The sequence below is a fragment of the Halichoeres trimaculatus genome, unplaced genomic scaffold (assembly GCF_033239565.1).
Source record: "Halichoeres trimaculatus isolate MK-OKI-2021-1 unplaced genomic scaffold, fHalTri1.1 fHalTri1_scaffold_19, whole genome shotgun sequence".
NCBI classification, from domain to species: domain Eukaryota; kingdom Metazoa; phylum Chordata; class Actinopteri; order Labriformes; family Labridae; genus Halichoeres; species Halichoeres trimaculatus.
The window spans coordinates 19,115,016-19,536,271 of NW_027437197.1; the positions used below are offsets into that span (position 1 = coordinate 19,115,016).

The 421,256-nt window shown below is 40.4% G+C and overlaps 27 protein-coding genes across 31 annotated transcripts; 8 read left to right on the forward strand and 19 right to left on the reverse strand.

Annotated features, from left to right (window-relative positions):
- Window positions 1-9,549: 9,549 nt before the first annotated feature.
- sp5a (Sp5 transcription factor a) lies at window positions 9,550-11,955 on the reverse strand. Its single transcript, XM_074694934.1, has 2 exons — window positions 11,465-11,955; window positions 9,550-11,083 (listed from the first exon to the last, which is right to left on the reverse strand). The coding sequence occupies exons 1-2, from the start codon at window positions 11,513-11,515 to the stop codon at window positions 10,007-10,009; spliced, it is 1,128 nt and encodes a 375-aa protein (XP_074551035.1). The 5' UTR covers window positions 11,516-11,955; the 3' UTR covers window positions 9,550-10,006.
- Window positions 11,956-15,618: 3,663 nt separating this feature from the next.
- On the reverse strand, window positions 15,619-80,846 carry myo3b (myosin IIIB). The gene is made up of 37 exons (XM_074695344.1): window positions 80,780-80,846; window positions 80,447-80,483; window positions 73,372-73,555; window positions 71,404-71,538; window positions 70,941-71,045; window positions 70,585-70,684; window positions 69,915-69,991; window positions 69,066-69,211; window positions 63,478-63,543; window positions 60,307-60,462; window positions 58,551-58,635; window positions 58,345-58,461; window positions 57,249-57,353; window positions 56,960-57,043; window positions 56,680-56,882; window positions 56,502-56,600; window positions 56,315-56,429; window positions 56,103-56,229; window positions 55,345-55,555; window positions 54,420-54,567; window positions 53,237-53,390; window positions 52,998-53,086; window positions 51,740-51,869; window positions 44,035-44,114; window positions 43,259-43,279; window positions 42,076-42,153; window positions 40,630-40,835; window positions 37,618-37,729; window positions 37,336-37,498; window positions 36,847-36,927; window positions 35,353-35,449; window positions 34,006-34,060; window positions 32,971-33,094; window positions 23,106-23,206; window positions 22,682-22,728; window positions 22,176-22,333; window positions 15,619-15,744 (listed from the first exon to the last, which is right to left on the reverse strand). Exons 1-36 carry the CDS (start codon window positions 80,844-80,846, stop codon window positions 22,228-22,230), a joined length of 4,011 nt encoding a protein of 1,336 aa, XP_074551445.1. The 3' UTR covers window positions 15,619-15,744; window positions 22,176-22,227.
- A 1,103-nt stretch (window positions 80,847-81,949) lies between these two features.
- Window positions 81,950-119,179, reverse strand: ubr3 (ubiquitin protein ligase E3 component n-recognin 3). The gene is made up of 39 exons (XM_074694740.1): window positions 118,694-119,179; window positions 117,232-117,371; window positions 116,861-117,013; window positions 116,505-116,660; window positions 116,265-116,305; window positions 115,661-115,727; window positions 115,451-115,581; window positions 115,086-115,314; window positions 114,573-114,752; window positions 113,720-113,853; window positions 113,473-113,559; window positions 113,329-113,394; window positions 113,149-113,238; window positions 112,912-113,040; window positions 112,778-112,830; window positions 112,547-112,680; window positions 110,648-110,733; window positions 110,420-110,561; window positions 109,443-109,539; window positions 108,589-108,730; window positions 108,214-108,318; window positions 107,964-108,134; window positions 104,692-105,137; window positions 103,715-103,803; window positions 101,025-101,174; window positions 100,347-100,480; window positions 99,868-99,978; window positions 99,440-99,640; window positions 99,088-99,224; window positions 95,120-95,205; window positions 92,481-92,586; window positions 90,313-90,413; window positions 89,217-89,341; window positions 87,130-87,237; window positions 86,758-86,883; window positions 86,411-86,590; window positions 85,563-85,772; window positions 85,326-85,465; window positions 81,950-83,810 (listed from the first exon to the last, which is right to left on the reverse strand). Exons 1-39 carry the CDS (start codon window positions 119,125-119,127, stop codon window positions 83,693-83,695), a joined length of 5,535 nt encoding a protein of 1,844 aa, XP_074550841.1. The 5' UTR covers window positions 119,128-119,179; the 3' UTR covers window positions 81,950-83,692.
- Window positions 119,180-119,541: 362 nt separating this feature from the next.
- Window positions 119,542-121,384, forward strand: mettl5 (methyltransferase 5, N6-adenosine). The gene is made up of 7 exons (XM_074695498.1): window positions 119,542-119,800; window positions 119,883-119,997; window positions 120,081-120,265; window positions 120,347-120,429; window positions 120,684-120,735; window positions 120,809-120,858; window positions 121,250-121,384. The coding sequence occupies exons 1-7, from the start codon at window positions 119,701-119,703 to the stop codon at window positions 121,289-121,291; spliced, it is 627 nt and encodes a 208-aa protein (XP_074551599.1). The 5' UTR covers window positions 119,542-119,700; the 3' UTR covers window positions 121,292-121,384.
- On the reverse strand, window positions 120,934-125,131 carry ssb (small RNA binding exonuclease protection factor La). The gene is made up of 12 exons (XM_074695497.1): window positions 124,959-125,131; window positions 124,103-124,188; window positions 123,917-124,020; window positions 123,147-123,321; window positions 122,752-122,859; window positions 122,566-122,669; window positions 122,419-122,490; window positions 122,288-122,330; window positions 122,067-122,207; window positions 121,795-121,981; window positions 121,560-121,697; window positions 120,934-121,466 (listed from the first exon to the last, which is right to left on the reverse strand). The coding sequence occupies exons 2-12, from the start codon at window positions 124,160-124,162 to the stop codon at window positions 121,387-121,389; spliced, it is 1,212 nt and encodes a 403-aa protein (XP_074551598.1). The 5' UTR covers window positions 124,163-124,188; window positions 124,959-125,131; the 3' UTR covers window positions 120,934-121,386.
- Window positions 125,132-125,859: 728 nt separating this feature from the next.
- Window positions 125,860-129,238, reverse strand: klhl23 (kelch-like family member 23). Its single transcript, XM_074695007.1, has 4 exons — window positions 128,788-129,238; window positions 127,376-128,605; window positions 126,885-127,037; window positions 125,860-126,806 (listed from the first exon to the last, which is right to left on the reverse strand). Exons 1-4 carry the CDS (start codon window positions 128,999-129,001, stop codon window positions 126,496-126,498), a joined length of 1,908 nt encoding a protein of 635 aa, XP_074551108.1. The 5' UTR covers window positions 129,002-129,238; the 3' UTR covers window positions 125,860-126,495.
- A 1,191-nt stretch (window positions 129,239-130,429) lies between these two features.
- phgdh (phosphoglycerate dehydrogenase) lies at window positions 130,430-135,801 on the reverse strand. The gene is made up of 12 exons (XM_074694897.1): window positions 135,525-135,801; window positions 133,940-134,091; window positions 133,798-133,863; window positions 133,644-133,698; window positions 133,375-133,473; window positions 133,157-133,289; window positions 132,917-133,065; window positions 132,676-132,828; window positions 132,416-132,554; window positions 132,047-132,174; window positions 131,187-131,409; window positions 130,430-130,837 (listed from the first exon to the last, which is right to left on the reverse strand). The coding sequence occupies exons 1-12, from the start codon at window positions 135,660-135,662 to the stop codon at window positions 130,683-130,685; spliced, it is 1,590 nt and encodes a 529-aa protein (XP_074550998.1). The 5' UTR covers window positions 135,663-135,801; the 3' UTR covers window positions 130,430-130,682.
- A 2,239-nt stretch (window positions 135,802-138,040) lies between these two features.
- Window positions 138,041-141,088, forward strand: cfap210 (cilia and flagella associated protein 210). Its single transcript, XM_074694327.1, has 9 exons — window positions 138,041-138,214; window positions 138,787-138,983; window positions 139,092-139,265; window positions 139,347-139,552; window positions 139,624-139,780; window positions 139,859-139,998; window positions 140,089-140,281; window positions 140,396-140,560; window positions 140,667-141,088. Exons 1-9 carry the CDS (start codon window positions 138,166-138,168, stop codon window positions 141,012-141,014), a joined length of 1,629 nt encoding a protein of 542 aa, XP_074550428.1. The 5' UTR covers window positions 138,041-138,165; the 3' UTR covers window positions 141,015-141,088.
- Window positions 141,089-141,134: 46 nt separating this feature from the next.
- Window positions 141,135-146,961, reverse strand: ppig (peptidylprolyl isomerase G (cyclophilin G)). Of its 2 annotated transcripts, none has more exons than XM_074694325.1 (13): window positions 146,601-146,961; window positions 145,910-145,993; window positions 145,748-145,822; window positions 145,549-145,656; window positions 144,830-144,874; window positions 144,654-144,741; window positions 144,505-144,534; window positions 144,270-144,409; window positions 143,979-144,156; window positions 143,721-143,897; window positions 143,535-143,625; window positions 143,203-143,342; window positions 141,135-143,095 (listed from the first exon to the last, which is right to left on the reverse strand). In XM_074694325.1, exons 2-13 carry the CDS (start codon window positions 145,968-145,970, stop codon window positions 142,093-142,095), a joined length of 2,136 nt encoding a protein of 711 aa, XP_074550426.1. In that variant the 5' UTR covers window positions 145,971-145,993; window positions 146,601-146,961; the 3' UTR covers window positions 141,135-142,092. The 2 variants fall into 2 exon arrangements, with proteins under 2 accessions (XP_074550426.1, XP_074550425.1); XM_074694324.1 differs by having other exon boundaries at window positions 146,518-146,961.
- Window positions 146,651-152,721, forward strand: fastkd1 (FAST kinase domains 1). 2 transcript variants are annotated; one of them, XM_074694323.1, is made up of 15 exons: window positions 146,651-146,699; window positions 147,802-148,255; window positions 148,343-148,411; window positions 148,668-148,793; window positions 148,879-149,277; window positions 149,378-149,488; window positions 149,866-149,997; window positions 150,078-150,564; window positions 150,640-150,754; window positions 150,826-150,954; window positions 151,052-151,183; window positions 151,276-151,389; window positions 152,014-152,158; window positions 152,245-152,359; window positions 152,451-152,721. In XM_074694323.1, the coding sequence occupies exons 2-15, from the start codon at window positions 147,921-147,923 to the stop codon at window positions 152,544-152,546; spliced, it is 2,505 nt and encodes an 834-aa protein (XP_074550424.1). In that variant the 5' UTR covers window positions 146,651-146,699; window positions 147,802-147,920; the 3' UTR covers window positions 152,547-152,721. The 2 variants fall into 2 exon arrangements, with proteins under 2 accessions (XP_074550424.1, XP_074550423.1); XM_074694322.1 differs by lacking the exon at window positions 146,651-146,699 and adding an exon at window positions 147,118-147,687.
- Window positions 152,722-152,829: 108 nt separating this feature from the next.
- On the reverse strand, window positions 152,830-155,367 carry klhl41a (kelch-like family member 41a). Its single transcript, XM_074695006.1, has 6 exons — window positions 154,282-155,367; window positions 154,042-154,199; window positions 153,853-153,960; window positions 153,581-153,766; window positions 153,352-153,498; window positions 152,830-153,265 (listed from the first exon to the last, which is right to left on the reverse strand). The coding sequence occupies exons 1-6, from the start codon at window positions 155,365-155,367 to the stop codon at window positions 153,154-153,156; spliced, it is 1,797 nt and encodes a 598-aa protein (XP_074551107.1). The 3' UTR covers window positions 152,830-153,153.
- A 713-nt stretch (window positions 155,368-156,080) lies between these two features.
- On the reverse strand, window positions 156,081-159,601 carry bbs5 (Bardet-Biedl syndrome 5). Its single transcript, XM_074695043.1, has 12 exons — window positions 159,409-159,601; window positions 159,039-159,121; window positions 158,896-158,961; window positions 158,377-158,426; window positions 158,008-158,135; window positions 157,777-157,912; window positions 157,586-157,681; window positions 157,314-157,376; window positions 157,079-157,213; window positions 156,908-156,991; window positions 156,725-156,748; window positions 156,081-156,619 (listed from the first exon to the last, which is right to left on the reverse strand). Exons 1-12 carry the CDS (start codon window positions 159,468-159,470, stop codon window positions 156,518-156,520), a joined length of 1,029 nt encoding a protein of 342 aa, XP_074551144.1. The 5' UTR covers window positions 159,471-159,601; the 3' UTR covers window positions 156,081-156,517.
- A 667-nt stretch (window positions 159,602-160,268) lies between these two features.
- col28a2a (collagen, type XXVIII, alpha 2a) lies at window positions 160,269-172,481 on the reverse strand. Its single transcript, XM_074694979.1, has 36 exons — window positions 172,364-172,481; window positions 172,018-172,164; window positions 171,312-171,886; window positions 170,743-170,763; window positions 170,543-170,602; window positions 169,468-169,521; window positions 168,950-168,994; window positions 168,837-168,863; window positions 168,707-168,751; window positions 168,565-168,609; window positions 168,193-168,246; window positions 166,840-166,908; window positions 166,658-166,726; window positions 166,461-166,529; window positions 165,655-165,723; window positions 165,300-165,368; window positions 165,130-165,198; window positions 164,846-164,914; window positions 164,658-164,729; window positions 164,451-164,519; window positions 164,293-164,364; window positions 164,057-164,125; window positions 163,837-163,905; window positions 163,673-163,741; window positions 163,520-163,588; window positions 163,353-163,421; window positions 163,175-163,243; window positions 162,889-162,957; window positions 162,729-162,809; window positions 162,558-162,593; window positions 162,427-162,463; window positions 161,658-162,215; window positions 161,170-161,579; window positions 160,750-161,068; window positions 160,437-160,628; window positions 160,269-160,355 (listed from the first exon to the last, which is right to left on the reverse strand). Exons 2-36 carry the CDS (start codon window positions 172,151-172,153, stop codon window positions 160,351-160,353), a joined length of 3,879 nt encoding a protein of 1,292 aa, XP_074551080.1. The 5' UTR covers window positions 172,154-172,164; window positions 172,364-172,481; the 3' UTR covers window positions 160,269-160,350.
- Window positions 172,482-174,736: 2,255 nt separating this feature from the next.
- LOC141808784 (ATP synthase F(1) complex catalytic subunit beta, mitochondrial-like) lies at window positions 174,737-177,784 on the forward strand. Its single transcript, XM_074695494.1, has 10 exons — window positions 174,737-174,893; window positions 175,469-175,642; window positions 175,729-175,903; window positions 175,981-176,102; window positions 176,193-176,377; window positions 176,498-176,656; window positions 176,743-176,865; window positions 176,945-177,157; window positions 177,245-177,446; window positions 177,535-177,784. Exons 1-10 carry the CDS (start codon window positions 174,761-174,763, stop codon window positions 177,630-177,632), a joined length of 1,584 nt encoding a protein of 527 aa, XP_074551595.1. The 5' UTR covers window positions 174,737-174,760; the 3' UTR covers window positions 177,633-177,784.
- On the reverse strand, window positions 177,782-180,143 carry LOC141808785 (coiled-coil domain-containing protein 89). The gene is made up of 7 exons (XM_074695495.1): window positions 179,995-180,143; window positions 178,754-179,208; window positions 178,531-178,661; window positions 178,315-178,451; window positions 178,161-178,237; window positions 177,997-178,096; window positions 177,782-177,907 (listed from the first exon to the last, which is right to left on the reverse strand). Exons 1-7 carry the CDS (start codon window positions 180,052-180,054, stop codon window positions 177,821-177,823), a joined length of 1,047 nt encoding a protein of 348 aa, XP_074551596.1. The 5' UTR covers window positions 180,055-180,143; the 3' UTR covers window positions 177,782-177,820.
- A 277-nt stretch (window positions 180,144-180,420) lies between these two features.
- lrp2a (low density lipoprotein receptor-related protein 2a) lies at window positions 180,421-226,784 on the forward strand. Its single transcript, XM_074694484.1, is given in 80 exon segments — window positions 180,421-180,495; window positions 180,806-181,169; window positions 185,490-185,597; window positions 187,158-187,280; window positions 187,698-187,814; window positions 188,228-188,338; window positions 188,467-188,580; window positions 188,694-188,810; window positions 189,343-189,486; window positions 189,577-189,696; window positions 190,828-190,956; window positions 191,420-191,589; window positions 192,834-193,057; window positions 193,495-193,701; window positions 193,799-194,001; window positions 194,218-194,358; window positions 194,447-194,650; window positions 195,267-195,459; window positions 195,886-196,011; window positions 196,182-196,312; window positions 196,484-196,621; window positions 196,730-197,011; window positions 197,137-197,376; window positions 198,382-198,501; window positions 198,928-199,044; window positions 199,138-199,518; window positions 199,859-199,873; window positions 200,121-200,369; window positions 200,972-201,183; window positions 201,290-201,474; window positions 201,566-201,794; window positions 201,900-202,077; window positions 202,197-202,325; window positions 203,025-203,191; window positions 203,270-203,413; window positions 203,515-203,624; window positions 204,008-204,185; window positions 204,288-204,501; window positions 204,604-204,843; window positions 205,348-205,536; window positions 205,643-206,575; window positions 206,703-206,868; window positions 206,948-207,106; window positions 207,204-207,493; window positions 207,590-207,790; window positions 208,214-208,456; window positions 208,529-208,654; window positions 210,131-210,250; window positions 210,825-210,956; window positions 211,545-211,746; window positions 211,833-212,128; window positions 212,222-212,888; window positions 214,040-214,210; window positions 214,296-214,519; window positions 214,625-214,802; window positions 215,349-215,545; window positions 215,624-215,869; window positions 215,962-216,090; window positions 218,915-219,034; window positions 219,588-219,704; window positions 220,493-220,609; window positions 220,703-220,840; window positions 220,942-221,064; window positions 221,145-221,273; window positions 221,366-221,497; window positions 221,579-221,710; window positions 222,298-222,441; window positions 222,519-222,684; window positions 222,774-222,902; window positions 222,989-223,212; window positions 223,318-223,497; window positions 223,613-223,732; window positions 223,886-223,976; window positions 224,086-224,153; window positions 224,612-224,729; window positions 224,824-224,944; window positions 225,147-225,254; window positions 225,374-225,490; window positions 225,576-225,647; window positions 225,727-226,784. Coding segments are annotated over 79 exon segments (14,178 nt in total). The 5' UTR covers window positions 180,421-180,495; window positions 180,806-180,904; the 3' UTR covers window positions 225,895-226,784.
- Window positions 226,785-226,851: 67 nt separating this feature from the next.
- rdh1 (retinol dehydrogenase 1) lies at window positions 226,852-230,685 on the reverse strand. Its single transcript, XM_074695345.1, has 6 exons — window positions 230,680-230,685; window positions 229,022-229,057; window positions 228,565-228,895; window positions 227,935-228,193; window positions 227,680-227,843; window positions 226,852-227,081 (listed from the first exon to the last, which is right to left on the reverse strand). Exons 1-6 carry the CDS (start codon window positions 230,683-230,685, stop codon window positions 226,852-226,854), a joined length of 1,026 nt encoding a protein of 341 aa, XP_074551446.1.
- Window positions 230,686-231,024: 339 nt separating this feature from the next.
- LOC141808342 (retinol dehydrogenase 7-like) lies at window positions 231,025-232,943 on the reverse strand. Its single transcript, XM_074694890.1, has 5 exons — window positions 232,860-232,943; window positions 232,362-232,678; window positions 231,702-231,960; window positions 231,450-231,613; window positions 231,025-231,317 (listed from the first exon to the last, which is right to left on the reverse strand). The coding sequence occupies exons 2-5, from the start codon at window positions 232,672-232,674 to the stop codon at window positions 231,094-231,096; spliced, it is 960 nt and encodes a 319-aa protein (XP_074550991.1). The 5' UTR covers window positions 232,675-232,678; window positions 232,860-232,943; the 3' UTR covers window positions 231,025-231,093.
- Window positions 232,944-233,908: 965 nt separating this feature from the next.
- On the reverse strand, window positions 233,909-236,252 carry LOC141808348 (retinol dehydrogenase 7-like). The gene is made up of 4 exons (XM_074694898.1): window positions 235,940-236,252; window positions 234,999-235,257; window positions 234,747-234,910; window positions 233,909-234,579 (listed from the first exon to the last, which is right to left on the reverse strand). The coding sequence occupies exons 1-4, from the start codon at window positions 236,250-236,252 to the stop codon at window positions 234,356-234,358; spliced, it is 960 nt and encodes a 319-aa protein (XP_074550999.1). The 3' UTR covers window positions 233,909-234,355.
- Window positions 236,253-241,113: 4,861 nt separating this feature from the next.
- abcb11a (ATP-binding cassette, sub-family B (MDR/TAP), member 11a) lies at window positions 241,114-247,973 on the forward strand. Its single transcript, XM_074694655.1, has 23 exons — window positions 241,114-241,325; window positions 241,400-241,484; window positions 241,566-241,699; window positions 241,779-241,950; window positions 242,346-242,470; window positions 242,551-242,725; window positions 242,800-242,913; window positions 243,024-243,134; window positions 243,213-243,338; window positions 243,423-243,626; window positions 243,715-243,885; window positions 243,968-244,157; window positions 244,917-244,986; window positions 245,090-245,345; window positions 245,431-245,535; window positions 245,618-245,779; window positions 245,875-246,078; window positions 246,215-246,456; window positions 246,545-246,701; window positions 246,785-246,982; window positions 247,077-247,283; window positions 247,521-247,667; window positions 247,773-247,973. Exons 1-23 carry the CDS (start codon window positions 241,114-241,116, stop codon window positions 247,971-247,973), a joined length of 3,768 nt encoding a protein of 1,255 aa, XP_074550756.1.
- A 3,119-nt stretch (window positions 247,974-251,092) lies between these two features.
- Window positions 251,093-252,605, reverse strand: LOC141808673 (glucose-6-phosphatase 2-like). Its single transcript, XM_074695347.1, has 5 exons — window positions 252,276-252,605; window positions 252,081-252,190; window positions 251,881-251,995; window positions 251,682-251,803; window positions 251,093-251,604 (listed from the first exon to the last, which is right to left on the reverse strand). The coding sequence occupies exons 1-5, from the start codon at window positions 252,491-252,493 to the stop codon at window positions 251,093-251,095; spliced, it is 1,077 nt and encodes a 358-aa protein (XP_074551448.1). The 5' UTR covers window positions 252,494-252,605.
- Window positions 252,606-253,414: 809 nt separating this feature from the next.
- On the forward strand, window positions 253,415-255,670 carry spc25 (SPC25 component of NDC80 kinetochore complex). 2 transcript variants are annotated; one of them, XM_074695563.1, is made up of 8 exons: window positions 253,415-253,497; window positions 253,699-253,789; window positions 253,885-254,057; window positions 254,170-254,235; window positions 254,437-254,583; window positions 254,676-254,801; window positions 255,183-255,281; window positions 255,535-255,670. In XM_074695563.1, the coding sequence occupies exons 3-8, from the start codon at window positions 253,907-253,909 to the stop codon at window positions 255,657-255,659; spliced, it is 714 nt and encodes a 237-aa protein (XP_074551664.1). In that variant the 5' UTR covers window positions 253,415-253,497; window positions 253,699-253,789; window positions 253,885-253,906; the 3' UTR covers window positions 255,660-255,670. The 2 variants fall into 2 exon arrangements, with proteins under 2 accessions (XP_074551664.1, XP_074551663.1); XM_074695562.1 differs by lacking the exon at window positions 253,699-253,789.
- A 785-nt stretch (window positions 255,671-256,455) lies between these two features.
- On the reverse strand, window positions 256,456-262,932 carry nostrin (nitric oxide synthase trafficking). Of its 2 annotated transcripts, none has more exons than XM_074695560.1 (16): window positions 261,998-262,932; window positions 261,758-261,843; window positions 261,580-261,663; window positions 261,332-261,394; window positions 261,162-261,243; window positions 261,004-261,066; window positions 259,050-259,148; window positions 258,795-258,920; window positions 258,435-258,533; window positions 258,224-258,349; window positions 257,822-257,930; window positions 257,608-257,696; window positions 257,357-257,482; window positions 256,868-257,123; window positions 256,694-256,771; window positions 256,456-256,592 (listed from the first exon to the last, which is right to left on the reverse strand). In XM_074695560.1, the coding sequence occupies exons 1-16, from the start codon at window positions 262,091-262,093 to the stop codon at window positions 256,456-256,458; spliced, it is 1,719 nt and encodes a 572-aa protein (XP_074551661.1). In that variant the 5' UTR covers window positions 262,094-262,932. The 2 variants fall into 2 exon arrangements, with proteins under 2 accessions (XP_074551661.1, XP_074551660.1); XM_074695559.1 differs by having other exon boundaries at window positions 256,694-256,786; window positions 261,998-262,931.
- A 582-nt stretch (window positions 262,933-263,514) lies between these two features.
- cers6 (ceramide synthase 6) lies at window positions 263,515-283,650 on the reverse strand. Its single transcript, XM_074695273.1, has 11 exons — window positions 283,274-283,650; window positions 282,291-282,396; window positions 282,076-282,206; window positions 275,483-275,540; window positions 272,355-272,405; window positions 272,167-272,259; window positions 268,883-269,011; window positions 267,940-268,046; window positions 266,545-266,701; window positions 266,384-266,407; window positions 263,515-264,519 (listed from the first exon to the last, which is right to left on the reverse strand). Exons 1-11 carry the CDS (start codon window positions 283,441-283,443, stop codon window positions 264,361-264,363), a joined length of 1,185 nt encoding a protein of 394 aa, XP_074551374.1. The 5' UTR covers window positions 283,444-283,650; the 3' UTR covers window positions 263,515-264,360.
- A 1,041-nt stretch (window positions 283,651-284,691) lies between these two features.
- Window positions 284,692-312,811, forward strand: stk39 (serine threonine kinase 39). The gene is made up of 18 exons (XM_074695190.1): window positions 284,692-285,035; window positions 286,501-286,613; window positions 286,876-286,984; window positions 287,593-287,731; window positions 288,030-288,085; window positions 288,415-288,524; window positions 288,758-288,859; window positions 289,286-289,419; window positions 289,533-289,581; window positions 289,985-290,050; window positions 292,991-293,113; window positions 293,903-293,932; window positions 294,327-294,383; window positions 295,090-295,151; window positions 307,070-307,122; window positions 307,296-307,364; window positions 307,672-307,736; window positions 311,348-312,811. Exons 1-18 carry the CDS (start codon window positions 284,930-284,932, stop codon window positions 311,420-311,422), a joined length of 1,518 nt encoding a protein of 505 aa, XP_074551291.1. The 5' UTR covers window positions 284,692-284,929; the 3' UTR covers window positions 311,423-312,811.
- Window positions 312,812-316,299: 3,488 nt separating this feature from the next.
- Window positions 316,300-379,789, reverse strand: b3galt1b (UDP-Gal:betaGlcNAc beta 1,3-galactosyltransferase, polypeptide 1b). The gene is made up of 2 exons (XM_074695599.1): window positions 379,693-379,789; window positions 316,300-318,322 (listed from the first exon to the last, which is right to left on the reverse strand). The coding sequence occupies exon 2, from the start codon at window positions 318,091-318,093 to the stop codon at window positions 317,107-317,109; it is 987 nt and encodes a 328-aa protein (XP_074551700.1). The 5' UTR covers window positions 318,094-318,322; window positions 379,693-379,789; the 3' UTR covers window positions 316,300-317,106.
- Window positions 379,790-382,520: 2,731 nt separating this feature from the next.
- On the reverse strand, window positions 382,521-397,097 carry xirp2b (xin actin binding repeat containing 2b). The gene is made up of 8 exons (XM_074695397.1): window positions 396,856-397,097; window positions 396,129-396,257; window positions 395,427-395,516; window positions 395,165-395,222; window positions 394,983-395,071; window positions 384,545-393,746; window positions 382,767-382,897; window positions 382,521-382,655 (listed from the first exon to the last, which is right to left on the reverse strand). Exons 1-7 carry the CDS (start codon window positions 397,090-397,092, stop codon window positions 382,806-382,808), a joined length of 9,897 nt encoding a protein of 3,298 aa, XP_074551498.1. The 5' UTR covers window positions 397,093-397,097; the 3' UTR covers window positions 382,521-382,655; window positions 382,767-382,805.
- Between the last annotated feature and the right edge of the window lie 24,159 nt (window positions 397,098-421,256).

Here is a 421,256-nt window from a genome sequence, read left to right on the forward strand (position 1 = left end):
AACTCCCCAGGAGATTTGTTATCTTTTGTATCATGAATCTGACTGAAGGCCAAACAAAAACATTGTGTTGCATTAGGGGCAGGGGCAGACAGTGATGAGTGAAGTGTTTCAGCACTGGACAGCTCCACAGCCGCCTGGAGCTTCAGACCTGACTTTCCTCAGGTTCTTGGGTCTGGACGAAGGGCAAAGTACAGTCTTGAACCTCTTTGAGGTCTGAGTTCCTTCATCTTGGGCCAAAAAATTGCTTGGGCTGATTGGGAGCTCAAATAACTAGATAAAAAAAAAAAAAAAAAGAAAAAAAGACCCCCCCCCCCCAAGGATGGATAATAATAATAATAATAATAATAATGATAATAATAATAATAATAATAATAATAATAATAATAATAATAATAATAAGAAGAAGAAGAAGAAGAAGAAGAAGAAGAAGAAAATAAATAAAAATAAATAAAAATAAATAAAATTTAAATATTAAAAATAAAACATTTAAATTTTGGTAAAATCCATGCAAAACACAAAATAAACAAATGATTGAATGTTGTTAATATACATTAAAAGAGAGCTCACCTGCTGCAGTTGTTTCTTCACACCATATTAGCCAATGTAACATGAAGTACAGCATCCCCAGCGCTTCATGATTTTTTTGTTACCATGACATCACTTCAGCACAGGAACATTGACTTGGACAAAGAAAGGATTTCACACGAAAAATACTGTTCTAATAAACACACCCACTCAGGCAGAGTGCTGAAGATTCATAGTGGCCTAAACTAACAAATGCAATCCATACAGCGACCTTTAACCTCTTTAACCCCTGTATAACAACACACAGGCATGAGGCCATTGTACTAATTCATTAGAAGGTAAATCAGCTTAATTCTTTTTGTTTTATACTGTGCCTTGGAAAAACGTCAGTTTTGGGGGGAACCAGAATCATCTATGTGAACACTTTGCAGAGATTTGATCTGATAAACATACAAACAGGACACATTAGACAAAGATACAGAGATATTTAAAGCTTAAATCAAGAGAAAAAAAGGTGGAAGAAAAGATGGAAAAACAAGTACAACACGTGCACAGAAATATATAATGAGGTAAAAATGGTTCAGCTTAGAACAAGTGCATTTATCCTCTAGTATATTCATTATCCAGGTGTCTTATAGTGAGAAAAACAGAACATTGCAGTGACGTACAACAGTGTTTTTCCTCAGCTGAAAAGGGGGTGGTTAGGAAAATAAAAGATTTGATTTAAAAAAAAAGGAAAGGAAAGAGGAAGGAAAGGGGGGGGCTGCTGTTTCACCAGTTGCTGTATCAAATCGTCCACAAGATGGAGCATTCTTCAAACACACGGTGAGTGAGAGGGCCAGTGAGAGGAGGGGGTGTCTTCCTGGATTTGGTGTTTGTAACACAGATTACCTTCACTACAAGCTGACAGCAGACTCTGACTTTAACATCTCAGGTTTACTGAATTGTCAGTTAGTGAATAAGCTGAAGGAAGAGGTTAAAAATCTCCTTGTTTTGCCTAGCTAGGTGTCTTCTTTGTGAGTCTGCCTGGAAGAAGAAATTCAAATAATTTTGTTTTAAAAATTCAGTAATGCTTAAGGACAATTTATAAGATACTTGAATTAAAATGAGCTGGTGTAATTTTGACTTTCAGAGGTTTCTCGCTGTCTATTTTCTGGCAGGTGGCAACCATCAGTCTACAGACATCTATTCTAAATCCTAGCCCCTGGCAAACAGTCGCCTGCTGAGAGGAGATGAGCACAGGTGATGTTGGACTGTTAACCCAGTGCTGAGAACTGAGCATCAAGGGAAAGATTGACCTGTGCTGCAATATCCAGAAACTCCTGTTTGATCTTTTTTTAAACAGGTGAATCTGGGATAACATCAGCACTCATTATCTGTATCATTTTCACGGCCGTATCCTGAGTTTAAGAAGAGATTTAAGAGTTTAGGAGTCAATCATGCCTCCTTCTTCCCCCGTTTTTCAACACCTGTGAAAAGTACATTTCTCCTGTCTCAGTCCTAAGTAAATGTTCTTCAAATAGACAGAAACCCCCTTTAGTTTGTTTTCTGAAACTAATGAACTGCGGCTGTAATGTTGGTAAAGAATGTGACCACATCTGTAAAGCACTGCTGTCGATTGATACAGTAATCAGCACAGAAGATCTTTTTCTGTACCTGTGTTTCAGATGGGATATGTGATTCTGGTGAATGATCATCAGCATTTGACCCATCTACAGGAACCTGCAGCTCCACATGGTCTGGAGGTTTCATCTCAACAAGAACAGAAGACTGCTGCTGCAGCTCTGCAGGAACGTTTGTCAGTTTTTGCGATGAGCTGGTGTCCTGACTGGCCATTTGCAGAGCCAATGAATGAGGTTTCAGTCACCGAAGGAGCTCAGACAAAACCACTGTAAAAGTCTGCTGATGCTCAAAGGGTGGGTGAAAGTCCAGACTGTGTTTGCAAATACTGCTGAGTGGGATTATTCATCCAGGCTGTGTGTTGGTGTTCAGATAGAGATGCCAGTGTTGACAAGAGATGAATGAGATGAAAGAGATGTTGGCTGGGCTGCTCACTGAAGAGAAGGATGAGTCGTTTCCCTGCAACCAGTAACCCAGAGTAGATGTCAGATAGGAGGTCCAGAGGAAACCAGGGAGGCTGGGATACAAAGATTATGACAACATCAGGAGTCATGATAACCACATCCACAGGACCCACTGAAAGCAGCCAGATGAGGTCACATCTAAAGAAGGTGATGGGCGTTATTGTTGGGCCTCACACTGTCCACAGAGAGCTCACATGGATCTGGAGTTTCAGCATCAGAACAGACAGGTGTTGAGATAGTTGGCTCAGGCCTGATGGTGAGCTACACAGCTTATGATGCTGTTATGACACATAGGGTGTAGATTTATAAAGCAGAAGTTAACAGGATGAGGATGGCTGAGAAAAAAGCTGGCAGTTAGGACATCTGGTTAAAAGATGGCAGGAGGAATGCATGAAAAGTACATGTCCAGGGAAAAGTAATCAGAGAATAGAGACAGGGAGAACTAAACATAACAGATTCAAAAAAGGAAATGTCACGCTCTGTCAAGGCTGACAACAAGAGCAGACCCCATAAATGTTTGTTTTATGAAGACAGCAAAGATTTACCGTTACGTGCCAGGACAAACTCAACACTGACAGGTTTTACAACCCAACAAGATAAAATCATTTAGCCTGTTGAAATACTATTGAGCAAAACGGTAATATTACAATTTTGAATGTAACGAAGGTCCACAAGAGAAAATGCAACAAATTTTATGCTTACCCTCAAACAGGAAGTCACAGGCTGCAGGAAAAATTTCTTTCTAAATTTAAAGATACATTTTTCTTGCTGGTAAGGGATGCCTCAATTTAAAAAGATTGAGATAAACTTATTCTAAAAATACATGGTGTACACCAGTTTGGCAGGAACAGTTTGACATTTGGGCAACAGATGTACAGTTCAACAAGCGGCTAAAATCCTTCCATAAATATAACTAGTTCAGTCTCAAAGGGGGTCAAGGACAGAGTCTAAACAGAGTTAAATAATAATTTCTCAAGGGGTTACACCATTTATACAGAGAGCTGATGGTTCAAGTGTATTTAATACATGTATTGTTACACTTTTACATCCATATTTTAAGACTTAAAACTGTTTGGGGATAAATCTTCTGTTTTAATGACACTTTATTCACTGATTTGTAAAACAGCACAGCATGAGACTGGTGATGACCTCTCACACATATTTCTCCATTCAAGTTTTGCCTTTTTAATCAGAAGTGGCATGAAATTACTTTTTATCATGACACTTTTATAAAGCTACATATAGTAAGCCAATGTTAAAATCCAATTTATCAACTTTTTATGGTTTAACTACCCAATACCCCCTTTTTCCTCAAAAGCCAATTAAAATATGCAAAAGTCCAACCCTTTAATTTTCTCATAAAAATGTAAATGACTCAAAATGGCTAATTACAATCAGAAGAATTATTTAAGAATGAAATATGAATCTTCATGTTCTCATAAAGCTGTAATGCGATGACTTCTCTGTGCGAGGTGAAGTAACACATGTACATTAAATAACGTATGGTACAACAGGGATGTTGAGTCTTTCATTCTTCTGATGCTGATGCTTTGAAGATGGGATGAGTTTCAAATGAGGCCATCTTAATTAAGTTACATTACAAGGTTTTCTTTTATATTCAGGGGCTGAATTCTGAGCAACTGTAAAATGTTCCTCAGGAACCGCCAGCACTTAGCTGTCCCGGTCGACATGAACTGCAACTTGGTCATTGTGATGTATTATCCAAAACTGGATGCAACACAGTGCTGTATAACAGAACAACACATTCCTGAACTGAACAAGATGAAACATTATAGTATACTATATAATTAGGTACAAAATAAATTGTAACACTGTACAACATGACACAACATGGCGTGACACGCTACAGTACGATACAGTACAATATGTTATGGTATGGTACGGTACAGTAAGGAACAGTATATGACAGGACACGAGACATCATGCGCCGGCATGACACAACTTGATACGATACGATACGATACGATACGATACGATACGATACGATGCGATGCGATGCGATGCGATGCGATGCGATGCGATACGATACGATACGATGCGATACGATGCGATGCGATGCGATGCGATGCGATGCGATGCGATGCGATGCGATACGATGCGATACGATGCGATACGATACAATACAATACGATACGATATGGAATGGAACGGTACATTACGATACTGTACAGTACGGTACAGTATGGTACGGTACAATACCGTATGATACGGTACGTTACAACATAAAATTGTACAGTACGGGGTGATTAGATATGATACTATACGAAACAATACAACATGTTATAGTACAGTACAGTACAATGTGACACGTTCAAGTGTGGTACGGTACAGTTCAGTATGATACGATACGTACTGGTATAATATGAGACCAGATGATATGGTATGTTACAATACAATTTTACAATTAAAACATTTTATAAGCCTTAAGGTTAATTGCCAAAGTCAAAGAAATTAAAACAAAATATATAAGTTAACATTAATAATACAGATAATATAAACATAACATTATAAATAGTAATAAGATACTGAGGAATATGAAATATGTGTCTTTTAGGTTTTTTTATTGTTTTGATGTTGACCAAAATATTACTGTTGAGTCTGTGCTTAGGTTTTTGTTTGTTTTTAAGGTTCATTTTTTACAGGGAACATGAAAATGTATTTTTATGCTATTTCAAGATGTATATATGACATTGGCTCAAGCCTCATGACAGACCTAAACTTTAAATGTTTAATTGTATTGAGTCTTTATGAACCAGTTAGATTATTTTATATATATGATACTGAGTTTATTTTCATTTTTCTGTGGATATGCGTTTCAAACATGTGTCATTTTGACTGTTGTACAAACCAACTCAGCAGTGCATAACTTCTCACAATAGAGGAGAGAAAAGCTGTTGACATTAGGGATTAGATTCATGCCACTGCACGTCTGTCAATTTACTGTGAATAGCTTCTGAAGAGTCCAAGCAACAATGGACCAGGATTATTTGTGATGAGAGAGTTCAGGTGAATGCAGAAGAATTCCTTTTAGTTAAAGGGTCCAAATGTTGCTCCCTAAACAACAAATGTAACGTGAAGTTCTTCTGTTAAACCAAAATGTGAAAATAGACGTTTCACTACTTACTGTCACTTTTAGGTGTGACACAGACTTTAAATGCAACATTTAAAGTAACTCTTTAAGAGAACATGTAGTCATTTTAATTGTTTGTTTGCTTTATTTGTCCACAACTATGAGTTTGAACCATCTGACTTAATGAATGATTGATAACACAGTTCAACAAAGCTGCAATTATACTTAATGATACTTGATTACACACAAACAAACCTCAGGGTTATACGTATGAGCGTCTTTGAATTGATTCCACAGGTGTTAAGATAATTCACAAACTGATTTATGTGTTTAAAATTAAGGCAGGTGTGAGCAAGCCACAATTCAACAGGATGTTTTGATGTTCAAATCATTAAAAAAGTTTACCTGTAGATCCTGTCGTCTTCACCAGCAGATCCAAGGTTATCATGAGGGAAGAAAATCTATCAACTTATAAACAGATTATTGATTGGCAACAAACATTTTTAATCAATGAGTCTCAAAATTTTTTTTAAAAATCTGTTCTCTCTTCTTTTTTTTTTTAACCATTTTGCACCTTTATGACCTTTGACCTGCTGATAAACTACAGGAAACTGGTCTTTGAAATCAAACTTGTTTAGTTTGACACAGCAACTTCAGTTTCACTCTTAAATTTAAAAAGACATTTGAAACTCCAAATTACACACTTTTTTATGTTTTAGTGCGACATACAAATTGAAAGAGAAATAATAGAGTTTGTAGTCACACTATGATATCAGTCGCTGATTTTCTATGCATCGTATTGTGGAACTATACACAGCTTTCATGCTAAAAGAATTAAATTTGTGAGTTTTGACCCACTCATATTGATGCTCTGGTGTTGTTAAAACCAGGAAAAATTCACTTACAACAATGTGATGTAAAAGCAAGTATGAAGTGTTCACATTCTGCTTGAGCATAAATATTTGAGCAGGACATAAAATATTATTATCTAAAGTGACAGTTAATTACAGCATACAGAGTAAGAGAGTGGCAGAATGAGATAATTAGAAATGGGCATATAATCTTAAATGCTTAAAATATTACTGACGCTTTTCTTTTATAAGACAGTCGAGATTTAATTATATTAAATCATAAACAGACCTTTTAATATTTCAGGCTCTTAAACCTTTCATTCAATCCCAGGAAATAGTATCAGGCCTAAACATATGATATTATTTCTATTACCAATTAAGCCTGATGGCCCCCTGCAGGGTTAAAGAAAAGTGAGTCTGTCTGTTACAATGAGGAGAGCCAGAGCTGAACGATGCCTTTGTGATGCCTGCTGGATTCATCTTATCCTTCCACATACTGTCCTATAATAGGATCACACAACTTGGATCAATTTGGATCGTACAGTTTGTATAAAGACCGTAACGTTTCATTTTGTGGTCATCTGTTATTGAGAGGAATAATGTGAAACTAGAAAAATACCCTATGGATGCCTTTGTAAATTCTACAAAAGCTGAAATTAAAGCAAGTGTTTATGTCTTTTATTCTGTGAAAACTATCTTGTTAGACTTAAAATGATCCACATTCACCTAATGTTTGTTTCATTCCTTTTTTTACGCCTTATTCTTACTTCAAAAAATTTGACAAGCTAATTTTTCTTACTTTGTTTAAAAAAGATTTCTACTCTTTACAAGCGACTGAGGTGTCAAGTATTGTCTGTTAGCAGCTTGAAATAAGACATTTTTCTGTTCCTGTCAGTGAGTAAGGCTCATATGGAGTCTAATAGAGTTTTTCCTGGAAAGAAGGTGTAAACACTTGCTCAGATTCCAGTGTTTTAGTGTGTATAGCAACATGTGTGCAACAAGGCTGCATAAATTATTAGAGTAAACAACTTTGTTCCAAATACCTCAGTGAAAAAGTTATAATGTAACACTGCAGCAGAAAGTCTGAACTATCACTTTTAAAACGATCACTGGTGCATATATTCTGAATCAGTCTGTGTATCCTTTTTTTTACAGTGTTATTTAATTTAAAAGAATGTAGATTGTTACAAAATAGGATGAAGTGTAAAAATAAAGGCATACGGGGTCTACGGTGAGGAATTTTGTTCCTCTTTTGTCTCAGCATTTGCTTCGGCCTTAACACTCATGTCGTGGTCAGTTTAGGTATTTGCAGGTTCGTGTGTGTACGTGTTTAAGCATACTAACATAAATTTGGATGAGAAATTGCATCAAAGTCATACTGCTTCATTCTTTAAGTCATCTACTGAAATAAAGTTGTTTAATAATTTAAACTTGATCTCAAATTTCAACCTAAACCTCCTCCTTCGTGCACTGTTACGTAAAGATTCATCAGTGACAGCGATCGATGAATCTGAGGAAAACAAACAGGCCGAACACTCAACAACATTTACTTAAAAAAAGGAAGATGAAGGAGAAATAAAAAATGTAAATTTCTGCTTCAGATGAACTTGTCTTTGAAGCATGGACCTCTTCAGAAAGAAATTTGGCCGCTCTGTTGATCACTGAGTCAACTTACAAAAGGGGGCGCTGTTGAGGTAGAAAACTCAGATTGAAGAACCTCTGAGTGGCATCAACTGTTCTCCTCTTGACACATCAGTGATTCCTCACTGGACTGACAGGACAACTGAGTGACTGCTGGAAAAAGTTACGTTCCTCTTTGCGTTACTGGAATAGTAATTTGAAGTCAAGATCATTATGTTTTTGATTTTGACAAGATCATCTTGCTTAAAGGTTGATCTTAAGGTTTACTTTTTCAGATTACTTTAAAAAAATTTAAGAGATCAGTGTAAAATACAACAGAAATAGAGCAGAAGTTAGTCTGATGCACTTTGAGTTGGTTGCAGAGCAGAAATTAGCAGAACAAGATGATACATGCAGGTGTTAGAGAGCTACTTTGTGCGCAGGGTGACCTGAAGTCATAGTTCACACAGTTACAGCTCCACGCTTTACAATTAGAAATATTTATTGTTATAGTAAAATGTGAATTTGGGGTCCTTAAAGATTTTAAACACTTGAGTCTAACAGGTGAGACCTCACACACTCATGTCCTGTTGAAGTGCAATTCCAAATAGAAGACAAATGTGAATCATGTCAGCCAAGTGTGACGATGTGAAGTCCTCAGGTGTAAAGGAAAAGGTGAAAAACTGTGAACCCACAGACATGAGCTGGAAAGAGTAGACACATTATATAGAAATGGCTGATTCTAAAAGTGGAGTATTCACATAAAGGATGACATTTTCCAAAACAACTTGGTGCAATGTCAATTTATCACCCTCATATTTTGATCAACTTGAAATCCACATTTTTAAAGGAAAAATTTTGAAAATCTTGATGTCACTGATGAAATAATCCACACTTAGTTAAATACAGTTTTGGCCCATGTATGCTCAGGCTTACCCTTAAGAAAGAAAACTTTCCAACCCGCTTATGTCAATTTTTAGGTGGCAAGGTGGCACACGAAATTCAGCGCTAGCATAACCATGACTCACTGTTTAACGCTGAATTGCGTTTTCTTTTTTTTTAAATCAAACAAGTCAAATCATTTATATGAATATTTCCAAACTCTGTCATTTTCACATCTTAAATATCAAATAAGTCCCACTGTTAGGGAGTTATTAATCTTTGACACCAGCTGAAGATTTTCCTTCATTTTTTCTCTCCTCAGTCATCCAAATTTTAAAATCACAAATAAACAGATGAGCTGTCCAACTTTATAAAACTTTGACATTTAACAACACACACTGCTTGGCTTCATATTACTTGAACAAAATATTTCTGACCTAAAACCTGATTGTCATAACAACTGAATGATTTCACATAAATTATTCTGAGATGAAGAAAATGTTATAATCTTTATTCTCACACAGTATTTGGGTCATATCAACAATAGCAGATCTTTTCAAGAGCATGCTTAAAAACACCCCATAATGGAGCAAAAAACGGACACTTTCATTCAACAAAAGCTATTAAATATAATTTACAGGGGAGTGAAATCTTCCACCGAAGACAATGATCCAAACACAAGTTGAAAACTTGTCTTCTTGATATGATATAGACAGTGAATTCAAACTCATGATCTAAAACTTCTCCATGGTCCCAAATTAACTTATGAAACGGTTTATATTCATACACAAATGTGCTACACAGACCAGCAATGTTAGAAACTATTGTCAGGGTGTAAAAAATCAACCAACAGAATGAAAAAGGTTTAAAAATGCAGCTCACTGTGTACTAATGAAGGACTGACTGTATTGCACTAGAGTGATTTCTACTGTTTCAAACGACTACAAGGTGTGTTACAACATATTCCTCGTGTCCTCCCTTTTCACGTGGTCGAGTGTCTTGTCGTGGCACTTGCTTTTTTTGTTCTGGTGAGTTTTCACATGTTTTGCCAAGTGGTCACTCCTCATGAACCTCTTGCAGCAGTCTGGGCACACAAAGCGCTTCTCCCCCGTGTGAGTCCTCAGGTGTCTCTGCAGCTCGTCCGACCTGGTGAAACTTTTGCCACAAAAGAGCCAGTTGCACACAAACGGCCGCTCCCCAGAGTGCCACCTCAGGTGAGCTTTGAGGTGTGAAGTTTTCCCATAAACTTTCCCGCAACCCGGTATGTGACAAATGTGCTGCTTCTTCTTCCCAGGCTCGTCGCTGGATGTAGAGGACTGGCAGTTCGGACACCTGCACCTCCTGCACCGCCGCGCAGTCGCGAGAGGGGACTTGGTGTGCAGCAGGGCTGCGATTTGCGTTTGGTACTGCGCAAAGTCCGTATGTCCAAGAACCAAGCCCCTTTGCAGCTGGAAGCGATGGGGACCCAGGGAGGAAGAGTGGCTGACATGGTTTCCCTGCTGGAGGCTCCACCACGGGATATCCTCTCCGGGATTTGGGGACAACTGTCTCTGCTGCTGGTGGTGCACGAGGCCGGAGGGTCCCGTGACAAAACTTGGCATCGCGGGCGGGATGGGAGTTGGTGCTGCGTAACTCACAGCGGGGACGTAGGTGGGAGGGCAGGTGGACTGCAGAGACTGCATGGAGCAAGGTAACATCTTCACTGGGGAGAAGTCATAGGGGTACGAGGGGTCCGCTGGAGGGGTGAGGGGCAGTTCGTGATGCGAGCTGAAGGAGCTCTGGATGTGCGCAGACAGCTGGGGCTTAGAGGATAGTCCGAAAGAGTTGCTGGCTAGGCTGCTCTGTGGGTTCCCTTCGTTAGTCCACGGGTGAAATAAGCGCGAAGGTGAACCCAGAGTGGGGTCGTAAGGGACCTGGAGGAAGTCTGCGGGGTTGGATCCGTGGTGATGCCCGATCCGGTTACAAGTGGCAGCCAGGAGAGCCAGCGGGGAGTGCTTTGAGTTCTCTGGAGAAGAGTTTGGAGTGCGATCCTGGAGAACCGAGACACAGGTTTTCTGGATTAGAATCATTGTTTAACTCGGTTTGTGTGGAAAAACACGGATAATGAGCAACGCGGTTATAGTCACAGAAATAATAAAACTGACTGGCTCGGATGTAATCTGCTCTAAATTGACTCTGTAGCGTGCGTCGTGATGATGTGACATAAAGTTGGTACAATGTTGCAGAGAAAGTCATTTATACGCAAACAATTAACGTTTGTAATTAAATTATATGACACCGGACCGTCAATGCAGCTCGACTTTTATTTTTTTCCATCTTTCAGACTCGTAACAGAGCCGTAAATCAGCTCGGTTGAGTGAGTTCACAAGTTATTAAAGTCGTATAAAGTAAACAGAAACTTGCGCACAAACCTGGAGAAAAGCCTGGAGTGTTTCATTCCGCAGTACAGCCACTGCTGCCATGGTAAACGTCCTCCTCCCTCTCGATGAAGGCAAATAAAAAATAACAGCGCTAATTTAGATAAATGTGAGCATTCGCAGTAAAATATTGCGTCGAGCAGGTCTTCACTCCTCGCTGCCTCCTCTCTCTGAGATCTCCTTGGTCTATCTGAAGAGTGAGGGATCACTTCTTAGAATTTGATAAGGACTTTGGTGGGCCGCCAGCCAGTCAGAAATAAGATTTATTACTTTGAAGTTTGCCGCTGCCCAATCATCAAAGAATAGCGGCTCTTTGAGAGGGGAAAGCAAATCCTTTGAATCCACAAAGCTCCTATGGTGTGTTTGTTGGTCTGGATAAAGGAGCTGATTATTAGGGGGGATGGGAAGGGAGGAGATAAAGGCGGGACAATTAATGAAGTAATCACTATGTGGGAAATGTATATACACAAATAATTGGATTTTCTTGATCAAAGACCCCCACGCCGCCTGGAGACCCCGGTATTGGATGCTGTAGTCATCTGATCCTCTTTTTGTAATTAAGGATTTGTAGCCGAACCCTATGTGACAATGTGACATTGTTATCTCTGGAGATCTCCAAGAGACTGTTTGATGGAGGAAAGAGACCAAATCAAGTGACTCAACACAAAGTTCTCATCTCTGCACAATCTGCAGAGTCTCTTTTACATTTCTGATTTGAATTAAAATTTCTTTGTTGTGTCTTTGAACTACAACACGGCATTAAACACTTAATTATGCCCTCTCTGAATTATTTAAATAAGTGTTTCTTCTTCACTCATTTGCTTTATCGGAACCGCACTTCTCTCTCTGTTTGAGCATCAAAAAGGGAAAAAAAGCAAGCTTGTAGAGCCTGAGGGTAAATTCCCTGCAGAAAACTCACATTAAACATGTTACTTAACATGACACAAAAGGGAAACCTTTGTTTTAAGTCAGGTGACAAAAGCAACACTTGCAAATGGTGATGTCTCAATCATGTTTTCCTGTCAACATGCAGGAGGGAAAGGACAGAGTTAAGGGATCAAGATCAAACTCAGGTAGAAACAATGAACAAGAACTTTATTGCAAAAGCTAAACTTGCCAAAAAAGCAAAAAAAACATCCCATTTTGACCTTTTTGTCTCAAAACATTAAAGCAAAGCATGCAGCTTTCATAAGATAATATCCAAACTTTTGCAGTTTGAGCAGCCGAAATGGAAGTTGCAGTTTTCAATATCAACCCTCTGATCTTTATCTGGCTTCCCTGCAGAAACAATCACTGTCCTCTCAACTAGTTTGGAGCGGCAGATTTTGAATTAGATCTGTTCCTTTGAAGGGATTAATGTTCCCAGTCCTCTCCCACGGCTTTACACACAGTCATGAGGGAAAGGGGGAGTCCTGCTGGGCTGAACTGGAGCCATGTTAAACTACAAAAACTGGCTACTGGAGTGGTGTAGTCACACTGTTGACTGGGAAAGAACTAGTGGAGATTAACCTTGTTTACATCAAGTTATGAAAGCAGTGGGGGATGATTTAAAAAAGAAAAAAGTTTCAAAAAATATGCAGTAAACAGAAAAGTTGCTGCTTTGAATCATGAGCTAAATTGTATTTAATCTGAGGTTTAGAAATGAGTGTAAGTTACACCTACACGCTTGTTGGTAAATCATCTTAGAGAAGTCACATTTCAACCTCTGAATGAGGAGGTGGAAGATTATTATTTATCAAGGTCTGATAGAGCCTCTTGTAAACACTTTTAAGGTTAGCTTATTGTGTGACAAACAATGAAATAATGCTTAAAAGTGTCTTACGAGAAACTTAAAGGATGAAGTTTCTTATTGTTAAGTTGTGAAAATGCAGAAAAACTTGGAAATGCTTCTTTAAAATAAGATGAATTGTGACTTTTGGACAAACTGCAGACTTGAGGTGCCTTAGAAAGTGAGAAACTGAAAAATCTCTGTTATTATTCTGTTATTATATATACACATTTATAAATAATACTAAATAGAAATAGAGGAGAGAAAGAGACTGAAAACACCTGCTAATAAACTTTGTCACAACCTGGCAACCACATCCCTGTTCTTATCAATTAAAACAATAATAAACTATTTAACATCTAAAAAATGGTTAATAAAGCCATCATTAGCACCCATGATACATTTTCAGATCCTTGGTATCAAAGGATTTTGACAAAAAGGATGTTAAAACAGGGGAAAAGAGAATTATAAAAGAGCGTAATGGTTTATAGATCAGTAAGAACAAGTTAGGGTTGCCAGGTTGTGAAATATTCTTCAACTAGTGTTTATCCTTTCTATTTGAGTAATAATTTAGTTACAAATGTGGGTGAAATATTAATGCGCACTCTCTGCTTTCTGACTTTCTACTGAGCGTTTTAATTCTGCAGTTGTTGATCAGTTATTAGAAAGGGCTTTTATTTTGGAGGAGCATGTGCAGCAGCAGAGGTCATAAAGCATTAGTGAATGATGCACCGGTCATTTATGCAGCAGTTGTTTACATGTTATAAAAGACACTTTTTCAGACTGATAAACATTTTTTTGAGGTAGAAAGTGAATAAAAAAATTACAATCAGCTACCTGTTACCATCTCTGACCAGCTCAAACATCACTGTTTTAAACTGTTTTTAATGTGCTCTTAAAGTTTGTTTTTGTGCAGAAAAATGCTGTCAGCTAGTTTTTTTTTCCTCCCAGGTTTAAATGTCAGATAAATGTCAAATGTTGTAATCTGCTCACTGTCAGAAGTGACTGTTAAAGTAAAGGGAGAATTCACCCTAAAACTGAATCCTGAGTTCCCCACGTTCCTGAACAGCAGCAGCCATGTGTGGATTTTAAAATAGCAGACAGTAATTCTGATTTAGGGTGGATTTCCTCATAAACCAGCTTTACATGTGGGCTGTCATACCATGCAATGAAAAATTTCAGCCATATGTGACAACTGCATGAATTTCGTGAACCATCAGCGTTACAAAATTATTGATATCTTCCTTTGAGGTACCCGGTTCAGCCCCAAAAGCAACTTCTTACATTTTAATGCATCTCAATGGGACTCCAGCTGAGGGATGGATTTGGCTGAGCAGGACTTTGATATAGTTTGTAAGAAATTCATGACTGTGGGCTCCACACAATGTCCAATCCCCAAGGTAATTTACTTGCTCCAAACCTTTACCTTCTTTTGGCCCTGCCTCAAGTTTTACAGGGTCACCTCAGGAGTAGTTTTGGCTAAAAGATTTTTTTCCCCCCTGTAGCATTTGATGGGAAAATTAACCTGGAGGAACTCCCTCTGCAGTAGTTTTCTAGCTGTACTCCCAAAGGTTTGAACATGGAAGAAGTCTGTAGTGTTCATGTTTTACACACAGAACTTAAAAGCTTTAAGCAAAGTCGACCAGAAATACTGTTACAAGGTGGAGGCACGAAGCTGAAAGAAGACACAGTTTTACAAGTTAGAGGCAAAAATACAAGTCAGATTTTGGTGTTTTTGCATGTTTTGTCTCATGTCTCTGCTTTGATTAACCCCTCAATGCCTGAATTAATTAACAATTAAAAAACAGATTGTTTTTATGTATTTTTGCATTCTTACAGGTGAGGTTAAGTTAAATGGAGATTGTAAATGTAAGTATAGTACACAATAGTAATAACTACGTTATTTCATATATATAGACATAAGAAGTTCATCCTCTGACCAATATATTGTGATATAGTGGATCTGATATCATCCTTGGTTTGTGTAGAATATGAATCAATGGGTAATAATGAGATCTGCTGCATCAAGACTTGACGGGGTATGTTGAAAATTAGCGACAACAGCCATCAAGGGGTTAAAGGTTGCACAAGGCAGAATTTTTGCCTCATAGTGTAAAGACTTCCTTTTTTAACATACAATCTCAAAATATGGTAGATTTCAAACAATATATAATGTTTTGTCATAATTTTCCTGAGACAGAGCACTTGAAATTGTGTTAAATGATTTTAACGAAGACAAAAAAAAAAGACATTACAGATCCAAACTGAGACCAAAATGTTTGAATCTATGGATGTAAAGTTATATGGTTTAAGTTTTGCAGCAACATATAAGGGAGAAGCCGCTAAAAAAAGAAAAATATTCACCACAAGTCAAAAGTCAGATGTTTAAACAGATTTATTTGAGTCATATAAAACAGCAGTTTACTAGAAATAAATAAAAATATACAACAGATGTGAATGTTGAGTTCATTTGGTTCAGGTCCAGGTGAGAGGTGAAGAAGGCAATCTGTAGAGAAAAGAGGAGAACTGCATTCACATTTATGCAGCATTAAAGTGATGATCAATCTGGGATGGATTGATGATGTTATAATGGATCTCAAAAAGTGGAGATGACTGTGATCCTGACACTCTGATCCCCTGACAGCGAGCGCAGTAGATCTGACAGAGTCAGAGGGCAACGCCATGACACAAACCTCTTTTTAACCTTTCATAGTCTCTGGACAGTTGGAGAGAAAACAGGTTCCACATCTGTCTCATACGAGAGATATCAGAGAGTTAGGGGTAAGGGCAGGGTGTGTGTGTGTGTGTGTGTGTGTGTGTGTGAGAGTGAGAGTGCGCTTGAGTGTGTGGGAGAGAGACGGGGGAAAGATGCTCGGGGCTACTGGGTACTTGAGCCGCTATAATGGTGTCTCGTATGAGAAAACATCTGTGAATTTCCTCAGTGATCTACAACAAAGTATAACTCAGAGCAGTCACTCAGCAGACCTTTGAAGTTGCTGTCTGACAGAAAGCTGCCATTGTTCGCAGCCCCCAACACACAGAAACTCCAACTCTGGTCTCACTAATTTTCCCTGCAATGTGATACAACTCTTTTTTTTTTCTTCTTCTCCCTCCCTCTTCTGAGCCTATGAAGCCGGAGGTCTCTGCATATTCAAGAGCAAAGAGCAAAGCCTTGGCAGTGTGCAGGGTTGGCCTGGGGTCAAGCAAGGCGGGACAGGTCATTTTACCTTCCCTCAGCCCACCCTGACTGCAATAATCCACCCCTAAAGAGGAAACTCTCCCCCATCTATGATGATGTATACGAGCGTGCGGCCTGCAGAGCTCTCCAAGAAAGTTACAACAAGAAGATCTCGTATCATCCAGAAAGATTCAGATTTCCTCAGCTTTTAGGAGCAGGTGGTTTAGGATTTGATTTATTAACATTTAAAAAGTTAACTTTATTGACTCCTTTCCAGTTGTTATTGCTCCAAAACACTTAAGCGAGAGCCGCTGCATGCTTCTTACAAGTTTTAGTAGAAAATGATGTAATTTGGGGAAATTTGAACTGGTGGCATACACAAACACTGCAACTGTTCACAACAAGGTGTTGGCTCTGGGCTCAGGGGAAACATATTGGGAGAAATTAAAACAGTAATACGTATTTGGAAATATCAAATTCAAACTCCAGTTTTGATTTCGAAGAAAGCATTTTATGTTGAACCAGAATGAGAAAAAGTATTTTTCTCTATCAACTAAAAGTGTGATAATATTAAAAGAAACTGACAATTGATTACCTCCGCCAAGGAGAGAACAACATAACTTAAAAAGGAAAAATGGATCTTGATGAAATTTTCAGGAAATGTTCAAAATGGGATAAGGAAGAAGTGGTTAAATTTTGGAGGTGATCCGAATCACCGTCTGGATCCAGTATTTTTTTTATGGATTCATTATCATTTTGAGATAGGGCCGTTTTCACCATATGTGTATATAACTCCACCATAACTGGTCAGATTGCTTTGCAAAACAAAACAAAACAAGGTCACCATAATTTCTGTCAGATGTGAAAGTACGATCCAGATCCTGGCAATATTCTGGATACTAAGATCTGGAATATGACATATGTACTGGGTTATCATAATTTTCAACACTGTCAGGAAACAAATTATCATACAAACCTGCAACTAACATCAAATTGTAGCAGACAGTCTGCTGAAAGAGAGTATAACATTAAAGTAGGACTTAAGTGTTGCTTCATAATCACAATATGCTTGATGGAGGTCTGTGCTCTCTGAGTGCTTTGCTAATTAAAATAAAGTACTGACAATAACCCAACAGACCTCCCATTGGTTTTTGGTTCAGCTATGAGAACACTTGAATTTATGCTACTTTCCTCTGACGTATCGCTAAAGGTTTTCAGTCTAACACCAGGTGAGATGACCCCGCTCCTCCTGGCAGTGTCAAAAAAAAGACAAGCTTTCTGTAACCCGTCCCAAACTGAAACAAGGCCGTGGTAATCCTCACACCGTTACCCGTCCAGCGTTTATTCAACGGCAGCTGGTCCCACCATCTGGGGAAGCAGCACCGGGGCCCGAACAAAACAGGTTACACCTTCGGCCATGCCAAGTCTGCTGGTGCCCCACTCCGTCGACAAACTGAGAGAGGCTAATCACAATTTCACGCTCTGATTTGTCGAATCCCATTCCAACACCGGAGGCACCGAGAAAAACTTTAAAGACAATAAATTTCATGCTGTACAGGATAACAGTGTTTCCATACTGTCTCTTTTGTTCCACGTAAGGCTGTTTTTCCACCTTTTCCTTTAAATCTCTGTTTTGCAAATGAGGAGGAGGAAGCTCCAAAACATTTGGTCACTGCTAAGATCAGCAGCTGGAGAACAAACTCTCCTCTTCTCTTGCATGTATTTTACATTCATGTAAATGTTGACAACAAAACAGTGCATGAAGTGCCCTCAACAAACTGCAGGTGTGAGGAAGCAGAAACAAAAGCCACTGTAACCCTAATGGCATCCCTTGTCATTAAGAGACCTTTGATGTATGTACTCAACAGACTCTTTTATCTCCTTCCTCTGAGCCTCTCACTCTCTCTGTCCCTCGCCGGCTCCACCAGTTTTCTTTTTATTAATGTCATCTTTGGGGAATGTCCTTTAACTCAGAGCCCTCAACACACTTCCCACTGAAGCTTCTGTACGTCCCTTTCTTTGGTACCAATCATTAGCCGGCAAAGAGCTTCATATTGCTAACTTTGTAGCTACTCTTGACTAATAGTTTCCTGTTCTTGAAGTTGGTGGGAACAAAACTATTTCAAAACAAGCCAGGGAATTAATTCTTTGGCTCTTAAGCTTTCAGTGTAATCACATATAGTGGTACATTCCCACTGTGGTGGAAAACTGACACATCTGGATTCCAAAAGCACGTAAACTGCATTAAAACAGTATTTGAAAAGGCTTCACATGAAATACAGGTATTCAAACCTTCCCTTTGAACTCAGAGGATATAGAAACAGGACAATGTTGGCCTAATCGTGCTCGCTCTTTGAAGTGAGACATCACTATTAGGTGAAAAGGTAAGTATGTTTCTTTGGAAAATAAAAGCTTTTCATCATTTGTTGAGGCTGCAGCTCGGCTGATTTCATAAGGGTGGTTTTAAACTTTGATAACAGTGTTTTGGGGCCGCCTTTAATGAAAGTGCTGCGCATGAAGCAAATAGCTAAAATAGCAAGAATAACACCAGCAGTAACGTTCGCCACATTAAAGCAGTCCTCTCCGTGCACCAGATGTTTTGGGATTTAATGAGGAAAAACAAGAGGGAGCTGGATTTACGGAGACGTATTAAAGAAAACACAGGTGTCTGGTCTTAAAATACTGTCATTACGCTGAAATAAGTTAGCATCCAACCTGCTGACCTGTGAGACGACCAGGACTCAGACAAACACACAGCTATTGGTTCATTCATGATGACAGGATTTCATAACATTTGCCTTTTGCAACACATAATCAGCTAACCAAGGCAATTATGTACACACCTCCGCTCACCTCCTCTCATATGCTAAAGCAGGCAATCAGCCAGGGAGTTAATTTGGCAGAGAAAAACAGGGGAAGAAACACCCACTCTGGAACCATTTGTCACCACAGTCCAACCTTGTTATTCAAACTAGTGAGCCTATTTGAAATTCCTCTCCGTGGTTAAAAAAAAAACAGGGCCAAAATAATCAAGGGAGCATGATCACACTTAATTGATTCAGTGTACTTTTAAGATGCACTACAGGGTGCTGGGGTGACCTATTTCAGACAGCTCTTCAGAGGAGCCAACTATCCCAGCAAGGGAGTAATGCACAACCAGGATTTTAATTATGACGGGATCTGCGGCTACGACCGGAGGTGAAATGCTTCTGAACTAACTGTGACACCACATTATAACACTGCCACTGGTCCAAGCTATTACCCTTTGAATTTCTCTGCAGTGCTCAATATGACAATATATTGAATATCACAGGGTTTTAGAGCAGATGTGGCTTAATTATGTATTTTAATTTGACCATGGAAACATATGAGTCCTGCTTCCCTTTTAGAAAGAGTAGTCTGATAATTGGACCCAAATCTCAGGAGACAAAAAGATATACTCACATTAAAGAAATGAAGAATGGATTTTCTTGTGTGCAGCAAGTGTTTGTGGGTAACATATTTAAGTATATTGCTTTTTATTTCCATTGTAAGACTATGAAAATCAGTTATTTCTGATTAAAGCTGACAAAGGAAGGCTTAATAAAAGCACTAACTTGACTAGCTGAAACATTAATGCAAAGACACATATGTAGGAATGGGTACCTTTCACATTTGAAATGATATGGTACTGATGCCTGGTACCTGGCAATTGGTATCGGTACTTAACTGTACCTTAACTGTACCATTATGTGGTAAAAAATATCAATTTGTTTAATAATAAAATGCCAATGTTTTTCAATTTAACATAATTATTCTTCAATATGTAACCTTGCAATACAGTGTTCAGGTCCACTCCTCCACTCCCTCACAGTCACAAGGATGCATTTAGGTACCTAAACATGGTACCTTTTGTTTTTGAATAGATACTCTGTACTTTTGACAGATTTCGGTCAGTACCTATAAAAGTACCTAATTCGGTACCCATCACTACACCTATGTAACCAAAATCTGTAATAATAATCAAATGATGAGCAGATGAGAATTCAACAATGATAGTTCCCACTTTTATCATAAAGTTCTGCATTTAAATGTTGTTTTTCTTCCTGTAAACTAGGACTTTTACCTACTTTTTGATGGTATTACAGGCATTTTGTTGAGTCTGAAACTGTTGGGTGGTTCCCATTGATAGAAAGGTGGAGTGACCATACCACATCAAGCTTTGTGACTTTAAAATGGAGTTAAAACCACAGTTTAACTCTGTTTTAATTGTACTAAATAGAGCATTAAGGAGTCTGATGTAATGTCTTTTCACATGCTTGAAAAAGTAGCACAAACACATGTGATCATCAATATTTAGGTGATGAGTTAGTCCACAGAGTCTGGACCTGAGTCTGACCCCTACAGCCCTGAGAAGTAGGATTTGACGGCCTCTTTCAGACCCCTCTAAAAACCCACCAGGATCTCTGTGAACCTGAACTTAAGTGAAGCCAGTCTAGCTATCGAGGCAGAGCTCTAATGTTTTCCCCGCTGAGTATAAGGAGGATGAGCTCCTCAGTCATACCACCCTACTCTTCCTATTAAGATCAAAATCTCCTCACAGGCCCTCGGGTGTCAACAAAGGGAGATGCAGTAAATGATATGCAAATTGAAAAGAAAAAAAAAAAAAGAAGCTCTACAAATCAACTCGCCAGCCCTGCATTTCCGACACTTCAACATCTTAAAAGAAAATTCCTGTATTTAGGGTGAAATTCAAAGTGAGGTCTAGCTCTGCGTGTGTGAGGCAATGTGCGGTGATTCCAGCACTCAGACAGCACAAAGCCCCTCCAACTACAGGCGGCTCGCTGAGGGAGAACTCGCACTGAGAGTCGGGGGTTTCAGGAGGATTTGTCTCTGGATCTTTCTTAGACAATAGACATAATGTTAAAGAGCAGGAAGAACGTCTCAAGTCAGGTTAAAACATGAGACGCCTGCGAGATGAGGGGGCTCTTAGAATACGAGAACAGAGACGTCAACTGAGACAAAATAATGCATAAGTGTGTTTTTTAAAAGATGCTGTTATCAACATCTACTGATTAGAGCCACTCATAAATAAGTAACTGTGTTTATTCTCCTGCTGTTTCCATGATAATAAACTAAAAGCAGTGAATTAACAGCAGATGGTCAAACGCTGTGCTGAAAGAGAGAAATATTTTGTTTTTGACATTGCATAGACAAAAATATGAGCCCATACATTCACAAGCAACTGCATAAAAAGGAAGAACTGTTAGATCTGACATCATCATGTAAACCATGAATGGATGCTGAGTGTTTATTGTGACTTTAATGAAACTTTTCCAGACCCTTGTATGATATTTATGGTGTATGTATCATGATTTATTTATTTATCAATGCAACATCTGTCCCATTTGGCTTAAGCAGGATGACAATTTCTGAATCAGAGCAGGATTTAAACCCCCTGCAAACACATCATGAAAAAAACAGTAATGTTTTATTTTGATTTGTTGAGAGGCAGCATTAAAGAAGTGCAGCACCAGTAAAGTTAAATATTGTGATCTAACTCTGATCAAGCATTAAAGCTTTAAATTTGTGTCTAAACCTGATGTGAGAAACGCGTTCCTGTTCTTCCTCCCTGTTCACTCTGGATGAACAGCCGAGGGCATCACATGTACAGGTCGCTTATTCTGCACAGCTGCTGCTCGCTCCTCACACCACAGCACATCCAACACTGAGCATGTTCTTTGGAGTGTCTGTCTACATGTCTGCTGCGTCTGTCTTACCGGCTGACATGGTTGTAAGGCTCGACTCTGACTGACTGACGAGAGGGCCCGGCTAGGAGGGGTGGGAGGGGGGGCGGTCGCGTACTTCGTCGGGGATGGAGTCCACAGTTGACAGTAATTTGTAGTACTCATCCTCTCCATCCAGCACTTTGATTTGACTGGGATGGGAGAGAAGAGGAGTGAGAAGTCGCAGGGATACAGAAAGAAGAAGACTCGAAGAAGAAAACAAGTATTTGCAGACACAGAGATGAGGCGATGATCTCAGCAGCAGGATGTCACTTATAGAACAAATGCAGGTCAGATCTTTAACAATTAAAATTAGCATGCTGACAAAGCCCTCATATGTAACCCCCCCTCCGATGACGCAGAGCAAGCACTCATAAAAAGCCTGTTATTTTCGTCTCTCCATTTACATTGTAAGAAAACAACTCCATTTCTGGATTCTCCTATTCCACAAAGGGCCTGCTCTGTTTAGAGCCGCTGTAAGTAGGAAAGCAGTTATTTACCCAAGTTTTCTCGGCTTCCTCTTGCTCCCCTGGTAATCCATGGTTCTCTGAGGAAAGGGCCAAGAGCACACAGTCAAAAGATGAGCAGAGAGTCATTAATTTTTAATTCAAAGTGATTTTGTGTTGAATGCGAGCAGATGCTGATAATATCAGAAGTCACAGCATAATTTTTTCTGATCAAAGGGCTCAAGTGAGTCTGATGAAGCATGCATCTTGCTCAGCTTTGATAAACCACATCAATTATTCACCGTGAAGGCAGACATCCTGACATGAAAGCAACAGATAAAGAGCATAAGCACATGTTCAAGACAAGAGGCAGAGAAGCGTGGGGGTGGGGCTCCAGGGTCTGGCACAGGTAGGTTTAATTGTATTATCATGTGGAACCAAAGTCAGACAAAGGCCTTTATCGGCACTTTGAACTCACATTTAGCTGGTTGTAGTATAGGCTGTCTTCGGGGCTGTTGAGCAGCTTGGGCTGCTGGCCCCGGCGGCGAGGAGTCCTCTGCTGCAGCTTCATCACTGGACCTGCAACAGAGGAAAAACAAGGGCAGGGATCCAAGTGAGCAAAACAACAAGAAGCACCAACATGATACTGACAGCGATGACAGCAGCGGCAGCAGCAGCAAACAGATTCTGTGTTTGACTTTTACTGAAATACGCACCCTCGTGTGACAAAGTGGCAGGAACATCTCAAATTAACTTTGCTTTGGATTAAGGTTATGTAATATCGTCAATGAGCTGACTCAATAACGGTTTAACATTACATTAGCTCTGCACACATGAAGCACATCTTATTATATCTGCCTCCACAGGTGCTCAGCAGACTACAGCTCAGTTTTCTTAATTCTTACAATGTGAGGTTTGAGTATGGTGACATTTCAGCCCTCAGTTTGCTCCTTATTTTACCAAAACCTCTAAAGAGAGAAAAAGTTATCCTTCATGTGTTGAGGCTCAGATCAGATTTGGCCAATCCTTAAAGAGTTAGATTAACAAGACACTGACAATAAACCAGGATAACTATATTTTTTGCAATCATTAACTGTATTTTAAGCAGGTTGAAGAGAAATGCAACATACTAAGAGGAATAAAAAACCAATATACTCAAAAAATCATTGTACCAAGACCTGGAATTACAATAAAACGTACTGTTTCAATGTTTCATGTAACATAAATCAGTTGTGAAAATGAAAACACAGTATAAAATGTATTGATCATCATAGTGGGAGGCCTGATCACGAGTAACTGTGCAAGAAGACCCCAAAAGATTATAAAATTTAATACATTTAGAGTAGAAGAGAGCTTTTCTTTTTAATATCTCATACATTTCTTTTAAGGAGTTAAACTATGAGAAAAGATGTTGCTACTTCTGTTAAGGTCTGACTCGTCTCCTGATGTTGAGTTTAACAACGAGAGTTGTCTGAAGTTGTTTCAGCAGTCTCTACATGTTTTTTTTTCTTTTTCTGGTGTTCACAAGTACAGCTAAAGTTTAAATTGCATCAAAAAGAAATTTTTGTTCATAAGTTATTATTTGACAAGAAAAATAAAATCAGGCAGTGTTTGTTGTATTGTAATGATACTGAAACCAAAAGGCAGATAGGGGTGATTGAACAGGAGTGAAATGGAGCATGCTACTGATGAAACCAGGAAAATGTAAAATATTTAGTAATCTTAAGAGACCGATTTTTATAACTACCTCTTTATATCTGTTGGTGAAGTATAAACATACAGGAAGCAGCTGTTTAGCTTGGCATTAAGACTGAACGTATGAAGAAAGTAACTAGCCCAGTTCGTCTAAAGCAAAATACCCAAAATAATGACGTATAGCTAACAGATAGCACGCTAAATGACTCCATGTAGTTCATTGAACAAACACATTTTGCACATTAACCCTTTACCTACCTTAGCTAAACATGGTGTAGAAATATTTTGTTATGCTGGCTGTAAAAAGGTCTGAAAAGTCCTTTGTCTTTGGCCCCTTATTTCCTGCAACTTGAATTTTGTTGCTACTTAGCATTTTTACGATTGTTCCAATGTTTTGCTTCGCAGGGCTACGTCACGTGCTTGTGATTACCGTAATGAACTATATATCACTGGAAAGCACAAATTCTTAGGTTTCCAATGCTATTTGATTTTTTCGCTGACAGAGTTACAGTAGTAACACTCCAGCTAAGGTAAATGTAGCACCATTGTTATTAACATTAAACTGCAAACTGCTGAAGCTAGTTTATTGTCTTAAATAAAACCAGGCTATCTGTTTCCCCTCTTTCCAATCTTTAGGCCAAGCTAAGCTAAGTGGCTCCTCTTTTTGGGTCCATGTTTTGTTTACAGGCATGAGCAATTTTCCCCTTAAAGAAAGAAAACAGGGGTATAATTTATCTTTATATGTTTGGAAATTTACTAACCCTTTAAGTTTTAAGTGGTAACCATTAGCTTCCAAATCAATGCATTTCCCTCATGGGCGTTTGAAGAGTAAGTTAATAACAGCCAAACACTGACTCAGCTGATCTGCAGGGACTTTAAATTTAGTGACATTAATAAGTGCTGTGGCTAGTTTGTGAGACATAAGAAATAATGTGAACACTCACATCTCCACCCATTCAGTGCTTGTTGTTTCTCTTTCAGTCGGTGACAAAATCTTGAGCAGATGGTAAAGATGTTTTCCCTGATTTTTCCAAACATGAATTATTCATCACACCACAGAAACAATATGTTATAGATGTCTCAATGAGATAACAAGATGCCTGGCTGTTACCTAAATATTCAAACATAAGACAATATGAAGGCTTGTTATGTGATCCTACTCAGGCACACACAGGGTTGCAAAATTTATAGGTCTCAAAAGCGGGGTTTTTTAAAGCCGAGACACCTTTACAAGGAAGCATCTATATTTAATGTCAGATAACGTTTCATCTTCTTTGCCTACGTTTGGGGTGAGACAGGACATTTCTTCATCATCCCTCGCTACCTCGGCTCCTCTACCCTGACTAAAGCTGCATTTGCTTTTTCCATCTTAACACTACTTTGTACTCACTTTGAACAGACCTCATCACATCTCAATCCTATACATCAAAGAGGGAGCCCACTCCCCCCCTCCACCACCACCACCCCACCTCTCCATCTTTCCTCGGCTTTCTTGATGTTATTCAAACCAGCGCAGGTTTACTAAAGTCACACTTTGTAAATGCCCAGAAAGTTCCTGTCAGGTCGGAGATATTAGCCAACTTTTACCGTGAATCTTATCTCTCTGAGCCTCAGAGGGCCAAACGGTCCACTGTGGATCCTGTCACCCTTGATTATATTAAGGATATTTGGATGGATCTCATGTACTGAGGAATATAACTGTGAATAAAAACTGCTGTGTATTTCTTTTGACATGTGGCTTAGTTTGGCTGCAGCAGGAATGCTTCTCTTTAAATAAATCATGAGAAATGAAACAATACAATATTGCAGCCGGCTTTTATGCAACAAACTATATAACTTCCCAACATGATGTGGTTAAAACAAACCACTAGTAAAATTTTTCCCCCTTACATTGTACAAACAGAGTATCTCTATGTAGGACGGGCTCTGTTAATGATGCACGAAATGAATTTGATAAGCAAATGTTTTATTCCCCTGAAATCGCATCAAAGCACTCAAACACACACACACAATGGAGCCAGATGCCCTTGAACTGAGTTACAAAACTTAACCATACTGTAAAAAAAGGGAGGGAGAGTCTGTTTATGACTTTTGTTTATCTTAAAAATGTTTAAAAAAAAAGAGGGATTCCAGACTCTGAACTGCATTCAGTGAAACAGCTCAATCTATTTTTGCTCTAGACTCTCTAATCTGGTAACACTTAAAACTGGGAAGACCTCTTCCAGGGAATTATGTGGTCTAAAATGAAAACAGTGGTTGGGAAATGAATGAAACTACAAAATTCAAGTGTGTGTAGCTTTTACAAACTGTCTTTACACGTCAATGTTCCGACTTTAATCTGCTAATCCAGAACAAAACGTTGCAGAAGCCCAACTAAAGCCCAACTACAAAATAATTTATTCAAGTATAAAGACTTGCATTTAAATAAATAGGTTTATCACCAATGTATGACTGAAAGAAAGTCTGAGGAAAAAATTTTTGAAGCAAATTTTGAGTCTCTGTTGCACATTTTTAATGGAGGTGGAGTTTAAGATCTATTCCACGGCTAGCCAGTAGGGGGAGCTCTAAAAGTTCTGAACTCAAGAAATACAAATTCAGTCACAAGGATTGTAATAATGGTAGAAATTAAAGAAGCTTAACACGAGAAATTTTTGGAAAGAGACATAAGTGTGATTGATTATTTTTTTAAGGTAAAAACATCTTTTAGAAAAATGACTGTAAACAAAAGAAAACTAATAACAGATATTTGTTAAATTTACAGCGTGTGGATAAAAAATAGGTTTATAACATCTTTCTGAAGCTACATTTTGATTTAAATTTGCAACACCAGTTCAAAAAAAAATCTCATGTTAGCCTAAAATAGCTCAGGCCCTGGATCTACAGCTGCAGATCTCAAACCCAAAACATGACACATGGGGGTTGAGCATCACCATTTATCCACTTTGACCTGCAGCGTTTAGAGCAAGCTGCAGATCAGAGGATGGGTCAGGCCTCCCATCTCTGTGCCTCTGTTTGGGAAATCACTGCCATTTGATCCAGGCCAGCCCCAGAGGAATGCTGCTCCTGCAGATATATTACAGGCCGCGAGGCTGCCAAACTGGCTCCTGGCAGGAGAGAGCGGCTTGGACATGGGCAGGCAGAGCTGGGAAGGGGTCAGACAGTGGCTCACACCAGGGGTTTGCTAAATGATGGTGGGTAATGTGTGCTGTTTGGGGTGGGGAGGCATAATGGTCGGCTGGGAATACAGAGGCAGCCCGATTCATACAATATTGATTCCTCTGTATCAAAAGGGAGCCAAGCAGAGTTTGCGCTTCTTGGTGTGAGACTTACATATCGTACATGTTTGCTTCTCGAGATAAAACGAGCTGGAATTCTTTTTGAGATAGGTATTTCTTTCATTTTCAAAGAGCAGCAGCTGACTAGTATTACATCTCTAAATACCGCTTTGAAATCCCTTGAAAATCAGAGTGCACCTCAGAAAACAACATAAAAGAGGTGCTAAAAGGGATTTTTAGTGGAATAAATTAAAGATATATCGATTTACTCCTTAGATCACGTGCTGCAATCACCTGACTTTTCCCAGACCACAGAGAACCACTCGGGCTTTGTTTATTCAGATGGAGGGAGCAGAGGCACCAAAAGGCATGGATTATAAGGAAAAATCATCAGCAGGGGCCTTTGATGTCTAAATGAGGCATGTGCAACCCAGACCTCTCTCTTTACCTCACAACCGCCTCCTCTCTCACACACTCTCACACACACACCACTGCATAAACACAGACACATGCAGACACACACATGCGTGCGTGCACATTAGCACAGTCACAAGTCCTCAGTCGCTAACAAAGACCCCGAACAGATATCTGAAGCTGAAGAGGATTTCCAGAACTTCTCTGAGATTTATTACCGCTCTCGTCATTTTGGACATCATACTTAAAGAGCAACTCATGTGCTCTAAATTATAAGCCAAAATTGGTCATGTCCTGCAGATAATGTTGAAAAAGAGTAGTTCCTGCATCTGTTTTCACTAATGCAGGCAGAGGATGTTGTTACTTACAACCAATTTTTCACACTGGAATCAATCATTTCCCCTGACAGCAGAGCTGGAACTTTGACTCCAGAAGAAATGTTTGTGTGAAGATGAAAAAAAAAATCTGAGCTTTGTGGAAGTCCAACATTTGTCAGAAACCTAACACACGTAACTCATAACCGAGGCCCAACAGGATGAGTTAAAGTAAGTCATGAGAAGGGAAATCAGGCCAAAAATAGATTAAAAATGCAAATTAAGCTTCCTGTCTTCTGCTTGATGCTCCTTCTAAAAGTTTTATAAGATAAAGAATAACTAATGATGTTTTGTCTTTGCTGAAACTTTTCTAAACTACATCAAATGAGTCAGTCCACATGTGAAAAATTAGGGAGAACTTGGAGTATCGTTTCCACCTTGATTTTATGTCTGAGGAGATTATTCTGCTGGAATTGTGATGATGAGTAGTTTGGAAGTACATCCTGTTAACTACTCCCACTGACATTAAGAGGATTACGTAGGTAGCGTCAGACAGAGGCAACTCCTTCCGTTAAGTTGAGTCTTTCCTATCCCTTCCAAATCTCTGCTGCCGCTACGTCGAGCCTGTAATTTGCCTAAAACTGAAGGCATCCGCTGGAAACCCTGCGATACGTGGAGACAGACAGATCAATCAAACTACTGAGAGACAGCAAAGAGGGTGGGAGCGTATTTGTCTGGAGAACACGGAGAGGGTGGATCATTTGTCGGCAGATGCGTGTTGATATGGTTATGCGGCTGCTGCTTTTGGTGGCGGTGGCGGTTGTGGTGGCGGCGGCGGGTTGTGGAGCAGCACCTTGTGGGAGGACATGTGGGAAGACGTTTAAGAGCTCAGGAAGGAGAGGAAAGTGATCTGTTGAGGGAGGGCTTGACCTCAGTGTGGGTAAAACAGAGCCCACATTCCCAACGAGCTCCTCCAGCTGAAGCTATAAAGCGCAAAGAGAGCTCAGGGCGACAAACAAAATCAATTCTTATTGACTACACTGTGTTATGCACTGAGGGGACATAACTAGAGCCAATAAGTCAACATGAACTTTTCTTTGCACCCCTTTTCATCTTTCTCCCCTCTCATCCTTCAAACGAGCAGGTTAACTATCTTTCCGAGACGTGCCGGCAATTGCTCTCTGTGCTGTGGCTCCACTTTATCACTGTCTCTCTCTTGACATGTATGTTTACCACAACTCTAATCTTCAAAAAGCCTGTTAACATAAGTAGCTCAGCTTTCATAAACCATAAAGTCAGCTCTGACTGATCCTCAGCACCATCCTGTTTACCACGCTGAGGAGCATAAGCAGCGCTCTGATCATATCTGCCCGCTTGCTAGCAAAAGGCTTTCTTTCTACGCACGCCTCTGTGTGACTCATTTCCAAACATGTTGTGTTAATATTCAGGCTTGGGAGACAGGTGACAAGAGGTGGCAGTGCATTGAATGCACAGCTTAAATGACTACACAACGCATTTGTAAGTTCTTCCCTGACACAAACACGAGGAATCAAAGGTTGAAGCTGAAGACATCGAAGAGAGCCTGGAGTCAGAAAGTGCTTTAATGCTTCTTTCCACCAAAAAATGCAGCACTGGGAGTAAAGCAGGGGGATAGTCGTCGACTTTGGCGTTAGACATGCAGAGGAAAAGACATTTATCCACATCATCTAACTTCCAGGCAAGCTTTGTTTCACATAAAAGAAAAACTGGGCAGATTAAGTCAACTTCCAACACCAGGCTTCCTTGAATCACTCAGAAAAGCCCAAACGTCCGTCAAACCCATTGAGGGGTTCCAGGTCATGCCCCGGTGTTTCGGTATTAATGGGAGCAGGGTGTGTGAGTGTGTGCGAGTGTCTGCAGGGGTGGGGTAATTTGATTTCCACGGCTAATTTTCAGATTTTTTTTTCTTCTTCTCTCTACCGGTGTGTCCTGAAACACTCCAGGTTGAGCCCTAGCCCTGAAGAAAGCGCTGCGTTCACCAGAGGCAACAGCAGGATGAGACACAGGAAGGAGCCTGGTCTCCAAACATCTGGCGGGGGCAAGGCTTCCACGACTCACTCAACCTCAAGAGGTTGAGTGAGTCGTGGAAGAGGGGGGGTTAAAAAAAAGAGGCCCTCAGATCTGTGGGGATCAAAGTGTGCCCTGGGTGCCTGAGCCACCGTGGCCTCCCTCAGCATATTCAAATGGGGTTTCCTGAAAGATGTTGGAGCCACGAGCAGACCTGGGAACATCAGGCAGGAAGAGAAGCAACGATGAATACCTGAAAATCTGTGTGGTTAGTAAAGCGATAGTGCAGCCCGTGGCAGATGAGGCTATTTTTGTCGGGACATTCAAAGGAATATAACTGAAATGTCACATGTGCCTGAGGCTCAGTCAGTCTCTACAGATACCTCTTAAATTCACCCAGCAACAAAACGGATGTCAGAGTGACTAAATGTAATGAATGATAATGATTTGATATACAAAAACATTTAGGGTTAGTTTAAGTTTCTATTATTTTGTGCAAAAACAGAATTTCTCCTGCTTTAAAACCTGAGCTAACTCCTTTAAAGTCAGTATTCAAGAGCAGCAACCAGATTTAATGTTTCTTCTTTAGGACAGAAATGTTCATTTTGAAAAATCTTAAAAACATGTATCATCAGGTAAAGGTTGTAGTTGTTTTTATTTTTGCTTCTGACCTAAAATACGTAAAAAGAAAAAGTGCAAATAATGCCAAAGAGAGACATATTTCATTCTTTTAAGTTACACCAGGCAATTTTAGATCATAATGTACTTCTACAATGAGGCCATATGTAATAAGAGTTGTGTGTAGACTTGGCTTGACTTGTTTTATCCCAAATTTTTCCCTGACAAATAAGTGCATGCATTTCCTTCTTTAGACCTCCCTAGTACATAATATATATATATATATATATATAATCATTTTTCATATTTTTATTATTTTTTATTATTTATCATTACTAGTATTATTCTATTATTTCATCATCTTGATATATTTTTATTTATTTTTCTTGGTATTATCTTAATATTAACATATCAATGTAATTATTTTCATAATCTTTTGTTTTAAAACTTAGATTAGCTACCCAAAGTCAAATCAAAACTTCAAGGGATTCCAGATGTAGGAAAAAAATTGCAGCAGCTATATAACCCAAAGGGATTAAATGGGTTAAAGCTCCTGTGAGAAACTTCTGGCTTATTTTGATTTTGGCGCCCTCCTGTGGCAAAGCAATACCTCTTATTTCTTTTCTTACTAGGCTTTTAAAGCGAAAAAAAAAAATCTTCCTACACTCTTTTAATATGCTGTACGTCTATATATGACAATCTTTGCTGTGGGAAATGTTAAACAAACGGCTGAACAGGCAGTGTGCCGCTCGTCACTTTATCTGACTCCTACCCCCCCTGCAAAACTTTCAGATATTACAGATATCGTAACAGAAGTAGTTAACTTGAAGCTGATGGTCTTGTAAGCTTTTGTAGGTTTCACCTAAACTAGCCTTAATAATATCAGTTTGTTTCATAACTAGTAAAATTTCCTCACTGGAGCTTTAAGGGGTCAGACAAGAAGAACAGTCGCAACAATTCATGATTTAAAGCTCCACCCAATCATAAAAACGTATCTTAGTTTAAAGTATCCTAAAGGTAAAGGGCTGTGACTTAAAGCTCTATTTAGACTTATTTGATTTTGGACTGTAAAAAATAACCAAAAAAAAGTTACTCTACATGTTAAAAATGCAGTGTTAGCTTTCAGGAAACAAGACAATAGTTTTAGTAAAAAGCATTTAAAATGATAGTGAGAACAACATTTCCCTCCAGAGTCGCTCAGACATTATAAATTCATCACACACTACCTCCCTTCAGCCGCAGTGATGGCTGGGAGCGGGGGTCACCTGTATGCAGCATTACCGAATTAGCCGCTATCTAACCCAGACCTGCTGTGGTGTGCTGACACTAATCCCGGGCTCGCTGGAGAGCCCTGTCTGTGTTACATTATCATGTCTAATCCCCGTAATCTCTCAGCCGCGCCGCTAAACGCTATTTCACCTCCATCTCCTACCTCATACCCCTCTAATAACATTAATGAAGGGCCGGGCCCCCATTACCCGGGCTACCTCAGTGGTGACGGCCATAATCAGAGACCCCCTGCACAGCCACCCACTCAGCCTTCAAGGCAGCGGGAATTAATGTAATTCATCGCCTGGGGCAAAAAGCAAACCAAACATATGTTCAACAAATCAGGGTTTGTGTATTTTCTTGTCACCGTTACTGTGCGGGTCTATTAGAGTCATTGATGAGATCCTTAGTGAAGGGCTCACCGTGCGGGAGAGCAAAAGCTTTGAAGTGCTCATGCCACTCCGAAAGGCACCCCCCACTTGCCATGAGACGTTTATGACGAGCTGACCTGCGTTATTAAAATACCTCAGAAATGATCACCCATAATGCTCCTCTCTTTTTGCTGTCAACGAAGAATGGCAGCAGGGGATTGGCTGGGATGAAAGGTTGAAAGGGGCCCCGTATTAAAAATGGCACTTTATCCATTAAAGCAGGATTTCTGCTGTCTCTTTGTGTAATTACCTGCACCCGCCAGCTCTGTGCTCGGGCTTACCTTGTTTACACTGCATGTCTCGCAGTCTAGCTGTCTCTCTGTGAGGCTTGGTTACACTGTCTTCTGCTCTGCCTTTGTCTCTCTTGATGTCTTTCAGTTGTCTGTCTCGGCTGTCGGGGCCAACCTTGAAAGAGGAGGCGTAAAGGAAAAAAAAAACAGCCAGAAGAGCAATGTCAATGAAAGCAGAGGATAAATAGACACAAGTTAAAGCAAGCCTGGTAATGTGTGTTTTTTTTTTTCAATTTAGTCATGTCGAGGCTGTATTCATTTATTTACAATTTACAATTTGGCACACATATAACTCAAACCCATTAATGTGCTTTGCAATGTTAATCAAATGCTAATGCAATTGCATATCCCCCTTTGCTAGCCCTACCTCCTAGCAAACAGCACCACACTGACTTAATTGTGAGGCTGAAAAACAGCTCATACAGACTTCCTCTCATATTTAATTTTATCTTTGAATAAAAGAGCTATAGGAAAGTATTAATCTGCTTAACATTTCTAAGTACATCCTCCAAAGGATTTTGCTTTTTTAATCTTACATATGCTCAGCAGAGTTACTGGCAAAAACTGTACATTTTCCTCATTTCATCCTTTCAACATCAAATGGTGAGCAGCAAAAATTGGATCAGACTTCAAAGACTGTGATGTGCTCCAAGTCACGGAGTGGCTCTTCTATTTCACATATTGAATCCGAGCAGGATATCAAAGTGCTACCAAAGAACCTCAGGTCTTTACTAAAAAAGGGGTCTAACATCTGTAGAAAGAGGAGCGCAAAGACAAATCACCTCAGGGAAGAGCGAGCATTTATTCTCAGCCGTGAATTTCCAGCCTTTTGATTCTCCCGTTCCCCGTACCACCCTGTCTTCTCCACTGAGATGGAGGTTGGAGCAAGAGAACTCTTTTGTCTCAAGGACTCAAAAAATTCCCAAAGAATAATCTGGGTTAAAGCTGCTTTGTAGAGGAGCTGCATTTTACATGCACGTCTGAAGTCAGGCATTAGAAAACACTCGTTGAAATTCTCTTACTTACATTTCCTCTGTATATGTGATCCGAGTGTGCTTCTTTGCTGTTTGGGATGTTAGCTCTGTGAAAGCAAGAGGCACTGTCAACTTAAATGAACAAAACACACCAATACTTTACCCCTTCTGTCACTGAAAGCAAATATTAACAGAGGTATTTGGCTGCTTTTTATGGTAAAACAGCTCTGCAGAGAAAGACATTATTCTTCGAGATCACACACTTCAGAATCATAAAAAATAAAAGTAAAAAGAGACAACATCTGCAAACACAAAGCTGCATGCCAGTTGCAGGGATGTATCTGAGTCAAGAAAAACAAAATCTCATCCAGCTCGGATTTTGTGATGCAACTGGAGGCTCTTGCTGTTTGGATGCAAACACAGTATTCATGCGTGGCAGAGAGGAGTGATATCAAAAGGGAAAAGAACAGCATGTAGGTGAGAACATAGATCTTACAGGAGGAAAATGGGCCAGATCATGTCAAAATAAATCTATATGGAGAGATTCCAGCACTGATTAAACAGAATTGTTAAGTGGAGGTTTGAAGTTTTTCTCACCAAGGAATATGATTGTAAACACGCAGAGAAAAATCCCAGATGAGGCTCTGCTCGGTTCGAGTATACAACAAGCATAACATTTTCTGATGTGTAAATCCAGCATTTTGGAGTTGGAGTCTGGAGAGAAATGCACGGCTTTGACCAAAAGTCACCAAGGATTTTTGATGTCTTGTACATGTGAAATCTACTCAACATGTTTGTCATTATCACGATTTCATGGTGCCCTTCTCTTGACCTGCAGCACACAAACAAACCGTTCAGTCACACTTTGTCAGAGAGACTTTTTTGTGTGTAATCTGAATCCAACATTAGAAAATCTGTGTATGTTATGGAGCAGAGAGAAGCTAAAAATGGAGCTGCCATGAGCTCCATGTGTGCTGCTGTTCAGTCGGTGGCTGCTCTCCTGCTTTGCACATACTTTCTTAATGACCAGCCTGCCCATATGCTGAATAAACACAAAGTCTTCAGCACGTACATCTGGAGACCAGCGCAGCACCCTGCCCCGTTTGTGGTCAGACAAGTGTGGTATCTTGGTGGAAAGATATTTATTACATTTATAAAACTAAAAGAGGAGGTGCTTTGGGAGGAGCGTTCTCTCCTGCTTGAAACAACAGAACATAACAGGGCGAGACAAAAAGGTCCGGCAGGGCTCAGAATGAGTGATGAGTGAAGTTGTTGCTGGTGTTCTCATTTTTTAGGTCATATCTGGGGCAGTTTGTTAGAGTTTTATGAGAATTTAAACTACAGAAGAATGTTTTTTAAAGTGAAAAAACTCTGAAGGACATTAGACGTCAAAGCTCACCCTGTATGTTCCTCCTTGGTGGTCTTCCCCCCCGCCCCGGGGTGATATCTGTGCCTCTGGGGTCTACGGGTCTGGCGCACTCGATGGCCTCTGTAGACTGCACAGGACAAGAATATCAGACATGGAGGGAGATAAAAAATGTAGAGGTCAGAGTAGCAGTGTTGATGCAACTGATGTACAACAAATAGGTTTTCTTAATTACACTTCATTTGATTTAAGACAAGTGAAAATTTGTTAAGAATTCACACGAAAAAAGAGAAAAATAGAGGAAACGCTATGCGATTATTGAGACACAGTGGGCTCAGATGGATGTAAACTCAGCCCCTGACTCGCCCCGTCTACCGGCTTTGTGTTTTTCTTGTAAAATTATATGTGCAGAAAAAGAAAGCTCAAGTACATTGTTGGGCCATGGTTCTATTTTGCATGGTCTAATCTGATCGATGGTGAGCGTGTCCCCCAGGCCCTGCTGAGATCTGAGAAGCCACCAGGCTCATACATTTGAAAGGCATCTGTTTATTTTCAGAATGCAAATGCAGCCCACCTCAAAGGCTATAAGCTGCAGAGAACACACAATGTGAATGTGCTGGAGTGCTCTGCCGGGGGGCTGAGGCCCCACTTATGTCAGGTTCAGACCCCCCCCTCCCCTCTCTTCCCCACCTCCTTTCCTGAACCCCGCCGGCCACACACAAACACACTTCTCTAAAAAGAAAGACAGCGGCCACAGAGAGGCTTTCCTCACACCACAACCATGTTTACCCATTCTGCAGCGTTATTTACAAGGGTTTAATGGAGGACATTTACACAAGGTGTGCAGGCGACTGAGATGCTCCATGTGCCAGATGAGGGCAGCCCTTAGGAGAGCCGGGGGAAACAATGCCAAATCTCCTCCTCCTGCCCTCCTCTCTCCTGCCCCTTTTGGCACCCTCCCCTGTCCTCCAGTGAGAGGCTCCAAGGAGGAGGAGGGAGAGGAGGTGGGGGGGCCCGGGAAGGTTAATGTGCCCACTTTGATCTTCGTCAAGGCACACTGAGTAAGAATTAATTTACATTTCAGATGAAAAGGTTGACAGTATAAAAAGGCATCTTGTTTCTGGTATGTGAGAGCTGTGTAATAGGCCAGGAATTTGAGAGAGGAAGTCGTGAGGAAACAGAAGGGATAAGCCCCTCTCTTGCCTTTACTGGGAAAGAGATGAAAGGAAAAAAAGGATCTCAGTATGCACTGTTCTTCTGAAACATGGGGACCAAATGCTGCCCAAACTTTCAAAAGCTTTTCTTTATGCATTATTAATTAATTATTACTGTTTCGTGGGCCACTCATTGAGATCAAAAAGGTGTTTCACAAAGATGTAAGGTTTTCCAGGCCTTTATCCCTTCCCCTTTTGAAAATGTTTGAAAAAGTGGCGCATATTTCCACCGGACACGGGGCGACATGAGAAATTCCAGAGGTCGGCTCTTGAAAATATAACTTCAGAGGGAAAAATGTTAACATTTCTTTACCTGACTGAATGCGAATAGCCGCCTCTTCCCGCTCCTTTTTTACTTGCTTGAGGGTCTGCCGGGCAACATGGCCCCTCCAGGCTGCAGAGAGAGAAAGAGACAGTGTGTGTGTGTGTGCATGAGTGTGTGTGTGTGTCTAAGATTGCTGACCTGCCTCTATGAAACAAAATAGACTGCACATACTACACAAGATCCCACTTCAAAACACTGCTAAACCAGGTGGCAGAGGGATGGATCCCTTTGAACTCTCTGTGGTTTTATTGTCTGCTCTGAAGCATTGCTCTTAACCCGAGTAGGTCAAGCTGTGGTTATCAAACTCATCTCTTTTATGGAGACTCGCTGGCGCACAATAGACCAGAGGTTGTTAAGGAGACAGTAGTTTGATTCACATCAAGTTTGCACCTGTTGGATCATTACCTGATAAAGAAAAAGTAATTTGACATTAACTTCCTTTGTAAAGACTTAGGTTTCCAGTTGTTACCAGCGTACCTGACTGAATAACGATGGCTCCTTGGTTTCTCTTTTCCTTCTCCTTCCGGTACCTTCGGGCACCCAGCCAGCCTTTGGTGTAAGCCTGCATCACCACCACCCGAGCGATCACCTCCCTCAGCAGCAGGTTCAGGTGCTCCACGTGGTAGTACCTGAGAAAAACCTGATGCCGTGTCCAGGCCCGGTTAGTAAGCCCCCTATCTCTGTGTTCTTACACAAACTTCAACGCAAACCACAGATTTGTTTGTAATGTTTCATTTCATGGTGTCATATTCATGTTACCTTTGTTGTGCCCAGCACCCAGCCTTCCAGTTTGGCTCGCTTCAGTATGGTTACAGCATTCTCTTTGCTGGTCTCTGGCATCTTGTGGGCCCGAAATGCAAGGTAGTAATATCTGTGGTAAAATGATACGATGTTCCAGAGTCAAGCCAGTTCTTTGTGACGGCTTACTTTGCAGCTGCAAGGAAACTAAATTTGGTTCTCCCAAATAAATTTTCCCATCAATCCCATCTTTGTGTCTGTGGCATGGTTTGAATATTTTTTCACATATTACATCAAGGGATGGGTACCTTCATGTATGAAACGGTACGGTACCTATGCCTGGTACCTGGCAATCAGTATCAGTACTCAATGATACCAATTTTTGGTGCATTTTTTTGTGTTTATGAGGTAATAATATTAATTTGTCTAATAGTAAAATCTCTTTTGTAACATGTTTATCCTTCAATATATAACCTTGCAATTAGGGATGCACAATATTATCGGCACAATATCGGTATCGGCTGATAAAAGCTTAAAAACACATTTATCGGTATCGGCAGATATGAAAATTTCTGCTGATAAGCACAGCCGATAAGGTGCTATTCAGTTAGGATTATTATTATTTTCCATCTGAAAAATAAGCTCCTTAAATAAAATGTAGCACTTCATTTATTTGCACTGCAGAGCTCTGTGTCTGTCACCAGGTTGTTACAGTAGCTCTAAAATAACCAAATGCAACTTGGTTATGTTTAAACATGCATTGTACATTTAAAGTTCATGTGTTCTAAAGAAATTATTTTTCTGTATTTCAATACTGAATGTGTTGAGTTTGAAAAAATAATACATTTCTTATTTATGGTAAAATCAAATGTTTTTTGTCTTGTTTTATGTGTGTTTCTTAAACAAATAAGACCGTCACAATAAGAGTAACATATAAATGCCAGTACAGGATAGACTTAGCTTTCTTTACAGTGAAAAAAACAAACAAACTTGTGATTATCGGTATCGGTATCGGCCAAAAGGGGTTTCGATATATCGGCATATCGGATATCGGCAAAAATCCAATATCGTGCATCCCTACTTGCAATGCTGTGTTCATGTCCAGTATGGAAAATCGCCTCCTCTTCCACTCCCTCTCAGTCACAAGGTTGAGGTTAGGTACCTAAACATGGTACTGTTTGATGTTGTGTGAATCGGTACCCGGTATTACAGACAGAATTCAGTCAGTACCTTTAAAAGTTCTGAAATCTTCAAACTTATTTTTATAGTCTTGTTTGATTGAATGATTGAGGATTGCACGTTTGCTATTTTGAAGATTTTAGATTTTATTTCTCTATAAAGCATGTTTAATATCCTCAGAATATGAATCTGCCCTGTGTTACCTTGACTTTGAGTCAAATGTCTTGAAATAATCTCTGTTGTGACTTGTTGATTAAAGAAGCTGGTTAATTGACTTATTTATCTTCAGTGTTCAGGAGAGACTACAAACTTTTCCTACCCCGTTCCTGGAGGCATCACCGCAGCTGGAAGGTGGCTCAGTCAGAGCAGAAAAATGAGCCTGACTGAGACATGAGTCTTCAACAGAGGCTCTTTGTTGGAGCTCTTTTGAATGAATCACCGTCTCTTATTTCAATGGCCACAGAAAATGCCCATCAGCCCCGGCCTATCAGTGTTCATCAGCTCTGCACTGCATGTTTATCGCTCACATTGTCTGGATCCGTCCACTGATCCTCTTGTTGTAGTTTACAAAATACCAGCATAGGACCAAAGTGGCTCTAAATGTTTGCTCAGGGACATCAAGGCTCCAAAACGACTGGTTCATCTCTTGTGTTCTGGAGTTGGTCAAAAAAGAAGAACAACAACGAGAAGAAAAACTTCTTTGAACTCGCCTCCCCGCCTCGGTCTACAGCCTTTCATTCTAATTCCTGTTGATACCTGTTATTTCTTTGATGGTAAATACAAAGCACTGCTTGGCAACATCAGACGAGCCTTTGATATGAGAGCACAAATTTAAATCAGTTTTCACTAAAGCTGCAGTTTAGCCGTCCAGGTCTGTCTGTATGACTTCTGCCTGGCTTAGGTAGGATGATATGGATTCAAAAGCAGGTTTAAATGTAGTCTTAGCGCTGATACACCCTCTCATTCACACACTTTGTGCACAGGTGTTGTAGAGTAAACAGTAAAATCATGGGTCTGGTTTATAAAGCTCTCGCAGTAATACAACTCTAAAAATAAGGACGTTGAAAATGAAAAAAAAATGGCCATTCAAAGTTTTAGGTCACTAATTTTCAAAGCTTCCCTGAAGCAGTGAGACTAACCAGCCTTCTCTCAAGCTTTCCTTCCTACAGGCCACAAGCCAAATTTAATTAAATTTCATATCATATTAAAGTCTCCACATTTGAGGTGGCTGGGATATTTTTCAAAAGGAGAACTGATCTAACAGAAGTTTTCCGACGGACTCCACAGAACAGAGCTGAGGACGTGGGGGTCAACACTTGATGAATTTGTGCTTCAACATTTGAACAAGAGAGCTTAACACTTATTAACGTTCATCTTATCCTGTCCCACATTTTAGAAAAAACAACCCTCTTCACTTAAAGTCCTCCTAATGATGAAATCCTGTTTTTAATGTTGCTTTAATCTGGTTCCGATGGGACATGTAGAGACCACATTTGAGCTTTTTTTCAGGTCACTGAGTTTAATAACAAACTCTTTATGAAAAGCAAAAAGAAATCCATTAAAATGCATCACCCCTGCTAATTACAGATCCTCCCTGTTTGAATTGTATCCATATTTTCCAGACTGGAGTATTCACCCAGCTAAAAGAGATGTAGGATTTAGTCTTGCACTATCACTAATGACTGCCAATTAGTCCGCCCTGTGCTCTGCTCAACTTGTACCCCTTTCTAATTAAAGAACCCATGTTTCTGTGTGATGCTCAGCTCGACTCACTTGTTCTGTGTTAGCTCTGGGGTGTGTGTGAGTGAGTGAGCTGCAGTGGGTAGACGCTGCGTGTCTGGACGCCGCTCTTACCTGTTGACAAACTCTTCAAACAGGATGCGGTGGGAGTAGCCTTGACGGCGGATGTTCACCGTCTCCAGGATCCCCGTGTAGCGCAGCTGCACCAGCACCCTCTCCTTGCAGAAGCGGAGCGCCTGCCTGTCATCGTTGGGTTTGATGCAGCGCACAAAGTGAGGCTTGCCCACCACCATCTTGGACAGGAGGTCCATCAGAGAGAACTGCGCACACAACAAGAAGACAACGATTATCAGTTATAATTTAAAAACACCTTTAAGAGAAACATAGGCAAGTGTTTTTGTTTTATTTCAAGTAAAATCTGTCTTGTTATACTTGATATGAACCACGTTTAACTGGTCAATCCAGAAAAATGTCTTGCTCAAGTTATTTAAAGACACAAATGAGGTCCCAATTGCTTGTAACAAATAAAAAAAAACTGCCAATGAACCAAGAAAAATTAGCTCAAAAATTGGCTTTAACTGAAATATTGTCTTAATTAGGGATGAACCCATATGAAAATTTTGGCCGATACTGATATACGATTTTAATATTGTTGTTGTTGCCGATAACTGATATTTACGGATATTAAAAAAAAAAAAAAAAAACGACAAAAAAAAAATCTGGGATGATTTCTCAAGGCAGTTAAGAGAGAAAGAGCGGTGCAATCTTGAGAAAAGACGACCATGGAGAGGATCAAAGGATGGAGCACCTGGGATGAACGTCATCAAAAAAGTTTGTTTTGTCTGTTTTGGATCAAAAACAAGAAGAGAGACACAAAAAAGAGGGTCCACTCTTCTTCGGTAGTTTTGGTGTTTACATAGTCATAGAAAATTATACTATTTGGGTCAAGATGCTCTGAATTGACCAATACCGATATGTTAAAAAATGACCAACATCGGCTGATACTGATTTTGATACGGATATATTGTGCATCCCTTTTCTTAATACAAGTAACTTTCTCTTGTTCCATTGGCAGATTTTTTTTTAACTTGTTACAGCAGTTCAGACTAGGGCTGCACGATTATAGCAATGTCAGCACATGCAATTACGTAATCGCAAAAGAGGTTATTGCAATCGCAATTGCAATCGCAATCGCAATGTCAGCACATGCAATTCAGATTTTTCTCCATGATAACCAAGCAAGTCTGTAGACTCATCATGACACAACTTTTTTTATGAAATCGCAAGCACAATCGCAATCGCAATATTGTCCACCTAATCGCAAATTGCACCTTTCCCCCAAATCATGCAGCACTAATTCAGACCTCATTTTTGTATTTCATTAACCTGAAATAAGACATTTGTCTGGACTGGTCAGGTGAATGTGGCTCGAATCAAGTCTAAAAATGCATTTTCTGTTGAAAATAATACAAAAACACTCGATAAGATTTCAGTTTTTTCCAGTGGATCCAAATACTGAACAGACACGTTTTCATCATGTTCAAACATTTCATCACCTACGCGGAAATAGGAAGCCACAGTCTGTCTCCTCATGCTGGTGGTTTCTCCTGGGTGACGCATCATCTCCATGGTGTCCACCTGAACACAAACAAACTCAATGAGCACAATGCATTCATACACAGGCTTAATTCAGGCCAGGTGAGTCACTGAGAAGGCAGCAGATTGCAGTGAGAATGGGTTTATGCGCAACCTGCCGTCCTCTGTAGGCTCTGTGCAGATAAAGGTGTTATTACAGCAGGTCTCCTTCCTCTAAATGGGCCGGTTGGGGATACACAGCTGTACTAACTGTGCCGTCTGTAAAACACAGCCCCATAAACACTTAAAGCTAACAATCTAGAGAATAATTCTGCACTGCTGAGGGGCATGAGAGAATTGCAGAGCTTTCTGAGTAATGAGACTAGCCGTCACCAAGCAGACAGTCATCCTGACGACGACGGATTAACGAGGACACAATATGAGCTTTCTAATGGCCCCCGCAGTTCATGGCTTCATCAAAGTTAATGATGCAATGGATATTTTATAGGAAGTCTATGAAGAAAAGTGCATACCTTAAAATTTTATTCTATCCTCGAGGAGGATAGAAAGGTACGTCAAATGTTCTCTGAGTTACATGAAGAGAGGAATCAAACGCTCTGACACTTTGCTAGTTTGAATTCAGATCACAGGAAGTACCAACAGCCAACTATTCTAACAACCATGGCACAAGTTAAAGTGGTCACTCTTCTAACTTTTCACAAGAGTCAGTTTCTGTCAACTTTCCCTCAACTCTGATTGAGAACATGACGGTATGCATATTACATCAATCACACCGAGCTGTTTGTGGAACGACCTTTCTCGCTTGAGACTAACAGAGACGACAAGGTTTAAAGAAGTAGATCAGATGTGCTACGTTTTTCTAAAATCTAAATAAAAAGAATTTGTTGACATGAAAGATTTTGTGATTGTGTGAAAAAATAGTTCAAAAGGAGTCATTTACATTTTCCAAAGCCAGACTGTGATTGATGTTTGAAAGAGCTGCTCAGGATCCAGAGTGAGAGGAAAAACAGTTTGAGTTTGGATGATAATTCAGAGCTGATCAGTGGATTTCATGATTATCATTCACAATTTGAACTTTGGAATGAGGGACTAGCTTGTCATTCAGGAATAAAATTTAGATTCGGAAACTATTCTTAAGAAGTCTTACCTTCAACAGGTATTTGGGCGACTTTGGGGACAGCGAATGAAGGTGAATGACGTGGGAATAAAGACAGAGAGAAGTGGACAGTCACAACAGTCACCTTTAAAGGTTTGTTTCCAACTTAAATCATAATGTGATTTGTTTGATTGTTTCACCAGTCAAACAAAATGATAAAACTGTTGAAGAAATTCAGTTTTATATCTTACAGACATTATGATTTGACCAAACTCTTCCCTTTAAATGGAGTAAAGCAGAGACAGTGAAAGGAAACAGCTGGAGTGACAGTTTGTAGGGAAAGAAAGTCAGCTATAAGGAGACATTCTGGATCAAACATTTCAAATACAAATAAGTTTAAAAACCTTCAGAATGTATGATGTATAATGATTGCCAACATTTTTAAGAACGTCTTAAAAATGCATTATTATCTTGCTCCTCTGAGAATTATTGTACAGCTGAAACGATCACAGCTTCTAGTTTGAGTCTGTGAAAGCCGTTGTTTTTTTGTGAGGACCTACAAACATTTTTATAATACAAGCATGCCCATTAACAGCACAACAGTTTGCGAGTCCTAAAAACTTTTATGCCGTGGAAACCAAATGCCAGATGGCGATGCTGCATCACCACAAGCAAGACAGCAAACATAACAGTGGTAGTCAATTAATGTGGCTATGCTTCGCAGCACAAGTTTTTACTGGGTTTCTTATGGTGCTATGCCCGTGAGCTACTCATAAAAAAACATTATGTTTGTTCTCAGGTGATTTGTCGAGGAACACAATCCTCACCTTGGTCCGTCCTGAGCTGAGCTGAGGAGGCAGAGATCTTGAAGCTGCGGTGACCCGGGCTCTGGACGTCGCCAGGTTTCCTGTTCAGAGACACAGGCATTAAATCGTCATGAGCAGAGATGTTTGTGGACCGCTTTTCTTACCTGAAACTCAACTCAAATCTATTTCAATAAAACCTTTCACATAAACATGATTCCTAAAAGGCTTCAAACAGGAATAAGAAGTTGAAAAACAAAAAAAAGGAACAGATGTTAAAATTTTAAAGGTCCTAAAATAGAAAAAACAACAATAACAAACCAGCAATTAAAAATAAAAAGGTAAGGAGATAAATGAGAACTGCAGTCACAGTTGTTGTGAAATGGTTCCGATACAAAGTGCTGAAAGCTGCAGTTCTTCAAGTGTCCACTTGAGGCTGGCTCCAAAAGCCCCTGAAGTCACAGACACTCTTATGACATGGACACACTGGCAAACCGTGCTGTGCTTAAGCTCACTTCAGCCCTAAAGCACGTTTCGAATGGCCAGTGTGACCGCAACTGTGCTGTGTTTGAGCACTATTCACTTCTCTGCTTTGGCACGCTTCGGAGAGAGGGCTTCGGCACGGTTTGCTTCATGCACGAGCACAGGCATGCGGACGGCGCGTGTGATCCGTGACGTACAATCACCGCGAGCACATCTCTCGACAGTCATTTTAAACAAAGCGGGGTGTTCGAGGGCTGTGTCGGGCGAAAACGACTCACCATAAGTCCAAAAGTGGCTAAAGTTGTAGCAGTGCTCTCTGTGTCTCATTGTGCTGACTCTGATGAGATCGCGCTTCATGTAAACAGACGCTTCACGATGACGTAGGCGGGCCACGCGCGTGTCTGATACCCGCTAAAGTCTGGTTCATAGGGGAACAGCGCTGCAAGGGGGTGACCGCGCCCTAATAAGCCCATATCTACAGCAAAGATAAAATATTTACAGACTGTTTAAGAAAACAATTTTGGTGGGGTTATCTCATTTGTCTACATGCATACACTGTTTGAGAGATTTTTTTATTTAACGCATTTATTTTGAGATTTTCTTAGAGTGGCGAGTTCTGCATAATCAAGGATGGCAGACTTTGGGAGCACCGTAGCTGTTAGTGAGGAGGCTAAAGGCCCACCTTAACTTCACCTCTTTACCTTGAGTTAGCTTGACTGAAATTAGGTTGAGTTATCGTTTACAACATTTTTAGTGCTTTAGATGTGCTTCGGAAATGTGCTTCAGAGGCAGGAAACCCTCAAAAAACATGTTTTTCCTCAAACTGAATTATGTTTACAGCCTGACAACTGTATGGCGGTAATAGTGGGCTAGGTACGCTTAACAAGGCGTATTGCTAATTTTGCTGACAGGTAGGCGTGTTGTAGCCGTTTGCCAGGCAGCAAGACTGTGGCCTTTTAGTCCTCCTCTTTGTTGCTTAGTTAAAGTCAGCATTGCTGAGATGGTGACTACTGTTTCTGACATGGAAAAAAAATTGGCTTCAGAAGCCTCTTTAGAAACCAGTGGGTGAAGTAACAACCCCATAACCATATTTAATCTACAACATGTCTAAAAGCAGCTGACTTTTAGGAGAAAGTTGAGTAATATCAACAGTTGGAGATGGATTAAAAAATGTCTTTTTTCCACTTTCCCACATACAATGTGTGCAGAAAACAAGGGAATAGATGCTCCGCTACGTTACCAGTCTTCATACTGCAGCACAGCATTACACAGTTAAGAAGCAGCCTGAATCAGAGCTGGATCTCACGGACTCAGGAGTACAGCTGTGTGCACAGCAGTCCAACAGCCCCACACACAGCGGAAAGGATATGAACATAGCATATGCAAGACAGTCTGAGCATTTCAAAGTTTCTGCACAAGATGTCCAAATGTTTTCTCTGGCTATATCTTCAGAGGCTAAACTGTGATTAATAGCAGTGAAAGAAGCCTTTGAAGCAGGATTGGTGACATCAAAGTCCTAATCCATGGGTGGCAGGATTTTTATAATGAGTGGGAAGTATCTTAACACATTTCAAAGGGTTTACTCCATGAATAAACAATAGCTGCACAGATGTGCCACACACACCTTTAGAAAAATACGTCTGCAGACACAGGAGGCAGCGTTACCCAAGCAGCCGTGTATGGCAAGGAGGAAAACCTTTGTAAGTTTTTAAGATAAAGCCGAAGTGACAGGGCAACAATTGTTCTAGATTTTCTCCCGCACGCGGAAGAACTTTGAAAATGCAAATATAAAGTCGGCTTCTGCTGCAAAATATCAGAACTCATGTCAGGTTTTAAGGACAAAGTCTGACAAGGAGCCAAAAACTTAAACACTGGATCAGTGACTGAGTTTTTTCAAGGACTCAAGTATGCATTAGAAGCATCAGTCAGACACTGAGGGAGAGATCAAAATCAATTTATAATGGATTAATTAGGAGCCAGACCTCTTCTAACTTTAGACGAAGAATGCTTCGCTAGTGCCAGAGGTTTTACAGTGAGCCAAAGCAATGTGGTGTCTCATGGGCAAACACACACACTCACACACACACACATGCTGTAGTCAAAACAAGCCAAAACATATGATGTGAGAGCGCTTCAGAAGAACTCAAACAGTCTTTTAAGCTGGTGAGGATGCAGCATTTGACAGTTATCTGCTAACTTTTATTTATTTATCTACTCATTTAGACATTTAGCTTTCTGTAAATACACAAAATTCAGATATTTTGTCACTTTTTAACATGCACTTTTATACTTGTTTGAAATGTGCATCGAAGAATATCCACATGCTCTGACTCAGGAGCTACAAACTGGGGAAAAAAGCGACTTGGAAATATGATAACATTGAACTATGAGCAGTTAATTGCTCTTTATGAACACATGTTTGTGAGCAGGCTATGTGTTGAGGAACACAGGGACAGATTTTACAACCTCCAACGCCCCTTTGGCACGATGTAAACAAAACCGAAAACGAGCACACACAAAAAGAGTATGATCTTTGAGAACAGGAGCTGTTAAACTGTGTCGGGTATATTAGCAGCACACAGGCAGGGAGGGCCCTGCTCCAATTAGCCCAGAGTAAAGCTGGATGGATTAATTGGAGTGGGTCTTGTGCAAATGAAGTGCGCTCTCTCCTCTCCCCATTAGCGCTGCTGGGCCAGATCATCTGAGCACATTTGTCATGATGAATTAGCGGCTGCGAGTGGAACGGGCTCGTGGAGTGTCACTGTGCTTTCACGCCTCTCACTTCCATGACACCATCAAGGGGGAGATGAAGGGGCTGCGGCGCGATGAGAGAAACTATGACAGTTGTACCTAAGCCTTGCAAATGGACACTCGCTGCTTTTCTTCGTGTATTCCTTGGCGGGTCGTATTAATTCATTTTTCTGGCGGGTTTCATATCCCCTCCTGACTACATGATTAGAGCATGGGTTAATAGTCAGTATCCTCAAAGATTTCTGCCTCCAGAGACATGAAACCAAGGGAACACCTGTGATGTCCGGCCTGAAAGAAGACCTTCTAATTTAGATACAGTGTGGAACTTACTAATGATGTGGGTAATAATTATTCAAACCACAGAGACGAGAGAGAAAAAGGAAGATTTGTTCTTTGACATCAGATTCAGTCAAAGGAGAAAAGGCCACATGTGTTTGGAGTCACAGCCAGAGGCCACTTTTACTTTCGTCCATGCTCTCAAATTAACTTTTACTTGAAATAAAATTAAAGAAAGAATTAGTTTTTGAATAAAAGAATTAATAAGTAATAGAAGAGAGCAGGTTAGGGGAATGTTTCCCATCGGGTCAGCCAGTCTCATGAAACAGGCGGTGGAGGAGCGTCCCACTGATCGTTTCTGCTTCACGCATGTTGCTCTTGGCATGGACTTCCAGGACAAACACACAGAGAGAGGCAGTGCAGTGTGTGGGGAAGGGAAGTGGAAGGAGGGAGAGAAGGAGGTGGGGGGGACAGAAGAGAAAAAGCCTCCTTGGCATCTGTGCGTTCACTTTGAAAATTAAGCCCAGCAAGAATCCTGTAGGAAAAAAAAAGCTCAAGCTGGCAGTTGTATTGGGGCTCTATTGACAAGAATAGTCAATGTGCTTGGGATTAAAAAGCAATCCTGCGTTCAATATGACACCTCCCTACATGCTTTTATGAGTGCCAGTGTGCGCCTTGTACTTCAGAAGCTGTGGATCGAGCTGTCGACACGGGGGACAATCAAAGTTGTAAGAGAGAGCAGCCTTCCCCGAGCTGAGTGAGCAGACGCTCGCCGGATATCTCCGCCGCTTCTCCCGCTCTCTTTTTTCAAAAACATGTGATCTAGAAACTCAACTCAGCAACCAAGCAAATGAGATTAAAGCACCCATAACCCCCCGCCACCCACCCCACCCCTCCATAACCACCACCGTTTATGCCTAGAGATGGCTCCGGGGGCTGTTGATTTAAATGCCATCCACTTCTGTCAGAGCAGATCAATCATAAAAAGCATGGTGTAATTGGCTTTTAGTGACACAACACAGTGTTGCATTTATCAAAGGATGTTGTACCATGTGACTTAGGAGAGCTGGCTCCTCGCTATTGATGTGTGGGGCCCTGTCAAAAAATCCCACTGCTGACTCAAAACATTCTCCAATACTGCGATTAGGGGAGAAATTGAACAAAAGTAATACTTGGTGAGTGTCTCTTTCGGGAGGGAGAGTGTGTGAGTGAGGAAGTGTGGAGGAGAGTGTGAGCTGTTTGCCCACTGGGAGGGAAAAAAAAAAAAAAGAAAGACAGACTTCTTTTGGGGGAGAACAAAGAGCCAAATGTGTCATATCGCAGGGAGAGGCCTGTCACTTCAGCACAGGAGGATCTCTGAACAAGAAGGGGGACGCAGAGGAGAGGAGTGCTACCGTGGAGACGGAAAACCGATGTAAACTGCTCAACAGACACGGAGGAATTGACCTTATAACCCTCGATATCTGACAGGAGAATATTGTGCTGTGAGCTTGCTTTGTTCCCGTGTGTCGTTTTTCAGATTCAAAACAAAACAGCACTTTTCTTGGAACAGAAATTTAAACTGAGGAATAGGGATGTACCGATATCTGGTATTAATATTGCTGTTATGGCCTATAACTGATACTTACCAATATCAATATCGGAAAACAAAAATAAAAAAACATCTTGACATAGATGATGTGTAGAGTTAGTTCAGAGATAAAGAGCGGCAGGATCATGAGAAAAGACGACATAGAGAGGATCAAAGGATGGAGTGCCCGAAATCAAAAAAGTATGTTTTGTCTTTTTTTGGATCAAAAACAGGAAAAGAGACATAAAAGAAGAGCGTCCACTCTTCTTAGGTAGTTTTGGTGTTTACATAGTCATAGAAAACCGTATTTTTTGGGTCTTGAAAGATCGCTCAAGATGCTCTAATAAGGGTTAATGAGTAAGTATCGGCCCACTTTTACACATCGGCCGATACCAATATTGATACCGATGTATCCCAAAGTTGGATGGAGATAAATTGTAGTTTTTACATCAAAACAACAAAAAAATGAGGCCACTAAGTCTTAACTCCATCTGTGAACTTTTCGTAACACACACATCACTCTTCAAGTCCCCCCATTTTCATTTTGCAGTAACAAAGACCTGGCAGTCTGGACAGGCAGTCTGGAGACGCTGTGTGTGCAGATGTTCTGTGACTATAAGAGGCCAGTCCAGACAGCCCTGCAGCTACACACACACACACACTCACACACACACTGTGACCGCAGGCTGCCCAGGGCCCAAAAGCAGGCCGATCTGAGCCCAGCCAATTCAAACAGGGTGATCCCCGTGATCTGGGAAAGGCCCCGGCTCTGATGAATTTGTCCATGCAAATACATCCCATTTCCTCTGACAAAACACCACCACATGTCCGAGCCTCAAGGAGCCACATTCTGCAGTGCTCAAGTGGCCTCACCATTCACAGCCCTGAGAGCTTTTTTACTTTCTGGGGGCCCTTTGGTTTCCTTGTGTTCTTCAGGCATGAACTATAAGACAAACTCAGACCACTGCATGTGTTTGTCTGATGAATGACTCAGTGGAAACGTTTCATTCATCAGTGCTATGTGCATGATAACCTCACATCAAACACTGTCTCCTAAGAAAAACAGAAACAGCATCATTTTCTGCGTGCTTGTGTGAAGTCTAACATCCTAGATCCCTTATTTTACTTCTAAGTGAGTCAGCCTGCAAGTCTACGAGGGTGTCCCCTAGTGGTGACACTGGGTGCAGACGACCCAGAGTGTGAAACCACCCTGGTGTAAAACAGATTTCCATCAGATCCTCTCTGATAATGGTAATTTCACAGATAACAGTGAATCTATAATGTGAAGTAAAATGCAAATTAAATCCCCTCGCAAATTTTACCCTGCAGAGCAGATTTATAATTTTCTTATGCTATACTGTATCTCACTTTAAACGGCACTTCATCTTTTCCAGAATGATAAGCCGGGGCAGGGTGTTTCATAGCTTTTTATCTAATGAGATGATCAGCAGTTTCCCAAACTGTAAAAGCAGAACTGGACCTCCGACTTCAAATTAAAAAAAAAAAAAAAAAAGAGTTCACAGCCTACACGTTAGGGTTATACTGCCTTTAAAGAAATACTTCTCTGTGAGATATGATAACACCTTCTGGGGTTAAAAAAAGTCAAAAAATCAGCACAATCACTTCATCAAAGAGTCTTTAGGGCAGAAGACAGAAGTGCAGAGAAAATTTTAAAAAAGCTTTTCGACTAAACCAAAGCGGAGTCTAAAGCTGTAAACATTACAACACATCATAGTATCTATTAAGGGCCTCTGTGCACTGAAATAAAGTGTTCAATGAAAGTGTAGTAAAGAGAGTAGTCCTTTGAAGCTGTTAGTCGTAGCAGCGAGGTGGCTGAAGGCTCCCTCGTGCACGACCTGCTGTCGCAGTTTACAGACGACACATCACACAGATTCTTACTCCAGTCTCAGCTAAGGTGCCTTTTGTGAATTGAAGCCTCTTTTAATACCACTGGGACTGAAAGCAAGCATTTACAGGTCCCTCAAAAGGAAGTGAATCACATAATGTGGCTTAGCAGAAATAAAGTAGAAAGTGGAAATCAGATAATTTAACACATCTATTAGCATTTCAGCTAAGTCAAGTGACCAGGAGGCCTCAGCTCGGGCTAATGACGAGCACATTACTCCACCTTCATTTAGCCAACAGAAAAGAGGTGGGAAGAGTTGCTTTTGTGTTCTCTAAATACTGTTTCTTCATCCCTTGGGTATTTAGGAACCTTATCATAAAAATATCCCACTGCACCCACAATCTGCAGATAGCATTCAGCAGTGGGAAACCAAGAGGGACAGCTTAGTGAAAATAAAAACAGAGCGCCGTGCAGAGAGCTGAGCCTCTCAAGAGATAATGGAGACTGCAGATTTATCCAAGCACTGCACACAGAGGCTTGAAATGAAGGGAGGGGGGGCCAGGAGATGCCTGCGAGCCGCGTCTTTAAGAAACCCACTTACCTGCACATTTATGGAAGCAGTCTACACCAGCACAATTCACAGAGTAACACTGGGAGAGCTCGGCAGCGTGAACAATAGTTTGTCTAAAAGAAAAGTTTCTTTTTCCATTTCTATTGTGATTAGCTGTCATATAATCTGCCGGTTAGAGGCCGAGGTGTTTTACACCACTCTTAATCTCATTGAGGCCTGGATGATGGCGTACCTGTTTTCGTTAGCGGGCTGGAGAACAGCTGCTGAAGAAGTTTGTTCTCAGATGTTCTCAGGACCACAACGATGTCTGCAGGAAGAGTGTCTCTGTTCTTCTCCAGAAAACCATTCACATTGTACATAACCTGGCATGGAGACACAAGACAAATGGGTTAAATGTTTCTCACAGTTACAGCAACATTAGATAAGTGTTTCCTTCTTGTGAAGGTTCAGAAAAAAAGAAACTAAAAAATTGTGTATGATGAAATCAGCTGATTGGATTGGTATTAAATATAAAAGTGTGTAATAATGCTCTGTGCATGAGGCATGATCATAAAGACGTTGTGACAATAAGGCTTTTAAAGTGTTTTTAACTGTTATTTATCATACCAGGTGCTCCAAACGTGTAGCTCAGAGAAAAAAAATGTTAAATTTTAAGTCAGTTGTCTTGCAGGCTTCTGTTTGAGAATTAAACTGTTCAGTCACTGTGAACATTATCTGGAAAAGCACAAAAAATAAACCCTCCTTTTTGAGTGTGTTGCAAATCGACTCCTTCGGCAACTCACCCCTCAAAGCAGTTACAGAAATTATAAATTGAGATACAGAAATTGAAAAAAGCAGTCGATCTTGTTTGCTTTTGTAGGTCAAACAAAACAAAACAGGTCATGTTCTACTTCTGTTCTCTTTATGTATTTGTTAGGTATTATTTTTAACCAGGTACATAACCAGCACCTTATCATAGGCTTACCTTCAAAATGATGTTCGGCACTGCATGCCATCGACCAGTGCCTTGTTAATTGCCTGGTTCATTGTCCATCTCCCTACATTAGCTTTAGTAGCAGTGAAATAAAATCCAAATTTGTAACGATATTTCCATTGACATTTGGTTTGAAAACAATAGCAGCCGGCTACCGAAGTCCACACACTGGCTACTAGTCGTTAGGACAAGTAATGGAGTCATAAATATGAAAGTGATTGGCTGATATTCTTTGTGGGGTGGTGGAGGGGAGGTTAGATAAATATAGAGTTGTAATAAGTAGATAGAGTTTACATTGGTCTATTATTTCTTTTTTACATATTCCATTTGCTTGGTGAGCTACTTATAAAGGGCCTGTGAGCTACCTGTTGGAGACCCCCCTGCATTAAAAGTAATCAATGCTAATTTAAATCTGTTTGCCAGACAGTCAAAAACTCCCTACAAGGGCTTTAAAACCATTCTTAACTCACTTTAATATCACCACTCTTATGAAAGCAAAAAAGAGCATGTTCCATACTTTTCCTGCATAATGCTGAATCCCAAAACACAGCTCCACACGTTTGGGAATCCAGAAATACTTGCAGCGCAGATTGTCTTCAAATTTATCTGTTCAGAAAGAAATGACGAAGATTTGTTTAGTTGAACAGATAGGAACCGTTACAAGTGCATACACCACATGGGAAGAGCTGCAGCAGCATCCACAGAAGCTGTGACCTTTAACCTTCATGGATTTAAATATAAAGCCTCCAGTCTTACCCACTAAGGTCTGGTCAGTGGCCTGAGGGAAGCGGCTCTCCTCGTCCAGCAGCGACAGCAGACCCATGGGCTTCTGCAGGAACATGTCCAGGATGGGCCTGTTGTCCTCGTACTCCACCAGGCTGGCATCCACCCCCTCACTTTGATACTCCATCTAATTCAAACCAGTGAATGCAGCATAATCCAGTTAATGATTTCTCTAAATGACCCAATTAAGAAATCTTGGCTAAATATGATTTATGTGTGTGGGGGGAAAAAAGAGTTTCTCATCAACAGAACCAAACAGCTGCAGCCGGCTGTGTGTGTCTACGACTGAAGTTTACAGCATAATAGAGTCTTTTCACTGAATTCATAAAACAGAGCAGCTCTGAACTAACAAATAGAGCCACTTACTTATTCATAATTTATTTCACTTTGCAAATAACCCCGAGTCAAATCATATTATTGCATCTATTTAATTTCAGATCAAAAACTTGTTTTAAATATATATTTTACTAATAAAGTGGAACCAATGGATCTAAACCGTCCTCATGTTTAAGTCATTAACTCAGAATAATCAGTTTCTTTGTGTAGAGGGACTGAAGTCATCGACACCACAGAAAAATCCCTTTCCACTGAGCTGCAGCTTGTTTATGGAGGAGAAACTCCTCAGCAGGCTTACGGGCCTTATTTTCAATGATCACTGCGTAAGGGATAACTGCAGCTTTCAGTTACACGTCATGGAGAGTGCTGCAGAGTCCATGTATAAACCTTTTCTCAATAATTGATCATGCTTCTAATTCATTCATGGTCTTCTCTTCATGTATGCTTTTAAATGTAAAGCAGGTTTCCCCTTCAGATGCAAAGTTAACAGACTGAAAGGTAAAATGCTTTCGGTTTAATGGCTTTTGATTTGCATCAAGGAAAATAAAAAGGCGTCGCACTACAGGGTAAATGACTTCATTAAATCAATTAGGAGATACATTTAGAGACGCAAGATCGCAAAAACAACCCGAACACATACAGCAAATAACACAGCAACTCTTCGTGACGTGAAAACACATAATAGGACTAATTTTATTGTTTACTTTTGGGAGGGAAATTCGTTGTTTTTAATGTTTTACTGCTCACAGTGTGGTTTTGTAGATGTATAGATTCCAATTGTACATCCTCAGTAACCCGTGTCTCTGTGTGTAAGACCCACCTGTTCGAGGGCGAATATGTGCTGGTTAAAGTAGAACTGGATCTGCTCGTTTGCGATGTTGATGCACAGTTGCTCAAAGGAATTCTTTGTGAAGTTCTCGAATCCAAAGATGTCCAGGATTCCCACATTCATGCCACTCTCAGCGGCACTTCAAAGGAGAAGAAAAAGGGGACAAACAAACTTATTCTTCTACGCAATGAGCGCCGAGCAAATCCCCAGCAGCCATATTAATTGATAAAACTTTAATGATAATCCTAGTTCAACCCAAATACAGAATCAGGTCTGGACTGCCACAAAAACATCAGTTTTTTAAAAAGTCAGAGCTGCTTGGATGGTTTTATTTTCTGCCTCTATTGATTTAACCTCCAGTCATTTCCAATATCTGCACAAACAATTCTCCTTTCCACAACACAGTGTGAGCACCCTGCATTTCATATTCACAGCTTGGAGCTGCTACTTCTCATCATCAGTCATAACCCGCAGTATGCAGAGGTCACCTTTAGTCTGTGCAATCGGGTTATTAATGGCAATAAGGAAACAGCAAAGATGACTGGGCTGTAGACAGGAACTCTGGCTTTTATACATCTCTGAGCGCCAACTTCTTGACAGTTGACGCTCATATTTATGAAGGAATTCTTTTGGATCAATGAACAGCCTCTTTGCAGTCTCTCTGAAGTCTTTTTAATCATCTGAATATTATTTTCTCTGCACGCAACTCTCTATCAAAAATTTATTAAAACTTTTTTTTCGCTCTCCTTTTACTTGTCTTGCATTTGCCCATTGATATTCTCCTCTGCATGTTTGCATCTACCGCCACAGACTTCCACAAAGGTCATCAGAGCTCGGCAGGAACTCTCAATAATTGAAGAAGAGAGAAGAACAGTTAACGTCCACAAAGATGTTTGTCACCGGCGCGCGGGCTCACCAGATATTCATGTCGGGCTGCAGCAGCGAGTTGATGCGGTTGACGATCCAGCTGAAGAGGCGGCCGTACAAGGCCTTGGACATGGCGTCTCGGACGTCGGCGGCTTTGTCCACCGTGTTGGTGCGGATGATGGTCTCGCCCCTGGTGACCACACACTGGGAGGTCAGAGCCTCCTGCAGCTCCTCTGGGCCGATGCTGAGGAGAGACGCAGCTGAGAGGAGAAGAAAAGAGAGTTAATCAGTGAGATAATCAGGAGCTCATCCTGTCTTCATCATTAGCATAAAAATAAGCAGAGACAATCTTTTTACTCTGGGTGTCTCTGCTCCTTTACATTTGCTATGTAAATGGAAGAGTGTGTGTTGATGCTTACAAAAATGTGTCCTCCTTCTGCTGCCTCACCAAATATGGCTGATTCATGGCTACTTTTGTATAATACGCCCACAAAGGCTACACGACTAATTCATTGCTAATATTAAAGAAATATATGGACAAACACACAGAGTCCTGAGAAAATGTCAGTAAAGATTTAATTCTTCTAAAAGAAATCCCCCCACAGAGAAGGAGAGCATTTCACTCGACCACGCAGTCCTTAAATCATCGCCCATAGAGGGAATAAAACATAAAATAGCCTGCTTTTAAAAATCTCACCAGAACCACAAATAAAAAAATACCCCGGGGAGACCATTAAAGCTACCTGTTTCTCTGGCTTAAAGACTATTTCTGAGTATTACAACACGCATTGCACTAATATATCTCACCGCTCTCTAAGGCCTCGGCGTTAGGCACTTCACTCTTATCAGTCTGGTGCTGGGAGGTGATGGAAGCAAATTCAATGTTGCCGGTGTTCAAAATGGCCGAGAGGATCTTGTAAACAGAGTTGACCTCCTTCAAAGTGAAGAAAAACATAAACATGACCCATGCTTAAATACATTATCTGTTATGTTGAATATCTCAGTGAGGATCACAGCACCTCCTCTGTGAAGCCAATGTTTCGGAAGCACTCTTGAATCGCATCAAACTGCTCCTTGTACGACTTGCTGGAGACGATGTCTTGCACCACTTTGCAGTGCTGGCTGTCGATATACCTGCAGATTCACAAAATAGTTAACATAATGTGGTTTATCACAAACATGTCAAAGTCAAGCTCTTATTCTAACCTTGGAGGCGTCTTGTCAGGCAGCCTGTACGTCTTCAGCTTGTCTTGATGGTAAAGCCCAGCATACATGTAGTAAAATATGTGGAAGTTCTTCTCCCCCCTGAAAAGGAAACACAGTGAACAGTTAGAGGTATGAACAAGGATTTTCCAGAAGTCAAAGCAGCATGAGAAGAACATACACCGCCTGTTTGATGACCCTTGACTTCTCCAGCAGGTATTCTGATATCTTTGCTCCGATGACGGCTCCGGTTGGAGTGAACTTCATCTCCAGGTACTTCCCAAAGCGGCTGGAGTTGTCATTGATGGCCGTGCAGGCGTTTCCGAAGGCCTCGACGAGGGGGTTCACCTGTAAGATCTTCTCTCGCAGCGTCCGGTTGTTTGCCTGAAAGATGTCGGTGTAGACATGAAGCAGTACTCATAACTCTGATTATTTTGATGAGGAAGAGAATCATACACTACCTTTCCCAAGAAGGTAAGATGTTGAACGATTAAATGAGCGCTCTCTGTTTTCCCTGCACCACTCTCCCCGCTGATTATGATACACTGAAACAAAGGGAAACAAATGTACACAACAGCAATCAACAATCAAATGCATTCTTCTTTAACTGATCTATAAACGTGTAGCATTTCAGACTGATTAAACCTCCTTTAGATCAGACCTGGCTGGCTTTTGCCCCCTTGTTTTTGAGTCTTACGATCACAGACTTCAATGTTTCTGCCTATCTAATAGTTTAATTCTGTGTGATACCTGGTCTTTGCAGAAAGTCACCATGCTTTGGTAGGCTGCGTCTGCAGTGGCAAAGATGTGTGGGGGGTTGTCGGCCCGCTTCACACCGTGATAGAGCTTAGAGAACTGAGAAAAAGACAAATGAATGAAAGGACAAAGATTTTTAGACTTGTAAAAATAAAATTTTTATGATTTCACCAATTTGTGTTTGAATATTGTCATGTTGACATTTACCGATAGGATTGGGTACCTTTTACATTTGAAACAATACCCGGTACCCGACAATCGGTATCGTACCCGATGGTACCAATTTTCGGTCCTTTTTTTGTGTTTATGTGGTAAAAAATATCAATTTGTTTAATATAAAAATCGCAAATATTTTACTATTCAACATCTTTACTCTGCATTATACAACCTTGCAATGCTGTGTTCATGTCCAGCATGGAAAATCGCCTACTCTTCCTCTCCCTCACAGCCACAAGTATGAATTAAGGTACCTAAACATGGTACCTTTCGATTCTGTGTGGATCAGTACTGGTACTTTTGACAGAATTCTGTCAGTACCCATAAAAGTACCTAATTCAGTACCCATCCCTACTTGAAAATACCTTAGTTTAAGCCGGCGGGAAAAGTTTTACTTTGGCAGATATTTGATCATAAACAAACTGAGACTTCATGTGTCCGTTATGGTGTTTGATCATCACTTTTAGAATTCCTAAGAGGATCATACATTTTTTATATCAAATTTCAGAGAAATCCATCAAAATTAATTATGAAAATCAACAGAAAACAAAGAGTTTTACAGAGGAACAGGATGAATTTGGAGAAAATAATGTAACAATTTTATAAAGATTCAGAGAATTTTGGTTTTGACATAAATAGTGGGTGAATTGATGGACTGGGTTTCATGCTGCTAGCAGGCCCAAATACAACAAATGCTTATATTTGAGTGTGTATGAGGGAAATTATGATTTACAAGTCAGGTTTTACAACAAGACCGCTACCTACACATATAGTTCTATGAATTCATCAAAGTTGGGATGGTGGAAATCATTCATTCCCTCCATTATCACTGGATAATAACTGGGAACATTAGTGTGACTGCTGCAAAACCAACCTGAGGAGAGTAGATGCTGAGATTCTGGAAAGGATTGAGAGCAATGAGGATGTCACCAACATAAGTGTAAACCTGCAGCTCATCGTACCTCTTCTGGAGGTGGCTGATTATTTTCTCCTACATTGAAAAGAAAAAAACACATAGCATCAAGAACACAGCACCTCACAGGGATCGATGCATGAAGCGATATACACATTAAATCTTACCTCATCTAAGAACTCCAGGTTTACCAGATCATCATCAGGACAGCTCTCTATTATGAGGGTTTTACGAGTATTGATCCGGTCGTGCCTGTATAAAAGCCAAGGACATGATAATGCCAGAGAACGCTGTAAAGTGACCACACAATGAGAAACAGTGGTTTGACTGTGCGGATGTGAGACCCAGTCACTTCCAAGGTTTGTGTGAAGCCCTTTAAGCTCTCCCTGGGGACACATCTCCCATTATCACAGGCTGAGATTGCACTTCATCTGTGTTTTGACCTATCACTCTACAATGAGCCCCAGTGGGCAGAGGTCAACACTGAGCCAGCTGGCTCTGAGGGGCTGCCCAAATCCTCTGGGGACGGCGGGGTGTGTGTGAAAGAGAGCATGAAAGAGCTGAGGGCCTGATGCTTTATGTGTCTGTGCGTGTGTGTAAATATGCGCTGACGGCTCCAATGTACATTTTCTGAATCAGGTTTATGATAATGAACTAGTGAGATTATTATCATTAAATCCCTCATAAGGAGAGAAACAAACGCTGTTGTTTTCACCTTTTTCGTTCTTTCAAGCTTTTAGAAAAAAGGCACCACATTCATGACATCTTTCTCAATCCTTGAACCAAAAGTCCATATTAAAAAGAGATATTTAAGCTTCAGGTTAGGACGCTTGTGTTTTCATCCTGTATTCTGAATAAAGTGTAAATGCGAGATTTCAGGAACGGAGTCCCACACTCCATACTTGGCCCTTCTGAAGAGAGAACTTGTCATCATATCCCTTCAGAGTAAGACTCAAGACCTCTAGCCTCTACCTCTCTCCCGCTTTGAACTAAATCACCCTATTCCACCTACGGCAGCTACTTTTAAGTTCTCTATGTCTTTATTCTTATCTGGAGTCATTGTGTGCTGATCTGTGGCATGAGAGACTAAACCAGGCGAGCCCAGTTCTCGCCCTACAAGCTTCTAATCCCATTATCCACTCTCACTGTGGACAGGAATTCGGGATCAGGCTCAGACTTCGCACACTCTCTGGAGTAAACAGAGCTGGCACAACATCAACACTCTCTGTCAAGGGCAGGTTCAGCGAACTCCTTTATAATGAAGATTAGACATTGCTACAGTCAGTATTTCTCTGGTAAATAGCAGATTGCTGGCTTTCTGTTCAGTCATGCATCGCAACGATTCATCATGACACGTTTGTGCAAAAATCTGATGAAATCACCCTCTCCTGCTCCCTCAAGTATATCTACTTCTTTCATTTTTACATAAGCAACTTTTATGGAGACTGTCATTAAAATTGAAAATAACCACTGAGTCTGCTGTTAAATCAAGCATTAAGAGGAGAGGACAGTTGAAATGTCCCTGCTTTTCCAAGTTGAATCAATCTTGAGGAGAATATTTACTCCATCGTTTGTTTAATCACATGGGTGGAGATGTACTTTGTGCTAAAGACTTCTTTAAAGAATGGTCTCCACGTCCACTGGACTAAATGGCGTTTATTAATCTAAGGTTACTCAGCACAATCACTCCTTCTAAATTAGTCACACTCCTCCAACTCCTCTTTAATCACACACTGTAATGTCCATTACTGAGCCTCATCACCACCATCATCACCTCTGACTGAAAGGAGATGAGACCCTGCCCCCTACTGGGCAGAAAAGATACCACAGCTCAGTCAATGCTGATCTGCTGCAACAGAATCCAAACGCAGCATCCAGCAACGTCACAGAGAAAGCCGTGCAGTGCAGGCGGTGGTTACTCACTTGGTTCTGGTTTTGCAGCCCAGTTCTTGCTGCTCTTGGATGAGGACAGCCAGCTGCTGCTGTAGAGCCACGTCTTTGCCGTGGGCCTGCTTGATGAAGGGATGCTCCAGGAGGTGGGTCACGGATGGACGAGCCTCGAAATCTTTTATCAGACACCTTATGAGCACAAAAACAGAAAGAAGACTCTGAATACAAAAGACAAAGCAAAGTTTTTCTGATCGATTCCAAACAGCCCAGGAGAAACTGTGCAGTCACCTGAGCATGGTGGAGCGCAGGTATTGGAGGATCAGTATTACCAGACACTCACACCAGCATGTGGTTTAAGTCTGGGTCACTAATCTGTCCCTCTCTGTCTGAGGATCACATGGTCACTATCTCCATGGGCCCCGATTCACAACAAACCCTGCAATAACAGCACTATCTGTGATGTGCAGTGTTTGCCAACAGGCAGTGCTTCTTTGTGATACCGGTCTGAGGCTGTAGTTTAGCATCAGTTAGCTCTGAAATATTGACAATAAAAAAAAACAAACAGCAAAATAAAAAAAATGTTTTGTTTCTGACAGTTTTGATAAATTGTGAAACAATAACTATGAAATTAAACGACTGAGGCTCCCCACCTGAGCTCAACGGTGCATCCATCAACACTCCAAATTTGTTCTGTTCAATTACTTGTTCAGCTAAAGGCTGGATGTGTGTGAGAGTGATTGTGTGCTTGTGTTTGTGTGTGTGTGTGTGTGTGTGTGAGCAAACCAGCAATAGCAAGCAGAGGCGAGATAGGAGAAAAACACCAATCTAATTCCCACCTTCTAATCTAACTGAATTTCTGTTTCTTTTATCAGTTTGTTGGGCTCTGAAAGTTAATTCCATGAATTCATTAGTGTCAGGACATTAAGCAGAGGTTGCTGCTATTAGCAGGGCTGTGCTGCCGGGACGCAGAACCAACGGGAAGCTACTTTGTCACAGGAGTCAGCTCTTTGGCTGCACAAGTGCAGACACCGGTGATGAATTTATTATCCCCGAAAAATACCCCCCTCCCCTCTTCTCTGTTTCCCCTGTACACACACACACACACTCACACACACATAGGCCTGACAGGGCTGAAAGGCTCCACCAACAGCCTGCACAGCTTGATAACATTGTCCAGACTCCCCACATTGAACTCTTCTGTGCTTTTGTTCTTGGAGATTATTTCTGATATGATATCAAACAATCCATTAACTCGGATTAAAGAGCTGTAATCCTAAAAGTTACCAGTAAAAAATGAAATTACACCTGTAAAAATGATAAAACTAACATGACAACAACATCCTCTGACTCTGTCCTCACTGATCAATAACCACACCAACACAAAAAAGGCCTCAAAGGCAGAGTGTGTTTGTTTTTCAATTACTCCCTTTGGTTCTCTGACCTCGAATATAAACGTTAGCCAGAACCTGTGCCTACACAAACAGCTCAGTGAACAAATTGAATTTTATTTTCTCATTATGGTTCAGACTCACACACCTCTGTGCACTGATATTAAGGTTGTATATTCTGAACAACCATTACAAGACCCCCCTGTGACATTATTAGCTCTGCACAGTGGAGGAAATGATAAGTTATCTGGGCCTCAGATTGAACTGATAACTCAGGTGAATTAGTTTGTTCCTCTCCGGCAGATTTACACAAATGAAAGTCAATGAAGAGAAAGACGAGAGGGTTGATAGAATCTGGCAGTAAAATATCAGTTTCAATTCCCTCAAAGGTGTTTGCATGCACATTCACGCCTGCTGACCACGTCGTACAGCTGCTGTTCAGATGTTTCTGCTTTTAAAATGAGTATCCCCATATGAAGGTTTTTTTAATGCTACATTATTACTTTGTTATTCCTTTTTTGTTGTTTGCTCACACAAATTTTAAGCTTCATACTGACTGAGTGAAGTGAATCTTGAAGAGTCAAGTCTTCAGATTTTGCACTTTCATAACAAATGATGGTGATTTTGACTCATCTTTAACCATTTAACTTTCACTTTTTAAATGCAAGGAATAGAAAGTCTAATTTTCAAGACATATTCTACTCTAATGTGTTCATCTTCTATCATTACATGCGCTCATCTCCCAGTAACATTCAAGAGTCCAAATGTCAAGTTTTGTTCATAGTTTTTGGTGTTTTTAAAAAACATTCAATTCACTGCATCAATATGGGCTTAGAAATTGTAATACATTAGGGTTGGATTCCAGCTCTATATCTGCACCTTGAAATATCAAACAATAATTCATCAACAAATCAAACAACATCAACTCCAACAAAAATCAAATCAGAAAAAATTAGCCAGATCGAGTGCACTTTGGAACTTAAAATATTTTTTTTAAAAAAGGGAAGTAAATGCTTTTCCAAAAAACTGTTGGAATAGAACAGGGGTGGCCAACCTATCAGAGACCAAGAGCCACAAAAATTACTGTGGCACTACAAAGAGCCACATCACACATAAACATAGTGGCATAAAATAAAAAACAAGACATTTCCATTTATAAAAGCGAGATATATTGTGTTTTTAAGTGTGTTTAAATTCATATTTGGAGACATGTAAAAGGGAAATTTCTGTTTTTACTGAGGAAGAGACAAAGTTACATCTATCTATCTATCTATCTATCTATCTATCTATCTATCTATCTATCTATCTATCTATCTATCTATCTATCTATCTATCTATTTATCTGTCCGTCTGTCCGTCTGTCCGTCCGTCTGTCTGTCTGTCTGTCTGTCTATCTATCTATCTATCTATCTATCTATCTATCTATCTATCTATCTATCTATCTATCTATCTATCCATCTATCTATCTATCCATCTATCTATCAAGATCGATCGATAGATAGAAAGATAGCTATGAGCACATAAGAGATTGAGAGGAGAACATTTAGAGAAGAGAAACCGAAACTTAAGTATCAATCTCATCACCTAAGTATTGATCAATACTGATACCAAGGTTGGCATCAGTTTATCAATATTTAGGTTGATCAGCACACCACTAATATCTATATATCTATACATCTATATATCTTTATATCTATATATAAATGGAGGCACACACAAAAAGGCAAAGAGCCACTCAGGCTCGTGAGCCACAGGTTGGCCACCCCTGGAATAGAATAAAGACAAAGGTTTCCAGGTTGAAATTAGAGACACTTACTGGCCGATGAAATGGCTAAAACTCCTGCACCATTGATCGGGGCTTCGTAATGTCGGAGAAGGATTCCTGAAACAGAATAACACAAACAAATGTCAGTAAAACAGTGACTGCACTGACAGCCTTCAAATGTCATCATGATCATTGTTTGAGATTAAACATCTTTGGGCAGGCAGAGTGTGGCTGTCAGACTCCTGTGAGAGTTTTTTGGTCTGAGGATGAGCTGGTTGAGATCCAGGTCTGTGGCAGCTGCAGAAAAAAGTGACAAATGATAACAGCCCCTCCACTGTCTGGCAGCAAGCATCTGCCATCAGGAGCCAAAAGTTATGGGAGCTAGTTATACCTCTGTCAGCAGCATTTACGGAGGCCATCTATAATGAGGCTAATACTTCTCAAGAGAGCACAATGACAGGAGGCAGGTTTCTGTGAGGAGCCAAGGCTGGACAGGCCTGAGTCTAGTCTTACTGGAGGGTGAGCTTTTGGTAAACAGAGATGGAGGCAGTTCAGACATCCATTAACACAGGTAATTAACTTAAATTAGTGCAGCTAGAATATGAGATATCAGGAGTAAACAAAGAAATGATGCAAGAATTTGATTTTAAATTTGAAATCACAAACAAATGCAGACGGAGTTACAAAGTGAATGACATTTTTTACATTTGGACGGTAAAACAAATCTGTCATTTTCCGTAGCCCCAACTTAGTCGAGTCTTTGATAAGGATTCAGGCTGGCAATCCTTTCTAAAGTGCAGATCAAAGCCAGTAACTGACTGCTTCAATGCAACCTCTAATATGCGCCTGAAGACATGTTCTCGCCTTGATGTCGAACCATACTGCTTATACATTACAGAGTCAATATAGCAGCGCACGGTTGATAACACTGTCAAGTGTGCTCATTGTGCTTAGCAAATTCAGGCGATTTTTTTTTCTCCTTCGGTATTTGTGAGAGTGCTGGCTCATATTGTAAACACAAATGGCTTATTCAAATCTAGGTCCAGGCTGAGCGCGTACTGTCAGGCGCTCCTCACAGTAGATTGAGGCAAATTCTCAGAGGTGTCAACACCAAGTGATGGCTGTAACTAAGCCATGAGGGAAGACAAAAATCAGGCCGAGTGCAACATTTGAATACGATACTTCTCATGCAGAATTTATAAATCCTCAGTTTCTGATATGATGGAAATGAACTCCCATGTAATGATTCTTTACTGCTGCAAAACTGTTTAACACAAGATCTGGATGCATTTGAATCTGTTGTCTATTAAAGAGGTTATACTGATGAAACTGGGCTAAGGTGAGTGGAGGAATCAAAGCTGCCTTCAAAATCCATACCAACTGTTAAAATGTCAGTGTATGTACTTTCTTATTACACCAAGTTTCTGGAACGAGATACACAATGGCCTTTAAACTGGCTCAACAGAGCCTAAAATAAAGACTTATTCAGCGAATAGACGCCTGCTTTAAATTTCAGCTCATCCATCACTGAAGTCAGAGCACTTTTTGCAAACACATGCATGAAAAAGATGCAGTGTGACTGCATTTATTATATCTTTGGTGGCTACATCGCCAAATACTGCTGTCCTGGATACCAGACTGGGCAATAAAGAAACAGCATCAGAGATCAAGGCTTAAACTCGTGATCTGATCATCCAACCAGACAACAGTCTCCTGTCCTGGGTCTGATAATGGGAAATCGACAACAACAGGACATGTGGCTACTCCAGTCTTTTAAAAGATAAAATTCGGACATAGGAAATCTAAGTTAGATTAAATCCCAAATTAACTTTAACATTTGTAAGGTGAAGTTATCGATTATAATCATCTTTGACTGACTAGCTGATAAATAAAGCTAATCAGATTTGTATATCTTGTATTAGCTCCGTTGATCAGTTGGTGAAGCTGTCATTTTGGTACTGACCATATACACACTTGAATATCCCCCCAAAATTACAGGACTATAGAATTTCCTTTTCATTTTGTAACGAGATTCGTGACCCTCAGAGGATAAAGCCTGACTTGAGTCTGTAGAAACGCTGAACTCCCTTGACCCAGTGATTTTGTCTGGCTATTACGTTATACATCCTATCAAGAAGCCCTTGATGACCCAAGGAACTAAAGTTACCAATGATAACTTTCATAATCTATACAGAAATTTCCCAATATGTACTTAATTAAGAGATTTCTAAAAACAAATCTACTTAGTAACATCAAACACCACCACCAGCACCTGCCTCTACTTCATAATTGGCAGATGTTTGCATGTTAACACTGATCAGGAGGGGTGAAAATAAAACAGTAAACAATCTAGTTTGTTAAATATCTCTGGCAGTTTTGTGGGTCACAAACAGTGGCATGCAAAGACTTTTTGAAGGGTAGGGGTGAAAAGAAAAATTAAGTTTTTGCCTTTTTCCAAGAGGGCATTTTAGTGGGCATTTTTGCCACCCAAGAGGGAAGTTTATCATGTTTCAACCGGGCAAAGGGGCAGTTTCAGTGTGTTTTGCAAACCAAGAGTGCACTAAGCCTGTATTTTTCAAGCCTATTAGCTGTTAGCATGGTTATCAACTAGGGATGTTCTGATCCGATACACTGATCGGTATCGGTGCCCCATATGGTTATTTTTGGAGGATCAGGTAGCATAAGATTTTATTACATGATAGGGACCAATCCGGTTTTCAAGTGTTTTCAGCAACGTCATGCTTTACGGTTGCTGTAAATTAAATCATGTTGCAAAAATGTCCGCTGTGTGGGACTACTTCTCTTTGGAAAGCAATGATAGTAAAACAGCGTCTTGCAACATTTGTAAAGTGAGTGTTCCTTGAGGAGGCACCAATGGGGCTCACTCTTGTACAACAAATATGATTCATTATTTACAACGGAATCAGAGTATGGGATTTATCAGAGAAAGGTATTGGTATTGGATCGGTATCGGCAAAACATTATCATGGAAAAATCTGTGTCGGGACATCCCTATTATCAACAACATTTTGTGGTAAAGGGAACAAACGTTTTTCAACCAACAAGCAAGTCAGAGCTCCATCCACCATTGGCTCAATTGCTGCACAGATTTGCTTTTTCAGTAAAGAGCTGTGTAACCAGCACACTGATCCAGATTCCACACTCTGGGACTCTTGATTTGATTAGCCTTTGTTGCTTCCAACAAACCACTATTTACCTTTGTCAGCCATCCTTCTGATCCTCACACTTTAAAGCCATGGCTACGAGTCTCTAGCCTCAAAAAACCCCCTGCAACCTTGGACGTCTTTCCATCCACCTCTAACCTTTACAACACATTAAACAAACGCTTTGATTTGACTTGACATGGACTGTTCCTGGAATGCGTTGAGATCACTGATGAAGGCAATTAACCTTCCCGCATATTAAACATCACAGACCATCTTTGTGTTGAGTCTCTGTAATTAATTTTGCAGTTGATGATTTTACAACTTTAACCTCTGACGTGCTCCATTACTTCCATCCATGCTCGCCATGGGCATCACGTATCTGTCATGCGTGCTGTGACATTTTGGATTTATTATTGATCATAAAAAGGATCAAATTCATAAAAGCCTTTGATTTCAATTACAACTACTGAAGCTACATAAAAAAAAACGCAGCACGATCTAGTTTGGATGTTATGCACGGAGGCACATTATGTCACAACTCATCAAGTATCCGATGTTTTTGAAGCACAAACAGACCACGCACCAAGGTGACCCTAATTCATGGAGCTCATCAGCGTCCCCTCTGACAGATATCAGAGCTCCTCTTATCGTTCTGGGATCAGAATCATTTCCACCTGTGCAGGTTTTTCTGTAGCACAACCAAAGCTGTGACATAATGTCTCTGTGCTGCTGGTCCCTGTAGGCAGAGCACTGATAGCACTGAGAGAGTTTATTTGGTTCCTTCCAGGAGCCGTTAAATCTTTTAGCCTTGCAAGAGTGAACAGTTTGGGGAAAAGTTACGGTGCTTTTCAGAGAAAAAGAAAGGAAACGGGCAGGAGGGGTTTAACAAAAGACGGCTAAAACCTTCACAGAATGAGCATTATGTGTCTTATGTTTTGTAATTCTTGACAATCTACCTATCTAATGACACACACAAGATTTACAACATGACAGTGAACCCTTTAGCTTGGAAACACATTACCCTGTGCAGCTGCATAATATCAGGATGATCAAAATGCTTATTACATGTTTTAGTGTGTGCATTGTTTCATAAAACATATCAAACCCCAAGGACAACCCTTCAGAAAAAGCTCCTCTGGTGTTGTGGTTTGTGAAGTGTTAAATAGAGGAGAAAAAAATCCTGAACTTTGCAATCATCGAAACCTGCAACGATGAATCTCTTTGATTTCATCATGAATCACTCTCACTGCAGCTAAACACCGGAAGGTGAAACACATTTCCTTATTTCTGCAGTCGTTGATTCTGTGGTCATAATTTACACCACGTTTGCGTGTGATTTTTGCCTGCCGTGCAGCAGCGGAGGGAGGATATATTTGAGATAAACGACACGTTAACAGAATCATGTCAGGGTTCAACACATTTGCTGTGATTTACAGCCCGACTACAGAGGCTTTCAGGTCCTACTTCTCATTGAAAGGGTAAAATGTGTGTTTTGATTGGAAAAAAAGATGGAGGAATGTCAGTTCAAGACAAATGTCTAATTCTATAAATGTCCTAGTTATCCTAAAGTCATAGTCTCAGAAACCAGCTTTGTTGAAATAGTGTTGGACATTGATAAGAGGAATACACATGCCCTCTCTTTTATGGCTGCTATTTGTAAAGGAAAAGTGCTTCTACTTGACAGAAACCACTCATCCAGTCTGACGTTGCTCTTTTGGAAAATTTACCAAACAGGAAATCCCTTAACTTCACCGAAAAAGTGTTAAAAAAGTGCATATCAGAGTAAAACTTCATTCTCAGTTAGCATAGTGTCCACGCTCATGTAATTATTTTACTCTCTGGCTGAATTTGGTGTTGATGAACTGCTCCATAATTCCCGCCATCCGTGTTCCTCCTCTGGCTTTGGCAGGGAGGAGATAACATTGTGACAGGGAGGAGGTGACAGCCTCATCTCAATGTGAATGGAGCTAATCACCAATGCAAATTGCAATCAGAGGGGCATATCTCCACCTAACTGAGAGATAATTGCGTGATTGTGCTGATAACAAAAGGTCAACTGTGTGTAGCCACTAAGCTCTCAAATGATCATCAGACACACACACACACCGTCTCCAGCAGTGAATATTTTTACAGACTGAATCACTGCATTAATTTTAAGGCCAAACACCACCAGATTTTTTTTGATGATGATGATGAAGATTTCAAACACTGATTATTCAGCAGATGCTGCTTTCCAGATTAGAAGATGATAATAAAATGACAACAAGGCGCTTAGATCAAACCAGAAATGTCCAGTTTAACTACACCCCCAAAAAAAATTAATTACACAGACATCTGCTGTTGTTTTTTTATCCTCTACTGTCAAAATCAGTTTGCTTTTGTGTCCCTGACAAAGAGTGTGTGTGTGAGTTTGTGTGTCAGTGTGAGTGCAGCCTCCAGCTGTGTGGTAGGAGTGCCCTCTAGTGGACTCACCGTGGGATCTTGAAGAGGGCTTTAACAGGATGCATTTCTGCCAGTGGGGGATCTCCATCTGCCAGCTCTATGGCTGTGATGCCAAGCGACCAAACATCACAGCGTGCGTCGTACGAGTAGTCATACTGCTGTTCACAGGCGATGACCTGATGACACGACACAGTGATGACCATCTGAACAGCTCATTTTGAATGTTAATAACCAAAAGATATAGTGTATTTGCACTCAGATCTGCTATTAAGGTGGAAATAACATAATTCTTCAACAGTGTTTTAATTTCTCTTAAACTAAGCACTTTGCATAAAATCATATTTGAGATATTTAATGTCAGGGTCTAGTAATTTGGTCCAAAATGATCACAAGAATACACTCTACTTCCTTTTTATAGCACTTGGTTTCTTTCAGCTTTAAATCTGAGTTACACAGATCTACTTTTATGGACCATTTAAACACTGAAATGTAGGCTGCTTCAGTCACCAGCTGAGTGAGTCTCCCCTTTCCACAGTTCATAATTATAACTGACACTACATTTTACAGCTGAGTTTATTCTAATTGCCCCTGAGGTCCCTCCCTTACCAGCCCAATCACTGCACCTCATTTCTGCCAAAGAGTAAGCGGTTGGGGCCTCGGACTCCCGGCTATTAACCTTGAGGAGACCTCCAGAGCTGCACCCGTGGAGGGGAATACACAATGACAAAAGGGGGGGAGTCACACTGAATAACTGAGCCTCTCCCCTTTTCTCTCTGTCGTATGAACAACACGCTCTGCACGTGAAAATGTGCTTAAATACAGAGTCTTTTTATGCACAACAACAGATGAAAATGTGAGTTAGCTTAAACAGTTTCTGACCTCAGGTGCCATCCAAAACGGAGTCCCCACTGATGTGTTTCTCCGCAATCGTGCACTGGTGAGCTGAGCTGAAACACCTTAAAAAACATAAGAATGACAATCAATAACTTCTTATAATTAAGACAAGTGTGTTTATCAGTTTGAATTTGATAAGAATGAGCATAATTTATGAAAGAGACTACTAATAAACAGCGAGCATATATTTTAGTGTGGCAACCTGCCAAGCAGTAATAATAATGATGGGCTATAATCATTTCAAATTATGTCGGACAGATTTTTATCAGCATGAGTCCACTTCATCTCCGTGACACAGAGGACATAAAAATGCCTAGGGGTGACTCCAAGTCATTTGCCATAACAGCTTTCTTTTAATATGCAAAGGACCAAATAACGCAATTCAAATGAGCAATAATAGCCTCGGGTTAAGGCTTCGGTCCATGAAATAAAAGATGTTGTTGTGAGCGTGGGGCGAAATTGTGCCTGTGTTAACCTTCATAGACAGTTTCTGCAGGAATGTGCTGCTGACACCTCCCATAGATCTGTCGAAAAGGGATTTGTTTATCTAACTCTTCACTTTAAAAAAAAGGAGATAAAACAAGGACCTTGAAGGATTTGTCTCTTTCTAAAGAATCTGTGAATTGCTTTGATTGCCTCTTTCAAAGATCATTACCAAAGTCAACCAGTTTGACTCCTCCCTCAGTTGTCAGCAGGATGTTGTTGCCTTTGACGTCACGATGGATAATCCGGTTGTTGTGCAAATGCTGGAGACCCTTTAAAGTTGGAGGACAAAAACACAAGGTGCAGAGAGTGGAGCCATTCGTCATTAGGATTAATGAGAATAGATTGCGTTCAAAGCTGAGCTGTACAATCCATATGACGACTCCCACAGGTGTTCAGCGGGAAAGGCGTACATTACTGCCTGACACACTCCCCCTACTGCAAATAAATCCTCAGCACGCTCTCTGCGTGTTTGCATCCCACCTCCCCCCCTAAAACATTAGCAGCTTTTGCAGCGCTCCGTCTTACCAAGAGGGCGCTGTATAAGATGTATGAGATAACGGGCTCCTGCAGACGCTGGCCTCGGATGAGCAGGCCTTTGATGAGTTCTGTGACAGAACCGCCGTTGCACAGCTGGGTGGGAGACAGAGAAAGTGGAGTGACTCGTCCATCACTCACCGCTCCAGATTATGATTCATGGGGGAGAAGGAGCCCACACAAACACACACAAACAAGGGGGAGCAGTGCAGAAACACACATGGGAGCATAATAGCATCAACATTTATGTAGGTGGGTTGCTTAACATACTTGAGGCCTACTTTCATACTACTTAAGCATTAGAGCTTTAAATACGTTTGGTACCACACAGACGCAAATTGCAGAATTTGGACGACGGTGACAAGAAATAGCTCTGGAGAAAACACTGAATGTTTTCCTTCCTCGTAACATGTTTGATCGATTCAGATCAGACCCCAAAGATAAGAGAGCTCACCTCAAGCACCAGCCATAGCTGTCCTCCTGATAAGTTGTCTGACTTGTAGAACATGCCATAAAACTTCACTACGTTCGGGTGGTTGGACAGGGACCTCAAGATGTTGTACTCTGCTTCGATCTCCTCATCCACATCCTTCCAAAAGATACCAGAGCCAATCAAAGCAGAATTAGCAGATAAATGTGAATGATAGCAAACAGCAGTGTGCTTTGTGCAGTGTAATAAAATGAATTATGAGTCTTAATATTTCAAGTTGTGTTTCATTTTAACTCCAGCATAAAACCAAGCTAGCTTGACTATAATTAGACTCCTGGAGACAGGGTTATAAACTCTGTTACAAAGGAAGGGACAGCCAGGGTGCTAAACTATTTCTGGAAGTGCTTTTCTATCAAAGTAAATCTCAGAGGAAGGAAAGAACTGCCGTCAGAGAGGCAAAATTTCTCTTCCTGGATGTCTGAGTGATAGCGTCAGTGGTCTAATCAGGGAGAAGGATGGGAGAGGAGGCAGCTTCATCTTCCCGGCCATCAGGGGAGCATCATGGTGGATGGTGGTGCCAGGATGGGGATTGTTCCATTGACACAATCACAGGCAGACAAAGTCTCACCAGCACAATACTGTGCCACTTCAGAGTCTGCTGCAGCCTTATCAAACGGACAAATGAACAAATAGACCGAGAGGAAACAGCCGGTACAGGAGCTACACTTTCTGGGACGGGTTTGTTACACTTAACATGACGGGGAGTAAATGAAACAGGGAGACGTTGATATATATCACAGGAGGAAGTACAACTGCATCACAGAGGAGAGGAGGAGAAGTATGGAGAACTTACTCTGTTTGAATGGCTTGTATGCTGGGACAAGTCACATAGTTATAAAGAAAAACACAAGGGGTTTGGTTTTTGATTTGTGTCTGTCACAGAAATGTGAGCTTTTGTGATCATAAAAATATAAACATAAGCAGTATTTAATCAATGAAAGTTGAAACTTGCAGTGTGGGAAAACACAAAAATGTAACATTAGTTTCCATTAATGGAGCCTAAGGTGGCTCGATGGGCAAAAACTGGTCATTTTGAGTATTTGTTTAGGCTGTACAACACTCACTTATTCCTTTACTGTACAACATTCATGTTTTATACTCTTTGATGTTTTCAGACTTGGAATTATAGTTGAATACCTTAAATACCTAAGGAACCACACCTAAAATAGTGATCACACGGTGATTCAAAACAAGGTTTTAAAGAAGAAATCTAAGGAAATAAAATTGCTGCTCCTTCACATTTTGCTTTTGCTTGAAGAATAATAACACCTCGAACTGTGCAAGCTGCCACTCTGAGCTCAATACTGCACACATTTCAATTATGATCTTGGTACAAAATAATTTCCTCAAAATATGTGTATATAGCTTTAAACAAACTCTCATAACTCTTTAATTATTGATCTGGATCTAACCAAGGTGGCAGCTTGCACAGCTCTGTTAAAGTCAAAAACACCCTGAAAGTTTCAGCCTGTCGTCTTTGGTAGTGTGAAAGAAATCATTGTTTTTGGCACATTAAACTGTTAAAATGCAGAATTTGAGAAAAACAGACATAAAACGTTTATTTCTTCTTTGGTTACTGCAGAGGGCCCCTAGCGTATAAAAAGACCTTCGCTTTCTTCCATTTTTTTTTTTTACTTTTTAACCCTGTCAGGCCACCTTAAAGTTCAAAAAGCTGGGGACCAATATATTAATCTAACGATGCATGGGGCCAACAGCTTGTGAGTTCTGCAAAATGATGGTAAACAAGCTTAGATACAGGTCTTTCTAAATCAGCTATTTCCTCACACATTGGTTATCAAAACTCCAAACAGCAGCCCTGTATTTATGCATATTAATAATTACTTTGTATAACTCATAGAAAATCACACCAGATACCATGTGGTTAGTCTCAGTCTTTGCTAAAAGGTAAACATAGTTCCAGCTATGACTTACATTGATTGGGTCCAGTACTTTGACAGCAGCCTGACTCCCATCCTTCTTGTTGGTCACTCTGTACACTTTGCCATACGTTCCTTTACCAATGGTCTCCACTATGTCCCAGTTCCCTGATGGGTCGTCCAAGTTTTCCATTCCAATCATGCTGGACTTGTAGGGATACAGTCCATATAATGACCTCCTGGAAGAAAAACACAGTCTGAGATTGTGGGTTGACGAGCATGGAGGAGCTGTCAGAAAGTGGAGAAATACCTGGTGTTTGAACCTAGCCAAACTAAAGCAAGCAACTTCACTTTAGCATAAAAATATAACAAGCTAGCACCACAAAGAAGCAAGTAATTGAGACAGAAAGTATTAGCTGTGTAGAGCTTTGTATGTATGGCACAGAGCAGTACATCAAATCCCACAGGCCCTCTCATTCAGCTCATTGAAATGACAATAAGAGCCAAGGGAGCCACTTAGCAGGTTTAACGCTGAAGAAATCAAAGCAAAAAGCAGTTTAGACAGCTGGAGGTGGAGACGACAGCACTCTACTTACATGGCAAATGTTATTTTCTTCTGACTCATCAGGGCTGGGAGAAAATACAACTAAAAAGTCTCTCGTGGTCATAATACACCAGCTTCAGTCGCTACAGCAATCGCTTCCTCAAGAGGATGGGCAACAAGTAGCATTTCACACGGACACTGAATTAGCCCTCTCTACGGGACCTTGTCACTGGCCGCTAAGAAGTGCAATCTCCTCAGGATCAATTGGATTGGACAGAGATTAACTTGACAAGTGGTGCCCTGATTGAGCGGCAAACCCACATGACACCTTCTAACAAACTGATTATAATGTGTAGAGTATCACAAAATGAGACATATTCAGGCTGAGGGGCGTTGAAAGGATTTCTGATCATATAATAAATATAAGACCTGTCATAAATCCTCCTGCAGATCCACAAATACAACACATGAGATCAACAAAGCAAAACATCAAATGTTGAAGCACCTGAGTTAGACTAGCAGGATAAAAAGGGAAACGTGCATCCTAGTTTAAAAAAATGACACATATTCCAGATAAAAAAAATGATGGAGAGGAATGTTTGTGTGTGATCTCATGACTGCTCCACTCATCATAAATGTTACGCATCAGAGAGGACGAGTGACCCTGAGGGAGGGACATTATTGAAGAGGAGATCAGGAAACCGATGCGAAACGACGTGAAGGATGTTTAACCTGCTGGTGCACGTGAGGCACATTTATGAACCGCTGTGCAGGCTGACAGAGCGACGGCAGAGATGTTTGATAGATGCAGCGCTTCACTGTGGAGACGTTTGCATATGAAGCACTGAGATCGGACTGATACCCTTCACTGTGTCCTACAGGGAGCAACACGAGCTGGAGCCAAAACACCTTCAGTTTCTGTGTGTACACAACACAGTGACACACTTTTAATACCTTTTTAACCCCTTAGTATAAGCAGACTGAGTCCAATATGTCAGAGGAACCAATATGTTGGTATAGGATGATAGGGCTTTGTTGTGTTACAATACTCTAACCTGATGATGTTGTTGCTGGGAATGCTGGGTAAACCACGATGCAAAGCAGCTTTCCTCCCTCACTGAGTCATAATCATGCATTTAAAAAACATTTCCGTGTACTGCTGCTGTGCAAAGGGTCCACACTTCACACAAAAGGTCTCAAAAGGAGATGTGTTTCTGATGTTGTTGTTGAATTTTGAAATGATGCCAGTATAAATTTAAAAAAAAACAGTGATTCACTTATTTTTTACACAAAAAAAACAAAACAAAAAACAACTGTTTGCAAAGCTGTTATTGAAAATTGTAAATATTTGTGAATTTACTCTTGTGCTTTTTTTGTCCTTACATTTTGGGAGCATGTAGCATAATTAGACATGTTTGTTAAAGAGTAGATTCAATAGTAGTATAGTAGTATATAGTAGTAATAGTAGATAAGATAAATTGTTGCTAGGCGCCGCCCTGTTGGCTATGGCTGCCTTTTCTTGTAATTTTTCGTCTCTTTTTCGTAATCTTTGTATTTGGAGTGGATCAGTACTTAGTATGGCTCATTTGTTGGTCAATGACACCAAACGTTTTGTGGCTTCAGCAATATTTTTACTACTTTTTCTCCTGTGTTTGTCTGGAGATCTACATGTAACCATGGCTGCATTGTTTACATGTGAACTCAGCTGTTAGCAGCCTGTAGCATGTCAATGCTAACTGGTGTAAGGCCTGATGTCTTCCCACAAGGTGAGGAGAAGGAGGTGAGGATGACGTGCTGGTTCTCAGGTGTGAGCTAAGAAGTGACGACATGGACCTGTCCTTCCATCCATCGTTATTGGGAACGTAAGATCTATCTCCAGTAAGATGGACAAGCTAGCCGTGCTAACCCAGCATCAGAGGGAATACCAGAAGGTAGAGCAGCATCATGCTATTCACAGACATGGCTAACGGAGCTAACATCAGACACCAACGCCACACTGGAAGAGCTTCACCTGCTGTGAGCAGACAGGATCCAGGAGACAGAGACTGAGCAGACTTATGGACCTTTTTGCACTTTCTGTACACTTTCTTACTTTTGTTTTCTTGATTGCTGTTGTGACTTCAATTTTGTTGTACTTGTTACAATGACAAAGTTCTATTCTATTCTGTTCTATTCTATTCTATTAGGGTTAAATAAGCATTTTGCTTCTGCCATTCTTGCTTTTCCACCTCTCAGTATAGGACTATTGTGTGTTACATAGTATGTTCTAAGAAATATGTTACTGTATGGTGACTGAATAAAACAACTCTTCTACCATGGGTTGAGTTCAACTAACATACTAGTGGCTAGCAGGGCTGCACACTCCACGTGGCAAAAACGGATGATGCAAGAAAGAGCTACACAGACAGTTTTGCTGCAGACAGTGGAAATGATCCTGCAATAAGACAGTTTGCATCTTTTTTCTCTGTGAGAGACTCACAAAATCAGACCAACATTAATGTGCCAGAACAATTTATATTTTTGAATTTGCAGTGAAGTTGTACTATCTTATTCCTGAGCCATGGAGTGTGTTCATGTTGTCACTGTAATGTTTTAAGGTTACAGAGTTAAACACAGGGAAATAACATTTGTATACTAGTGTTAGTCATATGTCTTATCTGAGCCATCCTAATAAAAAACTGACTGAATGTAAAGTTTTATTTGAAAGTAATTCAAGTAATCTATCATTAACTTTGTCAAGTTAAACTGCTGGAATAATGAATCCTACACCTGGCTTCTCATTACACCAACCTGAGGACTTTCCATTTCCACACTGGGGTTATGCTGTTACATAACTTATCTGCCCAATGTTGGAAACATTATCATCCACCTGTTGCTAAGGTGCCTTTACAAACCTTTTTCCAACAGACCTATCACATTTCCAGATAACTACTCTGTCTCAAATAAAAACAGATCTTAAACACCAAAGATTTCTGCAATCTATCAGTGAATCATTGGTTTAAAATTGAATAAAAGACCAATGTCTTCAAAACAGACAATCATAGTTTTAAATTACACAGCAGAAATAATCCCTTACGCTCCCAGTAGCAACAATCTATCACCATCACACACATGGCTGTTTTGAATCTGTTAATTATTCAAAAATACTTTTCAAGGATGAATAAAGTCAAAAAGTCACCCTACCTGTTTGTTTCTGTGAAAGTGTTCGTCTCTTCCTCACAGCGAAAAAACACTCCACGCTAATTCATGCTAATCTAACCGGATTAATAATTCACCAGCAATCTGCAACCCGATCTGCAGCTGTGTTAAATATTCAGGCAGCAGATGTATCCACTCATAAAGGAGGCTGATATGAAGCATCTCAGGTTGCACACAGGTTACCAGGAAGCTCACAGAGTTGCTAAGTCACATGACCCCTGCAGGTGAGCTCACTCACTGTAGATCATGATAGCTACATGCTCAGCTGCTGAGGATATTTTCAAATTAAGTCTTACTATTTAGTCAAAGTCCAGCAGGGGTTTATAAAAAAAGATAGATAAATAAAACATAATAATAAAAAAAATCAAAGATTGGGCTTCTTATTAAAATATATCAGTGACAACAGAAGACAGTCTGCATGCCACGTGAAAGTAAAAATAACAAGACATCATTCCACCTGGAAAAACACTACATCACATGTTGCCGTGCGTTTTAAACCCAGGGGATCTAATGAGTAGTTACACACTCTACAGAGACCTGTTACATAAGCAGATACTCTTGCAAAAATGCTCTAATATTGTTCTGATGTATTTCTACTCAGCTCTTATATTAAAGCTCCAAAAAACTGACTTTAAATTCTGAGGTCAGAATCAACACATGGAGTCTGGGTGAATTGTATTCAAATAGCATTATCAAGCTTTTATGCATGCCTTTTGTTGATATTTCTAAAATTGCACTGGGTTTACACTCTAAAAGGTGTTGCAAAACATGTGGGTCATGGCACCCCGAGAGGTCACAAGACACATACCTGAGCAGCTGCAAGATTCAAGTAAGAAACATACTTCTCTTACTAAAAAGTCAGGGTTATTTCTTGAAATGTTTGTCAAATTCTTGGTTTTTGGTTTTGTAGGTTAATTTCCCTGCACTGTTTCTTTGAGAACAACCTAAAAAAAGTTACTTGACCTGGTTATTAAGTGTTGATTGGGGATTAGCAGGGATACTTTGAGTTGCATAAAGGGCTAAGAGCAAACAGGATTTTTTTTCTTTCTTATATTATTGTGTGAAAACACTTTTTGAAATTCACATTTCAACAGCACCGCAAGCATCAGACGTCTCAGTGTTTCTGATTTGTAAAACAAATATCAACCATATTTTTTCTTTATTGCTGTAAAGAAAACAGGAAAGTCAAATGTTTTTCAAAGGACTCGAGGTACACTATCTGCTAGAACAGGACACCGCAAGTCCTTGGCAGTGCTCAGGTTACCCTTTGTTTACCATCCTGTGTCAGCATACACTGAAAGGGACAATGTACCTCGTGCACTAAATGCAGGTCAGTGAGTCTCTGTGACACTGTGAAATTGTTTCCTTTAAAAAACAAAAACTTAATCTGTGTCGCTACAGCTTCAGTGGTAATGTGCTCCTTAGTGAATGCAGATGACTTTTTATTCTGCATCTCCATAATTCTGAGCTCCAGTGATGGTTGGAGGTGGTATCAGCTTTATGTGCTGTGAACAGCTGCAGCACACGGATCGTCTTTGACACCAGAAACAGAGCAAAGAGAGAGTGAGTAATCTAATTTTCTGCTTCCATCAGACTCACACAATCCCACCCTCTGCGGTTAAATGCCTTGCGGGAAACTCCACTCGGTAAACCCTTTGGTAAGTCTGTGGAGAGGGAAAAAAACTCTGAACTATAATCCCTTTTAAGGGGATATGAAGAGGCTTTGCAGTAAACCTCCACTCGCCACAAGCCAGACCGAAAGCACAGTGCCCTTGTTCTCACCCTGGATGACCAAAGCTTCACACAACCAGACACCAACATTTTTTGGTTTCACAACTTTACAAAACATCACGGTATTAAGAAGAGGCCCACATCTTCATCAAAATAATCAACGAAACAAACAGCCTGCTCCACCATTCATCACAAATGTCACAGCTGTTACAGCAGCTACTGATGCAACACAGCTCTAACAGTTTCAATTCATGAGTTACTTTCAAAAGAACTAAACTGAAAAAGATAACACAAAGTCTCACTCTGTGCCAGATTCTTACTTCTAAATACAAAACTCTGAAACTACACAATGAAAAATGTCAAAGCTTCAAACGTTATCCAAATCATGACACTAACATGAACTTTACAGAAGCTACACATTCACATCACTGAGTCCAAACACATCCTGATTTATCTGATAACATTTGGACAATGGACACAGAAACATAGTACCGTTAACGTCTGTTATGCTAGCATAATTTGTAATTAAATGTAACTTGTTTGACCTGTTAGATTTTGGCTAAATTACGTGTTTCATGTGTTAAGTGGGTGGTCCAGAATAGCACAACCAAAGTAACTCAGTGACAAACAGCAGCTGCAACTTCAAGGTACTTTTATGTTATTGTTTGTATCAGCTACTGATGTCTTCTTTTATGCTAGTTAAACCTTTACTTAATTAATTGATTTTTTAAGTTATTAGTAAAGTTAAATTTTCAAATCATTGACGTTAAACTGTAAAAAACTGAAATCTTATCAAGTTTTTTTCTTATTTTAAGTAAAAGATTGTCTAATTATACTCGATATGAGCTTCATTCAACTTATTAGTTGAGAAAAATGTCTTGTTTGGGTCTGAATTGCTTACAACAAGTAAAAAAAACTGCCAATGGAATAAGAAAATTTAGCTTGAAGCTAGACTAACATCTTAACACAACTAACTTTTCTCTTGTTACATTGGCAGTCTTTTTTTTTTACTTATTTCAAGCAATTCAGACCTCATTTCTGTCTTTAAATAATTTGAAATGAGATGCTCATATCAAGTCTAAAAGGACATTTTCTACTGAAAATAAGATAAAACACTTGATAAGAATTCTCTTTTTTTTTTTTTTTTGCAGTGTAAGCTGTGTGCTTGTTTCTGTGCAGACTACTCAATCTGACATCTCGCCTTTAGTGGATGATCAGTCGGATTCTGTTTGTATTTCTGGCCTCTGTGTGTAGCAGGATGAAGAGAGTGAAAACATTTAATCTGTCCTCAGGGAGAGCTTTTCTTCTTCTCACAGTATGTTAAGTGTTTGTATTCATTGGTGCATGTCAAGATCAGACTTAGCGGAAGCTACCTGGAGACAAACAACACAATAGCCATAATCCAAACTTTTACTAATGTTGCATAAATTCATCACTATTCAAGAGATGAAATTGTTGCTTCTGATACGTTTTGTTTTAGTTATGCTGAAACTATCAGTTATTATTCAAATAAAATGATTACAATCATGTACATATTTCACAAATTTAAAGAACAGTTAACACAGTTAACACTGTATGGTTGGTATTCCCCTGTTACATTCTGAGCAGGCCTCTTAATTTCTTGAAGCCTTCTTAATAGGAAAGAAAAAGCTCCTACCTTGTCTTTGTTGCCAACGCTTTTTCATCTCTAAGATCTGCAAAACAAAATGTTCAAACATGAAATGATTCCTCTTCAGCTCTGTGTCATTCTGAGAATATCTGAAGCAAAAAAAAGGCAAACACTGCAGCTGTTCATCTACAGGAATAATACTCCTTTGGACATGCTTTACATGCAGCTTACCCTCCATAGCAGCATATCTGAACTGATTTGCCTGTTTGCCTCAGTGAAACTTTTTAATTATTAACAGAACGGACACCTGAGCAGACCTGAAGCTCTCAGCTGACCACCAACACCTCACACAGCCTTCAACAGTCTATTCATGAAACCTACCTGGACAGGAGGAGAATGAGGGAATCTCCAGTGATGCTCTCCGCAGCACAGCCTGAAACACCAACATTTCTCAGCAAGAAATCTGTCACACAAAATCAGTGATTTCACCCGGATACAACTCCTCCACTGGTCCATGCTAGACTGTTTTTTCCTCTCTGACTAATTGGCAGAAAAGAGAGGCTTTGTTCAGTGATTGGTCATTAAAAAGAGGGCCTCCCTTGTTTGTGAAACTTTGACCCAATTATCCTCAAAATTCTCGGTCACATGGGAATGAATTTTCTCTGTGGTGTTTAGAAACGAGCAGTGGACTGGACGGATAAATCTTACCCACGAATACGGAAATAAAAAGGATTTGTGATTATTTTTAGGATATTTCCTCAAAGGTTCACAATTAGAGCTCGTTTCTATCGCTGTTTTCAGCATTCTTCCTTCAAGCTGCCCTGAAATACCACAAGATCTCAAAGTTTACTGATATTCCTGCTTGGTTGTACTGAAATAGGTCATGTGATTTCTCCATAAAAGTTATGATCTGATGAGCTTCAGTGAACTGAGACCCCTGGTGGACACAGCTTGAGGTGAATGTCTGCTCTCTAGCAGCCACATTTCCACACTAGACTGGAAAAAAATGAAATCTTATCAAGTGTTATCAAGTGTCTTATTTTCTGTAGAAAATGTCTTTTTAGACTTAATATGAGCCACATTCCTCTGACCAGTCTGGAAAAATGTTTTGTTTCAAGTAATTTAAAAGTTAAACAAGTTACAAGTATTAAGACATTATTCTAGTTTTAAGCAAGTTTTCTAGTAACTTTTCTCTTGTTCCATTGGCAGATTTTTTTTTGCTTGTTACAAGCAATTCAGACCTCATTTCTGTCTTTAAATAACTTGAAACAAACATTTTTCTGGACCAATAAGTTGGATGTGGCTCATATCAAGTGTAGTGGGGCAATTTTTACTTAAAATAAGACAAAAACACTTAATAAGATTTTAGTTTTTTTGCAGTGTACAGCTCACGAGAAACTGGAAAAAAAGTTGTTACTGAGGGGAATGTTTGAGCGGAGGGGATATCAGAGACATGAAAAGTAAGATACAATAAATAAGTAAAATGACACTCAAAAATTTTTCAGACTGAGCTCAAAGGGAATAAAAAAAAAACAGAGACTTGAATCAGTGTGTTTATATTTTATTCACATATGTTACATTTTGCATTAATTGTCCAAATCATACTTTCTGGTCAAACTCAGAAAGTTTGAGTCAGCACCTACAGTAATGTACTGTATTCTCTCTTCAGTCATACAGGAGAACACACAAGAGCTTTCAGTAACAATTTTACACCCATTACTTGTTGGCTATTTGGTTGCGGTCATTTACAAAGTGGGTACTGCAAAAGTAAAGGAGAGAGGAGGAACTGTGTAAACAGAAAAGCAGCATGCATGAATTCAAGGAGGAAGTTTTCAAGTGTTAACTTAAAAATGACTCGACGCAACACAGCATGGCCCAGCATTTCAAAAAAAAAAAAAAAAAAACCTGCAGACATCAGGAATATCAGCAGTATGCCACTATCCACTCCAAAGAAGATTAATCTTGCAGGCACGACTGGATAAATTTCCTCTCTTCAAGAAAAAAAGATGATAATCAGAAAATTAAGTAGCTAAGACACTTAAATAATGGTAGCTTAAAGGTTGTCATGCACAGAGTGTGACGGATACTCAAGTCTGATAATCTTGTAATGTTGGAATGCAACTATAAATCACATCTAGATGAAGTGTGAGAAAGGGATAGTCATCACAATGAATGATCTATACTGCAATTAGGAATTGAGATTTAAGAAATTAAAGGGGATCGTTTTTTAATATTCTGCATGTACTCAGAAATCACTTACATTTCACTGAGTTTTATATCTTCAGGAGAGTTGTTAAAACAACGCGGGACACCACATCTGTGCAATGGTGTTTCTCCTCCCTTAAAAAAGTACACTACTCCATTCTGTTAGGTTTTTTTTCTGAGTAATGACCCTCAGATATTTAATTGACCGGATGTAGCTCGAGGTTGGTTTTTGAGACGTGTCCTCAGAACCAACCAGAGAAAAAAGCACAAGAAAGAGTAGGACTATGAGTGCTGTAGTGAGCATGAGGTGACCGCAATACCTCCTTAAATATCAAAGTAGTTAGAGTCAACATTCCCAGCCATCTACCGTAAACTCAAAGCACAACCTTAGAAAAAAAAATCTTCACAAAAGTTTAAAATTACTTACTTTAACAATGAGCAGCAGCATTTATTTTAAATATCTAAAACATAACGGCAAAAAAAAACGAAATTCCTGAGGATGGATTGCAACTTGACCCATAAAAAGAGTCTTTGCTTGTTTGCAAAAAAACTCTAGTGTGTTGATGGGTGGACTTGTCCTGCCTACCATCACATGTCAGCAGACAATGAGTGCACGTTGCAATAACATCGCAACACTCATCAGGAGCTTGAAACTCATGCTAGCACAGCAGAGCACATTTTATAAATAAGAGGGATATGCATGGTGCAAAAAGTAATCAAACTCTGCAAGGATATTCAGCACTTGATATATATATGTATTTTAAACCCTAATAAATATGACAGGCTTCGAAAGCCTGCTCACACTCCAATTTTATTTTTGGGGCAAAGTTGTGCTTTTTCTTTTGATGTTACTGTATTCTGTATTCCCCTGCTGAAAACCACACAAAAAATCACTTAAACACACACGTGTTAATCTTTAGGCATGATTGTACACCAAACTTCACATAAACCAAGGCTGTGGCAGCGATACCCCCCACTGGTTGTTTGTGTTTATCACGTTGAAGAGTTCCCGAATATTTTGATCGAGGCAGAAAGAAAAAACATCTTCTCAGTCATGGAGTTGCTGTTTTCAGTGGACTTTGGAAGATCTTAGAGTCCATTATAGTGAGGCCCCCAACGCTTATTGATGTGATCAAAGGTGTGCGAGACCCACTGTTGCTCCAACACTCGATACCTCTCTTCACATAAGAAGAGAGGCTTGCCACGGCTAAAAAAAGAAGCCAGAGGGAAAAACAAGAGTGAGAGCTGTGTTTATCTTCTCTGCAGCGACAAGAGGATAAAAAGTGGTGTGGATTTGTCACACTGAAGTCTAGTGCATGGAGGTAAGGTTTGTGTTTACATTTCAAAGTCTGTTAGCATTTCCATGTGTTAACTTTTGATAATAGTTTATTTATGTCCTTTATTTGCTGTTGATGTTCACTTTCATTTCAAAATGCATCACATTCAGAGACAAGATTCTTGAGGAGTTAAATTTCAAGAATGTTTTGGTTATGGATGTTGGAAGAATCACCTATATAAAGGTGAACATTCTTCCCACTGCACAAAAGTGAGGCTAAAATACCCCCCGGTAAAGGGTGCTAACATTTTGTGTATTTAGTGCCACAACCTGCAAGACATCAATTGGCTGGCAGAGCTGCAGTGGTGGCACTTTGCACCTTCTATAAACCTAAATTTACATTTAACTTAGTGATTTCATGACAAGTATTCTTTCTTTAATGATAAATATTATGTTTGAGGATCATTTTTGATGTGCATTTTGTTGTTATAGATAGGCTCATGTCCCATCGGTTAACTTGGAGAAGGTGTGCTTTATGAGCTAAAAGCTGTAATGTGGAAGAAGGAGTTTTAGTGATTTTGGCTTCATTTTTGGGAAGCTGTTGTGTCAGCTCTCTTTTTTTTTACAGCCTATGATTTGAACAGATAGTTCATCATTTTGTTGAGTATAATGGTTTCTTGTATTTAGTAATTATGTGAAATAAGGGAGCTGGGACATACCACAGGAGTATGTAACATTAATATGTGTAGCTACTAGGGCTGTCATTTTAACGCGTTATTTAGATTAATTAATTAATTAAACACAGCAAATTAATGCGTTATAAAAATTAACGCAAATTTCCGATGGTCCCTGAATGAATCACACGTGACATTGGCAACATGCTTTAAACCGGGGGGAAGCGAGAGTCATTTTTGCGAGACTGCCGGCCACATCTCGTTTATTCACACGTCCTTTTTGAAAATCTGCAGAAAATCAACCGTTTGCTCCAGCTCAATTCTGTAAAAAACAGATAATTCTAAACTCTTTACTATTTGTTCTGTATTTAAATCTTAAGAATTCTTTGAAAAGTTCCTTCTATCTTCCGTCCTAAAAATCAAATAAGCTTATTTTAGGTGCAGGACTGTGTAGATATTGTAAAGATAGAACCATTACATTTTTTCATGTGTTACTTATGCCTCAGGGTACCTAAAAATGTGTTGTATATATTCCCACCTTATTTTTACATGTTTTTTAATGCATTTTAATGCAATTTTAATGTCCTGGAATTCATATTCTTCATTTTGGGACCTTAAGCAGATATGAGATTAAAATGTGATTAATTACATTAATTAATTACAAATCCTGCAATTAATTAGATTAATTTTTTTAATCGCCTGACAGCACTAGTAGCTACATTTAACACCGTGTGCCGTTTACATTAAGTTATCTGTGTGGGATGTGTCATACCGTAAATCTCGGTCCTCCTCTCCATGGGCATCAAGGTAAACTGAACCCCACAGGCAGAAACGATGTCCACGAATGATGATGATGACTGAGGCATTTATCAGTAGAAAGATGCCTGTAGCTGCGCCACAATGCTGGGAGTGCTAAAAGTAGCCAAACACAACAAATATGTATCCTTAAAATCTGTTTCTGACACCATTAAGCAGCTGTAGCTTTGCCTTAATAAATCAGAAGACTTACCAAAACACATTCACAGATACCCTGCTGTTTGCAGCACACGCCTTTGAGACAGACGAAGGCGCCACAAACAAGGCAGAGTGCAGGGTCTTTTGGCACCTTTTTGCAGGCAGTGCAGGCCTTCCTGTGATAGTACTGGAAGATGATATTGTAGTTGTCCGGGAGCTGAAGAAGGCGGGGGGCGACCCACTGAGGGTCCTGCACAAGCAAGTTCTTAAATGAAGAAAGAAAGAGTTATGTAGGATGTGAAGAATTTAAGTCAGGAATGTTTTGTTCACTGAACCAGAAAATTCTGAGTGGTAAAGAGTTCTTGCATTTCTTCTATCCATGTCACCAAAAGTAGAAAGACAGATAACTCTTCATAACTTTCTTTGTCACTTAGTGAATAAAGTCAATTCCTCTCAGTTTTAACTTTCCTGGTTTTTAAGAGGCACCTGTCTCTGAAGATTTAACTAAAGTAAAATGCCGATATGAAGTATCAGCAACATAAATCGTCTCTCAAGACATTTCAAGTTTTTCACCAAATGATGTACAACACCCAAGGTTGCAGCAGCACTGAATGATGAGGGCATTAGACACATGGCTAGTTATGCAGTCACTCTCCTCGGAGACACCATCAGCTCTGGACCTTGTCAAGCAAGGTTGAAACCAATTTCAGAGCGTCAATATCCCCTCGAGTTATATTAACAGTACAGGACGTGAAGTTCAGAAGACATGCTTTGAATATTCAACTGCTGTAAAAGTGTTTTAACTGATTGAAACGAGAATGCACAAGAAAATGTGACCTCTCATTTGACAGCTTGTGTTTTCTGAAATGATGCTGTGCAACTTTCTGACGTCCACTTTCATACCAGTGATTGTTCAGCTTGCATCTGAGAGAGCCCTGTGACCTCAGCGCACCACTGTGTCACCAGGTCAAAGGCGCTGACCGCCCACGTCAGACATGAGGCACTGTGCACGACGTTTGAAGGCTGGGGAGCTGAGGGCAAGAGCCCCAGACACACAGCCAAAGTTGAGAACTCCTCTTCCTCCTGAAATCAAACAAGAAAAGCAGCTGGAAAGGTTTGCTTTGTAACAAGAGCAAGGAAATAAAACTCAATTAACACAATTGAAAGTATAAGACGTTTTTGTTCTTGTTTCACAAACACATGGAAAGTGTTTATTGAGCAGGCAGAATGACATTTGTTGTGACAAATACCAGGCAGCCCGTTAGGTTGTCTCCATAGAGGTGATGCTGCAGGAGACAGGAGAGGCGGAGGAAGGGCAGACAGAACTGCTGGAGGCTGAACTCGATGGACTGCGGGGACCACACACTGGAGATCAGCTGCAGAGCGGGAAACAACAGTAGCATTTGATCAATAACAGACAACAGCTCACTGATAATCCTGTGATGCATATCTCCCCAGGAGATTGGTAAGATATTACACCACTGTCTCTCAGGGTAATGGCCAATTCATTGTTGAAAGGAAGGCGAAAAAAGAGCAGGAAGGAATGAGGCTGAGGGTGGAGAGAGCAGAGCCCTGAAGGCAGTTATGTTCTGAAGTGCTCAACAGTCCTTTTAGCGCCTCACCATTGATGTTTCTTCAGTGTTCAGCTGATAGACACTCCTGTCCTTGGAGAGCTCGCTGATAATGTGACTGAGCAGCACTTCAAAGGATTTCTCAGCATTGGCAGAATTCTGTAAAGGGAAATCAAAATGATGGCAACATGAACAACTGAAGTCATATTTCAGTCAAATCTTTGTACCTTTAAACTCAAGCACAAAACGTTGTTTATTCAGAATACTGGTTTTAAAAAATGAAAATCTGTGGGTGTTCAATCAGCTGGAGTAGATAAATGTAGCGCAGAGGATGCTAGCTATTTGGAGCTTGACTTGCATCACTTTCTTCTTCAAACCAAAGCCTGATCAATCTTTTTTCAGTTTTCAGGTGTCAGAATGTTGCACACTAAGATTTATAGCGCACAATGCTTCACTAGAGTCTCTCCCTAGAAGTATAAATTATACTGTGCCATAGAATATAATGACTTATGCAGATATATCCGAAGACAATAATTCTTTCCCCACAATATACCATCTGATAGAGAGTATAGACATTACTGAATGTGTGTTCTGATAAAAATTCAACTGGTTAGCCTAGTATTTTATAAAGAGGAAAAGCTGCACGCATTCATCAAGCTGAAGGTGGTGGAATATAAAACAGCAGTCTTATCTCGTCTGCTGTCCTTTGTCAAAGATTTATAGAGGAGGATTTTCAACTCCATGGATTTCCTTCCTCTGGGCTACGATCTTTGTTCACACTGCATCTTTTTTAACAACTCCAATTTAATTACAAAGCAGTTCTACCAAATATGTACGCCCAACGTCCTCAGTGTGGATTTAAAATCCATCCTAAGAGCAGCTGAGAAAGCCTGCACTCCTCTTTATGAGAGAAGTAGAAAGATATTATTCCACTGAAGCATTATGGATGGAAACAACCCTGAAGGGGAGGTTTAAGCTATTTGTCTTTTGACATTCAAGCCAGCCACTCACTAATACAGATTTAATAGACTGAAGATAGAGAGACAATTAATGCAACAGACTCTCAAGTAATCATTTCTTTCTGGATAATGAAGATCGATAATGTTCACAGTGTAAATCGTGTGAATGAAACTGGGAAGAGATACATTTATCTCAATAATAAAAAACAGAGTTAATGATTTACTGTTTCTGTAGACCGGTTTTGAGGAATAATCAGAGGAAACAATCATGAGATACCAGTAAATGTTTTACATCTCTTAAAATACACACCTTAACGCAATTAAAGCTTTGTTATGTCCCACTGTGTTACTGAAATTCTGATACTGCAATATTTGTGTGACCCAAAATTGAGCACAATCTTTACATAATGAAATACCTATTAAAACTTAAAGGTCTCATATTATGCAAGAATCACTTTATTAAGTCTTTTAGTGAAATTTGTGGGTCTTTGGCTTTCCTCCCAGCCCACAAAATGTGACATTTAATGACAAAACCTGTACTTAGTAGTGCTTGTGAGTTTAAAATCCTGACCTAAAACGAGCTGTTTGGAGTCTGGGGATTTGCCGACGTCAGCGATTCACTTTTTTGACCATTAAGGAGCAAGTCTGATCTGATTGGTCCACCAGAGCAGATACCCCCACCCCCACCCCTGGGTCCGAACCTCCGACCCTGGAAATGTGAGTATTTTAAATGCAGTGGAGCAGATGTAAGAGCTTTTCCTCAGTGTCCCCCTGTTTCTGTGTTAGCTTCAGGTTGCTAACTTTAGCTGTGTTAGCCTGTTGTTTTAGCCTGTAATGTTACAGTAAACGAGCTTCGCTGTTTTCTAAACATTGTGCACTCGGAGCTTGAGGTGCCGCTCTCAGTGACACGGAAAAGCAGGACAGTATCAGCGGTGGCTCATTTACATATGAAGGTCACGCCCACTAAATCAGAGCGTTCTGAACAGAGCGTCTACGACAGCCTGGAAACAATGCTGCTGTGCTTGATTTTTTGGCTTTTTGGACCAAAACATGTGACTAACATTTCATGAAGACATCCATGATCAATATTAAACTGCAGAAAAGGAGCATAATATGGGACCTTTAAATGTTTCATTATGAATCAAGAGAAAAGCTCTTCTATTGTGAACTCAGTTTTACCTTCTTGAGTGCTCCAGACGTGCTCCAGGCCTGTCTTTCCTCTGGACTGAACTTGGTTGAGAGTGCAGTCAGAGCCTGTATGAACTGCAGATTGTACAGCATTTTCACCACACATGTGAAGTGCTCTGCACAAGAAGAAAGCACGCCAAGCAGAGACAAAGAGAGAAAAAGGAAAAGAACATTTCACACATTAGTTACTTAAACTCATTATGCAAATATGTGGGCACATGTTTTAAGTCAAAAAGAGAATTAATGGTTTTTGGAAAAAAAAACACTTTTAGAGGGTTGCAGTGATTCACAGGGGCTTTATGTGGGTTTCAGCTCTACATAGAAAGCTTAACCAAGAGTGCGCAGGGTAATTAGCAGAGTACATCAGGTGGAAAATGTAGCCTGAAGGATGTTCAAGTTGGGTAGAAAGAAAAACAAAGAGTGCAATTTGTTTTTCTCTGCAGCAAAGAGCTGCCGACAGCCTCAGTGCTCTGGTCACTGTGACAAGTGTCAGTACACTCAATAAAAAGGTAAAACTAAAAAAGGAAGCAATAACCGTAAAGTAATCCATTGAAAAACAGCCAATAGCAGCAGTAATGACTCACTCGATCTGCTGTAATGTAAATTCGACAATGGCATTATGAATCATCCTCCATAAATACAAAACTGGATCCTCAAACACTGAGGGTATTAAAGTGTAATTGTTTCAGCCAGAAGCTACGACCAAAAATTGCTTTTGCCAATTCCCCTTGGTAAAACTAATTTAGTCATCAGTGATCGATCACATGTCTCCCTTTAAACTTGACTGCGGGGTGTTGGGCCAGGTCTCTAGATGGCCTTTCTCTGCTGAAGAGGCGATGGAGGAGATGCAGCGACAAGCCACAGATGAAGGGCACGGTAAGGAGGAGCAGCCCTCCCATCACGAGGGTCATGGTCTCTCTGATCCTCACAGCAAAGCAACAGCGGGTGGAGCATAGATAAGAGATGTGAAATGCTCCTTTGCAGCACTCAGACCTGATTACAGCTGATAATGGGGCTGTCCTTGAGGGGCAGCCACTGAGAGGACCTGCTCTCTTTTAGCGCCATGGTGCAGACACAGGAGTGATACCTTTTCTCAGAGGCTGGGGCATCGTTAGCACAAAGATGATCAGGAGAGAAGGGACATCTCTGAACAGCATGGGTACCTCGGGCCTCTCTTCATCAAAGTCACTGTAACATAACAGAGAAAAATTTAAACACATATGTATTAACTGAATAAATTAATGTTTGATCAAATAGTGAAATATGGGAATGGCTCGTTTGTTGGTGATCAAAACATTATTTTTGATGATGCATTCCAGGGCGTAAGAAAACCAAGATGTCCATTTGATTGTGTAACAAAGCTTTGAACAGAGTATTCTGATGTTAACATGCTGTTAGCTGCTCTTGCATGATCACCTGCTTTTGCCAAAGACTGTTTTTCCTGTATGTGCTGAAGCCTGCTGATACCTGATTGGTCAATACTAGTCAGACTCTAAGGCCTGAACCACACGTATATGGATATATTCCTAAACGCACATTTTTCTGTCCAATTGGGCCTCTTAACCACACGAACGCGGCAATCTCACCCACATAAACAGAGATTTTTAAAAACAGATAAAAAAGTGAAGAAATAAAAAAATATCCAGTTGAGTGGATCCGTGTAGTGGTGTTAAATGGAGCTGGTGTTGACACGATGACGTCAATTCATTTCCATTTCCATTTCCTGTGTTTGACTGCGCATGCTTATAACGTTCTTCTTCTATGGTTTTCACATTTTGCAGGCTTCAGAGGCGATCGTTTTCAGTTTGGCCTCTTTGTATGGACTGAGATATTTCTGTGGTGTGGACGGAGATTTTTTTTAAAACGAGGACAAAGATTTCCGATCAAAAAAATATCCATTTACGTGTGGTTCAGGCCTAAGTGTACCACAATCAAAAACAAGAACATCTCATGTGCTGCAAATTCAGAACACACAGCACAAATTCTATATTTTTACATAAGATTTGTAAATAGAGAATGATGTGGGCAGACATAAAGAACTGTGAGGAAAATCACACAATTTCACATGATGATGAGAGCAAAATTACTGACTACAAAGGGTTAAAAAATACGTGGGCAATGGCTCTGTTAGTTAAATTTGCTTAACAAACACATGGCTTAAAAGCTCTATTCTGTGAACTTCCTTAATGCAGCCCTGGTTACACATTCATATTGTGTGCCATCTCCATTTAAATGTCTTCTGTTCTGTTGACGATTCAGCGAGGTTCCAATCTCCTTGCTCTTTAAAGGCCTGGGGGGTTTCATCGAGAGGAACTGCTCTTAAAGAATAATACCTTCCATTACCAAAGCACTCAGCAGCTAATTCCTCTGTGCATTGAAGGAAAGCCTTAGAGGATCCGGCTTTCAACCCTGCATGGACCTCTGCATACAAACTATATTTACCAACTGTGAAGTCCTCATGCATTTCTCTTTGGTTAATATTGTATAACTGCAAGAGCAATGTTGTGCATCTGTGCGGAAACATCTCTCTTTGTCCTATTTAACTGGATAAGGTTGACTGCCCAAGGGTGTCAATGACAACGATCACCTCCCCAAAACCTTAGCGGAGTATTTTTAAACACCAAACGGCTCCCCTGAGAATATTTTATGGCTGTGAGCGCTTTAATAGTAACAGGTGTAAAAGCTGTCTTACAACACTAACAGGGAGGAAAGGTTGTTCAAGCTCATCACGTTAAGTGCTGCAGGAAGCTTCTTTTTTTTCCTTGTTTGTCTGGGCTGCTGGTCTGAAAAACTAACACATGCAAGGAAACACAATGTTCTGACATACAGGTGTGATACAACAAACAGAGGAATTGTCCTTTGTATGGTGTAAAATACATATTTGAGTTGAAGTAAGGTGGACAGCTAAGATGCTAGGCTTGTGTGGTGTTGTGGTGCAGTTTTTCCCAGTACAGTGAATTTGACAGGGTCGTTTTGCTCTTTGTGGAGTGCCCGGTAATTTGCCAGATGCAGCAATTATTGGTATCTATGGAAACCACGCATGGCCCCTTTTCTGTTTTTAGCTCCTCTTTGTGCGAAGAAAAGAAAAAAGCTGTTGGGGGCAGGAGGAAATGGTGGTGTTTAGAGAGAGGACAAAGTGGCACTTTGATTGCATGTTTACCTGAGGGAGGAAATGTACAGCGGGGGAGTGTGAGGAATGTATGAGCAGATTTATAGATTTAGTCTTAGCGGGGTTACTCAAAGAAAGTCACTCACTCTGCCTCTCTACTTTGTGTGACCTGAGTCAGCTTAGTCCAGGGGTTATAGGCTGAATCGATGCTGTACAGACGCATGTGCATGGCCAGCACATGGAACAGCTGATCTGAAAGAGGAGGAAAAACACACATCATTGTTACGTTTTCAGCAAGGTCTGACATGAACAAAACCAGCAAGTGTGTGTTTATCTCAGTGTCTGCGGTCACAGCCCAGCAGCACCCGCTGTAGATCAAATGATAAAAGCATCTAACTTGAATGGACTGCCGGCTAATGGTTTGGCTCAAATAAAACCAGGCCGGACCAGATGGATACATGGTGCTGCTTGACAGCCTCGAGCAACTCTTTGGTAAGGTCACACCTGTTTGATGTGAAACTAATGGAACATGAAGACACCCCCCTTCTGCAAACACACAGTCTTTTATACACACAAAGGCTTATAACAGCAGGACACTTCACAGCCTCGATTGTCTTTGTCCGGAGAGATTTTCTCTTACTACATTTATGACACTGCAGCAAGCCTGGGCGAAAGGCAGAGGGTTGACCCTGCTCATCTAAGATGTTAGGTAACATATTCCAAAGTGAATAAACGTCCTTGTCTCTCCTATTAGTCCAGAAATAAATTAGCCCACTTACTCTGAACATGAACTCAATCTAGGACCTTTACTGCAAGACATTTAAGTTGCACAAGGGGAACAGATCTAACTCACATGTGAACAGCGGGAACACAACAGCCTTCTGTATAACCGCAACCTTTCTCAAAGAGCAACACTAATCCTATTTGATTTTGTTTTACAAGGAATTATGATGCTGTAATGCAGCAAAGTGCTTCATAAAACAAGCTCTGCAATTGTGCTGGCATGAAGGATCCATACTTAGAGCAACACTGCCCTCCACAGGCAAACAGAGACATGGCACATGAAAAAACAAGGTGATATGATCAGTCTTTTTCTGCATCACATTTATCTTATCTGATTGCTGCTTCTCTCTTTCCTCTCAAACATTCAGCTCTGACCAGATATTCACCTGGATTAGAGAGAAAAACAATGTAGGGATGGTAAATGAATCAGGATTTCAAATTGTTCTCTGACGTTGCTGAATGTAGATAGTGAAAATGATTATTCAAAAACCTAAGACCAGTCTTAAATAAAAGCATTTGCATGTTAAGCCTCTACTAATGTTTCTAGATTACTTATATTATTGATTATTCAGATTAGTTAACATTTTTTTCAACCAGACACTGTCCACAAAACATTTCCACTGTACTTATTCTGACGATCAAATACAGAAAATGTCTGGTTTTAATAAAAATATATAATAATGTATGTGACAATGTGTTTTCTTTCTTGGAATAAAACTGTGCAGAAGGAGTAAAATAAAGCCTCTCAAATAAGGCAGCTGTCAACACTCACCAAGTGCAAAACTGAGGTCATCTCTGTTTGTCTTTCATTCCCACAGCAGTAAAAGCCACACAGTCCCAAGATTATTTCAAATATTCACAGTTAAATAAACCATTGCGAGCTGGACTGTATACTTCATTTATCTGATCATTTCAAGGGAATTGTACGCAGTTTGCCACTGTGATCCATCATAACCTCTTCGCTTAAACAGAGAAAGTGTCTGCTGAGAAACAGGCTTAGGAATCCCAGGAGCTCCCACAGCTAGCCCACGTCTGCCGTTTTTCCTTCGAAGCTATTACCCAAAGAAGAAGGAACACTAATGTACTGCAACTGAGTAAATTTGGCTGTCAGCACGGCTACATGGTTAATGTAGCTCAAAAATGGCCAACCTCCGGTGTGAAATCTCTTTTCAGCCACTCAAGGATGACAGGCCATTTCACTGCAGCACACACAGCTTTGACAGAATAATTAAACAAACAGAAAACAGGGGATGGCGTCGGCACAAAAAACTACAGCTTTGGGTACACTTCCTGAAATATTTCATCCTTCATCCACAAACCTTCAAACATTGATTCAAACTAAAGAATTTGACTTTTATCAAACAAAATTTTAAATAAAAATCTTTTCGCAGTGGTTAATGTTCAGCTTTTTCTTGAGTAGATATATGCCCTTGTCAGCTTTGACACAGTCAACCAAAACAGCACTTAACCCATTTGTCTGCTTCATTTAGCCTGCCTTCTCCCTTCTCCCTACAGCTCACATGGGACTGCGTCAGTCCTCGCTTGCCATTTCTAATCGTTTGTTTGTTTCTTCTTTTAATCGTTCAGCTGTAACACAGAAGAATGAATCGGATCTCCAGTCAGACACTTGATTAAACAGAGGCTCATGGTAGGTGAAGTTCAGCTTTCTGCAACAGCACAGGGCAAAGTTCAACATCAAAACACACCAGACAGTGCTGCATGAAGCTGTGAAAATACTGCTGGTCACTGAAAAACCAGGGGAGAGGATCTGGGATTCTCTGACATTCTGGTACAAGATTTAACTTGTTTTTACCTGTGTACAAGTAGGTCCTGAGGAGTGCTAACCTAAAGTCTTCCAAACAACTCAAAACTGGTATGACTAAAAACAAATACATATTTTTCAATGTAGGACTGTATTCTCCAGACAAAAAAATGATATAACTGTAAGAAAAAGTGTGTCATCACATTTAACAGATAAAAAGTTTTCTGGGTAAACACTCACTGAGACATGAGCGTTTGGCAGCAGCACTGGCTCCTCCAGAGCACAAGTTTCCTCCCCGGTGAACAAGCTCCAACTCCAGGTTTGTCCTGAGGAGACAGGATCATGGTTAGATTAGATTATAATGATCCGGTGAAGAAGGTCCAAGTAGTGCACGCACAAACTACATGAAACTCACTTACACACGCAGGTGTACCATCTTCTACCATCATCATGAAACATGACCTCTGAGAAATGAAAATCACACTTAACCCATTTTGCCCCACCGGCAACAACTGGTGCCGAAGTGTATCACTGTAATTTTCCACTCACAATAAAAAATGTCAACATAACTAACACGACTTTTTCCACTTATATGCTAGTAGACAACTTAGACAAAGATTCTGGTTTATACAAAATAGTTTCCAAGTGGTTCCTGTCACATAACATCATCTGCTTCCTGCTCCTTATGGTGGAAGACATGTTGGAAGCAAATCGTCCTGGAAAGAGCTAATTTTCATATTTTTCTTATGATTTCCCCCAAACATATTTATAATCATTTAATCATTCAAGTCTGTAGAGTAAGCCTCGCCCCAAAAATTGTACCTGGGATAAATATATTTTGTTCATGGGCTTATTTCTGTGAGTGGTAACAGAAGTTGCAGGTGGGCATATAGCTAGTCGCTAACTAAAAGAAAACACTGCCTGCAGGATTGCACATAATTTACTTAATAGGTGCTATTTTCTTAAAACACAAGTATTTATCATAGCCAATGCCCACACCTAATACCCCCACCCCCCCCTACACACCGCCTTTTTAAAAAGACATTATTAAGACTTTATAATTATTTTGTTATAACCTTATTAGTATTATAATTTGTAATTAGAGCTGAACGATTCCTCGAATGATTCGAGGTACTCGATTACAAAAATTACTCGAGTACTTTTCTCCGCCTCGAGGAATCGTTTAATTTTACAAAAGATCAAAGAGTGGTATTTTAAACAGAGCTGAGGCCATATTAAGAGAGTTTTCAGACCCCTAAAGCTATCTCTTATACAAAATAGCAACTAGCAACAAATCTAGCTTCTTTTCTGGAGTTTGGAGACTAATGGGTCGTTCTACGAAACGGGTGCCATTTGGGGCCGCAACATTTGATGAGATGTACAAGGCACAAAAAATGTGTCAAAGTGTGTTTACAGATTTTGGAGCTACCAAAGCAAGTGCTCTTACTGACATGCTGTTTCAGAAAATTCTATTTCTTAAAGAGAAAAATTTTCATTTGAAAAATAACTGCTCTTTAACTAAACAAAAATGTATTTTACCCGATTACTCGATTAATCGATGGGATTTTCAGTAAAATACTCGAATACTAAAATATTCCATAGCTGCAGCCATAATTGTAATTATTTCTATATAACTATTAGGTGACCTGGTGACAAACTGTGTGACCACCGGCAACAATTGTTGCCAGTCATAAAAATCCTATTTCCCTCAAATCAAAGTTTAAAATGGAAAAAATAAATACACAACATGGTTCAACGGGATTCAACTGATAAAACTATATGCCGTACAACTCTGAAGAAAATTTGGGCAAAAATGGGTTAAAGGTCAAACGAGGCCATCACTGACATGAATTCTTCAGTGACTGAAAGACTTTCACAGAAGCAATGCCTGATTTAGTCATTATTGATTTTTTTTTGTTCATTCACAGACATAGACCTGAGATATATGAGAGATTAAATGAAGATTTAAATGGATGACAGAATGAATCACTGATACAACAATGATCCATTCTGAGTACAATAACTCTGACACATACAAACTCTGTTCCAATGGTTGGTTTTCTCAGAGTGGATGGTGCTAGAGGTGTAAACTGCTGAGTATCATCATATTCAGCTTTTGGTTATGCCTCCTCCTTCTACCACTTTGATTATGAAGAAGAAAGATGCTGCCTACTCAAGCCATTTTGCCACTTAGCGCCTGCTTTGCAGCAGCAATTCCGTATCAAGTAAATGACAGCTTTCCAAGTCTGATTTTGAACAAGCTGGACCATTAGCATAAAAGCTGTTTCCAGCCACAGTTCATGCATAATCCCCAGTACCCGTTTCCCATGCATAACCAAACACATTTCACTACGAATTGTAATTTTTCCTCAGTACCAAAACAGCTAAAAAATAAAGCAAAACCTCTTACTAAGAGCATCGATGGTGAAAACAGATAGGTATTACTAAAATAAGACTGATCTGGGCCTGTTTTCATTCTGCCACTGGCCATTTCCTTCTATGGGCCAAGGAGGTGGGGGCAAATCCTTGGGTTTCCTGGGAGAAAAAGCAATTTCACATAGATAATGCAGCCACGGTGAAGCTCCATCTGGCTTTTGCTGATAAGAGTGCCCCTGTGACAAAGGAATTTTCCACTCCTCAGGCAATTTGCGCTGTTCATTGAACTTCAGAGAGCCAACAGGCACCCAGACACACTCAGGGGATCTTTCTGCTCAGAGTGGAGGGCTGAGGGATCCGAGGCACTGGGTGGGCAAAAGGTCTGGATGGTTATGCTGCAGAAAGGGCAGCGTTTGTAGAAGTGGAGAGGAAAAAAAGTTGAGACTTGAGTTGAGCTGAAAAGCGGTCATAGTCTGACCTGTGGACAGCTTGTCAGGAAGAAATAACTACATTAACAAGGAGAATGAGAGATTTTATGTGTTTGACTGTGTTCTGGCCTTTTTATCTGACCATGGGTGAAGGGTGACAAGCAATAAAGACTCCAGGCCAAATTAGAAAAGGTGCATCGAGCTATAAGCACACACTGAAATGTTCAACATCAGTAAAATATACTGGTGTGTAATGTCTCTCTTCTAAGACCAGTCAAAGGAGGTGACATAGATCCACAGAGTCTGACTCAATATGTGAAGATGGAGCAAGGGTCAATTTTCAAAAAGCCTACAGTGACAAATGTGTGAATGCTGCTTTGTTTTAGAGGTGCCTTGCTTGAATCCCCTCCCAGAGCCAATGCAGCACTACAAGGACAAGTATGAAGTAAACAAATCGACAAATCCTTTACAGTTCCCTGAACAAATTTGAAAAAAGGCGTAAAACAATCTATATACTTTGTGCGAGAGCTCTGCTACAGCTGCAGTATTGAATTTCAGTTCGATATCAAGTCGTATTTGAAAGGAAACTTTTATAATGTCGGAAGCTCACAATGAGAGAGGACACTTCTGTTCCCTTCTTTTGCATGGACTGTCATTGTTATTCAAGCTGAGGAGCTGACATTAACAGGGAACAAAAGAGCAGCGTGGCATTTATCCCACTGGTCTTAAAAGTCAGTGGTGTGTGCATGTTGGTAAAAATGTGTGAGGTGATGCAGAAATAGGATTACCAAGTCAGAGGACAGAAGACGCAGAGGGAAAGATGAACAGAGGTGCATAAACATCCTTCACTGATGCCACTTTTGTTTAGAGGATATTTAAATGCTATTTTTAGCCCATCTACACTGGGACAGCCATCAATGGACAGCCTATCAAATGGCTTAACCTGCAATTCCATTTATAATTTTACTGAGGTCTCAACTACACTGTTATTATGCTAAAAAATGTTTTAATTTGGTTAGATTTTTTGCAGGGAATGAACTCCAAAATGAAGATGACATATTCACTATCATCAGGAAAAGCACCAAAATCTCAGACTTTTATCATCCGTTCCAAAGCCAGAGGTCTTCCCAACCAAAAAATCACTCGTCTACAGTGCCTGAGTTTGTTTTTTAAAGTCATAAACTGAACCAGTGAATATTGTCAAAAACACATGCAGACACTTTTATAACCTCAGTGCAAAATGCATCCCTGAACCTGAGGAGTACCAACAAGCTGTAGCTTCTTTGAGCAGCAAAAATTCAGACACCACGCCAAAGGCTGATGCTCTTGTCAACGCAGCTAAAAAATCTAAATAATGACTCTTGAGGAGGGTTTTATCTGCTGAGTCCCACTTAAACTTCTCACCTTGCCACGGAGTACATGAAGAGGAAGTCGTTGTCAGGGGAGCCCGGGTTCTTGCCATAGTCCATGTATTTCTTCTGGGTGGTGTTCTTGATGTCTTTAATAACCAACTCCATCTCCTTACTCAGGTTGGATTCAGTCTTTGAAATGGAGAACAAAATTTTGAGAGTTAAAACTTATACAAGACAAAAACAAACAATAAACAATAAAGCTTCCACTCATTTGAAATTAGCTCTTTGTTTCTGTAGTTTATTATCGCTGGTTGGTTGACAAGCAGTCAATGACAATCAAGTAATGACTGTATGTTTAAAGTGGAGCCATTCACACCACACATGGGGCTAATAGGGAAACTTACAGGAAAGAGGCCTAGTTTCTCCTGAAGTTCTTCCACCTCCTTCACAATCACACTCGTCTTCTTATTTGTGGGCGCGTGCCAGGAAGCAGACTCTGTGCCCCGACCAGGGCGACAAGGTAGGACACTATTGGCAAACTGTCGACACAGTGGGCAGGTAAATTCACCTTTGTCAACAGAGAAACCCTGGAGGACCTGGTCATTCTGGAAGAGAAAGAGGTAAATGAAAAAACATACTTCACCTTTACAGTCTTAACTCAAAACCTTAAAAGAGGCACTTCATGTTTTTTAAATACATGGGCAACACACAGGACTAATGACTTAAATAATGCATCAATTGTCAAAGTTGTCATTGATTTGGTGTTCCTTACATATAACTGGTGTAATTAGAGTAATGAAAAATCATTTCATGTGGTCAGGCTTGCTCTTACCCTCAGAGATTCCATGTATGACTTGTGGCAATCTATATGCAAAGTGTGTCCGCAGGTTTGGACGTACACGCCCCCATCCCAACCTATTGACACGGACTGCAGACAAGAGCTCTGCAGAAGAGGAAAATCACATCAGTTAGTCTTCAGGACACTCAAACTCTGTAGCCTTATGTTTCTGTTTTTTTAAAAACAAAGTATATATGTTAAGTTTTAACACCCTTTTATCAAGTTATATCCAAGTTACTTTGTATAATCATTTCTGGTTTCATCTTGTGATACATGCATTCCTTTCTTAATAATCCATCATGTTGATGTTAACAAAGCTGCCATGAATGCAGACTAGATACAGGAAATAAAAACAAATCATGAAAGACTTGTAATAGAACAGTGAGTCTTGTTGTGACACATCCAACTCAAACCCCTAATTGAAGTTTAAGTGCTTTCAGCACCTCTTTCTCTGGTTCCCTGAAAACACTTACATCTTTGAAGAACCGCTGCATGAGTGTGAGCCGGACGTCGTGAGCCACTCCACATGTGTCTGCTGCATAGATGTGTTCATCATCGGTGGTGGGCAGATTCTTGGCTTCTTTGTTTTTGCAGCGATGCCCGAGCACTAAAAGCAATCAGAAATGTCAATGAGGCCATAATGTGAGAAGCTTATAGAATTCTTTCTGTTATTTCATAATTCTTCATCAATCTGCCTCCCTTAGGCTCTGATTATTTTACTTAATTTAATTTCAGATATATCAGAAATAACATGGCACTCAGAAAAACAGACATAGGATTCAAAAGATCCACTCCTTGTCAGTAGATCTGAGTTTTTTCTTAATGTTGGGGTCATAGCCTCTTTAACCCTTTCTCAAAGTGACTAATCACATATCAAACATGCCATTGTCCTGAATGACAGTGAGTGATCCTCCTCTGTTCACTGAACTGGAAAACAGAAAATGATAAATGAGCCAACTGCAAAAACAGTTGACCCACATATTTAAAGCAGGATTTCCAGAAGCTGCGGCTTCAAAGTGCCATGAATAACTGTTTCGATTTCAAACGTGTTAAAATAGAATCATCATGTATTTCTCTCTAGAGGATCTAAAACTGATGTGATCATCCTGTTTAAGCTGTTAATGTCTGTCTAAGCAAAGACTATGCAGTACCTGAGGATGCTTGGAGGAGAACTACAAGGCCAGTGGGTCTGTCCTCGGTGGAAGGTCCACTCTGGCCACAGATCACACAGTCATAAAGAACTTCAGACTCCATCACTTCAGACGCTCCCAAGTCCATGGCTGCTTCGGTGTCGGGGGATTCTGGTAGTAAAAAACAATAGCAGAAAATGTCCTCAGGAGTTGGAAAATGTCACACTGCAGAGGTGACAAACTTCTATACAACAACAATGACATACCAGTGAGTGAGTGATTGTTCTGAAAGTGAATCATTGATGTCAGAACTTTAAAAACTTGGACAGAAAGCGTCATTCTCGCAGTAAAAGGAAAAATAAGGAACGAAAATGACAAGGAAGACTTATGTGATGCCGTCTTTCGTCTTTCATTCTTTCATTTTTTGCTCTCTTATTTTTTATTTTTGATTAATCTACTTTTTTATTTAGTTTTTCTTGATCTTATTGTTTTTACCTTTTTTTTTAAATCCACCCTCCTTGTTTATATGTGCTTATTTATTTATTCTATTTTATTACTGTAATTACCTTATTCTAATCCTGATTTTGCCTAAATTATGATTCACCCTGGTTTCACTTATAACCTTTTCGCTTATACCCTTTAGGCCTTTAATTGTTTTATCGTTTGCTCATATGTATGCTTTATTATCATAATTCTTTCATCATTCTGTTCATATTTATTTTACAATTTTATATATTTATATTTGATGTTCTGATTTTGTTTGTATCTGTCTTTTATTGCCCTTTCCATTGCCTTTTCCTCCTTTATCTCACTGAGTTTATGTTTTTAGCTTTTATCCCAGTCCTCATGGTCTCACTTTATGTTGTATGGTTCTTGTATTGTCTGGGTCCCTGACTATGCTTCCTGTTGCCCTCATGCATGGTGTCTTTCTGCACAAGTGCCTCTTGAACTGTGTGTTTTGTTTTTGTGTTTCTGTGCTTGTTGTTGTGTTTCTGTAAAAGCACTTTGTAAACTTTTGTCTTGAAAAGGTGCTATATAAATTAAGTTATTATTATTATTATTATTATTATTATTATTATTATTATTATTATTATTATTATTATTATTCTCTTCTAATCTTTGAGGAATTCACTTATTTGTACTGCATCATGCCCTTCAATGGCAATGATAGAGAGAATTAGGAACACCAACTTGGCTCATGTGCAGTGAAGTACAGAACATTCATACATTAATACTGGGAGCAAAGGTAAATTTAGCCTCTGCCAACCTTATCTGCATGACCAGCAAAGCATCAGAGATTAATTACTGTTGTGAAATTAGTTTTAAATGTTAAGAACTGTGTTCAATTTGAGCTGTAGATATTGTGCAGAAATGTCAAGCTGTGTTGGAAATTGATTTATTGCTTTTTGGAGAAATATGTTCTCTAGAGAGGTCACTGTGTTCCTGGGGAAATGAAGGATGCATTACTGTAGATGTCATCGCCACAGCTTTTAGCCCCAGGCCAGCCCTGTACATAGAGCCAACACTGTGCGCGCATGCATAGAAACAAACACGTGAAATGGAAAACAGGCCACTAACAAGGTGTGGGTGAGTAGATAAATATTTTATACAGAATCACAGTTGTCCAGGGTTTGGACTGCTACAGTGATCTTATTTTTTTAAAGGATTCCAAAATCCTTATTGCAAACCAAACAGCCTGTGTTTCTACCTTACAAATCACATCTTAATTCAAGTAGTGGTGATGAACAGCCAGCAGTGAGCTCGAAGTAAAAAGTGAAAGTTTCTGCGCAGCGTAAAGTGTGTAAAAAGAGGTCAGCGTCCAGTCCTGCCACAAAGGCCTGTCTGTTCACAGCAGCTATTATTCACTCACTAACCATGCTGTGTCAGGGTGGGCCCTTTGAGTCCAGTCCACTATTAGTGCTTTGATCCTATGTGCCCTCCACCAGCAGCCACCCACAATCCCAAAGGAGCACTCTCCTCTCAATTTTTCCTAACAGGCCTGCAGAGACCACAGGCTCGGACTCGGCCCGCTGTCACCTTGCCCCAGTGAAAAAGGCATCGCAATGATGGGTTTATTTCAGCCAGGAGCGCTGTTCTTGAAGGGCTACTGCTGAAAAAATGTCCTTTGAAAAAGTGGGAATGTTTGCTTTTGTGCCTTTGGGAGGTCTTGGAAACCTTTGTCAGAACAAAACTAGTTTGAGAAGCAATTCCTATTAGAGCTGCAGCTGCACAAAAATACAGAGGTGTCAACAACCAACAGTGAAGAAATAAACAGTGTACTGTGCAAAGACTTTTCGTTACGTTTTCAAAAAGACATGGCTCAATAAAAAACAGAGGGAAGAAAAAGGTTAAATAATAATAAAAAAGGGCTTTAAATTTGACCTTGAAATCTCTTGATTATAAACCAGTTTAGAGAAAGTTCTCAAGCAGTAAAATAAGTAAATATACTCAATAATCATTCCAGGCTCAGTTCAGGGGACTGGGGCTGCAACAAACTCAATACTAAGCTGGTATTTACAAGTATCATAGTTTAAGTCTACCCATAAAGATTGCATGTAGAATAGAATAGAATAGAATAGAATAGAATAGAATAGAATAGAATAGAATAGAGTAGAGTAGAATTTATTGATTTTTATGTAAACCAAACAATTGAATCGTCCAGTGAGATCACAAGTTGGAAAAAAAAAAGATTATAGCTTGACTTCTCTTACCAACATCCATGGCTGTTTCCATGAAACTCTTCTGCCTGGAGGCGAATTCAGCCAGCAGCTTCTGCTGTCTTTCTCGTGCCCTCTGACGTCTGAAGGAAAAAATAACATGAGTAGTTGAACTATCGTAAAAACCTAATTAGACTTCTAAGATATGACAGGCTTAGAAAATAAAAACATGGAGATCATGTATTAACAGAAACACTGCTTGCTGTTGACCCATCCATCCAAATATTTCACTTCTCAAAGGCAGTACAGTATCCTGGTAAGGGCATGTTTCACTTGATCACCTACAGCATGTGTAGCAGAATATAGACGGTAACATTTATCTCTCACTTAAACATGCCTGTGCTGAAAAGTTGGAAAGGTTGATCGTTAAACTAACACGGCAGGTTGAGTGCCACTCTGCAGACACGCGGGCGAGAGCTGACTGTAAATTAAGTCCCTAATAAGAGGACATAAACAAATACTGACAGGAGCGTCACAGCTCAATAATCTTCACTGATGGCTTCAGGGTTGCCGACAACCAGCATGAGGAATGGACAGCAGCTTTCCACCTTTCGCTGTGGCCGACTCCACTGCTGCCTGACGGTTGCCTTGGAAACAGCAGTGGATCGTGTGAATTTGAGATATTCTACCTTTACCTGAGTCTGTGGGGTGAAGCCAAGCCCAAAAGCAGGTAATTATTACATGGTTATAGCCCATTCCATCATCATTAGAGGAGGGGAATGGGAGACATGGGCTAGCAGGTGGATGTGAGGTGAAGAGCTGAAACCCTAAAGGTTTTACTGGCTCCCTGGTGTAACAGCCAGTCGAGTTCTGGGAAAAGGTAAAATGAATATTCCTGATATCCATATAAATTAGCAGTGATTTAGAGAATCTTCACAGCCTCTGTGAATACACAATGAGCTGTATTAGCAAATAGCATGGAGCTGTCCAAATGGAAGGCTATGGAGTGAAAATATATGTGGTATTAGTACCTCTCCTCTTTATCCATGGCTTTCTTGTCTGTTGGACTGTTCTTCTTTGGTGGAACAGGAGGACAAACCTTCCCACAAATGTCCTGGATGCTACGTTTGATTTGGCAGCTGCGCGTGGCCGCCTTGGTAAGGATGCGCTCAATGGCTGTGATGCCGTCTCCATGAGCGTGACGAGTTGTGTCCATGTCCTCGAGCCAGGAGGCCGACAAAGAGTTCTGCCTGGTTGACAGCTTCTGGTGGAGCTTGATGAGGAGGGACAGCATGCTCTCCCGGATCTCCAGGATCTCTGTCACCAGCTGAGGGGGTGTTCCTGGTGGGACCCAGCGTGTTGAAGAACTCTTGGGCCTGACAACTTGGGCAGCTTCAGTGCTATTGCGGTTGATTATCTCTTGGAACTTTCTCCTGCGCTCTGCTACGAGGCTGAACACCTGAGCCTCACGGAGGTTCTAGGAAAGCACAGAAAGATGTACAGGGAACTTAATATTTGGTTTACATTTTTGTGTTGATAACATAAGGCCAATGAAAGAACACCAGGTTTAGATGCATGTCATCCTAACTCATAGTGCTGCACCTATAAAGTAGGGGAAATCCCACTCAAAGTCCTACACAGTGTACATGATCTCGTTTTTGTTTTAGGAGAAAAACTCTGTCAGAAATTTCTTTCAGTTCCCAGTTATTTGAATGCTTTGTCAGATGTTAAAGCACCAGCGTCATCTTCTAAAAATACATCCCATGCAGTCTATAAAGCTTTGATGTATTGGAGAAGTGCGTCATTACCATAGTGAGGCAGGCACGGTACACTTCAAATTAAATAGCACTCATAAATTTCAGCTGACGGTTCACAAACACCGTCACTAAAAGCACTCAGAACGACCATATTCTTGGATAAAATTTAAATCATCCTGATGTTAGAGCACAAAAGCCGTCTGAGAGATTACCCTGACCTGACCTGACAGAGAGGACCTGAGCGGCACTGTTAAATAAACATTCATCAAACAGTCCACTCTGGGCAACATCAATCATATTGACATGCGGTTAAAAAGCATTTACCCAAACCTGCATTACACATGTAATTAGTTTCAGCAGTCAAGAGGGAGGAGAACTGCTGAACCAAGGCATTACACACACACCTAAACACACCGAGGCAGATGTCCTCTGAGATGCACAGAAAAACAAACAAGTGCAAAGAAACTCTTTTGAGGTAAAGATAAAAAGTCGACAAATGAAGCCGCCAATGGCATCAAAGCCATCAGCCTTTTTACAGAAATGGATGTAGATAGCTACCTCTCTCCAATTCCCTGTTAGACGCCGGGAGTTCTGTGGAGTAGGTACAGCAAAATGAACAGAAATAATGTTGATATGAAAGAAAAAACATGAAAGAAACGAAAATAATAAAATGAGATGATGAATGAACCATACGCATATTAGGGCACATCTCCAACAAATTGTGAAAAACACTTGGAGTGGTTTTGATGTAATGTGCATTTGGGGTCATAGCAGCATGCTTAGTGAGGCAATTAGATGGAGGTAACAGGATGTGGATCTATCCTCTAATGCGAACATGAAAGTAAGTATTGAATATCACAAAATGCATCTAATAGTTCTTTAATAATGAAATCCAAAATAGAAATAAGTCTCATTAAATCCTAATTAGACCAATGATTGGTGCTGGAGAAAAGGCACTTGCAATAGACTCAAAGCAATGACTCAGAATTTAAATAATTTAGTAACACATGAAGTTCATGCAAAAAGGATCTGTTTGTGTTTTGTTGATCCTTCTTCTTTTAAAACATATTTTCTGGTCCCATGATTCACATTATAATACATACAATGAGAAAATCTGTAATCGCAGCAGACAAACTTTTTTCTTGAGTATTCTTCATGAAATTTTAATGTGAAATTTGCTTCTCCCTATGATCCCACAAACAGTCACCACAGTTTCTTCTATCTAAAATCAGCACTTCCAGTTACTGTAAATCCCACAGTAACATAACTCTGTTTGTTCTGTCACTAGAGCTTTTTATTTGAAAGTTTAATTCGACTTTTTATCTACTGAAATGTGTTGTTAGACTACAGCCCCCCTTTTATTTTAGCTGCAGCCTCTACAAACAAAATATCTTTTATTGTGTAAGGTTTACAACTCTGTTGTTACACGGGGCATTTCACTGGTTTACTTCCACACCAAGGAGTCTTTTTATGGCAGCATCTGCGCCATGTGCTGTTTTGTGTGTCACAATGAAGAAGTGGGAACAGAGCCTGACTGGTCTGTGCTGGTCGACTGGATAACAAGAGGAAACCAACGCAAGCCTGACAGCAACACAGGCCTGACATGCTCCACACATGCTGAGTGTTTTCAGCCTTCTAGACCAATGCTTACCTGACACCTGACAAATCAAAACTATTTGTCTTCTACTTTATTTCTCAGTAAAGTATCAGGGTCTGAAATGTTAGATGATTACTTTTATGGTTTCAGGTTTTATGAGGCCACTCATCAGCTCAATAGCCACGTAGAAATGGACCCAGATATTCCGCTTGCATTCGGTTTATTTGCTCAAACGGAAAGAATTCAACCTTTGTATACACCTCATTCCAAAAGAAAAGTGCCAATCTGAATGGACATTTAATTGGTTTCACAGGGGTGGAATATTCCTTTCCCCAAACCGATTGAGGTTTCATGTATCCACTCAAATGGAAAGTTGTCATGGTGCGTTCTTTCAGCGCATGCGCAGATATGACGTAAGATGCAACTAGAGACGTTCCTCAATTCTAAAAATGGCGGCGAGCAGTCAGCACTAGAGGAAAGTTTGTTTTTGGTCCAAACTTTGAAGAACTAAACATAATTTCAAGACTGGTCGGACACTCGCAATACGGAGTATTGCAATACCGTGATAAAAAAAAAACTGTTGTCCTCCGTCTTTGATAAATCACGTGATGTTTACGTTTTTCTGTGCATGCCCCGTTGAGTATTCTGTTTGATTAAAGCGGCGCATGTAGACCAGAGATTGGAATATTCCTTTCATGTATACTATTGTTTTCGGAAAAGTCATTCAGAAAGATTCCATTCGGAAAGACGAAAAACTCCTCATGTAAACGTGGCTACTGATGTTTTATTCTGGCAGGAAACATGGAGCCACTTAAAAATAAAAACTCAGTACAGCAGCTAGAAATTTTCGATGTAGCTTTGTTTTCTGTGATATAGCACAGCTATTATTAGGGTTGTGATACAGCCCAGCCCAATAGCAGTTAACTTTCTATCTGTTCAATTGTTTTACCTGGCCATAGGAAGAAGCTTCAGTGCTGGTGCTGGGAGGGGCCTCTCTTTTCGCTTCAGGAGCCGTCTCAGGAACCCGAACCCTCACAAAGTTGATGACGTGGTGCAGGTTGGAGAGGAGGTTGGTGCAGGGGAACCAACTGTCATGGCAGTGCTCTTCAATGCAAGGCTCCTGGAAGGACACGCTTACGTAAAATGCTGAGAAGTCTAGAGAGTCAGAAGCTGATTTAAACACTCATATCTAATCTAACCTCATCTTCCTTGTGTTCTTGAACCTGGTTGTCCAGGCCCAGCTCAATCAGGTAGAGCACCATGCACAGAACGTGCTCAGACATGTTCTGATGATCCATCCATATCTAGAAGAAAGAAGTTAATTATACAGTAATGAAACACATAAAACTCATTTTCTAAAACGTTTAGACTGCTTTTTTAATATCTTCATTATGCATCATTTTCCAGCTCATCAGTCATAATTTTATAACTACCTTACAACATGTTAGCACTAATTAATAAAACAATCCTTTTTGTGTACCAATAAACATGGAAAATAGAGGTGCTTCCAGTTTTAACTCAGGGACTGAATTGAGATGCATGGCAGCACTTTACTACACCACATAAAAGCTCACCTTGTAAAGCAGAGTGAATATCACAATATGAAGCGTCTTGCAGTGTAGCAGCCTGATTAGACCTTTGTAACAAGAATGCAGAGGAGTCCTCTCTTTGTATGGTGGCCACGGGTTTCCAGTGTGGATACCAGACTGTTTTAAACTGTCATCATCAAAAAAATGTCAGAAAAGAGAATTAATAAGCAGGAAAATCAGTGTTCAGAGTCAATTCACAGCAGAAATGCTTTATAGTCTCTGCAACCAAACAGCTGATGGGCAGCACAGCAGCTCACTCTATTAGTGTTGATGTGATCATTGTTATATAAAACCAGGGCCAGCCTGACAGGCAATCCATCATATTCAAAGTGTGTGACTGAGCAACATGAGGCTGCATCACTCTCTGAAGGTGGGAGAGGCAGCTTCAATATGTTTCAAGGAGAAACATGCCTCGGTTTCATCTGGCCTAAACCACACTAAGTGCCCTGGAAGAGCAGGTGGTGCATGTGAAAGAGGCACAATAATCCACATCGCTGATCCGTTCATTCCTTCAATCACAGCTGATCACGTCTTCACAGGTTTAAGCTAACCTTAAGCAACCTTTAACCCAGGGTATCTTCTTCCTCCAGCTGACATATTTCTCTTTGACAGAAGACAGATTCTGACAAAAATATTGATTTTTCTTGACAACTATCTCACTGGAACTAATCTGAATGACAGTATGACCTGACCTGTCTTATCACGTGCTTTTATGCAGATGAAAAAGGGAGCCTGAGGTGCTGAACTGAGTATGATGCAGGCTGTTTTTTTTCAGGGAGGAAATAACATGAACACTTTAAACATGTGTCAAGGAATCATTGACAACAGTATCAACTCACAATGCTGAGTATCTGTCCATAGCTGACTGCACATCCCGGCGGTAAACTGTTCTGAGGATGACCATGATGGGATCAAACTCTTTCTCCCACACTTCCGCTGTTGGAAAAGAGACAGAGAGATGTTTTGTAATCTCTGGCACAAAGTCACATTGATTCATGTTCTCCTTATTTTCACCTTCTCCATTAAAGTGGTGTAAGGTTGCCCCCAAGTGGTCAAATAAAGACTAATGAAATACAGCTCATACTCAACGCTGGCAGAATATTCTGGCTTTAGTCACAATTTTCATGAATTTGTATCCATAAACTTACATTAAGTGTAGTTTGACAAATGCACAATACTGATTTCTTTTTGTGAGCTGTGTGAGTACATAAGCAGTTGAAGACTTTCTGCATGTTAAAGGAGGTTTGTCCTTGCTGCTGTAACTTGATAAATACTGTTAAAAGCTTTCCTTATGGCTGATTAAGATGAGATGAGACTGAGAGGATTGGCTTTTTGATGGGACTGGATCTCAACCTGTCTTGATGTAAAGTCTTTGTTGATAATAGAACATAAATGCAGTCTAGATCTGCTCTGTTTGTGAAGAGTCTTAAAATTAAGTTAGTTATGAATTGCTGATGAAACAAATATTGTTTTTACTCACTTAATTCTGAAAATTGAAGTCTCAGCACATTGAATCTTTGTAACTGCATGTACTACTCCAAGCCAATAGATGGCAGCAGAATTACACAACTACCTCAACCGGAGGTGCAAAGCTCACTGTGCCAATCCCTTAATAAACAGGTCGTGCAGTCCTGATTCATGATAACTAGCATTTACCCTCAACAGACATGACTTTGTTTTTCATTTCTGTGTTCAATAAACTGTAGTTTTGAGCAGCTTCTTGTATATAATCACTGATCTTTTCAAAAGGTGACATACAAGCATGCAACATGTTATAAAAATCTATTTTTAAACCACTGCCCCACAAATGCCCTACCTTTAGGCGTGTACATGCCCTGCTGCATGGAGCCTCCAGGCTCAAACACAGGTGCCTTAAAATCTGCTACATCAGACAGCATTTTCTCAAAACTACAACTCCCTGGCACGATGCCGCTCTTTGGGTTGGGATTCTCAGGGATCTAGGAAAAACACTGTTAAGGGAAACATCTGAGTGAATGAGCACAACTGCTCTTTGATACATTTCCAGTTTATTGTTGAAGGATACGAGGTCTAACAGGGCGCTGTGTGTACGGTCATTCATACACAACTGTGACACCATCTCAGCCCGAAGGATCTCGTCATCCGTCATCCCTGTTGGTGAGAGCGAGAAGTGGAATGTGAAACCTGAGATAAGTATAATGTTAGGTGTTCAGCATCAGCAGTGGTCTACCGCACAGATAATTAAAAACTGACACAGTTTTTCTTTGTTTGTTGAGAGCATCGGAGTCATTTTTACACCACCCTAACAGACACTGCTCTGCTTCTATAGTTTCTATATCATATGGTGTTGTGCAATGGAGAGAAGAAATACAGTAAAAATGATGTGAAAAGAAGTTTTGAAAATGACTGAGACATGGTTTTCATTTTCAACCAACACCACTTTTTCATGGGTGTGGTGAAGTAAAAGAATGTTCCCAGACAGCTTTTCTATGCCACTCACCCTTTAAGCAAGCAGTAATGACAGATTAAAAGTGCAGAATCAACCCCAACATTTTTAATCGCAACTCATGTTAAGAATAAGAATCTCTTTTATTCAAGTGTCCTGGTATATATGGTGATGGTGAGCCAATATAGAAAATATTACAGGGAGACAGTTATATGAACTCCAGCTATGACGAAGGCATGAAGATTAAAGGTAGACCGATATATCGGCCAGCTGATATATCGGGCCGATATTTGGACATTTGTCTCGATCGGCCATCGGCCGTATTTTCTTTTAAAAAGCCGATTTTTGATCCGTTGTATAAAATGACGCAATTTTTGATCAAGCACAAAAAAGATGAGCACCTCAAACTTGTGGAACCACTTGGATACATAACATACTTTTGTTCAAATTATATTAATAAGTTTAAATTTCTTTTTTGACATTCTAAGAAGAGTGTGAATGTTTACTACTGCTTGTTACATTGTGTGTTTACTCAGACAAAATATTTCATTGTTTTGAAAGCTGAATAAATGTTCAGAGGACTGGACACGACTTGTTGTAATAGATTTCTTTTAGTTGCTCAGAAATTGCTGCGTTTCACAAAAATGTGATAAATATATATTTATTCAACAATCGGCCTGAATATCAAATTGGAAAAATCGGCTATGCATATCGGCATCGGCTGCCCAAATTTGGAAAGCATCGGCATCGGTCCCCAAAAAACCCATATCGGTCGACCTCTAATAAAGATGAGGCACCTGTGAATCAGGCCTATAATAAACATGCTTTAAAATTAAACTGCAAGACACTGACTGTCATCACAACTAGGCAGCTGGCAGCAATTTATACTAATGAGTCAGCTCATTAGGGGTAAAGTTTGATGCAATCAATAAGACAGTGTATCAAAGAGAAATTTATACAATAAAACCACAGTCTCATTACACAAAGTCTTTGTTCGGCTGATTGTGATATGTGAAAAAAAGCACTTGGTGGACATTAAAGCCAGATAATTTCCAAGAATTTATTTTTCTTACAACTTCCAGGAGCTCACTTTAATTGCCTACACTTGCCTGTAAAAGCTGCTGTCATACTGTATAATACAGCTGTTAAAAAAGAACACTAAAATCTTGTTTGTGCCAATTTAAAATATAAAAGTTAGAAAACATAACCTAAACCTATGCATTCACATACAAAAGCATGTTTCACACACTTTTTTATGGTGTTGGTTTATCATCGTTCACTTATGTTGCTGCTGATCTTGGTGTGTGTGTATGTTTGATTCCTGGACATTATATCTTAAGGTAAAGAAAAAGGTACCAGAAATAGTAGGTCACAGCCTACATGTTTTCATTTCTTCCAAAGCAAATAAATTACCACTATTACCAAAGCGAAATCAAACCCTAGTCGTTTTTATTACACTGCACTCTGTTTGTATTTTTACAACTCATTCAATGTGAGCTCCTCTGTCAGACCACTTACCCAAATGAATGCGGAGGCTTGTCAGTATCACAAGGAAGGTTAGTGCTCCTTCAAGCATTGGTCTCTCCTGCTCAGAGTCTAACACAGCATTCTGATGCTGAGACGCCATGGTCAGCAAGTCGACCACTTTGAACCTGTGTGAGGAAAGACAGCGTTAAAAACATATTGTGTGTTGAATAAAAAAAAATAGGGAACTAAAACATAAACATACATGAAGTATTTAGAACTGACCTCTCAAAAACACTTGAGATAAAGTAGTCAGGATCTAGTCTTGATGCACAAACCTGTAAGATAAATAAAATCAAGTGTTTTTGTTCAAAACCATCTGCATGAAAATGTGTAACACACTCCACAGAAATACAGACCTGGAGCAGAAAGACATCTGGGTCAATCATGGAGTTGCAGAAGTGTGACTGCACGTAGGTCATAGCCTGTCCTTTGATCTGAAGACCATTCCTGACCCACATGTTGCTGTGGATCTCTGAGAGGCATGCCTGCAGCCACAAAAAGCAAAGAGATTCTCAACATGTGGCTACAGACATGTAGGAGATGTATCCATGATAACAAACCACAAATATGTTTATGTGTACAGAGAGTGGTACCTGGATTTGGAGAGGATGCACCATGATCTTCATAAGCATCTCTTGGTCTGGAAGGAGGCTGTCCAGGTCCAGGCCTTGGCACTTCACAGCCTGAGGGTTACAGATAAAAGCAAATAAGAGACATGAAAAACACCAAACTACAAAAGTCTAAAAGTCTAAAGAGACAGGTGTGTAACATACCTTACTGAGGAACATGGCATAGTAACGGTGCAGCGGCAGATGAAATGTCACTTGATTTGGAGCAGGCTGAAAAAATATAAAAGCAATGAGAAACAAGGGAAAAGAGAGCATCTGCAAAGACAGCACATTGGTTTGATTTGTTACCTCATCAATAAAGCCAATGGCATCAAACCAGATCTGCAGGGTCTCCAAGCAGTAGCGTACCACAGTTTTTGTATATTCTTGTGTCTCCTGTGGACAGAAACACCACATTATATAATCTCTAACAGTTACACTGTAATTTTATGAACCACAACATACATGAGACACATATGCCATTTGCTGTTCAAGAATCAGGAATGCACAAAGGAGATCTGTTTGAGAGTCACCTAAGAGTCCAGATTAGACTTACTTTGACTTTGCAGTGTGTTAGGAGACCCCACATGGGTTGTGCACAGGCCTCGAGCTCTGCTGCAAATGCTGCATAGTATGTCTGAGACTCAAATTCCACATGTTCATTCAGCTCCCTCTTATTCAGGTTCATACCTATCCCAGCAAGAGGACAATGCAATAGGTTAGGGAGTCAACAGGGTTTCTTAATACCTCAACTAAGATCTCTGCCTATATAGATTTTGCTTGTGCATATATTGAAACTTCAGTAACCATGTTTATTACCACCAAGTTCTCTATTCTTATAAATCAAAATAATTTTTAAAAGCCAGATAGAGCTCAATCAAAAGCCTACATTCATGCAAGAACAGCATAGTGTGCAATGTAATAGTGACACTGCACACATGACATCAGCAAGAGGATACTCCAATCCACTGAGAGGGGGAGATGTATTTTTAGGTTGTGGTGGAGTACACATGGCAAGTGAGCAGCACTGGGCACAATTCTAAATCAGTCATACACTACCTGACTCACTTTTTCTTTGAGGCATTATTGTCAGGGGAAGAAAGATGAGGTGTACCCTGTCCTGCTGAGCATATGGTTGGCTTAAAGTCTGACTGAAAACCTGCTCCAGCTAGAGCAGTTATTTTAAATTGAGTGTGTTTTTGGCTACATGCAGTTGTAGATAATAAAGGTGGTATTAGATTGTGCAGTGTCAGGGAACATAACATATGAGTGAGAAGCAAATAATAATAATAATAATAATAATAATAATAATAATAACAATAATAATAATAATAATAATAATAATAATAATAATAATAATAATAATAATAATAATAATAACATATGCGTGTGGTCACAAAATAACCTACCTTGGAAAAATGAAACAAAGCTCATCCATAGCATCAACAAGGAATGGTCTTCCAGGAACTTTTTCGCTACACTTTGGTGTGAGAGGATGTTAATAAAATCACTAACTAATGGCCAGTAGGTGTTGTTCTTCAAAAGAGCTTCACTGCAGTTCACCACGACATGGCGACTGTTCTCTTCATCTACAAGAAAAAGAACAAGACAGAAAAAGGCGTAGATATGAGCATCTTGGCTTATTTTGTGAATATTCATTCAAGCCAGCACATTAAAAATATCTGTGCATGCTTCTTTCTTCAAATATTTTTTTTTAACTATTAGCAGCCCTTTTCTTCATAAGAAATTAACATATTGCTCCATCTCTTGTTGTGACGGCAATAGCACGCCCTACTCTCCTTACAAAAGAGGTAATAGTTTTTTCTAAAAGACAGGAAAATTCATCCTGATGTTCATATGAAATGCTCTCAACTCTCTGACTTTTGATTAGCTGTGTTGGTCTGAAACCTTGAGGGACTCACCCTGAAGTTCACTTTTGATAAGGCAACTCTCCATCATATAGAGGAGGACGGTGACCATGATGTCCAGCAGCTGGCACTCCTCTGTCATGTGTCGAGCCAACTCCTCGTTGCTGAACAGCTGCACACTAATATGTACAATGCGGTTGGACATGGTGTCCGACTCGTGGCTTTTCATCAGTGTTTTCATGATGAATGCATAATGCTGAACAAATGTTTTTGTAAAGGTGATCTGCAAGACAGGTAGAGAAGAGCCCAGAACGTGAGTGAGGCTAACTGCTAAGATGCTGTGGCTTAATTCTGGAAGGTCCTGCCATGAGTCCTAATATATCTAATTATAATATAGCTTCAACACTTCGAGGTAATACCTTGTAATCTTGATCTGGCAACATGTTGAGTAAGAAGGTGACCATCTTCTGAGGAAACTCATACTTTATTGTCCAGAACAGCAGCTCCTCCAGAAAGCATTTATGCTTCAGCGATTCAATAATACACGGGTCTGGAGGCAGAAAGAGTACATTATAAGGGAGTCGGTGCATGTTTCACATACTTGGTAAAAATATTTTCTTGTGAATTACCTTTGGTACTGCTGCTCAGCTTAACCCTCTTTCTCTGCCCAACTGAAAGCCCAGCATCTTGGTCCTCCTGAAAGGGAAAATCCACAACAAAAATTTTAGCTAACAGGACATTTTTAAATCCGATTTTTAGCCCTGGTGGTATCAAAAAAGGCAGTGTAATAAACCAAAGTGATCGTGACAAGTAATCACAATCTAGATCTATCCTATTTTAATCTCTGTTGAAGTATGGTACCTAGAAAACACAATCAAAAAAGTCATTCATATTTTTCATAAGAAAAATCATTCAGAGAAACAAAGTGTCCTAGCATCTCTCTGCCCATCACAATCACATCACGCAGCTCCCATAACAAGCAAACTGATTGGTCATTGTACGGAGTTTTCTCCAAACTAAAATTTATCATGGCGATCTACCCAGGTAAGAAGTGATGAAATATCAATAGAAGAGTATGAAAAATAACAGGTTTGGCAGTTGTTTCTGTCTGCAAGACAAGTGAATTTTTGGTAACATATGCAGGAATTTTAAAGCTATATGTCCTATACAAAACACACACAATCAAAAACAGTTCAATTAGTTAGTCATTTTATGTGAGTTGTTGACACATACCTCTTTATTAGACTCATCTGGGCTACCTGGAGAGGAGTTACCTGAGAAAACATAAAAACAATTGTATCAGCAGCTCAAGACACAGTTCTCTATACTTGGTGCACAGGAAAAACTATAGTCAGACTCCACAAACTGTCAGATACTCACAGTAGAGAGCCATTTAAAACAGCTGTCTCATGATTGACTGGCATATACATCATACTATGTACTGACTGTGACATTACTCAGTATTTATCTTACCTAAAAGAACTATTGCTCCTGCCCCTCCTTCAGCACCAACAGGGACATCAGCAGTGGCGCCTTGAGCTTTCTCTTCCACTGACACAAGACCTGAATTTTTCAAGGCTGACAAATACTTGTCATAGTTCTTTTTAGCATACAAATTTTCCTCTTGGCCTGCAACAGAGGAGCAAAATAATTGCAAACATAATTTACTATGATGAAGAAATTTGAGGGTGAGCGAAAAGCACAACTAGCAAATGAGCAGAGAAATCACTTAAGTTCTGTGGTGCGACATGTTTGGAAAAAAATAAACTAGTCTTGAGTAACAGATGAGAAATGACAACAACAGCACAAGCTCAACTGTAGACATTTACCCATGCTCAACTCCTTGAATGATTGCTGATTGGTTAAGATCTTTGTCAGTACAGTCCTCATTGCTCCGCCCATCTTCGTGAGCTCCTCAAGGAAGGAGATCTGAGGCTCCAGCTGCTGCAAAACTTTTTGTAGATCTCGATCACTTGAGGTGTCTGGTAAAGAGAGATAACAGATATAAGCCATAGGACACGTAACTTAGGATGTAAACAGTTGTGCAACACTGAAATCTGGCTAGCAAAGCACAATTTTGTTTACATGTGATGTGCAACCATTAGTGTCCATCATACAGAAACTTTCAAGACAGAGGAACACATAGAATCAAACGACATTTCTTCTTTGATGAGAGAAAACTGTCTTCTTCAGTGATTACCTGGCTCAATGTATCCATCTCTCAGGTACTGTATGATACACAGGATAAAGCGAGGAAGAACCATCTCAGACATCAAGAGAAGGTCTCGAGGTATTGAGGGGATGTTCTCCCCTGTTCTCAACCGATGCCGTCTGCAAAATCTTTCACACACAGACACACATAAAAAAATCACATTAATAACAGCATATTGTATTATTGAGTATTGATGCAGGGGGCTTTTAGATTAGATTAGATTAGATTAGACATACTTTATTAATCCCCGGAGGGAAATTACTCTAATTTACTCTCAAAGATATCATCTCATTTTTTCTCTCTTTTATTCAGTTTTCATCTATTGAGTTGCTTGATTTATTCTGACAAGTAGCACCAAAAACTGAGTGTAGCAAAGTCAGGAAGTAAATGCCCACTATATTATTTTTGTTCCTCCAAAGCTAAGGGCTGGGTCTAGTAAAATTATATTTACTACCTGTCTTTGTAGAACTTTTATACACATTTAGTGTCTTAAGACACAAAATTCAAAACATTGTTGGATTAAGGCAAAGGAATTTCTGGAATTTGATTAAATCTTCAAAATATATATGAGCGAAGTTGTTTTTTATTAGTAACACAACAACTACTACTCTCATTCCAATATTCTTCCAGGCTATATCTATATAAACCCATACCTTCACCAACCTACAGAGCTGACATCACAAGGGTTTGAGTGAGCCTCTAAAAATAAGTATGTTAACATTACAATAATTACAGTAAGCTATCACTCAGAGCATGACCTGAAAGGAAAACTAAGAGAACAGAGATTTGATGGGTAGTTAAGTACGTGACAGACACACTGACCTTTTTTTTTTTTAATTATTTTTTATTTATTTATTTTTTTTACCACTGAGATGTAACAGTGTAATAAAATACTAAATTTTCGCATTTAAATTTACGTAACTGTATATTTCCTTTAAATAATATTGTCTTCGCTACTGTGCTAGATGGACGTTTTTTTGGCTAATTGATGATATTGTTGTAAAAAAAACACAAACAAAAAACACAACAAATAAAGCGTTTATAAATCAAGTGTAACAAAAAAACATACAAATATGTGTACTCTATGTGGGGATTCATGTATCATTTGTGTACAGACATTGATAAGAATCTCCAGTTTCACCTGCTAGCTGCTGGTACAAGAATTGTTATGGTTAGCATGACTGGCTAACCATCGGAGCAAAGGGTGCTTAGTCAAGGGTCTTCTATTAATAAATGACAGGAGCATCGTACCATTCAGTCGGGCTTCAAGCTGGCAGTAACTCGTAAACTTGTCCGAAACATAATTATCTGACAGATGAGGTGACCTACGCAGATAAGATATATTCAATGGCTAACTAAGCTGGCTTTCTAGCAAGACCTGTCAAACCCTCTACCTGGCTATCCCTCTAGCTAGCATAGCCAGCTCAGCTAGCTGCTAGCTTGGACTTACCCACTCTCTCGCATGACATTACTGTCTCCACAGTCACAGGCCCCACCAGCCTGGCTCCTGAACATGTTGAAATCATGGCCCGTGTGGTCTCCGTTGTTAAAACACTCAGCACACAGCGACATGCAGGGGGATATCCCACAGGTCCGACATCGGTAAGCCACAAAATTAGCCGTCCAAACCAAGCCACAGAGAGTCGCGTTGTCATAAGAACGGACCGTTTTGCAGAACTCCTCGAAACCTTCGCCTCCTGCAATAAGACATTTACACCACTCCAAAGCTTCACTGTCAGCCGCTGGTTTTTCGGGATTTAGAACGACGTCAAGCAGCTCCTGAAGTTGTCTGACTCCAGTGCTATTATCTGTCCGGTTTAAGTCTGCCTTCAAGTGGGCGGCAGTGGCTTTCTTGTCCCGGCGCAGCAGCGACGCCGCCATCATGCTCTCTGGTTTGTTGTCCACAAATTTATTTTTGTTGTCTTGCTTCCATGTTCTCGAGAATTCTCGCGATACAACTCGCTGCGTCGTAGTCAAAACGTAACTTTAAACGTAACTTAAAATCACACTTGTAGTAAAATAATATTAGCCTTATCTGTTATTTAAATTAAACTAAGCCTCTTTATAAACCCTTGAAAATGTTTGATCTACACGGTACAAACCCAGACTAATGATTATAATGAAGCCAATGTCCTCCATTTAAATTTGGGGTTCAGACTTTAATTTCAGACATGTAACTAAGTTAGGAACATATAATGTATTACTAAATGACTGACATATATTTTGGGCGCTTTAAAAACTGATATAGTCCAAGGAAATGGGGAGAACCACAGTTGATTGTTCTTATTCAACGTCGGATTGTTTTTGTTGGTGCGCAGACAATAACGGAAGTGGTCTCCGACATGCTTGAAACACACACACGCATACAGACTCGCAGCGATTTAAGTGATAAATCAACTGTTTGGATTAAATTGTTTGGATTTTAGGGAAAGAACTGGAACAGCAGAGTCGGTAGTCATGAAACTAAAGGAGTTAGAAAGTTGTCTTCAGCAGGTGGATATATTTGAGGAGCCAAAAATTCTTCTTGAGCAATATCCAACCAGTCCACATATTGCAGGTGAGCTGATAACTTGCTGTCATTTAAGACCCTACAAACAGTTCACCTGGTTCTCGTTGACTTTTTCTTCACCTTGTTCCAGCATGTATGCTTTATACTATCCATAACACGTTTGACGACATTGAGGGGAAACTAGTAGCGGATCTTGGTTGTGGCTGTGGAGTTCTCAGTATCGGGGCGGTGATGCTGGATGCAGGGTAAGAATCTGGTCAAACATTGAAGAATCATGTCTTCATGAGAAAACTAACCTCTAAATAATGTGTATCAATTTGCCCCTTAGCTTTTGTGTTGGCTTCGATATTGATTGCGACGCCCTGGACATATTCAAAAGAAATGCAGAGGAATTTGAAATTTCCACTCTGGATCTGGTTCAGTGCGACCTCTGTGCTTTGGAGACGGGGGCTTATGCCAAGAAGTTTGACACAGTCATAATGAACCCACCGTTTGGGACAAAACACAACCAGGGTAAACAATAATAATTCAGAGGGTACTCGGGTGGTTATTGCTGGTTAAAACCTTAAGTGTAATAGTTTGTGGTTTTTCAAGGTATGGACATGAAGTTCCTACGTTCAGCTTTAACAATGGCAAAGACAGCAGTTTATTCACTGCATAAAACATCAACACGAGAGGTAGGTTCATTGTCCAAACCTATTTACAGCACGGTCATAATGAAGCATGAGAGGATCTTTGAAAGCAAGATAAAATTAAGTCTTTAAGCCATTGCACGAATCTTACATCTAAATACTACAGTATGTTTACCTGACTAATGTTGAGGGGAAAACTGCCCCGTATTTTGACAAATAAAAAAATGTTACATTCTTTTTGGAAATCAAGGTCTACCAGTGGTTTCAAAACTGATGTGTATGTCTTAATCTGCTTACAGCACATACAGAAGAAAGCAAAAGACTGGGATGTGAAGATGGAAGTTATAGCCGGTAAATGTGTTCAATATAGCTTTCTTTGTATAATGCTGTAACATTTATGACTGACTTTGTGTTGTCACTACAGAACTCAGATATGACTTACCCGCATCTTACAAGTTTCACAAGAAGAAATCGGTAAGCCTGTAAATCGTGTTTCTTAACTGTGAGGTGGGTTAGAGGATTAATTGATGACACAGAAAGCTCACTGACTAATTTCTATAAATGGTTTTATTCACTATCAACATATGCAAACTTAAAAAAGAACAAAGCAGTTATTCTCAGCACGCACTGTAGGAAATCTACAAGAAAAACACAATGGCACACTGATTCATGTCAATTGCTGGTGTATAAATCCAGCTTTGCAATGAGGTCGAATTAAATTAAGGTAAAATAGCTAATTCATGAAAAATGATAAAATCAAGAGCATTTTAAGAAATGAAACAGTAACACAACTGATAGGAGGCACAATATACAAGGACTTAAAAAAGCTGAGAACTGACAAAAATCTTTCTTAAATCTTCTCTAGGTTGATATCCAGGTGGATTTTATCCGGTTCTCCATTGCATGACACTTTTACTGGAATGGATTTCCGTTGCCTCTGCATTTTCATTGTTTAAAATAAAGGTTTAAAAAAAATACACAAATTTGGTTGCCACTTTTTGACTAAGATCCATTCTCAGTTTTTGCAACCTTTGCTGCAGGACCATCAGCATCTTCTAGTTCTCTCTTTAGGGCCGCAGGTTCTTTGGGGGAAAAAAAAGCAGGAAATAAGTTATTTTAATGTTGGGTTCATTGGCTTCAATTAAATCTTTGAGGCTCTAGAAATGTTCATTTACCGTCATCATCATCATCATCACTGTCGAATTTCGTCTTTTTGCCTCTGTATTGAGTTCTGCCTTGATCTCTGCCACCTCTTCCCCTTCGGCCACCTCTTCCTCTGCCACCTCCTCTGCCACCTCCTCTTCCTCTGCCACCTATTACACACAGAAAGAGATGAATGAATACTTACATTGAAGTTAATTAACGACTTATGGTGTTTTTTTAACAACTGCAAGATTAAATAGTTTTTACCTCTGCCTTTGTTCCTGTTCAGTGACTCCTGTTGAGCTTCGATTACTTTCTTCATCTCCTCTCTCTCCTCCTCTCCCTCCAGCACTTGCCATTCAACGCTGTTCTCTTTGATTTTCAGTTCTCCTCCATTTGCCTCTTTGGCCTTGTCAAATGCTTCTTTTGCATTCCCATCAAAAAGTAGCGTCCCCTTGTTGAGTGAAAAACACAATTTTATCCATCCAACATCTCTTGGACTCTCAGTACAAAACTCCAGAAGTAGAAAGGTGGCTTACCTCTTTGGCCCCTCTCGTAAAATCAACCCACTTAATTTTTCCATGCCCCCTGAACAATTCATGAAAGTCCTCTCTTGAGACATCTTTCAGCTCTCCTGAAAACCTCAACAAGCAGCCAGTGTTTTCATCCAGGAGTGCACCCTAAAAACAAATAATGAATTATTTATGTGTGTCGAGTTAATCCAGTGAGAGACAGTTATTAGTACCTGGAGAGATCTTACCATCTCTTTCTCTTCTGCATTTTTCTGCTTCTGTTCCTTGTCACTGAAGATCACATTTTGTAAAGAGTGTCAGTCATTTTCTAAAACGAGAAAATATTTGTGGAATAGAAGACTTTAGCTTGTTTACTCACTGTTTAGCTTTCGCTTTTGTCTCTGCTTTGGAGTTTTTCCTCTCCTCAGCTTTCTTTGTTTGGTAAGCTTCCCTGAAAAAGGAACAGCAGTGAGATCATTTTGAAATGACATGGTATTCAGAATGTAAACAATTAGGCATAGCTTACCTTGCTAACACAAGCAACTCGTTCTCTTTGAAGGATTTAATGTCCTCACGTTCAAGGAACTGTTTAGAGGCTTCCTCTGTATTGAAACAGATGAACACTGATCCCTGCAAAGAAAAGAAATAATGCTACGAAACTCCAAAAGCCAAGGACAAAAACATTAGGTTTGGTCACATGACATAAATTTACCTTGAACTCTCTCTGCATATTTCTCCTCATCTGAATGTTTTCTATGGTGCCTTTTCCGTTCAGCCACTCCTGAATCTCATCCAAAGTAGTTTCAAGAGGAAATCCTTTCTAGATAGGAAAAAGAGACAAAAAGGGAACTTAAACAGAGCAATAAAACTGAACATGTAATCAGTCTGAGTTGCAACAATCTTAAAACAAAAATCTTTTATTTAAATCAAGTTAGTGTCAGAAGTAAGAAAAATCAGAATGTTTATTGTCATGAACATAAAATGTAATAAATCTCAATCCCTGGTATTTTCTTGTTTGTGTTTGACTGCATTGGGTTAATTTATTGAAGGTTACATTAGCTAACCATAAAAAGATCTCTGCTGATCTGCTATTAAGTCAAGACTTACAATGTAGACAGATTTGTTCTTGAGGGCGTCTTTGTATTCTTCATTCTGTTCGGGTAAGGGTTTGTCAGGACACCTCCTGACTTTCGTCTCATCTTTGCTAATTTCCAAGAGGCCAGTCTTTGATTTTTGGACAGCTGAAACGATGACGCTTTCTTCTCCAGTTAGAGCCTTCAGTCTGGGAGGAGAGAAAAAAAAAGATGCTGAGACAAACACTTTGACTCCAAAGACGGGAAGAAATTAATGCTGCTGCAGGGTTAAGTGTCAATACCGATTCTCTACATGAGCAGGCATTTTTACGTGATGAAGAGCCAATATAAAACACAGGTTATGTGTAACTAACCCTACTACAATCAATCATGTCTGGGATATTTTCATACCTTCAGATCTCATTTTTTGTGGATAAAAACAGACTGTTCTCTACCACAAAGTGCTGACTGACTCACCTTTGTCTGGGGAAAATACAACTACACAATCAAAATCTAATGGCACAACATAAACACCTCTTAATCCAGGAAATGTTTAATTTGTTGGTATGAAGTGCATGGTTTGTGTATGCATGCTCTGACTAAATGTGCCACTACAATAAAAAGGGAGGACATAAAATAATCCTGCTCTGCTCACTATGAGTCAGAATGGGGCCATGACCTGATTAGTCAGCACTGTCTATATCTACATTCTCAGTCAAACACCAACCAGGTGTCCACTCCTCTGACGTTAGTTTTAAAAAAATCATTTTAAACACTTTGAAACGAGTGGAAGGTGAAACAAACCTGTTGAATTTAAGCATTGTCTCCAGAGCGACCCAGCCATCATCAAGTTGCAGCTGTTCTTTGAGAAACTTGTCTCTTGGAAGGTTGTGATCCCCAAAGTAGTACTGTAGATGTACACAGCAAGAGTTAGATGCTTTTCTCTAAATTAAACACACTTGTATAAAATACATCTTGATTTAGGATTACCTCAATTTGTCGGGCCACTTTCATTTCAAGTGGAGTCATCTCTGCTTGATTTTCTGCCATGATTGTTCTCTGAAGGAAATTCAGGGCTAGTTGGACACAAAATTGTTGTATTTACATTACAATTATAATTTTAAATCTGTAGATATAATCTATTCTTAATTCCCAACATTAAAATCACAGCTGTGATATTCTTGATAGATGATCTGCAAGACCAGCTACCATGAGGTGGGGCTCTGAGCTTTGTTAAGATTTCAATTGAAACCTTTTCTTTAAATTTGTAATCTAGTCTTATCTACTTCTTGCAATAAGAAGCAAAATCAGCTTTAGATGAGTCAGTTTCAGATTTTTTTTTTGTACAACTTAATTGCATCATCAAACCCCCAAACAACCTTGTGCAGCTGGTTACGTCGCTTTCAAAGGTAGAAGCAATACACACAAACTCGTTTAAATGAAAAAGATTAATATTTATGATGCAGTGAACACTTTACTTTCATTCTAATGCCATGTTGCTTTTAGTGCTAGCTTCGAAGCTAACATGCTAGCTTAGCTCCATCTGTAACGCAGCTGAAACGTTACACACCGGCCATGCTGTTTGCAAACACTGACATAAAAACGCCCATCACATCCTGCTACATTTCAGTTACAAAGTCTATTCCATGTTTTACATTGTAAAATATCTATTTTTGTGAGGACGGTGTTGCAATGTTCAGTTTCTACTCCACTAAACTCCATTACAGAAAGCATGAAGAGGAAACATGTTTGATGAGAATGTCCAACTCTATTTTGAGGTTATTTTAAAGAACATTCATAAGGCAATACGAATAAAACAAAAGGCAAACTAAAAAGTTAGACTTACGTTGCGTCGAGTCTATACTAGCTACTGTGAAGATTGTTCAAACCTGAAGCCCTCACTGCTTTAGTTGCACGTTGTTGAATCAACTGCGTGTGCGTGCTACGGATCGCAGCGAGGGCCACGGGGCTGCCGTTTATCGCGAAAGGCGGTTGTTCTCTGTCCCAGACAACCTATGGTGCAACACCTCAGCATTTATCTGAGCAGCTCCGTACATATGATGACTGTCACAGCCTCAAGGTGCCGCTGTGATACAGAAGAAGCGGTCAGATTGCTGTGGTAATATCACATCATGTGCTGCCAAGTATAATGGTTTCTATCTTATAAATACCACAGTCACAAATTTTTCTTTAAGGGAAACAATGAAATGATAAATTTATGGCATTATGCCAACTAGAACGCTATTGCACACATATTTTTTATTGCCATAGTAAATATTTTTCTTGAACTTATTTTTTTCCTTGAAATTACATGTACATGGTGATTTTTTAATTTAAATTACCTTTCTTACTTTACACTTCCTGTCTTATTCAATTATCTTTTACTCCCCTTTATGTATTTCTATTTTTTACTCATTGAATGCTTCAAGACTTAAACTTTGAGAGTTTGAGAAATTCTATTAAAAAAAAATTCATTCAGCAAAATAATGAAACATGACAAAGCTTCACCTAGTTTCACCACTGGAGTGTCCTTTTCTGTATTCATGTGATTAGAGAATAATGCTTAACTCCAACACAACACATAACGCTTGTCATTTTATCACAGTCACAGAAATGTTAATCCTTTATTTGTAAAACATCTTCCTATTTTTATTTGTAAGATTTTTTCTTCATTTTACAGTCAATTTCTTTATAAAAATCTTTTAAAATTAGACATTGTATGAAATTTATACAATAAATCATGGAAATAATGTATAGGTGAGTGTTAGCTAGATGTGATCAATCCACAACCTCCACTCCATATAAGTTGGTATGTTGTGCATGTCATTTAAAGCCACTATTTAATATCAAATTGTGAGGAAAAAAAACATTAAATCTGTAAAATTGCACTATTTTCAAATTAAAGGTTGCAATAACTTGCAAAACATGTTTTATGATCATTTCACACAGTATCCTACCTTTTATTGAATTGGGTTGCAAATGTCCATGTTGAACATCCTAATTTTCTCAAGCAACAATCCCAGCATTAAGGGGGTAATTAAATTAATCAAGTGATGACCATGGCCTTACGAACTACGAAAAAACACAAGGAGTGCCCAGTGCATCAGAAGTCCGAGATACAGTTTTTTCTTTTCAGATAATTAAACAGCATCACATAATTTAAAATGTATTGCTAACTGCAAAGCCCCTGAGTTGTAAGTAAAAAGCTAGTTACTTATATTCACAGTTTGGTAAGTGGCTCTAAACATTAAATTCAGAGCATAATATGGCCTAAAACACCGTACTGCATGATAGTGCACCTGACATTCTCAGACTTCACAGATCACAGTCAAAGGCTTGATTTGTTTGGCACAAATGAGAACAGTACTGATAAGTATTTGACACTAAACACTGAAGACACAAACACACCCGTGTGACCTGGCCGGTCCAGGAAGACTCCCCACAATCTCCCATGAGTCCAGCTGAGGGTCGTATTTCTCGATACTCTGCAGGTAAGTCCCTTTTGAGTAGGAATAACCTCCCGTTACATAGATACAATCATTTATCACCACAGCCCCACACTCCATCCTCCTCTCCTTCATCACTGACATCGGTCTCCACTCGTCCCTCTCTGTATCGTAGCAGTCTGCAACAGTCGTCTGTCCGCCCACCAAATACAGCTTGTTGTGGAGGGACACTGAACACAGCCCATACTCTGGAAAACAAGTGATTTGAAATCAGAACCACATGGTCATCACATTTCCAATCTGATGTATTTTTCTGTTTTTCTTACCTGGATGTGGGCTTATTGTAAAAATACTCCACTCATTCACATCTGGCCTGTAGACTTGGATTTTCTCATAGGTGCAGTTTCCTCTGTATCCATAATGACCTCCAGTCACATAGATTTTCTCTCCCATTACACAGGCAGTGGCATTTCCCACACCTCCAAGGGAAACAGAGGGTATAAAGAAACCTATCACTTACATCTTTAAATGGCAATGACAGTGTATTCTAATATCGATTCTCTGTATTGATGAAAGACTCTGGAGAAGCACAAGAAAGCAGACCTCGTGTAAGGAGACAATCTAATCACAAGTTTCAGTCAGGTATATTTAGGAGCTCTTAATCTACTCTCATGACAGTTATCAGTACATGCGTGGTTAAGGAGAACCCTGAAACTGAGCTTCAAACAAACATCCTTTAACTGGTTTGATCAGAAGCTCAGGGGATGGCTACAAAAATTAAATTTGTGTTCACTGTGTCACTTCATATTTTTCATACCTTGGACCATTTTGGCCACAGGGAACCACTTCTTTTTCAATGGGTCGTAACACTCTGTCTCCTGCTCGGGAGCTCCTCCTCTGTAGCCTCCAATGGCATAAATACAGCCATGCAAAGCCACTGAGCAGTGGTAGTATCTGGCCGTGATCATGGGACAACCCTCAGTCCATTCATCAAAGTCACAGTTGTAAACAGAAACTGTGTTCAGAGCCTCCACCGTGTTCGTCCTGTAGCCTCCTGTAACGTAGATATTTGCTCCTAATAAGCTGACGCTGTAGCTTTCTCTGCCATAGTCAGGCATGTCTTTTCCTTGCACCCAGGTGTTGCTGATGGGGTCCCATATGTGGACTTCACAAAGAGGGTGCCAGTAGTATCCACCAATTATGTACATGCTGGATGACATTTTCCTGCATGCAGACATCTCTTTGCCATTAGATCTTAATGCCTGATTGATCAAGGCTTTTAATTTCCCCTCACTGTTCAGCAGGCATGGTCTTTGAACTTCTAAAGTGGTCTTGAAGTAAATCTCATCCAAGTCCAGATGGATGCAGCACAGCAAGTCTGCAGCAAAGTGCACACGGTTATCCAAGTCATGAGTTACCCATTTGGCTACGGCATCAATCAGCACTTCATCCCTCTGCACGGTGCAGCTCTGAGCCGCCAACACTGATCTAATCCTCTCATGATCCAGCTCAAGAAACTCTTCCTGCAGAATGAGCTCTGTGAACCGGCTCAGCATCACCCTGCGGGCCTCCCTCTCCAGACTGGGACACAAATGCAGCTGTGCAAAAGCATGCATCCCAAGGCAGTTCCCCACATCGAGCAAGCGAATTAGGAACTCCTCGCAAGCTTGTTTCACAGAGAGGAACTGCAGGAGGTCTGCAGCCTCCAGCAGGCTCTGCACATTGCCTTCAGTGATGCTCACCTCAGCTGTGTACACATAGTTCACCAGAGCACCCAGGACCACACAGTCCACCCCGGTCAGCTTGATCACACTGTTGGACCTCTCTCTCATATCAGCTGTGAACATGACTTTAAAATAGGAGCTCCTGGCTGACAGCAGAGCTTTGTGGCAGTGGAACACCTGGCCGGAGTCTCCACATTGCAGAGAAACGTCCGTGAAGAGGCCATTCGTGTAGAAATGTCTGAGAGCATCCAGGGTCTCTGATGCATGGTCTCCATCACTGAAGTCGTATGTGTACATCTCACTGTGACTGTGTGACATTGTATCTGCAGGGATAAAAACATGCCAGCACTCAAATTACCTCCAGTATGGAAAACAAAGCAATATGAAGGTGTCGCGTTCCCATTTAAAATCCCATTTATAATTAATTGCAAAGCGAATTCCCATTTAACGACCATTTAATTCACAACTAAATGGCTTCAATCAGCTTGAAACACCAAAGTCTTACCTTTAACCTTGTTTCCATGAATGACCCGTGCAGATAACAGACGTTCGGCCGTGTCCCCTCTTTGAATGCCCCTCTCCAAAACACAACAACCTCGATTTAGCTCCGGCAGGACAGTCGCATGCAGCTCAAGCCTATTTTGGTATTCCTGCGCGCATCGGCCAGTCCCCTCCTCCTCTTCTGCTGCAGCAGGTTCTTGACAAAACCAAGCAACCATTCAGAGGAATCACCCTCGACACTACTGTTTTTTTCTCCCCCACGCTCTAAATATAACCTCCTCCATCCACACACTCTCCCGTGATACATTCACGGGCAGCGCATTAGTGTGCCAACCGGCGAAACTGCAACACTCACGGAATACAAATCTTATCCAAATAAGCATCGCCTTCGGTCAGTGCTGCTCAACACGGAGCCACTGTCCACCATTCGTGCCCCCCCCCCCCCTATTCTTGTTGTTGCGCTGGCATTTGAACCCAGCTCCAGGGTGGCCAAGGCTTTACCTAATCCCAACAAGGATTACTAGAACACAGTGCGCAATATTGATGCCTGAACAAGATCTTAGACCACATGAGCTGATCTGAGTCATTTTTGGAGACTTTTATTGAAAGAAAGTAAAAGGGAGAGTTTATCAAAGCGTGTAATAAAAAACAATAAATAATGTTTGGCTATTTGAAAATAACTAAATCTTTCAACCTTTCACCAAGATCTCTTCACAAGTTAAAGTGAGAACTTGAGAACTTATTTTATTGGAAAAGAAATTATATTTGATTCTAAGAAATTTCAGTCCCGTTCCCCTTTCTTCCTTCTGAAACAATCTTGTTTACTTTGGTATCAGAGCTTAATCATTTTTGTTTTTCATGAGCACCTGCGCAACTAGCTGTGACATCACATGAAAAAAAAAACAGTTGTTTTGACTGAGATCCTTTAAAAATGAGACATTTTTGTGTTTGGGTGATAAAACGATGGGACTTTTTGGGCAAGTCAGACCTGGACATCTACGTTGTATTGAAAAGCCCATGTGCACACAAATATAAAAAGTATTACTTAACCTTTGGTCTCCATTACTCATATCTACTTTCACTGTTTTCCCCCATAATCTGATATCCTTTTTCTTTTCTTTTTTTTTACTTTTTACCCAAATAGGCAATGTGGCACAGCAGCAAAATGTAAACATTCTTAGGTTACATGTAAAAAAACAATACTTACAAAGATGAATGTCCAAAATCACATTTTTAAGAACTAACAAATATGAACATGCGTAGTGAAAATCCAAAAACAGATACCAGGAGCCTGTTGAAACACAGCCCAAATAGCTGACTTAAACACACGCCCCTTCCAAGGCGAATGGTCAATTACAGGTAAGACTTCTGTGCTGCCACCAGGACAGCCAATCAGGTGTCACTCCTGCTGTATAGTGTATAATGCAAGCAAATAAGATGCAATTCCAAAACGCTTCCTACTGATGCAAAAGTTTTACTCTGTGATCTGTACCAAATGGTCTAATTTATATGATTGAGCTGTTGTGTTGAATTTGAACTGAACAGATGTGCCTCACAGACTTTAATCTTTATGAATCTGAAGAGGTGGAAGTGTAAAGTCTACCAAATGAATCAACACTCAAGTGACAGTACCCCAAAAGATCAAAAGTTTTTAAAGTAAGTTTACTTTATTATTTTAAATTTCTACTTTAAAAGGTCAAACAAACCCAACAGCACACAAACAAAACATTTCATTCAGTTTTACTCATGTTATTCAAAGTGCATGTAAACCATCTAAACACTGGAGTGTTATCAAAAGGTTCAACTTCTAAATAAGTTGTTAGCTGTAAACACAGGGACCATGATGGGTCAGTAAGGTTAGTCACTCTTGAGAATGTGAAGGTTGAAGTTATCTGTCATTTAAATAGCGAGCTGTGCCGCTTCCTTCACCAGAGGCTTCAAGGCACCGAGGTCACGCAGGAGGGAGGAGATCCCCACGCAGTACCACAGATCCCCAGTGCGGTCTGCAGGAGCGCTGAAAGACTCAATCTCGACTCCCTCTGAGGCCAGACATCCTGAGCAAAGAACAATCAGAGAGTGAGAAAGGTGTGATTTAAGAAGAAAAACAGCCTCTTGTTCCATTGAGGTCATAATTCAACAACATCTTTCATCCAAATAGAAATTTGAATGCAGCAAACTTAAGCCTTACCACCTTAACCATAATTATCACCTTTAAGTTTGCTTTAAAGTTAGCTGCATTTTTTAGGATGCACTACTGAAGCTGTGCTAAAGCCTTGAAAAAGCTACTGAGGGTTAATGTGAGTTGAAATATTGACTCTACAGCAGCTAAAGAATTTCACATGACTTGCTCTTGTATATCCAGAGAGACAATAAACATCTTTGAATCATTCTAAATCATCCTACCAGCCACTGAGGACAGGAGCTGAGGATTTGCAGATGCCTTGAAGAACAGCAGATTTCCAATGAGGGACACGGGCTGTCTGAACATACTCTCCCCCAGCTCCAGCAGCACGGGAACACCACCTTGAACCGAACCAGTGGCTTTGTAGCTGCAGCCGTTTGACATGATCTCCACCTTGCACACACCACTGGAGGTACTGGCTGAGGCACTGTGGCTCTGGTTTACCTGCAGATTCAGTTCACACAGATTCATCATCTCAAACAAGGAGGTTATGTTTTTGGGAGAGTTTGTCTGTGAACAACATAACTCAAAAACAAATGAATGGCTCTTGATGAAATTTTCAGGAAATGTTCAAAATGAGATAATGAAGAAGTGATTCAATTTTGGAGGCGATCCAGATCACCGTCTGGATCCAGGATTGTTTTAAAGGATTCTTTATCATTGTGAGATAGGGCTTTTTTCACCATATGTGTATATAACTCCACGATAAATGGTCGAATTGCTTTGCAAAACAAAACAAAACAAGGTCACCATAATTTCTGACAGATGTAAAAGTATAATCCAGATCCTGGCAAAATTTTGGATCCTAAGATCCAGAATATGAAATATGTACTGGTTCATCATAATTTTCAACACTGTCAGGAAGCAAATTATGGTACAAACCTGCAACTAACACCAAATTGTAGCAGACAGTCTGCTGAAAGGGAGTATAACATTAAAGTAGGACTAAAGTGTTGGTGACAATCACAATATGCTTGGTGGAGGTCTGCGCTCTCTGAGTGTTTTTCTAGTTTGTGATGAGGTTGTTTTAAAAAGTTGAATATCTACATGTGGCAACTGTAAGAGCAAGTTGTTGTTGTACCGTGATTCCACACTCCTTGGCGAGGCTCAGCACGTTGATGAGGTTTGGGCAGCAGCCTGGTTTATGGTTCAAGAGCCCAACCAGGACTGAAGAAGTTATGTATCCAGTGGAGGATTTCATGCAATCACCTAGTTGGATGAAAATTATATATTTGTACTATCACTATTACAGCAAAATGTGCATCTTCATATATTTACAATATCAACATATCTTCAACTGGCATCACTGGGTCAAGCCAATGGCTGTTTCACAAGCATACCACCAGAGGGAGAAATAACACCATCACAGCTTGATCCACCTACACTACATCTCTCATCTGCTAGCTTCTACTCTTTGTAAAATGAAAACTGGTTAGACCTGTGGTTTTACCTTGAGTAGTGATTACAGCGTGACTGAACGGTTTCCCAGCAGTAGTACACGACTGTAGCACGGCTCCCACAGCTTCACCCAGTTTGATCAGCTGCTGAGATTCTGGGGCAAATGTGCTGGCTAAAACCTGAGCATTTACCTGTAAAAATAAACAAATTTATGAACTTAAGGTGTGCAAAGGGTTTCAGTTTTTTGTTTTTTTTTACATGTTTAAGAGTTTTCAGGGTAGAAAAAGTATCTAAACTCAGAGGAGAACTTACTGCTCCAACCAGCCTTGTGCCGTTCACCATGTCCACAATCTGCAAAGCGATGTCCTCTCCGCAGCGAGCCTGAGCCTCCCTGGTGCTGGCTCCAAGGTGAGGACAGCTGATGACACTGGGATGCTCAACCAATGAACGGTCCGAGGGAGGCTCCTGATGCCAAACAAATACACAAAGTAAGAAACAAGCCAAGAAATCAGAGCAAGAAAAATTCAGGAGTCAGTAGTGAACAGTTCATTGCCTCAACAAAGACATCCAGCCCTGCTCCTCCGCACTGCCCGGTCTGCAGAGCTCTGAGGAGAGCAGCCTCATCAATGATACCTCCCCGTGCACAGTTCACAACCTTCACTCCTTTCTTGCATTTTGCAAATGATTCATCATTGAGCAAACCTAGGGTGAAAGAAATAAGAAATTACACTTGATTCCACTTTATAACTACAGATGGCATTGGCTATATGATGAGAAGCTGTGTTAAACCCACCAACAGTAGAGGGCATCAAGGGAGTGTGGACAGTGATGTAGTCACACAGTGGCCAAAGCTGCTCCAGAGACATCTGCTCAACCCCCCAGCTGGCCGACACTTCAGGTGGAGTGATAGGATCATAGCCGATAGTCTGATAAAAGAGGGAGCGTCTTTTTCAACAACTAACAGCTTGGAAATGTGGGAGCACACTTTTATCATATCATCCCACAGCTTACCCTCATGCCAAATGATTGCATTCTTGAGGCCACTTCCTTTCCTATTCTTCCAAGCCCAACTATCCCCAGCACCTTTCCATAGAGCTCTGCCCCCATGAACTGTAAAACCAGACACAAAAACAGAGATAAAAAACTGCACAAAAGCTGCGAGGTGTCACATCTGATCAACGATGAAGAGCTGCACAATGGGGTTGATCATGCGACGGTAATCGCTTTGGCCGCACAGTCATTCAAACAGCAAACGGCAGCAAACTCAAATCTCTGCTGACCTTTTTACGATCCCAGCTGCCTTGCTTCATGGACATTGCAGCCTGTGGCACATGTCTAAAAACAAAAGAAAGGTTTATAATGGCACTTTAGCAGCACATCAATGGAACAACAAAAGGCTGAGCGTGCTGCTCATGAAAACATGACTCGTCTTGCCTTGAGAGGCTCATCACCAGGGCACATGTAAGCTCTGCGGCGCTGATCGTGTTTCCACTCGGTGTGCTGGGGAAACAATCCACAGTTAATGAAAGGTTTGATATAAAGTGAAACCAGACTTTTACAATGATCAAAGACTTACTTCATGACAATTATTCCCTTCTTTGTGGCGGCATCAACATCCACATTGTCAACACCGGTTCCTGCTCTCCCGATGATTTTGAGATTATCAGCAGCATTGATGACATCAGCTGTTACCTTTGTGGCAGATCTTACAACAAGGCCATCGTAGTTCTGGGATGGTGAGAGAAGATTACAGTTATTATCATCCAAAATTCAAGGATTCTCCTGAGTCTTTTTCTTGATCATACTTGGATGGATGCAGATTCTACCACTAAAGAATAACGTGGTGTGATGAAGTCATACGACTTTTATCTTGTCTAGTTGCCCTGATTTCTGATTTGGTCCAATACTTTAAATCATTTGAGTCCCAGACAGACTCTGATGTGGTTGATTTATCATGTTAAATAAAAAAGGCTTGTGTTGACTTATCTGTCAACCAGTCAGTGAAAATACTATCGTTCATTTTCAAGTTTGCGTGTCAGCCAACACGTGGCTTTTCTCTCATGCCGGAAAAGGAGGAAAGTTAATCCAAAGGTGTGTTTAGTCAGTGTTTGTTTTAGCAGATACTCAGAAGGAAGTGAGTAAGAGGTAGCACCAACACAGGAGCTATCCTTGACTATTACTTTTGTCAAAAGAAATTCATCTTGTAGTGGTACCATGACTGATATCACATACTTCAAATATCCCCTCATTTAGTTTAAATTGTGTGCTTAATCTGCTCCTATTTCTTAAAGGTACAGTAACACAAACTGAAATGCAGCTTTATTCTAATTTATATTGTCACTCTGAACCTTACAAAAAAGGCATACAGTGTAACACTGTGTGGTTTCTGGTGCTATAGGGAGGTTCATTTTGTCAGATTGTTATGATCAAAAATCCGCTTTTTTGCACAAAGACTCAGAGAGCTGACTTTGGCCACAAAAGTGTGAATAGCTAGTTTTAATAGGCTAACATTCTAACTTCTAGGGCTCGTTATGAGTGAAAACGAAAACTCAGGAGAAATATTGTTTTCTTTTTTTTTTGCTAATTCATTTTCCAAAATCTTTCAACTTGCCCCTTCACTAGATGATGTCAAAGGGGAACCCCTTCTGTTTGCCCCATTAATGGGTTTGTCCTGTCATAGTTGAATTTCACATTGTGTGTAAATAAAACCCACTACTTGTCAGCAGCATCACATTTTTTGTGATGCTGTTTTTGTTTTATGTGTATTATCTGCAATGTGCAGCATGGAGCCTGCAGCATGTGGTACTCAGAGTACAGTGATGGGAGAATGGGTAAAGTCAGGGATGAGTTGCATCAGCTTCACAAGGGGCGGTACTAGCATGTACAATCAATTATATCACCTCAGCCCTGCAAAACGTGCCCGGCTCAGTGTGGAGAAGTGGAGTTCGATGCCGTAAATCAAATATTAACATGTTAGATTGAATTTTCTCCGAAATAATACTGCAGGTGCGTTCGGGATCTTGCTTTCAGATGGATGACGAGAAAAACAACGCGAGATTTTGCAATAGTGCACAAGAGCGCAAACTTTCTGTGGCGCAGGGGACGTTATAAACGCCGGGTTCAGGTGAAATATAACATGCAATACTGAGTGCTAATCTTACCCTTATCTCAGCGATTAGTTCATCCTTCTTCATGTTCTGTTTCTCCGTCACTCGGATGCCATTTTCCTCCAGGATGGCCCTACAGCGGGGGTCCACACTTTCACTGATGAGCACACTTCTGATGGAGACAGGGGCCATCTTGATAGCTTAGTGGTCAAGTGGTGGTGTTGGTCGCTAGCTGATGCTTCTCTGTGAGGTCGATATGATAGACACGGGAAGGTGATTTCCCTCTGTTGCTTTTGAATGGTTGTCTCGTTTTTATGCCAACCCCCTTTCAGACTAAACCCGCCCCTCGTGCGTCTGCTGCTCTGACGTCACGTGAATAAACCATCCAAACCAGTCTGGACACCAGTTTGAGGCAAAGTTTTGATCTAGTCATTTTATAGTAGTGGCAGTCGTTGAAATCATTTTTATTACCTCAAAACCACCTGCAAGCCCTACATTAAAAGCTTCCAGATATTTTCTGGTAGAAATGTTCTGAATGTCTGTTACTGAAAAGCACTTGTTACGTAAGTTAAGTGCCCCTCTCAGAGATTTCAAAGGCTGGGTTACTCCTAATTTACATGCACCAACATGAAAGCATAACCTTAACCTTGAAACAATACAGAGATGGTTCTCATTATTTGACTTTATGCTTACTTTACACATTACATGTACTTCATGTTATGAGGTCAGGAGTGAAATTCAAATAATAAATCTACTCATAAGATGTTAAGTGGAGTTAAGTAACTACAGATTCATAAACTGTAGAGTAAGTACCAAAGGCTCATTTTTCTCTTAAATTGTATGGGATTGCTATTAGAAGCACATTTTTTAATATACAGCCATCATTTCAAGGTAAATGATGTTGTTTCAGTAAAAGTGTACTTAATAAAGAAAATTTAAAAAATCCCCCTCATTCTCCCTTGGTTTAAATCCTAGGTCGGGTCAGCCGAGTCCATTTTGATGGCTCCTAATTTAACAGACACTGTTTATCACCTGACTCAATAAGCTGCACATGACAACCCAGCTCACACTTAATCTGGGAGCAAGAACAGTAGTTTGAAATGGTTGCAACAAATACACATTCTTTAGGTCTGCTTTGTTTATGTTGAACACAAACAGAGTTAATTGTTTTAAACTGCTTCAAATCTTAAAAAACATTTAAAAAAAACCTAATTAGAAATCACAAAAAATAGTGTCTAAAAGTCTGCTTGCATATAGTGGGAAGCAGTGGCGTGCACAGACTTTATGAAGGGCAGGGCTAAAAGGAAAAAGAGGCACATATGGGGTGGGTTTTACCACCAAAGAGGGCAGTTTATTATATTTTGACCAGACAGGATCAGTTTTGTGTGCATTTTTTTAGTGCATTTTGTCAGCGGAGGAAGCACTTTAGCGCACATTTTGGCTCCCTAAAGGGCACTTTTGCACATTTTGGCTCCTATAAGACACTGTTGTGCACGTTTTTGCTCCTAAGAGGGGAGAGGGGACTTCATGTGTGTTTTCCAACAAATGGGCCACAGGTGCCCCCACCCCTCTTTGCACACCACTGATGGAAAGGTCTCAAAGAACAGCAGAACAACATACATTGTAACCAGGGCTTGACATTAACACCGGCCAACCGGACAAATGCCGGTGGATTTCGGCAGTGGCTGGTAACACCGCCGCTCCCACTGGCCACTTTGGCGGGTTGAATTTTATCTCAAACATGGAGCAGAGAGACAAGCAAAAAGATGACTGATGATGAAAGCTCTGAGGAAATTTAATTTACCTCTCCTTCATTGTCATTCTCATGAAAAAAGAAATGATTTTCTGATTACAATCGTTAGTAAATATTTAAGCAGACAGTGTCTCTTGCTGAGTTTTTATCAGTTCAATTAATCTCCTTTACCATTTTATTATAATCAATAACAAACTACTATTTTAATTACTATTTCTTAATAGACTGCATATTTTCATATGAAAGGAGCACAATGTTACACACAACTTTATCAGAGCTGAATACCTGATTAAGGACCTGTGGATTTTAACATTGATGCAGTCTTGTTTTGAATGTGCATAGGGGTCATTTACATTTAAAGAGGTTGTAAATCTTTTTTTCAGTAACCTTTAGCATGTCATCATCGGCTTTAATCATATTGAACATAATTATCCAACAACAAATTGTGGCCAGTGAAAATACTGAGTGGCCAGTAACTCAGGGATACCACTGGCCACAGTGGCTGGTGAGCAAAAAAGTTAATGTCAAGCCCTAATTGTAACCTAACAGACTTCAACCATCTTAAATTTCAAAATGATAAATATAAAGCACTGAATGACATTATTTTTATGATAAAAGTTCGTCTGAAATTCCAAAGAAAGAATGGAAAAACAAACTGATTGTTTCAATAATTATATTTTTTAATTATTTTTCAATGATAGTTTAAATTTAGTACTTAATTTCTTCTTCAGATGTAAAATAAACGTCGCATCAAATTGTGAGACGTTTAACCACATACCGCCCCCTGCTGTCAACCAGGAGAAAGACTTTGGTTTAAACGTTACCTGGATACAAAGCAACAGAGGCAGACTATGGAACAGCTTTGTTTTAGACGTGTAGAGTAAAAGCTGGCGGCATAAACAAAAAATTTAACATAGTTTTGCTGTCACATATAAGAAACAAATGGCCTCGGTTGTTCAACACGGTCGACGAAGAGGCTCCAGTAGAAGGGGTAAGCGCAAAAAACAGCTCTGAGTCAGCTAACTACTGAGTTAGCTAGGGATTTGTAGAAAACAAACAAAAATATCTCAGAAAAACACGGCAGCAGTTATGAAACGCTTATTCTTTAGTGCCTCTTTCGTCTAAAATAACTTAACTGGGGCTAATATATATGCCTTATCTAGTTGAGGGATAACAAAACTTTTTTAATTAATGAAATTAAGTTTTTTTTTTTTTAAATAAAGTAATGACTCTGCATAGCTTCTAAAATCAAAATAAAACATTTGGAAAAAGATGATTTCTATATTGTAGTTTTTATTATCTGCTGCAGGGGGTAGGTGTCAGATTAGGCAATGTACTACACTGCAAATCAACAGCAAATTTCCATGAGTAATGTCTCTGTTTAAAGAAAGAAGAGAGAGATTTCTCTTTTAGAAACCACTTTACAAATGAATATAAGATAAACAGTTGTTATAGGTGTTTCTTTTTCCACAAGGGGCGCCAAAATTGACACAACAGCTGATGCAGGAAGATAAATGATGTGACATAAATTGTAACAAACTGTTATTCTTGTTGTGGTTTCAGCTGATGATGCCAACAAAATGATCCAGCCACCAGACCTCCAAAAAATCACTGTCTTATCCAAAGCTGAATGGCAGAGGATTCAAGATGAACAGAACAGGGTTGACAAAGATGAGAGTATAAGAGAGGAGGCAAGACAGAGAGAAAAACTCCACATGCAATCGAAGGAGATGGTGAAAACATGGTCCAATACCATTTCTGTAAGTCGTTCCAGTAACCCCTTTTGTCAGATTAAACGTGTGCAAAGAGTTGTAGATTTTACAGCCTTTTCTGCAGGTTAACACAGTGTGTGGTTACTTACATTAAAGGGTCAAAGACAAAAAAAGCTGGAGGCAAAGAAGATTCGGGAACAGGTGGAGGAGGAGAAAAGGAAACAGATTGACAAGGAGGAGGCTGAATACCGGGAGCAGAAGAAGAAAGAGGTCATTGAAAAAGCAAAGACTCTGATGTACTATCAAAAAGACCGTGTCAAGGGATTCAATGTACGTTTGGTTTTAAAACTTAATCTCTCGTTTATGAATGTATGACTGTACAAAATAGACCAACTTTTGCTCCTCCTGCAGCGCGCTCTACTGCTGACAGAAGTGCTGAAAGAGAGGGAAGCTCAGATTGAGTTGAAGCAAAAGATACAGAGCGCCTCGAAAGATGTGGACAAAAAATTCACAGATATGGCAAAGACCAGGGAGGATGAGGCTATGAGGAAGGAGGGGGAGGACGCACTTGTGAAAAAGCTTGAAAGAAAAGCTGTTACAGAGGAGCTGGAGAATCAGTAAGTTTAACATCAGATTGTAAAAGAACAGATTATTTCACATACTAAAATATATTTTGTTGTCTCTACAGGATCAAAGAAAACAAGCTGATTAAAGAGCAACAGAAGATCGAGAAGAAGAAGGATGGAGAGGAGATCCAGCGTCTTCAAGAGCTCTATCAGCAGGAGGAAAGGATGAGGGAGGAAAAACAAGAGAAGCAGAAGAGAGACTTGATGCACGCTCACCTGGTAGACTGAGTAAAGCTCATCTAAGTGATCCTTACTCCATCACAGATTCATCTGTTACGTTAAGCTTTGTGTTTGCAGGAACACCTCTCCAACAGAGATCTCATCAGAGCTGCTGATGCACAAAAACAAGAAGCAGAAGAGAAGCAAAGGAAACTTTTTCTTGCTGCTAAACAGAAAATGACAAAGCTGAGGAAAGGCAGAGAAAAAGAATTGTTTGAGTAAGAATACCAAAAATAGGAAGATTTCTGTTTTGCCTCTGTGTTAAAAATATGAGAATAAGAATGGAGCACACCTGTGTGTTGTTTCAGGGAGGCTCAGTCACACAGAAAGTGGATCATGGACAAGCTGACAGTCAAACTGCAGGAGCAGATTGACAGCGAGGAGCAGAGGATCGCAAAAGCCGTGGCTGAGCAGGAGGAGAAAAAAGCTCGACAGGAATGGGAGGAGTATGAGAAAAAGGCCAAAATGCTGGAGTCAATCGCTGCTCACAGGGAGTTCATGGTAATACGAATTCAGATCCTGCATGGAAGTCATTTATTTTGTGTTTTAATCTGCGAGTGTGTCCACTGTTGTCTGCTTTTTACACCTGAGACTTTTCTACATCTATTTAATCAGATTCAAGAAAAGGAGCAGAGGGACAAAACAACTGAACAGATCACCCGAGAAAGACTTCAGACCATAAGAGAAGCTGACAAAATATATTCTGAGAAAGAGAAACTGAAGGCTCAGAAGATCAAAGATGATGAGAAGAAATTAAAGGACTTTAACGCGGCTCAAATGGTGATGCTAAAGTTACTGCCACATCATTTAAAAATACTTGCATATAGCTATAGCTATATGAGCAAAAAAAGTTTCCTGACACCTGTACTTTCTCTTCCAAACACAGGCCGAAAGACGAGCCAGAGATCAGCAGCAGAGAAAAGATGAGTACAAGTTTTTGGCAAAGAATGCAGAGCTCATGGCTGAAGAGGACAGCAAGTTTTGGGAGTATTCCCAGCAAGTCATCAACGCAGCGGCAGAGGATCAGCGAAACGTGTTCCCGCTTCTCAAGGCAGCGAGAGAAAGATGTGGAGGACCAGGAGTGTTCAGCGGAGCCAGACCCAGCTACCTTGTCCAGGACAGCACCGGTGCTCAGATGCCCAAATACACGTCTGGTGTCACTCAGGAAATTAAGAAGCTTCATGAAGCTGCAGATACTGAAGATGCAAAAAGGCGACTGGGATTCATATGGTGAGGGAGCTCCATGACGGCAGCGTTAGTTCTTTGACTTTTTCAATAAAAATCTTTGAAGCAAGTTAACGTCTCAGTTACTTCTTTATGATGTGAATAAAGCCACTCTCACTCACTATGGTGGACAGTAAATTTGTATTTAACCATTTTGCTCTGCATGTTAGAAATGCAAACAGTAGGTTGTGTTTGAGGAGTATTTTTAGAGTTTAAAACAAATTTAATTAAACTCAAAGTCCAGCCGAATAATTCATTCTGTACTCGTTTGAGTCCATCTCTCAACCAGCTTACAAATAAAACAATTCACACAAACTGACTTTTTCATGTTGTAATGACAGCATGACATTGTAATTTTCATTCAAAATAACAAGCCAGAGGTATCTCAAAATTGATTAACAAATAGCTCACAGTAAAATATGGATTTACAAATAAAAAAATGTTGTCCATTCAACAATGACCAGGAGAAGCATGCAAGAAATGCCACAATGTCACTCAAAATAGGGTTAAAAAAAATATAACTGGACAGAAATATCTTTCTACATCAGAGATTCTTCATCCGAAATACCGACCAGAAAATTCAGGAGAGGCTGTCCCCAGGGCAGAGAAATGACATGAAAAGTTTTCTCTTAAATTTGCTTTTGATGAACAGTCAGAGTGAAGCTATGGCAGAGAAAATATAATTTACTAAAGGATCCAAATTTAAAAAATCCTTCAACCTACCTTCCTCCAAACAAGTAAAAGAATATCCACCTTTTTGTTTTCCATCCCTTTTACAGTACAAACTGGATCTTAATTAGTCATAACTCAGCAGCTTCAGCTCTCCATCAGAGATCCACTGAATACACATCTTCCATCCAAAGATCATGAGATGCAGAAGAGAAAATACAGGAAGTGGGAATGGGATTTTATCTTTACAGTTTAGAGCTTATATGAAGCACTGTAGCTGAATATTTAGAACTGAATGAGAGATGTGATTAAAGAGCCTTTCCGGAGGGAGAGCTGGAGCTACATTTTAAATGTGTAATGGGTTTAAAATAAGGAAAGACTGTCAAACTTTCATATTTTTTCAGGATGTTGGAACAGATTCAGTCGCTGTCAGAGCTGGAGCTGGAGCTGGAACTGGATTTATTCCTCTTGCTGTCGTTTCTGTTCCCTTTACCTTTCGTACTATCAGGTTTGGACTTAGCTGGACTTTTTCTGCCTCTTGATCTGGATTTGCTTCTCCCTCTTCCTCTTTTGGCCTCTGGGCTCTTTCTGCTCTTCCTTTTCTCGTCTCTATCGCTGTCAGAGCTGCTGCTACGTCTTCTCCTCCTGTTTGAGGTCTCTCTGTCTCTGTTTCTTCTATGAGATGAGCGGTCTTTGCTGTGGTCTCTCTTATTGCTCCTGCTTCTGGAGCGTCTGCTTCTGTGTGAGTCTCTGGTCTTGCTCCTGTCTGGACTACTTGTCCGGCGGTCCTTGTCCTTGGATGATCCCCGCCTCTTATTCTCTTTTTCACTGTTGTGCCTCTTTTCCTGACTTCTGCTACGCTCTCTGGTCTTTTCTTTGTCTCGTTTTTCGTCCTTGTCTCTCGAAGCTGCACGTCGACTTCTATCCTTGGTCCTGCTCCCAGACCTGTGCCTATCTTTTGTAGTTGATCTCTCTTTGCTTTTTGACTTTGTCCTGGTTCTATCCCTATTCCTTCCTTTGTCATCCTCCTTATTCTTTTTCTCAGACTCATGACCCTTCTCTCGATCTCTACTCTGATCAGAATCTGGCTCCTTGTCTTTCTTAGTAGCACTCCGGTCTCTGCTCCTAGAGCGACCTTTTCTGTCATCACTTTTATGCTTGTTGCTTTTCTCTCTGCTTCTGGACCTCTTGCTCTTTTCTCGGCTTTTACTGCGACTCTGAGATTTGTCTCTTTTCTTTGACTTGTGTTTGCTTGGTTTCTCTTCCTTCTCAGCAGCATCCCCATCTTTACTTTTGGACCTATGTGAGCGACTTTTTTTGTCTTTTTTACTCTCAGCTGTGTTTTCATGTTTAGTGTTGGACGAACGTCTCTCTCTTGTTGGAGCTTTGGCATCATCATCCTTTGCTTCATTCATGTCACCTCTGTCAAAATGAACACACAGCAAAACACGTTTTTCACAAAAGAAGACAAAGGTCAGATTAAACGTTGGATTGACATTCAGTAAAAATAGTAAAAGGGAGGTGTTTACCTGTCACCCTTAATCCAGCGCTCCCCGGTGACTGCCCTCATTCTCTGACGGTGCATCTCCTGACGCCAGTGGGGAGGAGTCTCACTGCGCCGGAAACGATCTCTGGACCGTGAACGAGAGCGTGAAGGAGTGCGATAACGCTGGATTGGAGAAATGGCAAACCAGTTATTTTGGTGCCTCAGACTCTCAATGTCACAAATCAATTCTTTATAACTGGTGAAACTAAACGTCACAGCCTTCACCAGCACAAAGGAGACATGCAGCTGTCAGTGAAACATGAACAACTGAACAACATCTCTGCTGGGCTCTCCTTATCGGTGCAGTGGACCTACCCTTGGACCCCTGCCTTTGATCTTCCTCCCAGATCGAGTCATCACCAGTCGTCTGTTATATGCTGACTGAGAACTGTAAGATATTCCAGCACTGAAAAGAAAAGAGGATCAAGGCACTAAAATTAATACATGGTGATTTTGTTTTTGGATGTTCAGCAAATGAAGCTGTTGTTCCAGCAGACTGACCTCTCTCTTGGTCTGTCTTCTCTCTTTCTGTCATTCTTTTCAGGCTCCTTCTGGACTGCCTGTGGACTCCTCCTCATGAGGAAGCGGTTCTCTGGAATGGGGGGAATTTCTTCAGGACGTACGGTGGACGTGACCAAATCTTCTTGTTCTTTTTCTTCAACACTTTCAACCTCGGATCTGAAGAAGCATTTCAGAGTATGAACAAAAACTAAACAAACTGTTGAACTGCACAAAGAAAAATGAGAATAACTTATTTACTTTTTCTTCTCCTTCTTTTTCTGTTTCTTTTTGAGCTTTTTAGCCTTTTTCTTTTTCTTCTTGGATTCTTTCTCAGACTCTTCAGAATCAGAGGATGATTTTGATGAGCTGTCAGAGTCACTGGAGCTGCTGCTGGAGCTGGAGGAGGCTCGCTCCTTCTTTTTCTCCTCTTTTTTAGCTGCAAAGAATTAAAATTTGTTTAGGAGCACTGACCTATAAAATAAAAAAATATATATATCTGCTGGCTTAAATTCATTATCAAAGTACAAAAAAGGCTTCTGGCAAACAGACCTTTTGATTTGGGGATGAGCTCTCCACAGTTTAACACCTTCACATCAGCATACGGTCGGCTATTTGGGTCTGTTTTCTGGCTCTCCATGGTTTGAACCACCTCTTGGCCGGAGATCACATGACCAAAAACCACATGGACACTGAGGATCAAAAGACATTTTGAGCTTTAGTTACAGAACTTGATATTTGTGAAGCAAAACATTGTGGAATGAACAAGTGTTTGAATCAGACTTACCCATCCAGATGAGGTGAGGGCTTTGTCGTTCTAAAGTGTGACAGCAGGCCACAAAAGACAGACAAAAAAACAGGTAAATAATTTGTTTGGCTGTAGAGTTTACTGTTAGAGAGTTGCATCGAAAATTAGTGTCAATAGACTGTGCTTACATGAAAAACTGTGATCCGTTAGTGTCTTTGCCCCTGTTGGCCATAGACAGCAGGTATTCCTTGTTGTGCTTAATGGCAAAGCTTTCATCTGGGGGAAAATGAGAAGATTGTACTGCCATCTTGAAGCCAACGTCGGTTTGGATAAGAACTGACAGCTCTGACAGTGGCCTCTTTACCTTCAAAAAAGCCTCCATAGATGGATTCACCTCCTCTTCCATTACCTGTGTAAGAAAAGAATGGAATGAATGTGTCAGTAAAAAGCAACAGCTTAATGCTCTGTATCACAATCTTCTTTAGGTGCTGATATTTGGATCCTACATGCTTTTTTAGGCCATGTCCACATGTAGCCAGGTATTTTCAAAAACGAATATCTCCCCTTGTTCGTTTTTGAAAATGCTTTCTTCCATTTATATGCATTGTTATTGTTGTTTCTTTGTCTTGCTGTATCATTTAAGTTGTATACTATGATTACAGGGTTTCTGAATCTCACCTGCACAAATAATTGATGTTAATATTTCTAATTATGTTCTTTTACATGTGCAAATAAATAATTTTTTTTAAAAAGTCCTCAGGCAGCATGCAAATCCTCAAATAAGTGCCGCTGGCAGTGGCATATTTGGCAGTGTTTTCCAGACATAAAACCCATGCCAGCCAATCAGAGTGACCCCTGTGATGTTTGAGAACCATTTACCTGCGTCCACATGAAACCAGAGTTTTCAAAAATCTTCACTTTGGCCATAGTTTTCAAAAAACGTTGTTTTAGTGACATAAAGCTGGAGTTTCATGTGAATGACAGGCATCAACGTGTAAAAATATATACAATTTTTAAAAATATCCAGCTACGTGTGGACATGGCCTTAATTTAGCACACCACTCTTTATTTTGTGCAACTTACCTTCACTAAAGTCTCCTCCTTGAATCATGAAATCTTTGACAACTCGATGAAATAGACATCCTTTGTAGTATAGAGGTTTTTGGGTTCCTTTCCCAATGCCTTTCTCACCTAAATGAAACCACAGTGCATACCAACATCAACTTATGCTTAGCAGTTAAACCTTTCAGTCATAATCATTTAGAGATGATCCAATATTTACCCGTGCAGAGGCATCTGAAGTTTTCACATGTTTTGGGACAGATGTCTGCGAACAGTTCCACAACAACTCTGCCAACTATGAAGATAAAATATCAATGCATCATGAAAATTCCCTTTGGTGCACTACAATCAGATACAGCACACACTAAGGTTGTTTTCTTACCAAGCACATTATTGATTCCGATATCAAAGAAGCACCGTGGACGCTGAACCTTGATACCCATGATCACCTTTACTGATCAAACACCTGTGGACGAGGAACACAAGTGACACATGAAAGATTATAAATGTGTGATTTGCTATCAGGCACTCCCTGCAAGACAACCGGGTCTGAGCAGCTGTTTTGCTTGATAGCCAACGGAAATCATAAGTCGATTGTCCATTTAAATACTACAAACCAAGGAAAATCGCGGTGAAAACAGCGAGTGGGTATTGAAAAATTAGGTTAGCTGCACCGCGTTTGTTGGTAACTCGAAAGCTAGCATTGGCTCCACAGTAACGGCTAAATGGGATTCAGTTAACCCGCAGAGCAGCAGCCAAGAGCAACAATTTAATTTTACAAATACAAAATACTCACACACATAATTATTAGTTTACATTTCTGTCATTAGGGTCTAAGACTGGCGCACGGTCATTCAGAGCATCTAAAGTTAGGCCTAGTGTTAGCATACTAGCCACGAAAGACGACATACTTCACAACAAAACCATGCGATTTAAAGAAAAAATTAAAAATAAAATTACTCAAATAACGCAACTGCACAATAGTATCACCTGGATATATGATTATGTTACTCCATGCAGGGAAGGGTCCTTACAAACGACGAAAATGAAGTTTCATTCAGTGTTGGACTCACTGTTTTCCAAAGATGGCGCGGCGGGGACGTCAATGTATTTCCAGACGCGTGCGCCAGTTGTGAAGCAGAGGGAATTATACCCTGAATATTTCCTGTCAGGTACGACTCACTCCGTTTATAGATGCGTCTTTAAAATCGTATATTACTATTTATTTACTGGTCGGCCTGAAAATTCTGTAACCCTGATAACAAACAAATTGTGCGATGGGATTAGTTGACAAAGCATGGAGATTAAGTTCCAAATTTCTTTCGGTTTCACGGGAAATAGCTGCCCAATGCATCGTCCTTGTAATTTACAGTCCTTGTATATTTTTCACTTTGGGACATTAAGATATGATTAGAATTCGTTAATGTGGTACTAAGTGGTAGAGTGTATTTGCAATAATCCCCTTCAAAGAGCTTTGGTGATATTACGTATGGAGTATTTGCTGCCCGAAAGGCAAAATCCAGGTTTGAACGTTCCACGTGACATTATGTCAGTAACTACCGAGAATTTAGGCTCTTTCAAGCGACACGGTTCGTTCGGCTCCCAAGTAGCACCTCTGATTTTTATTGCCTAAATCAATTCATTACCGAAATTAAGGCGACATTTACTTGTGAACTTTAAACTATTTCCAGTACAACAAAACAGATGAGATTAGTTCTAACAGAAAAAAAGAGGAAGAAAAAAGCAGCTCCAACAAGGAGCCGGTTATTCACTATAAAGAGTCGGCTCTGATAGCCGGAACATTCTTTACTGACACGTGACTAGTGACTACGGAAGTGAAATGTTATAGCACACGCCGTGGTTAATTTTGACTTTGAGCCGTGGATTTTAATGACATTATTCCATTTGTGTCAGGCAAACAGTGTTTGAATCTCTTTGAACGACACAAATAAAGCTACAAATCCAGTTAGTGGGGCTAATCTGGGATTGTCGATCAATTAGGATGATTGTTTCTACTTCCACGTGAATCTCGTGTTAGCAATCTGAGTGTAGCAACTGATAGCTAACTCCAATGTAGTGGTGCACCATATGGATGTCACTGGGAATTTTTGAGGGGAGCTCTTCGAGAGATGAAACCAGGGGTCAGCACACCAAACTAAGGTCATTTATGCCATAATTCTAGTGTTGTCGCTTTGCATGAGCAAGAGGTTGAACCCAGAGCTTAACAGGGCATTGTGGTAAAAGTTATGTTTGTTTTTTTCTCTTTTGATACAGGTCACAATGTTGCACCAGATGTTGAATTGATTTGATTTGATTTTTTTTTGGACGTAATAGTATGTCATCAGCCCGAGGGTACCTGTTGGATCGATATTGAGCTGAATGGTGAATGGAGGATGTTTCGACTCCGGTGTGTCAATTCCTCTCTTCGGAGGCTTTTTCATATAGGGACAGTGAACAGAGACCAGGTTCTGGAGCAGCTGCAGGTTTGCTCTGCCGAAGACCAGGTGTTTGATGTTGTGGGAAAGAACAAGGCAAAGCTGACGGTGGACCATGTTAGCCAGGCTGTGGGGATGCTGTGGGAGATTCAGAGGGAAAAACCAGAGCTCCTGAGAACTGTTAGTCTCATCAAAAACAATCCACAGTTTTTGACTCTCCGAGTTTTAGCAGAGAACAAAATTGCTCTTATGGAGGATTCTAAGTTGGTCGACATGCTTTACAGATTCATGAGGTATGTTAAGGTAGAAAAAACACGTAGTTGAAATTTATTGAAAGGCTTTCATGTTGTTCATGTTCATGTTATTGTCAACATCTTTAGATTGGGTGTGGATCCACATGACTCTCTTATTCAACAGATAATTTCAGAAGCATGGCTCAGGATTGACAGGTAATACCGTATTACTCTGATTACTTTAATCAATCAATTTTGACGTAATAAATAATGAATAGGGTATAATAAATGCTATAAAAGTTGCAAACCGGAAGTGAATATAAAATTACATTAACCAAAGAGAAATCAGAGGATTTGTACATCAGAGAAGATAAAACTTGTCAATGTTTATTCATGTTTTGATGACTGTTTTAATATTTTGTTTGTCATTTTGAATACTAATCAAATTATTCCTTAATAATACATGTTGCAGATTAGAGTTGTCATCTCTTTCCAAGTTCGCAGTCTGTCTGAATGATCTACAACTTTATCACAGCCCTCTGATGGGTCACATCGTTCATATCGTGGATCAGAGGTTGTCGTCTATTGATGATGCTAGGTGAGTGTATAGAAAAGCATAATTAAAGCCCTTCAAATTAAAGAATTTGATGTTGTGTGTGAACCACTGGGCTGTGTTTTCCCAGGGTCCTGACCACACTGATGGTGAGTTTGTCCTACCTGGTGTCTCCCCGACTTCACAATGCCTTCATTACAAGGATAGACCGTCTGCTGGATGATGCAGATCCTTCAAATTATAACAACCCGAGGAGAGTAGTGCAGTACCTACGCAACACAAGACACCCCAACCGGCCTCTGCTGGAGAAGTGCAACAAAATTTTCATGCAAAACATTCAAAATCTGGACATAGAGAGTGTCAATGTCATCCTGGGGCTGTATCAGTCCATACACTTCAACAACTGCGACCTCAGGCTGGCTTTGAAACAAAGACTAATAGATGTGATGGACTCCTGCCCAGACCCTTACACTTTCTCCAGAGTGTTTGCATCTCTGGCTCCAATGGCCAATCAGGAGATCAGGGAAAGGTCTGTATCAGTTTTGATCATTTATGATCCAATTTACGAAACCCAACACACTGAACACTTCAATCTTACAAGTCTCAAATGTGTGTTACATCCTCATTAGACTGGAGAACTCTGCGCTCCTATTGGCCGACGAGTTTACCCCGTTGCAGGCTGTGGCTATAGCTGAAACTCTGGAGGAGGTGAATAGCAGGAATCTTAGCCTATTCAGCAAGTAAGTTCACATCCTACAACTTTTGGATTATTTCAAGCTTCTTTGAGGTTTTTATAACTTTTTACTTTTTTTTTTTACATTTTCTTCTGCTATGATTCAAAGTGAGTGATATGTTCGACTCATTTTTGTGCAGATTAACCAGCTGCTCCCGTGATGTGTCCATATGTTTTACTTCTGGGATAGATTTTTCATAGCCTGTTGTTTTGACCTCTTTCTTTTTTTTGCAACTCAGTTCTACCAAGTTGACAACTTTATTTTTTTGTGAATGTACAACATTTTTTCTCATAAATATACAAGTTATTATTGAAATACTGCAACTAATTTCAGTGTTAAAGATTTCCTCTCACATGAATTTAATTTTTTTTTTTAATTTGCAGAATTGCATCAATAATCCAAAAAAACCTCCATGTCTATAAGCCTGTGGAATTGTCCAGAATCACTCAAAGCCTCCTCATCTTGCAATACCAGAACCCCGAGCTCTTCACCAAACTAAGAACCAATTTGATAAAGTGAGTTCATTTTTTAAATTGTTCAACTTATATTGACATTGAGATTGAAAAAGTTTAAAGAGAAAAATTTTGTCCTTCAGCTTTTTGCAAAGCAGCGTCTATCCTTGCGAAGTCACCATGCTGATCCGTGTCCTCTCCTTGATGCCCACCCCACGACTTGATGCTGGCGTCATCTCCCGGATGGAGGGGATGCTGCCACAGTGCAGCCTGAGCGACCTGAACGCCATAGCTGTTGCTGTGGCCAAGTGGGTGCGGTTCGACCCCTCCCATCACCACAACACTCCAAGCAACTTCGTCCGCCTGCTGCAGGCACTGAACCGCTGTGGGACTGAGAGGCTGCAGACGGCCAACCGACTCGACCTGTTGCTGGAGGAGCTCAAGTATCTTTCAGGGGAATGGTTTGAAGAGATTCTGTTGGAGGAGACGATAATAGTTCTCCAGAGGATGATGGATCAGATAAACTGGAAAAATGTGCCTGAGCTAGCTACCTTTGTGGTCAAGTTAAATCACTTGATCCCTCCTTTAATGGACCAGATCGCCAGTGTGGCCCTTCAGGACATCGAAAAGGTGCTGTGACAGACATTAGAACATCTTTAATAACTGAACTCAGATCCAATAAATTTCTCTATTTTTTTTTTTTAGATTCACCCGTCTTTCATGTACCCCACCTTGCTACCTTTTGGTGTGCTCAACTATGACTCTGTGAAAGCAGACGAGCTGTATGATGCATGTATTCAGCATGTCACTCCTCGTATTGGTCAGTGAATCAATCAGTATGACTTTTTCCACCAGTGTAAGCTGTCTCTTACCCATCCCTTTGTGTTTCAGGTTGCCTTGACCCACATATGCTGGTCTTCCTGACCTACCTTTTTGCTTTGGCTGACATTTTTCCTGAGGAATTCATCCAAAGAATCTTTAACGTAGACTTCTTGGGAAAGCTGGATGCTCAACTAGAAAGTACGCCTATCTGGCTACAATGTGCTCAGAACATGTTCGACACAAGCTATAGCAAAATGAATGAGAGCAGTGTTAATATTGTTTTTACTTTCTGTAGCCGTGCCTGATTCTCTGAACATGAGGACCAGACTGCGTCTAATGGAGCTCAATCGTGCCGCTTGTCTGGAGTGTCCAGAATTTCAGGTGCCCTGGTTTCATGAGCGCTACTGCCAGCAGTTACAAAGGAAAGGTAAAAAATGAGGAAGTTATTATCTTAATTTAGCAGGTTTTCAATTCAGAATGCTGTTTTTAACGTAATATTCTTGTTTAAATGTTTTTCAGGGCACACCAACCTCAGTCCAGCCCAACAGCAAATCCACAAAATGCTGAGTGAAGTTCTTGGAGGAATAAACTTTGTCCGAGGAGCAGTGGTCACGCCATACTATTACACCATAGGTGGGTACACTGTGTTATTTTCTATCAATTTATTAAATAGGGGTGTTACAAAGTGACTGATTTTATAGCTGTTTAAACCAATCAACCAATATGATCATAATTCATCACTTTTATTTACAGTTACGAGAACTAAATAACATTTTCAAACCAAGTAGCCAATGGTAATGAAATAGTTGGATGCCAATCAGTATAAAGACTTAGTAGAGAAATATATAAACTATTTAAATTAGTGCATGTTTATATTTTTCAAAAATTTTGGATCCTCACAGAATAATCTGTCTTCGTATCAAGTCAGCTTTAGGGGAAAAATGTCAATTTTTGAGACCCAAATGCAAGTTTAAGGCACACTAAAATTTTATCTTTTTTTTTTTTTGTAATTTAATTTAATTTTTATTTCTCATCCCAACTCAGATCTTACAAGAGAAGAAACTATCTTTCAGTTTTTGCACATTTATGCATATTATGAACAGTAATTATTGTCTGATCTCTTCTCTTGGTTAAAGTGAGACAAAGTTGAGCAGGGCTGGACTAAGCACTAAAATGAGGAATGTAGTCTTGTAAAAGAGAATGTTTTTTAGTACGAGAGTGTATTTTGCGACTGTCCCCATTTTTTTGGGTTTTCAGACTTTGAATGCATTCTGGACAAAAACTTGCACCCGCTCCCGTACAGCGAGCCAAGAACTCTGCAGATCCCAGACAGAGGAAAGGGTCACTGGGAGTCAAACTCACTGGAGAGCAGTATGGCTGGGCTGCCGTCTGGAGCTCAGCGGTAAGAGGCGGCTTCAAAACGTGGATAATCAGACTCCATATATGTGAAATATCTTTGATTAGCTTTACTTTTGCTCGTCTTTGCAGAGTCGCTGTGGAATTTCTTGATTCAAAGTCTTTCTGCAAGAATCTTCACCATATGAAAGGAGAAGCATTGATGAAGAAACGACACCTTGAAATCCTGGGGTACCGTGTTGTCCAGGTCAGAAAACATTTTCTGATATTCATTGTTGTCATGTTCATCCACACTGGGGTAAACCAATCTTTATTAAATCTGTGTTTATATTCCACAGATTCCCCACTTTGAGTGGAACTCTATGGAGCTGTCAACGCAGGATGCTTGGAAGAAATATTTGAAGAAGAAAATATTTGGAAAGCTCCCTCCTTAAAAGCCTTATTTATTAAACCATGAGGGATGTTACATTCAGCACTGGACTTGACAATTTAAAGGACAAAACACTAAAATATCTGAAGAAACGTTTCAACAAGTGTTCCTTAGGCTGACATGAATCTACCTCATTCATGTTGAATAAGGTTTTGTTTTGTGTGCTTTTGTATGGAAATGATTTTTTTAAATAAAATATAAATTTGCAGTTCCTATTTTTATTAATTCCTTTTGATTTAAGAGCCAAAACAGTACAATCCCTGTTAGAGAAAAATGTAGGCCCCTGTTATAAATGTTGTTAAAAACAGAATTTAATGGTTTGCAAAACTGTTAATTATCAAACACATCAAGCATTCTTGTCTCATGCAAACCTTCATCGATAAACAGCCATGAAACTCTCATTAAATGTTTTTTTCAGTTTACTCAAATCAGCAATCATGTTTGGTCCAAAGAGCCACAGCTCATTTTAAAGGACTAATGACGAAGAAAATCAACCAAAACAAAGATCTAGTTTATTGAAACACTCAGTGACATTTTTGTGGTATGTTAATAGAAAGAAGCATGTACATTTTATTCTTTACTACAAAAGTGAACTAAAAGTCTCTGGGCTGTTACAGTTTGGGCATTTTGGCTGCGTTCAGCCTCATAGACACACAGGAAGCTCCGGCTGCGTATCTCATCTCCCGAATCATGCCGGTCCACTGTTTCTTGTCATCCTCATACCTGGGGAAATGGAAAGAGACTGTGTTAATATAGAAGTAGAATTTTAAGAGGGTATTGGCTGAAGTCAAACAGAATTGAACACATACTGCCAAATGTCGATGATTTCACTGGGAGCACACTCTTTGTTCTCATTCTCCACCATGGCAAAACCTCCCACAGCGTACAGCAGCCCTCCACTGCTCACCAGGTTCACTGAACTCCTCTCCTGAGGAAACTCTGTGAACGGTGACCACCTGCAACGAGATCCACTTAGCATTTAGGATTTCAAGAACTGGTTTCAAACAGGATCTCTCATAGAGAGTAAAGAGTTCTCACTTATTGGTTCCAAAGTCGTAGGCTTCACATGCCGCAGTGAGGCCTTCTTCGTTCACTCCACCTGCCACTATAATCTTCCCCTTGTGAATAACCGCGCTGAACATGGACCTGGGGGTCTTCATTGAAGCCACCTCCTTCCACTCTGACCTCTTGTGGTTGTATGCAAACATCTTATTGGTCGATTTACTTTATCAACAAACCAAAAGAAGATGAGTTAAAAATAATATTTTGATCTTGTAAAACACAGTCTTACTTGCAGATTTTAGTCTTACTTGTCATCTGTTTTTCCCCCAATGCAGTACACCAGCCCGTTCTCAGAGACCACACAGTGGCCGTGGACTTTTAGAGGCAACTTTTTGGTGTCAGACCACTTCATTTTTCTATAAAAAGGGTGTGTAAAGTTAATTAGAGTGTCACATTCACACACACAGCTTTGATAAGATTCACACATCTGAACTTACTCGGTGTCGTAGCACAGAACAGAGTCATGAGACTCATTGGACTGTAAATCTTTTCCTGCTACAGCAAAGATGAGGTTTTCAAATTCTCCCATCCCAAACAAGCAGCGTGGGGAGGGCATTGGGGGCAGAGCAATCCAATCAGAACCCAGACTGTCCAACTGAAAAACATATTCAGAAGAATAAATAAGCATGGTTGATGTTTGGATCTGTATGTTTGCACCACAAATGACGTTTCTTTACCTGGTAGAGGTAACACTGCAGAGGGTTCTCCTTGTCCTCCTCGTCCACAAACAGTCCGCCCAACACATACAGATTGTTCTTCTTTGACACCAGGCTGACGTGGTTGCGGGGGATCTGCTCTGCCATCGCAGCCAGGAAACACTCATTCTCCTGGGCATCGTAGGCCACAGCTGCTGTGTCACTGATCATCAGCACCATGTCTTTGGCATACATGCCATATCTGCGGTTATCATTCAGAAAACCTGGCAACTTCCCCTCCTCTCCTTCCTCATCATCTTTCCCCTTCTTCTTCTCTGGCAGCTTCCCTGCGAAGGCATCCTTTATCTCTTTGATTTTTTTCTGGAGCTCAGGATTGGCTTTGATCAGCTCATCCTTCTCCACCTTCTCCTTGAAGTACTTCTCTGGCAGCAAACGGAAACGGATGCACTCAAAGGCCTCCTCCAAAGATTTTGCACGCTTCTCCTTGTCCTTCCTGATCCACTTCATGAGAGCCTCAAAAACCACTTCCTCTTTCTCCACATTCAGAGCATCAGCTCCAATGATGGCAAAGACTTCAGGTGGAGCAAGCTCTAAGTAATCCTCACCCTTGGTTATGGTTTCAAAGTGATCTGCGATGCAATCCCGGGCCGCCACTGCCAACCTGATGCAGTTCAGCATCAAACCCAGCCTGTAGATGGCGAGGCAGTTTGTCTTTGAGAGTCTCTTCTGGAGATAATTCACACAAACTGTGAACACTGACGGGATCTGGAAGCGATTGGAAACAGCCAAAATATCCTGCACGTTGTTGTCATTGATGTCAATCTCTGCTGAGTACATGTAGTTTACAATCCCCTCCAGAATGTTGGGATCCAGGTTCTCAAGAACAACCTCTTTTTGGTCCACTTCCTTGCCGTCAGCTGAGAAAAAAAGCTCCCGGAAATGAGGGCTACAAGCTGCCAGAATGAGGCGATGGCAGGGGATGCTTCTATCTCCAGCTTTAAGAACACAGTCGATCAACTTATTCTCATTCAGGAGCTCTTTGAGTCCATCCTGCAGCAGAGTGGTCTGAAACAGACGCAGGTCTTCTCTCAAACCCTGGGGATCCATTCTTCAGGGACTGGCTGGAAGCAGGGACCTGAATGATAGTGTTCTTGCTGGTGAAGACAGAGAACTATAGGCAGCCAGGTCTGCAGTGGCTTCAATATAACCATGACCCTCTAAATATAGACAAACAGCCACTCTGAGAAGAATTCAGGCTGGCCAGATCAGGGAGCTCACACAGCTGTCATAGAGCAAACACTACTGTGGGCCTTGTCACCATAGTGATTTGTAACATTGTTAAATGACCAAACAGAAATAACCCATGATCCTCTTATGTCATTTAATCTTTCCTCTCTATAGGGTCCAAAAGAGTTCAAGAAGAAAAACACAACTTTAAATCAAATTCGAGTTCTATTAGTCTCAGTACTCCACTCTGTGTTCAGGTGTGACATGTTTACTACAGTCATCTGTGTATTTTAGGAGGTGAATCATGATTAACTGATAGTAGTGACCACTTCATGACAGAGTGATACACTCTCCGTGTGTGAGCCGTCCACAAAGGACTTATCTGACAACCAGACAGGGCAGGGGAACAGCTGCAGCCTCAGGAGGTGACTGATTGTCCTGTTTTTAGACTTTTCAAATACTTCAGTGCCCTAAGCAGTTACGTGTACGGCCTGAGATCATTGTGTTCTTTTCCACACGTGAATAAATTAAATACAAAATACAGCACAAAAGTGTCACTTTGAAATATTACAAATTACACTCCTTGTGACCTTTTTATGACATTTATTTACTTTAAATATTACAAACTGCACCAAAATTACATTATTTTCACTTAAATACAAGAAAATATGTTTCATTCAAATATACCTACTTACAGGGGCGTGTCCAGTGTCCAGGGGTGGCATCCATCACTAAGGTTACTGAACTATAATTAGACAGTTATCTTTCAGAGGTGGTCCCATACAAAAAATTAACATGTTGACAGCCTGGTTTTGCACGAACCGCTTGAATCCAAGAAAATATACTCAAATCAAAAATTTATGGACACACCCTCGCCGACAATAAACCTATGTAACCTTAACAATTCACTATTTTCCACATATAAAAAGATATCAAAGCAAACTGTACCACTTTTTATTTCTCCAAAAATACATCAATAAATAAACTGTAACTTTTATATTTACTATATTTACACAAGTCTCATATTATATTAGCCCATGACTTCCCACAGTCCTTGAAGTGTGAAGCCGTCCTTTAGTTTTTCCACAGCGAGGCCCAGCTCCTCAGAGAAAACAGGCTCACGGTCTTGTTGCTTTTGAAGACAATAAAATAAATCCACAACAGATGTTAGAACACAAAAAGATATAAGACTTATTTGAATTTTTAGACGGTGATTAAATCATTTTTGACAGTTTACCTTATTTCCATCTGCGAAATAAGCCTGTGGGTGACAGACACACATACATCATACAGTAAATAAAAGCACAAGTCTACATCATTTCCAGGTCAAACATTGAATTTAGGGCCATTAGCTAGCAGCTATTCTGAGAGTCTGAAAGGTAAACCACAAGCGCTCAGCGGAGCCAACAGGGACACTCACAGTGAAGGCATCAGTCTGCTCGTCGGGCTCAATTTCCACATCATCAGGAAGCTGTTCAACTGTGAGTTCATCCAACGGCTGAGGCTGGATGAATGTAGAAATAAAAAAGATGCATCACAAGATCATCTCATCATTATGTTCTTTTTTAAAGATACAGTGCCAGATGCCAACCTTTTCTTCCATCTCATAGTCCACTCCAAAGATGGGATTGGCTGAGTACACCTTATGTAATGAGTTGATTTCCTTCAGTGCATCTTGAAGCTTGTCCACAGGGTCGATCTTAAACCCCAGCACATAACCACCGCTCTAAAATGGCACAAATCACATGGTTTGTGTGCAGCAAGTTAGAAACATCCTGTTCCTCCTGTGATTAGTTTTTGATCATGTTCATGTGTGATCAGCATACCTGACGTGAGCTCTCAATCACCAAAGCCAGGCCAAACTTTGAGTCTCTTATTCTGATGGACCACTGGGGGGGGGGATACAAAATAAAACTGACTTACAATCTGACATCGAACATTTTTACGCTTCAATCAAGCCTCATCACTTACACGGTTATTGAAAATATGTGGATTTAAGTTTTCCACTAAAATTGTGTTGAAGATGATGTTCACTCTTTTATTGTTAACGTAAATCAGGAAGCTAGATATGTGGTGAAATGTAGGCTACAGTGCTTACAATCTGGAGGTAGGGAATGCTGACGTTGAAGCTCTCATTCATATTGGCGTGCCACACAATCCGAACATTAGTGATAAAGAAGGTACCGAGGTTACCCTTAAAGAAAGAAAACAAACATCAATCAGAGAGGGAACCACACAGTTACTAAAAGTCACACACAAGTAGATAGTGAACTTTTAAAAAAGACATACCTGATCACTGGATAAATTCCACACTCCATTTATTTTGTCATACACTTGTTCCCGAGGCAGGAGTCTTAGCTGCTTATTTTGAATGAGAGCTGCTCGTAATTTCAGATCTCTGTACATTTTCGATGTCTCATAGGCCCTGAAAGACAAAAAGTTACAGTAAGATTACATTTCAACCAGAATATAACAAAAGAATAAATTATCATGAGTTGTTAAGGTTGTTTTTTTTTTTACCTGTGTACAGCAATGACTGAAGTAAACAGCCTTGGACTTCCTGGAACCACATTCGTGAAAATGAACTCAAATCTTGTGTTGTTTGACTTTGTCAAGATGTAGAGTGCTTCAGTTTGGCCTCTCAGTTTCTAAAAAAAAAAAAGATATCAAGGTAAAACGTTGAGTTCATTTGTCAAAATGTGCTCATTTTAAAGAAAAAAAAAACAAATATGACTGCAAGCCTCTTTGGTAAAGCAATAAAATGTTTGTTTATAAAGTAACTGCACACAAAATGAAGTAATAAACATTATAAACAGGCAACTCTAAATTTAAAAAAAAATTATCCTTTAAGTACCAATTGTTACAGGTGTAACAAAAAGGATTACTTACTGAGTTAGCTGTCCTTGTTGTGATGTTAATGATGGAGTTGTAACCCACAGCTGCAAAAAATTACAGATTCATGTTTTTCTTCTTCTATTTTAACATTGTTCTTTGTTTGTATTAGCTTGCAATTGTGAATTTAAATCAATCAAAAGTTGGAAATGTTCTACAATTTGATGTTAAAGCTCTCACAAGTAATCTATAGGCTGTGAAGGTTTTAGCACAAGAAGATGCTAAATGGATAATGCACAAGAGTTGTGAAATTGATTTTAAAAATGTGGGGTGGATGAAAACATCAAAATAAGAATGTATTGTTGTCCTGACTAGTGTGATACAATGGAAATATTACTGGCATCTAATACCATATACACGTTGTTACAAAACAATACAGCTCTAGCTATTATTTGACGCATGTGTCACTACTTCATGACTCCTCACAGTGGCGCAATTGACAACAATCCGAGTGGCGTTTTGTATTCTTTAATGAATCAGACTTCATATATTCGTCATTAGCAGCGACATACTCACATAAATTGACTCTGGGCAGAGCCAAAGAATGCCAAATGATCCTCAGGTTTGTTACCAACAGTCGTCCTATAAGAAAGGGAACATGACTGTTTATTCGGTTGACAGCTAAATGGGCACTTTCCACTATGATCATACCATTATACCTCGATCTCCGTTGTTTCCCTTTGTGTCCTCTATAGAGTCCAGGCAGTCTATAAGAACTTCTCCTGGACGAGTTTTCATCTGTCTGTGTTGAAGTAACAGAGTGACATGTGATACTTTTGGTGCTTAGACTTAATTTAGCTATAAGGCCAGACGCCAGATGTCTGGGAGCTGGCAACATCAATGTTAGTGCCACTATGAATGTAACCGAAGACAGCTCTAGGCAATTAAAATACACGTTATTAAGTTACGTTCAAAAACACATCAACACGGACTACTTCTTTGGCGTAACATTTGGTTAGCAGATTAGCGTAGCTGAGCTAACTAGCTTTTGCACAGGTGAAATAACCCCGACAAATAAAGTGGACTTACTGCGCTGTTATGTCAAATCTGACATCTCTGTCCTCCCAGAGAGCATCTAAAACAGATGCCATGTTTTCAGCGTATTGCTCACTCCAGAAAGATAAACCGAAGTTGAAAAACCGTGTGTTGACGAACTAGCATAAATGTCAGAGAAGCTAATCTGAAAAGCCGTCGGGCGTCAGCATCACCAGGGCAACCGACGGCAGCCCACTGGGACAAAACTCAAAATATATGACATACTTTGAATTATAAATTTCTTTATTTTCAGTATTCATCTTTTTGTATGTCTTCAAAACTAAGAATTAGAGCTGACTCAAAATTTGTGTTAGCAAATAAACCGAGAGAAAAAAGGCTTACACAGTTAATTCATGTTTTATTATAAAAAACAAAACACATTAGACAGACAGCGCAAAAAGCAAGTTTTTACATTGCACTACACTGACACAAATGGCTATCTATTACAGCTGCCAGTTATAACCTGAACACACAATGAAATAAAAAACAAAACACACACAAAATACCAGCATATTCCATCAAATCATCTACACAACTAACAGATTTTATAACAGTCGTCAAGCTAGAAGTGTATTCAGTACATGTAAAGCAAAGCAAAACACAAAGAGGAAAAAGACAGTCTATTAATTTTACATTTTTAAATTTCTGCACAATACAATTTGCTGAGGTAATATGGTCTTTTTAACAGAAGCTAGAAGTGTGTTGACACCACAACATATCAGAAGATTTTGATGTTTCATTCACTTGATGATACATTTTCAGTGCTTTTGTACTATTTCATCAAAATCTGTTTGTTAGTTAGGACATAGGTGTTTACAAAGTGCCTGAAATTTTCAGAAAACAAATGACAGAAAACAAATGACAGAGTGAATCCCATTTCTTAAAATCATCAGATTGTAGAACATCAAAATCCACTCTCGGATGGCTTATTCTCTTTTATCCTGCCAGGAAAAAAAAAAAAATTACCAGAGATCAAAATTTAACGAAGGGTACGTTCTTTTCTGTCAAAATGTCAAACTTACCTCTTGTGAATAGAACACAAGTCTTCTTGCACTCGTCTTCTGTTTCAAAGTTGTTGTCATTTCCACCGCAGCCTCCATACCAAAACTGTGCACAGGCATTGGCCTGCTTGTCATAATACCAGCGGATGGTGTAGCTTCGACAGGTGCCTTGGCTTAAGGTGAGGTGACAGCGCGGGTCAATGACAGGGGCCTCTGGAAAAGTGTGAGTATAAGATGGTGTTTTGAGTTCCACCGAATATTCATCAATGAAAATGTAACTTTTAATGTCAGGCACAACATGTTGTATACGCTTGTGCAGGAGCGTATTACTCACCTTCAGTCAGGATGACAACACTCTCTGAGGGCTGCAGATTCTTTGAGTCTAAAGTTGAAACTGAATCTATATTTGAAGATGACACTAATGAGATAGAAGAAGATGAAGAAGTGGATGAAGATGATGACGTTGATAAAGATAATGAAGTTGATGAAGATGATGAAGATGATGAAGATGATGAGGATGATTCAACAGCCTCACTGAAGGCAGAGGTTTCTCCCACGGGTGTGAAAGAGGTTTTGTTAACTACAGCAACAGTATTAGTTGCCCATGACTGGGCTCTCACATCCAGGTCTTCTCCTTCATCATCCTCTACCACCTAGAAGAGACAGTGATGTAAAAATGTGTTTAGCATTGTGAAAATTTTTATATTTCTATTTAAAAAAATAGGGTTTAACAGTAACAGTTTTCAGTAAAGACCTGAACAGGAAGAGGATCAGCACTGATGGGGAGTGCAAAAGTGTCTCCTCGGCTTCGGCTGCTGGTGCTGGTGCTGGTGCGTCGGTGATTCTCAGTCTCATCTTGGTATTTGTAACCACCCCCTGTGTTTCCATATCCATTGTTTCCACCCCCTGTGTTTCCATATCCATTGTTTCCACCCCCTGTGTTTCCATATCCATTGTTTCCACCCCCTGTGTTTCCATATCCATTGTTTCCATAACCATAACCATTATTGCCATGGATATTATATCCATTGGTATTCTCTCCATTTTCATTAGCACCATGGCCATGGCCATTGTTGCCATTCCAGTGTCCGTTGGTAATACGGTTATAAATAAGGGCACCATTTTCATCTTCACAAAACTGGTTGACGAGCTTAGACTCAAGCGCTAAAAAGGAATAAAATAATAAATTAATGATGTATTTCACCATATCAAATATAGATATTTACCTTTTATGATTCTCACCTGTTAGAGTATTGAAGTCATCAATGAGGTACATGTGCTCACTGTCAGGATCAGAGGCAATGAGGTTGAGCTCTCTCAGGAACTCAGCCTGTGTGGGATCAGAAGAATTGACAATCCCCAGAGCGTACATCTCAATGTTTGCAGCATGAGCCTCTCTCACAGCAATGTCGAGTTTGACCGGCTCTCGTTTGTCGGTTTGACCATCAGTGATGACGATCGCTACTTTTCTGACCCCGGGGCGAGCACTGAAGAATGCCTCTTGGGTTGCTTTTCTGATGGCAGTGCCTGTGTAGGTTCCCTCACCCATGTAAGGCATTTTCCTGATCGCTTGCTTGACGTCCTGTTTGTTTATGTAGCGAACCAAGTTGAACTCCAAGTGGACATCCAGACTGTAGAGGACAAGGCCGATTCTGGTGGCGTTGCGACCAACAGTGGTGCGGTCGACCAACCTTGTGACAAAGTCCTTGATGATTTCAAAGTTCTCAGGGCCGACACTCTCTGAGCTGTCGATAACGAACACAAGTTCCATTGGCCTCTCTTTGCACTTGACACCACATCCTGAAACAATAAATAACAACATTATATACACTTGACTACTGTCCTTAAATCTAACTGTCTGAATAGTTCTTAACTGGCTCCATCTGAGAGACTTCTGTCTATAGAGTTCAGTCAGCAACTACAGCTGGACTTTTGAGACTTAGTATAGTTTTAATCAGTTGGTGGTGACCAAAACAGAACAAAAAGGAAAGCTTTTACCCAGAGCTCTTACCACAGATTTCTTTGATCAGTTTGATGATATCTTCCCTCTGAAAAACACAACAGTCACGTTAGAAGATTTGTACAACACACTGGATATAAATGTTAATGAATGTTAGAACATGAATAAATAGATGAACTCACTGTGAGGCCTGCTTCTCCTTTGGCTCCTGGCCTCCCCTGAAAATTAACAATAACAGTAAACAAAACCACTTTATCTGAAGCTTCACGCATCAGGGAACACTCTTGATTTTTGATTAGCAGAATTAAAGTGCCAAGTCAAAGGACTTATTCATGAAATTTTGTTTTGCTTACAGCTTCACCAGGAACTCCTGGGTCTCCCAGATCTCCTTTGGCACCTTTCATTCCCCTCTCACCCTGTAATCCACGATCACCCTACAACAAGACAAGAGTTAATCTTCAATCAGAGATCAGCTAATCAGACATCAGCAACATTTTTTTTCAGATAAGTCACCTTGGCTCCAGGAAATCCATCCCCTTGAGGCCCTCTGGGTCCAGTCATACCCTGAGATCCTGGTTCACCCTGGAAGAAAAATCATTGGTTTACAAAAACACTCCACATTCTCAATCAATCACAAATCTTTCCTTTGTTCTATCATGTATTGCATTTGTGTATCATATCTGAGCATAAGACATGATCTTCTATAGAGGCAAATGAGCTTTTTTTTTCATTTGGACATAATTTCACCGAACAAGAACAAGACTCTTAAAGTTAACGTTTAATAAGTTGTAAAATTTACCTTTGGGCCTTGAATGCCCTCTCCTTGAGGTCCAGTTGGACCAGGAGGTCCTGGTCTTCCAACATTACCCTTAAAACAAATTTTATAATACATAAGTGGTTGAATTTGTGTTATCATAAGATATGTTTCAAACTTGAAAAGTGTGTGTAGATCAAGTTTGTTGGACTAATTTTCTTACTGCTGGTCCTTGTAAACCTTCTCCAGGTGGACCAGGCAAACCTGGTAACCCTCGAAATCCAATGTCACCCTGAAACAGACATAGCATTTAAAAAATGTGTCTTTCAAGATGCACTTATCTGGAAAAATAATGAAGAAAACAAGTTTAAGAAACACAAACAAACAAACCTTGGGACCAGGAATTCCAATTCCCTCTGGGCCTGGCTCGCCTGCTAATCCTGGCAATCCAGTGGGACCCTAAATAAGGATCACAAACATGTTCACCAACCTGCAGAAAAATTATCTATCTTTAAATTTCAATAAAATATTGATTGTACAAACCACAGGGCCAGGGATGCCTTCGCCTTTTGGACCACTCGGACCTGGTAAACCTTGATGACCACGGTCGCCCTGGTTTAACAAAACAAAGAGGAACAAAAGCAACAACATAAGGACAGTTTAAAAAAAGGGTACTTAGCACTCTAAAAGAGGAAGATAATGGTTACCTTTGGACCAGGTAATCCATGGCCTGTTTCTCCAATAGGACCAGGAGGTCCAGCAGGGCCGATATCACCCTGAAGACAAGATGATAAAATAACAGTGGAACAATTTCTGGATACACAACTTTGTCTCTATTTGTTCTGGCTGAGCGAAACTTCTCTGAGTTCCTGTCAGTGCCAAAATCTTTCTTAAAAGACAGTTTGATTAGAGCTGGTATGTACTCACCTTTGGACCTGATATGGAGCGTCCTGGCTGCCCTGGCATGCCCTGCTGGCCCGGTATCCCACGTTCACCCTGCAAATTGAGAGTTGGCACAGACTCTTAACATCCAGTTCAGGATCAACACTATTTTGCAGCCAACAACCTGAAGATAACTTTTGGATCAAACTAAATAGTAGGTTACACTGGCATAAATCTTCATCAGGAACATTTTCAACGGGACATGAGTCACTGATTCTTACCTTTGGTCCTGAAGGTCCTGAGATCCCAGGAGGTCCATGTAACCCACGGATGCCTCTCAAACCCTGGTCACCCTGGAAAAGAATACAGCACACATCTGATTAACAATTCTTGTCACATAAACACTGGACAACATACGGGGCATGTATCCAAAGCTTACCTTTTCTCCTTGAGTGCCAATTCCTTGAGCGCCCTCAGGACCTCTTAAACCAGGTAAACCAGGCTCCCCCTGAGGGAGAAAAGGTAGAGGACACATAGAAATAATGTTTCTAATGGGACAAGTAAGTCTGAATATGTTACAGTTTGTTTCATTGTAAATTAAGATACATCGTGAAAGATTTCCTTAGAGTTGGCAGGATGTACTTACCTTCTGCCCTGGAGCTCCATCCTCTCCTGGAAGACCAGGCAAGCCACCCAAACCAGCTGCTCCAGGCTCTCCCTGTAATAGCAGAGGATGATAATTAGATTATTGATTGATTGATTACATTGACACTCCTCTTATGCTTTTATAGACTGGTATGAATTTATGTTGTTGGTTTTGGGATGTTGTCTTACCTTAGGACCTGGCTCACCAATCCCTGTCTCTCCTGTAGATCCCTGCTCTCCAGGTAGGCCTTGGTCTCCCTTGTATTAAATGATGTGATAAATGATTGTAGAAATGTGACAAATATTGAGGTGTATTCTCAGTCTTATTCATCTTTTTGAAACCAGGTTGAATGTTGCACCAACAACACATGGAGAGGTATACTTGTCAAAAACAGGATACAAAAGTGCACGTTTCAGGAGTAGATGAACCATATCAAAATGCCTATATGTGATTTATCAGTAATTCTACAAACCTTAGGCCCAGGTAAACCCTCTCCTGGATGACCTCTGGCACCCGGTGGACCTCTTGGACCTTCAACACCCTGAGCAGCAATAAAGATATGAGGGCACCAGAACAGAGGATCTGTTGATGATATGTATTAACGTGACATTATACAAGTATAGAGAAGGACATTTTGCTGACCTTCTCTCCCTGTATGCCCACTCCTGTTGGTCCAATTGGCCCAGGAGGACCTATAGGTCCCAAATCACCCTGAAAGTGAAACAGCATTGTCAGCTTGATGCATAAGCACATTTTTATGTGAAATGAAGCAACAATATTGAACTGTTACATAATACGAATGCGATGTGAGGCTTAAAAAAGACGTAACATAATGAGCTCTGAGGAGTTTTTGACCACTAGGGGCACTGTTAAGACATGAAATATTGAAACATGAATAACCTCAAATAAATTCAAATACTTTTTAATATTACCTTCTATTCAGAGATACTATTCTACAACCTTTGTATTTCTAATTTAATACCAATTCATGACCTACCCTTTCTCCTTTGATTCCTATTCCCTGCTGTCCCCTCGGCCCCCTTGGTCCAGGTAGCCCCCGATCCCCCTGTGGAACAAATTCAGGTCATCTCTGTCAGTAACATCATAAACCCTCTTCGTTGGGTCTCAGCCAAGTTTACATTGTTCTCAGTTCAGAGAGTAGGAAAAAAGAGCATGTTGGCTCCTGCTTCCTCTTGTGATTGATAAAAAATAGTGATCCTATGCAAAAGGAATGAAACCTTTCTTTCCCCTTGTCATGGCATTACATTAAGTGTTGACTTTTTCCAGGTCCATTGATTTATGAAGGGAAGAGGTTGTAAATGGCAGCAGCACTGGCAACATGCAGTGTAAAGAATTAAGATATGCAGACCTGTTCATTCTATATTTGTGTCTTTGTGTCAAAGGGAAGCAATCAGACCCCATTTTACAAGACAAATATGTCAGCAGAAGTGTAAAATTGATAAAATTAAGGAAGTGGGGCACAACCAAACAGATGTGTAGTAGCTTGAGGACATTTTTAGGAAACTCACTTTGAGGGTAAACTCAACAGCTACATAAAGAATCTCCTCCCATTGTCAAAACAAGTCAGGTCTTGTGAGGGGGGTTAGATGTGGGTTGCAAAACCATATTTTGGGTACAGTGGATTAATCTTACTTCACTGTTTGATTTTTTTCCCCTTTGTTTAATTTTTATTTCCCCTTGGTTGAATCCCATGTATCTGGTTTAGTAGAGCTTACTTTTGAATATGGTCCAAATGGCATCAAATCACAGATGATCAGACACTTTGTTGTCTTGAAATAATACCTTTGGTCCTGGAAAGCCCTCGCCCTGGGGTCCTTTTTCTCCTTGAACACCCTGCGGCCCTTGAGGTCCCTGTAAACAAAATCAGGGTGTCACCCAAACAGTGCCAGGGTCAAAGGCCATGTATTGGCTTTCTAACTGTATCATATCACTGTCATGAAAACCATCAAAAGCCCCAGCTCTGCGTTGTCTTCACTTACAGGAAGGCCGGGTTCACCCATTCCAGGGGGACCAGGAGGACCTCCGCGACCCTGGAATCCCATGTCACCCTGAAAATTCAAAGATTAATTTAACTTAAGGAGAGCACTTAATGCATTCAGATAGAGGGAAACTATCAAAAAAGTACAAAATATTTCAAAGACTGAACCAAAACATGATTTACTTTTGGTCCAGGAAGTCCAATACCAGTTTCCCCCTGAATCCCTGGTGGACCAGGTGGGCCACGCTCACCCTGGTATCAAAGATATGAAATCATGACACATTAACGCACAACTGAACAAAAACTGTAATAAAGAGTACAACTATTCAGACTGTAAGCTTTCTCTTAAAGACCTTTGATGTCTTCATTATTAAAATAATGATGTTGTACCTTTTTAAGTTTGTATATAAACACGTGCTGACAGATACATGATGATATGTTCCTTTGAAGCTGAAAACAATACTGTTAATCCTTTAACACTGTTGGTTAAGGAGTGAGATATCTGATCATTTGATCTACTCCTGCAAGTGAAAGCACAAACAGATCTAAACTTGAGCTCCAAAAATGTGTCAATGTTTTTTAAAACTGAAGAAAGTTTTTTTTCTTTCCATGAATGTTTGAGAAAATAACAAAATTGCATAATGTATGAGTGATATATTACCATGTGAAACTGCTGGGATGAACCATATTTAGTTCAAAGGAGTGCAAAAACAAACATATCGGATGGTGAACCTAACTTTTTTAGTATCTTATGAAAAATCAAGAGGTGTAGTTGCTCAGGAGTAAAGATGGGAAGTGGTTCATCACTCTGTGAGAGACTGAATGAGCAAATATACCAAAAAAATCAAAATAGTGATCCTCAGCCTACAACTGCAACAAATTTGGGGATTTCATTTTTTTACTTTCATTAAATGATTTGCAAACCATTAAAATCTATTTGTTCAAACATTACACTCATCTTTCCTATTTTTTTAGAGTTAGGGTCGTGTGTCAAATCATAAGCATGAAATCAGAAATGTTATAGATTAATGCCATTTTACTGTATTTTTTAATGATTGATATAAATTGGATACTAAATGGAGCTTGTTTACCAACTAAAACTGTGCCATGCTAGAAGCATCAAGCCTTATTGGTCTTTACAAATACTCTCTACATGTTGTCACATGGTGAGAAAATGAGTATGCATCAACTGTTAATACATGTTATTAAGTACAGGCTTTGTTTGAGAGACTGAAAATGCTGTAGGCACTTCTTGGTCTGTATTTAAACACAGGATACAAGCCATTAGAAAAGAGCCTGTGGTGGGATTTTTAGCTGGTGGTTCATCTGTATACTGCTGACTAACAGTAATAATGGGGAAGACTTTGGCTTGTTTCCAAATGTTCACATTGGAAGTTTATTACTCAGACAAACAGGTCTCTGTGTGCCGGGTACTAAAGCTTCAACCTCTTGTTTAAAGTAATCATAAAAGGAAATGTAAAGGTCACAGCAGATGTGCACCATGAGGTAAGGAAAAGTTGTTTAAAGGGGGCTGACCTGCTTTCCCTGAGGGCCCTCAGGTCCGATGTCTCCATGTGGTCCAGGTAACCCCTGGGCAAGAGTGAACACAGAGCCATTAATTTAGAAGTTTCCAGGAACATCCAGATAAATGTGTGGTGCATGTGTGGTGCATGTGTGGTCATAGAGTCAGTCTGGGTAGGAGGTTTTACATGCTTTCTATTTCATTGTATTTATTGTGTGTTCTACTACTAAACAAAAATAAAGTGTAAAGCATTACACCATATATTTCTGAAAGATGAAGAACACTGTAAATCAAAGATTGTGCATAATACAAGATTTAAAAAAAAAATCTGTGTTCCGTCTGCTGACAAAATCAATATCATGCCATAATAAATTAATATGACTGACCTGAAGTCCTCTGAGCCCCCTCACTCCAACTGGACCCTCAGGTCCCTAAAGCAGTTCACATCAAACAAAGAAAAAAAGGATCACAAGCATGAACTCTCAAACTCAGCATTCAGTTTGACCAGTGTTGGCGGTGAGGTCATACCCTGTCTCCTTTGATTCCTGGTGTGCCACACTCCCCCCTCTCACCCTGTGTAAAAATTACAGTTACGTAAATTCACAACATCACACAAAATAAAGTTATCAATTGTCGTCAAGCTGTTATGAAAACATACCCGCTCTCCTTTGTAACCTGTTTTTCCCTGCATACAAAATAAGACAGATGTAATGTATTAACAAACTACACGGACAATAATATTCACTTCTTTTACTGAAGATTCAGGTTTACCTCAGCACCCTCTCTCCCAGGTAGGCCACTCAATCCTGCTTCACCCTGATAGGAAGAAAATACAGAAGTTGTATTAATTATAAAGAGTTAAACAAGCGTGTTGCAACAATGTCCCATGCCACCTTGACACCATGCCTCTGGACACACCCCTGCATGCCTTCGCTGTCAAACAGATCAGACGAAGTCCTAAAGACTGATGGGAGTGGGAAATTTTGAAACATTACATAAGGGAATCATATATAGAATATCAGTGGGCCGATTATTGGACCTTGTGGCACTCAACATGTGATGGGGAAAAAAAAGTTATGAGATTTAAAGTAGAGATTAAAATAGTCCAAAGCATAACTCAATATTATAATATTAAAATATTGAGAGGACAAGAGCAGACAGCCTCATAATCTGTCTTTATCCAAAAGCTTTTAGGTGTCGGGCACTCAGGAAGTGTTATTGGTATGACTTACGAAAAAGCCTCCCAGCCAAGAAGTCTATAGTCCTTCTGTCTGTCACAGAGCACCTACCTTTTGCCCTTTAAGCCCTGGAACTCCATCGTCTCCGGGTCGACCTTTCTTCCCCTAAAGAATGAAACAAAATCAGGGTTATCATATGGGGAAAGTAACTTTGCAAGACTATCTTCTTCCCCCTCTGGAGTGATATTGTTCCAGGAAAGCAGAGGTGAAAGTGTTACTTGGCTGACATGTGAGTGTGAAGTTGAATATATCACACTGATGCAAGGGTTGTACATAATGACACTTGGGGCAGTAAATGGACATGAGGGGTCTTGTCCGGACAGCCAGGGGTCATTGTTTTGAGCTGCACCTGGACGGCATGTGTCTGCTGCCATCGACCAGAAATCGCTAGTTTGTGACCATTAAACTAATGAGAGCAATTATAAGAGCCTCTTGGTCTGAGTGTAAGAATTTAAAGAATCTCTCTGAGGAGAAAGCACCTGGTTAATAGCCGTGCAGCTGTCTGTCAGCGACCTGATTATCCTGAGGTTTGTTTGAAAAGTTTGACATCACCTGAGCTGTCTGGGTTTTGATGAGGAAATGTAGGATTGGCTGTCTAGATGGAGAGGATTCATCTTATTGTAATGTGCCTAAAAATATCTGGTGAACAAAACTGGGGTTTCTCCTTCCCTGCATGGAAAGGTTGCAGGTGGGATTTATGGTGGCCAAAGGTCCAGTTTTATAGGGAACTGAGTCTGAAAGTGGTGCCCCTGGTTTCCATGGGGGACATTGGATGTTACATGAAAAATGCAAAATAACTGCCTGGAACTGGACACATGGAGTTGAAACAAACATATTTCTCTGGGGATAGCAGCCTATAGTCTCCACGTCTCATCCTGTTGCCATAGATTTGTGTTTAGAATGTGGGACAGGACCACCTATCCACTTTCTTCCTGCCTGTGCAAATGCCCACAGGCAAAGCAAATAATTATCCTGATTGTTCAAAACTGAACAATTACCATTCCTAAAATATCAGGATGACGTTAGGATTTCAGGGATCCGTCTGTCTGCCGAACCAACTCTTGTCACTTCAAAGCTTCTTTGGTTGTGGGATTCTTGTAAAGGTTTGAGCCGGCTGAGTACTCACCGCAGGCCCGCTTGGACCCCTCTCTCCTTTCACACAGGCGCATCGCTGAGCCAGGGGGCACTTTAAAACAAAACGAGACAAGGTTTCTCACCTGTCATGCATGTCATCTTATATGGTGAAAGAAGTCACCTCTAAACTCATTACACATAAATTAATGTCAAAAGATTCTGTTGGAGTTGTAAAGTGTTATAAATACTCACTCCTTCATCAGCGAGGCCAATCTGTAAAGAGACAAAAAAAAATCAAAGAGTTTAAATTGTTGTAATAGCCCCACTGAGATCTGAGTTGCTTTGTGGTGCAAGCAACTTAAAGGTCCTAAATCTAAGAAAAGAAAGTCTGTTGAAGACGAATAATTCATGTTAACAACCACTTCTTCTCCTTCTGTGAGAATGACAAGTGATAGACAAATTGTAGTATAATAAATAAAAGTCTACAGCATGTCATTTGTAACTGTAAAGACTCTGTAATCCTGCTTGCTTGTCCCTCCTTAAAGGAATGTACTGTGAGGTTCCTAGACAGTAAATCCTGAGGGATATGCTCATGCAGATGTCAGACAGTATTTTTCTAAAGCAGAGTAAAAGCCTCAAATCCAGAGCTGTCAAACACATTCTTTCATTTGTTTCTCGAGAGCATTGTCATCATTCCATCACTGCAGGAAAACCTGAGCGAGCCTGTCCGTGTGTCATCTCTGAAAAGATGCTCATTCAAAGCAAATACATCACTACTACTTCTCAGTAGGATCTGCTGAAAGACGAGGCGCTGTACTCACAATCTCAGTGATGATTTTTTCAACAATGTCTTCATCCTGGAGGTTGTGTAGGAAGTGGGAGGCCGGGGAGCTGGCAAGAAGCCTGAGTTGGGCCACGTTGGCCGGTTCATTGGCTGTTCGGGTGATGCCCAAAACGAAGAACTTGATCCCCTGGTTTTTGGCATCAGCAACAGCAGAGAAAATATCAGGGTTCCTTGGGTGGGAAATACCATCTGTGAGCAGCACGGCCACTTTGATGCTGCCAGGGCTGGAATCCTCCTGGTAGATCTTGGTCATGTTGGTTATGGCGTAGGTGGTGTAGGTGCCATGTCCGATGTAGACGATGGGAGTGATGCGGGTTTTGAAGTTCTCAACACCCCTCCAGTCTCCGAAGGTTTGCTCTGTGATGACATGGCTGCTGTACTGCAGGAGGGCCACCCTTAGGCTCATGCTGCGGCCGGTCTGCAGACGTACTCCTTGGAGTCTGTCCACTACGTTCATCGCAAGCTGCTTTTCCTGCTCATGGTTGTCTTTGGCACTCTCAGAGCTGTCCAGGAGGAAGGACAGCTCCAGACCACAGTCCTCATCTAGAATCGCTGCATACACATTGAACAAGATCAGAACAAATTTCCCTCCCTACACATCCACCAACCATAACTCAGATGAGGAATAGTGTAGATTACTACAATCAAAGAAGACAGACTTATGTTTTTATTCATTCTCTTACCTTCTCCATCATGAATATTTGAAGCCAGAGGTTTTGCTCTGGTTCTCTTGTTGGACCTCCGATCCTCATACAAGCCTTGAGCCCCCACACACGTCAGAGCTGTGACCAGCAGCGCTGATGTAAAGAAGGGGAACATCTTTGTCCCAGCTGAAAAAGAAAAAGTTGCACAAAAATGAGAAGTGTTAGAATCAACAAAGGAAGTTTTTGTAAGAGCAGTTTGTGCATCTGTATATTCAAGTCAAATTAATTAAAAAAAACAACAGTTAAAGGGTGAAGGTCTGTCTTGGTATTATTTAATTTCAAAATGCAGTCTATTCTCAAAATAAATGTCTTAACATCAACTTACAGTCCAAACTCCTTTGGAAAAACTGCAATTTCTATCACGCCAGTTTTTTGTGTCTTAAAAGTCGATGCAAAAAAGTAGCAGGAGCAGCAGAGGACCAGTGGCACACAGCTCTTGTTAGCTCATTGATTGTGCAGAAGCAGCAGCGGTGTCAGTCATCCTAAAGGAGCAGAGAGTGAAAGACCCTGAGACACTCCTCTTTTATAAGGAGGCACCCACAGACCAGATCCCATGGAGCCTTGCCAAGCCTTGTGCTCTGCCCTCAGGGTAGGGGACGGCTTCTGGGATGTTTGCAGCGGTGTAGTAACCTCTCTGCTTAAATATGCATTTCAATCACTAGATCTTTAAATCAACAGGCCTGTACTTTGAGTGCACTGTTTCTTCTTTTGAAATTAGAAGGTAACAAAATTTTTTTTGGTCATGGTAGTTACATTTAAGCCCCTTATATATATATATATATATATATATATATATATATATATATATATATATATATATATATTATATATATATATATATATATATATATATATATATATATATATATATATATATATATATATATATATATATATATATATATATATATATATATATATATACATATATATGTGTGTGTGTGCTTTAATAGGATAAAATGTCTGATGTGATACACTTGACCAAGCCTTTTTTGGGGGAATGTAGCCATTTAAAAAGTGTGTGAAATCAGAAAATCTAGAAAAAAGCTTGCAGGAAAAAATGTAGCACTGAGACAAAAGAGCTAAAAGCTTTTTTCTTTCTAAAAGGTGACATAAAGTGGCATTATTACCAGCATAAATTCCAGGTAGGGAGGGGGTTAAATTTAGAGGCCCTAATGGCAAAGGCCTGCTCACCTTTGGTCTCTGCCCTGGACTTTGGAATGACCATAACGGACATGCCTGAGGAAAACTGAGTTATAAAAGTATATTTAAAAAGTATATTCATTATTAAATTGCCAAAAATGGGGAATCAGATCCTGTCATGTATGAAAACTGGCTTTTATCCTGTTAACAGTAGAGTAGAGCTACAATATATACCTCAAATAGAAAAAAACATTAACTGTTCTGTATATATTCAAAGACTACAAATTAGGATTAATTAGTTAATATGTGTAGAATTACAGTGACCTTCTGTGTGTTTTAAGAGCATTTTACAGAAAACATGCTCAGTCATTGTGATGCTTCTATCCTTCGTAATTTATATAAGAGGGTTGCAAAAACTAAGTAAGCAGCATGTAATATATCTTTAGGAAAATGTATAACTGGGAGCAGTAGGTGGTACTTGACCTTCCAGACCCTTCTGAGATGACCATCTGAACATTCACCAGCAGAGGTGACCTTTTAGTGGGGTCCTCCTGGTGTGGTGCAGACACAGTCTGAGGATTGATGGAACTTTGTGCCGTGCTGTGTTCAAGGCGAGGAGTCTTTGTATTGCAAAGCTCCAGGCAAGCAGTAATTAGAGGAGGCTTTCTGACACAAAGGAATGTTGCACTGAATGATGGCAAAATGGCAAAATCCTCTCCGTCACTTTTGGTCTATGATGAATGACAACCTTTCATTGAGTCTCTATGCTGCAGCAAGACCTGTAAGTGGTGAAACAATTGTAAGAGGTTTTCTTTCATGTGTTTTGGCAAACTGAGTGGCTTTGTTATTGTTATTTTTGGTTGGATTATAAAAGCTTAGACATATTTGTTAGTGTGAAATTTTGAAACCTGTGATAACTCAGGCTGAGATAAAGAAGTGAATTCTCTCCTTTCACTGACTGATAGCAAAATAGCGTAATTCCTTTAGGAATGTGAATGAATCCTCACGTTGGATAATCAAAATACAGCCTTTTCGAAGGAGATTCCCTCACTATCTCCTTTTCCACTGGAAAAGATTTTTTTCAAACCTTAAAAAGTGTTCAAATTAAACATTACGGCCTGATTTACTAAAGGTTTGCGTGTATAAATAGGCTACATGTGCAAACTTGATTACGTTTAGACACAACTCTTACCTGTGCAATAACCTGTAACCCATCTGTCTGATTTCTCAAACTTCATGGCTTCGAGCAGGTGGCACGCGCTTAATCCTCTTTTAAATATGGCGCCTTGCACCTGTTATCAATTGCGCTCGCAGTCTTCGTAGACCACGTGCATTTTTAAGTCTATGCAATTTCGCACCCGTTATTTGGGATTTTATTAGATAGGCCCTGAGACTTTCAAGAAATTAATGAACTGTAATATTATCATAGAGCACCAGGGGGCAGCAGGAGTAAAATATCAATCAAAGCCTGATGTAGGGGTTTGCTGCCCTCCTTCGGCAAATGAGGGGACAACCAAGCGTCTTTCCGCGCATGCTCAGACAAGCTTCACAAAATAAAAGCTCACTCACAGCCGACTGTATGCCTTCACCTTCAGCCATTTTAACCATGTTGGGTGCCGTGGGACGCTGCTGCAGAGGGACTCTGCAGGCTTTAAAGCCTGGGATCAACTCCTTAAAGTCAGTCAGTGGGAGACACGCTGCTCTTTCTCTGAGTAAGTGAAAAGTCTTTTTTCACCGAGGACTTCCTGTCAGTTTAATGCCAGTTCTTGCGTGTTTCCAACTCAAAAGTTTGCATGCACTATGACTCAGGCCTGTAAGTCAACACAAGTGTCCCCATTCATTCGCTGATTGCGTGTGTCTTATTTTGATGAGAAGCTAAAATAAGAGATCAGCTGATATTTTGGCGTTTGGCTCCACAGTTTAACCCTGTAGCTGCAGTCAGTGAGTCCGTTTTGGAACCAGTCAATGAACCAGTCTCAATGTATGACCTCCAAGTATTTCAGTGCCAGTCAATGTCTCACACACCCCCTTTTTAGAGCTTTTCACCTGTAATCAACAGTTTAAACCATGTATGAACAATGCCGATTTCATGCAGAAAGTGTGAACACATACTTTATTTGTTAAAACAATATGCTGATGATGCATTGTTTAATGTTTTATATTACTATCATACTTTGATCAGCCTCAAGACATTTTTGTTTCTTAAATTAAGTTTATGCTATCATATGTCAGTCTTTTTTAAATCAAATATCTATATCATTGTCCTTTCTTTGTTTTGACCTTTCAGGCAGAGGTTATGCTGCCCCAGCTGCTCAGGCAGCAGTGGCTAACGGCCGCATAGTTGCTGTCATCGGTGCTGTGGTTGATGTCCAGTTCGATGAAGGACTTCCTCCCATCCTCAATGCTCTGGAGGTGCATGGCCGAGAGAGCAGGCTGGTGCTGGAGGTGGCGCAGCACCTGGGTGAGTTTGAAGAAATCATCCTGAATAATTAAGCTGACAGGAAGTGGAGCAGTGTCTTTGCAACCTTTCCTTGTGTGCCTCCTCAGGGGAAAACACAGTCAGAACGATTGCCATGGACGGCACAGAGGGTCTGGTGCGTGGTCAGAAGGTTCTGGACACTGGAGCCCCCATCAGGATCCCAGTGGGCCCTGAGACTCTTGGCAGGATCATGAATGTCATTGGGGAACCCATTGACGAGAGGGGTCCAATTAGCACCAAACAGTGAGTGAAGGAGGAGATGATCATCATGCTTGATGTCTTGAAGCACTATCTTGAAAACATATTTATGTATCTTGTAGAACTGCTCCTATTCATGCTGAAGCCCCTGAGTTCACAGACATGAGTGTGGAGCAGGAGATCCTGGTCACTGGTATCAAGGTGGTGGATCTGCTGGCACCCTACGCAAAGGGTGGAAAGATTGGTTGGTAACAATGTGACTTCTTAAATTTATTGAAACTTTACTCTCTAAATTTTCTAACAAATGAATTATTTTTGCGTTGGATTCCTGCAGGCCTGTTTGGCGGAGCTGGAGTCGGAAAGACTGTGTTGATCATGGAGCTGATCAACAACGTGGCCAAGGCTCATGGTGGTTACTCTGTGTTTGCTGGAGTGGGAGAGCGAACTCGTGAAGGAAATGACTTGTACCATGAAATGATTGAGTCTGGTGTCATCAACCTGAAGGACACCACTTCCAAGGTGAGACCCTGAATGCCCCACCTTTCTATTTGTTAAAACAAAACAAAACTTTTCAGACTTTTCAACTTTGCCTGTGTAAATATATGACTGTTTAAATGAGTCGTTCTTGAATGTTTCCAGGTCGCTCTGGTGTACGGTCAAATGAACGAGCCTCCAGGTGCCCGTGCCAGGGTTGCTCTCACAGGTTTGACTGTGGCTGAATACTTCCGTGATCAGGAGGGACAGGATGTACTTCTCTTTATCGACAATATCTTTAGGTTTACCCAGGCTGGATCAGAGGTGAGCAGTACATTTTTTATTATACAGTTAACATGAACAAAACAACACATTTCCTGGTCTCATATCCGAATATGATCGTCTCTTAGGTGTCTGCTCTGTTGGGTCGTATTCCCTCTGCTGTGGGTTACCAGCCCACCTTGGCCACTGACATGGGAACAATGCAGGAGAGAATCACCACCACCAAGAAGGGCTCCATCACCTCCGTACAGGTGAGAGATGTCAGTCACAGAGTCAGAACAGTCTATTTTATCTGATTTATTCTTACCACATGTGCTCTTGTTGTTCCAGGCTATCTATGTACCTGCTGATGATTTAACCGACCCTGCTCCTGCCACAACTTTTGCTCATTTGGATGCAACAACTGTGCTGTCCCGTGCCATCGCTGAGCTTGGTATCTATCCTGCTGTGGACCCTCTTGATTCCACTTCCCGTATCATGGACCCCAACATTGTAGGGTCTGAACACTACGATGTTGCTCGCGGCGTGCAGAAGATTCTTCAGGCAAGCTTGAGTTGGATGCTAAGAAATTCAATACTGCAGTTTGAAAACATTAAACTAATACCCAGTATCTCCCTTCTTCTTGTTTAGGACTACAAATCCCTGCAGGACATCATTGCTATCCTTGGTATGGATGAACTGTCAGAGGAGGATAAGCTGACTGTAGCTCGCGCTCGCAAGATCCAGCGTTTCTTGTCGCAGCCCTTCCAGGTAGCTGAAGTTTTCACAGGTCACTTGGGGAAGCTGGTTCCTCTGAAGGAAACAATCGAAGGCTTCAAGAACATTCTAGGAGGTAGGATGTCACATCAACTTTGGGAAAAATTCATATATAAGATTAACTCTGCAGATGATTAATGGCTATTCTTTTCTCTCTGACCCAGGTCAATATGATGCTCTGCCAGAACAAGCTTTCTACATGGTGGGTCCAATTGAAGAAGTGGTCCAAAAGGCTGAGAAACTAGCAGAAGAACACTCTTAAGAGATTTCTTTGCAAGGTTTTATGAGCATTTGTACATTTGTATAATTTCTAAGTGAGGATCAAAATTAAAAAAAGAAATGGTTACATTTTTGTTTTTGTCATTTGTCCCCTCTTTGGCAGTGCCAGTGCAGAAAACATTCTGATAACAGCTGTTTATTTTAATGGAAACATGACTCACAGGCTCGAGTTTAGCCCACCATGTGGCGGAGTTTCTTATTTAACTCTCTTTCCTGTGTTAGAAGGTTGGTGCTGTGTTCTTTGTAAGCCTCAAACTCCTGAAAAGTCATGACAAAACAAAACAAAAATGTTTGTTTATAAAATACAATATGTGGGCTTAAGAAATATTTTCTGAAATTCAACCTACCTTTTTGAACTGGCTGTATTTAGTTGTGGCTTCATCAAGAGTAGACTGGAGTGACTTCACCTTTAAATCTGCATTAACAGCTTCTGCCTCCTTGTGAAATCTGAAGCAGACCTATAGGTTAACACAAGAACACTTTCTGAACTTAAAGATATCTCACAATTTACCTGTTCTCTGCTTTAGCCCTCGCCTTTTTCTCTTCTTTCAGTCTTATCTCGAGCTGCTGGATTTCTTCCTGCTTCTCCTGCATTTATAAAAATGTGTAAAGTAACAGCTCATTCACAATGACCTGTGATTCAAACAGAAAACCACTTTGATCACCTGAATCAGTTTTCCTCTGTCCATCGAAAGCTGCAGTAACTTGTCCTTCTCCCTGTTGAGGCTTGTTATGCTCTCTCTCAGTTTGAGTTCCCTCTGAGCATGCTCCTCTTCAGCCTTCTCAAGCTTCAGTTTGAGGTCTGTTTATAGAAAGAAAGTCATTAATTCACAAATGTTTTGATCATTTTGTGGCAGGTTAGAGAAAGATTTCATCCCCACCTCTGCACATCTCCTCAGTATCTCTTTGCTGTTGCTTGGTGTCATGTAGTTGATCCAGCAGTAAGTCCTCTTTGGCTTGATGTTGTCTTGCTTGTTCCTGGAGTTTTGACTGGTAATCTGCTAGTTTCTCACTTAAACACAGAAGCATTGACCGAGACTAAAATAGTTACCTACGCCTTTCATAAATGTATTTAAAGTTTAAAAAACATATGCTTTGTCTTACCGGTGTTCATTTTCCTTATTTGTGCACTTTGCCATCAGCTCTTTGATTTCCTGCTGCAGGTTTTGAACACAGATTTCTTTATCTTGTAACTTCTGAGAGAAAAGTGTGTCATTTTCAGCCTGCAGTTGTTTGTTTTCCTGCTTCAACAGGCCATTCTGACTTTTGTACTCATCCATGAAAGCAATAATTGCCTGATTGTTGTTTGCTAAATCATTAAATCTCTTTCCTATCAGATTTGCTTTCTTCCTTTCACTCTCCAGCTCTGTCTGGTAGTCTTTAGTGGAGCTCTCCAGCTCTGCGTTGATTTTCTTCAGGGCTTCACATCGGAGGAGCAGCTCATCTGCTCTGTGTTTCAACATGCAGATCAGATCTGATTGTTGATTGATTCTGGAGCGCAGCATCCCTGTGTCTGTGGGATCGTCTACAGAAAGGTTTCCAACTTTTGCCAATGACATCTGGGCACAGAGGAACAAAATAATGGTAAAAAAAAAAAATCTTAGTTTCAGGCTAGATTGGCGCCGTATTTTGGGGCTTACACGTTCAATGTTTACAAAAAAGGAATTTAAATCTAGGTTCAACTGTCAGAGACACTTTTTCTTAAAATTTAAACTTGGAGAGCTCTATTGTGGTCAACTTATATAATCATCACAGTGTAGTTACATTTCCTAATGAGTATTATTTCATCTCTGTACTTGAAGTTTCCTAAGACTTACTTAGTCAGGTTACATGCACTAACGTACAGTAAACACTAAAAACTCAACACTGTTCCCCATAAAGCATAAAGCAGGAATTAAATATTTCCCCCCCTTATCATAAAATGACTGTGACAACATGGTTTATCCTTTAAAGATAAAGTGTATATCTTCTTAAAAAATATTGATCAATCTCGGGCATACATTTTAAATGATTATGGTGAATTTCAACATAAAATTGCAAATAATCACATGCGTATAAAATACGTAAAAATCTAATTCACGTCATAAATGTGACAAAATCAGTACCAGACTCATTATAAATACTTTATCCCATAATTAAACTTAATAAGGGTCAATATGAACGATAAAATATATCTAAATGATCTCACACCGGATAAAGTTTTTTTTTTTTACAATACTTTTTGCGGATTGTCACAATGCTTTCTCCTGGAAGACGGCTTCGGATCTTAAATCAGGTAGAACTTAAAATGAGCAGTGAGTTTGTGGGCACAATGTAGCCACAGATTTCTACAAACTTTTGCATACCTCCGTTGTGTCGCCCTCCATTTCCAAGAAATTTTCCTCATTTCTTTGTGGAGCTGCCATCAATAAAATCAAGGTAGATTGCTGTAGAGAGGTTCAATTATTTTTCTTACTTTCATTTAATGGTTGACATTTTTTCCCCTCTTGGCTTAGTTTCACAATTCGCAGGAAAAATCCTCCAAGTTAAAGTTTCTCGGTCGCTATAGAAACCACCTTTGCTCAGCTCTGATTTACGGCAGTAACAGGTGGAACGCTGTGCTGCTTTACGGCCACGTGGTGGAGCTGTTGGGCTTCCGTGGAGATGGAGACGTCTCATAAGCACATGAAGGAGGGAGAGATGTTTGTTTATGTCTTCCACTTTGGGACATTTTGTCACGATATCAAAATTTAAGGAAATCTAATTTTATCCGCAAAATTCGTAATTCATCATCCCTTTCTACGTCAGTAAGTTGTTTTTACCGTGCCAGTGAGGTATGTGAGGGTTTTTCATAATCCAGTTCAAGGGTGAGTATGGAGCCCAATCTTGTTTGTAAATGTTTGGTATAAAATCTAGAAGGAAAAACTAGAACATTTGCATTGCCTTTCTTTTATTACGCTTACCATGACTTTCTGGGACTTTCGTTGTGGTTAAATCCAATCTGGTGAGGAGTATTTTATGTAAACATGCAACAAGAGTCCTAGTCGGATTTGAACCACAGACTTTGGGATTACATGACTTCTCTTGGCCTGAAAAAGACGACCTGTTTTATAAGTGATATTTATTTTATTGCTGTCAATTTTTTTTATGTAACTTTTTGCTCTCTAACATTTGTAGGTGGCTCCAGCTCCTGTGTGGTGCAGATAAACATTGCTGATGGCCTGCTGTGTGTGAAAAATCACTGGCACTCGGGACAAGTCGGACCTGCATGGCATTATGCAGATTCCAGGGCAGGAGGGATTTATCCGGAGGGCCGAGGCTGGCTTGGGGGAGCGGCTGTCCCGGTCTTTGTGCACGCCCCTTTCATCAACTAGCGGGCCAAGAAAGACAGACTGAAGAAAGCAACAGCATCTCAGCCCCAGTCCCTACAGCTCCTCCATCTGCACAGCGGAGCTGGACGGACCAGCCAGAATGTGGAGAGCACTGCTGCTTCAACTCTTTCTCATCTTCTTATGCTGTGTTAGATGGTGCCACTCTGAAGGTAGGACTTTTTTTTTTTTTCCACTTCTTAAGTTTTCTTTTTCTGCTCACACAGGGTGCCAGCTGAGTGATTCATTGAGGACCTGCAGAGTTGTTGTTGCCACTAGTGACTCACCCACTTCAACTGTTTGCTCATCAAAATGAAACAGCTAAACTACTGAATTGAAATACTAGCCAAAAAATAATGCTTCTGTTTTTTTTCTTAAGCCTGAGCAAATATCAATACAGTGAGTGAATAAATAGAAAGGTTACATATGTAAATAACTGTTATTGTGCTGTAACAGAAACAATCCATGCTTTTTATGCACCCAATAGGTCAGTAATTCCTGCTCTAGAGCTAATTGTTTTACCACATAGTATTACTTTAAAGGTTGAGCACAAAGCCCTCTTCAGACAGATTGGAAGTTCTCTTGAGGAACTTTTGCCTGAGCTTTACTGTTGCTAGGTGACAGGAAAGAGCATGTGACTTACAGACAATCTGTGAGGACTCAGAGCTACTGGTACAAATCTCATTCAGTGGAGCAGAATTTACGCTGCAAAACACTGGCTCGAATTTGACTCAGAGTCAGAGAATATCTCTACTCCCCCGTGATAGAGACAGACAACTTCCGATTTAAAAAAAAAATAAATCAGAGCCTTGTGTTTGTCACTTGTGTATGTAGCCCAGCTAGATCCTACTTCTCAAATTGTAATCTGCTTTCTTTTTGCTCAACCCTTAGTATGTAAGCTCCTTAGTGTGAATCGAGCAACTAATTACACTGCAGCTGCTGCAGAATTGAACCATTTCTACCTTGAGGAGCAGTTTGAAGCAGGGAAAAAGTGCACTAAGAGCGGCGTTATGGCTAGAGCTTTCATTCATTTGTTTGACATGTAGAAAGAGATGACTGTCCATGCCTGAGAGAAAAGTGTAAAACAGTGATGAAGCCTTATGAGACTGTGACTGCTAGAATTTTCTGCAGTTAATCAAAAAGAAAAAAAAAGAAAAAAAAAAGCCCCAAAAAAACCCTTTGGCCTTTTTCTTGTTGAAGTGCAGTCACTTCTAGTTGACATCTGCTGATGACAGCTGAGTTGAGCAAAATGATGACTTGACTGAAACTCAGCAGACTTGTCAGCATGTCGATGTGGATCATTAGCTTGGATTTATTTGTTGTGATTAACAGACACGGGTGAGGGCTGTTCAGATGGGGTTAATGGAGTCAGTTGCCTTTGGCCTGAATTTAGTTTGGCCGTGAAGCAACAGGTGCATTTACAAGTTGACATGAGAAAAATGTGTTGATTAAGTATGAAGAAAAATGATTGTAGGGGCATCTTCTCTCAGAGGACTTGGATGCTTTATTTTTTTAAATGTAGCTTAAATATTTTTCTGATAGTTATTTCACAAGCCTCTGTGACACACTATCTAGCCCTTTAGCTCGACGCTGCTGCAGAATGCTTACACTAGCATTAATAGCTAATGTGACAGTGAGAGGATATTTCTTGGTGCTGTGTTACTATTTAACTTCTGCATTTTTAGCCAGTGAATCTTAGTGCTTTCTCTATTAATCAGTTTCCAGTGAATCTTGTTGTTTTCTCTATAAATCATTGTCCAGTCCACTCTTTATGGCCCATTATGCGCACAATAGCTCTAATGGTATCATGTTCTACAAGAAGGAGCAGAATAACAAGAGATAACATCATGCTGTTAAACAAATAGTTGTCTGCTGCTATTTTTTTAAACTTATATTAGTTTGAATCAGTGATAACATTATGAAAGCATTCTTCTGTCTTTAAGACTCAGTCATGATCACTAAATTTTCTCTAACCCTCATGCATGCATGAAGGCCTCTTTTCCGGCACAGGAGCCTAAATCCTTGAGCAACAGTTACACTGCGTTAGAAACAGGAACACAGTTGGCACCAATCAAGAGCAAATCCTTTGTTTTCCCGCAGCTCCCTCTCTGTCTAGGTAACAGACGCACTGGATGAAGTGTATGTTCCAATAAACAGTTGGCAAGCTCTGACTTAATGTGCTGGGTTGTGTGACCCCATTTTGACATCTTTATTTATCGATCTTGCACCCATGCTTTTGTGAGGACACACACCAGAAATCATGTTGAGTATTTCTCCGTTCTAACCATTCCAAAGCTTTATTTCTTACTCTATTTATTCCCTCCTTTTTTGCTCCCATGCCGCTGCCAAAGACCCTTGTTTTTTTCACAGTTTTGTGTGTAGCTGTAAGAGCCAAAGTCACTTGTTTGGCAATTGACTGCTTTCTGCTGCATTGATTTCCATATGAAATAGGCAGCAGCACTCCGCTCTGACAGCATGGACAGGTCCAGCATCTCATGCTGCCAGCAGCCGCTTTCTCCACTTTTCTCCACTCACATTCAGTGAGTCCAGAGGACTTGGCCCCAAACAAGACGGCATTGATGAAAGCTTGGAGACATCTTTCAGACACCCAATGTGACGAGAGAGGGAGATGTTTCAGTGGTTGTGGACAGGTGTTTTCTAAATGGGTGGCCTTGAGAGGGGAGCTCGTGTTCCACTTTTTTTAGCGTATCATAGGATGTAAGCATTACTGTACTCTGCTTTCTGCTGTCCATCTCCTGAGTCGCCTTTTTTTAGGGTGACACTTCCAGTTATGAGTTTGAATCCCTGCAGGCACCTCTTTTGTGTCATTGTAAATTCACAGTGGGGTTTAAAGCATGTGGGGCTTCATTCTAATGAAAATTCCTCTACTGCCCCCGTTTGTTGGGCAATAGTAGGAAGTCCTTATCTTCCTGCATGGAAAGTGCGGTGCTGTCTCCTGCTGTGGGTTTAAGTTGCTAATTAGGAAAGACAAAGGTTGCAGAGAAGGGAAAGGAAAACATTTAACCAAACAAAATCACTAAACCGTCAAAAAACATGAATGACAAGACTCCAATTAAACATTCTGAATAGAAGATTTACATTATTTACCCTCTTTAACTTTCTCTTCCATGGATTGAAGCGGCAAAATTAAGGCTTTGTTAGAGTAAAGATGTTGAGTTTAAAGGATCAGGAAATAAAGTTAGCAGAAAGACACTCTCTTCAGACTTTAAAAAGAACCCTCACATGAGATAGTGCTGTTGAAAGGTTCAGCTTCAGTGTGTCTGTCACCTTTCCCAGAAGTGATACTGTCAGGATACTCTGTCAGGAAACAGTAGCTGCATTTGAAAGCCTCCAGCAGATTGGTTTCTCTTTGGCATACATGGTTTTAAGTTGTCAACCAAGGTCTAAATGTATAACTAAGTTGTTCTATTTTAAAATGATCAAAGGAGAAAAATAGCTTTATAAAGTTCAAAAACTTTTAAAAACTTTTTGCTCCTTTCAGGACAGTGAAGAGATTTCACATCATTATATTAAAAAAGCTGTTTTTGACATTTTTGAGTTTTTATTGCTGATGGAAATTGTATGTTTTTGTTATGAAGCCTTCACTACCTCCAACTGTTTGCAACACTTCTCCCCTTTTCTGTACAATAGATGATGCTGAGATCTCAGGGATCACTGCATTTCAACAAAGGCTCCCTTTGAGCGGACAGTGAGCAATTTTATCATTAGTAAACTGAGCAGGAAAAACTTTAGCCTTGTGGATGACTGCTGAAGAAGTGAAACGTGCAGTTTCTTTGGTTGTAGACTGAATTTACCATGTGAGCGAAAGGCAGTTTGATTACACAAGACTCAGTATTTTGCATTTGTAGGAAGCTGATTGATCAAGAAAGGAGACTGTTTGAGATCAGATCAGACTGGAGGAAGATAGACAACCAACCCCTGCTCGTGCTCCACCTATCACCACCTCACACCTCTTCACACAAAGATCTGAGTTGAAATGGTTGCGGTACCACCCAGTACCACTATTTATTCCAATTACATTTCAGAGCAGACAGGAGCAGCATGCATGCACCATAAATCAGGCTGTCAGACAGACAATCAGAATTGCACATTCCTGTATGGACGGCTCTGATGGAGTGCTCTGCCACTGAACTATGCTGCCTGAATCAATCTCTCCTGGAAAGCGTCAGGGAAGGTAGAGCGGTCGTTGGTACCTTATCTCTACAGATGCCACTCAGGGAGAACATCAAAAGCAGGCTTGTGATGAGCGCGGGAAGGGTTGTGTAACTGTTGGGGGGAAGAGATGGCTGGCACGCTTGTCTCCAAGGCTTGTCAATGCTGTTAACAACATGCTCCATCAGTGGAAGGCACCCCTACCTCCATGAGGCAGGTTTAAAGAGCGTTAAAGGGGAAAACGTAACTGTTGATACAAACTTGAAGGAGTAGCTTCATCAGAATCTGAATTTTGTCATTGAAGTGTGATTTCTGTGTAGGATGTGAGTTGGGGCAGTTCCGCTGTGGGACAGGACGATGTATACCAGGTGACTGGCACTGTGACGGCACATCAGACTGTGTGGACGACTCTGATGAGCACAACTGCCGTAAGTTGCCTCCAATCTCTGGCTGTTGGGGCTAGAAAGTCTGGGTTTGAAAGTTTAGAATCACTGTTATCTTAATGTCCTAAAAGTACTCCTCTGAAGTTTAATTTATCACAGCAGATTCATCATATTTTACAGCTTGATTTACACATTAATTCAGAGACTGTTTTGTACTTGAAGGCACTAAAAAGGAGTCAAGTCTGAGCGACTCCACTCCTGGACTTGCAGCACTCACAAACCTTCAACACACCTGATTTCTACGGTGGCCCTGCCCTTACGAAAGAAAAATATATGTACCAATATATTTTTTGAAATGTATTGTAATATAGTATTGATATATTATGATATACATGGAATAATATATTGAGGGCACATATACAATATATTATATATTCATGAAATATATTGCAATATATTTCAAAATATACAAATAGTTGCCACTTTCCATATATTGCAATATATTGGAAAATATAAATACTAAATCTCATATATGGGAATATATTACCTAATATATGACATGATATTTTCCAATATGATGCAATATATTTTTCTTTCGTAAGGGTGAAGTGCTGTTCACACGACAATGTTTCCTCCGAAAACGCTAAAATGCAGTGAAAACTCAATCAAAAAATCTGGGTTTACACGGAAACGCTGAGGGACTGAAAACACTGTTGTCAACATGCCAGGCCTGTAGGTGGCGCTATAACTGTCTTGTTCATAATTGGTAGATCTCCACCAAAGTAGAGTTGGGCCGATCATTTGGTGTATTGGCGAATACTAAGTTCAGAAGTGGAGCAACAGCTGCACATTTTGTTGAAAGACAGCTAGCAGATTCACCAGCACAAGCACAACATCTTGTCAGTAACCGTAACAACGGTACTGCTGTACGTGCTTGTGCAAAGTGGAGCGTGATGTCAGCTTATCCACTGTTTACACGGCAACGGTGTCAGCAGCATTTCAGAAAAATTTCACTCTGGAGGCCGTTTTTAAAAGTTTGCATTTTAGGTCGGCTAAAATGCCTTGTCCATGCAAAAGCGGGGCAGAAACGCAACAATACTTTTGCTTGACAACCCAAAACCGTCATCGTGTAAACAGCCCCTAAATCAAAATGATAAAACAGAAACGACATACATCAACATTGACCAAACTGAAGAAGTAGGTACCCTGGAGTGCTCAGTTGTCCTTCTGGACCAGTGTAATCAGCGAAGATTAATGTAGCCCAAGGGTACCTACCTATTCCAGTTTAGTCAATGTCTTTTCTGTTTCTGTTTTGTCATTGTGTTTAGGAATTAAATGTGTTTTCTTATTTGCTGTTGTGATATGCACTTCAGGGCCGCCATAGATTCCCTGTCCCCTTAAACGTGCAGCAAACCCAGACTTCCTCCTCACCTCTACATGCAGATCTCTGCCTTTTCCACACCCTGACATACTGATCATAAACGTAACTCATGATTTAAGTAATTTAGGGTAGCAAAAAATCAATAAACACGAGTAAAAGTGACTCCAAGTGTCGAAATGTTCTGCTGTTGTAAATAACAAAATGTCCCATATGCACTCCCACAGCTCAGGTAACATGTGACGACCGTCACTTCCAGTGCTTGAGTGACGGCGAGTGTATCCCTGAATCCTGGGTGTGTGATGACGAAGAAGACTGTGAAGATGGCTCGGATGAGAGGCAACACTGTCGTAAGTGCACTCAACATTATGTGCAATTTTTACACAGATATGTTTCCCTGAAATTAATCATGAATCAATGAGATATTCCACTTGTCATCCAGCTGACTAGTTTGTACGTTTGATTCAAGTGTCTTATTGTAAGTTGAGAATATCATGCTTCAGTTACAGGCAGCTATCTGTAGAGCTCAAACATGCATTGAATGAATTTTCTTTGATAACTAAATGAAGGTATGTGAGTTTAAGTAATAAGATCTTTAATATTGAGTGGCCGAAGGGTCTGTAGCACAAAGGAATTTGGGGAATTCGATAAGGTCTTGGTACTTATATCTACAGTACAAGAATATCACATGCATACTGTATGAGACCCAGTGTAAGTGAATAAAACCTTTCTTTATGCGGCTAATTCACTTTCCAATCTTTCCCCAGCTGGAAGGACATGCACCAGTGGCCAGTTCAGCTGCAGTAACGGGGCATGCATCCCTGAAGAATACCGATGTGACCGTACGGCCGACTGCTCAGATGGGTCTGATGAGAGGGACTGCCGTAAGTCTTCTCTGGGATGGTTTCCTTTTTTTTTCTTTTTATCTCAGGCTCCTGTGGCATTTTAATCAATTTGTTAAGATTAAGAGGCTCGCTGACTGACAGAATGGGCCACAATATGCTTCTTGTTGTCAGAGGTTGATTGCAGATTCCTTGGTGGATTAGTCAAGCTGAAGTTCAGCTGCTATGCCATTATTGTGCCGACATGGTAGACTCGCAGCGCTACACACTGTGGTAATCTCACAAATGCATAAAGAATGCTGTGACGACTGCTGTTGTTATGGTGGCGGCATTAAGTTTTGGTCTCTTATCCTTCCCATTCGCCAAGCTTTTCCCCTCCGAGAGGCTTAAAAGAGCACAGTTGTCAAGTTGAGTTGAATGAGTAGCATTGGCCTGATGATGATTTAATCTTTCAGATTACCCTGAGTGCACAGAGCTGAGGTGTGCAAATGGAGCGTGTTACAATCGGACTCAGCGATGTGACCACGTACTTGACTGCCGGGATGGCTCTGATGAGGCTAATTGCAGTAAGAAGCCAGAAGATTTGAGTTGTTGCAGAAAGCTGCAAAACCTGCAGCTGAGTAACATCAATAGCACTTTAAATTTGACATCATCACAAAATCTATTTTTTCTCCCCCTGTTGTGTTTTCTTTAGCACAGCATTGCAATGCGGGCCTGTTTCAGTGTCACAGCGGGGTGTGTGTCCCTCAGCGGTACGTCTGTGACCATGATGATGACTGTGGAGACAGGAGTGATGAACAAAACTGCAGTATGTTACCTTTATCTCTCTGTATCTGTCATTTTATCTTCCACAAACTGTGTCTCATTGTTTCTTTTCCTTTAATCTTTATTATTTAATAGTATGATCCTTTTTCCCCACAGCATATCCTACATGCAGAGGAAACTACTTCACCTGCCCCAGTGGCCGCTGCATCCACCAAGTCTGGGTTTGTGATGGAGAAGACGACTGTGAGGACAATGCAGATGAAAAAGGCTGTGGTACGATTACAAGTTCAAATTAATCACTTTATATCTGGTTGATTTTTACTTTAAGATCTTAAAAAGTTACACTTTTGTGTAGTTAGGGTGTACAAGAAGTAGTTAATAGCCCAAGCTCTCTATGTGATCCTAATTCATGTCCAGTCTCCATGGTTGGTTCGTGCTAGCAAGACACTATGCCTGTGCTCCTTTAAGTGTGTTATTCAAATGGCTCTTTGTGGCACAAGATTGCGCAGCCCCCCAAAGGGCTTTAGAATTCCTACACACGGCTGTGAAGAGTGTGTGTTTTTAGAGGATGGGCTGCAGAAGTCCTCTGAGCCCCCATGTGACCCCCTCAAAGCTCCACTCCCCTGCATCGATTTAAAGTGACAGTAATTTCCCTGACAATACAGTCCTGGACACGACTCTTTTTACACCAGAGCCACATTCCTCTGGAGACTGTCTGTGCTTGATACAACCGTGCACTCTTAAGTATCTTCAAACGTCCTGTCGAGTAAAACTCCCTGCTGTTCTGTTTTTGTTAACCCTTCAGATAACGTCCCACATGAGTGTTACCCAGGAGAGTGGCCCTGTCCGTCCTCTGGCCTGTGTATCCCCATGGATCAGCTGTGTGATGGGACGCCTCACTGTCCAGAGGGGGAGGATGAAAGCAACACCACTGCTGGACACAACTGCAGTTAGTACCAATGACAGTAGTAGAATTCATATCAGAGAAGATCTGCTGTCCCGTGTGGTGATTCTTTAATCTGGTTTCTGTGTTGTTCAGGCATCTTGAGATGTGCCTCTCTGAGCTGCGAGCATCGTTGTCATGCGTCTCCTGATGGAGGAGTCTGTTCTTGTCCATCTGGATACATCGTCAGCAGCAACAACAGTCGCTCATGTATAGGTATATGTCTCTCATTGATGCTGCTCAGTAAACTCAGTCACAAAATATTGTCAGTAGATTGAAAATATTACCATATTAGATCTTAATAAGATAAGAGTAAAATAGGGATAGTAGTTCTTATTCCAATTAGGACCTAATTAACTGACCTGCTGAAAAAATGTACAATCAGTGGCTGGGGTGTGTTCAAGTTCCAGCTGTAGTACTTTGAAGTCCTAGTAGTATCAACCAATCAAGTATCAGCAGGAGACAAACAGACTGTATGGAGAGCAAAAGCAGGCACAATGTAATCCATCGTAATGACATCCAGTTCTTCATGAGTAATAATGCAGTTATTTTTCTGTTTGCTCAAATAAAATTTTGGATCACTTTTGAAGAACAAATCTAGCATTTTGTTTCCTAGACCTCCTAGATTGTATCCAAAATAACTGACCCAGCCTCAATTCAACAAAATCGACATTTTAAAGTCATGTTCTCTTCTTTTAAGTGCTGAACTTCAGAGCTTTCATTTTTAATTTATACATATCTATACCATGATGATGTTGCTTCTGCAAATTTCAAGACTCTTTTACTTCAAGTAAATTGTTTTTGAAAAAGTAATGTTTTTATGCCGCCAAACAAAGCTTGAGTCCAGTCTCTGTGTAACATTTACAGTAAAACTGAGACCTATCAGAAACCGATGATACTACACCACTCTAGGGCTTTCAAGTTATGAAACAATGATAGTTTTGTTGCAGACTTATCTTGAGGGGAAAGTTTAACCTTACTGTTGATCTGGACAAAGTCATTTCTCAAGTTTCTATCTGAACTGTGACGAGAAGTCTCAGCTGGAAGTCATTTGCTTACTGCTAAATTTACCTGAATGCCCGAAAATTTGGCCGTTATTCCCAGAAGCAGATATCATTTCCAGACAATAGTGACTGGGCGCTGAAATAAAATATTTTCCTTTTAATATTTCAGAATGATGCCGTGAAACTGTTTTGAAAGGGTTGCCCTGGTCGTTATCGAATTCACCCCTCATTTCAATTTTTTTGTAGAATAATGCCTGTTTTTAATTGTAACTATTCTGGAACACATAGATCACTGTTTATTGTAATAACCCTCATCTTCTGTGGTTTTGATTTCATGCTGAAGACTTTGACGACTGCTCCATGTGGGGTGTGTGTGACCAGCTGTGTGAGGACCGCATCGGCTCCCATCGCTGCAGCTGTCGAGAAGGTTACATCCTGGAGCAGCACAGATACTGCAGAGCAGACACCTCCAGTGAGTGTAATCCCAAACTCTCTTTTTTTCCTGTTAAAGATTGTATTACATACAGAACGCCCAGATGTTAAATGTGTGAATGATTCATCCAAATGAGGGTCATTAGCATGGCCTCCTTTCCTGTTTGCCAGGCACCGCGGCTGCTTTACTGACCGTCTGCGCTCCTTTCTTGTGCATTGTTGCGTAGCAAAGGTTGTTTTAGTTAATCTCTCTCTTTTGTGGAACCTAGAAAGAGTGTTGACTGAGAGGCTGACCTCTCTGCCTCTAGCTTTGGTGAAGAGAGTGTGTAATGATAGTGGCTGGAAAGAGTGCTTCCTTCATTAGTCTGAGTCAGGGCTTTTCGTCCTGTAAATTTCCACTGATACTCCAGTTCAGTGTGGTTCATCATGAAAACTACAGAACTGACCATCGTCTTCACACATCTCATGCTGTTTTAACTCATGGTTGTTTGATTCCTCTACAGCTGGAGTCCCAACCTTGATATTCTCCAATGGCAGAGACTTGCTAATAGGTGACATCCATGGCAACAATTTGCGTACACTGATCCAGTCTCAGAACAGAGGGGTTGCAGTGGGAGTGGACTTCCATTATAGCCTCAGAAGAATCTTCTGGACTGATACTATTCAGAATAAGGTATATAAACGTATACATTTTTTAAGAATTATATTTTAATTTATAACGGTAGATCAAATAACATAGAAACATCACTTAAAGTAAAAACAAATGTCGGCAAAAACACAACATCAGCCACCCTGAGTCCATATGAGTCCAAAGAAAGTATGTGTTTATCCATTGTGCCCACAATTTCTAATAACTTTAATTTCCCAGAAATCGTGAAAAGAAACAAAAATAGTTGCTACACATTAACCCCTTAAAGACAGTAGTGATTATTTGCTTCAGACAAACTCTGCCTCTTCTCATGAAACTATGAACAGAAACCAGGAATTAGATAATTAAATTACAAAACAATGTTACCAGTGAGATCAAATAAAGTCTGCTCTCCTGGGGGTAACAAGCGGAAATACTACACTGGAGCTTTCCCGAACAAAATTCTTTTTGTTATCCTTTAAAATATCAGCAATGTTGATACTATAATAATGGGCTAGCTGTTGGCTCTTTTCGCTGGGTAATAATGAAGGGAAGTAGATGAGGAATGGAATCCAAATAGCCTAATCTTGAAACCTGTCTGATAGGCAGGTATGATGTTCACATACCACGGTGCAATTTTTGTAACTCAATCCCGTTGGAAGTAATCAACGCTGCATTTGTTTTCAGTGGCACTGTCCATCTTTACGCATTCTTTGGCTAGCTAAAAAGTTTTTGTTCAACCCCTTAGTGTTTCAAACTGCAGCTGCTGTGCCAAAAAGGCTTAGACTTTTATAAGAGTGTGCATCCGATTAGAAGTAGAGAAGGCACAAACAGGGCATGTGAATGCAACCAGAAAGGTTAAACTACCAGGGTATTTCCACATCTTCAGTTTCTCTTTAAACAGGTCAGAGGAAAATGGATCTTGTTTCTAAAGAGGCAAAGCGGCTAAGAGCAGTAACCTCTCCTAAACAGCTGCCTGGAGAAAGAGCCAGAACAAGACAGAATGTTGTCTCCCAGTGCCTTTTTCAACACTAAAGTCTTTAATTTTATTGCTTTTACTTACTTTAACCTGCGTGCTGTTTTTAGTGATGGTGCTATCTTTCAAATCCCTCTTTAAATTTTCTCACATGAAAATATTGTAGGTTTACTTTTATTATTATCCCTCATAAAGGCATTTCATTAAGTCCCCTTTTTTCAATCTAAGCTTATCTTCAGTATCTTCTCTTTATTTCTGATGGTAGTGACCACCTTTTGCTAATTTCCCCAACAATGGCGTCTTTTGTGTGCAGGTGTTTTCTGTGGATATGGACGGTTCCAACATGCAGGTGGTTTTAAATGTATCAGTTGACTACCCAGAAAACCTGGCGGTGGATTGGGTGAACAATAAACTGTATGTGGTGGAGGCCAGCGTCAACAGGATTGACATGGTGGACTTTGATGGAAGTAACCGGGTCACACTCATCACTGAAAACCTGGGAAACCCAAGAGGGCTGGCGGTGGACCCCACTGTCGGGTAAGCACGTCTCCCAGTCTACACTCATTCATCCATCCACCTGTTCCCAAACCCCACATACAGTAACTGTCGTGCTCCAGTGGTGTGGAATAATGGGGTGTGTGTGTGTGTGTGTGTGTGTGAGATTAGCAGATTGTCCTGGGTGGATTAGCGAGGAGCAATGTAAGTGATGACCCTCATTGTAATCCAATAGTATAGCTTGAGGGGGAGGAGAGCCATGTGGCGGTAGATAATTTACTAGTTTGTAAATTAATGTGCAGCTCTTTGTGGAGAAGAACAGCCACCCACTTGGACTCAGAGTGTGATTGAGAAGAAGTAACTGAAAGGAGAGAAAAGTCGCTTACATATGTCCCAAAAATAACAACACTGCCCCTTGCTACTTGGTCCTCGCACCTCAGAGAATACTAGAACATTAAATACTTGACCTCTCTTCACAGGTATATGTTCTTCTCAGATTGGGAGGCTCTGAATGGGCAGCCCGCCTTGGAGCGAGCCTATATGGATGGCACCAATCGTTATGGGATTATTAGATCTAAACTGGGCTGGCCCGCTGGTATCACACTGGACATAGCAGCACAGCGCGTGTACTGGGTGGACAGTCGCTATGACTACATCGAAACGGCAACATATGATGGCCTTCACAGGTACAATGAAGTTTTTGATCTCTAAAAAATGTACCATAAACTTAAAAAACCTTGGTTTCATATTGAAGTGAATGAATGCTTTTCATATTTCCAACAGAAAAACAGTGGTCCATGGGGGGAGTGTGATCCCACATCCATTTGGAATCACTCTCTTCGAACACAATATCTATTACACCGACTGGACCAAGATGGCTGTGATGAAGGCCAACAAGTTCACAGAAAGCAACCCTCAGGTTGTTTATAGTACACCTCAGACTCCTCACGGGGTGGCAGTAATGCATCAGCTGCAACAGCCATACGGTAGGCCATTCATCAAGCTAAATGTATCATCTTTGATTGGTTCTAACGCAGCTCATGGCTGTTATTGTTTTCTGTGCAGTATGATCTAAGTTTACCCAGATTTTCCGACATGTGACTGTTGGAGTTACTAGAAAAGCCATAAATAGGTGCAGCCAAAGCAGCTTAAAATGCATTGTTCTTAACATATTTCTCCTCTATTTATGTTTTTGTCTGCAGTGTCTAACCCTTGTGGTGTAGACAGAGGTGGATGTGAGCAGATCTGTGTTCTGAGTCATCGTAGTGATAACGGTGGATTAGGTTACTGGTGCAAATGTCGCATGGGCTATGATCTACATGCTGACGGCAAGCGGTGTTATGGTGAGAAAGCATGCCTCCTAAAATTATGCACTAAACGCCTACGTTTTTTTTGTTCCAATGTGAGGGTTTTTCGTCGTTCTATCCCTAGCTGTGAGGCAGTTCCTGCTCTTCTCCAGCCAGCTGGCGGTGAGGGGGATCCCCTTTAACCTGTCCTCTCAGGAAGACATCATCCTGCCCATCACTGGATCGCCCTCTTACTTTGTCGGGGTGGATTTTAGCGCTGAAGATGACGCTATCTTCTTCTCAGACACAGCCAAAGACATCATCTTCAAACAGAAAGTGGACGGGACAGGTGAGCATCTTCTCTGTGCTCGCTGAATTTGTACAGAATATTCTTGAAATTTACACCACATAACAACAGCTTGACCCAGTGTTAGTAGAGTAGGAAAAACTACGCCTAGCTAATGTGTTAGCAGTGTTTCCTCTGTGCTTACATCCTTTGATAATTTCTCTCCTAGCAGAGAGCTCTACCATGTGATGCAGTCAGGCTTATACAGGGAGTTACGGGAGTGACTGATGGGGCCGACTGGTACTATGGGGGAGGGAGTGGACAGGAGTATGGACAGTGAAAAATAGATCACATAAACAACTTATATCTACAACTTATAACTCCAAAGTGAATTCCAAGTGAACAAATCTTGTTTTTTTCTGAGTAGTTTTGATTATTACTTTCACAATTTCCCCTGAAGTGGTGTAAAAGTTGGAACTGAAGTGATAATCCACGAGCAGCCACACTGCACAGCAGATGAAACCCCACTGCTCTGATCGCTGGTGTTGTTTTTGGAGCTGCTCTAGTTTTTTCTGTCAGGCCCACATGGGGAAAATGGAAGCTGACAGCCTATTTATTTAAATGTGTTCCTCTTTCATCTCCATGTAAAACGGGGGTCTGACTGCTTTGATCTGCACAGGCAGGGAGGTGCTGGCAGCCAATAGAGTGGATGGAGTGGAGGACCTGGCTTACGACTGGATTTCCAAAAACCTTTATTGGACTGACCCGCGATACAGGAGCATATCCGTCATGAAGGTGGCTGATAAATCCAGGAGAGCCATCATTCAAAACCTCAACAACCCCAGAGCTATCGTGGTGCATCCTCTCATTGGGTAAATACACTGAGACAAAGGGGAATATAATCTTTTGTCTCTTGCACTTTAAGTCCATAAAACACTGCTACTTCACCTAAATATGAACTGTTCCTTCAGAAAAGTCCTCCAATAAAAACCTCCACCTGATAAAAAATAATCTTTATTTTGAACAAGCTGTTATTTCCAATTATCTCAAAGTCATAAGGCCTCTGTTTCCAGCAGCTGAGATTAGCTCAGTGTGAAGGGAAGTATTGTAGAGGCTGCTGAGGAGTTACACAGCTTACACAGAAAAGCTCAACAATGTGGAAGTATCCAAAATCTGAAAATATGACGTCTAAGAAGGGCTTTTGTAACATGAATATTGTGTATTTTTAAAAAGTGTGTTAACTTTGTACATTTTTTAGTTAAAAGTGATGTTGAAACTTGTTCATTGTCCATCAACAGATACATTTTTTGGACTGACTGGTACCGGCCAGCAAAGATTATGAGGGCTTGGGCTGACGGGTCACATGCCATGTCCATAGTAAACACAACTCTTGGCTGGCCTAATGGATTGGCTATTGACTGGAGGTGAGCCAAAAATCTTCATTCATGTGGCTGAAAGAAGTTTTTTTCAATGCACCATGTCAACTTCTTCTATATATTTCTGTAGCTTTTAATGATCATTCTTCATTTATGGTTGCAACAGCAGTAAATCTGTCCAATCCCTGGTCTTACTTTGTCTCCTTTTCTTCACCCAGCTCGATGCGTCTGTATTGGGTGGATGCTTTCTTTGATAAAATTGAGCACAGCAGCTTTGATGGACAGAACAGACTTCATTTGGACCGCATTACCCAAATCTCCCATCCATTTGGTCTCACCATTTTTGAAGGTAAGCGCTGGGAATTCTTACAAATTAGAGGGAACTCCTTCCACTGTGTTGTGCTCAGACTGCAGTTTGTCATTCTTGCTCTAATGATGTGAAAAAGGCAATAATTGTTACCACGAGGAGATGAAAGATACATGAATCAAGGTTATGCTCTGTTGCTCTCATGCCTTAAAGGTTATGCATACTTTACCGACTGGCGTCTGGGTGGCATTGTACGTGTGCGCAAGACCGATGGTGGGGAGATGGTGGTTATCAGAAGGGGTATCAGCCACATCATGCATGTCAAGTCTTTCAACTCCAACTCTCAGACTGGTCAGTAGCTTTATTCACATCTTTTCTCACTCCCACTATTCATGCATAGCTGGGACTCCCACCCGTCAGTCATATCCGTGGTAATTACACTCCACTCTCCCCTCTCAGGTTCCAACCTCTGCAGCAGGCCAACCAATCCGAATGGAGACTGCAGCCACTTCTGCTTTCCAGCCCCGGACTCTCAGAGGGTGTGCGGCTGTCCGTATGGCATGAAGCTGCTGCCCAACCAGCAGACTTGTGTGGAGGACGCTTCCAACGAGCCCCCGACGCTGCAGTGTGGAGCCAACTCCTTCTCCTGTGGCAACGGCAAATGTGTCCCAAACAGCTACAGATGCGATGGTGTTGATGACTGCCATGACAACAGTGACGAAGCCAACTGTGGAATTAACAGTAATGCTTTGGTTTTTCAAATCCAGTTTGTCTTAATGGCCTGGTCTGACCTGATTAGACAAAAACTCTCCCATGCCTCTTGGTTATTTGAAGTTTGAAATCACTTCATCCTTCCTTGTTTCCAGACACCACCTGCTCTCCCACTGCATTCACCTGTGCCAATAAGCGCTGTGTGCCAACGGGATGGCGCTGTGATGGCCAGAATGATTGTTTTGATAACAGTGATGAGGTCAACTGCCCAACACGGGTGCCAGGAACGTGCCCTGCCAATCAGTTCACCTGTGCCAACGGCCGCTGCATCCCACATACCTGGCGCTGTGATACTGATAACGACTGTGGGGACAGTTCTGATGAAGCTGACTGTCGTGAGTATCCAGAAAGTCTGTGAATGGAAGATGAATAGCACTTGAAAATGAATGATAATATTGTGCCTTTGTGTTATTTAAAAACACATTTTTTGATGTTGTGATACACAAAACTATTTTCATGATCCTTAATATGAAATAATTGAGATCAAGTCTTAAAAAACTGGCTACTCTTTTCATAATTTCTAAAAAGCATTGGAGTAAAGCTCCAGGGTTAGGACTCCTCAACAACTACACACGTGAAAACTTATACTTACAGACTCTTGTTGGAGATGTGAGGAGGCTGGTGCCTCTATTTTTCATGTACTTTAGACGTGCTCTGCAATTAAAGATTGGTCAGACAATATACAACAAGTAATTTATGAGGTACTGAAAAAGGAATTCCAAGTCTTTGGTAAACCGGGCTGTTTTGGGTTCGACTACAGAACTTAAAGATTGTGGCTTGTTCTCTTTAGAAAACAATGGATTATTTTGGCTCTTACCACAGCTAAAAGGAAACTGCTGAGACACTGGAGGAGGAAACATCCTCCTCCTCCTTATGAAGAATGGGCCACAACTGTGGCTTAATTAGCAGCTCATGAGAAAGTTACATATTCTCTGTTGGACAAACTTGATCTTTGTATGCTTACATGGGGCGCTTTCACTGCTTGGCTTCAAGGTCTGTAACTTAGGGGGTCAATTTAGTAGTTTGATCTATCCTAATACTGGACAGCTATTCTCATTTCTATAGGAAATAGTGTGCATAATATTATTTTATTGTGTTTTGTTTTTGTTTTTTTTAATATTTTTTTTATTTTTATTTTTTTTTCTTGTTGTTTTATTTCCTTGTTTTGTTTAGGTCTGGGTCCCTCACTTCGTAAATATATGATTCTGTGTAGGATATGGAAAACTGGATTTGTTTTGTGATCCCATGTTGAAAAAAACATTGAAAAATCTTGAGTATAAAAAAAAAAAAAAGCTCCAGGGTTAGCTCCTGGTCTAACTTTGCTGTAATCGTGTTGACAGACCTCGGAAGCACTTGCCATCCAGGGCAGTTTCAGTGTCCGGACCACCGCTGCATAGACCCCAACTACGTCTGTGATGGGGACAGGGACTGTGTGGATGGAGCAGATGAGCAAGGATGCGGTAAATCCCCTCTAGGAGAACTTCTTTCCTTCCGGACATTCAGTTTCTGTCTATATCTTTACATTTTGCTTTGATAATATAGAAAACATTTGATATGTTGCTGTTCAGAATCCAGTTTCAGATTTAGTATAGACTTCTTAATGACCTAATTGTTAGTCATTAACTTTCAGATATTATACACTGGAGCTTTTTCACCTGTTTTCCCAACACAGAAAGAATTCATTCAGTCATTCATGAATAAATACATTCAGCGTTCTCATAAAGTTGCACTGGTCAATTGAATGCTCTTTAAATTTCATCAAGCATTTGTTAAGCGTCTTAGTTTATTGACCTCGTTAACCGTGTTTCTCAACAATTCAGCTCAAAATATGTACAAAACTGCACAAATAAAATTACAGATTTAACATACTCTGTTGGATTTTTCAGTCTACAACTGCACTGCAAATGAGTTCAAGTGCTCCAGTGGTCACCAGTGTGTCAACGCCTATTACCGCTGTGACGGCGTCTTTGACTGCAGTGACCGCTCAGATGAGCGAGGCTGTCGTAAGTTTTTAAGAATCATCTCAGTCATTCCATCTGTAAGAGTTTTCAGATTTTTTGTTTTGTAATATTTCTTGTGGCATGTTCTCCTTCCAGCCACTCGGCCGCCTGGCATGTGCCACCATGAGAGTGAGTTCCAGTGTCAGTCAGACGGAAGCTGTGTCCCGTCCACCTGGGAGTGTGATGGTCATCCAGACTGTGAGGACGGCAGCGACGAGCACCACGCCTGTCCCCCTCGCACCTGCCCTTCCTCACTCTTTCGCTGTGACAACGGAAACTGCGTGCTGCGCAGCTGGATCTGTGACGGGGACAACGATTGCAGGGACATGAGTGATGAAAAGGACTGTCCCACGCCGCCGTTCCGGTGCCCGAGCTGGCAGTGGCAGTGCCCTGGACACAGCTTGTGCGTCAACATCACCTCTGTGTGTGACAACACTCCTGACTGCCCCAATGGCGCTGATGAGTCTCCTCTCTGCAGTAAGTTTGATCTTTTCCTCCATCAGCCTGAAACATGTTCTGTGTCCACCAGAGATTCTTGATTGTTTTATTAAATTTCTAAGATTGCTGAACTTTGCAAATTCAATAAAATTTCACATCTCATGACCAAAAAGATCAAACTTTCAATTAATTTAATAGAAATTGACATTCCTATAAAGCCTGTGTTCTGTTAATAGATTGGATTTTGTTTATTCTGTGCTGAGTGTTTAGTGTTTGTCTTTGGATTTTTGTGTTTAAATCATGCATGTGTGTGATTTGAGCTGTATTAACCGAAAAATGATCTGTGATTTTCCTTTCTTGCCTTTCTCACTACTTTCAGATGAACCTCTTCCAGGTAGGAACAAACTCTCAATCATTGCTAGAAACGCTGCAAGTAGCTTTGATTCTCGACGAACATAGCAGATTGTTTTCAAAACATAATCAAAGAAACACGTTGTCCGTATAGTGAGTGTGTTAATGTAAAATATATGTAAAATATAGTGGGTCGGCTTCAGAATGAGTAGTTAAAGCAGTTTGTGTCAGTTGTCCCTTTCATCTCTGGTGTTGGGGTTTTAAACTGTGGTTTTCTTTCTTCCCCTCAGATCAGGAAAGCTGCTCTGACAACAATGCTGGCTGCACCCACGGCTGCATTCAAGGTCCATTTGGAGCCCAGTGCACATGTCCTGTTGGTTACCAACTGAGTAATGACTCCAAAACCTGTGAGGATATAGATGAATGCAGCCCGCCTGGACAATGTAGCCAGCACTGCTTTAATGAAAGAGGCTCTTTCCGCTGCCACTGCCAGGATGGTTACACTCTGGAAGCAGACCAGCGTACCTGCAAGACCTCAGGTGAGGAGAGATTTGTCTTAAACCTGATGTGAATGGAACATAATGCTTCCCTGTAAGAAATACCCTATAATTTCATCATGCAGTAAAATAGGGAATAAGCCAATAATCTGGCCCGCAGTGATTTGCTTGTCAAGATGATATGGCTGTATAGCACATATCTCAGTTTCCTCTGCTGTGCCGGCAGGAATGAGCAACGATAAGGAGGAGCTTGGCTCTCAGACTGAGAGACAGACACAATGTCTTTCTTCTCCCTTGTCTCTCTTGTGCTGCTCTGATTTCTTCAGATAAGACAAATAACATATATGTCACTCACTGGCCATCAGTGGCATAATTAGGACATAATCACCAACAAAGGGCTGTTTATGGGGAGCGTGCCTGACATGAGCTCTTCTTCCTCACAGATAACCCGCTGAAAGGCTTCGCAGTACAATAGGTCATTATTTGGACAAAAGTGCATTCCCCACAGATTGCTATTTGAGCCAGGCCTTTTTAACAGGCCTGGTGTAGAGTTTTGGTAGACATGCAAAACCTGGCAGGTGATCTTATTAGCATGACAAAAGACATGAAAAACACATCAACAGAGCTTTGATGTCTGTTTGCAGATTCCCGTCAGGCGTTCCTGCTCGTGGCCAGTCGCAATCAGATAGTGCAAGATGAGATAACGTCTCAGCCAAATGTGGTCCGCTCTCTTGTCCGGGATGGACGTAATATTGTAGCTCTGGATTTTGACTCAGTTACTGACCGGGTGTACTGGTCTGACACAAGCCAGGACAGAATCTGGAGTGCTAACAAAAATGGCAGTGACAGAACTGTGGTAAGTCGGGTTTTCAATTTGTCACCACTGAGATTATTCACTAAAATTTGTGTTTACTTCTCATTTTGCTCTGACACAAATCTAACTGGGCTACTTTCATGCACAGATATTTGACAGTGGAGTGACTGTGACAGAAAGCCTAGCTGTGGACTGGGTTGGCAGGAACCTCTACTGGACTGATTATGTTTTGGAGACGATTGAAGTGTCCAAACTTGACGGCACTCACCGTACGGTGCTGCTAAGTGAAAATGTAACTAACCCCAGAGGCCTGGTGCTGGACCCAAGAGACAGGTCTTTGACATACAGAGAATGATCTCAAATTCCCATGTTACACTTGTCATTGTCTGTGCTGGGTGTTGAACGAGGAACATTTGTTTTGCAGCGCTCACCTGATGTTTTGGACTGACTGGGGAAGAAACCCACGTATTGAAAAGGCCAGCATGGACGGGAAACTGAGGACTGTCATCATCAGCGACAAACTCTACTGGCCCAACGGTCTAACAATCGACTACCCAAACAACCTGTTGTACTTTGCCGATGCTTACTTGGATTTCATCGACTTCTGTGATTATGACGGCAACAACCGGAAGCAAGTTCTGGCAAGTGACCTGGTGAGTGTAGGAAAACTTTATTTCTGAAGCCAAAAGAGAACATTTCTTTTCCTTTCATAGAATGTATAAGACGCTGTTTTTTCTTTTGCTGCTCTCTGTGAAAAGGTACTGCAACATCCCCACGCAATTACCATTTTTGAGGATTTTGTGTATTGGACCGACAGATACATCAACCGTGTGATGCGGGCCCATAAGTGGCATGGGGAGAACCAGACAGTGATGCTGTTCAACCTCCCTCAGCCCATGGGTCTAGTGGCAGTGCATCCAGCGAGGCAGCCACCGGGTATGGCAAAGATAACCCATGTTAATTCTCACTGATATTGATAGTAATCCATTTTTGAATGATTCTGCAGAAATGATAAATTCTCCTCTGTTGTTTCTGTGTGATTTCACAATCTCCAGGTGAGAATCACTGCTTGAGGAGTACCTGCACTCATATCTGCCTGCTCTCTGCTGTGGGACCCAGGTACTACTCGTGTGCCTGCCCCTCAGGCTGGACACTGGCAGAGGACCAAATCACCTGCAACAGAGGTATGAATCTCTGCCAAACAGAGAACACTCATCACTGAGTTTGATGAAGAAGGAAGTCAGGTCAGATGCAGCTGATAAGTTGATTTACTTTCAAGGAAGTTATTCTGGTCTTAAAAGTATTAACCTGTCATTGAAGGTTTCAATGCATGTTTCAAACCGTCCCAGTGTCAGAACGATAAGACACCTTTAAAATCACCAACTAGAATGAAAATCAATCCAGGTGCTTGTCAACAGCGTCCCATTTAGAAGCCCTTGTAAACTGCTGTTCCAGGTCATAAATATTTAGAATCATTGACGCACGTCTTTCAAGGTCTCAAGAAGACAAGGGACCTTTAATTCAAAGTCCTCCTTGGGTCAACAGCTTAACTCATCTCAGGTTTCAGCCCATTCAAGCCAAGCAGAACACAGTCTCCCCCTGAGGCCAATGATTATCCAAGAATGAAAATGCCCTGCAACCATTCATCGATTTAATCTCTGACGACAAAGCAAATCGGATTGTGGAACCAACTTTCACCAGTCAATCCTCTTCGTAGATAAAGGAGCGATAGATTTCTATCCTGCAACGAGTTTTGATGAACTAAAAAAAGAGATTACCCTGAGCTAAATCTGTATCCAGGAATCACATGTTTACCAGCTTTACTAAAAACAGATTGTACGTTTTTCTTGTTCCCTCATCCCTGGTTGTTGCTTTACTTAAAGGTGAAGATCCTTTCCTGGTGGTTGTGAGAGACAGCATCATCTACGGCATTTCCTTGAACCCAGAAGACAAGAGTAATGATGCTATGGTCCCTGTAGCTGGGCTCCAGAATGGATATGACGTTGACTTCGATGACAACGAACAAGCCATTTACTGGGTGGAGCATCCTGTAAGTCCAAAGAGAGTTTTTAAAGTCGTCGTTTATTACGTTTGACTGGGAGCTAAGCTGTCCTCTCTCGTTCACCAGGGTGAGATCCACAGGGTGAAGTCAGACGGTACCAACAGGACAGAGTTCGCCCCTGCTGCCATCCTTGGCTCTCCTGTAGGTCTGGCTTTGGACTGGATAACAGAGAACCTGTACTACACCAATCCAGCCACTCAGTCTATTGAAGTGAGCCAAATAACTCTCCGTACTGCTTTTTTTTATCACAAATGGTGAAGCGGCTACACAGCTCCAATGAACTGCCCCCTTTTGGCTTTGTGTTTTGTCAGGTTTTGAAGTTGAGAGGAGAAGTACAGTACCGTAAAACTCTGATCACAAATAACGGCTCTCCAACTGGCGCTGGAAGTCCTGTTGGCATCGCAGTGGACCCAGCACGTGGGTAAGCCCCATTTAACACAATGCTGGCACAGTCGCTCATCCCCACAGCTACTGAGCTCTAACAGCCTCCTCATCGCCTTCTGCTCTGCCTCTAGAGAGAACTCAACCAGTGTTACTGAATACTCTGCTGCACACTCACACCACAGCGGTGTACGCTTGAGGTTCACTAAAGACTTTAGAAACAGATTTCTGAGTCACCCTGTCTAATGTAAAAACATGTTAAACTCTCTGTTAAAACAAATTCCTCCTTTAACTCAGATATGACTTTTTCCTTTCAGTGTGGAGAGATTTCTATAACTTGATAGCAAAACCCATAATTTGTAGCCCCTTTCTATGTCACATAACTTTTAAGTTGTTTAACTTGTTTTCTTCAATGTTTCTTAGCAAACTGTACTGGACAGATCAGGGAACAGAGAGTGGCATCCCTGCCAAGGTGGCATCTGCAGACATGGACGGCTTAAACCCTGTCATCTTGTTCACCACCAACCTTGATCACATCGAGTTCATCACTGTGGACATCCAAGATAACAAGCTGTACTGGGCTGTGACAAGCACAGGCATGGTGGGTCTTATTTTATATGACTCTGGCAAACATAAAATAAAAATACAACCCAGTTGTGCAAAATCTACAGCCCAGATTCACTGACTGTCTGGCTCTCCACAGATTGAGCGAGGTGATCCAGATGGAAGTAACCGCATCACCATAGTGACAGGTCTGTCTCACCCCTGGGGTGTGGCTGTCCATCAAAACTACCTCTACTTCACAGACCGTGACTTTGAGGTCATAGAGCGTGTGGACAAGTCAACGGGTGCCAACAGAGTTGTGCTGCGAGATAACGTTTCTGGGCTCAGGGTCCTGAAAGTGCATTATCGTGACAGTGAGTGAGACATCATCATCATCATCATCATCCTCACTGAATGTTGCCAGGTTTGGGGTCATTTTTACTTCTATTTGTCACACCTCTCTCTGTCTCTCTCAGCCTCTGCAGGGACATCCAACGGCTGCACCAACAATGTGGGAGCGTGTGAGCAGCTCTGCCTGCCTCGTCCACAGAGTCTTTTCACCTGTGCATGTGCCACAGGTTTTAAACTCGGTGCTGACAACAGGACCTGTGCCCCCTACCAGTCTTATGTGGTTATCTCCACCCTGTCTGCAGTCAAAGGCTTCAGTCTGGAAGGGGCTGATCACTCTGAAGCCATGGTGCCTGTAGCTGGGAGAGGTCAGTGATTCTCGTTTAATTGCCAACAATAAAGGAAGGACAATTGTTGAGTCTGGTTAGGATAGAGTCCATGGGTTTACATATCCACACATGAAAACACATAACCCACACACAACCTCAGACTCAACGCCTTCTTTGGCTACGTTACAGTGCAGGCTGCTGAGATTTGTGCAGTGACATATGTTCAAGTCTTTGAGTTTTTTGTTTGTTGTTATCATGTGTTTATATGCTGAGGTTTTTTTTTCCTAATCTCAACCTTTGCCCCCTCCCCTCCTTGGGAGCATAGTCTGGTATCACCTTTTTTACCCCTCTACTACTTCTCATTTTTTTCCTCCCCCTGTCCTTGTCACTATCTTTTCATATGTTCTTGGACAGGATGTTAATAAAATGTAGTGTAATTGCTCTGAAACATGTGCAATGACGAACAAGGCTATCATCATCATAATTAGTCACTCATGGTGAGAAACATCTATAAACTCTCATGACTGTATTATCATCCTGCAGGCCGTAATGCTTTACATATTGATGTACACATGGCATCGGGTTTCATCTACTGGTGTGACTTCAGCAGCACAATAGCATCGCAGAACGGGGTCAGACGAATTAAGCCAGATGGCTCAGGATTACGTAGCATAGTGACATCTGGAATAGGACGCAATGGGATCCGAGGAATCGCTGTCGACTGGGTTGCAGGTATGTCACCATGTCAGATGATACACTTCCAGAGGATCTTCTATGATCCGTTTCATCCCCGTGCTCACATGGCTTTGAAATAAAAATCACCTGTATTCCTCTTCAGGGAACATTTACTTCACCAACGCCTTCCTGACTGAGACCTATGTGGAGGTTCTCCGTCTTAACACCACGTTCCGCAGGGTGCTCCTGAAGACCCAGGTGGACATGCCGCGCCACATTGTCGTGGACCCCAGGAACAGATATCTGTTCTGGGCTGATTACGGTCAAAACCCCAAGATTGAGCGAGCTCTGATGGACGGAACAAACCGCACAGTCTTAGTGTCGTCAGGGATCATCACTCCACGAGGTCTCGCTGTGGACTGGCAAACTGGATACATCTACTGGGTGGATGATTCCTTGGATATGATCGCTCGAGTCAATCCTCAAGGAGGAGAGACAGAAATCGTCAGGTATGGGAGTCGCTATCCAACTCCTTATGGAATAACAGTGTTTGAGAGCAGCATCATCTGGGTGGACAGGAACCTAAAGAAAGTCTTTCAGGCGAGTAAAGAGCCCGGTAGCACCGAGCAGCCCGCTGTCATCAGAGACAACATCAACATGCTCAGAGATGTCACTATATTTGACCAGCGCACTCAGCCGACCACTGCCCGGGAGCTCAACTTCAACCCCTGCTTAGAGGCCAACGGAGGCTGCGCCCACTTCTGCTTTGCCTTCCCAGCATCCATCGTAAACAACCAGGAGAAGAAATGCAGCTGCGCTTTCGGGAACCTGGCAGCAGATAACGAGAACTGTGTGGTGTCGAGGGACGATTATCTCATCTACACGACAGAGAGCACAGTGCGCAGCCTGCGACTGGATCCTGAAGACCACGCGCTTCCTTTTCCTGTGGTCAACGTGCCGCGTACTTCTGTGGCTCTGGATTTCGACCTGACGGACAGGAGGATTTACTTCACACAGAGTACAGGCGCTGGATCGAGCAAGATCAGCTACATCAGCCTGTCCTCTCCGACCGCAGCTCCTGTAGTGGTGGCTTATGGTATGTTTCAAACGAAAATGTTTACGTTTATTCCTTCTTCTCTTTTTCCTCTTTTTATTCTTATTAAGAAACAAAGATTTTAAATCAGAAGTATTTCTGACGATACTTTGATCTTTGTGTTTGACAGACCTGGGAGCTCCTGATGGCATCGCATACGACTGGATCAACAAAAGGATTTATTACAGCGACTACGTCAACCAGAGCATCAGCTCCATGTCTGTGGACGGCTCTCAGAGGACTGTTATCGCCCATGTGTCCCGGCCGAGAGCTATCATGCTGGACCCCTGCAGGGGGTAAGCTGAAACAATAGACTACTTTATCACTAATAAGATAAAACAAGATTAAAAATAATCATCTTGGCTTGTTTCGTAGCTACATGTATTGGACGGACTGGGGGACTCATGCAAAGATTGAGCGAGCCACCGTAGGAGGAAACTTCAGAACAGATATCGTGAACAGCAGTCTCGTGTGGCCTAATGGTCTGACCCTGGACTACGAAGAACAGAGACTCTACTGGGCAGACGCCAGCTTGTAAGATCTGAAATATTCCACTGCTGAAACATAAACTGTTTAATATCCACTGTGTTGTCAAGCTTCTGCTGTATTCACCACTTTGCTCTGCCATCAGACAGAAGATCGAGCGATCCTCCCTGACGGGGGCGAATCGAGAGGTCATCGTCAGCACGGCCATCTACCCCTTTGCTATGAGTATGTTCGGCCAGTTCATCTACTGGACTGACTGGAACACACGCAGCATCTATCGAGCTAACAAACACGACGGCTCTGATCAGAGGGTTATGATCCAGAACCTTCCATCTCGGCCAATGGACATCCACGTTCTGGCAGCCAGGAAGCAGCAGCAGTGTGACAGTCCCTGTCAGCAGTTTAATGGAGGCTGCAGCCACATTTGTACTCCAGGTACAAACCCTGTTGTATATTTATTTATGCTTTATTTTTATATATTGCAGCTGGTGTGACTTATTTAAGTGTTTTTCCGTACTTTTGTCTTGTTAGGACCAAACGGAGCTGAGTGTCAGTGTCCATCTGAGGGCCGCTGGTACCTGGCTGACAACAAGCACTGTATCGTTGATAATGGGACTCGCTGCCAGCCGGGCCAGTTCACCTGTATGAACGGCCGCTGTATTCGAGCCCAGTGGAAATGTGACAACGACAATGACTGTGGAGATGGCAGTGATGAGCTGGAGAGAGTCTGTGGTATGGTTTTCACTCAAATCTTGAATCCATTTGTGTATTCCTTTCTTTATTCTTCGGATGAACTTTCATCTCTGTGGATATTTATCTGGAACACTTGAGATACATCTCCCCATGTACTAACCTTCTCTATATTTCTGCTTTCGTAACTGCTTTTCATAGGACCTAAACTCGTCTTCAACTATGTTGGTGTGTATGCGTCTGCTTCATGATCATGTTTTCATTAACAAGCACCTAACTCACAGAAATTAACTCTTACAAATGAAATCTATTCCCTCATATCTTTGCATGCAGTCCCACAGCTGCTGTCATCCTTTATTGCCCTGTCAGGTAAATTGACTTTCGACTTCCTGTTTACGTCAGCCCCCCTCCTCCTGACCCCTTATCTATCAGTCAGAGCTCTAAACTCTCGGTTCTGATTGGCAGCTTTCCACACCTGCGAGCCGACGGTGTTTACCTGTGGCAACGGCCGCTGTGTGCCCTACCACTACCGCTGTGACCACTATGACGACTGCGGAGACAACAGCGACGAGGTGAGCTGTCTGTTCCGACCATGTGACCCCAACACTGAGTTCAGCTGCAACAACGGCCGCTGTATCGCCAAGGACTACGTTTGCAACGGCATCAACAACTGCTATGACAACGGGACGTCTGATGAACAAAACTGCCGTGAGTTTCTTAAGGTTGCCACTAAAGCGCCTTTTTTGAATGTCATTTTAACATGATTTATGGTTTTCTCAGCTGAGCGAACCTGCCAGCCAGAGCACACTAAGTGTCAGTCGACCAACATCTGCATCCCTCGTTCATACCTGTGTGATGGAGACAACGACTGCGGGGATATGAGTGACGAGAGCCCCACACACTGTGGTGAGTTCAGGACAAAAACACTTCATCTTTTTTGAGATTTTCGAGATTTTTTGTTACCTTCAGGAAGAAGATCAAGTATCCACCCGATCAGACAAAATAGGGAAAAGAACTCATCCATGCCTATGTCTGCTAGCACTTTGAATACGGTAGAAAGTGCCCAGGTTTAGTGCAATATGTCAATACACTGTGGCTGTTTGAGTATTCTATTGCACAACAGTAATCTCCAGATCTGTCATTGGAGGAATACTGCAGTTTGGGTTTTTAGGTTTGCTTAGATTAGATCTGTTGATGAATCATGCTGTGTATTCACACACACATGCAAAAAGCATTTTACATAGAAACACGCACTAATTAGAGAGGACAGAGTAATGGTGCTGCACTCTCGGTATGCACCTGAGCAGTTGGGGGGTTGATGCCTTGCTCAAGGGGCACCCCAGCAGTGATCAGGAACTTAAGCCAATACCTCCCCAGCTATCAGCCTAATTCCCAATCTGGGACTTGAACCAGCAACCCTCTGATCACTAAACCCAGTCCCTTAGGACTGAGTCAAAGAAGTCAGAAGTTTGTCACAAACAGTACAAATTTTCCACTTAAATGAGGTAGAGCAGAAGTTAAGTCTGAGTTAGGGTTCCAAAGGGGTGGACAATTTCAGGTAAATTTCAGGTAAATTCCTAAAAATTTCTAATGGGAACTTTAGCTCGAGGATATTGGACATTTCTAGATTTTTTTGCCCTCAACTTGTTTTTTTTAATGTCAGGAGATATGTTTATTTTTGCATCTAATGTTGCATTAGACATGTTTGCATGCATTCCTGCTTATGCTGCATGCCATTTGTACTCGTAACTGGGAAGTCGGGAGTGGGAATGACGTCATCTCTGAGTTCAGCGTTCTAGTTGCCAAGTCAGAAAAAGTTGCCATAACAGCAGTATTTCTATATATAAACACTGAATAATACTATGTTTACAGCTGATTTATTGCAACAAACACTAGTCAGAAAGTCTAAAATAAAAAGAATATGACATGAGCTTAATTGCTGTTTACTCCTGAACTCGGAATTTCCTACTGGGAGCTCAGGGGTGGTGTGGATGCTCCAACTTACAAGTCGGAAATTCTGACCTCGGGGGTTGTTCCAGCTGGACGTTCCCACTCGGAACTTGGAAATTCTGACTTCTGAGTATAAATGAAGCGCAGCATTATAACAAACCAAAATGTACATTCGAACAAATGTTAGCCCAGGTAAATACAGTTTATATAAATTCCCTGAAAATTTCCACAATGTACATTTATTTCTGAAAATTCCCATGGAAAGTTTCTTGCTTGAAAATTCTCAGAATTTTGCAACCCTAGTCTGACGAATGAGAGCAAGGATGTAAAAAAGTCAAACAGACTTTCCCCAACACATCATCAGGGTGTCAAACATTCCACGTTGTCAAGTCCTCCATCTGATTTCATGCCTGTCCTCCATCCTCCCCACAGCGACATCCACATGTTCCCAGAGTGAGTTCCGCTGCTCGAGCGGTCGCTGCATCCCCGCCCACTGGTACTGTGACGGAGGGGCCGACTGCGCTGACGGCTCTGATGAGCCCCTCTCCTGCAGTGAGTGTCCCACAGCTCTTCTCACCCTCCAAAAAAAGCAGCCCCCTGGCTTTGTGCGTCTGCCCCCGCCCTGCTATCAGCTGCTCAGTTTTTGTGTATCTGTGTCTGTCTGCTCCCATCTGCATCTGTGTGCCGCTGTGAGAGAGTGTGTGAGTGATGTAGCAGAAAGTGCGAGTCAGTGGTGTATTTCTTTGTTGACGATGTGGTCAGTCAGGCCTCCTATTGTGTGCTGCATTCCTGTGTGCTGACGCCCCTCAGTGTCCTCCGACAAACAGCACCTCCCCCTCCCTTTGTCCATCAGGGGTTACAGAGCCTCACTTTGGCTTTTGTTTAGACAGCTCACCATGCATGGGAATGGGGAGTTGCCATGACTATTTTGAAAGCTTTGCCTGTTTTGTATTGTGCCTTGATTATTAGAAGGAAAGCAGTGGGGGAAGTACCTGAAATAATTGGCAATCAAGAAACGGGGGGAATTTCTTAGAAAAATTTGATGATTATCCACAAAAATGACTCTAACAGATGTTAAACAAGTTATTCTGCAGTTGTTAAAAAGTTTTTTGAACTGTCCTCACAGCTACACATGCCAGGACCTGCAACTCTGATCAGTTTCGCTGTGATGACGGCAGGTGCATCGCCTCCTCCTGGATCTGTGATGGCGACAATGACTGTGGGGACATGAGTGATGAAGACCAGAGACATAACTGTGGTATGAGTCCTCTTATAACCTCTTTGCATCTTCTTCCTCTTTGTCCTCTTCCTCATCCTCCCCTCGCAGCCCATCCTCTTGTTTCCCATCACTCCTCCAACCCCCTCCTCCTGCTTCCCCTCATCCTATCATTATTCAAGACGCTGATGGATTAGGATACACACACCACTGGGGGAGTGTTGTGTGGGAGACACTGGCAGTCAGTGCCTGGCATCTGAGTCTCCTGTAGAAGGTCTCCATCCCAAGGAACTGACATTCCTGATTTCTCCTGCCTCACTCGTTACTTTGTGCATGTCTCCTTTCTCTGGCTTCCTGGCTCAGGGTGGATCAAGACTTTTATGTCTCACCAGTGTGTGCTCCAACAATAAGGTGCCCGAAGCTAAAGACTTCAGCCTCTGTAGGAGACTCACTTCAAACAATGTGCATCAATCACATTAGACGGATAAAGGATTCGAAGTCACGGCTGCATGTTTGGAAATAGAGTTTGGAATGTGCGGATTGCTAAACATGCAGGTTGACACTGGGTCATCACTGTCATTATGTAACATTATTTTGTAAACCCCTCCTGCTTTATTTCTTGTTTTCCAGCCAATCGCACGTGTTCAAATATAGAATTCACCTGTGCAAACAATCAACCTCCACAACGGAAGTGTATCCCACGCGACTGGGTGTGCGACGGAGATGCAGACTGTACAGATGCTTTAGATGAACATCAGAACTGCAGTCGTAGATCCTGTGGCGTCAATGAGTTCGCCTGTAACAACGGTCTCTGCATACGTAGTGTCTACAGGTGAGAAAACGTTGACATAAATTAATCTGCTTTCTGTCTAAGCAGCAGTGTGAGTCCACTTTTCCCTTCCTGTTTCCTGAAATCAGGTGTGATCGACGAAACGACTGTGGAGACGGCAGCGATGAGCAGAGCTGCACCTACCTGCCGTGCCAACAGCACCAGTTCACCTGCCAGAACGGCCGCTGCATCTCCCACGACTTTGTATGTGACGGAGACAACGACTGCGGGGACGAGTCCGACGAGCTGGAGCACATGTGCCGCACCCCGGCCCCCACCTGCCCCCCTGGAGAGTTCAGATGTGATAACGGACACTGCATCCCTCTGAGCCAGGTGTGCGACAGGAATGATGACTGCTCCGACAACAGTGATGAGAAGGGATGTGGTGAGTGTGAGGCTGTTCTGAGAAGAACAAAACAAATCACTAAATAAAAAGAATAAATATGCATTGGTTGATGTTCTCCTTCTCTAATTCCAGGTGTCAATGAGTGCACAGACCCATCCATCCACCACTGTGATCACAACTGCACTGACACACCCACCAGCTTCATCTGCACCTGTCACCCCGGTTACCGCCTCATGTCTGACGGCAAAACGTGTGACGATGTCAACGAGTGTGCAGAAACACCAAGCGTCTGCAGCCAGATCTGTGAGAACACCGTCGGCTCCTACGTGTGTAAGTGCGCCCCTGGATTCCTCAGAGAACCTGACGGCCACAGCTGCCGTCAGAACAGCAACATCTCCCCCTACCTCATCTTCAGCAACCGCTACTACCTGAGGAACCTGTCCACAGACGGAGAGGCTTACTCTCTGATCCTGCAAGGCCTGACCAGTGTCGTTGCCATGGACTTTGATCGTGTGGAGAAGCGGCTTTATTGGATTGATGTGAGCCGCAGAGTGATTGAGAGGATGTCCTTTAACGGGAGTAACAGGGAGGTGGTGGTGAATGGAGTCTTACATGGAGAGGGCCTTGCTGTCGACTGGGTGGCGAGGAAGCTCTACTGGGCCGACAGCTTCTTGGACTGTCTTAAGGTGTCTGAGCTGGATGGTCGGTTTGTGAAGAAGCTGGCTGAGCACTGTGTGGATCCCAACAACACCTACTGCTTTGAAAACCCCAGAGCCATCGTGTTGCATCCCAAATATGGGTGAGTAAGAGGCAAAGAGGAGTTCTGCTTTTTGACACATTCAGAAAACTGTGACCCAGAAATTGAAATTGAAAGTTAGTGAACTACAAAAGTAGATTGTTTCTTTGTCTTCTTTCATTTTGACATAACCAAAGAGTGTGGCTTACAAACACTTACTGTCAAAAGTCTTGTTCTTATTGAATAAAGGGAATTTATGGGATCTTTTAGCGGAGCTTGTAATTAAGAATTTGTTTATGAGATCGTGCTAATTGATTACTTATTCCCATAGTGTCTTTTTTGTCCATATACAAGAAGAACAAAGACCCCTGGTGTACCAGATGGACATTACCCATCACTGATACTTCTGCGCAGGAACTAAAAAATAAATTCTTAACCAGGACTCAATTTTTAATTTCCTCCCGCCAAGGAGGTTATGTTTTTGGGAGAGTTTGTCTGTTTGTCTGTGAAAAAATAACTCAAAAAGTAACGAATGGATGTTCAGGAAATGTTCAGGAAATGTTCACAATGGGATAAGAAAGAAGTGATTAAATTTTGGAGGTGATCTGGATCACCGTCTAGATCCAGGATTTTTTTTAAGGATTCTTTATCATTGTGAGATAGGGCTGTTTTCACCATATGTGTATATAACTCCACCATAAATGGTCGGATTGCTATGCAACACGGTCAGGAAACAAATTATCGTACCAACCTGCAACTAACACCAAATTGTAGCAGACAGTCTGCTGAAAGGGAGTATAACATTAAAGTGCTTTTCTAGTTTTTAATTTAGTCAAGATTTTTCTTATTTTTTATTGAGGCCACTTTTAAAATGTAACAAAATCTTATTCTCCACTCTTTGTCTGAGTTTTGTGTTAGATATACTTCATCTGCATTCAGATAACCCGCCAAGCTGTAGTTTTATTTTTCATACTGTACTCAAAAACAGGATGCTGCTTGACCTGTCAGCTTTCCTTCAGCTGTTCTATGAATAAAGGGCAAAAATGAGAGAAAAATAAGGTAAAAAAGTGCATCCAGAGATGAAACTTAGTACCAGACACATTAATCCTTGAAATGTGTTAAAATGAGTCAAAATTGAGCTTTTCTGACTTGTAAATCCTCGTCCCTTCTTATTCTTTAATGTGTTTTTAAATGAGCTCCTTGCTTCCTCTTAGATATGTGTACTGGACTGACTGGGGAGACAAAGCCTTTATCGGCCGTGTCGGTATGGACGGCACCAACAAAACAACGATCATCACCACAAAGATCGAGTGGCCCAACGGGATCACCATCGACTACACCAACGACAAACTCTACTGGTCTGATGCTCATCTCAGCTACATCGAGTAAGCAGCTCATTAACCTGGAACAGATATCACTTGTTTGCTTCCAGTATGCATGAAAACCTCTTTGAACTGAATTTCTTTGCAGATACTCAGATTTGGATGGGAGACACAGACACACAGTGTATGACGGAAATCTGCCGCATCCTTTCGCCCTCACCGTGTTTGAAGACACCGTTTACTGGACTGACTGGAACACACGCTCAGTGGAGAAAGGAAACAAATACGACGGCTCTGGTCACCAGCTCCTGGTTAACACCACTCACAGGCCGTTTGACATTCACGTCTGTCATCCTTACAGGCAGCCGATCGGTGAGTGAGATGTTTTCTGTCCCATTTAAATACAGTTCTCCTCCAGAAGCTGAACAATACCTGGTCTGTATGTGAGATTCCTGACTGTGACTCTTCCTCTGGCAGTAAACAATCCCTGTGCTGTGAACAATGGAGGCTGCTCTCACCTGTGTCTCATCCGTCACGGGGGGCGAGAACACACCTGTGAGTGCCCGGATCACTTCCTGACAGTGCAAATAGGAGGTGTGAGCAGATGCCTTCCCATGTGCACCAGCACCCAGTACAGATGTGCAAACAACGAAAGGTTTGTTACCAGTGCTTTCGACTACATGTGTTGTGTGTTTTCGTCCACTTCTCTTTAGAGAGGAAACAAGTCTTGGAATTATTAATTTAGTCTGCTCACAAGCTCAATCCATCATCTGTAATTCAAAACACTGGATCATGCAGTAAACATGTGTCTGTGCTCTTTGCATTGGCAGACAGTGCCCCCTGCTGTCTGTGCAACCTATGGATCTTATCTGAGGTTTTTAAAAAATCCCCTGTTGTAGGAACAAATGATACATTAAATTAACTACAAATATATGCCAGGTGAAGCTTAAAATCTGCTTTTTGATGATTTATTTTGTGCATACAAAAGTTAGATGCTCCATAAGGTACATTTATTTTTAAGCCCTCTCACAATGTGTTGCCTTTTACAGAGGTCATGTGATGTCACAGGCAAAATGATGAGATAAAGATAAAGATGATAAAGATAAAAATACTTTATTCATCCCAGAAGGGAAATTCAGTTTTTAACCATTAGATAAAATTCATTTGTGTTGTGGGCTCTGAAAAACTCCTGCTCCAACAGATGTATCCCTATCTGGTGGAAATGTGATGGTCAAAGAGACTGCAGAGACGGATCAGACGAGCCCTCCACCTGCCCCGCTCGCCACTGCAGGCTTGGCCAGTTCCAGTGCAACGACGGGAACTGCACCAGTCCACATTTCTTGTGCAACAGCAACCGAGACTGCCATGACGGCTCAGATGAAGACCCTGTACTTTGTGGTAAATTGAGTTCTTCCACTTCCTGAATTTCTTAAAACCAAAGTTCTTCAGTCCACTGATTGATTCCTCCTCCTCTAGCTACACACCAGTGTGAAACGCGCCAGTGGCAGTGTGCGAATAAGCGTTGTATCCCTGAGACGTGGCAGTGTGACGGTGAGGACGACTGTGGGGATCAGTCTGACGAGGATCCCGCTCACTGCTCCACCAGGACCTGCAGCCCAGGACAATTCAAGTGTCGAAATGGACGCTGTATCCCGCAGAACTGGAAATGTGATGTAGATGATGACTGTGGGGACAACTCTGATGAACCATTAGAGGAGTGCAGTAAGTCAATAACCTTCCCTCTGTATTCAGATGTTTAAAAGTGCATTTTAATTATGTTAAGTTTGTTTGACAACCCTGTTTTTCCTCTGCAGTGGGACCTGCTTATCGATGTGACAACCACACAGAGTTTGACTGTAAGACCAACTACCGCTGTGTGCCACTGTGGTCTGTTTGCAACGGCCAGAATGACTGCAGGGACAACAGTGATGAGCAGGGCTGTGGTGAGTCTGCTACGGCCGTCAATGGGAGGAAACACGTCTCCTTTGTCCATGAGTCTATCTGGCTGTTGTAAACCAGGGTCTAGCCTCTGTGTATCTTAAAACAGAATAGAATAGAAAGGAATAGAAGACACTTTATTTTCGGAAATTCTGGGGTCACAGCAGCAATCAAGAAAAAGAAAGTAAGAAAGTGTATTGAAAGTGCAAAAAGGTCCATAAGGAAATAGATGATGACAGCTTATCCATCATTCTCCAGTTCAGCCAGCCTCCACCTCCACCTCGCAGTCTGTTCAGTCTCTGTCTCCTGGATCCTGTCTGCTCACAACAAGTGAAGCTCTTCCAATGTGGCGTTGGTGTCTGATGTTAGCTCCGTTAGCCACGTCTGATGCTACTCTGCCCTCTGGTATTCCCTCTGTTGCTGGGTTAGCACAGCTAGCTCGTCCATCTTATCCAAGATACATCTTACGTTCCCAATAACAATGGATAAAATGACAGGTCGATTTCGTCACTTCATAGCTCACACCTCAGAATCAGCACGTCATCCTCACCTCCTTCTCCTCACCTTGTGGGAAACATCAGGCCTTGCACCAGTTAGCATTGACATGCTACAGGCTACAAACAGCTGATTTCACATGTAAACAATGCAGCCATGGTTACATGTAGACATGTAGTGTCCATGACCAACAAATAAACCGTACAAAGTATTAATCCACTCCAAATGCTTAAATGACAAAAACAAGATGAAAAATTACAAGAAACGGACAAGGAAGCAAGAGCTGCTGTAACTGACAGCCACAACAGGGCGGCACCTAGCAACAATAATCTTGGTATTTACTGTAAAACTAACACCTACTGGAAATATATGAATAGGCACCACACCTGGCTATACTGCTGCAAAACTGAAAAAGGAAGTCTTGGCTTCAAGTAGCTTTAGGTAACCACTGAAAAAAACACAGTGCTGGATGAGTTCACACTCACTCCCAGAGGCAGATATCATCATCAGAGGATAGATATAAGGTTCCAAGATTGATCAACCCCTCACATTTAAACTCTTCAGGTCATGGAAGTCACATGTATTGGCCTATATCAGGATGTTCCTAAAGATTTTAGAGGATCTGAAATATTTAAGGCATGAAAACTAGATTAAATGTTCATGCAGTGAGTGAAAGGCAATTAGCCAACACCTCAGCCTCCTGCAGAACATTACCCAGTGAGGTGGTGGGAGGTGCTGATAGAGAGGGTCTCACCACTCACCCTCCCCCGCCGTTCGCCTTTCCCTGCACCACAGATTTATGAGCTGTCCGGTGGTTTGGGTCTACGTACATGTGTGTGTATGTGAGCATGTTGCTGCTCTGTCCTTGCGTGGGGGCAGGGTTCACACAAGCCTCTTTGTACTTCGCTACGATCCAAACACACTCGCCGCGGCCCTCCCGTCTCTTATCGGAGGCCCTCGCTCCATTAGTGCCATGCCCGCGCGGGACGGGAGATCCGTGCTAATCTTCCTGTAAGAATGTAGCAGATGGGCCAGGTGGAGGGCTAGAAGGGCAGGGCTGGCTCACACTGCGCTATCTTTGACCCCCAGCACTGTGTGGTGGAGACGGCTCAGAGCAGCTCTCCTCCACTCCTCACCCGCTCCTCACCCGGCTGTGCTTCTCATCTCATTTAGTAATATCCTCCACAGAACCAGACTTTGAGAAACCCAGGACAGACTGCTCTCCTCCCTTTGGGAAGAGATGAATCAAAAACAAGACGCCTTTTATTTCAAACTGACATTTTCATCATTATTTAAAAGAAGAAAAACCTCCAATGTGTTAGTTTACAGTGCACCAGGGTACCACAACTTGTTGTTATCCCTACAATATAAGATAAAGTTATATAATACTGGTAAGTAATGATGAAAATAATAAAATTAAGTATAACCAGAAAAGCACTCAGAGAGCGCAGACCTCCACCAAGCATATTGTGTTTGTCACCAACACTTTAGTCCTACTTTAATGTTATACTCACTTTCAGCAGACTATCTGCTACAATTTGGTGTTAGTTGCAGGTTTGTATGATAATTTGTTTCCTGACAGTGTTGAAAATGATGATCACCCAGTACATATTTTATATTCCAGATCTTAGTATCCAGATTATTGCCAGGATCTGGATCGTGCTTTTACATCTGTCAGAAATTATGGTGACCTTGTCTTGTATTGTTTTGCAAAGCAATCTGACCATTCATTGTGGAGTTATATACACTCATGGTGAAAACGGCCCTATCTCACAATGATAAAGAATCCTTTAAAAAGAGTCCTGGATCCAGACGGTGATCCAGATCACCTCCAAAATTTAATCACTTCCTCCTTATCCCATTTTGAACATTTCCTGAAAATTAAATCAAGATCAATTTGTTCCTTTTTGAGTTATGTTGTTCACAGACAAACAGACAAGCTCTCCCAAAAACATAACCTCCTTCCCGGAGGTCATATCAATAAATCCAGTTCCCAGTTGCAAACTTAATTTACTCACTCTGTAGAGGAACTATTTTCTCAGAATACCTAAATTTTCATTACCTGTAAGTCTTTGCTTTTACAAAAAGGAGACAGAGAAACTTATTTTGCCATATGGAGGCACTCTTAGTGCAAGCAGCTGTATGACAATCAACGCCCAAAGCTTAAATGAACTCCATAGTATCCGTGAGGGATTTTGATGTTGTGAATAAAAGATATCTGCAGAAGAATAGCGTTCTCTTCTGACACTGTGTGGTGGAAGGAAGGAAAGAGATGAACTCCCAGGTGTTTCAAAGCAACCACAAGCTTTCTTTAACCCCACCTTTCCTCTTTAGATGAGCTGACCTGTGATCCGAACGGGGACTTCAGGTGTGACAACCACCGCTGCATCCCACTCAGATGGAGCTGCGACGGGGATGATGACTGTGGGGACAACTCTGATGAACGCAGCTGTGGTGAGTGCTGAGCAGAGTGTGAATCGCTGGGCACATTATTTTACTACAAAGTGTCTTTTAAGAAGGTTTACGACAGGATTCAAGAACAGCTTCTGTTAATTGTCCAAATGAAAAAGGAGTGTTGATGGCAACGGATAGTCCTGCTATGATTTTATCAGACAGCAGAGATTTTGTAAGAGGCCCAACACTTCTTTCTCCGGTGCAGCCTTATCAGCTGCTGAAGAAACAGGCTGTCCTCAAAGTGTCAGCAAGAGGGAGTGAAGGAGTCTGTCACCCTTTGCCCCGGAGAGTTTAAACATGTCTGAGAACATGCTGGTTGATAGTGATAATGCAGCTTCTCAAAGGGGGAACAGTGTCTGGGGTTAAATCATGGTGGTACCGCTTCACCTTCTTACGCTGCGGTGAAGTCATCATGAGCTCGCTGCAGGGTAACAGCTGCACATGGTGCTGGTGTTATGGCAGAAAATAACAGCATTGAAAAAGAAAACCTCTGAAGAGCTGATGTATGAGCTGTGTCAGTTTTCTTAGATTCTATCTTCATGTTTCCCCTCAGCTCCACGCGTGTGCACTGAGAGCGAGTTTCGTTGTGATAATCTGCGCTGCATTCCTGACCGTTGGGTCTGCGACCATGACAACGACTGTGAGGACAACTCGGATGAAAGGGACTGTGGTGAGTGGAGGCTCTTTGTGGGCCGGCTGTTTGTGAGTAACGGAGGGCTGCACTAAACAAAGAAGCAATAAAACTTCAAGTATTAGGGGCAGAGAATAGACAGACAGGACCACCTATAGTCATCTATTCAAAAACAGTTTATTCACTGGGCTGCACTCTGAACGCGCTCAGAGGATTCAAGACAGTTTACTTTTTTAGGCATCACTTGAACTTGAGTTGGATGAACTAAAAGAAGATTGTGGAAAGAAAAATATGTTGCTGTTTAAGTCTTTTATGTGTCTAAATGTAGTCGTGATGAAATCAAAACTGGAGCTCTCTTTTCTAAATCTTATCTTAAGTGTTTTTGTCTTTTTTTTTAGTTGAAAATGTCTTTTTAGACTAAATATGAACCACATTCACCCGACAAGTCCAGAAAAATGTCTTGTTTAAGTTATTCAAAGACAAAATTGAGATCTGAATTTCTTGTAACAAGCTAAAAAAATCTGCCAATGGAACAAGAGAAAAGTTGCTCGCATTAAGACATTATTCTAGTTTCAAGCAATTTTTTCTTGTTCCATTGGCAGATTTTTTTTACCTGTTACACGCAATTCAGACCTAATTTTTGTCTTTAAATAACTTGAAACAAGACATTTTTCTGGACTTATAATTTTAATGTGGCTCATATCGAGTATAACAAGACAATTTTTTCTTAAAATAAGTCAAAAACACTTGCAAAGGTTTTATTTTTTGCAGTGATACTTTATTATTACTAAAAGTTAAATTCTTTTTGTGTTGTTTTGTCCCTGCAGAGCTGCGAACATGTCATCCTGGTTACTTCCAGTGCACCAGTGGACACTGTATTGCAGAACGCTTCAAATGCGATGGCAACCCTGACTGTCTGGACTATACAGATGAGACGGCTTGTCGTAAGTGTTTTACAATGAGAGAAAAGAAATCTTGAATGTTTGCTTCGTCATAGGATTAAATATTCAGTCTATCTTGCCCTGATTGTTTTCCAGCAACCCGCTTTCCAAACGGCACATACTGCCCGCCCTTCCTGTTCGAGTGTAAGAACCACGTGTGCATCCAGCCGCACTGGAAATGTGATGGAGACAATGACTGTGGGGATAACTCAGACGAGGAGCTTCACCTCTGCTGTAAGACAAAAACACCAACTTAAACTTAAATGATCCCTCCAATAATCAAAGAAATCAAACATTAACTTAATCATTTTGTGTTTGTTTCTGTTTGTCTGCAGTGGAAATCCAGTGTGAGACTCCGTTCCGTTTCCGCTGTGACAACAACCGCTGCATCTACAGCCACGAGCTGTGCAACTCAGTGGACGACTGTGGTGATGGCTCTGATGAAAGACAAGAAAACTGTAAGAAATACAGTCTCTAACATCTCAGTTCCCCATGAATCAATGGCTCTAGATAAGCTGATGTGCTTCTCCTGATTCAGGCCAGAGCCCAACTCATGGACCCTGCACAGATGACGAATACAAATGCAGTAACGGTCAGTGCGTCCCTCTGCAGTATGCCTGTGATGACTACGATGACTGTGGGGATCAGTCAGACGAGCTCGGCTGCCGTGAGTGAATCACAAAAGATATTTATATTTATGAGCTGACGGATGCAAAATTTCCTCCAGTGAATGAAGCAAAAGTGTCTTTTTTCCTACAGATCACGGCAGTGGGCACACATGCAGTGATAACATCTGTGAACACAACTGCACAGACTTGACATCAGGAGGGATGCTCTGCTCCTGCAGACCTGGCTACAAGCCCAGAGCGGCAGAGAAACACACCTGTGAAGGTAAGGTGTCAATCTGTTTTAAAACTGAGGCTTAATTCTTCCTTTTCCTTTTTAATGTATGTCTTCTTCTTTTTTTAACAGACATAAATGAGTGTGAGGTTTACGGCACGTGTCCTCAGGACTGCAAGAACACAAAAGGCAGCTACGAGTGTTTCTGTGCTGATGGTTTTATCTCCTTTGGGGAGCCACACGGGACGGAGTGTGCTGCTCAGGGTAAGAGCTCAGCAGAAGCACACAGAAGTTTTCCTTTTGGAACGACCTGCCAGAGGAGATAAGACGTGCAGATTCAGTCACTTCCTTTCAATCGCTTTTAAAAACTCACTTTTACAAACATTCTTTTGTGTGATGCTGTCTTTTTTTGTCCTCAATGTTGTCTTTTATCTTTTATCTCTTTTATTTCTATCTTACCTTGGTTTTACTGCCTTGTTTCCTTTTTTATTGTTTTATTTCTTGTTTGTTATTTCATCATCATTTTTATTATTATGTTATTGTTTATTACTCTATTATCACTTCTAATATTGTCTAACCCCTTTTTATTGCCTTTTATTTTCTTTTTCTTGTTAATTGATGTTTTTAGCTTTTATCTTGGTCGTCATAATCTCATTTTATTGCATGGTTCCTGTATCGCCTGGGTTCATATGGGTCAACACTTTTGTTCCATCTTTGAAGCTTTTGTTTGTTTGTTTTTATGTCCTGGCTGTTGTCTGTGCACTTTGTAAACTACTGTTTTAATAAGTGCTTCACAAATAAAGTAATTATTTTTAATTTTATTCACTATTTAAATCTTATTTTCTGTTAAGGAAACCCACCAGTGCTGCTCTTACCCGACAACGTCCGCATCCGTCGTTTCAACCTGTCGTCTGAGCAGTATTCAGACTACGTGGACAACGGGGAGCACATCCAAGCTTTGGACTACCTGTGGGATCCAGAGGGGGAAGGACTCAGTAAGTAAGAGCTGCATGGAACTATACACGCTATAAATGTTAGCATGTTGTTGACCTTATCCTCTGATGTGCTGCAGGTATCGTCTACTGGACCGTCCTTGGTCGAGGATCTCAGTTTGGATCCATCAAACGTGCCTACATGACAACGTTTAACGATCATGGAAACAACCCAGTGAAAGAGGTGGACCTGAACCTGAGATACATCTCTAATCCTGACGGCATCGCTCTGGACTGGGTTGGCGGGTAACTCACAGAGAATATTTCTGAAGCATTAAAGAGGTTTCTCGTACTTCCAGTCAGTACCTCAGGGTTTTTTTAATCTTCTTTCACAGACACATTTACTGGACAGATTCAGGCACCAATCGAATTGAAGTGGCTAAACTGGATGGGCGGTACAGAAAGTGGTTAATCTACACTGACCTGGATCAGCCCGCTGCTATTGTTGTCAACCCATCACTGGGGTATGAAGCTGAAGTCCCCAGTTTTTAAACAGATGTAGTTCTAGTTCCTTTGTATCTGGTTTTAAGCTGGCGTTTCCTGTACGCAGGATGATGTACTGGACAGACTGGGGCAGGAAACCCAGGATAGAATCAGCGTGGATGGACGGTCAGCACAGAGAGGTGCTAGTGAGGGAGGAGGACTTGGGCTGGCCTACTGGTCTGGCTGTAGACTACCTGAATGGAAACAGGATCTATTGGTGCGACTCCAAAGAAAACATCATTGAGTCCATGAAGCCTGATGGTACCGAGAGAAAGATTGTCATATCAGGAGGTCAGGACACTGAGAAGTGTTGTATTTAATTTTTTCTGTATAATTAGTTCATCAAGGCTTTAAATGAAATAACAATGACAGTGATCAGAGTGTCTTCTGTTTCAGACATTGGACATCCGTTCAGTTTGGATGTGTTTGAGGGGCACGTGTACTGGACAACGAAAGAGAAAGGTGAAGTGTGGAAGACGAACAAGTTTGGGAATGGAAACAAAGTCAAAGTTCTGACCATCAACCCCTGGCTGACTCAGGTTCGAATTTACCAGGAGCACCGGCACAACCAGTCAGGTCAGGACACAGAGGATGAACATAATGACAGTTTAGTTTCATTTCATGCCAAACCGTTTGTGAAAAAACTCAAATAGATATGAAAACTTGTTTAACCCTTTCTTTTCCCTCACAGTACCCAACCCTTGCAAAAACGTGTGCAGCCACCTCTGTCTCTTAAGACCCAGTGGATACACCTGCGCCTGTCCTCAAGGCTCGTCTCCAGTGGAGTTTGACTCCAGTAAATGTGACGCAGGTAAACCATGTGTGCATGTTTATGCTGGTTATTTGGTTGCGTCTCATTCTGCGTTCATAAATCCATTCCTCACATGCCTGGCTGCTCCTGGTTTTGTTGTGTTATTGGTTTGTTGTTGTTGATTTTGTGTTTGCCTGGCTTTTGCTCCTGCAGCCATTGAGGCACCTGTTGCAATGCCCCTTGCATGTAGATGCATGAATGGTGGAACGTGCTACACTGATGAAGGTGGTCTGCCAAAGTGCAAGTGAGTTAGTCTGTGATATTCACAGCTGTGATCATTGATGTTTGATGGTTGCAGTGTTTTTAAACCCTCTTTAACTGATTGTTTTCCTGTTTATCATCACCTCCTGCAGGTGTCTGTATGGTTATACAGGCAGTTACTGTGAGGTAGGGAAGTCAAGAGGAGCTCCAGCAGGCACAGGTACTGAAGCTCACTTTATCCTACACTATTTGTTACTTTAAAATCACTTAATCACACTGACTACTTGAAACAATTCTATCTTCTTCAACTTGAAGCCCTGACAAAACAAATTCCCCCTCACTCTGCTGAGCATGTGGGAGCTGCTGAGCAGTAACGGTCCTGATATGTTCAGATCAGATCAGGGCCAAATATGATGAAGTCACACTTCTTGCTTATCGTCTTTACAACAAAACAGGTTGAAAACAGCCAGATGAGCAAATTCTGAAGATGTTGACTGCCAGAATTCATCACACATTCCCTTAATAGATAACTGTGTAATACTTCAGCAGATCAGTGTTCAACCTCTGATGGATTAGCAAACCAGTGGACCGTCTGACATGAACATAAAACATTTTAATACAAGATTAATCTTGTTTTAAATCAAGTGTGCATGTATCTGAATATCCTCTTTCCATTAGCTGTGGCTGTTCTCCTGGCAGTCATCATCATCATGATAACTGGAGCTTTGGCTGTCGGCGTTTTCCTCAACTACAAACGAACAGGGTCTTTTATCCCCACCATGCCCAAACTACCCAGGTATCTTTGATTCACTTATGTCACTAAGTTCTTGCTTAAGAAGAATACGTTCAGAGTTCATGGAGTCTTTTCTTTCTCGTTTGTTTTTGACCAGCCTCAGCAGCCTGGTGAAGTTCGCTGACACGGGTAATGGGGTGACGTTCCGCTCGGGTGATAACGTTGATCTCGGACCGTCACGCATCGGGGTGTCGTTCATCGACACGGCCATGCAGATGGTGAGTGCTGCAAGGATGCTCATTAGCAGTTAATGCCTTCCCAAGAATGCTGACAGTGTGGTGTCAGCGTTGTGTGGCTCAAAACAAGTCCTCATTGTGGTATTTATTGACAACATTAGTGTAGCATTACCTTTAAGAGTGTCAGTGTCAGCAGTTTGTCTGAATTAATCTCACTTGTTAATATTAAAAATGTCCCCTACAGGATGAAAACTTTGCTGCTGACCCTGGGAGACAGCCAATCACATTTGAGAACCCGTTGTACGCCACTGCTCCTGTGTCTGGTGATGCTGCTGTTATACACGCTACACAGGTATCAGTACAAGAAGGATCAGACAAGAGCAAGATGAGAGCTAGCTCCTTAGTTTAAAAGTTTACAGCTAATGCTAATGTCCAGCGGCTAATGAAACATGTTAACCTGCCTCTCTACAGGTGACCGTCAACGTGAGCGGTGATCAGCTTGAAAACAACTTTGTGAACCCAGCGTATCGAGCCGATCAGAGCGCCGTCATCGTAAACACATCCTCTGTCACCACCAAACCTGTGCAGGTGAGTCTCTTTCTGCCTCTGCAGTAAACAACCCCAGCAAATCAATTGACATGTGGTGCCGTATATTGTTTGTATGTGTTAGCAGGAGTCCAGGTGGAGCTTATTCAAAAGGAAATTAAAGCCAAGCACCACATTCGATAACCCTTCGTACTCAGAGGTAAGTTTAGACAAGATGTGAAATGAACAGACACATACGAGGCTATAAACAGAAGGTTTGAGAGTTTTTTTCTTTGAAGATGAAGGATGAAAAGCCTGTAGACGGCGGGGACCCCTCAGCGCTAGAGCCCTCCCCGTTCGCACCCCCCGCCAAACCTCTGAAGAAAAATCGTCCGAGCGCCTACTCACCGACGGAGGACACTTTCAAAGACACAGCCAACCTCGTGAAGGAGGACAGCGACGTATAACCCCGCCTCTGTCAGACGGGAAATTTATAAAAGAAACACAATTTGCACAGAATTTATTTTTTTATGCAGCCTGTGTACAAAATTAAAATTGTTGTAGGAGAGAGAAACACATTTCTATAGAATGAAGAAAAAAGTCTCATGTGACTATGCCTTCTGATATTTCTTATGCCAATTCTTATGTTGATGTTTTTCTTTATTCTGATGTACAATATGTATATCTTTGCACTGAAGCTGCTGATAGACATGTTAATAAATAAGCTGTATATTTGTAAATTTGAACAGGAAGATTTTTGTCAGATATCTTTGAAATAGAGCCTATGAATAGTTCAGCATAAACACAATAACAGACATAAACAAAGCTGCATTATGAATGTACAGTACTTATAAGATCAAAGGTTATTTAGTTATGATATTTTTATTGCCACTGAACAAAACTGGAGATGTATTTACTTCATCTTTTATGTTTATATACCTCATTTCAGGGCTGGAAACTGAAAACCAGATTAAACTAATTGGATTTGAAGCTAAAGCATCTGTGTTTCTAAGATCTCTGCTCCTCATACTTCTCATTCATACCTTATGTACCCAGACTTCGAATCAGCATGATCATCACGAATGATACAACATTGGACACTGGCCAAAATGTTTTGGAGCAATACTTGAATGTGCCCATGTATGCCACATGGAATTTGTATGTTGTTGATTAGCATCACATGACACGAGGATGCAGATGTGGACGGATGTTTCATAAATTAATCACAGGATGATTTATTTTGTATCACAATGAGAACAAATAAAAGCTGTATCTGTGATCAGTCACAACATACCCACATTGTTTTAAATTGCTGCTGCTGAAACATGAATGAATAAATTTCATATTTTGTAACACAGTCTAACCAGTCATTCTTTTTATTCACGTAATAAGTCCATTATCACGTTACAAAAATATTTCAGTGCTTATTTAACAGGTCTTTCATCCTTAGGCGAAGGCAGGAGCATGTTGACGACAAAGTCTGATACAAATGAAGGCATATAGGAGAGAGGGATCCAGAAAAACTTGGCATCCCAGCCTGCGCTGTAACGTATGCGTGGGAACTGAGCGGTCAGTGCGTGCTGCATGCACCGGGTCACCTTGGAGAGATCTGGACTGCACAGGATGCCCAAGGAGAAGTCCTGAGCTTTCAGATCTGAAGAGAAGAAACAGAAGAAAGAAGGAACTAAATTATTCAATATTTGATCTGATGAACTTGTTACCTTCAACAAGGAGGGTATGTTTTTGGGAGTTTGTTTGTCTGTGAACAACGTAATTCAAACAGTAACGGATCTTGATGGAATTTTCAGGAAATGTTCAATGTGGGATAAGGAAGAAGTGATTAAATTTTGGAGGTGATCTGGATCACCGTCTGGATCCAGGACTTTTTTAAAGGATTCTTTATCATTGTGAGAGACATAACTCCACAATAAATGTTTGGATTGCTTTGCAAAACAATGCAAGACAAGGTCACCATAATTTGTGACAGATGTAAAAGTACGGTCCAGATCCTGGCAATATTCTGGATACTAAGATCCAGAATATGAAATATGTTCTGGGTCATCATAATTTTCAACACTGTCAGGAAACAAATTATTGTACAAACCTGCAACTAACACCAAATTGTAGCAGACAGTCTGCTGAAAGGGAGTATAACATTAAAGTAGGACTAACGTGTTGGTGACAATCACAATATGCTTGGTGGAGGTCTGACTGATTTTTTTCTAGTTGCTAAATGTGATGCTTCTACTTACAATCATCAAAGTAAGTAGCACCATAAGAGTCTTTGACTTCCTGAGGGAGGTGGGTCCACAGCCTCTTCAGGTCAGCTTCAATTGGGTCCACCTGTGTCACCGCTGTCTTAAAGAAACCAGGCTCGATGATGCTCACTTTGACCCCAAACTGTCTCATGTCCAATCTGGGGAAAGAAAACCATCGTATTACTTTGATGCAACTGCAAAACATTTCTTGTTATGACTTCTTATTCAGTGTGATAACACTGAGGGTACCTGAGGGAGTCAGAGAAGGCCTCCACCCCCCATTTGGACAGACAGTATCCTCCACCAGTGAGGGACAGTCTGCCCAGGATGCTGGCCACGTTCACCACCCTGCCACGTGCCTTCTTCACCAGGGGAAGAAAGTGAAGAGTTACATCAATGACTCCAATCAGATTCACATCCAACACCTTTGTGAAGTCCTCGATCTGCATCCACTCTGTGGGGCCGATGGGTACGGACCGGCCTGCATTATTCACCAGGCCCCACAGACCTGCAGAGACAAGACATGAAAAATATTGGCGGATAATCAGTTCTCTATAACCATCCCTCAGTGAAAAAGGAAATCCAACTATTCTTTATATTGTGGTATACAAAAGTGATGGTCAAAAGTTGCTAATTGAAAACAAAATAAAAGCTTCTTTAAATTTCACACCACACTCTGGATCAACTTTTTATCAATGTGTAAGTCAGATTTTGTCTGAGGTAGCTCTTTCCTTCTGTCTGGTAAAACTCCTTCTATGAGGTAAGGCTTTCAGTAGGAGGATGATGAGTTGATGATGTGATGCTCCAGGTTGTGTTTTATCTCCTCCAGTGCCTCACTCTGACTGGCACCCTATCTGCAAGAGCATATGTGCCCCTCACCTCGCTCCCCGACCTCTCTGCTCACAAACTCCACCGCCTTCTTGATGCTCGAGCTGTCTGTAACATCCAGCAGGAGGGTCTTCAGTCTGGAGGAGGCCGCTGCTTTCAGATCTGCTGCACCTTTCTCTGTCAGACACGCAGCGATGACGTTGACACCTTTTCTATCAAGCTGTCTGGCCAGGAGATTTCCAAAGCCACTGTCGCAGCCGGTGATGAAGACATGTTTCTGAGTGAGACCGTCCACTTTGTAAGACTCTTTGATGAAGCGGCGGATTGTGGCAACAGTGACCAGAAATAGAACACAGGACAAGACCAGGTGTGAGAGGATCACCTACAACATGAAAACAGCAAAACAGCAGCTTTGACTTCTTTTGTTTTCTTGATATTGACAACAAACTCCTTTCAGATGTTTAAAAAAATGTAGAAAATTCAAGCTTGTGCTGAGAAATTAACTCACCTCTAATAAATACGTTGTTAGACCCTCAGTTGTCACCTAAAAAGAGGCACGAGATTAGATTTCGTCAGTTCCGAACATCACACAGAACAAAGGTGCATTGAAGTTTGAAATACACTGATGAATCTACATCTGTCCAAAGGCAAGTCAACACTGTATGTGGGGCAACAAGTTGTCCCTCTGCTGGAAAGCAATATTATTTTATCTTTTATTCCCTTCTTTCACTGCGATACCTACGGAAGAGGATAAGGGACACTTTTTTTTTTCTTTTACTATTTTTTTTTCTGGAAAAGACGGAGCTCTGGGGTTAAAGTCAGAATTCTGCATTTTTTCTCAGAAAAATAAGTGGAAATAAAAAATAATTCGCCTTTTTTTTCCGTAGACACCTACCACTGAATGCTCATGATTCATTATAAAAACACATAGTATTTACCTTTAAATAATTTGAAAAAAAAAAATCTTTCAATGTAGAAGATATTAAGAACTACTAAACACTCTTTTACAATGTTTTCACCACAAAAAGAAAAAAAAAACAGATACCAAATTAAAGTTCCTCCACTTGCGCTCAGCCTTATTAACAGCCTGTAGCTGTTTGGTTGTACTTTAGCGCCCTTTAGCGGTGGAATTTAACAACTGCATTTACATGCTGGACATTATGCATGCAGTGATTTTCTTTGGGGGAAAAAAGAGGGTTGAATATTTTTTGTTTTTCTAAAGACACGCATGTATTCACAAGATACAGCCCATTAAAAGCTCAAAAAGGACAAATTTCTTTTCTTAGAGACTTTAAAATAGTGAAAAAAAAAAGTTCAATTTAGATCTTAGTACAGGCTAGCTAGGCTGAGTTTCCATGAAGGGAATGAACCCATATGACAATCCACAAAACAAAAACAAAGTTTTGTCTTTTGCTTTTACTTAACTTTGAGGAGCTCATACTTGCACAAGAACTCCACTTTGATAACACATTTTCTTTCTTACCACACACCACACTCACTCTCATCTGATAGAAAAGATAACAACTGAACTGTTAACTTTTTTGCTTTTCATATAAAATGCAGTTTTTGGTAAAAAAAAAACAAAAACAAAAACAACTTTTAAAGTATTTTTTTTATATTAAAGTAAAGTTTACCCACGCTTTTTTTTCAGCTTCAGGTAACTGTAATATACCTCTAAGTCACGAAAGCTTCAGAACAAAATGAACAAAATCCTCCAAAGGTCACTTTGTTGCATAACGGCTAATTTTGCATTGTGTTGTTTTCAAAGGCTATCAATTATCCAGATATCTTTTTAAAAATTATTTCCAGTCTTGGATTGCACGCCAGAACAGCAACAGATTTTTTTGTGTGTTGATTTGGGAAAGTAAGAAAAAATGTAAAACAGACTTTCATTTAGTTTTTGCAGCCACTGGTTAGCTGCTGTCTGAACGTTAGACATGAGAGTGCTCCACAGTTAATTTACAATCATTCCAAAACACACATAATGATTAACATTAAGCCAAACATACCATGACTGAAGATTACTCTGTCCTCTGTCAACTTGATTCAGCCACAATGCTCTCTGCAACAAAGCTTCCGCTCAGGTTGTATTAGTGTGTCATTACTGGTCTGGACTATACAAGGAGTCAAGGTCCATGTGCATAACAGCAGGGGTGGATGTTTTACCCGCATGGGAATTGTGTAATAGACAAACTGAGATTACATGACCTTAGGCTTTGATTACTTTACCTTTAGTCCAATTTAAAATGAACAAACACCAACATTTAGACTCCACTACCCACTCAGTTCCCTGAGGCAGCTTGTCCTCACACACTTGGGACACACTGCAATGTTGACTAAAAGGAGAAAATAGCTTTTATGAGTAGGTTTTAATGGAGACAGACGAAGCAAAGTCCATTTATAGATTTATGTCATGTAATTCTTGTGTAAGCTTTGTGGAAATAAAGAGGCAAACATGCTTCATCGTACAAAAATTAGATTTATTCAATATTTTGGTAATGATATAAAGCTACCAATAGAATTAACTTTTAGGTCTAATTATGCAGCCCTTTGTATTACATACAAAATTTTAAAAAAGGACTACAGAACAGATACTTTTGGTTTGGGACTATTTTTATGTATGAATGCGTCGAGGACCCAGGTGGGCATGTAGGACAGAGGCAGCCAAAGGAACTTTGCGTCCCATCCCACAGAGTAACGAGCCCGAGGGTGAACGGCAGAGACGCCGTGCTCCATACAGTTCACCACCTTCATCAGGTCCCAGTCTCCCAGCTGTTTAACGCTTTGTTCCCAAACCACATAGGCTGAAAGAGAAGAAGTGAAGACATGCATTTTTAATCTCATGTGAAGTAACAGTTCCAAGACCTCGTTTCCCATGAACAAGGAAAACAGGGATTTAGAATGAAGTATTGATATGAGAAAGAGCAGCCACTTACATTTCTCCAAAAATGAGGTTCCATAGTCATTCTTCACATCCTGAGGCAATCTGTCCCAAAGTTTAGCAATGAAGGCTTTGGTACTGTCTATATCAGTCAGACCTGTTCTGAAGAAGCCCGGCTCCAAGCAGGACACCTTCACTCCAAAGTGTGCCATGTTTATGCTAAAATACAACAACAAAGGGTCACTATAAGTTTAGATAGCATCCTTAAAAATCATCAGGACTGTTGGAAAGTGATGTTTGCTCTCACCGCAGGCTGTCTGTGAAAGCCTCCACTCCGTACTTGGACACACAGTACGATCCACCAAATGTGCTGAGCCGCCCAAACACACTTGATACATTCACCACTCTGCCTCTGGCCTTCTTAATGAGAGGCAGGACGCTCAGGGTTACATCGATCACGCCGACAAGATTCACAGCCAGCATGGACTTGTGATCCTCTATGGTGAGCCAGTCATTGGGGCCAGATGGCCACCCAATTCCAGCATTGTTCACGACAGCCCACAGGTCTGCAGAGAAATAAGTGCAACAAGACAAAGTTGTAGAGATGAGCATGTAAATCCATTTATCTGTATTCGAGCAATATTCATTTCTACTGTGCATTTTTCAACGTGCAGTATAGATGTTTTTTATCCGTTGTGTTTGCAGTGGATTGTTCTTCCTAAATCAAAACTACAAGGTTTTATTTTTTCCGTTGCCATATCTTTTATATGTACAGTTAAACTAACAAGCATCTGACTATAACTTCATGTGATAAAGTCAGATTAAACAGGGGTCACATTTTTTCTTCAGCCCTTACCGAGACTGGTTATACATGTCAACACAAGAATGATTATATCAGACTAACAATGACCCAGTTTCAAACATGAAGTCTGTAACTGATAAGAAAGATCATCAGGAGTTTACTTACACTTTTCTCCCACCAGAGTCTTGATGGAGGCTGCGACCTTAGCGACACTCTCAGAGTCAGTGACGTCCAGGTGGAGGGTCGTCAGTCTGTCAGAGGCTGCCTTCTTCAGCTCATCCTCACCTTTCTCAGTGTAACAGCCTGCGATCACACGAAAGCCCAGCTTGTCCAGGTGCTTGGCGAGGAGATTACCAAAGCCAGTGTCACAGCCAGTGATGTAGACATATTTATCTCCTTTGTTGGTCACTCTTTTGCTCTCCTTGTACCAGCGATGGATGAACCAGAGAGCAACTAGTCCTAGAATAATCAGGAACATTGTGCTATGGAAGAAAGAAAGAAAAAAACACATTGTCATACTGTTTGCAAGATTGACATATTAGCAGTGAGCATTTTCCTTTTCAAAAACACGATCCTGAAGAAAAAAAAACTGACACTATGTGTATTTTCTCCACAGTCTAAGCTGCAAAGTCGCAACGCACAACGGCAGGTTGTCAAACTTACCAAAGAGAAGTGAGACAAGCCGCAAAAGTTTCGGAGGTCGTGATTCAAGTGACTTCTTCAATGTGACTTCCGGGACCAGCATTTTAAAATAAACACCTTAACAGTGCCTCCTGCTGGAGTGACAGAAAATTTACGAAATTTAAAGAGGAAAACAAACATCTTTACAAAATTAGTTTTTTTTTCCCTCCTGAAATTTATGTAAACACGGAGAAGTATGACCACCTTTATAACGTAGACCTTTACGGGCATGCAACCATGCTCTTTCCTGTTTTCTCGCGGTATTACAGTAAGTTGTCTCTATTAATTTCAATTAATATTTACGCATTTTCTTAAAAAACAACAACAATATTTTTCCACACTAAAAATGAGGAAAAAAACGCGTTGTTATCTCACAGCAAAAATGTTTCGTGTTCAAATCTTTGGCATGTTTTGACGTGAGTCTGAATGTGTAGATTCTCTTCAGGTAAGCCTGCTCCCTCCCACTGCCGTGTCACTGAAATGCTTGCCAAGTTGATAAGTCACTCTGAATACGTGTGAGTGGGAGTGAATGGATGTCTGTCTCTACACGTTAGTCTCAAAAACCTTCTTAGAATTATAAACTATATTCTCCTGGGATTAACAATACAAATAGTCATTAAGGAGCGCTAACGGATGAACAAGATTTGGACTGACTGAGTCTAACCGTTTTCTCCACAGACAGGTCCAGGGTCAGTCTTATCAGCACAAAGAATACAGAACACAGATGGATGTGGCAGTAACACAAAGAGGCCACAAGATGGTACTGTTTACAGGTTAACTTCAGGATCCATTCTGCCACATCCTTTAATCTACTTCAGCTTTTTGGTACAAAGTTGATTGTTGGAGCCATTCATTCATTTATAGTTTATTTTTTATATTCCAGACTGGGTATAATACTGTTTGTATACCTGTTACATTTTGTTTGGTGTCAATTAGAGAGGGGGGATGAGCTGACCGCTATTTACTTTGGCTCACTGTTAATCTCTTGATTATCCTCTTTTTCACGTTACAATGTGGTTGTCAGCAAAAATAAATAAATAAAAACAATTTATTATTAAAAAAATAATAGTTATACCAAAAAAATCGCACACAATACAAGGCCCAACCTAAGCTTGCAGTGACTTGTTCCCTGAATTCCCAACCTTTTTTCCATAAAGAAATAAATAAATTTAAAAAAAAATATCCAAAAAAATCCAAAGTGGAAATGGGAGAAATAAATTCAAGAACCTCCAAAAAATGAACAAAACAAATAAAGTGGTTTACACATCATGGCATACAGTGACACCTTTAAGTAAGATGTAAAAATACGGATGTGAGAGTCTGAGAAGTTACAACAGAAACACAATCATGACTGCTGGATTATTTATTTAACTTATAATATTTCAGTTCTGGTATAAAGCTGCCACTAGTTATGACCTGTCAGTTCAAATGTTTGTTACAGTAAAAGTCTTCTGTGTTTAATCCGACCAATATAAAAACTACAAAACAGACACTTGTGGTTTGGGACTACCACTAAGAATGAGTCTGTCAAGGACCCAGGTGGGCATGTAGGACAGAGGCAGCCAAAGGAACTTTGCGTCCCATCCCACAGAGTAACGAGCCCGAGGGTGAACGGCAGAGACGCCGTGCTCCATACAGTTCACCACCTTCATCAGGTCCTCATCTGCCAGCTGTTTAATCCTCTGTTCACACTTCTCCAGAGCTGAAAGAGAATTTATACACACAATTTGGTTTCAGATTTATATCAACTTCTAATTTAATCATCTAAAATTTCTGTTAAAGGTATCAAGAAAGAGATGCTCAAATTTAGTTTACAGAGATAATTTGTCTTTTTGCTGACAAAATTGTTTTATTGCGCAGGTGACTCACATGTCTCCAAAAAGCAGGGTCCATAGTCATCCTTCACATCCTGAGGCAATCTGTCCCAAAGTTTCCTTAAACTGTTTCTGAGCATCTCCATATCAGTCAGACCTGTTCTGAAGAAGCCCGGCTCCAAGCAGGACACCTTCACTCCAAAGTGTGCCATGTTTATGCTAAAATACAACAACAAAGCGCCACTATGATTAAAGATAGCATTCCTGAAAATCATCAGGACTGTTGGAAAGTGATGTTTGCTCTCACCGCAGGCTGTCTGTGAAGGCCTCCACTCCATACTTGGACACACAGTACGATCCACCAAACGTGCTGAGCCGCCCAAACACACTTGATATATTCACCACTCTGCCTCTGGCCTTCTTAATGAGAGGCAGGACGCTCAGGGTTACATCAATCACGCCAACAAGATTCACAGCCAGCATGGACTTGTGATCCTCTATGGTGAGCCAGTCATGGGGACCACCTGGCATACCAACTCCGGCATTATTCACAACAGCCCACAGGTCTGCAGAAACATGAAAGCAACAAGAGAAATGTATGGTGAGTGTCATCAAAATAGGTTTAAGACACGTTCTTTATTTCCTTCAACATATTTGTGACTGTGCAATATTCAATTCTACTGTGCATTACACATTTTTACTGTACATTAACTTCAGTCTAAACATTATTTACAACAAATTTTCTGTGTATGATACATTTCAACTGTGCAATATATTTTTTTTTACTTTGCAATTCATATTTTTTAACACTGCATTCTAAATGTTACACTGTATTATGCACTCTACTGAATACATTTCTACTATGTGATCTGTACTATTGGTGGAGCTTTTTGAGGTTTCCTAGTGTCAATGTCAATAGATACTACATATTTGCATGTCCTTCTCTGTTTGTCTGTTTTTTTTTTTTTTGCAGGAGATTGAAAGAAACAAGAACCAGAAAGCTATTTAGCATGGCTCAGCATGCACACTGTAAACATCAGGTGATGATAATTGTTGGCGGTGTTAAAAAAAAGGAAGTCAAAGTGGGAAACACATTACAAGAACTTCCCATCGACTTTTGGTTCTCTGTGACAGAGTCATATTACTTCAAATACAAACTCTAAACTGTATCATAATTACATTTATAATGTATGACAGTGTCTTGACAACCAACAAAAAAACCTATAGAATAATCAAGAGTTCACTTACACTTTTCTCCCACCAGAGTCTTGATGGAGGCTGCGACCTTAGCGACACTCTCAGAGTCAGTGACGTCCAGGTGGAGGGTCGTCAGTCTGTCAGAGGCTGCCTTCTTCAGCTCATCCTCACCTTTCTCAGTGTAACAGCCTGCGATCACACGAAAGCCCAGCTTGTCCAGGTGCTTGGCGAGGAGATTACCAAAGCCAGTGTCACAGCCAGTGATGTAGACATATTTATCTTCTTTGTTGGTCACTCTTTTGCTCTCCTTGTACCAGCGATGGATGTACCAGAGGGCGACTAGTCCTAGAATAATCAGGAACATTGTGCTATGGACAAAGCAAAAGAACACCTTGTCATACTGTAAAATAGAAAAATCTCTGTCATGTTTGTGATGAAGAGTTACCTACAAACCAGATTAAAGCTTGAACAATAAAAGGTTATCCCAAAGCATGGAAGTTGATTACATTTGGTGCGCAACATGCAAAATTAACAGAACAGGTCTGAGCCATGAAATACATGAAAACTTGGACTCTACATAAACCCAGACTCTACAGAGGAAAAAAGGTTGAAAGACTGAACTGGAACAAGGTGAAACATGCTCACATCTTAAGGGTAAACAGCCCATCACTACAATGCCTTCAGGGTAAACTCGCCTACAGAGTTCAACATGCATTCTTATGCAATGACTCTTTACTTTGTTATCACAGACATTTTTCGTATGCATCATAGACCACCACAATACACAGGTTGAGACATTCAGAAATGACAGGTTCTGACACATGTGGCTGTTAGAATTATTGGAAATATTTGATTTATTTTGAAAAAGATATCAACATGGATACTTCAAATATTGTGGAATAAAATGGGGACAAAAAGTCTCTTCTATGCGTTATTACATAACTAACTGCTAACTATCCTGCTTTGCAGTGTAGCACCTGCAGGTGTATACATACCAGTTTTCTAACTTTGGTGGTAACATGGTTGGACTGTTTTTATGTAACTTAGCACAATTTGAATAAAAAATTTTTTTTAGCACATCTGATAGTACTGCTCATTATTTAAGGCTTTTAAATATGGCATTCTGATTATTATGGAGAACAAGATATTGAAGTGAAAAAATTAAAACTTCAAAAACATTAAAGTGGGTAGAATCTTGTTGCTGGGTTGAGCAAAGGCAGAATAAATATGTCTGTGTTTGGAGTGACTTAAAAACAATTTGGATGGAGTATTTTAGATATAATCTGATAATATCAAAGAGGTAATCTCCAGTGAAAGGACAACAGGATTTCCTTAACTCAGCTGATATCATCAGTATAAACCATTAGAAAAATCATCTTCTGGGTAGCTGAGCTTTAGTTTAACTTGATTCCCTGCCTGATATTGATTGTCCTCTGGTTAAAAAACGTTAGGCCTATTTATATTACATTTACATTATACACAAAGAGTTTCTGATCCTGGATAAACTGGTTAATCATCACTCTACAGAGAGCATCACAAATAACAGCAAACAAAACAAACAACCAAACAAAAAAACCCTACGTGTTTGTCCTCCGTGGTCACAGCATTAATCCTTGTCGCAGCCCCGATGGCAGAGTGTGAACTTCTCTGGAAACAATGAGTAACACCAAAGAGAATTCATACTTCTATTTCTTTTGAGTGTTGGTTTGCACTTTTACGTGACTTCCGGGACACCAAAGTGCCTCTCCTCCTTCGGCTTCTTTCATACACATGATGTGTTTACAGAGCCACCTGCTGGAGGGTCGATAAGTGACATGATGGTACAACACTAAAGCATTTTTTGACAGCACTATTGAAGTGACACCTAAAGGGTTCTTAAGTATACTGTATTTCTATGGTTAATGTATCATGGATATTTGAAAAACTGTACTCCTATCTTATTGATACTACAAGAGGAGCACAACACTGAACCCAATTAGGAGTTTTACTTTGGTAAAACTAACATGGATGTTTCTTGTGTAGCAGGGACTAGTGTCCTTTACAGTATGAGCATGAGAGTAATGTCACTGTACATATACCCTACCACTTTTAAAATTCCATGGTCTTTGTACCAAAGTAATGCCTTGTTAATTATTACATTGTCCCTCTTTAGAAATAGTAGCATTTTCTTGTAGTTCTATCGTCTCAATGATACAATGGTACAAAGACCAGGGTCGGTTTGACAGAACAATGATACTCATATTTAATGAAACACAGTACCATCATATAGTTCATGTACCATGGTACTATCAAAAATACTGTGACATGTGAACCACCCCTTCTACATTACCAGTATAGTTTAAATGCACCATGTTAAAGTTACTTTTGGGATTTTGTATTAAACACCAGTTTTGTGAATTATTTTTGTGGGATGTACTGTTTAAATAGTTGTTAAAGAGTGCTAATGGATGATCAGGATTTGAGCTTAGTGATCTTTATCTTTTTATTGTTTATTTTATTTCATTTTTTTAATTCAAAGAAGGCAGGAATACAAAAGCACACAATCTGCATAATTACCACTACTGTAAGAACACGACAGCGCAGATAAGGTACGGCAGTACAAAAAAAGGCCACACGACGGTGCTGTTTTCAGGAAGCTGATGTCTTGAGAGCCACTCTGCCACATGATTAACTCTCCATTCCAACTTTTTAGCACTAAGTTCATCTGTCCATAATAAAGCGTAACTTATTTTGAAGGTGTGTCATTATTTTTTTCATTTTGAGTTAATTCTGGTTTATGAAAAACTCTGTTTGAGGAAAATAAAGAAAAGGATATTTGGGCTCTGATAACAATTCTGAACTGCTTAACAAATTAAAATTCAGTCTGTAATTCTTTGATGTTACTAAAAGGATTAAATTAAACATGGCAGTTATGATAAGCATTTGGTGGGCTTGTATTTAAATCTGATACCAGAAAATTCTCCTTTTGTTCTTTAGTAAGACCATTAATCAGTATTGTTAACACAAATTGATCATTAACACCCACAGTCCTGTCCGTTGCTAGTCTTTTGCTAGCTCCTGGGTGTAGCTTTATGAAATGATGATAATGAACGCGTGAATCCTTCAACTTATAAGTGTTAATTTCCTTTTTTTTTTTTAAGAACACTTAAGAAAATGGAAAATGTAAAACGGTTTGTGAAAGGTACCTAAGTTTTACTAAGTGATAGCTTTCTTGTTTCTATTTGTTAAATCTGCTCCATTTGACACAGCTGTTAAAGCGGGATTCCCACCAAGAAAACCTTCAGGTTTATGAGAGGAAACAGATTACTGTAGGCTTTCAGAGCTCACTCCCTCCTGTCCTATTATCAATCACCTGTGCTGTGAATAATAACAGGTTGTAAAAAGGAGCAAACTCTGAACAGAGGTCTTCTATTACTTGTCCTAGCGGGCATTAACCCCAAGCTTCTGCTCAATCACTGTGAATATGTCTCCATTTGCAAAGCAAGTAAACAAATAAAAGATAATAATGCACGTGTCCTAAACAACTTTAAGTACAGACTGTCTTAAAGCTACAGTGATAGATAGAGAGGAGTTATTAGCACATCTTAAGTGCTGTGGCATGGACATAGTACACTATAAAACTGTCTGAAACTAATACCTGCAAATAAAAATGTTGCCTGAATTGCAATTTCATCCTTAACACATTTAGAGTGATGACTTTTTTTCTGAAAAGGTGGTTAAAAAAATGTTTATTAAATGTGTTTTCACATGAAATTCAGCAAAAGACACATTTTGACTGATTCTAACAAACTGGAACTAAATATAAAATGAACTGGACAATGTTTACAGAGACGGTATCTTAAAAAGACACATGGCCTTGTGGTCATTTAACCCAGTTTACAATCACTTCTGATAAGCAGTCCTTAAATACTAACATTCAAACACCAATAGCGTCTGTATGGATAAATAAATAAATAAAATAAAACTTCACATTTGGAAATAAGTTTACAGCATGAGTTTGGAGACACAGATTTCACCAATGACAGATAATCTACACTTTGGTTTAGTGATTAAATTTTGCAGTACAAAGGCAGTTTAGTGAAGGTCACACTGCTGACACAGGTCTTATCACTCTAATGGAGGCGTAGATAATGGGAAGGAGAGGCAGGGGTTACATGAAATAGCTAAGATAGGAATTTTCTCTGATGAGTCTCAGTGATGTGGATGGATTCTTGAAGAAAGGAGTGCCATCAAGGTACCGTAGGTTTTGATTTTCTTCCACATAAACTGCTGCGCTGGGCTACTACTCAACCAGGATTTTTACTATAATTTAGAATTTTTTCTTAATTTTTGTAAAAAGCTTAAGAGTGTTGTCCTAGCTGTGAGGTAAACCTTCACTAACAGAACAAAGAGAAAAATACCAAAATGGCTTTTTACTTCTCAATCATCAGATCGGTAGATGCAGTGAAATACTGATACTGAAGACTTTTTAAAACTGTGAAACCAAGAATCCTACCAAAGTTAATCAGTAGGACCATTGTTTTCAATCCACGGTGCTTTGTACAGACACACCTGACTGAGGCAGGGCAGCAAACATGAAGAAATCAATCAAAGTTAAAACATCAGGAGAAGATGGAAGAGGTGAGTGATCTTTGTCTGAGAAAAAAAAAGACACGACAGCAGTAATTTGTATAAAGTAAAAAATCTCTAACACTAATTTTGTCGCTGTTATTGCAGACATTGAGAGTGGGTAAGTTAAAATAAAATTTCGGACAACTATCTATTTAAAGATGTAACCCAATACCTTTTTTTACTTGACTTTAAATTGGATATTTCTACAGAGATGAGAAGAAAAAAGATAAATTACCCAGTGTTGGATACTTCCAGTTGGTAAATATCTTGTCCTTTTTTGTATTTTTTTAATGATGAAATGCTCCCTCCCTGCTGGAAAAAAAATTTTTTTTTTCAAATCTGAAAATGCACCTTTTATTTTTAGAGCAAATGTTGACATTTTAGACACACTGGTTGCGGTAAAACATAGAATCTGAAAATAGTATTTTATGGTCAGTTTAGCCAAAAACTTAAATGGTAAATTGCAAACCAAGTTTTTCTCTGCTAATATTTCTTTATCATTATCTCCAGGACTTTAACTTTTAAAGATATGTTAGTAACATAAAATATTCTAATATTTCCTCTAAATGGGTTTGTAATTGCAGTTTCGTTTCGCCACTGCTAAAGATGTAGCAATGATGGTGATTGGGGGCTTGTGCGCCCTCATTCATGGAGCAGCTTCTCCTCTCATGCTCCTGGTCTATGGCATGATGACCAACACGTTTGTGGCCTATGAGCTGGAGGTCCAGGAACTCAAAGACCCAAACAAGACATGCATCAACAGCACCATACACTGGAATAATGGTTCTGAGTATGAAACACCTGAAAACAGTACAGTGACCTGTGGGTAAGTCCTCCATTAAGAGTTAAGAGAATGATATGACAGAGAGAAGCTGATTTACTGATGTTTTCTCCCTGCAGGGTGGATATCGAAGGTCAGATGACCATGTTTGCATATTACTATATTGGAATTGGATTAGGAGTTCTGGTTGTGAGTTATTTCCAGGTGAGTATTAAAGTTTAATTTATGGATCTTTCTCAGTATAAAGAAATACTTTTCCTCAACACTCTGTTGTTCCCTCTGTAGATCACCCTCTGGGTGTCATCAGCCGCAAGACAAATCCACAGAATAAGAAAGACTTATTTCAGAAAAGTAATGCGGATGGAGATCGGCTGGTTCGACTGCAACTCTGTTGGTGAACTGAACACGAGGATATCAGAGTGAGCTGAGCTTCTTTATCTGCTCATCAGGCTGTTATCAGTGTTATCAGTGCTTTTAGTGTCTCTGTCCCTCTTACAGTGACATCAACAAGATCAACAACGCCATCGCTGACCAGGTGTCCATCTTCATCGAGAGGATTTCCACATTTGTGTTTGGCTTCATGGTGGGGTTCATCGGCGGGTGGAAGCTGACTCTGGTGGTCATAGCCGTGAGCCCTCTGATTGGTGTAGCTGCTGGACTGATGGCCATGGTGAGACGTCAGTTGATGTCAAAAAAAGATGCCTCACAATTTTGACACCAACATTTGAACTTGGACTTTTCAAAAAAGGCTCATTGCTTGAGATTTTGATGGATTTTAATTACAATAATTATTTTTCCTTTACATTAATGCACACAACCTTTTCAACCTATTATTTCAATGGATGTAAGCCTGAATGGACAGGGCATTAAATATTTTGCAAACTAGAGCAAACCCTTTTTTTATCAGTATACTGCACTGATTCAGTTACAATGACCTACGTTAAGGTTTTAACAAATGTTACATGATGCTTTGAACAGAAATATATTTCAGGAGTTGAGGTTTGACTTCTGAAATCATATGTTATAACTTGGTGTTTTTGCATCATTTCCTTTTGTATCCTCCAGGCTGTAGCCAGGCTGACTGGGCGAGAGCTGAAGGCATACGCGAAGGCAGGCGCAGTGGCCGACGAGGTCCTGTCATCCATCAGAACCGTGGCAGCTTTTGGTGGGGAGGAGAAAGAAGCTGAGAGGTGTCCTAATACTTTTAATCTTAGAAGTCACAGAAGACTTTTTACTCTACAAAGTATTCTGAGCTTTTATCTCTGTACAGATATGACAGAAACCTTGCAGAAGCTCAGAACTGGGGTGTGAAAAAGGGTGCCATCATTGGCGTCTTTCAAGGATACCTGTGGTGCATCATCTTCCTTTGTTTTGCTTTGGCCTTTTGGTACGGATCTAAACTGGTCATTGAAACCAAGGAGCTGTCTCCTGGTACTCTAATTCAGGTATGTCATATTCGATTTTTTCTAACAATGATACTCCATCGTCTTCAAATACAATAGCCGTGTTTTATGTCCAGGTGTTCTTTGGAGTGCTAATGGCAGCGATGAACCTGGGACAGGCCTCCCCGTGTCTGGAGGCTTTTGCGTCAGGTCGAGCAGCAGCAAAGACCATCTTTGACACGATCGATCGGGTAAACCAGGATTCTGTTTCAGCCTCTGTGCATGCATGAGTCAACTTATGATTCATTTTGAGACAAAAATGTTCATTGTGAAATGAAATTCTGTGCTGTTACATTCACAGGTGCCAGAAATTGATTGTTTCTCAGAAGAAGGTCACAAGTTGGAGCAAGTCAAAGGCATCATTGAGTTTCATAACGTTTCTTTCTTCTACCCGTCACGGCCTGAAGTCAAGGTACATTTCTTCAAACACACAGCATTTCTTTGTGTCAGTGTTTCAGCTCGTCAAATCAAACAACATCTACTTCTTCAGATCTTAGATGACCTGAACATGCAAATCAAAGCAGGAGAAACCACTGCTTTTGTGGGGCCAAGCGGATCAGGAAAAAGCTCCGCAATTCAGCTCATCCAAAGATTTTATGACCCAAAGAGCGGAATGGTAACTATACGATACACAAAGTAGAAAAGAAACATTTACAGTCTTCAATGCTTTCTGATTCATACTCTTTTCATTTACCTTAAGGTGACTTTGGACGGCCATGACATCCGTACTCTAAACATCCAGTGGCTTCGATCTCTCATTGGAATAGTAGAACAGGAGCCGGTGCTTTTTGCTACAACTATTGCAGAAAACATCCGGTTTGGTCGCCCTGGAGTTACAATGGAGGACATCATCCAGGCAACAAAACAGGCCAATGCCTATAACTTTATAATGGATCTACCTCAGGTATGTTTGAACACGAAATGGTGGTATGAAGAACTGTCTAATAGTGAAATATGTTGCTGAAACGAAGACGCTGCATCCTCTACGTTAGAAATTTGATACTCTGGTTGGAGAAGGTGGAGGTCAGATGAGTGGAGGACAAAAACAGAGGATTGCTATCGCTCGAGCTCTGATACGAAACCCAAAGATTCTGCTGCTGGATATGGCCACATCTGCTCTGGACAACGAGAGTGAAGCCGTAGTCCAGGAGGCTCTGGATAAGGTCAGACTCTCTCTGCATGCAGACTGCATTCATGAGATTATAGTGTACTGACACTGACCCCCTTATTTTACGATACGTTCAGGTGCGATTGGGCAGGACGACAATCTCCATAGCTCACCGTCTTTCAACAATCAGAAATGCAGATGTCATCATTGGGTTTGAGCATGGACAGGCTGTGGAGAGGGGAACACACAGTGAGCTTCTAGAAAGGAAAGGGGTCTACTTCACTTTGGTCACCCTGCAGAACCAAGACGCATCCAAAACAATCAATGGTAGGAGTAAAAACGTGCTTCAAATCATCATAACACTTATCTCCATGTCTTATCAGAATGTAATGGCTGAGATTATGGGCTGTGTCTTGATTTGGGTTGGAATAAAAATGTAATAAATTTCTGAGTCATGTGGAACAGAGAGGAAGTGGCATTGGGCTCTGTTTGGGACTTGGTGACACAATTCCTTGGTAAGTTTGTTTACATGAAAATTGAGAGGGGAAAATCAGCAGTAGGAACTGTGGTGCCATGTGTGGGGTCGGGCTATGAGCTGGGGTTGGCAGTGCCCTCCTTCCCTGATACCAGCCAGCCGCCAAGCTGGTACAAGGGGGAAGGAGAGGGAGCCACTCTACCTCCCTCAGTTCTAGATGTAAGTGGATGGTGGGGCAGGGGCCTAGAACTTCATTGGGGTCATAGGACATTGTCCTTTATCAGTGTTCCGATGACTAGTCCCCAACACCTCAAGAAGGCTCACCAGCGACATCTTAGGCCTCTTCCATTGCATATGATGAAGACTGTGCAAAGTGACACGGAACAAAGCACAAGGTCTGGTCTGAGATTCGTAGAGGCTATCTCGAGAGATTCAGCCTGTCAGGGAGCAGAGACTTGTTGATGCTTTCAAGGCAATGCCTCTCAATGTAGCCGATTATTAGTTAAGATAAACTTTGTTATTTTTGTGCTCTAGAGGCCCCCAATGATTGTTACACAAACTGCCCCTCAAAAGTCAACAGATGCTTCACTGTGTGATTTTTTTAATTATAGATGAAACCAGCGAACCTCTTGATGACTTTGACATAAAAGCAAGGAGTGGAAGCTGCAGATCCAGTAAAAGGTACTTTCGCAAAGTCCAAAAGATCCCACCAGAAAAAAAGGGGGGTATTAAAATTAATGAACCCCAATGAAATAACTTTATGCTTCAATTGTAACTCCCACAGGAGCCTTGTGCGACTGAGAACTCAAAGCACTCTGTCAACGGGCAGCCAGATCCTCCCTGATGTGATGATCTCACCAGCACCTCAGGTATTTGAGGAAAATGCAGAAGAAGAAGAAGAAGTAGAGCCGGCTCCAGTAGCTCGTATCCTCAAATACAACCAGCCGGAATGGCCGTACATGCTACTGGGATCACTGGGAGCGGCTGTGAATGGCTCTGTCAACCCTATCTATGCTGTCCTGTTCAGCCAGATACTTGGGGTGAGTGCTGTGTTCCTTATGAACACTCCTGAGATGGACTGATGTTCCATTAAGGAAATTATCTCTAAAACTTTTGTATCTCCAGACATTTGCCATTCGTGACTTGGACGAACAGAGGAAGCAGATCGATGGAATATGTATTCTGTTTTGCGTTGTGGCTGTGATGAGCGTCTTCTCCCAGTTTTTACAGGTTAGTATCCAAATATTTAACACCATTATGAAACAAAGGACTAGATAACCTTGGCTTTACTGATTTTGATTTCATCTCCCAGGGATATGCTTTTGCCAAGTCAGGAGAGCTGCTGACTCGACGTCTGAGAAAAGTGGGCTTCCAGGCCATGTTAAAACAGGAGGTCGGCTGGTTTGATGACCCCAGAAACAGCCCTGGAGCCCTGACTACCCGACTGGCAACTGATGCATCCATGGTGCAAGGGGTAAATAGCAAAACCAAAGGCTTGCATCAACTCTATGTTTAGAATTGTACTGATAGCATAAAATCTTTGTTCATCTGGCTGGTTTGATTCCTCAGGCAACTGGATCCCAGATTGGCATGATCGTCAACTCATTGACCAACATTGGAGCATCTTTCATCATTGCTTTCTACTTCAGTTGGAAGTTAACTTTGGTGATTTTATGCTTCCTGCCTCTCATCGGCCTGTCTGGGGTTTTTCAAGCTAAGATGCTAACAGGTTTTGCAAATGAAGATAAAAAATCAATGGAAACAGCCGGTCAGGTAAGCTCCACTTGACATTACATAGTTGACTTTATACAGACAGCAGCTTGTTTCCACATTTTTTCTTAGTTTTAACTGTTACATAATGAAAGCTGATAGCTGATATAGACTCTAAGATGCAAACTTTCTCCCACAGGTGTCCAGTGAGGCGCTCTCCAACATCAGGACCATTGCAGGCTTGGCCAAAGAGAACTCATTTGTGGAGTCCTATGAGCAAAAGCTTGAGCTTCCCTACAAATCAGCCAAGAAGAGGGCCAACATTTATGGTCTTTGTTTTGGTTTTGCCCAGTGTGTTATCTTCATGGCTTACGCAGCGTCATTTAGATATGGAGGCTATCTGGTTAGCTCGGAGGGCTTACAGTACATGATAGTGTTCAGGTTGGTGTGGTCTTTTTCTGATCCTGCGCTAGAATATAATTTATGTGTTTACAAACCGCTTATCTGTGCTAAAACTGTGTTTCCTCAGGGTTATTTCTGCTGTTGTGATCAGTGGAACAGCGCTGGGCAGAGCTTCTTCCTTCACCCCAGATTACGCTAAAGCTAAAACTGCTGCCTCTCAGTTTTTCAAACTTATAGATCGAGTTCCTAAAATAAGCTCAAGCAAGACGTCTGGAGAGAAATGGGTTAGTGATTTTCCTAAATAATCAGACTCATTCCTGAAAGAATATCAAAGTGACAGTCATTTTTGTTTTTATTCTTCTTTTAGGACACATTCAGAGGTGAAATAGAATTCCTAAACTGCAAATTCACCTACCCGACTCGTCCAGACATCCAGGTACTGAAGGGCTTGATTGTGTCGGTGAAACCTGGTCAAACTTTAGCATTTGTTGGGAGCAGCGGCTGTGGGAAAAGCACCAGTGTTCAACTCCTGGAGAGATTTTATGACCCTGATGAAGGCCGAGTGGTACGTAGACTGAGTCAGACGATGGTTTCACTGTTCTTAAAATGAATCTCTCCCATAGCCTGTCTCATTTGTGTCATATATCTGTCATTTCCAGCTGATCGATGGTTGCCCATCTCATTCAGTGAATGTTCCCTTCCTGAGATCTCAGATTGGCATTGTGTCCCAGGAGCCAGTGTTGTTCGACTGTAGCATTGCAGAGAATATTCAGTATGGAGATAATATCCGTACTGTCAGCATGGAGGAAGTTATTGAGGCCTCTAAGAAAGCTTTCCTTCATGACTTTGTGATGACGCTGCCAGATGTGAGTGGAAACCCGTCTCTTGAGGATATTTGTTTAGTTCAATTTAACCTTTGACATGGATATTCAAAATTTTTTGAACCAAATGTAAAGTCTTTTACTCACTTTTCAGACCTTTTCTGACTTTAATTTGTAAAGTTCTCTGTAAAGAGGTTAAGAAAACAGTCTGACCCTAAAATACTGTATGTATCATATTTACACTACCTGTCATTTTTAATTTGATCTCTTTTTAAAAAAAAGAAATATGAGACTCAGGTTGGGGCTCAGGGATCCCAGCTGTCTAGAGGACAAAAACAGCGCATAGCCATCGCTCGGGCCATCGTCAGGAACCCCAAGATCCTGCTACTTGACGAAGCCACCTCTGCTTTGGATACAGAGAGTGAAAAGGTAATCTATTTTTAGACACCGTTAAAAAGAGCTGCCATTAAATGTCTTCTTCATACAGTGCCACCCTTTCATAACCTGTTTCTCAATCTCTGTGTTTATCTCCAGACTGTTCAGTCAGCCCTGGATGAGGCAAGAAAAGGTCGAACCTGCATCGTCATCGCTCACCGGCTCTCCACGATTCAGACTGCTGATATCATAGCTGTGATGTCTCAAGGAGTTGTGATAGAAAAAGGCACACATGATAAACTCATGGCCAAGAGAGGGGCCTATTATAAACTGGTCACAACAGGCGCTCCTATCAGCTAGGTCCCAAAACACCAGGCTGACATGTGCACGGCTTTTTGTCATCCTGTGGAATCAAAACGTTGTTTATAAGCCACAGGAAGAGCTTCATCCTGGCAGGATTGCTTCTTAGATCAATCTTTTTATGAGATGTGTACATGTTAAACTATTTATTATGTATTTGAATTTCAAAAAGATGTTTAGCTTCAAAATTTTATACTTACATTTGAATGAATGACTCAGACAAGTCTGACAGGAACTGAATAAATAAAATATCACAAGCTGAAAGTAACACGAGTGCACAGAGTCGTGACGCTTTTATTGTGAAAGAGTCCCAGACGGGGTTAAAATTAGATTGCATGATGAAAGTTTGTGACTCATATTTTCTGGCATTATCTTTATGGCCATTTGCCTTTACTGGATCAGACAGCTGAAGAGAGACTTTCATGAGTGCACTTTATGATAAATAACAAGTCTGCAGCAATTCGAATAATGTGGACATGAAGTTCTTTTTTTTTTTGCTTGTTTTTTTTTTTTTTTTTTTTTAACAATTTCATGATTTCTTTTCAAAACAACTATAACATAAAATGTACTTTTTTAAACAATGCATGATGAAATCTCTTTTTGTCTAAAAGGACACACACACACACACACACACACACACACACACACACACACACACACACACACACACACACACACACACACACACACACACACACACACACACAAACACAGATGTTCCTTCAAATTTGGATGGACAGGTGGTCTCCACACTTAGAACAGTTACATCATTTAGTGCCAGGCTCCAGGTGCCACTGGTTGCTAAGCACTCACAGGCAAAATGTGGAAATGGGTTCTACTGGGAGAGTTTAATCCATCTAATCTAGTTACATCAGACACTCTGTTCTACCTCATTACATTTTGGCTGATTAATATCTGAATTAGCCAGAGGAAACTAAGCGACACACCAGAGATTATGTAATTCACACAGAGCAGGATTTATTCGCACACACACACACACATACACATACGTACGTAGAGCTGCAGTTCACACAGAGGTGAGCAGGAGAAAAACACAGGATGATGTGGAGGCTCGTAAGGTAGAACATTCATAGTCACGTCTATACAAAATAAGTAAAAAGCACATGACAACAACAAAAAAGTGATGTGTTGATGCATCTATAAGCCTCACTGTTGGTTCTATGTGTTTATCACATGGAACATAGGGGTTGCTCTCTTCTTTGTCCGTTTCTTGTAATTTTTTCATCTCTTTTTCGTAATCTTTGTATTTGGAGTGGATCTTTACTTTGTATGGCTCATTTGTTGGTCATGGACACCAAACTGTTTTCTTCAGTGATATTTTTACTACTTTTTCTCCTGTGTTTGTCTGGAGATCCTACATGTAACCATGGCTGCATTGTTTACATGTGAACTCAGCTGGGCCTTAGCATGTCAATGCTAACTGGTGCAAGCCCTGATGTTTCCCCACAAGGTGAGGAGAAGGAGGTGAGGATGACGTGCTGGTTCTCAGGTGTGAGCTAAGAAGTGACAACATGGACCTGTCCTTATATCTATCGTTATTGGGAACGTAAGATCTATCTCCAATTTGATGGACAAGCTAGCTGTGCTAACCGGACAACAGAGGGAATACCAGAAGGCAGAGTAGCATCATGCTATTCACATACATGGCTAAAGGAGCTGACATCAGACACCAACGCCACATTGGAAGAACTTCACCTGCTGTGAACAAGCAGGATCTAGGGGGCAGAGATGGAGCATGACTGAAGAAGCTCAGTCCTGGACCCTGTGGAGGTGGAGGCTGGCTGAACTGGACAATGATGGACAAGCTGTCATTGTTTTTTTCTTATGGAGCTTTTTGCACTTTCTATACATTTTTCTTACTTTTTTTCTTGATTGCTGCTGTGACTTCAATTTCGTTGTACTTGTTACAATGACACTGAAGTTCTATTCTATTCTATTCTATTCTATTCTATTCTATTCTATTCTATTCTATCCTATTCTACAGTTATAATGGAGCAACATGAAGCCACATCAATCCAAAGTGTCTCATTATGAAGATACCACAGTGCTTGATTCTGTCTTATTTATGCAAACCAAAATATCAAAAGACTCTTTGTGCCCTGTGGATCAGGTCATACCATCCTGGAGGACAATATTATTTTAGGAAAGAAGTAATACACTGATGATAGTTTTTTTTGTGATTATTATGAAAACTAGCATTACAAAATATTTTAGACACCAGGATCCATTCTAAATGTACAAACAAATTCACTGGGCAAATAACAAAGAAACCAGAGTAGGCTGTTTGATGTGCATTTCTCTGTCAGAGAGGGTCTGATGCATTCATAGTTTTAGCCACATCATCCCATTTATTATCAAACTTCCCAGCAATGCTCAACAATTATAGTCTGTGTGTCAAACCCCTTTTCATGCAAAAAAAGGAGCTATAGCACATCAGCTACAAACTGTTGCACTTGAAACCTGATATTTCTTACATTATATGAATCCACTTGCTGTAACGTCACCTTAATGTCGACCAGCCTGCAGGTGCTTCTGAGTGATGTGAATCTGAGATCTCTACAGGGTATTACTTAACAGACCGGTCCAAAAAATACTTTTGGTATTTTAGTTTCTACGGCTGAAAAATTGATACGCTGTTTTCAAAATTAACCAGGAAGCATAGGAAAACCTGTGTTGTCATTATTCTTTTTTCAAGAACTCAATGTATGAAATAAGCCACCTTAATATATGTTTAATATAACAGTTAATATCACGTACATATTCACTGGCAAAATATACAATTCTCTGGTAAAAGTACTTCATAAATGTATATTTGACTCTCCTAATGAAGCTTGAATTAAGATGCAATGAATTCCAAATGGATAAAAGGTTTTTATTTTTATTTACAACAGTTTATCATAATGTCAATGATGCTGTATTATATTCATACAGCAGCAAAATCCAACAGGTCAAATCAACAAAACAAGCAGGTTACAGGTCACTTTTTTGCAGTGTCCATGGCACAAAGACAAACCACAATTCAAAACAAATGATCTTATGTCTGTTTCATTTTGTGTTAGCTTATGTCACAGTGCAGAAAATGTTATCACATTTACAAATTAAGCCAACTTTCTGTCGTCACTTCCAATCAACAAATGTACACAGTAAGGAATAACAGCAACCACACCGAAAGGAACCGAGGCACTCTTACAAAAAGATGAAATGTAAAACAGAGCCTCAGTGTGAGTGGGTGTTTTGATAAAGTCATACAGCTGCAGGGATGTCAGAGTTGCAGTCACACACATGAGTTTAAACCTGGTTTTGTCGGCTTTCTTTCCCTTACAGCTCTGGATGAACATCTGAGAGTTCAACGCCAGGCCCAAACCGACCAAGGCCCCCAAGTTTCTCACTAGACCGGCGAAAGGTGTGGTGTCGAGATGGATCCAATCTGGGTTAGCACACCACTTTTTGGCTTTAGTGACAGACCACATGAGATTGACATCCATTGATCTGAGGAGAAGGTAAATGCCAACAGTGAAACAGAAAAGGAGAAGATTGGTGTGGAGGTACACTTTGAGGCTTGCGTTGTAGACAGAGGGGATGTGGTCAAACAGCTCAGCTACCAGCATACCTGCACAATAAAGGAACAAACATGAATACTGGAAGATAAAAAAAAACAGCTTCTATTTTTAATAAGATAAAACTCACCTGCTAACACGCCGAGGATAACCTGGTGTGGGAAATGTGTTGCAATAAAAATCCTTGAGATGCAAACACTTATCTGAATTACCCAAAAGGCCATCCATAGACAAGTCTTCAGAAGACAAAACCTGAAAGTATGGAGACATTCTGACTTATCCAGTAATGGAAATATACTGTGATGTAGGAATAGAAAATAAACACACACCTTTGATAACTCTGCACTGAAGTACTGGTAGAGGATGGCCTGGTGAAGTTAAGAGCAGAGGTGATCATCACATACCACACACATGATGAGCCCATGGCATGACCAGATGGATTTCCTGCATAAAAAAACACCCTTAACGATGCAAAATAAAGGCACTTTAATCAGAAAAAACACAATAATAAGACACATTTAATGCCTACCTGGCCCTGTTTCACATGTGATGTGAAACTGCTCCAAATGTGGGATAGATTTGTTGTGGTAGAAGTTAGTTTCTTGTACCCACCAGTAAGGTCTCTGGCCAAACAGAATCCTGAAAATGTAAATCAAATTAAAGTCAGTGTAAAAAAAAAAAAAAAGCTCTTGCAGACAAACTTTTAACTTCACATTGAGCTAACCATTTGAAAATAAGGTTAAACCAGTCTCCAATAACTGCCACCCAGATCATCTTGATGCCCACATTGGGGCAGAGATGAAACCAAAGGGGGAAATAGACCAAAAAAATATTTCGAGGGTCTCCCACAGTTGACATGAAGTTGAGGAAGTCCTGGCATTCCCTGTAGTTGTTCTGGAGGTGCTGTATAACCAGCACCCCTTGGCTGTACACAGAATCCATCTGATGTCTCCTTGCTGTGTGCCTGAGCACCACAGCAGCTCCCTCAGCACCAGCCAAAGCACCATAAACCACCTACCCACTGAAGATAGCTTTATATCACAGCCTGGCATCTCAGGTCATTCAAAAGCACCAAGGCAACAACTGCAAGCTCTTCAGGTTGAGTCCACAAGAAGCAATAGTGTGTTCTTTCGTAAGAGATGTTACAAAAACAGTTCGACTCCAGCTGTGTGTCCATTAAATGTTTCACAGATCATTGCTTGTGCACTCTTTGGATATGAGCCGTTGTACACATTAACAGAAACAGTGCCCTGAGTAACCTCTGCATCTCTTCAGCCTCATTAATATTCTCATTCCCAGTAAACATAGCAACAAAGTGGGATCCTCATGAAACTGTTTGAAAAAAATCACAGTCCATCTGGCATGAAAAGTATGGCACTGATCCCATAAGTTCACAACTGCAATTGTCCCCCCTTAAAACTGACGTGAAAAACACCTCCTTCTTTTCTATTATTTTCAATCAATTATTTTCAATCAATTATTTTTTATGAAACACATCAAAAATGTTCACTTGCCAGAATAAACCCAGAGAACGTGAATCTTCTCAAGTTCACCACAAGATGGCAGTAATATGGTGTAACCATAGACTGTATAAAACATCTCTTCTTTGCAGCAAATGTAAGACAGGACTTATTTCTGATGTACAAACCCAAACGCAGCTTCAGCTTCTCAACGAGCTGCTGAATGCGTAGCTTAAAAAACAGGGTCTCATCAATTACTGTGCAGGGAACTTATTCTTTTAGACTGTGGAGGGCAGCGTTAAATTTAACATTGTACAGCCTGCCGGAGATCAAACAAGACGAAGAAGAAAGAAAATAATGAGGTCACATCCGGTCCCCAGGCCCCGCCTCCTTCTTCACTGCAGCCAGACCGCGGAAATTTGAAATTGAGCTCAGCTACAGGAACCAAAACAAAGACAGTTAAATAACGGCTTCATACCGACATAGGTGAGTAATATTTTCAGATTCACATATTTCAAGTTATCAAATGTTTGTCTGTGAATGTGCGAATGATTCTTTTCTCAAACGCAAACTTAAGGCTATTTACGTCAACATTTTTTCCCCGCTAGCAACAGCGTTAGCTTCCTGTCGTTGCTCGGATGGTATACTGTTTCATTTACCCTGATCAGTGCATTATTTGTTGCGCAGTCACCGTTTGTCGTAATTTGAGGAGAAAATGAATGCCATTAACCAGTCTTCGTCTCTTTGGAAGTAAATGTAAAAAGCCATGCAGCTCCAGGTCATAAAATAACATTCATTTAAAATAATATGTAATACACTTTAAAGCTATCAGAAGGGGATATGGATTTTCTATCTTTATTTTTTTTAATCCAGGCTTGTCTGACAACCTAGCATCATGTCCTCTATTGCCGATCCAAACTTGAGTGACACATTCACCAGTAAGATGGAGGAGATCCACAACAAACGGCTGAAAACATTTGGAGAAATAATTGATGCGACGTCAGAGCTTTGCCAGTCTCACAAACACTTCGTGAAGTCTGCAACTGGTATGTTTGAGATTTACTTTATTAATTAATGGCGAACTCATCGATAACACAAGTTTCAGAAATTTAATTCCTGAAGTTATTGAAGTTAATGTTTTTTCTTCCTCGGTTAAAGATTTATGTTCAAAGAAATGCAAGGATGACGAGATGCTGTTTGAAACAATCCAGACATTCAAAAAAGGTGAGTTGACATGTCTTCAGTCCTAGCTGTGAGTTAGTACGATAAATAATTTCACATAGTTGAAGTTTTATGTATTGGTCACAGGTTAACTTAGTTTTCTCTCACTGCTAAAACAGCTTTAAAAGCTGAATTGTCTATTACACTCTATCCGGTGTGGTTTTGATGAAAGCATACTTGACCTGATGCAATCCCTGTCTTCAGATTTGGAACAAAAAAATGCAGTTTTTAAAGAGAAACGTCGTGCCATCTCTGAAGTGAAGTCTGAAGTTCAGCAGAAAGAGATGCAGAAAGAAGACATCATCCAGAAGATAGAGAGACTTAAAGAAGAGTATGTGGAGAGAAAAAAATGTAAGTTGATATTTCTGCAGAACAGTACAACAGGAGGACACACAACTTAATGTGTGACATTCACTGACAGTGTTCCCCCTTTCTGCTTTCAGTAATCGACACTCAAAACAAAGCAAACAAAGACAGACTGAGGAATCTCGGTAAAGCAAGACTCGTCTTTCAGGAACATTTGGGTTTGGAGATAAGAACCATCTCTGGCAAAACACAGTTGGTTAAAGGTAAGCCAAACACAGACATAAGCGTATACAACTCTTTAGGGAAGTGATTTAAATGGAATCTTCCTCCTAGATTTTAGTCTGACTGAAAGCTTTTAAAACATGCAAATATGTTAAAATCTACCTAACAAACTAAAATCACACCGAATCCAATTTCTCTAAGTATGATTAACATACCCAGATAATGTGGTTGTGCATCAGTTTTCTCACATGCTACTTCTACATGCCAACTTTACTGTGTATGATAACCTCCTAAGTGTCACAGCCACAGACAAACCACCAAACAGCAGTGCTAAATTATTCTTGTATGGTTTTTAATATGCCTTCAGTTGAAATGAGTATTTGCCCAGAATTTACCAAAAGTTTTTTTCGCCGCCGTGAAAGGTGAAAAGCTGCAGTTTGTTTTCCGGAATATCAACCCTTCAGATCAGGACAGTGCCTACGTTGTCACAATGGGGATCAAAGCAGATGGATCATATGAGAGTAAGTTGTGCACCTGTGTGGTCATATCACATTTTTAGTTCAGTCTCGATCAAATTTCATAAATGTTAAAATTCCCATCATAGAGATACTGTCTAATAACCCTTTAAGATAAAGGCAGATTATTTGATAGTTTTTAAAATACACAAATGCAAAGTCCAACAGTAAACTGGTCGCATTCACAAGTATTTCCTGTGTAGCTGCAACCTGAAACCAAAATTTCAGAGACACTAATCTAAGTCTTTAATTTGTGCAGTTGTGTCGAGTGACCCCGCCCTTGAATGTTTGCCAGTCTTGGAAAGTCGGCTTCAGGAGACCAATAACTTGCCCGCATTCCTGGCAAACATCAGGAAGGAGTTTATCGCTCAGGCCCGCTGCTGAGAGTTGGTGGCAGGGATCATTATCACCCACTGACAAAAGCAGCAACTGGACTTTTCTCTGAACCCTTCATCATAAAATCTGGACTTTTCTCTTTATAAATACTGATACTAATCACATGTTTTTTTAACATCTTAAACTTAACTGAAAACTCTCAGTTGATGTTGTCTCAGACCCTGAAAATCAACCTTCAAAAAGCAGAAATGATGAGAGACCTGATGCATGTTTTTGTCTCTTGAAGTGTTGAGAAGTTCCTTCATTTACTTGATAAGTTATCTCCTGACACAGCAGTTAAGGAGTGAAAAATCATTCATTATAAAGTAAAAATGTTGTAAAAATGTTTATGTGATAACTCAATGAGAAAAGTTTTATTTTCTTTGGCTCCATTTTTACTGTTTGTCATGTTGATCATTTAAAATTTATATATTCTTAAACAAGATGTGCCATGTCATCCCTTATTTCGATCTCCACATTTTCCATCTCTTCTCAGCTGTCCTGTTTTGTGGCAAAAATGCCACAAAGATAACTTAAAGAAGGAAATACATATTTATTACACACAAACTTAAGCTTTTTTACACCATATGAAATAAATAAATGAGAAAGGTTTGGTTATAAACATTTACATACATTGTGAATCCGCTCAGCATTACAACCAAATCAAAGACAGTGGTGATTCGATTCTGTATGTAGTGCATGTCAGTAATCATAACAGGGTTTGTTTCCTTGGTGTGACTCTTCCAGTAACCTTCATTGACTTAGTTTTTGTTTTGATCCTGATTGATTGGTTGTATGTGTAAACTCAGGCGTCAGAGGATTTGATGCTGCTCAGCACAGGCAGCTCCTCCACATAGGTTGATGGGAAATGTCCCGTCTCCCCATTTAGTGTTCCAAACCACCAGCCATTCTCTTCTTTTCTGTAAATATCTAGAAGATCCCCTGTCAAACAAAATAATAAATAAATAAAATGACAAACAGTTGTTTCTTCGGATTTCTTTATAAGCTCCACTGTTTTGGGTAAGCTGTTAGGTCTCATTTACCTTCTTTTAAAGTCAGTTCATCTTCGTTTTCAGGTGAGAAATCGTACAGAGCTTTGCATTTCCCTAAAATGCTAGTTGCTGGTGTTATTTGACCTGTGAAACGTTGATATTTCTCATTAATCCAGATTTAAGAAGTCAAAATATCTTTGTTTTGGTTCTCTGTTGTCTTTTTACCTTGCTCTTTGTCGTCGTCAGTTTGAGGCAGGCTTCCGTTGACAGTGCTGTCACACTCAACAACCACTGGTTGGTCTGTTGTGGCTGTAGCAGTGACTTGCTCAGAGGCACTCTGGAAGGACTCTGCAGACTGTTGTGTCACAAACTGCGCGGGTCCTTTGTAAATGATGGAGGCTCTCAGCGAGTGACGGGATCTGAACGGCGTCCTCCTGAGTTTGACTGGACGAGACAGCTGGACCACGCTGTGCTCAGAGTCCTCGAGTAGAAAAGTGATTTTATTTAACTTTTAGAAAATAAAACTCTCACGTCCACCACTTTAACCTGCTGATGTTCCACTTAAGCTCCACTAGGTGGGCTCTTTGTATTCAGCAGAGCTGCATCTCTTAAAGTGAAACAATCCTGAACACTTTGAACTTATCTGCTGTAAACATCCTACAAAAACCTCACATCCTTGAGATGTCACAAAAACCCTGACGCAAGTCATCTCACCTTATCTTTCCATTTTACGATGCTGTCTTTAAACCTGTGGAGGGACTTTGGTTTCCCCTCTAACTCGCACAGGGAGGAAGAAAGTTTGTAGTGGGTGGCCTCTAGGAGATCCAGTTTAAGAGTACTCTACAGGAAACACGATGACATTAGTGAACACTCCAGCAGATCTAATTTAAGACCTGTTTGAAGTGAATATCCATTTGTACACACAGCCTTCCATCCATCCACTTCACACACTGAGCTCTGTTTACCTCATCCAGCTGCTGCTCGGTTTCCTCAAGGTTCTTTTGGTTTGAAAAAGATGGGTTTTCATTGTAAGTTTTCATCAGTTTTTCAATCCCTGAAAAGAAAAGATGACCTTAAACCCTTAATAAAACAGTAATCCCAAAAGACAGTTTCTTCTCCCCTCGTTCAGATTATCTTTTGTGATTTCAACACATTTTTTTTTTCATGCACTGAACTCACCTTCTCTGTCTTTCTGTGTTCTTGAGATACTGCCCTCCAGACGCTGCAGTTTGAGTTTGATGGCCTCTTTTCTCCTCTCTCTGCTCATCAGGGATTTGCTGTCCTCTTCCTGATTCATGCAGGAACAACAAATAGCATCAATATGATACATGACAATCTGCAACAGATGATCAGAGCTACAAGGTGATGCATTCATATGCAAGTATCCCCCTCATTTCACATCCTGTCAGAGAGTGATGAGAACATCTTCGTATGTGCAGCTTGAACCCTCCCACTAAGCAGACACCCCCTGCAGAGATGACTGCATATATCATTGAATGGCTGACTCACTGAATGAGTCTGTGGCCTGCAGACAGGCCTCTTTCAAGATGAAGAGATCCTCAGAGAAATGAGCAGACTTACAAAATAATCAACCATCAAAAACTCGGCTTTGCTGTCAACATCTGTGATGTTGTTTTCCTCCACCAGGGCCTGAATGTCTTTATCCATGTCCACCCTTTGGGCGGCCTGCTCGATCTGTCTCTGGCCCTGAAACGGGAACAAGTAAATTTATTTTAGTCATCGAGGAGTTGTAGAGCAGTCATCAAGCAGGAAGGAGGTCAAGATGTCTTACGTGTTTGAGGGTTTGCCCGAAGCTGGACATGTAGAGGTTGTATCTGCTCAAAATGTTGCAGAGGAGTTCAATTCGCTGTTTTTCCAGCTCCTGTATGATCTGAAGAGCCAGCAGAGAGGGATCATTTATGCACATTGATATCAATGGGCTGTGCTAATTTGCTGCTTTATTTCTAGAACTGAACTTTGCTGATAGTCTGACCTGGTGCCCACTGAGTATTTTCAAAACGCTCTCTGTTTCAACTCTCCCCACAAATGAGGTGTCCTTGAGCAAAGACTCTAAACCTATCTGCTCACACACAAAAAGCCTCTCCTCATGAGAGGACCAGCTCTGAAAATTAGGAAAGATTTTTTTCCACACCTGGTGGCAGTTTTTCAGCGTGTTTTCCCACTTCAGTCTCATTTGATGACCCTCCATGTTGATACTGAAGTACTCCTCATCCACCCGCGCCTGCATCTCTGCTGACTTAGTCAGCCTGTTCAGCATCTGTAAGTCGAGGACAAGGGGGAAAGTTCTGTAATTAATGTGATGCCAGCTCTTACTGCAGGTATCATCTCCTGGGTGATGAAAACAAACTCTATTTTAAGTTGAAAAAAAAAACTGCTTTTGTCCTACCTTTTGTTTTTCCTTCTCAGTGCAGATGTGTTTGTTGTTCTGGACAAAGTTGAACAAAGCCTCATGCTCTCTCGTTAGTCCAACCAGTTTCTTCTTGATCTGTTTATAAGAATAAAACAAAAGAATCCCAATTAAACCACAAGAAACAGATAACCCAGATATTCATCTTTTTCCCTTTCGTTTTGACAAAGAGAATTATAAAAACACTTATTTAGTTCATAGATGAGTGACTCTTTTTTCCAATACTTTACTTTCAGTTTTCAGACTTATCGCTCTTGGAAGCTTCAGGAATAAAAGCTGTTTTAATGTCTTTGTGTATCTTTGCCTGACCTCACAACTTTTATTTCAGGCAATAAAACTTACAGAGGTAGTCAAGTTTCAAGATATCAAATTTATGTATATCGTCTCAACTTTTTTTTTTTTTTTTTTTTTTAGGTTTTATAGGAGCATCAGTATTATTCTCAATCTGTTTCATAACCAGCTGAAATTGCCTCACAGGAGCTTAAAGATGTGTTCGATAAGGAAGAAAGTTAAAGCTCCTGAGTGAAGATTTCCGCTGGTTATGACACAGGCTGAAAATAATACTATTGCCTCTATAAGACCTGAAAAAACAGTCAATACAATCATACATATAACTGATCATTTCCATATGGTTATTTTTGATAGGGGTAAATGTCAGACAGTGAAGTACAGCGTGCCTTTGACGAAACCTTTGCTTACTTTTCTGCACTTTTTTTCTGCACTTTATCCACAGGAGGCACCAATTTATCAGCAGAAAAAGAAAGTTTGTCCCAAGAGCTTTAAATACTTACTTAAACAAAGGGATACAAACAATGCAAAGGGTTTTGTTAAAAATATCCCTTGGAAATCCTTCCATGAATACCTTTATGTAGAAAGATATGATGCATTGTGACCTAGTCATAACACATCGTTAAAGCTGTTATTGCAGTAATTAAGGATGTCCAGATCAGATCATGTGATCGGAAATCAAGGCTGGTCATGTACATTACATCCCGATCAGGGTCAGTTGTACAGTTGTTGTCAGTTGTGTGTATATATATATATATATATATATATATATATATATATATATATATATATATATATATATATATATATATATATATATATATATATATATATATATATATATATATATATATATATATATGTATGTATGTATGTATGTATGTATGTATGTATGTATGTATGGTATGTATTGTATGTATTGTATGTATTGTGTATATATATATATATATATATATATATATATATATATATATATATATATATATATATATATATATATATATATATATATATATATACATATATATATATATATATATATATATACATATATATATATATACATATATATATATACATATATCGCATGACATCACAACAATGACACTAGCTGGTTGAATGCCGTAAAATAGAGCAGAACATGGCAGAAGCTCTAAGCTGGGAGCGCAATGTATCAGAGTGGAAGTATCGGATCAGGACTCGTTATTGGCAGGTCCTCAAATTCAAATACCTCGGACTCCGACTCGGGGGCAAAAATACCTGATCAGATCATCCCTCGCAATAATCCTTGCATTAAATAGATAAAAAAGTCTTTTTAAAACTATTTAACATCACAGTTGCTTTTGGTCAACCTACTTAGTCAGCTATGAAAGCTAGCATTAGTCTCTCAGGGTACAAAGATTTGTGTTAGGACCGGTGGTTATTATAAATATACCAACCTGCCATGCAGTAACTGATCACAAACAAATGCTTTTATTCTTCAGTTTGTTTATCATGATCATTTAAAGGCTACTAAGTGTTGTAACACAATTATTAAAGCTTTTGTTAAATCAATAATTCACCGTGATGTTTCAGACTATCATCTTGGAGACAGTGAATTTAGTGTACTGTATAAAAGTGAAACTTGTCTGTAGTGTTATCTTACCTTGAGTTGCTCACTCCAGTTTGCAGTAACAAGTTTTCCATTTCTTTCCACAGCGTTGTCAAGCTATCAAAGCACAACAATGTCAGAGACACCTTATGACTTCAAACTACATCACACACCTACTGTTTACGATGAAAGAGCAAAGATTAGTCTCATACAGGCCTCTTCCTCTTTGTGTGCTCGTCCAAGACTTGTCGTAATTCCATGATTGCTTCTTGCTGAAATGCATTTCCCAATGATCTGCAAAGAGAAGAACAAGCAGCTGAAAATACAAACATTTGGTTGATATTTGATCAGAAAGGAGAGTTGATGGCAGGTTGAAATCTACCTGTGGGCGTCTGCTCTCGAGTACATCTCATCTGACACATGACACCAGGCGCTGTAGGTGGAACTGAGTGGGGGAGCCGGCATGAAAAGGTTAGAGCTGGGAGCTTACACCTGCTAATGTTTAGATCACGTCTAACTTGGAGTATTTATGTCTGCTGCTTTGACGGTTTATCCTCAGTGTGAGGTCATGTTCAATCCAAAACAATTTAAGGACAAAGTTTTTAAAATCTTCAACACTTTGTCTCTTACTTGTTTGACATTCTTTTGGACGCCCTGATGAGTTTTCCTGCAAGTTTCTGTAATCCTTTAGCGTACGTCAGTTCAAGCTCGGCCCTGTAGAAGGAAGTTTTCAGTAAGGGACCAGTCAAACAGTAACTCCTGTCTCCATTAAACTTCAGTCTAAAGGCTCTAACTGTAAAGAGCTTACCTTTGCTGAAACACAATCATTAGTTCTTTGCAGAAGAATTCTCCAGTTTTTGAGAATCGTTTCACATTTTGATAAAGTTCGTTGTACTGAAAGACAGATAAGGCTTCATTTGGTCTCTAATGTCAAAACTGAAACGAAACTGGCGATGACCCAAAGACAAACTGACTCTGAATCATTGATTTTAAACCAAAGTGCTTTAAGAGAGAATACCAAAGAGGCTTTTTTCAGAGAAATACTCACAGAGCAGGTGCTGATAGGGTCCTTCATCTTAAGACTGTTGCTGTTTGTTGACTTTGGACCTGGAACTTTGACCACCCTCCTCCCAAAGTAACTCATGCGGAAATCACCTGAGCGTATGTCGGTGAGTTATTGGAAGGAAAATTCCAGTTGGAGGGAAAAAAAGGTGCTTCAAAAGTAAACTCAGGTGGCATGGCAGGTTGGTCTACCAAAGATCCAAAGAAAGGAAAAGATATGAAAACATAAAAAAGGCTCTTTGATGCTCTCATCGGTAATTTATTATTGCTCAAATAGTTTGCACTGAACAGTTTTCGAAATAGGAGCCACTTAAGTCCATCTCTGAGAGTTTATAAACCTGGGAGTTTACATCTAACTGGTCAATGTTGGTACAGTTTCAACCTTCTGTCCTGGCTGAGGTGAAGGTTGCTTAGTGACTGTGTGCTTGAGTGAAAACTTGGCAGTTTGCCGTTGCTAAACAGGTAGTGTGAAGTGTGTTTTTAGAGCTTTTAGTTCAACCAATAACAACAGACTGTTTCAGATGAAAGTGAGACCATGAGAGCTGTTTATCAGAAACAGGAGAGTTGTGGGAAACCAAACCAAAACAAAAAGTTGAAAGGGGGAAAATGTTTCACAGAGAAGCAAGAGAATGTAAAGTTTGGAACATTTCTGTTAAGAGTTGGCCTTTTTTGGTTGTTGTATTGTAAAACTTCTTTGTTTGGCTGCTGGTTGAGTACAGCGGCCACTTGTTCAACTCCTGATTAAAGATAGACTGATATGGATTTTTCTGGGCCAATACTGATACCGATTATTTGGAGTCAAGGAGGCCGATAACATATGTATGGAGTCAATTTTAATTTGCAGTCAAAGTGCAAATATTGGTGTCAAAATTTTAAACAATACAAACTCCAACACTTAACTTGATTCAAATACCATTAAGCTCAAGTTTATTAAACAGCTCCCAGGCTCAGCAGCATGTTTTATAAAGTTAAATTAAAACTTAAAAAAATAAATAGCTACATTTTTCTACAGTAAATAACGTTTTCCAAAATTTCAATGTAATTGCAATAACTGTAACAACTGCACTGCTGATTGGCTCATTCCTAAGTCATGGCTCTGCTTGTAACCAATCAGATTGTATTGTGGGTGGGACAGTACTAGTGACAGAGTAGTGACTGCAGACAGTGGAGCGGCTGCATCAGAGCCGAAACAGCACAGTTTAAAATTTGTTTATCGGCTGTCTGATTAAAAAAAAAGGCCTATGCGGAATCGGCCTGGCCAATTATCAGTCTATCCCTACTCCTGGTGGTAACCTTGTGCTGTGGATCATTCTCTGTTTCCTCCCACTGTTCTGTCTTTCAGTTAAGGCATAAAAACCCCTAAAATTCCCTTTTTGAAGTTTCCTAACAGAGTATAAATCCTGTTTGCCAGGGATAATAAAGTTTTATCCATATCTACTTTTACCTGTAATAAATGGACAGAATCTATTTCCATGGTTTGCTGAGAGTATCTCTAGATGCTAATTGAATAAACCAACATCTATTTGCAGTCTTCATGTTTTTTTATTGAATAATCTAAACAACTCTCGTCCGCCTCGTAAGTGGACAAATGGCCTTTAATGAAACGCCTTCCAGAAATGTACCAGAATACTTAACAAAATGCTTTAACAGGGAATACAGCACGTAGCCATATCTGATGCACACACATAATACTGTTATTGACATCTCATATACAGTTTGAGTGGAGAATGTGTTGAAAAAATGTGAGTAAACTTTGCACATTTTGGCATTTCTTTGGGGGTGTAGCATAAAAAGTAAACCCAGGTCTTCAGCATTTTGCTAATACTTGTTATCATGGTGTGTGGTGTGGAAAAAAACAGCTGCATTATGTGTGTGATGAAGATGATTTAACCCTGACATCAAAGTAGAGTAGGAGTGCCACTAGCCTTAGCGAACATATTATAAAAAATAAATAACACAAAGAGACAAACATAAGAAATAAAAGTCACCCCCAGTATGCCAGACTACTGTATGTTAGAGTAGCATGCTTACATCGTCAAATGAAACACTTTCATTCATTGGATAAAACAGAGTGAGTTGTACCGATAGGAGTGCTTTGATATTTCACTGAGTGCAGTCTGATGCAAATACATACATGAAGAGAAGAAATTGTGCAAGGAAATTAGTAAAGAATGAAACTGATAACAAAACTGCATTCACATAAATCTATCAAGAACTTCCAGTACCAGACAGGCGATGCTTTTCATGTCAAAAGACACACGCCCACACATACATACACTCACACACACGAACATACAGAATTATGGATGGTGTCTTTAGCATGGCTCCAGTGTTGTGATATCAGCTCAGTCAGTGTTCGTCGGGGTACAGCGCTCCTGTCAGGTAGCCGTTGGTCCCGTGGTTTTTGTTGGTCCCGTTGGTGGTGCTGCTGTGATGTTTCTGATTGGGCGGAGGGCTGTCCTCCTCGTCCGAGCTGGACTCGATGTCGCTGCGGTCGTCTTTAGACACCTGAGGGAGTGAGAGGGATGGCTGGAGATTAAATGTTTCTCATTAAAATTCTTATCTGTGTCATTATCTGCAGCAGCCATGCGTGGCCGTGCTACAAATGGGCTTCTGCCTGTCGAACCAGGAGGTGTTCTGCCAATCAATATGAGGCAACAAGCTGTAAAAGCTGCAAAAGCTGTCAAGTGAATTTGTTCAGAGACATCAATGTTTTGAGACATAGAGGTCTCATAAATCACAGAATTATTTCCTGATTGATCAATTTAATATCAAGGCCATAAAATGTCAGGAAGAAAATGGAAACTGCCCAACAGTTTGTCAAGACTCTGATCTTTGATGGCTCAGGTTTTTTGGTGATTCATGTAAAAACCACTGAGTAAGTCCAAGATTTTCCAAATCCCTAGATCTGAGAGTCTTTAACCCGTGTACCTAATGATATTAGGTATATGTAAATGGCATAAAGTATGGGCACAATACTTTCTGATGAATAACTGCTGTTGTGTCTTTAAATGCCAGCCTGTGTAAGCACCATGTACACAGTGTTAGCATCTGGCTAATTCTGGTACTGTCTATCAGTCAAAAACTGAACCAGAAAAGCAGTCAGAGAGCTCAGACCTCCACCAAGCATATTGTGATTGTCACCAACACTTTAGTCCTACTTTAATGTTATACTAGCTTTCAGCAGACTGTCTGCTACAATTTGGTGTTAGTTACAGGTTTGTATGATAATTTTTTACCTGACACTTTCAGTCAAATTCTGGATCTTAGTATCCAGAATATTGTCAGGATCTGGATCGTACATTTACATCTGTCAGAAATTATGGTGACCTTGTCTTGTGTTGTTTTGCAAAGCAATCAGACCATTTATGGTGGAGTTATATACACATATAGTGAAAACGGCCCTAACTCACAATGATAAAGAATCCTTTAAAAAGATCCTGGATCCAGACTGTGATCCAGATCACCTCCAAAATTTAATTACTTCTTCCTTATCCCATTTTGAACATTTCCTGAAAATTTAATGACGAACCTTTCATTACTTTTTGAGTTATGTTGTTCACAAACAGACAAACTCCCCCAAAAACACAACCTCCTTGGTGGAGGTAACAATTTAATACAACGAGCAAAGTTAAGATCGATCCCAGTTGATAAGACAGTATTATCGACTTATTACATTTTCAGATTAAATGCTTTACTAGCATGACCATATGCTTAAAAAATGAGTAGATGATGTAAATTAAATTTAGCATGTGCATGTGTAGCATAGTGCATAGCTAAAAAGGTGGTAGGAATGTCATACATTTTAATTTTAAATGAAAAAAGAGCAAATTAAAAAGCTAACTGATTAACTAAATATCTATAATTAAATATCTATCAAGAGCTTTAAAGCTCCTATGATGCAGTGTTCAGTTTGCTTTGCTTTTGGTGCCCTCCTGTGGACAAAGCACTATTTTCTCTATCTTGCTGAATTGTCTTGACTTTGTCACTAAGAGTAAACCTAAACAGTTTTTTTTTCATCCTGCAGCTAATCACTTCTTGTGACACCTACCCTGCTGCAGCAGAAGTGTGGAACATGAAAAAAGACCTATACAGGAATACTTAGTCTTGATGCTGATAGTCTGATTTGCTTTGGTAGGTCATTAAAATGCATCACTATTAACTTCAGCTGATTTCATAACTGACTACAAACACCTTATAGGAGCACAAATGATGAGAGGCTCCGGCTCAACTTAAAATGTACTGATTTAGTCAGTGCTGATTAATAATCCAGTGCAATATGAATGAAAATAATAATGCAGCTGCTAAAAGAAGGAATTTAAAGTAAGCATATAGAATTTTAATCAAGCTGTACTACTTTGAGGCTACTTACATGTAAAGGATTCCATTTTCCCACCTTGGAGGTTGCAGGTTGGTAAAGAGAATAGGAAAGGAAAGTCAGAACCTGTTATTGAAAACATTACACAGCATTGTGCAAGCACAGGTATAGCTGTCAGGATTTTGCAGAAAGAGACGCAGAGCGCAGTGACTCACTTTCCCTTTGGAGATGGCTCGGCACGCTGTCTTCACTATAAGGTACGACCAGAAGGAGTGAAGAAGCTGCAGCAGAACCAGGAGCAGGTTGAAGACCCACCAGGATGGGTAGGGCCCGACTATCTCCCAACTCTCAAACAAGGTTGTGTTTAAAATCCTTGAACAGCAACAGAGGAGGAGGGAGATAATGAAGTTGGCATGTTTCATTAGACAGAAACACTAAAAGCCCCTGTTTGATGTGAGGGGAGTAACAAATGTGCTGAGAAGCAGTGCGTTAAAGAATAACAGAAGCTCTAGAAAAGATCCAGGTTTAACCAGGTGCAGATTTTGTCTTTTGATGATGTGATTGGAAAAAAAACAGAGGCATTGCATTCATAGCTTAACGTAAGTGAAGCTGTCTCAGTCCAATTCAAACTGCTGATGAAGAGAAAAGCTTTGCAAAAGCTTAACATGTCATGCAAACAAAATTTCAGAGATCAGTGTTACATTTATCCCTGAGCCAATTCTTGCAAATGTCTGTCAGTGAATCATCCTCCAGATACTGAAGCCATGGCAACAGCTTTACAGTAATGACAACTTTACAGCGTGTATGGTGGGGGATGACTAAAATGAAACGTAGGCTCACTGTATTACAGCGTGGAAACAAAAAGGCAGAGAACAATGCTACAGAATAGAAACACATGAATGATAAAAAGCATATTTGTGCCATTATACAATTAAACAAATCAGATGAGGAAAAAAAACTGACTTGAAAACTAAATCATGTCTCTTTATTGGTGAAAGGTTTGCTGATGAAAACTGCCAGAAGGGCTAGAATTGATTTGGGGTTGCTGCAAATCTCATCTCAGAATTGCTGCTTGTAATTGGCATTCACCATTCTCTGTAATTTGACTTGTAAATGTCTGGGAAAAACAATAAATTCATTTAAATAATCAAACTTCTCCTTTCTCTGCAGGATGGACTGGGTACAAATTGAAATGCTGAACAAAGGCAGTGTTAACCAAAACATTATGATAAAAGAAGATTATGAGTAGAAAGCTCATTACCATCTCAACAACCATGTGAAACCCTCTCTATGATAAAGTGAAAAACATAATGATCAGCCTCACATTTGTTTGGCTTTTCATTGCAAGGTTAAAGCTGCTGTATCCATAGTAACTATTACTTAGCAACAAAATTCAGAGATGTTGCTGGACTGAAAACTGGGAAAGAAGTAGAAAAAGCACCAAGATCCTCGTGACACTGACATGCACACAGGGATGCTCTGCCAAAATGTGCTCAGCCACAAGATTTTTAAACTGTACCGTATCCAAACAACAAACTAACACCAGAGTAATGAAGTCAGCCTTTAAGAAAACTCGAAGTGTGGTGCACAGGCGAGAGGATAAGACTTACCAGACAGGGTAAACTCCCAGCCTGGAACTTATGAAGAGAATTGCAAACATTGCAAACAGTAGGTTGCAGAGTATCTGACATTTGGCATAGTTTGCCATCTTGGCAGCCTGGGAAGAGAAACAAACAGTGATTTAATAATGGGAGCAAATGCTCACAGAAGGGGTATTGTGCTTTTTTTTAAGGTTTTATTTATTCCGTCTCTCTGGTACTCCTGTAGTAGCTTCACATGATTTAAAGCTAAAAACTATCCCCATATCTCTCACAGTGAGATTTTCTTTCTTTCTTTCTTTCTTTTTTTTTCTTTTTTTTTTTTTTAGAAAACCCTTATTCAAGTTTTTTTTTTTTTTTTTTTTTTTGCTACTGTTTCTTTAAGGCTCCCTGCCCACATACCCGCTTCACTCTAATTGGTCAGCCCTCTGAGGCCCTGAGCTATAGGCTGACCTTGGCCTTTGGTCTTTGAAGCTTGCATCTCCAAAGTGACCCAGATAGGAGATCATTAAGTCACATCATCACATCATTTCAGCAAATCTCGAGAGGATCCCATGAAGATCACATGAAGCTCCAGAGCTATTTTTTTTTTTTAGAACTGACTGTTTTAGGCAGTCAAGAAATAGATTCAGGGCTTTTTTTAACAAATGACTATGTAGCAATTTGAAAATCTACACGTTGGGTACATGTAAACATCCAGCATTGTTACTTGTTATCAATGCTTAAAATATGGGAAAGCAGAGTACCCTTCTTTAAAGATCTCTTTATATCTCCAACTTAAATGTTCTCATCCCCCGCATTCTCCCTTTGCATAAAGCTTACAAAACGATATAACAAAAGCACTACAGTTTCATTTGAAAATTAATTTAAAGCTAAACATGTTAAATCCAAACAACCCGCCCACTCTTTCCCTCCTTTCCCCCATCTGTCCATCCACAGCCTTTCATTCTCCCACCTCTATCAGCACGTCGGCTGCATCGTGGAGACACATGACCAGGGTCCCCACTCGTGCCATGTTGTTCACATAGGAAAAAGTGATGAGAGAGATTGTTGCCACATGGTGCAGGAACATGAGCAGGAAATCCTGGGGAGACAGTTTCCAAGGGAACAAGAAACAACTAAACAAAGCTGCCTTTTGGCTGTTTGAGTCAGTGGATGCAGCACATACCCCAGGCAGCTAGTGCAGTACAGTGATGTGATAAAGTACAAGGGACATACCTGCTGTGAGCTTTGTGTGTGTGTGTGTGTGTGTGTGTGTGTGTGCAGAGAAAATGTCACTATGACTTTAAAAGCTTGATACTATTGTGCAACACATTAGTACCCTTTTGCAAAACTGGCACAGGAAGCATCACACGTCTGAGGTTCTCTTCCCTGGACCGCCTGATGCCTAATCTGCAGATCATTATTGCACACATCATTATTGCGTGTGCATTTCAAAATAAAACCTCAATATCAGTTAAGCCTGTTCGTCATGTGCTGCTGTGACGTGCACAGCTATTGAGAAGATATAAAAAAGTTCTGACAAGAAAATGACTAATCATGAGATACACAAACAAAGTGATCATGAACACTCTCAATGTCTGATCACAACGAGTCATGGGGACATTCTGCTGCTAGGTTTTTGTGGTTTAAGTATATTTATCCCTCCCTGTGATGCAGTTAATTATTCATCTTCTTGTGACATAGAACTACAATTCTGGAGACTTGTCATTAGCGTATGCAGATGAATTCCCCCTTTCAATTTTCCTACATGTAATATACCTCATCACAAGATCAGTATAAGCAATACATAGTGTAAAATAAGTATTTGGTTGGTTTGTAATTGAAGGAGGGTGGGCAAAAACATAATTAAAAACATACCAAAAAAGATAACACTCAAGTGAGAGACATATTTTTTAAAATATGCTTTGTGGAGGATCTGTTTTAACTGCACTCCCTCGCCACCTTCTGGCCTGGAGTCTCTGCACACTCTGGTTAATTACTTTTAGTGAGGGGTGTGTTTGTATTGGGAATAAATGGCGATCAGATTGGAACAAATTTTCTTTGTTCAAGACAACTTTTTACTGGATACAACGCACTGGGATAAGGTATTTATCACTACAGTTATGTAGTGCTGTAGTATGGAATGTGACATCAAGCAAACGTTGTAGTAGCTGGCTATGTGTAGCGCTATCGGCAGCCCATTGCACATATCTGTGACAACAAGTAAACACTGTCAGTTTGTAAGTAGTTTAGTAGCTGTTTATATTCAAGATTCAAGATTAACTTTATTGTCTCACCAAGTGAGAAATTCATTTTGGGCCAAACACCCATGCTGCAGTCACATCAGACAGCACATCATACACACATAACACAGAGTACCTAACAAAATGCCAAAGCACAGCTGGCAGCCCGGTGCTCTAAGACATGTCCATAATGTGTAACTTTAGTGAATCCTGGTTATGTCCTACCAGTCGTCTACCAATCAGAGCTAACGTAACCTCACTCTTCATTTTATTGATAGACTCTAAAGTTTGAACAGACCACTGCAGAATAACTGCTGACTGTGGGTTGGGATGAACATTAGCACAAACAGATTAGCTCCAGTGTTATAGAGTGATACAGCCCGAGTTAAAGGCTAATTAGCCTTTAGCTAGGGCTATATCACTCTCCTGTTTATCTTTCTTCTCCTCTTCTGTCCTTTTTCTGTCTGATAGTTAGGCTCCAGTGTCCACCACCACTACAAAATTAATCACAGAAATCATTTTCAGCAGAGAAAAATCTCTCTTCTCACTGCTAAACTTCCTCACCTGGCGTGGTGTTGTCATAGAGACCTAGATGTGCTGTAAATCAATCCGTTCCTGATCGACCTGATCGGGACGCTAAGAAGTGGCAATTCTAAAATAACCTGTAACCTCTAATATTGGGGCTGATGGTCTCATTTCAAAGCGATTACAATCAGGAATATATCTAGAAGGAAGACTTTTCAAGATCACTTTCAAACTCCTCACAGACCCTTTAAATTCCTTCGAAAATATTTCAACATGCTGAGATATAACCAAAAATCTATCTCCCTTGATCCAATGGATTAGATTTGATAGATTCCTCTAGTGGATGGACTCAAACGTCTCAGCTGAAAGCAACTAGCACCAGTTTAAAACAATGAAAGAGTGAAGAGGAGGACGAGAAGGATTGAAGTAATGATGGAAAGTACAGAGTGAAAGCGAGGCAAAGAGTGTGCAGGGAGAACATACTGGAATTGGCAGGGGATGCAGAGGACCTCCTCAGTGTAGTGCTTGAGCATGAAAAAACTGAAAGGAGAAACAAAAAACAGACAACATGCCAACAGTCAACAAAGAGATGACAGAGTGAAGGCATACACAGCATGGCATCATGGGAGGCTGCCTTTGAGTGCAGTGTGTGGTGGAGAGGGGAGAGCTGGAGATGGGCTGGAGACAGGAGTGAGATCATGGCTGGAAGGCATGCAAATGAACACACACACAAAAACAAACATAGCCATTTTGATGACAAAAAGAAAACGTGGGTTGAAGTTAGCTGAGATTAAATGTTTGCAAAACTGACTTTTTTTTAAATACACACTTTGCAATATAGATTATTTAAAAGAGATTCTTAAAGTATACCTACAGGAAGTGGGATGCAGTGAATTAATATGAAATAACAGTGATATTTTTCTCAGGGTAAATAGAGTTCTCAAGGTGGAAAGAGTCTAAAATTTATATGTATTCATATATTTTTTTTTTATAAAATGAAAAATTATTATTGTGTCTTTTAGTGACCCCATTGAGAATCAGGTAAGAAAGTGAACAATACTTTGTTGGTTGTGTCACTCAATTCAAACATGAAACTAAACAAAAACAAAAGAAAAACTAGTTGAGGAAACTTTGAAAAATTTTCTCAAACTCTGACTCCAATCTCTCAACTTAAAAAAAAAATATATATATTTTTTGCTTGGCCGAGTTATATTTCACACATCCATGAGTTAATGCTGCAGCAGAAAGATAATGTTCAGAGCCTCAATATGAAGCGTCATGGTGAACTAAGACAAAAATGGACAGATGGCTAAAGACAACACCTCAGTAACAGAATATCCTACAATGACGTAAACAAAATCAACTCTGCTCTTATCATAAAAAAGGAATGACTCAACGCGTCACTTCTGCTCTTCCAACTGAACTTTTAACACCTGTTTATCTTATGATGCATGCTGTGTGTCTTAAAGTGTCCTGCTGCTGTTCTTACCTTCCTCCTGATGTCTGTAAACTGGGTAAAGAGCAAGGACAGGTAGAAAGACAGCTCCAGTATGTAGTAGTAATGGATGTCTACAGTCAGCGGCTGCATAAACACAAAAAGCAAAAGTTAAATGAGTATGATGAGGAGTAGGAATTTTATTAGCATTATCGTTCAGTATGAGTGAATGAGACTTTTACCTGGTAAGGGTAGTTGTACCAGCATTCTTTAGTGTTCCAAAGCCAAGGAGTCTGAATAAAATGAAAGAGTCATATTAGAATCAAAGTTTATGAATCCATTAGAAACAAACACTGAGTAAGAGACTGAGGTTTGAAGAGTAGTTGTGAAGAATCACCCTGGAAATGAGACAGAGTCTTTTTATTACTCCACCCTGTAAGAGTATAATATATTTTCTCTTAAAAATTCAATAAAGACAAGATATTTACACTAATAGGCTCAAAGTCTTTCAATAAAACTAAGAAATAGCCGGCTCCATTAACGGCACTCTCATAGCAGCGTTCCCACACATACAGCTGCACTTCAATTCAACATTTCCCTGTCATTTAAGACCCGACACATGAATATCAATGCAGCCACTCTACAATGAATGACTCCCTTAATGGATTCTGAATGAAATCGGAGTGGTTTCTACAACACTGAGTGGATGTTATAAGAGTTATTGTTAAGACACATACTTTCACATTAAAAAGAAACCAGAGGGGTTTTATCCTCATATGAGTAATGATTTAATGGCATCAGCTCAGGAATGAGACGGTAGCAGTTATATATAAGAATGTGTTATGAGCCAACCAGTGACCGACCTATCGCTGTGACTGAGTTTAAGTCCTGCACTCCTCTCCAGACCTGCTGCTCTATTAATAAATCCCACAGAGACTGGAGCCTGCAGCCAGGAGTGCCAAGGAATGAACTATTTTCACAAAGTGCTTTGTCATGCAACTTGTGTCTTCAGAGATTTGACCAACTCCTCGATCATGACCGCTGTTCCGTTGATTCAATGACTTATGTTTTTATGAATGTATAATTAAAACACACTACTCAATCTCAGAAACATATTCCAGAAAAAAAATTCTGCAGGGATTGACCAAATGGCCACTATTTCTAAACATTCACAAATGTGGCTTATTAAAGTATGTCACTCTTTAAAATAAAAAAAAAAACAAAAAAACAAAAAAAAAAAACATGGTTGGTTAAAACATTAAGCAAACATAACTAAATCAAATTTGGTTTCATTTGGACTTGAACAACGACTTTCTGAGTAGAGTTCTGTATTTCATACAACAGCAATTTTGCTAACCCCAGTGCATTAGGGCTAAGTGGGACTTAACCATTTACAAAAAGAAAGAAAGAGTTAGAGATGTTGCAAATGCGAGGACCATTTTCAGATTTTACTAACGAAGAACCAAATCACTAAACCATTAAACAGATTAAAGGGAAAGTTCTTTTTATTATCATTTAAATAAGGTACTTGTTCAAAGTAAGTGCAGGCTTTTACTGACCAGACAACCAGAGACGACTGAGGCAGAAGAACAGGCACTACATTATTTTTTTTATTTTTTAAGAAAATCTACGGATGTTTTGGTCAGACTTTCCAAAATTACCTAAATTAGGTGGCAGAGCTGACCCTGTCTGCTGCAGTTTAATAGCCTCATTAGTGGGTCAGTTCACCAGCCGGTCTCTCGATAATAAGGCTGAGCTGACTGCCTTCTCCTGTGGATATACAACTCTACTTCAAAAACACCCAACAACTCTAATACTTTTAAAAGGAAATAATTTACTGTTAACTTTTAAATGCAACTAAGGAATGATTCATAAGACTGCAGGGCAAATAGGAGAACTCATTTATCCCTAAAACATTAGCCAAGCAAGTCATAGGACCATGTAAAAATAGTTACATAAAATTAAGAAAGTAGATGCTGGACGTAACTAAACTGAGCTCACTGTTCTTCCTGCTTGTCTCTCGGTTCAACCACAGATCAGTGTCCTGCTTGATTCCAATCAACTTTAGCACACGAACTGCCAGAAACATGACTGCCATGATTGATGACCAGCTGACCTTTAAGTTTCACATGGCCTCAATTACTCGATCTTGTTGATATGCCCTCTATAACATCAGGAGAATCAGACCCTTCCTGACACAACAGGCCACACAGTTTCTGGTACAGGCCCTTGTGATTTCACGTATTGACAACTATAACTCCCTCCCAGCATTTAAACCTCTGCAGATTACCCAGAATGCAGAAGCATGTGTGGTCGTTAACCACCTCAAAACATCCCATATCACTCCGCTGTTAATCTCTCTTCACTGGTTTCCAGTGGCAGCTCCAATCAAATTCAAAGCTCCTGCCTACCTGTCCCTCATCCAGGTTTACACTCCTTCTTGCCCACTACGCTCTGCTTGTGAAAGACGCCTGTTGCTCCCAGCCCAGTGCGGCTCTAAATCTTGAGCCAGACTCTTCTCCTCTGTTGTGCACAAATGGTGGAAAAAACTACTTAACTCTATACGATCCACAGAGTCCCTTTGTACTTTTAGGAAATGTCCGAAGACTCTTCTGTTCAGGGAACACTTAGGCACTTAGTCTGAGCCTTCTCCTCTTTGTCCTCGGGGTAGAATGAGTCAGAAGGTCTCAGGCCCAGCTCTTAGTGAATATTTAGCACTGGTTATTGAATGTTGTTTAAGGTTGAATTATATTGTTGCAGCGATTAACTGTGGTGAGTTAATTTACATAGATTCTTGCTTCTGTCAAAATTCTTGCGTATGTGTACGTCGCTTTGGACAAAAGCGTCTGACAAATGAAACTGTAGAATTGTAGAAGTAACTCCAGTCATCTTAACTGTTTTCACTGTAAAAGCAGTCAACAGACGAGGGACCTTTAAGGTGGCTGAATCATGTCAAATAGGCTTCCTTCCTGCTGAATAACATTTTCCTTTCACAGTCTGATTTCTCCTACACGCGTTGTTTAAAATTCTTGCATACTTAATGGAAAGCATTATTCAGGTGGGTGTGTTTTTATTTGTCAGCTGCTCTCTCTTTCCTTTAAAGCTCCTTGTAAGATCCATTATTAATGAAAACGGTTTGTAGTGTGCTCTGCAGCAGCCCTCCTTTATAAAATTAGTCCGTTACACCAGAGCGTCCATTTGACTCGTCGGTCTCATGACTAGGCACCAACGTGTTCAGAAAACCACAGGATTTTCATGCTAGACATGCTGTGGAAAATAGATTCAGACCTCGGTGACTCATACAAACTGACATTCATACTGGCAGCTTAAACATGAGGCTGAGGCTTGTTTGTGTTTCAAATAAACTTACCTTTTTGAGGAAGCGCACTCCATAGGTAAATATGTATAGGTAGAAAGTAAACCTCCACCTGGAAGACATAAATAAAGCAAACATAAGGATGACAATAAGAGCAGAAAATAAAGCTTTCATTAATTTTATTACTCATTTGGTGCAGAACCTTGAAAAATGAGGAAACAGTGGTTGGTGTTGAGCATGCTGTGGAAACTCCTACCTCTAAACTCTCAGTGCTGTGTGCTTGCAACTATTTTTAGCCATGCTATTCTATTCAAATTTTATAGACGTAAATACTTTAAAAAATAGAATAAATTATTTTAATCCAAATGTATCCACTCCAGATTTAAGCAGCTGCATCATAACTGTGTAAATTAATCTGACCTGCTCTCCTGCTTGACAGGTGGATGTAAATTCATTTTATGCCCCTACATCTTCTACATACAGAAGAATGAGTCACCAAAAACAGGACTTCTCATCGTTGAGGTCCAAAACACGCACACATTCCAGCAAATAGACCCAGCCCGTCCTGCTCCTTGCTTTATATAACCCTGCACATAATTTACAGTAACTTCACAAGGGAGGGGTGAGTGATCATGAGGTCTCAGGCTTATAGGCAGAGAAAGAACTGCCTTAGCTGACACTTTAGTGATCAAAGCTTTGCTGAGTAGGGAGATGTGAAAATATATATGCCCAGCTCATAACCGTCAGCAACTGGGAGGAAGGATTTCAGACTGGGCAACTGGCAAGCCCCCTTTCAGCAGAACTCCAAACATTGCATCAGACAAAACTGTCGGAGGGGAAGCTCATTTATCTGCAGGGCTTGAGTGAGAGACCCCCTGGTGTGCGTAATTGGTTTGTCAGAGCATTTCACATATTTAGAACCAATTAGAATGTTTTTTCTTCAGGGGAGCTTATATTCAAGATAAAATGTGGTGTTTGGTATAGACACAGAAGGAGCGAATCCAAGCTTGTTTTCTATCATATAAAAAAAGCACCAGGAGCATGTCATGTGAGACAAGGCTTGCATACTTTAAAGGTTATCCTGTGTGTTTCTGAAAGCCACTTCCAAAACACAACACAGCATCTCAAAAAGAAGCTGTGGATAAATCAGTATCATAGCTCCCAACAACGAGAGCTTTGGTGTAAATGTTTGTTCAAGATAATCATTGTCAGCACTTTAATGTACGCCAGGAAATGACTATTGAGGCAGCACGTGGCCCAAGTAGCCGTCATTAGCTGTCTTTTGTGCTCAATTCATAGTATGTAAAAACAATTTGGATGAGTCTACCTGGCGCACTAAGACTGTTGCATGGCAACTGGTTCATCAAGCCTGCAGGAGTCTTTTTCAAGTGCTATTGAACTGCTGCTATACAATGACTCACAACTGCCTCCCGTGCACAGTTTCTTTATTCCTAAGTCAGACACAGATGGTTTCTGTGTCACTGCTAGGTGCCTTTTTTCCTGCGTGCGCTGTTGATGATTGTTGGCCAGAAAGAGAAAATGTTATCATTTAATTATCCCACAGCTGCTGTTTATTTGTGGCACATTATGTAGCAGCAACTAACCAATTACATTTAATCTAAAGGTTAAAGCTCCTGATTCATATAGTTGTAATTTAACTTATTCTGTTAAAAAAAAAAAAACAAGTTAAAACCCAGGGATTATACTGCACAAAAAGATACAGCTTAGAGTGCATAGAGAGCTGTAGTTTCTTTTCACAATTGCTTGATTATTAGTGAATCACTTAAGCTTCATATCCAGTAAAACTGTTGGTTTTAAACTGTGACAGATCCACTGATCACTGTTAAATTAAATATACCTGTTTGGACCAAGCACTGCCCAAGGAAGAAAAGAAATCATAGGAGGGCGACTTTGACTCGATCAAAAACTCAGTAATGAGGCTGTCTTTATTCTGAGAATAGTACCTCGCTTTGGGGGAAAATAATGAAAAGCAGGTCGTGCTGGCTCATTTAATTCTACTCTGTCACTTCTCCAGGTGGGTAGTGCGAGCACCAGCTGGCTGCAACTGTTTGCATTGCGATGGCTCAACACAACAATTAGTCATGAAGCTCAAGCTTTGATCAAAATTCTGTTGTGTGAAGGACTTGATATTTTCTTTTTTTACTGTAGAAACAGGAGTAACACCTCTGTCACTCCTCAGGATGAAATCACTGCTCCTTCAACCTTTGTGTGTATATCTAATTTGGTCTGATGACTTAAAATAGTTTAAAGCTTGTTTAAAGACAGCTATTCTACCCTGTTGCTGCTTCATTATATATAATGTGAGTGGTTTTCCTTGTCAGCTGTTCAACAGACATTTGCCTGGAACAAACATGGTATAGAAGAAACAAAGATCTAAATTGTGACTTGACAATTTATTTCTCGAGAGTCTGCAACAAGCACTATTTTGGGATAGAAATATATAAGGAATAAAATTTGGAAGAAAGAGACTTAAGTTCAAGTGCAAAACTCTGCAATTGCAACCATTCGCCTCAAAAACAGCCAAAAAATTAAAAAGAATTTTTAGTGAACACCATTAAATTCTTCCTCTCTGTGATAGGAGAAAAGTCCCTTGTCCTTTCAGTAATAATACAGTTATTACTACCAAGTGATCAGCATGGCTAAGTTCAAAGTTTAGAAACAGGGAAAAAGCTAGTCTTAGCCTTTAACTCTGACTTTTTGTTTGTATAACACTCATTAAAAGTCAAGCAGGGTCTTCAAATTAATATCAGTGAAGAGGACTGGGCTGGGGTATTGAGGAAAATTCAATCATCCTCAATGAGTGCAAGGCATTCTCTGATTCAGTTCAAAGTGGTCCCCTGTACTCATCCCCCCAAGCTGGCCAGAATCTATTCTCATATTGACGCGACGTGTGACTGGGGATGGGTACCGACTTAGGTACTTTTATAGGCACTGACCAAATTCTGTCAAAACTACTGGGTACAGATTCACATAAAATCAAAAAGTGCCATGTTGAGGTACCCAAATGCATCCTTGTGACTGTGAGATAGTGGAAGAGAAGGTGATTTTCCACGCTGAACATAAACACAGCATTACAAGGTTATATATTGAGTAACAAATGTGTTAAATAAAAAAAATAAAAAAAATTAAATAAATTGATATTTTTTACCACATGAACACAAAAAAGTACCAAAAATTGGTACCGTTAAGTACTAGTGCCGATGCCAGGTACGGGCATCGTTTCAAATGTGAAAAGTACCCATCCCTATGTGTGACCAATGTAAATCGACAGAGGCCACTTTAATTCACATGTTCTGGTTCTGCCTCAAAATACAGCGCTATTGGGAAGGTATTTGTGAAGCACTTTCTGATATTCTTGGTGTCACAATATCCTTAAATCCGCTCTTAATACTTTTTTGGATCATTGCTGCTGAGTGACTAAGATTACATGCTGCAGGTCAGAGACTCATTACTTTCTCAACTTTGTTAGCACGCCGCTTGAGTCTTCTAAGGTGGAAGGATGCAGTGCCCCCTACAAAATCACTCTGGGTTAAAGATGTGTTGTATCATCTTAAGCTTGAAAAAATTAGATATGTAATGAGGGGCTCTGAAAGAAAGTTCCATCGGGTGTGGGGGCCTTTCTTGACTTTCTTCAACAAAATATCGACAAAGGTAAAATAACAACTCTTTTCTTTTCTTTTCTTTTCTTTTCTTTTCTTTTCTTTTCTTTTCTTTTCTTTTCTTTTCTTTTCTTTTCTTTTCTTTTCTTTTCCCATGTTCTGGCAGACTCCTACAATAAATGTCTACTTATGTGTATTTGTGTCTTAAAGACTTTTTTCTATCTGTGACGGTGAGCAGTGGGGAGTTTGGTTTTAGGAGGGGTTGGGTTTTTTTTCCTTTTTCTTTTGTATTTTGTTATATGTATTTGTGTATTATCTAAAATTCAATAAAAATATTAAACACCTACACTAATTAAAAGTGAAACCAAAAGTCTCTAAGAGATTTTTTTTCATGGGCTGAGGTTGACTGTATCTTGACCCAGTGCAGGGACTTCCCAAAAGCAAGTCGCATGACAACATCAAAGTGATAACACTAAGAAGTGAATGCACCTAATAGAATAAAATAGCCTGGCCTGTTTGAGCTGTACCGTGTAGACCCGCATAAGCTTTTGTAACTTTTATAGTGGCTGAACCTTTTCAAGACCCATTTTAAGTTTCTGTGCAGTCAGAGCTAATGGTGTTAGCTTAATGTTTAGTGTACAGATTTGAAGTGGTTGTTAATTTTCTGAATCAATTTTGCCAGGAAATAGGAAAAGTGTTTTACAATACATTCTGTTTTTACGTATGCACTTAAATATTCAGGCCAAAAACAACCCAGTAAGAACTCCATTAAAACCATTACAGTTAAGCATATTTCATCTCTACATCAGCATATTGACTGCTGCAGATAATGTTGCAAGAAAAATATAGAAACTTTAGTTTTTAATGTCTCAGAAAATCTATTTTTGTGCAAATCGCATTAATTAAACTGTGATGATTCCTTTATTTTTACTTTGAGCAGGGGAAAATGAATGCAGGGGGATTAGATCAGACAACTGAGGCGACTGAGGACATCAAAGCATGCTCCCTCTTCAGTCAGCTGTAACCACTGCTGAGAGGAGGGGCTCTCCGGTAAAAGGACACTGGGAAAAAAAATCCACATCTTAATTTGTCTCTTTATCTCATAAAGAGGTTGCGAAATATTCTTTTAACATATTTTTTCTTATCACAATTTAACTTCACACGATGTGATGAAACAGTTCAACTCGCATCTGGTAATTTTCCATTCCAAGTTAAAAGAAAGACTTTTAAGATTTCAGTCCTTTCTGTAAGGAAGCAGTAAGAGGTCATGATTGTTTCTTGCTGAAAAAATCAATACTTGAACTTGTTGGACCGACTCTTTTTTATGTAGCCAATCTCAGAAGAAAAATGCAGTAACAAAAGCTGGTCGACAAACCATGCAGAGTCTTCATTATTTTCAGACTAAATGTGTCTGCTACATACTCCCTGTTTGCATAATGAAAAGAATAGACAACAGATCAGCCGTCCTGACAACAGGGAGACAAAGAATGCTATCAGTCTGCAACAGCTGTGCATGAGGGCCTAATTAGAGCACAATCACTGCTGGAAGGACTGAAGCCGGGCCCATTTGGAGAATTGCATCGTAAGCATCTGAGACAGACAACCTGGCCAAACTGTTCCAAAGCTCCGAGTCGTCTGCAGTCAGTTTTGCTGCATGCAGATAACAGCTTCTGTTTAGTGGAACAGGAAAAAAAGACACTGTACTAAACAAAACCCTGCACATTTTCCAGTGGAGCACAAAACGGTTCTCCTCTTGTGTTTAATAAAGCAAGTTTTTCCTCTTTGAGCCTGTCCAAGGAGTCTGGCGGTCTAATCGTCCAGCAGCGTTCTCCTGCCTGAACAGCAGCCCCCGGGCAGAGCGGACTATGTGAGGCTCCCTGTGTCTCAAACTGCCAGATTGGCTCCACTGGTGTCAGACATGACTCCGCTCTGACAGCCACGCTTGCTTGTTGGCCTTTAACATCACACTGCTAAGTAACTACAATCTCCCTGATGGCAAACGCTCCACTTGCAGTTTAGCCAGTTCTCTATTACAGCCTGAGTGGGCTTGTTGTGTTTGCATCAGATCTCATTTGACTATTGTCACACAGAAGCACCACCAGCACTCGTGGACAAGTCTTCATGAGCCATGTCACGTATGTCCACCAACAGTTTAACGCTCAGGATGGACAGCTGAAGTGTCTGTTCAATAGACCAAACAAGCTCTATGAGCTGAAACATTAAGTTGATTAATCAAAAATAAATACATAGGCAGAAATTAATTGACCATTGTTTGATTACTTGTTAACCCATCCAGTTATTTTGCAGATATATGGGAGTTCCAGCATCCCAAACAAAGGTATTTACCCTTTTATCCTATGTTACCAAGTTATTACTTAATGGAAAACTTAACGTAGCTGGTTTCAGATTTTTTATCATTCAAAACAAGGATCCATCCGCCAACAATAGCTTCAATAATACTGAACACCAATTTAACTTTCACTGTCAAAATCTTGCTGCTACACACGTCACTAAAACTTCAGTAACCTCTAAAGATGTCACTTTTGGTTTCTGAGGTATTATTTTGCATATTTCCACAACTTTCTGAGCTCAAACATTAAATGACCTCATATAGGAACACATTAATAAGTTATGAAACTAATGTATCACCGCCTTAAACAAATCACCCCTCACATGAATGCCAGCATATACCTCTTAGTAAAACAACCTTGTGGTTGTGTGCTATACAGTTTTGCATACTGCATGGAAATGAACTTGCATACACACAAAACTTGCTCTGATGACTGGTTTAATCTCTGTGAACATCACACCTGCTTTTACCGCATCTGCAGGTGTGTTATGTATGAGTGCAAATGAATTGCATCTGCAACACTTACAGCTGTATTAGCATCAGTAAAGTCAGTATGATGCTCACTGTGATGGATGACAATCCATAGGTAAATAAAGTAAAGTCTGCAAGTTCATTTTCCACACCCTGGATGATACCAGCAAAGTGTGTTGTGCTGCATGGTGTGGCGTTTGCCTTACATGCTTTCACAGAATCGTGTCAGAGTGCTTGGCTTCTCCTGGTTGCGGCGTTGTCGGAACCAGCGCTGGATGGTCCGCACATCCCAGTCCAGTTGCTTGGACAGGCCCTCCAGCCTCTTCTCATCCGGGTGCTAGCAAGACAAAAAAAATACTCTCTTTAGTTTTCAACTTTGTGGCAGAAAGACAAAGAATAGCAAAGGAAACATGTGCAGCACCTTGGTGATAGCAGTGAAAACCTTCTCCAGGATGGCGTTGGGTTGAGCTTTCTGAGGCCCGTTGGCTTGGATCTTCAGGCCCATGGCACATGGTCTAGCAATGAACCTGCAATTATAACATCATGACACACGTTCAGACAGATAGAGACTACTTTTAAGGTTAATCAAGGTTAATTTGTAAATTTAACAGAAATAAATCACCTTATGAAGCATGCTTATCCCCATATTATTTGCCTAACATTAATAAACCTTGGTTATGAGCAGCTGAACAGTAAAAATGAATGGCAAGACTTAAAATTTTGACATGCAAAAATACCTATTGGAATATGAAAATAAAAAAATATACTGCAAACTGCATCGATTATATATTCCCTTTTTTATTGACAATGGCATGTATCTTTATAACATTTCCCTCACTGTATGAATATTAATTAAAAAAACATATACTATTTCAGGGTATTTATACTTAAAACTACTTATCAGGAAATGTAAGGCCTCACTTCTCTCTGAATAGTTCCCTGACAAACATATGCATGGTAAGCATTGCAGACCATTATATTCTCCAGCTTCACTTTGGATGAATGTTCAGTAAACAAAATAACAAAGCACATTGTAGCATCCATACCATAGCTCTAGATATACCAACTACCCTGGCATAACAATAGGGGGCTTGTTTTGAGCAGAACTTCAGGTTTGATCTGAGAGAAATGTGGCTGGGTTTGGCCAGGTACGGCAACTTGTCTGCACAGAGAAAGCCCTGACAGATGCATCAGATGCAAACAGAGGGCAATGCTGCAGGCCTGCAGAAAGAGGGATGATCAACCCCGGTGATTTGTGAGCTAACCCGATAAGATGCCATTGTTTAGGTAACAGGCTGACGAACACGGACAGCGCGGCGTGCTGCATCACTCACAGGCTCACTCCATCGACATAACAAACCGTACCACAGCCACCTGGATCATCGCGTGCGCTTTTACACCCACCTTTCAAAAACCAGCCGGATCATAAAGATGCAGAATGCTAAAGGACACGCCAGATACAGATCCTCGGCTTGCGGGAACGTAGCCTCATCTGTGTTTTTTAAGTCAGCCCAGGTTACATTATGAGGGAGCCAGAACCTCTCGTTCCAAAACCACGCCAAAATACCGGCCATCTCCCTGCAGCAGACACTGAGACCGGGTCGGAAGAGAAGTCGATGTCCCCGCTGCGTCCCGGAGGTCTCTCACAGGCGATCTGAGCGTGCACACTCGGCTGATGATGAGATATCCGTGCTAGATCTCTGTCCGTCCGTTTCCCCTCAGCTATTCCAGTGTAGGGAAGTAGACTCAATCAGCTCCGCCGCGACTGATTGGTGCGTTGAAATGTCATGCAATACAGGCAGTGTGCGTTACACCGGCGGTGTCACGGCGTAACCAAGGTAAACCACTACTCGGATCCAGAAGCATTTCATTTAAAAGTGTAGATTTACCCTCTTATTAGGTGAATTTTACAGACTAGATGATTATTTCTTTTGTTTGTTTTGTTTGTTTTGTGCATCTTTTGCAAATAATCCCGATGAATTTTATAATTCTGCACATAACACGCGATATTATACATTTACTGTTTGAGCATCCCTGATTTTTACGAGGAAATTATAAATAAAAGGTGATTCTTACGATCAATATATTGCAACACTGTGCAACAATACCCCAAGAATGGCAAACCGCGCCCCCTACTGTCAGCTATATATAGATATACCTAACATAGCTTCTGCTATGTAGTATTTGTGGTATACCTTATACCTTTCTGCTCGAGTCAGCTAGTGTAAAATGAGGTACACATTTATTCCAACAATACAGCTGCAGTTTCTTTTTAAACATTAAATGATATTTAAACAACAAGAATATAGAGGGAAATTCCTACTTTTTGTTAAGTTATTTATTATAAATGTTTTACTTAACCGATTTTTTTAAAGTCTCTTTTCTCTAACACTCCACGTTTTGGTCCCGACTGAAAATCATTATACATGTTCAACTCTGTTCTGTTCAGCGTATTGGTGACTACAATGCCTGTCTTTATTCCAGACCGTCGTTGACAATATGAAGATATAATGGCGCCCTCTAGTGTGCAGCGTCAAACACTCCAAGTTGAGTTGTGGCTGCATGTGACATGTGACCGTCACACATACGTGTTCCAGTCGTACACAAAGCAACTCCCATGACATTTTTACACGATAATAATAATAATTTAGAAAAAAAACACAAGAAGCAGATAGTATTCAATCATTGCACACTTTATTATATTATTACTTTTATCACACAAATAATTTGTTAATAGTAGAATTAGAGCTGCGGGGTATTTTTTGAAACAAATGGTAGTGATTTGAATTCATGTCTTCCTGTGTGCTCTCTCGGGCCTTAGACCAGCATGTCACAGGAATGGAAGCGTGTGCGTCTGAGTATGAGCGCGCATGAGTGCGGTCCGTTATTTTCCGGGTTGTGCTCATCGATAGCGGTAGTTGCTCTGCTTCAGCTGCCAGCTGACACTAGTACCGAGGAGAGGAGAGGTCAAATTTGACTGTCTCCCTCTCCCTGTCTTTTTCTGTCTATCTGTCTGTGAGAGAAGCTGCTAACTAGCGCAGAATCATCATCTTCATCATCATGGCGGATCAAGGCGAATCTCCGGCTCCTGGTCACCACCCGCAACCAGCGCTGACAACCAGCTGGCCAATTACCAGGGAGTCGTACGAGCTGCAGGAAGTCATAGGTTAGTACCCGGGGATGTGATGAACGCTACATATTAACACGGAGAGGCATGCCGCGGAAGGTTATTATCAGTGAACGACGATGAAGGCCTACCGGCTTTTTCATATTCAGTAGCCTGCCTCCTGCAACGCTTTGCAATGCGGATGTTATAAAGCACATTTGGGGAAACTACCGGTTTGTGTCTGAGGCTCGAGGTTGCAACACTGTGTTAAAAATGTCACTTTTCCTAGGAGCGTTTTTAGATTATTGCAGAGTTACTCCAGCTGTGCCGGAGTATGGCACGTGCCCAGTTTAGTAACCATCACTGAAATCAAAGATGCAGCATGTAAACAATACTAAATTACCTTAGATGGTCACTCGTGGTAGTTATTGAAAATTTGACAAACTCAACATCATTATTATTTAATGCTTGTTGTAAATTGTCAATTACTACTAGTATTAATAGTAACTATAATTAATAGTACCATTTTATTGAATTTACGAAGTACTTACTATTATGACTTTGTCATATTAAGTATTTTAGTGGGTGTACAGTTGTATTATGGATGTATGATAGATAACCCATTAAAAAAAACTTTTAGAACATTGTTTTTGGTTTTATTTATGCCTGTTATGTTTTATTGTTATTATATTTTTTAAATATGTATTGGATTTTCAAATTATGCAATCTGTATGAACTGTAATTACACATTTTCATGAGAGGATCCCAAGGAAAGTAGTTGCTACCTTGTTACTAGTTAATGGGGATCCAAATAACCATCTTGATAAAAACTATTTAAGAAAGTGCACAAATAACACAACAACTGACGTAACAGAAAGTCTTAAAAGTTTTTATTTGATATTATTCAACTTTCTTCTTGTACTATATTGGAAGTAGGACTGAAAGTTTCAACAATGAAAAATCTACAATTAACTGAAAAAGGACCAAAGGAAGTTGTCAAAATATTTTTGGCAAGTGCTTGTTCTGTGCAGATGGTCTGACGCGTCATTCCATCAGTGATAAGAAATAGCCCCACAGCTGTTGGCTGCTGACTGTGATGAGTAAGGGAGACCCCCTCTCTGTTCTTTTAATCAAATGGTGAACAGTCTCATCTTCGCGTTTTCTCTTCCACCTTATCTGCTGCGAGCAGTTGGCGAGCAGTATGCTGTGTGCCACAGCTTCTAGGTGTGAACAACTTCACTACTCCACCGTGGCTTGATTTGTAATGAGCCGAGTAAACAACATATCACGTTGAGGAGGGGGAAAAAAAGAGTGTTTTTTCAAAGTCGGTTTTTGTTGTTATGTGTGTCTTTTGTTTCAGCCAGCAGACACAGAGAGTGAATATCATAACAAACACAGAACTGAAGTAGCAGATGCATACCATGACCCCGCAGAGAGAGACTGGGTTGAAGAGTCTTTCTGTCTGTGTGTGTCCCTCTTTGCTCCTGAGCACTTTGTCATTTCTGTGTTATGGCTGTGATTCCAGGCAGCGGGGCCACAGCTGTGGTACAGGCAGCCCTCTGTACCCCCAGACAGGAGCGCGTCGCCATAAAGAGAATAAACCTGGAGAAATGCCAGACTAGCATGGATGAGCTATTGGTGAGAACAATAAATATGGTTTCATTTTTCTCTGTGAGCACAGAGTTATTTTGTAAAGGTCCTTGTAATGCTCTACTACTACTACTACTGTCTCTCTGAGCCATATTAGCCTGTGTTTTGTGTAAGCTGCAACAGGATTTCTTATAATGTAACTTTTGGTTTTAGTTTTTACTACAGTATGCAAAGATTGTTACAATGCACTAAAATGTATTTACTTTTACCATAGTTTGATGTGTCCTGACTTGTTTCTCCCTCTCAATAGAAAGAAATCCAAGCGATGAGCCAGTGTAACCACCCCAATGTTGTCACCTACTACACCTCCTTTGTAGTGAAGGATGAACTTTGGTTGGTCATGAAACTTCTGAGTGGAGGTGAGCTTCAGAGGCCGTAGTGCATGTGACTAAACCCCCTCTTCTTTTTTAAATTATCTTTTAATTCTAAGTGTATACTTAATATTTTCTGTACACACATTTTTCACAAGAAATATTGTATATTTCTAAAATATTCAATCAATAACATAGGCATAAAAACATCAGCCAGTTGATATATCTTTCAGATCAGACGTTCCTTTATTCATAACCATCATTTAATAAATGTGTATGTAGAGATGAAAATGACTATTATTTCTATGTAAAGACCAGACTTGAATCATACACTACTTTTCACCTTGGCACAGTATTTTAATCTTTGCTTTTTCACGGTAATATGGAAGCAATAGCACTCTTATTTCCTGCATGCAGTGCTAAATATATCACCTGGGGTCTCATGATGTCCCATTGCACATCCTTTATCGCTATTATCTTGCCATGGTGCTACAGAAGGATAATGCACTGCCACTGTGTTGAGGATAATAAGCAATTAGCAGTCACTGCTCCTAAATATTGATTATGTGATGGCTCTATGGGTAATGCCGTGCTCCTCGTTAGTATGTGAAAAATTGGCTAAATTACTTAATAGTAATTCTGCTGTGTCTTTTTAGGCTCCATGTTGGATATAATAAAGCACACAAACAAAGAAGACGACAAAAATCGAGCACTAGAAGAGCCTATAATTGCTACTATTCTAAAAGAAGTCCTGGAGGGGTTGGACTACCTGCACAGAAATGGACAGATTCACAGGTAACACAAACTGTTTGTCTTGTTGATTAAGCCAACGTAGCGTTTACACAGCCTTTTACATACATTTTAATTTGATTCTCTTGATAAGGGAGATAAAAGTGTTATGTAACTTAATTCACGAGCAGTCTAGTTGTTGTGATCAGGTTTCAAGGTCACTGGGAGGCGGGTTTAAATCTGTCGGCCCCTTGGGCAGAAAGCCAGATGGTGGTGGTCTGTTGGACCCGTTTACTAACGAAAGAATCAATGCTGTCCCACATGACTTTGTTGTTTGACTGTGTTTGTGATTTGTTGACCTCAGGGATGTGAAAGCTGGGAACATACTGCTTGGAGAAGATGGATCTGTTCAGATTGCAGGTGGGCTGAAATACCTTTGTAGACCTTAACAAACTTTTCTTTGATTTAGTGAAACTGAAAGTAAAATGCATTGATGCATGTTCGGATTATTGTGTTACAGCCTTGGATTAGGCTGAATTTACCTGACACAGTTTATTTTTCTTACCTTGGTGAGGAAGAATCCCATGGGGAAAACACTACACGATGATATCTGACACTGACCTTCTCCTGGCCCAGTTCTCTCTGTCCATCTTGAAGATATTTCCCTGTCAGAAAGTTCATTAAACTCTAAAGATTTTAAATGAATTTAAATCTAAAAGCATATGTGTGTTTTTCTTCTTATTTTTCAGATTTTGGTGTAAGTGCATTCTTGGCCACCGGTGGGGATATGACAAGAAACAAAGTACGGAAAACCTTTGTTGGCACGCCGTGCTGGATGGCACCAGAGGTGATGGAACAAGTAAGTCCACTATCTTCACTACTAAAGTCTGCAAGTGACATTTTATTCATCATATCCCATTTTAAATGTATCTCCTGAGCTAGCTTCTGCCATGCTTGAGCGCTCATCTGTGTACGGCTGAAATATTATTAGCTGATTTAGTTTTGATGTGTTAACGACTTTAATCATAACACTAAGAAAAGCCTCAGAGACTTAAATTTGCACCAAAGATAACAGTTATTTTACACCAACAGGTACGGGGCTATGATTTCAAAGCAGATATATGGAGTTTTGGAATTACAGCCATAGAGTTAGCAACAGGATCTGCACCATATCACCGCTACCCTCCGATGAAGGTAAATCTCCTGGATGCTATGACTATGTTTGTGGTTTTAAATCAGTACTGCGCTGTTTATAGCCGTTCCTGCAGCATTTACCGACTGTTTTTAGCAGAAAAAGGAAGCATTACCCGAAAACTTTTAGCCTTTGACTTCCTCCTGAACCAATGTGTTTCTGTGAAGTTTCATCATTAGTAAAAAAAAAAAAACGAAAAAAAAAAAAAAAACATTCTGTGACTTCATTTTCGACCCTGTGCTTTTGCTATAATTAGGAAACCAACTGATTATAAACAGGGAACCTTTTATCTGAGGGATGCCATGGTTTTACTTTCCAACTGAGTTTTTTTTTCAAACAGTTTCTTTCTTGGAGTTTCTTTTCCCTTTTGACTTTCAGCTGAATTGTAGAGGAGGTGCTGACCATTTTATTTCCTGTTTTCCTTTTAGGTTTTAATGCTTACCCTACAGAACGATCCGCCAACTCTAGAGACAGGTGTAGAGGACAAAGAGGTGCTAAAAAAGTACGGCAAGTCGTTCAGAAAGCTAATAACTATGTGCCTTCAGAAGGATCCTGCCAAAAGGTTAGCATCTCATCCTGAACTCAATTGGTCATGAATATAAAAGTAACTCTGTTATATGCTCTTAACATTGTACTGATTTTTTAAGTTAACATTTTGACTTTCCTTTATTTCAGGCCTACAGCTGCAGAGCTTCTAAAGTGTAAATTCTTCCAAAAGGCCAAGGTATTTCACAAATATTTGAGCTTGTTTGGTCATGATATCAGTGTTATAATTAAATTTTTAATACATTCATTATGGTTACACATTTTTAATACATCAAATGTCAATCAGTATTATGATCCACAAAGAACTGTTACCTGAGTTTGTATGATATTAATTTTAACAGGATTAACCAGGATCAAGCACCAAAATCTCATTAAATTGTTCCCATTTAAAAAGACTTAATGGGTTGTGTAACATTTTAATAGCATAACCTTTAAAATTTGGATCCATCTCTTGCACGTTTTGTTTCTCTGGGCGGTACAATTTGGAAAAAACAAATTGTTTTGTATTTTTGTGACTCATGATGAGGCTCTGATTCCTGTACTGAATTAATGATGATTCATGTTTTGATTGTTTCTTCCAGAACAGAGAATATTTGGTTGAAAAGCTTTTGAGTCGCGCACCAAAGATTTCCCAGAGAGCGAAGAAGGTATGTTTACACAAACATTCCCTGTGAAATAGCTCAACTATTGACTAAACATGAACAAATTATGGCAGAGTGCTGGGATCGACTGAAGTCTCTCACTCCACCAGAGCGTTGCATTTACAGTCAACACGAGTTACGCACTTTGACTCTCTTTAGCACCTCAAACGCTTTATGCCTGAACTGTTGTGTAGATTATGTAAAAATATGGGCCACTGCAGCGCACGGGCAGGCTGCATCAATGTATGGACGTCCTGTGTCAGCTGTCTGCACGCGGCACATTGAAGTCAGAGTGGATTGGATCAATTGGTAACATTACAGTAAAAAAGGGGACATTATCGTTTAGGGTGCCTGCTCGGTTGCTCACTGGTCTCACTTTAGCTGGAGGAAGTACAGTTTGCAGGCACAGCTGTATTGGTTTCACATAACACTCCGCTTGGGTAGCCAGGACAGAAACGGGAACAGAGGGCCATCGCCAGGAGGCAGAGTGGCCGAGCTGGGGTGGAGGGGGGTGGAAATTCACTGACTGGCTGGTAGTAAATGGAGGGCATAGTGGATAACAGGGCTGTTAGTGTGTGTGTGACGTTAACATTACGCACGGACAAGGCTGAGTGTCAATACAAAGGGGGAACCATGTTGTTGAGCTTCGTTCATTGATGATAAGGTTACCACTGTTATCTGGTCTTAGTTACAGTTAATTAAGTAGTTGATGCTTAATAGGATTGTGGATTCTCAAACTCTTGAGCCAACCATGCAAACTTGAATCTGAAACACTTGCACTTTGTGATTCATCACATTATAGAGCAGAAACTGTCCATTCTCATACTCTAATTACAGCAATTTGTTTGAATTTGTATGGCACAGTTAGATAGATGGACTGCACGGTATATTTACAGTTATGTAATACTATTGATGTGCTCCTATTGTTGAAATGGATCAGCCTCAGACTCAACGCCCTTGCTAACCCACAGGGTCATCCACATTATACATCAGCAATTATTCAAATGCTGCCCAGACGAGCAACACTGCAGCAAAACAGTCACCACAAGATGTTGTGACCTTTCGTTTCAAGACTGGAGTGACTTCATTCTGCTAACATCTACAGCGAAATACTCTCCACAACCACCTTGAACATCTTGACCCCTTTTGCACTTTTCCCCTTTGGTGTTCTGTTTCTGTATCTTTTTGTCCCATGTGGTGTTCTGTAGTCATGGTAAACACAAGCAGATCTGCTCCCAAGCACAATGTGGGTCTGAGAGCACTTGGAGACTCAGAGGCAGACAGAAACTTTACTCTTTAAGTGGGCTTTAGACGGGACCTTTCCTCTCCTTGAGAGCAGGGAATGAAGAGGAGATGGCAGATTGTCCGGCCGGCTGTCATCTGCAAATTAATTTTAGATTAATATCTAATGAAAGAAGGGAGGGTAATTTCCTAAAAACATGAAAGAAGGGGGGTGATGGAAACAAAATGCCTCAAAAATATTTTTTATTTATATTTTTTCCCCAAGGCTGTTTTTGTCATATTAAAAACGTGGAGGAGAAAGATTTAGATTAGTCAAGTACAGAGTTGGTACGAGTGAGTTGATAAGCCAGCAGAGGGCACCCTCACACCCATAATAGAGCTTTCAATGAAACTCATTGGAGCTGTAATTGCTTTAGACATTAGGGGCTTCAGAAAGATGTAAGCTTAAATCATAGATTTCTTGGAAGGTGAAAATGTCTGGAATAGAAAAAGATAGACATTTAGGTGTGGTCCAGTGCACAAATGATAGACAAATACCTTCTGAGTTCTGCTTGGATGCTTCAAAATCTGGATTTAAAATACAGGATATTTTACCCAAATATGTGTCAGTTAAATCCCCAGGAAAGTGCTACCCCAGTTTTATCAGTGTGGTCTTTTAAAAATTCAGCATATCCAAACAGCTACAGTGTGAGGATTTTGTCTGATGCATAATTTTTGTGTTGTTTTCCCCCTTCGTAATGTCACTGAGGTGATCATGCTTGAAGACCATTGAGCTGTGTCCTTTTCTTTAAGGAACCACAACAGAACAGGGGCAGCTTCACTGTTCAAGTTTTATGTCAGGGCTGAGAAAAAAAGCAGACATCATCTGAAGGGTGTTTTTTTTTCTGTAACTCCAACCTTATCTAATGCTGGAGGATTTATATGACCCTGCTGCTGGTGGCTCACAGTTTGTGTACTCTGATGTGATAGACCAAACACTGCTGGGATAGTCATGTGCTGCTTTGCTTTCACAAAAGGAATGCATTTCTTTACATTATTTATAGTATGTTACATAGGCTACTTTTTGCCTTACCACAGAAAGATGTGTTTATTTCTTTTGGAAATCCATGATCTTCAACATTAATCTAAGTAAAAAAAAGTTTATGTTATGGACATAAATTTTAGAGGTGGGAGAAAACTTTGATTCACATGTGTATCATTTTTTATGTTTAAAATGGGATTCTTTGTTAAGAAATTGAATTTTTGTTCAAATTTAAATTCTTAATTTGAATATTTTTTTAACTGAATTGGAAAAAAGTTACCACTTTCCTCCAGCAGAGGGCAAAATCTTTCTGTCCGACTCACGTGATGTGCATTTTTTGTCAAAAATATGACTCTTGACATAAGCTGTTGACATTAGGGACGGGTACTGAATTAGGTACTTTTATAGGTACCGACCGAATTCTGTCAAAAGTACCGAAACAGCATTGCAAGGTTATATATTGAAGAATAAACATGTTAAATTAAAAATTTTTGTATATTTTATAATTCAAAAAAAAAATTTTTTTTAGCACATATACACAAAAAAATTACCAAAAATCGGTACTGCTAAGTACCGGTACCGATTGCCAGGTACTGGGTATCCGTACCGTATTGTTTCAAATGTGAAAGGTACCCATACCCAGCTCTAATCAATTGTGCTGGCTGTGTGTTGTCATGGTCCAGGTGAGGAGAGTCCCAGGCTCCAGTGGTCACCTGCACAAGACAGAGGATGGCGACTGGGAGTGGAGCGATGACGAGCTGGACGAAGGCAGTGAAGAGGGCAAGGCGGCAAGGAGTCAGGGCAGGGTGGGTGAAGCAGACTCCAAAATGTCCAGCACCCGCAAAGTGAATTCTTGCATATCCACTCATGAGTGTTAATATTTAGTGTAAGATGTACCAAGAACAATTTCACCAACATGAGTTTCTTAAAGAGTGCTTTTTATGCCCTGCTCTGTTTGTAAGCAGAGAAAACTCGGTGGATTTCTTGGTAATGCTGTTATTGCATATCATGTCTAACCTGTAGATCAAACCATTATGCAACTTCCCCTCTGTCTCTGACCCTGTATTCTCCTCACTTCCCTGACGGCTAAGTTTTTCTTTTTCGGATGGCAGATGGTTTATCTCTGAGAGAGAGCCTGTCTCGAGGTTGCTGTAATGAGCTGGAAGATTGCTGCAAGGATTTGAGGCAGGAGCGAGAAGACAGCCATGATCAAAGAGCCCTTTGATAAAGATAGCGCACTTTAATGTGTGATGCAACAACTAATATGCTACCAAAAGTAATGATTTAGGAAGTAAGCTGTTGCCGATAGTATTTTTGCAGGATGTGTTTTTTAGCTTCCTGTCTCTAAACTCAGCCTTGTTCCTTTTTATGGCAGTTTGTTTGTAATAAAAGCGAAAAAAAAAGTTTGGAGTGACAGATGGATGGGCAGATGGAGAAACAAAAGTGCAATCTTTGAAGACAAAAAAATAGATTAAGGCTGTAAATTGTAAATTACTTCCTCAGTTTCCCTGAGAAACTGAGGAAGAAGAAACCATTTTATTTTTGTGTACTCGTGAACCAAGAAATATTAATGTGTCTTTGATTTCTCCCTCCAGTCACGCAGGGTCAAAGATGAGGCCAAAGATGTAAGTTAGCTGCTCCTCTCTTACATGGTTCTCAGAATGGAGTTTAATGAATGAAGGTCTTTTTGACAGAGATAAATATGCCTAATCTTGTTTTCTGGTGTATAATTTGATAACATGGCAAAGAGGCGTTTTTGCAAATGTAATTTTATTTCCTTCCTTGGAATGATTCGTCTGTGAGAATTATGAACTCAATCAGTTTATAATTCCAAACATGTTTTATTGAGTTTAATCAAAAGCAGCCATGCACCAGTTTTAAGACTGCCGGCAAATTCCTCTTCAGTGATTGTTCAAATTAGCGTTCCTTTGTTGTCTTTATAAGATGAGTGGTGACTTGTTATATACAGAGGAAGTAATAGCATTTGCACAATTCTGCCTCTCATTCTGTTCCTCCTAGAATGAGGATAATGCCAACAATGTCCCCATTGAAGGCTTGTCTATTCAGCATCCCCAGGTGAGGGATTCAGCAGCCACACTTATTTGTTATGATTCAATGACCTTGATGCCACACTGATTATGTGTGTGTTTGTCTACATCTGTGCTTCTTGTGTGTCAGTGTGTGTCAGCCTGTGCACATGTGTGAGTATGTGTCTCCTGTTGGGATGCTCTTAGCAGTAATAACTTAGAGTTAATGGCTGTCTGCCTCAGGGTGCCGGCTCAGAGCTTGGGTGTATCTCATCTAAAGACTCAGTGCCATTGCGCCCATTTTCTGAGGCTATTGTCATTTTAAAAATGAGCCGAGGTGTCTCCTATGCTACAGTAAGGGATTAGCTTTGACTGATACTCAGCAGTCATTTCTTATCCTTTAATATCCTTTCTTTGACGTACAAAGAGCCTATTTGTAAAAAGTAGCAATAACGGCAATAGATCTTTGCACGATACCTTTATGTATTGTTCCCTTTTCTTTTCCATCCACAACTTCCCCTGCAGCTGAGCTGAATGAAACACATTTTCTCAGAAAACATAGACAACATTCTCTGAGTTTGTAGTCATAGTTACGCACAATTGCACAGCCACAGTTTATTATTTGCTCTAACACATTCATCTTGAAGTAATTGTACCTTAGAGTTTGTCCATTCAGTACAAAAAAAGAACATTTCTGATTGCCTGATGATATGAAATCAATGCTGTTTCACCGTCAGAAGTTTCTCTTCCTACAGGTTGAACCATATGAGGATGCACCCTACAGTCCAGGTGCTGTCAACATGGTACTACGGCTAAGGTAAGACAGAGAAAACCTCTTTTCTAATCTTTTTTTCAGCCTTTGCTAATAGTAAGTGCAGACTAATATCAAACTGTATATATTGCTATATGGTAGGATGAGGATTTTATATGATACTGTGGAGGTCGATAACAAAAGAGACGAGCAGACTCGAGTATGGAGGCTCTGAAGTTTACTGTGCGACTTCCAACCCACAAAACTCAACAGCACACTGATCTATATCCAGCCCTGGTCTCACGTCATCACTTAACTCACTTCCTCCTGTCTATTCTAGTGTGAGATCCCCCTCTAGTGTCCACTACACAGGCCCCCCCCGAACACCAAAAATAGACACACAACCTATGAATCAAACCAAATGTCCCCAAACTGTGCCAGGAAAATAAACCAGAGAACAACAACAACAAAAAAAACAAAAAAAAACAGTCCTCCATCCCATACAGGCACAGTCTCAATCCTTCAAAGGGGGCTTGATCAGCCGACCATAACGACTGTGCTTCACAGTGACCGGGGAAGGGAAAAAAGTAGGAACAGGGGCTGGGGGACGCCCCTGCCATCGACGAGACCGGACAGATGGGGCAGGAGCAGCCACTGGGGGGTTGTTGGGACTGGAAACGGGTCCTGGGAGAGGAACAGACTTGGGAGGTCGTCCACGGCGGGGAGGCAGAGCCAGCTCAACTGGCTCTTCCTTCAGTACATGAGCAGGCTTAAGACGATCCACTGAGACCCGCTCTGGATGCCCTCCCATGTCCACAACAAAGTTCTTTGACCCCACTTCCAGAACCCGGAAGGGTCCGTCATAAGGGGCCTGCAGGGGGGAACGATGGGCATCATGCCGGACAAAAACATAGTCAGCAGACATTAGATCCTTCGGTATATAGGTCTGGGGTAGACAGTGATGAACAGGCAAAGGGGAAAAGGCAGTGGTGGCATCTCTGAAAGCCAAGCGCTGAGCAGACACAGACCAGGGTGATGAAGCTCTTGGTAGAAACTCCCCAGGAAGCCTCAATGGCTGCCCAAAAACAAGCTCTGCAGAGGAGGATTTAAGGTCCTCTTTCGGGGCTGAACGCAAGCCTAACATAACCCAGGGAAGGCGGTCCATCCAGTTACTGTCCTTAAGGGCTGCACGAAGGGCAGCTTTCATGGAACGATGAAACCGTTCACACAACCCGTTGGCCTGTGGGTTATATGCAGTGGTGCGATGGAGCTTCACCCCTAAGTTCTGAGCCACAGCATTCCACAGCTCAGAGGTGAACTGGGCACCCCTGTCCGAGGTGAGGTCAGATGGTGTCCCGAAACGTGCCACCCATGCAGATATGAATGCCCGGGCTACTTCTGCAGATGTAGTTGATGACAAGGGAACAACCTCTGGCCACCTAGTGGTCCTGTCCACCATAGTGAGAAGGTGAGTAAACCCCCGGGATTGGGGCAGTGGACCAACCAGGTCCACGTTGACATGCTCGAACCGCCTCTCTGGAATATGAAATGGCTCTAGAGGGGCCTTGATGTGACGGTGCACCTTAGAGCGTTGACAGGCCATACAGGAAGCAGCCCATTGCTTCACATCCTTCCTGAGGCCCGGCCAGACAAACTTGGAGCTCACCAGCTTAACAGAGGCTTTAACCCCCGGATGTGACAGGACATGCATGGCCTCAAAAACTCTGCGTCGCCAGCCCATCGGAACCATCGGCCGAGGCTGCCCTGTGGAGATATCACAAAGAAGCGTGGTGCCGCAGTCGTGAAACTCCACATCCTTCAACCTTAGGCCTGTCTCCTCCTTCTTAAACGCCTGAATATCCACATCCACCAGCTGGGCCATGGCAACATAATCGATCCCAAGGTGCACTGAACTAACATGTACCCGGGAGAGGCAATCCGCCACCCGATTGTCCTTTCCAGCCACATGTTGAATGTCTGTGGTGAACTCAGAAATAGCAGAGAGTTGACGCTGCTGCCGTGCCGACCAGGGTTCGGCAGTCTTGGACATAGCAAAAGTAAGGGGCTTGTGATCCACGAATGCAGTGAACTGGCGACCCTCCAGCATGAACCTAAAGTGTCGTGTAGCCAGGAAAAGGGCCAGGAGCTCTCTATCAAACGTGCTGTACTTCCTCTCACTGTCACGCAGTTTTCTGCTGAAAAAGGCAAGAGGCCGCCAGGATCCTAACACCCACTGCTCACATACTGCACCCACTGCATAGTCAGAGGAGTCAGTAGTAAGAGCTATAGGTGCAGTAGGGGAGGGGTGTGAGAGCATGGCGGCGTTGGCCAAAGCTGCTTTGGCACCCTCAAACGCCTGGACCCTCTCTGAAGACCAGTCCACCTCCTGGCTATCCTTCTTCCCCCTCAGCGCTTCATACAGAGGGCGCATCAGTTGAGCCGCTCTCTCTATGAACCTGTTGTAGAAGTTCACCATACCCAGAAACTCCTGCAGGGACCTGATTGTGCGGGGTCGTGGAAAAGCAGCTATCGCCTCAACCTTAGCCGGCAGAGGGACAGCTCCTTCAGGCGAGACACGGTGGCCGAGGAAATCGATCGCTGGCAGTCCAAACTGACACTTGGCTGGGTTCACAATCAGTCCATGCTCACTCAGTCTCTCAAAGAGTTGGTTAAGGTGTGTCAGATGCTGCTCAGCAGAAGCACTAGCCACCAGAATGTCATCCAAATAGACAAACAGGAAAGGCAGATCCCGCAAAACAGAGTCCATTAGCCGCTGAAAAGTTTGTGCTGCCCCCTTGAGGCCGAAAGGCATACGCAGGAACTCAAACAGTCCAAAGGGGGTGATTACAGCAGTCTTAGGCACATCCTGCTGAGCGACTGGCACCTGATGATAACCCCGCACCAAATCCACTTTGGAAAAAATGCAGGCCCCAGACAGATGTACAGAAAAGTCCTGAATGTGTGGAACTGGGTACCTGTCCGGAGTAGTAATGTTGTTAAGGCGACGGAAATCCCCACAGGGACGCCACCTGCCGTCAGCCTTGGGCACCATATGCAGTGGGGAGGCCCAGGGGCTGTTTGAGCGGCGCACAATGCCCAGCCGTTCCATTGCAGAAAACTCCTCCCTTGCTATAGCCAGTTTAGCAGCATCCAGACGGCGTGCTCTTGCATACACAGGCGAACCAACAGTGGTGATGTAATGTTCAACTCCATGCTTGGCCACTTTAGCAGAGAAAGTGGGGGTAGTCAGAGCTGGGAATTTGGCCAGGAGACGCTGATAAACGTCCCCTGTGGCAAGCATGTTAGCAAGGGGGAGGGGTCCCGGCCCCCCCAGTGTACAGGGATACGTAGCAAAGGACACCGCATCAATAAGGCGGCGGTTTGAAACATCCACCAGCAGCCTGTGAGCGCATAAAAAATCCGCGCCCAATATAGGTACGGACACAGAAGCAAACACAAAGTCCCATCCAAACTGGCGCCCATTAAAACACACAGTCACAAACCTGGTGCCGAATGTACGAATGGGGGTGCCGTTGGCCGCGTCCAGCGGGGGTCCGTGTCCATTCCCCAGGGCCTCCGGGGCCGAGGCAGGTAGGATACTCCGCTGTGCTCCTGAGTCCACCAGCAGACGCCGACCGGACAACGAATCCTCAATAAACAGCAGCTTATCAGCGTTGCCAGCACTCACAGCCGCTAACGAGCGCCGGCCCTCCCGTTTCCCTGGACAGCAAAAGAGCAGGGCGGGATACACCGCTTAGCTTTCGAGCCAAAACGGCGATGATAGAAGCATAACACGCTGTCCTCTCTCCGCCGATCCGACACGGCAGCCACAGGAGTCGTCAGCTCCTCCGCTCTCAGGAGAGGGGGTTGGGGTGATGATACAGCCTGTATACTATACTGGCGGGATGCTAGTAGGATCCGGTCTGCTTCCTCTGCTAATCCGCGGTAATCTTTGGTGCGCACAAGCGGTGAGTTTGCCAGAGCTGTTCGTACCTGAGGCGGGAGCTGCCGTAGGAAGAGGTGCACAAACAGGAACGAGACGTCACCTGCGCCAAGTAGCGCTAGCATATTCTCCATTAACTCCGTGGGCTTGCTGTCTCCTAATCCGTTAAGGGACAACAGGCGATCTGCTCGTTCTGTGTCTGAAAGCCGGAACAACCGCAGGAGCTGTGCCTTGAGAGCCTCGTACTTCCCAGCGGCCGGTGGCTCCCTCAGGAAACCCATGACTCTACGGGCAGTTGACGAGTCCAAGGCTGCCACCACGTGGTAATACTTTGTTTCATCCACCGAGATCCCCCGGAGGTGAAACTGTGCCTCGATATGCTGGAACCACGGCTCCGGGTCGTGCTGCCAAAATTCCGGCAGCTCCATTGTAGCAGCAAAAACCGCCGGAGAACCAGCAGAAGCTACTGCTGAGGCTCCAAGCCCTCCGTCGCCACCGGCTTCAACCGACATAATCACGTCAGGGTCACCAATGTGGAGGTCGATAACAAAAGAGACGAGCAGACTCGAGTATGGAGGCTCTGAAGTTTACTGTGCGACTTCCAACCCACAAAACTCAACAGCACACTGATCTATATCCAGCCCTGGTCTCACGTCATCACTTAACTCACTTCCTCCTGTCTATTCTAGTGTGAGATCCCCCTCTAGTGTCCACTACAATACAACCAAAGACCGTCTCTATGACGTCACAAACTGTGTTTCTGAAACATAGTTCTGAAGCAAATAGTTGACATGGACCATGTGATGGAAATGAGACAAACTCATATTCTTAATATCTTCTAAACTTCAGTTAGGGAAAAATTTACCTTCCTGTACCGTGCTGTGAGAGAAATTGCAATTCAGATGGTTGGCATTTTTGTACCAGGCCGTAAACATATTTATTTCTGTTTAGAAATATATTTTTTTGCTTAGTCTGTATGTGGCACAGCCAATCTCAAGTGGACACTTGGTGAACCGCAGATGTAGCACTTCCGTATTGCCTTGTATTTTTAGATCTGAGGTAACCGCTTGGATACAATATGATACAGTACAATACCAAGTAACGTGGTGCTCCTCAGTGCTTTACGACACAATAAAATATGGTATCAGCATTGACTGTATATAGAGTGGACAGCGTGCCCCCGTCATTTACCATTATATGGTTTTGAAGCCAAAATTCCCCCACGACGGGGGCCGCCATTGGCAGCCGTTGTGCAGCCAGAGTCTGCGCAGTAGACGCTATGCTGGACTCAGAGAGAATCTGAGTGAAGCTGGGTGACTGGGTGTCAAAAATTATTGTTTCTTTCTATTCGAGAGTCTCATCTCTTAATGGCTTTCCCTCTGGACATATTTTACAATCCCTGAAAAAATACACAAGAACAGCAGCCGTCAATCATCTTTCAACGTGATGTAAAGCCTTGTTTTTCACCTCTTATAACTTGTGAAAACAAAACTTTTTTGAAAAAAAGATGACCTGAATTCAAAGCAGCCCAATAATATCTTCAAATCACCACAACAAGAGAGAAACATTTCCATGAGGTGTATTCATTTTTTAAAGTTTGATCACAGCCTATCTGGAATGGCTGGGGAGATGGATTTTCTGACCTATACTTCAGCCAGCCACCAGGGGGAGCAGTTTTATGACAACAAGCTCACTATAAGCTGAGTGAGAGAACATCCATTTTTTTATGGTCTATGGATATGAGTCCATGCAATCTTTACTACATGATACAGTATCTTAGGATACAATACAATGCAATAGGCTGCTTTACAATATGATAACAATATGATATGACATTGGACTAAGCAATGCAGTATCATGTAATACATTCAGATATGATTCTAGCAGTGACATATGAGATAATGTGATACAATACTGCAAAGTATTTGTACAGAATGGAACCATCCTCACCTCCTACAGTTTTAAGAAGGATAATTGAAGATGTATTTGGATTGGCAGACTAGTTTAGTTTCATTTTGTAAACATTGGCACGTTTTGAAATGCAGCATCACTTCACTTTGTTTTGGACACGCTGGCTTTTGAACAGGAGGGGCCCTCTCAGTGCTCTGAGTCCCTTCATCTTCCTGTAGTCAGAGTATTGTTGTGCTTCTCCTCTATTGTATTCCTTCTCTGGCTGTGCTCCACAATCTGCTCCCCTGCTTTCAACCATGTTTCATTGGAGAATGGTTTGCAGCTCAGCCTCACAATGCAGATGCTTTCTGTTTGAAAAATCCTAATTAATCTTCTTTTCACTTCAACATGTGCAATGTCAGAATACAAGGTTGACTTTGCAATACGCATTTTTCCATCTTCTTTTCACTCAGCATGCTGACACACGGATAGAGGACGAGGGAGGGCATTTTTAGGGGTGCAGCTTCAGACAGACCATGGTGCATTTTTGGACATCTGAAGGTCTGCCTGTAGCTCCCTGATGAGCCAGTCACAGAGCCCACTCTTAGTGGAACAGACATGTGAAGGTCTCTCCCCAGGCGCCCAGCACAGCACAGCACAGCACAGCACGCCATTTTATTCTCTGGTTACAAACCAGAAATATTTGGGAGGAAGTAAGAAGAGATGGCTGGGTATTTAGTGGCTGATGAAGAGTCATTATTCTGACCATTAGGCTGTCAGGCCTCTCTCTGGTCTGTATCTGCTAGAATATTCACTTCAGGTATGCAGACATGCGATGGATGCTCTCATAGAGCTGGATGTTATTTGTGCTTTTAAATGCTGACACACACCCGTCTGGTGGATTATATAAACATTTGTTTTACATGCTCTGCAGCTGACATGGGATCTGTTTCAGAGACGTGACCTCTGATAACTCAGCATTATTTATTAATGGCAGGATGATAGATTTAGCCTTTTGAAACCTTGTACATCATTACGCTTCTCTGTTCTTCAAATTGTCTAATTGTTATTCATCTGAACAGTAGATGTTTGGGCAAATTGGAACAAGGATTAGACTTTGTTTTGAAAGGAAACCAGAGTGTGAGGGAGCAGATTCTGATCTACTTCCATCCGACTGAGTAAGATGACCTTATTTTACTGTTGAGGAGGATTTGCCTGGTGTATGTTTTAAATGAATCCTCATGGGGGGGTATTTTAAGATAAGAGACTGCATCATGTTTCCAGTTTTTCTGTGCTATGAGGTTTCAGGTCAATATTATGCATACATATGGGTATAAAATATCAAATGTACACCCTATTTGAAAAAAAAACATTTTAGTCTTCAGAAATGTATAAAAGAGTCCAGAGGAAATGAAAGTAATTGGATTGGAGAGAGAAAAATAAACAGCTAATTGCTCTGCTCTCTAAACTAATAAGGCAGTTCAGCCCATTAGGAAGAGTTTATGGAAATATGATCCCCTCAGAAGCACAGACAGGGGAAAGGCAGCAGCATGATTGGATTTTAGTCAACATTTTGTTTGGAACTCATTCAATCTTTTTTTTTTTCTTTTTCCCAACAAAGGCACAGAGGTGTCCTGAGAATAGCTCTGTCAGCAGCTTGAAGGGGAAGTTCAGACTTGCATAATGTTGGTGCAATGTCATTGGAGCTTAAATAGCTAAAATAGCACAGAGGCAGATTGATTTCACTGAACACTTCATTGCAGAGGTGACATTTAGGTCTGCTCCATTTTATATAAAGGGTAAGGGGAAGTTGACAAATGTCAGGGTAGCCTCTGAAACATCTTTTTAATAAGTCAGAAAGCACAGTAGTGACTTTTGATGTCACCATTTATCTGAGAGTAGTGATAACATCTTGATGCTGCTGTCAGTTGTTTTACCTCTTCACAGGCATTGGAGACGGTCCACTTTAGGGTTTAAAACTTAAGCATAAACCTGTAGCTTCTTAATATATTTCCTTAATTAACTGTGAATCAGACAATGTGGTTTTGGCTCATTTGCACATGTTATCCACAAAAGCTAAAACATCCTTCAGTAAATCAGGCTGTCAGTGTAATACTGGCTCATACCAACAGGTTTTAGATGCCCTGGTTGTATTACATGCTTGAGGCCCCTTTTGCAGCTGAGTCATGTCCAGTCTGGTTACTAGGTAACTTGTTTTCAGCAGCACAGCAACTCTGACATATCATTGGTGCTCAAAGCGGCTGCTAGATTGTGATGTGTGGAAAGTGGAATAAGTCATAGCTTTGGATAGGCATTGATGAATAACATCTAAAAAGGACATGCATCCCTCTGCCTTTCTCTACAAGTTTCCACCATCCCCATAGCGCCCCCTGGTGTGTAATATTGTCTTAATGAGTCAATACTTCTCAGTTGGTTGTAGGCCTGGAGTCTGCTGCTATGCAGTATTTTGCATTTTCAGCTGATCTGCTTGTCCCTGACAGAGAGACACTCAATTACATTGAATGAATGAACTAAGAGTCTACAACTGAAAACATAATTAATAAGCCATGCTGTGGTTCTTTCAAAGATGTTTTGAGAAAATCATAACAAGTCTTCTGGGAAATTATGGACTGGAACTTGTTTTTAATACCTCTATGAATTTGTCTGTCTGAGGTTTTTTCCTTGTTCTCATTTTGGGAATGCTGGATACTGTTTGGGAGGTTATGTTTTTGGGAGAGTCTGTCTGTCTGTGAACAACATAACTCAAAAGGAAACAAACAGATCTGAATGAAATTTTCAGGAAATGTTCAAAATTGGTTAAGGAAGAAGTGATTAAATTTTGAAGTCGATCTGGATCCTGGATGTTTTTAAAGGATTCTTTATCATTGTGAGATAGGGCCGTTTTCACCATAAGTATATATAACTCCACCATAAATGGTTGGATTGCTTTGCAAAACAACACAAGACAAGGTCACCATAATTTCGGACAGATGTAAAAGTACGATCCAGAAACTGGCAGTATTCTGGATACCAAGATCCTGAATATGAAATATGTACTGGGTCATCATAATTTTCAACACTGTCAGGTAAGAAATTATCGTACAAACCTGCAACTAACATCAAATTGTAGCAGACAGTCTGCTGAAAGGGAGTATAACATTAAAGTAGGACTAAAGTGTTTTCTAGTTTCAGATGGCTTCAGGGTCATGTGTGGCCTATAATGTTTCTCTAACAAAGCCTCATGTAAATGTTGCAGCATTTTGATAAATTGCTAGTTTACTGAATAGTTTAGTTAATCTATAATCACAGTCCTAGATGAATTTCACTGTTGCTTTTGTTGAAGACAACCTGTCATAAACCTGACATTTTTAGAGGGATTACACAGTCACCCAACATAAGTAAGTTAGCCAACAAGGTGTCAAAAAAAAAAGACTTGCTGTGTGAAACGTTAATTTTACTGCTGTTGAAATGTGGAAGAAATAAATCTTCTTCCAGGTGCTTAAAAAGGTGCTGTAACTCTCACATGTCAGGGCAGTGTTCAGTCTGCTGTATGTGTCTAATCCAGAATGTGTGTGCGTGTCGGACTGCAGGCTTTATAAACTCTTGGTTTTCTACAGAGAGAGACTGATTTATTTGTGCAGGGTTTACGGTTATGATCCTCTGACATACATGTTGCCTCGCCTCAGCGATCCCTGCTTCCACTGCTGAGACCGGAGATGTTGTTTACGTCCATCTGCTCCACCAGAGTTTTTACTCTGTTTATTTTCTCTTTCAACCGTAACTCTCTAGAATTAAAAAAAGTCAAGTTGACTCGCAGCTCAGCTGATTGTAAATCCCCCATACCCACCCTTAGTGTTTAGTACAAACTTTCTTCCAACAGACTCGTAGCTGATATGTCTCCGGTTATGTGTGATGAATTATGGCTCTAATCTCATTTGAAATGAAGGCTGTGGTCTGGCTGTGAGATTTATTTAACAAGACTACAAACCAAATTAATCTTCTTTCACTGCACTTTGGGTGGGACTGACATGTCCTATTTTCAGAGGCTGGCTTCTGCTCTGTCACAGGAACTCGTTTTAAAGGCAGGTCTTTAATGCAATAGATGCAGATGAATGCCGGTTGATGCTGCGTGGAGGCTGGGGGGTGCATTTAAAAACACAATCAAGAAAACCACACGCATGCACGCTGGTTTTTCATTTCAGGTCTTACTAGTTTGGGGTTGAGGCCACAAACCACCACAGGGTTACTCTACCACATGATGCACACACTAAAAAATAAAATGTCTCTTTTTAAGTTATTTTTTGGGGCTTTTATGTCTTTAGTAGCTGGAGGAGAACAGTAGATAGAGCAGGAAACAGGGTGAGAGTGCGGGTAACATGCGGTACAAAGGCTATAGCCTGGATTCAAACCCAGGCCACCCACGCAAGGGTGAACCTCAGCCCAGCAGGCCACCTCCGCTCCATGAAATGTCATTGTAGGCTATAATATAAGACTTTGGCTGTTTCCCAACCCACCTACTGCACTAGTAACATTCACTTGACCAGTCGTGAAAAATGTCTTGTTTTAAGTTATTCAAAGACAAAAAATTTGGTCTGGATTGCTTATGACAAGTTAAAAAAATCTGCCAATGGAATAAGAAAAAGTTGCCAGAAAATTGCTTGAAACTAAAATAATGTCTTAATACAAGTAATTTTTTGCTTGTTTCTTTGGCAAATTTGTTTAATCTTGTTATAAGCAATTCAGACCTCATTTCTGTCTTTAAATAACTTGAAAAAAGACATTTTCCTGGACTGGCCAGGTGAATGGGGCTCATAAAGAGTCTATAAAGACATTTTCTTCTGAAAATAAGACAAAAACACTTGATAAGATTTTAGTTTTCTGCAGTGTATGTAGTAGGTAATATGTGAAAACTTGCAAAATCTGCAGTATACGAAAAATTTCTCAGTATGCAACAGACCCGTCTACCTGGCATACTGTTTCACAATGCATGGCTCCAACTCTGTTTGTCAATACAGGTGGCAGGTTTTGGGAATTACCGCCATCTACTGGAATGAGTTGGCATTACAACTACAACACAACAATACTAATGTTAGGCTGTGAAAAAGAAGTGAAGTGATGTGAAAGAAACACCAGTAAATCTTGTCACTTCTGGTTGTAAAAGAGGTGTTTACTTCCACAAATTTATCAAAGCCCACAGAAACAACTAATTTATTTTTCAAACCATACGTTGATTATATATGTGTTTTTTCCATCAGCTGTAAAAATAGAAATCCCTTCCAGATTTATTTTCAGTAAACGATATAAATCAAATATGATGATTCTGTTATAATATGATAAACAAAATAACTAAAATGACAAGAGGTGTTATAAATAATGGATGAAAAATAGAATCCATCACCTGTAGCTCGTTTATGTGAAACGAAAACCAGAGTAGTATACTACAAACAGACCCAGCAAAACAGTTATACTACGTACTACAGGCAAAAGCAGTAAGCAGTATGCTGTGCATAGTACAGACTGCATTTACATGTAGTGTGTGGTAGGTGGTTTGGAAAACAGCCTTTGTTTTGCTTACATTGAAGTCTCCCCCTGCTGGCTGTTAGGTAGAATGCAGGTACCAGGACATTTGATTGTTTGGCTACATCCACCTCTTTTATTCTTTTACATTTTCACTCTACTGCCTCAGTCAGTTCACTCTCATAGATGTCATTAATCCTGTTTTAAGTAAAATTCTCAATATTATGCCACATTTCGCCTTCATGTCCAGCCTCAGATGTCCACACTCTGATTTAATGACTAGCTTGTGAACATTTGGCGGCTAAATGAAAGGATTGTTTTTGTCAGAGGTGATGACTGAACAAAAACAGAATTTCAGGAGATGTCATAGTTGTTGTGACAGCTCCTTTCTAAAACATGCTACTTGTATTCATCCAAGTATGACAAGTTCAATAATGTGGTTCTGCTGTGCGTCAGCTGCACTTGCTTGTCCGTCTTGTCATCCCTCCTCCTCGTTCACATCAATCATTTCGTGTTTATACGCAGCTCTTGCTGGACTTACAGAAGCTGTCACAAGTCAGAGCTACAACATATTTAAATCTGACATTTCAGATTCTGCTCATGGTATCCCTCACTCTCCTGTCTCTGCCTACAGGAACTCCAGAAAGGAGCTGAATGACATCCGTTTTGAATTCACTCCTGGAAGAGGTAAGGGCCCTGTCTGTATGGATTTGAAACGTGATAACACTGCTGTGTGTATACAGTGCGTCAACTAAAGGCTGTGTTTAAGCTTCTGGTAATATGTAATCCAATATGCCGAACAGTAACCTGCTAAGTGGAAAAGCGCAAGCCTAATATTTCTTGTATTTTTCTCTCATAAGACACGGCTGATGGAGTTTCCCAGGAACTGTTCTCTGCCGGCCTGGTCCATGGCCACGATGTTGTTATTGGTAATGTTTCAAATCCTTATTCTGGTTAACTGTGGAGGGGTTGTCTGAGGACATACTTATATCAGCCTATGTAACATGGTGCTGAAAATACTGTCAGAGAGAGACACTTAGTTTGATCCACAGAAGCAAAACAAATAAAGTGAAGGGATTATCTGTTTTCTTGAGGTTGAATAAATTCTGATTCTTGATCTGATCCCGTTAAAGATAATATTTTCTAAATGAGGTTTCTTTTCTTTTCTCATACAACATGCTCTGAATCTTTTTGTTATTTGAACATTATCCTCTTTGTTTGCCCTCTGCATTACAGTTGCTGCTAACCTTCAGAAGATTGTAGACGACCCAACTACCTACAAAGTGTTGACCTTTAAGCTGGTGAGTGTCTGAATGATTGATGGGTGATGACACCCCCATGACTTTTCCCTGGCTGACAAAGTCTGGCTGTAAACAGCTTGTTGATGAAAGGGTCAGTGAGGAATAAACACACAGCTTCGGCATGCGAAGAACGGTTTGTAGGTTACTGCAGACAGAGTGACTGGATCAGGAGAAGATGAACTCACAAAAAATGAAATATTATATGAAATATTAGGTTTTGTATTTTCTTTGAACCAGAAACCCTACATTCTCTCTCTTCCTATTTTCTCTGCCTAATCCCTCTCCTGCCAGAAAGTACTTTCTATATGAATTTTTAGCCCAAATATTTGTTTTTCAGAAGAACTCGAAAAATGTGCCATGTTTTATTTATGCAATGGCCAGTTTAGTTTTAAATAAATGGCTGAGATTAAAAACTAGTACGGGATAAAAAAAAACATAAGATGTCCAAGGATGTTATCAAATATTAAAACTTGAGATCGTTGATTCAGTTCATTCATTTTAAAGTTTTAATGATTAATTGATATTTAAAAACATCCAAATGTCATTGGAGTTTTCATTATTCTTTGCTTTTTGAGTATTACACAATTACTTGTGTTCCATGATATTTAGGTAAATACATCATTAACAGAACTAGAAAAGCACCCAGGGAGCGCAGACCTCCACCAAGCATATTGTGATTGTCACCAACTCTTTAGTCCTACTTATATGTTATATTCTCTTTCAGCAGACTGTCTGCTACAATTTGGTGTTAGTTGCAGGTTTGTACAATAATTTGTTTCCTGACAGTGTTGAAAATAATGATGACCCAGTACATATTTCATATTCTGGATCTTAGTATCCAGAATATTGCCAGGATCTAGATCGTACTTTTACATCTGTCAGAAATTCTGGTGACCTTGTCTTGTATTGTTTTGCAAAGCAATCCGTTTATGGCGGAGTTATATACACATATGGTGAAAACGGCCCTATCACACAATGATACAGAGTCCTTTAAATAAATCCTTGATCCAGACGGTGATCCAGATCACCACCAAAATTTAATCACTTCATCCTTATCCCAGTTTGAAAATTTCCTGAAAATTTCATCAAGATCTGTTTGTTAGTTTTTGAGTTATGTTGTTCACAGACAAACAGACAATCTCAAAAAACATAACCTCCATGGCAGAGCTAAAGATACAATAAATAAGTGATGGCAGTAACACATCTCCACCTTTGATTAGTCTTTACTCTTCTCTGTGTTGTTAAATATCGAGTCCCAGTGTGATTCATTATGATAGGATGTGATCCAGTACAATCCAAAATGCTATGATACTATACAATATGATAAGAGAAGATACAATATGTGACATGTGTGAGCTTAATTTTACATTTCAGAAAATGTTCCTTGGACCCAAATGCTACAGCTGTTTTAATTACTTGTGTCCACCTTTGTTTAAAGGATCAAAAACAAAAACAACAACAAACAAACAGCAATCAGTATTTGAAATGTGTGAACACACACCAGTGTAATACATGGAACATTAAGCCACCTAAAATGTCTTAAAAATGAAGCAGAAACCAAAAACAAAACATCCAGTATACATGATAAGAATACAGAGAACTGGAAAACAGATATATCTTATTCAAACAGAATCCTCTGAAGTCATGAAATTGCTCTTTCTTCTTCATAAGACAGAAAGGTTGGTGTTAAAGGGTTTTTTGGACTACCTGCCATTACTGAATACTTTCCTCCAGCTAATGTTGTTTGTTTCACAGCCTCTCTTCATCTCCAGCTTGGACAAATATCTTAAGGTCAAACTTATTTTTCAGCTAAAGACAGCACTCTTTGCTTTCATGCACCTTTGGATTTATTTTGTTTGCAGCTGAGCCTACCCGCGCGTCACTCCTCTTAAAAAACAAAGCTGGTTATGTTGAAAGATTGTGTTATCAGACTCACTTAGGAGGTGCACAGAGCATACAGTCTGTGCCACTTTCACAGGTCTCCTTTCTTTGACTTTTAGGGGAAACAGTGACATTTGTAAGAAGAAATAACGCCAGTCCTTCTGTATTTGACAGGAAATATGTAAATGAATTGACCTTTCTGTAGTTGTGGGTAAACAACATCTGTTCCTCAGGTCACCGTGCTTCACAAAGTGACCTTTCTGTGAAGTTTGCCTTATCAGCAGCTAGTGAGCGCAGGTGGAGCAGTCTCAGGAGACTCCGAGTGAAGCAGTGCCGGACACAACATGCAGACATATGGGCGTAGGTCCAGCTCCATATGCTAGCTCTGCTTCACTGCAGCCAGTGTAAAATGCTCGCTGTGTGATCCTGAAACATGAGTTAGGAGTGAAACGTCACAAAACCTCAGGGAGTTAGAGGAATTACCTTCAACACCGGGCAGTTCATAACACTTTATGCAGACGATTCATGATGTGGGTGGCACTTTATGGCTGAAATGAATAGTAAGGGGTCGCAACGACAAACCTGTTTTCATAACGGTCCCTCCAGCTTCATCAGTAAACTGCAGAGCTCCCAGACCCCCCTGGGAGTCTGAGTGTCTCCCCCTGCTCAGGTGTGAAACGCTGGAGGCCGGCAGGTGTGAGGCAATCCTTTCACACATTTTTTTTTTTTTTTACAGAAGAGCTGAACTGAAACGAACTCCCTTTGAAATCCTAATGCAAAGACATGTGTTTCTCCTGAGCTGATTAAAAATAGAAATGGAGCTGCTAGAATGAAAGTAGAAATAAAGACCTTAACATACACCTCACGATACTGTTAAATCCATCATATGTGATGCAGCAGCAGCCTCTTCTTCTCTGCAGAGTCTGAAACCCTGCTGCAGGGCTTTGTTCCCATCCAGCCGCAGGCACAGAGAGATTGGGCACAGATGTTGGCTGATAAGACCTGGCTTTGCATTCATTGATCCCAAATGTGTTTTATTTTCACATTAACTTGGCCTGCATAATGTTCACGCTCTGTGCTGATAAACAGCAGCAGAGATGGCACACACACACACACTGACCTTATGAAATAGATTTGGTATTGGCTGGATGTGACTCATACACATTATTTAAAAACTATTTTCTCCTCTCTTTGGTTATAAATTCAGAGTGTTTCACTTTCATAATCCTTCTCGAGCGATGTAATTAACATTTGCGGCCTTAAAAAAAGGTTAATGTGAATGTCCCAACTAATATTTCAAAATGAAGGCTGCAACTTTTTTTTCTTATTGCCAATTTAACAAAGACCAACCAGATCGACCAAGAAACCAGGCACCAACAGTATTTGACTGTTTTATTTATATTGATTTGTTGAAGAAAAGCAAGGCACAGAGGAATAACTTTGATAAATAAACACCCACACTGGCAGCTGTTAGGATCACTTTAACACCCAGGTTGTTTTCAGACTTTCCTCAAATCCAATGCAGCAGTTTTAAGAAAAAAAACCCTTCATTATGTGAAATATTCATCAGACTAAACTAACATGCAGTACTTTCAATCCCCTGATTAATCTGGTGTGTTAGGCTGCAGCTGTTACACAGATTTTAGCAGGATTAGTTGTGTCGTTAAATCCAGAGTGTCAGGATGTGAAACAGCCCCTTTGACCCTCTTAACGTCTTCGTCTCCGCGCAGGCTTCCAGCTGCGACGACGCAGAGATCCCAGACGAGGTGAAGCTGATCGGCTTTGCGCAGCTGAGTGTTAGCTGATGTTCCCTTCACGCCCGAAGCAGGTGAGACGCGGCAGAGAGAGACAGTTCAGGGCAGACAGACAGACAGACAGACAGACAGACTGACGGAGGAACACAGCAACACTTCCTGCATCATCTCCCCCAACACACTCCTCAAAGACTCACTCCTCCTCCTCCTCCTCCTGCTGCTTCACTCTCCTCTCACCTCTGCTGATGCCAAGCTCTGCCACCACCTCCACCACCTTAATGCTCACTGTTCCCCTGACCTTTGACCTTACCAACATTCCACTGCCCAGCGCACAAACAGGGATCAGGAAACAGCCCAGGAACCTAAAGATGTACTCAGGTGGAGACATGAGGTGAAAAGATGTAGCTTTGAATGTTTTATTTATTTTTCTGTTTCTCACTTTACCTTCGATTTCTTTACTTTGCTATTACCAAACTTTTCAATATTTATGAAAGACAAGGTGTTTTATTTTGTTGCCAGATTGAAAACAAATATTCTTTTTTCTCACATCTCACAAACTCACTCATTTGTGATGTTTCCCTGAGGTCTTTGTCAGAATGTAAGATTAACTTAATTCATGGAAGGAAAAAAAGCACATTTTCATAACACGATGAATGTCTAAAACCAGAAAGAATTGTATTTCTGTGTCAAAACCTGTTTCATTTTGACCAGAAGGGGACCATTAGCTTGATTGTGCAGAGAAAAAAAGAGACCCAGATGCTACTGTGTATAATTTGCTGCTCTTGACAGTGCTAATGCTTCAAAAAGATAGAGGTGCCTTGTTCATTTTTCTGTGCCTAAGAAAGTAGTGAATGAGCGAGACCACACAAAGCAGAACCTGCTGAAGACCATTTCACAAATGTATTACCCCAGCAACGAAACAATTTACGTACGTCAACTCAAAGAGACGAGCTACAATGCACTTTTGGGCTGAGTGTGTGCACACGACAAGCAGATGCTTAGCCCCCTGGAGACAATGATGAAACGTTACACAACCTGTAATCCTTTCATTCGCTCTGGCTGGATTCAGACACCAGGTGAATAAACAAAAACCACGACATGTTTTCGCTCTGTCCTGCTGCACTACAAAACCTTCTGTTTCCAAATAAAGTAGAATAGTTTCTAAAACGTACTGTATGACAACGCATCTGAGGATGAAACCAAAAGGCAACTATTGAAAGAGTGACGAGCCATCTGTTTGTCCAAACAAGTCCACTAGCTCTGAATTATTTTCAAGTATTAAGATGGTAAATATTAACTTCTAATAAAGACTTTATTAAGAAGTAATTTATTGTGTTTTGTTTATGTATAGTATGTGAACCATTACAGCATATTATCCCCTGTTCCCCCTGTAATCAGCTGATGTCAAATTTATGATGAGGTGCAACAATAAAGAATTGCTATTATTTAAAAAAAGAGTTGTGCTGAGTTTCTTCTTAGCTTATAGAGTTATATTCAGTGAAACTTCTCAAACTTTTTGACCACTGACATGGACATTTATGCTAAAAAGTTTATGGATTTAAAAAGTTTAAAGGGGCCATGAGGAGTTTGAAAGTGATCTTGAAAAAGTCTTCCTTCTATGCCTGATTGTAATCCACATTTTAAATGAGATTATCAGTGTCAATATTACTAGTTACAAGTTATTTTAAATTGCTACACCTTGGCTTCCACCGGGCTGCCGATAGCACTACACATGGCCGGCTACTGCAATGTTTGCTTGATGTCAGGTTTCAAAGCGTAATGCTGCATAACTGTACTGATAAATACCTTACCTTGGCGCAATGTATCCAGTAAAAAGTTGTCTTGAACAAAGAAAATTTGTTTTGATCAGATCGCCATATAATTTCAAAACAAACACACGCCTCACTAACAGTAATTTCTGACAGTGTGTGGAGACTCTGGGCCACAAGGTGGCGAGGGAGTGCAGTTGAAACAAATCCTCCTCATTGCATCTTTAACTGGTTTTCTTTCTGAATGTAAGGACAACTGCAGGCTTTTTTGAATTTCCACAGTCCTTTTTGTGAATCTTAAGTTTTTGCCTTTTTCCTCATAGTTTAATGTTGTTCCATGGCTGCCTTCAAGGTTGGGAGGGTTTGAGGGTCTCAATGACCTTGTCTGGGGCAATTGCCCCTTAAAGGGTCTCCCAAGGCCAATTGGTCCTTGGAAGAGGGGCCAGACTCCATGTGAAGAATAGCAGCAGGGACTAGTTCCCCTTAGCCCTGGAGCCAGACTTGAGGTAGGGACCTGTCTACCCATGGGGCCTGGGTGACATGGGTCTATCCTCCTGTGGACCCACCACCTGCAGGAGGAGCCACAGGGGAACAGTCTTAGGATCTCATCTCTGCTTTTTGCAGATGATGTGGTCCAATTAGCCTCTAGTATGAAGAGCAGAACCTCTGAGTCTGAGCCCACGGTTCTAATGGTGCCCACTCCGGGCCGGGAGAGTCCAGCCAAAGCGGACTTTAAGTATCTCTGTGACTTGGTCACAAGTGGGGAGAAAATGGACCGAGAGGCTGACAGATGGATTGGGGTGGTGTGGGCAGGGATGTGGACGCTACACCAGTCAGTTGAGGTGAAGAGGGAGTTGAGCCAGGAGGCAAGGCTCTCAATTTACTGATAAATCTGGACACGGTCTGTGGGCGGCGACTGAAAGGACAAGATCATGTATGCAAGCGACTGAAATGAGGAGAGACTCAGAGAAAGCTGCTGCTCCTGGTATCAAGTGGAGCCACATGATGTGGTTCTTGCATCTGGTGAGGATGTCTCCTGAACTCCCCCCTGGTGAGGTGTTTTGGGCATGTCCATCTAGACCCAGGCCACGATGGAGACATATCTCTTCATTGTGGCCTGAAACGTCTCGGCAACCCCCAAGAAGAGCTGGTGGAAGTGGCCCGGGGCCGCTGGTCTTTGCGAATGACATTGCTGCCTCTGCAACCTGGACCTGGATAAGGGGTAGATGATGTATGGATGAATGTGTCGGAAGGCTGTTTTTATTTATTTGTGCTTAATAAAAAATGAGTAAACAGCCTTTTAAAAAAAAAAAAAAAATCCACAGTAAATATTCCCAGTAAGTTTTTTCTGTTAGCTTTTACAGTAATGTGAAAATTCAGCAAGTATGTAACAGATACCACTTTGTCCACAGGGTGTTAAAAAGCTGACACAAATAAAAAAGTTCCTCACAGGAGATTAAACTAAACCCTTACGTGTGCACTATAAAGACTCTGCCCTTTAATTACAAAAAACAATGAAACGAACATAGAAGAAACCTCTTAAAACCAAACCTAACCCTCTGGAGATCTGTAACAAAGAACTCACAGCAGACATCAAGTAAAAGCAGTTATATAACTTTAATTATTCAAGTATCTGTTTTTTAATATAAAAAACATACAATATATAACAATAACCCCTTGCGGGATAGATGCTTTCACAGTAAATGTCACATTAGCTTATAATACTACAAAACTTCTGAAAAAAGGAAACATTTGGCCATGAAAGCCACATTTTCTGAGACTCACAATGATTTCCTCATGTCAGTAACCACTGATATGCGAGATACATACGATAATACATCCAGTCTGTAATGATCTGAGCTCCACTTCAACTTGTGATGCTGTTTTTCTCTGATGTGTGGAGGTGTTGATGGTTGGAAATAGATGCTGACTTACTGCCTACATAAAAAAAGAGCAGCAGCTGGAGTAATGAAGCGCTGGTAGCTGAGAAACACATTTACCTCAAGTATAAATATGTCCGATTAAAACGAAACGCGGCTTACAAAAATATTCATAGGCGGTGAAATGTATGTAAACAAAAGTGTTAGGCAAACTCGTAAGGAGATAAGATCATCCAGCAAATTTAACTATGTGGTTTTATTATCACTGATGTTTGCAGATCATTCCAGCTTTATATCTGACTCTTTGTGATAAATGCAATTAAGGAGGAGCAGCTTGGACCTAGATTTTATTTATCTCAGACAACCTGTTGGTTTGTTAAACTTCTCTTTGTTCAGGAGCATTTGTTTCATTTCTAATAACACCTCCCTTAATGTATGCTATCACTGGTATTTTACTTCAATGCTCCATTGATTTCAGAGAACAGAAATTCCCTTTAGGTTTGCACCCTGCAGGAGGATCAGGGTGCTGAGTCAGCAGCCGTGCAGCTGGTATAGATTTAGTGTCTTGCTCAAGGACACTTTAACAGGACGGAAGGTTCCAGTGAGAGGGCTTGGACCAAAGTCGGTACTTTCTCTTAGGCCACACATCATAACGCTTATCGCTGATTGACTTTATGTTTTATAAAGACTAGTCTGCTTATGAGGAAGTCCGTGAGGAAAATGAGTTTCAGTAACACCACATCAGAATGATGTATGAGAATACACACTGTACAAGCCTCATGCAGGCGTTAACAATCATCAAGTGTAATCAGCAGAGACAGACGCATATGGAGTTTAATGAAACAGCTGTCATGACAAAGCAAAGACTGTATACAATGATGGATGACAGGACAGTTCCCTAAAGTGAGACTAAAACATCTCATAAGCTGACCTCCTCCATGTTAACAGACAAGATACTGGCTACACCACGGGTTCTGCCATTTCATTTACTTCTTGTTAGGCTAATTTATGTCTGAGTGTTGACATTACTAAGACGTGATAATATCATTCAGTTGTTTAAAATTTAAAAAGAGCCTGAAATGACCTGATTGACAGCTCCGTTTCTTACTGAAAGTGTCTGCGTCAAACCAAGTCAAGAAGTTGTTAGGTTAAAATTGTATTTTTAGCAAACAGCAACCCCTGGTGTTGAAAAATGAAGGAAATTCATAAGTGCCAAACGTGGCGCCATAAGCCCACAAAGCAACAATGGAGGCGATCATTGTATGCATGCTCCATTTCAACTCCATTTCAAGTTTTGACAGAGAAACTCCAACAAAATAACCTACAACTCTCTCGGCAGCTTTTCTTTTAAGAAAAATGTCTGCTTTACAACACAGTAACTCTGTTCCTGTCCCTTGGCATTGTCTGTACTTCGACCTGGCCTAGCAAAGAGTTAGCGCTAGCTAAGCACCAATTTTTAGCATCTGAAGCCGGCGTTTGGTCAGGCCCTAGCTTAAAACTAGCACTGGCACCAGCTCTGGGGTATGGGTGTCCACTTGGGTCTGACTCCAGCATAAAAATGTCTGTCATTAAAGGAGAGTTACACATATTTAGAGCCTGGGTCAGAAAATGTTGTTGGTCTCTGTCAGTCATGTCTTCACTGAAAGGAAATGTGTAAACTGTACTGGAGGGTCAATTATTTTGAATCCCAAGCACTTGATTATTTTAAGGCCACAACTTAATAAAACTTGGGGAAACATGGAGGTGTGGTTGATTTGACTGACAGATTAGTTAGCTCAGCTGTAGTTACTTTATAGCTCTAACTTGGGGCTCCTGAACATCTCTGACATTAGTGCTTTTTTATACACTCTGTCTCTGAGTACCAGAAGGGGCTTCACCAGCCATTCTCTACCAAGAGTTTGGGTCAATTTTGGCTTCACATTGGTACAACAGGAGGTGCAGACGTGTCATCCATCATTATATACAGTCATTGTGAATTTTAGACTTACAGCAGCCCTCGATGCTTTACATTACTAAGTGAGGTGACACTTTAAAGGAGAGAAAAGGCAGAAATAAAAACGTTTTTCCTCAGAGGTCCTTTTATCCTCTAACATCGCAGGTGCTTCTTGCTGGACATGTCATTCCAAATGCGATGCATCTCCTCAGGGGAGATCTGGTGCACGGTGATAACTCGTCTGTACCTGCACAGACTGTAGGCCATCTTCCAGTGATTGAACCCACTGTTCTGATATGGGTGTATACCTAGCTTACGCAAACACAGTCCCACGTAAACATCCTCTAGGTGCAATAGTCTTGTGTGTAAAGACGTCTTGTAGATGAGTTCAGCTACGTCCGCTGAGAACACGTAGCCAGTGCCCGAGCAGAAAGGCGGGTATCTGCTTTCAGGATACAAGTCTCTGGACATGTACCACTTACTGCGCATGTCCCTAATGGGGCCCCCGTTTATGACGTAGCCGGTGAAGTATCTCCTCCTGGGTTTGGTGGTGGGCTTCAGGAGCTTGTAGATCAGATTGTCCATGTTGACAAAGATGTCGCTGTCTGTTTTCATGATGTACTGTGCTTTGGGGCAGAAGGTTGCCACCCAGCGCATCCCCATCATGGTCTTTAAGGTGAGGTTGTGATAGGAGTCTATAAAGTTTTCCACCACAATGTCGTGAAAGATCTGGCTCTCCTGCTCTACCATCTGGTTGAGGACGGGGTCGGTGTTTCTGCCCAGCAGAAAGATGGTGAGGATGCGGATGTCGGTGAAGGTGCTCTCGTCCCCCCAGGTCTCCCTGATGGCCTGCCGGGCATCAAACTCTTTGTGTGTGGTGCTGATGAGGATGACCAGGAAGGGCGTGACGCTTTCACACTTCTTGGGCTCGCTGATGACAAACTCGAAGGCATGTGGGTTAAGGGGGCGGGTGCGGATGTTGGTGAAGGTGATGTTTTTTGGGGGTTTCACAGGTTTGCGAACAGGCACGGACATGTGGCCGACATAATTCGTTGTTGGGCGAGATATGCTCAAGTACCAGAGAGCGCTCGCCCAACAAACCACTGTCAACAAGTATAAACATGACACTTTTGAAGGCATTATGCTGCATGTAGTTTGAAGAGCAGGATCTTATAAGGCTTTCTTTCCATCAGCAGAGTCCTGGCCAGCAACGCAGCATGACGCTGCTCCAGCGGGCAGTTTGACATGAATTGTCGGTCATGGATTACTTTAGAGAGAAGTGGTGCTGCTTGCTTTGAAATGCAAAGCACTTTGAAATCATAGGGAGGCCCAGTTTGTTGGGGTGACCCTGCTGCTCCTCCATTTAAATCTGAAAGACAGAGACAAAGAAACTACAGGTTAAAATACATTTATGTATCACTGAAAGTGGACGTTTGAGAAAACAGCACAATTTTTCAGAGGGATTTGTAACAACAACTGGCCAAGTTCATTCATCACCGCTGAAGGAATATGACAAAGAAAAGGCCAAAGCAAGGGAAAAGGAAAGTCACAATAAACTACAAGGTGATGTATTTGAGCCTGAAAAAAGATGACAGTATTTCAACATTCACAGCATGATCCTTGCGCACAGGTTGACATTTCAAAGAGCTGACAAATGCCCTTTTAAACCCAAAACCAAAAGCAACAAAAGGTAAATGAAACTATACATGCTCTCTTGTTCTGTGGCTAAAAAAGAGCTGCGGGGTTTAGCAGCTCTCAGCATGACAGCATGATATGTTGGTACAAAGGGAACACTGTGCCATGATAAGCTTTCTCCCTGAGGTGATTTTTTTTTTTGAAATATTGCGTTCCCTTTCACTCAGCTGACAGAAAATTAGCATATCTGTAGTTTTTAGTGGTTACTCCACAGTGTGGTCAGAGAAAAAAAACATTTGTTTTATGTTTTGTCACAGGTGGCTGAGCAGCTACAGCAGCATACATGGCAGGAAGATCATGAGGAACCTTCTTTTGAAGCTTTCAGCGACTTTTTCTTGTTATTTAGACGAGGCAGATCAGACACAGGAGAACAGCTATAGCGCAATATGGCTCCATATTTCCACCTTCAAAGCTGGTGTGGGACTGAAATGTAGCTGTAATGACATGATTTGAAGTCTATTTTTAAAAAAAGACTGCAATTGCCTGCCAGACTATACCCACACTGTGCACCCAGGTACACTGTCAGACTGAGAGACATGCCTCTAAGTACAAAGGACGCTTTGAAGACAATGCCTTCCTCTTTAAGGAAGCTGATCTGTCACATACGCTGGACTTTTATATATGTGGACTAAAAGAATTATATCTTTTCATCTTGCTCTGTGAGTACATCTTTACTGTTTATTTGCTTTCAGATTGGGTACACAGCACAGCAGTTTATTGGCCTGAAACTGTCTCACAAACGCTGTTACTCCTCAGTATATTGTGTGCTGAATCCTTTCCTCTGGAGTTTTTCCAGAAAGATTCAATAGTTGAGAGTATTTGCTCATAAAATCCAACTTCTCCTCTTGTGAAATTACTGTCGGCTCTCATAGGAATCAGAGAAACAAACAATCATTCCCTAAAACAACAGAGGAAATACACAGAAACTGATATTTTCTAATACCGTGAGGGGAGAGGGTCAGGTAGAGTGAGGACAGGAGGAAAGGAAAAGGAGAAGGACACGCACTGACTGTTTACTATGAGGTTGATAATACAGCGAAACAAGGCATGAACAACACACACGCACATACACACACACACACACACACATTTAATTACACACTAAGCAGGGCCAGCTGGTAGCAAGCAGCCACCGCGTCCCACATTGTCACTCTGAAATCTCACTTTCCAGACTGAAGGAAAATATTTATGAGACAGAACTGAGCCGATGTTTACGTGACAGTTCATTTAGCTGCCAGTCTGTAAAATGTAACCCTTGGTGGCTTTTCAGAACAAACATTTCCAAGCCTGTCTGACTCCCCCTCATGTGTGCACACCCGGGTAGATTAACTGCACTGCTCTCACCATCACTACTTCTGAATGAGTGCAATCAATTAGTTCAGACAGAGCCCTGAGCTAAAGCAAGAGGAGAAGGACGGCGTTGTCGTGCTGTGACTGATTAGTGGTGTCACCTATTTTAACTTGGACACACTCAAATTAGATCATGAACCACTAATCTGTGTATATACAACAGTTGGGATGATTGTGTCCACATTCAGTGTTTCACTTTAATCTCAAAATAAGGTGTGTGTGTGTTTGATTTCTGTGGGTAAAATGAAGATAACACTGTGTTAGCAGTGAAACCTGGTGACATCAACCTTTAAACAGGGTGGCTTGTGCTGCATATAATGCACTGAGTGGCGAAATAAAGGCACCAGAAAGATAGGAGGTGGAGAAATTATTAAAAGCAACAACAAAAAAGGTCAGTAACATTTTGATCTTTAAGGAGGCTTGATTGATGTATGATATGAAATCATGCACTGAGTAACAGGAAAGAAAACTCCACCTTAAAAATGCTGTGAGGGCGAGCTATTTCAATTGGACTGCCTCATCACCTTCTGCCCTGGGTCTCCGCACACTGTCGCAACTTACAGATCAAGACAAATTTTCTTTGTTCAAGATAACCTTTTACAGGATACAACGCGCTGAGGTAAAGTATTTATCAGTACAGTTACGTAGCCCTAAGGTTCGAAACGTGACATCAAGCAAATATTGTAGTAGTTGGCTATATGTAGTGCTATCGGCAGCCTGGTGCTCTGGCGTATCTGTAGGCTAACGTGACAACAAGTAAACACTGTCAGTTTGTAAGTAATTTGGTAGCATAGTATATTTAGCTCAGCTGGCAGCCCGGTGCTCTAAGACATGTCTGTAATGTGTAACGTTAGTGAATCCTAGTTATGTCCTGCCAGTCATCAACCAATCAGAGCTAACATAACCTCACTCTTCATTTTATTGATCGACTCTCAAGTTTGAACAGATCACTGCAGAATAACTGCTGACTGTGGGTTGGAATGAACGTTATCACAAGCAGATTACAGGCTAATTAGCCTTTAGCTCGTGCTCTATCACTCTCCTGTTTATCTTTCTTCTGCTCTTCTGTCCTTTTTTTGTCTGACAGTTAGGCTCCAGTGTCGGCCATCACTACATAATTAATCACAGAAATAGTTTTTAGCAGAGAAAACACAGATCTCTGTGTTTTATCTCATCTCACTTCTAAACTTTGTCAGTGGGCGTGGTGTTGTCATAGAGACCTAGACGCGACGTAAATCCGTCTGGTCCTGGTCGACCTGATCGGAAAGCTAGGAAGCAGCAATTTAAAATAACCTGTAACCAGCAATATTGGTGCTGATAATCTCATTTTAAAGTGTGGATTATGATCAGGCATATATCTAGAAGGAAGACTTTTCAAAATCACTTTCAAACTCTTCAGAGCCTCTTTAAGATTTCTGGTATCTGTCAAAAAGAGGCCACAGGAGATGGATCTAGTGGAAGTCTGGTTTAAGACCCATTTTAAACTAAAGGGGCAAATCCACAGAGCAATCTAAGCAGACAAAAAGTTTGCAGTGTTCAACATCACTTCTTTCCATTTGGTGATTTGATAAGTGGGGTGGTTCAGGTTAACTTTTCATGTTATAGAGAGGCAGAGCTGTGTCTCCAGCCTGTGTTTCAGTAAATGTAGCATAAGGCAGAGCCTGCAGGCAGCCAGCCAGACTTTAGCTGAGCTGTTATTCCAATCAGTCTCTATAATACTGGATGTCATATAAGAGTCTGCCATAAAATCTCCCAGTCTGTGTGCCCAGAACCATCCAGTAACTGGCAGAGAATGGTACTATATAAAACTGTCTATATATAAGGGGAACATACTTAGCGCTGGACCTTCAGGACACAACACACAACAGGGAAATGAAATGAAGAAATAATTAGCCTATACTTCCGAGAGATACCCAATTTAGCATGATTTATTACATGGCACGAGGTTAACTCGTATAGAGAGCGCGATACAAAGACAACCATTCATCAGGACATGACATTTCTTTCTACAGGCTTCTTGTTTGGCTGTTTTTAAGCCTGGTTTCTAAAACTGGGTCTCCTCAGAAAACAAAAATATGTTTTGATTTATGGGCTCCTGACTATCTATGGACAGCTTTCTAAAGTGTTTTCCAATAACGTTTCAAAGCAAATACATCCCCAGACCGAATTAAATGGTTCATAGAGGAGGAATTAAAGAGTGCGTGTGCCTGAAATGTTAAATGATTTCACTGAGGAGACTTTTCTGAGCTGTTGGTTTAAACTCTGGAGTTTGAAAGATTATTTTATTTCATTATATGCATTTCAAACTCCTACCATCTAAACCATGTTTTGATACAGATGTGTTCTGCTTTAGTGTAGTGACACTTTTCCTTCCTCTCCTCTGGCTTTAAAGCTTAAATTCTGTTTATATCTCTTGTGTTCTTTTTTCTTTATGATAAAAACACAGAGTGATAAATGAAACACTGCTGACAGACTACCTTATGTATAAAAAATGAAATGAAAATTGCTGAAACTGTTGAACAATAATCCTAAAAGTGGTATTCCATTGACCTTGGAAAAGAAATGCGAGCATTTCTGCCATATTTCAAAAACTATTAAAATGTGTTTTTCACATTTTCCTGTATCTATTTTTTGTGTGATGAAGCATTTTTCTGTAGCTCTTTTACAAAGCCACAAATCAAACGAACAACTCATTCAAAAAGACGATTTCAGCTGAAGCAGCAGCTGCTTGCAGGAGCCTCCATAAGTTCCCCTTAAACACAGATGGCTTCAGTATATCACCTTGGAACAAACATTTCCTCTGAGTGATGCTGCATTACTTTGACAACATCACAAGTATTCAGTTCAAGTCTTTCTTCACTGTTACGACATTTACTTCATTTTTAATTTGTCTACTCAAGACAGAAAACTTCTTTCTGTTGCTAAGGTGACCCAAACTTCTCATTGCAACACAAACCACATGAACACGTCTGTGCTCAAAATAAGCCAAGAGTTGGTCTCTTTTGATTTCTCAGTGTCAGTCACTGAATGGTGACTAATTAAGACTGGCACAGCTGCTAATCACAGAGCAGGCCCCGCAGTGTTTGTTATGACAAGCAGACAGAGGCTTTGTGATGAAAAGTGCTATTATGAAATAAAAACAGACGTTGTTGGAATAAAATAAACAAGATAAACTCTGTTATTCCCAAAAAAGAAGGATGACACAGCACACGCTTGTGTGAAAAATAAATAAATTAAAAAAGGTTATAAGATGTACTCTGTGTAAATGTACTTTTTGTTCTGCCTGAGCTGCTGGTAGTTTTTTTTTTTCATATGTTCTGGGAGCGTGCTCCATAGTCAAAGTTTTGGAAGATGGTTGTCTTTAACCTCTGTAAATTGTTTAAGATCAATTTTTCGACAGGATGGAAACCTCCAAACACACTTTCCTTCCAAGTGAAGGTTTTGATGTATTTGGACATTGTTTGTTTGGAGCTATCAATAGCTAAAGTCTATGGAGCCAAAGACGCTGCTATAAAGGCTTGGTACTCACTTCTAACTAGCCTCTGTAGACTTCAAGTGTAACATGCTTCTAGAGCTTGGAGTTCAAAATCCAGGGAAAAGTGTTTTTTTTTTTTTTTCTGGGGGGGGGGGGGGGGGGGGGGTTTGTTGTAAATGTTTTTATTTTATTTTTTTCTTATTTCTATTTTTTATTTGTTTTAACTCTCTGATTTATTTATTTCTTTTCTTTTTTAATACCATTGTTTTTTATATATATTTTAACTTATTTTTAAAATTTAACAATTCTATTTATTTCTATTTTATATAAATTGAGTATTTATGATATTTGTGCACAAATTTTTATACGGGTATGATCAATTTTATACCCAGTTTTCTGTTTTTGTTTTGTACATGTGCATATCTGTACTTTTTTATGGGAAAAAATAAAATAGAAATGTTATCTACAAAAATGAAAATAAATAAACAAACAAACAAACAAACAAATAAATACATAAAGCACTCTGTGTTGCTTGGAATAAAACTTTTGGTGTAAAGTTAATCTTTGTTAAGTTCACTTTAAGTAATCTCTAAAAAGCTAAAGGTTGTCTTCTTTATGCCTGAAGCACTATCTAAGTTTGTACCACTGAACCCAAACCTCCAATACAGCAGCAGAGTTGAATCTTTTCAGAGAGCTGATAGACTTTGTGTGTCTAAAACTGTCATTGCCTTATTCACTAGTAGAACTGTCGTATTACTGATTTTTTTTATGTTCAGTCAAAGTTTGAATGCTATATTTAAAATTCTAAAACTTAACAGATTTTGAGTCTATTTGAACAATGTAAACAATTATTTTTTGCACCTGCATGCTTAACTCCTACCTGTCAGCTCTAAATTGTAGTGTTTATGATATTTAACTACAACTGACACAAAGTGCATATTACTTTTGTGCCATTTAAGAGAGCAGTGGTGTCTTTTTTCCATCACAGCGGGAGCAGAAAGCAGAAAGACGACTGCAGCTTAACTGCAGAGTGCCAGCAGGTACCAAACTGACTTCTGTTGTTTGTTATTGTTATGCATTGCTTTAAAACAGCTCTGATGGTTTAACCTGTGCAAATTGGTGTCAATATATTACAAGCAAACAGAGGATGCAACTAAATCGGTATCTGCCTGAATGAAACGAGAGTTGAAAACAGCATGAAGGAGAAGGATATGATCCTGTCCCCATGCTGCTGCCATTATCATCTGACTCTAATATTGGAGGGATAAGAAAACCATTTATGCTAAACACTTGATTTAAAAAGCGCAGAAAATCTACACTGGCGATAAAATGAATAAAGCCATGAATAAAACTGCATCAGAGTAACTCTACTCCACTGGGGGCCTGATCTCCCCTGAGTACTGTCACTGCTTGAGATGACTAATAACTGTTGATAAATGTCTCTAAAACACACAGATGCTTTTGAGAATGGATGAGCGCTTCCAGCTGTATTCATAATTCAAGATTAACACAGGACTGAGCAGACTGATGTACATAGAAGGAAAGTGTTGCATGCACTATTACACAAATATGCTCATGTCACCAAAAAAATGCTAAGGGGTAGTTTCTTAAAAGAGATCAACAACCAATCAAACGATCACCTCCTTAACTTTTTATAAAACACCTTGACACATCTAGATTTGCAACTTCACATGAATGAGTTGCCTTAGATTGGATCTGATGCCTTTTTTGCCTCCTAAGAATTTAATTGTTCATTAGTATCATACTGTCCCTGAGGCAAACACCACTGCTGCAGGACTCCACTGTTCTTACTAACAAGCCAGAACATGCAGATTTTAAAGCGATCCAACCTTCAGACACAGGCAGTCCAAACTGTTGTTGCTATCTTTAGGCCCAAGCACAGCAGATGCTGTAAATAAATCATTAGCTGTTTCTGAAACCATAAGTGTTATTTCCAGTTTTCCAGGTTCTGGAAGATGACAGGAGTTAGAGGAACAAAAAAAAAGGGGGGCTAACAAGCAGAGCCAGAGATCCTGTATCGATTATTACAGTTGGGACTTCTGGCCCCTTTCTGCCGTGAGGTGCTGCAGAAAAAGCTGGAGGTTTTCAAAGCTACAGATGAAGAGGATGCTGGCGTCCTGTTGGGACAATGCCAGAGCTCTTTCTCCCTGAACAGATGCTGCCCGGTGTCCACTCGTCTTTGTTCTCTTCTCCAAAGGGAAGCTGTGTGGCGTGCTGCTCACAGAATGAAAATGCTCACCTTGAAGGACACGCTGAAGGTAAAGAAGAATACTACTCCTGCCATATTCTATGCACCAATTTACAACACCCTGTTTTTTTTTTGTTTTTGTTTTAACAAAGCTGAGCTGAGTCAGGAGAGAGGAACTCTGAAAGTAAAATGCAACCTGTCATACTAAGTAACCCTCTGCCTGAAGACAAAACAAGCATCTAACTGAAACTCACTTCTCCACTTGTCTGCATGTTATGAAAACAGATCTGATCCACTTTGCTGATTCAGTAGAAGAACCATAAATAATGACGGAGTTATTTACATGCATGGATTTAAGCCTCATGATCTGGTGCATCAGTGAGGTCCTCTGCCCTGCATCGATCATACAAACACTCTGTGCGCTAATGTCTTCCTGCCTGTTTCTGTGTGACTGAAAACAGCTGGTGCTCATTAACTCTAGGACAGAAAATCATACACATGTTCATAACAATGGGACTGTAATGAGCAGTAACATGAACAATGTGAACATAGTAATGACTAGACCGTCAAAAACATGAGGAATGTGAGGACTCTGCAGAGATGGATTCAAATTTAATTTTCGTTTTCAGTTTTTGCTTCACACCTCCTCTTTACTGCCATGGCAACTCTTGTGGTTTTCTTCAAAGAAATGAGTAAGTGGCTGGAATTTCATTTGCAGTTTTCCTGTGGTGCTTGATTTTTTTTTGTTTGGACCACAGTTGGAATAGTCAATTCCAAACACTGCAGGGAGAAAAGGTGCATGATAAAATATTGAAATGTCTTCTGCAGAAAATGTCAGCGCATTTGGTACTTTATGTATGCTTTTCAATTGGTTATCTATGATTAAAATGTTATATATGTGCTTATTTCTGATCTGTAATACTGGCTTATGCTTAAGAACTGAAATGTATTGACAGGTGTAAAGAAAAAAGGCCAGAACGGCTTCTCAACCCCTGAAATCTTACCAAATGTTCTTGTCTTATTTTAAGAAAAAAATGTCTATTACACTCAGCATGAGCCACAATAAACTAATCAGTCTAGAAAAAATGTCTTGTTTCAAATTAATTAAAGACAAAAATGAGGTCTGAATTGCTTTTAACAAGTAAAAAAAATCTGCCAATGGAACAAGAAAAATTGCCAGAAAATTTGCTAGAAACTAGAGTTATGTCTTAATACAAGTGACTTTTCTCTTCTTCCATTGACATTGTTTTTTTTACTTGTTACAAGCTTCAACTTCATTTTTGCCTCTATATAACTTGAAACAAGACATTTTTCTGGACTGGTCAGGTAAATGTGGCTCATATTAAGTCTAAAAAGGCATTTTTTTTCCTGAAAATAAGATAAAAATACTTGATAAGATTAGGGATAGACCGATTATTGGCCGGGCCGGTGATCGGGGCTGGTATTTGGCCTTTTGGGGCATATCGGCAACTGCCTTTTTTTAATGCGGCAGTGAATATGAAACCCATTCAAAACTGTATTATTTTGGCTCTGATGCTTCTCTGCACAGAATTTCTCACTGTCTACACTATGGAAGCCCCAGATGGTCATTTAAAATCAGTCATGTAAAACCAAACAGAAGATTAATTCAATGCCTGTAAAAGACGTCATAAACTCAATTCTGCCTAGTTTTATTGCAGTTACATAGAAATTTCTGAAAACTTTAATTACGGTAGAAAACTTTAGCGATTAATTTTTTTAAGTTTTCATTTTACTTTATAAAACATGCTGCTAAGCCTGGGAGCTGCTTAATAAAAATATGCTTGAAGGCATTTGATTGCAGTTAAGTGTTGGAGTTTGTATTGTTCCAAATTTTTTTACGCCAATATTTTCACTTTTACTGCAAATTAATATCAGCTTCAAATATTGGTTATCGGCCTCCTTGCCAACTAATAATCAGTGTCGGTATCGGCCCCCAAAAAATCCATATCCGTCTATCTCTAGATGAGATTTTCATTTTTGCTGTGCATTAACTATATCCACACATGCAGAAACTCTTAAAAACGTCTTGAAATTTTCACGTTGAGCAGCATGTGTGAACAGGAACAGACAAAACTTTTTGTCTCCCTGTAGAAATGTTTGCTAAAATATCCAGCCAGCAGATGAGGTGAGAACTAAACCCTGAATCCCTTAAAAGAGTCATTGGTTAAATAAAAACGCCCAGGGTTTAAGAAGAAGAAACATTTTCAGGATGAAAACAGTGAAGGAATCTGCTCGTCCGTCTGCTGTTGACATAAATGCAAAAAGTGCCATCACAGCGCAGGCCTTTTGCTTTGTATGCCGTCACACTGTAAGCATATCACTGTGGCTTCTGCAGCATACTTCTGATGACATGTCCTCCCTCCTAAGACTCAACCCCATCACCAAAATAATCTCCCTGAATTTGACAGCGAGACTCCACGCTGAGAGGGACATGTTTGAACAAGCAGCTCGGGAACATGTGGGGGCAGAGCTCTGGGGTATTTCAGGAAATTCCAGGATTAAAAATGTCAAAGAGGCTGAGAAATATGCTAAACATTTACTTTATTGTACCTGGTGTTGAATCTTTTTGTTTCTGTATTCTCTACATGGATGAGTTTCTGTCCTGACCATTTCTGTATCTCCTCTCTTGTAATCAGACGTGAAGGACCCTCATTACGGAGGCCAGGACACCAAATTAAACTGCACGCAACATTGCACAGAACAGCAATCGAACTGCAAACCTCTGATCCCTCCCAAACCCAGAGGCAGAAGACGAGAGAAATATGGATGGGAATGCCCTCTCTTCCTTTACCCTTAAATCTCTCAAACGCTTTTTTAGACAGACATTGAAATGTGCAGAGGACTCTTTCAACTTTGCAAATGGCCGCTTAAAAGTGAGTCCATTAAGATAATTGGTCGTCAGGACAAGTGGCGCTCTGCGAAAATGCTCTGAGGTGTCAAACAGATGGGAGGTCAACAGATTCATTAGACTTGGCTTTGGACTGAATCTTTCTCCATCAATGACTTAACACCTATCAGTAATTAAGCCCAAAGCTATGTGACTCTTAATGCCTGCAGGATTCAATAAAGCTAAACTGTAATTAAGTTTGATTCTACATGATTACCTCCTGATCTGCTGTAAAAAATCAATTTCTCTAGCAAAAAATACATCATTTATTTATTTAGTTTTGCAATGATGGAGAAAACAGGACTTCAACACTGAAAACTTATTGGAAGAAGCAGTGTTCTCAGAGAAACAAGGTGAAAGCTGTTTGAAATCCCACTTCTGTAAGTGTCTACTGATTGAATTATCAAAAGTGAGTTTTTTGACTAGTTATCACATAATACTGTACTTTTTTTTTACTCTTGGCTTTCCCATGAATTGATTGTATTAATCAAGAGTTCCCTGCATTTTCAATGCTTCGTGCTTTCTTCCTACGTTTCATCAGTAGCTCACACAGTTTTTTTTTCAAAGGCAGGGGGAAAAAGGCACATACAGAAGGCATTTTTGCTTCCAAAGAGAGCAGTTCATTACATATTGACTGGCCAAATAGACACTGTGGCACGTGTTTTGGCTCAAAGGAGGTCCCATTCGCACATGTGTTTTGGCTCCCACGAGTCATTTTAGCACATCTTTTGGCTCCCAAGAGGACACTTTAGTGCGCATTTGGCTCCTAAGGGTCACTTTAGCACATGTTTTTTTGCTCCTAAAAGGTCCATTTGGCACGGTTTTTGGCTTCCTACGAGGACACTTAAGTCTGCATTTGGCTCCCAAGGGTCACTTTTGTGTGTTCTGGCCCCCAATAGTCACTTTAGCACGTGTTTTGGCTCCCACGGTCACTTTAGCATGTGCATGTGGCTCCCAAGGGTCACTCACAGTGTGTTTTGGCTCCAAAAAGGACACTTTAGTGTGCATTTTGGCTCCCAAGGCTCAATTTATCAGATGTTTTTGCTCAAAAAAAGGTCAATTAAGCATGTTTTTTGGCACGTTTTTCGGCTTCTGACACCCAAGGGTCACTATCCTGTGTTTTGGCTCCAAGGAGATCACTTTGGCACATCTATTGGCTCCCAAGAGGACACTTTAGTGCATATTTTGGCTCCCAAGGGTCACTTATTGTGTGTTTTGGCTCCCAAGAATGCACTTAAGAAATGTTTTGGCTTGAAAAATGTCCATTTAGGGTGTGTTTTGACTCCTAAGACTCACTTTAGTGTGTGTTTCGGCTCCAAAGAGGTCAATTTGGCATTTTTTGGACTCCTATGAGGGCACTTTGGCATGTGTCTGTAACACCCCCCCCTCCTTGCACCCAACTGCATCTTATAGACCTCATGTTTCTTAAAAGATTAAACCATTACCCCTAAATGAGCAGAAAATATCTTGTTAGTCGAACAACTAACCAAAGTACATTTTTTTAATAGGCAGCTGGAATTAGTTTTGTTAAATGTATTGTTTCACTTTTTTTTTTTTTTTTTGCAGCCATATAAAAGTATTCAGCATTTTTGAAAATTGTTCAACTGTACACACTGTAAGTTTTGTGATGAACTATCGTTGAATTGTAAGCGACAATAAGTTTTAATCAGATAAAATAAGGAAAAGCTGAATTATTTCCTTATAACTCACAGTTAAGTCCAGAGTGAGACTCAAGTGAAATTATTTTTAAGCCGGTGCACTCCGTTCCAAACATGACTGGCACCTTTTTATTGAGATTAAGCATACACTCCATGCTCTAAATATCTTCAATAATAAACCAGACAGGGATTTCCAAGGCTTTCTGCTAGGCATTGTTATGAAGAGGATTATCTTCCACTAAATGCCAACTGCACATTTAAGATCAGTTTTCAAATGTCAAATAAGCACAACTTGAGTGATGTGTTCAGTGTTACAGAAAGTGCTCAGGATTTCTGGCATTAGGACACAGCCAGGGGAAAAATTGGATCTTGGGCTCCTCGGGTATCAGCCCTGACACACAGGCTCCAAGTCATCGTCAGACTCAGCTAAGCACCGACGCGTCCTCCACAAACAGCCGAATCATTCACTGATACTCCTCCACTGTTGCAGCAGACTGTGTTGTTTACGTGCTGGTCATTAGAATTGATTTTCTGTCTTTAGAGAAACGGACAGTCACTGCTACCCTCCCTCGCTGCATCCCGTGTCAGCACTGACATGATTAATGTGTGTGAACAAGCAGCCCCAGTCACACACTACTGGTCAGGCACTTGATGTAAATAAGGATTAATGGGAAAGACTTCAAGATGATCTGATTTAACAATTCATAACTCAGCCTTTGAATTAGCTGTTTTCACATGGCGGCCATTTTCCTCTGAGCTTATCCTCAGGGTGGGAGGCTCAGATGTTAATAATATGAAACCTCTGTGCAGCAGGTTTCCATTTGTTTTGGCACAGAAAATCTAACAAATCATCCTTAGGAGAGGGACCGAGGCTCCCCTGGCCCCCACTCCAGATATGTCCCTGATGCTTGGCAGGCTGGGTATCTGTCCAGTTCTTTAATGATCATTTTTCCATTAAAATGACTTTCACATGGTCCTACATTGATATGATTTGTATTTTAAAGTACAACTCAGCATCATGTAAGAGGAAAATGTCTGTCTCGTGTCTTTGAGGAGCTGCTTTGATTCAACTGTTATCCTGATGCATCATTATCTTCTCTGCCACTCGGTACGCCTGGTGATCTGGTGGCTGCTGTCAGTCGTGGGGATGTGACTGTCCATCATTGCAAGGCCTGGTATCCATACAAAGCTGAGCGCTCTGACAGAGATATGCTTCCTCTGTATCTCCAGAGCTGACTGTAAACTGCCATGGAGGCTGAAAGCAGAAACCTTGGAGCCCAGCGATTAAAGAATCAAAGACGATGGAGATAATTTTCTTTTTTCACTTCTTAGCAGAGGTTAACATGAGCTCTCCAGACTGCTTACCAACTCTTGGTGTAACTTATTATACACTGATTCATCAAGCTGCTTGAGAGAATTCCTCTGCGGCGTCTGTTTGGTTTTGACTGTTCAGAGAGTGAGCCTCAGATTAGAATGTGAAGACTGTTTATTTCCTTTTTAAATGGTGATACTTTTGTAAGAAACATGTTTTTGTGAGATGAGCTGCAGAGCTGAGTATTTGGGCTGTACCCATGAAAAAATTGCCAAATCTTCTCTGCCAATGCCAAACTTCTTCTGCCATTGACTCAGACATTTTAACAGTTTATTGATTTATTTAAAACAGAGGAGTCTCAGTAGCATGTGTGTAAGAGCCTTGCACAACACCCTGGCACCTACCAGGGCTCACACTAACACCTCAACCTAGTTTTGCTTGGCACTGGCAGAGATGTGAGACAACTCACATCCTCCAATTTGCTGCTCAACCTGCAAATGCATACTACCTATAAATGTGGCTCCATTTAAAAGGAAAACAAAAGGGCTTTCCAATTTAGTAAGATTTACTGCCAAAAAAATATTGTTACAACCAAGGAATAACCTACCAAACACAAATTTAAAGCACTGTTCATGTATATGTATATGATAAGGTAAATGGCAATGCTTGGACATAATTTTCACTAGATGGGGCGCCAATTGTAAAGTTGCACACACTAAAATAACTACATTTCTCCACATCACTTTTTACACAGGTTTAGAGGAATATTTGTCAAATATATGCGTAAAAAATATATAAAGATGTTCGATGTTATATCTAAATGTTAAATGTTATTTATAAATTTTATAAATAAAGGGCCTGTTTCTACACATTTAGTTTTGTTTCTGTATGTTTAGCTAAGATGTCTAAAAACTTAGCAAAGAGTTAACATTCATCAAAGATCTCTAATCTTAAGACAGGTTTTTCAATATTAGCTCAGATTTTAAAATGTTTGCTAAGATTTCAAAATATTAAGTCAAGATTTTTAAGTCTTTAGCACAGATTTTCTAAATCTTGAGCAAAGACTCTTAAATATTTGCTAAAATGTCTAAATCTCTGATCAAGATTCTAAATTTTTAGCATAAACTTTCAGATCCTGATCAAAGATTTCTAGTTTTTTGCTAAGATTTCTTAATATGACGTCAAGATTTCTAAATCTTGAGATACAATTTCTAAATATCTTGCTAATATGCAAATTCATACTCCTGCCTGCTGGAAGCACCAAAATAAAAGTTTGTGGAAGTGATCCAGCCAAGTGGGATTTTGAGATTGTAAAGCTCTACTTTTTTGATGTTGGCCACAGAATCTTGAACAGTGCCACCACAGCATTTGGTACGCTTCTTTTCTGACGGCTGATTTAGCTGACTGTGTTTGACATTTGTTGTTCCATTATATTGTTATTTGTAGAGTTTGCAAATCTACAATTGGCTCCCCTATATCTTTATGGTCAATAAAGAGAAGTGTCTTCTATCCAAACACAGTCTTTAGGTTTACGAGTGCACAAACTAAGAACCAGTGTTGACCTCAGGTAGTCTGAGGAGCCGGGGTGAAGAAGCTAAAAGGGCACCAGCTGCTGCCGACAGCCAGCAGCATGTCGGGATGCATTAAGGTGGAAGTTTGCCAAACCTGTGAGTAGCATTAGGTAGCTCTAAAGACACAGCAACGGGGTTTTTTTTCGATGCCGAGCCAAAACAGAGAGATTGTTTCACATGTTATGGTGGGGGAAACCTGAACAAGCAAAAATATTTGAAAATAAGCAAAGAAAACTGTTGTTTGCATAAATGGTCCTCCATACAGACACATTTAAAGCATATTAGGCAGCAACAGTAAGTTCTGATGAATTAATATTGAGATTGTTTTCTAGGAATCCTCTTTTCAGCCTGTTTATAAAATGAGTCATTCATGTTTTTTTTTTTAAATCCTGACATAGATCATTATTTTCCAGCAATTACTTTTTAAGACTGTTATGGGACTACAGTCCAACATTGTATCCCCATTCCAATAAAACAATGTGAACAGAAGATGATGTTTACTTTTAACTGCAATGTATTGAAGAAAACCTCTTTTTTTCTCTTGTTAATAAAGTCACATAGTAAGATTTTATCCCATGTTTGGACAGGAGACTGGTCTGATCATGTGTCATCATTTCTGCAAAAATGAGAAGAAATGCACAGATTTAATGAGAGGATGTTTGCAACGGCGCCTCTCCAGTCAAGCGTGTCACATCACAGAGCAACCAGGTAGTCATTAGGGGAACAGATGGTGCTGCGGCTGATTGCTCTCCCGGCTGACCTATTTGAAAGTCTTTTCCCTCCTCATCATGAAGATGTAGTGAGATACGTAAGAAATAGTGATGTTCCAATAAAGACGAAATGCAGAGAACGCTTCGGTGATCTGTTGGAGGCCTATTTCAGCTTTGATGTGTGGGAGACTTGGAGAGGCTAAATGAGCTTTAGACATACCTCAGAATAAAAGTCAAAACAATATAAACCATAAAACCAGTGATATGTATGTAATCATCATGTGATAAAAAATAATAATTTTCATGATAATATGGAGCCCCTTTACCATAAAAGCTGGATAAGTGACTGTTTATCCAACTGGACTCCCTCCCTTTGAGACGTAAGCTCCCACAATCGCCCCCCATTAGAGAGGCATTGTTTGGAAAGTGGGTTGGCAAAATGCTTAAAGTCAAATTAGCTGTCCCATCAAGGAAAAGAGGAATGGATGCACTTTCAATAAAGAATGTCACTGAATAACCTTGTCGCCTGTGGCTACAGACAACAGCTCTCATAAAACTACCTCCTCTGTTGGTGGGCTAAATTCACGACCAGGCCGTCTGACAAGAGGCTTTGCTCCTCTCAACAACCTAGTGCTCGACAGCGAGGAAAACTGGAACAGGAAATGCCTTTCTTGCACATGTCGAAGGCAAAAATGATCATGCTTGGTTGCATCTGAATGCTTGACTGAAATTTGGTTAACATCATCATTGCCCCAAATTGAGGGCCTTCTTAATTTGCCCTTTTTGTCCAGAGTACAAAGACTTCAGAGACACACTGCTGTTTGTGTTTTTGCTCCTCTCTTTAACTGAAAGCTGATGAAGAAGGTGCCATTTGTCTTGTGATATAACAATGTTGACGGAAGATTTAAGGTAGCGTTACTTCAGTACACTCAGCAACTCCTCTTAAATCTTCTTTTATCACAGAGCATCTGGATATCCCTTTCTAAAATATTCAACAGCTTTACAGAGGAAAGACCATAAAACAAAGTTGAGGCTTTTGTTGATAGAGACTTTGGTGGTACTGCAGTCAACTGTTGAAAAATTCACACGAAGGACCTAATTAGACTCCTCTTCATCCTCCACCTCCTCCTAAAGTCCTCTGCAGGGATACCTCCTAAAGCAGCAAAGAAGAGCTCATCGTCAGCCAGCACAACTTTGCTAAATTTCCCTCAGAGACAATAAGGTTACCTGGGTCTCCTTCCAAACTCACACACTCAGAGTTTGGGAGAATTTCATGAATCTAGTTACTGACAGTAACTAAAAAAAACAAAAAAACAAATTCCACCTGTGCGAGCTTTTTCTGCACTTCAACCCAATAAAACCTAATAAAGTAGAAATCTTCTTACTCACAAAGCTCTTTATGTGCAGCCTAATGTTCTATGGCTGTTGAAAAGAGGGGGAGGAAGCTCACATAAGCTCACAGGGTTAATTTTTTTCCTGTTGTTTTTGAAAAATATGATAAATTAAAAAAAAACACAAAACATGGGCTAACCCCTCACAGTTTTTGCAGAATTTTGACCAAAATTAAAAAACACAATGGGGGCGCTCCTACATACTACATTCACATGTAGTATGTAGTGGGCGGTTTGAAAACAGCCACAGAGTGCAGCCTCGTGAGCTCTCTTTGTCTCCTCTTTTTTCTTATTTTCCCTGACCCAGTCAATTAAGGCATGTGAATGTGTAATGTGAAAGAAATTATACATACTGCGGATTTTGGTTGGTCTCCCAAAACACAATAGAAAATGATTTAGACCTGCAATTTTTAACTTTTTTTTTGTTATGATTATAATTGATGTAATCATCAGGAGTGCCAGTAGCCTCCAGGCAAGCGACTACAGCTTCAGCACCACATGAGAGATCCAACCGTCATTTTGCAATCTCTACATGTTCCTGTTGCACAAAAAGAAAGTCTGCCTTAATGGCATGAGATGGATTACATACAGAATGAAAATGTCAAAGCTCGATTGAACAAAAAACTAAAAAAAAGAATCACACAGCGCTGTAAGAAATATTGAATGCAGAGCAGAGAGGAAGGATGTTTCAATATCGGAGCAGCCACGGCTCCCCATTATCACCTTAATAACCTCATTCCAACTGGGGGAGCAGATATCCAACAACCTAAAGGCAGTCATCTCTCCTGATGTTACAAATTTACATTTAAAGCTACATGTTTACTTGTACGAGGAATAACACTACGGGAAGAGACAGATGGGGCTTTCATGTTGCAGACGCCCGTTGAGTTGCATTTCGCAACATTGCGGAGGATGATGAAACAGGATGCAGCGGCCACGGCAGGAATAATCAGGGATAGATGGAAGAGGGATGAATCAATAGGTCAGGTCTGTGGTGGCTGTCACTGCATGTCTGACATCAAAAGACGGAGCAAAAGGTGTTAAAGAGTTGTTCCTCACAGGACCACAGTGAATGAACTGCACGGCTGGATCTGTCATTTATACTGCGTTACCAAACTGCAAAATGAACACCGTATGTGTGGGAAAGATTTGGGAGTGCTCGATAAACAAATTAATTTAGGTGGTTATCATCTAAAGATCCTATCCAGGTATGCTTTTATTTTCAGTTTACTGAAACAAAAATCAACAGGAACAATTATTTGTCTGCGTATGATAATATACAAACCTGAAAATACTTCTACGACTCTGTGTCAAACTGCTTGTGTTTGTGTTGTAAGTTTGCCTCGAGGCGAGTCTCTCTTCAGGGAATCTTTTCCACTTTTATTTTTCAACGGATTGGAGCATTTAAAGCTTACTGAGTGTAAGGAGACAGAAAACTGATACAGGTGAGGTGAAAAGCTTGAGTTAGCTGCAGCACCGACAACTGATGAATTCTAATCTCTGAAATAAACCATCTGTTGTCATTTGGATCCTGCAGTGTTGGTATCCTGGGATTAAGATTAGGATTGGTGGCCCCATCCCATCATCAGAAAAACCCAGTGAGTTACGACATAATTCATTATGAAAAAATGAAGTGGAAAGTACAGCCTTTAATGTAATGCCATCTATGTTCATAAAAGACACCAGTGAAAAATAAATTTTTGACATTGTCAATAAGCTCAAGAACAAGAAGTCAACACACTGCAATGATTTTGATATGACATTAGTCAAAAGTATCATTGAGTGTGTGATGCAACCACTCACATATGTTTGTTATCAGTCTTTAAAGACTTTTCCAAAAAAACCATGAAATCTGCTGAAGTCATACCTATAATCAAATCTGGAAATAGACATATGCTCTCAAATTACAGACCTGTCTCCCTATTGTCACAATTCTCGAAAATACTGGAAAAACTATTCTATACAAGGCTAGATGACTTCATCACTAAACATAATGTACTGAACAACAATATGGTTTTACAACTAAAAAAAAAACATCACCAGCTATTATGAACTTCACAGAAAGCATAACATCAGCAATAGAAAATAAGCAATGCGCATTAGGTGTATTTTTAGATCTGAAAAAAGCTTTTGACACAGTGGATCATGACCTCTTATTAATAAAACTACAGAATTATGGAATTAGAGGTCTAGCACTTTCCTGGATATCCATTCACTTGAGTGACAGAAACCAATATGTGCAAACCAAAGACAGCAAATCACAATTGAAGGAATTAAAGTGTGGGGTGCCTCAGTGCTAGGACCTCTCTTCTTCTTTGTCTGTTTCTTGTAATTTTTTGGTCTCTTTTTCGTAATCTTTGTATTTGGAGTGGATCATTACTGTGTATGGCTCATTTGTTGTTCATGGACACCAAACTTTTTGTGGCTTCAGCGATACAACTTGTTCTCCTGTGTTTGTCTGGAGATCCTACATGGCCGCACTGTTTACGCGTGAATTCAGCAGTTAGCAGCCTGTAGCATGTTAATGCTAACTGGTGTAAGGCCTGATGTCTTCCCACAAGGTGAGGAGGAGGTGAGGACGACGTGCTGGCTCTCAGGTGTGACAGAGGAGACAGAGACTGAACAGACTGCTGAAGAAGCTCAGTCCTGGACCCTGTGGAGGTGGAGGCTGGCTGAACTGGACAATGATGGACAAGCTGTCATCATCTATTTTCTTATGGACCTTTTTGCACTTTCTATACACTTTCTTACTTTTGTTTTGCTTGATTGCTGCTGTGACCTCAATTTCGTTGTACTTGTTACAATGACAATAAAGTTCTGTTCTATTCTATGTTGTTCATTCTTTACATTAACGACATTTGTGAGTTTTCAAAAACCGTTTATATAATCCTATTTGCAGATGACACTAACTTGCTTTGCTGTGGGGATGATTTGGACCAACTTTGGGATACAGAGGCAGATGAACTAAATAAATTGAAGAGTTGGTTTGACTCAAATAAACTTACATTAAACCTTAACAAACCAAGTTGGAAATCTGACTCATAATTCACAAAGGGACTCGTGATAGATAAATGAAACAAAATTCCTTGGAGTCATAATTGACAGCAAATTATCCAGGAAGTCACACAAACAATATATTACAGCTAAAATAGATAAGTCCATTGCAGTCGTACACAAAGTCAAACATCTAATAAACCAGTTCTCACTATACACCTTGTACTGTTCCTTCATTCTCCTGTTCATCACCTACTGCGTGTAAGTGTGGGGTAACACTTATAAAAAAAGCACAGAAACAATATTCAAACTCCAAAAGAAAACAATAAGAACAGTAAATAACAGCACCAACAGAGAACCATCAAACCCCCTCTTCATCAAACTGGAAGTGCTAAAATTCATGGACTTGGTCAACCTCAAAACACTTCTAATAATAAACAAAGCAAACCAGAATCAGTTACCACAGGCCATCCAAAAGTTGTTTCAAAAAAGAGAAAATGAATACAATCTCAGAGGACTATGCTTTTGCAAAAAACAGCCAGTTCGTACAACCACCAAAACACACTGAATATCAGTTAAAGGAGCCAATTTGTCGATGAAATGAGAACATGCAGATCATAAAAACAATTCAAACAGATTTATATAAATCTTATTCAAAGTAGAAACAAGAGTGAGATGGAAGCAAACTTGAACTTATAAAAATGTGTGGTTTGTGTTTTGTTTTTTGTTTTTTTGATTGCGAAGCACTTTCTTTTCTTTTGTTTTTTTTCTAGACATGCTGCATGGCAGATTAACCTATATTTTCTATGTTGTTAGATTTGTCTCTTTAATTGTTTTTTTTTTTCTGTTTAAACACATCGCACATTTTATTTATCTCTGTTCTGTTTTTTTCGTTTTTAACCTGTTCGAACAAACAAATGAATGTTATGAACACAAAATGAATGAAATAACAGCGGATAAAGTGATTGCAATTATTTTACATGTAAACAATACGTCCAGGCTTTATTTGAATATTTGGTATATAAATGATTTATTCTTCATGTGAGATTTTTTCACCTGAGGGCTTTGTTGGAGCTTTCTCCCTGAAAAAAATATTTAAAAAAAATATTTTCAGTGTTATTTTTACACCATCTGGTCACTTTAGTTACATTTTAACCACACATACTAATGACCAAACACATGCAACAAAAGCAGCCAAAAACCTTGTTCACAAAAGACGTGACATTTCTCAAACCAGCTCCCCCCGCCACCAGCTGAACCATGTCACTGCAGGGTGGCATTGAAGGGGAGAGATTAGTCACCATTTAAAGGTAGGGTCCCTGCTGCTAGCTAGCTATTTTTGCACTGTATGCCAGCCTCAAACATGCACATCAAAAAACAACCTTCTGTGATTCATTCAGGGATTCAGCTTCACGGCTAAAATTGATGTGTTGTTTGTTAGCTAACTGTTGTTGGGTCTGTATTTGCTGCTGTCTTCCTGTGCTCATCACTTGGGTTGTTGGTGTAAACTTCCTGGAGATATTGTCCAGTGTATTCACGCCAAACACATCTTTCTGCATTTTACAAAAGTATAATGTATTTTCAAGGGGGCAGAAAAGGTCCCTGGGAGTGTATACACACACAAATGTGTTTTTCTGCAGAGCCTGGAGTATTCTTGTGGGGGGCAAAGAGGTCATGCAGAGCCTAGGAAATGAATATCCCTGTTTGTGCTCTATTCACATAATAAAATGTGTCCCACGTAGGCAGACTATGGGCTTTGCAAAGTAAAGAGTAAAGACCTCTTCAAGCACTGATGTGAAGAGCAAACATGCAGAAACAACAAAAGTAGCTTTTAATGACTTACAGATTAATCTAACAAAAGAAATCTCGAACTGTTTTATTCTGCACGCATTTGTGTTTGAGGAGCTGAAGCATCTGACCTCACAACCCATAAACCAATCATGAGACAGCATGCCGGACGGTCACGGCGCATACAGTAAAACTGTCTCAGAGCCACACCTGAATGTTAATGATGCAGAGTATTGGACAGCAGCAGGTACTGCTGAGGTGAGGCGGTGCAGTGTGAGCTCTAAAGTATGCAGCAGGAATAAACGGTGAACTTGTTTAAATGCACCTCCTTGTTGTATAAAATCAGTCATGGCCCAAAGGTTTTATCCCAAACAGGATGCTTCGACTAAAACGATGCATGTGTCTGTCTACAGCTGCTCCACGCGTAAGAGGAGCACAGCGTTGGATCAAACCAATGAAAAAGTATTGGTAGCATGGCACCATCAAATCAAAATCAATCATGCCAAACTCGATGATTAAAACATTTTATTGAATTTGACTGGAAATTCAATAAAATCCAGTATTAAACATGAATAAAGCAGTTGATATCCATCTGTTAATATTTTTTGCGCTCTGCCTAAACTCATCTAATGCTGTCAAATTATTTTACTTGTGGGCAGATCAGTTAAATGCTAATTGGGGAAATATAGCACAGAATATAAAGCTTCATTTACCCTACAGCAAAGCCAGGATGTAACAGCTACAGTTTGACCTGACCTGTAAAGATTAGCCCTCTAACATATGGTGCTTATATTTTAGTCAAAAGCTGGAGGCTGAATGCATAAAATGATATTTTCACAAAAAAACTCCTTCATTGAACTGCTCTCTGGATTGGAGGGTCATCGGTCCAGATGGCGATTAAAATCCTGAGCGGCCGGCGTGATCTCAGCTCAGGTGGCAAAACAGACCATGTGCTTTTCTTCAGTGCCCCTGAAAGGCCCATGTGGGAGAATCAGACACAGACCATCAACTCTGGAGCTGGCAGTGATTTCTCTAAACATTCTTCTACATGTGGCTGATGTCTACTGACACACAGTGTTAACCAGTCCAGGTGACGGTCATGTGGTAGAAAAACACATTAAAACTTAGTAACTGAAAGGGAATATTAAAGTAAAGTGAGCATAAATAGCACAGATGTTGCCTTGGTATGATGTCTAAGTAGGGGAGACAGGGGAAAGAAGATTCATTGTTCGTTCAGTGCAGCTATAAAGCAAAATGTACATGTTTGAAATACAACTGTTCGTATGATGAAACAATTTCCATGTCATTATCTATGACCAACAACAAATTCAATTTCACCATAACCCTTTGTATCAGAAAACACATTTTCCGAAAAACATGTATTGTTGTACAAAAATACAGATTTTTGAACCTTTTATATATGAACAAAATGAACTTTCTAAAACACATGACTCAAAGTGAATACGAGCATGTCCAGCCACATTTTGAAAGATAAATAGCAAATGTTTTGAGTGCCAGGCACAAGGTACAAACAGGTTACATTAAGTTTGCTGGATATTAATAGGGTTGCAAAATTTCAGGAATTTCAAAACTTGGAAACTTTCCATGGCAATTAATGGAAATTAACAGAACGTATATCAACTGCATTTATTGTATTATTTACATGTTAAACATTTTGGTTTGTTATAAGCAGACATGCATGCAACTGTAGCTGTCATTAAAATGGGCATTTGTAGAAGCTAGCCTCTGAAATGATTCACAGTTGGACGAGCAATTGTAAATTCAACTTAAATGTGTCCTTTACTTAAAATTAAACCGTACCATATATTTATTTACATATATTTACCTCAGTCCTATCATCAAAACTTACCTTGACAGGACTTCTAGACTACAAATCCAGAAATGTGGTGTTATTGTAGTGAAGTAGTGACTGATAATGATCAAACGTGCTTGGAATTGTTTGCACATGTGATTCACGTTGCATCGTTAAGTTTGCATTCAGTCAAGTTGTTTCAGATCTTTTTGAAAACCTAATTGAAGCTGAAAACAAGAAAAAAGGATTTTGAAAAATTCCACAAATTTGCCAGAGATTTCTAGAAAAGTTGGTTCAAACTTCAAATTTTCTGGAGTTAAAATTCCCATGGAAAGTTCCAAAAAACTTTTCTGAAATTTTCCACCCCCTTGCAACCCTATTGATTGGTGGATGTATTTTGGGTGCAACGAAAGAGCCAGGTTCATCTGCAGACAGGGCTGTAACTATTGACTCAAAAAAACACACACAAGTCACTATATGAGTTCTGTTAATGAACTGATTGATGTTATATGGCCCAAAAACGATCCCTCAGAAATGATCAGACTTGGGCTGCAACGGTGAATCAATAAAATCGTTAAAAATCAATTAGTAAAAGCATCGACAAGTTAGTTTCTCTTCAGTTTATTTGTCTTTTTTCTTTTTGTCGGATTATTTAGCAGTTGACAACTAGCTGAAGGTGCATTACCGCCACCTACTGGAGTGTAGGATACCTGGGCTGAGGGGGCTGTATGAGTCACATGTAAACAGATCAGCGTGGCGGAGAAGACGCCGAGCCGGCAGGTGAGGGAAACAAGTAAACACACGAGTTATGGCAGAGCCGGAGAAGCTGCTCCTCCAAAAAATTTCCAGAGTTTAGGAAAATTTCACGCTGAGTAAAAGCACACAGCATGTTCATTGACAAAACTGACCTTAGATGGCACGGCAGTATGACTGCAATGATCAGCACCTAAAACACAAACAGGTTGGGCTCATCGATGACGAGCAGTGGAGCCCAACAGCGAGGTGAGGAGCTACAAAATCTCACATACACTCCTTTTATATGGTGTGAAATGCATGGTATGTCTTTTAGGACTCATTTAGTCATCTACTAAAATGACAACACACATTTGGTTTTGTGAATTTTAGTATTATGCATTCTCATCCTTTTTTTTCCCATTTCATCAATTAATCATAAATATAATCGTCAGAGTAATCAATTACTAAAATAATAGTGAGTTGCAGCCCTAGATAGTAGTGACGAGTGCAAAAGGCATGATAACTAAAGTATACTCTATATAAAAAATAGATAAGCTCTTTATTGATTTGTTTTTACAGCTGGATCACATGACTGTATTCTCCACTGTGTGTAATGGATACAGTCTTTATCCATAAGTGAGTGGATGGTTGTGTTTGAGGATTGTGAAAGTGTACCCTATAGTTATGTGTGGGTGAATATTGGCAGATTGCAGAATGTAGATTTTAACCGTTGCAGGGCTAAGGTGAAGCAGGCATGAGATAGCAGTGAGGGTGTCCGTATCTTCAGGAATCTGATAATTATTAGGAATGATATATGAAGAGTATATTTATTTAGTTGACTGTGCAGATCAGTAGACCACACATCCTCCTAATGATGTTCTCATTCCCAGGTTAATGGAGGTCTGTGGATGTGTGGTTTATGAAGCAGGCATTAACTTGTTGGTAGTGTAAAAGCAGCTGAAGGATCTGCACATGTGACAGGAAGTGATTAAGCTTGCACTGCACGGCGTTGCTCATTTCTGCAAACCATTAATGTACTTCGAAGATTTTTCTCCCTTCTGCTCCGAATGCACGTTCATGCTTAATGTAAGTAACTCAGTCTGACCCTCGTCTCACAACATCCTTTCCTTTCAGCATTAATGATGAATCATTATGCAGGAGAATTTGGCATTTTCATCACTTTACCTAACAGGCTGCAGCACTCCTGTCAACCTCAAAGACACCTCCGTCAGAATCCCATTATCCCTCTGCTCCTTCAGCCTCATGCAGCGTGGAGAGGATCACACAACCACTTATAAAGTACTCCACTGTGACACGTGCTGTTGACCACACAGCTGTGGCAGAAACCTTAACACAGAAATGCATACAGAATTGGATGTCATACAGCACACCCACACAGGCCACACATAAGTGTTTTTGTTATCAAATGCACCCACACACACGGTGCACAAAATGTAACACAACTTTCTTTTGTGATAACACTGCTCTGTCTGTGTGTGTGTGTGTGTGTTCCTCTAAAATAAAAAAGAGCACAGGTTCTTTTCGACTCACCGCTCCGCTCTTCCTCTCGCTTCAACAGCTCTGTCATAAAATATGCATTCACTTTCAATATGTTGGGATCCTGAGTCAACAAACGGACCCGAAAGGAATAGCAAGCTTCCTTCGCCAATCCCAGTAGTACAACCAACTTCTTCTATCTTCAAGCCTCCTTTTCATCAGTCTGGTGCTATGGATAATTAATGAAACAAGTTAATGCTGTAAGGCAAACACAATTACAGCCAGTCGTACTGTGAGTCACTCCACCAGACTGAGAGCTTTTGTCTACACTGATAATCAAATAAAGGATGAAAAGTTGGTCTCTTACTCAGTCAGCCCCTGAATTCTCCTTTAAAAAAAAAAAAAACAGTGGATTTTGCACATGTGTTTTATATCTCCAATCTGTCACATCATGCAACTTGGCTGTGTGTTTGTGTAAGCATTAAGCTGAGAGCCAGCAGACCCATTTGAGACTCAGCAAGACAGAAAGCAGAGCACAGGGAGGGATGATGGGAAACATCCTGTACAGCTGGAGGGCTTCCATTACAGGTACAGGGTGAAAAAGAGATAACAGAAAAGGAGTGTACTAAATGTTTAGCCTGCTCTAAAACACAGCATGTCTGTGAGGGTTATCAGCAAACACTTCAGTCAATAGACGCTGATACAAAGAGCCAATGTCCCTCCAAAAAATAGACTGTTTTAGGTCTTTAAAATGCACTGGGCTTAAGTACGAAGACAGAGACAAACATGCACTTTAAGAAGTTGGCTAGCATACAGAAAGTACACAATAGACATCAAACACTCAAACTAATTCCCATGTACGCTCTATTCAGACAATTCACAACACAACTGATTTTGGATTTCTGTCTGTATCAATAAAACACAGTTTATCTCCTCCATCATCAAAAGAACCACAGTAAGCTACACAACATAAAGCTGAATCAATACTCTCTTTATTCTCCGTCAAGCAGCGACAAAGTGATTCATGTCCACATCACCAGAGAGGGAGGGAGGAAGGGAGGGAGGGAAGGAAAGGGAGAGCCTGCACCATCTGAAGTGTTGTTCAAGGCCATGTGTTCAGTTCAATGAGCACAGAAGCCTGAGATGATGAATGGAAGAGAGAGTGGAGACAGAACGCGGTAAATGTTGCACCAAATCCCCGCGTTGTGTTGTATTTTCTTTCACCTGAAATATCAAAGCGTGATTTTGCACAGAGGCTTCAAATCAAATGGAAACAGACGGCACCAAGCGCTAGATCTTAGTCAGGCTTGTGCTTTATTTTATTTGTTGATATGTCTCTTCCTCTCCTGTGATATTTGCCTGTTGGATTTTTTTTTTTTATTTAAGTCAAAGTAAAAAAAATCATAAAATATTCCTCCACTGAGACATGTTGGCGAGAAGCCTCTGACTTCTAAGTGGTGTGCGAATGGAGAAGGTAAATTACTATAATACCACATTTCTGGCTATGCTTAACGACACCAAGGACACAGAATCATGCAGAGGAAAAAAAAATAAAGCTCTTGTGCTGAGCCAACAGCTGCTCCACAAAGTCATCAACATTAAATTGTGTGAAAGGCCTCCAAGGGCAGGACCTCTGGATGCTCTTTGTGTGATGACTGCAGACTTTGAACCACTTCCAAATCAAGAGGCTAAAGGCTGTTCATGTGCACTTTCAAGGAACTGTGATGAAGAAAAACACTCATTAAGTATGTGCATGGCAAATATCTGCAAAGAAAGGGAAATGTTTTCATATGCAGCTGAAAAAATAATCTTTAGCTGGATATTTAATTTTTCTCATTCTAATACCTTTTCTGGTTTCAAACAAACTCTATCACACATGGGTGCAGTCTTAGTGATGTTACCCACTTTTTTAAAGAAACAACATATAAGCTGACAATGAGCTCAGAAAACATAGAGGTATGGTAGAAGAATGGTTTCCTGAGGAGAGTTTGTCTGTTTGTTTGTCTGTGAACAACATAACTTCACAAAATTTTCAGGAAATGTTCAAAATGTGATAAGGAAGAAGTGATTAAATTTTGGAGGTGATCCAGATCACTGTCTGGATCCAGGATTCTTTTAAAGGATTCTTTATCATAATGAGATAGGGCCATTTTCACCATATGTGTATATAACTCCACAATGAACGGTCGGATTGCTTTGCAAAACAATACAAGACAAGGTCACCATAATTTCTGACAGATGTAGGAGTACGATCCAGATCCTGTCAATATTCTGGATACTAAGATCCAGAATATGAAATATGTACTGGGTCATCATCATGTATAACACTGTCAGGAAACAAATTATCATACAAACCTGCAACTAACACCAAATTGTAGCAGACAGTCTGCTGAAAGGGAGTATAACATTAAAGTAGGACTCAAGTGTTGGTGACAATCACAATATGCTTGGTGGAGGTCTGTGCTCACTGAGTGCTTTTCTAGTTTTAATATGGGATCTTTTGGAGGACGCCTGGGGAATTGCAGCATTATGTACTTTTGCGTTGACTCCATTTTTCAACATCAAAGTTTGACTCTAGAGCAGTGTCCTAAATAAGGATAGACCGATTATCAGCCAGGCCGATTATTGGGGCTGATATTTGGCATTTTGAGGCGTATCAGCATTGGCCTCTTTTTTAATCCGATGGCCGATAAGAAACAAATTTAAAACTGCGTTGTTTCAGCTCTGATGCAGCCGCTCCGCTGTCTGCAGTCACTACTCAGTCCCCAGCACTGTCCCACTCCCAGTACCATCTGACTGGTTACAAGCAGAGCCATTGCTTGGTTAACAGCCAATCAGCAGTGCAGTTATTACAGTTATTGCAGTTACATTAAATTTTTGGAAAACTTTATTTACTGTAGAAAACTTTAGCTATAAAACATGCTGCTAAGCCTGGGAGCTGTTTAATAAACTCATGCTTAGAGGTATTTGAATGAAGTTAGGTGTTAGAGTTTGTATTGTTCAAAATTTTGACAACAATATTTGCACTTTGACTGCAAATTAATACTGGCTTCAAATATTGGTTATTGGCCTCCTAGACTATAAATAATTGGTATCGGTATTGGCCTGGAAAAATCCATATCGGTCTATCTCTAGTCCTAAATCACATACTTCTGCACTTACACTTACTATTTTAAATGCATAAGTGCGTTCACACATACACTTTGATTTCTCAGCTGGTGCACTCCAAATGGTCAAAAAACTGAGGAACGATGGACACTTCTCATTTTAAATGGCCCTATACTGGCAACATAGTGGAAAAGGCGGGGATGAATGGATGAAAACGTTGTTTGATGGTTGATGGTTGTAGTCGATGAAAAGCAGAAGAAAACCTGTAAATGGTTGTGAATTGCCATCCTCCCTTCCAGAAGGTGCAAAGCCGAAGCCTCAGTGTTTGATTTGGGACGTGGCCCTGTAAGATTTTGTGCACTGTTTAAGTAAATGCACAGTGTTTGCAGTGTACTTATGCAAGTACGCGATTTGAGTCACAGGCTAGGTTTCAGCTTATTTTTGTGATTTATAATGGTACAGGAAGAGGATCTGTCTCAGGGAGCTTATTACAGCATATTTGGCATTTTATTAACTTAAAGGTCAATCCTTTCCAAAAAACAAAAACAAATAGCACTAACTGATATGTTTCCTCCTCTTTGGTGCAGCTGAAACAAGCTGTCAAAGTCACATAAACACATTTATCAGACGTCAAACTAAAGAGGGGAGCTTTAGGTTTGCTTAGCTTACAGCACAGACAGGAGACAGAGAAAGCTCAGCAGACGTTTGTATCAAATTCCTGACTGCCTAACAAATGTCCAGTACTTATGTTTTAGCTTAGTTTTGGTCTCCACCTGCTCCTATTTGACTCTCCTGCTGCAATAAGGACAGCTAACAAGCAAGGTTTTTTGGTTTGTCGCTAAACACAAAGACTTTTTTTCTTTTCTTTCAAGAGTATGCTTTAATTTGTATTTCCCTCCAAAGGATGAAATAAAATAGAGTAATACCACTTTTAAGGTTAATCAGCTCAGCACAATAACCTGAAACACAGGAAAACAAGTTACTAATTTTTACTTTGTAATAAATTAGGCTAATGTGTCTGTTGATTTGGCCTGTATATAAAGCCCAAATACTTTTCCCAAAGGGAATTTTGAGTGACAGCATCCGGACCAAATCTCCACCAGAAAACATATTTAGCATATTTCCTAAAATGTCAAATATTCCTTAAATGTGCACACCGTCCTCCAGATAAACAAATCTCTGAGATGGGTTCAGAAATCAGAGTGTGATGGGTATCTGACTCAGAAAAAATCTATATCCATCACAGCATGGTGAAAAAAAAGTCTCATATTTTTCAAAAGTAGGAGGCAACACAACAACAGCCAAGAGGAATAACATGCAGAGCACAACAGCAGCCTGCCATTCATCAAATGCCAATGCTTCAGGTACACAAAAACAGGGTTTTATGTCGGGATGAAAGAAACTGCGGCTGGTGTGTTTGCAAACAAGAGCAAATAAGAGGCTTGGAGCTGTGTTGTGGTTAGCTGCAAAAGATCAGACAGAGAGTTTTAACTGTGAGACAATTAGACAAACTCCAAATAAAACTATGCACACATTTCTTTTTTCTTCCTTTTCAATAGGCTGTGAAGCCACGTTCTGCTTTTTAACAAGGCTTTGAATTGTTTTCTCTGCTGCACCTGAAGAAATTTCTTCTCAAAAATGCACCTTCTTGTTTATTTTCACTGGTCAGTTTGGCTGAAGACCTACAGGAACAGCTACAGTACAATCCAATTCTGCCCAGCACCGAGGATTTCATATCCTCCAGAGACAAGGTGCCACTGAGACCTGGCATATGGTGCTGTATTTGGGAGGCATCCAACTGATTGTAATGAAAAGCTGCTGTGTGTGCTTCCTCCAAGACTAGAAATCTGGTGAGGTGGCTGAAGGAAAATTTGGGACACATGGGACCAAATTCCACAGTAGGTAAAAAATAACATACATTTTACATAAACATAAAGCATAAGCATGTGATGTGCATGTGTAATGGATTAAGTTCAACTAAGTCTTGGTTCTTTGCCCCTGCTATCAGGAGGATGGCAGTTTGGTGTTGCTCTAAGAAGAGCAGGTTTATGTCCCTTATTAAATATTCCTTCTCTTTACTTGGATTGTGTTAAGTTATAAAAGAAATGTGGCTGTTATATCGCCACTTCACATTTTTTTCAATGAGACGTCTGTTGGCAAACCCTGCGCTCTCAGTTTGACTGATCCCTCACTCTAACTCTGCAGTCATATATGCCTATTTATGGACCAGCTGCTTTCCAATTTTCTCTGGAATTTGTTCAAATCAATCATTAATTTTGGTTTAAAGTTGCACAGCTAGAGTTGCTGAGAGTAGAATATGATGGATACTCACAAAAATTGAGGATAAGTGGGTAGAGACTGTTTGCAGCGCAGCAAACTGGGGCAAGTGTTGGAGACCTGTGCACACTCTTTTTAATGCATTGTCTTTTAAAAAAAAGTTTTGCTAGTTTACACAACAAAGCACAAAACTTAATGCCTGATTAGAGTAAGTTGTTTGACATGCATTGATACACTCTTGTTTTTCTTTTTAAAGAGGGGGTATCAACCTTTTTTTAAATGTCCCTCTGGTACTTCTGTAGTAGTTATACAATTTTGAGCATAAAAACCACATTTTTCTCACACTGCTGTTGTAGAAAACTCTTATGTCAGCCTCTGTATGAAATGCTTTGTTTTGGCTACTGTCTCTTTAAGACCTCCTGCTCCCAAGACCTGCTTCCCCCTGATTGGTCAGTGTCTTCAGAGGCCTCCCCAATGCATCTTGAGCCAGTTTAGAGATCAAATGTGATAACTTTACCATTTCAGGAAGTCTTATGAAGATATTGTGAGGATATTGTGCATTTTTTATGAAACAAAGAGTCTTGAGCAGTTTACAGACAGATCCAGGAATTTCTACAGCACAAGTACATGCAGAGTTTTGAAAATCTACACGTTTAGTATGGACATCTAGCGTTGTTAGATCCCTGTTTGAAAAATATGCCTCCTCTCTAACAGCTGGCTTCACTTTCATTGTGCAGTTCTGTTTTGATATTTCCACTGAAGTCACTGTCACTGCTTTTGTAAGTTTTGTGCAACAGCATGAGGAAAAGGTTATCATCATGTCTACATAATAGAGCTGTTTGTCTGAATAATTAAAATAACTTCGGCTACATTTTTCTGACAATTTTTTCAAAACATCAAATTCTTGAAGTTCCTCTCATTGCTGCACAACGCCAGAGGACAGGATGGAAAAAAAATGTTTTAAGACATGTGATTCTGACTCTGAAAAACAGCTGTTATGTGGGGGCCATGTGCCAGGCTCTCGTGTTTTGGCCTTGAGTACCAACTTTCTAAAGTTTCCACGTGTTGCCAGGAAACTTCACAGTGTTGCTCCTGGGTGAGAAATATCAAAACTGTCTAACTTGTGAGCGTCACAGGTGGAGGGATTTATGCACATACGGGCAAGATAAATCTGGCTGTTCCATCTGTTTTTCAGGGTTTATGCTAAGTTAAGCTAAAAAACTTAGCATCATTAGCCACATTATTAGAATTTGATCAAACATGACCGATCTTTGTGTTGGAGTCTCTTTCTTTCTTTCTTTCTTTCTTTCTTTCTTTCTTTCTTTCTTTCTTTCTTTCTTTCTTTCTTTCTTTCTTTCTTTAAATCGAGGCAGTCTGGATCAATCAACCTATCAGAGTTAGGGAGTCGACTAGCCAATCACAGCAACTCTCTGTAACTTGCATCCTTTATGTTGACAGATGTTTCTCCTTCTCACTTGCTCTGCAGTTGTGGGCACAACAGTTGCTTCTTGTAAAAGTCTTGGGACGTAAACTGACGAGGCATCTGCATCGCTGTCCTCAGAGAGTGACATGACTGACCGAGTGGAATCAAACGTTTGCATGACAACAGTTGGCGTCTCTGTTTGGTGCATCATCTGATGGAGGAGGATGAGTGATGTGAGATAGCAGAGGGAGAGGCATGCTGCTTACAGCGACTTTAAATGTTCAAAGAGGTATCAATCCACTCTTTGTACTGGAGGCGAAACAGAGGAAAAAAAAAATCATACTTTCCAAAATGTCATCCATTTCCTTCCAGCCAATAAGTCACCAGGATGTAAATGCTGTCTTCTAAACCTTCGAGCCATGCATTAAGTCTTAGTGACTGCAGAGTTTACAGCTGGAAGGGATGCTTATGAAACAGACCCAACAATAGTTCACTGTCTGAATGAAAAAAAACAACAACAAACTGACTGTGAGATAGATGGATAAAAAGATGGCTTAACTGCAGAACACACTGCAGGCTGAAAACGGCACCTCACTGCACACTCGCTCCTTCATTATCAGCAAAGGATGAGCAGCAGTAACAAAGCAGCATATGTTCATGTTGTTTTTAATAGTCTGCCAATAGAGCTAATTACCTCACATGTTGTTGGATTTTTTTATTTTTGCTCCATTTTTGTCAAATCTCTCTAAAAATTGCTAGGTTCACTGTGATAGTCTATTAAAAATGCCAAAACAGTTACGAGGCAGATGGAGCTGTCAGCTCCCACACCCCCACTTATCAATCTTGTCAAAGAGTCAACAGCAGATTCTGAATTCAAAATGCATGGAAAGCTATCCTACAGAAATGCACAGTCCCTCACCAAATCTCTGACCCTTCAGAAGTTCAAGATTTCTCATACACGAGTGAACAAACGAGCTCTGCATTGCCGCTAAAAGTGTTTTATTGTGCAGATATAAATAAGGTGACGGCCAACGGTGAGTGAAATACACTGCAAACCCCAAAGTTCAAACTACTCCACTGGATTAAGCTATGAAAACTTAAAATTTGTCAGTAAATTCAATTTACTCAAATGTCTATGTTTTCAGTGTTGAACCTGATGATTTCTCAGTAGATTTAAATTTTATTACTGTTTAACCAAGCACAACTTAAAATCATTAGTTTCTGTGGCTGCATTTGGTTACCGTGAATGAGGAGGGGATGCAGTCCTTGCTGTACTTCTAGACGTGCAGCATTGGCACAGGTTGTCTGTGCTCCACATGACACAGACTGTTTGTCTGTGCATCACAGCACGGACCAGCTATCTATGCTCCTTGGGGCATTGATCAGCTGTCTATGCTCTATATAGTGCAGGCCACATAGAGCATAAAACATCATCTTGCTCAGCTTTAAGTGAGGTTGCCACAAAAACTGCTCCCCCTGGTGGCTGGCTGCAGTATAGGTCAAAAAATCTGTCTCTCCAGTCATTCCAGATGGGCTGTGGTCAAACTTTAAAAAGTTCATATACCTCGTAGAAATGTTTCTCACGTCCGAATGTTGTGGTGATTTGAAGATATCATTAGGCTGCCTTGTACTCAATTCCTCTTTTTTTCTGAAAAGTTTCGTTTTCATTAGTTATAAGAGGTTATAAAACAAGGTTTTACATCACGTTTACTGATGATTGACAGCTGCCATTCTCATGTATTTTTTCGGGGGTTGTAAAATATGTCAGGAGGTAGAGTCAAGAAGTGATTAGACTCTTGAAAGAAAAAAAAAAAATTTTTGTCACCTGGCGCCACTCAGATTCTCCCAGAATCCCTCACAGTCTCTACTGTGCAGATTCTGGCTGCACAACTGCTTCACTGGCTGCGCCTGTGACGGGGGTATTTTGGCTTCAAAACAATACAATGGTAAATGGCGAAGCCACGCTGTCCACTCTGTATACAGTCTATGGTGTGGACTGGCAGGAACATATCTTTTTTACATTTTTTCCAGTCAAAAGTTTCATTTATTGATTTATTAATCATTAGACACACTGCAAAATCAATAGGTACAAGACCCCGTGCAATGGAGCACAGACCACCAGTCAGTGCTGTGGTGCACAGACAACCTGTGCCCCCAGAATAACAATATTTCAATGAACAGCAGGGTCTCATATCCACTGCCTTCCCTCCTCACTCACAGTTACTATAGTTATGAAATTAGAGCTGATTTTTGTTGTGATGGCGTTTGTAACCATGAATGAGGAGGGAACACTGTGGATATGAGACTTAGCTGTACTTTAAATGTTATTTTATTTAGTTGTTCAGATCTGCTTCAAGTTTTTATAATTACATTCACATTAATTCATAAGGTAAATCTATTGACATCACATCTTTCAGTTTTGAGTAATGTCAACTTAGTATGATTTACAGTGATACGCAACATTTTTAACATGACTAAATATTTTCATTTGTAACAATTAGCCATCAGGATTATTTGATTAAAGACATTCAGTAGAATGATTTTCCATTTCAATCATAGCTACTTAAGATGTTGGGTTGAATTAACTTATTTCATTACTTCGTTTTTCTAAGGTTGCTGGTGTACAAGCATTTTTCAAGTAAACTCAACTCATCCAGGTTTACAGTGTAGAACCAGAGAGGTTATAATAACTGCCTGTAATTACGTCCTGACAGTTTAACAGGAGCTGGGGATAAAATGTGAAGTGTGTCACAGAAAGTCTGACACAGCAATGCAGCTTTAATATGTTGTTTTTCATCTGTAGGGCTAAATGTTGGAAAGACACAGTCGATACTGTGGCTCATGTGATATGGAGATGTAACAAAACAAAACAACTTCTGGCACTTCTAACCATCAATACTTTCCACCTCCCCTTTAATCTCACGCTCTGTTTTTCCAGAACCCTGTGTCCTGAATGCCAAACATAAAAATGAACAGTTAGAAGAAAGAACAAAAATACAAAAATACAGCTTGAATTTTTTCCACTTGTTTTGTCTGAGGCCAAACTGCAATTAAGACAAGAGCAGACTGAAAACAAGCCTGTAGAAAAAGAAACTGCCCCCAGAGCTTCAGATCTGAGAAGCACATAAAAACCCACTCTGTACAGCACAGCTGCAGCAAGTCACATTAAATCAGTTTTATTAATTTGTGTCCAAATCACAAGTTTGTGCCTGGGGAATTGTACGTGTTCTGTTCCTTTATCGCTCAGTTAGGATGATAAGGATAAAGTCCCTGAGAAATAACAGTTACAGAGAGGAAAAAACGAGATCAATCTGGCAAACGGTGGGAGGAATCTACCTGAAAAGCCCTGATGGAGTTGAACAAAGTTTCCAAAGCTGCACAGTGTGGGTGAGAGGGCTGATGCTGGCAGGTGGCCCACCGCTCAGGCTCAGAGATACAGAGGCAGATACAGTTACGATGATTTAGTTAGCAGCAGGTTTTAGAAAAAGAAGTCCAGAAGATCCAAACTCAAAGGTTTTTTCTTTTCACTACTTCACTGTGAGCTCTTTAAACACATACAAAAAAAGGCTTCAGCCCAGGAAAGCCTTTATTATCCTGTTTGTTAGCTGTGTTGACTGTTTTCTGAGTGTTTCCTTACTGTGCTGTTTAACTCAGCAGCTGGAGTCACGCTTTTACAACCAACCTACCTTTAAATAACCAATACAACTGACTCAATATGCTTTTCTCTGACACTGCTGGAAGCAGTAACATTACAAGGAACTCAACAAAAATGGTCAGTCTTCCCTCTGAGGGTCTGCTTTGTGGGTCATGAAGAAGCCTCCATATTCATTAAGTGTATTTTATATCAAAGGTCCCATATTATGCAAAAATCACTTTATTAAGTCATTTAGTGAAATTTGTGGGTCTTTGGCTTTCCTCCCAGCCCACAAAATGTGATATTTAATGACAAAACCTGTACTTAGTAGTGCTTGTGAATGTAAAATCCTGACCGAAAACGAGCTGTTTGGAATTTGGGGATTTGCCGACGTCAGCGATTTCCACCGGAGCAGATACCCCCAAACCTCCTCCTCGCCCACTCCTCTCCCAGCTGCTGGAGAGAAATCTCTGGTAACAGCCACATAGTTCCATGCACAAGCTTCCCATCTTGGAATAAGACAAGACTAAGTGGCTTGAGTTTATTTATGAGGGAAATGTGCCATCTACACTCAGTAAAACTGTGCATGTGTGCTGTGGAGCAGATGTAAGAGCTTTTCCTCAGTGTCCCCCCTGTCTCTGTGTTAGCTTCAGGATGCTAACTTTAGCTGTGGTTAGCCTGTTGTTTTAGCCTGTAATGTTACGGTAAACGAGCTCGTGGCGCCGCTCTCAGTGACGCAGAAGAGCGGGGTGGTATCAGCGGTGGCTCATTTACAAATGAAGGTCACGCCCACTAAATTAGAGCGTTCTGAACAGAGGGGCTATGAGAGCCTGGAAACAATGCTGCTGTGCTTGATTTGTTGGCTTTTTGGACCAAAACATGTTACTACCATTTCATAAAAACATAAATGATCCATATTAAACTGCAGAAAAGGAGAAGAATATGGGACCTTTAAAGTAAAAAAAAAAAACACCTCAAAGTAGCTTTGAGAAAAAAATACACTCACATTTTTATAGACAATGAAACTTTGGACTGAAATGAACTGATCAACACAAATCATCAAAGTAATCTTGATTTCCACTTCTCCAGTGTGTGCTTCCCCCCCACGTTAAATATGACTAATGGTCTCGTGACACACTTGGTATGATCGCAATAAATCAAGTAGAGGGGTTATTGGTTATTCACCACACACTGAAATGGAAGCAGTTGAAACTCATTTTATAAATGTTGGAGCTTTATATTATGTGTATGATGGATTGCACTGAGCCCAGTAAGAGCAGGAATATTGTGTTAAAGAAGGAATAATTTAAGTTTGACTCCTCACAAATACTTATAACTGCAATCGTGAAACTTCTCCAGAGATGCCTGCGGTGTAACGTTTCTTACGACCATTTTGGAAAAAGTATGAAAACGTTGCAGCTTTGCAGAATGAAACTTTTTGACATCAGAAGCAGAGAGTGATGCCTTGCTATTTCAACCTGAGTTTGGTGCAAGTCAGTGCACTTGAGAGGGTAAACACTGGGAGTTGTGAACTGTTGTGCAACCCTCACATCTTCCACTTGGTGATACAACCTGCCTGCCAGTTGGGTGGAATTATTTTTGATGGAAGAAAAAAAATAAACAAACTTGTTATTAAGAAGTGCCTCACAAAGTAGTACCATCGCTTTTGGGTTTGCTGACTCGCGCTGGGCACTGTGACATTTTATAGCTCCTGTATTAAAGTTGAATCAAAGAAATTGTGGAAAAGCGCCCAATTCACGACTTTATTAATAAGTCAGTAGTCACAACCCTCGTTAATTTGACTTAATGAGCTCGCAGATGACTTGACATCCCTGAGAGCAAAAAGCTTTGGCACTGAGGCCATTATGAACACAAGAAAATATACTTTATCTTTATTTGCTCCTGAAACATTGCCCTTCTACAAAGCAATTACAGAGGAGAGTGAGGAGCCGGGGTGACTCTCGTAGAATACAAAAGGACGGCACTGCAGGAAGGATTTGGGTCTTTGAGCATTTGGACACAGAGTGATTAACCTTTATCTTTCAACCTGTCCCTGTCAGACATCATTAAAGAGAGGACGCTGAGGAGAAACTGGGGTATGAAACAATGAGGGGCATTATGCATGTACACCCTGCTCATTTTGTTTGACTTCAAAGTGATAGAATGCACTTTGACATGCTAATATAGAAGTCACACAATGCTGCTGACGAGTAAATGCAATGTAATCAAGTCATTGTCCCATTTTGCTGCCATACAGTCCAGGAATATAAATATCTACTGAGTTCAGATGTTAAGGATGCACTGATTGAGAAAATAAGGGCAAATACCAAAACAGTTAGCAATTCCCCTACTGTCATTAAAATCACGACTTTAGCTTATTCTTGATTGCGTTATTAGAGTTTTCTTGTTTTTTCTTTTTTCTGTTGTTCTTCTCGACTAAATAGCTAGGCTGCTGGCCCACATTTATCATCGTTAGACACACGTTAGTGATCGTTGTTTAAGTTTTCCCATTTTTTAAAATTTAGTTAGTTTATTTGACAGGGACCATGCAAAACAAGAAAGCTGTCAAGCCAGAGTTAGCTACAGAGCCATTTTTTTATCTATGGTCCCTGGGCAGGAAGATGTAAAACAAACATACAATACAAATGAATGAGTCAGTAGATCTAAAACTCAGCTCTTATCGATTTTTCAGCACTACAACTGAACGTTGTTGAAGGTTGAAGAGTATATTGTCGCAGCAGTTAATTGTGGTTTGTTGGCTAGATTATTCGATGCCCCCCCCCCCCAAAATAAATAAATAAATAAATAAATAAATAAATAAATAAAATAAATAAAATAAAATAAATAAATAAATAAATGAAAATAAATGAAAATGAAAATAAAAATAATGATAATAATAATAAAAAAAAAAAAAAAAAAAAAAAAATCTGGCACTAAATGGTAGGGATGGGTACCTTTCACATATGAAACGATACAGTGCCAATCCCTGGTACCTGGCTATCAATACTGATACTCAACGGTTCCAGTTTTTGGTACTTTTTGTGCTTATTTGGTAAAAAATAACAATTTGTTTAATAATATTTTTTGTTGTTTTTCGATTCAACAAATCTATTATTTCATATATAACCTTGTATTGCTGTGTTCATGTCCAGCATGGAAAATCCCCTACGCTTCCACTCCCTCGCAGTCACAAGGGATGCAATTAGGTTCCCTAAACATGGTACCTTTTGATTTTAAATGGCAGCACCTGCAGCCGAAAATTTTTAGCACTAAGTAGGTTTTCCTTCTGTCTAAATTCTTGCTTGTGTTGTACGTAGCTTTAGACAAAAGCGTCTGCCAAATGAAACAGTAATATATACTCAACAAGAGTCCATCATACATTTTAAACCATATTTCATCGTCTCTAGTTTTATGCAGTAGATGCAGATGGTTAAATCAATGATCACATGGTTGTTTTTCCTTAAGCCATAATTTTAGTTTTAATTTTAAAAACACATTGTTGAAGTGGTGGTGGGGCCTGAACATTAATTAGTTTATTCATTAAACACATATCTGCATAAAAAAGAAAACTGTCAAGGGTCATTTAATTATATTTCTACGTGATGAAGTCATGAGGTCTTTATTAGAAAGCTCAAAATTAACTTTGGAAAATTACACAGCATCCTCAAATTTAACACATTTTCACATTATGAAACAACAGTTTGGAGGAAAATAAAAAATGTCCTCCGATTTGGTCCTAAAACTATATTTGGGAAGATTTTATAAAAATCCCTTAAAAAATTTAGTTTTCTTCTGCTTATTCTACCGTCCATTCATACCTATAAGGGTTTTATTCAGTTTACCTACCTGTCGAGATGTTTAGCATGCAAGGCCGCATGGGTGATGACGTGAAAGACACAGCCATGCTCTGACCCATAGTGCTCAATTACTTTTTTGTCAATTTTGAGCCATTATTTATATTTTTACGTTATCCTAAACAATCAGTGGATGACCTCTCTTTTCTTATATTTACAAAAAAAAACACTGTAGAATACCTCTACTTTCTAATATTTTGATGCATTGTTTATATTTTTGAACAAGACAAAATATTTTTTATTAATGGGCTACCTCTCTTTTTTAATTCCTGCAGTAACTCTTAAGAGGCTGGGTAGGGTGTCCTCTAACTGGACTCTCTGAACATGGTCACCTTGGTCAATAGCCTTCTTAAAATCACAAACTCACTAAGAAAGACAGTGCATCCTGATTTGAGATGACATTTTCTTTTCTGGTTCAAATATTATTTGACATTTCCTTTTACAAACCTGAAAACTGCTTGTAATATCCAGGTTCACCCCAAACTTTGTGTCACGATGACCGTAAGCAGGGGATCACGTCATGACTTGAATGACACAGCATGGCACGACAACCTCCTGGCGACATGGGGTCATGTTAATAAGAAACTACAGCGGCTGATGCAGTTTTCTTTCCGATACATGATGCTTCAAGCTGAGTTTACAGCAGGGAAACACAGTTTTTAAGTGGTTTTCAGGTTAGTGTAACAAGAAACTAATCTCAAATGCTATTTTGAGACTCTGATCAGAGAGTATACTTCGATAACAACTTCCACTGGTGCTGTTTTGACCAAGAACACAAGCCAGACTCTACTCAAAGAGAAAGATGCAGAATATTCACACAGAATGTACTGCACTGGTTAGACTGAGTATCCCGCATTTCACACAGATCTTATTTAGTCACAGCAGAAGACGATATGACTGATGCACCAAGCTTGACCTCCATGAGTCTACAGTTACTGAGCACTGTTAGACATATCAAATGAACTGAAAATCAATTTCAATCAAACCTTTCTCCACAGCTTCTCCTCCTTCTTTAGCAAAGTGAGGAAAGCAGCAGAACACACAACACGTCAGGACAAAACCTTTCATTTTCTTATGTTTCCTGATTTGGATCATGAGGAGAAATTGTAAGAACAAAACCGTGAATTTGTTGCATCTGCCGTTTAAGTCATCATTATAAAATTTTGTACAAATCATCTCATCAGGAGAAAACAGCTGCCTACTGAAACCTGCAATCTGCAATTAAGAGAATTAACTCAACACTGCAGGGCTTACGCAACATACGACCAATACTAATATTCACAGGACCATCATCTGTATTCTTCTTCGGCTTTTCCTGACGGTGCACTCAGTTTCCAAATGAACCGACCTGCTGACCTCTATGGTTCGAACCGAGCAGGGAAACTGGTGATTGGGCATGTGATGTCAATCAAACACAAACAACAGAAATAAAACAAACTCACACCATGTCTCTTGCTGGAGATTCGCTCAGATCCGACACAGACCTGTACAGATGAATGTGATTTATCAGGCAACAGGGGCATAAGGGACACCAGAGCCCCATGAAAGAATATTATGTCCATGAATCTCTTTTAAATTAAACCACCTCAGTGGAATAATTCATCTACTTGAGATGCCCAAGTCCTCTGCTTTAAAGTCACACGTGCCTTTTTAAATTATGAGTTCTCAGAGAAGAGCCCTCCAAGTTTGGCTCAGCTTAGCACATGAAAACAGCCAGCTAACATCTTAACCCAATACATGCTGTTATGCTGTAGGCTGAACATCTTTAGCCATAGTTGTTGGCTAACAACACATCCATACTTAGACTACTTTCTTTCACAGGATTTTTTTTTCTCTGTCTGTTAGTTTCTTGCTCCCCTGGGTGAGCTAAGCTAGGTTTAAAATCTCTAAGCTAAATGCATAAAGAAGAACAGATACTGATCTACTTGTTGTTTGTCCCCATTGGCTAATTACGAGTGTCACACACCACGTGATTCCCCATCATCTCATGAGGAAGCAAATGTAAACAAAAGCACAAAAATTTGAAGCTGTGTGTTAATGTAAACAAAAACATGTGGAACCTGACATTTACTTGATTCGGCAGCCTTCCTAAACAGTTTACACCAATGGTAAAATTTTGACAGTGAAAGCTGAGATGTGTCTCTTCACTTAGATTTCCACATCATTTTGAGACTTTGTAACATTAAATGGGTTGAATTTCAGTAGGGCTGCACGATTATCGCAATCGCAATCGCAATCGCAATGTCAGCACACGCAATTACGTAATCGCAAAAGAGGATATCGCAATCGCAATCGCAATCGCAATGTCAGCACATGCAATTCAGTTTTTTCTCCATGATAACCAAGCAAGCCTGTAGACTCATCATGACACAACTTTTTTTATCAAATCGCAAGCACAATCGCAATCGCAATATTGTCCATCTAATCGCAAATCGCACCTTTTCCCCAAATCGTGCAGCTCTAAATTTCAGGATGAATGAAGATCTCTCTAGTTTTTATTTTTTATATGTGACTATATGTGTAAACTGATGCTGGTATTGTGTGGTGACTTTTTTTAACAGTGCACTAAGTGCACTGAGAATGCATTTTTAACTTTTTTCTTTGACAATATCATGGGCAGGATTTGCAATCCATTTTCCTTTGTTGCTTTAATGGTTTAAATATTTAACTGTTTTTATTGTAACAGATGTTTTCATTTTCTTTATTTGGTGGTGGTTCTTCTTCTACTTCTTCTCCTCTATTTCTTTTTACTGTTTGTTTTTATAAATTCTAAAAGCATATATTGTACAAGGTAAATAAATTACAAAATTTCAATATTTTAAATATGATACATATAAATGCATATGCAGTATGAAATATAATATATAATATGAAATAAGCAATTTTGTTGTACTTGTTGCAATGACAAATAAAGTTCTATTCTTTTCTAAAAGATTAATGAAATATTGCCTTTAATTCTGGTTTTAATTGATTAAATAAAAATGAATTATTAAATATTTAATGAAATATTGGTAATACTGTTATTATAAAATTTAACCAAATATGATTAAAAACATATATTATAATATATATATATATATATATATATATATATATATATATATATATATATATATATATATATATATATATATATATATATATATATATATATATATATATATATTATACACACTCTGTTTTGAAAAGTGCAATATAAATAAAGTGTGTAATTGTTATTATTATTATTATCATTGTTACTATTATTATCTTTAAAATGTGTTCTTATGTTCAATTGCAGTTTCTTTACGCAACCTCTAAAATTAAATTCATGATTGTGTTTTTGTTTTTTTTCATTTTCAACAGTTTTACTTTTACAAAACATACAGGAAATTGTCAAAAAAAACCTGTTGGAATAGCACCCAACCTTAATTGTGAAAAAGATAAATAGGGAATAATTGATGTTTTATAAGTTTCCATAATAGTTTGAACTGAAGTCTGTTCAATGTTTTTTTCTGTCAAATAGCTTTTAGGATTATTTCCTCCAGTGGCCTCAGACTTCAGCCTGTTTTTCCCCCTGTAACATTTTAATGTGCCGAACATGTTAATGAACCCTCCTTTGATCTGTCAAAGTTATTTTTCTGCTGTCTGCAGTTAGCGGCTGGCCTGTAGGAGCAGCTTTCTTTACAACACCCAAAGCTGTTACAGCAATCACAGCCCCTCAATAGCTGCAGAGTTAGAAAGCATCCTGTTTATTAAAGATATTCTCAGAGTTCCCTTTAGCCAGAAAAAAAAGACTGCATCTTCACTCTGTTTCAGATTCTCCATCCATACACCGCAAATATCACCCCAAATCAACTATAAACTGCCTCCAAGAAACGTATTTAATCATTGGATAAATTACTGCGAAAGAGCCAATGAAACCATCGTCATCATCTGAGGATTCTTCTTCAGTGCTTTTGTGATTTCGTTGTCATGACAGATTGATACAATTACAGGCTGAGTGATGAATACAACAAGGAAACTAACAGGCATGATGCTAGTTCAGAATGAATGGTTTCATTTAGTTCATCTCTGTTCTTTCTCCTTTCAAGCTGGAGCTTAAGGGAACAGAGGAGAAGTCTATTTTTCAGACACGACAATGCAATTCTTCACTGTCTGATGGACAACAGCGGCTGTGATATGCTTTACCACAAACATACAGACGTGAGAGAGAGGGAGGAAAAGATGCATTCCCTTCACAGAGCGAGAAAAGCTAAAAATGTACATTTACCATCTTACTAATATTGTTTCTCCTTTTTTTTAAAGATGAAAATCTGCACTGACTGTTGAAGAGATTAATCTAGCTCACAGGTTGTCGGTTGAATGAATCTGAGCTTACCTGAGTTGACGAGGTGAAAACTTTTTACAAAGCAAAACCAAAAGAAGCACAAAACCAAATCCCTGAGAGCTCTCCACAGACAAGCCAGAATAACAGATGAAAAGTGCTCGAAGGATGCACCGGGGAATTATCTAATGGACAGGTTTCCTCAAATTCCTAAGGCTAAAATGCTTCTATCAAACCAAAAGTTTCAACTAAAAGCTCCTTCAGGTTGCTATTTCAGTGGCAGCACCGGTGCTTACGGCCATAAAGGATCTGGACACATCCACTTGTACAACAACAAAACAAGTCAGAACTGATGTTGCTCAAAGCACATCATACTGTACGTAGCAGGTCTCTAGCACTTCCCGTCCTCCTAAACTCAGCCTCATACATTTTCTGCAGTCATCACAGAGGCTCCACTTCAGTAATTGGCTGGGGGATTTTGAAGAATATCAATTCCAGGCCGGCTGCACGCTGCTTTGTGCGAGGTGCGGGTGCAGTGTCACCTTCACAGAGTGTCCTGTCGCTCTGTGCTCCAGCTGAGAGGAATAACACAGAGATCTAAGGAATCAAATCTTCTTTTCTTTGATATCTGGCCTGGACCGCACGCCAGGGGCACAACACTGAGGCTTATAATGTTGACACTAACATTGTTAAGTACACTGGATCTCACGGCACGCTGCGGCACAAAGGAAATTAATCCACTTTTTTGCTACCATCAGAAGACTCCTATTCTCCCTCTGACAGACACTAGTTTACGTTATCATGGGCTGCCTCTTAGTCTGTTTGACATCAGCTATAAATATGAGTGAAGCATGGCACCAGCTCTCCTTTTTCTATACAAATGCACGTTTTGAAAGGTACAAATGTCCTTGACTTGAGGCTGAGAAAAAGACCCAACAGATGTGAGCTAACAGTGAATGATGGGCTTCTTTATCTGGATTATCAAACATAACCATTGTGATGCCTTTAATGAGCTCTGATATGCTAACTAGTGTAGCATATTCTTGAAAAATAGAAAATAGCAAGGCATGCTTCAACTCTCCTTCTGTAACTTGTTTTTGATATCTCAATGCCGATCAGCCAAGTTTGCACCTGTTTTATAATTTCCTCATATGAAGAAGAAGCACCTGAGATTTTCACACCAAAGCTGTTAGCGCTTTTTCCACATATTTCCAGACTCACATTGGCTCTACCGGGGAAGACATCCTCCTGCAAAGAATCTGCAGCTGATGGAGAAGAGGCTGCAGTTGATAATCTAGCTCACCATGACCCCACAGGTCAGCACTGCTAAAGCCAACCTTGGATGGTTTATCCTTCGAGTGACAACAGAATAAATACTTCTTGAGCCTGTGTCCACTGACAAGCTTAGTTTTAGAGTGCTTCTCAGCAGAACTTAACTCTAAAAGATGCTATGAGGAGGATCTGTTTTAATTGGTCTGCCTCGCCACCTTTTGGCACAGAGTCTCGAAACACTGTCGTAAATTACTTTTGGTGAGTGTGTTTTCGTGTGTTTGTTTTGGGATTAAATGGAGATTGGATTGAAACAAATTTTCTTTGTTCAAGACAACTTTTTACTGGATACAACGCGCGGAGGTAAGGTATTTATCAGTACAGTTACGTGGTGCTACGGTTTGAAACATGACATCAAGCAAACGTTGTAGCAGCCCGCTATATGTAGTGCTATCGGCAGCCTGGTGCTTCGTATCTGTAGGCTAACGTGACAACAAGTAAACACTGTCAGTTTGTATGTATTTTAGTAGCTGTTTATATTTAGCTCAGCTGGCAGCACGGTGCTCTAAGACATGTCTGTAATGCGTATCATTAGTAAATCCTGGTTAGCTTTGTCCTGCCAGTCATCTACCAATCAGAGCTAACGTAACCTCACTCTTCATTTTATTGATAGACTCTCAAGTTTGAACAGACCACTGCAGAATAACTGCTGACTGTGGGTTGGAATCAACATTAGCACAAACAGATTAGCCCCTGTGTTACAGAGTGATACAGCCCGAGCTAAAGGCTAATTAGCTCTTGGCTTGCGCTCCTGTGTCCACCATCACTACAAAATTAATCTCAGTAATCTTTTTCAGCAGACCTCTGTGTTTTATCTCTTCTCACTACTAAACTCTGCCAGCCGGAGTGGTGCCGTCATAGAGACCTAGACGTGCTGTAAATCCATTCGGTTCTGGTCGACCCATTCTGGAAGCTAAGAACAATTCAAAATTTAAAATAACCTGTAACCAGCGATATTGACGCTGATAATCTCATTTTAAAGTGTGGATTACCATCAGGCATATATCTAGAAGGGAGACTTTTCAAGATCACTTTTAAACTCCTCACAGCCCCTTTAAAGAGGGGGTTATACTTCCCCAATAATTTGAACATGGATTCAAAGTAACAATGTACATTAGCAGATTTTAAAACCTCAATATGTTTTGGATGCCTCAAATCTGTCTGTAGCTGATCAAAATGTTTCATTCTAGCCCGAGATCTTCAAAAGGCTGGCCAATCAGGGAGAAGAGGGTATGTGCAACAGGGAACCTTAAAGAGACAGCAGCTGGAAAAAGTGTGTCAGGCAAAGTTTGGGATAAGGCTTTTGTAAAACACCAGTGTGAGAAAAATATGATTTTTAAAAAAACTTTAAACCATGTAGAGCTACTACAGGGGTACCAGAGAGACAGTATAAAGCCTTAAAAAAAAGCACAGTACCCCCTCTTTAACCCGCTGTACCTTAAGTAAACTACTGTGTACTATCTCATACATTTTTAAAATAAAGACAGCTTTAGGGGGGCAAGGGAAAGATTGTAGTTTTAGTTGGGAAACACACTGCCACTGGATGTAAAATGTCCAAAAACAATGGACATCCTGACAGAAAGAAAGACATGACAGCAGGAGATTTCTGTAAGAAAAATATTTGTGCCACCAAGAATTTACCCAAGGATCTCAGACATTTTTATACAGCAGCTGAATTCCTCTTGGAGGGTATTTTTTTTTGTTTGTATAGAGAAAAACTTTCGCTATTTCTGCTTAGATTTTCTTTTTCTCTTTTGTTTTTTTTCCAGTGGCCCATTTTTCCACCAAGAGAGCAATTTGTTACCTCAGAATGTACAAGTCTGTTTTCGAGGCATTCGAAATCGGAGAAGCGTGAGGAAAATAAATCAGATTTAGGCCTGCAGCTCGGGCTCTGTTAAAGACTGTGGAGTTGCTCATCTGACTGAGACGGCCCATCAGACGAAGTGCACACATGTCGCAGGACGACAACACGGCTCTGTTACGAGAGGACACAGAAAATACCAGACTGGAGACATGCACAGACAAAATCAGTGGGCCAAAAAGCAGAAGTGGAAAATCTTAAACACCGGCAGAGTGACTGCTCCCTCTGAAATCATTATTTTAATAGCAGTGGTGGTGTAGGAATTAGCATAAGTATAATCCTGAATTATTATATTATTTTCTCTTAAGGAGTCAATCAAAAATGTTTCATTTAGCTCAACAGGAGCTCAGTTGTTCCCCGACACATCCTGAGTGCAGTCTGTCAGCTCAACTGGGGCTATTAAAGCACTTTCAAGTAATTTCAATAAAAAAGCAGCTCTTCATCTCTGAAAAGACTTAGTTAATACTTTACTTTGGAAGAAGATGTGAATTGAGTGAATCATACTGAATAACATACTATTTTATCTATACATGACGCTTTTATGCATCTTCATTCCTAGACACTTTGTATCATTTGACACCTGCTCTGTATTCTGTATCTTGTTCTGAACTTACTGACACTTTATACTCTTGTATTTTGTATTTTGCACTCTGGAAACACAATTTCCTTTGGGATTAATGAAGTGGATCTTATCTTATCCAGTCTGAAATGCTGACCCATGCTTTCTTTCCATCCAAGCTTCCACCTCAAACACCTGACTCTTCAGCAGAAACACAGACATGCCTGCAGCTTTGAAAAAATACATTTATTTGCATTACAGGCCTGTTTCTTCACTCTTATATCCTTCAAGTAGCTTCTTTATCACCTAGATTCAGACTAAGAGTTGCACCTTTTAAGGGTCATGGCTCACACTCATACCAGCACTCAGTCATAGAAGGCTGCTGAAAAGTACTCCAGGTGAAAATTGGTCTGTTTGTGTCCACACATGCAACTCAACTGGATAATTTGGAGAATTTTTAGGAATTTTGTGCAAGAAAATAGCCTTTATTCATAAATTCTGTTTTATTTTGTTCATTTCTTGTACCAGGCCCGAATCATCCAGTTCCAAGCAAGGGCTCGCACATCTCTCACCTGCATGCAAGATGGCAAACTATCTTCTATCCATCTCACACTAGCAAAACTGTTGCCAGGATACTTGGGGAGGTGCCAAAACTCAAGAGTGCTGCTTCAAAAGACTTCACATTAAAGGAATTGAAGACAAGCTTAAATCCTAACAGGATTCACTCAGAAAAATAAGGGAGATGCAAGAGTTAGCCTTCTGGAAATGTTAATAACATTACTGTTAATAAAGTGACTCAATCATTAAGTATTTGGTTAGTCAGAGATTCAGATGAAACCATTTGAAACCAGAGCTGCAGTGATCCCACCACAGCAGGATGGATTGTCTACACATTATGAGACACTGTTTTTTTACATCACCAGTTGCACCAACAGGACATATAGTAGGCCTGAACGATTTAGGAAAACAATCTAACTGCAATTTTTTGGGGCCAATATTGCAGTTGCATATTAGCGTGCGATTTTTTGGAGGTACATTTATCTTCTGCATTAATTGCTAAACACAAGCAATAAATCATTCTTTATTATGACCAACACACCAAAGGATACTGTCAACATATAACTATTTTTCTAATTGAAAAGGAAAAAAAACACACTAAAGTTTTACTGACCTTCAGTTGTCACTAAGAGTTACAGGGGGTTTGGTTCTGCCAGCCACAATCAATCCCATGTATGGATCCCTGTAGCTCACAGGGTTTTTTCAGAAGAACCAGCATATTGACTTATGCTGGTTTCAAGGAAGGAAGAATGATAACAAGCTACTATATCTCCTCCAAGTCTGTCTATGTGAAACTTTTTTCTTTTTTACTAATTGTGATCTTTGGGATAGCTGCACGGTGGCGCAACGGTTAGTGCTGCCGTCTCACAGCAAGAAGGTCAGCTTGGCCGGCGGGCCTTTCTGTGTGGAGTTTGCATGTTCTCCCCATGCAGGTTCTCCGGCTTCCTCCCATAGTCCAAAAACACGCTCATCAGGCTAAGTGAACACTCTAAATTGTCCATAGGTGTGAGTGTGTGAATGATTGTCTGTCTATGTGTCAGCCCTGTGATTGACTGGCGACCAGTCCAGGGTGTACCCCGCCTCTCGCTCAATGACAGCTGGGATAGACTCTAGCCACCCACGACCCTGAACAGGATAAGCGGTATAGAAAATGAATGAATGAATAAACCTTTGGGATTTGAAAATTGTATTAATTTGTATTGCAATGTCAGTTACAATGCAATTATTTATTCTGCCTTAATAACTAGATAATCATTTAAATTAAATAAATGCTCTTTTCTACTTATCTCAGGGATGGCCCAATACCAGGTATCGGTATCGGGCCGATACCAGCCTTTTTTCCAGGTATAGGTACTCGAGAAGGCTGCAGATACCAGCAGCAGATACTCTAGGCAAAATGATCTTTCGTTGAGCAAGTCCTCCTCACCACTAGATGCTGCTGATTGCTGCGGTTTAACACCACTGCAGATGTGCGCCAGGTTCTTTTCAGACAATATGAATGAACCAGGAAGAGTTAACAGTTAAACTTTTTTATTTTGCACTTAAGTTAACTCTGACAGTTGTTCTTTTTATTGTGCTCTTTTAATAGATATTTTTTTAATATTGTTCAAAAAAATGGTAAACTCAGAGAGAGTTGTTTGTGGTTTATTTGGACGTAATGGCAGAGTGACTGTGCTGTCTTTGATCAAAATGATCTGCCGCTGTAAATTGAAATTATGTATCAAAAGCACTAGTAGTATCAGTACTCGCTATCGGTGAGTACTCAAGAGGGAGTACTCGTACTGGTATCCGTCTAAATACAAAGTGGTATTGAGCATCCCTAACTTATCTTAACTGACCCACACCATCAGTCCAGGGCCATACAATGGATATGAAGTGTGACCCCGCAGGACTACTGGGACTCAGACTCAGTAAGAAAATGACTCTGATAGGGATGAGTACTGAATTAGGTACTTTTGTAGGTACTGGCCAAATTCTGTCTGTAGTATTGAGCACTGATTCAGATAAAGTCAAAAGGTACCACGTTTCGGTACCTCAACTCATCCTTGTGACTGTGAGAGAGTGGAAGAGCAGGTGATTGTCTATGCTGGACATGAACACAGCATTGAAAGGTTATTTAATGAAGAATAAATGTGTAAAATTGAAAAAATTGAGATTTTATTTCTAAAAATATTATATTTCTTACCACATAAACACACAAAAGTACTGGAAATTGATACCATTGAGTACCAATACCGATTGCCAGGCACCAAGCATCGGTACCATATCGATTCACGTGTTAAAGGTACCCCTCCCTAGACTCTGATTCTCCTTTGGTGACTGGACTACAACAGTGTCCCCAGCACCACCAGTGTTACCAGGATCTCTTCTTGCAGGACTTTTCTGAGTCCCTTTTTGTCTCTGAAATAAAAATATGGTTTGGTCTACTGGTCACCGGGGAAATCAAGTCAAACTTCAACAGGCACCCTGTTCAGATCCATTCCTCTGATAGGGCAGCTGACATCCAGGGCTGAAATTGTTCCTCTGTGCCTCAGTAAAATACATTTCTACAGTTTCTCTGTTTGTTACCTTGAAACAGATGGAACAGATTCAAACGCTGCCCAGCAGCCTGTGTGAAAATGATGTTTATTTGTGTCAGTTCTCAAATTAATCTGTCAATATTAGACTTTGCTTAGCAGAGGGACAGAGACGTAATGTATGCACACATGTGATGAGCAAAGATGTATTTATAGTCATTAAATGAGCCAATATTTCACTTGGCTATAATTATTTCATTCTGTTTTTTCAATACGGCCTTTTCAAAACATGATTATGTTCATTACTGCACAGCAGGAGAGAAGGGTGTAATATCTGCCCCTTTAATAAACCTTTTTTAAAAACCACGCTGAAAAAGGAAGAGCAGTGACAACAAAATCACCAGAACATAGGAGCAGAATTTTACTGCAAATAGTATTTTTTCTTATCTAATCTCTGTTATGTTAAAGACAATTTTGACTTCATTCTCCTTAGAGGGAAAAATCTCATGAATAATAACCAGAAAACTAGAGCTGAGACAGCGCTCTGGAGTGTCCTTACAAGATTTAATACAAAAAGTAATTACAGCATGCATGTAGGAGGATCACAATGATTAAAGCTTGGAACATATTCAGATGCAAAGGCGCACATAAGCGCCCACACACGCAAACACACTACATAGACACTAATGAGCAGAGAAAACGCTTTATTCCATAGGAGGAACATTTATGAAAGTGTGATACACCACTTGTTTCTTGTCTCAACCGTTTTGAAGTGATGTTAAAAACTACTGAGACATGCTCAGCTGCTGTATCCCTGAGGGAAGTAACACATAGGGATCATATTATTTTACACTGAAATCACATGTTCTCAATCTGATACACTTTGGTTACTCGACTGGACAAATCAGCAGTTTAAGAACTTTAAGGGGGAAAGTTTCTTCACTGGAAAGCACTAGATGGAGGGTGTTAACGCCTGCAGATCCTTTAAAACACAGAAAATGCAACACAACAGTTTTAATGCCAACCGAATATCCGAGGAAAAAGGGGTCGGACTATATTTTCAGGACCGTTTTGGTTATTTTCCCAAGAGGGGAAGCTCTGAAGATCTATCATGTTGTAAACAACTTTCACACTCTTCATTCAGACAGAATCCAAAACGGCACAAATGCGTCTGCTTGTTTTTGGAAAGTAACACTAGTTTATGTAGTTTCAGGAGCAGGGGAGCGTTATAGGCACTCTGTCTGGTTAATCACGCCTCTTCTGTCTTTTTGTCACTACTCCTCATCCTCCCTGATAACAACCTTTTCCATCACCTCCATCCCCTCACCCTATCTCTCTCGATCCCAAACAAACACCTCCTTTCTCTCCTTCTTCCTCTAGCCAGCTTCAAATTAGTCCAGCCCAACGACCTTCACGTCTTTACAGCCTCACTTCCTCAACATGTAAGACCTGATGCTGTTTCACATACCGGTCCAGAGATGTGGTCTTCAGAAAACACACAAAGTCTTTTGAAAGACAGGACTGTGAAATAACCAAATATTTCAGAGCGACAGCAACCGTAACTTGAAGTCACATACAAATACATTTGAAGTCGCTGGTTCATGCTACAAAATTCATAAGGATGTTGAAAACCCAAGATGCGTTACGGCTTTCGAGAAGAGATTGCATCATAAATCTGTTGTTTGTGATGCTTTTCTTTTAACTTTTCACTTCTATGAATTTGGATCACATTACTTCCTGGCTTCATAACCAAGGGCTTTTACTTTGAAGGACACAAAATGTGCTTCACGGGTTTCTGCAAAAGAAGTTAATTAGACATATTTGACTAGTGATGCCCATCTCATACGGATCAAAAAACAAAACAGTAAAATGGTTAGCGAATTTACTTTGAAGGATCGCTATACGTCTTCTAAGTCTTTGACTGCTCAGATACAGGCAGGAGGAGAACATAGATGATACAAAAGAAGGCTGCAGTCTCTGCGATGTTACCAAGTGGTTTCTGAAGAGGCTTGAACCCGAGTGGCTGCCGTATTAGAAATGCTGACTCAACCCAACTCTTGGTCAAGATCCAGCATAAGCAGAGAGGTAGATCAGAGACAAGGTTTCACTTTCAAACACCAACACCTCCACTCAACTGTGCCTCTTATCATGCAAATGTATGCATAACTCTTAGCCTTAAAGTATCTTAATGGATGTGTTGTGATTTTTCTCCTTTCTCCTTTTTTCTCCTTCCAGTGAGTAGACAAACTAACAATGAGCTAAACCAAGGGACGCACAGATCCTGGTATCAGGTATCAGTGCCCCTTGTTGACTATGGTTAGCTTCATAATATATACAAAGAAACAACATATTTGAACATAGTTTAAGCTGATCAGATGCTACATTTATAAAATATAACAAATGACATGAATGTATTGTCACTTACAGAATCAACAGTTTGGGCAAAATAATAGAACATGCATTATGTCATTAGATTAAGAACTTTTGGGGCCAAAAGGGCAAATAAATAAAAATGTTTCCCTAAATCTTTTCACCTGCAGGTCAAACAGTTAACCCCCTCAGCCCTACCACTATCTGTAGCAGCTAACGCTAATGCTAACGTTAGTTTAATGAACTCCTCGTGGTTTTCAAACTGGATGACGATTTAATGAAAAGACAAAACAAGTCCTAAATAACATAACATGCATTTCACGACATATGAAAGGGGGTATGTGGGATTTTGTAGCTACTAGCCTCACTGTTGAGCTCCACGGCTCGTCATCCATAGCTGCGTTTCAATTACACCTTTTCCCAAAATAAAAGCGATATTTCTGAAGTTCCAGTAAAGAACAATTGTGCCTTGACGGTGTTTCCATAATGACTAGAATTATGCAAAACTTGAGTGAAGTAAAATGCAACATCCATCTGGATGCTGCACTCATGATGATGCTAATTCATGAACATTAGGATTATTACTCGCTGGTCAAGCTGTCAGCTGTGATCACGCCAACTCAAAATAAGCACCAACTAAACATTGAATGAAACTCATCATCATATGTACATATAAATAACAGCAGAGCTAATTAAATATGAATGCTGAGTCTGTATGTGGCAGTGGACACGTATGGGGAGGTGAGGGAGGTGTGTTGTTATGACAACGTGACATTTTTTTGCGAAAAAAGGTGTTTCCATTCCAATTTTGTGGTCAAGTTCAAAACTTCAAAACTTTGAATTTTCCCACAAACCACTTCATGAAAGCGTAAAAACTTTTTGTCAAAATTTTAGAGGTTTTTGAAAATGTGGTGTTTCCATTACCATTTCTTTATTGCGATATTTAGGTTTTTTTTTTTTTTAACGTAATTCTAGGTGTAATGGAAACGCAGCTGAAGAGCCCAACATATTTGCATTTTTGCGTTCTAAGGGCAAATGTTGCTATTAACACACTGTCTGCTTTCACTTAGTGTCAAATACTCCCAAACTCTGAAATTTCTTAGACGAACAGCTTCACCAGCTCTGCCATCATTCACATGTTTACTTGTTACCGGCTCGGCTTCTTCTCCACCACACTGATCTGTTTTCATGAGACGCATACAGTCCCGCAGCCCAGGGAATCTACACTCCAGTCAAGTAGGTGGAGGTAATGCACCTTCAGCTAGTTGCCAACCGCTAAATAATCCAACAAAAAGGAAGAAGACAAATAAACTGAAGAAAACCTAATACAGTAATGGCGCAGCACAGAGCAATGATTATGGAAAAGCATCATCGACACTTTTACTGATTGATTTTAAACAATTTTATCAATTCATGTTGCAGCCCTAGGCCGATCCATGGCGCCGATCAAGGCAACTAGCTCTATGCCTTTTTTTTTTAACCATCGCTCTTTGCTACTTGATTGGAAATGTAACCTCTGATGCACTCTCTTTTTTATGCTGCATTACCAGTCTACAGGGTATGAACGTTTAAAATTAAATAGAATTTCTATACATTTTTACCTTTCACCCAAAATATTGCCAGTCTTATTCCGCAGTAATCTGCAGGATATTATATAACACTGGTATCAGATTGGTATCGGTTGATACCCAAAGCCCAGGTATCAGTGTCAGTAACGGTATAGGAACCAGAAAAGTTGTACTGGTGCATCCCTAGCTAGACCAACCTGTTTATGCACCTGGCTGCTAACATGTGGACATGTGCAGTTAAAAAAGGCTCCAATGGAGAGTCCTCAGCTTTTGTGGCCAGCCTCAAGTGGGCGCTTGAGAAAATACATTTTTTTTCACTTTTGCATTTCAACACCCAAAGTTTCCTCTTACAAGAGATGTGATGCCGTCAAACAAGATGATACATCATCTGCAAAACCATAAACTACACCCATCAAACCAAATAGTCCACAAATTGCCTCTGCTGTCTGGAAGATTAGTGGCAATATAAATTCATGTTAATAGACCTTTTAGCTTGCTCCCTCCAGTGTTGTTAACAACCTCTAAAACTAAAGTGCATTAAACCTGTTAAACTTTGAGTAAAAGAAGAAAGCAATCAGTACTTTGCATTTTAATATAAAACTTATCCTGGCTCTTAAAGCTGCCTCCTCTAATTATCTGTTCTCAAAGTGCAAGGAAAAAAGGCTGCTATGTGTGTGTGTGTGTGTGTGTGTGTGTGTGTGTGTGTGAAGGGAGAAAGCAGTGGATAGATTCTGTCTATGTCATTGCCATTCACTGGCCTTTTGCCACACTCAAATAGGTCAGGAGATGTTGCTCATTTCTTAGTCAAAAATGTGTCAGGCTGTGTTTTTAGAAAAGGAAAAGATGGCAGAGCAGGAAAGGAAGCTGTGCACATGTGAACCTGTTCCCACACTGTTCCCAAGAGCTGGATTGTACATTGAGGGACAGATTAAAGCCACATTGTCCAAACTCATCTTACTTAAAAAAAAAAAAAACATATTTGTCAGAATCTTTTCTTGAGTAATGAACTCACTAAACGCTGGAAAAAACGATTTTCCATGTTGACTGATCATAACTTGTGTTAAAGAAGGAACACTGTGAGGACAGTGGTAGGGTTTCCTCTGAGCTCAGTCTTCAGAGCTTCACATTGTGAGCTTCAAGCTGACTCATCTGTTCATGGTGGGATAACCTGAACTCCTCACAGCTTTTCAGGAGCTGCTCAGCCCTCAGCTCTAACCGAATCTTCTCCTCTCTGAGCTCCTTCACTTGTGTCAGCAGAGCATCAATGACCTCCTCTTGACCTTTCAGTTTAGCTTCAGGCAGGTCCCTTTCCTCTCCTGCAGCTGGGCTGAGAGGTTCACCAGCTGCTTTTTACTCAACCACTCCTTTCTCTCTGCCCTCTGGAGCTTCATGGCGTCATTTATCGCTTCCTGTTGATTTTTCTCAGTGACTTGGTGAGGAACTGGAACAGAAGATCTTAACTGCTCCTGATCTTTGAGGAGCTGGTCAGCCCTCATTTTCTCCTTTTGCAGCTGGATCTGCAGAGACTGCACCAGTTACTGCTGCTCTTGCAGGTTGTTGAAGCTGCTGCTGTCCTGGTTTGTGGTTTGCACCAAGTCTGATGCCTTCCCAGTCTCTTCACCATTGATGGGGTCCACTAAATCCATGAAGCTGCCCCAGCTCATGAAATCAAGTAGTTTGTTTTCTTCCATCATTACCTTTGGTCTCTTGACCTAATCACAGATCTGCTCAGAATAAAGCCCTGAAGACTGAGCTCCAGACCTCCCAGACAGAGAGCCAAAGAAGGGTGGTGCTAATGGTGCAGCAGCTGGACAACCTCACGCTCCACCTGTGGAGGACCAACAGCAGCTGCCAGGAGCTGACCTCCACAGTCAAACATCAGGAGGAGGTCATAAAGGCTCTGCAGAAGGAGGTGGAGGAGCTGAGAGAGGAAAGACAACAAGAAAAAGGTGGGAAGAATGAAGAGCCCTCCCTCAGATTGACACACAAGGAGGAAATCCAAGAAGGAGCTTGTTTTTTTTGAGTGAGAAGAGTTTAGACAACGTGACTATAATCTGTCCCTCAAGATACAATCCAGCTCTTTGGAACCTATTGCAACATCATCAAGGGATTTTTTTGTTTGTTATTGTTTTTTATTTGGCTTTTCATGCCTTTAATGAGCTGGGAGAGGACAGTGGATAAAGTAGGAAAGAGGGCAAGATTGGGGAGTGACATGTGGGAAATAGGCCACAGGCTGGATTCGAACCCAGACCTCATGGGGTGTGACCTCGACCACAAAACCATTAGCGTCCCTTCATTTAGGGTTTGAAACAGTACTTTGAGGCCATTTGTGATAGCTAAAGATGTGGATAAAAAAACGGAGAAGAATGATGTTGTCTGGACCAGGTCTCAGGGGGAGGCAGGGGAGCTGCTTAAGTTTGAGCCGGAGAAGTTTGATGATTCCTTCATGATCTGGGACAGGTGAGCTGGAAGGGTCTCATTTTAGCAGATGCTCCAGTATTTCAATTTCTAGACAATTTTTTGTGATTTTATTTTGTTTCTATGTAAATGTATGAGGTAATAAAACATAAAATTTAGTGCACATGATGTCATCATCCTCTATGATGCAGCTCAGGTGTGTCCAGGCTCCACAAATAAGGTCACTAATTTATAACTGCTGATAATCTGTGACTGTTTTACAGCAAAGTTTGATCATAAAAAGAGGAGAAATAAAATAACTTATGATGTAAGGTGCATTTCTAATCAAACATCAAATCTTTTTTAAGTTGTTTTTGGTAAGTTGTGTTGCTCAACATTGTCATCTCTCCCTCTCAAAAGATGAAGATTGACACGACTACTATGAGGAGACTGGGGAAGCTGCTACGGATCCAATACTAACACTTTGCTGCATGAGCTCACAGCCCGCGAGGAGTTTCTCTGAACAGCACGCTTAAAAGCTACAGCCCATTCTCTGCACACCCAAGTTTGTTTTTCTTACTGTGAACATCCTGAGTTTAAACTGTTTTCAAAGCAGCAGCATCATGTAAAGTGACATGTTAAGGTGCTTGTGCAGTCGAAAATGAAAAATATAAAGATTTACAGCAAAAAATACACTGTTGGTTATGGAGAGGTGAATTTTGGGCTATTATATCCCTCCATGGTACCTCATTGCCCTTTAGGCAACATATCCATTTTGGGCCTTTTACACTCACACAATACATCCCAGTTGTCATTAGACATGTACTGATCGATTGGTCGGCTGATTGATCGGTGCCGATTTCCTTAATTTTGGGGGATCAGTGATTGGCCCATCCTTACAAATGAAACTGATCTTATAAACCTCCGGGAAGATTTGACAGCCAACCTTGTAGCTTTTTGCTCTGGGACCTAAAACTCAGGACACTTTATTGGTTGTTTAAGTTAAAACATAAAGATTTAATGGTTTCACAGGTATTGTTCAATTATTTCCAATAAAATAAGATTGGAACATTAAAGGTATATGCTGTCAGTTGTAAAAAATAAAAATCAGTATTGGCCCAAATTAGTATCGGCAGGTCAGGCTTTTTAAAGATCGGTGATTGGCCAGAAAATTGTGATTGGTGCACCTCTAGTTGTCATGAAATACTTTTAAAAAAGATAAAAGACTTTAAAAAACCAATAGCAGTGTTTGAGTTTGACTCTCTGGAGGTCAAACAGAATCCCTTTTTTGCAGACTTTCTTGCAGAACCAACTCTGCAAATTCTCTCCTCAAAACTGCCCAATAACTTTTCTTTACACCAGCTCTTGGTCTAGGAAAAATATGATCATATTAAGGGACAAGTTAAGCTTAATATCTTATAGTTTAATTTACTTTATTTGCTAATTAGTTTTGGGAAAAATGTAAAAAAGTAAATGTTGACCTGAGGCAACACTGTACCATTAAAGATTCACCATGGAAACGTTTTGGTTACTGTCTTTGGGTTTACAAACTGTTCAAAAGCAAACTGGTCATTACAATTTTATTGGGACCTCTCCAGTCGGTTGTCTTAGTTAAGTTCAGACTCACAGTGTGGGCTCTGGTCTACTAGGGTGAACTTTGTGAGCCTCCTTTACAGAGCACAGGCTAAAATCCTCCTCACATTTTTCCCACAATGCAAAGTCTGTCTCCTGAAAGCCACAGAAGTGAAGTCTTTGGTTAAGCAGTTAATGTAAAGTTGGATATGTGTTCAGACTCCTTGACCCATTCATTTCAATGGGGTGTTCCTCAATGGTACAGTGTTGGCTACAGACAACGTTCGGACAAGAAATCTTATATAAAAAAGTTGTTCTTTTTTAAGTTTTTACACTTTTTATGGCATAAATTATAAACTGTTGAGACCATCAAGTATCATTCATGTGTTGTTTTTCTTTTTAAATTTGTTGAAATATGAATAAATAACTTTCTTTTTTCATTACTGACCATCATGGTACAGCATTACCCCAAAAATATCTATAAAAATATATATTTTTAATTTCCTGTAGATTATATTTATTTGATCTATTTTAAGACAAAAAAATGGTAAAAAAATTTTTTTCTAACTGGCATCACCATGGGTATCATAGAGGGATATGGACACAAAAGCCATGACAGTCCTTATCACACGTGGCACAAAAGATAGAATAATGTCATTTGCTATAATGTAAGCATGCTAGTTTAATGAGATGACTGACTTTCTGTTGTTGTTTGTTTTTTTCTGAGAGGGATTTAAAAATTACAGACAAAGGCTAGTAGTTCTGCTATACACAATATGTATTTATGGCATTTTTACGTCACACACACACAGAACAAGCCACACACTGAAGGGAATCACACACACTGACAACATCTTAACAAACACATGATCTAAGCCAAACGTAACATGGAAAGCAACACTGACTAAGCAGAGATACAGTCCACTTAAATTGAGGATTAAGGCTGTAGACAGCGTAGACTAATTACACCTTGCAGGAATGTGATTAGTGCAAGCCGTCACAGTAACCAGGGCACACACACACGCACACACTCAGACGTGTCCTCATAATTTGAGCACAAGCTCTGCAGCAAACAACACAAACAAAAAGATTGGTCGTAAACACACAGGAAGCCTGGCAGGAAACACACACACACTGTACCAGCAGATGGACATGTAATGGAAACCATCATGTGGCTGAACAGAAAGAGGATTAGTGTTTGATCCAGATAACGATCTGAAATGTCCCAGTAATGGCAGCGAGAATAGGCACAGCTCCTCCAGAGAGCCTGCCTACTCTTGACTTTGAACTTTAAAAGCTCTTCAGAATATTTTCAATCTCCAATATATTTGTTCTATTAAATAAGTGGTGACATAGGAAGGCTGGAGTCAGAAATAGATTAATAAAATGAAGTATCTTATAGGCAGGTGAAAAGATGAAAGAGTTACAGGTACATGAAATAAGCTCAGATCATTTTTCAACATTATGTATTCAACTGATTTGTTCTTGTTGTTTTTCATAGAGCAACATTTTCACATAGCTCATACCACAACAAATATTGAGGTTAAAAAAATAACCTCAGCTTTTATGATTCATAACTTCTAAACATCTCCTGAGATGATCTGATATGTCCACTTTCCATTACTGGTGGGCTAAGGCTGCAGCCTCAGTCTGACTCATTCAGAAGCATCATTCAATAATGACCCATAATCAATAATAATCATAGATGATAATATAATAGGATTCAATGCAATGACGCGGTTTCTAAGTCGTATGTGTATAGTACAATGACAAACAGTATCCTGAAGTCAAATTTAAAAAAAATCAAAGCCTTCTTTGAGAGGCTCAGGTATCCTGTCAGACCGCGCCGAGGGAAAAGGAGCATTAAAAACGACAATTCCCTCTGTTTAAAGTTTGATAGGATACTATGTAACTTGTCCACCTGCACCTCCCATCGTCCTGGGCATCCTACGCATTTCTAAGTGCAGAGGGGACAGCCCCTGTGAAGCAGGACGGAGATCAGTGTGTGCTCAGCAGGGATTGAGCCAAAGTAGCTGCATCACTGTAAAGCCAGGCGCGTAAAACTGCAAAGCACTAAAGCACAGATCAGAGCCCCGTAATGCCCGGGACAGCCTGAAAACACGCGATGAGCGCATGGAAATACGTACGGACTCCTAATGTCCTGCTGCAAGGCGAATCCAACAACACAGCAGAATCCAGAAAAAAGTAGATTCACGACATTTAACCACATCCCAGGAGGCAAAACAAGCACCTGCGCTGTCCGCGCCATGTCTGAGGGAAAAGCGTCCTTGCTGTGCTTACCTTTCTCTGTGTCCCCATCCTACTCAGACTTGTGGTCCTGATGATACACTGCTGCTTTGCTCCAGCATCCCAAAGCACTGTGTTTTTTGTCCAAGAGGAGGAAACTTGATGGTTGTGAACGGGGCTGACGTACCGCCTGACGAGACCGGCTCGACCAATCAGAATGTAATCCGATGGATCGTTTACCAATCCGCTCAGGGGGAGAAAGTGTGCAGCGAGCGCAGACAGGAGCAGCAAGGTAGATTGACGCTGTGGGAGAATTTCAAGACAACTCATGCAAACTACTTTCTCATAAGAGAGATAAACCCAGCTGGAGGAGCCTTTAAGTTTTATCATTATCTTTTTATTTTTTATTTTTTAATTTTATTCTTTATTAATCCGTTCATTTACTTTTTTTAAATACTATAGGTGTTAATAATTTTCTTCCCCACAGTCTTTCTTTTTGATTTATTTTGCCATTTTTTTTTTTTTCAATCACTGTAAAGCCCTTTGAAATTGATTTTGTTTATACAAAAGGTGTTATAAAAATAAATTTTATTGATTGATTGATTGATTGAAATGGCTGGTCAGAGGCTGAGCTTCCAGGTTGAAATAAACTATTTCACCTCTCTTAACAATCAGCTGCCTACTGCTTTTATGCTCCTTTTTTAACATCTATCAAAACTTTGGAAACACATCTTTTTTGGTCTTGATTGCAGTAATTCTTAGAAAATGAGTATTTTGCCACTCTGCCGTACTTTTAAATGTGGAAAAAACATGCTCAGGAATGTAACATCTGTAGGATACTTTCATTTTACTTTAAGTGGGTATGACTGGGGGAAAGAGACAGGGGGCGGGCACATACTTCATGCCATACCTGAAAAAATTCCAGTTGAGACTGAAGAGACACAGTTCAACTAAAGATATTAAAGGTAAAAGAATTAAAGTGAATTAAAGAAAGAGCTATAAATAAACATAGAAATACATTTTTCTAAACTACTTTGATGTAGAAGCTACTTATCTCCCTCCCAGAGCTGAGGATTAGCGCTACACTCAACAGTTACATGTTCATGAGTCCTAGATTTAAAGATAATCCTGTTTAGAGCCTCAGTGCAGTTCCAACACTTCTGCAGATTTTTAAACCTATCTTTAAAAAGAATTAAATTATGTTTATAACCTTTTAGTTTCATAACTGACTCAAGTCAGCAAAGGTATGCTAAGCTTGTGTGTGTCCACACTGAGGAGCAGTAAGAGGATGAGCAACCACATTTGGTCACAAGCTTTTTTTAGACTGGCTGTAAAATTCACCCAAGACATGTGCTGCTGTATCACCCAACATGTCTTCAAGCTTCCCCTCTTGACCCCCTTTTTTTTTTTTTAAAGGATCCACGTCCACGTTTTCCAGACATGGAAACAGTTTCCCAGCCTACTGTAGACACACCTGGGCTTTGAGCTTCACAATCCCGTTGAGGGTGGGGTTATCTTCTAAAGGAGATTATACCAACAGTGTGAAAAATCCGCTGACCTGCTCTTGTTTCCTGTTTCCATCCAAACATCTGAGAGAGAACTCCCTGAAGCAGTCTGAAGTGGGTGAAGGTTGAAGATTGAGTCAGTATTCAAAGACGAGCACAGCACAATGAAATTCAACATTTTATTGCCCTAAGAGAAGCAATAAAGTAAGTGAACCAGCCTGACAGTGTGACATAATCAGGAACTTTCTCGTACAAAGCAAGGTATGTCTAATCTAAAAAATAAATCTTCATTTAAAAATATTTGTTGATCAAAATAGGATACAAATGTCCAAAACAAACATGGTTATAACCAATTCACTTGTTCATATTATATACTTTCAATATTATAAGAAAATAATTTCAGATGCTTTTAGTTGTCTGCACAGCAGGTGCTAAAAAAGGCAAATGCAAAAATGTTATGTTAAATGTTAAAAGACCTGAAAATAATACATCAGAGAAGTCTGGAGACTGAAAATATTCATATATTCCATGGACCAGCATAAAAATGGAGTAAACTGAAGAATAAACTGAATGGTTTGTGGATCAAACAAAGGGGAGTAAAAAGGACTTGGGGCAGAATTGTAAAAAACAGTAGCACTAATTCATTTCCTCTTGCTATTTTCAGAAGCAGTGTGATATTTCAGGGAAAGATATTCAGCTAATTTAACAACACAAAAGCTGCGTGAAACCAACATTATGTTTCACTCGCAGTCACTTTTTCACTTGATAGATTTTTCCTGATGTTTTCAACCAAAAAATGTGACTACTGGACATAAAAAACACTTTCTAAACCATTTCCACACCAACCCTTTTTCAACTTCCTATCACAGCTACAACCTGCTTTACCCTTTACCTACACACCATTTACAAGTATATACAGTTACCTCTCTAATCCTCACTTTACACCTTCCTTTTAAACTCACTTGTCAGTATGACCTTCATCAAACACTTCCTTTAACAGCACAACCAGGAACATTCAGTCTTAACATCTTCTTCCACCACCTTTTCTCTCGAGCTCTGTCTTTGGATTTATTTGACTACACTGGTTGGGTGACTTTATTTCAAAGGACACTCCTGGGAACAGCCTTTCTGTGTTGGTGTCTGGCTGACGTTGGGGAGCTGTCTGGAGGGGGCCACTGAGGTTTACTTAGCTGAATGTCTTCCTCTATTTTAAATGCTTTCTTCGGAGGATTGGCCTGCGGGGGCCATACTACAGATATTCTGTTGAAGGGCGGTTTGCTTTCTTCACACGTTTTTGCCCCTTCATTTTCACCAATGTGTGTTTTGTCTATTGAATTCAGGCTGCTCACAGAGTATCTCCATTCAAGTTTGTCATCTGAGGGGACAGGCTCAACACTTCCTGCAGGAGGTTTCTGCCCAAGTCCATTATCATAGTTCCCCTGGGACTTAAGGAGTTGTTTGTAATGGGGTAGACAGTAGAAATGTCCATGGAGGGAGATGTAATTTCCTAGGCTGGAAGAGAAATGAAAGTTCTGTCTTGACACAGCATTCAAATCATCAAATAGCTATCCATACCACTTTTAACAGAGGCATTAAATTGATCACTGTGATGTTAGTTTTTACCTCAGTTTATTTCTGCAGTGCTCACAGTAGAAACAGGATTTATGGTATTTCTTTTTGTCCACTATCACAGCATCCATCGGATATGCTCTCCTCCGGCAAACCGTGCATAGCTCTGACTTCGGCACTCGAACCTGTTCAGAAGAGATAAAAAAGAAATCTTTTATCATCTATTCTTTTTCACATTTTTGCACATAAAGCACACTTCTTTTGTAAAGCCTCACAATGCAACAACATCAATCTCATTAGTACAAAACACAACGTGTGGATATCATGCATATATTTGGGCAAATGATACAAAAGCATTGGTCATGACAGGAAATAACTCAGCGTTTTTAAAACTACTTGACTTATATTTCTTTCTATCTACACATATTCTGGCACAGGTATCAATGCATCTCTCCACTGCACTGTGGCAGTGTTTGTGAAAAGTAAAAATAAGCTATTATCCGGTTCAGTGCAAACTCGCAGCCAGCTTCTCCTCTACTTTTCCACTGGAAATGTGTATTAAAGGCTTGCTGTGTTGTAGGCAGCTAATGGACGGCCTCATGAGAAAACGGAAACACTGCACAGCTCATGACGATCAATTAGACTCTTTTTGCTTTATTCACACCAACCTTTGGCTGTCATCATTATCGATAATTTCTAACTAAATACCAGAGTGTTTTTATAAAGATTTGGTTGAGTTGCCTCTAAATGATGATTTTAATTGTTTTTTCTTTTTTAATTAAGGTTTGATACTGACATCATTTTAAGTAGCTGTGTACTGAATGTAAGGTTGGTTGAGAGCTAATAGCGCGTTTCCACCAAGCAGACCAGTTCGGTTCGTCTCGGTACGGCGCACATTTTGTGGCGTTTCCACTGACTTATCCTGGGACAGATCCCCAAATAACCGAGACGAGCCGTCCCACTTTTTGAGACCCTTTCGTATGGGTGCCAGACTGAACTGATCCGCTCTCGGAAGGTGGAGCTACAACACTGCAGACTGTTGGTTGGTCGGTAGAATCGTCACTTACCGTGCAACAGCGGCTGCATTTCTCCTGGTGGCACACAGACTTCTCTGAAACAAAGTTTGATTGTTCTTTGTATCAAAGAGCTACATGCCAATCACAGAGAGGACGAAATGCTGCATTTCTACCATCTATGCTCTTTGTTTACTGTGTCGCCTTTTTCTTCTTCGTTGGATTTATTAGCGGGGTACACTGTGTCACGCTGCTACAGCGTCATGCTATTGTTTAACAGATGCGGCTTTCGGCATCCAGCTTACACGCTGCCTACCACCAGAGGGCACAGTTTGCTGTGAAAACGCAAACGGTATCAGGCTTAAATGTACCAAACTGCCAAACCGTGCTGAACCAAACCGGACTGCTTGGTGGAAACTTGGCTAAAGTCATTGTTCATTTCATTAGCCTTGCTAATGCTTTGGCTCTGTGGAAGGGAGTTCCAGTCAATGGACTGTTCCACCACCTTGGTTTTCACCTGAGAAAACAGAATCATCATTGAATCTGTTGTCGTGAAATCTGATGGAGACTCTTCTACAACAGTCAAGTATTGGCCAAGGACCAAAATCTGTAAAAATACCATCATACTAACCCATCTTAGCAGTAATTGAAAACCTAAATGCTACCACGCCAAAGTGCTTAAATAAGGAAGGTGTTGCAGTTAGGACACTTAGCCTCCTTGCTTCAAATCAGCAAAACCATGTTAGCATGGCATCAGACAACACGCAAACCCAGCCATCCACAGTCCATGCCACGGGAATCTGCTGTGAAGGTTTTTACCAGATGAGACGATCTTTGTCTGCTGTGACACAACCTGCGATGTCGTCTCCTCAGACACAGTGTAGCCAAGACTCTTGAAAACCGTCTCACTCTCTGTCCACGTTTTGTGGAAGTTTCTCAGCAGGTTCTCCGTGGCGTCTTCGTCATAGGTTTCTGTTCTCCTCACCGCAGCAGCTTTTTTTTTCACAGCATCAGCGTAGGAGAAGGGAGTGTGTTCAGTCGACACGCTCTCTGAGTGCTCAGTGACGGCCGTCCTCGTTCCTGTGACCTTGTTACCAAACTCATCAACATTTGAGAAATGTTCGGTGATTGATTTGGTTTCAGAGAAGCCTGCTGGTTCTGCTGGAACAGTTTCCAGATCGTGTTTTAACAGAGGGAGGGGGGTGCCATGCCGTGAGCCTCTCTTTGTCTCCTGAGGACTCTCCCCCTTTAAAGTGTCGACTGTTGTTTCAGTCAGGCTTGACGCAGGCTCCTCCTGATTCCTTTTCTCCTCTCTGAGAGGGGAACTTTGCTCACCCAGTTCAAAAACACTTTTAATAGCATGGATGTCAAAAGTTGGCACTTCATGTTCCAGGATGTCTGCTTTCTCTTCTGTGCTCTCAGCGTCATTGTGGAGCCGCTCTGCAAGGGGGATAAGCTCTTTTTTGATATATGATTTTTCCTCAGGTGACTCAAATTTGTTTACAAGGCCTGACAAGTCTGCCCTGGGAAGCTCATCCATTTCTTTGTTGTTATTTTCCTCCTCACACTCCTCCATGTCTGGTCCCAGACGTTCAGGGATATCGATGGGCTCCTTTCGCACGTAGGTCTTATTAGTTTCAGCTTTTTGAGCTGCTTCGAAAAAGTGTCTCTTATCTCTGAAAGATGCCGTTGATGGCTCTGAATCATCCGAATCTTCACCAAAGTCTGGTTCGGTTGGGCATAATGGCATCTCAGGGAGGCTTTGTATTTCGTTTGCCATCTCTAATTTATTTTCATCATGTGCACAACTTGCATCAGCCCCCTGAGCCTCAACAGATGAACTCTTCTTGGCTTTCTCTGTGGTAATCAAAGTCCCTGAAGCCTCCAAAAGTTGAGTATCAATTTTAATTTGCCGCTGGAATGACGCAGGTGATTCCACAATCTCTGACTTCTTCTCTGAGATCTGCTGAGGCAGCACCGGTGGTGGGGTCACACCACGGGACAGTTTCGTTGTAGCATCTTTGAGCCGAGGCAAATTTTCAGCTCGGTCGAAGGTCGGAGAAGGTGTGATTCTTGTGAGGCGGGATGTCGGGGTGTCACACCTGCGTGGCGGTGGTGTGGGAGGTGTTGGCGGCCTGTGCAGCAGGGTGGGTGATGGAGTGACTCTCTGAGGCGAGTCTGTCCTGCGTGTGGACTCTATGGTGATAAACGTCGGGGAGGGTGAACGCATTCTCAGCAATGGCAAGGGAGCGCCAAGCTCAGCAGACTTGCTCTGACTCACTTCGTCTCTTCTTCTCTCATGGACGGTCTTCTTCGTCTGGTTCTCGACTTTAGCCGACCCGATGCTTATCTTGGAGATTCTTGGTGTTGCAGCACCAGAAACAGATTGCTCTGAAACTGGCTCACACTCGTGCTTCTCCATTGTCTCACTTTCTTCTCTCTGACTTAAGAGCCAATTTGGATCTGTATCAAAGTGAGTCTTCACACTTTTTGAAAGACTCTTTTCTGAAACTTTATGCATCTCTGAGACGTGAGAGATTAAGACTTGGCTGCCCCCCCTCTGAGAATCCTCTTTTCCCCTCACTGTGGACTTAACCAGTTCATTTTCCACTGCCTTGCCTGTCACTGTAATTGGCACAGTCCTACTTTCCTCCTGTGGTTCCTCCACGTTCTGCTGAATAGCTGTTGTTCCTTTCTTCTTTTGAGACCCCTTCCCATTCTTCTGAGCTGCTTTTTGCTGCTGGGAGTTCTGATCGTCTTTGCTGTCTGTGGTAATGACTTCTACTTTCTCTTCTTTTACACTTTTGTGAATTTGGGTGGCTGCTATTGTCACCTGAGTTTGGTGGTCTTTTTCAGGTAATTCTGTCTTGCTTTCTATAACCTCTACGTGTTGCTGCCTCGACTTTTTGGATTTCTTTTTCTTCTTTGCAGGAGCTGGAGTTTCTTGTTGGATGTCTGTTATGCTAACAGAGACAGAAGGTGTGGACGTAGCTGCAGGAGAAGGGGTAACTGCTGTAGTCCCCTGCTTTAACTCTGTCTTTACTTCTTTAGCTGCACTGATCACTTTCACCTCAGGAGCTTCCTTCACATCCACTTTGACTTCTTGGGAAACAGTCTTTTTCTCAGCCTCATTGGATGTTTTAATCTCAATTTGCTTCTCTTGTTGCTTATTGTTCTTTTTCCCCTTTTTCCCGTTGGTGTTCATTGCAGCCTTTTCAGTTTGTGGTGGTTGATCAGAAGTTTTCTCTTTGACCTTCGGAGGAGAGTGATCAGTTTTCTTCTTGTTATCACGCTGTGCTGTTTTGGACTCTTTCATGTTTTTGCTTTGTTTAATATTCTCCTCAGACGTGACAGAGGCTTCATCAGCATGTTTTTTATCTTCCTTGATCTCCTCAGATTTGTCCGATCCTTTTGGTTTCTGATTTTTGGGACCTGTCGCCATGTTTTCTGTTTTTGTGACATCCATAATCGAGACCTGGGCTTTGTCAGCTACGACTGACTGAGCAGACTTGGAGGAAGAAACAGAAACGGTTTTCTGCGAGGTGGTATGTGTCTGCTGTCTAACAGAAGAGACGGATGAGGTCTTCTGAAATGAGACAGTTGTCGACTCTGAGCGGACTTTCCCGTGGCTCGCACTGATGCTGCTCTGGACCGTGTTAGAGACCACGCTATCCTTAGATAGATCACTTGATCTGGAGTCTAAATGAACACACACAGGCATATTTTCCACTCTCTGCTGTGTGATTTGTGATGTGTTGTTATTTAACTGCTCTACATCTTTGTTAGAAAGCATCTCCAGAGCGGCTGTGACCGAGTCGTGGAGGAAAGTGGGTGATGGAGTGGTCGGGGGAGTATTTCCTTCCCTCAGTTTCCGGAATTTCTCTTCTGCTTTTATCAACGGGGTGTTGAATTTACTCATCTGGCTTCTCATGAAAGGTGGAGGAGAGGGCGGAGGGGTGAATCTCACAGGAGCAACGTAGACCTTCTTTAGAGGTTGTGGTGATGCAGGAGGGGGAGGGAAGTTATGTGAAACAGTTTTGGTTGTTGTTGTTTTGGATTGGTTTTGACTGATTTCCACCACTTTCTCTGATTTCACCTCCACCTGTTTGGTTTTTGTTGATTCCACTTTAGGTTCAAGTTTTGGTACCGGGTGAACAACCGGAGCTTTCACTTTTTTAACCGTCATCTTTTTGGCTTTGGCAGGTGCTGGAATATTTTCCAGCTCCCGTTGAGGTGGAGGAGGTGGGAGGAAGTCCTGTTCACTGGTGAGAGGAGGCGGTGGAGGAGGGAGGTGATCCATGTCAGAGTCGACAGAGGTGGCAGGAGGAGGAGGGGGAGGAGGAAGGTCAGTGTCCACTTCGGGTGGAGGGGGAGGTGGGAGAGGCAGATCGTGCTCTTGAGCCTTTGGTGGAAGTATTATAACATCTGTTTTTACTTTGGTTTTATCTACTTTGATCATTCCCTTTGGATGGGACTTGAGATTACGGAACTCCGTCTTCAAAGTTTTGACGCCGTGGTTTTGGGTGATAGTTTTATGCTCCACCACAGTTGTTGTTTTTTGAGTGCTCTGTTGCACTGAACTGGACTTTGTTTTCACTGTTTCAGTTGCAGAGTGATTTTCTTGCGATGCCTCCACCACATTTGCTGTTTTGATCTTCTGTATGTTTCGCTGTGCATCAGTCTTCAGGTTTTTCACCGGAGGGCCCTGCTTCACTTTGACTCTCCTGTATGCTCCGAGTCTGACCTTAGGAGTTTCACGTTGAGCTGTTTCCATCAATGATTTAATGGTGCCTTTGACGTCACCCTTGATCACCTCTTCCTTTTCCAGCTGGGTTTGTTCTTGAGTCTCATAGAGCGACCGTATTGACATCTTCACGTCACCCTTCACTTCACCCTCCTGGCTCAGGCTCCTTTGCAGCCTCGGTGAAGATGGAGCCTCCATTAAGAGCTGAATTGTCCCTCGGACATCCCCCTGAACATCTGCTCCCTGTTGACATGTTTTCCTCTCACTGGAGGCGTCATGGAGACTTTGCATTGCTACACGGATATCACCCCTCACAATTTCTTCCTTCTCAACCTCCTTCACCGCTCGCTTGGCTAGCTCCAGTGATTTTAGAGAGGCCTTCACATCTCCGGAAACTAAATCGTCGACAGCAGCTTCAACTCTTGTTGTTGCTGATTTCTCAAGAGATCTCATGGCGCCTCTGATATTTCCTGGTACGATATCTGGCTTCTCTACCTCCTTGTACCGCCTTTGAGCCCTCTCCAGGCACCGCAGTGCTTTGGGAATGTTACCTTTCACCACTTCCTCTTTCTCCACAACGACTGTCTGATTTGCTGAGACAGACAGCGAGTTCAAAGCGGCTCTCAAATCTCCTTTAACTATCTCCTCCTTTTGGAGGTTGTTCAGTGACACCGTTGGCTCAGACATGAAAACTTTCACCGTGTTGTGAACATCGCCGGGTATAACATCCTCAACTGTTCGCTCAATTTGCGAACGATTGCTGCTGAGGATGAGTTTGGTGCCCTTGATATTGCCTCCGATGATTTTCTCTTTTTCTGTTTCGTCTGATTGAGCCTCATCAGGTTCTACGTGAAGCTGTCTGAGGTAATCTAGCGCTCCAGATTCAATGCAGGTTGAGTAAAAGTTGACATTTCCTTTTTCTGTGTCATCTACCCGTATCTTCACTCCCTGATCTGCCCTGTCTGCAGTGGCCAATCTTTGGAGAGCACTCTTTATATCCCCACTCACAATGTCCTCTTTTTCAACACCTGTATTCTCTTTTTGATGGAGAAGAGAGTATATCGTCATCTGCACGTCTCCTTTCTCGTCCTCCTGGATAAGTATCCCATGTTTAGCCATCCCGCCCTCATCGAAAAGGTTGTTTATGGCTTCTCGAATGTCGCCTCGAATTACTTCCTCTTTCTCAACACTGCTGTCTCGCTCTTGGTTGAACAGTTGCTGCACAGTTGAACTGATATTACCCTTCTCCTCTGAATCTATGATGACCTGCCGCTCGTTTCTTTCCTGTCTGTTCAGCAGGTTCATCATTATAGTCTGCAGATCCCCCCTGATGACTTCCTCCCGCTGAATCTCCGGTGACTGCTTATTCATTAGCTGGTACTTAGCCATCCTAATGTCGCCAATTTCATCCGCTTCAATGAGAATTCCCTTTGACTTCACCATTTCTTGACTGTAGAGTTCCTCCAGAGTCCCCTTTATACTCTTGCCCAGGATTTCAGTCTTCTCCATTTTTGTCTCATTAAAGTTGTCAAACGGCGTTGTTTCAAAGAGCCAAGTCGTTGTCTTTACATCTGCTTTGGAGATCTCCTCTTGATTGACGGCTATGTGATCTTCTTGCTCATCTACCTCTTTAATATGGTCGAGAGGGTTTTTCTCAAAGAGCCACACTGAATGCTTAACGTCTCCCTTAGCAACCTCTTCCTTTTTAACTGTTTCAATGAGATTTTCAGAGCTCATGCTTCTTATTTTGTCTATTGACTGGGTTTCAAACCTCCATTTGGCAGACCTGACATCCCCTTTTTGTATTTCACTCACATTAACCGTTCTAACAGATTGTTGAGCCAGAGCGTCAGACTCAAACCGATCTTTGTTCATCCTGACATTGCCCCCTTGGATGTCATCCACAGTTTTTATCAAAACTTTCTTTTCCTCGGCGATCCTATCGAGAGGCTGCGTCTCAAACCTCCACTTGGCAGAGTTGACGTCTCCTCTCTGCACATCTTGTTGTGTAACAGATTTGATAATATAGACCTCGTCTGTGTCCTTGATGGCGTCCAGGGGCTTTGTTTCAAACAACCAGCGTGTTCCGACGACATCGCCTCTTGTAACCTCTTCGCTGGTGACAGTGGTGACCTCGTGATAAAGGCCCTCTTTGTCCTGAATAGCATAGAGCGGCTGATTTTCAAACATCATAGTGTAATTTCTTACATCCCCCTTTTCCTCTTCGTCTCGGATGATCTTTTGCCTTTTCATCTGCTCGGCGCTGGTCTCAGAGGATGTCTCCTGAATCTTATCCAAGGAGCAGGTTTCAAAAATGAAACGGCCTTTATTCACATCCCCTCCTTGCACATCGTTAATTGTCCGGCCACTAATGAATTCTTCTTGGCTATCATGTATTGTGTCTATTGATTGGTTTTCAAACAGCCATCTACAGTTCACAACGTTTCCTTTTTGTATGTCCTCAGTCTGGTCTGTCTTCAGCTTTCGCCGCACTTCTTCAGATGTAGAAGTCATGATATCGGATGTTTGATTCTCAAAAATGTACTTCATCCTCGAGACGTCTCCAGAGGAGATGTCTATCTCAGTGACACGTTTAAAAGACCCCGGCTCCCCCCCGGTCAGGTTCTCCATATTCTCTGTCTCAAAAAGGAAACAAGCTGTTCGCACATCTTTTCCTCTGATGTCCTCTTGATTCACAGTGCTTGTTTTCAGAATGGTCTCTGTCTCATCGTGGATAGTATCCAGGGCTTGTGTCTCAAAAAGCCATGTGCAGGTTTTCACATCTCCCCTTTGCACTTGTTCAGATTCATTTTCGCTCTTCATCTCGGCTCTCTCGTACAAGATGTCCATTGGTTTCGTCTCAAATAGCCACTTGCAGGTTTTCACATCCCCCTTCATTATTTCTTGATTTGAAGTCATCCCGACAACTTCTTCATCTTCAATATTGCTGAAGTACTTAATGGCATCAAGAGGCTGGGTTTCAAACAACCACTTAGCAGTTTTTACATCACCAGACTCCATTTCCTGTTTGGATATACCTTTGATAATTTGGTATTTCTCAATAGTCTCATCAAACTGGTCAATTGGCCGTGTCTCAAACATCCACTTGCATGTTGTTACATCTCCTTTTACGATCTCTTCACGACGCACTGTTTTCACCTCATGGAAGTGCCCTGAGCTGTCCTGCATAGCGTACATAGGAGTTGACTCAAACAGGTTTTTATTTGACTTCACAGAACCAGTTGTTACACCCTCGATCTGAATCCTTTGAGATTCATCCCTCCAGTTAGAATCAGTGCTCTCAAAGATTTGCTTGTAGTTGGAGACATCCACTTTATCAATTTCCTCCAGGTCGATTGTTCGAACGACCTCTTTCTTTTCCTCTCTAATCTGCTCCAGGGGGTGGCTTTCAAATCTCCATTTCTGATGTCTCACATCGCCCCTTTCCTCATCAAGTGTTACTGCTTTTTTCAATTTGCCCACCTCTGCAAGCTCCTTCAACTCCTCAGAAGGTGCGGTTTCAAAATAATGTCTGGCTGATCTTACATTACCTGCAATAATTTCCTCTTTTGTCGGGGACCTTGCATTTGAGTCGTCTTTTAAAGTGTCCATTGGCTGGGTTTCAAATACCCAGCAGTTCTTACGAACATCTGCCTTGCAGCTCGTGCCATCCTCCTGTGTGAGGTCGTTTTCAATATTCACAGTGCGAGTGACCTCTTTCTTCTCCTCTCTGATGTGCTCTAGAGGTTGGCTCTCAAAGCGCCACTTTTGGTGTCTCACGTCCCCTTTCATTTCCTCATTCACCCTGGCCTTTTGAAGTTTTCCCACCTCAGGCCCAGCCTTTCTCACGGCTTGAGGGCTGCTTTCAAAAAAGTTGCGGGCAGATCTAACATTGCCCCCGATAATTTCTTCAAGAGACTGGGGTCTGGCATTGGCATCATCCTTTAAAGAATCCATTGGCTGGGTTTCAAATGTTAGGCAGTGTTTGCGCACATCAGCACCGATGATCTCTTTGTTCTCTATTTTTGAGCTTTCCCACTCATTGAGAGAGTTCAGAGTTTTTATCTCAAACAGCCACCTGCTCCAGTCTCCTTTATTGCTATCCTCCATGGAAAGGCTACACACAAGCTTCAAAGAGGAACTGTCTCTGTTTGTCATGTCGAAGGGTTGAGTATCAAAAAGCCAACGTGAAGCAATGGAGTTCTCCAACTCTGTTTCGATTTTACGAACAGACTTGATCTCCAACATTTGGCTCGACTGTCCCATAATGATGCATTTAAACTGAGTGTCAAAAGTGCTTGTGACAGTTTTCATTTCTCCGTTAATTTCCTCTAACACTGACCTGAGACTCAGCAGCTTGCTCTCATCAATGGTCTCCGTGTGTCCCAGACTTTCCATGTACTTATTGTCGATCATGTAAATGGTAGCATTTCCATCTTCCTCTGTGAACACAATCTCTTTTGTCAAATCCTCGTCCTTGTGCATTTTATTCAGAGTGTCCATCTTCTGGGTTTCAAACAACCACGCCGCAGCACGAACATCTCCCTTATCAAACTTGTTGAATTTGTTTTTGTATTCAGTCGAGCTGATGTTGTGTGAACCCAGCTCATCCATTGGTTTCGTCTCGAACATCCAGGCTGTGCGTTTCACATCTTTCCCAAGAATCATCTCCTGCTGACTTATCGTGTTGTCTTCATCATCATCCTCCAGAGTTTCATCTCTGATGGAGTCCAGTGGCTTGTTCTCAAACATCCAACGCATGGACTGCACGTCCCCAGGTAGAATCTCTTCCCATTCCCCGTATTCTTCATCATCATCTGGACCCTCGCCTTCATCCTCATACATATACTCTTGGCCCTGTACGTGGTTGTTCTCTGTCTCATTGTAGTCAACCTCAAACTCCTTCTCGATGTTCTTTCTAACCTCAGGGTGAATGTGCTTGTAGAGGCGTTTGAGCTCGTACATACTCCTCTGCTTGAAGTAAGCCTCTCTGTTGAGTGGGTATTTGGAGGAGTTTGCTGGTTCTGGAGGCTCAGGTGAGTAATTGTCGGCTGGCATGTTTTGACTCTCTGATGGCATTTGTAGTAAGTCTGGAGGCGGGGGTGGCAGATAGTCAGAATCCTCAGCTGGCGGGGGCGGAAAGTCCTCATAATCCATCACTGCAGCTGATGCATTGTCTGCTGCCTGGATGGCAGAAGCTTCACGCACCTCACTAGTCACTGTGTTGCTTTGTGTCACATTTGTGGACCATTTAGATCGATTGATGTCGCGCTCAATCTTTTCAAGGAAAAGAAAGGGGATTTGTGGGTAAAAACATTCAAATCCTGCACATCACAGCATTTTACACACACTACTTAGACTCTTGTTTTAACAAACTGGCATCAAATGTAGGAATTTAATCTCAAAACATAAATATTCATACAAATAGATCTATCTTTCAAAGATTGCTAGTACTGAATCTAATTCCCTTTTTTTCTACTGGCATACACATCAAAGTATCACTATGATGACTTAAAGTTGTAATCCCTCTGACTTTTATCAAAGAAGCCTGTTGAAAGCCCAGAAATGATCATCCCTGTACTATTCACAGAAGATGATGCAGGCTTCCTAGCATTGCTATTTTCTTTAATTTTGGCTCTTTATGCTTCTAATTCAGTTCTCCTCTCAACTAGCTATTACTTCAAATCATAGTAAACCAAAGACGGTCTTCTGAATTAAATGTTACAAGAAATCCACCTATGGTAAGTAGGGATGGGTACCGGTCTAGGTACTTTTTTAAGTACCGACCGAGTTATGATTTAAGATTTAAGTACCAGTTATCGATTCATGAAGATTCAAAAGGTACCATGTTTAGGTACCTTTTATATATATATATATATATATATATATATATATATATATATATATATATATATATATATATATATATATTTATATATATATGTGTGTGTGTGTGTTTTGCACTGTATAGCTCATCCACTTAAAGCCCCAACTTTTTTTTTTTTTTTTTTTAGCTTTTGGTGTCTCCTGTACACTCGAATCTGTTTCTTATCTTTTAACAGCTGAACAAATCACTTACTGCAGATCTCTCTGCCATGTAGTATGTAAAGAAAAGGCAGCAGTTCATTGCTTCGTCTGACTTCTACCCCAGCATATGGGCAGGAAGAAATGGAAGCCACAGTGATCCGTTGAATAAAAGAGCTGCACATCTCCAGCTCGGATGTCTGCAGCATGAATTTAAACCAGGCTTTAATTTTTTTATAATCTTACTCTTATTTGAGTTTGTCTGACAGCACAGAAGGCACACAAATTGGTCGAAGGATTCGTTACTGTGGTATTTTTCTAGACTCGATATGCTCTTGCTGAATCAGACAGGATAAAAACCTGAAGGATTACAACTTGTTGAATAGCTCTGATTTTGCATTTATTACCTATATAAAACCCATTAAAATAACATTAGTTCTCCTCATATTTCTTTTTTTAACCTCAAATGAGTAAGGTGAAAACACTTACCCTCATAGGTTTCTGTGGAGCAGCCTCCTCTATCGTTCTTTCGAATCGATCCCTCAGCTCTTTTGTTGTGTACCTTGGAAACTCCTCTTCTAAAGATTAGCACAGACATCACTGTAAAGGCAGGCCTTCAGGTTTTTTTTAGATTAAGTTTGTGGAAAAGAGGAAAAATAACAAATACTAACCTGTTTCATCCTGATGGTTTTCAAAGCTGGACTCTAGGGCATTGTTGCTATATGACATCTATGAGTTCAATAAGGGAAAGAATGTATTATACTCCATTACAATCTTATTAAAGCCTTAACTTTCAGATTACTTTGGAAAGTTGTTCCAAACCTGATTAATAGTAATCTGTTGCATTTTTTATTCAACAAAGCAGTCACAGCCTTCAGCTCATTGTTGAAGTGTTTTCACACACCCTGCAGGACTACAGAGGAAAAAACGTACCATGGTTTCTTGGTTGACACTGAGCTGCTGACTGCCTGGGAAGACCTGCCTGCTGCCGCCTGACACCGTCACCTCAGAGTTTGACATTTCCTGTGAAGAAATGACAGTGGTTGTCACACGCATTTTAGGACGAGCCTTTCTGCCACACACACAGCAAGCATGAATACAGATAACTCTTTTGGTCTCATTTTGTCTCTTTGCTCCTCTTGTCAGAGACACAAACTCGAGCTCACTCCTCTCCGCCAGTCAAAGCTTAATAGTACTCAACTGCGTAGCATGTAGAGAAGATGCTCTAACAGATTGCTCTCTGCAGTTTGAAATGACTAATCGCAGACGGAGGCGCGATGACAAAGAATGTGTCAAGCTGTTCACATTGAAAACTAGGAAATAAGACATTCTTTCCCATTGCTTTGCAAAGTTTCTGTCTACTGAACGGAGCTTCAGTGTGAGTGCTATAAAAGTGCCCAGGAGGTTTTCATGAAAGCTGTCGGAAAAGGCGAGTAAGACGTGTTAACCCACACACTTTGCTCCAGTATTGGCTGGATCAGATGTAATACAAGCCTTTGAGTTAATATTCAGCACATACTTTACTTGCAGAGATTCTTATTGAAGGTTTAACAAGCTCAGGCTCAGGAGGGGAGCGACTGATCACAATCCTCTCCGTCATGCTCTTAGCATGCTCAGTGTGTTCTTGGCGTGTACCTGCACGGTTCTGTGATGAAAGTGGAACTGGGTTACATTGTGGGAAGTTGCAGTTTCCTGGGTCTCAAATTGCTTCCTCACACTGGCAAGTCCCCCAGGCAGGGAACAGACCTCCGACTCCTCCATGACCTAATGAAGCAGGAAATATCATTAGCTGCTTCCTCTCTGACACGACCTGAAATCAAACTGATGCTTAATAGGGCTCTTCTGCCTGTAATGCATGCGGTGCGGGCTGCTGTCAGGCTAATGCTCTATGCAGTTTGCTCTCTGTTTCTCGCACAAACACATAAACACACATAATAGCCTGTTTATGTAATAGTTTCAAATGGTGGAGCTCTTTCAAAGTAGAGCCAAAAATACTTAACATTTCCTGCAACCTTCCTCTATTTTCTCTCCCGTTGAGGGGGGTCTCATGTTCCCTGTTCTATTTAAAACCATGTCTATGCAAGACTACTGACCCCCTTCCCCCTGCTTCAAAACTGTCATCACCTCCACTAATACTGCATGACAACACCAACAATGATGGTGACAAAACCCTCTCGATGCAGCTTGGCCACTGTGCAACATTAGAGGTTCTGCAGAAGCGAAAGACTATAAGCATAATGATTGAAAGCAAGCAAAACAATGCCGTAAATGAAGTGTTGGTCTGAATGCACGGAGCTCTGCTGAGGAGTGAAGCTGTGTGTTTGAGCTGATACATTTCATGTCCATGCACGAGCTATAGTACCCCGCTGGGGATGGTGTTGTCTGCTCGCTTGGAGACAGCTGCCTGGTACATGGCCTCACAGTTGGTCAGTGGGATGACCTCTGAGTCCACAGAGTGAATCCGGTTCCTCTGAGTTAAATCTCTTTCAGGAAGTCCTGCCCTGGTTAAACTTGCGCTGCCAGCAGCTACAGCACAGATAGCCAATAAACCGTTAGAGAAAATGCTGCTTACTTTTGTTACACAATATTTTCTGATCATTTTTAGATTTCTAATCATGTTACTGGTCTACACACACACACACATACTGCTGTTTTGTTTTAGTTGTGAGCCAATGAGAGAGGTATTTTTTCTGCTCTAACACAATTCATTACATAGTAGATGACACAGCGAATGCACATGTAAACCAAATGAGCTTGAATATGGCAGAGAATTAATAATCAAGATATGATTCCTCAAAACAGGCGGATAACTCATAAACTACAGTTTTAACTGAAGTAGAAACACCCAGAAAGTAGAACTAGCATTTATTAGATCTCCACTTTTTGACCCTTTGATATAATCATCAATGTTGATGTCTGGAGTTGCATTAACGACAGTCAGTGAGACCTTCAACTCACAAAACTCTTCCCACCTGCAGACTTCGCATCCAGCCTGCTGCTGACTCAACGTTTATGTCTCTGTTTGTGAATTCAAAGTATTCACACCCCAGTTTCTTTTAGATATAAATGTGCTGATACAATTTATGGGCTGAAATATGAATCCAGACTGTTTTAATGTTGGAGAGGCATTACTCTCAAGGCTAATGGCATGCTTAAAGCTTTCATAATCTACCTTGATGTGTGGTGAATAAGCACTACTTAAAGCCATGTCTGATGAGTGGTTTGAGACGAAACTGACTTCTACTCTTACACTTGGCTGTAATGCACAGATCTCATCAAAGCATAGCAACTGATACAGAAGAGTAAAAACAGAAAATTAGTTGAAAACAAAATCTTTTCAAAGTGCACTTAAGTGATAAATCTTTAGCTTTCTGAAAATGTGCTGGTTGTGCAAATCTAGCGTTGAAGGACTACCCTCTAAATTCTAACTGGTGCAATGCCCTTCAGTTACCTGCTTTAAATTGGCATACTTATTTTGTCATTCTTGATTTGTTGCCACAGTCCCCCTGGATGATCTATTTTGGACTTAGAGGAATGAGGGGCATGTTTGTGTAAACCTATCAGTCCATTAAGACGGATATGGAATATTTATTTCACAAGTCTTCAAGGAAAACCGTTTGAGAAACGACCATCACATCTTTCAGGGTAAAACTTTGAATTTTCAAGCTTTAACAAGAAAAAACCTCCACTCTACAGACAATTCCAGTGAAGGCCTTCAGAGTTAAGATGAAAGGACGGTGAATTATTACAGAAGGAACCACAGTTTGCTGCCGAAAAAAATCTGTCAACAGTCGAAGGCTATCTCATGACACGTCAGGTCGAGCTCAGAGCTCGAATAACAAGAAAGTGAAGTAATCCCGGCGCCATGTACTCGCTAAAATAAATCACTCCTATTTTAAACTTAACCGCGAAGGGTCATGTTTCTCATGGAAATATAGGGGAAAGCTTTAGGTCAAGGCTTTATTTCTGTATGGAGTGCACTGATGATGCAGTTGGCCAATATCTGAGATAACTCCTCGGTATTCCCTAAGCCATGAGGATGGAGGTTTAGAGAGCACCTGGAGGTTCAGGCCTTGGTGCAAACAGGAAACCTGTTAATAGAATAAATCATCTCTATCTCCAAGGCAGAAAAACTGATTCAATTTAGTATTTCAATCACAGCAGATGTTACTCCAAATGAACGTTTTGCACTCTCTAACGGGGCAGAATCATAAATTCTGGGAAAGCCTTTCATGTTTCCCTCCTCAGATCTTAAAGAGGTTTCTTTATGAATCGCATCATTAACCAGAAAAACTATAATCATTTAAACTGGGTTCAAGTATAAAAAAATGTTCCAATATTTCTACCATATTCTCAACACAAAGGCACAAACTCTGCTGATCACCTACCAGGTGTGGTTTGAATTATGAAAACACGAGCTCAGCAGGTAGAAATCCCACACAAAGGCCACAGCACCCCCGGCCTGCAGGGTCCTTCCAAGCCGAAAGCAAATCCCAGTCAGTGTTGGAGACCAGCTCCAGTATGTGTTCAACTCTGTCCAACGAGCTCACAGTGACAGCTGATTTTATTTTAGACTCTCCGCCCACTTCCAAAAGATGGGCTCGGGGCGTCTTTTTTGCTCCGTGCCTCTTGTGTCAAGTCCCCAGAAAAACCTTATGGAAGTACTTCCTGTGACTCCCCTGCAGACGGTTGTGCACTAATAAATCAGGTCACCCCGGTTTCATCATCACAGCGTCCGTCAGAGTGCACAGCATACTTTAGCAGCTGTTACCGCCTGTCATGATATGCCAAATTATGCACAAACAAATCCACAACAAATACTCTGAGAATCTCTCATTCTTCACTCCTTATGGGTTGAAATAGATCAAGTCAGGTGCAGATTCCAGTGACAGTAAAGGGTGCTGAAATGTCTTGGCCGTGGTCTGAATTGGGGTCAATGATGTAATGCCTTCTGGTCAGGAGAGAAGGGTCAAAGGGGCCGTAAATATGAGACAAGAGACACCTCTGAGTGTGTAGAAGACCAGGCCAGCTCATCTTGTTTGGCTCAGCTGGAGACGGTGGCGCCAGCCAGACTCTGGTATCTCATGGAAGCCGGGCCAGAGTGTGTGGAGACCAGACATGTCTGCGAGGCATTAGCAAAACCTTGTCCATCCAGGGCATGTGTAACTCATACCTGCGTTTCCACAGAGCACCTGCTTTAAGACATTCGGGGATTTCTGCACCGTGAAAACAAACCACCTCAGGCTGAGATGGAAACGATCCAGTTCACCCCGTGATCGTTTGTAATATATGTAATATTCAGCAAAGGTTTCTCCTGTCAGAGCTTATCAAAATCAAGAGAGGATTATAACAGAAATCTGAACATTTGTTTCGAGGTTTCGAGGGCTCATGTTCTTTTCATGATGACCCTGCTTTATGCAGCCTGAAGCCAGAACTCTGTGATCCATAACAGAGTGAAGTCAAGCAGTGAGGGCGAGAGGAACGGCAATGTACTTAATTTTCTGTCTTAGAGGAGGATGAGTGGCACTGCCAGCACAGAGGATCACTGATATAACACTCTTTGATAACTAAGACCAGCTCTCAGTTATCTGTTAGGGATGCACCAATAGGAAATTTTTGGCTGATACGGATATCTGATATTAATATTGCTGTTATGGCTGATAAACAATATTTACAGATATCGATATCGGAAAAAAAAATTAAAAATCAATTTGAGATTATGTGTCCAGGTAGTTCAGAAAGAAAGAGCGGCGTGATCCTGAGAAAAAAATGACCATGGAGAGGATAAAAGGATCTAGCACCTGAGATGAACGTGATCAAAAAAGTATGTTTTGTCTGTTTTTTGGATCAAAAACAGGAAGAGATGTAAAAGAAGAGGGTTCTCTCTTAAGTAGTTTTGGTGTTTACATAGTCATAGAAAAAAAGATTGTTTGAGTCTTGAGAGATTGTTCAAGATGCTCTGAAAATGGCCGGCAGCTAATAAGTAAATATCAGCCCATTTTTACACATTGGCTGATACCAATATGTAAAAAAAAATGACCAACATCAGCCGATATCAATAGTGATAACGATATATCGAGGGATTCTATGTTTACTAACAACACCGGATGTGCGCACAACTTGGGTGCAGAAGCACTGTGGAGTGTAATGGTTTGTCGACTGACAACAAACGCATTTTTTAACAAAATAGCATCACTTTCACAGATGGTCAATGGCTCCCAGGTTTGTGTAATAGCAGCATGTAGACAGAAAAGATCAGCAAGTGGAGAGATATTTGTGGGACAGATGTTTTTAGTGGAGAAATCTGGCGTGAACCCAGAGAGCAATTCAAACACACAACTGTCACTCGATGCTCATGACTGCTTTCTCCGTGGACACTTACCAGACTGTGACAGACCAGGATATAAACATGTATCAATAAATCAGAAACCCTCCCAAACCAAAAAAAGCACAGACTGCTGATTCTGAGACCCAGTTCATAATAAAAGAACCAGAAAACTACGTCCAGAGAACTGCACCAAATCAAATAAAGACGGCACATTTAATTATTCACCCGCAGACGTAGCTGGTGTTACAGTGTAAAGTGTGACCCTGTTAACTGGTGACTCTCGGACGTTAATCACTGATACTGTCCGCTGAGAGTCACCAGTTAGCATGGTCCCTATTAACTCCAAAACACTGGTTGCTCTGTGACGGTCAAAACTTGATAGATGATGTCTCTGTTGTATAGTAACGATTTCTAAAAACTGACCACAGAACAACCGTACATTTTAATGTTGATGACAAATTGAATTTAGATTTTTAAAAATGCTAACTCATCTGAATGAATGGAGCTAAATGCTGCTTCTGCGGCCAAGATCTGTGCACATCTTTATGATGACGTAGACTGATAATCCCACTATGATGCAAAGATAAAAAGTCCAGTGAGATAAATACAGAGCCGAATACAGCTCTGTGCACCTACCTGACAGTAAACAAGAGCCTCTAAAAGGCCAAACTATGGCACATTACAGTTGCTGTAGCCAAATGGAAGCCAGTAAGAAAGTTTTTAAGTTTCTGTTTGATTAAACACTGCTGGAACCCATTATTTCAATGAAATTGCATTAATGTAAAAATCTTTTTAATAATAAATTTGGCTGTTCATAGTGAAAAGATAATTGGACATCATTCATCACATAATATGAGTAAGAAACAGTGGTGTGGAGAACATGGAGGGTCTAAAAACAGTTGAGGGGTAATAGAGGGTAATCCTGGCTCAGACTGTCAACAATCCTTCAAATTTCAGGCTTGTTCACCCAATGAAATGATATTTTCATTATTTGCGTGTCAGCTCTCTGCAGTGGGAAATGGTACAGGGGAAATTTGGTTTGGTGCACAGGGCTTCACGCTTTGGAAAGTTTGAGAATATGTGTTGGAGTCAAATATATGGAGGTCCGACATAATGAATAGGTGGCTATTTCCACAGGGTGGTTTGCTATTGCAGCAGTAAACAGATTGTAAAAAGAGTGGTGCTACCCCTAATGAAGATTTAGGATGGCTTTCTGTAAGACTGGGAATAATACGGACAGGGAATAGTGTGTACAGAGCAGATAAAAATGGAGACTTAGTAGTAATTCAGGCCTGCTTATAAATGTGTTTTCATTATCAGGATATTTACACGTGATTGGAAAGGTTCAACACACTGTTTGGACTCTGTGCCAAGTGTTTGACCAACAACAGCTTCACATCCAGATCCCTCCACTGGAAAAAACTGAAATCTTATCAAGTGTTTTTCTTATTCTCAGTAGGAAAATGTCTTTTTAGACTTAATATAAGCCACCATCACCTGACCAGTCTAAATGTCTTATTTCAAATTATTGTAAAGCAAAAATTAGGTCTGAATTGCTTAACAAGCTAAGCTAAGCCTCTGCATTTTTTTCTAATTCTACTGGCAATTTTTTTTAACTTGTTAAAGCAATTCAGACCTCATTTTTGTCTTTAACAACTTGAAATGAGACATTTTTTTGGACTGACCAGTTGAATGTGGCTCATATCGAGTATAACAAGACAATTTTGACTTAACAAAATAAGACAAAAACACTTGATAAGATTTCATTTTTTTGCAGTGTCTTCTTTGGGAAAAGATAGCACCAAAACAATGCCTGGGGAATGTGCCAACAGAGTTCAGAGAATACAAGAAACAAGACAAATACCAACTAAATAAGAATGCTTTCTGCCTTCCCAGCATGCCCTTAAGCAAGGCACCACCAACCCCAAGCTGCAACCTCCAAAGAAACAAAAGGCTCACCGCCAAACCAGCACAAGTGTTTGTGAAGAGCCCAAGTGTCAGTTTGTAAAGCTCCCTCCTTCTGCAGCTACTCATCCAGACTGTTGCTGTAAATATCTGTGGGCCTTTTGTCACAGAGCCTGATTAAATAAGAGAGAAGCCTGCAGGAGACGCCTTTACATTACAGACTTTTAATTAGATTTCACAAAAACAAAGGGAATGTCATATTCATGCAGGATGACAGACTTTCGCCTGCATAAACAGTGATGGAAAAACTGAAAGAGATGTTTGCTTGTTTTGTTTTTCTTCTCATTTTGAAGACAGTCAGAGCGCAGATGCTTCATATAAGATAAAATTATTGATCTCATAAAGGAGGAAGTTTACTTGCTTCAGCAGAGAAATGGAATCTATTGAGTGACACAAATCACTTTGCAAAGCTTTACTCTGGATTTCTACACAGCTCTGTGTAACATTGGTAGAATAAAGTTTGCACATAAGTCTAATCGACAACTCTGTTCTTATTATCACAGATTTATGACAGCAAATCTCGCTAAATCTGAAATAACTGAGAGATATGTCAGCCACTTGACTTGTCGTCCTCTTTTATCACTTCTGTGCTACAAAGCTGCAGATTTATTAAACAGTTTTTAAGCTTTATGAACAGCTTCATCCATAACTTTGGTGACTTAAAAAGCAAATACCTCACTTTTCTGCACAATCTTTTGAAATATGGTGTTCTCGTGTTGCTCCACGAGCAGGCTTGCTGCAGCACATATAACTGAGCACTGCATGTGGACCACGGGCAGATAGCACCACAGGATGCATGACAATGAGCCACATCGCTGCCAGATGCCATTAGGAGAGACACCATGACTCACAAGGTTTCTTGGATTCACACGCCTGCAAAGAAAAGCTTTTACTTATTTTTTATTTTGCAAAGGTATACTTCTCTGTAACTGGATTTGCATTTAGAGTGATGAATAACATTACAGCAGAGAAATAAAAAGAGGAATTATTGACTGTCTTCTTTGACTGCAACTACTTGGTTAAATTATAGAGTCCTATTTGTGATTTCTTTCACTCTCGTTTTTAGAATTTCATTTCTTGTTCCTTCGCCTCTCAAACATTAAAAATTGAGTTGTTTAATGTGTTGTGTGTGAAGTGAGTTGAAGAGTGTACATTGCTATTAAGCCCAACAAGCCTAACAGATGATGTCAGGTGTGAGAGGCCACTGATATGATGTATTTAAAGAAGCGGTTTGAGGCAGCTCCAAAGTGTCTGTGCCCTGTGGCGTCACATGGAGTAGCAGCAGCTTCTTTAAGCTCCACAGGGTCGCTGCTCTGTGTGTGGTGCTCTCTGCTACACACACACACACAGAGTGGATCACTTCTTGCTTTTGACCACGGGCCACCTGGCAGAACTGAGAAGATCTTGACACACAAGCACGCTGAAAACATACATGCCTCACAAAATATGAAATGATTGGCTTTTATTTGGAGGCCCTGTGTGAAATGAAAGAGATCAGATGTCAGTGCTGAGCATAAGCTGAATTAAGAGTGTTTTTCTACAGCAAAGCGAGGGTGTAAGAGCACAGCACTGATTAGTACTACTGCTGGGAGAGAAAGCCAAATATGAAATGAAGCTTTGTGTTCATTATCAGGAAACCTATTATCTTTGACAAGCCAGGTCTCCTGTGGTCTCCAGATAACATTACAAGACCTAATTTAAACCAGGCACAGTGCACCTACAAACTCTCTGGCTGGTAATGTTTTCCCTTTTAAGATAACATAAAACACAAAAAAGAAGGAGAGGCAGGTTTAAAGCACTATTAAATGCTGCACGCTCACTAGCAGATGTTTACATTTTTACTTTGACAGAGCATTCACAAATGTTAGTGGGGAAAGTTGTAGGGAAACAGGGAATAATCTAAAGATGTTTGTACCTGTCACTGCTCACAGAACATAAAAGGTGTGATGTGTCTTATCACCTGAATCTTTATATTAAAGCTCCTCCAGATCAGAAAAGGAGATTCCTGCCAAGAGCATAATAACTGCTCTGAGCAAAGCTATGAAACAGTCTCATAGACGCCAATATGCGTACCCCTTTATCTTTATGTATGTAGATACTCCCAAGGGAGAGTGGAAAGACTGGGCTGAAAATATACCGTTCAGCTGCTAATCTGCACCACAGGGCCCAGAAATACCTCTCCTTTGTTTTTTTTAAACTGTTGCAAATTAAATAAGCCCCTAAGGGCGCTTCTCGTGCTGCGTTTAGAAAATAAGGTAGAGCAGGTCTCAAATCGAGGCAGTGCCAACCTTGTGCTTGCAACCTGCAGCAAGGACCCTTTTCACATAAAGCTCACATCAAAACACTTTATGGGCTGAAATCAAATTCTGCCAGGAGAGAAAATGCTAAACAGGCGACTGAAAGACAAGAAGAAAACTGGAAGTGATGATTCTCTGGAGGCTTCTTCTACCCCATCAAAGTTCCTGACTGTCTTCAATATGTCTGTGCTAACTTCTCAAATTGTTACCCTGATCTGAGTCCCGCCCACTTCATCTCACACATCATAATGCAGGTGTTGCTGCTCCAGGTCATATACTGAAAATCTTTAGGAACTGTCATGCCAACCAGCCTATTTTTGACATTTTAGTGCTGCTCTGTACCATACCGATGAGTTTACAGTATTCAGAAGGCAGTTTAGACCTCCAAGACTCTATGTTTGTACCTGATATATTTAGTTTGGTGTTGGGTCTCTGGCTCCTGTACAAAGGTGGTTTCCAACATAATTCCTTAATCCAGGAATACCAAAAGCAGGACAAGAGTCAAACTTAAAAAATGACGTTCCAAACATGCCTTTTAAAATACTCAAACATCACATTCTCAGCATTGTATACTCATAGTATAGACCCCACAGTACGCCGTCATGTGTGTCAGCTACGATGAAATAAGCTCAGATATTCCGGTAATGTGTGGCAGTGACTGTAAATCTTTGCTTACAGTAGTCTTAAAATAATTGCGTACTTACTGCCATCTTTCATAGAAACAGAAGGCCACGGGGGTTAAGGCTGCTGAATATTTCATAAACTACTATAGATGCATTTGCGGCCATATGTTGAGATGCAGGAGTTTTTTAATAAATTGAAATAATTAGCATTATAACTAATTATTATTCATTTTTCTCTGACAGGTGTAAGAGATGCACTGCAGAAACCTGAAATGTTATCAAGTGTTTTTGTCTTATTTTAAGTAAAAGTTGTCTTATTATACCCGATATGAGCCACATTCAAATTGTTCAGAAAAATTACTTGTTTCAAGTTGTTTCAAGACAAAAATGAGGTCTGACTTGCTTGTAACAAGTAAAAAAAATCTTTCAATGGAACAAGAAAAATTTGCTGGAAAATTTGCTTGAAACTAGAATAATGTCGTAATACAAGTAACTTTTCTCTAGTTCCATTGGCAGATTTTTACCTCCACCAAGGAGGTTATGTTTTTGGGAGAGTTTGTCTGTCTGTGCACAACATAACTCAAAAAAAAACCAAACAGATCTTAATGAAATCTTCAGGAAATGTTTAAAATGGGATAATGAAGAAGTGATTAAATTTTGGAGGCGATCCAGATCACCGTCTGGATCCAGGACTTTTTTTAAGGTATTCTTTATCATTGTGAGATAGAGCTGTTTTCACCATATGTGTATATAACTCCATGATAAATGGTCACGAAAGTGTTGGTGACAATCACAATATGCTTGGTGGAGGTCTGCTCTCTCTGAGTGATTTTCTAGTTTTAACTTGTTACAAGCAATTCAGACCTCATTTTTGCCTTTCAATAACTTGAAATAACACATTTTTCTGGACGAGTCAGGTGAATGTGGCTCATATTAAGTTGAATGAGACATTTTCTACTGAAAATAAGAAAAAATTACTTGAAAAGATTTCAGTTTTTTGCAGTGTGTTAATGTTACTAGAAACAGGAGTGTTATTAGCTTGAATATGTTTCCCAGCAGCTTGGTTTTTATTGTTTAATAAATCACAAATGTTTCCAATAGCTCAGCTTTTCTGTCCAACCAAAAAAGTCCCTACATGACTCAAGCCAATACACAAAAGTGTAATTTATAGTGAAGTATGTGTAATAGTATGGTGCCGAACCACTTATCACCTGCCCTGTAACAAATTACTGAAAAATTATTTAAATTTTATCATCACAACCTTGAAAACAAAGTGCAGTATTTCCAAAATGTCTCTCTTAATGCTTTAATCTGACATTTTTAGCCTACCTTCCTAACTAAACATCTCAGAGGATTGTTTCCACTGTACACTGGCTCACATTGTTTCATCAAAAAGGAACATAATGCTCTCAGAGTTCACAGATTTGTCCCTACAGACTCGCAGTTGTTATCGCTTACTGTACACCGCAGAGGCAGGCTGAGCTGAGAGTGTTTGCACCCCCAGAAGAGTCTGAAGACAGAGGGATTTCCGTCAAAGCTCCAATCTCTCACTCCCAGCTGTCCAAAGCTGGCCTTTTGGAAAAGCCTCATTGGAGAGTGCTGATAGACAGAATGAAAGCAGCTCATGTGTGAATCCCAGGGAAAGGGCGGCTCTGATTTATTTTGCAGCTCCATCTCCTCGTTCATGTGCTCATCATTCCCTGCACAAATGGCTCTGTTTGTTTCTGTATGTTTATATGAAGGGGGCTGACGTACAAAGGTATTGTATCAAAGGAACAAAATGATAGAAGAACTGTCTACGACCAGTTATTCTCTTTATTTCTAATGATTGAAGTATTCCTGTTCACCTGAGGGGAAATTCTTCATGAAAAATAACATAGTATTATCATTTTAAGATCGCTACAGAGCAGAGCTGTAAAACAAACATTTCCATCATAACTACAGCGTGAGCATCAATAATAAACAATGATAAATGGCAGCAGTCTGGATTCATCAAAGTGAATATGGAAAATATTTTATGTAAACAATCAATGCTTTCTCACTCAGCATGTGTGCATTTTACCTGTTGGATGGAAGCCTGAGTATAATGGCCATGCTTTCACACCATTTTGATGCAGTCAGAAGCCAAGCTAGCTTTCAGCTACACTCAGAATAATTGGTACTAATTAAGTGGTAGAAAAAAATGCTTCTGGATTTATATTGGGTTTAGCAAAGACTGGTTATTAGCAAACAAAGGTAAAATATAGATGAAAAAGTCAGAGATATCACACACAACTTAATATTTGTTAATCTATCACAGTTTTCACACAGGTAGATGTCGTCTCAGTACAGTCCAAAGAAGTTTAATATTATCAAGTAGTTTTGTCTTATTTTCAGTAGAAAATGTCTTTTTCAGCCTTGATATTAGCCACATTCACCCGACCAGTCCAGAAAAATAACTTGTTTCCAATTTTTTTAAGACAAAAATGAAGTCTGAATTAGAGCCCGTGTGTGTGTGTCTCCTGTGTGTCTGTGGGTTGGGCTGCACACTGCCCAAGTGCCCGCCCCCTCCGTCCAACATTTTCTACTGTAAGACTATAGAATGACTTTTTAACATCGTGTTAGTTGCTCATTGTGTGTTTACATTTTTTTATACTTACTGTGTTCAAAGTTTGACTTCTTTATTTATTATTGTGTTTACAGCTTGTTCTTATTTATCATTGGTTCACACTACAGTTCTTATGTTGACAGTTTTTTTAATCTAAGTTCCTTGTTTTGATTTAATAGTGTTCTGTCTCTGTCTTGAATCATATGGGTATTATAATGATTTGTGATTATATACAGTATATATCCTGTGTATATTAATGAATTTCTTATATATACCAGCTGATATATCGGTCGATATATTGGATATCTGCTTTTTTTTTTGCCCCCAGTATCGGTATCGGCATTGGCCCTACAAATCTCATATCCGTCGGGTTTTAAAGTACTTGTAAAACATTTTTTAAATGATAAGAAGTTTTATATAGATATAATAAATAATTTTATACAACCACCAGGCGCATGTAGGGGATCTGAAAGTTATTTTCTTTTTGCCATTAAATAACAAAAAAACTCACATAAATAACATAAAAACATTCAAATGTGTGCAGCACGAAAACCTGAAATCTTATCAAGTGTTTTTGTCTTATTTTAAGTAAAACGTGTCTTATTATACTTGATATGAGCCACATTCACCTGATCATTTCAAGTTGTCCTGTTTTAAGTTGTTCAAAGACAAAAATTAGGTCTGAATTGCTTGTAACAAATAAAAACATAGCTTATGGATTAAAAAAAAAATTCTTGAAACTAGAATAATGTCTTAATACAAGTCACTTTTCTCTTGTGGCAGATTTTTTTTCTACTTGTTACAGCAATTCAGACCTCATTTTTGTCTTTAAATAACTTGAAATATGACATTTCTCCGGACTGCTCAGGTGAATGTGGCTCATATTGAGTTAAAAAATACATTTCCTACTTAAAATAAGATGAAAACACTTGATGAGACTTCAGTTTTTCCCAGTGTAGATGTTCCTAACTTGAACACAGTATATATGTGAAGTTCAAATCCAAGTGTTTTCAGAAGATCAAATATCAACAGACACCTCAGAACATCTACTCTCAGGTAACTAAGCAAAAAGAAGAATCTGTTATTGAAGCATTAGGTAAATATAATCCTGTGCTTTCCCTCAGTTTATAATCAGAACTCTCTTGGTGATTGAGAGGTAATGGTGACTTTTTGCACTGCACTCTAGGAGACTGTTTCTGAAGGAAAAAAAACACATTAAACTTTCAGCTCAAACTACATGAGGCAGGTGTCACACTCTCCAGATACTGCTGTTAGTTATTCTGTGTTCCTCACACCAAAGAAAGCCATGAATTCATTCAGGTAACACTGAGAGACTGGTGGACTGCTGTAAAATAAGCAGACACTTCCTATTAGACTTGGGTTTTTGATGCACAGAGACAGGTGCCCTCTGGAGCAAATAATCAATTCTTTCTGCCACTGCCTTCCCACACACACACATACAGGTACTGTGTGCTTTCCAGCCTCCCATCAGCCTTCAGAGCACCTACTGCTGAGAACAAAAAGCAGGGAGCGCTTTGTTTCAGACACTCTGTGGGGAGACTTCTGCTTTTGCTGAACACACACAGCTTTTCCAGTGCCTGTGTGTGTCTTTGTTTTGTCATCCATAGATGTGAGAGTGTGATTGTTATTGGGTGTATGCTAATAAAGCTGTGTGGCTGATCTTTCCTCACGACTGGAGCAAGACTGATGCAGACAGCACAGGGGAAGCTTTGGGCTGGTTGGCTACACTGAGACAAACAGACACACACACCAACACACACATACAGCAAATACAACACTCACTGGGGTTTTGTAACTGTTTAAGTTTGACTCCAGAGACTTCCAGACTAGGGCACCAGGTCTTTTGGGTGTCTGCCAATCACTATATGACAATCTTAGAAAACAAACACAGCATGCTACAGTTTAACACAATCACCCGATTGCACGGCAAGGTCAAAAACAAAAAGGTCTACAGTGCTGCAAAAAGGATTTCTGCTTTATACTTAAAAGATTGGAGGGACTGCTTTTCCTCCCTTGAGCAGTTGGCATGAAATCAATGCAAATTATATCCCTGTCCTTCTGTTTCACTCAATTCTTACTTATTCATTCTCAGAGAAGTGTTGTGACTATTTCACAATCCTATTATGTTTAATAGCATGGGAGTTCAGACAAAGGCGAAGAAGCAGGATTAAGGAAAACTCGAGTCACTCAGCCATTCACTGCATTTACATTCAAATTAATAACTCACAATTATCAGAATTACTATAAAGTCAGTCATGGTTCTTTAATTTGTTGAAGAGCTGCATTTAAGTCCCCTTCACTCTAATTCACTTCACACACATCAGCTTTTGCAGTAAAAATCGTGTTTTCATCACAGCTGAGTAATATTATTAATCAAGATTTCTCTTGTAAGATTAAAATAACTTGTTTTGAATTTTAGTTTATTAATAACAACACAAAAAGATGCTTGTAGTGAAAGAAAAGTATTTTGGAAAAGATGCCCCACCCCCTGAAAGCTGATGACAACTGGAATTCAGTGGTTCTAAATATTTCAGTGTGTTCGCTGACTCCAGGTGGTGGGATAGCCACGCAATGACCATCCATACACGTCATTGAACCTTGAATAACCACTGATGCTTTTTCCCTTTTCTTTCTTAATGTTATTATTTGCTTTTCTGCTTGAAAAATGTAAAGAAGTGAGTTTGTCAAGACTGATTTTAACCTTTGTCCATGGGGTAGAACTACATTTTAATGCCACTTGCCTGTAACTATTAATATACTTTAAAACCCAGTCCTCACTTTAAAGCTCCTGTGAGAAGATTTCTGTGGTTATGAAAATAACTGACATTGATGCTGGTACCTCTTTATGAGCTACAAAAACCAAACATGATCATTAGGAAAAAGTGTGATACATTTTTTATGGGTATTTTAAATGCCATAAAGCAGTGCCATGGGGTAGGCATAAAACAATATATTCAAAGCTACTGTAAGAAGATTTCAACTGGTTATGAAACTGAGCCAATTTCACAGTGATGACTTTGTAAGACTAATAAAAGCAAAGAAAGCCATCAGGAAAGAGACAGATCATTTCTACATTGTAGTTTTGAGTGCCTGTAACTGCTGTGAGGGGAGTAGGTGTCAGGCAAGATATTTGACAGAACGCTGAATTACAGTTTACAAGAAAAAGGGTTTATTAATAGCATTATTATTTTTTGCTTGGAGAAGGTATCTGAATTTAAACATGAGGGAAAATAAGATGTGAGTTATCACTTTTTTGAGCTTTAACCCACCGATGCCTGTTGTTGCAAATTTGCGATGTACCCTGTCAGGTCTTGATATATCTGAAATGACCTTTGTATCCCATTATTACCTATTGATTCATACTCAACACAAACCAAAGATCATATCAGAACCACTATGTCACAATCTATTGGTCAGGGTATGAACTTTTCATGTCTTTATATATATAAAAAAACAATCTACTTTCATAATTGTTAATAATTTTGGGCATTAAAGGGGTTAACTGCATGCTGCACAAAACAATCTTTGTTTATGTTTCAAACATTTCAATGTTGAATAAAGCAGGAGGATATTTTTGTCTGTGCAAAAAAATCCAAAAAGTCCTCACAGGAGCTTTAATCAGACCATTTTCAAGGGACTGTTGACATGTGAATATAGAAATACTCTTTGAAATGATTCAAATGACACAGTATAATGACATGTTTGTTTTTATGAGCTGTTCAGCTCCAAACATCCCACTACGATTTGATCATCTTCAACCTCTTCAGGGAAAAAAAAACATCAGCAGAAACAAATATTCCACCCTGCTTGAATCTGGGTCAGCCTTGCAGAGGTGGAACATCATTAAAATGGAATAGCAGGTGTGTGTTTTCTGTGATCATTATGCAAGGTCGCAGCAGATAGTGTACACAGCTACTCACTCCCTCCACCCACCGCTGTCCGTCAATTAGAGTGTCAGGTTTCTGTAAAATAATCACCCGACGCTTTAACCCTGATCTCACAGGACTTTGTGTGTTAACCTTTGAGGTTCTGCAACAACCAAACATGCTGAGGAGAGGAAGAGAGATCACAGCGCACGAAAGATTTTTTTACTTCTGTGTCTGCTTCAGGGAGGTGACTATCAAGTAGTGCCACTGTTAACAGAGATGTGACTGTGTGTGGAAAAGGGCTGAGAATTAAAAAAATCTCTCCCTGCAGACGATTTACTAGTAAATATTCATGGCCAGGGTGTGTGAGACAAGCTGCTAAGACAATGACACAATCAACTGCAAAAAGAAAAAACACATTCATAGCAACAGGGCGTATATTTAGCCCCAGCTTGTCCTATGACATAGTCATGCCTGACACCCAATCTCAGCACCAAAAGACACGACGGAAATTCAAAAAGAACCTAAAAATAACTGTCTCAAGTGACAAAAGACTAAGCAGCATGACTCAAAGAAGGCTGACCTACATTACTGTCAATAAAATATTCAGTATGGACCAATGCCTCCTAAAGACAGATTTGAAAATGTCTGCAAAGTCTAAATAAGGATGCAGAGGTCTGTTAGTAAATAATGTATAACTCAAACAGGCTAAGAGGCATCGAGATGACTGACTTTGGCATTTACTTTCAAAATAAAAGCTTCATTCTTTTAATTTAAGCCTTTTTTTATTAACTCTTTTCCAGTTTGTCTACATTTCATATAAAGCTGTACAATATAAAGCTTTTCTTTATATGTAAATAATAATATCATTATTTTTTTTAAAAAAAATTCTGGTTTCATATTTTTATAAGTATTATATTTTTATTGTTATTATTGCATTTTCTGCACTTGTCTGGGGGCTGCTGTGACAAGAAAACTTCCCCCATGGGGTACCAATAAAAGAATATTCTATTCTATTCTATTCTATTCTATTCTATTCTATTCTATTCTATTCTACAAAGGAGTCATGTGTGTCTGAGATGATAAAGTTAGTCTTCTTTGTCAGTGTTAACATCTTATCCATCATCATCACCGTCTTGTCCATGTCGAGCCTTTCACACTCATCAGTCAAAAGTCTATTTACACACCGTTGTTCCATTTCATTCTGGACATTTCTCCGCTGCTGTCTCTTCCAAGGCCGAGCAGCTCATCCTCCTCGCTTGGTTCAGAGTAAATATTCAGCTCCTCTTTGGCTTCAGGATGAAGACTACTTTACTAGTCATGCTCTGACTTAGTATGCTGACCCAGGCTTGTATTAAAGAAGCAACAGTCTGGGACTCTTGAATTCTGCCTCTGAAAATTGTTGGCAAGAGCTACAAGATGAATTTTATTTGGCATGACGCTCTCAGAGTGATGTTGGTATCCAAATACAGATCTTCACGCTGACAAAGTCGAAAGCTGACATTTTCCATAAGTCTTACTAGAGATGTGCTGCAGTTAAAAACATGTTATTTCACATATGGCTTGATGTGAACACACAAAGCTTGCAAATGCAAACTCCAGCAGAGGAGCTAGATTGTGCTGTCTAAAATCAGAGACTGTAAACATTTGATTTAACTGTGTTAAACCTGAGATACATTCAAATACCAGGCTGAGCTGCATGAATGCATTACAGCTGATACACAACACTTCTGCTCCCTAATTAATAGGGCAGTCATGAAACAGTATAATTTAATGTAGCTCTAAATCGAGTTATACAAGTGTGTAATAGACACTTAAACACATAAAAGCAGAGATGCTGTGGAAAAGCTTCTGTTGTGCTCTGCAGCTGTTGAGCCAAAATAAAAAAAATACCCACAAGACAGATTTCTCTCCATGCGTCAATTACAGGAGTGCCCGTAGTGATTTATGTAAACTGAAATTGTTTACTAAACACAAGTGCCTATTATGCAAAATGCATCATGCTTAATTAATCTTGCTGCAGTGAGAGTGTCTTGCGGTGTAAGCATACTAAATCATGAGTCACATCAGCGAGAACTTAAGTAGAAACATAACAGCGCTGATATGATTTTAGCTCATGAGAGATTAATAATGGAGTCAGAAGATTTGCTAAGGAGCATTATTACATGTTTAATTCATGTTGTTTTTAGGAGCAGGGTATGATTATTAAGTGCTGGGGTTGAGTCATTCATAGCTTTAGTTAAACAGGAGCTCCAAGCTGCTCGGGGATTAGGCAACACAGAGCTCGAGCAGCAGCAAAAAGATGCATAAGGGCAAAAGATGAACTAATTATCACAATTTGGTTCAGAGACCAGAGGTATCAAATTGGAATGGACTACATGGCTCATTTTGATTGGTCATTCTGGCTCATTTTGTGCTACAGTTATGGAAATATTATGTATTCTTTGTTTTTCCAGGAGACAAAAGTGACACTCAGCGGTGAACTTCAAAGAGCCAGTTGACAGCATACGTCTGTCTGGGTTTTTTTTCTGTGTTCTTATCAGCCATCTTGTGGTCAAATATAGTTACTGCAACATCTATTTGGTGGATTAAGGGCCCAAAGTTCCCTTTTTGATCCATATATTACTTTCCAATAAGCCATATATTTTACAACCCAAAAAAGTGTTTTATCTGTCTCAAAACTTTGTGTAATGACCGTCATAAAAAAGCAGAATAAGGAAAAGAAAAAACAAATCCATTCACGTCAGTTTTGGTCTTTGTGGTTGTATAATTCTGACTGGGGAAACTGTATTCTACATATTTTATGTATATTCTACATTTTTCTGTTCACATCCATGTTAGGGAAACACTGTTAGCTCCTCTGGCAGCCCCTGAGGCGTCGCAGCAATCATGTCCCAATCTGAAGGCAGCTCAAGGTCTGCCATATACACTCCATATTTCTAAGAGTCGCTCTCTGTAACCCAATAAACACTTCACAGATAGTCAGAGGAGCGGGGTTTGCTGTAAAATGGAGGTAGGACTGAGGAGGTGGTGGTGGGTGAGGATCAGTTTAGGATTCAGAGACATATATGTGGTCAACAGCCATCCATGTGTGGAGTCACTATTTTTGGTAACACTTTATATTAACGACACCCTGTTTAGCATTAGTTAAGCATTAGTTAACACTTAATTCATCATCTGTAAAGCATTGTTTGTGCATCATGTACAAACATAGTAACAAATGTTTTTCTTTTTCTGTAATGCGTTAACCAACTCTTCATTCGTACTTAACAAACAAAAGATTCAATAATTACTTGATTCAATAAAATGAGCTATTATGGTCATTATGAACCATTTATTTACCATTTACAGATTGTGATTCTATCATTTCATCAGGATTAATGAACACCTAATTACTAGTGATGTGTCGGTCGTGAATGAACCGCCACTTCTAAGTGAATGAGAGGAGCCGGCTCCTGATTTGGAGCCCATTCGTTTTTTTTTTCAGCTCCCGGACTTTTTTTTTTTTTTTAAGCCACTTGTGATTGGAGCCAATTCGATTTTTTTAGTTTTTTATTTATTTATTTTTTTGTTTTTGTTTTTTTTTTGCTTGGAAACAATGACTGAATGGGTTAAATAATAGGCTAGAGTGATAAAATAAATAACAACCTTAAATCATTTTACATTGTGGTAATAAAGGCATTAAAGTAACTTGGGAGCTGAAAGAGACAAATTCCCCTCACTTCTCTGCGCTGAGCAGATGGGGAGGGGCGGCAGTTACACACAAACAGAAGAACAGGAGGGAGGGGTCAGGGAGAGAGAAGGAGACAACACAAATGCACTGTAACGGTAAAGTTAGGAAAATGAGTGACAACAGGAAAAGGAGTAAAGTCTGCAAGATTAAAATCGCTTATCGAGCCACTGGTACTGTGTTGTTTCACTTACACTGTTTTGTAGAAAAAAGCTTAAAGTTAAATTGTAAATAGTTAAACGTTCTTTTTTGCATTTTATAATCATTTTTTAGCACCCTGTAGAGTGAGTAAATAAAGGCAACATATTAAAATATTAAAAAACTAAAGAAAATTCCTTTTTTCTATCATTAAAAATTAATTTTGCATACCATTTAACGTTACTGTTGGGAATAAATTAATGTAAGCAATGAAAACATTTAAAGAGCTGCTTGGGAGCCAGAAGAGCCGTCTCTTTAAAGTGAGCCAAAGGAGCCAGCTCTCTTAAAGGAGCTGGAATTCTCATCGGACAGAGCAAATCATGATTAATGAAGGTAGTGTTAATGTATGAAAAATGCTTTACAGATGATGAGTTAAGAGTCAACTAATGCTCAACTGATATAAAGTGTTACCCTATTTTGTGATGATGAGAAAATCCAGAATGGCACCAAACCTCACTTTTTAAAACACCTGAATGGGTTGTTAACAACATTTGGAGAGTGGAAGGTGCTAATTTTCAATCTCAGAGTGCCTCAGATATTTTAATAACTCTATCAAAGTACCAAGGGGACAGATATTTGCCTTTCTTATATCTTACCAGTGATGCCAGGAATATAAATTTGTTTAAATTCCCTGTTTAAAACTCAAAAGACAAGTCAAAGCTGTTCAAAAAATCATAATGTTGCAATTTGAACCTTATTTCTGACTTTGTTGGACTCCTATATCCCTAAATGTGCTTCTGCAGCTGGTTTAAATGAAGATTTTTAACCAAATAAGTGTTTAAGTGCTAAATGATCAAAGTGCTTGGGTTGTTATGAGCTGTCAGTAGTTTGATAATTGCAGGTTTGAAATACAAGAGACACTCATTTTCGTTCCTGGTGTAACAACCTGCCTGGGTTGTGTGAGATGCATCTCTTTCTGCATCCTGCGTCCTGAATTCAACGATGTTACTCAATCAAATGAAAGAGGAAGAGGGAGTCTGTGTCTTCTTGCCTTGGAGAGCGTACACTGAAACACACTCGAACACAACATCAACAAGGTGAAGGTTTTAAGCCAACTTGACTAATCTGGTTTCCACTGCAGAGATTTGCACATATATAAACTGTAATATCTCTTGCCTGTTGCTGCTACAACAGAGTCTGAATGCAAATAAGCCATATGCCAGCCAGCTTGCTGAAACAATGATTCACTGCCCCTGAGCCTCACACACTGTAATGTTCATGCAACACTCCGGCTTTCATTATTTATGTAAAAGAATTCCTGGATGCATGCTGTGAGGCAGACCGAGGGATCTGACAAATGTCAATCTGGGACTGCTGCACGGCCCGTTTGACAAACATGCTGCTTCTTTTCAAACCAAATGAGAGTTTATTACTGTGAGCACACCCATTGGTTATAGTCTCCATGGATACACTGTCATTCAAATTCATCAGCAGTTCACAGTGCTGGAATATGACATGATTGGCTCACATACACTGCTAATCATGTGTTCCTGCCAGACTGTCTCCCCCTATTAAAGTCATTCACGTTGGACAGATGATTGCTCATTGTCTTTCCCTCAGTGTGAGATTATAGAGAACAAAAGCCTACAATTACAAGTTACTGACTCACGACTCAACAAAAATTACGCTGGCATTTATGCTCGTTCATCAAAACTTTCATCAAAATACCAACCAGACCGATTTGGCACGAAGGGGATTCTGCATCAGTGTTAATTTAGTGGACTCTGTCACTCCTCCTCAAACAAAAATCACAAAACACTCAGACACAAACAAAACAAACAAATGCTGGTCTGACAGAGAAGCTGTATTCGTTTAGAAGTGTTTTTGTCGAACCGGAGGTGGAAGAAAACTCTTACATAAAACATTGCAAAATTTAACAGGCTGTTTTTTAAATTTTAAAAGCTTTTCTCTAATTCACCTCGGTGCAGTTCATTGTGTGGTCAAGGCTTCTTGGATTGTAAGAGATTTTTTATTTCAAATTCTACTGGCTTCTGTTTAGCAACATGAAAATGAAGCCAAAACAGATAAAGTTGTCCCAAGTCCAGAAAAGTGAGGGATGCTTTAACTCTTGAGTATAAAAGTCAGGTGGAAGTCATTTGATCAGTACTTAACGCTATCATACTTGATACATGAGTTTCAAAGATCTATTTCATCAGCATAAGAGTTTCCTAAAAAACCTGTTTAAATAAAATGTAAAAAAATAAAAATAAGAAATAATCCTGCCTCTTGAGGCTTATCTTTCTACCACAGGCAGCTGAAGAATTTTGGCCCTTTTCAAAATGAAATCATCCACAATTTTTTTTTCCAGGAAAATATTTTTCAAGAAGTTAGGGTAACCATAACATATAAATTGTCAATTGTTTTTAAAGTTTTCCTGCATTGAAAGAATTTATATTTACAAAAAACTTTACTAAAAAGTTGCCAAAACTGCCCAGTTAATCAAATGAAATACAAAAATATATCATAAACGAAAGCATATTGCTGCATTTTTTGTGGATTTTGTTAAAAGGACTTATAAACACCTTAGTTACAAAAGAATCAGTACTTTCTGTCTATGTTTTGATGGGTCAGGCTTTGCAGGTTCAAAGGATATGGATTCACAGTTTTAAATAGAAATGCAGAGATTGCTATTAAAGTTGTATTATTTAAGTTCCAATATCATCACATGCTTTTACACTTTAGGACATTAACCTCTTAAGACTCAGCATCCACAAATGTGGACATTACATTTCTGCCTCTCAGACCCATGATACTTCATTTTATTAAACTTTGCTTTACCTCTTAGCCACATTTAGGGACACTTCCCATGTCATCTTTTGGTGAAATCACAACATTACACCCATTTTAGCAAAAAAAAACAAAACAAAACAAAAAAACGTATCTAAGTAAATTGACACTACTAACAAACAACTAATAGAGAACTCAAAACACAAATAATCAAGCTTCCAGTACAAAGACCAAGTCCAGTTATTACAATTATTAGGTCTTACTTATCCCAAATAGCAAGGTGAGCTAAAAATTGCACACTAGACAAAAGTTCAGGTTTTAAGAAGTTAAGCTCTCTTCCTCCAGAGTGTTTCAGTTTGGCACATTTCCTTAAGTAACCATCCTTAGATGTGGGTGTTGGTCAAACTACTATTTTTTAATGCCTTAAGGTTTGGGATGATATAATTTTTAACAATACCTCTCAGTGATGTAGTTAATAAAAACAAAAAAAAATACACAGTGATAAATCATACTGTACAACCATGTACTCAAAAGCTTTTCCTAACCATGCTCTGGTGTAAAAATATATAATTCTGCTGTAAAAAATGTTTTTTAACATGGGACACAATGGGGACTAGATGGCTTTTGCTGTCAGCATCTGGAGGACACTTAAGGAACTGCAGGTTATTGCATTTCTGCATTAGCTTCTTTTTGCTTATCGAACAAGTTAACAGCATTTCCTTTTAGCTGATTTGTTTGTGCTAAAAATGTGTCTGATGTGTCTGTCTATGGAAATCAGTTTGAGTAGTACATATTTTGATGCATAGCTTACGTATTCCATTATACGATTGTATTTTTCTGGCATTGTCAGAGTGTACAAAAGCATAATGTTTCAAAGCATAGTCAAGGTCAGCAATATTTTTCACCAACATGCTTTAATTTGATGTGCAGTGTTGGTGGTAACTTAGCAATAAAACTAGCCATATTCGTCACTGTCACAGCCCACGGTCCTCACTGATGAGCAGCCTGGTAATGGATATGTCTCAGCACACACTGCTTTGAAGGCAGGTTCACACATCTAACCATAAAAAGAGAAATAAACAACACTTACATTTGGAAGAACTGAAGCTGAAGTCTTTCTCTTCAAACCAGCTCCAAGAGCTTTTTAATCCAGCTGTGTTCAAAGTTCCTCTTTAGTTGAATGATCGATTAGCCGGCCAGCAGGAGGGAGACAGGAGAGTGGCTGCTACTCACTCGAGTCCATCTCTTGATTGAATTTCCATCGCGGTGCAATTGTATCACCGGGTGCTGCGCCTACAGGAGGGAGAGGACACAGGTCACCACACTCGACAGGGTTCCACTTTCTTTGCAGCCTGAGGGGGGCCTCTATCAGCGACACAGGAATTGACAGGCTGTGCAAAAAGGCTCTCATGGGAGACAATCTTAGTGATTCTGGTGCAATGAATGGCAGAGGCCTTTCATACACTCCTGTAAACACGGCACACACTCATGTTTACCAAACATCACACAGACAATATAAAAAAAATCAGCAGTGGCTCAAAGATGTGAATCTTTAATCCAAACAATCTTTAACATTTCATCCCCCGAACAGTCAGAGAATACAAAATAAAGAAGCATTCATGACTGATCTGTCCACTGAAATGTGTTGAATGAAGGACACAGGATATGCACAGTTAACCTGAGAGGAATGCATAATTCAGAAAGAGTATCACTCGTCCTTTTAGCATTCACAGCCATCAGGTTACACAAACAGGAGACAACTGATAGTCGACCGCTTTCCTCCAAAGTTAACTTGTGCTTTATTTTGGAAGAATGACACAATTTCCTGAAAGTGCTCTGGAGTGAAATGAAAACACATTTCTCACAAACACTAACCTTTTATTTTCTTAATTCCAGTGCTAGGTGCCAATGTAAGAGGTTACATGGGGACACCAAATTCTCATTAACACTAATGAGGACATCAACTCAACTCAAACAGCATGAAAGCTTTCAAATACATCTGGAACATGAAGGAAACTCACTTCTTCTCATCACAGTTGGTGCTCTTTTAAATCTAAGAATCCAATTTACATAAAGTGTTTCAGTTTTATATACCGTAATACAGGCTAATACTTCAGATATAATTGTGCAGGGCTGATGTAGCTCTATGAAGCATTCGAAGCATGTCTCTCTCTGAGCTCTGCTTCCTTTCCAAGCACTTTTGAAGAAAATATAATTAGAGCAATGCTTTAATCTGACATGAGAAACTATATAATGAGAGAATGTAGAAAAAAGAAGCTGACACTGATTAAACAGTCCAACCAAACTGCTTAAAACTCTGCATTTTAGCTAAACTTTCATCTTGCATCATCAAGGAATCCTGGGAGTTTAGGCTGATGCAATGTGTGCAAAGACTGTTAGACTGTTGTATTTATTCACGTA

Excerpts from the sequence above, each read along its gene's own strand:
- bbs5 (XM_074695043.1), bottom strand. The coding sequence starts at position 159,470 with ATGGCATCTGTTTTAGATGCTCTCTGGGAGGACAGAGATGTCAGATTT. Across the intron at positions 159,122-159,408 it reads AGATTTGACATAACAGCGCA|ACAGATGAAAACTCGTCCAG; the intron begins GTAAGTCCACTT and ends ACTTCAACACAG. Across the intron at positions 158,962-159,038 it reads GGGAAACAACGGAGATCGAG|GACGACTGTTGGTAACAAAC; the intron begins GTATAATGGTAT and ends CCTTTCTTATAG.
- LOC141808348 (XM_074694898.1), bottom strand. The coding sequence starts at position 236,252 with ATGTTCCTGATTATTCTAGGACTAGTCGCCCTCTGGTACATCCATCGC. Across the intron at positions 235,258-235,939 it reads GACTCTGGTGGGAGAAAAGT|ACCTGTGGGCTGTTGTGAAT; the intron begins GTAAGTGAACTC and ends ATGTTTCTGCAG. Across the intron at positions 234,580-234,746 it reads ACCCTGCTTTTTGGAGACAT|CTCTGGAGAAGTGTGAACAG; the intron begins GTGAGTCACCTG and ends ATTCTCTTTCAG.
- stk39 (XM_074695190.1), top strand. The coding sequence starts at position 284,930 with ATGGCGGATCAAGGCGAATCTCCGGCTCCTGGTCACCACCCGCAACCA. Across the intron at positions 286,985-287,592 it reads CATGAAACTTCTGAGTGGAG|GCTCCATGTTGGATATAATA; the intron begins GTGAGCTTCAGA and ends GTGTCTTTTTAG. Across the intron at positions 293,114-293,902 it reads CGGCAAGGAGTCAGGGCAGG|TCACGCAGGGTCAAAGATGA; the intron begins GTGGGTGAAGCA and ends TTCTCCCTCCAG.
- ppig (XM_074694325.1), bottom strand. The coding sequence starts at position 145,970 with ATGGGTATCAAGGTTCAGCGTCCACGGTGCTTCTTTGATATCGGAATC. Across the intron at positions 145,823-145,909 it reads CGGAATCAATAATGTGCTTG|TTGGCAGAGTTGTTGTGGAA; the intron begins GTAAGAAAACAA and ends TTATCTTCATAG. Across the intron at positions 144,410-144,504 it reads CCCTCACCTCATCTGGATGG|TGTCCATGTGGTTTTTGGTC; the intron begins GTAAGTCTGATT and ends TTTGATCCTCAG.
- LOC141808785 (XM_074695495.1), bottom strand. The coding sequence starts at position 180,054 with ATGGCAGCTCCACAAAGAAATGAGGAAAATTTCTTGGAAATGGAGGGC. Across the intron at positions 178,097-178,160 it reads AGGGCTAAAGCAGAGAACAG|ATTTCACAAGGAGGCAGAAG; the intron begins GTAAATTGTGAG and ends GGTCTGCTTCAG. Across the intron at positions 177,908-177,996 it reads AATACAGCCAGTTCAAAAAG|GAGTTTGAGGCTTACAAAGA; the intron begins GTAGGTTGAATT and ends ATGACTTTTCAG.
- LOC141808784 (XM_074695494.1), top strand. The coding sequence starts at position 174,761 with ATGCCTTCACCTTCAGCCATTTTAACCATGTTGGGTGCCGTGGGACGC. Across the intron at positions 175,904-175,980 it reads GGTCCAATTAGCACCAAACA|AACTGCTCCTATTCATGCTG; the intron begins GTGAGTGAAGGA and ends TGTATCTTGTAG. Across the intron at positions 176,866-176,944 it reads GCTCCATCACCTCCGTACAG|GCTATCTATGTACCTGCTGA; the intron begins GTGAGAGATGTC and ends TTGTTGTTCCAG.
- abcb11a (XM_074694655.1), top strand. The coding sequence starts at position 241,114 with ATGATGGTGATTGGGGGCTTGTGCGCCCTCATTCATGGAGCAGCTTCT. Across the intron at positions 241,485-241,565 it reads TGGTTGTGAGTTATTTCCAG|ATCACCCTCTGGGTGTCATC; the intron begins GTGAGTATTAAA and ends TTCCCTCTGTAG. Across the intron at positions 245,536-245,617 it reads TCTTCTCCCAGTTTTTACAG|GGATATGCTTTTGCCAAGTC; the intron begins GTTAGTATCCAA and ends TTCATCTCCCAG.
- cers6 (XM_074695273.1), bottom strand. The coding sequence starts at position 283,443 with ATGGCCGGTATTTTGGCGTGGTTTTGGAACGAGAGGTTCTGGCTCCCT. Across the intron at positions 272,406-275,482 it reads GAGTGCGCTTCCTCAAAAAG|ACTCCTTGGCTTTGGAACAC; the intron begins GTAAGTTTATTT and ends CATTTTATTCAG. Across the intron at positions 268,047-268,882 it reads CAGCCGACGTGCTGATAGAG|GCTGCCAAGATGGCAAACTA; the intron begins GTGGGAGAATGA and ends TTCTCTTCCCAG.
- fastkd1 (XM_074694323.1), top strand. The coding sequence starts at position 147,921 with ATGTTTCGACTCCGGTGTGTCAATTCCTCTCTTCGGAGGCTTTTTCAT. Across the intron at positions 148,412-148,667 it reads GCATGGCTCAGGATTGACAG|ATTAGAGTTGTCATCTCTTT; the intron begins GTAATACCGTAT and ends TACATGTTGCAG. Across the intron at positions 150,955-151,051 it reads GCTGGATGCTCAACTAGAAA|CCGTGCCTGATTCTCTGAAC; the intron begins GTACGCCTATCT and ends TACTTTCTGTAG.
- b3galt1b (XM_074695599.1), bottom strand. The coding sequence starts at position 318,093 with ATGCCTTCAAAAGTGTCATGTTTATACTTGTTGACAGTGGTTTGTTGG.
- phgdh (XM_074694897.1), bottom strand. The coding sequence starts at position 135,662 with ATGGCCCCTGTCTCCATCAGAAGTGTGCTCATCAGTGAAAGTGTGGAC. Across the intron at positions 133,864-133,939 it reads AAGGGAATAATTGTCATGAA|CACACCGAGTGGAAACACGA; the intron begins GTAAGTCTTTGA and ends TTGTTTCCCCAG. Across the intron at positions 130,838-131,186 it reads GCTCCTGTCCTCAGTGGCTG|GATGTCTGGCCTCAGAGGGA; the intron begins GTAGGATGATTT and ends TTCTTTGCTCAG.
- cfap210 (XM_074694327.1), top strand. The coding sequence starts at position 138,166 with ATGGCCTCGGTTGTTCAACACGGTCGACGAAGAGGCTCCAGTAGAAGG. Across the intron at positions 138,984-139,091 it reads CATGGTCCAATACCATTTCT|GGTCAAAGACAAAAAAAGCT; the intron begins GTAAGTCGTTCC and ends CTTACATTAAAG. Across the intron at positions 139,266-139,346 it reads ACCGTGTCAAGGGATTCAAT|CGCGCTCTACTGCTGACAGA; the intron begins GTACGTTTGGTT and ends CTCCTCCTGCAG.
- klhl23 (XM_074695007.1), bottom strand. The coding sequence starts at position 129,001 with ATGGTTGCTTGGTTTTGTCAAGAACCTGCTGCAGCAGAAGAGGAGGAG. Across the intron at positions 127,038-127,375 it reads TGTGGCCAAAATGGTCCAAG|GTGTGGGAAATGCCACTGCC; the intron begins GTATGAAAAATA and ends TTTCCCTTGGAG. Across the intron at positions 126,807-126,884 it reads TACAATAAGCCCACATCCAG|AGTATGGGCTGTGTTCAGTG; the intron begins GTAAGAAAAACA and ends CTTGTTTTCCAG.
- ssb (XM_074695497.1), bottom strand. The coding sequence starts at position 124,162 with ATGGCAGAAAATCAAGCAGAGATGACTCCACTTGAAATGAAAGTGGCC. Across the intron at positions 122,670-122,751 it reads ATATGCAGAGAGAGTTCAAG|GGATCAGTGTTCATCTGTTT; the intron begins GTAAATTTATGT and ends TTTTCTTTGCAG. Across the intron at positions 122,491-122,565 it reads GAGTTGCTTGTGTTAGCAAG|GGAAGCTTACCAAACAAAGA; the intron begins GTAAGCTATGCC and ends TTCCTTTTTCAG.
- nostrin (XM_074695559.1), bottom strand. The coding sequence starts at position 262,093 with ATGAGTTACTTTGGGAGGAGGGTGGTCAAAGTTCCAGGTCCAAAGTCA. Across the intron at positions 261,067-261,161 it reads ACACAAAGAGGAAGAGGCCT|CTTGACAACGCTGTGGAAAG; the intron begins GTATGAGACTAA and ends GTGCTTTGATAG. Across the intron at positions 259,149-261,003 it reads ACTGGAGTGAGCAACTCAAG|ATCAAGAAGAAACTGGTTGG; the intron begins GTAAGATAACAC and ends TCTTATAAACAG.
- xirp2b (XM_074695397.1), bottom strand. The coding sequence starts at position 397,092 with ATGATCAGAAAATATTGTGTAACAAAAGTAAGCAGCATTTTCTCTAAC. Across the intron at positions 395,517-396,128 it reads TTCATCACAGAACCGTGCAG|GAAATGTCAAACTCTGAGGT; the intron begins GTACACGCCAAG and ends ATTTCTTCACAG. Across the intron at positions 395,223-395,426 it reads GTGTCAACCAAGAAACCATG|ATGTCATATAGCAACAATGC; the intron begins GTACGTTTTTTC and ends TTGAACTCATAG.
- ubr3 (XM_074694740.1), bottom strand. The coding sequence starts at position 119,127 with ATGATGGCGGCGTCGCTGCTGCGCCGGGACAAGAAAGCCACTGCCGCC. Across the intron at positions 114,753-115,085 it reads TATCAAAAGTGAACTTCAGG|ATGAAGAGAACAGTCGCCAT; the intron begins GTGAGTCCCTCA and ends TTTTTCTTGTAG. Across the intron at positions 100,481-101,024 it reads TCTCCTCCAAGCATCCTCAG|TGCTCGGGCATCGCTGCAAA; the intron begins GTACTGCATAGT and ends GATTGCTTTTAG.
- col28a2a (XM_074694979.1), bottom strand. The coding sequence starts at position 172,153 with ATGTTCCCCTTCTTTACATCAGCGCTGCTGGTCACAGCTCTGACGTGT. Across the intron at positions 169,522-170,542 it reads GGGGTCCAAGCGGGCCTGCG|GGGAAGAAAGGTCGACCCGG; the intron begins GTGAGTACTCAG and ends TTCATTCTTTAG. Across the intron at positions 166,727-166,839 it reads TTGGACTTCCTGGACCAAAA|GGTGACATGGGATTCCAGGG; the intron begins GTAAATCATGTT and ends TTGAATTTTCAG.
- spc25 (XM_074695563.1), top strand. The coding sequence starts at position 253,907 with ATGTCCTCTATTGCCGATCCAAACTTGAGTGACACATTCACCAGTAAG. Across the intron at positions 254,584-254,675 it reads GTATGTGGAGAGAAAAAAAT|TAATCGACACTCAAAACAAA; the intron begins GTAAGTTGATAT and ends TTCTGCTTTCAG. Across the intron at positions 254,802-255,182 it reads CAAAACACAGTTGGTTAAAG|GTGAAAAGCTGCAGTTTGTT; the intron begins GTAAGCCAAACA and ends CCGCCGTGAAAG.
- sp5a (XM_074694934.1), bottom strand. The coding sequence starts at position 11,515 with ATGGCAGCAGTGGCTGTACTGCGGAATGAAACACTCCAGGCTTTTCTC. Across the intron at positions 11,084-11,464 it reads CACTCCAGGCTTTTCTCCAG|GATCGCACTCCAAACTCTTC; the intron begins GTTTGTGCGCAA and ends TCGGTTCTCCAG.
- LOC141808673 (XM_074695347.1), bottom strand. The coding sequence starts at position 252,493 with ATGGATTCTGTGTACAGCCAAGGGGTGCTGGTTATACAGCACCTCCAG. Across the intron at positions 251,996-252,080 it reads CACATGTGAAACAGGGCCAG|GAAATCCATCTGGTCATGCC; the intron begins GTAGGCATTAAA and ends TTTTTTATGCAG. Across the intron at positions 251,804-251,880 it reads TCAGTGCAGAGTTATCAAAG|GTTTTGTCTTCTGAAGACTT; the intron begins GTGTGTGTTTAT and ends CCATACTTTCAG.
- klhl41a (XM_074695006.1), bottom strand. The coding sequence starts at position 155,367 with ATGGATCCCCAGGGTTTGAGAGAAGACCTGCGTCTGTTTCAGACCACT. Across the intron at positions 154,200-154,281 it reads TGCAGTGTTACCTCTACCAG|TTGGACAGTCTGGGTTCTGA; the intron begins GTAAAGAAACGT and ends TATGTTTTTCAG. Across the intron at positions 153,266-153,351 it reads GAAATCATCGACATTTGGCA|GTATGAGGATGACAAGAAAC; the intron begins GTATGTGTTCAA and ends CCATTTCCCCAG.
- LOC141808342 (XM_074694890.1), bottom strand. The coding sequence starts at position 232,674 with ATGTTCCTGATTATTCTAGGACTAGTTGCTCTCTGGTTCATCCATCGC. Across the intron at positions 231,961-232,361 it reads GACTCTGGTGGGAGAAAAGT|ACCTGTGGGCTGTCGTGAAC; the intron begins GTAAGTAAACTC and ends ATTTCTCTGCAG. Across the intron at positions 231,614-231,701 it reads GCTTTCACAGACAGCCTGCG|CATAAACATGGCACACTTTG; the intron begins GTGAGAGCAAAC and ends GTTGTATTTTAG.
- rdh1 (XM_074695345.1), bottom strand. Across the intron at positions 228,896-229,021 it reads TAACAACGTATTTATTAGAG|GTGATCCTCTCACACCTGGT; the intron begins GTGAGTTAATTT and ends TTCATGTTGTAG. Across the intron at positions 227,082-227,679 it reads TGCTACTTACTTTGATGATT|ATCTGAAAGCTCAGGACTTC; the intron begins GTAAGTAGAAGC and ends TCTTCTCTTCAG.
- myo3b (XM_074695344.1), bottom strand. The coding sequence starts at position 80,846 with ATGTTGGTGTTTCAGGCTGTGCTGCGGAGAGCATCACTGGAGATTCCC. Across the intron at positions 58,636-60,306 it reads GGCTGCAAAACCAGAACCAA|GCACGACCGGATCAATACTC; the intron begins GTGAGTAACCAC and ends GCTTTTATACAG. Across the intron at positions 43,280-44,034 it reads TCAGCTCAGGACGGACCAAG|TCGCCCAAATACCTGTTGAA; the intron begins GTGAGGATTGTG and ends CTGTCCCCAAAG.
- mettl5 (XM_074695498.1), top strand. The coding sequence starts at position 119,701 with ATGAAACTAAAGGAGTTAGAAAGTTGTCTTCAGCAGGTGGATATATTT. Across the intron at positions 119,998-120,080 it reads GCGGTGATGCTGGATGCAGG|CTTTTGTGTTGGCTTCGATA; the intron begins GTAAGAATCTGG and ends TTTGCCCCTTAG. Across the intron at positions 120,266-120,346 it reads TGGGACAAAACACAACCAGG|GTATGGACATGAAGTTCCTA; the intron begins GTAAACAATAAT and ends TGGTTTTTCAAG.